The sequence below is a fragment of the Poecilia mexicana genome, unplaced genomic scaffold (assembly GCF_051168715.1).
Source record: "Poecilia mexicana isolate PSO_F unplaced genomic scaffold, ASM5116871v1 scaffold_1, whole genome shotgun sequence".
NCBI classification, from domain to species: Eukaryota; Metazoa; Chordata; class Actinopteri; order Cyprinodontiformes; family Poeciliidae; genus Poecilia; species Poecilia mexicana.
The window spans coordinates 16367298-16944013 of record NW_028263370.1 but is presented as its reverse complement, the minus strand read 5'-3'; the positions used below and the strand labels follow the sequence as shown (position 1 = coordinate 16944013).

Sequence of the window (576716 nt, the reverse complement as noted above, 5' to 3'; positions counted from 1 at the left end):
TGCTAATTTAAAGAAAGTTGTAACAGCATATAATAAAATAGGAGTAAGTCCAGGATTTGATTAAAACCAACAAACTGATGAGAATTTTAAATGAATCAGAGAACAGAAGGTGGGATGATACCATTTCAAAAAGCAAAAGCCTGCACATTACCATAACAGCCATCTGGTACCAAACACAGCCTGTCTGATTCAGGCAGGATTTTTTCATTTTTATTCTATTACATTACATTTCTCCAGACAGTTTAGAGACGTTGGTTGCATCTACCATCAGTAATGAAGTCTAAGTTGTTCCCTCTACCATTTGTCCCACCCATATTTCTCAACCACAATTACGTTCCCTTTCAGCCCATTTCTGTCAGCAGCAGTCAGACCCACTGCGACCTTCCTGTTATCTTCATTACCACACTCGCCTCCTCCTTCCTCCACCTGCTCCACCCATAGAAAAGCTGCTGCTACCACACAGGAGATTCTGCTTTGGTCTCAACTCACCTGAACTCACAACCATCTACACAAGCAGAGCAAAGTAGCGACTTTGGACTGGGAAATGGATCGACTGATCAAATGTTCTGTGTTTGAAGATTTAATTTTTGGAAAATCAGGATTTTTTTTTCACCAGTGCACTTCTTGGGTCTCCATATTTCACAGACACCAAAGTGATGCCAGACCTGCCTTCTCGTTTGACAAACATTTTCTACAGCTTCTACTTATTTGGACTTTGAATTCAGCTTTGAATTCAGGTTAAGTCACAATTTTTTAAACAAAACCCTGTGTTTGAAAATATGTGGAATTTCTTTTCAAGAAAACTAAAAAAAAAAAAAAAGCTATTAAAATCAGAAATCAAATTTATTTTTAATCCATGTGGCCCAGTCATTCAGTGAACTGACATGTGAGCAACCTGCACCAACCATCTTGTTGCAAAATCATCAACAATGGCATAGATGTTATAACAAGTTCTGTCTCAATATGAAAAGGAGGCATTTCCTATTTTAACGTGTTACTGAAAATAAATGTAAGAAGTTCAGAGACACAGTACGTATTATAATATCACCATAAAATGTCACTATAACCTGAGGTAAACAGATTTTATTTAAGTTATCACTAAGATATCTAAATGAGCAGAGCAGATTTCTCTGTGAAAAGCTTTTCTTTTCCCTCCACTGCAGTTTAAATCCCAGGTGATGTGAACGATCATCCAACACAATAACAGCAACATCTTTCATAACATTATTAAGTTAGTGCTCCTTTCAGGTGTCCTAATTTCTAACCACACCAACTCATCTTACATAACTGACTGTTGAAGCGTCAGTTGTTGGTTGCATGGTATCCACACACCAGCTAATTAAAGCATGCTAGCAGTCAGGTGTTATTAGGAGGAAACAATCCTCATATTTAATCATTTAGTAACAGTTTCAGTGGCCACATCCACAGAATTTGCAACTAAAAAAATATCTCAAGTTTTAAAGTAACAGAATCAAAACAAAAGACTAGAGACAAACTTAAACACATAAATTGAGAAACATTTCTTATATAATTAAACTGCTGCAAATGTTGTGTAATAACTTGTTATTTTAATGCCACTTATTGGCTCAGCAAATTGTGGAGCTTCAAGTTAAACCAGACTGTCCAGCGCAAAATTGTGCAGAACTGCACAGCTCAAAATAATGTCACAAACTTTCTCAAACGTGCCACACAGTTAATCATGCCTCCATAGAGGAACTCTCCTGTAATACTAGCTTTAGCTATAAATCCCAGTGAATTATTGGAAGACCAAATTGACAATAACAACCCATTAGACTGCAATTGCACATTAGAGATACACAGCAACCTGCTTTTTAAATATATTTACCTATTCTGGGTATTGTGTTTATTAAAGTTCAGCCTAAATAGTGGAGCAGCAAACTTTACATTAAAGATACATTTTTTCTTCTATCCAACTAAATAAAAGTTGTTCAAAGCCACAAATGTTCTGTGAACCTTTGAGATTTTGGGGTCAAAGCAAACAGGAAGTCGCTGTGTAAAAAGTAAAAGTGAGTTCTGGATGCTCGCAACTGGACAGTAAAGGCTTCAATGGCCGCCTCTGCAGGACATATTGTGTCCAAACGGCATTGTTGGAGTAACACTGGTAAACCTTTGTTATGACAGGCTGAATGACCAACCAGAACTTTACTCATTCATTAAAAAAATAAAAAATACAACAGTGCAAAAACAGAACTGAGAGTTTCAACAGGCTTCTTCTGGTGCCGTCCAGAAAAAGGCTGTTCAGCTTTTCCAGACTCATTTTTCTTTGAACCTGTTGACTCTTGCACTGGTGAAGGGAAGTCCTAACTATTGCACACAAACTACAAAAACGCTTCCCCATTTCCTACTTGGCAACAAGGATATTTCATATCTGCTTATCCATTTGGAGGTCAAGATACAAAAAACATCATATATTGTAACTGGAAGTACTTCACCCTGTTCTAACATTTAAATATTCATTTGGTATTTTGTAATTATGTTATTTATTTTGTATTATTGATTTTATTTTAATCTTTAAAATACCAGAATTTGCTACGTCTACTTTGTATCCATATTTGACAATAAACCAGTAAACCAAGACATAGATCAACTGATTAATAGATTGGTGCATTATTTTCCAGATTCATCCAGAGACCATAGTCATGCTTGGCTACCAAGGAATCTACAGATATGTAAACAACCAAATCATTTCGTAACAGAACACCACTAACAAGCATTTTTTCATGTCAACACTAATTCTGACGTTGACTCTGTCTCTGTGTGATGTTGGTTCAGGACTGTCAGTCCATTCAACCAAACAGCGTTTGATTAGTAACTGCTCATCTCTTGCTAGATAGCCTGGTCACACCCAGCTGAGGAACTCCAGAATCAGGATGAAATAATCAATAGGTGTGATTTTACAGCTGGACACCTGCTGAAACATGGACACCTGCACAAAGTCGACTGTTGACTGAATACATTTAGCTTAGCAAAATGAAAACTGTGAGATAGAACAGCCCTGTTTAGCTGAGAGATAGGCAGCTAGCCTGCTAGCTAGTTTGTGTGCTTAGATGCTAGCCAATTAGCGAGCTAGGTTTGTAGTTCCAGGCAGATTAGGGGGGGACCTTATCCCTTGACTGAGTTCTGTGCAGATTTATCTCCAGCAAAGAAACCCAAAAGCAAACGCGTTAATGTTGAGCAGCATCGTAGTCAGGCTGGAACAGACACCCGTTGTCAGTGTAAGCAGTTAAAACAAAAGCCGGTGGTACCTTTGTCTCTCTGATGTCCTGCTTGGCTCCTTCGGGGTACCATTGCACGCGGACAAACCCCCTTCCGAGAGGCCGACTCGGGGTGTCCATGGCACTTTCAGTATCCGAACCACACGGGACTCGTCCTCCTCCTCCTCCTCCTGCGCCGCCGCCCCCACCGCCGCCGCCTCTCCCTCCGCCATCGTCGAGGTCCGAATCTGAGTTAAAATCCTCCTCCCCGTGAATCATCCGAACGATGCCGTACCGGACTGAGCCGCGATACCGTCCGGAGACCAGGTCGTGGGAAAACAGCAACCGCTGCGAGCCGTCTGCCGTGGGAGACAGAGCCATGGATGGAGGTTCCGAACCCGGGCTCGGTGCGGGAGAAAGGCCGGGTGTCGGGGATGCAGCCGTGCGCGTGTCGTCCGTTGGTGCTGTCGCCGCATCCGATGCTACGGGCTCCGCCATCGCTGCTGTTGTCAAGGAGTGATGTAAGAAGCGCGAGGATGACGGTGAAGTGAAAGGGCTGAAACTGGAAGCAGTGAGGTGCACGTGTTTACGTAGCGACGGAGGGCATACGTGGTATGTAGCGGTTAGGAGCGTCATCACGCAGTACCATTTGCCACCACTAAGAGGCACCCTTAAACACAAACTTGAGGACAATAATTTTGAAAGTCAATATCGCTGCTAATTTAAGGAGAAATTTAGAGCTCGCCAAAACAGACACTCCCCAATAAATTTACAGGAGAGTCAATTTTATTTTTAATATTTAAATATATAAATATATATATATATATATATATATATATATATATATATATATATATATATATATATAAAGCAATCTATAACTGTTTCTATGTATAAAAAAACTTATAAAACACAGTACTGGTTAAATTATTTAAATTGGAAGGTAGTAGCATATAATTATTTCAATATTCATTTAAAAATTTAAAGTTTATTAAGCACTAATGCTGACACATTAAATATTCATTTGATGATTTAATTTATTGCACTGTTGGGCTCCACTTGTCCACAAATGTGTTGATTTAAAACATTATTTAGCAGGAAATAAAAACAAGTCGAGAGGATAATCCTATCTATCTATCTATCTATCTATCTATCTATCTATCTATCTATCTATCTATCTATCTATCTATCTATCTATCTATCTATCTATCTGTAGTCAAGTTCCTTGTGTACAAAATGTTGACAAATAATTTCAGATTCTTTAACATGAAATAAAAGAAGTGCACCAACTTGATGTATTTATTCCTTTATATGCTTCTTGCATTTATTCATTTTTCTCTGAATTTCTCAGTATGCATTGTATATTTTTACACATTTTATTGTACTTGAAAATATGTAGAAGAATGCATGTGCTCAGACAATTAAGAAACCTATTTTATTTTTGAATAATATTAGTTATTCAAAATAATGTTGAATAATTATTTTTGAATAATAATTATTAATCAATATTAAAATTATTCAAAAATAACTACTACTTCAACATTTCACAAATCATTCAGTAAACAATTCAAATTGACGACGTTTCCCTGGAGGAAAAGATATTTAAAAAGTAGCCGTAAAATGGACTCCATTAAAAAAGGGCTAAATTGTCTCATAGTTTGAAGCAACAATAGGTGTTTGATAGTATATAATTAAACTTCCAGGAGCATAGTGAAGCATTAGCATCAGCTACAGTGATGAAATATTCTTTATATATATATATATATATATATATATATATATATATATATATATATATATATATATATAATTATTATTATTTTAGATCTTTGCTTGCATAATGACACACTTTACTTTTCTTTTGACCTCTTTTTTGAATGAACCGATCAGGGCCCCCAGTGTAAAGATCGGGATTTGCCACATCTTACATAAATAATGTTTGTCCAAAAAGATCAGTGCCTTTAATGCTGATGAGGTGACCAACAAACTCCTACACTTCCTGTAATCCTCTTACAGAACTGGAAAATAAAGCAGGGAATTTAACATAAACTGAGCTTAAAGGAGCAACATTCAGCTGACTGAAAGTCTCCTACAGAAAAATAAGATCATGTAATTAAGTCCTGCAGAGCTCCCAATTAGGCAAGACCAGCAGAGATGAAATCAGAGGGTTTTGTGTCACGAAATTGACAGCAAAAATACAGTTTATCCCTCTGAAGGATTGATGGACATATCTCCTGTCCTGCTCTGACCAAGGTCACATCTTTAATAGATAAAAAAAAAAAGCTTAATTAGATACCGCAACTCATGATCCAGGAATCTAGCTCTGACGCATAAGGATCATTATAAACACACGATTGGCCCCGCTTACCCCGGGTAAATATGTTTATTGTTCAACCTGCTCGCCAGGAAAGGAGGCTTTGGGCTTCCAGCTCACCCCGGGATTAGAAACAGCCGCCCCTGCGCACCGATATAAATCCTCCCGGCGCGCCGCGTCCAGCTCAGTCTTTACGCACGAGGCCGGCAGCGCGTGGAGGAAACTATCCGTGAAGCTGCTGTCCACGAGTGGACGCGAATAAAACAGTTATAAGTGGTATTATCACTTATAACTGTCTTTAACCTGCCTGCTTCTGAAGACAAACGGGACCGTAGGGATGTCCGTGCTGGGCGCACTGCCGTTCATGAAGCCGCTGCACCATGTGCGCTCCCCGGTGCCGCAGGGCCGCCGCCACACGCTGCCGGCCAGCGAGTTCCGCTCCCTGAGTCCGGAGGACGCAATCAGCGTGTTCGAGATAGAGAGAGAAGGTAACACAAGCTTATTACTTGGAGAGTCTCAGCGCTAAGGTTGCTGTCTAATTCAACCAGTAGATCACAATTACGCACACTCCAACTATATGCTTTCATACATGTAGTCAAAAAGAGGCATTCAGACGTAATAAATGTTAGTAATTTAAACTTGGAGTGGACCGTGGTTGATTGTAACAGCTTTTGCTCTTGCAAAATGTATTTGTACAACGGCATATTGCAGATATAAAAAAGTATTCAGTTTCAGCCAAAAAAAAAAATCAAGCACATGCACATGCTGCTCAATGTGCTAATGGCACAACTTATTGTTACAGAAAAACTGTTTATCCGCATTCATGCTAACTAACCTGATGACGGGCTCCATTAGGAGGAAAAAAATTATAACAGAAAGCAAGGGGAAGGGTGTGAGCAGCATATACACAAAGATGATTGACAATTGTAAGACCCCCTTCCTGTCTTTGATTGGTTTCTGAGCAGTGTAATTCCGCAGGTGGCGGTAGGACCCCAGGGAGGCACTTGATTTTTCACAGAATGTCTCAAACCGTCAAGACATTAAACATATTCTAGAAGTTGCATACTGCAGCTTTAAAAAAATTACCAGACATTTGGACTTTATTCCTGACATCTAAGCTCAGTAAAAGTTCAGAAATATTCTAAGATTTTAGGTTGAAAAAGTTTCTGAGTTGTCAGAGAAAGACTTTTTAACTTTATCTCCAGCTTTAGCCACAGCGCTAATGCTAGAGTCACGCTTGCTAGCAAAGCTAAGCTTCTTAACCTAAAGTGAGTGGTTGCCAAGGAACGGCACGTGAGGAAGTGGTTGCTAAGGAATGGTGGAATAGATTTAACGTTTAAAAACTCACTCAAGATTCTCTTCCATTGTTTTTCACCTAACAGCCTTCATCTCAGTGTCCGGAGAATGCCCGCTCCACCTGGACGAGGTGCGTCACTTCCTCACGCTGTGTCCCGAGCTTTCTCTCGGCTGGTTCGAGGAGGGACGGCTGGTGGCGTTCATCATCGGCTCTCTGTGGGACCAGGAGAGGCTAACCATGGTGAGACGGAGCTAAGCGCGCCGAGAGTTGCTACGAATAACAGATTTATTTATGGAGAGCGTTTATAGCGATTGTAAACTGAAATATTTCTGGAGACACAGACTGAAAGATTTTTTTATTATTTTTTAAAAATATATATATTATTCACCAATTTGTTCATACAAAACAACCATTATTTACTACCAAACAGAAGTTCTGATCTACAAAATACCCAATTAGCAAAGAGAACAAACAAACAAAAAAGAACAACAAAGCAATGTGTGTGAGAGAGAAAAAAAAGCTAATTAAATTGGATAAATTAAAGACAAACACAAATCACAGAAGATAACCAAGTGGTGTCATAACAAAAAATACAATTATTTAACATATGTGGGTTAGACCTTTTTTTTCTTCTTGGTAATTATTTTCTGATTTTTCCCCCCTCATTCCTATCTAACTTACAATACAAGTACACTACAACTATTAAAATTTTTGCAGACTCTGTGTAATACTATGATAAATATCAGTGGTATTTAATGTAGTACTTACTACTGGACTAGCAAAATTAGCTCAGCTAATGTAGGTTTTATCTGCTAGCTAAGACTGGCATGGAGTCTACATGTACTGACTGGCAATCGCTAGAGCCTTGTTATTCACATGAAGAATTCATACGTCCTTTACAAAACCGTTGAAACACTGATTATATGTGTCCATGGACTTCAGAACGTGAAGCTCCTCCATGGTGTAAACACTCTTCGTGTTCACTAGTGAACAATGTCAGGGTAGATCAGAAGAAGCTTGTCCACATGTTTCCATTATCTGTTTCATATGGGTTGATTCTGACAACACAGATTTTGTTGATATGTCTTTCTCCTGCACATTGGGCAAGAGTGTCAATATAGTCTTTCTGTTGGTGTCAAAGCCATGGTCCATCTATCCTTTGAGCTTGCCTACCAAGATGGCGGTTCTGGTTCAGACTTATTGGAACTATGTATTCATCACCAGTAATCTGATCAATCATTCCAGTCCTAGTAGTGATATTTGCTCTGATTAGTACAAATAAAAAGACAGGAGAAGGAGATGTTTTGAGTTTCATCGGTAGTAACCAAAGCAGACAGAGTTAAAAATTAGTGGAAGGGTAAGTCATGTTGGTAGTTTGGAGGGAGGCTGACTCTCTCTTACTTACATAATCCTACATGCCTCCTGTTGTCTCTCTGTTCTCCAGGATGCTTTGACTCTCCATAAGCCTCATGGAGCCACGGTCCATATCCACGTCCTCGCCGTCCACCGGACCTTCAGGCAGCAGGGGAAGGGCTCTATTCTGATGTGGCGCTACCTGCAGTACCTCCGCTGTCTGCCCTACGTGCGACGCGCTGTCCTGATGTGTGAGGACTTTCTGGTTCCCTTCTACCAGAAGTCAGGGTTCAAGGCTTTGGGCCCTGCTGAGATCACTGTGGGACCCCTCAACTTCATCGAGATGTTCTACCCAGTCAGGGGCCATGCCTTTATGCGGCGCAACAGTGGATGCTGAAGGACGGGACTTTGGTTTAACGTTTCCAAAAACAGGATGCATTGACATTCCTTAAGCCTCGCGTAGTGGAGGCATGTGAGTGGAGCAGGGATTTGTCTAATCTCTGAGTGAAAAATGTTCAGCAGCCAGTGAGAAGAGAGCCTTCGTGAAGCTGTAAACAAAGAGCTGACCTCCAGCTTTCAGCAACTGTTGGATACGTTCTTGTTGGCTGGAAACTGTCAAGATGTGTGCTGAAGAGAGAGAAGTTGCCATTGGAGCAAAGAGTGCGAGAGGCAACTTCATGAAACTTTGAAAAACTAAACATTGTGTGTTTTGAAAGAAAATGCCAGACACTTAACGAACTGCAAGCTGCCTTTTCTTTCATCCAGTCCTCGTTATAAATGGTTTGTTATAGTTCAAACTATGACTGGGCAAAAAAGCAATAAAAATAGATATCATGATAGACAAGAGATCAATATCAATAGATAATACATCCAGTTGAGTTTTTGCACAGCATTCTGGGGGATGTAGGCAGAGGAAAGGTTTTAGCCGCTCAACCTCTAACGGCTAGCTAAGCAAAGTTGGTAGAATCAATTCACTCACTCACTCTTTGGTTGCCTAGCAACACACTCTGGTTACCTAGCAACAACTTGTGGAGTAAGCATTAACAGTTTAAGATTTCTCCACTGTGGCTCACAATTGCTTATAAAAATGGCATGGAGTGGAAACTGGATAAAACCGGAAAGGTCGTGTCATCAGTTTGGCAGTATTTCAGATATTTAAAACAAAAACTAATCAATAATTATTGATAGAAAGATATGAAACCGTTACATCGTGACATGTTTTTCAGTTCTATTGCCCAGCTGTAGTTCAGACTTTGGAAACTAAAACATAAATGCTGAATGCTGGGCACTTGTGAAAAAGACGTGGAAAAAGCCTTACAATAAACGCCTCGCTCATTGTAACCAAGCACCCAATGTGGAGTTGGTTAAAAACTATTTTACTGTTACTTTTCCCCACAGAATAAATAAACTCAAAAGTTATTTCAAACTCTTAAATTACATAATCGTTTATATCAGTTGTAATATTTCAGATAAAACATTTAACAAATCTGTAACAGATGAGCTGTAAAATGTAACATCAGTATTGTAACAGCATAAATACATTGCCAAAGTAATGAAGGTAAATTGTATGATGAATGTAATTATGGATGAGTGATATCAGCTATCAATGTGTTGTTACGGATCTGATTGTATTTTGCTTTTTTTTTAACACATCGGTGTTTGCCCACCAGCTGTGAACAACGTGTGTAAAAACAGATCTAAACAAGAATTATATAATCACAGAACCGCAAAAATAGAAGAAAATTGTATTTTTCCTTGTAAGATGTCACCCAATTTGCCTCCTAAATCCTCAGGGGTTGAATGTTTTTGTTGTACAGTTTTATTTTTAAAATATAAAGGCTTTATTTTCTGACTTTTCTGAATTTGTTTTCTTGTGTGGAAATGTTTATATATGAAAATGTCTATTTGTCAAAGTTTTTATCAGAACTTTTACTAGCATGCCATTTGGGGTGAAAATTGCAGGAAATTTAAGGGGTAAAAATGAGTTTGATATTGTGAAACATCTAGGTGTAGCAAAATTAGAAGACATCCGCAAAAGAGGAATATTTTTCACAATGTGCATTAAATAGTAAGATCTGAGCAGTTCTGAACCTCCACGAAAGCTGATTTTCATTAAAAGGTTTGGATTATGTTGATATGGTAAATGAGAAATTATTTTAATAATCTATTGATTATTCTGACTGTAAAAATTGGAAAACTTATCTATACAGTGTAAGGCTGATTGTATTTTTTGATCAACTGATTAATTGAATAGCAGAAGGTACCAGATTTTTTTTTAAATATTTTTTTTAGTTAACTAATCAATGATTAAATTGGCAATTATTTCAATCAGTTTATCATGATTAATTGGATTGTTTCAGCCATAACTGACAGGGAAGAGGTTATAAGAAAAAAAACAGAGTCAAGTATATCTAAGTGTTGTTTATTTTAACATGACTTCTTTAAAATGAACATTTTTTACAGATTTATCAAAAATGAAGCAAAACAGAACAGTATCAAGGCCATCACCTTAGGTTTAACGAAACATTCCCTTTTCCCCCACAAATAAATAGAAAATAAAAACAGTAAATGATTTGGTCCTGACATAAAACAGCAGAGGAAGTGCAGCTTGCATTCATCATGGTTGACATGCTCATATATCCAAAGGCACAGTAAGGAGGCTTCCTAAACAACAACAAAAAAAATCCTATTTAACCAGGTTTATGACTCGTTTTCTCATAAATACCAGCTGATCAGTGAGCCAGTCTCACCGACTACTGTAATCTAACTAAACCCACATAATCCTCCTCAACATTACTGCAGCTTTTCAAGCAGCTGCAGGCTGACACTTTTTAGCCAAATACTTAAAATACAGTCAGATGCTGTTAGAAATGTTTCACTTGTCAGGGTTTTTACCCAGACCTTGCTCACATTGTCAGGGAGCCGATAAAACAGCAACATGGATCGATCAGGGCAAGAAGCTGGGACGGAAAAACACTAAATACCACCAAGGATCTTTAGTCTAGCTTCAGGGAAAATATCTTAGTACACTTGAAATGAGACAGAGCTAACCTACAAGTAACTTTTCAGTTAGAAATAATTCCTTAATATTGATGAAACTCACAATATGGGAATATTATAAGTTAAAATATCTTGCTGTGGTGGCAGATTACTTCACTTATAAGTATTAATTTTTCATTAATGTTGAGAAATGATCGACTTGAAAAACTCATATTGGGAATTTACTGTATCATTTATTATTTATAGGGAAAAATTAGATTTATTGCCTATTGATTTCAATTAATGATGTTAAAAACAAAACAAAACTGACACTTATTGGAAATTATTTTTACAAGAGCACCAATAAGTATTAGTAAATTTGAAAATATGATTTAAAAAGTTACTACGTACAGTTTAAACCACACTTCATTAAGTGGAGTCCTAAAGACTATTTAAAATAGGATTTTTTAAGAGTATATTGGTGATATTAATGATTTGCCATGCACTCATAGCCATACAGTTGCCTGAAGAAAAAACAGTAATTTTTAGCGTTACCACAAAATATCACAATATTGGTGTTAATTTTGTATTTCAAGTGTGCTAAAATATTTGTACTATAAACCAGACTAAAAATTCTTGGTAAAACTTTGTGTTTTAGAGTGTAAAGAAGATGAAACAGACCAATCATCTTACCTCAAAAAACACTTTGATTAGACAAAAAAAGGAAAGCTATGCAGAGTTTAATCCTAAAATAAATATAATCATGAGGAGTTTGGGGACATTTTATGGGGCCAAAATGTTTGTGGCAGCATAAAAAAGCAGCAGGTGAAGTCACTTTGGTAACGGAGCCACAGTTTGCCTTTAAGATGAATAAATCCACAGTTAGTGAGGCGTCTCTGTTGGTTTAAGGCAGGAAGAGGTTTCAGACCAACTATTCCAGCTGCATATTTAGAGTAATACATGGAGCATACCATTAAGAAGGTTTAAAATGATGAAGTCTGCATTCAGTGAGCTTTTTCAGATCCAGCAGGTGGGAAAAGGGCTATTTCAGAGTTTCTCCAGTTTTATTCACCCCTGAATGGCTGCCAAGAGATTAAAGGAAAAAAACAAATCAAAGAAACAGTACAGGTACTTTTCTCCTGGTCGGTAACATTATAACATGATATAAAGTTAAAAAACAAACAAACAAAAAAACTCCGTAATTTGAAATTATACTTCCCCTTTTAATTAAATGAACTCTGCAGAAAAAATTCTCTTTATTTGTGGGCACAGAGTAAACGGATCTAAACAACTCCATGACATGCTTCTTGGATGTTTATAAACAATATTAAAACTACACATTTTACCCCTTGTTCTGAATTAAATGCTACGTAGTGTTGGATGGTGGAATAAAATGCTGTTGGTGGCGGAGTCTGAATACTCTTGCAGAGAACAGGACCGCTTTTAAGGTGGTATAAGTGGTGGAAACCTGTAAATTTACCCTTTTTGAAACAATAGGATAGGAATTTAATAAAGGGTTCAAGGATCCCCCAATACATGTAAAAAAAAAAAACAAGATGGATACATTTATGTACCAAATCTGGCCCAGCATAAATGTTTTAGACATGTAAAATGAACCTCCAACTTAGGGATGCTCCGATCAAGTTTTCTGCTGCCGATTCCAATAACCATCACCAATGAGGCCGATCTCTGCCGATCACCTGGATTGATTGTTTAGTTTTTGCTTTAGGTATAAATGCCACTATGTGATCTGACAAAATTTAAAAAATGATCAGGCAATAAATTCACCTAATTTAGGCATAAAATATGCAAAATACTTGTAGGCACAATACTGCAGTTACTCAGTGAAAAGCTGCAATCAGTAAAATAATATTTAATAGTAAGGCTCGCAGTACCATAAATTATACAGGAGTCAAAAAATCTGCCTAAATCAAATAAAGTCAAGTAAAAAAGGGAAACATTCACCCAAAGTCAAATGCAGGATGCATCAAAATAAACAATCCTTCCTGATAGCATGGCTAGCTGATTAATGCTGGTTCTGATTGGTTGTTTCTCATTGGCTAGCTGATTAATGCTGGTTCTGATTGGTTGTTTCTCATTGGCTAGCTGATTAATGCTGGTTCTGATTGGTTGTTTCTGACCGAGCGGAGTAATTCTGTAGAATACAGGAGGCGGCAGAGGAGACCGATTATTTTTTCAGAGATTATCCGTAGGACAACGAAAATTTTAATACATATCTAAAATCTTTTTCTAAGTTACGTTGCTGCTTTAAGCAGAGGTTTCACTGCAGGTGGAGCAGAAGCGGCGCTCCGTCTGTGAAATATCATTACCAACAGAACCAGCGTCTTACACCGCTAGCTCGAAGACTTGAATTATCTTTCAGGTTATTTGTTTAGCTTTCTGATCGTGATGCTAATCTGGGAGAGTGTTGGTAGTTGTGCGCTGCTTCCGGATGTCCTTTTTTCCTGCATTGAGCCTCGATGTAGCCAAACTCCGTCAAATGCTTGTTTTTTAAATGTCACATTATATTCGTTGAGTTGATGCATTGTGACGTGCTTCAACCCCGAGGTAATTTTCCACCGCAACACGCAAACTTCCCCGTTCACTCAGAGCGTTATAGTTTAACACCACATTGCTTAGCATTTACTGCTGCGCGCTTGCGCAGTGTGAAGGGCAGATGAGACGGCTGCAGGCTGCGAATGAGATACAGGTGATCGGCAACAAGAGACCGTGATCGGCGATCACCGATCATACACTTTTTCACGGAAATCGGAAGATAATGATCCGTGGCAGACTTCATCAATCAAATCAAAGTTGTTTTTATCTGTATATTATCAAATTGCATGCATGTGAAAAGACGTTCAACGTTATTTAACTGAATACAGAGACATATTTTTATTAATATTTTAAGTTTGTTGGGTTGTTTTATCAATGAATTCTGACACTACTGACACTTTGATCTTTATATGGTTTAGAAATAAAATGAGTTTCAAAAAGAAATGCAGAAATCCTCCCAAAAAAGTGAACTAGCCCTTTACCCCTGGACGCCATCGCAGCATTCTCCATTCTGCGTTCAAATAATGGGCAAAAATAAATCTTTAATTTTTTTTTTACTTTATAAGAGGAAAAGCAGAACCACTGACTGCTTCTGTAGTGTTGAAACCTGATTAATTTAATATTCCTCTAAGCAGACTTAAAAGGGACGGCAGCTGCAGACTGGAGTCGCTCCCATCTTCTCTGTTGGCTCAAACCTCCATCAAACTGTATTTTCTTGATTCTGATGAGTTATTTGCTTGTGAACAAATGAAAAACCCAGATTGGATCATGTCAAACCTGCCTGAGGGCTGGAGTGAGTTCGAAGAGAGTCATCAGATTGGCAAGAGGGGAAGCTTCCAGTTTTCAGATAAAAACTCTTTGATTGTCAAAAAACAAAAACAAAACAGAAGACCTGGAAGCAAACTACCTCAAAGCAGAGAGAAGACCTGAAGATTAGTGCTCCACGTCGTTGATATTGTGGTCTATGTCATACTTTTCACAAAACTTGCTTGTGAAGGGGAGGCAGGTGAGATGCTCCAGCCAGTGGAGGTTGATGGGGTAAACATAAAACCAAACCACGAGGGAGGAGAAGAGCCCGACGTAGAAAACCAGCGACACAACGATCAGGATCCGCTTGCGGTATTTATCGAAGGTGCCGAAGGTGACGTAGGGTAGGATGGCGAAGGAGAGCAGCAGCCCGCCTATGAAGCCGAAGATGTGGGCGATGTTGTCGATCCACGGCAGGAGGCCACACAGGAAGAGGAAGAGCACGACGCCCAGGAGCTTGAGGAAGGCCTTCCACGGCTTTTCCAGCATCTGCCAGCCTTGGAAAAGCTCGACGAAGAGGCAAGCAAGGAGTCCAAACTGGGAGCCTGCTGGACCCACCTGGAGGGAGAGAGAAATAACGAAAGTTCAGTCCAGTTTTAGCTCAACATGCTTTAATTGGTGACTGGCTTGGTGGAAAATCTTTTTTTTTTCTGGGTAAAAACACAGAGTATCAGTAGCACCTGCAGTTGTACGGCTGTGAGACCCGAGTTGAAGAAATAATCCACAAGTTAAGCGAAATCAGAGCTTGTTACTTTTTTATTTAACTTCTTAAGACAGCATTTAAGTAAATTAAGCAAACTGAACTTGGAGAAAAGTTGCTAGTATCAGGTATCATCTGTAATAAAAAAAACACATCATTCTTTTTTTTCCTGAAAATTAGATGCAGCAGTCAAACAGGAACAGTTTCCAAAGACTCTTTTCTTTTCTGACCAAGAAAAGCGACATACTTATAAAATAAATGCATCTTAAAATGACACTGATTGTAGTTCGCTTTGCAACATTGCAGTGTGTGCCTCAGTTATAGATACAGTTCTGGGATAGAGCTGCAGAATGGGTCAGGCAGGAACGGTGAGCAGATTAACGCGACGTCAGCGCTGAGTTTGGCCTGGTCAGCTGGCTAATCAGACGGGTGATCTGTGAACACATTAAACACCAGCAGCCTAAAAAAGGATGCGGCACTCCACCCACACGTCGCAGACACACAGAAAGACATGATCCACTCACAGAGGGCAAAGGTCATTCACAGTCAGTGGCTGGAATGGAGTCACTGTTGATAAAATGCTAGCTAAGCTACTGCTTCAGAGTTAAGTTTTGGCTGAAACTTAATTTTCCTTAAACTAACAATTATTTCACAAGATGTTTTTGTGCTTGGGAGGAGATTATATCTTTCTTGCTTTAATGTCAATGTGAGATTTCTGCACGTCTTGGATTAAAACTTTTTAAACCAATCTGAATAATAAGCTGAGATTAATGACCTGTTTAATAACTAGAATTAATTTGAATATGTGTGTGATTGAATTGAAATTATTATTTTTTTTAGATGCTTCAAGATGACATTACTTGTGAATTGACGCTCTGCAAATAAACTGAGTTGAACTGAGTCACCTTTAATTGTTATTCCACAAAGACGGCCAAAAAGCTGAGTTGGTGTGAAGTGTATCTTCACACAGGTTACATGATTAAAGGTGACTTAACAGGTTAGGATAGACTGATGGGCTTTACAAAACATCTTTGTCATATTTTCTGCACAAAATTATTCTTAAATAATGAGATTTTAGTCTGGTCAGTTCTGACTATTAGCTGTTTTAGGGCATCCTGTCACTTTAAATCCAAATAAGCTGCTGCTGGCCACGCCCCCAAACTCTGCATTTACACTAGTAGATAAAAATGGCTGCAAAAAGATGCGCAATTATGCAATTGTACATCTTTGAAAAGCATTACTAGAGCCTCCTGCACAACCAACGAGTAGGCAGCAAGTGGTTTCTGGGTGGGAAGCCAACAACAAAACAGTTGTCCTTTTCCAGCAGCCATTGTACAGTGCATACAGCAGTAAAAACCAGCTGACCAAATGTGCTGGATCTCAGCCTGGGTTGCTTGGTAACTGGCAGAGTTCCGCTGGGGTTGCTAGGTAACAGTGCACTGCCTGTTGAATGTGACTAAACAATCAGGAGGTTTTTGAAGCGGCACATTTACCAAACACCAAAAAACAGGTTTCGGAGTGAAAATTTCAACCTGAGTAAAAGATGGAGCTCCACCCAACAGAACAAAAGTCAAAATTTGCTCAGATTGTTGACCAGACTTTCACTTGTTGCCACATTGAGGATGAATCCTGTATCTGGAGCTGAGTCGAGGCGCTGCAGAGAATAACTAACCAACCAGGTGAACAGAACATCCTCCTCTTTCTAATTCCTCCTGGCCAGAGACAACAACTATAATCTCCACTTCCGGGCGTCTGTTTCCACACAGCATTGCTCAACGTGTTTTCACTACACATCAAACTGGAACACTGACTGAATAAGAACTCACTTTGGTAAACAGAAGCAGGATTAGGTGCAAAATGGGCCATTTTCCAAATGCATGCTTCAATGTTTTAAATGTTATTAATAAAGTCTGGGAATTAAAAGAGCTTAAGCATCAGTTATTTACACAAAAATGAAACTACTTTTATGACTTTCTGCAGTTGGAGTCAAGGAATTATGCAGCAATAAAGAGTTGTGCACCTAAAATACCTCGATTATTGTATTATATATATATATATATATATATATATATATATATATATATATATATATATATATATAAATCCTAAATCCTTATCTATTAAACTTCGTTTTTTATTGTAGTTTAATGTTAAAAAAAATTCACATTAACAAAAAAAATAAGGAATTAGGCACCGGAATCACAGGGACCCTCATGATTAAACTATGAAAGTACTGCAAAAACTAATAAAGCTACTGCTAATACTTGTATTTTGCAGGTCAAAAATGCTCAAGAATCAAGAATAAAGTTCAACCTTTGAACTTAAAGCTTGTCAGGAAAATCTTGTCTTGCGTCTCTGCATGTATCCGACCTGCAGGCAACTTTCTCTCCTTTGACCCTGCAGTCAAAGACGTTCAGCCATCTGTTGCTGTTTCCAACTGAGGTTACGTTCCAATTTATTTGCTGAAATCTGATATTTTTGTGTGTTGTTCATGTTACTAATTCAATGCAACTGCAATCAGACGTTTGTGTCAACGATTTATAACCCTAAAGTGATGAGTATGCAGGAGAAGGACGTTGACGTTTAAAGAAGTTGGTTTATGTTATAGCTATACAGTGATGAGAGTCAACTAACCGCAACAGTGTTTTGTGGAGCATCAGCTGTAATTTATATAGATACACATTTTTGAACACAACTTACTGCTGTAAGTTTATCTTTCACAAACTCACATTTAGGTTCAAAATCTAAAACTTTAAATTTATTTGACTTAAAGAGTAGAAGACAGAAAACAACAAAATACAACTCAAATGTTTTACATTTGAGTTCTAATTTTCCGCCATTATTTACATTCTGATTTAGCGCATTTGGTTTCTGCTGATGCAGAATTGTGACGCTTTTCTCACATCGATGATGTAAAAGTTGGATAAAATGCGTCACTACCGTTCAGACTGCTGACACCAAAAACGATCAGATACGTGTCTGACTTAGTTCCACTAATATAAGTGGCCAAAGTTTGATCGTTTTGGGGTGAAAAGGTCAGAATTGGGCCGTTTGGACTTCAGTGTGAATGTAGCCACAAAGTAGCAGTGGAGGGCATTCAGTTTAGCATTACTTACTGTAATAATTAAAACACAGATAACTGGCATAGATGCTTCTCTATCTCTAGTTTAAAACAAGAATGGAGCAATGTTACAATCCATTTCAGGTTCCCATCCTTGACAAATCTAAACTCTCTCTCCTTCCATCCTAAGTGTTGCTTGCGTTATTTTTCCATAAGGCTCCATGACTTAACGCTGACAGAATAATCCACTTAAAGCGCCTCTTTAAGTGGATTGACCGGCATGTGTCGTGTGTTGCATGTGCTTCCTCGGGTCGCTGCTGGTATTTAAAGACCTGCTGGGGGACGGTCAGGGATGAGGAGAGTTGGGTGCCAAGGTTTCCGGCTCTCATGTCACTGAACATCACACGCCACCATCTTACAGAATCAATGGATAAAATAACATGTTTTTGTTTTTAATTTAAGCCATGTTCAAGTTGAACAGCATCAGTGAGAGAACAAGTCTCAGGATTAACTTCTTCTTCATCGACACGTGTGGATGGAGCTCAGACGTTGCTACAGTTGTTTTTATTTAAACTGAAGAAGTAATCCCATTCACCAAGCACTGAGGCAGGGGCCTTTGTTAGCCCACACAAAGGCATTAGGCTAATCTCCTAATAAGAAAAGTGGGCTTTCCAACCTCACATGTGGGTAAAAAACCCCGTAATCAAGACTGCTATTTCTCTACATGCCAATTTTATTAATATTTTATGTTTTTCCCCTTTTATGGGGCAATAACTGGTGTTACTAATGAGAAAATCTACTTATCCAGAGACATAGCCGTGGCTGACTCTGTGACTTTCTCTCCCGTTTTAATCTTGTGAACTAACAGAACGGCTTCTCCTCACCTTCAGCTCACCTGACCAGGCACTCTGAAAGAGGAAATCTCATGTGGTTTCATCATGAACGTCGTAATGAGTTAATCCAAGTTATTACAGGACGTAACTAACAAACCTTTTGACAACAAGCAGCATAAGCAAATCTCACAGAATATCTCAAAGTGATTTTGCAAAAAGCATAAGAAAAGGAGTAAATGTGACTGTTTAACGTCACATTTCTTCATTTTGCATTCTTCAAGAGACGTCGTGAAACAGGAAGTTAAATTACCATTGATAGGATTTTTTTTAATTTTTTTTTTTACATTTTGTCACTAGGATGAGATGGTTTCGTTGGCTGCAACAAAACTGGTTTATTTTGCAAAGCTGCAAAGGAAACACTTTTTATGCATCACACAAGTCACATGACCAGCAGCCGGATGTTGCCACTGCGGCAAACCACGAAGAAGAAGCTGACAGGAAGTAGTGGGAGACTGATGGCACTGCATGTTTTTTAACTAATTATCACATGAACAAACTTATTCATACTTGATTTTAATTGCGTTTCTTATTCATTGAAAATGTCACAATTGCATAATTGTGTTTATGCAACATTAGTGGAACCATCAATAAAGTTTTGCACACGTTTGTAATGGAAACGCAGCTGCTGGCGCGTTTTCCCCGCCAGGTTTGTGCGAGCACCTGAATTCACACGGAGGGCTCACCTCGGCTCTGTAGGGGAGGAACAAGGCAGAGGCCAGGTTTCCGGTGAGGCCACTGAAGATGTAGATGATGGAGATGCGGGCCCAACCTGCCAGCTTCTCCAGGTCTCTGAGTACGGTCATCTGGAACACCACGGACACGACACAGTGAAAGAGCCTGAACACACACACAGAGGAATCTGTTAGAAAGAAAGTGTGCTATGCTTGCTCAGATCACTAAGCTCTTTTGCTCTGCTTGTTCAAATTAAAAGGAGTGAACGTGAGGGATTTCCCTTGTGCTCTGAGCATTATGGAGCTCATGTGAGTGAACTGCTCACCTCTTTAATTAGGCCAGAATCCAGAAATATCCTCAATATTTAAGTAGAAGGTTTATCTGTAGGAAATGACTCAAAAGTCTCTTCTTGTTTGTAAAACACACATGATAAGGTGAGACGATTTATTCTAAATTCAAAAGGATCTTTAAAAGTTGACATATTATGCTTCCTTTAACAGATTAGGATCGCTCCGTGGGCTTTACGAAACATGTTCAGCGAATGAGATTTTAGTCTGATCAGTTCTGCCTATTTTGAGCCTATTGTCACTTTAAATTCAATTAGCTGATGCTGACCACGCCTCCAACTCAACGTTTACACTCGCATGTGAAAATGGCTGCAAATAAATACGCACATATGCAACTGTACATCTTTGAAAGGCACAAGTTGAGCCTCCTGCACAACCAACAAGAATGCAGCAAGTAGTTTCTGGATGGAAAGTGAACAACAAAACACTCATTGTATTCCAGCAGCCATTGTACAGCGCATACAGTGGTAAAACCAGCTGAAGAAACATGGTGGAGCCCCACTTTGGTTGCTAAGTAACGGGCTGGAATTTGTTGTGGTTGCCAGGTAACAGTGCACTGATGATTTGTGACTTTACATTCTTGAGGTTTTGTTCTGGAGCTCATTTTCCAGTCACCAAAAATCGTTAACTTATTGCCAAAAACCAGATGGGTGGTGGTGGTTTTTTTTTTGGCTGTTTTTAGAAGCAATAGATTCACAAAAGGAAGTAAAACAGACATTCAAAATGTGAATTTTGCATAGTAGGTCCCGGTTTAGCTTCCAGAAATCAAACAAGTCGTTTTATTTTGCGAAAGGTCGTTGGTGGTCTGCTTGATTCGCACCCTGCATGGAGGAAGAGGGAAAGCCACAGCCGGTAGAACTGATCGGGAACGTCTGGATTCAGGAAGGGCAGCAAACCGCAGACATCAGCCAGACAGTGGACCTGCAACAGAGCACAGCGATCAGAAACAAAACTATCACACAGAGACGCAGGCCACGCACGCACGCACACACACTCACAGTACCTGTGAGCATAGCGTGGCCTCCTCATGGAAGTAACCATGCATGAAAGTGCAGTACTCTCTGGTTGTGATCTCACATCTGCAGCAGGGATGGACAAAATGGAGAGGTGCACAAAAATCACAGTTTGGTATATTTTCACCAATTAAAAATGGTTACCATAGACTGGAGATCTGTTTTGGTTTTATTTAATTAAACGATAAGCAAGGAAATAAATGGATGTATGGATGAAACCACTCGTAAAGAGTCAATGCTGTTAATTATTTTTATAAGATTGTGTAGATATTTGAGAATAAACAAGGTTTAAATCACTTTGGAGCTGTTTTGAACGATTAATCAATTATTCAAATAATCGTCAACTAACTTAGTAATCGATTAGTCATTAACTGGAGCACACAGACCTAAAAAAAGGTCATTTGCTGAAAGAACAACACAGTCAGAGCAGAAATCAAGCCAAAATTCCCACCTGCCCTTAGTGCTTATGCAGCAGGGTCGACCTTTAATGGTGCAGTCCATGTGTTTGAGGCCTGTGTTGTTGAACTTTCTGGGATGGGTGCAGATCTGCCAAAGGAAATGATCAGACGTTTAATATTTCCTCTGAAACCCTTAAAGAACTTTACTTTAAATTAAACAGGGTGAGTCCATTTCATAACCATCGGTGCGTTTGCTCACCGGCCACCTGGTGATGTCCCCTGGCCATACGTGAGGAAAAGACGAGGCCGGCTCCTCGCACAATCTTATCAACCCAACACATGAGATTTTCAGTCAACCAGGATTTCATGTTTTTATACGTCAGTCGCAGCGGAAACATTTTCTGCCCTCACCTGGGATCCTGATGGCAGACGGCCCCAGAAGACCGGTCCGTAGTGTCGTTATTCCGCTTCGTGAAGGTGGCCAGCGTCTCCTGCATGAAATGATTCAAACGCTTAACTGCTACAGAGTTTTCAACTCTTCACAGGATAAAACTCTACAAAAAATGTGCACACTGTGGAAAGTGACAAACACCAACTTTGATGCAATTTGTTGGCTTTATCTTGCATGACAGAGCAACGTAACGTGGTGCTCGTATTGTTTTTGAGATTTTGTACAAGAAAATCTAAAAATATTGCATTAGGATTTAGAATCTTCAACTTTGACACCCCAAAATAAAATCTAGAGCAATTAATTTCCTTCAAATATATTTGGCTGCAACTTGTGAATATTATTGGAGTAAAAAAAAAAATTACAAAAATAAAAAATTAACTGAACCACATTGAAAATCTCGTGGTTTTTCCACTAAATACTGATTTCTGAATTCTTCTTCAGTTAAAACATCAGTGTTGTTGTTTCAAAATGAATATAAACTTGTTTTCTTTGCATTATTTGAGATCTGAAAGCCTTGCATCTTCTTGGTTATTTTGACCATTTCTCATTTTCTGCAAATAAATACTAAATTTTTGCTTGGAGTTTCAGAGACATGTTGTCAGTAGTTCATAGAATAAAAACAACAAAGTTCATGTTACTCAAACATAAACCTATAAAAAGTAAAATCAGAGAAACTGATCATATTAAGTTCTCTTAATTTTTTTCCAGATCTGTATATGTAACACAGAACGCCTTAAAACTAATTAACTTAAAACTAAAATAATTTCTGTTAGTTGCACCACCTGATCTACCACAGGTGGTAATCTGATGATTCAGGACAGAGCATCAAGCAGAGAAACTGTGTGGAAAAGTTGAATAAAATACCGAGCAGTCGGCCCTGAGCGTCTGCACACATCCAGAGTTATCATTCTGAATGCAACATCCAGATTCCCTTTCCAGATCTTTGTCTTTCTGGATCATCCGGACTATCTGCTTGTCCTGCCGCATGCAGGGCGAGAACTTTGCCCCCAGGTGGATTAGATCGTCCTGGAAGATAAAACGAAACATCGTAAAGTTCAGCAAATGAAGAAACTCAGAGAGATCTACTGAGTCTACATAGAAAATGTTTTGTTGAAATCTAATTTTTTTTTTTTTTTTGCATGGCTGTTCATAACTTTAAATTAAATGCGATCACACTCAGATTTCTGTGTGAGCGGTTTACATCCCCAAAGCGGTCAGGAGAAAAACTTCACACAGAACCAAACTGTTTACTAAAATAATAATGGATGAAGCCGATTATGGATCAACATCAACATTTATTCAGCTGAGGGGGCCGATAGTGTCGTCACAAGATCATAACAAGAAGAAAGCTAATAAAAAGAAAGCACAACTACTACAGCAATGATCTTTCTTGGAGAATGGATAGTAAGTATTGATTAATTATAATTTACGTCTGCAGTTAGAACGAATTACGACGCATGGGTCACCCCAATGACAAAAGTTCAGACTGCACATGCTTTGAAAAAAGTCAGGTGTGTATCCAATTTAATCCAAATTATAAGCAACACAAACAGATATTATTTTGGGGGGAAAAACATGGAAGTTGTGCCTTTCAGACCGTCGTGAAAAGTAGGATTTGGGTCGCATTTGCCAGTTGTGTGAACATAAAAAAACCTCCCCAGCTGCGGTAACAATAAACAAATATTCTTAGCAACATCACTAGTTTTTAGCAGAACTCAGGAGACAAACCCAAACCACTGTTTTTAATAAACATTTTTTTCTCAGCTTTGAGAGAAAACATGGTGAGAAATGATAATGTGGAAACCTGCACTAGAACAAAAATATCTCGCGTAACAGCGACTACATCACACCGAGTTTCTCTGGACAGGGAGTTTATCTCAGGCAGCGGATGCTCGTATTTTAATAACTGTAAATATCAAATGCATCCTGGGTGTGGAGTGAAAGCCATGCACAGTAAAGCAGCAGACTCACGGAGCTCGGTCCGATCCAGAAGTTCTCCTGTTGGATAAACTTCACACTTTCATAAATGCCTTTGTTCTTCAGCACCTGTAGAGGGCGACAGAGTGCCACAATTATCCAGAATAAGAACTTTTACTGCACTGAATAATGTTTTAAAGCACAGCTTACTCCCAGTGGTTTGGAGAAAAAGAAAATTCACTCACTAGTTCAGTTTTGGAGCGTTGTGAAAACCCCACAGGGGCAAAACCATAGGTGCAGCAGGCCAGCAGAGTGATAATAACGTGGACAAATGTTATCCAGTAGGTAAAGTAGGGCCTGGAAATACATGACAGAAAGTCTCAAAACACTTAAAGGCAACAGAAAGAGATTAAAACGGTGAAAAATGTAGTTTCAGTCATTTTAAATGTCACATTACAGAAGGAAATTACAACAAACCGGCAAAGAACTAATGTTATTTAATAATCTCTGCAAAATTCAGATTTAATCAAGTTAAGTTTCTCTCTCTAAGCTTTAAAAATGTTGATTAATTAGCTGGAAGATATGCAAAATAAATAAATAAATAAAAATATATGATTATAGTGCCATAATTTCACACTGAAAAACCAAACACTTAGTTTGAGGAGACAATAAATCCTGGTTTAGAAAACCGTTTTAAAATAAACACAAGTTGCACAATTACTGCAACTAAAATAAATAAAATACATTTTATTAAATTTAAGTACATTATAACTTCTAGGAACTTATAATTGTTGACTATTTGTTTCTTTGGGGTATAATTATGATGTGACACAAGAATTTGTTATTTTCTAACCATTTCCAGTGAATCAGATGTTGAGGAAGCTGAAATAGACGATGCACCAAATAGAAAAACCCATCTTTTCCCAAGGCCTTAACTTTGTGTTGTTTTGTTTAAACACAAATAGTTTAAAATGTTAGTTTTTCAGTATCAGACTCTGCTGCTGCTGCTGTAAAATCTAATTTATTTTACTAGCATTGCTAACAAAACAGTCTAAGTTTGTGCCAGTGAACTGACTCTCGTGTGCAGATAACCATCTGGTTTGCAGTAACTCTGCGTGGTTTCTGACCTGTGGCTGTGGAAGTCCTCCAGCTGCTTCTGGACGTTGCTGCTAAGGCTGCGTCGGTAGTTTCGGTTCAACCATTTGCCCACCACGCCCATGCCGTAGTCACGCTTCTGTTTGTCAAACGCAAAATGCTTCACCTGGGAAGCGATGCGGCGACCGCGAGGAGGAAGACCCTTTTCAGGCACTGCGATGGGGGTCTTCACAGAGACGTCCTTACTGCAGACAGACAGAGAAAATACTCAGATTAAAACACTGAAGGTCTTGGTTTTTATTTGTGTAGAAGCTCTAAAAGGAACTGCATGTTTTTTGCACGTTAAACTGCAACCACCTTTAAAAATTACCAGTATTTGTATCCATCTCTGCGTTGATCTCTAACCTTTAGCTCAAGGAAGTGACTGAGTTGTCGCCTCTCTGATCTCTTTTCAATCAGGTCACGTCAACATTTAGACGCAGGAACTCGTTTTCAGTGAAAGCTTCTCACAACTGGAATAAAATACCAGCCAGTGTAAAAACGTACAAGTATTTAAAAATAATTTTCTACAATGCTACAAATACCCAAGTACCACACTGGACTCTTTTCCTATTTCTCCTTTTTCTCTCTGTTATTGTTTTTCCTTTACACCCATTTCTGACGCCTGTATTTGTTATATATCACAATAATAAAAAATAATATTAATAATGTCTACTACCTTAAAAGCATGGCTCCTAGAAGATCAAATGTGCAGGAACTGGTTGTATGATTCTTAATTTTATTTAGTTTTTTTATGTATTGTGGTGAACATTTGTGACTTTTGAAACTTGATACGTTCCTTTTAGATAAAAAAAAAAAGCTTTTTATTTATCATCATTATTATTCCTCCTTTCTTTAAACAGCTTGTCAAGTTGTCTGTGTTGCACTGCAATATATTGTAAGCTTAGAATCTAAACTTTCAGAGTCTGTAAATAACTCAAAACAAATTGTTCATGGTTTTATCGAGGCCAGTCACATTTACAAAACAGCCCCATCCTTCTCCTTAGGAGGAACAAAGAGTGAGACTCAGATTTTAATTTCAGCTTGTGTCTATTAAGATGCTGTGTTTTTACTGGGGTCATTTCAGGTAAGTCGTCCTCGACCTGAAAAGGTTTGGTTTAGATTTTGTCGAATTTGGCTGCCAACTCACAGGCTCGGGAACTTCTTTGTGGATGCGGGAGAGGCCGACATGGGAGGTGATTCAAACACGTCATCCGCCATGGAGTACATCTCAGCATCAACCTGCACGTCCAGGACCGCAGGGCGGGAAAAGATCAGATAAGAAGCTACGAAGCCGACTCCAGAAACTGATGGCAAACGGAGTGTTTGGGACGGTCGCTGCTGACCTTGCTGAAGAAAAGCGAAGCAGAGGTGGTGTCTCCTGAATCCACAGTGTCCTCGTCTATCCAGTTGTTCTGGATGAAGCTCCTCCTGGTGAAGCCGCGCGTGCCGTGCGAATCCGCCAAGCCGCTGCGACCCTGAAGAGGAAAAACACCACGAAACAAGGTGGATGATGCACAACAGGCTGGTGCAAACTTTTCTAGATGATGAACTGACCCAGAAATTAATGCGATAAATAATAATATTGTCATTTTGAGACCATTTTCAAGTAAAATAATGTTAAAGGCAAAACAACACACAAAAAATCTACTATTTGTACTAATAACTAGTGTTTCTCCTGGAAAGTTAAGGAAAACAAACAATTGTGCACTGAAAAAAAGAAAACGGAAATCCAACTTTTAAAAAATGTGTTAATTTCTACATGTAATCAAATGATTATCTAATCATTTATTTACTTGGATAAACTAAATTTGATTACTTGCAATAAATGTACTTTTTTATATACAAGTTGGATCACCTGTTTTCTTTTTTAGTGTGCAAATTAAAATGATCAAGCTCCTTTAAATTTATTAGCTCAATGAAATATGATTAATAGATTTTTCCCAGCTGTTTATTATACAATTTTAAAAGTCAAGTCATGTGTGAAATTAGTTTAGAAGTCAAGCAAGAACAAAGAAAACAAAGACAAATGATGAATGACTGTCCACGGTTTTATTTTGTTGTTGTTTTGAGTTTTTTCCGGTGCACACCCTGCGAGTATTTCTGTTCCACTTTCTAGTGCAAATGTCTTAGCAAACTTGAAATAAGACAAAACTGGGATACAAGTAACATTTCAGCAAAACATAGAGGCTTGTTTTAAGTCAATAATCCATTAATATTGATTTTAAATAGTTCTAGTTTCATTATTTAACTTGTAACAAGACATTTTTTCCATGTAATAAGTAAATTTAAATGCCAACAGAACCAGAACTTTTTCATCAATACTAAGGAATTATTTACTTAAAACAAGCCTCTATATCTTGTGAAATGTTACACTTAAGTAACTGTGTCTTATTCCAAGTGTAATAAAATACTTGCACTAGAAATTAGACCAGAATCAGGTGGTAGGATGTTATGTTGTTGCAGTGCGGCTCACCCTCAGCAGGTTGGATGCGGCTCGGATGCTCATGCGGGCGACGGACTCCCTCTTCCGCCTGGGCAGGCGGCTGCACCCGGAGCGCTGGCTGGTGAAGGAGCTCAGAGAGGTGACCCCCGGCGTGAAGGGGCCCCCGTGGACCGTGTGGGGCGTTTTGGGTAAACTGTCCATCTCATCTGGGTACCGGAAAGCTCTGCCTCGGGCCAGGGGGTCCACAATCTGATTTAAACACAGATGAAGAAGTAAGGCTGCAGATGATTAGTCAAATTTAAAAAATGGCACATTCTGCAGATTTTTCATTTAATCACTTAAGCTAATTTTATACAATATCAAAAATACAGTTAAAAATTATAAATAAATTATTAATTTACTCTTTTAAATAAGAAAATAAGCATTTTATTGGCTTATTCCTCAAGTGAATATTTGATCATTTATAGCAAAAGTAATAAAAATACTTCTAAAATCAATTACTTCTGTTTAAAATCAAAACATTGTTGGGCTAATCTGCTGATTATTGTTTTGAATTATTAAATTATTATTGGACAGCAAAAAGTGCTCAATAAGAGATTATTTTATGAAATTTGACTTTTTAGTTTGATGAGTTTTGGGTAGAACATATGCAGAATAAGAAGGTTTATTCCTTTATTTTAAATGCAAAATGTGATTTTTCACAAAATTACTGCTTAAATATGATTTTTTGCAATTAATTGGTTAATTATTTCAATAATAGATTCACTATTATTAATCAGATGAAATGTTTCATCCCTATAGAGAAGGGAGTCTTTGGTGTAAACTCTAATTTGAGTTTTTGTGAATGCTCAGCTTCAGAACGTGTTGAGTCGAGGTTACGCCGAGTCACACAGCGACGACAGTAGCCTACCTTCCGCAGCTTGCTGGTGGCTGGTGAGTCTGGGTTCTGGTCCAAGGTGGACGCCGTCTCTGGTTCTCGATATTGGGCCTTTAGCTTGCCGTAGCGCTGGCTGCAGTGGCGCAGGCTCTTCCTGTGCCACAGCTGCTGCTTCGTCTCACAGTCTTCACCAACGCCGAACCACTCGGCCGCATTTCTGAAGGTCACAGGTGCAATAAATACAGACATTCAGTGAACACTCAATAATGCCACATGCCTGCTGTGCGGTCGGCTGGACAAACAGAGAAGGATAGAAACCAAACCTGTTATTTTATTTTATAACGTCTAATGAGGAAAGACACAGCGGCGATGATAGCAGCCGTTAATCATAATGACTGGCAGTGAAAGCTTTTTACGCGGTAAGAAAATTCACTTTCATATACTTTATAAGTAAACATGATTAGAAAGTTATCAAATATTGCAATATGGAGAAGGTACACATCTAATGTCTGGTGCAGGATTGTAACCATGGAGACAGTGCAGCACCTAGCCTAGCATGTATGGAAAAAAACTGGTTAGCGTCTCGTCTTTTGTACGTTTTTAATGCTGCTCCAGTGTAAGAGGAAACGCTGTTTATGACATACTGATATAAATCATGTGGTGTGAATTCAATAAAAGTCGGTAATTTGATCAACACATCAGGAGGGAGGAGGTACGGGTCGGCTTCTAAGCTAGCTGTTTTGTAAATATCGCCGTCTATGAGCCCCAACCAGGTGTTACATTCACAGACAAATTAGCTCGACTGAAAGTAGAAGAAGCCATGAATAAACTGGCAAAAACAAGTTTGGAAAACCATTTTAGTGCTGTGTTCAAAACTCCCAACGTCCGTCATGGCACCTCAAATTATTTAGTGATGTCAATAACGGCTGCGTTTTGTTTCTGCAATATTTTGTAAAAACATTAAGCATCACACAACACCCAGCTTTTTAAACATTTAAAACCAGCAGCAGCAGCAGCAGCAGCAGCAGCAGCTTACTTTCGGATGCTTTGTGAAAGGGACGTTTGTCTTCCAAACTTCGACCTTCTGTCTCTGGCTGAGAAGTCGCCATCGTCGCCTCCAGCGAAGCTGTCTGACGTCGAACCAGGACCCCGGTTGCTCACGCTCTTTTTCAGCGATGGTCTGAGAGGCTGAGCAAAACAAAGCAGAAATGAGGCAATGAAAGGCCATCACAGGTTGAATGTTTCCTTCCTAAAAATTCACATGAAGCTGAGTTGAGTCAAGGGAAATTAAGTTTAACGCATCAGACCGTAAAACAAATTGAAAATTGTAATTTTTGCAAAAGCAATAATCACCATGTCATTATTAAATAAAATTAAGCTAAAATATAAAAGTAAAAAGATTAAAAGTTGGGCATCATTCCTTTCTATGATATTGAAACACAAAGAAGGATGAACACATGAATCAAGAGCAAACATACAGTAACAGGGTGAAGTTAAATCTTCTAAAAATTCAAAAGTACTTTATTAATCCCAAGGAGAAATTAAATCTTGTAATTCTTCAGAGTTACTGCAGATCCTGATGGGAGGAAAGATCTCCTGTAGCAGTCTGCAGTACAGTGACTCTGAAGACGCCTCTGACTGAAGATAGTCCGTTTCCCAAGACAGTGTCAAGAAGAGGGTGTTCAGAGTTGTAAATAATTTTCCTGTGTCCTGTCCACACAGAGGCTTATATAATCCAATCAGCTTCTTGAAAACGAACCACAATAGATGCTACGCAGTGAATCGTTTGCAATCGACAAGCTGGTGGGAGTTGAGGGTGGAGTGGGTGGATGTGTAACAGTTTGAGGCTCATGCATGAGTTCACACTACATTTACATCTTAATTGCTCTACTTTAGGAAGTAGTTAAACTGCAGCTTCCTCGACTGAACCCTGATCCACTGCCTGCTCGTTGTGTGTGTGTGTGTGTGTGTGTGTGTGTGTGTGTGTGTGTGTGTGTGTGTGTGTGTGTGTGTGTGTGTGGAGCCCAGGGAGAAAACGAACCGTTTTGGGCTCATTAACTGCCAGACGGCTTTAAAATATGTCACTCTGGCTGAGCACAACACAAATGAGGGTTGAAGAAGCATAAAATGTGACTGGATTAAGTTTTAAACCTTCTTTCTGGTCTGCTGAACCAGCAGGCTCCCAAGCTGGCATCCAATTAGACTTTTGCACAGGTAAAAATAGCGACATCATTTTGTTTCTTTCGTCCGGAGCCACTGGACGTTTGGTACCGACCGTGCTTCAGTTCATGTTTGATAAATGATTGATTGGATGATTACCTGACTGGGGAACATTTCGTACTTGTAAAGTTTTTTTTTATTTTGGACCAAAATAAAAAGGTTAAGGTTTTTGCTGCAGAGTGTAGGAAGAGCTTTATTTCTCAAAATCAGATTTGTGCCTCTGGTTTGCTCAGAATTAATATTTACCTAATTCATTGTTAATTAAACTATTTAGCTTCAGAAAGCTCATTTTGTTCCTTTTTTTAAATTGTAAAAACCCAAGTCTTTGGTTCTGCTGTACAGGCCTTTCTGTGTTGATCCAGCAGATCCGAGCCACAAATGGCTCTTTGGACTTTTGACTGAAAATTAAAAACAACCAACTAATGCTTTAAAAAAATAGATATAACAACAAATGCAGCTTGGCAGTTTTTCCAGCTTTATCCTTGAATAATCTTATTAAAATTTCACAACAGAATGACAATAAAAGTGCCAATATTTATTTATTCTTTCTCATTTTGAAAATAATGTGGATCTTTCCTCACAAATATCAACATCCCTTGGAAGAAAATGTGTCGATCCTCTTTTTGAGAGTTTTATGTTTTTTCTTTATTTTATGGCTAAAGAACAAATCAATAACAATATCTACCGTGATAGAGGTGATCAATATCAATAGAAAATATCCTTGATAGAATATTCAATATTAAATATATACTCAGATCCAGAACCACAAAGCATTCTGGGGGATGTAGGCAGAGGAAAGACTTTAGCCGCTCAACCTCTCAAGGCTAGCTAAATAAAGTTGGTGGAATCAACTAACTCACTCACTCTTCGGTTACCTAGCAACTCACTCACTCTTTGGTTACCTAGCAACTTAGTCATTCTTTGGTTGCCCAGCAACAAGGTGCCTCATGACTGCTTGGAAAAAAAAAGAACAGTATGGAGTGAAAATTGTGGAATAAAGAGGAAATATCACACCACCAGTTTTACAGCATTTCAGATATTTAAAACAAATAACAAAATAAATCTATAATTATCAACATTGACCGATATGAAACATTTATGTAGCAATTTTTTTTTCAGCCATATTGTCCAGCCTTACTTAAAACGGAAATAAAATTGTTCTTTAAAAACAGACTTCCTATAGTAGATATTTTTTAAAAGGTTATGAAACACTTGTGGCTCTAAACGAGTTTTATTTAGCTGAGCAGGAAAAGGTTGCAGAAGCTTGAGCCAGCATGTATTGGTTTCTCTTGATATTCTCAGCTTCTCCCATAATTTAAACACATGGTGCAGGTTGAGTTTGTGGTCCTGTATAAACTGGTGGGATTTCTGGAACCACTGGATTAACCCAACTAAGCAACAGAATTTCCTCTGCCTTCAATATGGTGAGTCTCAAACATTAAACATTAGAGACTGGAGAGAGCGTTTAAGGATGGATTAATGCTTCTGCCTACCTGTCTGGCAGAATCAGCGGACATGGTGTAGCTCGGCGGAGGAATGGCTATCGTAAGGCTGGGAGGCTTCTTGCTCTTCAGACGACTGTCTCCTTGTCCTCCGTATGGAGGCGGCTCGCCCCCTACCTGAGGATCCATGCTGTCAAAGTGCTGAAAATAGAGAAACGGTAAAGAAAGTTAACTTTTATTTACTGCAAGACATAGCAAGGTCAGACAATATAGGAAATATTGCTAAAAGGAATCAAAATTATGAAAGAAGCACCATGTGAATGTGTGTTACAAAACAAGAGTAAATATCTCAGATTGCTCAGATTTGACACAACCTATTTGCATATATTTTATTGTGTGTTTGATAACGAGACAAAGATGAAACGGTAAAAACAATAAAATGAGGAAAAGAAGATATAAAACTACTGAATCAAAACAAATACAATATTTAAAAATTGGTACAATTCTGGTTCATCTTCTTAAGCCTTGAAACAAATATTTTAATTCCAGTTATGGTCTTAAAAAAAAAAAAAATCAAGACCATTCTATAAAATCAAGACAGAAAAACAGAAATTAGCCAAACTGTGTTCACACAGGAGTCAGAATGGAAAATGTTAAAAATAAATAAAAACATAGCAATATTGTGGCAATATTGTGGAGGATAAACCATGCAATAGTAAGGGGGAAAAAGTGACTTAAAAAGAATGCAGACTTTATTTGGTCTAAGAAGTACAACTCAAAATTAAACTGAATTATGAACAGATGTTAAACTGTGTGGAAGTCAAATGGCAGAAATTAATATTAAATGTTTTTATACTGCAAGCAGTTGTTTTATTTACTGCCTATAATAATTATTCATTAGTGAAAGTTTATTTTTCCAGATCCATAACGCAGCAGAGACCCTCAGGATCAACAACCGCTCAGGCTTTTCCTGGATGATACCATCCACCAGTTTTCTTTGGAGTCTGAATTCAAGTCTTAATCTTAAATTATAAAATTTTTTTCTTCTAAGGACAACAACATAAAAGTGAAGAAAGTGGTGCAGTTTGCGTGAAAGCAAGTTCAGAATCCGACAGAAAATGAAGAATATTAAGATTCTTCAAGATTAGCTGAACTTACGCATCACAGCATTTGTCTTAAATATTTATCAGACATTTTATTGAACCAAAAACATACACATAAGAGTCTATTCTGTGGATTGAGTTTTTAGTTTTTATACATTTAATAAACTTTAAAAGTCAAAGTATCATAAATCATAAACTGATCGGCCTTTATTCCTGAGTTTGGTTGATCGGTGATCAGCTGACATGTGAAACCGACGTTCTCTACGTCTGCAAACGTCTGAAAATCAGCTGCTGTCCCCTTTTGCTTTGCTGTGAGAGACGAATGCCGAGTCAGCAGGTCGGGCTTTCTAAAGATAGGCGATCGGCCTGAAAACGGCAATCGGTGAACTGTAGATTAAATGGATTTAAATAACCAGTTTCCTGCTGGATATTTCCTGATTATTTAAATGGATGTAAATAACCAGTTTCCTGCTGGATATTTCCTGTTGAAGCCACTGTTGATGATTAATCAGAAGTGGTTTTGACAGGAAATATCCAAATGTACCGAATTGAGTAATAAAATCCTACTGAAGGAAGTACCACACCAAAAAAAAAAAAAAAAAAAAAAAAAAATCCCTTACTCAGCTTCAGCTTTAAGACGAATTACTTCGACAGCTCAAGAGCAGAATCAAAACAAACTTAGATATTTCAGCACACCCAGCACGTGAACCACCAGCTAGTCTATTCCTGCAGCTCAGATTGCATCGTCATGGTAACAAATAAAATATTTTAAGTGAAAGCAAAGCCGATGTGAACCCACCAAATCACAAGCCTTGCTAAGAAGCCCATTGTGGTCCCGAGCCGACGGCCTTCAGAGCTGCGGTTTCAGAAATCAATGTGCCGGCCTGCAGGCCTGCATGCGACAGGAACGACAGCAGCGCAGAAATCTGAGCCCAGCTCGGATCGCCTGGCTGCCATTACAGAGCGGAGGAATGGCTACACGCCCTGACATTTACTATGACCCATGACTCAAAAACTACAGTTCACACAGGGGCAGTCGGGCACATTTCTATTCTTGCAACCATTTTTTATTTTATTTTTTCCGGTATTAAATAATTTAAAGTTTAGGCAGAGCTGATTGAGTCCTCTTCAGGCAGACAGGAGGATACGGGAAATCCAGCCTGCGGTTTGGGGGGAGGCAGCAACCCGCCCACTTAGATAATGAAATAGAAGGAATTTGGCTAATGGACAGAGCACTCAAGTGGCAGAGAGAGACTGCTGCTGCTGCTGCTGAGCGCAATTTATCAATGCAGACACTAGACAGGCTGCTGGTAGCATCCATGGAGGAAAGTTTATGCTTCTGTAATGCAGACGGTGTTCTCCCAGGGCAATACGGCAAAAAATAAAGAACCAAAGATCTGAAGCTGAACATTATTTCTCCATATTTAAGAGTGTAAAAAGGATTATTACACATAGGTCTAAGAAATCAATACAATAAAACTGATTGACTGAAAATGTTGGGTTTTAAAATAGAAGTAAAATTGATCTTTGAACATTTTTTACAGAAATTGCTTTTTTACAACTGTGCATTTGTACAGTTTAACCAGCGAAACCAATCCAGATACTTTTATTAACCAGAGCCACATGTGGCCCAATTAAATGTAAAAATATTTAATTGATCCCCTCCATTGGCTCTTCTCTTCTGATTATACATGCAAGAAAAAAACATGTAATTTTAGGAGTTTTTCCCATATTTTTCTTTTTACAAAGTCTGCATCTAATATCTACACTGGCTTATAAAAGTTATAAAAGCATCAAACTCGGCTTCCTCTCTTCATTTCACCTGATTGACAAAACTTTTTTTTCTTCTTTTTTAAAAGAGCATTCATTTTGTTCTAAAAACAGAAATTGATTTGAGTTTTTTTTTAGCTTTCATGAAAAAACACAAAGTATTTTTTGTGGCTGTAGGTAAGTTTCATTTTGCAGCAGAAGGGGTCAAAGGTGGCTCATTGAATGGAAAAGGTTGGTGACCTCTAGTTAAGATAAACTCGTAACTTTAAGCCATTCAAATAGATACAGTAAGCATTTTGTCTGAGACCAAAACACTCTGTAATCCATCTTGCCCTTAAGAAACAATATAATTATAGGAAAAAAAACTATAAATAAGGTAATATTTGATAACCATTTAGTGAAGTCTCAAATGTTTATTCGTTTTCTACATCTATATTTTCCAGTTCTGTCATTGCAGTTTCAGGAACTGTGACTTTGTTTCTCTTCCAGGAAGAGTTTTGCAACTGGCAGACCAAAGAGGCTACAAGGGCAGAGTCAGACGGGAACTCAGTCTCAGTTTCTGTGGAGAAACCATTGAAATTGCGAATTCATGCGTGAACAAACCTAAAATTATCACATCCCTCTTTTCTGATATTTGTATGAAAGTAATGAGATATTAATCTTTTAGCAGTAAACATTCAAATGGTGCAGAGTGACATGAAAACCTGCTAACATTTAGCTTAAATTGGCTTACTATGAAAAAAAAAACTACAAACATGACCTAAATAATGCAAAATTTAACTATAGTCTACCAATCCAACATCTACTGACCAAAATTATGACTTAGTTGAACAAAAACACACAAAACAACCTCATAGTAGAGTGATTAAAGAGTAGCGACTCGTTCTGAACTTGGAGACAGTATAACGTTAGGCCTGAAGGTACGTAGACGTTCTCCTAGAAGAATGTCGTCAAGGTGGTTGGTAATTTCTCTTTGCATTTCCGGGAACCTGTTCAGATTTAAAATTAGGTCACAAGCTTTTTCTGTAAAGTCCAGAGGCCAGAAGTCTTCAATCGTCTTAAATCCTGAATATTTCTCATGGCTTTCAAGTGTTATCTTGATGTTGTGATTTTTTCAGTCATTAGCGATTGGACTGATTATAGAGTGAATTATTGATTCAATTATAAATGAAAACAAACTGTTTATTTGAACTGTTAATGTTATTCACTGCTAAATATTGTTTGACGAAATAGGTCTAGACACATGATCAAAAGTTGGTGGAATCAACTGACTCACTCACTCTTGGTTACCTAGCAACCCACTCATTCTTTGGTTGCCTAGCAACAAACTGTTGAGTAACTACCACAGCAGCAGTTTCAGGTTTCACCACTGTTCCTCAAAACTGCTTAAAGTTAAACGACGGCGTAATGAAAACTGTGGATGAGAGAAGAAAGGTCACGCAACCAGTTTGGCAGAACTTCAGATATTTAAAAACAAAAAACAAATCAATTATCGGTAATGACTCACATGAACGGCTTATATCGTTCAGCCCTAAAATGAAACAACAATCTCCAAAATGAAGAATTCATCCTCAAGGATTGATTTTTTTTTCTTTTTTTTAGCATTTGTGAGGCTGATTTGATTACACCAAACTATCGCCGCTAAAACAAAAACACCCATTTGAACAATTCAAACTTTTAGCATTTTTTTATTCGATAAATTAAACCAAAATATGTCCTCTGACCACATCCGTTTTTCATTTTTAAAGGGTGGATGCTGACTCGCCCTTCTCTAGCGGTGACATCACACAGACCCATGACTGCGTGAAACCAGGTTTCAGTCTCTCCCCGCTGGGACGGGAAGGCCTGACCATGGAAATGTGTCACTGTGTTTCTGTTTATTCCCATCCACAAGCCAGTATAATCCCCTATAAAACCTAAAGGAGGACTGGTGATGATTCAGTCAGAGGTAAGCAACATCTAAATTAGCACTATAAAACCTAGAACCACAACCATGCTCCAGTTTTTTTCTACATTACTAAAGACACCAAAACTAATCAAAAATGGAGATATTGACGAGGGCTTTTTGTTCAGACAACAACTCTCTTCCACTCACTGTGTATTTTTAGGATCCTTCACACCTCTGAACCAAGGGAATAGATGGGAATGAACACTATCCGCCTTCAAAGCGGTAAGGAGCACACTGTTGCTGCTTTCTACAAGGAGGAAAATCAGCAATCCTTTCTGAAGCGCAGAGCTGCGACTGCCAAGTTCAGGCTTTTGTAAAGGCCTTTCCACTTCAGGCCTTTACTTGGCAGAGAATCGAGAAGTGGTCGATCTGAGCTCACAAATTACATAGGTGAAAACTAGAAGTACTGACATTTGTACGCTTACTACAGTGGCTATGGCTGTTCCTGTGAACAAAAGCTGAGGACAAAAGATGATGCATTAAACAATCAGCAGGCAGACTGTTATGAATATTCATCATCAACAGTCAGACTCATTTGTTCACCATTTACCTTGATTCCTCAAGCCTGAGCTTTGTGGTCAGTTTATCACCAAACCTTTAAATCCATTCCACAGCATATTGTCCTTCCAACAAAGAGGAGTAAAGAGGGAAAGAATAGGAGGAGTAAACTTTGTTTGTTGATAACGTCTGCATGATAAAACGCTCTTTACAGCCAACTCCTATTTCACCAGGTTCCTATATAGAGATTCAATCTGAAAGCATAAATCTGTGCTTACTGTGAAATCCGTGCTTTGATGATAAATCTTGCTACGCACACATTAGGACTGGAAGATTTGGCTGAAAAACATATAATAAAATAAGCGCTTAATATCAGTCGATGCTGATACCTATTGATTAGTTTTATTTATTTATATTTTTTGCTTTAAATATCTGAAATACTTCCAAACTGGTGATGTGACCTTTCCAGTTTTATTCACAATTTTCACACCACACCGCTTTTTAAAATTATTTTTAAGCATTTACCAGGCATGGTGGCAAAACCTTAAACTACTGCTGCGAAGGTTGCTAGGTAACCACAAGTTACTTAACAGGTTGTTGCTAGGTAACCAAAGAATGAGTTAGTGAGTTGATGCCACCAACCCTGCTTAGCTCGCCGTGAGAAGTTGAGCAGCTGCTGTCCGTCCTCCACCTACATCTCCCAGAACTCTGTGCAGTTCTGGGTCATTGTTCAAGGAATACTCTGTACATCACGTGGTCCCTTCAATGATCGAAAAAAGGCTTTGAGTTTCCACCAGGACAGACCTCAGTCAGGGTCAATCAAGCTGAAAAAAGTCAGTTCATGTCAACAGTCGACCTCATGGGCATGTCTCTTCTTTGCTGCTGATTATTCAGAATTTCATGATTAACCTGAATGTGTCATTAAAAATACTGCTCTGGTTTACATTATAAGCCTCAGCAGACTGACTCTGTCCTAATATATAGGTTAATATAATATATAGGCTACTATATAGGTTGATATATAGGTTTAAAACAATGCTGCTTACAAGCACCTGCCCAAAGATTTGAATGAACAGAAATAGCTGACATGATAGATTTCTTATTTTTGAGCAACGTAGTCAGATGCTGATGTGGTTTGTGACTCTTTCTAAATGAGGAAGCGACCATGAGATTAACTGCTCCATCAGTTTCTCAAAAAAGTCCAGAATGCAAACTCCTCTGGTTTGAACTCTTCATGTGAACTAATAAATAGCTTGTACTCAATGTACAGGCTATCTGCTATAAGAGTGAGTTAGCTAACTAGCTATCCAGCTGTTTGTCCATCTGTCTAGATATCTAGACAGATAGCTAGCTGTCTGTCTGTCTAAGTAACTAGACAGACAAGTTCACATATCCAGTGGCACTAACCTCAAATGATTCCACAAACATGCAATAAATAACAAAAACAGTATTAACAAAACTAATGAGTCTAAAAAACACAAAATACCACGCTACAATACTAAAAAGCCTAATTGCCCTGGGAACAAAACATGTTCTGAACTCTACCAATACTTTGCTTTGGCAGTGTTGAGATGAAGACATTTCCTGTTATGCTAATGTAAAATAGGATTGGCTGCTATAATACACCATCATCATACTAATGTCAGCACAGAAAAAATGTTCCCATTATGACATGAGACGTGTCCTGCTAAAGGTGCAAGGACTGCTAAAGGTTGACTTCCTGACTTCACAACAGACAGAGGCAGAAGAAACCAGCTGCAGATTTCAGTCTGACATTATTTTATGTTAAACAAATATATCAGATGAATGCATCAATGCTTTCCACGCTGCTCTAATCATTAAATAATCGAAACTGAGGATGCTATACAGTTTGATGTGCTGCAACCCTCAGACGTGTCAAGTGTTTTTCACACCTTGCAGCAGCGGTCATCATCATATAGGAGCCAAGCATAAGCGTTCAAACGTCTAAAAAACCCAAAACAAAACGTACCACATTTACCAGAAGCTGATTGATGCATTCACAATCTGTCATATTGATTTTCTGATGCACTATATCAATATTACCAATGCATCTTGACTTATTTAGCCACTCCTGTGCATTCTTCCCAGTCCTCTTCTGTTTGCGTTCATATACCGACTGCTGTCACATTCTTGTTTAGTTACTCATCACCTTCCACAAACATACAGCTCTGTGTAACACTGTGCAAGTTTTAGCAATAATATTTAACTAAAAAGCTCGCACTGGAGGCAACCCACAAGTTTGGAAAGATTTGCTTCCGACATTATCAAGAATATCAAAGCCATATGAATAACTTTTAAATCCAATTTTGCTATAAACTGTCCTGACACACATGCATAAATGCAGCAACACCGCTTGCACTCATAATATGAATAATTAATGACAATTCACCACAGAAAGGCTTTTTAAAGGCTTAGATCAGATTTTCACGGGGCAGAATAGTGGGAAGAAGAGACAGATAACGGGTCCAATGGTACCAAGAGAAAGTTTTACAATTGCTTTTGTATTTTACTGTTAAAAAAAGAAAAAGAAAATGGATGTGGATAAATTACAAGCCAACAAAGTGATTTGCTTCAGCCAAGCAAATCACTTTCAATATTTGGTAATGGTGAGTGTTATAATTATGTGGCTCAAAATACGACTAAAAATTATGTTTTAACCTACTTGCCTTCATAGAATAAAGTCCAAAGTTTGAGTCATTTTATTTCTGTTAATTTATAAATCTGTCACTTTCTTCAGCCAAAAAGACTTGGCTGGAAATTTGGTTGTTGCTGTGGGAAAACACACATCATTACTGAGACTTTTATGGATTTGGAGAAATAACAGCCTGTCACACAACCTAAGAGTTTAATCAGGAAAGAGCAGCTCTTCAGTTCAGAAAACAGCAATCAACTGAAAACTGGTGACAGAGAAAATGATTAATGTGACTAATGAAGCACGGTGCAGATGTAACCTTTGCAGTTTGATAAAACGGGATCGATCTAAAAATGACATCTGTCTGCTACAGGTAAGTGAAATATTTAAAATAACTTCACAGAACGTTCGTTTGAAAAACCCAATGTATCCTTTTAACTTCTTACAATAAATAAACGATTTATCAATCATGAAATGCATACATGTGCCTGTCAAAATAAATCAATTAATTGCATTAAGCGCAATAATTTTCATTTGCATGGTTTATTAATTTTCTTTTTTTGCTATCTTTCTACCAAAGACTGTGACAAAAGTTCTCCTTTTGGTGCTTTGGTCTCAATTAGACATTTTATTTGTCGTTTCTGTTTTGTTTATTTATTTTGGATATTTAAAATGTCTTCCAGTTCCAGTGTTAAATGTTCATAGGCCTAGAAACATAATTGTAAATTAGAACTTGTTCCACACAAATATTAAGCTGGACACAATGGATTTATGTTAGATAAATATAGCAGAATATATATTTAATTTCATTTAATGCAAAACAGAAAGTTTTAGATTTTGAAAAAAAATTATGTATTATTATAATTTGTTAGTGGTGCTTCATCTGTTCAAGTATCTGTCTAATAAGCTGAAAGGTTTCACTGCATCCATGAGTAAAAACAGTAAATGTGACTGAAAATAGTCAAAGTTTCAAGTCACTTTTCCTGTCTCTACTTTCCACCACAGCAGCAGACACTGACACAAAATGACTCTCTGATGGAATACAAGTATTTGTTTGTCTATTTGTTCATCGTTTTTTTTCTTCAAAAATTCAAATAATCTCAATAAAAACCCCTCTTGTCTAACAATCGGAGCTTTCAGCGGGATCCCAAGCTGTTAACGGACGGCCAGCAGGGACAGAGTGAGAGAGACGGTCTGCAGGCCGGCAGCCAGAGAAGAAAAACGACCGTTTGACTCCAACGGCCAACCTTTCTGGGACAACCACATCAACACGCGAGCAACTTCCTGTGATTAAGTTTTACATGACGGTTTGAACAGCAAGCTGGATGTAGAAAGTGAAAACAGATCTGTAAAAATGATGAGCAGCAGCTGAGAGAGAGCGAACAGAGAGCAGAAGGCGTGGTGAGGAAGAGCAGCAGAGAACCGCAGCACTGCAAGCCAGTACTACTTCACAAACAAATCAAGTCTAAAACTGCAGGATCAATCATGGCGCAATGCACATTTCAACAACAAATTCAAAGCAATTTTCAAAGAAAATGTTTATTTTAATTATCTCTGCAGTTGGCTCCGGAATACAGCTATGCTAAAATTTAAAATGTTATACCAACAAAACCAATTCTGTCTAACATGGAGAAGAAAAATGTGAACAAAAACACTCAGTAGACGTCCTGACAGTGTTTGGGATTGTTGTGTGTTTTATGTCAGTTGGTTTGGTGAATACTCTCGTCCATGTCAGTCTTGTTTAAATTTAAATAAATCTTCACCAGGCCACGTCGCCATCTGCATTTTGGCTCTACGCCTCCATCAATCATGATAGTAGAAGAGAATTCAACACCCATTCATTAAAAATATATCATTAAAAAGTGTTTTACTTAATTGGAAAACCACTTTACAATAAGACTCCCCCTAATAGGTGGCTAATAAATAGAGATGTTTTTTTTTTTACCTCTAAGCACTCTATAAATCATTAATAACTGTTTATTATGCATTAATTAGGTGTGAGAAGGAGACAAAATCTACCAGTTTCTTGCCAATATATTCAACCTAGAGCTGTTATACTAAACATTTCAGACTGCCTTATAAGCACAATACGCATTTGTAAACTTTTTTACAGATCTAAAACCTTTAAATAATTTTGAAAGAAAGTTGAGATGTGGAAACTAAATTAGAATCACCCATCAATCATATTAATGCAAAGCTCTTAAAGCTGGTAATCTAGGAGATTTATGTTTGTTGCATTCATCCTGAGCCGATCAGCTGTTCGATCAACCAACCAAACAGCAAATATCACCTTATTATCCAAGTGCTGCTTTACTAAGAACAAAATGACAACATTTAATAATTTGAATATGTGAAATAAGCAGCTGCAAAATGTAGAAGAGTTTAGTTTATATCTCCATGTTTCATATTTTAGTTTTACACAAAGAAACCGTGGCATTTCGCGGCGCCATTATTAAACCAGCCTGTGACAAGTTATGACATCCCACAGTCGAGGAAACACACCAGCGTTCTGTCACCTGCAAAACTACTCTGGAAACTCATTAGTCACTGCTTGATGAATGAATCACAAGGAAAACAACCATCCAAGCAAAAACTGACGGCAAGTTTTAACAAAGAGCAACTCGATTCCTGCTTAAAGCTCAACTCAAATAAAACTGGGAGTGCAGATTAATTCAAACTGTGCTTACATTCCCAGTGTTTCAAGGGAGAAATTTTGTTATGTTTATTTAGGGATGACATGATAAATTGTCCCAGTAATCAATAGTTTGAATAAGCCTTTTAGTCAGAGGCTTCTTCAAGTTCGTTGTAGCACAGACTGCTACAGGAGACCTTTCCTGCCCAATGCCATTGCCATCTTTTGTTACAACTTTTAATATCCTTTTGGGATCAATTAAGTATTTTTTAACTTAATTTGAATTTAATTATTGTGGCAAACAATAATGTTTTAAGACAAATTTCAAGTAATATAATGATAGTAGCCTCACTATCAATATAGACCAATAAACTTTAATTTGGTGAAAACATTTAACACTGAAACCGGAATATTAAAAAAAAAAACTGCAATAACCAAAAATAAACAGAAAAAAACACACATAACTGAAACTATTAATATAATAGTTCATGATGTCTCTAAACAAATTCCTCCTCAAAAAATATCAATAACCAGAATGGAAGTCATCAAGATAATTTAACTTATCATGAGATTAATTGATTCATTGCATCAGATTTATCTGTAACACCAACTTTTCTTGGGTATTTTAACTCATTACAATTTAACAACTTTTTTTAAGAGAAACTAAACTTCAACTTCATCTTTTTTCACAGTTATTGACTGAATATTTTCAATCTTTCTCTTTATTTCAGTCTGTGACATGATAGTCTTCAAACCCTTGATGACCGAGATAAGATTGTAGGTTGTAGAAACAAGTTCTGACTCAGCTGACCCGACTGAATTTGGTGCCAGCCTGTGTGTGTGCTCGGAGATGGAGCAGCAGAGGAAACCGCCTCCTCACACTCCAGTATTTTTAGGCGATGCCTTTAAACAACCAATGTTGCACATTTAAAACAAAACCGTCTCCCAGTTCAAAACGGATCCATGTGTTGCACAAAGTCAGAATTCAGGTCCAAAAAAACCTACAACCCAGTAAATGAGGGAAGCTGCACCTTCTTTCACGAATCTGCGTGCCCAAGCATGCGTCGCTGCATGCTGCTATAACGGCCTTGATCCCAAGCCAAGAGCTCCTCTCACTGCTTCACATCCGACCTACATAACTACAGACAGCACCAACAGACACACGCATCATGCATGTATGTCGCAATGTGTCACCCAAACTGCTAATCTGAGACATTCATGGCAGAAAGCCTTTTTAGCTAGCCCAGCTTGCATTGTGTTTCTCACTCACAGTCAGATACTGACAGCAGCGCCAGACAGAACTCGAGTAAAGACATTCTGTCCTCCAGGAACCGACGAGGAAAGAACAACTCTGCACCGGCTCCCTGCAGACTTTAAGATACTGCTGGCAGTTTATAAATCACTGAGCGGCTCAGCAACACATTAAAGATCTGCTGCTGTTGCATCAACCGTCCAGAACCTCTCAGGTCTTCTGGTTCTGCTCTGCATCCCCAGAACCAAACATGGAGAAGCAGCATTCAGCTTCCAGAAACAAACTTCTTTAAAAACCCACCTGTTCAGAGTTGCTTTTGAAACATAATCAATGAAACTTTAATCAACAAGCTGATGTGTAACGACGGAAAAATGTAATGTTTCATTTAATGATTTTGTATTTTTGTGCTGGAAAGCACTTTGAAATGTCTCGCTGCTGAAATGTGCTACACAAATAAAATGTGATTGGCTGATTGAACACTTTTTCTAACTGTCTATACCACATGTCTCAAACTCAAGGTCCGTGGGCCAAATCTGGCCCGCAGTAGCTTCGTATGTGGCCCTCTACACTACATCAAAAAGTTCCTCCAGTTTTTCACAAATAAGCAAAATTCACACAAAATCTATATTTGTTCTGATTTTACTGCAATTTTTTTCTCAAAATGAATCAAAAACATTGGGTTTAAGTGAGTGCTGCCTTAGCTTTACTTGATGTCAAGTTATAGTCTGATTGATGCAGCAAGTAATAAAAAGTCACTTTTAGTATCATACAGTAGCACAAATATTGTTAATTTTTTTACATTTCTATATTAGCTCCATAAAATCTGTAATTTTGGAAGCAAAAATTACAAAAAAATTCACGAAATCCTGGAGAGACTGATCAGCGTGGAACGATGTTCAATGCTATTTAATTTTAAAGAAAGAAAAATGAAATGAAACACTTCTTGAATCCAGAAACAAGCTATTTTGATATATAATAACAGTTCAATGGGTTTAATCAATATATTTGATAATATTACTATCAAATATTACTTAAAAGAAACTTGAGTTTGAAATTGGGTCTCTGCCTCTTTAAAAACTCCTGCTCCTTCTGAAACTCTGCCTTCAGGAAGTCATCACAACATGGCTCCTCTATTAACCCTTTAAGAACATTTTTACCAGTGTTTCCCCGAGAGGTAGCTCCTATAATGAGCTCAGCAGCAGAGTAATTCCACCTGGTGTTTGCTAATTGCTGCTGGCTAGTCTGAAGGATCTCCCACTGCTGTGTGAGGAGGAAGCTCAGAAGTTTGGAAACTATAGATCCGAGGAGGAGCTGCTCCTTGAAGGCGGAGCTAAGTCCACCCAGGCATTTTGAACGGCTTCATGTCATCATGGAAACTGGAGGATTTTTCAAACATGCCTGAAAGAATCAAAGCAACACTTGCTCTGAAAGCTCAAAAAGTCAATTGTACGCAATACTGCCCCTTTAATAGAAAATAAATGTTCTATGTAGTCTGCAGATGAGGTAAAAGTGAAACAGACTGGAATGAACATAATGCAAGTGGACGGTGAAATTACTAAGTGCAAGCTGCCATTTTATTTACGATTAGTAAAATGAAGTGTGTGTTATGATGCTGCAGATTGCCGAGTGCTGCTCTACTGATTTCAGGTCCATTAACTTAAATAGCAAAGTGTTTGTTCATTTCACTTTGGATAAATTGATAAAACATTTGCATGTTATACACAACAAATGTTTTCTTTCCTAGGACGGACACCGACACAATAAGTGTACCATTTCTTTCTGAATGCGGTTGTCCTTCAAGTCTTTTTAGATTGTAGATATTTTTCTGACAGAATGTTTCAGGTTAAAACAGGTTCAGGGCTTTAAATAACAACCACATGACCACCTCTGTAAAAACAGGTTTAACCACAAAAAACATCCAGTTTCTGTCCAAACCCAAAGCCTTGCTGGGAACAATGAACAGCCAACATAACAGGCGCAGCTCAACGCATCACAACATCACACAAAAGTTAACTACTTCCTTTGAAATATGATTCCAAAAGAAAATCCTTTATTTTCAAACACAGAGCGATTTGGATGAGTCACAAAAGGTCACTGCTAAAGTTTCTGAGAAAGTCTGAATATCACATAAGACCAAATAAATAAATGTTCATGAAGAGATGCGTGAAAGCACATTGGTAGAAAGTTAAGTGGAAGGATAAAGTGTGATACAAAGTTATTGCTTTTAGAGCAATAATTAATCAATTTAAGGCATGGATGTTCTCTACACGTTGTGATCAACATAAAAGTCCCAACGTGGGAAGACAAGTTGAGGTCGAACACCAATGTTACCCTCTGATCCCTGAGGGAGGTAAACCAGTGACCTCTGTGAACTCCACAGGAAATATTGGATTGCTGAATGAGTGTGATGTAGTAATTTGATGCAAAGCGAACACAGCGGCTGCAACACAGAGGAAAACAGCTGCATAATCAGAGCGACACATTGCTCAACAGTCTGATTCTGACAGCAGGGTGACGATGTTGCACAACGACTAACTGTTTTTAAACTGCGCTGAATGCATTTGGACAGCATGCATGAGGAACATAAAGTGTTACACTTTCCTCAGGGTAAAATCTTCCTCTCGTTTTATTTGATTTATTTTGAACATGATAGTAGTATAAAATCATGCACAAGAACAAGGAATGCAAAAGCCACATATACAATATATACATTTAAGCCACACCCTTTTGGATCCGCCATCCCAGCAGCGTGAGCTGAAGCACACTGGAGATTACAGCAAATCAGCCTGAATAATGAGGAGTGGGCATAAATCATTTATCATGATAAACTTTCATCGTTATCACAATAGTGCCACAAAATATTGTGATAAAACTTTAAGTCCACACATGGAAGGACGTGGTGATTTGTGGTTTTGGTGTTTACTGTAAATCTGTGATCAGAAAGACACGAATGCCTGACTTTAGATAATCTACCAGTTCAACACGCCTGACTCAAACGAAGGGTTCGTTGTGTTGAAGCAGAAGCGTATGTAAACTTCTGACTTTTCAGGAAAGGAACCATTTCTTTACGCTTCCCTGTGCAGACAGGATTTATGGAGATGTTGATTATGTTTCCAGGCAGGACTTGGCACCTGCTTGTATTGACAAAGGTGGTAATACCTACTTTAATGACTTTAGTATCACTGTGAAACATTGGCAGGAAACTGGCATAAACAAAACCTGATAGAGTTGTTGTAAAAGAGGAAGTTGACACACCAAACACAAAAAGGCTGAAGGCTGTTAAAGGACTGTTATTATGCGTTTTAAAGGCGCAATGTGCCACTTTACAGCACAATCAAGTTAAAGTTTATTTTTTTAAATGGGGCAATATGTAATAATGAACAATTACATGTAAATATGTGAGATTGTAGCTAGGTGGCTAATTTCAGTATCTAGTCCCAGTGGTTAAATTCTAATGAACATTTAAAACTGAAACTAGAAGACATTTTAAATATCCAAAATAAATTAACAAAACAGCAGAAACAAATAAAATGGATACTTAAGTCTCTGTAAACAAAACTGTCCTTCAAAATAAAAGCATGTTGAGACCAAAGCACCAAATTGAAGACTTTTGCCATCCATTTTTTGTAGAAAGTGAAAAATGATAAATCATGCAAATTGAAATGATTGAGTTTAATTCCTCCTCTGATTAACTGACTTATTTGTGAAGACAGGCCTGCTGACTTCACAATTTGACACCTTGAAATTGGGTCTCTGTCTCTTCAAGAAGCACCACAATGCTTCTCATTATGCCGTTTACAACGTTGGACTGGGAAGTAGATCCAATGATGAGCTCAGCAGATGTGCAGGTCCACCAGGTGTTTAACTGCTGCTGCTGCTGCTAGTCTGAAGGAGCAGAGTCGGGTTCACCACGCTGAGGTTTCTGGACACTTATTTTTATTTGACTACTGCAGCTGGATTTCCTCTAGCTGTGTAGGATAATCATCAAAATAATCAATAAACACTTGAAGTCATCACATCAGTCTAATTTAGCTAATATGAGTTCACTTTGTGAACAGGTGTGGGCCTGGGACACAATATGTAAATTAAACAAAGTTAATCAGACAAAATTTGTATGCGCACACAATGAAGCTTTTATTTCTTGTATAACTACTTCCAACACCTGCAGAATATCAGCAGATGTGGCAAAATGTTGCAGCTTCATGCACAGATGTAAAGCAGATGTACTCTATGTGAAAGTAGAGGTAGAAGTAGTTTACTAAAACAAAAACTCTTATTCCCTGTTTGTATAAAGATCAACACAACAGCTACAGAAACATTTGCAAAACACAACAAGCCAGTTATGGTAATTTTGCAAAGCATAAATCAATAGTGTTTCTCTCAGAAAACAAAAATGAAATGCTTTCAGAGTTTATGGTGTCTGACATAACAAAAAAATAACTCCAGTGAAAACAAATGCTTCAGTTCTTCACAGCTCTGAAGCGAATGTTTGTACTACTTTAACTAAAAAGCACATACAAAAGCAAAGGCATTGTTCTACACCAGTAGGAGGTGATAAGTTTCAGCTCTGCCAGAAGATTATAACACTAGAAAGATAAAGTCCTTCACTTAAACCAGACCAGCCAAAATGTTTGGCTTGTTGTACGACTTCATTATGAATAAAACAAACATAACATATTATGATGTTAATGTTCCCAAACTTGGAGATCTGATGGCCAAACTCAACAGATCTGAAAACGCTAAACACAATAAACGTAACTTTATGGCTAAAATGTCACTCAGTGAGGAAGAAGCCACATTTCCAAAGCAAAATTCAAATTACTGTTTGAAAATGCAAATGTCAGCTGATTAAAATTAATTTAACAAATACCAAAGCATGGTGTTTCTCATGCTACGAAGCCTGAGAAACACCAACCCATCTGTGAAGTACGGTGGTGGCAGCATAATGCTGTGGACATGTTTTACAGCAGTGGAGAGCTGCTACACTTCACAAAACACCGGAGAACATGAAAAAAGAAAATAATGCAGGAACATTGAAGCAAGATCTCAAAAAGTTAGGTAGAAGGTCAAAGCCTCGGTGTTAATGGACACTAATAATAAGCATATCACCACATTATTTATAAATTAGCAAAAGATTAGCATAAAATGTATGATCGAAGAGGCCACCACAAAGTCTTGACCTCAAGCCCATAAAAAATAGCAGCAGAGATGGAACGTGTTGACCAACTTAGTCGACTAACTTCATTCAGCTGCACTAGTTTGACAGAAAATGGGCCAAAGTTTCTGCAAATTATTGAGAGGAAATTGTGGAAGAATTATGTCAAGTCATTCAATACAAAAGGGAATATTAATGATAAAAACCAGCCCTTTGTTCGATACTTTGCTTCGTATAGAGTTTCTGTATTCTCTGCCAGTGAGAAATGATTTTTTTACTTGAAGTTTTTAATTTTACCAAATCACTAATGTTTGTCCGTAACGTATATAATGCGATAGTTCGACACTATGAAGCTTCCTGGAAACTGCCTGAGTTGTAAACAACCATCCTCCACTGCGAAGAGAGAAGTGAAGAGTCGAAAAAGATGGCGCTTAATCTTAGGTATTTGGACTGAACGGCTTTGTTTTCTTCCTTAGCTGCCATCGCTAAAACTACAGACTATAAATCTAAAATCAACAATATTGTTCACAACTTCTTCTGTTCACTGATTGGGTTGGTTGAAATTATACCAAATGAATCCAAGTCAATGAGAGGAATCCCAGAAGGAGCAGAGAAGGGAGATGAGAATCGAGTGAAATTACAAAGAATGGCAAAGGCTGGGCTAAAACACTAAGAAATGGTATGAAAACTAATATATACACTAATAGTTTTGATAACATGCACTGAAATAAACCTTCAAAGAGTCAGGCAGTGAAGAAAAGATGTCTTCAGGTTTCAAATGTATGCTATAAATTCACTTGCACAAATAGAGATGAGACAACATAAAAAAATCCCCACTTATTTTCATTCTATTCTAAATATCAAAAGAAATGAACTCAGTTGCAATCAGCATGTAGCAAAAGATACAAAGTTACATGTTTGGATCCAGTCCTGATGCAGAAGTTGTTTTTCGTGAAGCTGTGCTCTAATTTACAAAAACTTTCACGGTCCGAACTGATACAGGTCTGCTTTGTGGTTAAGTGAAACTAAAAACTAAAACTTTAAGATGTTTACTGCAGCTCTTATCACGGATAATCTGAAACCAAAGGGTTTTTCTTTGCCAAGTAATTTCAAGGTTTGCAACAGGCTGTTGCGGTGTGCTTTTCTCAGCCTGAGCGGTTTTCTTTTAGTTAATCAACATTTAGTCTTAAAGGAAGTCATCTCACATCGTTAGGTTTTGTGAGGGCTGCACACAAGTCCATCAGTGGTTGTGGTGAGATACACACAAGGGAAGGTCTTTCCTGATTGATATCCCTATAAGACTACGCCCTGAACTACCAGAGAGCCTCAGCTTCACACCAAAAACGCAGTTTTTCTCTAACCTTCATGGCAGTTATCACATCAGAAGCTCAAGTTCTGCTACTTCTTCTTTTTGACATCTGCCTTGATGTTGCGCTCCATTCTTACAAAACATATGCATGAATCTGCAAAGATCTGACAGGCTGTAGCATCACTTGTCCCCTTCATACTGACAATGCAGTTTCCATAACACCTTTTTCTGCTCTGTGTCTTTGGACAAATGTGTAAGAAAGAAACTGTCCTCAGATAAACAACGTTTACCTAAGAATCTGTCACTTTCATATGTTTTCTCAGCGCTAATATTTATATTTTAATTGTTATGCTCTTTTGAAGCAGTTTTGATTTTTATGTCTGAACTTACTTACTTACTACATTAAAATATAACAACTACCACAGTAATGCCGCAGCAGAAACAGCAGCCATCGTTTTGACAATACCACCCACTTTCAACCACAAATGTTAATAAAACAAACAGATGCCGCTGTGGGAGGAAAAGAAAAGTACACATTTCCTCTGTGAACACTGAGATAAAAGAGTTTTATCTTTTTATACTTATATCCATACGTAGCAAACAAGTAAAACTGCACACAAATTAAACCTCACTAGAAATAGTTTTGTTTATTTAGTTAATGCTTTTTAAATGCACTGCCAAAACACAAAGAGGAACATCTGACATTCCCTTTAACAAACCTACCTCTGACCACAAGAACCAAGCCAATTGAGGTTTTTACCAGAAAGCTTTAAATATTTTCTCACCTGATAGTCTGGTAGATTCTGGTCAATTGGGAACCAAAATTGCAACATTTGTAACATTTTCAGCTGCTGTGGTTCGCTTTCACACTGCACTGTCAAACAATTCAAACCCTTTGAAAATCCTGTTCCCCTCCGTGCCTGTGGTGGCGCTGCACCGAGAACAACTGGCGAAACACGAAAACCTCTGAACAAGACCTTCCTTCTTCACAAAATGTGGAGTGGCGTCAAATTTTAGTGATTCTAGCATTTATTTAATGACTTTTGCAAAAAACCACGAGTCATTTCTTCCACTAGTGCTAGACACATCAGGTTTGTTTTGGTTGCATTTACCCAGAATGCCCTGCGCTGTAGTCCCAGTAAGTAATATATGTAACCTGTTGGTTGGCAGTTCACTGCCAGTGATTGCCACATTACGTTTATTTTTATTGGCTGTGATGTTTAAAAAGAGTAGAGTGTACATTGTGATAAAGGAAAAGAACAAAAAAAAGTTAAGGATTCTATCACATGTTTCTATCACACAAATAGTGCCTCGATTACAGACCTGAAATCTCCAGACCCGGTAGGTTTCCAGCAAAAGTTGCAGCGGCCGATCTGGATAAGACGGGAACTGGCTTTGTGAAACTGAAAATCCAGCGATAAGTCTGAAGTCACTTCAATAAACGACTAATCCAGCTAGCATTATCAAACACCTAAAGACTTCTGACAGATTACTTCAAAGATCTGAACAAATAAAAGTCAGTTTCAAATTACAGAACACAACTAGAGATCAGGCTTGATGGACTCAGACCTGAACCTTCAGGGCCACATAAAGGTGATTGCAAAGTCAGCCTTCTATCACCTGATAAACATTTCTAGGATTAAATAATTAATGTCTCAGCAAGCCAGCAGCTTTTTATCCCCTCATTTACAGCTTATAATTTTAAGGAATTTTCTGTTAGCCCACTGTAAGAAAATGCAGTCATGTGTCACTCAGACTTTTGGTTCAATTAAAATAAAAAAGGCAAAAGACCAAAAAGGGACTCAAGATATGTTAATATGTTTTATAAAATCACAGAGAAACCGTTTATGTTTCATCATTTATGATTATCTCCAGAATTAATTGAGATACTTAAATAGCAAGAGAAATAAAAGAAAATGGTTTTAATAATACAGATTTTATATGGAAGCAGGAGGGGCTGAAATTTAAAAACAATCTAGAAAATATTTTTTCTCCAAACTCAGAAATTTCCAAAGTTTTTCTTCTTTTTTTTTTTTTTAGAATATTTATGAGACAAATCTCAAAATTTCAAATGTCTGATATTTTCCTCCAGCAAGTTTTATACTTTTAAACTCAGCAATTTCCTTGTATGTGTGCGTGTGTGTTTTTGTTTTGTTTTGTTTTTTTGTTTTTTTTTTAGAAAATTTCAGATTTCTCTTCTAAAATTTTAGCCTTTTTGAACTCAGACATTTCCAAGATTTTCTCTAGAGGATTTCTGAGACCAATCTTGAAATATCTCAGCTTTTTATAGAAAATGTTCAACTTTAAAAATTCAGAAATTTCCCCCAAAATTTTTATTATTTCTGAGATAATTCTCAAAGCTTCTGATTTTATTTTTTTAACAAATTTTTGACTCCACCTTGTACAATTCGTTTGTACAAAATGGATTTCTGAACTGACCTGCAGATAAAAAATATACACAAACAAATGTCCTACAAAGATCAGTTGCCTTTTGTGATGTCATCCCACACCAGACAAGTGGGCGTGTCCAACTTGTTTTCAGGAAGGCAGTCTGTTTTAATTCAACCCATTGTAAGAAAATAGCAAAACAAGTAGAAGTTTTTACCATTACTTCACATTGTAAAAGTGACAACCTACATTTAAATCAAGTTTGATTGATTAACAAAGACCAGGCTGAGTAGGTGCTTTAAAAAACAACAAAACTACTGTATAATTAGATGACTTCACAGTAATGAGCTGTTGAGGGGATATACACTAAACAACAGCAGCTATTTTTACTCTGTTGCGACTCACCAACTTGTACGCTGAAATACAACCATTCCAGGATAAGTCACGGAAACATTAATGTATAACTTTAATTAGCGTCTCCATTCAGCTGAAAGTCTCAGTTTCAGTTCGCGTCGTGTGTCTGTAGTGTATGTAAACATAACCTCCTACAGCCATTGAGAACAGATGGAGGGCTGTAAGGTGGGCAGCGCAGGAATATGACAGACATGGCGCCCAGAAGTAACTTTAAATGGGGCAGCAGATGGAAAACTCAAATGAATAACTGAGCTTGTTTGGGTTTGGACGGGCGGGTAGAGCAACAAAGGGCTTGCCGAGGCATGCCGACAGCTAGTTTCAGAGCGGTGGGGTAACAACGGCAGTTAGAACCGAACCTTTAGCTTGTTTTTACTTTAATTAACAGAGGTAAAGCAAAAGGTAGCACACAATGAACCTGGTTACTCAACACTGTCTACCAAAACAACAATAGCCGCTCTCACTTAAAAAATAAGACGAGTTACCAGCCAGTTGCTAAATACACCAAACGTCTTAAAATGTTTTACTCACCTCCAAGCAAAAGTAGTTGGCTTTTTATTCATGAGCAGGTGTTAAATGTCCGAAAAACTACAGTTAGATTGTGACAAGTGGTGTGTCACACACTTCCCTCTTTCTCTCCTCCGACATCCTTATTTTTTTAATGCAGCTTCAGAAAGCAGAGAGCTGAGAGGAGGAGGCGGAGCCACGTCTTATCTTCAGAGGGGGAGAGTCTCTGCCTGGGTCGGTTCCAACCACCTCCAACACCCCGGAGCTGCGTGTGGAAACTACCCGCCGTAGTTACTCCTACACAAATATGCACCGATCTGCTGCCAGGCCAGGCTGTGTTCAGTTCCTACGGCTGGGACGCACGACCAGAGGCGATTCCAGACCAAATTTACCAGGGGGCTCTCTGGGGGCTCACAACAATACCACAGCGGTGGGGGGTCATTACATATAGAAAAAAAGGAGTAAATTTCCCCCCAAAAGTCAGGAATTCTTATTCTCAGAAATTTTATAGAAAAATATCTAGGAAATTTCAGAGTTAGAAAAGTAAAAATGATAGGGGAAAAAAATCATAAGTTTTGACATTAATTTAAAGAAAACATACTGAGCTTAAAAAGTTTTAAATTTTCTGGGGAGGAAAAAGAAATCTGAAATTTTCTAGAAAAATATCTTGGAAATTTCAGTTTGAAAAGTCAAAAAACTGTTAGAAAAATATATCAGATTTTGAGACTAATCTAAAAGAAAAAAAAAAAAACAATGAACTTGCTAAGCTGAAAAAAATTGCTCAGGTGGGAGAAGGGGGGAATCAAACTTTGAAATTTATGTCAGAAGTTTTCTAGAAAAGAAAACCTTGGAAATTTCTGAGTTTGAATAGAACATTTTCTAGAAAAAAAAATTCTGAAATTTTTAGGCTATTCTCAGAAAAATTCTAAAAAAAAAAAACCTGGAGATATCTGTTAAATTTACTGGAACAAATTCATTTTGAGATTCGTCATAGATATTTCCTAGAAAAAACAAGAACAAATTTACTAGATTGTACTATAAAATAGCACTATGTGACTGGAGACACATAATACTGCCCCTTTAAAAGGTGCCAATTAGTCAGAAAATTGCAATCAGTGCAGTCCTAGACTCTAATCAGAAATATTGATAAAAAAATTGCAGATTAAAACATTGTTACACCCTTCTTATTGATTCAATTCTAACAGTATTACCAGCGTAAATCAAACTTCATCCAAAAAAAACTACACAGTGTCAGGAAACACAATACAAACGTTTCTTTCTTTTATTACATTCTTTGTTATATTACTACATTTTAGATTAGCACAAAATAATGTCATCCTCACAAAAATCAAAACCCATGAGATTAACGGTTTAGTCAGTACATGACAACGGTCGTCGTTGAAATCATAGGTTTCACCACTTGTGAAAATACAGAAACTATTGTGCAAAAACACCCTCCATCTGTTAGATAATGAAAATAACATTTCATCAGGCACATATTGATACACAAATCAGCTTTAAAAGTTATAGTGACGCTTTAGAGCAAGTTATCAATACAGTCCTGAAATTGTACAAAAATACGAAAGTCTTACAGCTACTTTCCATCCAGTGCCAATCTGACTGCTGATTAAAATTAATTCGATTTACTTTGATAAATTAGCCTGGTATTGGTAAAGTAAAACTTAGTAAAGTGAAAGTATTTTTTAAAGTTCTGAAATGTGTCCTGTTAAAAGCAACAGCTTTAAAAACGAAGCTACCCAGATGTTACCTGCCATATCAAAACAAGCTGTGATTTTCAAACACACAAGATCATTCATAATTTAAATAAAAATGCAAAAAGGGGAACTAAAACTACAATCCCAAAGTGCATAATTTAATTCCAGCATCAAACTGTTCTCCTGTTATCTTCTGGTGAACCTGCTATTTATGCATTGATATTAACTTTTATTAACTGGAATGTTGGAGGGAAGCCAACAAATTCAAGCTGGTCAAAGTTCAAAGAGGAAAGGAGGAGAAGTTCAGAGCGAGCGAAAGGTTGGATCAACTCCTTCAGTCAGGTTTGGCGAGGCTTGTGACTCACTAGATTTTTGGGAGTATTTATACATATGCAGTGTGCAATATTTCTAAAAATATTTTAAATGAAAAAAGCTTCCATATTTTCTGTCTCAAACACGATGCTTTCATGAACTATTTATTATAGAAATCATACCAGCAGAATTTAAATGACTATAACTATACGAATGTTTCTCATGTACTCTTAATCGTTATTTCTTCTTTATTGGTTTTAAAAATGTCTGTTTCTGGTGATGAAAGACATCTTCGGTCTATTTCCCCGTCACCACCATGACGCTCCAGTTATCTGCCGTCTACCAGGAATTTAGTCGTGTTTGTTGAGTTAAACTGACATGGATGGAGAGCTAGAACTGCGGTAAACACCAGCAGAGAAATCCATCACAGGGCTGATTTAACAAGTTACTACAGAGGAGGTTTGTGCAGCTAAAGGCTCCCAGCCGTTGGTGGAGGTCCGGTTCATCAGCTTACAGTTTGGACCGCAGCGGCTTCAGGTACTTCTGGAAGGATTCATGGACCTGAAGGAAAGAGCAAAGGAGATGAAAATCCACAAATATCAAAAACAAACATGGATGTAATCAGACAAAAACGTTTTTATTTCTATATTCTTCCTGCAATCTGAGTAATGAGATCAATGTTAACTAAGAGTTTTCCCTGATTTCTGAGAATTAAAGTTTGAATTCTGGGAATTCTCTGAATTTCCTAAGAATTCTGAAAAAAGAAAGAATTCTGGGTAAAACAAAAGTCAGAATTCTGGGATTAAATCAGAATTATGTCTTTTTAACCCAGAATTTTGACTTTCTTTCGTCAGAATTTAGAGAATATTCAGGCAATTCTCAAAAATGTCAAAGAATTCTGAAACAAAAGTCAGAATTTTGATATTTTCCCCAACAATTGTGACTTTTGATCTCCTAATCTGACATTAAAGTCTACAGAGTGTGATGACTGTTCTCTTTTCTTTTTTTTACCTCTGCGGCATTAAGGGGTGAGCGGCGAGCCCACTCGAACATGTTCTCGTAGACGTTCCCGTCGTACCGTCCCAGAACCGAATTCAGCTTCTTGTCGTGGATGTCGAAGGCATCGACCAGCGCCACAGCGTTGGGTCGCAGCTGGGACAGAAGCTCTTTGATACGAACCGAAATCTGCAGAACCTGCGGCACGCTCACCAGTCCAGCCTGCAAGACAGAAGAATGTTTACCGGAAACAGAATCAGCTTTATTAGCTACGTTTGTGCACAAAAACAAAAAATTAACTTTTCACTTTGCTCTCGATGCACAGACATTTCAAATATACATATACAAAATTTGGAGGAAGATTTTATTTTCTCTTGCAAATATGTATATATACAGAATGTTTTAACAAGAAAAGACAAAGTTAAATTAGTGCAAATAGCGCTGTGTAGAACCAAAACAATGTCTAAACATTGTGTGTCCAGGATGTGTGGGGTCTGCAGATATGCTGGCTACACTTTTCCTGCCCCTCGATCTGTAGAAATCTCGCAGAACTGATTGTTCGTTACAGTCTTTACTAGGGGTGTCCAGAAGAAACTTTTTACTTACAATAACATTGTGATATTTGCAGCGTTGAGCAACAATATTGATGCAATACGATATCAGCACAAATCAAATGCACTTTTATTACTTATTTTGTAGCATAAAATATTAGAAAAGGTTAACAGTAGTCACCCAACTGTTGCCAATTTAGCAAAAGTCACTATATTTAGCAACTTTTCAGACATAAAAACAATCGGAGCTGGAAGCTTCTTAAGGATCTGTGATCGGTCAGAAAACTGGAATCGGTTCGCCGCTCCTTAACGTACCTGCAGGAAGTCTCCAGAGTTCTTTGTGATTCCATGCATGGCGTAGAGCAGAGCCAGCGTTGACAGCACAGAGTGTATTGCTGTGTCCCCAACGCCTTTCAGCTTGTCATTAAAGACTTTCACCACAACATAGTGACAGTGGGCCTAAAGAGAGACGATATCAGGGAAAAATAATCAATACCAGGGAGCAATAAATGAAGTAGTCACTGTAGGATAGAAAAATCAGATTGTAGAGGCAAATTAAAGGAATTATAATCAGTCAAAACAGGCTCCTCCCACCAAAAAACAAGAAAATCATAAAAAAAATTACAGCAAAATATCTGGACACAACGCATTGGTTAAAAATGCAAATAGAGGAATATGAAAAAGGTAATTTACATATTAAATTATGTTTGTAAAAGCAGCTCACTGATGTGTTTTCAAATTAATTCACTATAATTTAATCAGCAATGTTTATTTGTATAGCACATTTCATACAAAGTCATAAAAACACAAAAATACAAAGTCATAGAAACGCAGTCAATTTATGAAACATTACATTTTGTCAAGTTCCATCGTTAAAAATCAACATTTTGACCATTTACACGTCAAAATGTTGGATAATGTTTGTTTCACTGATTGTTTCAAAAGCAACTTTAAACAGCTGGGCTTTAGTCTGGATTTAAAGGAGCTCAGTGTTTCGGCTGTTTTTCAGATTTCTGGATGTTTGTTCCAGATTTGTGGTGCGTAGAAGCTGAATGCTGCTTCTCCTCATTTGGTTCTGGTTCTGGTGACTCAGAGCAGAACCAGAACCAGAAGACCTGAGGGTTCTGGAAGGTTGCCATGACAACAGCAGATCTTTAATGTGCTGTTGATTGAGTGATTTATAAATTAACAGCAGGATTTTAAAGTCTTTTCTCTCAGTGTAGGGACTGTAGAACTGGTTGATGAGCTCTAACTTCCTGGTTTTAGTCAGAACTCCAGCAGCAGCGTCTGGATCAGCTGCAGCTGCAGGATTGATTCTTTAGATTTCTTTAAACTACAAACTGACAGAGAGGAACTTACGTCCGAGGCTCTGACCAGGTCGATAGCGCTGTTGTTCCAGGCGTCCTCCTGTGACTTCCTGCGCTGCAGCTCCTGCTGGATGCTTTTCGCCGCCATCTCAACTAAACTACAAACACAAACCTCCATTAGTAAACGTGTCGTTCAAAAAGAAAGACAGTTTTCTCCTAAATACGCTCCATCTGAACATGATTTAATCACAGTATGTTTAGGAACAGTTCAGAGGCTTGTTAGAAAACATCAGAGAACAAACTGGAGACCAAGCTTAAAATCGAAAGCATATGGGAGGATTTTGACGGTTTCCCTGGCGATGGCTGCCTGCCTAAGCTGAGCACAAGACAACCGAATGGTTTGGGTTCATGTGTAAAATGATCCAGACCTGATTCTCCATCCAATCTGTCTGAGCTTGAACTACTCCGCAAAGAAGAGCGGACCAAACTTTCAGTTCCTAGATGCAAAATGATGGTAGAGAAACACCTGGAAAGCTGCAATTTCAGTAAAAAGTTGGTTTTACAAACCGTTATTACCTCAGGAAGCTGAATACAAGACATGTAAAATATAGAAAACTATTAAAACTTTGCTTATTCAGCTTAATATCATTTCTTTCTACAATTAATTGTGTTCGATATACTTATATATGCCTTTTATTGCGTTATAGTTTTTATTTCCAGTTGACCTTGAGTGCTTTTAAAGTCGCCTTCAAATAAGATTGAATAATATTATTATTGCTAATCCTTTTTTCATCCACTTTATAACCAAGAACTACTTTGAGTTGGTCGAATAAAATCCCAACAGAAGATGAAGCATCCAAGTTTGGCCTTTGTGGCCACACAGGGTTCTGACATGTTTTCAAAGGTCAAATTCAAGCAGTTTTAAATTATTTTTTGCACCACAAAAATACCTCAACACCATCAAATTTTGGATTAATCAAAGTTTAAAACAGCTGTCATAATATGGCTGTCAGCATGTGAACAAATATGTAACAGAAATAAGCAGGACGAATGTGTTTGGTTGGGCTTTGTTGGTCTGATATCTGGAAGTGGAGCACCAGGTTTGGTCTCCCTCCGACAGGCTGACAGAGACTCTTTGTGCTCAGCACAGCTGATACTCGCAGCAAATGGATTTAGACATGACTAAAGTGAGCAGCATGCAGTGATGTAATCGGATATCATCTTCCTCCGAGAAAACAATAGAGGCTGAACTACGGGTGCAACGGACTGAAGCGAATTAAACACCATCGTATGGAAAAACGTTATTCCATTACAAATGACCAACTTGCTACTCATTGGGTGAAAGTAAGGATCTGTTGAGTGACGCATTATAATGAAATCCAGGTCAGATGTGTCTTTTGATGCATGCAGAAAAAATATTCTTTTTCATCAATTCAAAAACAAATATTATATTCTAACAAACAGAGGTATTGAGATGAGAACAAACAAAAATAAACAAAAAAAGGAGGTACACATTAGAAAGGGTGCATGCAATGAAACAGAGCATAACAAAGAGGTAAAATGAAATTGTTTAATGTTTGTGGGTTAGGATTTATTTTTCTTTTAATCTTGGCAGGTATTTTCTGATTTGGATTATTATTTTTCATTTTCTCTAATATTCCTCTTTTTTATTAATCTAGGGTTGAGTAGAAGGGAGAAAGAAAAAAAATAAACAAAAAATAAAAATTAAAAGTATATGCCAAAACAAAAAATAAATTATTTAACAATAATTATGTATTAAATTATTAATCAGTAATAATTTAAATATTAATAAAGAAATAATTTATTTATTGAATTATTAGTCTGAAAGTCTGAATTTGACTTTCAGACTTTAATATCTGAAAGTAAAATTTCAGATATTAAAAGTCAGAATTCTGAAAAAGAAAAACAAAACTTAATTTTCCAGCTTTAATCTCAAAACATGCCAAAAAAAGAATAAATAATTAAATTATTTAATCTTTATTTTGGGATATGTTGCTTTTTGTTTGTTTGAGTAATCAAATAATAATTAGATAAATTATTTATTCTTTTGGGATTTTACTAGTATGTTTTCCCATTTCCTCTTTGAGAATAATAAAGGTTAAACTTTACTTTTGCGCTCAACTTTTTCAGTCAACAGGAAGTTGGCGCCCCCTGGTGTTGAGCATTAAAATGAAATGTATATTTCTGAATCTCTGCGTTGCACTGGTAATTCTGCTCAGTGGAGGTTGTGACTTACGTGGCGGCTCTCTGCTGGTAGACCTCCACCAGGCTGCTCAGGTCATTGATGTCCACCAGGGGGCGCCTGGAGGCCACAGCCTGCGGCTGGACCCTCCGGTTCTGGGACTCGTTCAGGTACGACACGATGCCGCTCAGCTGCTGGCCCTTTTCCGCCTGCCGGTAGCTCTTCACCAGATATCTGCAACCATGAATAGATTCACAGATATTCATATTAAAGCTTGAAATTAAATTGAGGAGCTACTGAAGCGAGATTGTCTAAACAGAAAAGGGAAAAGGTTTGGGCGAAAAGTATTTATTGTGTTTCACAGGAGCTTGGATGAGGTTGGAAAAGGATTATGACCACTGAACAAAAAATATTCTAAATTTAATCCATGAATTCTGAGAATAACATATAATTTCAAGTATTAAAATAAGAATTCTGAGGAATTCCGACTTTCATCTCAAAATTCTGAAAAGTCAGAATTCAGAATTAAATTTTCCTGAATTTTGACTTTAATCTCAAGATTCTGATATTAAATTTAGAACGCAGATTTTTTTTAAACCAGAGATCAGAATTTTGAGATTAATGTCAAAATTTTTGAAAAAGTCTAAAGTATGAAATTAAACTTAGAAGCTGTTTTTTTTTCAGAGATTAAAATTAAAATTTTGAGAAAAAAATGTTATTAGATTTTTTCAGAATTCTTATTAAACTTTAATTTCAAAATTCTGAAAAAAAGGCAGAATTCAGATTTAATTTTTTTCTGAATTTTAACTTTAATCTCAAAATTGTGATATTAAATTTAGAATGCAGATTTTTTTTAAATGAGATAGAAGTCATCATTTTAAAATTGTCAAAAATTTTGAAAAATTCTAAATTATGAAATAACACTCAGAAATGTGATTTAAAAAAAAATTCAGAGATTAAAGTTAAAATTTTGAGAAAAAAAATGAAATTAGATTTTTTTTTCTTCCCCAAATTCCCTTTAAAGTTAAAATTCTGGAAAAGGTCAAAATTCTGTCCCTAAACTCAAAATTAAAGTCTGGATTTAATTGAGACTTTAAATTCAGAATTTTTCAGAATTCTGAAAAAAGTCAGAATTTTTACATTTTTTGCTGAACAATTTTGACAAAGTCTGATTTTTTTTTTCTTTTTCTTAGAATTCTGAGATTAAAATCAGAATTCTGACTGTTTTTTTGCAGTGACCCTAATCTATTTCCATACTTGGACTATAAAAGAAGCATTTATGTGTTTTAATCAGTGCAGCATGTCTGGATCTGTACAGTGTTAAAAGGGATGGTTTAGTGTTGCAACATCAAACGCTGATTGTCAGCACCAAACCCAGTTCATGTTGTTGACACTTCTTATGTTTACATTATAAGGAGTGTTGAGTTACATTGAAACAGCAGGACTAACTGGTGAAACTCAACAGAGCTGAAAGCCACAAGTATCTACATGAAAACAACTGCATCATTTCCAAGTCATTTGTTCCTTTGCAGAGCTCAATGCAAACTGAGTCTCCCGTTTCATTCCCTCCCATTCACTCCAGCTTTGTTCTGTCTGTGTTCAGGCATGAACTTCCTGTGAGGGGAACATTTCTGGAACTGGTCGCGGGTCCTCAGAGGGAAACAAAGACCGAATATCATCTGACACGTTTCTGAAACTGATCTTCTGACCTTTACAAAAAAAATAGCCGCCATGATAAAGGTCGGATTGTTTCTGTGTCCAGCTCCTTTTGCGTCAAACTCGACCCAGGCAGGCTGGGAGCTTTACCTTGCAGTCTGCAGCATCATGACTGTGTTCTCGCCCTCGTAGGTGCAGGTTGGGGTAAACTCAACGTAAATATCGGGCAAGGCACTGCTGCGGGAGTAACCGTGGCCGCCACACGACATGCGGCACACTTCGATAGCGGAGTTGGTTTCCCAGGTGGTGAAGGCCTTCAGGCCTGCAGAGAGGGCATGGAGCTGCAGGGCAGAGGGAGAACCAGGTCAGAGACTCGGCTCAGGGTTATTAAATACTTTCACATAAATTAGTGATGTGATTCACGGTTTCCACACATTTTTCCCACAGTAAAATTCAGGCATTCTCAAGGTAAGTTTTCAGGTTTTTCCACCTCCACACTTTGGAGTTAAAAACAAAAGAAAATAACTAATGAGGACAGTTTTAATTCACTATTACACATAATTGATTACTGTTATTAATTATGTCTTGTAAAATATTCTACATAGCAGCGACAAGGAAAATTTAAATGTAGCAAAATTTTACATTTTGAAAATTCTCACATGCACACTGCATAAACCTGAGAACAAAACACAAATTTCAGAAAAAAGACCCCTCAATTTCAATAACAGCAACAAATAAAGACTGGACAATATGTCATGATACGTTTTTAAGCCATAAGCATTTCATATTAGTCAATATTGATAATTAGTGATTCGTTTTTTGCTTTAAATGTCTGAAAAAAACTGACAAACCGATGGTGTGACCGTTCCCGTTTTATCCTTAGTTTCATCTCGAGCTGCTGTGGTCATTTTCAAGTACAAACCCTGTTGATTAAATCTAATGCAGCTCCCATTCACAATGCAATTTGAATAAAAATACCCACATATATTACACTGAAACTCTTTATATTTCATTCTCTTCACCATTGCAGAGTTCTGGAAACTTTCCCACCCTTTCTTCTGCGATTCTTGAAAAGCTATAAGAAGTTAAGTGTTGTATGTTGAAATAAAAAAATGGGGCCCTAACCATTGCACCACCAACCAAACGTAGATCAGTAATTTCTTTTGACACAAGCCTCAAGTTTAAAGGTCAGTGATCCAACAGGTCCGTACCTCGGGCAGCTGGCTGAAGTCTCCCTGGTTGATGTCTTCAGAGATCCGGTGGTATATCTCCGTCATGTACTGGCCGACAAACGTGAACGCGTAAGCCATGGAGAGCAGAGGGAAGAGCTTGTACTGCTGCGTCTGGTAGTCCAGGATCTGAGGCTCTGGCTCTCTGCAGATTGGAAACGCAGAGGTTAGACTGTCCTCTGCAGGAGGATGTGGCAACAAATCAGATATCTAAAGAGACACAAAACATTTCCTGCTGCATGCTGGGGATTCCTGAACCAGTTTGGGGAAATAAAAAACGCCAAGAACTGTGCTCCAGTTGGAGATTCAGCAAACTCAAAATAATTCATATTTAAAGCCAAACAAATAATAATTTTGTTAAAGAAGTGGTGCTATGTGTTTTCCAAGCACAAAGCCCCATTTTGCAGCATGATCAAGTAAATATGTTACCTTCATTGCTATAAAAATGTTGACGCTTTGAAATTGGGCCTCTGTGTCTTTAAGACATCACAATAACGCTCCTCCATTATGCCGGTTGGACTGAGAAGTTGCATTTATAATGAGATTAGCAGATTCAGTTCCATCAGGCTTTTGCAACTTGCTGCTGGCTAGTCTGAAGGAGCTGAGGAAGTGTTTTGGGAAAATAAGCGGCGCTTTGTGACAGCAAGCCTTTGGGCATCCTCAGCCAGTAATTCAATGAGTCCCCAAACATGCATGAAGGGATCAAAGCAACTCCAGGTGCGTTTTTGATGAGGAAATGACATTATAACCTGATGTAAAGTTAAAAAAAGTTGATGTTATGTAATACTTTTCAAGCTCAACCCAAACTTTTTTTTTTTAGAAAAGCCAGTTTTGCTCAGATGTGAACTTTGAGCCACTTTACTGTCTTTTCTTCACATCACTGCTAGTCTTGCTAAATCAGATTCATGATACAGTTTAAAAGGTTTAATCAGGCAAATAAAAGCCAAACAGTACAATTAAGTACCACTGCATTTAATAAGTATAATTAGTCAAAGATTAGATAAAAATATGGAAAATCAAAGAATTTTTTCACCTTCAGATTTCTGTTTTTCCCCTAATGTTTTTCAAGATTGGAAAATAATCAAAGCGGATTCCCAGATGTGTGTAAAGTTAGATGCACGTAAAGTGATTTCTGTGTGAAACCGTTGTGCTGCAGTGTGTCTCCTGACCCCGGCCGGATCTCGGACTGGTGACGCACGGCGCTGTAGCGGATGGCGATGGTGCAGGACTTGGACAGGGCGCGAGCCGACTCGCCTACAATCATGGAGCGGACGAACACCATGGTGCCGTAGGTCAGCTTGGAACTGGGCGGCTTCACGTACGTCCCGTCCGGCTCCACCTGGTGGAGGAAGAATCCCCAGTTTAAACGTTAATCCATCCTCAGGATCACTGCCACTAACTGGAATCAGCATTTTAAGGATTTAACTAAACAGCAGCAACCACGTTATTTTACATTTGGTTCCAATCTGAAGACAAATATTTGATAATCGATAACATTTTCACTGTTTTTTCCAAAAACATATAATTAATTATAATTTGATATTTTAACCCCAGTCATGGTAAAATCAATTTAGCCCTCATTAATATCTATAGATCTATCCATCTAGATCTATCTATATATGTATTTATATCCATTTATCTAGATTTATGAATCTATACATCTCTCTCTCTCTCTCACACACACACACATAAATTATAAGATAATTTATTGGTGACTCAACATCTTATTTGCTGTTTTTTCTTATTTACTTTTTTAGATCCTATTTTATAATTTGTTTTATCTCTTTACTCTGAACCTTTTATGCGTCAGGAATAAAGATGATGATGTTATTTCCCTCATTAAATATGAATATTTTGTTATAAATTTGCCCCTTACTCCTCAGTCTCTTATTCTGTTATATATTTTGTACTCTAGTCTGAATTTGCAGTTTGCATTCATCATGAAGTTGCTGCTGGTACATCTAAACTCGGGACATTAAAGAATATTTCTATCCCATTTTAAAATCCTTTATGGACATTATTTTCCATTGTGTCCCAAGAGTTAGTAAAGAACAACCAAAAGCGTTGTGAATTCGAAAATCTCCGTCAGATCTGGCAACCCTGTTTTCAACTGAGCAGCATTTTAATGTTTTCAAGATCTCTATAGATATTATCTTTTCAGGAAGACAATCAAATCACCTTGGAGTATTTCATCATCATGTTCTCTCGAGGAATCCTCACGTTCTCCAGTTTCAGAAATCCGTTATCAACTTCATTAAAGCCAAACTTAGGGCCAATATCACCGACTACGATTCCTGCAGCAGGAAAGCAGAAAAGATCATGAGAGACGGGTGGATTTTCTGCAAACGCTACGTCCAAAGAGACCAGACAAACTGAGTTTACCCGGCAGAGGTTGGTGAGTCGTCATGTCACGGATGGGAACGATGAACGCATGCAGACCGTGGCAGTTTCCCAAACTGTACAGCTGGGCCAAAACGATGGCATGGTTGGAGGTCTTCCCAACTGGAGCAGGAGGAGACAGAGGGGGGGTGATTTCTGCTCTGCCTGAAAGCCCAGACCATCGGAGTATCTGTGATTGTGCTTACGTCCTCCAGGCCACCATTTGATGGAGCTGACGGTGGGACTGTTCAACACAAACTCCTGGGTGGCCGGATCGTACGTGGCTGTGGTCTCCAGGCCTCTGAGGTGTGTGCCTGCATCCAGAAAACGTTTAAATCCCCACACAGCTTTGGTAAAATAACAGTGATATGGAACATTAGGGATGCACGATATTGGATTTTTGGTCGATATCCGATATGCCAATATACTAAAGCTCATTTGGCTGATAACCAATACCGATATTTTTTTCCTATATTTATTTATTGAGTATATATGACTTTCTCTACTGTGGAATTAAACTGCTGCATTATCTTTGTCAATTTAGCCTGCTAAAAAAAACGCAAATACTAAAAAGGAGGCTGGAAATTATGTATAACTTTCAACTTGCATTATATTTAATGTAAATTTCGTGGCATTTGCTCTCTCTAAAGACAACAACACTCAAACAGAGCAAATTTGGCTTTGTCACTGGTTTGTCACATAAAAACAAACCAGTAAGTCACTTTTATATCAGTGAGTTATTTTGACGGAGTGGCCGACGTCTGATATAAAGTTTTACAGTTGATGTTTGCCGATACCGATACCATGCTAATAATATCGTGCATCCCTATGTAGCGTATTTCAGTTAGACAGTATAGCAATCTGCTAAGGCCACTTGGCTTCAAATTATCCCCAAAATGAATCAGAAATTATTTAAATTCAAAAAGCCAATTCAGTTTTTAGCTACAACACAAAGGAGTGACACAGCTTGTCGTGTTTGACAGATCTCAATGTAATCAACGCCATAACACGGCAGTCACAGGTAAACACAGGTCCTTAAACGACAGTTTGAGGTGAAGGAGAGGAAAGACGGTTCATCAAAATGACGCATTAGAAGCAGGGATACATTTCTAGCTGTTATTCTAGAGGAACAAGAGTAAAAATTAATTAAGGGAAGAAGCGAACATTTAGCTTCAGTTTTTAGTTACTGTAGATGGAAGATTATCAGTTTTGGTAAATCATACTAGGATTTTTCTCATTAGAGGCAATAAACACAAGCTATAACAAGCTAAAATGAGTTTTAGCGTCAGTTTCAGAGCTGAAATATTTTACTGTCAAACAGAAAAAATGAACATAGATCAGGGGGTCTGAAACCTGTTTGAACCTTTCACAATGGCTCTTTAACACTGATGTTTTTAAACATTAACAAACGCCTGGGTTGGTAGTTTTTCCAGTTTCTTCATGGAAAAAACTAGAAAACCTTCTGCAAGAGATTCACCTTCTAACAAAGGTTGAAAATTTGGTAACACTTTATTTGAAGGGGGCTGAATAAGATTGTCATGACACTTTCATAAACATGACATAACACCTGTCATGAACATGAATGAGCCTTCATGAATATTTATGACTGTTGTCATAAAGCGTCATTCGGTAAATTATGACACTTTTAATACAAAGTTGACATTATTCAAAATGTCTTTGTTATGACAACTTGACATTAACCAAGAAATCATGACTGTTATAAATTTGTTATAAAAGAATTAATGATTGCACTTTAAAAATTAGGTAACTTTATGTTATTAAAGGTAAAGTTTAAACAGTAATGATTTATTTTCTGATATTGGGACCGATACAAATATTAATACTGGATTGGTGCATCTCTAATTGTAATGGGAAAAGATCCTGAGAGTGGGAAACTGTAAGAGAAAAAGAAAATAAAATTTAAAAAATCCATACATTTATTTTTTTTCCAAAAAAACCTGATCAGACAGAAACATTTAATTAACTCTGATTTACCAAAACTAATCACTGATTGATTGAGAATCGTTCCTTTAACAAAAACACAGCCGGTTCGGACGGGTCCGTTCTCGTTTTACCGTGGCCCATCTCGGTCTGAGCGTAGGTGCCGATGATCTCTAGGTTCCAGGCGGGCATGAAGAACCGGTCCATTTGAGCCGGGCTGGCCTGGTTGAGCAGCGTGGGCAGGAACATCGCCAAGTGGAGGTCCAAGGGCGATGGCCTGCCGGGGTGCACACAACTAGGCCGCGCAAGACGGGGGGCAAACAGGACAGAGGAGCAGGAGGGGAGGATGTGGGAAAAGGTGTGAGGATGGAAGGCATCCCATGGATGAATCAGAGAAAAGAATCACATTGTTTTATTCCCAGAGGAGAAATGTGAATGATTTGCATGGTTCAAGGCAGCAGAGAGGAAAGCAGTGAAGAGAGAAGACAAAACAGCTTGTGAGCATAACATGCATATTGGAATAGTTGATTCAAGCAAATGATTGTCATTTATTGAAACTTCACTCCTTCATTTTCCACTTAAATATCCCTTCAGTGTCAGGAATTTGGTCCTAAACCAGAGCAAAAACATTTACAAAACACCAGAGTATCAGTCCAAAACGTGGAAGTAGCTTCTTCTCCTCTCGATTCAGACCTAAAGCAGGCAGACGCTGCACATTCAGAGGCCTCATTAGCCTCCCCGATCACACAATGCTGCCTGTTTATTCGCTACATCCCATAATCTCTGGTCGCCATGGATCTCAGCAGCCAATCCAAATGCAGACTAGGAAGGCTCAGATTGTTATTAATATGAATTATTTGCTATTTTTCCATGATTTGTAAAAGATGGAAATCAATTACGAGACACAAAGCGTCGTCATTGGTGAGTTATAATACAGAAAAGAGAGTAAAACAAGAGGAAGTTTTTGAGCTAACTGATGACTGAAGCGGCTCTGAGGAAAACCGACGCTACGTTATGATAATTAGTTCACTATGTTAACTCTACAACAGGTGCAGAAGCATTTAGGACAGTATTTTGTTAGAGAATCATCTCTCATTAGCAGAGAACGGCAGATAATCATGCCGTTCTCGACTACATGATTCAGATCTGTCAAACACGCACAAGAACTTCCCATCGCTCCCCATTGGTACCGATCCGTGTTACGTTTAAGAAATGGTTGTTTTTAACATCAAATAAGGGCCTTATGAATTGATTCAGTAAATAATTTAGCTTCAACATTCAGGACTGACCGTGACCCATCTCAGTTTGGGCATATGTGCCCAAAACCTGGAAGGAGTCAGCCAGAGGCAGCCATTTCTTGGCCTGCTGGGGATCGCAGAGTCTGCGCAGGCTTGGGATGAACATGACAACGTGCAGCCCGAAAGGTTCCTGCTGGTTCCCCTTAACCATACTGGACGAAGAGGGGTTGAAGTTCAGGTTCAATAAATCAACAGACAACACATACATTTACTGATATTAAACAAGATATGTGAAGGTGACTTATCGAACATTATTTCAGCCTCACGTAGAAAAGACGTCTCAATGATAAATTGAGCTAAACATTTTAAAATATCACTTGATAATTATGTGTTATTAAAAGATTGTAAGATTAATACCTGAACACCAACTATAAAGTCTTAAAAATGCAAACATTTAAAAAAGACTTAAATAAATAAGCAATGCTAAGCCTGGTGGGAGCACAAATAAAGCCTGGTGGCCCGCCAGGCTAATAATACACCTGTTTATGCACCGACAGCCATAAAGTTACTAAAAAAAAATTAATGTATATTTTTTATCTTTTTTTTTTTTTTTGCTGTCACAGTAGTGGTGATAAAATCCTAAATCAATATCGCCCACCTCTATTCTGTACAAATCACAACAAATTTCCTACTGTAGATATTTATCAAAGGTTCTTTTTCCACAAGGCTGTGTAACATTTGCATTTCTAAAATAGTTTTATTTAGCTGATAAAAATGGCAGACCAGTGATTTGTTCCACAAAATCCCAATAAAATGGATTAAAGTTTCTGGTTGCAACGTGACTTATGTGAAAAGGTGGAAGTATGAATCCTTTGGCAAGGCACTGATTAAACTTCTCTACTCTCCATTGTAGAAGTGGAACAAGCTGGCAGTCTCTCAGCCTTTCACACACTTTTAATCTCTTCTGAACTTTGCTCAGACTTTTGTTTGCTTCAAACCCACAGAGGAGTCCACAGACATTTTTCTAGACTGTCCATTATGCTGAATGTCAGATTAAAGCAACCACTTGCTTTAATCTTAGTCAGAAGGTTAGTCAGCTAACCTTCTGACTAAGATGATTAAACTTCCTGAAAAATGGGGCCTATTTGGAGAAAAAACAAATCCATTTTGATTCCTGGTTTTAGCAGCTACGTCATTTACTGCTGGGTGGGTTTGGATATCAGAGACTCTGACTGTAATCATAAAGTTCATGTAGTGATTTTAGAACGGCTCTGCACTGAAGTTAGTTAATGACATACTGTCACAACAAACAATAAATCAATGAATCACATGATAAATTAAAACAAACTCAATCATTTCCATTCGCATCAACATTTTTCTTTTTCCCCCTTTTTTCTACTAATATTGATTTTCAATTTGATGCATTTATCTCAATGTACCTTTTTTTAAGGACAATTCTGTTTACAGAATCTTAATAAGTCATTTTATTGATTGTTTCTGTTGTTTTGTTTATTTATTTTGGATATTTAAAATGTCTTCCAGCTCAGGTGTTAAATGTAAATTTGAGACTAAAATGTATTGATCTTTGAGAATGTATTCTTGCATTATTATGCCATTATTATTTTTATATTACTTAAAAATGGTTTCAAAACAACAATATTATGGTTTATTGCAATAACAACGTCATTGTTCAGCAAAATATGTTATCATGACAGACATACAGGTACACTGCAGTCCTGTCTGGGAAATGTTTAGTCTGCTTGATTTGAAAATAATTTATTTTCATAGATCAATATATAACAGCGTTTCTTTTTTGAGAGCTTCAGTTTTTGGTTAACGTTGAACTTTTTAGCGTCAGTTTATCGCAGTGATTAGACGGCGGAGAATCGTTTTCCCGCCAGCGTCGTTCTCCGTCTGCGTACCTTTTGTAGTGATAGATCTCCTCCGGGTCGGCGATGCCATACTCTCGGAGCTTCAGAATCATCTGGGCGCTTTTTCGAACGGCCTGGTCGTAGCGTTCGCTGCGAGACAGGAAGTTTGGGTCGTCCTCGTTGAAATCTGGGTCACTGAAAACCAGCGCCTCTACGGAAGACAAACAAAACGTTAAACTACATGTCCAACAGCGGAGAGACGGAAACTTATGAGTATTTTTTAAGTATGGTCATACAAATCTAATGTATCACTTTTTATTTTTGTACAATATTTCACAGTAAATGCCAGAAAACTAAAGAAATATCAATACGAAAATAGTGTTTGAATTTAAATTTTAACTAACTGTTGACTTATTTTTATTTTCTAAAGCTGGTGTCAGTATTTAAAAGCCTTAGCAGTCAAGAGTTGATTTGTCTCATCAATTATTTTTATTTTATTTACCTGATGATTCCCCCTGCTGTCACTTTCGTTTGCCCGAGAATCAGAAACACATGAATAACGGACAAAACTGAGAAATTTTTCCGTCCTTTCGTCAGTGGTATTCAGGTCAAATGCTTCAAAATAAATCTAAATTTATTTTTTCCATTGGTAAATATTGTGATGACAATATGCCTACTTGTTTATTCCTCATCTGTGCTTTATAATTTTGGGCATTGTAGTTGTGTCCAGTGTAAACATCTGAGATAGAAAATACTACATTCATATGTAAAGTAGATGTTCACAACACTTAAAATATACCACACAATATTTACTGCATTACAAACAGTTCATAAGGGTTTAAATATTGTATACAATGATCTATTGCGCAGTCCGACATGTTACTCTTTAATATAAGTCAAAGCATTTCTTCCTAATCTCTGTCTGATTTTAACAAAGCTGAAAAAATACAGAAAAGCTCATAATACTGTTTGATGAGTTTATTTTTTGAGAGTTTTGATGGATTTTATTAATGAGGAGGAATAATTTATTTTTCTCATCACTGATCATAGGAAAAAAAATCTAATTACTTTGATCTCCAGTTACTTTAAATGTTCAGCAACAGAAATAGTAAACAAAACAAAACAAAACAAAATAGTAAACAAAACAAAACGAATCAAAATATCTTCATAGCATGAGACCAAAAATGCTAAAAGGAAATGTTGCTCAGTTAAAATGCTGCTCAGTTCTTTAAAATGTCAGCTTTAGCCATTTTTTCTTGGCATTTTCATGTCTTTCTAAATAATACTTTAGAAAGACTCATAACATTTTCAATAGGAATAACATTAGCAGTGTAAAGAACACAATTTTTTATTAAGCCATTGTCCTGTTTTTTTTTTTTTTTTTTTTTTTATAGAAATGCAACAACATTGAAGAAAATGTACCAAACATAAAAACTTGTTCTTCAAGTTAAAAATCTAAACAAATTTCTATTTTTTCTTCAGAGTCTTGGATCTTTTCTGGCTCTAAACACATTTGTTTTGCTGAACCGATGGTAAAATGGTTTTTATGGTAGTAAAGGTTGCTGTACTATGATAATACATGCTACTTAGCCTGCTCTTTCTTTGAGAAGGCAACCAGCTTACAAGGCTTATTCAGTCAGGACCCGAAAAACAGGATCGACACCATGTTTAATGTAACTTTAAACATGGACTTGACATGACTCAATTGAATTATTGAGTCATAAAGATCTTTTGACCTTGGTAATAATAATTTTTACTTCTACTAAGTGCAGCCTGACTTAAATTTAAAGCTAATTGGTAGATAAAACTAAAGCCGAATATAGTTGTGAAAAATGCTCAATCAAAATAATATAAAAAATCTTAAAATATCTCTTTTCATGGGACCTGTTGGAGACATTTTTCTAAATAACACTTTAAAAAGACTCATAAACCTTAACTTGGGATGCGTTTAAAAATGCTTTGCAAGCTTTGAAGTAACAACAGTTCAAATTTATGTAGCAGCTTGTTATTGAAGCAAATTGGATAAATGTACACAACGGCAGCTGTAAAAACTACGTTTCAAGCTCACCAATTTGTCGTCTTCTTTTGGTCTTTTCCGGGCCTCCGTCCAAAATGTACGTAAGTTTTTCGACGTCAAACGAAGCATTTTGACGTTCTCGTGTGATATCAGGATTCATGGCTCAAACCTCGTCTATATGGGCGGAAAATGAGCTAAAAAGTGTTGAATAATAAGTAGAGGTACTCCAGTAACCTGCTGGACCTGGGTAATTTCTCTACTGCGCAGCCGCAGAGAGGTGGGAACGGTTACGTATGGTGACGTGACATAGATCCCGGAAGTGTTTTCCCGAGAGTTCTGTGATAGGTTAACTTCTTTATAGTTAATAAACATGTCGATGCTTCCTCCAACCGCAGTGTTTCGTTTTCCTTGGGAAGTGAACTCAATCAAAGAAGGAGAATCAGTGCGGACATTTGGCAGGTCGGGATTTAGACATCGGTTCTGACCCAGAAAGTTTATAGTTATGTCGACCCCCAGGATGGTTGACTAATAATCAGTCCTGGTTTAGAGTGTACCTGGGTTGGCTACAGGGCAAATTTCCAACATTATATCTTGATATATTGCTTTTATTTATTTGTAACTTGAAATTGTTGCCTTTCCAGACTTGTTTGCTATCAGCCGGATGAATCCAAAGCCACCCTGACAGCCCAGCATGCTTCCAAAGAACACCGTGTGTTTGTCCAAACCCAGTTTGTTGAGCCATTTAACCCAATAATTGGAGCCCAGTACCTGGTTCTGGGTGAGACAGAAATGTATGAAGGTAAAAGACCCCTCTGTGATTTCTCTTGTAGTTTTGATTTAGTTTATCTTCTCTGATGTTGTTATTAAAGAAGCTGGTTATGACCGAGAGATGCAAAGTTGTTGGCACACTGAAAAATTAAAATGTAGTCATTGGGATGATAATGGACTGAATTTAGCACTGTTAAAGTTATACTTGTCCTAATAAGAAAGCAATCAATTAACTGCATGATAAATTAAAATAAATTTGATAGTTTTCATTCTGATGATTAATATTTTTGAAAAAAAATTTTGTTTACAGACATCATAATCCATTTTTTATTGTTTAAGTTGTAAGTGGTATTTATTTATTGTTTTTGGTTGTTAAATATCCAAATACTATAACAGGAAGATATGCAAAATATCTTCCACTTAAATGTTAAGTGTTCTTTACAAAAAGTGTATTGGTCTTTGATCGGGCAAACTCTCATAGACCAATAATAATATAATTATAATTTTTAATATATTGAAAATAGTCTCAAACAATATTGTCACTTATCGGGACAATTATTATTTGTTATTGTGACAGACAAATCAAACTACTTTACCCAAGATCCAAAAAACCACACAGTCGAACTCACATTCATACAGATAAGCCCAAAAGTTTGCATATTTATGCTTAAATTAATCTTTTTTATTATACCAACAGCTTTCTTTTGACTGGAAATTGATTGTTTTGGAGTGGTCCAGACATTCTGTACTTTAATCTGTTAGATCAGTGTTTCTCAACCCTGGACCTCACCGCCCCCCTGCTCTGCATGTTTTAGATGTGCCTCTATTCCAGAACAGCTGATTCAAATGATTTCATGACCATCAAGTACTGACCATCTAAATAAGTTTTATTTAGGTAGACCAAGGGGAAAATGGCTCTTTGAATTATAAGGGTTGAAAACTCTGACCCACCCACATCCGTTTGTCTGCAGGGGTTGGTGTGATGGTTCGCGCCCGTGTCCTGAATTGCGTTGATGGCGTAAACACTGCACTTCTGCAGAAGGCCATCGCTGAGCAGAGGAGCTTCTTCGCCGAGAGGGAGAGCAAACAGGGGGAGGTTGCACAACCACAAGATGTAACTTGATAAAGGTCTTCATGCTGTAATGTTAGCAGGCCCACAGCAATGTTCAGAGACTTTTGTACCCATATTATCTTTATCAGTTACTCTGGCACAAGGAAGCTAAGAATCAGTCTGGTTCCCAGAAGACAGATTGGGTCCATATATTGTATTTTTGTCAATCTCTGAGGTTTATGATTGCTTGTAGCAGATTTTTGTGTTAATTCTGCTTGATGATGTCATTTCACAGCTTGTGAACAAATGTTATGCCAAAGCTCATATACAAGCAGCAGATTCACATTCCTCCATTATGTGGATGACAATAAACTAGGAATATTTTCTACTGTCAAAATCAGGTATATTTCTGTATATATTTGTAATAAAAAATAATGTCCTGGTTAAACGAAATGAAACATAATGGGTGATGTCTTATTCTGGAATATGCTTCTCTGGTATTGTTTAGGAAATTATTCTTGCATGGTGAACGCTGCTTCTTATGAGTTGTGGTCTGTTCGCATGAAAACCACGGCCTTAAAGGAACAGTACAACTTGATGTCATCTGCATAGATATGACAGTAGTGATCTTTAAGTCTGTTTATCATCTTTATGGATTGCTTCTGTTTCTATGAACCTGCAAGGAAAAGCAAGTTTTGACAATAGATGGATGAATTGATGCATTTAGCAGAACATTCATAATAAAAAGTGAAGAGCCAAATGCTTTTTAACCATCATAAGTTAATTTTAATCATATCTGATTCTTCATAAAATATCAAACAATTTTAAGCTTTAAGTGAAGAATTAACACAGAGTCAAATCAATCTATAATATTATGCCCCAATACCACACCAATATTCACCATAAACAGTATTTATACAGCACTGGTCACTTTATTTTGATCCAAAAGGGCTCAAACAACAAATATTCCTATGTATGACTCTTGGTTAAACAAATGCAACTCAACAGCAATCATCCTGGCAGCTTGACCAACAGTTTTATAATATACGTCTTCTCCTGAGTTAATACATAATATATATATGTAGTAGAAGCAGCAGAATCCATAATATATTTTATTACCAAGCTAAAAACAACCTCTAAATAGTAAACATAAATTAGTTGTGTGTAGTGAAAGTAAAGAAAATAGCTTAATAACAATAATAACTTAGACTTTGACCCAACTCAGAATGTCGGCACACTCAGCTGTTGGCATTAACGATTTAATTTTCAGGCCTCATAAAGAAAACAGCAGGCTCAGCTAAGCTAGCAAAGAATGCAAGCCACAGTCGAAACCAATCTACCAGGTTTTGACAGCAGAAACATAAATAACACCTAAAATAGCTGCACTAAACAACTACAGCAGCAGTAACACGCACTCCTCCAACCCACCAAGCCAAGCAAAGGTGCAAACTGCATTTATGGCATCCTTCAATTGTGTGATGTTTTGGTAAATTATCTCCCACAAATTATCTAAGCTTTTCACTATGCATGGAAACGATCAGTGTTTGTCCAGATTCTGGTTTGACTGTGCTTCTCAGCATGCAACATCCTCATGGCTGCTTAGCCTGTTATAAGTAACCCATTCACTCGAACACAACCACAGGAATAAATCCACAAACAAAAGTTTCAGGACCTCCATTTTCTGAGGTCCTGAAGTTTATATGCAAGCTCAGATGAACTGGTTAATAATTCAACTGGTTAATAATCCAGATGCCACGGGGCATCACTATTACATTGCAGATGCACTGTAAGGCAATAATCTCTAACAAACATTAGTGTCACTAGCTTTTATTAATGAAAATTATCTTACTCTAGCCAACTCTGGCACACTTACATAATGTTGATTAATGTACACCATCCCTTGAAAAATTAATACATTTGCCTTAGCCATTTTCCATCGCCTTGTTTCATGGACTCACCCAGCAAACTGACAGGAACATAAATTTTACTAAGCATTTTGTCATGTATTTTATGTAGTAACTACCTTCATTCTTTGTTAGAAATGGATCCTTCAGATGTACACCTTTAATATGCTCTTTTTCAAACTTACATCTACTGCATGTCCACACAAAATAAATGCAGAGATTCCTTGACCTGCAGCAATCATTGTGGCCTCAGATGAGTTTACTTGTTATTAACTCTAAATTCAGTTCCAAACATTTTTAGGATCCTAAATTAGCAATGTTGTTCACCTACTGAGTCAGGAGAGCCACTGAGTCTCCTCACAGGCCAAACATCAGGAGACTTGCCAGTTAAAGCCTGACCTCCTGGTTAATCTATCCCCTCTTCCTCTCTTCCCCTAGTGATATCAGATAGCTATGGTGTTAACTACAAGTCAATCTAGACATTAAAATATCTTGAAGAGCAATATGTTGGAGAATAGCTTGGTTTGGAGGAGGCAGGCAGCATAGGTAAGCCAGATGCAGGGTCTTTCCTACAGCGATCCAGAGCTTGCTTGTAGCTGATCTTCTCCTTTGTGATAGGGTCAATGATATCTCTGACAGAGTGTTCGCCAGTTTGTAGATCCTTTTTTGTTGTACTGTCAATCTTTTTAGATTCAATGGCATCCAATAAGCTAATTCGGCGACCGTTGTTAGGATCTACCAGCCCCCCAGTCAGGTGTTGTGCCTCCATGTGACGAATAGCTGAATCTTTTGGCATCCAGCCTTTCTGAACAGCTTCTCCCACAGACAAAAGCTCTTTGGTCATGGGGTCTTCAACTCCAGTGAAAGCTTTCTCTGCATTAAGCAGCCGTTGGACTTGGCTGTCCTCGATAAGGCCTCTTTGTGCTGCCTTGTGAACTTTGTATCTTTCTTTGTTGCTGATGTCAATAATGCCACCTGTTGCTGCTTGAGCCTCCAGAAGTCTTTGGGCAGTGATAGGGTCGATCAGTGTGCGCAAGGTGGCATTGCGGATTGTAAAGCAGGTGCCTGTATATGTGTCCATTATTCCAGCAATTGGCTGTGTTTCGGTAGCAAAGTTAAAGTCTAGGGACAGAGATTTCACAGAGGAATTTGGTGTTTGGGTGACTGAGGTGAGTTTGGGTTGCTTGGTTATGTCACCTGCAACAAGAAGGGCAAATTCTGAGATGGGAAGTTTGCCTTGTTTGTATTGTTGCAGATCATATTTTGTTAGCCTTCCTTCCTTGATAGCATTTTCAATAGGATACTGCTTCCCACTCTTGCAATCCTGCAGGACAGATGTTTCTCCATCAGGACCCATGGACGTTATCTCTTCCCAGTCACATTCTAGCTCCTGCAGATGAATGTATTGCTGGCGATCAATGAGGCCCCCAAGGTAAGCATTGTAAGGAGACATGTCTTTACCAGTTTCTGGATCCAAAATGGTGATTTTGGTCGAGACATTGGTTTCTTTGGTTCTTGTTTCCGCCTGTTCCTCTTTCTGCAGGTACATCAGAATCTCACGAATTGTGCTGTCTCGTTCATGAATCTTGTCTTTCTCGTCCAAGATCTGCCTTTCCAGTCGCTGGACATCTGACTCCATCTTAATGCTCTTCTGCCTGTTCATCTGTGTTCTTTCAGTCATCAGTCGACTTCGTTGATGGAAAGAAAGGCTTGTGTCGTGTTTCTTTGCTTGAAGAGTTCTGAGTTCTCGAGTGAGGTTGTCATTTTCTCTTGCTAGAGCATCTTTGTTGAAACTAAGAGATGTCTCTTCTCTTGAATTGTTAGATCTGGTGCTCCTCAAAACGCTAATTTTGTCATTGAGACGTCTGATTTCATCCTCCAAGTCTTGTCTGGCAAATCTGTTCTGAGACACCTGCTCCCTCAGACGGCGTCGCTCAGCTTCAACAGCCTGATCTTTCTCCGCGCGAACAACCTCCTTATACACCGTCTTTTCACCTGACTTCTCTTTCTGCAGAATCTCAAGGTTTAATTTGACATTACGGATTTCCCTCTGGATACGCAGGATATTAAGGGTTTCCTTGTCCATGTCAGAGCGTAAACCACTTGTCATCCTATCCAGTTTTGGATCTCTTTCTACCTTCAGCACTTCCTCAACCACTATGCTCTCCTCAACAGGAGGTGGGGCATTTTCCAGTTGTGTGATGCGTAGTCGAATCTCTCTGAGTTCAGATTCAGCTTGGATCCTTTTTTGGTGCTCATCACTCTCTCTGATGATCCGCTCCTTGTCTTCCAACTTCGTTCTTAGTTGCTGTAACTCCAGATCCATCTGACGGCGACTCGTTACGGCTTCATCAAGCCTCCTACTGAGTCTGTCATGTTCCATTGATTGCCTTGGGTCCTTCTGAAGCCGTACAATCTCCTGGACAACCAGTTTTTGTTCTGGTTTCTGTCTTTCCAAAAGAAGGTATTTGTGTTTGAATTCAAAAACCATCTCCTCAATATTTCGCCTCAGCTGTGCTTCTTCCCGCACACTCCTGCGCAAACGATCAGCTTCCTTCTCCAGCAGTGGATCAGGCTCATACTTTATTAATTCTCTGTTGACCAGTTGGGTCTCTATCTTGGACTTTTCTGCCTTCCATTCATCTCTTTCTTTCTGCAGCTGTCTAACCTGGTCTTCAAGAGAGGTGCACTGGCTGTCTAGGCGGTTCACCTGATCATTTAACCTCTGGATCTCTCGCTCGTTTTCAGGGCTTCTTTCTTCTTTCACCACCTCTTGGGTAACCTCTTTGAATTCTACTTTGGGTTTCTCTGAACGAAGGGTATTCAGATCAGTGGTGACCTGCATAATCACCTTTTCTAGGTCAGTATTCTGCATATTTATGTCCTGTATTTCTTTGCGAAGACGCTCAATCTCCATCTCTGTATTTGGATCTATTAGGTATATCTCATTTACAACTTCTTTCACCTCAAAACTTGGCCTCTGGGCTTGAATTTCTCTGTAGCGCTTCTGCAGCTCCATCACTTCTTGAGACAAATGGCTGTTTTCAGATCTCTCTTCCTCCAGGCTCGTTTGGAGCTTGTTGAATTCTGCGATAAGTTCAGGGTCTTGTTCAATCTTCTTCACATTTCTAGCGATGTCTTTAGACTGGATGTTGGGAATCAGCTTCTCAAGGGTGTTAATCTGATTTCTTGTCTGGAAGATTTCATCATTCAGGATCCTGCATTTGTTTTTCTCATCAGAAATTTCAGTCTCAAATGCTCTAAATGCTTTCAAAATCTCTAGATCTTGTTCTGCTTTACCCGCTTCCTTCTTATCCTCTCTCTCGTTCAAGGGTGGTTTAATATGCTGGAGAATTGCGATTTCTTTCTTCATTTGGGCTTGCTCCGATTCGTTCATTCGTATTTCATGTCTCGTCCTTGGGATCTCATTTCGCATGTTGGCAGCCTCTTCTTCCACTTGAGGATCTCTTTTAAACTCAATTGCCTCTCTAGTCACCATTCGGGGGTATGAGCGTTTAGTGGTGTCTTGCAGATTTCCGATTCTCTCGTTTACCGTCTCAAACTCTGAATGGGTGGAGCTCCGTTTCAAGACTTCAGTGTTCAGTTTGCTCCTAAGGTCAGACAGATCACCTACTTGCAGTGCGTCGTTCTCCTCCACATGCTCCACACCTCGGTGATTCTTAACTCTGCTTTTGAAGGTTTTTAGTTTGGTCTGTGATTGAGCTGTCACTTCATTCTCGTCCACTAATTCCCCAAACAAGCCATCTAACTCAGAGCTACTCTTTTGCTGGTTTCCAAGCTTCGCCTGTTGCTGTGCCACCATCTGAACCTTTTCTTCATTCTGCAGCAGTAAAAACATATTAAGCAGGTTTAAGTACACATTTTCAGATGATTTGCAGAGTAGCTAAATTTGTTTGATCGGTTATGGTATAAATAGTGCAAAACAAAGACAAGGTTGACAAATTTTTGACCGTAAGCCTTACTTGAAAAATGAGATTCCTTGCCAAATCGATCTGTTTCTGACGCTGAGCGTTTTCTGCTGTTGCTTCTGCGTAGCGGTTTATCAATTTTTTTTCCTGTGATGAACAGATCTGTAATCAAATTCTTATCTCTTTAAAAAAAAACATAAATATACAGTAAAGTAATCTGAATGTTACCTCTCTCTGAATAGCATCACTGAATGTGAGGCTATGGGTCATCGTTGGAAGAGGCATCCCGACATCTTCAAGTGTACCGTTGTATTTATTAGCATTTGTCTCATAATCCTGCAGGCATAAAAATGTTACATATGTTATTCCTTCATTTTTAAACATTAAAGATGAAAAAGAACTAAAAAGGCACATCCGAGCGCAAAGAGGAATGGATCGTTTCAGTGTGAACTGAAGCTAAATGTTTAGGACATAAAAAAACAGAAAAGAGGAAGAAGTTGAGTTAAAAAGTTCCTTTGTTTTCTTGTATTTCCTATTTCAGAGTTGTACTGTTACAGAGATAAAAAAAGGTTATGAATTTTCATTTTCAATGCAGGATTTGACTAAATTGTTTTTAAAATGTGTACCACACGTTTCCCTGAGTTGGGATGGAGTTTAGGGGAGACAACTTATAAACAAGGTGAGGAAACACATCAGTTTTCAGGTAATTAACCTGCTGTAGTAAACATTATACTTTGACTTATTAGTAGAGTACTTCAGCTCCAAAGGGGGAAATGTTCCTGGTCTGAGCAACTCTGTACAACTACAAATTGTGAAACGTTTGCATCTCTGCTTCTGTTTTGTTCTTACGCTGAGTATGCACTGCAGATCTTGAGAGAGGTCAACCACTAAGTCCATGTCGTCCTCCTTCTGCTTTAGATCCTTCATCACTCTCTGTGAGTTGAGAAAGGTTGCATTAATCCTTTAAATACTATTTAACTCAATTAAATGATGCACAGATATGATTTATTTTATGTGTAGTGCATCCGGAAGGTATTCACAGTGCTTCACTTTTTCCAAATTGTACTAAATTAATCTCTTTTTTTTTCTACACACAAACACCCAATTATGACATTGTGAAAGTTTGAGTGTTTTGCAAATTTATTAAAATACAAAGCCTATAAATCACATTTAAATAAATATTCACAGACTTTGGAATAAGGCTCAAAACTCGGTCCACGAGAAACAAGATTCTCTGGTCTGATGAGACAAAGACTGAACTCTTTGTGAATGAACGGCGTCATATTTAGAGGAAACTAGATGCACCAATCCCACATTAATATCTGCATCAGTCCCAATGTTGAAAAAAATTATAGATCTGGTATTGGTGACAATGTGACTGATTCATATGGGCAGATCTATTGAGTCTAGCTCTATGCTTTGTGCTCTGAGCTACATGACGCTTTATTATTTATTTTACTTTATATTTAGAATTTCTAATTTCACCTTCTGAACCATTTGAAAGAAGATTTCCTACAGTTTATTTTTTACATGTTTGACTAAGCTTGTGAAGTGTGATGTAATGGTGCAGAGTTGTCAAATAAATTTGTAATTAAATACATTTGTTTGTTTTAAAACATAAACGTTTTAAGTCAGTTCAGCACTGTTTTGTTGGTCGATGCTGTAAAAGCTGCCTAAGGTGGCTCAGCAAAGTATTAAGCAAGGATGTGAACACTTATGTAAATGTAATTTCTTGGTTTTGTGTTTTTAATAAATGTGGAAAAATCTCCAAAACATTTTTTCCACATTGAGGCATTTGGATGTAGAATTTTGAGGAAAGAGATTAAATTAACAATTTGCAGTAAAGTGGAAAAATGAAGCACTGTGAATACTTTTCAGACATGTACGTCTCTAAGGACTTTCATACCTGTTGGGAGATCTGCTTAGCAGTCACCTGCGACAGCCCATCGTTGATATTTATCTGATTTGTTGGCAGGCTGTCCAAGAAAGAGCTGAGATATTTGCACAGGCTCTGGAACTCCTGGTACGCTGACAAAGCCTCTTGCAAAAGGTTTTCTCTAAAAGATGTCAGGGAAAAAAAAAAGATTAATTTTCTCCACATCTTTGCTGCTATCAAATATATTTCTTCTTAAGAACATTAAGTTTTTCTTTTCCTTAAAAGACATTTAGCAACACTTAAAAGTAAACACAGAATTTATGAAATGTTCTTTCACTTTTCATTACTATCAAACTTAATTTGTTTAACTGGGGATAAACAAATCCCAGTACAGCTAAATTAAATGAACTGAAATCCTCTGGTTTGTCTCACCTTTCCTTCAGCTGGTTGGCAACATTTGTGTAGCGACTCTGCAGCTGTCTGACGTCGTTCCTCTGGCGCTGGATGTCAGGGCAGTACTCCTGGTGGTCTTTCTGCAGGGAGCTGCACAACCTCTCAGTTGCCTCCAAATCCTGATTCAGTTTCGTCATGTCATCCAGGATCCCTGCTACCACTTGCTGCTGGCACTAAACACAACAAAGGGGACGCCCAAAATAAAATATACACTGTACAGCCAAAAGTTTTGAGTTGTCCCAACTATTCTGCTGGCCACAGCTGTAGGTGATTAAAGGTGACCTACCATACTTTATTAAACAGGTTAGGATGTTTCTATGGGCTAGACAAAACATGTTCATTGCATTTTTTGCACAAAATGATTCGACGGTGAGGCTTTAGTCTGTTCAGTTCTGAGTATTTTGAGATGTTTTAGGGCATCTTGTCACTTTAAATCCAACTCAACGTTTACACTCAAAGGTAAAAATGGCTGCAAACAGATACACAATTATGCAATTTTACATCTTTGAAAAGCAGAAGTGGAGCCTCCTGCACAACCAACAAGAATGGGGCAAGTGGTTTCTGGATGGCAAGTCATCAACAAAACACCTGTGTTTTCCAGCAGCCATTGTACAGCACATAGTGGTAGAACTAAATGTGCTGGAACTCTGCTGGGGTTGAAGTTGGGGTAAACTGATAATATGACTCAACAATTAGGAGGTTTTTGAAACGGTTCATTAACTTATTCCCCAAAAACAGCCAGCTTTTAGGGAATAAAAAGCGCCAAAAACTACACTTTTTTTTTAAGCGTTTGGGCTGTTTTTAGAAGCAACTGAGACCAAAATGAAAGTATAATAAAATACAAAATATGAAAATATGAATATTTTGCCCAATACATCCCATTTAAACGTCAAGTCATGCAGACTGCTTTTACAAACATTTGTAAAAGATTGGATCTCTCTCAGGAGCTAAGTGAACTCAAACTTTGAGTGGATGTCATCTGTGCAAAAAGTCCAGCCTAAATATTCCACATTTAACTGAGGAAACGACAACAACTCAGACATGAAGACTCCAAAAACTGATGGAAAGTCTTATTAGAAGAAACTGTTGTAACTGCAAAGGTTTCCCTGTCAAAGCCTTTGTCTTAAAAACAGTTTGTGTGTTTGTGCAGAAGCCAATAGTGATACAGTCTGTTGTAGATATCCTCACCTGAATGTCTTCAGTGTGAGTTTGAATTGCATTTGGTATGTCAGGAATTTGACCGTCTTCACTGAGGTTTCTCTCAAGCCCATAAACAAGATCGTCCACCTTCTGAATTTGACTCTCCAGGCTGAGAGACGCATTCGCTCTGAGAGAAACAGATAAAAACAGCAAGCTGTGATCTAAAAAGCTTACTACCACTAAATACTATTAGCAGTGGTAGTATCTAAATACTACCACTGCTAATAATAATAATAATAATGCAAACTTACTTTTTACTGTAGAGATCTGCCAGAGCGGCTAAGCTATCATGCTTGTTGCTAGCAGCACTCAGTCTGAGTTGCAGTCCAGACACGATGCTGCTGGACTCAGCAGGGAGGAAAGGCTGCAGGTCGGCCTCTGCAGTCTGAATCTGCTGCTCCAGAGCCTTCAATGCCTCGGCAGCTCGCTGTATAAAACAAATATGATTTAGAAGAATTGTGAATTGTTTCACAATCCTCTGAAGGTAAGCCTGGTGCTTGTGCGCACTTTTTCCTTCCACTCATCTTTCCATGAACATGTTGAATGCAACACTGAACTCCAAAAACACAAAATTATACCAAGTATTTTGTCTATTTTCTAGTGCAAATACCTTAGTAAATTTGAAATAAGACAAATCTGACTAAAAAGTAACTTTTCAGCAAGATATAGGAGCTTGTTTAAAGTCAATACATTTTTCATATTGATTTTAAAAAGTACTAGTTCTTCTGGCACATTATTTCAATTATGGCATGGGAAAAATGTTGTAAGTGAAATAATAATAACAGAGAAAGTAGTACTTTTTAAAAATCGATATGAATAAATTGTTGACTTAAAACAAGCTCATATAACTTGCTGAAAAGTTACTTGTAAGTCGGTTTGTCTTGTTTTAAGTGTATTGAGATATTTGCACCAAAAACTAGATAAAAATATATTGTAAGATTGTGTTTTTGCAGTGCGCAGCAATGCAATTTAATGGCTTCTTCTTCTTGTGAAGTGAGTCGGTGACTGTCTGCTTTAAATTGATGATATGAATGATATGATATTTAATGAAGAAAGGTCTTCTTTTTTAATTGGTTTGATATCTATTTAAAATAAACAGATGAAATAAATCCTTCTGTATGGTTAAAGTCTAAATATAAAAAACTTAATTACTCAAAATGAATGAACCTTTAAAGGCATTTCAATTTACTTAGTGTACCTCTAAGTGTCACAATCCGTATCAGCATGCAATAAAATGAACTCCATGAAATAAAGCCACATTTTTTTCTCCCCATGAACTAAATTTAAATATAATCAGATCCCTAACGAGAGTTTCTTCCCTCTGAAACCATCGGTGTTTGTGTCGACTCACCTCCTGCTCTCTCAGCTTCTTGGCCAGATCTCCGGTCGGGTCGGTGCGGCTCACCGGGGTTCGCAGGCGGCTCAGCAGGCCCTGCTCCGTGTCGGCCAGGTCGGAGTCCAGCTGGTCCAGCTGCTGAGCCACAGTTGCCAGTTTTGAGTCTGGAGGAGCTGAAGAAACTGGAACTGAGTGAAGAAACAGTAAAATTACCTTCTGATTAATCTGACCTAAAAAAACAGGGACGTCTTTGTGTCAGTCGGTAATTTCTCATCGGAATGGGTAGAAATCCTATATGAGGTTCCTCAAGGTTCAATTCTGGGACTCCTCTCATTTAACATAATAACTGTATTATGTTTTTAATGGTGTAAAGCACTTTGTTGCTGAACTGTGCCATACAAACAAACTCTTCTTGGTCTCTGAGGCGTTTTAAACTGCTCACAGATTAAACATCATGACGGTAAAGAAGTGAAAGACAAACACCTGACTGCTGAGCGTTACAGACATCTGATCTGCGGTTCTTCAGGGACGCTGCCAGAGCTGCTCTCTTTTCCTTGATTTCTGCCAGCTCACTCTCCAAACTGAAAATACAAACACAACGAGTATAGTACATGTTTTAATAGCAATACTTTCCATTTCCAATGCAGCTTTCCATTACTTACGAGTCAACTTTATCAATGGCGTCTGGGTCAGGAGGTGAGATCAGGAAGCAAACTCCTGGGAAAGTTTCAGTTTCTCCATCAGCTGAGATTACGTCCCAGTTCTCGTTGTCAGAGAGGGATTTCAGGGTGAACGTTTCCCCTCTGGACAGAGAAGCCTAATGGCGGAAAAATTAAGTCAAATTATCATTTTAAGGAGGTCTGAAAACAATAAATCAGGCTGAACAATTACAGAAAGAATCTCAACACTCAGCCTTGTGAGTTTTGCTTAAAGAAGATTCAATAAAAATGCATTTTGGACCTGGTCAGTCTCCCAGTCACACAGCGACTTCACTGAGACGGGAGTGTTGGAAGAAACGCGACGCAGCTTCAGGGGGGAGATGGTTGAACTTCGTCTCCTCAGGTCGGTCAGCAGCTGCTCACAGTTCTGCACCGTCTTCTCTTCTCCCTACAGAGAAGCAAAGCCAGTTGTCTATTGATTTTCGTCAGCTGACCGCCCATTTCTTGCTTTTATACGTTTCTTTTCATTGTATTTTCATCTTGACTCGTGTTATTTTGTCTGTGATTCCCCCTAATTTCACCACAACCTATTGCCTCCTAGTGAGCTGTACAAAAATCAGAGCCTTTTATAACAATGTACCAAACCAGTCCCTCCAGAAAGTCGTGATTCACTGATTGTTCACAAATTTTGCACTGACTCGCAATTTTCACCAGTGATCCCAACTTTTTCTGCAAATCTGACCAATCACCTTGTTTTCTGTATTTCCTTCACTGTAAAATGTTTGAGCCGCATTTAGTTGTGTCTACTATCTTCTACTCTTTAAGTCAAATAAATGTAGCCAGTTTTATATTTTGAGCCTAAATGTGAGTTTGTGAAAAATAAACTTACAGTAGTAAGTTGTGTTAACTTTTTATCAATTTTGCAAACCTCCAAGAGTTGAATAAACTAGAGTTTTTCTCAGTTTTTCCTCCCGGTTTACCTTCTTGTTTTCATCTTACCTCCATCTGCAGAAGTGTCTTTGAGTTACTCTTCTGACTGACAGACTCTGGGGCCAAAGTGGTGCTGAGTTCAGTCAGTGTCTCTGACAGCTCCTCAGTGTCCATTTGAAACTGGAAGAAAATGGTACAAAAATATTCATGCTGTGGTTTGAGAGAAGCTAAAAACACGTTGGACTGCTAAAAACATTGTCCATGCAATAGCATGTCCTCCTATTACATACTTTTACCATATTTTCTTACCTTTTTGAATTCATCCACGTTTTCCAGATGTGTTTCCTGACAAATGCAGAGATTCAGGAACTTCTGCCATTCGGTTCTCACCATTTCCATTTGGGCCTTAAAGTAAAGAATCAGACTGCATTAAATAGACATTCAATCTTAAAGTTTAACTCAGGTGAAATCTTTAAAGGGGCCATATAAAGCAATGTCTACTTCTTGCACATTTCTACGTCCAATTGGGTGTCAACGGCTTCTAGAAGCAACCCAAACTCTAGAAAAACACCCAGATGTTTTATGGAAATAAGTTAATGTTTTTTGGTGGCTGGAAAATGAGCCGATTTCAAGGTCAAATTGTCACCAACTGCTCCTTAACCTATTGACCCTTTGCACGTGACGTCACTCTCTTCGAAACTCCGCCCACTCCGCCATGATGGATGTCAAAACCACCAATGCGCTCCTATAAACCGGTCAAAAAACGCAGCTCTGGTAGCCTAATATCGCTTTTATTTAGTTGATCTCGCAGTAAAATGGTCATAGGATGCTGCGCGGTCAATAGACAAGGGTGAAAACCAAACTTGTCATTTTATTAATTTTTAATTAGGGAAGATGTGGCGGCGATGGATAGCAGCCGTTAATCATCCCTCCGTGTAACCGGGGATTTGCAGCGAACACTTTTTACAAAGTAAGAGGATTATTGTTCATATACTTTATAAGTACGTATGATATCAAACATCGCATTATGGCGAAGGGACGAGTCGAACTATCAGTAACCATGGAAACAGTGCCCCGCCATCATGTAGCCTAGCATGTACAAAAAAAAAAACTGGTCTTCTGCACGTTTTTAATGCTGCTCTGGTGTAAAGGGAGACGCTCTTTATGACTTAATGACATAAATCATGTGCTGTGAATTCAGGCAAAGCCGATAATTTGATCAACATGTCAGGACGGAGGAGGTATGGGTCGGTTTCTAAGCTAGCTGTTTCCGACATCCATCATGGCGCTTCGAATGATTCAGTGACGTAGTTGCAAAGGGTCAAGAAGTGAAAGCCAACACCTTTACGAGCCCAGCCTCGTTACCTAGCAACCCAAACGGAACTCCGGCACGTTTGGTAAGCTAACTTTACTGCTGTACAATAGCTGCTAGAAAAGACAAGTGTTTTGTTGTTAACTTATCTTTGATCTTCAAAGATGTAATGTTGTACAATTGTACGTCTCTTTGCAGCCATTTTCTTATGACTCCAACTCAACTCAGAGTGTAAACGTTGAGTTGGGGGGCGTGGACAGCAACGAATAGTTTGGATTTAAAGTGACAAGAGGCTCTAAAACAGTTAATTCTGAAGGGAGCAAACTGAGATGTCATTATCTGAGAATGGTTTTGTGCTAAAAAAAATTTAATGAATATGTTTTTTATAGCACATAGACATATCATAACTTGTTAAAGGACGCATAAGCCAGGTCTCCTTTTTAGACTGACTTCAGTACCTGTATTGTTTCGCTGGCCGGGTGGTTCAGTTCGATGAGCCTTTCTCCTTCATCCTGGAGTCTGTTCACTTCACTCTCATGGAACAAAAGACCGTTGTTCTTGAAGTTCTGATTGGGAATAAGTCAAAGCTTTTATATCTACTGTTACAGCGAGATGCTAATTGAACTATTTTTCATTTAACTAATGCTTAACAGATTCTCTAACTTCTGTCTTAAAAGCTTAAGGTTTCTAAACCCCTCTGTTGAACTTCCTTTGTTTTATTTTGTTTAAGAAGTCCTAACTAGGGTGTTATTTTTATCTGTTTATAATGTTTATGACAAAGAATCTGCAGTTGAAACATTATGAACACCCTACAGGTGGGTAAAAATTATTTTATTTAATAAAACAGCATTACAGCAGAATTAAGAGATATTAAAACCAAATCTTGATTTGCTCTGACCTCATAGTGCCTGCGGATGTCAGGAGGATGCAGCATTTGATCGCTCCAGTCCTGCTTCTTGATCTTTTCCTGTTCTTCTCTCAGGAAGTTCAGCTGCCTGCTGCAGCCCTGCATGTAGTCGTAGAGGCTGTTCAGGTAGTGGTGCCGCCACTTGGAGTCGTCCTCAGAGACAAAACCAGCAAAACAAAATTCAATCTCAAAGGTTAGGCTGTATTTTCATTTTTATTCATGAAATACCTCTAAAAACAACTACAGAGTGTTAGAAAAAGAAAACAAAACTCAGAAATTTTAAGATTAATCTATGAAATATTTCAGAACAAACAAGAAAATTTCTGAGTTTAAAGAGTCAAAAAAAGAATTGGTGGAAAAAAACTCAGGAATTTTGACATTAATCTATGAAATATTCCAGAAAAAACACAAAAAGTCCAAAAGAATTGCTAGAAAAAACTTTGACATTAATCTCAGAAATTTTCTACAAAAAACTTTGAACTTTTTGGAGTTTTCAAACTCAAAAATGTCCTTGTTTTTCAAGAGATTTTTTTAAGCAAAATTGCACATTTTGAAACTCAAAAATTTCTGTTTTTCTACAACATTTTTTAATTATTCTTGAAATTTCTGAGTTTTTTCTAGCAAAGTTTTGACTTTTCAACTTTTGTCTTTTTTAGAAACTTTCTTAGATTTGTTTTTGGCTAAATTTACTCCTCCTTTTTTAATATGCTGTTTTAAAAAACAGACTGACCCTAAACCTAAAATAACAAAAAAAGAAACTTACCAGCAGGTTGTTATATTGTTTCTTAAAGACAGCATATTTCTCCTGAAAAAAAAAAGACAGTAACACATAACGTTTATTGTCTCTACCAAGATTTTACTGAGAGTGAAGAAGATGAAAAAGCTTTATTTTTATTGGCAAAGATCACTTATTTGTTCAGTCATAGTTGCGGCTACAGCTTAAAACATTGATTTTAGATGTATTTGTTGTAAAATAAACACGTTTCCATCACATCTTACTACTTCTGATATGAGGAGCGGCCATATTGAATGCGACATCTGTTTCATAAATTATTACTGATATTTCTAACTCAAAAGTCAGAATTTCCCATTTTCAACTATGACTGGGACGCAGCAAATGTCCCAGTCGTAATCCTTTAACTCCTTTAACTCCTTTAACTTTTTCATATTTTTGTCATATTGCAGAAACTTCTCTGTATCTGGAAGGCTGGTGTTTGGTGAGAGAAATCCACCAGTTTATGATTTAATCTCAGTCTAAATGCAGAGTTTCTGTGAAGGACGGCACACAAATCAGGGAGAAACAATTTAGGCAGATTTAAAATTAGGGTCAGGTAATACAGTCTTGGCAAGGAGAGGAATAAGATCCACAGAGTCCAGAATCCATTTATCTGCTCCATAAATCTGTTTTTTATGGCAGAGCTGTTGTTGACAGAAAGCCATAAAATGTTTGCAGTTTGTCAGAAGCTTTGTAGTGAATATTCCTGTATTAAAGAGACCTAAGTCCATTTGAATCTCTAGACTTAGCATATATTCTCAATACAATTTTATTTTTGCAAAAACAAACGTCAGATAATTCAGTTTCTCAGATTTCTGTTTGTGAAAAAAAACACTAAAATTGTTTTATCATTTATTTTTTGTCACTTTGCAGTTAAGCACTGTTATGAGTGGCTATGAGGAACCAAAAATGTGAAAAGGTCCCATATGTCTGAATTCTTTGCCAGTCAATATAAGTACTATTGTGTTGAAATAAGCATGCCGACCTTGCTGCCTGCAGAGCTGACACAAAGCTGGGAGCTGTAAGCCTTTATCTCTTTATGCAGGATGCTGTGAGCAGCAATCTGCTTCTCCAGGTCGGCCATGGTGGGGCCGTAATCCTCTCTGTTCAGCTCTTTCTGAAAGCAAAAAGCACAAGAACAGCCCAGGTCATGAAAATGCTCAAACCTTGTCAAATTCGACAGGGTCACAGTATCTCAGAGGCAGATTCTTTAAAGCTGCAGTATGTAACGTTAATAAAAAAATATGGTTTTTACATATCTGGTCACTATGTTGTGACAGTATAACAAATAATAATCTAATAATAATAAACAAATAATCTGTGAAAAATAATCAAGCTTCTCTGTGTTTTCCCAGCGCTAACTGCAGAAATATGCCACTCAGTCAGAAACAACCAATCAGAACCAGGAGGAGGGTGTTAGCGCTGTCAATCACCCTCCTGTACACTGTAAAACATTTGAAGGTGGTTCAACTTGAAGATGAAATGAATGATTTTATCTATACAGCAATAATAGCTTGAAGAGGAGGTGGAAGAGATCAATCTTTTCACAGATTTACTGTTTCACTATGATAGATTTAATAAATATGAAAAAATATATATTTTTGTAAAAGTCACATACTGCAGCTTTAAATTCAAAGATCGCCACCAGTGTGAAGAGCTCTGATGTTTCTCTACACTTACTTGCTTCTGGGTCAAAATGGGCCCCCAGTTAATTATGGGCATCAGCGACACGTTGTCAATCTGGTCATAGATGTCTCTGTAGAAGGTGCAGTCCTTCAGCCACCGCTCATGAAGGTGGCTTATACTGGAAAGTCACACAAAGAACAGTAAAATATCTATTAAATTATGTGATTTATATGCTTAAGTTTTGGCCTGGTGCTTTAGTTTGATCATATTGGCCAAAACTGGAGGAAATCAAATGTCTCTGAATCAGTTCTTTGTCATTAAACACCAGTATGTCCATCCAATGTTCTCACTCATTTTCAATCTCTTTGGCCTGAGGATGTTTGAGCTTCTTGGCTTTATCGACGTCCAGAAACAGATCCTTCAGCAGGTTCTCTGCCTTGCTCAGTTTGGTTGATATCTCAGTTTGATGTTTAAATGGAAGGTCTTTCTTCTCATTTTCAGCATCCTGATAAAATCACAACACAGAGAAACAGATGGTTTGATGTGTATTTTGTTTATTCATGCTGGTATCACCATAATAATTTACAGTTTAAACATGCTAAAATAAGTTTTCTAATGTTTTTTTGTATTGATCATGGATCAAACCATATGCATGTACTCTGATGATATGTACGCTGTATAGTTGGATTTAAAACATGTTTTTCGGTACTTCATGGCAGTTACGTGGGATCCCTGTGTGCTGGCATGAACTGAACAAATGGACATAAGCTTTGGATTTTACATGCAGCTTTTCTGTGTAATGAAAACTAATTTTATAGGTCAGTTCAGGGATCCAGAATAAGTCTTAGTGAAAACTATAAAAACAGTAAAAACAAACTGCAAAAACACAAAATCTTACCACATAATTTTACTCTAGTATTTGGTACAAATATCTTTGCATACGTGAAATAAGACAAAATGAACTTACATGTAACTTTTCAACAAGGAATAAGAGCTTGCTTTAAGTCAATAATTTCTTAGTATTCCTTTAAAAATGTCCTTGTTCCACTGTCAGACTATTTCACTTATAAAAAGACATTTTCACGTGTTTTTAGTGAAATAATCTGCCAGTGGAACCAGAACTCTTTAATCAATATTAAGGAATTATTGACTTACAACAAGCTCAGATTTCTTGCTAAAAACTTACTTGTTAGTTACTTTTGTCTTATTTCAAATGTACTTAGATATTTGCACCAGAAACTATACCAAAATACTCTGCAGTGAGTAGAAAAAGTCAGTTTAAAAAGCGTAAAGTTCCTCAAAACATTTTATTTATAAATGCCTTATAAAAGCCTTCTGTCAGTGAATCAGCTAAATAACTTATGCTGATGTTAAAGTTTGTTACGTTCCCATGAGGCCCGTTTGTCAGATTAAAAGTACATTTGAGAATAAAAACATTTAAATATAAGCTCACTTTTCTGTTTTAAATATAATTTTTATGAATGGTTTGATGCAATATCCTCATGTTAAAAGTCATGTTTTCATTACCTGTAAGGAGAAAACATCCATCTGTGTGTAATTAATCTACATACAGTGTTTCAGTTGGTGATGATAAATGTCATTTTCAGCACTGTTCCAGCTAAATGGATCTGTGTATTTGGTGGCGGATCTGGTTTTTCTCACCACAGCCAGCATCTCTTCTGACTTCAGGATTTCTTTCTCCACCTGGTCGGCGTTCGATTGCATCTTGGAGATCAGCAGAGCCAGGCTGCTTGCCTGGGTCCTTCAGGGAGGAAATCACAGGTTCAGATGAAAACTGAGAGACATTTGGTTCAGTCTTTTCAAAATCATCCGTCTAAGTGACCAGGCTTTCTAAAACAGTAACTTACAACACTGTTTTGTGACTGGCTCAGGACTTTGAGATTCTTGCAACAAATAGTATATTCTAAGCTTTTCTACCTAATCGGATCTAACTGATAAAACTCCGCCGTTCACACCAAGCAAATGACAGATCAGCCAGCTATCATTTAACAGGCAATGCTAATGAGGCCTGTGGAAAATGCATTCATAACATCTAGGTTTGCTTTTGCGAAGCTGTGATGAGTAGAAACAAATATTGACACACCCAGACGCCCAAGTTTGTTCGCTGATACTACCACCATTTCGTTTTGACCCACCCTGAGGATGAGGGGGGGAAATAAAATATTTCAGTACAATTTTAAAATACTTGTGAATTCTGATTGGTGGTTCATTGCCTGCTAGCCAAGTTGCACCAAACCTTAAGCTTTCCCCTTAACTGGCGCCTACATGGAGTAACATAAGAGCAGGTAGTGGTAATGATCCAACAAACAACTCCACCTCACTGCTACCTGCTTACTCTTAGAGTAATCTTAGCTGAAGTCTTTGTACCAGAGCAGCTGCTTATGTTGAAGGGAGTTTCCTGAGTGTGAAAGCAAAGGCACTGACTCACAGGATGTCCAAATAACAGCAGCACACACACACACACACACGCACACACACACACACACACACACACACACACACACACACACACACACACACACACACACGCACACACACACACACACACACACACACACAACACACAGATCTGCACTCCACTTGTTTCCATTTAAAAAAGAGAGAGAAGGTGACAAAAGGTGTGGGTAGCAATATTAGCAGGGACGGTAGTAAAATACACAGATACACACCAATAAAAACAATGTTGATAATTAATCCAAATATCAAGTTACTAAAATGCTGGAAACAAGGATTGTGACAGATCAGCCAGCTATAAAATAGCAGCAAATCATGCAGTTTTGTTTTTTTTTTCAAATCAGATGAGAACAAACAGTAAAACGTATTTGTCCTGATTATCATGAGGCTTCTTCGTTGACACGACACACTGCGGTTGGTCAACAGTGATGCCATCTTCATGGCAATTTAATTGGAAACACACTATAATATAGGTATATGTACTTTACATCTTCACTGTTGAGGCAGTTCAAGATTTCCCTCTTACAATGTTGACTGTAAACATGTTTTATGTGTTTGTGTGCAGCAGCACCAAGATCTTCAGCTGACATCTTTTTTAGTTCAATGCCAAACGCAGCTTAGCCCATAACTATTCATACATACAGATTTAGATTTAAATGTTTCTGATTGGAAATGACACAAACATTTCCCAAAAGACAAAAAAGTATATAAATTCTAGTTTCCATTTACATTCTTACAAAAGCAACTCCAAAAAAAGATTTATACTGAATAATTATTGAAACATAATTTATTGACATTACTTCAATCAAACATCACTTTTAATAGCTGACCAGCTTTTTAATTTTTATTTCTACTTGTACTGTTGATGCAGATTTCTTTAAGCTAAGCAGGGTTTTACCCAGAAAGCTTGCTGTGCTCGGTGGTTGGGGCGCTAGGGCAGTCATCCAGCGGTTCGCCGTGTTTTTGAGTTAATAAATGTTTAAAGTTGACAGGAAATTTGAAAATATCACTTCATAATTATGTGTTATTGGAAGACTGGAAGATTAATACCTAAACCCTAAAAATAAAGTGTTTAAAAAAGAAAACTGTTAAAACAAAAAAACTAAAATAAGTAAACTATGCTTAGGGGGCACAAGTAAAGTCTAGTGGCCCATCAGGCTTATAATACACTGGGGGAAAGCCTGGCTAAGATTTAAATCTTTTAAGTTGGAATGCCTCCCTGCCAGCACCCTAATCTTTAGGTCCCTGTACAGATTCTCTATCAGACTTAATTCCTGGCTAAGCCAATCCAAAATGGCAACATTACAGTCAGATGAAATATACTAATAAAATTGAGCTTAACTGTTTTGGAAAGAAACATGCTTTGTTTGAACCACTTTGGGGTTCTGCAATGCCACAAAAGATGGATAAATCTTGAAATATTTTATTGTATTTGTGCCACTTGATCCTCTAACTTGGGTACACATGATGTCAGCTTCTGACTTTCTCCATCCCTGTAGACTAACTTCCCACAGAGTCACTGACTTTCTTTAACATTTCTGCCGGTGGCTTTAAGTAATCGTAGAAACGGAAAGAAGCCGTCTTAACACCCAGGAAACATGAAACACTCCCATTCTGGAAAACAACAGGAAGGGGATGCATGACTGGAATTCATGCAAATCATACAGAGCTGCATGTATTAATTATCCAGAGGAAAAACTCACTTGTTGATACTGCCTGAGCCCTTCGGTGAGCCGTCCTTGGTTTTCTTCGACTTTGACATCGTGGAGGAGGTGGAGATCCTAAGAAAGCTTCACCGTCTCAGTCGTACAGTTTCTTTGTCTTCAGCTTCCACCTCGTCTCCCTCTCTTTCTCTGTCTTTGGTTGTTCTTAAAAACACACAAACACTCTGACACATGAGCCAGTGCAGCTCTAAACACTGCTGACTCCTCCCAGACAGGGTAACAGGTGTGTTAACACCCAGGTATCCTTGTGGAAGAAGACTAGACTGACCTGTTCTTCACACTGCCCCTCTGTTTGTCCTCCTCCTTGTTTTCCTTTTCATAGGGGTCCATGACTGTCTGATCTTGGACCAGCACTTCTCAAACTACTTGGCAAGCTTTCCCTTTATAGGAAAAAACGATGGCAATAAAGTGTTATTTTGTGATATATTTTCTATCATTCTACAATTGGCCTTCACTTAAATTACTTTTAAAAAGACACCATCCTTACAAGCAAACTACAACTTTTTAGTAAATGCCTATGCAGCTCTCGAGGTGATGACGGACTGCCCTTAAGGCCATGGAGATTAACCAAGTTAATTTATTCAATCTTTCTAACTTACATGTAGTCACACAAAAAGTAAAGTAGGAATTGAAGAGAAATATCAACCAAAACAGTCCATAATGTCAAAGCCATCATCTCAGACCAAAGTATTTAACCACCTATGTGACCTTTACCTCTTTCTTTGATCAGTGCTCAGACTTTAGCTGCTCTTTGAGGTTTTTAGGGACCATAACTGCAATATGTTGACCTTCTGAAGATGCCTTTGGGTGGCCAGTTGAAGCTTCCTGTAGCCTGATCTTAAAAATGTAGAGTAAGAGTTTTACTGAGACCAAAGAGGAAGAATCCTTCCCCTGTGTGAGGAAGGGCCAAAAAGGCATCATTCTCTGTTTAGCTGATTTAAAAAACTCCGAAGTGGTAAATCTTTTTGCAAGGAATAAATACAGAGAAACACTAAAATACTCCTGTGTCTCAAATGTGATTGAATCTTATTTCTTGGTGTATCTTTGCTCGTATCTTTACTGTGACTCTGAATCGCTGCTTATATCCAGGCTTAGTGGAAGATTTACCCAACTGACACTTAAAGTATGAACATTAATCTTTATACAATACTGTCCTTGTTAAAGTATCCTAGGATTTGTAGTTTGCTGGCCTATTTAGTCACTGGCTCTGTTTTTCACTATAAAATATTTTGTCAGTACTTAGGGTTGCCACCTGTCCCTAAAAATACGGAACCGTCCCGTATTTTGCTGTCAAATGTTGCGTCACGTATTGAACCGATACGGGACGCAATTTGTTCCGTATTCTACGGATGGTTATCTGTAATAATAAAGAATTGGTCCCCGAGAGCTGTTCCCTTGCAGCAAGAAGGCTCTGGGTTTGATTCCCGGCCCCAGTCTTTCTGCATGGAGTTTGCATGTTCTGCCTGTGCATGCGTGGGTTTTCTCCGGGTACTCCGGTTTCCAGTCCAAAAGCATGACTGTCAGGTTAATTGGGCCTCTGTGTTGCCCTGTGACAGACTGGCGACCTGTCCAGGGTGACCCCGCCTCTCGCCCGAAGCGTTAGCTGGAGATAGGCACCAGCAATCCTCCTGACCCCACTAAGGGACAAGGGTGTAAAGAAAATGGATGGATGGATGGTCCCCGAGTACTTTATATAGTAGGCTGCCCCAGTCATTGTTTCACTCACGGTGTTGGTGTTGCGATACTGTGTCCAACTGCTTTCTGGGTAACGCGGACCGACACGCTGCCGCCGCAGTGGTTTCTCAAATTAAGGTGAAGCAGCTACCATGAAGTAAAGAAAGAAACAGTGAAGGCTATATTTAGAAGGATGTTTAAGCAACTGTCATTGCTTGCATTTTTTTCCTAACAACATGGATGCTGCTGGATTCTCGGAAATGCTGAAAACAGGTGGTAGTTTAACAAGAAAACATCCAGAAGTTTCCCTCTACCACCACTACCCATCCGTTTTTCCTTTTCAACTTGGTATGCTGATGTTTGCCCCTATGCTTAACTGTGTTGCTGGTACAAACATTGTGCTTCTTCGGAGTTCCATCATGGAGCAAAGTAGCTTCTTCATGGACAGGAATTATAAACTGGAGTTACATAACCTGATTCTGTAACTTGATCATTGTCTTTATGAATTTAGCTGTGCTGTACTTTAGCTCTAAGGGCAACAGCACTCCAGCTGTTGTACTGTTCAGTAATTATTTTGTCCACCTTAATGTTTTTTTTTTTTTGTCTGTTTGATTTAATGACTGATTTGGGCATTCAACAGAGAAATTTCCATGTTTTGAAGGACCTTTCCTGGGTTTTCTCACTGCCTACGATTATGTAAACTATATTTATACAGCACCTTTCACAGTAAGAGTGCAACATGTTTGTGACTACAAAGTGATTTTCATCACTGGTGTGTGGATAGTTCTATTTACTATTCTTTCCTTGATTGGCCCTGAGATGGAAAGTTGAAAGTGTCTCTCATACAACGACTTCCAGAACAGATTCCAAGCTTTATTGTGAGTCTACACGATTAAGTGAAAATTGCAAAAGACAGGATGAATGGCTTTTGATGTGAAATTTTGTGATAAATAAAATAAAGCCATGGAAATGACTAGTGGTTCTCTCTAGGAAGTGTTCACATACATAAAGTTTCTCCCACTTATCACATGTTGGATTGGGGATGTAACAAGTCCAAAGAGTGAGACTATTCTAGGATACCCCAAGACCTTAATCCCAAGCCGGTCTTTCACTCCTGTCTTGAATCACTCTTCTTCCTTGTCCAAAATGTTTTCATTTCTGTCTGTGTGAGAACAGTCATGGGGGACTGAGAATCTACACCAAGTCCCCTAATAATCAATCAACAGTGACATCGTGACCCTTCAAATCGGTTGTTCTCAGAAAGCATTGCCAATGAACGTAGAGTGTGAGGAGCAGTTTGCTATAAAGACACAAATAGTTTGGACTCACGATCAAGCTTTGAATGTCATTTAGCCATATCCCATAACAACAATGTCCAGTGGAACAATATAGTGAAGGTCACCTAACCTTCACTATACCATCTTAAATCACTGAAATCAGCTTTGTCTTTATGCTAGACTGACTTCAAGGGCCTGACAATGATAAAAGGTACATAATTTTTCATCTTGCATGAGTCAGAAAGCATTTTCACTCGACAATGAACTTATGAGCCTCAGTGTTGTTCTAGGATGAATGTTCTTCCACACTGAGCCAGATTTATGGGTGAAGACACTAGCTGTAGTATCAAGGACAGTGCCATGCAACAGACACTGTGGTCACCAGAGGAGGTTTTGAAGGACTATACACACTGGGCAAGTGTGTATAGTCAATACAAAACTGCCCTACCCTTTGTGAATGGTAGTGTGATACACCAAAAGTACCTGAATAACCTCATTAGTCCAGTCACTGTACCTCTCCACGTCTTAAACAGACTGGATTTGATGCATATTGATGATAATGCATCAACTCAATGTAGGAGACAATAAAGACTCATAGAGGGTTGACTGTTAAACAATTAAATATGTACCTATAATATTCAAAATCCAATCAGTCTCATGAATTGTATTGTTTATTTCAGTCTCAAATCTACCAAACTCAATCGGAGAGGTACATTCTCTTTTTGAGTGAGCCTTTCATAAATGTTAGAAAGTAGATATAACTCAATATTTGAATTTAAATTACATTTGAAATATTTACTGATTGAGTGAAAAGATGTAGCATTTGGTAATCACCCTAATGTATACTTTTATAACAGTGGATTTCTCTAATTCATTGTTCGTAATTTGCAGATTAATTTATTTGCATATTTATTCTGAAGAACATAACGCCAGTTATATATGCAGAAAAAAACCCTTATTTATTCCAGAGAAAATGCAGCTTTGGAAGATGAAATACTGAGGCTCAATGCTACTTGATGTACTATTGGCAAGCATTTGCGGAGCAGCCAATCCAGAAATGCCATTAATTTCCCTTGGCACTGATTGGCTGTATTCTGAAGAGGGGCGATAAGGACGACTTTGGACATTAGATTCTGTCTTCCTATTCTTTACTTTGAAGCTTAGCTGAACATTACTAGCGTAGTTGAACAGTTTGTTGAAGTATTTTAACTAGAAGTTTAAGTATTAAGTTAAAACATTCTTGTTTTAGAGAGAAGTGGTTTATTATGTGAATGTGTGTGGTAATGTGTGTGGATCTTCCCATCTATTCTGTAATACCTCACCTAACCAGACAGGTATTCATAAAGCAATAACTGACAGAGTGTTTGGCTATACATTCCTTATTGTCTTATTTGGTAATTTGGATTAAGATAAAAAGTTATTCATAACACACAATATTGGTTTTGGGTCTGTCAGAATGATCAAGAAGGATGCTTGATCATTCATATTCACATTATGATGAACCACTCATATCTCCAAAATTCAGCATTGTGCTTCTTTCCACTGTAGTAGGTAAAACTTTACTACACAAAGGAGTTCAAATATGTTAAAATAAGAAGTTTACAAAATAAAGAGTTGGTGCTCTTGAACCATTTTAATTTTATTGATATGTAATTCTTCAAAGAATCAAACCTTGTTTAACAGCGAGTGAAAGAAATTTATTCAATTTTAGCAAGTAGTATTGCACCATGTCCCAATATCCCAACCAAATAAAATATCCAGTTTATGATATTCAGTTAAACCATAAAGATGAAACAAAGATAAACAAATACACCCACATCAGACCTTTCAGTAAACAAATGCAACTCAGCAGCAATTATTTTGTTCTGGCAAAAGACTTGGAGTTTCTCCTGTGTCAGAATATATCCTGTAAATACAATGAACTCTCCATGCACTTTTGATATTCTACAGAAACATTTTTCTGTAATATGTTTCAGATCAGGAAACTTCAAACATTTCTAGAAATGTGCATATTTTGAGTTAGAAGAGGCGAGTAGCATAGGTAAGCCAGTTGTTGGGTCTTTCTTACAACGATCCAGAGCTTGTTTGTAGTTGATCTTCTCATTTGTTATAGGGTCCACAATATCTTTGGTATAGGCTGCCTCAGTTTGGATGTTCCTTGCAATAGAATTGTCAATCATTTTGGATGCAAGGGCATCTATGAGGGGGACTCTACGACCGTTGTTAGGATCTACCAGCCCCCCAGTCAGGTGTTGTGCCTCCATGTGACGAATAGCTGAATCTTTTGGCATCCAGCCTTTCTGAACAGCTTCTCCCACAGACAAAAGCTCTTTGGTCATGGGGTCTTCAACTCCAGTGAAAGCTTTCTCTGCATTAAGCAGCCGTTGGACTTGGCTGTCCTCGATAAGGCCTCTTTGTGCCGCCTTGCTAACTTTATATCTTTCTTTGTTGCTGATGTCAGTGATGCCACCTGTTGCTGCTTGAGCCTCCAGCAGTCTTTGGGCAGTGGTAGGGTCGATCAGTGTGCGCAAGGTGGCATTGCGGATTGTAAAGCAGGTGCCTGTATATGTATCCATTATTCCAGCAATTGGCTGTGTTTCAGTGACTGAGGAGAGTTTGGGTTGCTTGGTTTTGTCACCTGCAACAAGAAGGGCAAATTCTGAGATGGGAAGTTTGCCTTGTTTGTATTGCTGCAGATCATATTCTGATAGCCTTCCTTCCTTGATAGCATCTTTGATAGAGTACTGCTTCCCACTCTTGCGATCCAGCAGCACAGATGTTTCTCCATCAGGACCCATGGACGTTATCTCTTCCCAGTCACATTCTAGCTCCTGCAGATGAATGTACTGCTGGCGATCAATGAGGCCCCCAAGGTAAGCATTGTAAGGAGACATGTCTTTACCAGTTTCTGGATCCAAAATGGTGATTTTGGTCGAGACATTGGTTTCTTTGGTTCTTGTTTCCGTCTGTTCCTCTTTCTGCAGGTACATCAGAATCTCACGAATTGTGCTGTCTCGTTCATGAATCTTGTCTTTCTCGTCCAAGATCTGCCTTTCCAGTCGCTGGACATCTGACTCCATCTTAATGCTCTTCTGCCTGTTCATCTGTGTTCTTTCAGTCATCAGTCGAGTCTGTTGCTGGAAAGAAAGGCTTGTGTCGTGTTTCTTTGCTTCAAGAGTTCGAAGTTCTCGGGTGAGGTTGTCATTTTCTCTTGCTAGAGCATCTTTGTTCACATTAAGACTTGTCACTTCTCTTGAATTGTTAGATTTGGTGCTCATCAAGAAATTGATTTTGTCATTGAGACGCCTGATTTCATCCTCCAAGTCTTGTCTGGCAAATCTGTTCTGAGACACCTGCTCCCTCAAACGATCCCTCTCAGCTTCAACAGCCTGATCTTTCTCCACGCGAACAACCTCCTTATACACCGTCTTTTCACCTGACTTCTCTTTCTGCAGAATCTCAAGCTTTATAGTGAGATTACGAATTTCCCTCTGGATACGTAGGACATCATGGGTTTCCTTGTCCATGTCAGAGCGTAAACCACTTGTCATCCTTTCCAGTTTTGGATCTCTTTCTACCTTCAGAACTTCCTCAACCACTATGCTCTCTTCAACAGGAGGTGGGGCATTTTCCAGTTGTGTGATGCGTAGTCGGATCTCTCTGAGTTCAGATTCAGCTTGGATCCTTTTTTGGTGCTCATCACTCTCTCTGATGATCCGCTCCTTGTCTTCCAACTTCGTTCTTAGTTGCTGTAACTCCAGATCCATCTGACGGCGTCTTGTTACTTCTTCATCCAGGTTTCTGCTCAGCCTGTCATGTTCCATTGATTGCCTTGGATCCTTTTGAAGTCGTACAACCTCCTGCACCACAACTTTCTCTTCAGGTTTCTGTCTCTCCAAAAGGAGGAATTTGTTTTGAAGGTCAAAAACCATCTCCTCAATGCTTCGCCTCAGCTGTGCTTCATCCCGCACTTTTTTTCGCAAACGATCAGCTTCCTTCTCCAGCAGTGGATCAGGCTCATACTTTATTAATTCTCTGTTGACCAGTTGGGTCTCTATCTTGGACTTTTCTGCCTTCCATTCATCTCTTTCTTTCTGCAGCTGTCTAACCTGGTCTTCAAGAGAGGTGCACTGGCTGTCTAGGCGGTTCACCTGATCATTTAACCTCTGGATCTCTCGCTCGTTTTCAGGGCTTCTTTCTTCTTTCACCACCTCTTGGGTAACCTCTTTGAATTCTACTTTGGGTTTCTCTGAACGAAGGGTATTCAGATCAGTGTTGACCTGCCTGATCTCCTTTTCCAGATTGGTACGTTGTTTATTCGAATCCTGTATTTCTTTGCGGAGGCGCAGAATTTCTACCTCAGTATTCGGGTCAATCCGGTATATCTCATTTACAATTTCTTTTATCTCAATTCTTGGCTTCCAGTCTTGAACTTCTCTGTAACGCTTGTGTAGCTCAATCACTTCTTGGGACAAAGAGCTATTTCCAACTCTCTCCTCCTCCACAACTGTTCGCAGCTTAGCTGACTCTGTAATGAGGTCAGGGTCTTCCTCAATCTTTTTAATCTCCTTAACAATGACTTTAGGCTGAATGTTGGGGATCATTCTTTCAAGCGCATTGATTTGACTTCTTGTCTGAAAGATTTCATCATTGAGGAGCTTGCACTTTTTGTTCTCATCAGAAATGTCAGTTCCAAATATTTTTAATTCTTTCAACATCTGTGGATTTTGTTCTACTTTAACTACTTCCTTCTTAACCACTCTCTCCTTGATAGTTGGTCTCTTCTGCTGGAGGATAGAAACTTCTGTCTTCATTTGGATCTGCTCTCCATCTTTTACTCTGATCTCCTCTCTCATCCTTGCCATCTCATCTCTTATCTTTGCAGCCTCTACGTCCAGCTGTGGATCTTTTTCAAACTCAGTCACCTCTCTAGTTAGCAGTTTAGGGGTTTTGTTGTTAATGGTTTCCTCCAGGACGGTGATTTTCTTGTTTAAGATTTCAACCTCTGCCTGGACGGTGGTCCGCTTCAGGGCCTCTTGATTGAGAATGTTACTCAATTCAGCCAGATCAGCTTCCAGTTTAGGATCCCGGTAGTATTGCAGTACTTCTTTCTCCTCAACACGTTCCACTCCTCTGCGGCTCTTAAGTGACATCATTCTGGTTTTGAAGGTTTTTAGCTGTGTCTGAGCAACGGTCGTTCTCTCCTTCTCTTCGTCTAGTTCTTTAAACAGACTGTCTAATTCAAAGGCATTTTTTTGCTGGTTTTCAAGCTGCACCTGTTGCTGTGCCACCATTTGAACTTTTTCTTCACTCTGCGATAGAAAAGGCGATTTTTAAAAAATATTTAAACACTTTATGATTTTATTTTCAGCTTAGCTATAACAAGCAGTTACAGTCTCAAGGGCATAAATATATTTTTATGACTTTCTTACCTGTGAAATTAAATTCTTTGCCAAGTCCATCTGTTTTTGCCGTTGGATGTTTTCCGATGTTGCTTCGGCATAACGTTTTGTCAGATTTCTTTCCTGCAACAAAAAGTTTTTCAATAAAAAAACTTATTTTAATAAAAAAAAAACTAAACTTTGTGGTAAAACCATATGTACCTCTTTGTTGACAGCGTCACAGAGTGTGAGCATTTGGGTCTTCTTTGGAACGGTTGCGCCAGCTTGTTCAAGTGTACCGTTGTATTTGTCAACATCAGCCTCATACTCCTACAAAGACAAAAAAGGTTAACATTTTAATTTATTAATTTCTTAGCATATCAAATTATTAATAACGTAAGCACTGTATTTTCTGTTTTGTACTTACATTGAGTAGAGTCTGCAGGTCTAGAGAGAGATCAGCCACTCTTTCAATGTCCTCTTCCTTCCGCTTCAGGTCATCCACCACTCGCTACAACATAAATCACAAATTCAGTTCAATTCTTTTTATACAGCACCGAGTCACATCACATTGTCCTACTGGCCTGTCTGAAAAGTTGCCTAAAAGATCTCAGAAAGGAACCAATCATGTCCCAATCTAGAGACAATCAGTCTGAAAAAACTGAGTCGCTAACATTGATCAGTCTGGAAAGAGTTACAATGACATTTCTAGGAATTTGGAACAAAAGTGAATCACCATCAGAGCCTTTGTTTACAAACAAAGAAAACCTGGACAGTGGTGAAGGTTCCCAGGAGCGGCCATCTTACCACTTCTGGGAGGGGTAAGATGGCCACTCCCAGGAATTACCCTAAAAATACATCAGTGACTCAAACAGGAGGTCAGAACAACAATGAAGAAGAAAACAATGATCAAAACCTTAAAGACAAATCCAGCTCTTCTGGCTCAGACAAAGGAGAATAATTGGAGATGTGGATGTTTAATCGCCTTATTTCTCTGATGTGTGTATTAAAACAACTAAACAGAGTTGGCCAAAATTAGACTGTTAGATTTAGGAGGCAATAGTTTTGGACATTGTTTTACCCTTGACAAATTAATTTATCACTTGAAACTGATTTTTTTAATTATTATTTATTTTTGGAAAGATAATAAGCGTTGTATTTACTTTCAGATAAACAAAAAGAAAGCATGACCAGGTAGCTCACTCTGCTCTTGCTACTATTACCACCATACTTTTGCATGGTTCACATCTGGCCTCACCTTTTGGGAGCTCTGCTTGGCAGTGAGCTGGGACAGATCATCGCTGGAGTTTGTCTGATTTGTCGGCAGGTTGTCCAGGAAGGAGTTGAGGGATTGGCATGTGTTCTGGAAGTCCTTGTGCTTAACTGAAGCTTCTTGTAGCACATTTTCCCTAAGAAAACACCCACAAGTTGTGTTAACTTGTGCGGAGTCTTTTTGCCATCTCGGGCTGTATGTTTATATTAAAGTCATTTCCGTACCTTTCCTTCAGCTGGTTGGCGACATTTGTGTAGCGACTCTGCAGCTGTTTGACGTCGTTCCTCTGGCGCAGGATGTCAGGGCAGTACTCCTGGTGGTTTTTCTGCAGGGAGCTGCACAACCTCTCAGTCGCCTCCAAATCCCGATTCAGCTTTATCATGTCATCCTGGGCAGCTGCCACAGACCGCCGCTGGCGCTGAGCACAACAAAGATGGCACTCCAGTTAAAATATTTCTCAAGATAAAGATTTGTACCTGTCAACACATGTTTGCGTGATTTTACTCACCTGAATGTCCTCAGCTCTGGTTTGAATTGCATTTGGTATGTCAGGAATTGGACCATCTGCACTCAGGTTTCTCTCGAATCCAGACACAAGGCCGTCGACCTTCTGTATTTGATTCTCCAGGTTGAGAGACGCATTTGCTCTGATAAAATAGAGGAAAGATAGATGAAGTCTAAGGCAACAAATCAGAACATAAACATGGGAATCAAATGGATTTTGTTACATAAAAGCTGTCAAATTTAGCACCACCTCACACAAATTTAAGTTTTTTAATTCATGTGATAATCACAGATGAGATTGTTTCAATACAGTTATAATAAAGTAAAACTTTTGTGAAGGATCATCATAGTTTTAAATACCAGAGTTATACGTTCAAATATCCAAAACAACTGATAAATTGTGTCTAAGCTGCAGATGTAACCTATTTATTAGCACTTATAGCAGTTTGAGTCTCTTCAAACTACTAGCAGATAGCTCTGTGAAGCCAGCATGTTGCTTTGGTAACAATAAGAGAGACTTTGGAGAAATTCAATGTTTGTTGCTGCTGTTAGCATCACAACCACTCTCACCTCTTGTGGGGCATCAATCCCATATTCTACATATTCCAACTTACTTATTTTACAAATTATTTGAATTTTGAACTTTAAATCAAATATAATTTCTCAGTCGTAACGTTATTGGTCATATGTTCACTAATAGCTACCTTATCATAGCTAATATTAGCTTAAAAACAAATTAAGATGTAATTTGGTTATTTATATCTGTGTGTAGATTAATAAGGGTTTAGTTTACTAAGAATTAAGTAGTGTAAATCACTGAAAAATAAAATGTTACTATCTAATTTCTTGTTCCAACAGTTTTTATGAAAATAATTACAGAAATGAGTTTCTAAACTCTAAGCAACAGGATGAAACCTGAACCCAGCATGGCGGTGTGATGTCCTCCATCAATTTAGATCTTCTCTAACTTTTTTAAAATTCTATTTCTGTAGATATGAATCACATCTGCTTGTCTTATGAGGTGTTTGTTTTTGAATTGCTGTTGCTCCAATAAGCTAAATTGGATTTATTGAATGTACTTTTTGTGCAAGTGTTGCCTTGTCTTTATAAAAGACTTACTTCTTATTGTAGAGATCCGCCAGGCTGGCCAGGTTGTCGTATTTGTCATTGGCGGCGCTGAGTTTCTGCGGGAGTCCAGAAGACGTGCCGTTGGGATCTTTGGACAGCAAAGGCTGCAGGTTGGCCTGGGCTGTCTGTTTCTGCTGCTCCAGAGCGTTCAGCGTCTTGGCAGCTTGCTGTAGAGAGCAGTTAGTTTTTAACATAAATTAATGACAGATCACATATCAGATCATCTCATCTATAGAACTGTAAATTCTACAAACACTTTACAAAGAAAACAGATGTAGTTTATTGGGTGTAAATGAACGCCGTCATGATCTGCAGGTGTTTGGAGCTGTAGCTTCATCTGTGTTTTTGGTTTTCATATATATATTTTTTTATATTTACCCAAATCTGGTCTTAGTTGATTCCTCTTTGTGTTTACTTCTTGGATTATTAATATTAGTTAATTTCTGTTTTTTTATGTTTACTTTTTAAGTTAGTTTCAGAGTTTTCTCTCTTTCCCTCACCGTTTTTTTTTTTTTTTTATTTCTCCCTTCCTCTGTATCCTTCCCATTGCAGCTGTTTTAATCTCTTTTCCTCTGCCTGCCTTCTTCCTCCTGCTGCAACTACTCGCCTCTGACTAGCTCTTCAGGTTTATTTGCATATTCTCTAGTTTAGTTGCTAAATGCACTTAAATTAATTTGTTATGTTGCTATGTTCCCAAGTGGTTCTACTCCAATAATTTCCCAATTCTGGGATGAATAAAGTACATCTTATTTTATCATGCCCTGTGTACCTCCAGTGAATATTTCTTTAACAAAATCCTTTAAACATGACATGAATCTATATCATTTTCTATTTGACTCTATTTTAAGTGTTAGAATCAATAAAAACATACAATTATAATAGTGTGAATTATGATTTTTTTTTTCTCCCTTGCTTTTATTTTAAACCTCCAAAAAGGAAAAGAGAAACCACTGAGTGAAAGCTCTAATGAAACCAGTGTCCAAGACTTCATTCCCTCTGAAACCATCGGTGTTTGTGGCGACTCACCTCCTGCTCTCTCAGCTTCTTGGCCAGATCTCCGGTCGGGTCGGTGCAGCTCACCGGGGTTCGCAGGCGGCTCAGCAGGCCCTGCTCCGTGTCGGCCAGGTCGGAGTCCAGCTGGTTCAGCTGCTGAGCCACAGCTGCCACTTTGGGGTCTGGAGGAGCTGAAGAAACTGGAACTAAGTGAAGAAACAGTAAAATTATCCTCTGATCGATCTGATTTCAATGGAAACTCAGGCGTTGTTCACAGATTAAACATCTGAATCATGATGGTAAGAAGTGAAAGACAAACACCTGACTGTAGAGCTTGAGAGATTTCTGGTTTATTATTCTTCAGGGACGCTGCCAGAGCTGCTCTCCTTCTCTTGGTTTCTTCAAGCTCCTTGCCCAAACTGATGAGACAAGAGCAAAGTGGAGACGATGAGTCATATTTACCCTTTCACTCTCTTGTGACCTATTACTGAACAAGATGGGATAGATCTATGTACTACACAAAGCATGTTCATTACATTTTTTGGACACAATCATTCTTAGATGATGAGATTTTAGTCTGCTCAGTTCTGGCTGTCACTTCAAATCCTAATAAGCTGCTGCTGCTGTCCACACCCCTAATTCAACGCTTACACTTACATGTGAAAATGGCTGCAAATAGATGTACAACTGTGCATCTTTGAAAAGGAGAAGTGGAGCCTTCTGCACAACCAACAAGAATGCATCAAGTGGTTTTTGAATGGCCAGTCAACAACAAAACACTTGTCTTTTCCAGAAGCCATTGTACAGTGCATACAGCGATAAAACCAGCTGGCCAAACATGGTGGAGCTATGCTTGGGTTGCTAGGTAGCAGCGCAGTGCCCATCGATTGTGACTCAACATTCAGAAGGTTTTTGAAACAGCTCGTTTTCCAGGCGCCAAGAACCATCAACCTATCGCCACAAAATGGCTGGTTGGGTTTTACAAGCAGTTGAAACCCAAAAGGAAGCATAAAAACATTCAAAAAGTGAATTTTGCCAAGCAGATCCCCTTTAAATATAGCGCAGCTCTCCGTTACTTACAGGTCAACAATATAAATGGCATCTGGGTTGGGAGGTGGGATTCTGAAGCAAACTCCAGGGAAGGTTTTAGTTGCTCCATCAGAAGAAATAACTTTCCAGTTGTTGTTGTCGGAGAAGGATTTCAGGGTGAATTTTTCCTCTCTTGAAATAGAGCCCTACACAGCGATAATAATAGAAACGCACTGTAAAACACAGCTCATGAATTGTAAAGATGTTTTTAATCCACTGTTTAGAAACTACTGAGGTATTTGACGGCGGTCAGGGCTGCACCTCGTCAGTCTCCCAGTCGCACAGGGACACCACTGTGATGGGTTTGTTGGTGGGAGTGCGGCGCAGCTTCAGAGGAGGAACAGTTGTACTCTTTCGCCTCAGGTCGGCCAGCTGCTGCTCCGCGGTGTGGACAGTATTTTCCTCCAACTGGAGAGAAACAAAGCCGCATGAAAATCCAGAGGAAGAATGTCCTAACCCAGTCCTAATCTGTCACGTCTGAGGTGGTCCTGTCATACGGCAAAAAGCTTGTGAGACAGATGTATGTCATTTACTTGTGTTCATTTTTAAGCCTAATGCCAGCCTTCTCTTTGAGTGCCTTCACATTCCTTCATTCACAAAATGCATTGTTCATTTTAGCTCAAATTTCTAATGAAGAAATCTCTACTGGTGCTAGAAAAGCCAAAGTATGTGCATCCCTGTTTGTGTAATAATTTAGGATTCCCAGGCATCCAGGATAGGGCTGAAATAGTTAATCGGATGAATGGATTATTAAAATAGTTGTCAACTCATTTAGTAATTGATAAATCATTAACTGGAGTATACAAGCTAAGAAAATAGCTGATTTCTGGAAGAACACCACACTCAGAAGCAAGTAAGCCAAAAATGTATGAAAAAATAAATACATTTTGCATTTAAGATTTTAAAAACCCTTCTTGGTGCGTAAATATGTTCTACCCAAACATCCTCAAGTGGCATAACTTTAGCTTCATCCAATTTTAATTCTGTAAAGAAGATCTCTTTTCTTTCTGTCAAGTTATTAATTGGTTGATTAAAAAAAACAATCAGCAGATCAGTCTTCAAAACAGTTGAGGTTTTGAAGTTAGATGTAATTTTTAGCTGCAGGTGCATCCTTTGCTACAAATGAAAAAACGTACACTAATGGAACGCTAAGTCATTGAATTTTAGGTAATAATGTGTGTTTATCTTCAAAAAACAAGAAGAAGTCCAGCTCCACCTTTTATTACCACAAACACTAATGTAACAAAGTTCCACTGGCCGATTATTTCACTTACAACAAAAGATATTTCTCATATTAGTAAAGTAATCTATCAGTGGAACTGGTGCTTTTCCCCATCAATATTAACAAATTGTTGACTTAAAACAAGCTTCTATACCTGGCTGAAAAGTTACTTGTAAGTTAGTTTTGTCCTGTTTTAAGATTTTTGCACCAGAAACTAAACAAAAACTCTTGGTAAGGCTTTGTGTTTTTGCAGTGGTTAGGAAGTAAATGAATGCACAGCAGTATAAAGTATTTGCACATGTAAATTCACAATGACAAAGACAATTTGATATTTGACGTCAATGTTGGTGGCAGGTTTGCGGGACAAACTAGAACAAGCAAATCCAAAACCACTGTAGTCTCATAAGTCTCAAACCTCTTTCTTCTCTCATTGTCTCACCTGAAGCTGCATCAGCGACTCGATGTTGCTCTTCGTCTTTAGAGACTCTGGACTCGTGGTGCTATTGAGTTGACTCAGCGTCTCTGACAGCTTCTGAGTGTCATTTTCGTACTGGAAAATGGACACTCACTTGTTATCACTTATAAAAACATGCTGGACAATTAGAACATCTGTCCACGTGTACACTGTAAAACATTTCAGCCACATTTAGTTGTGTCTACTGTCTTCTATTCTTTAAGTCAAATCAATTACTGAGTTTTAGATTTTGAACCTAAATGTGAGCTGGTGAAAACTTAGTAAATTGTGTTAAACTTTTATTAATTTTGTCAAACTTTCAAGAGTTGAATAAACTAGAGTTTTTAGCAAAGCATTTAAAAAAACTGAAAGAAGAAAAAGACAGGAGTGGGAGCCATTTCCCAGAATGCTTAGCAGCATGTTTCTGTAAATGTTTATTTTAAAGGATAATGTCCTGTTCACACTGAATATTTCTGAGCTGAATTCATTGTTATGTTTAATAAAATTCATTATCAGATCAGAAATTTTGTTCATGCAATTTGGAATTAATTTAAATTGTTCTAAAGTAAAATAAGTAGATATTTTAACTTGATATTGTGAGTAAAATAATAGAGAAATGTGGCTCTTTAACCAGGTGAGGATAGTTTATTTTCTTGCATATTGTGAAATAATTATTTGGTTTAAATTGCAGCATTAAGTTAAAACTCACAATTCAAGATTAATGAAGTTAAAAAACAATGTTTAGACAACTTGTCTCTTGTTGTTAAATCAACTTCATGAACTTTAATTTCTGAATTAAAACCAATAAAAATTTCTTGTCAACTTAAATTGCATTTTCCAGGCAGCAGGTGGACTTTTGTTTTCAAGTTAAACCACCTTCAAATGTTTTACAGTGTAGCATGCCCTCCAATATTGTGCTTTTGCAAACTCTACCTACCTTATTGAATTCCTGTATATTTTGCAGATGTTCTTCTTGACATATGCAGAGATTCAGGAACTTCTGCCACTCGATTTTCACAGCTCTGCTATGGGCCTTAAAGTAAAGAATGTATTTGGATTTAATTCTCAGTCAACTTAAAAGGTTTAATTTAGATAAAATCTTTGGTTTCAATACCTCTATTAGGTGGCTGGCTGGGTGTTTCAGGGAAATGTACGTTTCACCCTCATCCTCGAGTCTGTTCACTTTGCCCTCGTGATCCAAAAGCTCTTTGTTCTTGAAGTTCTGATTGAAAGAATATTACAAGTTGTTCTCAACATGCAATGCCTTGAAATTAGGATGGTTGTTTGATTTATATGCTACCAAATTAGGCAGCCAGGTACGAAGAGGATTAGGGCCACTGGAAAAAAAATAATTAAACAGTTCTGACTTTCATCTCAGAATTCTGAGGAAAAAAAGTAAGAATTCTGACCTTAAACTCAAAAATAATAATTCTGACTTTAATCTCAGAATTCTGACTTTAATCTCAAAAATAATAATTCTGACTTTAATCTCAGAATTCTGACTTTAATCTCAAAAATAATAATTCTGACTTTAATCTCAGAGTTCCTAGATTAAAGTCAGAATTCTGAGATTAAAGTCAGAATATTTCTTTTTCCCCAGTGGTCCTAATGCCCTAATCCTCTGCTTTAGCCAGGAACTTACACAACAAGCAAAAAGTCTAAAATTACTACAAGTTTCTGTGCAGTTCAGCAGCAGACAGACTATTGACCCTTTGCAACTACATCACTAAATAATTTGAGAAGCCATGGGACGTCGGAAGTGAGGGACGGGAGCATTGAACAGAGCGACTAAAACTGTTTTCGAAAGTTGTTTTTCCCGTTTATTCATGGCTTCCATAATTAGCTCGAGTCGAGCTAATTAGACTGTGAACGTAACACCTGGTTGGGGCTCATAGACGGCGGTATTTATAAAAGTTGGAAACAGACCCATACTTTCCCCCCTCCTGACGTAAAGATCAAATTACCAACCTTGCCTGAAACCACACCACATGATTTATGTGTGTCATAAACATGTTATAAACGGTGTTTCACCGGAGCAGCATTAAAAACGCACAAAAGACAAGATGCTAACCAGTTTTTCCGAACATGCTAGGCTACATGACGGTGGGGCACCGTTTCCATGGTTACTAACGGTTAGACGCTCACCTTCTCCACAATGCGATAATTGCTATATTTCCATACTTACTTATAAAGTATATGAACATTAATCTTCTTATCTTGTATAAAGTGTTCACTGCAAATCCGTGATTACACCGAGGGCTGGCAGTCGTTGTGCTGCTATCCATCGCCGCTGTATCTTTCCTCATTAATAGTTATAAAATAAAATAAGTTTGGTTTGCATCCTTTTCTGTTTGTACAGTCGGTCACGCAGCACCATTTTTAAATGAAATCAACTATATAAAAAGCAATATTAAGTTACAGACGTCTGTTTTTAGACCAGCTTTAAAGGAGCGTATTAGTTTTGACGTCTGTCATGGCGGAGTGGGCGGAGTTCTGGAGAGCGTGACGTCACGTGCAAAGGGTCAATACATGTTCAAAAACCCATTTTGTTCCCTTTAACTCAGTCCTGACCTCATACTGCAGGCGAACACTAGTAGGGTCCACCATTTGATCGCTCCAGTCCTGCTTCTTGATCTTTTCCTGCTCTTCTCCCAGGAAGGTCATCTCCTTGTTGCAGTCCCTCATGTGCTGGTAGAGGCTGGTCAGATACTGGCTGCGTAACTTGGATTTTTCCTGGAGGAAAACGGCTTCATTTAAATACTCTCCTTTGACTTAAATAAACATTAATCCTAATCTAAACAATACAGCTATACAGTGAATCTCTTAAGCCGTAAACACTGCTCTAAGTTTTAATGCGATGGCTAAAATAAGCTCAAAACGTTATGCTCGTTTAATTTCAGAAATATCCAGCCCAATTCAGTCAGAAAAATAACTTCAATAAATAAAAGTAAAATTAGAAAGCTTCTATAACCTGACTGCAAAAGTGTGCAGACTCTTAAACTAATCAAACATGTCCTGTCGCTTTTAAAGTTTTCTATGGTATAAGTGGAACCTCTACTTTTTCATCAATATTAAGGAACTACTGTCTGAAAACAAGCTATTTATTTCAGGTATGCTAAGATATTTGCACTAAAAACTACACCAAAACTAATTGACATAAATTTGTGTTTTTGCAGTTTAAACAGAAAGCAACACTTTTGCTCATTTTTAACCTGAATGTGTTTGGTTTTAAAACAATCAACTCACCAGCATAGTGTTATATTGACTTTTCAGTGGCGTGAGTTTCTCCTGAAAGACAAGGCAGCAACATGCTGGGTAAACTATCCGTCTCAAAAGTTCAGTAAGACGGAGGAAAATGGAAATGCTTCCTGACGGTGTGTTTTGGTGCGCACCTTGCTGCCAGCAGAGCTGACGCAGAGCTGTGAGTTGTAAGCCTCCAGCTCTTTATGCAAGATGTTCTGAGCAGCGATCTGCTTCTCCAGGTCCGCCAGCGTTGGGCCATACTCCTCTGAGCTCAGCGCTCTCTGACAGCATAAGCAGCACAAGAGCTCAGTTAATTAATAAATGCTTATTTTAAGCAACACCATTAAACAGAAATGGATGTTTCATTTGATGTTGGAGGAAGTGGTCAGAACTTACTTCCTTCTGGGCGAAAACAGGCTCCCAGTTAATTATGGGCATCCGAGACACGTCTTCAATTTGCTCATAGAGCTCTACATATTTAGCTGTGACTGCTGACCATCGCTTGTGTAGTTCGTGAATGCTGGAAGGAAAAACAAGGACAAAAAGAAATGTTAAAACAAACAAGCAAAATAGACTGCAAAAACAAAATGTCTTAAGTACTTTTGGTCTGATTTCAAGAGCAAATATCTTAGTAAAATAAAACCAACTTACTAGTGACTTTCAGAAAGAAATTTTCTTAAAAATTTCTTGCTAGTTACTAGAAACTTACTAGTGGTCAGAAATGAGTTCTGACCACTAGTAACTTTTACTTTTCTAGTAACTAAAAGGTTGTTTTAAGACAATAATTCCACTTCCAAATTATTTTACTTTTAACAAGGAAAATGTTTTATTTTAAGTGGAACTAGCACCTGTTAGTCAATATTTAAGAATTATATAGAAATATAGGAATTATACTTAAAATAAGCTGCATATATTTTGCTGAAAAATTACTGCAGTTTAATTTTCTTATTTAAAGCGCACTAAAATATTTGCACTGGAAATTAGACCAATAATACTTAGTAACGTTTTGTATTTTTGCAGTAAACTGATTTCTGTCTTCTTATCAAACAAATTTTCAACAAATTTTCTTTGTTTATTTCTCATGCACTCACTCTTTCTCAACATCTGCAATGGGAGGGTAGTTCATGTCCCTGAGTTTGCCAATGTCCAGGAAGAGATTCTCTAGCCGTCCCTCTGCAATGCCCAATATATAATTGATCTCAGCCTGGTGCTCAAATTCTTTCTCTTTCTTGTCATTTTCAATATCCTGGTGAATAAAAATAACAACAACAATAAAAAAAAACAGAAACAGCTTGTAAAAGATGAAAAGTTATAATTGCACAGCTTTATGTTGAAGCAGGTTTCCCTTCTCACCACTTTCAGCAGTTTTTCAGCCTGGAGGACATGTTCCACCACTTTGTCAGAGTCAATCTGCATACTTGTAACCAGCTTATTTGCATTGATGGACTGAGACCTGCAGACAAAAAGAGTCCAGTTAAACTACAAACACTCAAATTACATCAACAGTCACTGATTAAACAGAATGTTATAAATATGCTACATATTTTCATCTGGTTTGTTCCTGTCTTTGCAATGTAACACAGTGCATTCAAATGAACAGCATCATTTTATAGAGAAAATAATTGTGAATTTCTTTGATAAAAGATGATTTTTATCTGAAAGCATTTGTTATAAAAAACTTCAGGGAAATAAATTGGACTTTTAAGAAATCACAAAATATCCTACAGACCATGTAGTTAAATCTTGATCAGTCACCCAAACTCAGACAGAATATTTAAAAGTTTCATAAATGTCTTTGCTCAGACTGTAAATATTTTGGATAATTGATCACTTACAGTCTGAACTAAAGTAGTTTATAAAAAGAAAAGACAGATCAAGAAAAATGTACATAAAATTACAAAACTACCATATTGGTAATGACCAACTAGCATTAAAAGTAATTTGAATACCAACTTTCTAATGATTTACTGAAAAGATAGTACATAAAAACTTAAACAATGTTTCCAGAAAAGCAGAGGAAAAATCAAATGGTGAGCAGAATCTGCTGATTTTTAACTTGATTTGTAGTAGCCGGCTAAAAAGGCTAGCAGGTCATTTTACAACACTGTTTGGTGTGGATGCTATAACTGAGGGAGAAAAACTACACCCTCATAGTTAACATATAATTTACAGGAACTGCTGTTAGTGAAGCTATCTACGCTAATGGCTAATTTATGTTAGTTAAGGCAATTTAAAATGTGAACTTAGCAATCATTAAAACTTCAGACAAGCCTTTTTACAGCAAACTCACTGAAACACAATCTGTTGCAACAAGCAATAAATCAATTAATTGATCGCATAATAAATTAAAACAAGCTCAATAATTTCCATGTGTATAAGGTATTGTTTTTCTCAAACTGGATGACAAAAGTGTTCAGTCTGGTGTTTTAGTCCTTTTTTTTTAAAGCACAATTTTGTTTACAGAGACTTCATAACTCATTTTATTTGTTGTTTTATTTATTTATTTTGTGTATTTAGGATGTCTTTCAGTTGCGTTGTTAAATGTTCGTTTGAATTTTAAGCTTATTGACTTTTGAGAATGTATTTGTACATTATTACCTGAAAATTGCCGTGAAACAACAATATTATAATGATTTCTAACTTCTGGGACTATTTAACACCCAGTAAAATGTATTATGGCAATTCCTCTTTTAGAAATAATTTGTATAAAATAATTGATGAATCATTCGAAATGTTCAAATTTGAAAAACTCAGATTCAAACAATGGAAAAATGACAACATTCCATAAAGCTTGAAGAAGGAGGAGTTTAAATATTTATTTGTCACTGTGGTCAACAGTGGACAAAATATCAACAGAACACGGCGCCCTAATGTAACCATGGCAACAGAAACCACAGCAACCGGTTTCAGGAAGAAGAAAAACGGGTTTCTTCCGTTTCGAGGTTAATTCCTGTCGTTTCTTCCGGTTCAGGAGCGAGGCGCTCCCTCTGCGGGCCGGTACCGGTTCCGCTCACTCAGCAGGAAAAACCGGTATGAGAACAACGTCAGTGCTGCGCTTCCGTCTCTTCCCACCGAGCCGATTTTCTTAAGATTTCAGTACAACAAAGTAAGAAGAATGTGTTTGTGGTTTTCACAGTTTGGAAGAAATGCTGGATAACGAACAGTTTTTTTTATGTTACAAATCTGCTCTTAATTCTTAATTTTACCTTAGTTTGAATCTGCATTTTTCTAAATGTCCCCATTGTGGGATGACACAGAATATCGCTATTATATTTTATTCTTTAGTAACAAAGCGCAAAAGTCAGATTTTACTCTGTTGTTCTTATGGGAGGCGTCTGACAGATGATGTAAATCAAATTTTCATTTCTATCTTATCTTTTGACTGAAATGCTCTCACTCCTTTGTGCTTTTGCTTAATTTTTAATTTTCTTCTTTTGTGCATCTTCATGTTCAAGTTCATAATAAATGATGTGGAACAAATTCACATCATTTATTGAATTTGTTCAATAAATAGCTTCATGTGTCTAAAATAATTAGACACATGAAGCCAATTAGGATTATCTATTAGGTGAAAAAATAGAACTATTTTGTGTAATTTTATGAAATTATATCTTTAAGGAGGGGCAGCTGTTTGGCCGCATGGTGGATGAGGGACACAGTGACATTTCACACCGTCAGACATCGCTGCAGAAACACAGTCCACCTAAGGGTTCTTCCTGTGTTCACACAGCGTGTGTTTTCCTCAAATAAGGGTGAAAACTTGGTCTTTTTCAGGATCCCCTATGATTTCAGTGCAAACAATTTAAAACACAACGGATTACAGTGAGGTCTCTGTTAAGCTGCTTACACATAATTTCCCATGTTGCCATGTTTGTTAGTGTAGAGAAAAATGTGTTTTGTGTGTCTACATGTGTGTAAATTATCATTGTGTGTCACTTTTGACACGTCCCTATTCCTGCTCTCCTGTTCACTAATTCAACTTTGTCTTCCCCTTTCATAAACAAAACTGCATATTTGAAAACAATTTTCATTTCCTATCAGCTTTTTATTATATATATTTATATTTTAAATGTCTCTAATTTCTTGTTTTTGTGCACAAACCTGGTGAATATGTATATTGGGATCAGATGTGTGTAATTAGGAAGTTACATGTGATAATACTCTATCTCTTTTCTTCTTTTAGACAAATTAATCAGAAAATAAACCATGACATCTATTTTACTTTTATTTTCAAGCAGCCAGCATGCAGAGGTGAGCATCCAGTTAGCGTAACTTAAGATTCAGTGATATTTTTATTGGGTTGTTGTTGTGTTTTCCAATGGCATCATATCTTCCTACACAATGCAAAAACATAAAATCTTACCAAGTATTTTTGGTCTAGTTTTAAGGACAAATATCCTAGTACACATAAAATACAACAAAACTAACGTACAAGTAATTTTACGGCAAGATAAACAAGCTTGTTTTAAGTATTCCTTAATATTTATGAAAAAGTACTACAGATTAATTCAGGTTTAGCATGGGGAAAATGCCTTGTTATAAATTAAATAATCTACAGTGGAACTAGTACTTTTTAAAAGGAATTATGTACTTAAAACGAGCTACTAGAAAATTTATTTAGTTTTATTTCAAGTTTACTAAGATATTTGCACTAGAAACTAGACAAAAATACCTGGTAAGATTTGTGGAAGATAAGCAACGGTGTGACGTCCGTGTAAGGAGACAAGCTGTTCTCAGTTGTTTGATTTAAATCCATGATTAATTAAAGATGATTTAAAAAAAACATAAGATTTAGTTCTAGCATTCATGAATGGATGTGGGTGGGAAGTTAAAGTGCCTGAAAGTAGGAGAACAAGACGAGCCGCATAACTGAGAAGGGCTGGCCTGCATTTCTTTAGCCGTAGTAGTTGTGAGGTTAGAAAATCTGGCAGAGCAAACACTCCCTGGTTGGGTTTGGCTCACTTTCCCCTCCTCACTCACAAGGGAAGATCCTTCAATGAATCGCTACAAAAAAGTTGGTGTTTTAATTTATTTAATGTCAAAGTGACGCTTGTAGATTGTAGAAATATTTGATTTAGCTAAATCATGTCGTCAATGGGGACTGTGATGCAACAGAGAGATAAAACACACACACACACACACACACACACACACACACACGCACACACACACACACACACACGCGCGCACACACACACACACACACACACACACGCACACACACACACACACACACACTGGTGTGTTTCCATCACATCTGAGAGCTGATGTGCAGAGATATGCTACACTGCAAAAACACAAAATTTTACCAAGTATTTTTGTTGAGTTTGAAGTAATTGCACTTAAAATAAGAGAAAAATAAAATACATTTGACTTTTAAGCAACATATGCTAGCCTGTTTTAAGCCATGAATTATTAAATAATGATGAAAAAGTACCAGAACTAGTTAGCTGAACTTGTAACATGAATTAGTGGAACTGGCACTTTTTCATCAATATTGAGGAATTATTTACTTAAAACAAGCTTCTAAATCAAGCAGAAAAGTTACCTGTAAGTTAGTTTTGTCTCGTCTTAAGTGCAATAAGATATTTGCATTACAAACTAAACAAAAATACTCTGTAAGATTTTGTGTTTTTGTATTTTGGATGTCCTTGAACCAGAACAATTTTGCTTCAGTTTGTGTGAAAACATCACTACTGACTGATTAAAGTTTAATCCATCGTTATGATCCTGATGAATAACACAGACAGAACTAGAATATGCAAAATACCAATATATGGTTAAACATCAGTGTGAAATCCACAGATTCACCTGCTTGTATAGGCACAGAAATATTAACTGTGTTATTAAAGGATAAAATGTTATTTTTAATGATAAGGATAGAAGTTTAGTGGCTGAAGAGCGATCATTAAATGATAAAGAAGTGATTAATTATAGAAACCACAGCCAACGGCTGGAGAACCAACACCCACTAAGGAGAAAGGAAAGCAGCCCAGCCCTGTTCACATCACAGCAGGTTGAAACCTTTGTGAGGTTGGAAAGCAGAATAAAAATAATAAAATATGAACATTTTGTTTCCATCAGGAAACACGCCTCGCACTGTTCACACGAAAAGACAATCAGTGCCAGCCACTCTCAGTAAGGTGCAGGGACATTTACACTTTACTGCTCAGTTTTTCTTTCTCTAATTAATATGTTCAGTGTTTGAAACACAACTGCTGACATATTTAAATGTCAGATTAGATACAGAAAGCTTCAAGTAAACGATTGTTTTGTTTAGCCTTTCTGAGCCCCATCCCACAAGAAGCTGCAGAAGACATTCCTTAAGTGTCCATAAGGACAGAAGATGAAATATGCACACATTTCTGTGTTCATCAGTTATTATCCAGAGGAAAAACTCACCTGCTCATCTTGCTGGAGCTCTTCGTGTCCTTTGACTTAAACATCTTGGACATCTTGGAGGTGGAGAGGAAGTGTCTCCCTCTCAGTCGTACTCCTTCTTCACTGCTGTCTTCCTCACTCTGTGTCTCTCCTCTTCCTCTGGTCCTCCTCAAACAGACACAGCGGCAGTGTGACACACCAGTCCATATTTGGGGCTCAACGCCGCTGGCTCCTCCCAGGCAGGGTAACAGGTGAGCCGCCGCCCAGGTATCAGCCCTGTGCAGGAGGACCAGACCGACCTGTTCTTCACTCTCCTCCTCCATGTTTCCTTTTCTCTGAGGTTCTTCAGTCCATCAGATCTTAGATAGAAAATGCAGATCATTAATCCTTCTAAGGCCTGATAACATAAATAATCAGAAAATTCAGATTTTTCTTTTAAATTAACTCACCTTGCTTTTTAAATGAGTTTGTATCGCAATTAATACATCAGACTTTTATGTTTGTTGTCGTAACAATGTTCATTGGATCATCATCACCAAAGATATCTGTTTGATGATAACTATTATATATGTAAATCCGGATTTTTTATATATATATATAAAAAAAAAAATTCCCCTCTCACCCTCCGTGGGTGGTCTCTTTCATCCTCTGAGCTCGGGTCCTCTACCAGAGGCCTGGGAGCTTGAGGGTTCTGCGCAGTATCTTGGCTGTGCCTAGAACTGCACATTTCTGGACTGAGATGTCTGATGTTGTTCCTGGGATCTGTTTGAGCCACTGCTCCAGTTTGGGGGTGACTGCCCCGAGGGCCCCGATGACCACAGGCACCACTGTGGTCTTCACCTTCCAGGCCTTCTCCAGTTCCTCTCTGAGGCCCTGGTATTTCTCCAGTTTCTCATGCTCCTTTTTCCTGATGTTGTGGTCACTTGGTATTGCTACATCCACCACAACGGCTTTCCTCTGTTCTTTATCCACCACCACAATGTCCGGTTGGTTCGACATTATATATATATATATATATATATATATATATATATATATATATATATATATATATATATATATATATATATATATATATATATATATACACACACACATTATTTTATGTATATATACAGTTACAATATATAAATATACAATATATATTTGTGCAAATACAAAATGTATATACATATATATGCCACATATTTACTCAATGCAGCGTATTTTTGATAAAAAATAACTTACTAGGTCAATAATCGTATCAAAGATGATACATTTGTCATTAAAGGGTTAATGTAGGAAACCTGGATTTTGCAGAAGTTAAGAAACATCTATTTTTTTTGCAAGAACAAAACAAAATCAGGAGTCAGAGTGAATAATTCTGAGTTAGGCTCATGAATGGGCAACATGCTGAGCTAACGTTTGATATAAATAAGATTTACTGTAAATAATATTCTGAAACATCCCACTTCTCACCCAATAACCATATGGATGGATCAGCTGAAATTTCATTTAATTTAACGGCTCTTTAATTATTAATAATGTGTGGGTTTTATACAGCACCTTCTAAAAATATTTGTCGTTTTACAACCATTTTGTGGTTGACCAAAACAAGTTATTGATAATTGTGAAGTGGAAAGAGAAAAAAAACTTTGTTTTCAAAATCCACAAACTTTGGCATTCTCTTGTAATCTGATAACCCCAAGAAAATCTGGCCTTCACAAGTCCCTGAAAACAGGATGTAAATTTAACCTGCGTGTAATTTAACCTCAGTATAAATGAAGACGTTCTGTTTCTGGCCTCAGGGGTTTGATACAGAACATTAGTCACAAGTAATTTAGAGGAAATTTGAAAGAAGTTGTTCTTGTCAGATAAGAAATGGTGTGTTCAGGTTGTTTAGCAAAAGAAAAAATAAGAGGAGTAAATCTCTGCCTCCTAATCTGGTAGAGACAAATCCTAAAAGATCTGCAGCTGAGATTAAAGCAAAAAGTAACCAAGACACTGAGATATCCTCTCAGGGGTGGGGAGCTTCGTGCCGAATGCTGAACATGCATGCCACACTTTTAAGATTCTGAAAACGATAGCGTTTCAAAATAACATGCTACTTTTTACACTTTTGTTAAATTAATTACAGCGATCAAAGTCTGTGTTTGTTCAACTTTCTGACTATCACAGGAGTGAGATTTCATTCAGTAGCGACTCAAACAGAACAGGTTATTTGTACTTTCCTTAAAAGAAACAATGCAATCACCCCCTACTGCACACTGCAAAAACACAAAATCTTACCAAATAATTTTGAAATAAGGAAATCAGAAAATAAACCATTTTACTTTCAAGCGGCCAGCATGCTGATGTGAGCATCTAAGTAATGCAGCTTAAGATTCAGAGAGCCAATAAAATTGTAATCAAGTAAGAACAGAACTGCTTATACTTATTTTTACCCAAGAAAACAAAAAGGTGTTTGGGGAAAAGTCTACTCAAAAACTGAGTAACTGATCAAATTATCAACCATTTAATATTTAAAATTACATAGTCAGACAGACCAAAGTATAAAGTTAAGTGGAAATTTTGGTATTTTAAGGACAAAAATTACAATAACTCATATAAGTAACAAAAAATAATAAAATTCAAATCAGTTATTTCAACATGAAACTTTAACAGAAACTACAGGTGTGTGTCTGTGTCCGGTGAACTTTTGGTTAAAACGTGCTTGTTTATCAGTCAGGGGGGAGAGAAAACAGAAATTTTACTCAAGTAACAGTAGAAATACTTCAACATATTTTCACTCAAGTGAAAGTAAAAAGTAGCCGTCCAACAAATGACTCAAGTAAGAGCAAAAAAAGTATTTTTTTAAAAAATTACATAAGTAGACGAACCAAAAGATAAAGTTCGTCTGACATAAAATGTCAGAATTGATATCAATATCAATTCAAGTAACGAAAAATAAAAAATTCAGGCAAAAATTTTGCCAAATCAGTTTCTTTCAATAAACTGTCAATTAACAAAAACTGCAGGTGTGTCTGGTAAATTTTTGGTTAACATATTTCTTGGTTTTCATTGAAAGGGTAGAAAGTCCAGAAATTTTTACTCAAGTAATAGTAAAAATACTTCACAGTTACTCAAGTAAAAATAAAAAAAAAATTTCACCCAAAAAATAGTTACTCAAGTGAATGAAATAGCGTAAATGTAACGAGTTACTCCCCGACTCTGCTGACACGCTGTGCGTACGGCCAGCAGACGGTCAGAGCTGTTACGTAATCCCGTTATCAGGAGGTTCGGGTCGCCCTGAGCGGACCGACGTTTCACACCTCCAGCTCAGACATGTCAGGCATCCAGGGCGTCTCTGCAGCCCTTCATCAGCAGAGGGTAACGCAGAGGAATGCAGACGGGCAGCTTCCTGCGCAGCGCGAACACACGCTGCTGACTGGTCCGGCCACACAGCCGGGCTCTCTGGGTGTGTTTACCTGTCTGGAAAAACATACTTTTAATGTTGCTAAGATACCACATGTTATACTGTGGCTACTCTGAAACACAATGGAGGAAGTGGTCAGAGGAACCACATGTGGATTTATGAAGGTTTTTCTGCAGGTTTCATCTCATTTATACCTGTGGAGATCATTTTATTTATTTTCTGGGGGGATTTTCTCCCATTACATATGCACTGTGAAGTTTCCTCACTTCAAAAAGAAGGCGTAGTTTTTGTCTAGTTTCTCTTAGTGCACTGAGCGCCTCCAGCCACAGACTGATAATACCAAAGAGCACCACAGGAAATAACTTCTGCCTGCAGCTGTTTGTTAATTATTTAACACTAGTAACTTGTCAACTAATGGGCAATTTCTCAGCAAAATATAGGACCTTATTTTTAGTCAATAATTCCTTTATTGACTAAAAGCACCAGTTTAACTGGCAAATTATTTCACTTTTAACTTGGGGAAATGTATTGTTATGAGTGAAATAATCTGCCAGTGAAACTAGTACTAAACAGTTTTAAGGAATTATTCACGTAAGCTCCTATGTCTTGCTGAAAAGTTACGTGTAAGTTAGCTTTGTGAGAGTCTGCCACTGGTTTTGTTTTATTTCTACTAGAAACTAGACCAAAAATACTCCAAGATTTAGTGTTTTGTACTGCGAGCCGCATTGAGTCATCATCTATTAATGTAAAAAACAGTGGAGGACGTTCCCAGGCGTGGCTGCACAAGCAAAATGATCCAAAAACACACTGATGATTCATCCAGGAGGAAACAACAGAATCAAAACCAACACCTGGAAATGCAGGCCTGACCTACTTCAGTTGGGGTCAGAGGTCACGATTCAAAACTAAGAAACAGAACAAAAATGGCCTCAATCATGTATTAATCTTGTTTGTGTAAATGATTTATGTTTTTTTTAAACCCACACTAATTTTGGTCTAGTTTTTAGTGCAAATGTCTTAGAACACTTGAAATAAAACAAAACTGAAAACTGAAACAGGAACTTATTTTAAGTCAATAATTCCTTAATGCTGATGAAAAAGACATTTCTCCCACATTAAGAGATACAATTTCTCGTTCCACTGGCTGATTATTTCACTTATAACTTGCACTTTTTCATCAATATTAAGGAATTATTGACTTTAAAAAGCTCCTATATCTTGCTGAAAAGTTACTTGTAATTTAGTTTTGTGCCAAGATTTTTTTTAAATAAAGGTTTTGTTGGCTCTAGTGGCCTTTATTTAAAAGTAGTTCGACAGGAAAGAGGGTAATACGTGGGTTGTGCTTTGCCCCTGCGCCACCACAGCACCCCTTGTGCCAAGATATTTGCAATAACAACCAAACCAAAATACTTGCTTTGGTTTGTAAAGGTTGCAAATATTAACTTCACTATACATGAAATGCATTCAGATAAAGGTTCATTTTTTATTTTAATAATTCTTCACTGTGGTTGACAGTTGTAAAATACACATGAGGATAACTCAGCCTGACTCTGTTGACTTAAAAAGACCAGAAGAAAATCAGCGCAGAAATCACAGAGATGGTAAAGAATGAAACATGTCTGAAAACTCCCAACCCTGATTAGAAAGGAGTTAAAACAAAAACGAAACAAACGAGGGTGTGCCACTGCAAAATGGCTGACAGGTTCCCAGAGCTCAACTAGTGTCAAATGATAAAATCTGATCATTTCTGCAAAAAATAAAAAACATTTTCCAACAGGAACTGAAACAATGTGAATGAAAAGTGTCATTTATATAATCTCCTCAGAGATTTTTCACACATTTCTGTTATCAAATATGGCGGATCGAAGGAGCAGAAAGGGCAGCTGGGTGAATATTCTGGGTTTTGTTTCTAAGAGGAGTTTAAAGGTAACAGAGTTGAGCAATATTTTTTAACTGCAGGTACCAAATGTAAACCACACACACACACACACCCTGCTCAAGCATCCGCTCATCCTCACACTCCCTGCATCCCCACAGAGGTTCATACTGAGACACACCTTCCTTCACAAATGGACTATTAATGAATCAAACCATATAAAAGCCAAAGATACGACGCTGTGCAAAAGTCCTGAGTCATTTCTGAATTCTTTACATGCTGCTTTGATGAGACAGACTTTTATTTTTGTCTTCTCAAAGTTCCCTCAGGCTTGAAGTTTTGGACATTTTCTGCTTTTCTGTGTCAGTTCAATTCAGCCAATTCACAACACGTCATCTCAGTGAACTTTACAAATCCAATCACACATTTAATCCAATTGATCCCAGTTATCAAACAGTGGAGGTAATTATTTAAATTAGATTAAAATGATTTAATCCAGGGAAACCCAGCAGGTTGAATTCACTGCTTTGCCACATTACCTGCGTTTCCATAACAAATGTGCGCAAAACCTTTTCCACTCCTTTTTTCAAGTAATAATGACTTTAAAAAAAAAAAAGAATCAGAAAACAGATTTTGGTGCCAATATATTTTATTTCTGAGCCTGGAGAGAAAATGAAAACATTCCCATCATTATTTTCAGATGTTTCAACAATCACTAAGACTCTTCACTGCAAAACCACAAAGTCTAACCAGGGATGTTGGTCCAGTTTCTGCTGCAAATATCTTATTACTCTAGAAATAAAACAAAACTAATCCAGAAGTAACTTTTCAGCAAGGTGTAGGAGCTCGTTTTAAGTCAATAACTCCTTAATTTTGATGACAAAGTACTAGATTATTTCCCTCGTCATGAGTGAATTTATCTGCCAATGGAAATAGCACTTTTTCTTCAATATTAAGGAATTGTTTACTTAAAACAAGCTCCTATTTTTTTTTGCTGGAGTTACTTGTCAGTTTGTTTTTCTTATTTCAAGTGTAATAAGATATTTGTACTAGAAACTCGACAGAAAACACTTGGCAAGATTTGGTGTTTTTGCACCGTTAGACGCTACTGGAGACGAGTCCATCTTACTTCTTCAACACAAACAATGAGAGAAGAACAAAAACATAAAAAAAGACCAGCGACACAGATTCATGAGGGTCATTAAAAAACTCATCTGCGAAGTTTATCACAAGGAAATCAGGTCCAGAAAGGAGGAGAGGAAGTCAGCCGGTTCGGTTTAGAGGAAAAACTGCTCTTTACTACAAAACAATGGGTAGCAACAGATGTTGTAACAATGCTGAACTTCCAGACATGCTATTCATGTAGTAAAAACATTTATACTATGAGGCGTGGTGGTGTGATGATGGAAAGGCTGCTAAAACCTTCCGGATGGCTTAATGTCTGCTGAAGGCAGAAACAAAACTCCAGCAGGAGCGTCCAAGCTGAAAATATGATCAGGGCGATTCAGTCTGATCTGAAGTAAATTTATAACAATAATAAAACTTGGGAGTCCGCTGCATAAACCTAACTGGGCCTGAAAGGTTTGAATTACAACAATCTGGGAAAATATCCAAAGAAAATCAAAAAGCAAAGCTGAAATTTTCCTTTTAATATATGGTAGAAATAGTTTTTACTTAGTTTTATCGATTAGCTCTCATATCACCAATATGAACGAACTGAAGTATGGAAATCAGGAGAAAGTTAAAAACTGAAAACACCTGTTCATATTCAATAACTCAATACTGAACGTATTCATTAAATATCTCCACTATAGGGCTTATGGGAGATATCCGACTGGTTCTGAATCATATTTCTTGATCTAATGGGTCTAATTTATCCAAGAGCAAACAGATAATCAGAGTCAAATGAATTGGCCAGTTTCAGATCTATCAAATAACTCTAAAATAACTCTTTTCTAAGTTTCAGGTGTGAACATCAGTACATCCTGGCTTTTCCATTACAGAAACAATAGAAATGAAGATCATTTTGAGAGTCACCTGTTGGATTTATGAATATTCAGACACTAATGTCTGGAACTATCCGGTTTTACAGAATCCAGCTGAACATGGGGTCACATTGCTACTTGAAGCTCATCTATAATCTTTGAAGGTCGGATTCGCCCTGCAGATTCCACCAATTTGGGAAAAATAGGCACGTTTTTTTGATCGACCTGGGGCCCCGTCGCCTTCGGCTCTTCGGCTTAGCTGCCAAAGCCAAATATGCCCTTGATGTAGCCGGTCAGGCCGCCTTTGCCCTTTTGCTCCACCTTGTCATCCAGCGGTGGGAAGGCCACGTGGTTGAGGGCGAGGTCGAAGAACAGAGGCTTACAGGGGATGGGCTGGAACTCCGGCGGGAACTGGACCAGGTTGGGATGCTTCCCAACCAGAGTCTTGTCCAGGTGGAAGTTGTCCAGGTGTTCACACAGAGGCTGAGGAAAACATTCATTTATTACTGCACACGAGAACGAAGCTCGCAGACATCCATCGCTACACACAGATCTTGGGTGGACTCGGACCTGAACCTCCAGAGACGCATAAAGACAATTATAAATTCAGCCTTCCGTCACCTGCTTTAACCGAACTTTGGTCTGTTTGACTTGAAAGTGCGGTTCGTTTAGGGAGGCGTGAATGCGCAATCGAACCGATACGGATCAAAAATGTGAGCCGTGGTCCGGAGATTGCTCCAAAAGCAGGAAGAGAACTGCAGCACAAGGCATTCTGGGTAAATACAACCAAAACAAACGCATGTCTGGTGCTAGCAGGAGAAATTACTCATGCTGAGTCAATTGTTGAGTATTTTTTCACTCTTTCACCAAAGAAAAACAGAAATCCTACAACTGCTAAAATCTGACGCTACTCCATGTTTGTTTACATATTATGAAGAAGGAAGTCGACTTCTTCAGAGGTTTTCGTCTCGTTTCCTTCTGTGGTTCTTGGTGCAGCGCCACCACAGGTGAAAATGTAACAAATGTCATTTTGGTCCCTAATCAAACCGAGTCTACAGGAATAAAATAACTTTGTTAGTTTATAAAAACAATAAATATCTTAGCACTAAAATACAGTAAAGATCTGCTGCATCAACCTGCCACTCAGGTCTTCTGGGTCTAGTCTGCTCTGCAGGATTCAGCCTTTATGTTCATCTAATCTTAAAAACAAAATCCAGAAAACTGCAAAACAGCTGAAACACTGAGTTCCTTTAAATCAAGGCTAAAAATGCAGCTGGCTAGAGCTGCTTTTGATTAATAATAACCCAAATATTGATTAATTCCAGTGTGAATTACAGCTATTTTTCCATTATTATGTTTGTTTTTCTCTGAATCTCCTTGTTGCTGAGAGTTTACAGATAAAGTTGACATATTTAATACTCACTATAACAATACATAATATCAAAAAGCTGTTGGTTTTATTGGAAACACATCTAAGTTCTGAATCGTTACAAGATTAATTACTGACAATCCAAATTTATTGGAAAACCAGTACAGAGATAATAAAAATTAGACATGAATGATGGGTTGAATAAAACTGTAATGTAGCACTTTTTATATAAATGAACGTCTGCAGTAAAATCTAACCGGTCTTACCGTGTTATCCTTCACCTGCTGCTGAGAGCTCACTTCAGGTGCTTCATCAGTGTCTGAAACAAAGTTACATTCCCTCAGGATTTGAGATGAAAAACAGGAACGGATCTGTATAATTAACATAAATCCATCTAGAAAAAGGAGGTTTTCTGAAAGGAGTTCCCACCCAGAATGGCAGCAGCTTGCAGTGAGTATTTCTCAGCGTTGACCTCGGCGATGAGCTCCTGGATGTCAGGGAGATCCTGAAAACATTTGGAAAGACGGTTTTACAAAGATCTCTAAAGAAAAATAAAACACTGCTGGTTATGAACAAACCTTGAGGCTGTTGTTGAGACTCTTGGACTTTGACTGGACCTCCTTGGCATATTTCAGGACTCTCTCGTACAGAACCAGCGCCTCGCTCCACTTCTTCACCAAAACGTAAGACTGAGCGATGAAGAAGCATCTGAAGAAAGAGACACATGAGTCTACTGTGACTACAGGATATGACAGGAGCTCATTAATATGACTATTTTATATTAAATTAGACTTCAAGCATCCATCCATTTTCTTTACACCCTTGTCCCTTAGTGGGGGTCAGGAGGGTTGCTGGAGAGGCGGGGTCACCCTGGACAGGTCGCCAGTCTGTCGCAGGGCAACACAGAGACACACAGGACAAGCAACCATCCACACACACACACACCTAGGGGCAATTTGGAGAGGCCAATTAACCTGACAGTCATGTTTTTGGACTGAGGGAGGAAACCGGAGTACCTGGAGAAAACCTATGCACAGGGAGAACATGCAAACTCCATGCAGAAAGACCGGGGCCTGTATCTGTTTTAGCTTAATTGCTGCTCTGAGTGAGTCATTCTTTTTTTTTTTTTAAATTGGCCTTCAAGCAATCAATGCTATTAAAGCTGCAACTAAATTATTTTATCAATTATTCTGACCATTAACTGGATAACAACTGGAAAAATCTGCACTTTAACCAGATTAAAGTTAAAGTGCAGATTCAATCTTGAATCTTGGCCTTTCATTCAAGACTAGAAATTCAATAAAAATTAAAATAAATAATTAAATTCCTTTATTTTTGAATAAATATTTACTTTAGTGAACATTTGCTAATTTGTAGCAAAGGATGCATCTGCAGCAAAAAACACTTCCAACATCACAACTTACCATCAATACAGTTTGGGATTAATATATTGACTATTTTTAATAAACTGATAGAAAAAGGTGCTTAATGAGAGTTTATTTGTTGCATCATTTGAACCAGATGAAGCTGGACCGTTTTCTTTTTTTATCTTTAATGCAAAACGTATATAATTTTTGTAAAGTTTTAGCTTAATTGCTGCTCTGAATGAGTCGTTCTTTGTTTTTTTAATTGGCCTTTTTGAGTCTTACACAAGTTACCAATTAATCAACTAAATTAGTTGATTAGTAGTTGATCATTTCAACAACTGATTCCTCACAAATGATCATTTCAGCTGTAAATGCTTTAAAACCTAAAAAAGTTTGTAACTAATCAGATTTTGCAGGATTTAAGTTAAAATCTACAAACCTTTTCCTGCAGAAGAGATTCTTCTAATAGAAATTTGAAGCAAAAACACTGTAAAAACTAACCTGTAGGCCTTGTAGACCAAAGTCTTGAGGGAGACTTCCTTCTGGAAGGTGTGGTCGTCCTCCAGACCCTGCAGGGTGGAGAGCTCAGCCAGACTCTGCAGAGAGAGAGAGCAGATATGACTGAGGGCAAGCAAGGACAACCATTGCATCATGACACTTAACAGCCAATGTGAACAGTCTGTCATATTTAAGGTGGAAATGTAACGTTTCTGGGTTCTGCGGCGACCTGCAGGATGATGTCGTAGAGTCGGATGAGGTCTTGTGGTCGGGGGCCCCTCTTGTTCTCGTCGGCGCCGGTTTCCTTCAGTTTAGCCTGCAGAGTGTGGGCCATGCTCTCGTTTCTCTTCACCAGTGTGCACAGCTTGATGTAGGTCAGATAACTGGGGAAGAAGAGCAGCAGCAGGGATATCAGGTGAAAACAAGGAGAAAAAATAAAACCCGGCGCAATCCCCAGTGTTCCCAGGCTGGGCTCAGGCTGCACCGACGCATTATGACGGGTTTGTCACTTAATACATCGTCACAAACACGTCAACGAGCAAAACGGCGGCTGGACAGAGGGGATCTGAGGATTGTGTGAATGTTGATTTACATCCAACTCATCCATGAGTGAAGTGAGCGTTTTGACTGAAGCACAAGCCTCTGATTTTTACCTGTGCAGGAACTGAAGGTTGGACACTTTCCCACTTTCATTATCGGAGCTCCTCTCTCGCTGTTTCTGGAATCAGAAAAAAGTACCGCTTTTGATTTTCTTCCGCATTTATTTTAAACACACTCCAAACCAACTTCAGGCCCAAAATCCATTAAAGCAGAATCTCTCTGGGATTTCACAACCCCCCCCCCCCCCCCCCCCCCCCATAAAACCCCTGGTATCTCTGCTGCACCAAGAGGATGCGAAAAAGTTCAAAACATGAAAACTTATAACTAGCCTAGCACTTCTTCAGCCATGCTGTGTCTCATGTTAAAGACTGAAACTTTCCTCTCAGATTACAGTCACACAGCACATCTCGATGCTTAGTTTTGTTCATACTTCTAATTAAACGCACCGTTTCCTGAATAATGGACGACGTCGTTTATAGATCGATTTTAAAATAGTCGAGCATCAGGAACTGAAAGTTTGGTCACCACATCATAAGATGAAGGAAGCCATTATGGGGATTTATCACATCGTTTATCATTTTCACAATAAAGTCCAATTAAAGCTGTTTAAACCCTCCAAAACTGTCCATGTTATCAGGATTGTTAGTTTTACTACTGTAAAAAGTATAAATATGAAAATATGATTAAATGCAGTTATTATGTGCATTTTAGTGATGCAAATCGAACTTCTCTGTGTAACCGGTTTCCTAAAGAAACATTACAAATGGTAACGTTTTTATGACTTGCAGTCAAACAGCTGCAGAAAAAAATAAACAGTTTTTATCAGAATAGTACCACAAAATATTGTGGTAAAACTTGATGTTGAAAATGATCGGATACGTTTAATTTAGTGTCACATATGGAAGTGGCATAAGTCAGAATATTTAGAAGGTGAAAAGTTTAAATTTGGGCCGTTCAGTTTGCCCTGAAGTCAGATTTTGGCAAAAAAAAAAAAAAAGAAAGAAATGAAAAGAAAAGTAGGATTTGGGTCACATTTGCCTGCTGTGTGAATGAAGCCGTAACATTTTTAATTGACATTTGAAGGAAAAAGTAGCAACAAACTTGGATGTAGATGAAAAACACAGGAAAACCTGCTCCACTGTGTTTCCAGTACATTATGTCTAAAGTGGGACTCTCCCTAATTATTCTTTAGTAACTTCTGAACATCCACACCACTCCCTGTGTGCTGGGCCTCAGTTTTTAGACTCGTAGAACGTTGGTGCGCCTCTTACCGCCTCGTTCTTCAGTTCCTCCCTCACGGCCTGGATGGTGTCTCTGCACTCGGCCAGCAGCGTCTCGTACAGATGCTCTTTGGTCTCCTCGTTGACGGCCTGCGCAACAAAAACACCAGGCCAGACCTGCAGAGTTCATCTCCAGGACGACAGAACAAAGTTCTCCAAAATGACACCAGTTCATCCACATGAAGGGTTAATTCAACTATATTTATTCATATTAAAGGACGAGGAGTTTGTAGGGTTGAAACTATGTGAAGTTTGCAACAATGAAGCAATAGTAAAGGCAGGAATGTGACGGTGATGAACTTCAGGTATGTGGCCAGGCGGGTCATCGTACATTCCTGCACATCACTCGTGTGTCGCAGCGTAGTTTCAGGGTTCAGATCGACAGAACTGGTCGTCTTCGACAGAAAATCTGAGAAACGCTCAGATATAAGAGGAATCGTGTGGCGCATTGTTTTCACGTTCAAAAGCAAATTTATTTAATTGGAATCCAGTTACTGCAGCTACTCGTGGCGTTATTATAAAACGGGCAGCCATTTTGTATTTACAGTTTTTGTTAGAATTAAGAGTTTAAGTAGAAACCCAGAAGTTACTGCGATAAAGGATGATATTGTTTTTAGACTATTTTCAAGTGACATAACAGTAATGGTATAATAATGCAATAACACATTCGCACATATCAAACTTTAAATTCTAATGAACATTTAACACTGGAACTGGAAGATGTTTTAAATATCCAAAATAAAAACAAACAAATAAAATTAATTATAATTAATTAATTATAAAGTCTCTAAACAAAATTAGCTTATTGAAACTAAAGCAGCAGATTGAAAAGTTTATCCGGTTTTTTTGGTAGAAAAAGAGAAAAACAACAAATCAAGCAAATGAAAATTATTGAGCTTGTTTTAATTTATCATGCGATTAAATGATGTATTGCAACAGGCCTAAAAGCCAGAAGTATAAAATAGCTCCTGTAAGAATATTTAACAGAAGAAGAAGTTTCTGAGTGCAACTCTAAGTTAAGCTGGGAACAAATGAGCAAAGATCTTCATTTTCCCCCACAATCTTGGAAGAACAAATACATTTTATAACTGCTCTTAGGATTACAATACTTGACCACATCCTGGTTGCTGTAATCGTTTTGTTTTTGGTGAATAAAATTCATCTGAAGTTGCATTCGTCTAATTTCAGAACTGGGTGAAAACCAGATATTTTTTTAAATAAAAGGTTCCTGCTCCTGGTTAAAATTTACTGAAACTCTTAGAAGGCTCAGAGTTTGGTTGACAAAAAAAAACTAAATTTTGATTTTCACGTTTCTGAGGTCAAACAATGGAGAGGAAGCAACAGGTTAGAGGATTTCACCAGAACATTCCTGGATGAGTCAAAAGCTGCTTCAATCCACCCAGGATTGTGACGTTTCTTTGAGCTGCAGACTTTCACCAACACCCAGCCGGAGCCCAGCATGACCAGCCGAACCAGTTGGACACACAATCTGATCGGAGATGGGAGAGGCTCTGCACTTCAGAGTGATGTCTGAAGGCCTGACCTCATGTTCTCTGACCCTAAGAGGAGTTCATCAGCTGTTACCTACTGGGAAGCAGCACCTCTGATAAAACATTGTGATATAAAGCATAATTTAGATGCGGAAAATTAAAAAAAAAAAATCGTAGAACGGTGTTGATTAGAAAGCAGCTTCGGCTCACGTTTTGAGCTCAACATGACAGACTTTAATGCTGCAGGTTTTTCCCAAAGACTCTTTTTACAACCGAAATGTCTTGGGGAAATAAATCTGCTGCATCTGCGTCCAGAGATCTGCTGCTGGGTGCGGCTTTGTGAAATGCTCAGAACGCAGCGATGAGACGCGACATGCCAGAGAGCTGAGTGGCGGCGGGCGTGACAGGTGAGCCGACAGGAAGGGCCGAAAGAAGAGAGCGAGGAATGTTTGGCTGATCGGGCGGGGGATTCACAGCAGAGGACAGCGCCACGCACTGGTGGCTCCAGGAACTGCGTATAATGAAGGACAACAGCACTCCAAATTTTCAACATAGACCAGAATCTAAAAGTTTGAAATACTCAGAGTTTTCCTGACTGCAGGTTTCTGGACGATCTTTAAAAGGCCTGATCTGCAAAAATGTCCAAAACCAAAAATGTCCAACGGAGGTTGTGTTAACAGGTGGTTACGTACTTTCGACTTCATTGTTTTAATTTATTTCTTGTAAAAATATAGACAAAATAATTACTAAAAATCTCTGACAACTTAGTTGAAAACTAAAGTTAACTGACGTTAAAAGTAAAAAAAAAAGTGGTTAAAAAAGATTATTTTAGGAAAACCTCCCCTCATTACACCGAACATTCACCAAACAAAAGAGCTCCACCAAACACCCGTTGTGTTCTTAATCACTTAATGTAATGGGAGAGTCTAAAAGCTACCAAAGTCATCTAAACAATTTCAGATATAAAAATTCATTACCAATTTTGGCTTTGAACCAACTTCAGTCTTTTCTAACTGTTCAAAGAAAACTGATGGAAATCACAATTTACAAAATTTCAGCATAAATGGCCACAACACCAATTTTCTGCCTGAAATGTTGCTAAATATAGCAAGAAAGTCACCAAGTTGACAACAGTGGGGTTAACTGTAAACGTCCAGACATGACCTGGTGGGCCGGTCCGTCAGTCGAACCTCTCCAACAGGAAGGACAGCGGCTGATTTTTAAACTTCACGTGTAAGTATCGGCTGATCACCAATCTCCCAAAATTAACAAAATTGGCGCCGATAAATCAGTGCGCCCCTAATGAAAAATAATTGAGGGTTTTTTTTTTACTTTAAATGCACAATATTAAATTTAGCATACCATTATGGAGCTAAAACAGTCTCATAATTCAATTATGAGATTGTTTTAGCTCCATATGCCACATATTAAACAAAAAGGCACTAAACTTTGTCACTAATGAGCCACTCATTTGGTGGATGACCTTACATGCCCGGTGCACAGACGATGAGCCTGGACGCACCTAAAGGTCGACGGTTCCAACATCTTCTTCCCCTTGTTATACTTATAAATACAAACAACTTTAACTGAATGTGTCTTTTCTATTCCCAGAATTCGTTTTGAAGATTTTTATATTTTACACAAAGTGAGAGGAAGGAAAGGAAAGACAAACGTCTCAAAGTGAGCCCCCTGGTGGCCAGTTTGTGTAATAACCAGCAGAGAACATTCATATTGCTTCAACTACGTTTAACTGCAGATTTTAGCAGCTTTAGTACAAATTAGTGATGCACCGATATGAAAGTTTGGGCCGATATTGATATCCGATATAAATATTGCTGTTATGGCAGATCTACGATACTACATGCATTTCTCTATTGTTTGAACACCTTTGAAAAAATGACATTTAACCGGCAACAGTAAGAACATCTGTTTGTTTTAAAGGGTGCTGTCTGTGTTGAGATTATCACGCTTTTAAAAACGTGTCGTGTTTTCACGAGTGAGAGGCTGACCTGAGCGATGGCGGCCTCGTTGTCCGCCAGACCCAGGAGGAATATCCGAGCCTTGTCGATCTTCACAGGAACGCTCCGGCCTCGCCACTCCACCTCGCTCATCGTGGCCGCCTGCTTGGTTCTGGCTTGAGTGATCAGAGCCTGAGGGGAACAAAACACTGAATTTAATACCGTCTCTCTGATTAAAAGACTTTTTAAATGTCTAATGACTCAACTCAACTCCCAAACCCCTGCAGCATCATCTGTGATGTTGTCAAGGCAACTCTTTTTTTTTAATGGACTGTGTTTTTGTGTTTTTAAAACCAACCAACTTTACAAATCCGCTTTTTTTTTAACACCTTATTGTTTGCTCCTTTTGTTGTGATCAAGAATAAAATGTAGAGAGTTAAACATTTGCCGTGGCCACCCAAGACTTTGGAATACCTTACCTCTAACTCCATCATTTAAATCTCAGCTAAAATCTCATCATCATAACTTCTCCTCTTTGGCCAACGCCTGATTATGTATGGAGTCACTTAATTGATTAGTTTTAAATCTTAACTCTGCTTTATGTACTTTTTATTATCGTTTCATAATTGTGGATGAAACTGAAGCATTTTGGTCAACAAATGTTTTTAAATGTTCTACATAAATAAGTTTGACATCAATATTGTTTTGATCCAACTAATCTGGGCTGTTCACAATAAAATAATAAATCCTTCTAATAAATAAATAAAAGGGCCAATATTTTGCGCGCTGCAGCTTCCTGTCTGAGATTTGTGGTTTGCTCTGTTCACTGTGTCCAGGAAGCTGCTGCAAAGAGCAGCTGAAACGACACTTATTAAATGTTATGATGTCCAAAGCAAACCTGCTTCTTAAGTAAGAAAACAAACTTATCTGTAAGATTTGTCTTTATGTGATTAACTGGAACTTCACTGAAATATAAATTAAAATAATATCAAATGTTAGAATGAGCTGCTCTGAATGAAAACATCAGTAGCAACAAAACTTGAGTTTGATTATGACCATCTGGTCAGATGCATTTTCAGAAATATAAACATCTGATGTCATGAATTTAAAGAAAAAAGCCTAGCGCTGCATCACCTCCAGCTTTTCAGCCATCATGCCTCCTCCTCCGCCGGTCAGCCTCATCTGCATCAGGTCATTGATGGCATTCTGGTCACCTGGAGGTTCACAGTGAAAAGCTCTTAGAAAACTCTCCCTACCTCAGAATAACCTGAAGCTGAGGCTCGGTAGCCAGTTACTCACCTATGTTGTAAGCACAATAGCGGATGTTGGGCGAAATCTCATCCACACGCTGGCGATACAGAACAGCCATCTCCTCGGTGAAGGCGCTGGCCAGTTTCTCATAAATGGTCCTGGTAAAAAACAGAGGAGATTACTTTTACTCTTCTTCGTACATTTATTGACATAAATCCAACACCGACCCCTTTTTTTCAGACACTGTACTGTAAGTAAAGTTAGATTAAAACTCACTTGCACTTGTTGAATGCCTCCATTGCAAGTTTCCACTCCTGCAGCTCAAAGTGAACCATCCCCGTGAGGTACGCAGTGTAAGCCTGGAACAAATCGATCAGCAATGACTGAAAACCGTTTCATTCCTCTCCGTTTACAAGTTTAGTAACAAAAAGAAAGGTTAAGTGGAACACAGGGAACTTTTAATTCAGAGAAAAGTACAAGATACTTTATAATTGTCAGCTCCAATCCTTTATTTTCAGCATTTATTCCACACACTCCCATCATGAAAGTGTTAGCCGGTCTTCAGCGAACCTGTGCTTCCAGTTTGGTCTTGGCGTCGACACGGGGGCTCTCGCAGAGCTTCTCCAGCTTCTCGCTGTGCTTGGCAGCTTTACGTAAACGAGCGAGCAGGTGGAACTTCTTCCTGGGCTCCGTGTTGGCCTCCTGCTTCAGCTGCATGGCGTAGCTCCACGCACGCTCCGCCTCCATCAGGACGAGCAGCAGATACCTGCAGGGATGAAGGGAAGCTTCATGCATGCACTCATTTACCAGCGGACATGAACTTTGCAAGAAAACAGCTAAAGTAGTTTGTCAAACTGTTGCAACTTCCAGGACCTTTTAAAATGACACCATAGATGATCGAGGATAAAATAAGGAAAACCTTCTATTCAAGACAGCCACGTTTAAATTGTCGTCAGTGGTTACATTAATCAGGGAATTTATTTTTGCTCAACAATTATGAATAACTCACCTGTCCATGGTGTCAATTGGCTGTATGTAATATAATGGAAACCTGACCAATATATACTCTATATCTACTTTTTTCAGTCAGTCTTTTTTTTTTCTTAAAAAACTCTTGTACTCCCAAAAAGTGTGAAAAAATACACAGGAAGACAAATTTAAAGTCCGTAAATAAACTGTTATTTGAAAATAATAATAATAATAATTTGTTTCATGGCAGAATTTTCCCAATTGCCATTTTATTTTTATTATCGGTATAATTTTTAAAATTGGGTTTGATGCAAATCGAAGGTAATAAATTCTGAATAATTTTAAACTTTTGCTACAACCGTAGTAAAAATTGCAAACGTATCTATTTAACCAAAGAACATGTATTTTTACTAGATTTTATAACAACTTGATAAAACACACGATGCATTGTTGTCCTGTAGAACAATTTAAAGGGGCGGTATTATTATTCTCCAGGCACATTGTGCTTCAAAATGGCACGATTAAGAAACTGTTACTAAAACAGATTTATATGTCAAACATAAATTAACCAGCCTCTCTCTTTATTTGCTTTGTGGAAATAGACGCATTGTGAAACAAATCGTTAAGACACACCTGACTGGTTGCAACAGAAGATTCAATGATTTCTCAAACATACATGAAAGAATCAAGGCAACACACCAGGTATGTTTTTGATGAGGGAACAACATTATGATATGAACTGATTATATTGTTAATGACATATTTAATGACCAAAAGCTACAACTAGACTAAGTAGTGTTGCACCAGAGTCCAAGTTCACATCAGCCGTTACCAACCTGCTGTCAGAAAGGATTTCCACTGTGATTTTCTTTCCAACAAACTTGTGTCTGTTTCCCATCTTGAAGCCAAGAGTCTTTCGGAGGCGGCGCAGCCTACGAGAGCAGTAGCCCCTGCAAAGAATAAAAAAAAAAAAAAAGGTATTTCCACTGAAATAAAGTAAGATAAATGTGCATTCACTTTAAAACAACTCCATTTAGAGACAATACAGAAGATATAGTCTATTTTCACCTGTTGAATTCTCTGCAGTTAGCTCAATGTTTACATTGTACAGATTTCTATGACAAAAAGCACAAAACATTTACTACAGTAATCTATTAGAAGTACTTCAAAAAGCAGTTTTACTGCTCAATACTTTTTTATTTCAGTAATAACTAGTTAAAGTAATGCTACGCTCACTTTTTGGATACTTAAGTTACTTCACTGAATGAGGATTAGTCATATTTTAACCAAAAATGCACCAGACAGACTGTATCTTTAAAGTAGGACTCCTTTGAACTAGGGCTGTTGTAAACGAATATTTTAGTAATCGAGTAATCTATCGATTATTCTTACGATTAATAGAGTAATCGGATAAAAAAAATTATAAAATGAAATATTGGTAAATCTGGCATAATACCGGTGTTACTATCAGATATCAATATCAGTCCAATTTTTCATATTTGAGCATCCCTAACAGTTGCTTTTTTGTAGTTTAGAAAACTAACCTGTAACAATAATAGCTCACTTTCTAAGTTAACCAGAAGAAAAGTTATAGAAAAATCTGAAATTCTATTGAATTTAATAACAAAGAGGCAGGCTCACAAATATGCTTATAAAAAATGTCTACAATCCAGCTTTTAGTTTATGTATTCATCTTCAGTGAGTTTAATAGATTAATTAAACTCACCTTGCCACCTAACCTGTCACGCTTTGGGTTTGAAAATACGGGAAATGCCGCCTGGAGTGGGAGGAGAGGGCGAATGAACGAACATGGGGTGGAGGGGAGGAAATAGACCAGCGGACTGACGAACCGTTAGACCGGGGGACGAACAAGGGGGGAAGCAATACGGGATATTTACGACACCTTCACTGGTCACACTCAGAAACTCATCTACCAGCCATGTACGATGCGCTCCGCCACCCGTTTCTTCAGACCGGGATATGAAATTATTGTGCGGTTCGTCGGTAAAGCTACATTTACACGGTAAGCATCAGCTACTCAGCCGCCCGCCCTGTTCAGGCTATCCGCTCACCTCAACGCTCTTCCCGCCGTTCGCTTTCAACCAGCAGCCCCGGAGGAGAAATGCTGCCGTACTCCAGGCATTCCCCAGTCATTTTAAGGATGCTTATTGGTTCCCCAAAAACGATAAAAAGTCGGGCATTATCATCAATCAATAAAATCCCCACGGGCCAATCTTGAAGATTGGACTTTATGCCGCTGAGACTTAGCTTTTGTCAACAACTCAGAGGCGGAAGTGAGAGCTCCGCGCAACGCAAATGAAGTCCCGGCCGGAACACGGTGCGCTAACTAATAAAACATAAATTAACGAAGCTTCGAGGCAGGTAAATTTTCCTCGAGGAATTTTAGTAATCGAGGTACTCGAACCATTCGAGGAATCGTTTCAGCCCTACTTTGAACACTATATTCTTTTTCTATCAGCAGCTCCTTTTGGAAATGAAATGAATATAGTAAGCAGCATATGTTGTCACTGGAACTATTTTACACTATTCTATTCTTATATATATATATATATATATATATATATATATATATATATATATATATATATACTGCTCAAAAAAATAAAGGGAACACTCAAATAACACATCGTAGATCTGAATGAATGAAATATTTTCATTGAATACTTTGTTCTGTACAAAGTTGAATGTGCTGACAACAAAATCACACAAAAATCATCAATGGAAATCAAATTTATTAACCAATGGAGGCCTGGATTTGGAGCCACACACAAAATTAAAGTGAAATGTTCCCTTCATTTTTTTGAGCAGTATATTTATATATATATATATATATATATGGGTCATTCTATAATTGCAGATACATTTGATGTCCAGAGTCATTATTTTTGGTCTGGTATATTAAAATATTTCAATTTTTAAATGTTTTCATAATTTATTACTCATTTTAATGGATCATAATATTTAACAAGTAAAAACATTTAAGTAAATACATTTAAAATTGTTTTATATAGCTGAAAAACCAAGATTTCTTGTCGTCCGAGTTGGGTACTGTCTTTTTTATTAACCTGAAAAATGATGCAAAAACCTATGTTTTATTATTTTTCTTTGGTGAATTTGTTTTTTCTGTCTTTTTTTAAACTGCCTAAAAGGTCAATTTAATAACAACATCACATTAAATTAACTCAAAATACCCTTATTTTTGAAAAAATATGTGTCCGAGAATTTTTTGTCAACTCTGTTACCATATGGTTTTGTCCCTGTAAATCTAGGAAATTGCCTTCTACGGCTATATAAACTGCATAAAATTAAGTCATTTACTTTTACTGATAAGACCTGAAACACACAGAGGTCTATGTGCCATTCTCTGGGAAATATTTTAGTTTAAAAATCACAATCACCAGGTGTTATCGTTTTCAACGTCAATCTTGTTACCAAAGAATCATGAGAAAAATACCACAGATTTTTGATCAGAGACAAGTTTATTTAATGGTTTTTAAACCATTATCTCAGTGGTGTCATGTTTTTTCACAATTTCTACTCACAAGTGGAGTTTTTAATAAAAATGTTTGAAATTGTCAATTCTGTTACTGTCAACTCTGTTACCAAATAGGGTAACAGAGTTGACAGTAACAGAGTTTTCAGTTCTAAATTATTATGGTCCTGTCAATTCTGTTACTAACACCAACTCTGTTAGGTAACAGAGTTGACATGTTTATGACATACTTTCACAAAAAAAAAGGAAAACTGTTGTCTAGAGCGCCATATACATTGTTGGTTGACTTCTGCTGTGATTTAGTATTACTGACCAATTTTATTTCTAAAAGAATGATGGTTTTCAATGAGTTTTAATGAAAAACGTTTGACCCTATGCGAACAACTCTGTGAAAAGTTGAGTATCTTTTGATTGTTTAAAATGTATTTTTAAGTAAAACATCTCCATTTAAAGTATTTGGGTAGTAGGACACTTGGTGTAATGGAATAAAAATATTTTAGTCTGCTAGAATTTATTGTTTTTTTCACTCACTGTCTATATTGTCCGTAACAGAGTTGACATAACATACCGCAAAATATACGTTTTTTCTGAGAAAAAATTATAAAATATGTAGCTAATGTTTGGCAATTACAGATTTTTTTAAAGTTTAATGCCTTTTCAATAGACTACCTAAGAAAATTTTTAAGAAATGAAAAGTTTTTTTTTGTCAATTCTTGAAGTGCCAAATGTATCTCCAATTATAGAATCACCCATATATATATATACACACTTTCCTTACTGTAGTTCTGGGCTTAACAGCTTCATGCTGAGAAACCTCTGCCTGAATTTGATATTTTGTCTCTTTTACCTTGTACCTGTTCTTTAAAATGTCAGAATTTGCACATAACCTTATATTTTGAGATCGTTAAGATTTTTCTTTTTTATAAATTAAAATAAAATGTTATGTTCACAGTTATTCAACGTAGCCTTTTTTAACCAAATACTCTTACCCGAGTACAATCTTTAGCTTCGCTACCACCTCTGACTGTACTGAACCACAATATTTTACATCTGTATATTAATAGAGGTATGAATATTTGTTTTCTAAGTTTATAAATGCAGTTTGAATAGAAACTGAGCTAAATAATGACCCTGAATCTCACCTGTATCTTTGGTAGTCTCCGTGCCTGAGGCCATGTTGCTGCTGGGACTCCTTGATGATTTGAAGAACTGCGAGTCAGTGTTAAGAGACAAACTTTATATATATCAATAGACAAATGTGATACTATCAAGTCTGAATGTGTGTGCAGCGCTGGCACCAGATGAATGAACCAACAGTGAGCCTAGAAAGCGCAGAGCTAATGAAACTTAAAAGATGGTACACGTTTTTTTCCTTTAATATTTTAGCTTTACTTTTCTGTGACAAGCTGTGTTTTACATGCAGACAAAATATCTGCTGATTAAATAAATTATTCAAAGTTCTGCGATGTCAAAAATAAAACGCTTTTATGTCCACCATGGGTAGTCAAATGACACGTAGCCTAACCGAGCTAAGCGTTACCAAGCAGCTAACGTTAGCTTAGCTTTGATGAACTAGAAACAGCTTCGGTCATTAAAAAGTCACCACCCCGTTGAGAAACGCCACAATGTGAAGGATACTTTCCAAACCCAGCCATCCTTCCTGTACATTCTCTTTATTTTCTTCCGTAGGAGAGAGTTTAGTCTCGATCTGCTTGTCCGCAGTCATCTCTGCAAGCTAACAGCTAATCTGAATCACACACACCAACAGCAGACCCACTGAGAGGCATGAGAAATTGATTAATCTCGCGAGATTTGGAGAGTAGCCTACCTTTAAAGAGATATAAAAGCAAACAGAAATTGAACTTTACTTACTAGCGTGACTTCAACATATTCAGATACATTTACTTGAGTAACTTTATAGTAAAAATAAATAAAAAAATACTTGTTTTCCTTTATGGTACTTTTTACCTTTACTTGAGTGTTGTTATGAAGTACTGATACTTTTAACTGAATAAAATTTCTGGATTCTCTACAAACTGCGAGTAACTGAATAAAAACAGCCTTGTTTCTTTCTGGTTCCTTGCTTTAACACATCTGATACAGATGATTGTTACTAATTAAGTGATTTATGATGTAAATCGGTAACACTTTTTCTTTAAAAAAAGATTTTTAAAGAATTTTTAAAAGAAAATTTTCATTTCAATCCACAATTGCGCACCTAGTTTGCGTAAAATCCAAATAAAATATACCGAGTTTTGTAGTTATAATGCTACAAAATGTGAAAAGTGTAGGAATACTTTGCAAGCAATGTACATCAAATGAAGAAACTGCAGAGCCGATGGGATGTGAAGATGTATTTTCTACTTAATTTTGATTAAATTATCAATACGATGAACAACATATTAAATAATGATGGGTGAAAGTTCCAGAAAAACTGCAAACAGGCTGATAATGTAGTTTATTTTTCTAACAGGTTTTATTGAAAATAATAAAAAAAAAAAACAGGTCATACTCCATTGTGTGATGCAACAATGCTCAAGTAATGTCATAATTTCCCCTGAGAAATAATTACTTTGCAGATTTTTTTACTTTAACTGGTCATCTGTTCACTGATCATCCGCTTTGTGATAACAAATCAACCATCGACAGGAAGCTGAGGACATTTTACTTCCAAACGGTCTCTTTAGCCTTTTCAGAAGACTCCAGCAGTTAAAGCCAAAACGTCTCTCAGTTTGGTTGCGACAGGTTTACTTATGGGACTGAGTCATTCGCTGAGAGGGAAGTACAACATGATTTTCACACATTCATAATTTGTCAGCAGCAGAAACATATTTAGAGAGAAAGTTCCTAATTTCTGAAATGTGCATGGTCTCTCTGATGGTTGTGTCTCTGCTGCGGACTTGCAGTAGGCCGCTCTCCAGAGTCTTTTCACCGATCACCACAGTGAAGAGAACGCCCATCTCATCATATCTGGAATCGATTTACAGAAAAACACAAGTGATGAGCCATAATTTCTGCATTTCTCCTGATGGTGAACAGAAAGACATTTCATCAGTAAGGGGCTTTTATTTACTTGGCATTCAGAAGCTCTAATGATGTCGGCACAGCTTCAAGATATCCAGGCCACGCAGAGATCTTAGCTTCCAGAAACTCCTGCAGGAGGCCCTCACAGATCTACGATAAATGTTGAAACAATTAACATTCTTCCTTTTATGCATGCTGATTAGATGATTTCATATTCTGGGATCAAAGGTCAGAATAAAGTTCTGACCTGCCTCATTTCCACAGTGGCTCCCTTGCCGACATCTAAAGCCACTTTAACAGGAGCCAAAACTGGATGCAGCTTTAAAACCTAAAACAGAAATGGAAAACCGGAGGTCACTAAAGAGAGAAGTGCGTATATTCCAGGTGAGATGCGGCACAGCGTCACCTTTCTCTACTGCAGCGTCACCTCTCTGCTGCAGCCTCACCTTACTCTGCTGCAGCCTCACCTTACTCTGCTGCAGCGTCACCTTACTCTGCTGCAGCGTCACCTTACTCTGCTGCAGCGTCACCTTACTCTGCTGCAGCGTCACCTTACTCTGCTGCAGCCTCACCTTACTCTGCTGCAGCGTCACCTTACTCTGCTGCAGCGTCACCTTACTCTGCTGCAGCCTCACCTTTCTCTGCTGCAGCCTCACCTTTCTCTGCTGCAGCCTCACCTTACTCTGCTGCAGCCTCACCTTACTCTGCTGCAGCGTCACCTTACTCTGCTGCAGCGTCACCTTACTCTGCTGCAGCCTCACCTTACTCTGCTGCAGCGTCACCTTACTCTGCTGCAGCCTCACCTTTCTCTGCTGCAGCCTCACCTTTCTCTGCTGCAGCCTCACCTTTCTCTGCTGCAGCCTCACCTTTCTCTGCTGCAGCCTCACCTTTCTCTGCTGCAGCCTCACCTTTCTCTGCTGCAGCCTCACCTTACTCTGCTGCAGCCTCACCTTTCTCTGCTGCAGCCTCACCTTTCTCTGCTGCAGCCTCACCTTACTCTGCTGCAGCCTCACCTTTCTCTGCTGCAGCCTCTTTCTGCCGTCTTCTCTTCTGAGCTCCTGGAGGGAGTTGGACAGGTAAGCCATCGCGCCGCGGTCCATGTTGCCGCTCACAGACACAACGTGGGGAACGGACTTTCGACCATCTCGAGTCTGGAGCGCAAGCAGCAAGTCAGAAAATGGTTACATGTTATCTGAAACAGCAGAATAAAATAATAATTTAACCTGACAGACTTAAAATATTTCCCTGCAGACTTTTTTTCTGAATGAACTTTACCTTCACCTTAGAAAATGGTGGAAAGCTGCAAAAAGAGAAAATCTTACCAACTATTTTTAGTTGAGTTTCTAGTGCAAATATCTTAAAACATTTGAAATTAGAGAAAACTGACATACTTTTACTTTTTAGCAGGAAATATAGGCTTGTTTAAAGTAAGTAATTCCTTAATATTGATGGAAAAGTGCTAGCTATAAGTGAAATAATCTGTCAGCGAAACAAGATATTTTTATTAAAATTTAAAATCTCCACTGGCAGATTATTTCACTTACAACTTAGTGCTTTTTCATCTATGTTAATGAGTTATTGATTTAAAATCAGCTCCTAATTCTTGCTGAAAAGTTGTCATTTATTTTAGCCCCATTTCAAGTGAACTTATATATTTGAACTAGAAACTAGACAAAAAACAAATACTTGGTACGATTTTGTGTTTTCATTACTGATTAATACTGCAATCACAACATCAAAAGCAATAAATATGAATTTATGATGATGAAGTCTCCACTAATATTTCTGATTTTTATCATCCAGGTTACTTAGATTTAAATCTGGTGTGTCCATCCAACTGGCCAAATATATAATCGATAAATGAATATTATAGCCTATCAAATAGTCCATCCAATGCTGTGATGGTAACAATAACAACATTTGTATTGTCAAAACAATTGTGACTAAAGAAGAAGACAAAAAAAAACCCAAAAAACTTAGAATTCCACAAATTTTAAGATTTTTCCTAAAATTAGGACATTTCTTTTTTAGCTGACCATGTTTAAGACATGACATCATTTCATTTAATTAGTTGCTAGGTGTTCTCCCAGCTGAATACTTCCACACTTTCCTGCATTTTTAGCCACTTACTGGCTCTGATCCACCTATTTTGAGACCTGTAGCAAGAGCTTCACATCTGAAACGAGTTTATTTTGGCATAAAATAGACAAGTTTCTCAGTTTAAACATTTATTATGCTCTGTTCTGAATAAAATGTTGACCATTGCAATTTGAAAGTCTGAGTTTTTATTTTATTTGGGTTGCATCACAGAGTTAAGAGTGAAACAACATTGCAGAAAGATCCTGGGGAGACAGAGGGCCTAACAGGTTCAGGCTGACCTGCAGTTTGGAGCGGATGCCCTTATGCACCTGCAGCAGCTCTGCGTCTCCTCGACACCACAGCGTCTCCAGCGATTCGAGGCCCCACGGAAACTTGTACAAGATCTTCACCCCTCGAGACGTTTTCTCTTCAAGCTCGTTTTCAGGCACCTCGGCGCTGCTGAAGTCAGAGGGAGACAAGGCGAACTGGACGGGTTGAAAGGAGATGACAACACAAAATGGATGACATATGACAAAGTCTGAGACTGAAGCAACCAAAGAGTGTCACAAAAATAATCTGATCATGATCCTGTAAGTTGGACATCAATATTTGGAAAAAAAAAATCTTCCCCTATTACTCACTTTATCATCATCATCATCATCAACATATTCTGGAAAGTCTAAATTCATACAATAACGTCTGGTTTTCTTATAAATTTAAATATTTCTGTTTTCATATTATTTCAACTCATTTCTCAGCGGGAAGTTTTTCCACCGTCTCTTTTATTTGAGTTTCTGTCAACACTCACCTTCCTCCACCACTTCAGCCTGTGGCGGGCCCAGTGATCCAGCCACTGGGACGAGGAGCGAGGAGAGCAAAACCAAACCAGGGACGTCTGGGTGACCTCAGCGGAGCTGGCAGGAAGACAGAAACGAGTAAGTGAATCTAAACAGACTGTCGACATCTTGTGGAAGCCACAACCAGAAAACCATCCTTTCTATTCCAGAGCTACAAATGTGCCTGTAAAATCACAATCACTTAATTAAAACCACAACAAGTGCAGTCATAACATGACTTGTTGATTCCACCAGATACTGCAGGTTCTCAGCCACAGGTGAAATAAATTTAAGGATGTTAAACTTGTAATCCGAAGGAGTAACCACAGGGTTGGACAATAAATCAACATCAATGTATTCTGTGATAGACACCTGATCAATATCAATAGATAAGGCAGCTGATAGAATATTCAATAATTCCACTGAACTCTGAACCAGAACCGCACAGCATTCTGGGGAATGTAGGCAGAGAAAAGACTTTAGCTGCTCAACTTCTCACTGCGAAGCAAAGTTGGTGGAATCAACTAACTCACTCACTCATTCTTTGGTTACCTAGCAACTCACTCATTCTTTGGTTACCTAGCAACTCACTCATTCTTTGGTTACCTAGCAACAACCTGTTCAGTTAACTGCCACAGCAGCAGTTACACGCTTCCTAACTGCTTAAAAATAAAATAATAACAGTACGGGATGAAAACTGTGGATAAAACTGTTTTAGGTTACACCATCAGTTTTGCAGTATTTCAGATATTTGGAGTATCTGAACCTCACCAACCATCTGAAGGCTGGAAACAAGGACCGGACTCAGCCAGGCCAAAGGGAAGCTTTTTGTTCACCATCTCCAGAGAGGGCACAAACTGCTCCAAGGCACCTGTAAACACATCGTGAGTTATACATGGAATAAATCCTGGAAGCACAAATTTACAATGGTGTATTAGGGCCATTGTAGATAGATGAAAAAGAAAAAAAAAGTTTCAATTTTCACCAAAAAACAGGAATTTTTAGATTAATCTCACAAATTTTCAAGAAAGAAACTTGGACATTTCTGATTTTGAAAAGCCAAAACATTTGCTAGAAGAAGCTCAGAAGGTTTCAAGACAAAAAAAAAATAATTGACTTTTGTTAATCTGAAAATTCCTCAGTTTTTCCAAGCAAAATTTCAACTTTGCAAACTCAGAAATCTCCAAGTTTTTTCTGGAAAATTTCTGAGATTAATCTAAAAATCTTTGAGTTCTTTTGAAGGAAATTTGCTCCTTTTCTCTATCTACATTGGGCAAATTTCCAAAACGTATGATAATTATAGAAGGATGAATTGTTTCTACCTTGAAGTAAACTTGTTCTCACAGATGGAGAGCTCAGCAGCAGCCTGTTCAGCTTCTGGATCAGCTGCTCTCTGCTCAACTCAGACTGATCCAGTATCTGCTGGAAAGGTTCAGATTGAACAACCCGGGCTCCTCCAGCTGCTCTGACCGGGCTGCTGCTCAAAGTATTCACCCCGAACACCCAGGCCCTGGACCCGGTCACCGAGTGCCACCACTGCTGCAGCAGGTTCCTCTTCAGCTCCACGCCCAAAGGTCCGTAGCTGCAGCTCCAGCCTCTCCGGAACAGCTCCGAGTTGCTCTCTCCGGGAGAAATATAGTATCTGTCCGCACAGAGCTGCAGTAAAGTCCGGACGCGGTCCAAAACATCAGGCGGTGCTGTGTCACAATGTCCTCTGGTGCTCTTCAGTGGAGATGTAAGCTGTGACAGGATGCAGCGTCTGGCGCTCAGAGTCAACATGCTGAAGGTGGAGAGTAACCCCGGTCCAAATATCAAGCTAAGTCAGGAATAAATTATGATAAAATCATTTATGTGCACCTTCTGGGCCACAATCACTCCTAAATCCTGCTGTAACAGACTTCCAATACTGTCTGAAGGAAACATTTGCGGATGTTGAACAAAAAACAGCTCCGCACTGAGCTAAGCTGAGCGGCGTCACAACCCGCAACATTTACGGTTTTTAGGGTAACTGCTCTCCCGGTACATATGCAGCTATAATATCTGGAAAAAGGTTTGCAACATACAAAATAAACTACACCAGGATCAAGTATCTATGAAGATACATCCAGCATGCTTTCCAGATCCGGAACTTAGTGATTAACATCCGGGTCATGACGTGAGAGAATCTGGTTACTAAGCAACGAGAAGTCGCTTAACGGTAACGTATTTCCATTGATCCAACTAATTGTGTTGACAACTAATTTGATTTTAATAAAATTATTTCTGCCGCAATAATACATATTGTCTGTAGTTAAAATTATTGTATTACATATTTTATCAGTAAACTCGAATTAGTTCAAGTTTTATATCACATTAGCCACAGTCATGGCAACTAAGTAGCCTACAGTAAAAAACCAACCACTGTATATTAATAAATAAAATTAGCAAATTATTAAAATATACTTCATTAAATACATGTAAAAACTGGACTTTGTGTGTGTCTAAATTATGTCCTGGTTCTCTGCAATAGACTTAAGTTACTTTATTTGTATGGCTGTGTAGATTTTGTTACTGTTGACTAATTTGATTACACAGAAGTGGAACACTGAACATAAGCTTTTAGAATTGTAAAGGTTACCAACCGTTTTTTCAATTAAAAATGTCAAATATTTAATCTGAAATGGACGTTTGTTTTTCTCTATGCATTTGAATTATGTCAAAAATGCACAAGCTTAAAATAAAAAGGTGATCAAAGGAAGGTTCTTTGAAGATGTTACTATGTCCCTATTGAATCAATTTCTCTTTTCATGGCTAGTTGAGTAAGAAAGAAAAACTAGATGCATTTCTACAAAAAGACTAAATGTTACACTATTGTTTTTGCTGAAAGTGATCAGTTTACATACAAATAGATCAATTTAGTCAAACAGTTTACATGTTAGTGCAAATCTTTAGGGGGAAAAAAACCTGAAAAAATTACAAGTGAGAATTTCAGCCAACCTGAATAGTTTTAATATTTATAAACAGTACTATGGATGGATGCTGCTCTCAATGTGCAATGTTACAAATAAATGTCTCGATTCCTTGTCCTTCACACATCTGGCACAAAAAGGTTTAAAGTATCTAAAAAAAATCCCCACTCCCTTAAATATTCAACACCAGTCAGACAAGATTGGATTTTCTTATTTTTATTTAAAAGGGACCCTGGGCACCCTTCAGATACAATTTTCATATCACTTTAAACTGAAAGTGAAAACACAGGATTACCTAGTAAAAATAAATTACTGAGGAATGTAACAAAAAAAATTAAAATAAAATAAAATAGAAAACACAGTCCAGGAAAAGTGCAGCAATCATGTTTACACTATGGGAGACTTTATGATCCCATTTACTCATCTGGGTTTACTGAATAATTCCAACCATGCTGTAAGCAAAACAACGTTAAACAAGTACAAAGAATAATATGAGAATCGTACGGTAAGATTTCAAGACTCATGTTGGGGTCTGATAATGTGAATTTACAATATTTACTGAGGGAATGGCGGCGGCATCGGGTAGGGCACCATTGGTGGCGGTGGCGGCGGCTGTTGGTTCTGTGGCGGCGGCTGAGAGTTGAAGGGGAACGGCGGGTGGTTCACGCCGTTCTGAGCGGGCCTCTGCATGCCGCCAAACTGAGGGGGGCCTTGGAAGTTCTGGTTACCGAAGCCGCCAGCGCCGCCGCCTTGGTTTGGTGGCGCGCTAAAGTTACCCTGTCCGTTACTATTGCTGTAATTGCTGTTGCCATAGTTACCGCTAGAATTGCTATTGTTGCCTCCATAATTCCCACCGTTTTGGGCTTTGCTTCCCCCAAAGGCAGTTTTCGGCCCGTTGCCGAACCCTCTATCGCCGTCCCTGTCCCTGTAGCCGCCTCCGCCACCGAAGTTACTTCTGCCGCCTGAATACCTATCGCGACGGTCATCCCTGTAGCCACCTCTTCCCCCCCGTCCGCGACCTGCATCAGTGGAAGACAAAACAAGAGAGAGTGGTGAATACATTAAATCTGAAGATGCAATGCTGAGATACAGAAATATGTCTATACATTAGAATATCAAACAGTTCAGTTTTTTTAAGTTCAAAATGGAAACCCCACATATAGATACATTATATAAAGTGATACAGAAAGACTGTGTTTACTAATTTTGATGAATATGGTTCACAACTAAAGGAAACCCAGATGTCAGGAAACTTACACTTCAAAGTAGGCCTGTATTTGCAGGATATGTGCTACAACTGTCACTTTCCTCATATTAAGCCATTTCAGAACCAAAAGCCGCTTCAGAAACCTAAATAAAGTACTAGGACTGGTAAAACAGGAAGCGGTTATGTCACTATATTTTTCATGCAAAATAACTAATCAATAATTATCAATAAACTCATACGAAATGCTAAAATAGTGATACATTTTACAGGTGTATTGTCTAAATAAAGTGACATTTTTTCCCTCACCGTTAGAAGTTAAATCAGACTAAACTTCTCTTGTTTTAGGTTAGTTAGAATTATGAAAACTTAGCGAGAAAACTTTTTTTAGAGACTGACTTTTTTTTTTAATTCAGAAGTTTAAATACAGGTTGTACTCTTCCCTATCCTTTCAACAATGTGAAAGTTAAACAACCCACAATCCAGAAATGCATCACATTATTGAACAAATAAAAAATAACCAACACTTTCCCTCCCTCTCCTGAAACACAATTAGCAACAAGATGGCTGTTAATATCAGCTTAGTTTTATTTGTTGGACCAATACAGATGTTAATAATGACAAATGCAGCACTGGAAAAAATTAAGAGACCGCTTAAAATGATCAGTTTCTCTGATTTTAATCTTTATAGGCATATGTTTGAGTAAAATGAACATTTTTCTTTTATTCTATGAACTACTGACAACATGTCTCTGAAATTCCAAGTAAAAATTTAGTATTTGTGGAAAATGAGAAATGGTCAAAATAACGAAAAAGATGCAGACCTCAAATAATGCAAAGAAAACAAGTTCATATTCATTTAGAAACAACAATAATAATGTTTAAGCACAGGAAGAGTTCAGAAATCAGTATTTGGTGGAATAACCAGGAGGTTTTCAATGGGTGGTCTCTCAGTTTTTTCCAGAGCTGTGTCTGACATTAGTGCCGATATATTGTGCATCCCCAATAACAAAGCCATAAAGAGCTCATTACCTACAGAAGCAGGTAAATTAATTTTAGTTTTACCTCCTCTGTCCTCTGCCATCTGGATGAGCTTGGGATTGATGGCCTGGTTAGCCTCGCGCAGCACAGAGATCAGGTCGCTGGCCTGTTTCATGTTGTTGGGGGTGAAGAAGGTGTAGGCTGTGCCCGTTTTTTGACTGCGGGCCGTGCGGCCAATGCGGTGGATATAGTCCTCGGAGGAGTTAGGGTAGTCATAATTGATGACAAATTTCACATCCTCCACATCTGTGAAAGTGTTGCAGTGTGGCAAAACAATACATAGGAGGCCACAGGATTTTGCACACCACAACAGCCAGATCAGAGGGAAAAGTTAGCAACTGGTCAATGCTGAGGGGAGAAAAGTGGTTATTTAGCTGTGGAGGAAACAGATTAGAGGCGACAAAAGAGTGTGTAAACATCTATTCCATGGGAATACTACTGTGGGAAGAGAGAAACGATGCACACTCCTATTGCTTACCCTAATCAAGAGTCAAAGACAGTCTCCCTTGTCTACAAAAGGGAGTGAAGATAGATTTAAGTCTTACCATAAAAGGAGTATGCATTCACTAGTCCTTTCCCAATGCAGCGAAATCCCCCACATATTGTCAAGTGACATCCAGGAGCTTCTACGCAGTTAGGCCAACCATGTGCACTGGGACCTCCTCATGAGCCAATATAGGACCATTGAGTGGTATGTTTTTGCAGGTTCAGGTTTTTCCCCAGTACACTCTCATAAGAACCTTGATATTAAAGGCCGCACTGCACGTCTTGCCAAGACAAACTAGACTATGCACCAATTAAAAAACGGGACCCTTTCAAACCACAAACAAAAGAGTCCCAGCATTGAACCTTGTGGGACTCCGATGCAAACGTAAAGTAAAGCCCTCCCCCCACTTCATCAGTTTCATCGAGGCAAGATCTTCCAAGAAGCCAGTGTTCACTTGAGAAAATGTCTCTCGTTGGCAGGTCTCGACATGACTATAAAACGCAGGCGAGGGAGGAACTTTGGTTTTCAGCTTTCTCATTCTCCTCTGTTTAGATGTTCCCACTAGTCCCTCAACACATGTGCCAGGTCTCAATTTTCAGAGACAAAAAAAATTTCAAAACTGCTCTCTCCATTTCACGAAATCCAGCACGAGAAACAAACCAGCCGCCAAATTTTGACAAGCTGACCCCCATGCTACATAAAACGAGTGCCTAGAGATAACGTTTGTTCCAAATCTCAAACAAAGGGACTTGCGTAAACTGCAACCTCTTACACAACATGCAAGGCCAATGTCACAGCATCGAGCATATAAGTATATTTTCGTATGTTTGAGTTGGAACCAGCTGGATGGATACTTGTTGGGTGAAATCCATGGACAGAGAACAGATGTGTGTGTATTTCAACAACATATCAGAGACAAAGGCTTAGCCACGCAGCCTTTTGAAGATCACTGGCACACAAGAGCTTTCACCTCTCTAGGCCCACTGGGTGGCAAGCCAGTGGAGCAAATCCAATATGTCCTCCTTCTCCCTCTCGAGGCCTGGGACTGTCATGCCTAGCGCCTGCCACAAAGACTGCACCTTAAGGTGAGGAAAAACTCAGAAAATGCATAGAGAAGTTAAAGAAAGCAGAAAACTTTCTTTAAAATAAGGAAAACACTGATAAGTGGAGCAACTCGATGGCATACTGACCTAAACCACGGGAGGCCACGTCTGTAGCAATCAGAATTGGAGCTTTGCCAAATCTGAACTCTGTAGACAAACAACAGTTTCAATCAGCCAACAGATGAATCTGGACACAGTTTATATTCCATTGCTTTAAAGCTGAAGTATGTAACTTTTATTAAAAATATGTTTTTCTACATATTTGTTAAAACTGTTACTATGTCCTGACAGTACAGTATGAAACAGATAATCTCTGATTATCTGTCTTCTCCCAGCACCAACTACAGAAATGCACTGCTCAGGCAGAATGACCAATCACAGCAGGGCAGGGAGGCGGGAGTTAGTGCTGTCAATCATCCTTATGAACGGCTGGTTCTGCTGTGAATGCTAAGGCTAATTAGCATGGCCATCAATGACAGCAGATAGATAGTTTTTCTGCAATATTAAGTTGTTTCTCCACCATAAGCACATTGAGCACCGCATACATGAGTTTGATTGACAGCGCCAAGACCCTCCTTCTGGCTCTGACTGGTTGTTTCTGACCAGGAGTGGTGCATCTTTTCAGATGTCAATATCAGCTTAGGGAGGAGATGGAGGAGCTTGATATTTTCAAAGATTATCTGTCTCACATTATGCAGTCGTGATATTTAGCTTATGAATGAGCTAAATATCAGTAAATGGTGACAGTAAAAAACATCGTCTATAACAGTTACAGACACCAGCTTTAACGTGAAATGTAAAATAAATTTAAAAATACAGCCTTACCATTAAGAACCCAGTCCCTCTCTTGCTGGCTCTTGTCTCCATGGATACCCATTGCTGGCCACCTACAGACACAGATAACATAGAGACCCTTTAACTCAGGCGGTTCAAGATTATTCTAATACACAAGCTAAATAAAATGAGCAATTTTCGCCATTCAGCTGAAAATGATCCTCACCCATCTCTTCTCATTCTCCTGGTAAGTTCATCACAACGTCTTTTGGTCTCCACAAAGATAATGGTCTTGTTCTCCTTTTCGCTCATTATCTCCTCCAACAAACGGATCAGCCTTAAAACAGCAGAAAATAAAGGTTTAACTGATCAAATCTACAGGAATAATATTTGCAGGAATATGACGGGAAGCAGATGTGAGGGTGCTCTAACCGGTTTCCTTTAGATCTATTTGCTTGTTTATATACCAACTCATCAAATGTGTCTTTTCCAGTAGACCGGTTTCAGTACATAACAGTTTCTAAGCAGCAGGTCTTTGTATTTCCACAAAGATAAAATCCCTGGTTATAGCACAGAAATCTGGAGCCATCCCAGCCCAGTGTGCTGCGGGTTCACTGAAATAGTAGCCAACTAAAACATGCCATGTTTAAAACTCCAGAGTTTTGTTTCTTTTTTTATTTGTTTAATAAAAAACTAGCAGCAAAAACAAAGCACAACAGCGATACAATGTTAGAATAACTGTCCCTTCCTCTTGTTTATTTAGAGTAAGTGAATGTCGGTTATCTTTTCGTATCACCAGGTGGTTTTTCTAGATTCTGCTCTAAAAATGTCTCCATCACAGGTGGATGTCACAGGTAATTGTTTAAAACCAGGTTCTGATATTACAGAGTCTATATGATGGGATACTACAATACATATTATGGTGCTTGAACTGTCTTCATGCACTAGAGTCCCTCAAAAAAATAAAAAAATAAAATAAAACAGAGAGAGGATCAAATAAGAAATAAATGAGAAAAAAAAGCAACCTGCTTCTTTTACCCAATAGGTTAAGAACTGCAGCCTCTTTGGTGGAAAAGCTCAGTTTTCTACTCACTTGTCCTCCTTCTCCAGGTCATTGCAGACATCAACTATCTGCAGGATGTTATGATTGGCACTGAGCTGCAATGCACCAATATTGATCTGGACGTAATCCTTCAGGAAGTCCTCAGCCAGCTGACGAACCTCTTTGGGCCAGGTGGCGCTCCACATCAGAGTCTGACGATCAGGCTGACAAAAAAACAAAACAAATAACGTCAATTCTACTTACAGGTAAATAAAAAAACTGAGTTATTTGTTTATTTCTTGCGTGGCAGTGATGCATGTTAAAGCTAGCCGTCTCCTCTATGAAAGGCAAAACTCACCCGAATTTGTTCCACTATTTTGCGGATCTGCGGTTCAAAGCCCATGTCCAGCATGCGGTCAGCTTCATCCAGCACAAGGTAGGTGCAACGACGCAGATTGGTTTTACCACACTCCAGGAAATCGATGAGACGGCCTGGAGTAGCGATGCAAATCTCCACTCCTTCAACACAAACAAAGACGGCGATCAATAAAAACAGAAAGGAGTTGAGTTTCCATCACAACATTAAAGCAGGCCTACCCCTCTCCAGGTCCCTTATCTGTGGCCCTTTAGGCGCGCCACCGTAGATGCAGGTACTCTTGAGACGAGAAGCCCTCCCATATTCAGCAGCCACTTGTTGCACCTGCTGAGCCAGCTCCCGGGTCGGCGCCAGAACCAAGCACTACGGGAAACAGAATCACTTCAGCTAATCGACCACATTATTGGTCAGTTACTTCACTCACACACAGCTCAGGTTTACATTTAGTCTTCGTTCACACTGCAGCCTGAAGTGACCCAGATCTGATTTTGACGTAATGCGACCTGACCCTGATCTTTTCATAACAGTCTGAACAGATCAGATTTTTTTAATGCGACCAGGTTATATGTGGTCCTAAATCAGATACATATCTGATCTTTTAAAAGGTGACCCGAGTCTGAACGGCCAGGTCACATTCATCACATTAACGTCATTGATACTTGACAAATGTCACTATTCTGCATCCTGATACGAGCAAGAGGGAAGAAAAACAACAACCACGACTGATGATAATGAGGATTAAGTTGTTAATGTTATTAAATTTAAAATTGTAAGATGTACACTCTTTATGTGTGGTGTTATTGCGCCCTCTGCTGCGGGACACTTCCAGGTCATCTGCTGTTCACACTGGAGATCACACACAAGTCGCATAAACACCTCTGAAAAAACTAAGAGACCACTTAAAATTATCTGTGATAATTTTAAGGTGTATATTTGAGTAAAATTAAGATTGTTCTTTTATTCTATGAACTACTAACAACATGTGTCTGAAATTCCAAGCAGAAATTTAGTATTTATGATAAACGTTCAAAATAACGAAAACATTGCAGTGCTTTCAGACCTCAAATAATGCAAGGAGAACAAATTCATACTCATTTAGAAACAACAACACTAATGTTTTAACTTAAGAAGAGCTCAGTAATCAATATTTGGTGGAATAACCAAGAAGTTTTCAATGGGGTTCAGTGCAGTGGGCTTTTTACCAGAGCTTTATATGGAAATGTGAACAAGCATGCAAAAATATTCAGATTCCACCAAAAACCAGAACTGAGCATTGAAGCCTGCAGTGTGAATGTAGCATTAGATTCCATTTTAAAGTCATTTGTTCATATATAGCAACCACACACATCACAGACAATAACAGCTCAAGGCGTACTTACAATGGGTCCGTCTCCGTGCTCCAGGAACGGCTGATGTTGGATGTGAACAATCGCTGGCAGAAGATACTAAAAAATTTAAATGAAAAAAGATGCTTAACACCTAATGAATGTCATAAGACCCCCACTTTCTTACATTATCGTTTATCATGACACATTTCTTATTATAAGACTCTGATTTATTATTGTCATGATAAAATCTAATTAGTGTCATTTAAACTCCCCAGAGCTGTCCGCATATTGTTAGCTTTGCTATTTTCTCTAGTTTGCTTAATGAGTGATCAATAAATTTGAAAAAAATATTAATTGCAGTTATGTGCAGAGCAGCGTTTGTGTTGTCTTAAAAAAGGAAGAAGTTGCAAACGGTTCTTATCATCACCTTTATTTTTATCAGAATAGTACCATCATAAGACTAATTCCATATTGCTCATTCCTAAGCTAAATAGGTTAAACTTGCACTTAAGAAGAAGTAAGTACTTGAAGGAAGTAAAAAGTGATCACTTACAGCAATGGTTTTCCCAGAGCCGGTTTGAGCGATGCCCACCATGTCTTTGCCGCTCAGAGCGACTGGCCAGCCCTGGGACTGGATTGGAGTCGGTTCAGTGAAGTTCTGCTTAACAATAACATCCATGACGTAGCCTGAGAAAATGGGATATTCAAGTTTAATTGCTGGTAGCATGGCAGAACGTTTGAATATATCGGGGGTAAATAATGTCAGAATCGGTTTGAATCATTTTGGCTCACTTGGAAAAGCAGCTTCATGGAATTTAACAATTGGTTTGGGACAATCTCTGCCTTTCACTGTGACTTCTTTGCTTCTCCGATACTCTTCAACCTCTTGCTGAAATTGGAAAAGAAAAAACAGGAAAGATGAAATTAGTTTCTCACTCTGCTTCTACAAAATAAATTCACTTCGACTTACAGATCGCAGAGGTAAATGAGAAACTCTGAAACGAATCTCTGTCTCACCAGAGGTCTGTGTGTGACGTCCAGGTGTTCCTGGTAGAAGTTCTTCTGAAACTTTGGAAGCTCATCCAGGTTCCAGTGTCTCTTCCTCAGCCGTTCTCCGGGGTTTCCAAACTTTCCGGGAGGAGGTCCTCCCCTGTTGCCTCCTCCACCGCCACCGAAACGAGGAGGGCCGCCACCATATCTGAAGAAGAAACAAATCATTTCGTAAAGAAAAAAAAAAAAAAAAAACTTGTTTATGTTGAGGTCTAAAAAATATCTACATTTATCTGCCGTTTTAACAAAACCTAAATTTGGAGCAGAAAAAATATATTCAACTGTGAATCTGTTGCTAAAAATTGCAATGATGATATCAGCTAAGAATAACATTTGGTAATATTTTATTTGAAGGGGTGTGCGACATGAAACAGACATAAACATGACATAATGGCAATAATGAACATTAAGGAGTCTTCATGAATGTTTACAACTGTTGCCATGAAGTGTCATTCAGAAAATAATGATACTTTTAATGCAAAGTTGCATTAAAAGTCCAATAAAAGTATAAATATATAATTATTTAGTCAATAATGACTAAATTATTTATTTAGCCATTATAAATAGTTTATAATGACTAAGTCATTAAAAGTTTATGACTTTTAATGGACATAAAAAGTCCATTAAGTGTCAACTTTGCATTGAAAGTGTCATTATTTGCTGAATGACACGTCATGGCAACAGTCAAACATTCATGAAGACTCCTTCATGTTCATGTCTGCCGTCATGTCCGTCTTATGCGCACCCCTTCAAATGAAGTGCTGCTCAACGTTTTTCTGTCTTTATTATTACATATTAAAAATGTTGGTATAAAAACACACTTCAGGTTTGGGAGTTCATCCAACTGGCCAAACATGTTACCAATATGAAGAGTCTGAATACATGAGAATAAATATCGTTGCCAAGCTGTCCTTTGCAAATGTGATGCTGCACACACCGACATCGCTATGGCAACTCCATATACTGTGCAGCTTTACTAACGATGCCTTTTGCACTCATTTGGGAAAGACCTTCCACAGTTGCTAAGAGCGAACAAATCTTCCAGCTCTCATGCCAAGTAAACTATAACCAAGCCCAAAAGCCAGTCCCTGTTGTTGGTGTAATCTGTGATAAGGTCAGCTGCAGAAGCAATCTATGATACAGTTCATACTTTTAAAGACTCTGGTTTATTGTTGTTCAAACTCACGAGATTTGTATGAACCTTAGTTTTATAGCACACTAACTTTTTAATAAATACAGATGTAAAGCCATTATGGATTTATTTCCGTTTACCAATACACAATGTTCTTGCTGGGGAAACATTGAATTCAAGCATACTGCAGTGTGGCTCAGAGACGAGGTGTACATTTTGATTTAAAAGCTCGATCCTACTAAAGTAGATCTAAACTGGTTGTGTGATAAAGCTCTCATATTCAGAGTACTTCCTTATTGCGTATGGGAGTAGTTCAATGACAAGACTTTCTAGTTTTTCAACAACATCCTCTATATCTTCTCTTAGTAGATGTAGAGGTTGCATATGCAGCCATTGTTACACTTTTCCGGAAGTAATTTTAACCAAATTGGTGCATCTGTTTAAATGTGTTGTCAGGCAAATGTTACCAAATCTATCGAACCTTAGAGCACATTATGATAATCATGTCAATAGTTTTTTGGCAATATAAACAAATAGAAAAGAGGTCAAATTTTGAATATTTTGATCTGTCAAAATATTGGATATACAACCTGCTTTCACCACCTTTCGTCGGGAAATAGATTGTAGCTATTTTAAGCTTTTTTTATTTTTACATAACAAGAAAAAACAAACACCAATATGTAATTTTAAATATCATTTTCTTGATATAAATGGTTGGAAGGGGGGAATTTAATGAGCGAGCTCAAGGCTTGCGTTGGTGTAATTACTGGATGTACCGAACAAACTGACCGGGATGCAACATGGTGACCTACTTAAAAAACTCGGTGAATTAACGGAGGGTCGTGTTGCCTCCAGTAAAATACATTCGGATTGAGAACATTACGTATGAAATGAGCCTATTTGACAGGCATTTTTGCCCTGCAAACACAACCGCAAGCTAAGGGCAGACTGCGTCACAAGGCCGGGGAGGAAACAGCGGAGGCTGCCGATCAGCTGCAGACACAAGGCCGCCGTTTGCTGCCATTTTAGCTCCGATGACCAAACGGTGAATATTTTCCAGGCTCCGCGAGCCGCACGCGTGCCAACCGTCAACCAACGGTCACAATTTAGTACACAAATCTCACTTAGTCATCCAGTATTAATAACTACTCTAGACGTCCATGATTTTTTTTGTGAGTGCAGAAACCACAGCCGTGAAACCGACGTCATCAGTGTCTAAACACTGAGCTGCGAAACACAGAGAACAATAACTGAAGGCAAATTGATACATACCCTCTATCTCTGCCCCGGTCTCTGTCTGAAAAGCCAGGCATTATTTAGAAAATTGCCACGCAAAGGTAAATTAAGTCGAAAATATTGTTAGTCGGTCTATAAGCCTGGTGAGCGATAAGGGTGTTAGAAGAACCGGTTAAAAAGAAAATGCCGGCCGGCTCACAAACACAGACCATCGAGGCGGAAATGACCTCAGAGGCGGCGACTAACAGGCATATCCATCCGCGTCCGATAAAAAACATTTGCTGTGGTCCTACTTTATGCCTGAAATTACCATAAACTATTTCCCCTCTTTGCTTTATGAATGGTGATAGTATTTTAGCAGTAAGCTTAATTTGTGATACTCAAGTGCCTTTGGAATATATATGCAATTAGCAAAAATAAATACAAACAACTTAAATGTGATGAAGTTGAAAACAATGAAACAAGAAAATGCACCAGAGGTTATTGTATTTTTATGACTGAAGTCAAAAATTGAATTTATAAATTAAATCAATACAAACTTTGTCATGTTCCTATTTCAAGTTCAAAAGCCAGTTCAATTCCCAATGAATATGCTCAGTGATCACTGTGACCATAAGCAGCAAAACAAACAAATAATCTATTTCTTTGTCATTTGCAATTCAAACACTGCATCAACATGTTCACTAAAAGAGGGTTAGCCACAATGTGACTGATTTATTGAGATACAAATGATTAGATGTGTGAATCAATTTCTTTCTACTTCAGGTATCAGTTTATTAAGGTAGCCATATTAAATTTTGAAGTTGATGTTGATGGCTTTCCTACTTAGAATTATGAATTTTATGATCATTTTCATTTAACTAGAAACTTGAAAATATCAGCTTTTAAGTTAAACCGGATAATGTAATTAAACCAAACCTTTCACTCAGTCATCCAGGGCCGATTTATTGTGTTATGACAGCACAACAAACTGAAAACAACAAACTGCTTTTTCTGTTTGTAAAAGCGTTTTAAATTGTATGCTAATGGTATTTTCTTGCTAAAACAGTTTGAGAACCTGTGGAGGTGACTGTCTTTTTGCATCAAACCAGTAGATGAGCCTATCAAACAGTCCCCCCAGAGCCCATTTTGGATTTTCACTTACTTCCTCTTTCTGCCCAATCTGATGCTTGCTTCTGACTATAGAAAGTCATGTTCACCTCATCTAGATGCCTCAGTGTTTTGGGTTGAACCATCTGATTGGCTGAGGCACGTTTTAATGTTAAGTAATTGAACGGTTGACCTTTAAAGTGGCCTGTGAGTGTTACAGTTACCTGTCTGTTGTGTCTTTTTATGAAATCCATACACAGCTTATTATACTGTAAGGTTTTGCACATTAAACCAGGTTTTAAGAGTAGTTATAACATTTATTTGAAAGGTAATGGTGCTAATGTAACATTTTGTTTTCTACTTGTGAAGCTGAGAGTGAAAGAAAATCCTCATGTCCAGCAAAAATGGATGCTGTCATTTTAGACAGTTCACTTCTGCAGTTTTATGCTTTTGCAGTTTTTGGTCCGTTTCCTGACTTTTCCAGGTTTGAGGGGGAGCTTTGTGCTTTCTGCTGTGGTTTGTTTTGGCACAAAATGACGTGGAAATTGTCCCAAAAACAGCAGGCCTCAGTCCAAAACATTTTCTTGGTTGATGTAAATTATCTCCTGTTCTTTCACCTGAAACAGAGAAACAGACATGTGAAAACCCCAAATTTCACAAATAGAAAATTGAAAGATTTTCAAAGTTTCTTAAACATAAATGGAAAAGAGTAGATTTCTGTTACTGTTACAATGAATCTCTTATTTTGGAGGATATAATTTTCTTTTGTTAATGAGGGGGAACAAACAATGCCAAAACTGAGAATAAATATAACTGAAATAAACCAGAAAGGAAGAAATCTAATATAGTAATAAACTAGAGAAATCAGAATAAATGATGAAAACTGATCAACCAAGAACAAATATTGCAAAAATGAATAAATATCAAAAACACATAACAGAAATCACGTTAAAAACCAAAACACACAAGAATTGAGTCACAAAAGCTTAATTTTTTTTTAAAATGTTTTATTGGCTCTACTGGCCTTTATTTGATAGTTAGTTGACAGGAAAGTGGGTAATGAGAGAAAGGGAAGACATGCGGCAAAGGTTGCCAGGCCAGGAATTGAACCTGCGACGGCCATGTTGAGGACTGAGGCCTCCATATGTGGACTGTGCTTAACCCCTGTGCCACCAGAGCACATCCAAGCTTCAAATTTAAATACATACTGGTCTAGTTGATGAGACGCCGGTTTAAGTGTCATTGTGGACAGTCGTCTTTACTGTGTCCTGTGTGAAACAGATAAAATATCCATGATTGGAAACTAGATATAGGTTGATCCTTCCAGAGTAACTGTATAATATGGCAGCTTTAGATCATCATCAAAAAAAACAAAAACAAAAAAAAAAAACAACTGATCAAATAAAATCTCACCACAGATCGAATTTCAACACAATTTAAGTATTTAATAGCAAAACTCAATCAATACATGATCAGGATATTACTGATCCAACAGAACAGTTAATAAAGTTAAATAAAACACTTCAAGGAGGAATAAAACCCATTTGATCACTTCTTAAGCTTCTTTCTCTCTAAGTTTTGTTTTCTTTTCATCTGGCTTCTCCTCTTGGCAGGAAACATAGTAAAACGTTAGATTACTTTTAGTTTTTTTCTCACAGCAGTGCTGCTGAACTGGGGGATTTCTCCTTCTGCTGTAGTTCCACTTTCCCTCAAAAGAAGGAAGCTGGTTTAATGTGTGTGTCTAAGGTTTCGGAGAAACTCACTCACTCTAGTTTCACCACTGCAAAACATGTGCTCCTTTTTTTACACATGTACTTAAATCACAGCATGGAAATGTTACAGATTATTACCAAAAAAAATTTGTTGGAGTCAGATAACCACATTTTCTTACAGTAGATTATAGAAAGTTTCTTTAAGTCTTCAGCTCTCGAACTGGTTGGTACGAGATGCCACAAGGTGAACGGCACTATTTTCTACCTGGAAGAGTCAGATAGAAATGATCAAAACTTTAAATGTAATGTGACTAAAAGGTGAAATAGCCGCCATTCCATTTGGTCTTGGCACATTTTGTCCCTTCCCTAATCCATGCTCTAATTTCTGTATGGTTTGGCACCATTTCATGTCCAGAACGGCCATGAAACTGCAAAGGCATAAAAGTGGCTGGAATGACCAGCAGTGCTTTTTAAAATGTCAGCCACTCCATTCTTTCATCTTTTTATACTTGTTTGTATGTTACATCATATTTTTCAACCTGGGGGACATAAATCATCTGATTGAGGTTCAAGAACCAAGAAATTAGTTTTTTGCCTGAGTTTTGGGTTTTTCGCAGCTTTTCTTGACAGATCATCTAAGCTGACATTTTTGCTGGTGTGGTATCAAACTATTTTTCAACTGTCTAAAACATGTCTGTTAGGTTAATTAGTCGTTCTATTTTGTCTTTATGTATTGGCGTATCTGCCTGGTTGTTTGTCCTGTTTTGTCTGGGATTGACCCATCTCTCAACCAAAGACTACTAGAGAAAAGCTCTAGAAAAAAACAACATTTTAGTAATTATTTATCTACATAATTCATGAAAATACTCAACTAAGAGGTTTAAAGTAATATTCAATAAACAGGTACATGAGTACAAAATGGAGGCGGGTTGAAGGATGCAAAATTGAGGATACTATTGACGGATATTATGAAAATGAAGGGTTTTTTACGCTTGAAAGCACAAATAGGATGGAAAATCCCTGTATTATTTTATTTTTTAATCCAAAATGAGAAAGGTTTGCAATTCACAGTAAAACAAGAGGAACCACATCTAAAGTTAAAACGTTTTTAAAGAGCTTATACAGATCACAATAACTTACTGCTCTACTTCCTCTCTCTGTTTTACCTCGTTTGTGATAGACATCTACCTAGAACTTAAAAACCAATATAATGTGATCACTGTAGTGTGTGTCATGATTTTTATCCTTACCGCAGGACTTGTTGCACAAGGTGTTTACATTGTCCTTGAGTTTATTGTTAAAAATAGTCAGGTTCCTATTTTTCTCCAGCAGCTCCTGGTCTGTTGCAACGCAAAGGAAAATAAAATAAATACTCTTACAGTTAATATACAAATTTGGATATTTTCCCTTAATTAAACAAAAATAATTACTTTGGACTGCGAGGTAGATGTTTCCAGCCAGTAGGAGCAAACACACCACACCCATAAAAACACAGGCCCATTTGAAAGAACTCCTCTTCACAGACGTTTCGCTGACAAAATACACTTAAAAACAGGCAATAAATACCTTAAAACATGTATTTAAAATAAACTATCAAGACACAAACCATTCAGAAATATTTTGTTGCTACAGTACAGCAGCTTCTACACAGAATCAGCAGCGCTCTTACTTTTGGACTGAGCCTGTGAAAGTCCTGAAGGGTTTGGCGAAGCGTCCTCCACCCAGGGGTTGTCGTACACTCGCAGGCTTTCCGTACTCACGTAGATGTCCACCATGCTTTCCCTGTTGTCCTGTTCAAAGTGAACATGTTTAACACAGCCAGGCTCCACAGACAGGCTACCTGACATTGTTTCTGCATAGATATTCCCAACATATACTGTTTTTAGCAGCTGCTGTTCTGGCTTCACTCTTTTGTTTTACTAATCTCAGATGGGGATGCTTTCCAAAAGCGGCAAAGCACTTGGCATATAAAAAGGGAAGAGTTAAAAATAGGAAGTTAAGTTTGAGTATCTGTTTGTTTTTTATAAATCTGCATGTGCATCACATTTTCCATTTTGTGATTGGGTTAGGTTAGTGTAACCCAGTGTTAAAAACACAACAAATCAATAGATGTTGATTTAATCTTATTCTACAACAAGATTAAAAAAATTTAATAAAGTAAAAAAAAAAAGGAATATGTTTGTAAATATGTTCATAAATATTTATATAAACAGTGCTAAAAATCTTTAAAACCTGTGAAATATCCCTTTAGTGATTGCTTTTAGTGACAGATTAAACAACCAATAACTGGCACAGTCTGATTTCACATCAGCCAATCAGGTTGATTGTCCCGCCCCTTTAACTGCATCACTGAGCTTTAACTCAGATTGCGTCTAACTCCCTTGAGAGCTGACGGTTGTCCCGTAAACTTCCTAGAAGATTACATTAAATTCTTTGAAGAATCCTGGAAATTGGTAAGACAATGTTAAATTATTATCGCAGAATTCATAATTCAAAATAGTGAATCTGTTGTTTTTTTTTTATTAGATCTCCAAAAGCGCTGTTCTAACAGCTGACCTCCGAAAAAAATCCCTGGTTGTGTAGCATTGAAGCATCGGTGAGTAATTGCACGCGCTCAGCCGTTGGCCAGTAAATTTGCTAAAAAAATGGCTAAAATACCTAATAACTGTTCAAATTTAATAAAAATTAAATTGTATTGTAAGCTTTATATCATTGTTGTTGTGTATGTTGTATTTGTCCTATGTGGATTTGCTTCTTTTCCCATTAGTACATGTTTTAATATTTTGACATTGGTGTTATGGTGCTGTAATGCGGGTTTCTAATCCACATTTTAAATGTTAGATTTAGTGTTATAAATGTACTTTGGCACTTTTAGATTGAGATTTGAATTGTTGCTTTGTTGATATTAGCATCCTAAATTTTAAGATGCTTTACTTTGACCTTCTTCCAGGTCAGGTTTTTTTCTTATGGTGCACTTTTGAAACATTGTGCCAGAGACATCAAGATCACCCTTACAAAGAACTTGGATGGCGAGCCCCAGCCCAGAGGACCGAGTGAACTGGTAGACAGTGACCCGACTGGTCACCAGCCGTGAAACATAAAAAATATTTCACAGACACATTGAGAAGACTAAACAAAACTTGAAAGAACAATTGACAGACATCCAAAAGACTGGGTTATTTTTTTTATTTAAATTTTTTTTAAAGCGTGCAATTTTTGTTTATTTATACAATGTGGATCCACAAATGTTGTTTATATTAAATTCTATTTTTTTTTTTAAATTAAATTCTACTTTTTTATATATATACATTGTGTGCTCTCCTCTGTTGTTCACACCTAGGCTCCCCCGAATTTAGAATCTTCTGATCAGGCCCAAATTCCTTATACTTTGGTAGTGTTGGTTTTAGTAAAGTAAATTAACTTAACTTGCTATCTACTATTAAAGATATTTAAAGTAAGCCTTCTTGTGGGTTACATTAGGGTTTGCCAACTAATGATTATAAATATAGTTATAAATTCAGTTTTTAGCTGATTTTTATTTAATCATTTTGTAGAATTTCCACAGCTGAATGCTATTACAAAAATCAATAATACATTTTTGATCTATTTTCTTTTTCATCAGGTCAGAAAGTATTTGCTTTTTATTTAAATATCATTTTCCACAAATATCATTAGCCCATAGCAGAAAATGTAAGGTCTCATTAAAACCTTTTATTTTTTGTATTTGAAACTTAAAAATTGAAGTCCAATTTTAGTTCTTCAAAAATGGCAATTTCCTACATCAGAAACCATAAGTTGTCTTTTTTTTGAAAAATTATGTCACATTTGGCTCGAAACAAGTTTATTTATCTGGACGAAAGCAAAAATGGCTCTTTGGATTATAATGGTTGCAGGAAGACTCCTGCTTTAGTAATATTAACCATGCTAACTGCAGTTAGCAGTCAGTATGTAAGTGTGACATTAGTTCCAGTTTTTCAAGCCTATAACGACAAGTGTAGCATATGTTCTTAGACAAAGCCAAAAACGAAAATAGTCCATCTAAAGATAAGTAAAAATTAAAATTTGAAAGCACAAGAGATGACCACAGATACAAAAAAAACAATCAGTTTTGTGGTGGTCCCATTCTGAGTGTCGGTGAGCTGACTCAGTTCTGACAGCAGGTGGCGATAGAAGCTACACACTCACTCACTCACTCACTCACACACACACACACACACACACACACACACACACACACACACACACACACACACACACAGCGGGTTATATTCCTACAATATTAGGACTTTGTATAGATTTACATTCATTTAGTAGCTACATTTATGCCTCACAGAAACACTTTACTACTCTATTCCTAAGCCCAACCCTTAACCAAAACGTACACAACATCTCTAAATCTAGTAGAGCGCAGCAGAACTGCAAAAAAACGTTCTCACCTTAAATGACCTTCCTTTGTTGGTGAATATTGTGAAAGTGGTTCTCTATGTACGATATGCCAGTAAAGTTTGCATGTTGTGCAGGAAGAGATGGTTAGCAATCAATTTATGAGTTTTTCTTATGACAACAATGTTTCCTTCTTTCCAACAAGGTAAAACTGGTGTGCATCCATTTTTATTTAAACTTGATTCAAATCATTGTTTCTGATTTATTTAAGGTTAACAACCAAAATACACAAATCATTTTAAAATTAATATTTTAAAAAGCTTCTTCAGAAATAGCTTTAAATTTATTTCAAATGCAGTGGACATAGAGATGAAAAGGGAAATGAAAAATCAAAAATGGATAAAGTTACTTAAAATAACTTAGCAATGGTATGAATTTGCTGCGTAAATGTACTGAGAAGTTAAAAACAATGGATTGTTAATACACTTCAACTCTGTAAGAACATCAGCCACATTTTTTTTATTAGAAATGTTTCATCATGAGCTCATGTGATCCCTGGTCCAGAAAGGTGGGGGTCTCTGGAGGTAAACACCGACTGGCAGTCAGGGAGACGGACACTGATGAGACATCCTACAACTCAGAGGCTGCACGAAGAACCACGAAGGTCTGCAGGGGCAGTTTACCAACATCTGAATACACTTTGAATTATATCATGAATGAATTCTGACACTTTTAAGTTATTTGCAACACCCTGAATAACATTAGTGCATGTATATTCGGCACTATTACAAGTTTTATAGTAGTTTAATCAGTGGTGGAGAAAGTACTCAAAATATGTACTTAAGTAAAAGTATAAATACACAGACAAAAATGTACTCAAGTAAAAGTACCACATTAACATTTTACTTAAGTAAAAGTAAAAAAGTCATGGTTTTTAAAAAATACTTAAGTATTAAAAGTATAAGTACTTGCTGGATATATTATCTAGTCGCTAATTCAATGTCATTAAATGAACCGATCGTATTTAATTTTAATACATTAGAAATGTGCCATTTTAATGAACAATGCTACAGATAAAGCATGTTTTTATTATGTTTACTCTGTAACATAGTTTAGACTTAGATATGTGATTCTATGCATCATAATTTCAGGGATGGAAACATCTTGTTCCCTGTCCTAACATAGGATGAACTTCACCTTTTTTGCCACTAGTGGCTTTTATTTTGAAAGAAAACCAACAGAAAGGTGGGGGATGACATGCAACCAAGGAGCCACATAGCAGAGTTGTAGTCAAGACCACTGAACCCGAGACCAAGCCAAGACCAAGACCAGCACCTCGGGCTACATGACAATATAATTAAGTTTACCTATCAAAATTAGTTCTCAAATTGATCTGAAAGATCCACATTCCCATAAAACACAGATATATTAAATACTTAGAGCTGAAATAAATTTAATCAGTATCAATTCAAACTCTTCATTCTGTTTTGCTTTCATCTCTGTGCCACAATCAGCAGAGGTCTCCTGCCATCCCTAAAAAGGTAACGCCCTGGGCGGTTGCCCATATTGCCTATGTCAGAAACCACAACTGTCTGCACCATTAAACATAGCAATTAACGGTAAACAATGCTCAACAATGAGCACTGTCCAAGGTGCAAACATAACACTGTGACTGTTTTCATCCTCCCTCCTGCTGCAACGTCTGCCACCACGACAGGAGACGAAAACAAAGAGCAATGAACATGCTGTGTTCTTACGTTGTTGTTTTATTTAAATAAATTAAATAAATCTATATTTTTTTTAAATAAATAAAATAATATTAGCTACTGCAGTGTACCACAGAATCACAAGGACAAAGAACGGCTCTCAGTGAGGCTTCAGTCCTATGACCCTTAGTAAAGATCCGTCCAGAAGAATGGATTGTTCCTGAATGTCATATCAATGCAGATTTTGGTCACAGCGTTGTCCCATATTGCGACACCTCAGTAATTAATCACAATCACAATGCATGAGTGACAACTTTTTTTCATCGCAGATGCAACATGTGTCTCTGTACAGCTAGCTTTGCTAGCATCACGTCCACAGATCTTACCTTTCTTTAAGCTTTCCTTCGAAGTGACGCTAAAAGTTGGACAAAGTCCCCACCGTCTGTGAAAGCGAAGCGCTGCTGATTTTACATGTCGCCATGTCTTATGATTTATGCAGCGCTATTAAATTACTGACGATTAGACAGACATCTTCTCCCGCTCAGAGGAAACCACTGCGCATGTCTGGAGCTCCGCGTGCCAGTAAAGGTGGAGGCATGGGTGACAACAGACACCAAGTCACGTTATTGCTTGGATTTTACGGCGCCACCTTAAGAACCTGAACTTCACATTTTAACGGACAAAAAGCGCCTTGGATGTAACGAGTAACGCGACAGTTTAGTAGAAATGTAGTGAAGTAGAAAGTACAGATACTTACTGTAAAATGTAGTGGAGTAAAAGTAGAAAGTATCCATTATTAAATTTACTTAAGTAAAGTACAGATACACGAAAAATGTACTTAAGTACAGTAACAAAGTACTTGTACTTCGTTACTTCCCACCACTGAGTTTATTACAAAAATCCTAGTTGGCTCATGTGTACCGTCTGAGCCACCTGCTTTCCTCCCGCTGCAAGGCGGAGATCAGCTCCTCCTCACCACATCGCAGCTTTCCTCCCACCGCGCATTTTCTTGAAGTCAGAAAAATCAGAATCAGGCTATAAAAAAATAGCTCCAAAGAAGCTTCTTCTTTTGTATCAGAAAAGCAACTCGAGTTAGGTCGCATAGTGACGAAGCGCAGCAAATGGCACCTAAAGGTGGGGCGCTATACCCCCCCACCGCCAGGAGGCAGCACCGTGCTACAGATCCATACTACAGACTCCGGCTCGGTAATAGAGCCGAGCCGAGCCGGGCTGCTGAAGTAGAGCCGGTTAAAAAGGGGCATTATATTTTTATTCACAAACAATTCTATGTTGTTGGAGGGCCCATTTCCGCCTCCTACTCCTATCTGCAGTCCGCTCCAACTCGTGACATGACGTTCGAGCTTCAGCCTGTCATGTCACCTTGCTGACGTCAGCTGCCTTGGGCCTACGCAACATACCAGTGACGTGGCTAGATAAGTAAACTGTCCTATGACGTCACAGAGCGGTTGTACATATATATATATATATATATATATATATATACATTAGATCTGTTATTTGTATTCAGCTTCCCTCCTTCGCCTGTTTTTATCATTATTCGAAATTTACACAATTTGACAAATGAGTTACTTTATGAGATTTTCAAACTGGATTGGAGCCGGACTGGGGCTCCACAATCTTGAGCGACCCAAACCAGCTCAAACCAAGGTACAGGCGTTCACTTACAACAAGACTCTACAAAAAGCAGGAATACTTCCATCTTTCAACCTGGTAGAAAAAACCAGAAGATTTTGTACTGGAGTCCCATTGTCTGGCGTTGAACTTTTACAATCTTTACATTTGCCGACAGAAGTTAAATCCTGTTCAACTCAAACGCCCCATAATGTGTTTAGATACGGCAGTATGCCTCTGCTGCCACTTCCGGATTTTGCGGAAGTGAGGCCAAGGCCTAGAAGCTGTTGATTTGCTTTGCTGTTGACAGATTCAAATTTAAACTTATTGAAACTTGATAAATTGAGATTTATAGGTAAGGTAAGGTAAGGTAAGGTAATTTTATTTATATAGCATATTTTTATCAACAAGGTAATTCAAAGTGTTTTACATGAGTTAAAAGGAAATACAAACAAAACTAGAAAAATAGCTGTTCATAGCAAAACAGTTGTGAGAATGCATATTTGCAGAATGACTGCTGCAGAAATGCCAGAAAAAGTGGAGAAAAGCTTAAGAAGTAGAAGAAAGCAGAAGAAATAGAAATAGTTGAAACAGTTGAACAGTGAAACAAATCAAAAAGCATAAATTTAGTAGAATGAAAAAATAGTACACAACCAGAAATATTTGAAGAAGTGAAACATAGCAAGACAAAGCATAAAGGAGCAAAAGAAGGATATTTGCAGAATGATTGATGGAGAAATACAAGAAACATGAAAACAAAGATTAAGATGTAGAAAAAAACAGAAGAAAGCTACAATCATACATTGTAGAAAAAAGTTTGTTAAGTAATGAAATTTAGAAGAATTCAGCAGAAGAAGCAGGAGTTTGTGTGCAACCTGAATTATTTGAAAAAGTCAAAAAGTGAAACAGAGCTTAAGAAAACACATAATTATCACAGGAAGCAGAAATTAGTACAAAACCAGAAATAACTGAAACAGTTGAACAGTGAAACAGCAAAAATACATAAACTAGCACAAGCAGAAATTAGTACAATGCCAGAAACGGTTGAAACAATTAAACAGTGAAACAGCAAAAAGCATAAACTAGCAGAAGCAGAAATTAGTACAAAACCAGAAATATTTGAAGTGAATTATAACAAACCAAAAAGCATAAAGGAGCAGAAGAAGCAGAACATTTTGATATATGAATTGCTAAAATTGATTAAAGATTGCAGAAGACCTTAGCAGATAGTAAGACCAGTAGAAGCAGAAGGCAAACAGAAAAGTAGACAAGCAGAATGCATAGAAACAGATAGAAACACAGCACAAGAGAGAAATACATTGAAGGAATAGGAGAAAGTGTGAAAAGCATCAATAAACAGAAGCAGAAATTAGTACAATACCATAAATAATTGAAACAGTTGAACAAGGAAACAGCAAAAATACATAAACTAGCACAAGCAGAAATTAGTACAACGCCAGAAATGGTTGAAACAATTAAACAGTGAAACAGCAAAAAGCATAAACTAGCAGAAGCAGAAATTAGTACAAAACCAGAAATATTTGAAGTGAATTATAACAAACCAAAAAGCATAAAGGAGCAGAAGAAGCAGAACATTTTGATATATGAATTGCTAAAATTGATTAAAGATTGCAGAAGACCTTAGCAGATAGTAAGACCAGTAGAAGCAGAAGGCATACAGAAAAGTAGACAAGCAGAATGCATAGAAACAGATAGAAACACAGCACAAGAGAGAAATACATTGAAGGAATAGGAGAAAGTGTGAAAAGCATCAATAAACAGAAGCAGAAATTAGTACAATACCAGAAGTAGTTGAAACAAAAAGTGAAACAGTAAAAAGCAAAAACTAGCAGAAGCAGAAATTAGTACAACGCCAGAAATAGTTGAAACAATTAAACAATGAAACAGTAAAAAGCAAAAACTAGCAGAAGCAGAAATTAGTACAAAACCAGAAATATTTGAAGTGAATTATAACAAACCAAAAAGCATAAAGGAGCAGAAGAAGCAGAACATTTTGATATATGAATTGCTAAAATTGATTAAAGATTGCAGAAGACCTTAGCAGATAGTAAGACCAGTAGAAGCAGAAGGCAAACAGAAAAGTAGACAAGCAGAATGCATAGAAACAGATAGAAACACAGCACAAGAGAGAAATACATTGAAGGAATAGGAGAAAGTGTGCCATGGCTGTACTCCAGAAGAGTTTGACAGAAAACAGAAAGAGCTGTATCAATAATAGTAATAGTTCCATAAAGTAGACAGACGTGGCTACATTTTAATGCATAAATTATTTCTCTACAGTGAAATTTGTATGAACAACATCATTTTGTTTGTAAAAAAAAAGCATTAAAAGTTCAAAAACGGCAGTTACTAGAGTGGACACTCTAGCAACTGACGTCAGTTTGTGAATTCCACCATGTATTTCAATGGGGCAAAAATTTGCACAAAAGGGCAATTATTTCAAAGAGTGCAATAGTAAAGTTTACCAAAAGTCATAGCATAAATCTCCAGAAGAAGCTGAACGTTTTGATGTATGAATTTGTACAATTAGTAAAAGATAGGTCTGCACAGTGGCACAGTTGGTAGAGCTGTTGCCTTGCAGAAAGAAGGTTCTGGGTTCAATTCCCAGCCCCAGTCTTTCTGCATGGAGTTTGCATGTTCTCCCTGTGCATGCATGCATGCATTTTCTTCAGGTACTCCAGTTTCCTTCCACAGTCCTGTGTGTCTCTGTGTTACCCTGCAACAGACTGGCAACGTGTCCAGGGTATACCCTGCCTCTCGCCCAGAATGTTAGCTTGAGATAGGCACCAGTGACCCTCTCAACCCCACTAAGGGACAAGGGTGTCAAGAAAATAGATGGATGCATTTCCCTGGCACTCACCCATTCACCAAACTCCCCCTCCATCCACCTCCTAGCTTCAGATGACAGTGCATTTCTAGCAGCATCATTCTAATATGGTGACCCACATATTTTTCCCTCAAGTAGATGATATATAAATAAATACGAATATGCAGTTCTGATGCTGTGACCCAGAAACACAGCATCATCATCATATTTATTTATATATCATCTACTTGAGACTTATCATCTTATATATGTGTGTGTATATATATATATATATATATATATATATATATATATATATATATATATATATATATATATATATATATATATATATATATATATATATATATATATGTATATATATATATACATATATATATATATATATGCCATTTGCCAACAGAAGCCAAGTCCACTTCAACTCAAATGCCTTATAATGAATTCAGATACGGCAGTATGCCTCTACTGCCACTTCCACACTTTGCGGAAGTGAGGCCAAGAAGCCCATAGCCGCACTGTCTGAATCCGAGGCCTGACCAAAAGAATTAACAAATCAAAAAGAGTATTTTACATAGTATTCAGTAGTATTTTCCTGTGGTGCTTAGATTGATTTGACATGAAAACAAGCAACAGGAAGCCTTTTGGGAGTGAAACTAGCTGCCCTTTGCCAGCCAGGACAGGAAGCCACATTAAAAACAACAATTTCTTCTGACTAAAATGTGAACAGCTTCTATTTCTTAATCACAAAATGGGAAATATGTTCAAGCAGATTTACAGAAAACAAACAGATGTTCAAACCTTAACTTCCTATTTTTAACTCTTCCCTTTTTATATGCCAAGTGCTCTGCTGCTTTTGGAAAGCATCCCCATCTGAGATTAGTAAAACAAAAGAGTGAAGCCAGAACAGCAGCTGCTAAGAACAGTATATGTTGGGAATATCTATGCAGAAACAATGTCAGGTAGCCTGTCCTGTTAATGTCCCTGTTAGAAACATATGAAGAACCTACACTGAGACGATGGTACTATTCTGCAAAGCTAAATGTAAAAATGTGAAATATCCCAAATGTCCTTACAATATTTTCATTTGTTTACACTTCTTCCTTTAAATGTTTGATGTAAAACAGTATTAGTGATTCTGAAACACTTCAGTTTTTTTCCATATGTGTGCTGTGTAACTGCAGAGTTTAACACTCATTACAATAAGTGAAACTTTTTTAAACAAAAATTTAGAATATGACTAGCAAATAGTAAATATGTTCTCCAGCAACTAGAATTTAGAAGCAGAATCTCAATTTTAACGAAGTTTTTTGTTTGTCTTTGTAGAGTCCTGGTTGAAAAGATGGTCTCTCAAACTGATGGTTCACATTTCTTTACAAACATCTACAAACATACAAATAAAATACCATTAATAACTCTTAGTGGTTTTAACCTTTTCCCTTCACCTATAAACCTGACTTTATGTAATAACATTAAATTTACAATACATGTATTTAATTAACTATAACATTTCTATATTACAAATGAACTAAAACATATTCCAACTGTTTCAACTGTTCGACAGTTTATCAAATATTAACACTATTTCATGTCGAAACATAAACATTACGCTCAATAAATACAATACTCTTGTCAAAACACTCATCTTGTTCCCTCATCAACCAAGCGCTAACTAATTAATTGTTTAGACCTTAGTTGGACTATTCTGTAGTTACATCCCTTTAACTGTGACTCGTACGCTCTCTTACTCTCTGCACTATGTCCAAAACAGTTAATTGTCAGTTATTGTCAGAAGTTTGTGTAGATCACTTAGCAACCTTGTCCCTTTAAAAACCCTTCCAAATTAAAAGCATCGGTCAAAAGGTTAAAAATTAACTATTGTTTAAATGAGGAAACAAAAAAATACTAATAAAGTCATTTACAGTCTTACTATGAAATCCTGTGTTTAGCTTGTCTTAAAGGAAACAGTGTTGTGATTTTTCAGCTTCATCCGTACATATGTTTCAATAATTCAGTTTCACCTCCTAATCCGAGTTTTAACATGTTCTGTGAACAATGAATTTGCGCGCGCGGGGATTTTCAAACCACTGATGCGCTGCCTCTCATTGGAAGCCCGCTGAACGGCTCAGCCAATCACAGTAAAGGGACAACACAGCTAAATTTACATGTATTGTGTATAAGAACAGTCTCCCGAGTATACCGCTTTACTTTTCATTTTGGGAGAAGATGCCTGAACCCGCGAAGTCTGCGCCCAAGAAGGGCTCCAAGAAAGCCGTGACCAAGACGGCCGGCAAGGGAGGCAAGAAGAGGCGAAGGACCAGGAAGGAGAGCTACGCCATCTACGTGTACAAGGTGCTGAAGCAGGTCCATCCTGACACCGGGATCTCCTCCAAGGCCATGAGCATCATGAACTCGTTCGTCAACGACATCTTCGAGCGCATCGCCTCCGAGGCCTCTCGTCTGGCTCAGTACAACAAGCGCTCCACCGTCACCTCCAGGGAGATCCAGACCGCCGTGCGGCTCCTGCTGCCCGGCGAGCTGGCCAAGCACGCCGTGTCTGAGGGCACCAAGGCGGTCACAAAGTACACCAGCTCCAAGTAAACTATCCGCTGCGGAAGTTCACTCAACCCAAAGGCTCTTTTAAGAGCCACCAACTGTGTCTGAAGAGCGCTGATCCTGACGCTTTAATCTGTTATGTTGAGGAAGATTGAGCTTGTATAAGACATGACTCTTGGAGGGGGGAAAAAAAACCGAACTGTTCTTTTATGCTGTACTAATATCTAAAATGAGAGAATAAAATGGTTCACTACTTTCAATTCTATGGACTTTAAGTTTAAGTAAAAATGAAATGCAAAAGTATTTTGTAGGAAATGGTATATTAGAGTAATGAAGGGAAAAGTTCCTGCTTAAAATGCAAATAAGTACAGCAGGGGTTAATAACTTCTGTTTTTCCCTTAAATGTTTTGAGAAAACTTCAACTGCAAATACACTGAAAATCTGTTTAAAAATTAAGTGTTTGGGATTCCTATTGATCCAGAAAAGCAAAAATTTAAACCCTTAGTTTTTACCTAATGGCAAAAGGATTTTAAAAAATGGGGTTTCAAGTAAACAGCCAACGTGTTTCCAAAAATGTTAAGCCTAAAATGGAATCTACTGGCCTATATTTCTAATTATTTCAAACTTTAAGAAATTGAGGAAAAAAACCCTTCAAACAATATTACACCGTATTGTTTTCTTTTTAAAAAGACATTTGTAAAAAGCAAAGTGTTGCCCCCTCTTTTAGCTCAAACTAAAACAGTTTACCTAGTTTTCTGTCATTCCAAAGTGCTATCTTTTCTGGAATTGTTTTTATGTTTAGCAAAAACATTAAAAAATATATAATTAACAGGTTATTAAGCATTAAAAATTGACACTTGGTTCTTCTTGTCTGCCTGCTGCAACGCAGGACTTCTGGTCTTTCTGCATTTTTCCCAGTAAGAATGCAGAAAAACTAAAAAGCCAGAGTTCCTGTACTGTGATGTAAAAATGTGACCCAGGTCCAGAGGGTGAGGCGCACGACTATAAGAAAACTTTTGGCGACATCTCAGTGGAAATATTTCCCAAAATTTCAATTAAAATTATATTTTCTTGTTTGTTATTTAGTATAAGTTTTCTAAGATGTTATGAGAAACAAACATCCTTGTACTACTTAAAAAGCAAAGCAGATTCTGGATTTCAAATTCAAAAACACCAATTTACTTTACAGCAGCGATGTTCTGAAGTTTACACACATTACATATTAATCAGTCCATGGAAAGTTTATTCAAGTTTATTAAAATCTTTTTTTTTGGGCTCTTACAATAAAAATGTTTTTAGAATGATTTTGATTCCATATTTATAGAGTGAAATGTCTTCATCACCTTTTAATGTTTTTTCTTCTTGTCACATTACAATATTAAAAATGTTCATTGTTTACTAGGTTTTTGTGTAAAAGCAATAAATATTGGTGAAATGGAAGAAAAGTGATGCAAGCTTTTGAAAGTGTTTTACAAAAAAGTCTCATTACTCCATGAATAAAGTCCAATGCAACCTAACTTTTTAAAAACATTAACTCAGTTCTTCTTATAATTGTCATGTGAATATTAGAGCCCATTGCTTTATTTTTAAACAATATTTATATTGGTAAAGAAAAGTGGAGACATGTTCTAAAACTCCAAGGAGAAAGTTATTTAAGGTATAAATATTGTTTCCTCCTGCTGTAACTATTGTTTTCCTGTCGATTTTACTTGGACTGAAGAGCAAAATCTTACATCCAATCTATGTTATCGTATATACATTAAAGCCCATCGTTTTTTTCTCAGGATGTAATAAAAAATGTGGCAATTTAAAAAGAGATTAAAATAGAGATAATTAAGAAGCAAAACAATTAAAGGCATATGTTTAAGTCATATTTTATTCAGGCACACAAGGGAAGTCAAAACAATACTCCGTTTCAGACTAACTTTGTAAAGCCCAGCGCAGATTGAGAAAGTGTAGAAAATACTTTATTCATTCAGTTCGAGCGCAGTCATAATCTAGAAGTGACTTTTTATTAATTTCAGGAGTTGAGAGCAGAAAATCTGACTTTGATTAGCGCTGCTAGGAAGTCTGGCAACAACATGAGACGCCATCATCAGTGTGTTTGCTGATGCTACAATATCTTCATTTTAGGACGAAAAGGGTCTCCGCGGCTGGTTGTTTTTATTCTCAGGCTTTACACTAACATGTTAGGAAGCGATCAGACAGTATTTGATAAGGATGATAGGATCTGACGAGGAGAAAGGATGGAAAACACAGCGATTATCAGCGTGTTCCGCCGTGAATCGGTGCAGTTTTCAGGCTCCGGTAACAAAGAGCAGAAAGCTTCAGAGATTTCCAGAAGCTGAACACGAAGAGAAACTAGTCCGGTACGGAGCCGCTGCACTGTCGGCCCGCAGCGCTGATCCAACACGGAGATTTCAGCTGTTTTAAGTCGCCGAGAAAACACAAAGAGAAGCCGTCCATGTTGCTGCGAGGAGCCCCGGACACGGTTGAGTCTCCACGGTTCTCATGGTGTGTTTAAGTGCCGCGCGCTGCTCCGGCTTTCTCATTTCCACTCTGACTGTTGTTGAGTCGCCAGCAGAAGATGGCAGAAGTCGCTCCAGCTCCACCGCCCGTCGCCGCTCCGGCCAAAGCGGCCAAGAAGAAGGCCTCCAAGCCCAAGAAGAGCGGCCCCAGCGTCGGCGAGCTGATCGTGAAAACCGTGGCCGCTTCCAAGGAGCGAGGCGGCGTGTCGGCGGCCGCCCTCAAGAAGGCTCTGGCCGCCGGAGGATACGATGTGGACAAAAACAAAGCCCGAGTCAGGACCGCCATTAAGAGCCTGCTCACCAAGGGAACCCTGGTCCACACCAAGGGAACCGGGGCCTCCGGCTCCTTCAAGATGGGCAGCAAGGCCGAGACCAAGGCGAAGAAGCCCGCTGCTAAAGCTAAGAAGCCCGCGGCGGCGAAGAAACCCGCAGCGGCGGCGGCCAAGAAGCCCAAGAAAGTAGCAGCCAAGAAGCCTGCTGCTGCTGCCAAGAAGTCTCCTAAGAAGGCCAAGAAGCCAGCACCCATCAAGAAGGCAGCGAAGAGCCCTAAGAAGGCGGTCAAGAAGGCCACTAAGAGCCCTGCGAAAGCAGCAGCCAAGAAAGCTCCAGCGAAGAAGACCGCTAAGCCCAAAGTCAAGAAGGCAGCAGCCAAGAAGTGAACTCCATCCCTCACAGACATCCTCTACACAAAGGCTCTTTTAAGAGCCAACACTGCAACGCATAAGAGCTCATTCCGTCACTTATAATCAACATAGCGTATATATTTTCTTCAAATAAAAATGTTTATAGGAACAGGTCTTGAGTATGATCGGGAAAAAGACTTGATTACTTGTTTTCCATTTATGTATTGTGAGTTGAGTAACTTTTAATACTTTATATTTGCTCACATAGCACTTTAAATACAATTATATATTGTAGATATTAATTTTTCAAATATTTATTTCGGATGCTATTTGGTTCTCAAATAAATTACATAATTAAATTATTGCTAATTATTGTTAATTTTTTTTCTGTGTGACTTTAAGTCATTCCTCCTATCAGACCAACCAGAAGAGCTTCCTGCACAGCGGGGTATGGACCATGGCCCTAAAATATTGATGGGAGGTTCACGGACTTTTTCAAAGGAGCTTCCTCCAATAAGCAGCCACCAAAAAGCCCGGAAGGCCGGTTCTGTAGGCGGAGCTGCATCTGCCCACCAATCAGGAGCTGAAAACTCAAAATGCGTCTCCGCCTCCCAGTTGCTACTCCATTTTAAAAGCAGCGAGGCTCAGAACTGCTCCATATTTTCTCTGAGTTTAGAGAAAATTTAAAGGATGGCAAGAACCAAGCAGACCGCCAGGAAATCCACCGGAGGCAAAGCCCCCAGGAAGCAGCTGGCCACCAAGGCCGCCCGCAAGAGCGCTCCGGCCACCGGCGGCGTCAAGAAACCCCACCGCTACAGGCCCGGTACCGTGGCTCTCCGGGAGATCCGCCGCTACCAGAAATCCACCGAGCTGCTGATCCGCAAGCTGCCCTTCCAGCGGCTGGTCCGGGAGATCGCCCAGGACTTTAAGACCGATCTGCGTTTCCAGAGCTCGGCTGTCATGGCTCTGCAGGAGGCCAGCGAGGCCTACCTGGTGGGGCTCTTTGAAGACACCAACTTGTGCGCCATCCACGCCAAGAGGGTCACCATCATGCCCAAAGATATCCAGCTGGCCCGCCGCATCCGCGGAGAGAGGGCGTAGAGGCCGCAGCAGCTCATGCAAACACAACGGCTCTTTTAAGAGCCAAAACACACACACCTACTGAGCAAAGACCTCTTTTTTTTTTTTCATTAAGTGTGCTCGCCTAAAACCTATTGTGAGCGATTCTTGTCAATGTATTAGTATTTTAGAGGTTGCAACATATTCAGAAAATATATTTGCTAAAATATGGTCTTTTCAGACTCCTCAATGTGAAATTATGTTCCTGGGGTTCAGTCCTGCCCTCAGTATGGTACTTTTTACCTCATATTCTTCCTACACATTTAAACACTACAGACTGGAACATCAAATCAAACCTATATTTTAGGATGTTAAGACTCTTCTATGGACATGCTAATGATGGTACATTTGGCTCTGCTCCCAATCTGTTCTTATTCTGTAACCTCATATTTTAGCTTAACTTGGCAAATATGAATGTTAAGTATATTAAAACTTAATTTAGTTTTGCTAATAAATTGGCCAGCAAAGAATCAGCTGACCAATATCTTCCTTGAATTAAATGAATGCCCAAAGTTATATAACTTCAAACCCAATAAGGTCCAGACAGACACTGATGAAGCCATTTTAAAATCAGTTTATTATGTAATCAGGTTCAACATGTTATTTCCCTGGAACAAAGAACATCAGAATAATATCTCTAGCCATAAATCAAGCTGTGGTTGAAAAGCTCCCAAACATGAAAGACCATACTACACCTCTAAAATCCATCTAAAAAAAATCTGAATATATGGTTCTGCTTGCTATTTCATTGCAAACAGCTTCAAAGGTCACAATTAATTCCTGATGGTTCTGCGTTCTTACAGAAACACAAGGTTTTTATTACAATCATTTAAGTTTTCTAAGATAACAAGCAGTAGTTTCCCTCCACCAACCCAGAATCACCCTAACTTATTCCATGCTGTCTTGTTCAGGAGGAACCGGAACCGATGAAAGATCCAACCCTAAACGCTCACGCTGTTCTCCACCACCTCCGGGTTCAGGTATGTGTAAGGCAGCTCAAGAGCTTTGTTTCTGGCTTTGATTTGTAGACTCAGCTCTTTAAGTTGCTCTTTGAAGACCTTTATGTTGTTCAGGGGAACATCTTCAATAAACCGCTGCTCTGGGTAGTTACCAAGAAACTCCTGTTGACGACAGAGGAACGTTTAATCTGGTTTCCATCGTGGTTTCAGTGACTATTTACATACAGGTCAGAATAAAAATACATCTGTGATATTTGATGATTATGTTGAGGGTGCTGTATTAATGCACATCATCAGAAAGACTTTCATAGACTGCTCCATGATGACTGAATGGAGCAGAGGTTCTGGTCTGAATTATCAAAAAGGAAAAGCCCACTGCTGTATTTCCACCTTTTAATTAAAAACCTCACATGGAGGGTAATATTTCTGCCGAAGTCCACCTGGGTGCGTCTTAGCCAAAGTGTGTACCAAGGGCGCAAATGGGGCGGGGCTAAAGACCACACACTCAAACCCTTCAACAAAAACGTGCATTTTAAGGGCTCAAGGGCGGAACAAGGGTGGAAGTATGAGCATTGGGGCCGGACCATAGTCACTCTCAGAATCTGATGGGGTTAATGTCAAAGTTATTGCCACCTGCCGGGATCACAGTGATTGTGACCAGAACCACCCGGTGGAGATCAGATCTTAGTCAGGAGACATGTTAACAGAACCAGGGCTACTTACAGAGTCAGTGGACTCCTTGCTGAGCAGCCAAACTGCGGCCATCGACTGCACGGTAATATCCGAAGAAGGCAGTGTGTCCAGTAGAGTTTTCTCTGTAGCTTCTCCCTTTTTGGAAGGCGGTGGCCGTTCCAGGGTCGCTGGGCAGTTGGGCATCCAGCCAATGAAGTCATACTGCAGGAACCAAACCCAACAGACACCAATCAGTTCCAGCTGCAAGATCCTCTGTCTGACTTGATGAGTCTTGACTTTTCAGACTCATCAAGTCTGAAAAGTCTTGATGTGGGTTAGATTCAATGGCCAGATGATTAAATGTACCCATCCAAGCAACAAGTGTTGTGACTTATTTACGTTCACTTAGTGTTAAGTACATGATTAGTGACTTATTTACAATTATAAGCCAAGCTAAATTTATATGATTATTATTACTATTCACTGAATTTAACATGATGATACATAATTACAAAAAGGTGAAGTGAAACATATTTATATTCTAAGTGATTTTGGAGAGAGGAAGTCTTTTATTTTGAAAGCACTTAACAGGATCTAGTTTTGACTTTTGTCACTTTCTTGCCTTCTGTTGATTTTGGTTGCTAGGGTACAAATAGCCTTATCAGCTGTCACCGTTGTTTGTGCAACAAAATCTGAACCAAAAATGTTCAGCAGAGACATATGAGCCTCTGTTATGATTGAAGAAGCTTTCACTACGTAATAACAAGGTTTCATAAAAATGTTGCTACTTGCTGAAGTATACTGTTCTGGTACTGAAACCACTTAATTATCTGCTGCCAGTCACCACATAAAAAAACGGTTATAGAGAGCCTGGATGCAGCTAATGAAATAATGAGCAAACACTTAGTTCTTCACTAAACGCATTTTACGTCCAGTAATATTGCAACAATGACAAATCTAAGTTGTACTGTCAATCCCCTGTTGTTCTAAACTCCATCATAAACTAAAATGCTCGAAATGATAGGTCCACTGCTGCTGCTAGCTGAGCATGGCAGCTTTCACTGCTTAAGAAACGAAAACAGATGCTAACGGTTAACATAATGCATATCTGAGACCAGGTTACTATGGTAACAGCTACCAAGAGGAATCCCAAACCGTCCCTGTGAATCTCCACTTCGATGATCAGTCAGAAACTTCCTGAACAAGCTAACGTAAACTTCCCCTGCAAGACAGAGACGTCTCTTTGCTTCACACGCTGATCTTTGTTTTTAAAATAGGACTGCCTCTCAGCTTCTAGCTGGACCAAGAACAGCCCCAAAGTGTCCAGAGACCTGAACATTGATGTGATTGACGCTCTGCAGCAGAACTTCAGTAGTTTGAGAAACTTACCTGTCCGGCGTTCACAGCCGAGTGCTGTGCTGAGCAGGTGAAGATCACCATGGTGACAAACTTCACCAACTCGCCTACGGTGTCGAATCTCTTTGGAATACCTGAAAATTAGTTAAAGTGATGTTCAGTATTGATAGAAAGTTGACTTTTCAAGCCAGGATGAAAACATTTACCCACCTGTGTTTTTCTCAGAAAGGAACCCATATGAATATATATCACCGATCCACTTCTGCAGAGCCTGGTCTTCCTGGACCATCTGATTGCTCTGGTAGTAATACTGGAGGATTCCCTTCACAAAGCTGTAGGAACATTCAGGATTCATTCCTGCTGCAGCTTACAGTCAGCACATCAGTCCAAAGTCAGACTGATGTTTTATAAAAGAAAGAAACGTTTTCCAAAATACTTTTCAAAATATATACAACTTTTTATAATTTTTTTTGTGCAAAAATTTTCAACAGTTGCTTATATTCTAACTTCTAAGAAGAAATGAAAAGGGTACAACATTTTGTATTCATAGTAAACCCAAGGGTTATGGCAGCTTCACATATTTATAATTTTTTAAAGTGGTTGCCTGCTTTGAGGTTGAATTATAGGTGCAGTTTTCTCCAAAAATAAGCTTCAATAAATCACAGAGGGACTTTATAAATACATTGTAAAACATGTGACGGTGGTTTAACTTGAAAATGAAAATCCACCTGCTGCCTTGAAAATACAATTTAAGTCCACAAGGAAGTTGTTTTGGTTTTCACTCAGAAACTAAAGTTCATGAAGGTGATTTAACATTGTTTCATAAGTTCATTGATCTTGAATTGAGTTTTAACTTAATGCTGCAATTTAAACCAAATAATTATTTCACAATATGCAAGACAAAAAAACTGTCCTCACCTGGTTAAAGAGCCACATTTCTCCATTATTTTATTCACAATATCAAGTTAAAATAACTACTTATTTTACTCTAGAATAATTTAAATTCTTGTTTCAACAACTAGATCAGAACTTCCAGTTGAATCATTTTTTTTAACTCAGGATTAAAAGCAAACAGTCTGTACCTGTGGATGATGTCCCACAGCTTCAGACCATCGTCTCTGTAGAAGAAGTTGGGCACATCCTCCAGCCCACGGTCAGAGATGTCGTCTGGTAAGCAGAGGGATCTGTAGGTCATGGAGGAGAGCGCCTTCCGCAGAATGGTGAACATACCTTCACCACCAGAAGATGCAAACTAGAGGGGAGACGGTGTCTGTAACTTGGTGATGTAGGTGTGGACATAGTTCCTGACTCAGTGATTTTCCTTACTTACCTTGGTGAAAATACCATTATCAGATATGAGAAGTTGCCGTGCGAGGCAGTTGATCATCAGCGTGTAGCGAGTGTGAGCCATGAGAAGCTGGAAAAGGTCATTTATTAGCAACACCACCAGTTACCTTTGTGTGAAAACATTCCAACTAATGATCAACAATACCTTGTAGAGAGGATGCATCATGGGTATTTGGCGCAGCAGAGCCACTGTGAACACCTCAGCCAGTAGGTGGGTGCGTAGCAGGTGAGAACTGAGTTCATGCATGTTAAAATCTGCATTTTTCACAAACGTCTTTGCCAACAACCAGTCCCACTCTGAGTCAGTGGGGAAGAATACGGGGTTGTCCTCTGCTGGAATCTGTTTCAGCTGCAGGATGAGCACAGAAAATGATCCACAATCATTCTGGTCCACTTGATGACCCAAACTGATCTATGCTAATGAACCAGTACAAAATGTAAAACTGATCTGTGGCAGATACAGGTAGCAATGCATGTACACCTTAAGTCCAGACAAATGAGTTTTATCATACAAACTGTCATTGATGCAGACTTAAGATAGAACTTCAGTTATCAGATTTACAGCAGTTCCCTCATCTATATACTAATGATGTATGACTTAAACTTTTTGTATATATTGCAGCAGAATCTCTCACTGAAACTTCTAAGAAATTAATGTAGCTGGACTTGTACTTTACTTTTTTGAGCATATCAGGGAGTCTTGAAAATGTTAAGCAAAGTTCCATGACTTAGTGCTATGCTGCTAGCACGAGGGCTATCTAATCTATCACCAGCAACTAAGTTTGGACGGATACCTCACCTGAATTGCAATCGGCATCAGTTTGTCATCAGTTTTGTGCAGCAAAACAAGAGGAGCCGCCAGGTACTGCTGCTTCCCATCTATGATGTTTGCCTTCACTCCATCCAACATCTTGTAGTCACACAAGAAGATGTTGCCTTTCTGTTTGTAAATTTCAGCAGAAGGTTAGTTACCAGGAGGCTTAACAGTCTAAAAACATGACTCACCATCAGATAACCACCTTCATCTCATCTGTCAGACTCTGCTTCCCATCCTTGAAGACCATCTCATCAGTCACCTGAAAGTTCTCAGGCAGAGTTACACAGCGCTGGATCATCATCGGGTTTACTCCGTTCAGAAACTGGTAGCCGAAGAAGGAGTCCTCCTTCCAATTCTGATAGACATATTCTGAAAAAGATTTCATGTTTTAGCAAAGACCGTTCGCTGCTGTCTAAATCTGACCAAACAGCAAAGACCCTTGGGTCAAAGTACAGAATACCGTTCCTGAACCTGGAATCAGCCTAATGATTACTATGGGATCAGTGGGGTGATGCCAAGGGGTCAGTAGATAGTAATTGTGAAGGTTGAAGTGTCTACCAGAACCAGAAACATGCTTATTGATGACGCAGTACCAGATATTTTAGTGCGATGGCAGCAATGCAGACGTCGTATGTCTTCAATATTAGTCCACTTCATCTTGTGCTCAATCCATTCTATCAGCTTTAGCTCAGCAAGCCTAAACAATGGAAATAATCATTAAGTTAAACATTAAAACCCATTTCAGAAGGAAGTAAAACCAGGGAGGGAAATCTTACGCTGTTCCTATAGTCAACCACATCTCTATTTTCTTCTTGTTGGAGAAACTCGCATCAAGGGGAAGTGCTTTATAGGACTCTGCTTTAATGTTGTATGGTAATCCATCTTTAGGCTGATCCCAGCTAAGGCAAACAGAAAAGAGACAACTGGTTTTAGCAAAGGAGAAATCAACATCATGTTTTCAGGATAACTGAACATTGACGATATTACGTTTATAGAAATGTTTCCCCTTTCAGAGGGTTTATTAACCCTTTCTGATGATACAAGCTGGGTAAGCAGGTATAAAGAATGGACAGGATTAAAGGGTTGGATGGTTCTTACCTATAGAGGGCACGCTGTTCTTCGAGATCTTTTGTCCAACATAATTGGGTGATGTTTTCTTCTTCTTGACTGAGAAACTTTGCTAAAGAATAAAAAGTGTTATTCAATAAAATTTGTTGGAGATTTTTCTTCCTCACAGTGTCAGTGTATTCTTTCTCTGCAAGGTGCTCAACGTGAACCAACCTGATCCTTCCTGGAAATAGTGATCCTTGCAGTCAGTGATCCATCTGTAGATCGGGAACTGGTAGATGTCTCCCATTGGTGATTCCACCACCACCTTAGCAACAAACCACGAGCCGTTTGGGAACACCAGATGGTGTTCCTTCTGCACAATGATTGCTAAAAGATCACCAAGTGGTGTGGTGCATTCCACCTTATGAGTGAATGGCTGAAAAAACAAGGAAAACATCTCAAATGAATTCCCCAAGATTCAACTAAATTATCCCAGTGGTTGAGGAGAAACCTCAGTGGAGTGAACCAAACTTATAAAAGAGCATGCTTTGGCTGAGCATATCGGAAAGTGGTCAGGGTTTAAATAATTCAAAGCAAAATTAAATGTGCATAGTTTGAAGATGAGGAGAAAGAGTTTCATCCTTACATTCAGTTTAAAGGATGGGATCCATGTGGTGAGCTTCGTGGGGTTACTCTCACCATCTGTCCCCACCAATGTGATGCGGAAATCATGGAAAGTGCTGAAATGAGCAAGATCTCCAGTGTAGATGGTTACTTTATAGCTCACCATGTTTTCCTAGAGAACAGATAAAACCTGAAAGAGGAACAACCAAGAAGCAACATTAATCTCAGGAGAAATCACGTCTTGCATCAATACAAACCTGTTTGTTCAACCAGATAATTCTTACTTACTTCAACTTAACCAAGATGATCTTCTGAAGACCTGCTTGAGCTGATATAAGACCAGGTGGCGGATCAGCCTTTTTATACTCTCAGTTAATGTGGGGGTGGTCTGGTTGCAACAGTCCTATTGGACATAGCTACTAATAAACACTTGAACTGAAATACCTAAGAAATGTTCCCATAACACCCACTCAACTGAAATTTCATTCTTCAGAACATTTGCTCAACAGAAGCTGGTTTGACTGGATCACTCCTCCCTCAGCATACAGCTTGGATGAGGCTATGCGGGTGGGAACACGGAAAACGAGGTCAAAGTCCAGTAAAGTCGGTCCTCTTATGTGAAAGCAGGAACTTTTGAGTTACTAAAAACATAACTCGGAGTTAAACTGCTTCCTGCTCATTAAGCAAAGATTTTATGAAGTACAGAAATTAGTTTAAGAGAAATGTTCCGAAATGGCTCTATGGCCAAGTTCAGGCAGACCAGCATGGAATCCTTCTACGCACAGTATGTGTTTATATCTTCACAAGGCTTTTGCACAGACTTCTGTTCATTTTTAATTATTTTCTATTGACCCTTTATACACGTGACGTCACTCTCTTCGAAACTCTGCCCGCTCCGCCAAAACGGACGTCAAAACTATCAATGCGCTGCCTTAAAGCCTGGCAAAAAAACAACAACAAAAACGCACATCCGGTAGCCCCATATCGCTATTTAGTTGATTTCTAAGTAAAAATGGTCACAGGGCGCTGCGCGGTCGGCTGCACAAACAGACAGGGGTGAAAAACAAACTTGTCATTTTATTTCAGCGAGGAAAGACGCAGCGGCGATGGAAAGCAGCCATAATCATAATGACTGGCAGCGTAACCGGGGATTTGCAGCGGACTTTTTTTGTTTTACCAGGTAAGAATATTAACGTCTACATACTTTATAAGTATGTATGCTGAGAAAAATATAAAATATCGCTTTAAGGAGAAGGTACCATCAGTAACCATGGAAACAGTGCTCCACCGTCATGTAGCCTAGCATGTACGAAAAAAAAAAAAAAAACTGGTTAGCGTCTCGCCTTCTGTACGCTTTTAAGGCTGCTTCGGTGTTTATGACATAGTAATATAAATCATTTGATGTGAATTCAATCAAAGTCGGTAATTTGATCAACACGTCAGGAGGGAGGAAGTAGCTTGCTGTTTCACGCTTCTGTAAATACCTCCATTTATCACTTCCGACGTCCGTCATGGCGCTTTGAATTAATGACGTAGGGCCAATTTTCTGACTTTCTTCCCATCTAGACCTGTACAAGTCCTAGAGAAGTTGAGCCATGATAATCCTCTCTAAAGAACGGACTGTTCCTTGCAGTCCGAACCTATCTTCTTCTGTGGATGATCCAGACCACATAGTGATGGATGAACACAGGACAGGCTGGACGGTGTAGGTCAGACTTCTTGAGTTGCTGCAGGAAGTCCAGGTTCTATGTGTGAGAAGCATCTCAGATCCAGAGATACACTTAAAAAATATGCCAACTCACAGCCTAAAAAAAAAAAAATCAAGTTTATGAAACTTAAAAGTGTCAGTATGCAAGGTGTACACCTTTAGTTTACAGAACAGGACTAACTTGATCATTCTGAGTTGCATTAACTTGTGAAATTTCAGTGACTAACTTAAGAAATCTGAGTATTTTGTAATTATTTAATCAACATCCAAAACCTAGCTTTTGTTAACTAAATCTACTTATATAATAAGAAATTACTTGATTGAAACGCTTCCTGGCTTCTGTTTTTTATTTGCTTCTCTGCTCAAACTTTGACAGAAAATATTGAACAGTAAAAGGTTTTTTGTTTCTTTCAAAATGCTTTGATACTTAAAACATTTGAAGCATTGTATTGCAATATTATGCAAAAAATTATTTTCTTTATTTTCACTTTTTTCTTAATAAAAACTATTATTTAAATTAAGCTAAAGGAAGATAGGAAAACAACATTTTAAAAGTTTCTGTGTGTTTAAAAGTTGAGTAGGACATACATCTCATTCATGGTGCAGTTTAATGCAAATGTAAATGCTAAAAACTAGCTAATAAGCGCTCTATTGCTCTGAAAAGTAGCTTCATTCTTGATGAAATGGCTGGATAGATGGAGCCTTGGAGTCTGTTTTTGTCTTAAACATCTTAAAACCAATTTTTGTTACAAATAAAGTGATTTAATTAGTTGCTGCTGATGGTGGCCCAATGCATTGTGGGACACCTTGCTACCCAGTCCCTGCCGTCATATATTAACCAAAAGCCTCAACAGAATCAATTATTGCAATATGTAAAAACTAATAAAGTTATGTTGTGAGATTTAAGTATTACAAACCTAAAATAACATGATGCATTTTTTAGCTGTACATAAAGTAAATAGCAAAGACATCTTGGCATTGTAAGTTATGAGTGAATAAAGTCCAGACTTTTCCATGGTAAACAATATTAAGCTGAAGTGTCACAGTGATGCAAAGTGTTCAATGTTTTCCTCTGAAATTTAGTAAGGGGAGAAGTAGAAAGTAACACAAAAAGAAAAAAAAAACTAAAGCACTTTTTACGTGTATGTATTATTCTTAAAATATTCCAAACCAAAAAAAAAAAGTACAATTATCAAAAACGTACTCTTTCTAAATTAACCAGAGTAGAGTGAGGTGATGAGACTTTTCATCCACAAAGTCCAATGAATTAACTAAAAGTGAGTGTTGTTAGCAATTTGATGAAACTGGTTTATTATTTTCAATTAAATACAATGTTTGCGGTTACAGTGTGGGGCGGTTCCCAGGAACTGACAGACAAACAGACACAGTTGAAGGTGTGGAGATGTCCCAGCTTATGTCATACATTAACACAGAAGTGTTAATGTATGACATAAGCTGGGACATCTCCACACCTTCAATTGGTTTTCCACAGAACCGGGATTGTTTGGTAAAAATATGTTTAACGGATCCAGTACCACTGAAAAGAGCCTCAGAGAGCCACCGGCTAAATATCCTGAGACTGTTTCTTTCCTTAATGAAGGAGTTTATACCCAGCAACTCAGAGAAACTCTGCCTCCGCCCTGAGCAACAGGTGGGGTTAGGTGGGCTCTGCTGCACAGGATCAGTGCATTTCTTAACTATTCTGATTATAAATCTGATGAAAACTTATAATCATGTAGTTTGACTAACTGTTGAGAAAAGTAGGGGTGATATAGAATAGAATAGAATAGAATAGAATAGAATAGAATAGAATAGAATAGAATAGAATCAGAATCACATTTATTATCTGATCTCTTCTTGGTTCTTACTACTACTTTATGCCAGAGTACATCCTGTTTTACTCATGCCTCTTATCATTTCTATGTTTAAAAGTACAGCTATTCTGCACTTTTAAACCCTCTAAGTTTTTTTTAATTGTTAAGTCTGATCTGATTTTTTCATGTCAGTCTGAACAACACAGGCGAATGTGACCCAGGCCTGTTGGGATACATGTCCGATTCAGATGTGACCTGAATCTGAACGGCCAGGTCGCATTCACCCCGCCTATGGCTTTGGGAAGCAAAGATAAGCACATAAAGATAAACCTACTGATTATTTTAAATTACAAAGTGATGAGACAGAAGCACAAAACTGCTCTGCTTTGCAAAATTATGCTATCCCCTCCCCCTCTTAAACATTTCAACATTTTTTCATATTTGGCATATTTAATGGAATTTGTATAATAAACCAACAGAGAGTAGAGTGTAACAGTAAAGTGGTAAGTGGTTTTAAACAGTAAAGAGTTGTTTGCGCTTGTATTTAACCCTGATTAAATTGATAACACTAAATAAAATTCAGCCATCGAATTATTAGACTGACTCAGATTTCACAGAATTCATAGAGTCCATTAATGATGGCTGATCTACACTGGTGATACTCGACAAACGGCGAGTTCAGATACGCGCAAGCGGGAAGAAAACAACCACCATGGCGGACTGTAATGAGGATTAAGTTGTTAATATATAGGATCTGGTTGCACAACAATTTCAAAATCGTAAGCTATGCTGGTAATGATGTCTTTGAGACACTAAACAAGTCTTATTTAATTTCATTATCTGGAGCTCCTCCATTTAAGTAGTCTTTCTGAACTGCCTGGTGTTTCCTGAGCAGAACCATGACAGAGTTTCATCCTGCAGGACAGCCGGGTTCTTTCCTGCTCACTCAGAACCGAACCAGTGAAGCTGAACAGAAGAGGTTCTGTCCTCAGGCCTCCAGGATCCACAGCAAAATCTGATGGGACAAAATCAGAGCTTGTTTAGGGAAAGCAGATAATAAAATCAAATCAAAAATCTGCGGCTTTTGATGAAACTGTAACTATTCAAACCACAGGATTCGAATGAACGTCTAAACCAGGTGATCAGGAATCGTTGGTTATCGTTTGTTTTCCAGAGAAGCTGTTGCTGATTATTGTGAAATCTCCTCCGTTTATTAGCTTTTTTCTCAGGAAGCTTCACCTGAAAGAGGCCCCACTACTGCAGGCTGTCAGTCACCCTCCTCCTCCAGGGAACAAGAAGCTTTTCAGTTTGAACGTTTTTGGATCATTCCCAGACACAAACACATTTGATGTCTATTGATAAATTTAATGTCTTCTTAATGTTTATTATAATTTCATGATGTAAAGCACTTCCTTGTTGCTAAAATGTTTTGTACAAATACATTTGAAGTTGAGGCTTGAACTTCAATACAAACAGAATGTCAATGTCAAATTTATTTACTTTAAAACAGGTATAAAACTGCACCAAAGTGCTGTACAAGAACGACATGACAGAGTAAAAACAATACATCAATTAAATGCCAAAGAGTAAAAATGAGTTTTAAGAAGTGAAGATAATGAGTTTCTGTCTCGGCTTGTGGTTTTAAGCTTCTCTTGGATGGACTTCTCTCATGCGGTCCTCTTACTTTAATTCATAGAAATGGTTTCTTGATCTGATTTTCCTTCTGTTTCTCCTTTTCTAATGAAACCAAATGTTTGTCTTAGGAACCAGCAGATGGCAGTCTCAGCTTGGACAACCCTTAAATCACCATATTTCAAACCAGATGTCTGTAAAATCCATCTAGTTACTTTGTTTCATGGGTCTTTTCCTCTTTTTGATAATTTAGTGAAATGTTTCAATTGCGATTTGCCTTTTATAGAGTGGAAATGTTCTATTTTTTTACTTTAATATGCATGTTTTCCTTGATGACAAACCAGTAGAGATTCATTCTTCAATAGAGATTCCTAGTTGCAATTGTGCATAAAACAATCAGAACCACTACTCCAGTGGCTCTGATCTAAATTCTTCATGTCCGTGCAAAGACGATGTTTTTGAGAAATCAATGAGAAGTGTCCTGACTTCTCCTCTGTTGACATCAAAGTCATCCCTACTCACTAGTTTGGCTCCAGGTGATGATATATGATCAACAGAGAGGAGAAAAGGAGGAGGCGACTTGGTGTGCAGATGGGAACTATTGGTCCCAGTAAACACCTGAAGCCAGAGGGGGAGAAACGTCTTATTCACATGCAAGTCTCAAATTGCTTTTCTCCATCCACTTAACACCAAAGATAGCGAGGCATCTTTCCCCAGCACATTCAGGGTTCACTCTATCTCCTTCTTTTTTTTTTTTAGCATATTATGTAATTTGCTGCAACGGGCGGAAAGGCCTCTGAAATACATGCACTTTTCTTCAGCTTGAGATCATCTCTTCTTGACAAAAGAGTCCTTTCACTCCAAACTGCAGGGTGCTCGCCGATTTCCTAGAAGCTATTGATTGGAAGTGGTGCAGCTGAGGAACGGCAGAGGAGCCATGAATGGAGACAGAGGAATCTCATTTTTATGTTCTCCAGCTGGGAGCTCTACTGCTCGCTGCATGGTGTTTTAACAGGCAGATTGATAGAAACAACCAGATTTTTTTATGTTCTGCTTTTAGTGACCATATCTTGCCATTACTGACTCATGATGTCTAATAATCGGCTGTTCTTAGGGAAATTCAGATGTCAAATCAGTGGAGTCGACACATTAACCTCATTACTGCTTATGTAACAGAGCTCAATAATCCTGTTTGTGCCCCATCAGCACCCCACACGCTGACAGAAAACCGAGTGGGAGGAAGAAATGTCATATACCTCAGCATTTTGTCCGCATTGGCATGGAACATGACAGATTCCCCGTCTGGGTCGCTTAGCACTGACGGCTTGCAGGGAGGTTTCGCCTGTCTGCTTGGCTCTCCTTCAGTTGCCCCTTAATTCTGCTCTGTTTCTTCAGATGCCCCCCTACTCTCCACCCCAACTCCAACTCTTTGTCAAGGCGCTGCCATAATTATATAAGACTTACATAAACCTTTATTTAGCTGGCAAACAATGAGGAATATCTTGCTTTGAGACGATACTTTACACAGTGACAGCAGTGAGAAATGTTCGCCCACGCTTTGTGAAATTTATCATTTAAAACTAATAAAGTTGTCACGGTTGGGGGAGGATCTCCGAGGCTCATATGTTTCTGTATTATGCAGCGGCGACGTGAAGCCGGAGTCGGGTCTGAGCTGAATGTTAATTTCTGCACACTGACATCGTGCAGAAATGATTCACAACTCCTGGAAGTTTTGCACATTTTGTCACCACAGTGACAAACGTCAACATATTTTGATGGATGTTGTGTGATAAATCAACACAAAGAAGTGCATTGTGGCGAAGCAGGAAGGAGAGGATGTGCAATTTTTAAAAGTTCTTAAAAATGAAAAATCTGAAAAGCATGACATGCACTTTCTTCATCCCTTATTTTACTCTGATAATGCCGAACAAATGCAAAACAATGTCTTCAGTCTGGTTCAGCTGCTGTGGTTTGTTTTCACATCGCACTGCATAAAATGAACCAAACACTTTGAAAAACTTGTTGACCCTCCTCACCTGTGGTGGCGCTACACCAAGAACTACTGATGGAAACAACACAAAGACCTCTAAAGAAGACACTGAGCGCGACTTTCACGTTCACAAAATGTAAACAGAAATGGAGAGGCGTCAGATTTTAGCGGTTGTTCTCTCCAATCACCTGTCTTTGAATTTTAATAAAATTAGCTCCTCTCTGGACTGGAAGCAGAGATGAATTCAACCTCGAAGGTGTTCCCTCCATGATTCTTCACTTTTTCACAATCCATTCTAAAAACATTAGCATTCTTAAAACACACAAACAATAGCCTGTGGGTGTTTTTACGCCTCATAGTCCAGTCAACTGCTTTATTGAGAACCAAAATTACAACATTTCCAAACCCGGCTGTCGTTCCCCTGTTTTCCCTGAGGTTCCCTTGACTTGCGACATAATCGGGAGCTCTGGTGCAGCTGCAACCCAGCAGCGTTGGGACATCCACAGGCCTGACTCACCCACTGAGCTGAAGTTATGCCAAGAGGAAGAGACGGGGAAAAGCCCAGGCCTCCCTCTCTGCCCTGGGAGGCGGGCTGGGGGAATCACTCCTTGTTACATGTTGGGTTTTTCTGGGTCACCTCCATTTTCACGGCCTGGTTTCTGGGCTGTGGCAGCGCAGGACACCGGCACAGACACTTGACGCTGTGAACACTGAAATGTGTCGTGAAGGGTGATGAAAACAGGCTCAGACTACCTGCTGATCTCAGCAACTGACTCTTAAATAACAGCGATATTCTGATCAGGAAGCGTCACTGAAATGTGATGGGAGAGCCGGATGGCAGGCGGAGTGAAGCCAAGGCTATGGAGAAAAATTAGGGCCGTAAAGTTTGTTCAAAAGAAGAAAAAAAAAAATAATTGAAAAATCCCACCCTTAAATCTAAAAAGTAGTTCTGAATTTAAAAAAAAAAATCAGTTTCACACCATTTTATTTTCAGTTTGAAAAGTTTTATTCAATTTAAATTTTTCAGTTTCAAATTTGTTTGTTTTTTTCATTTTCAGTTTCAAAATATTTTTTTCATTCTCAAATATAGCTTTTTCAGTTTCAAATATTTTGTCCTATTTCAAAATCATTTTTCAGTTTCAAATATAGTTTTTTTTCAGTTAAATTTTTTTATCTTTTGAACTTTATGGCCCTAATTTAGCTCCATACAAGTCTCTACATTTTCTTTCTGAACTCCTCCAAACTGCTTATTCTAGATAAATAACGTTTTGAGTATTTTTTTTTGTATCATATGTGTTTTGCTTTTACTTGAGTAATTTTATGGATACTATGAATTATGGGTAATATACCCACTGTGAGTAGCTTCACTGAATCATTAACAAGCTGGCCAAAATTTCACCAAATATAGAGATGGACACAGTTTTTGTTAGTTTCATAAGTTGTTTGTATGAATTATTTTAATTTTTTTCACAAAATGTCCACATAACTTTATAATTTTGTTTGTCTGACTATGTCATTTTTAAATATTAAATGATTGATGTTTTTGATGAGTTATTCTCTACTTGATTCGCCTTTTTTACCAAATACTTTTTTACTGTCACTTGAGTAATATTTTAAGAATATGTTGAAATAGTGCTGGTCATACTTGAGCACAGTTTTTGGGTTCTTTGCCCTCCTTTGGCCTCAAGATAGTGATGAGAAGATTATTTATTTTCTGCATTTTAGGTATTCATTGAGTAGCAGATTGGATTTGGGGTTTTGTTTTGGTTATATCAGAATAAAGACGGATGAGTGAAAATGCATCCAACAATTATCAGATGGAAAGATTGAAAAATGGTGGAACAGTTCAAGCAGTATGAATTTACAAGAGACTGATCAATTTCAAGCCGCTGTGTGAATAATAAATACTCTCGAGTGAGACATATTGCATATTGTTTACACTTTTTTCTCACGTTCAGATTCTCTGTGACTTTCTGCCCACACATTTCTGTCCTCTCTCCGTCACCTCTCTGCTTTCTCCTTACAACTGATTGGGTTCCCTTCCCTTCACCTCCTGTATTCTGCTTTTTCTCTGCAACACCATGAAAAAAAACACACAATCTGAAAAGCCATTTTCTCACTTCGTACCTCTTGCTCTGCTTGGTCGGATTGTCTGTCCTTTTTTTTTGCTCTCCTCTCTCCCTGCACACCGGAGAAAATAAGCACTAAATCCTTTCCAAACTCAACCTGGTGGTTTGTAAAAACAACACAAAGAGAAAACTGATGTTCATTCACTAAAATCCAATTACTTTCAAATTAGGGATCGAAATCCTGCAGAACTGAAAAGGATTATTTCATCCAATCTGTTTTTGTTCTTTTGTGTTTTTGGAAAATGTGCAAATGGCTCTAAACTTCAGCAATCAGTCATCTGAGGACAGTTTGCAGCTTGATGTTGCCGCGGTTAAAGACTGTCTTATGTCTCTGATGTTACATCAGACTGTTAATTTGCAGGGTTGATTGTGGCCACCAATGCCAGACAGTATGATGAATGCAAACGGGCAGCAACGTTATGCATTAAAGATGACTTACAATCTGCATAACGACTCAAACGAGACGAAAAATAGATTTTTTTTTAAAGACTTAAAATAAAGCACTGCATATCATTCAAACAGAAAATACTGAAACGTATGTGATCAAAACCAATGAACTGAAAATGATTTTAAGAAAAACTATGTCTGTAATTCACATTTAACATAACCAGATTAAGAAAGAAGCGGCTTTGGGAAGCAAAGATAAGCGCATAAAGATAAATATACTGAGATCATTTTAAATTACAGAGTGATGAGACAGAAGCACAAAACTGCTCCGCTTTGCAAAATTATGCCACCCACCCCCCTTAAACATCTCAACATTTTATCATATTTGGCATATTTAATGGGATTTATGTAATAAAGCAACAGAGAGTAGAGTGTAATAAAGGGTTGCTTACAGTTGTATTTAGCCTTGATTAAACCTATAACACTAAATAAAATTCAGCCACAGAATTACACTGATTCAGATTTCACTAGGTTCATGGAGTCCATTAATGACGGCTGATCTACACTGATGATTGTAACGACTTGAAAACTTGTAAATGTTTCAGGATCCAAAGGAAATGCATCATTTTAATACCTGAGGTGACGGTTTTATCCTTCATCACAGATTGTGAAGAATCAGCTGGTTAGTTTACTTCCTGTGGTTTTTAAACGTTTTGTTCTGTAGCTAAGATAAAGAGTGAAAAATACAGGTTTTAAAACAACAAAAGTTGAAAAACTGACAGATGATACCATTTTTATACAGCCAACATTGACAACAGATGCCTGACCACTTGAAATATGCTATGACTTCAACGCATATTTTCAGGGTAAAACAATCATAATTAAAAGCTGTCAAAAGGAGCCTTGGAGTGAATTATGCGTTGAAAACACCAGATCATCCATGGTGCGAGTAAAGACTCCCTGCCTCTCACCATTATCTCTAACGGAGCTGGATCAGGTTCTGCTTGTGAAATAGATTGAAGTTTCTCCAGGCCGCATGCATGACCTTTACATAATAAAGCAGTTATTGCCACCAAAGGAGGACCAATCCGTCTTAAAATGAGCAAATTCATATCCAAGATAGTTTTTTTCTTTTTCATTTTCTGAAAAGGGGGGAAGGGAGCGACAGTCCAGGAGCCAGTTTGTTAAGATAATTTCAAATGGACTTTTTATACAAAACTCACATTTTTTTTAACTTCCATTTGGCTTTCTACTGCTTCTAAAAACAACCAAAACTCTTAAAAAGACATCAAAACATGTTTTTAGCAATAAATCAAAAACCTCCTAAGTGTAATCAGCAGGTACTGTCCGTTACCTAGCAACCCCAGTGAAGCCCAGCCCGTAACCTAGCAACCAAAGTAGAGCTCCCCAGGACGTTACTTTCAATACAATTCAATTCGGTTTTATTCACGTAGCACCAGTTCACAGCAAATTTCATCTCAATGCATTTTACATAAATCACTTCCATTCAATCATACATACGTTTCAACTGATCCGAGTTATCAAACAATACAGTAAGAGCGGTTAATTACTCAGAGTAGTTTAAAAAGTTTCTGTGTAAGGATTAGCAGATGTGTTGTTGATTTTAAAGCAGTCCTGAATACTGAACAGACGTGGCGACAGTGGAGAGGAAAAACTGAAACTGGCCAAATGCAAGTGACCATCTGCCTCGACCGACTGGTGCTTTGACAAAATACACAAAATGTATCTGCAATTTAAACTAAATAATTATTTCACAATATGCAAGTAAAAACTGTCCTCACCTAAAGAGCCACATTTCTCTATTATTTTACTCACAATATCAGGTTAAAATAACGACTTATTTTACTTTAAAATAATTTAAGTTCCTGTTTCAAATTGCATGAACAAAATTTAAGATCTGTAGATGAATTTTATTAAACTTCACAATGAATTCAGCTCAGAAACATTTAGTGTGAACAGGACTTTATCCTCAGGCTTTAAAACAAACATTTTCCTTAATAAAACACCAGAGTTGGATCAATGTGACGCACTTCCATCTCAGGATACAGAAACATGCCGCTAAGCATTCTGGGAAATAGTTCCCACTCCTGTCTTTTTCTTCTTTCAGTTTTTTAAGTGCTAACCTGAAAACAGTTTATTCAACTCCTGGAGGTTTGACAAAATTAATAAAAAGTTAACACAACTTACAGCTGTAAGTTTATCTTTCACAAACTCACATTTAGGTACAAAATCTAAAACTGGATAAATTTATTTGACTTAAAGAGTAGAAGACAGTAGACTCAACTAAATACAGCTCAGATGTTTTACAGTGCAGACACTGTGAAGCTCTGATTGGTCATAATGATGTTGGCTCCTATGTTCAGTATTCACATGGCTGTGGTGGTTTTTGTTGCGTTACACTTTCTTTAACTTAGAAAACTTTTACAATTAAGCATTTAAATAAATCACTGGGAAATTATCTCACTAATTGAGACTTAACTCGTCTTCATCCGTCGCTATCCCAGCCATTTCCAGGCTGCAGCAGCTATTTTTAGAAATGATTTCTCACAGACTACTGTTATGGTTTCCCGTCATCTAATTTCCTCCATTATAGAGTCAACCGCAGGGTCAACTCTCACCACAATGAGGAAGAGCTCCTCTCTGGATTCCTGCTCATTTTCTCAAGAGGCGTCCTGCTGGTATGGAAAGCAGAGAACAAACATATCATGCTGCTGGAGAGGACACCTCAGGACCTTCAAAACCTCTCCAACACACTCAGTCCCAGCAACAAAACTACAACCCATTAAGGCGCGGCGCAGTGGAGAGCTGGTGGGCGTCTGCATGTGGGCGGCTGAGTGACATCCTGTCAGAGTTTGGCTTTGATAGGAGAGAGCCACAACTTTCTGCTGCTTTTTAAAAGGTCGTTTAAAGTCCAGCAGGAGACCTTTAAATCGTAGCTATTCTGAGCAAAATAAAAAATGAAGTGTTGGTTGGTTATAAATGATGAAATGCCAGCACACTGTCTTCTTTCTGTGCTTTTGGATCGACGTGATAGTGGCATTTTGAAAGATATTCAACTAGTAACTGATCAAAATAATTCATCAAGAGCAGTTTGTCTTCTGAAAACAAGAAACTGAATTTGAGAAAAACACAATTAGATTATTTGTCTTGCAAAATTGTGGTTTAACAAATACACTGTAAAACATTTGAGTTGCATTTAGTTGTGCAATTTGAAACAGGAATTTAAATTGTTCTAAAGTAAAATAAGTTATTTTAACTTGATAATGTGAAAGTAATCGATAAATGTGGCTCATTAACTAGATGAAGGCAGTTTTTTTCTTGCATGTAGTGAAATAATTATTTAGTTTAATTTGCAGCATTAAGTTAAAACTCACAATTCAAGATTAATGAACTTTAAAAACAATGTTTAGACAACTTGTCTCTTGTTGTTAAATCAACTTCATGAACTTTAATTTCTGAGTTAAAACCAAAAAAAATTTTGGCGACTTAAATTGTATTTTCAATGCAGAAGGTGGATTTTTGTTTTCAAATTAAACCAACTTCAAATGTTTTACAGTGCATGTAAAAAAAAACAAAAAACATTTTTTTAAATAAAAGTTACAATCTGCAGCTTTAACGTGGTGAGTTTGAGTGTTTCTAAATACATAACACAACCTTTTATGTAAATTTCTGAATTTGGAAAAGAGCAACAGAAACATTCTTTTAATAAATGGTCTAATCCTAATCCTAATCCTACCTGATTTTTAAAATAACAACAGTCAGTGAAATCTGCTTCAGGACTGAAATATGACTGAAAAATGTCCTCCTTTCCATGTACATCGACACACAAACACGCAGCTAACAATGTCTGCGGGCGACGTGTGCGTGATGCACGAGAACCTAAAAACAGGCCAGATTATTGATGTCTAACTGCACAGCGTGTTTCCAGGGCAGTTAACAGCCCCGCTGTCAGCTGCCTTTTTCATGTCGGCTCTCTGGGTTTTTCTGTTGGCCTTGATCTCAGACTGCAGACACGATCGGCACAGAGAGAAGAGGAGAGTCGCCATCAGTGCCCTCTCTTTCTGCATCTCTCTGTGCCTATTAGGACCCATAGCTTTGTCCCCCGTCATTAGATTAACTCCCATGGTCTGCCAGAGTGTTATTACCAGAGCTGCTCCGCTTTGCCGAGCGCACAGAAACCCCGCTCTCACCTAGTAATTTGAGTCAGACAGGCTCATCGGGGCAGGAGACAACAGCGAGACGGCAGAGTGCTGCTGCTGCTGCTGCTATCGGCAGATATTTGTGTCCTCCAACGCCTTGATTACACAAGCAGATAGAGTGCATGGCTGGCAGAGCCGATGGTCATGGGAATGTATCATGATCATTAGGCTGCAGCCTCCTGCAGGTGGAGGGAGCTGATAGTCATCAGGAGACAAAGAGAGACGCTAACCGAGCCGCTAACAGGGAGGATGAACGACACCCAGACACGGTGCGCTCAAACTTTTCATCATCAATGACCTGAGACCACAAACAGGAGCATTTTTTTTTATTTTAAAAGTGACCTATTAGACTATTGGCAAAACAAGAGATGCCCATGACATTCTTTAGTCATTCTCAGATAATGAGATTTTAGTTTATTTCAGAATGAGCCGTTTTAGGGCCTCTTTTCACTTTAAACCCAAATAAGCAATCAACTCAACATTTGCACTGTGAAAATGTCTGCAAAAGATGCACAATGGTACAATTGTACAGCTTTGAAAAGCAAAAGTGGGGCCTCCTGCACAAGCAACAAGAATGCAGGAAATGGTTTCTGAACAGTAAGTCAACACCAAAACACTTGTTCTTTTCCAGCAGCCATTGTACAGCACATACAGCAGTAAAACCAGCTCACCAAATGTACTGGAGCTCCACTTGGGTTGCTAGGTAATGGGCTGGGTTCACTGGGGTTGCTAGATAATGGTGCAGTGCCCGTCAAATGTGACAACAGGTCATTTTCCAGACACCAAATGAGGTTTTTTTTTTTATTATTATTAACTTCATGCCAGAAAACTTCTTTGTTTTTAAAAGAAGTTGAGACTCAAATGGAAATAAAAAAATAAAAACGTGCAAAAAGTTCATTTTGCTTTATAGGTCCCCTTTAATCAGTAAGACACAGTTATTTTTTTCTCCTCTAACAGACCTGGAGATTTTATTATGTTGGGAGTATTTTTTTTTTATGCTCAGCATGTTGTAAAATATTCAAAAAGTGAATTCTGAATCATAATAAAACCTCAGGGTAAACTTTGAGTCACTTATTTGCTCATTCAGGCAGGAAACAGACAAAGGGAAATGACTCGGCTCGTTAAAACAGATTGGAAACGGCTGTAATTGCGCAGGAGCTCAGTTGTTACAGTAAACATTTTAGTCATCATTGGATGCGCATGAGAAACAACGCAAAGGGAGAAATCTCCGGTGACACAGCACGACAATCCGAGCATCGTGCTGCAGAGAGCGTGGGAGTGGATTTCCCCTCAAACGGAGACGCAGCAGGCCGTGAACGCGCATCACACCAACACTGGTTTCTCTCTGAGACGAGATCAGCCAGGGTGTCGTCTCCGTCCCTCCGCCGGTTCTGGAGGAAAGGGGTTTTCAGCAGAGCAGGCTGATGGTCTTCTCTCCAGATCAGCGCGTTGGCAGGGCGTGAAAGCTGCTGCGGCTCAGCTGGTTCCACTTTCAGAGCACAGAGAGGCTTTCTGGAAACTGAGGAGGATAATTCAGACTGACACATCCCCACCAACATTACCATATAAAATACATTATTTAAAAACGCTCCTGGCAGAGCAGAAGTGTTATTCATAGTTCCCGTATCGCAGATATCCCGTATTTTATCAACTCACCTGTTTCATCCCCACGGACCTGAGCGCAGCCTGCGTCTAAGGAGAGAGAGAGAGAGAAAATCAGGATGCTGCAGATGAACAGTTTCATCATTTACAGAGAAATGTTGCAGAGTGATTTTTCTTTTTCTTGCTGCTTTTGATCGCTGCAGAGTCAGGCAGGTCTGCTTCTGATTTTTGATCAAATATTGACGCTCAGGGGCGTCCAAACTTTCTGTAACACGGGTCATAAATGTCAGGCTGAAAACACACAATTACTAGTATGTTTTTTTTAAATTATGATTGCAAAAACTATTTTATTTTTGTTTTTTTTTACATGCTATATAAAAGATAAACTCAACTCACAGTATTTTAATGAAATAAGCAAAGCAATAAGATTTCTGTAATTATAGTAGAGTTTAAACAAAATAGCGTTTTGCAGGTTTACCAAATTTAAACATAAACAATAAACCATGTCTTATACTTTTAAGACTGATAATATTTTTCTAATTTAGTTTGATTTCTTCTAAGTTCATTAAATGGTCTGAATTTCAGTAAAAGCCACTGGATGTTTTTGGCAGCTTTTATTAATAAATTATATTAAATTGGGAGCAAAACCTGGATGAATACTTTGCGTTGCACAATACATTTTCCATTTTAACATTTTAATTTTTTTAACCTAAAATTCAGACTTTTCCTGAATAGTAACCAAGGGCCGCCCAAAATTGTCCTGAGGGCCACAAATGGCCCCTGCACCGTACTTTGGACACCTGCTACCTAAACCACACAAGATGTTTAGCAAAAGATCCCACAGTCAGTTGGAAAATGTTCAACCCGGCAGCACCGGAGGTGGGTGGTAACTAGTTACTTTTACTTGAGTAACTTTCTGGGAAAAAATACTTTTAGGAGTAATTTTACTACGCTGTACTTTTTACTTTTACTTGAGTAACATTATTATGAAGTATTTCTTCTCTTACTTGAGTAAAACGTCTGGATTTTCTACCCACTGAATGAAAGCAAACATGTTTTAACCAAAATGTACCAGACACAGAGACACACCTGCAGTTTTTATTTTTACGTTTCAGAAGTTTATTATTGAAAGAAACTGAGTTGGAAAATAAATTATTTTGTTATTTTGTAATTGCTAAAACTTTCTGCAGCTGTTTGCTCTTTAAAATCAAATCCTTACAGAGAATATACAAAAGATGAGCAACAAACAAGATGTAATTTCCTTTTATACAACTCCGGAAAAACATCAGACACCTCTTAAAATGATCAGTTTCTCTGATTTTTCTTTTTATAGGTTTATGTTTGAGTAGAATAAACATTCTGTGAACTTCTGACAACATGCCTCTGAAATTCCAAGCAAACATTTAGTTTTTATTAGCAGAAAATGAGAAATGGTCACAATAACAAAAAGGTTGCAGAGCTTTCAGACCTCAAATAATGCAAAGAAAACAAGTTTATATTCATTTCTAAACAACAATACTAATGTTTTAATCAGGAAACGTTCAGAGATCAATATTTGGTGGAATAACCAGGAGGTTTTCATGTGCAGTGGACTCTTTTCCAGGTCTGTAGATGAATTTTTCATATTTTCAGATAAAATCATGCTGATGATAATTTCCATTGCTGCAGATTTTTTTTCTCCAACTTTACACACATCAGCCAATATAATTCATAATATTTTTTAAACGTTTTACAGCTTATAATTAAAATTTAGCTTGTTTGTTTCTCAATGGATGAAGGTTTTTTTTGTACATTATTATCCACATCATTTAAACGTTTACACACAGCAGGACACATGTCTTTGCCGAGGGGCCGAGTTCTCCTTCATTAGTTTTAACCACAGCCTGCTGTGCATGGTCAGCTTTGTTAGGCAGTTTTATTAGATAATTATCAAAGCTAATTAACTTATTAATTGGTGTTATAAAGGCAATCACAAAGTCTCTGTGCTTTGCTGCTGAAAGGCTTTATTGCTTTATAAAAACGTTTAGCCTCCATTCAGACTTCTGCTTTTCCTTTTTGGCACAATTTAATGTTTCAGATGATTAAATCAATTTCAATATCACACAAAAATTACCATATTGAATACAAAAAAAAATTTAAATTATGACTTACTTTATAAAGTTAAAATAAAGCTCTCCAAACCAACCTGCTCTGTTTGGAAAATACTTGCCTTTCTAATTTGACGGCCATCAAACTGAGTTAAAAAATAATAACCTCAACACTTTTTGAAATTAAGATTTCTCTTAAACAGAAACTGAAAACACAAATTAAATTAAAAACAAATCTCAAAAAGCAACATGTCATGTTTTTATGTTAAGAAAATTAAAAACAAGCACTTCAGTTAAGATCGTCGTTTATTATTCTTCAAAAGACAAAATAAAATGGTATCGAGATCCAAGGGGAAAATCACAGCTGATCAAGAAGAACACAAAATAATAATAAAACACACATTTTCATGATCCCCAAGATTTTAAAAAAATATATTTTTTTTCATTTTTTTGTCCTGTTGCAGCTCAGGAAAAACCAAAGGAGCTTTTCAGAAAGAAAAAAGTAAGAAAAAAAACTGTTGTAGCGGTCTAGTCAAAGTTCAGACTTTAATCCTGTTGAGCTGCCATTGAATGATCTTAACTGATCTAAATCATGCTTTAAAATAAATCCTGAGTAAATATTAACTCTTCTTTTCAATATTCAAAGAAAATATTTGTTTTGTTCTCTAAAGTAACAAATTCAGTTACTTCTAAGTATTTCTTAAAGTTAAATCATATTTGAAGCTCCATCTTCCAGAAGATATTCAAGTATAAAGCTCATAAAAGCAAATTAAGATGATCTATAAAAAGTTTTTCTGAGTGTAAAGAGTTTGCTGCTTGGAGACAGAAAGTGCAGCAGTGATTGATCTTCTGCACAATTACCTCTCCAGTACACAGAGTAACAACAGAGCATCTGAATGGGTTTGCATTGACCGCAGTGAAAAGTACAGAGCAGAAACATTTTTCTCCTGGTAAATGAAACCACAATGTGTTTATGTTGTTCTGTTAAACCACGCTCTGCATTTTCTTCTGTCATAAAATCTCCAAACCTTTTCAGACCATTTCATGTAAATGGTCTGAAATGAAATGAAATAGTAGTTAATATAAATAAATCTGTTATAATAAATTGTTTATTTAGGTGTGTTATGGTCTTTTTCTGCCAGATTAAATCTCAGTGAACTGAATTTTCTCCCTGTGAGATCATGAAGTTTTCATCCAGCTGGTTTCTGTTTTTCTCTACTCTCCTATGAAACCTTTCTTTACAGCGTTTGAAAGAATAATCGATCCTTCTTGACCTTTTTTCTATGACAACATGCCACGATTAGCAATCTGCTCTGCGGCTGATGACATCACAACCGGGCAATTTCTGTGTTGAGGCAATGCAAATAGAAAAAATAAACATGGTTGTAAACAAAGAGACAAGAGTCAGCAACAGATTCATCTGGATGTGGAGATGATCTCAGGCCTGGACCTTCAGAGTCACATAAAGATAATTAGAAAATCAGCCTTCTATCACCTGAAGAACATTTCCAGGTTTAAAAAAACTAATGTTCCAGCAGGATCTATACACTGTAAAACATTTGAAGGTGGCTTTACTTGAAAATGAAAGTCCACCTGCTGCCTGGAAAATGCAATTTAAGTCAAAATAAAATTGTTTTGGTTTTAACTCAGAAATTAAAGTTCATGAAGTTGATTTAACAAGAGACAAGTTGTCTAAGCATTGTTTTTAAGTTCATTAATTTTGAATTGTGAGTTTAACTTACCTAGTTAAAGATCCATATTTCTCTATTATTTTACTCACAATGTTAAGTTAAAATAACTTATTTTACTTTAGAATAATTAAAAATTTTGCCTCAAATTATATGAACAAAATTTCTGATCTGATAATGAATTTTATTAAACTTCACAATGAATTCAGCTCAGAAATATTTAGTGTGAACAGGACCTTATCCTCAAGCTTTAAAATAAACATTTTCCTTAATAAAACACCAGAGTTTGACAAAATTAATACAACAAACATAGTTAACACAACTTACTGCTGTAAGTTTATCTTTCACAAACTCACATTTAGGTTCAAAATCTAAAACTGGATCAATTTATTTTACTTAAAGAGTAGAAGATAGTAGACACAACTAAATATAACTCAAATGTTTTACAGTGCAGAAACACCTGCATGCGTTCATCTTTTGTTTAATTAATTACAGCAGCCAGAGCCGGATTTAGAATGATAAGGACAGTTTGGCTAACAGAGTTCAGGATCCATTTTATTTGTTTTGGTTGTTTTAAGATGTCAAACCCAGCAGTGTGTTCACACAGCAGCTGCTGTTCGCGCTACTGAAACCATGAAGTGATCCATAAATAACCTGTGATCAGTTTGTCACCTGGTGGCGCTGTTCATTTCTGATCTGGGCTCGGCACTGCGGGCGGCTCTTTTCCATCCACGTTTTTAGGAAATCTTAGAAACAGAAGGAGATGAAGGAGCAAACTCAGTTAAAAGTACATCATGACGGGCCAGCTTAACTGATAGACAATCAATGTAAAACAAGCATCAAACTCGAGGCCCGCGGGCCAAATCCGGACCACCACAACTATTTATGTGGCCCTCAAGACTATAGAGCAGGAACTTTTAGTCACAAAGGCCAAAAAAAGGGAACAAAAACTAAAATCAAGCAAATAAAGTAGTCCAACTTTTTTATAAATAAAAAAGGTTTTGCAGGTTTGCTAAATTAAAAGACAGGCATCTTGTTTTCACATTCTTTTGGGCTCAGTATAACAAATTTATTATCAGTTATAAGAGCAGAATTTAGGGTCACTTTCTTTTGAAATGCTTGCTACATTTAGCCAATTTCAGTGAATTAAATAGAAGTTGATTTTGTTTCAGCAAAGTCAGTAAAAATCTCTGGATAAACGAGGATAAATGAGGATCTACTCATTAGTTATATCACTTTGTGTTATTACTAACAAAGTGTGTATAACACTACAAAGTGTAGTAGAACACTTGATTTTATGATTTTAAAGTATAATTACACTTTGTTAGTTATAACACATTGTATTATCACTAACAAAGTTAGTTATAACAGCTTTGTTATATCAATACATTTTGCCAAAGTGTTATAACTTTGTTAGTTACAACACTTTGTGTTATAACTAACAAAGTGTGTATAGCACTACAAAGTGTAGCATAACACTTGATTTTATGATTTTAAAGTGTAGTATAACTACACTTTGTTAGTGTAGTAGTAACAGTGTGTAGTATAACTACACTTTATTAACACTTTGTGTTATAACTAACACAAAGTGTTAGTTATGACACTTATAACACAAAGTGTTAGTTATAACACAAAGTGTTACTTATAATACAAAGTGTTATAACTAACACTGTGTTATAACTAACAAAGTAGTAACTTTGTTAGTGTAGTAGTAACAGTGTGTAGTATAACTACACTTTATTAACACTTTGTGTTATAACTAACACTTTGTGTTAGTTTTAACACAAAGTGTTACTTATAACACAAAGTGTTATAACTAACTTTTTCAGGAAATGATGGCAATAATTTCACTCTGATTTAAATTTCTATCATTCTCAAACTGCTTTTAGGGCCACACAAACACAGTCCCAGGGCCACAAACAGCCCCCAGACCGCACTTTGGACACCCCTGCTTTGGAACGCCATAAAAATCAAATCAGTTTTTTGCATAGTGTCAAATTACAATGTGGAAATATATTAAATATGTGATTTTAAGACATTCTCTTCATATGTTGAGAAAGATAAGGCAGTTTGTTGAAAGGTATTTTAATCAATACATTTTGTCATAACGAAAACATTTTTTAATTCACTTTCGAGGTGATTGCACTGAAAGACAACAGTCTGTTTCCGGTTAGCGATGGAAACCAACAACCTCTCCTCTCTGCTGAGGCTCGAAGGTTTGGGTAAACGTCGTTTCTGCTGCAGCATCAGCTCCTTAAAAAGCTCTGCTTGCTGCAGGGTCGCTCTGTCTAGGTTTCATCAGCAACACTAGAATGAGATTACATTTCCTGGGAAAATTGATTTAACCCAGAGGTTAATTCTTCAGGTACAGAAATGAACATGTTCCTTCTTCAAAGAACACAAAGAAACAAAACGCAGGATGATCTCTGGACAGAGACATGTCCTCACATCGTTTCGCTTCACCAGCAAAATGAGCTTCCACCAGGAGTATTCCTGGGAATTCCTGGAAAAGTAAAGCAACAGTGTAACTTTACTTCTCAGCATAATGCTGACTGACTGGTGTTTATAAGGTAGCACTGATTTTAGTTATTGTTTTAAAAACCGCCTGGAATGAAACCTTCATTAGGCTGCACAGCAGAAATGACTCGTAAAGGTCAACTGACACGTGTGATTGACGTTTCTCTAATTAGCTCCTGCTTTCCAGCTCTTGCTCCATTTTCAAATCATTTTCTATTTTTACCCATAAGTACATGGTGCACAGCATATTTCTGCTGCTTCATCAGAACCATTTTCTGCACCAGACAAAACCTTAGAAAATGTTTTTTTTTTAAAGTTATAGTATTTTCTGGACTGTAGAGCGCACCCTTACGATAAGCTGTACAAACAAAGTTTAAAAAAAATGTAAAAAAAAAACTGGAAATGTACATATATAAGCCGCACCGGGCTGTAAGTCGCTGGTATCTTCGCTGCTCTCGGTTTTTCATTTATTAAGGACGGATGATAATAATTCATATTAGTAACAAAAAATAACAAATTCAGGCAAAAGGAAATTTTTCCAAATCATTTTCTTTCAATAAAAAAACTTGTGAAACTTTACTAAAAGCTGCAGGTGTGTGTGTCTGTTTCTGGTGGCTTTTTGTGAAAAATCATGTTTATTAATTTAGTGGGTAGAAAATCCTGAAGTATTACTAAAGTAAGAGTAGAAATACTTCATAATAGTGTTAGTCAGAGCACAGCGTAGTAAAAATAATGTTTCCAACAGAGTTACTCAAGTAAATGTAACTCGTTGCTACCAAACTCTGCTCATATCTGACACCAGAAGTCGACATTTATAGCTTGGTAAAAGTCGTTGTTATGGAAATTGCTGTATGTGTCGCCTGGCCCTTTAAAGCCAATAAAAACAAGAACCCAACGTTATCAATCTGAGTCTCTTCCTGACTGCAGCTGCAGGCAGGAGAGCGTCGCATCAACGTTTTCCACCTTCTCGTTGGTTAAGAATAGCATCGTGTTCTCCAAGCGACAAAACACTCACAATGAGGCTCATTAACGCAGAACATCCCAAACACTTCGCCGAAATCCAGGCCTGTTTTTTAAACACACACACAGTGATCTCGGATCCGGTTCAGGTCCTGAACGGGGCTGTTTTTCACGTCTCCTAATTGCTTTGTTGCTCCAAAGATGCAGTGAGGTACAGATCCGGGGTCAGAGTCGGCCTGGGGGATCAGGGTGTGTGTGTGTGTGTGTGTGTGTGTGTGTGTGTGTGTGTGTGTGTGTGTGTGTGTGTGTGTGAGGTAATAGGAGCTCTTAGAAAATGACTCATGCCATTATCTCATCACGCGCTGACATAAACTGATCTACACGTAAAATATGCGACCAAAGCTGGAGCCGACTTTGAAAAGGAAAAGATCAACAGATTGTTAGTGTTAGTTAGTGTTTCTAGCCTTTCTTTCTGGTTACTTTAGGTTGAGTTCTGCTATGTTTGCATCCATGCCCGTCTTCCTTTAGTAATTCTAGTTAGTTCAATTATTATTGTTAGATCTGCCTGGTTTCTGTTTAGGTTTGTTTGTTTTTCCCTCATGTCTTTATCTCTTCTAGTTGATCAGGTTTTCTTTATTTTTAGAAGTGTTTCCATCTCCCTGTTTTCCATAGTGTTTCTCCTTTGCTTCCTGCCATCTTCTCCCCGCCCCTCAGCCTCCGGTGCTACTCACACCTGCAACCAATCATCTCATCTCGTTAGGTCCATTGCTCCATTTGCCTCCTCCCAGTATTTCAGCTTCTCTGTCCCAGTCACAACTGGCCAGTCTGTCTCATCACGTCCCTTATGCTCCTTAGGATCTCCTCAGTTTTGGATTTACTCTGGATTGTTTTGTGTTCCCCTTGGATGTTCATGTTTTGTGAGTTGAACTCTGATTTTGCTCATACATGCTGCTTTTGGGTCGGCCACACCACATCACTGAGCTCATAAAGGAGATAAAGCAGCAGGCGTGTCGAGCTCAGTTTCATTTTGGGCCAAAAAAGATCATGAATGCTCTTAAAGGGCCGGTGGTGCCAGAAATATAAAGTTATGCCCACATAACTTTATATTTTGGTCATGATGATGATATCATGTTTTGATCAATTACTCAACTAGACTTTCTACCAAATACTTTTTTTATTCTTACGTGAGTAATTTCTTGGACATTTTCTACTTTTAGTTAAATGTTTGGATTCTCTGCACACATTTCCTTTAATCCCAAACATGTGAAAATGCTTTAGGGTCCATACGCTGTTTTATGTTGGATATCGTTTTGTTTCTGTGTTTTCTCAGACGGAGCGGTGTTTGGGCCCGATCCATTTTACACGATAAGGATAAATCCTAATTACCATGTTAATTTATTCAGGTCTGTTCATTAACCTCCGGATGTGATTTTATTCTTGATTTACTTTATGAACAGCCTGATGTTCCTTTTATGTGTTTTATGAGTAAAATACTTTGAGCTGCTTTGGTTTGTAGAAATTATGAAACATAAAAACAGATTTGCTTTCTTTTTGTAAAGCAGGTAGTCTTCTTACTTTTGGGTTTCAGATTTGATTTATTATTTTATTTTATTATTTTGATTTTATTTATTTATTATTTATGCCTTGACCAGATCAGACACATTTAGTTTTTCACTATTGGATTTCTTTTTCTTTTCAAAATCAGGGTTGTCCAAAGCACGGTCCGGGGGCCACTTGTTGCCCTTGTGGCTTCCAACTGCAGTTCAAAAATGATGCCACTGAATTTAATGTTTTCTGTTTTAAATCAGAGTAAAATTGTCACTCATACGGTTTTGATGCAATGGAAAATGTTAATTACAACACAAAGTATTTTGTCATTTTTCAACTAAACTTTTATAAGTAGAACCAGGTCCATCCTGAGACTTTTACTGATTTATTTTGTTTTATTTTTTGAGTTATTGAAGTTGGCTAAAAATAAGTGTTTTGAAAGAAAGTGACCCAAATCCTGTTTTTATAACTGAGATTAAATTTGTTCAAACGAGTATGGAATAATTTGAAAACTAGATTATTTCCTTATAGTATAGAAAATGTGTAAAATCCTAGTTAGAATAACACAATTTCCTACAACAATAAATAAATAAATCTATTTTATTTGCTTGAGCTTAGATTTTTATTTTGTAATTTGGACGTGATGACACCCTGCTGTAAACGAAGGTCAGTTTTCCTCTGATGCTTCGTTTGACCTGCATCAGCACAGAGATGTAATTTTATCCCAAACCTTCCTTTGTCTTGACTTTGTAAATTAGTTAATAAAAAATATACCATAATGTTAACAGTCCTAAACACAAGTCGTAGTTCCTGTTTACGTCCAGTAAAGGGGTTTTAGGTAGGACTCTGGGATAAATTGATTTTATGATTATAATATATAATTTTATAGAATTTTGGGGGTTTGAAGATTTAATTTGTGGACAATATGGATTTTTTTTGAGTGATATCAGAACACATAGGGCAACCATTTTGTTTGACAAGCATATTTTACAACTACCATTTATTTTTTACAACTTCTATTTATTTGGAATTTGAATTGAGGGAAAATTTAGGCTAAGATTTTTCTTTTTTAATAATGAGGATAAAGTCACAGTATTACATGAACAAAGTAATAATGTTATGAGAACTTCAACACAAAATAACAAAAAAATTAACTATCCAAGTTTTGTCCTCAATGAATCAACTTTTTTCTTTTAATTTTATGACTTTCTTCTGGTAAAATTGTCTTTATTCTGCTAATATTACAAGTATATTGTTGTAATTAAACACATTATCATAGTCTGGCTCTCATACTCTGTAAAACTCACAGAAAGGATGAATGAAGTAAAAGCCAAGAAAATGAAAAAGAAAGCAAGAAAAAAAATCGATTTAAATCAGATCTGGTATGAAAAATTTGGTGATATTTTTAAGTCGCATCGCCAAGCCCTTGTTGCAGGCTAACACTGTCTTGACTTGTGATTTTGGTTGATTGAAAAACATAATAAATGTGCAATTTGAATTAAAATTTTAAGATTTGCTGCCAAAAAATGGGGTAAGAAACTAAGCAGCCACTCACGTTTTGCCTCGGCTGAAGAGATGCTGGCGCAGCAAAAAGGCCAAAGTGGAGAGAACCATGATGGTGGTGCACATGGTTCTCAAAACCCTCCTGCAGTGAAAAACCCAGCAGCTTCAACACAAACCCTCCATGCTGCAAACAATCCAAGCTGCAGAGAGGACGACTGCAGGTGTTTGTCTTTCCTCTGTCCTGCTGCTTGGATCAGGATCACTGCAGGATTAGCAGATTATACAGCCTAAGCTACGCTGTGTGAGCATCCATCACTCACAGTCTGCATGTTCTTTAATCAACAGCTTCACCTGTGTGATTGCTCCTTGTTGCAGTAATGAGCCACCTACTCAGCCAACCCACACGTTTAGATCCTGATTTCATGTGTTCACAACTTCTGATAAGGATTTTATGAGACTGTTTGGGCAGGAAAGGTTTGTGAATATCGCAGTAAGACAGGGAAGGAATTTTTATTTATGTAGCACATTTTCACCAAGAGCAGCTCAAAGTGCTTCACACGAGTTAGAAGGAAACAAAACCAAAGACAAAAAGGTAAAAGTATAAAACTACATATTGGTTCCTCTTGTTTAATAAAACACAGAAAAGTTGTTTCAATGAAAACAAAGTTTGGATAGTTAATTTTTTTTTATTTTTGTGTTGAAGTTCTCATAACGTTACTACTTTATTCATGTGACACTGTGACTTCATCCTCATAATTTAAAAATAAAAGTCCTAGCCTGGCACTTATATTCCAACCTCAATTCCAATTTAAAATAAATAAAAGTTGGATTCTTGTTCTGATAAAACTAAGTGTTGGTTCTCCGGGTCTGATTCTTGTTACGTATTTTCTAAGTTTGTTCTAGATTTATAAGCAGGAGTTTTTCTGGGTTTTGCTCCGATATTAAAACCGTAAAGCTGAATGTTGGTCTGAAGTAATAATTACTCCACTGTTTATAGAAGTAATAAACTAATCATTTTTCTGTTTTAAACAAACACTCGCAGACCAACTTGAAATTTCCGCCACAATAACACATCTATATTGAAAATATTCGTCTCTTTACTCGTTGTCTTTACTCCTCCAGACATGAAGGTGGCGCTGTTTTGTTTTGGTGATTATCAAATCCTGAACACTGAAGGTGTTTTATGTTAATTTGGAGTCTTTTGTGATATTTTGATGTGATCTTTTAGTAATTTTGCTCCATGTTCTCCCCGTTTATCGATGCTTCACTCAAAAAACAAAAAAATCTTACCACGTAGTTTTTATCGAGTTTACAGTGCAAATAGCTTTTCTTCCACTTGTGATAAGACAAAACTAACAAGTACCTTTTCAGCAAGATAGAGGAGCTTGTTTAAGTCAATAATTCCTTAATACTGATTTTAAAAAGTGTTTGCTCCAGTGGTAGATCATTTCACTTATAACAAGATATTTTCTCCATGTTTCAGTGAAATAATTTGCCAATGAAACTGGAACTTTTTCATCAATATTAAGAAATTATTGATTTAAAACAATATGCTATATGTTGCTGAAAAGTTACCTGTAAGTAGTTTTGCCTTATTTCTGGTGTAATAAGATATTTGCACCAGAAACTGGACCAACAATGGTGAGATGTTGTATTTCTGCAGTGTTACTGGTTAAATCCTTTCATGTTTATCGATGTTAATTTTTTCTGTTTTTGTAATCTGCTTTTGAATTTCTTCAGATGTGGCTACAATGTGCTGCTTTTTGGGATCTTGTAGTTTATTTCATGTTGGATCTGATGAGTGACATTAAACCAGTTTAGCTTTTCACAGAGTGTCAGGCAGGTTTAAGCTGAATTAAAAATAATTTCTTCAAGTTTGCTTAATTTTAAACATTTTACAAAAAACAAAGAATTATTTTATGGAACAAATATATTTTTGCATCACTTTAAACTCTCAGAATTACTCACTTATTGCTTTGAGCCACTGGTGTTTACAAAACACCGGCCCTGTGAAGCTTCAGCCCTAATTGTCAGGAATCTCTTAGTGTCTCTCCACTGACACAAAGTTTGAATAATTGGAGATTTTTCCAATTAGGTGGCGTGAGTTTGTCCCAAAGCTGCAGATGAGATGCACAGCCACATCGCTGCAACTTGACATTCCCTGAAGCCCTCCATGTGAGTGTCTGTCTGTATGCGCTGTGCAGATTCACTGACTGACGTCGTGACGGATGTCAGAGGATCCACGTCTCGCTGCCCAGGAGAAATATAACCCGAGTCCAACAGGACGGGTAAAGATCTGATGTGTGAGTATTTATAGACATCCTGATTATGCTGTCAGGGTGTTTGTTCCCATTCAGAGGTCATCAAAGAGGATCTGGAAGTGTAAGAAAGGTTTAACTGGCTTTAATGAAAATCAAAAACGGACAGAAACGGAAGCAATCTGCTGCTCTGCAGACTGAACAGGATGTGTTGTGATCCTGCATGGAAAACATCGAAATGTCTGGTGTCTTTCCAAAACTATGATGCTGCTGATCTGAGCTACGCTGATCCAAAGGGTCACTGTAAAACAACAGAGCTCCATTTAGTTGTGTCTACTGTCTTCTATTCTTTAAGTCAAATACATTTAAAGTTTTAGATTTTGAACCTAAATGTGAGTTTGTGAAACATAAACTTACAGCAGTAAGTTGTGTTAACTTTTTATTAATTTTGTCAAACCTCCAGGAGTTGAATCAACCAGAGTTTTTAGGTTAGCACTTAAAAAACTGAAAGAAGAAAAAGACAGGAGTGGGAACTATTTCCCAGAATGCTTAGCGGCATGTTTCTGTATCCTGAGATGGAAGAGCGTCACATTGATCCGACTCTGGTGTTTTGTTCATGCAATTTGAAACAGGAATTTAGATTATTTTAAAGTAAAATAAGTAGTTATTTTATGAGTAAAATAGTAGAGAAATGTGGCTCTTTAATTTTTTTTTCTTGCATATTGTGAAATAAATATTTGGTTTAATTTGCAGCATTAAGTCAAAACTCACAATTCAAGATTAATGAACTTAAAAAACAATGCTTACACAACTTGTCTCTTGTTGTTAAATCAACTTCATGAACTTTAATTTGAGTTAAAACCAAAACAATTTTTTTGTTGACTTAAATTACATTTCCAAGGCAGCAGGTGGACTTTCGTTTTCAAGTTAAAATGTAGTAATTAAAAAGCAATCATTAAGAAGAAGAAGAGTGGAGGGGATTCCAGCTGGCGTATATCTGACCCGGTGACCGACGACATGCTGCTGCTATACTGGGAGCCGCCAGTCGGCCATCAGGTCATGTGTTCACGTCTCTATGAACGGCTGAACAAGCCGCGTCAGTAATTTGCTCTGACGTGAAGGTGTGTTATGCTAATGGGAGTAAATGTAGCATCAAGCCTGAAAAGCCTATTTGTTTTTCAGCCTTTCAGTCCAGTTGTGTCTGGTTCACTCAGCTCTGATGATGAAAAGGTATTTTGATTAAAATCAGCTTTTTACAGACTTTTATTCATGCTGCAGTCATTATGTGATAAAGAAGCAAAGAAAGATTTGAACTAATCTTTTTCCCCTCTATTTCTTAAATGTGTATCCATAATCATAGCAAACTTGTCGGTAAAAGTCTGAGACACTTTGAATTTTCTTCATAAATAAAAAAACAAGAAGTAGTAGTAATTAAAAAAAATACCTCATGTTTAATTCTTCTTAAAATATCTTTAAAGATTTTCTTTCCATATTTTCCACTTCTTCATTTGGTCTTTGACTTTTTTTGTATTTTATATGTTAGGCCAAGACAAAGTAGCATGAAAATAATTTTTTATAATATCTGAATATTCATACATCCATTTGTATTCAACCGTTTTTTGTTGTTGTTTTTTTTGCTGATGACCTTTAAAATCACTTTTTTATTGTAATAGTTGCAAGTTTTTTGGCTCATGTCTCAGTTTTCACATTTAGAGTGGCAATAGATCAATCAATTAAAAAAAATCCCCCAGCATGATGCTACCACAACCATGTTTTACAGTTGGAATGGTTTTTTTTCAGGTTAAGTTGCAGACTTGGTTTTATAGAAGAGAGTCAGAAAAAACATAATTTACATCTACCAAAGACTTAGAATTTCATTTTAATATTAAATACACCATTTAAACTTTTTGATAAAACAATGTTTATTGAATGTTGCTGTCTGGCAGTTTCCTCTTTTCTTTTGTTTCTTGTTAGTTTTTCCTCTTCTGGCAGAGGAAGGTCTTCAAAAAGCCTTTTTCTGCCGCAGGTGGAGAATCACGGTCGACCGGCTGAGATTAGATTTGGTGGTGGATTTGCTGCTGTTTGCAGGTGTGCACCTGCTCCAGTCCACTGGTAATTCTCACCTGGATGAAAACTTCATCTTCTCCAACTTCTGCAACAGCTTGACAGCTAAAAAAAAAAAGTATTGACAGTTATTTTTATTGTTTACTTTAAGGAAAAGCTGCTAAACTAAGTTTTATCTTTGGTTTATTCATTACTTTGTAGGCTTTACCACATAAACTACTGAAATTAATTAACAAAACAGTTTTTAACGCAAAGCAGAAGTAAAAACAAACATCTATCTAATCTATTGATCAGTCACCAATAGGCTGATGGATCTAGCATGTAGCTATTAGCTAGCGCTTAGCTATGAAGAGACGAGACATTTTAGCCTGTTTTAGGGCTACATATGAAAAACTCCAGTAAAATGGAGTAAGAACACGCTGTATTATTAAAATGACTCTTTACTGGTAAATATATTTATAAAATATTGTTTATACAAGTGTTCAGTAGGATTTTTTTAAGCATTAAAATCCTACCGAACAAATCAAAACACAGTGAAATGAACAAATAATATTCTAATTGTTTATCTTAAGCTAATCTATCTCTGCCCAGACAAGATCTCTAACTGGAGCCATCCTCAAGAATGAGCAACAAAAGTTTACCAGCGGGGTCAAAGGATTAACCCAGTGCATTGTGGGATTAATAGTTCTTATGCCAGCTTCCTGTAGTTCAGTCTGTCATGGAGGCAACAAAATTAATCACATTACTTAGAAAATATACGTCTAGGTGGCATAGTAGCTGCATTTCCTTTACAAATATGGGAAAAACTTTGTTGGTACTCCGCTAATGTAAAATTAATTAATTCAATATGAAAATAATTACGCATCCAGTCAGTTTGTTTCTTTGTCTTTTCAGTTGCTGATCATGTAAAACATGTAATGCAAAGTGCTTTATGAAATACTCTGATCTTGACACAACCCAAAAACCTCATCCTACTGCAAAAAGTTTTTTTTTTCTTTTTTTTTTTTATCAAAGTTGAGTAAAAATTAAAGAAATTTATTTTCTTAATTCCAATTTGCGCATTTATATTGTCAATAAACAGCAGGTTTCTCATTATTCTCCACTTAAAGACCAAAATGTGGAAGTGATTTTCCCTCGGAACCGGTTTGGGCTTTCAGACGACACTTTGTTTACTCCATTAGTTTGTGTTTCTGCTTATTCAGCATCTGACCGATGTTTACGTTAGTCACAGCACACTGCCAGCATGCGGTGCTTTTGGACTGAGATGGGAACCTGCCTGTTTGAACACAAAGCTTGTAAAGAGAAACAGGAAAACATGAGGAGACAAAACACACAAAATGTGTAAAAACAGCTGCAGCAGACTGTTTAGATTGTTTCCTCTGGATTTCACTCTTTAAACTTTAAATTTGCACAGCTTTAGGGACGCCTCGCTGATAAGCGGCATCATACAGTCGATGTTAGTCTGTGGGAGCCTCATAACCAGCTGTAATAAACAGGCTGAGACACACAGAGGTAATTTATAATCATTTGTGTCAGATTATATCTAGAACACCTGGCGATTCGCAGAAACCCTCAGCACCTGCTCACAAAAACCAATCAGTGAGGGAATTTATACATAACAATTTTTAGTATGGAAAGTTCATTTACAATCAGTGGAGAGATGGGAGATGGAGAGTACAGCCTTTCTAAAATATGATTTTTTTCACACTTGACACCGCAAACTTTGACATATTTGATATATTTTGTTTGATTTTTATGTGACAAACCAACACAAAGTAGATCGTACTGTGAAGAGGAAAGAAAAAGCAGAATTTTTAATGAGAAACGTGAAAAATAAAATACTTTATAGAATCATCTATGGCTGTCATTACAGTTATACTTCTGCTGGGGGTTTTAGTCCGCTTTAATTAAATTTGAGTTTATTTGTCTATTAAATTTGGTTTGTCTGGGAAGTCGTGAACGTGTAATGGACCAAAGAAGCGAACTTCTGTCCACCTGCAGGGCTCGGTCTCAGTTTGGTTGAAGTGAACTCTGATGCGGTTCAAACGCATGTGTGAAAGAAAAGTGGACCCAGAGACCGCTGGAAAGTAGACTATAGTGTAGTGCATTCTGGGTAAATACAACCAAAACAAACGTGTGGGTCTTGCGCTAAGAGAAGAAAGGGCTCATGTTTTTTTTTTACCGAAAACAAAAAAGAAATTCTACGTCTGCTTAAATCTGATGCAGGAACATTTTTATTTACATTTTCTGAACAAGGAAGCCATACTCCGTGTCTTCTTCAGAGGTTTTTGTGTCGTTTCCTTCAGTGGCTCTGGGTGCAGCGCCACCACAGATGAGGAGGGGAACAGATTTTTCTATTACCGTATTTTCTGGACTATAAGCCGCTACTTTTTCCCCACGCTTTGAACCATGCGGCTTACAGCCCGGTGCGGCTTTTCTGTGGATTTTTCTTCAACCACCAGGGGGCGCTTTAGCAGGAAGTGAATCATTAGAAGTCAAAATTGGAAATCAAAGAAGAAAGTGCTAATTTTCATTTAGCACAAGCACATGCTAGCAGGTGGCACGACGAAGAAATTTCTTCAAATTCATCTTGGAAACCACAAGAAGAAGTTCATATGATGCAGCTTTTAAGTTGAAGGTTATCGATCTGGCAGCACAGATCGGTAGCCGCTGCACTAAGCTCGGCGTGAACGAATCCCTGGTTCGGCGTTGGAGACACAGAGCTGCGTCCTTAATAAATCTACTGGATTTATTGCTGCGTCCTTGTGAAAAACTGAGAGCGGCGGAGATACCAACGGCTTATATATGCACGTTTCCAGTTTTTTTTTTTTTAAACTTTGTAGATGCGGCTTATAGTGTGGTGTGCTCTATAGTCCAGAAAATACGGTAGTTTGGTTTGTTTGACAGTGGAGTGTGAAAGCAAACCACACCACCTCAAAATGTAACAAATGTTGCAGCTTGATTGAACCGAGTGGACTATCAGGTGGGAAAACACACTGTCTTGCCACAGATTTACAATTTGGGCCATGAAAATGTTTCAGTCTAAACTTTTCCTTTATAACTCTGGCTGTACGTTTAAGATGGTTGTCAGTCTCATCTTGTTGCAGCATCTAGCAGGTTTTTTTCAGGATGGTTCTCTCCTTTCTAAACAAACACCATCTTCCTGTTGGAGGGGAGGTCCTCCCTGATGTGCCGCCATCCTCAGGCGACTCTGTAAATGTTTGAGCTTGTTCAGGTGTGTTTGGGCATCATGCAGCTGCATCCTGAAAATGACAATAAGTTGCAGTGAGAAAACGTGTCGCCATGGTGACACATCATGTCAACCCTCTGTTTTCTGAACCTCATGATGTTGTTTACCTGTTTAGCTTGGTTTCTATTATCACGCCAGGCGCCGGAGAAGTAACATCGATTTCTGCGGCGTTGCTTTGATTCGCAGCAGATGACAGAGGCATTTTCAGCCCAACTACAACAGATCAACCAAAACATGTTTTATTTTCTTTATCAGAACTTCAAACTACCACCCAGCTCAGACTAAACCACGATTTTCTCCAGCGCTTGGTATTAAAGTGTGTGAATAAATTACTGTGTGTCTTCTTCCCTGCGTGAACCTCCCACTGGAGCGCCAGAAAGAGTCTCGCCTGAAGCGTCAAGCAGCGAACAGACAACCATTAATCATTGATTAAGAACATTTACATCTCGTTCCTTTTAATTATTTCTTCTCGAATCAGCGGGGCTGCTGCACAGAGTGTCTAAGCCGAGCAGAAGCATACTGGAGACGTGCTGAGCTGGGTTATCTGGGTCAAGTTCACGTTTGGCTGAGGAAATGAGATTTTAAGAGCAGTGTGTGACTGGAAAGATAGAAAAAATATTGTTTGTAGTCAGAAAGCAGAATCCTTTTAACATCAAGAGATAAAAAAATAAAAGCCATTCTGTTGAGTGTTTGCCATTAGAGCAATGCAGGACGTTTACAGATCGGTGCTGCAGCTTCACAGGAGGCCAAACAATTTATTTTGCAATGCTTGTGGTTTATCAAAGGCTGACTGGCTCAGGGTAAAACCTCATTCTTGATCTCCTGCGATGTTCTGAGCTGTTCAGCAGACCATGACGAAGCAGCCACGACTCTAACACTTTGTCTAAATCACGCTCTGAAACTTTCTTCTGTATATTTGCATTTTGACTTTTCCTTCACTTTTTACCCCCCTCAGCTGTGACCCATAATAGTTATGTGAAATTTTGTTTGCTGAAGCAACTAAATGCAAGTAGATTCTACCCAATACTCACAATATTTCAGTAAAATAATATATTATTGTTTTTACTTTATCCTGCGTTACTAAATTGAACATTATTTTATCAGCTATAATCATATTAATGATAATTTAAAGTGGGGAAAGTGAAGTGTTAACATATAAACCTGATTTTAGAGTTTTTGCATTCATAGTTGGACAACATCTCTGAGAAGGATATAAAAAAATGGCCTTACATTTGCCATCTCTAAACCCCTGTTGTGATCTGAAACTTTCATGCACCCATCATCGACATATAGTTGAAACCTGAAGCTTCAGTACATGCATAAAATGTATTAGAATGTACAAAAAGATCGCACCAATCTGTTCCCGTTTCCGGTCAGTTATTCTTACCTTATTCACTTCTATTTGCTAAATGCCAGAATCACCAGATTTTTTTTTAGCCACATATTTTTTTGAACATCTTTAATGTAGTTCCAAAGAATCACTTCCTGAAGCGCAAACGTACAGGTAGGTGGTCAATACACGCTTTCATCCTGTAGGGGGCGATATACAATGTTGCCACACGTCATTGACACATCAAGTATCAGCATGGCTGACTTTCTTCATTATATGCCAAGTATCATTTTGGCATAGTGTTTTAGCATTAGCTTCCACTAAACACCATGTTAGCATGGTGCTTTAGCATTAGCTACTTCTAATGCTATAGTACTTAAATAGTATTTTTGTATTTAATTACTTATTTTTTATAATAATCATTTATTTCACAAAACTCATCCCAGCTTATTTGTTTTTATATTCATTTTTTATATTAATTATGGAACTGGAATAAACTGAACCTTCAGGAACTGAGTCTGTCCCCTAAAGAAAAACAACAGAAAAAAAACAAACTATTTGCTTCATATTTCTGCATAATTTACATACCAAAACTATCAGAGTTACTTTTATCCAAAGCAATGATTTCTCTGTGATAAAAACAAAACTTCACAGGTGGTCCATCTTAAAATGCAGAATAAATTATTTTCTTGACAAGGTTTCCCTTTTTTCCCTTTTTCCCTGTTTTCCTCCAAGTGATGACCAGTCGCCTTCTCTGTTGTATGAATTTGTTTTCTGTAAGATTTCAACATAACATTTTTATGCTCAAACTTGCTGAATTTTATTATTGCCTGGAAAAAGGGTAAGGTGAGGGAGTGATATTTCTGATCGACCATAAATGCGCGGTGAAAAAGTACAACGTGAGGCCGAAAGTACCACGCCGCACTGATAGGGGGCAGTGCTGAGCACCGGAGGCTCTTATTCTTATTATTCAAGGTATTAGTCCTTTTAGCTGAATAGTAATAGCCTTAAAATAAAATTAATGACTTTAACTACTTTAAAGAAACATTGAGTAAAGCTGCATGTTTCCTCCATCCACCTGTTTCAACTTTGACACTTTGAAAAGTATTGGTCCAATTTGGTATGGAAGTGGCAAAAAGCTGATTTGTTTTTTGTTGGGTGAAAAAATAAGAATATATGTGGCTAGTTAATTGCACTGGATTGTATCTATTATCAGTGTAAAGGGGGTTAAATAGAAATGCACATCTTATCTTTACTAGTAAAAATAAAACATTAAAAATCAGGAACCCATTTGGTTTTAACATAATAAAGTACTTCTGCTACATTTGTACATCTGGAATAATCAATATTAACCATTTATTCTAAGTTGATGTTGACTTTTAAAGACAGAGACAGACAAGTTTAACAAGCAAAGTTTATTGATTCTTTTTTTTTCACCACATGTGTGCAAACATGCTCAAACACCACAAAGCCACTGCAGTCGCTTCCACTGACAGCGCAGGATACATTAAAATAAACAATATTCAAATACAGACAACCCTTCTAAAGAGATAATATTTAGAAAAATATAAAGTCCCGACTTTTCAACTGATGAAACAGAACATTGCACAACAAGAACACAGTTCTACACATGCTGTGACGCCTTCGGATAGCAGAATAGAAAAATACACAGCGAAAGGACTTTATGAGCAAATGATGTACATTTTTTACCTAAAGTGTCGTACTGCATGTGTGTGAGCTGGCTCGGAGGTACTCTGGTGAAGTTAGCTTGACTGATTCCCCCCTAAAGGGAAACCTCAGGGGAAAGATGATGCTGGAGCAAAAGAGAGAAGAACCCTTTTATAAGTGAAAGCATATTTCCTGCTCCTGGAATGGGTGTTTTATTTGCTTATGTTTTTATTCACCTGTCTGACTCATAGCTGTGTGCCTTTGGCTTAGATGTCCCAAATTCAGTTGATCTTTTTTATTTTTAGACGAGTCTGTTAACATCTGCCAACATAAGCTGCGGGTTTAATTACTGTTCTAATCTTATCTCCTCAAAATATGTTTCTTATACTGGTTCACAGCACAAGAAATATCAGTTTACAGCATATGTAAACGTGGGATGTGGCTTTTAGGGTGCATTCACACCGACCCTGTTTAGTCCACTTTAATCAGACTGGTTTGTTTGTCTACAGAGTCCAGTTTGTTTGGGGATTTGTGAATCAAACTGATGCAAATACTAGTTCGCCAAAAGCCGGAGACTGCAGGGCATTCTGGGTAAATACCAAAACAAACGTGCGAGTCTAGTGCTAGCAGGAGAAATGGCTCTTTTTTTTTTAACCAAAGACTAAAGAGAAACCCTACCACTGCTAAAATCTGACGCCACTCTGTTTTTGTTTACGATTCGTTGAGAAGGAAGCTCTGTGTCTTCTTCAGAGGTTTCCCTGTTGTTTTCTTGAGGAGTTCTTGGTGCAGCGCCACCACAGGCGAGGGGAGGAACAGGTTTTCCAAAGTATTTGGTTTGTTTTACATTACAGTGTGAAAGCGAACCGCAGCAGCTGAAAATGTAACAAATGTTGCAGTTTGGTCCTTAATCGAACCGAGTCTACTGGACACACAAACGACTGTTTTAGGAATGTTTAAAAACCACCATGTAAATGTTTCCAAAAGTGAGGTAGAAAGGATTGTGACAAAGTGAAGCGTTACGGAGGGAGTATCTTTTGAGTTTTGTTTTCAGCCTAGAGAGGAGCTGATTTTATACAATTATCAAGAGACAAGTGCTTGGAGAGAAGGAAGTCAGCCGGATAAATGATGTTAAAAAATTAGAGATCCACTAACGAGGTTAAATCATCCCAAAAGATCAGGCTGCGTTGAGTTTGGTGATAGATGGATGCTTCAGGCTCGGATCAGTATTAAGGTACATGACTCAGTGCCATGATTAAAAATAATCTAAACCTTTCATCTCTAGTGCAAAGAGCAGTTTACCCCTGCAGCTGAACTGAAGATGAGACTATTTGGGGGATATTTCTTCATGCCTGGCATGTTGTAAAACTGATCGACGGTGTCTGTCCATCAGGATTGAAACTAAAACAAGCCGTTTAACCAACAACCAGGGTTACCCATGGTTGCCAGGGAGATCACTGCCTTTCAGAGAAAAGTAATTAGTCCTGGAAATCCATTTCATTGGGCTGCTAGAATAGAAACCCTGTGTTAAGGTTGGTTTAATTTGAACATTTTGCTCCGTTGCCATGTCAAACCTTTGCACATTTGTCATTTCGTGCCGACTATTCGTCAGTTCCTACCTAGTTTAGGGATATTCTGCTACCCACTTTGACTACTCAAAATTATTTTGATCTGGTGTGAAGTCTATCTTATTTCAGAAGGATAATCTGGCCAACACGGATTAAAAGTGGATTTCAAAAACTTAAAATGCACACAAGATCTGACATGGGAACGAAATGGTTTACTGACAATTGTGAAAAGGAGGTAGGAACGAGTAAATAGCAAAGAGTGGGTAAGAATTTGCTGAGCAGATCTGTTCAGGGACAAAATGACAGACTCATCTAATTGTGCAATTTCTCTTGGTATTTAAGTTTGTTTGGAATATTGTTTGGAAAGATTGACAGAGGAAATGATGCTTGCAGATGACATTGTGATGTGTATTGAAGTGGAGGTGTGTTCTGGAGCAAAGTAGAAGGAAAACATAATAAGTGGGAGTGAAAGCGATATGAAGAGGATTGGTTAGAGGAGGATGATGACCAATCCCTCATAGGGGTAAGATGAGGGATTGGTCAACTGAGTGAGTTTTCTTTGACCGTAGACTTACAGAATACTTTCCCTTCCTCCATTAAGACTGGTGGTTTGGGGGAGAAAATGAATACTGTTGATGGGGAAGATAGAGTGGACCATGCAAGATTTGACGTTCATTTGCACATAGCTATGTGCTGGAACCTGATCCTGCAGTCAATGATTTGGTGTTGGAAGAAAATCGCCTGTTATTGAAGGTCTGACATTGAGACAGAAATTTGGGATTCACCTTTGCCACCTTCTTGACTTACCTTCTTTACAATAATTGTCCAGACTTAGTTGTAATGTATGTGTGTGCAGCATCGCGTACGTGTGAGCAAGAGATCCGTTTTCTGTCAAAATAACTTGTGGTGTAATAGTAGCACAGCCATGCATGGGCAGAGTCTCGAGGTGTAAGCTCTGGAAAGGGTTTGGCATAAATTTGAGTAGCTAGTTCACAGATTTTGTACCATAGCTTGTTAGTGGTTGAGTTTACAGTTTATATTTTTGCACAGATACAATTACAGTTCACTGGAAGTACTGCAGCTGGCTGAAAAGTCCAGACGTCTCAAAGTACCGGAAGTCCAAACAATACCTGCTTTTTGTTGATAAAATAAACTTCAGTGCTATAATTTGTGCTGCAGACCAGTATAGCTCCATGTTTCGATGTGAACAGTACCTCGTTATTTTGGGGTACATCTCTTCTCAGGTCATCTATAGGGTGCTGTTATAGTCAGAGAAGCAATAATTCAGATTATTCAGTCTGTAGTAAGAGAAAAAAATGGCGGTTCACTTTTCAGTTAATTTCACCACGTTATTCATTCATATTCAAAGTAATATTTAATTAGCTGGCTGAATTTCATATCGTGAAAACGAAATATGTAGCTCCAAACTAATATTGTTTGAAGCTAACTAAGCAGTTTGCTAGCTTACTATTTAGTTTGTGGTTAACTATTTAGCTTGCTAACTTAATGTTTAGTTTGGGGCTAGATATGTAGTTGGCTAACTTAATATTTAGTTTGGGGCTAACTATGTAGCTTGCTAACTTAATATTTAGTTTGGGGCAAACTATTTAGCTGGCTAGCTTAATATGTAGTTTGGAGCTAACTATTTAGCTGGCCAACTTAATATTTAGTTTGGAGCTAGATATGTAGTTTGTACATAGCTAGCATAAACTGAATCCTTAGCTTGCTAATTAAAAATTTAGTTTGAAACTGACATTTATAAATGACTGAATAACTAAATGGTGAAAATATGATTGAAAAATTAACCCCCATTCGTTTTCTCTTATGATAGCCCAAATAATTGCTGTTATTGTTTTGACAGTTTAACTTTACCAGTGGCAGTAACTGGAGAAACAACATATTAACTGCTTTATTTCAGATGTAATGTCTCTGCTGTATTGATATAAACAGGTATTTACTATTAACGTTCCACCAGTTGGTTGCATAGGAAGTGCTCTGAGCCTGGGGAAACTCATTTCCATTTCCCATCTTCAAGTCATTTTAACACGTGTGAGTAGGAAAGAAAAGAGAAACCATTTAGACTATCCACTCTGTTGTTTCATGGGATTTTAACTGCATTATCTTTACTGCTGAAGTGGAGCAATTGTTGATGTTATTAGTTCCAATTATGCTCCTTTTTCCCGTGGTAATTTAAATGTCGCAGTCTGCTGTGAAAATGCTGTTTGAATTTGGTTTTATTTCTTCTGGAATAGTAAATCAAGAGAAACTGTAATGTATATAAAGAGAAAAATATAGATTTAAAGGTGAGAGATGGAAATAATCAGAGTTCCTAAAGAGTCTGGAAATATGTTAGCATCTTTAAACTTTATTTGCTGAATCACTGTCTACATCCTTCATCCATATTTATATTTTCAGACTTTTTGCATCCATTCTATCATCTATGTTCAGTCATATTTCTACCAATTGATCAGTCTATCCTTCTACATATTTGTTAATTTGTTCATCTTTTTCACCAGATGGTTGTTCACGTTTCCATAAAACATTGAAACAGTGCTTATAATTGCAAACCTTTGTCAGTGGAACCAGTGTATTCCCTTTGAATATCAAAAGTTTTTATTTTAACTTTGTTTTGTTTTGTTACCAATTTCCAAAGGAAAAAGTTTGTAAATCCAATTAGAATTTGATTCTATTGGAATCATTTTCATCTCAACACCTTTTCTACAAATTCCAATTTTTGTGAATGGTTTGCGGCAGGTTTAAGGCCGTCTGTCCAGTCATAATTGTTTTTAGCCTCATTCCCAGCAGAGACAATAGGAAGCTACAGGAGATAAACGACCCAACGAGGAAGAGAGGAGACTCATTAGCTCCCTATTAATGCCAGATGCTGATGCTGACGGGGTCATGTGGGAGATGTGGGACGTCACCAGAGCAGATGCAAACTCCAGATTTGATCAAATGTCCATCCTAAATAGATTTTCTTGCTGTGCGCAACTGAATTGAGTGGAGCATGATTCACAGATGGCCACTGATACAGAGCAGGTTGAGGTTGACCAACATAAAGGAAGTTGGGGGAGGCAGCTTGAGCATTTTCATGTATTTGGAAATCACTTTATAAGATAAACCAACCAGAAATCTGGAGTTACAGGCCTCTTTTTCATGGACCTCTTAAGTGGACTTCTAAGGCCCCTAATGGAGACTTTAAAACCAGGAAGTAAACCGTCTGACAATAATGTAAATATTAACATTGAAGAAAGCCTTTAGTCTGTACATGTGTGAATGTGTGTGACTGCTAAAGTTCTCACTTTCACACTCTTGGTAATTGTGTTCTGAAATGACAAGCGAGACCAAAAGAAGCACTCAGAAAGACGTTCTTCAACACCACAGTACGTCTGCATGTCAGTGCGCTGTAAACAAATGCAGGAGAGTGTCCACGTGTGCCCACTGTATACATTTACAAAGAACACTCCAGCAAAGTTAAACAAGACATTTAATAGAGAAAGAGAAAGGGGCGACCGTCCCCTGAACATGAGTGGACTGCAGTTGGAGACAGTTAACAGTCAGCAGGTCCATGGTCCCGTTAGGAGCTGGAGCTTCGAACACCAACACCCCACTTCCTGTTTCACTGCATCATGAGGTTTTATTAAATGAGCCACCGTTAAAGACGCTTCGTTCAGGTTTTACCAGAAAAAAAGCTCAGCATTTAGCAACATTTTTATATAAACACCGATTTCTATTCTAGTTGTTTTAGTTCAATACAACATTAGCTTAGCAACAGTACCCATGTGCCATTTAAAGTGACAGTCTGGATTTTATTGAAGTGATGTTCTAAGCTGCTATTACCAGAGATGGTTTACTGAACGTAGACGGATGTTTTATCGCAATAAGTTTGAGGAAAAGTGAGACACAGAAGGTTATAGTTAGTTAAACCAACCAACCAACCTTAGTTTAGCTAGTTTTTAGCTGCAGACTAAGTTGGTATTTTAGATAATCAATTTGATCTAAAATTGATGAGATAAAATTAATTTAATTTTAATTAAAATTAGATTTTATATAAAATTAGATCAAATTTAATTAATTTTTTCTAATTAATTTTAGACCAAATCAGTTTTTTTCTAATTTATCAAATATTAGAGAAAATTAATCCAATTTGATCTCAAATTAATTAGATAAATTAATTTAGCAAAATAATTCAGATAAATTTTTTTATTAGAAAAAATCTCTTGAAAAGATTTTTGAAAATCTTTTCCAGGTGAAAAGACTTAAAACCTGTTTTTGGTGCATTCATGTGGACTGCATATTTGTTGTTTTGTTGGTGCTGCGTGGCTCAGTGGTAGAGCAGGTTCACCATAAATGGGCTTATAATAATCTGTGCAGCCATCCAGGGTTTGACTACCAGGCTTGTACGGTAAATATAGGCCCAAAACCAAATATCTAGAGGTGGGAAAAAGTTTTGGTTTGTTTTCTTTAATGAAAAATTACCTAAAAGCTCCTTTGAACATTCTAAGTCTGACTTTCTGATTCACAACAGAGAAGCCATTTTTTAATAAAAAATGGTTATTCCAACATTTTTTCCATTAAATTTTAAATGTAAAAATATTGTTTCAAAGAAACTTAAGTGATGTTTTTAGCCTAGCGATGCTTTAGCCATGCCTAGTATGTTTTCTCTTTGAATTTTATGTCAGTGCCACCTGCTGGTGGATCATATGTATTACAGCGTTACACAGAGTTTTTATTTTGCAAAATCTGAGGAGGAGAAACATATCCGTTTAAAAAAGACACCAACTCTGTGTTGAACTGAATATAAATGCTATTAAGTGTGGTGGGAAAAAAAAACTTGTTGCAGCAAAACTGTGTGCATGGGAAGCTGCTCTTTACAGCTGCTACATGTATTACGTTGTATTTTAGATAAGACGGTAAATTCAAAGAGAAAACTCCAATTGTTGCCTAGATTAGTACAGAAAATGCATGGGTTTACCTTGATGTGTGCGTTAATAGAACATTGATTAAATCTACTAGACTTCATCGCTACCCCGTTGTGTTGCTACCAAGAAGAAAGAACAAGACATCAAGTTTTGTAGGTTACACATCACCAAAAAACAGGATTGAACTGCAACATATAAAATCATTCATCTCACAATGCCAAAATGTCATCAGATACTCTTACCGTTTAATTATAACCTTCTTTGAGAAGATAAGTCTCCCAGAAAATAAAATATCTGAACCAATATTTGAAAAGACAAGAGTTTGTACATCTGTTTTCATGTTTAACTACATGTGTTCTCATCTAAAGCTTAACAGACCTTGAGATACAGCTAAGACTGACCACCACAGAAATAAGTGAAATTGGAAAGCTTTCAGAGTTGCGCGCCTAAACACGTGGCAGTTCGTTAATAAGAAAGCACTCATGCTACACACAGAGTCATGGTTTCTATGATCCGAAGCAACAGGAGTTACCTGTAGAAGAACTGGATGGTAGGTACTAAAAACAACAGCCTTTTTCCCCCCCCGCTAAGACATATGTACCAAAACACCACTTACATAAGCTAAGGTGATGTCTAGTTACATCGCTTGGTGTCCAGCTGACCTCTGCAGCATAGCAACAAAAGCTCAGCACCAAAACGCAACCCAAGTGTGGAAGGATGTTGCACGGATTACTGCGTTAATCTGATCCATGTCTGTGAAACCAAACTCCCAATCTTTCACACATGCAGCTATTTATTTCTCCAACAAAAACTTCTACCATCTTCCTGATTTCTCACACTGCCGAGCTGGAGACCTGGAGCCAGCCCACATCGGTGTAGGCCCCCGTCACATGCCAGTACAGCGCCCCCATCAGTTTGGTCCACACCAACTGCACCTCCGCTGTGAAGAAGTCTGGGAAGTCTTCAGACAGCACCTCCAGGATCACTCCGCTCAGGATCTGGGTGGGACAAAGAGAATGAACAGGTTAGGATACATTTATGGGTTATGCAAAACGTGTTTAGAACATTTTTTTCATAAAATTATTCTTAGATAATGAGATTTTACTGCTCGGTTATTCCCATTTTCATCTCCTTACAGAAAGATCTGTTTGAGGGCATCTTGTCACTTTAAATCCAAATGAGCTCAATGTTTACACGCGCAAAAGCAGAAGTGGAGCCTTCTGCACAAGCAACAAGAATGCAGCAAGTGGTTTCTGCATGGCAAGTCAAGAAAAAAGCACCTGACCTTTCCAGCAGCCATTGTACCTCACATACAGCAGTAAAACCAGCTGCACGGGGTTGCTAGGTAACGGCGCAGTGATGGCGAATGTGACCTAACAAATGGGAGGATTTTGAAACAGCTCGTTTTCCAGACACCATAAAACATGAACTTACTGCCAAAATATGGCTGGGTGGTTTTTTTGTTTTGTTTTTTTACAACCGTTTAAACTGTCTCTAGAAATAGTAGAAGCCCAAATGAAATTACAAAAACATGCAAAATCTGAATTTTGCAAAATAGATTCCCTTTAGCTTCCCATCATAGCTGTATTTGATGCCTTGAATTTGGCCTCTGTCTCTTTAAGAAGCTCCTGCATTGATGCTATCCATTAATGTCGCTTTCAGCCGTTCTTAGGAGCGTCGTAGTTTGTATGACAAGTTAAGCGGACTATCAATTCTACCAAGTGTTTGCTAACTGCTGCTGCCGCTAGTCTGGTGGAGCCGAGCGGCTCCTAGGAGGAGTTTTGGGAAAACAGGCGGTGTTTTCTATTAGTAAGCATTTAGACACCACAAAATGGTTGCCATGGGAGATTCAAAGATTTCTCAAACATGGATGAAAGAATCAAAGCAACACTCCAGGTATGACTATGATGAGAGAACAACATTATAACATGATACAAAGCTCCAAAAAGTCGATTTTGCATAATCCTTCCCCTTTAAGAGTGAGGTTAACATCACATTCAGGTTAATCTGAGACTCTGCAGTGGTTGTGTGCTGCTGTGATGGACCTTCTCACTCTGTTCACACACATATTCTGCCATATAGAGAAAATAAGACAGATAGAAACTGAATCTTCTCCAACAATAAAAGCATCAGGCTTCTGATCTGATTGGACCCACATTTAGATTTTGGAGCGATAGAAATCTCATCACAATACCTGAATAGACTCAATCAATAATTTTCTGGGAGTGATTTTGTATGGATAATAACAGCTATTAATGGACAGTTTGTACCATTGTTGTGTTTCTGATCATTATTCCTGGTCTGCCTGGACTGGGTTTTTTAACCATCGTACAGCATAAAGAAAAGCATCACTAAGCTTTGTTGAATTATGAGCCATCTCACATTTTTTAGTCATTTATTTACTAATTAAAATAGACAACCTTTATAAGGTTGTCTATTTTAATTTTTAAAAGCAGTAGAAGTGAAAATGATGCTCTAATCGCAGCTGCACTCCTAATTCATATATAAACCGTAGATCTACTAATAAAAGGACATTTTTAAATGTATTTTGTACTTTTTTCCACAGTTCTGCGTCTAGCAGGTGTGCGGTACATTACTGTAATATTACCCCAGCCATTTTCTCATAATTGCCCAATCTCTGATCATCTGGAGGCTTTCACATAACGGCGAAGCACCTTTTTCCTGTCAGAAAAAATCTTTAAAGAACATTTAATACTGGAACAAACTTCTGTGAAGCGACTGGGAGCCTCGCTTCAGCTGACCTCCAGGATCATTTACTGTGCTGCAGTAATGCGGAGGAAAAAACCAGCCTGAATTAGGTACTTTTTTTAAAAAACGTTTTACAGCTAGAAACATACAGAAAAAAAAAATGCCCTTTTAATCTTATCACCCAAGTTTTTCCTCATAACTGCATCTAGAAAGCCAGCAGTGGCCTGTTAAAGGTGACCTATTATGCTTCCTTGAACAGGTTAGTTTATGTTTGTGGGCTTTACGAAACATGTTCTTTACATTTTTTTTTTTGCACACAATCATTCTCAGATAATTAGATTTCAGCCTGGTCAGTTCTACCTTCTTTGCCACATTCCCCAACTCAACGTTTACACTTACAAAATGGCTAAAAACAGATGACACCTGAACAGCTTCGAAAAGCAGAATTATAGCCTCCTGCACAACCAACAAGAGCTCACCAAGTGTAAGTCAACAACAAAAACAGTCGTCTTTTCCAGCAGCCATTGTAAAGCAAATAAAATCAACTGACCAAATGTTCTGCAGCTCCGCTTGGGTTGCTAGGTGATGGGATAGTCTCAGCTGGGGTTGCTAGGTAACGGCATAGTTCCTGTTGATTGGGACTTAACAATCAGAGGGTTTTTGAAAGGGGTAATTTAAACATAAACTTCTTGCCAGAAAACTGCTGGGTATTTTTTTTTTCTTGCTCTCTTTTTATAAGTTGTAGAAACCCAAATGGAAGCATAAAAACATGTAAAAAGTGAATTTTGTGCAATAAAAATAAGTACAAATCTGCAATCTAAAACTGAATAGAGGAAAAGTAGTAAGGAAAAGATATTTGACCATAAGACAGTAACAAAAAGGAAATGTTTTCTTTCTTCAGCTCTACCTTAAAGTATATGGGTTCCACTTTGTGTTTGATAGCGTGGGCCTTTCCCACCAGCGCCAGCACCGAGGAAACCTTCTCTGGGTCGTTGAGGTTCTCCACCACAGTGTTGAGCGCGTTCATCACCCTGCAGGCATGCTGCCGCAGCTGGCTGCTCTGCTCCATCTCCTCAGGGTCCTCCATGTCTTGGAACTGGCTGAAATACTGCTTTGCAGACGGGAAGTTGACAAAAAACCTGAAGGAAAAAGGACATTTCATCATGGCTAATGAGGGGCAAAAAGATAAATAAATAGATTTACCTTTCATGTAAAAGCAGAATGTAGTCACACTTTTCCATTCACTCTCATGGGCACACACCCAATGGAAAAAAACAAAACAAAACAAAACCAAAAAATCTTATCAAGCATTTTAGTCTAGTTTCTAGTGCAGATATCCGAGTAAACTTAAAATAAGACCAGACTAACTTTCAAGTAACTTTTCAGCAACATTTCTTCACTTCTAACGACATTTTCCCATGTTGTAAGTGAAAAAACAAACTAGTACTTTTTATCAATATTCAAGAACTATTGACTTAAAACTAGAGATGCATCGATCCTATATTAATACCTGTATTGGTCCCGATATTGATAAAAATTCTGATCAGGTAACGATGACAATGTGCCTGATCCATAAGGATAAATCTATTCACTTCAACTGTTTTGTGCTTTATTAAATCATGCTTTATTATTTATTTTGCGTTATATTTAGGATTACCAATTATGCTTTCTGATCCATTTGAAAGAAGGTCTGTTGCCATTTACTTTTACATATTTAATCAAGGTAGTTAACCTGTTAATTTCAGTTTATTTATTTATTTTACATTGACTGTTATTCTCATAATTGCACCAACAGAACAAATTAAAGTTGTGTTGTTTTTACATGTTTGCCCAAGCTTGCGAAGCTATTGGTGTATTATTTTAATTCAGTACATTTATGTCTGTATTTGTAAAAAAGAAGCTCTGCTTTTCTGTATTGGATTGGTATCGGCCCATAATAAACCTCAGATATTGGTATTACAAGTGAAAGCGGCGTACTCAAAACAAGCTCCTATATCTTGCTGAAATGTTAATAGTAGGTTAGTTTTGTCTTATTTCAAATGTACTCGGGTATTTGCATTAGAAACTAGACCAAAAGTGCTTGGTAAGACGATGGCTAAATCAAAACCCAAAGGTGTGAACATCTACAAAGCTTTTTTTTGAGACGCGAGTTGGTCTGTGGGAATAATGATGGCAGGGTGTGTTGAACATAATCATTTGAAGCAACTCTGGACTCCAAAAGGCAAAGAGTGATTTTCTTCCCCCTCAATGTTTTTAAAACCCTAATTCTGAAAGACACAAATGCTTGAATTATAAATTAAAAGAACAACCCATAAATGTATTGACTGAAGGAACAAATTGCAGGAAGCTGAAACCTTTAATTATAATTAAATGCTACACAGTCCACAGAAGATAATTGTGAAGCGTTTAGCTGCTCTCTTCACCATAAATCGAAATCAGCGTTTCCCTCCTCTTATCTCGGAGTGCAGTTCAGTAACTTACATGAGTTCTTTTTTTTTTTTTTTCTCTGCGACCGAGTGTGTAATTTGGCTCTGCCCCATCGGTTCAGCAGGAAGTTCCCAACAGAGACATTTAAAGTGCAGAAGCGCTGATGAGGCGGCGTAGTTAAGATTGATAAGACGCTCGCAGCGTAATTGGATGCAGGTGTGCAGAAAGTGGCGTCTAATTTTCGTGGAGTTCCAGTGCGAGTGTATTGAACAGAATGGCACCTATCCAGGACGTATTAGGCAGAATAATAATGACGATAATAAAGCTTGGAAGATGTTTGAGTTTTCACCGCTGATCATAGATGAAGAAAAGAGTTTGGGAGGAAATCAATTTAAAAGTTGAGGACTAATTGCTGTTCTGATTTTTATGATTGTTGTGTCAGGACTTGGATAATTAACACCGTTGGATGGAGTCGTTATAATTGCCAGTGTCAAAATCTCTCATCAGGTATCTTACTTGATAAATAGCTGAAATAATAACAATAAGACCCTGCTTCTAGGGCTGTAACGATTACTCAGATGAATCGATTATTGAAATAATCAGCTCATTTAGTAAAGATTAATAGCTAACTGGAGTACAGAGATTGCCAGATGTGCCTGTTTTTGTATCCAGTTAATCGTCAGAATAATCGATAGACTAATCAAAGTAGTTGTAGCTCTAAGAGCAACAGTTTGTCTTGGTTCTCATATTGAAGAGATAATACTAAATTAGTTTCTTATAATGACACACACTGGCACAGAAACTGTAACTAATTGGTCACTTGGACCAATTTCATTATTTTACCTTCAGAGTTTAACACTTTTTCAGCCGCATTGAGATGGAGTCACAGCTTTTATCTACTAAATCAGGGCAGAGATCAGCTCTGCGGCTCACTTAATGTATTAAATGCCCTATTTCCATTCTCTTTTTGTGCTCCCATAAAAAAACACCGGGAAAGACGTGAAAAAAGCCTTAAAATACATTCACCTTTTATAGCAGTTGCATAATTAACATTTTAAGTCCTACAAATTATGCCCAAGTTATTAGAAAACCTGAATAATTTCAATAAAATAGTCACAACATCTATAAAGCTAATTGTTGGAGATGTGCAGCAAAGTGGCCTCTTAAAGCTATTAGGCCTCCATAGCAACCATTAGATGTTGTCTACATGCCAACTGGTTATTTGGGAGCCTTGCCAGAAAAAAACTTTTGTTTTTTTCCCTTTCCTACCGTCACAACAACCATAAACATGTTGAGTTTGGTCAACGCTGCCGGCACTGAGATGAGGCTGTGTTCACACTGCCGGTATAATGTTCCAATTTATTTTGCTGGAATCCAATTTTTTGTTTGGTTGTTTACATTACAGCTTAAATGCGGCCACGATTGGACGCCAGCGGAAACAATCTATGGCCCTGAAGCGACCCACATGTTCAGAGGAAGCTGTGAGGGCAATGAGAAGACGTGTGTTTATCACTTCTGAATCTTCAAAATAGCAGAATTATTAATGATTCGATCAGCAATGTCTACCATGCCTGTTTGTCTATTGCAGTACATTTAGTCTCCCTGCTTCCTGCCACCTGTTATACCTCAGTGGTGTCTGCAGGTTCCATAGAGTCAAATTTAAGACCTTTAAATGCCAGCTTGAATGAAATTTAAGACCAAAAAGCTATAGATACAGGGGAAACTTGCAGCATTACAGTCCAGCATGGCAAAAACAGAAATCTGGCTTTGTGCTAATGCAAGAGATAAAAAAAATAACTAGATAGCAAAGGTATATTAGCAGCTAGTTATTGGTAGCCTCAACTGCAATTATGCTACACAACTCTATGAAAACATGTGCATGTGACTCAAACATTTGCCTGACAGAAATAAACAACAACAAAACTAACATATTTAAGGCCAGATAACATTTTTTAAATAAATTTAAGACATTTTCAGGCCTTAACTTTTGGTATAAATTTAAGACTTCTTTAAGGATGTGCAACTCCCCTGACATATAGGTGGATTTTTTTCCCTTTTGCCAGCTGTGTGATCCTAAGACTGGCTCTAGTGTAAAAACAGAAAAATATGTCAAGCATCTTGGAGTATCTGTGATAAAAAAATATAAAACATGACCTAATCAATACAGAAATGGTTCACCTGACAACTGTCTTCCATTTCCAGTTCAGTCCCTGTAGACTTCAATGCATAGGAACAGGTGATATGATCGTAACATTGATCATAATAGTTTGTGTTTTTTTATTCTGAAGATGATAAATTAGGCATTAAAAAGCATAAAAATGTACCAGTCTTTTTGTCTGAAACTCTTAGTGCATCCTTTTCTAAAGAATATGTACATTCTTCAACCAATTTCAACAATTTATATATCAAAACATTCAACTTCTTCTGGAGATTTCTGCTATCTTTTGGTGATTTCAGCTTTTACAATTATTTTTTTAAATATTCAAAGTTTTATGGAAATTTCAGCCCCATAAAAATACATTGAAATCCTTCAGAATTCCACAAAATTCAGCTAAATCTTTGTGCTCTTTGACCTCTTACCACTTCTGCCTGCTTCTGCCTAGAAACTCCTTTCAACTTTTAAGCAAGTCAGAAGATGTCATGCTATCTTCAAATGGTTCAGCTTTTTGATATCTCTTACAGTTATTCTAAAATCATGATCTTACACAAATTTTGGGCCGTTTTCAGGTTTACAATGTAATCCAATGGTGGAATTCTTCAGCTGGCAGAGTGCGCACTCCAGTAAAAGACACTTTTTCAAGCTTCTCAAACAAAATGCTGCTGTTCGTACATACTTCACTCTACAGAAATAATTTATGCATCAAAACGTAGCCACAGGAGTCTACTTTCAGGAAATATGAGTATCATTAGTGTAGGTTTTACGGCTTTCTCTGCAACACTCCCTGACTGCAAGCATGTCACCCCTTCCTCCATTGGGCTCCATATTAAATATTGTCAGCGCTAGCTCTCTCTTTAGCATCTTGTGCAGCGTTCATTCAGCAGATTAGCATTGAATGAACCTCTAATAATGGGAGGTCTGAAGGCAAAAAGAGGTCCTCAATTCAACCCACTAGTCCAGACTCTCAAAGCAATCCCACTTTCTTATGTGGCCTTTAGAGAATATACTAAAGGCCACATAAGGCCTTTAAGAGATTCAAATTGACTTGAGCTTTAAAATATTTACTGTACACAACAGCTCAGCAAACAGGGTGAGTTAATGCAGAGGTGTCAAGGGATTTCCACCATCTTTCTTTCAACACTCACTGGGAAGCCAAGCTGACAAGGTGCAAAGTCTTTTCAATCAATCAATCAAATTTTATTTGTATAGCACATTTCAGCAGCAAGGCATTTCAAAGTGCTTTACATAATTAAAATAAAAACAGCATGTGAGAAAGAGAGATTTAAAAAACATAATTAAAATGTAAACAGTGAAAAAGAGAAATACAAAGCTGTAGAACTTTAGTTGAGACGCTGTCAACTGGGACTCCAACCCTTTGGACTTTAGTCAAAACGCCGTTTGACAAGGACTCTTTTACAACAATCACAACATCACCAGTATAAATGATAAAACAAAAAATAAAATTATGTTTGGTAAAATTAATAAAACAATTATAAAATTTGCAGAAAATACCAAAACATAAAAGTATAAATAAAAACAAAGACAAACTTAATGTCAGCTGCAGCAATTTCCCAAAACCTCGAATCAGCAAATTGCCTCATCTCCGGGGTTATAATAGTTTTGGATTTTTCATTCCAGTTTGGTTTTATTTCATTGTGACTTTTGTTTTACTTAGTTTTTACAGTGTGTTTGCTAGCTTTTATTACTTAAATATTATAGTAGTTTTTGTTTTTTCATACGTTTATTATCAGGTGCAGAATTCATAAAGGTCAAAGTATGTTTTTACTGTTTTAGCTACTTTTTATTACTTACTACTAGTTAAATATTGTGTAGTTTTCATTAGTTATGGTAGTAGTTCTATGGTAAATTATTAGAATTCATAATGGTTAAAGTGTTGTATTGTAATTATGTTTTACATTAATTGGGTAATGAATCCTCAACAGAAGATAACATTTTCAGAATATGTAATCATTTATTGCTGAGCAGCCATCTGACTGGTGTTTTCTCCCAACTTTTACTGTCTCCACTTTGCAGACAAGAGGATTATGGAGTGCTGCAATTTGCTGACAAATAATGTAAGCTGCTTGTGTGGGGGGGGGGAATCAATTTCAAGGATAGTAAATAGATTCATAAACATAATAAAAGATATTACATCTATAATTTCAGTATGTTTTAGTTAGTTTTATAAATGCACAATATAGTTCCAGTTAGTTGTAGTTTTTCCCCATTAATTACAGTTTTTATTCATTTCAGTTAACAAAAATGTTTTTTCAATGTCAGTTTTTGTTCATTTGTTAGCTTTAGTCTACTATAATAAACTTCCTCAGCTCTATACATTTATAAACAAACTTCCCATACAGGTGGTTCTACTCTGACCCGATTTAAATCTTATCAGAGGTCCAGGAAAACCGGAGCTGGTCGTGCAGCAATGGCCCACTGCGGCCCTGCTTCACCACGACTGGCCCCTGGATCCCGGGTCGTTTCAGCTTTGCTCTTTCAGCTGCCGCATCACAAGCTCACTCTGCTCCTCGGTGACGGAGATAAATTAAAATGCGGAGAACTTCTTGTTCAGCTTTAGCAAACATGAACAGTAACTTGATGACTTCAAATAAAGACATCTTCTCTGAAGTCTGCGGTGTGTTTTAGGTGTCTCGCTTCTTGCTTTGGGAGTGTTTCATCTCATGTGGCCAGGATGTGAATTATAATACATTAAAGGGAAAAAAATAGCACTGACTGTAATAGTATAACAGAGAAAAAGGTTTGATGTCTGAGCATTGAAGTGCTTCGCTAGAGCTAAATGAAGCGAAAATGCTGCTGCTGTGTCTGGATTCTGACTGGAAAGAGTCTGGATGAAACAACACACTGGTTTAAAGCTGCTTTAAAGTCTCAATAATCGTAAAATACTCATTTAACAACCACAAAAGTAGGACTACACAGCGGAATAGCAATAGTTTTACTTTGTTGTGTCTAAAAGAATCACCTTGAGTTGTGTTGGAGCATGCAACAGGAGTTTGACTTTTCCATCTTTTAGCATGTTACAGCAAACTTTATTGTATTTTAAGTTCTTTTTTTTAATTTGTTTATGGTCTATAAATGTCCTTTATAACAGTCTTTTACAGAGCCAGGAGGCATGTCTTAGCGCTGTCAATCAACCTCATATACGCGCTGTTGGCGGAGAAAGAACTCACCATTATAGGAAAACCATTTATCCGCCATCAGCTGTGGCCATGCTAACTAGCCTGAGCATTAATGGTAGAGAGAAAGGGGGAGGGTGTGAGCAGCACATACACAAGAGTGACTGGCAGCGGTAAGGCCCTCCTGCAGGCTCTGATTGGTGTATTTCTGTAGATGACAGCAGGTCTATTGGTTTTTTCAGATTATCTGCCTCGGTCTTGACGTAGCGATACTTTTAGCAAATATGCAAACATTAATTTTTGTAAAAGTTACATACTGCAGCTTTAACAACAGTAAAGCAACAAATCATGTTTGTTTTCATATTTATAATGGTTCATGCGTAACTCATTATAATAATAACTCATAGCTAATCTTTTAACAGGAACAAAAACAAGCATGGTCATTTCGGCTCAGTGTTTGGCCTCATTTGGCTGCTACAGATTAAAGTTTTTATTTCTAAATAGTTTTCATGTTTCATCAAACACACTGAGGTCAAAGCATCAAATGTGTTTAGATATTCCCAACTAAACCGAAGGGTTGATTACGCCTTTGCAGATGCTGCTGCCTCGTTGTGTAATAATTTACACGTCTACATAAAACCAGTTTAGTGTTTTGAAATTCTCAAGACGCTATTAAAGCAGAACCTGCAGTCTGAGGCGGACAGCTTTTACATTGGTCTGTCTCTTATGGCGTGCATGTATTACTTAACCACTTGCCGTTATTTATCTTAATGCTGCCCTTTTCGTGTATCTTTTTACTGTTTCACAACCTTTTATAGCCGTGATCCTGGTTTTGTTGAGTCATTGATGTTTTCTGCGGTTTTCTGAACAGATACAGTCTTGTGTTTGTTTCATTCGCAGAGAAGAAGACAAAGGAGGAAACTAGATTCTGACCGACTTTTCTCCACAATCCTTAAAGCCATCTTCCACTTGCTTCACATAATAGAAGAAAATCTTACGATATCGGACTATTGTTTCTACTGAAGAACAGACCCCATGAAATCTGATATGTTATCAGTATCGGTTCTGATTGGATAAGTTCTGGTCGGTGGTTCTCGCTCTCCATAGCCTGTAGTTCAGGTTTAGCCACTCTGCAGATAATAAAAACAAAAACACGAAAGGATCGTTGTGAAGCTCAATTTTGATAAACACAAATGAAACAGCAGCAGTTTAACTGATGTTGCCTTTCTGGTCCATTTGGACGAGTCTGCACTAAACCAGCAACACTAACATGTAAAAATAAAAGATATATAATAACCTATCGCAAAAGGCTTTATTGTTCTTAAATAAAGAGGAACAGAGAGTGAACCACTAGAAGCTTTAAAATTATTATTAAACTATATTTTAGAAGTTTTTGTGTTTACTAAAGCAAATTTCATGATGTTTTAATTGTCTGCATATTTTAATTATTACTTTATTATACTGTACGTTGCTGATCTCCCTCAAAAAATATTTTATTTCAAGGGATTTCCTGGTAAAATAATAGATAAATAAATATAAATAAAAAATTATCACACTGACAGCAAAATAATGGGTTAAAACGGAGAAAAATAATCAAATATAAAAGAACTGTAGAATCACTCATAGATTAAGAAGGAAATATTGAAGATATATGTGCATTTCAAAGGGAGAAAAATAAATAAAATCTATAAAAATACTCAAATTAAAACCATACATTATAAAAATATACAACTATTTTTGTTTTGTTCAGCTGACACAAGTTCAGCTGAAACTTAGAGGAGGTATTTAATAAAGTTTTATTTTTGTTTTGTTTTTTATAATATTATATTATCTAATATGATCAATTTTAAAATGGATATTTAACCAATGTAGCAACTTTAAACTTAGTTTTATGTGAGCTCTCTATCAGGTTCTAGTAAATAGTTTTGAAGTAGCTGAAATGTAAATTAGAAATTAGAAAATAGTCTGGAAAGAATCAATTTTAAGAAGTAAAGCCATAGTCACTAATTATTTGCATGATTAGATATATGATTCAACTACAAAATTTGCTCTGATTGATTCTTTCAGCTCATTATTTGTTCTGTTTCTTATTAAAAACAATTATTACAGCATGAAAGCCAGTCCCAGGTTTTGTTTTGTGAAGTATGGTTGGTACATTTGATAAAACTAATTTAGTAATAATGGTGCCTTGGCGCGGTTTTAATGAACAATAATGTCACTTTTTCATTAAAGCAGGAGCAGCAGAAAAAAAAAAAAAAAACAGATTAAATGGAGTAACAGAAGAGCCGACGGATAAAGAGGCATGAAATACGGCGCTGAAGTGCCAACGCCTGTTGCTGTCATTCACAGATAAGACCGCAAGAAACACACACACACACACACACACACACACACACACACACACACACACACACACACACACACACACACACACACACACACACACAAAGGATGCTCTCTGCCCCGTCTTTTCACTCACTCATGGATTCTCATCAACTCAAACTGGAAATCAGTTTGCCTCAGTACCACCGGTCTCCTTGACGACGACTCGCTGTCCATTTTAACAGGTCCTTGAATATTGTGAAGCGGCAATGTTTTAGCTGTGGATATTTAAGCTGTTCAAATTTTTACTTTTTTATATAAAAAGCCAACAGGAAGCACACTTTGTAAAGCAAAAGAGACACAAACAGATCATTTTACAATTTCTAAGCAGTTAGTCATGCTTGTAAATTACATTTTGAACTGAACCCTCTTTATTTACCCTGAACTTACAAGTTCAGCTGAAACTTACAGGAAATATTTAATAGATAAAGTTTTATTTTTGTTTTGTGTTTTATTGATTTTATTATTTTGTTGGCAGACCATACAAACTAAATATTTTAAAAAACGTTTTAAAGTGTATTCACTGGAGAAAGTAACTTCTATATTTCTGAAGAGGATTCAAATGGAAACAAATAAGTGCCAACTAGAGGTGTGCAGAGTCCCCAAATAAATGTACTCAGGTAAAAAAAAAGCACCACTTCAATATAATCTTACTCAAGTAAAAGTAAAAAGTAGCCATCCAAGAAATCACTAAAGTACGAACAAAACAGTATTTTATAAAAAGGTTAAGTACTCAGTAACTTATGAAATCAGATTTAACACTTTAAAACGATTCCATCAGACAGATAAAATACCATTATGTGGAAGTTCTTCTGTTTTAAGGACTAAAATAAAAAAAGAATAAGTTCTGTTATGCTGCTCTTGACAGTTGGTGGTTACCATAGTAACCGGTAACAGACAGCTCGTCCTTTTTTTCTGTTGCCGTCGGTAACTGTGGGGCACAAGCTGCTGTACTAAAGTTAACCACCATCTTGGTTTCTTCTTTTCTTAGAATAAATACAGAGAACCTGAACGTGTGTGTTGTGCAGTCAACCTATACAGCTCTGGAAAATATTAAGAGACCACAAAATGATTAGTTTTTCTTATTTTACTTTTTATAGCTAAATGTTTGAGTAAAATGAACATTGTTATTTGATTCTGTGAACTACTGACAACATGTCTCTGAAATTCCAAGCAAAAGTTTTGTATTTATTAGCAGAAAATGAGAAATGGTCAAAATAACGAAAAAGACGCAGCGCTTTCAGACCTCAAATAATCCAAAGAAAACAAGTTAATTTTGAAACAACAACTAATGTTTTAACTCAGGAAGAGTTCAGAAATCAATATTTGGTGGAATAACCAAATTCAATGGGTAATTTTTTTCCAGTTGTATAAAACTTATATTGTCTAATATTTTATTCACTTATTTATAAAAAAAAAAGTACTTGCTTCTTTGCTGATTTTGTTGTTTATTTTATCAAAACAAATCTCTTATAGATGAGATCATGGATCTCAATGAGACAACCTGCATGAATAAAGGTAAAATAAAATAAACTAAATTTCAATAAGCAATGGAAAACTGCTGCAGATCCGAAATGAAGGCGTTTCCCTGAATTTGTGCTGACCCTTGATTAAATGGCACCCTGGGAATGAGCCATAGATCTCAAATCAGAGAAACGCCACAGAAAGAAAGAAACCCTCACTTCTCACCATTCAATCAGTACCAGGAATTGTTAAGTAAAAATTGGCTTTTTTTCATCATTAACCTCCTCAATACATATAAAGTTGAAATAATCTGTATTCATACACTCAAAATATCATCTGTTTTGCCTGTGGAAGGATCGGCGACTCAGAGTTTTAATCAGTACCAATCAAATCTGTCCCAATCAGAATCTTCTGTTCTTCGAGAAAAGCATAGAAAGGCTAAAATCCAAAAATCACTGGTCTTTAATCCCTTTAATCTATATGTTAACACATATTTAAGTTTTTTTGTTGTTGTCATTTTGGGAAACCTTTTCACATCCCCCTATCTCCTGGCTTAATGCGCACCAGGCTCAGTTATCTCAGGACCTGGACAGGATTTGGAAAAGGCAATGAAAAAGACACATTGTTGCTGGGGAGAATGAAGGACGCTCAAGCTGCTACTGATAACATTTATCAGCCAGCATCACCTGCTTTTCTGGGTAGCAAGAGCCAATAAGGAGTTTAGAAAGGATTACAAGGATTAGTGGAAGCAAGAAATCTCATGGCTGTCATCCAGCGCTGTCCGTTGGTCCTTCTGTCCATCCGTCCATTTCCTACCACTGAAGCTGCACTGCAAAAAAATCTAACCAAGTATTTTTGGTCTATAGTTTCAACTGCAAGTGCACTTCAAATACGACACAACTAACATAAGTAACTTTTCAGCAGGATATATCAGCTTGATTTGAGTCAATAATCTCCACGAGCAGATAACCTTAAAACAAGGCATTTTTCCTAGATTATGTGCGAAATAATCTTCCACCGGAACTAGTGCTTTTTCAGAAATATTAGGGAATTATTTATTTAAAACAAGCTTTATATCCGTATAAATTACTTCTAAACTGTAAAACATTTGAGCCACATTTAGTTGTGTCTACCGTCTTCTACTCTTTAAGTCAAATAAATTTAAAGTTTTAGATTTTGAACCTAAATGTGAGTTTGTGAAAGATAAACTTATAGCAGTAAGTTGTGTCAACTTTTTATTCATTTTGTCAAACCTACAATAAACTAGAGTTTTTAGGTTAGCACTTAAAAAACTGAAAGAAGAAAAAGACAGGAGTGGGAACTATTTCCCAGAATGTTTAGCGGCATGTTTCTGTATCCTGTGTTGTACCGTGCAATATTCCAGATTAGCCCTACAAAATAATCTGTGTAGAGGCAGGTTTCCCACCAACAACTAGTTGCGTCCCACAGAAAAATTGGTGAAAAAGTGAATCTGCGAATACAAAATCCCAGTAGGTGTTCATCTGTAGAAAAGATTATGTGTTGAATAATTTTATCTAACTTCTGGGCCTGTTTAGTATTCATATATTCATGAACTCTGTAGGTTCACTTAATGCTATACCTTTGTTTTTGGTAACGAGAAAAAGCTTTCATTAACACATTCTTCCCTTCTAAACTGCATTTTTGTATTCTGCGTTTTCTGCTCCAATAATACAGATGAAATCAGGTAAATTTACATACACAGAGTAAAAAGATACATTTTTTTCTCACTGTCAAAGTTAAATCAGACCAAACTTTTCTTGTTTCTTGTTTTATTCAGCTGGTCAGTATGCAGGATAACTGTCTTTTAATCTATATGACTTGAGTTCAACCTTTTGACTTTTCTTCTACAAGCTTTTGATAGGTTAATATCTACCGGTATGTTTTTGAAAATTTCAACTTCCATTATTTTGTTAAACCTAGAGCATGTCCTACACTCATGTTTATTGCCTCAGATTACCCTTTTATCTCAAATTGCAGCAGTTGTTTTCCATGTCCTCACTTTCAAGCTTTTATTTCCGATTGTTGGCTCATTTTTCACCATTTCTTGCCTTTTTTTTGTTGTTGAAATGCAATAGTTTCAATAGTTTATCTGGTTCAGCGATGTGACTGATATTGTCTTTTTGTTCTGCATCATCTGCAACACACCGAGCAGTTTGAGAAGACATGACACTATTTGCCCACATATGTTTAACAAATCATCCAGATTTGCAGCTTAAAAACCCCAGGAGGTTTAAAGCGTTGCTCTATGGTGCGTAGTGGTGGAATGATTGAAATTCATTTAATTTTCCTGCCTGGGCTTCCTGCAGGCGGCCAGTGGCTCTGTCCCTCTGTGGTTCGGTCAGCCGTGGCTTTATGCAGAATTAATTTAAGTACGTTATTATTCCTGGACCAATAATTTTTTATTGCAGTGGTCAACTGGTTTACAGACCAAAATATTACCAAGTAACTTTGGACTAGCTTCTGGTACAAATATCTTAGTACATTTGAAATAAAGCAAAATTAGTTTCGTCTTATTTCTTGCTGAAAATATATTTTGCTACAACTTGTCAGCCAGATATAGCAGTTTGTTTTAAGTCAATAATTCCTTAAGATTGATAAAAAATTATCTTATAATGGAAAAAATATTGTGTTACAAGAAAAAGTGAAAGTCTGGTTTCTAGTACAAATATCTTGTTACACTTGAAATAAGACAAAGCTAACTTAAAAATAAATTTTCAGCAAGATATAAGAGCTTGTTTTAAGTTAATAATTTCTTAATATTGATTAAAAAAAATTATTAGTTCCAGTGCAAATTATTTAACTTAGAATGGAAAAAATGTCTCGTTTCAAGAAGAATAATTTGCCAGAAACTGGTTTCTAGTGCAAATATCTTTCTTTTCTCTTATTTCAAATGTACTAACTTACAAGTCATTTTTCAGCAAGATACAGAAGCATGTTTTAAGTTAATAATCCCTTAATATTGAGGAAAAAAGTACTAGTTCCATTGGAAGATCATTTTTTTCTGTTATAAGTGAAATAATCGGCTAGAATTATTAGAAATTATAGGCTGATAAAGCACTTAGATCTTGCTGAAAAGTTACTTGCAAGTTAGTTTGGTCTTATTTCAAGTTTACTAAGATATTTGCACTAGAAACTAGACCAAAATTACTTGGTAAGATTTTTTTGTTTTTACAGTGTATGGCAAAAATCTTGGAGGTATTTGGAGGACAGCAGGGTTGGAGCAGATGAATAATTGGTTTTAACAAACTTTACTTTTTGCCTTTTCTGTGCTTGTCGCTTTACTTTTCATAGATGCCCATAGTATTGAACATTTTATCAATATTATGAGTTTCTATTTCTTAGATTGTAAATATGACTAAGCACAGAGGCACAATTGTCTAAAGCCATTTTTCAAGACGGGAAAAACAAAATCAATCAATCAAATCAATCAAATTTTATTTGTATAGCACATTTCAGCAGCAGGACATTTCAAGGTGCTTTACATAATTGAAGAAAAAAAAATAAGAACAGCATGTGACATTGAATAAACTGTAAGAAAGAGAAAGAGATTTTGAAAAATCCCCGTTGCCTGACAGGACGGAGTTTACAGATTTTTAGTCAAAATGCCATTTGAAAAGGATTCTTAAACATCAAAGTTTTAGTTAAAACGCCATTTGTTAGTTAAAACGCCAAAAGAACATGTCACTCAAACAAAGAAGACAGTTGGTGAAGTAATAAGTCAGAAAAGACCATAACAGTCGAATTACAACCAGCGAGGAAAAATGCTGAAGAATGTAGAAAAGAAACATACTAAATCTCCCCTTTTAGAGAAATTCATAAATTCATCTGGATACAAAGTTTCCATAACAACCATTTATTTTAAGGCTTGAGAGAGTCTGCAGGTTCAGGGTGTTCTGTGTACCATTCAGTCACTCTTCAGGGAACTTATTTTGAAAATACTTACATGTAAATTAATTTAGATTCTTGATGTGTCTATACTTGGAATTTCTTGAGATATAAAGAACTATGAGCCTGTACAAATGTGTTGTTCCTGAGTTTGAACTAAAAGGCAAAGCAGGACTGATTTTGTTAAATTGCTGTAGAGCCTACCTAGGTTGGTAGTTGTTTAGGGTGTCTTGTCACTTTAAATCCACGTAAGCTACTATGCCCCCAGCTCAACGTTTAAACTTGATTGTGAAAATGGCTGCAAACAGGTGTGGAAATATACAAACATACATCTTTGAAAAACAGAAGTAGAGCCTCCTGCACAACCAACAAGAATGCAGCAAGTGGTTTCTGGATGGTAAGTTAACAATAAAACACTTGTTTTCCAGCAGCCATTGTACAGCACAGCTGATCAAACTTGCTGGAACTCGGCTTTGGTTGCTGGGTGACGGCCTTCACTCTGCTTGGGTTACTAGGTAACAGCACAGTGCCCTTCAAATGTAGCTTAACGATCAGGAGGTTTGTGAAACAGCTCATTTTCCAGACACCAACAAAAGAAAAAACTTATTACCAAAAAAATGGCTGGTTGTTTATTAAGCATTTGGACTGTTTTTAGAAGCAAATTGAAGTACAAAAACATGCAAAAAAGAAAAAAAAATTCCTCAATGATCAATAAAGTACATGCTATTCTATTCTAAAATCTGAATTTTGGATGATTGGTTCCTTATAACTAAAAATAATATTAATCTCCTTTGTATATAAATGAATGGAGCAGAAAATTCAGAAGAGCTTCTCCTCCTCTGTAGAAGAAGGTTTTTAACTTTGTGAAAACTGAAACTTAAAGAGTTCCATGGATCAATGTAATTAAGCAATGCTGCTTTTATTTAGAACAATTTGCAAGTTTTTTCCTTTGAAAAAAGGAAAAATGTTGCAAGAAAATGATGTTTCTTGAAAAAAAGAAACATCACAACAATCACAAAGTTTTTGTCCTTTATTAGCTAGTTTCCTGTTTGTTTGTTTTTTCATAGGTAGCAGGATATCACCAAACCTTTCATTTAAAAATTTTTATTTTTATGTTTTTGGTCTACAATGGTTTACAAATCTCTTTTAACATAAACCCAACTATGTTACCGTAATAAAATATTGCCTTTTTTTTATTCACAAAATTATTTTATGCATTTTTAAACTAAAATAAAATAAAAATTTGCTACCCAAATTTTCTTTCAACTGAGAATTTTGGCTAATGCAGCAAAAACCACTGACATAGATTAAAAAAAACTGAAGAAAACGCCAGGGCTGCACCAATAAACCAGCCTTGATTTCCTTCATTTTGGGTAACTAGAAAACTGCAATCTGTGCACCTCCGGAACAAAACAACTTTGGAAAGTTTATTGAAAATGTAATAAAGAATAAATTTCTGCTAAGGAATAAATTATTCCTAATATCAGAACATGACTTAGCATTACATGCTCCTGACTGTTGAAGTGAGAATGAACACTGGTGGGATCAAAACAGACACCTGAAGTTTTCAGAAAGAATATTTTAGTATCTTATGAGTTAAACTTGAAAACAGCCATTCTGCACAGAAAACATTTTTGAAGGTCAAACTAAATTTTGCCAACAAGTACATAGATAAAGACCAGGACTTTAGGAAAAGATGAGTGTAAAATTTAAGTATTTGGAAACCAGAGCCGGGGACATTTAGCAGCATCATAATGGCAGCACACCTGTAAATCCCTCATGGGTGGTCTGAGAGTTATAGAGGGATTATGTAAAATGTACTCTTTTTTAGCTTTATATCATGTATTATTCTCTCTTAAAAAAATACACCTAGAGTGTTGCTTTGATTATTCTATGCATGTTGGAAAACAATTTACAAATAAATGACATAAGAGATTCAGGCAGAAGAAACAACAAAAAAACTGCACATCCAGACAATGCCACTGCATATCCAGGAACGTCACTAAAATCTCCAAACAACAGAACGCCTGGGCCCAACAAACCCCTGGTCACCCACAGGAAGCTGGAACTTCATAGCAAACATGTCAGAGTCCCTTTAATGCAGCGTTTCTCAAACTTTTTAAGACCAAGGACCATCTAACCAATTTAGCAAACAGACCAAATAACTTGAAACTGACCCACAATAACACAACATGCCACAATACCATGAATAAATATACTCGAGTTATTTACAGGTTCTGAAAGTGTGGATTCTAAGCTTTCCAATAATTCCAAACACATGGAAATCAAAGAAGTTGTGTTGTGTGCATTAATAGCATTTTGAGGGTATTTGTAGTCTAGAAGCATAGTAAAAGAAAAGAACAGTTGTTGATGTGCGAGCTGAAAATTATAAGCAAGCAAAATCGTAAAAAATAAAGAACAGTTCTTACCAACTGAGACTTGAGTCTAGAGCCGTTCAAAAGAATCAAATCACTAGTAAACGAGATCAATACTCTCAGTAGGAATGACTTAGCTTCCTGTGATCATATAAGCTGTCATGGCATTGTTTTCTTTCCACCGGTATCTTCGGTTTTTCTTTTGAGTGATACGGATTTAAGCCACTTATCCATTATTATTTTTAACCACAGTCCTTTGGTAAGCTAGTTGTAGCGTCGCACTTTGAGCTGACGTCATGGCAAATAAACGGTCGTTTACATGCAGTACCTTGCGGTCCACTAGGGGGCGACCGCGGACCACAGTTTGAGACAGACTGCTTTATGTAACGACTAGGGCTGCACCTGTTGCAGTTTTCTGGTTGATCGCCGATTACCGATCTTTAAAAATCCTGACCTGCTGATTCTGATTTTGGTCGATACCATTTTTTTTTTTTTTGTCTGAAATGTCACTAAATGTAACAAGTCACCAAGTTGGTAACAGTGGAGTGACTATTGCTAACTGCGAACGTACAGATGTAACCTGATGGGCCGGTTTGTCAGTCAAACCTCTCTAACAGGAGAGCAGAAGAAGACAACGGTCGGTTTTTAATCCTTTGCTGAGGAAGAGAAGATCAGCTTCACGTGTCAGCCATCACTGATCTCCCCAAATTAAAAATTTTTGGCTCACTTTCTTAGATATTAGCTTTAATCACTTTAATTAATTAATTAAATTACTTTTATCCATTGCAATTCCTTGTTTTATTTTTGCCTTTTAAGATTTAAAGATATAAATGGCATTATAAATAAAATCTATTATGATATGAAAATGAAAAAAGAAACATAACTAATAATAAAAGATGTATTTCTTTATCTCTTAATTGAACCCTGTTCCCTCCAACAGGTTTTCTTCCTGCTAAGTCCTCTTCACAATAAAAATTATGGAAAATTATATTTTCCATATTTAGTAGTGCAGAAGATAATTTTTTGTTTTTGCCAAAGCAACTCAAGTTTATTTCCATTTTTTTTACTATGCTTCTAAATTACAAAAAACAAAAAACCGTTAAAACACAACTTCTTTTTTGATTTCCAAGGAAATTAGTGCAATCCTACTAACTACCCAACTCCGGATCTGACCATTAATACTTTTCATTCCCATTAGAGACTAAGTGCACTAAATAGTGCTCATCTGCAAGTTATACCTCCAAACTAAATCAGTACAAAGACTGAAGTAGTGAAGTAAAGTCGTAAATGGGAGCTCACGCACGTTTTCATCATTGTTTTCATTAAAGCAAATGCAGGCTTTTCTTACCGGATGAGCACAGAAACCCCCACATCCTCACAGTTTTTGTAGACGTGCCCCCACGTGTCCTGGATGATCTCCCGCTCCGAGTCGGACAGCGGCTCCGTGCGCTCCGGACGGTCCTCGCAGTCGCCCCCCTGACCCCCCAGCAGCTGTGGAGGCGGCGGAGGCGGCGGCGGAGACTCCCTCCGAGACATCCTCCGGCGGCGCAGCAGCCCGGAGTCTCCAAGCAGCGCCCGGGGGAGGTAGGGAGTCAGGGAGGGGGGGAGGGAGATGGAGAGCTGAGACCCCACGGCGGGAGCTGGGAGGAGAGTCGGGGTGAGAAGAAGGAGCAGAGGAGACGAAGAAGAGGAGGAGAAGGAGGAAAAGGGGAGCCAGAGAAAGCTCACAGTCAGAAAGAGGAAGGAGGAAAAGAAGCTCCTGGTCTCCCAGCTGCCACCCAAACAGCTCCAACTCTCTCTCCCTGGTCTCTCCAACTAACTTAATTCCTCCACCTCTCTTTCCTGTCTCCCTGCGTCCCGCAGTGAGGGAGATGCTGATGCTGCTCTCCCGTCACTTCTCCTCTGCCTATGATCCCCCGCTTCTGCTGAAGGAGGCGGCTGGAGGGACCTGAAGGAATGAGAGCAGGGTCGGGAGGGAAACAGAGAGAGACAGAGGGGTGGAGAGAGCTGGAGAGAAAGAAGAAGAAGAAGAAAGAGAGGGGGGAGCATTGAGGGTCCCTGGCAACACTGTGCACAAATTCATGCACACATATTGACACATGATGGATACCTGTTGGAAGGAACCGGGTTTGAAATTAAAGAAACAAGAGAAAGATATATTTTTTCTATTATTAGTTATGTTCTTTTTATATTTCATAATAATAATAGATTTTATTCATATTGCCCTTTAGATCTAAGGTAAAAAAAAAAGCAATTACAATGGATAAAAATTGAATAAATGCATAAATAAGACATTGAAATCAATATCTAAGAAATTGTTTCCTAAAACAGAAATGTTTTAAGAAGGGATCCACTGATTTATCGGCCAGATGAATTATTGGTGACTATAACCCGAGATCTGTGATCAGCCGATACTTACATGTGAAGTCAGTCTTCTCTCAACAAAGGCGTAAAAATCAATTGCTCTCTTCTTTTGCTTTGCATTGAAAGAGGTTTGACTGAGAGATCGCCCCATCAGCTCATGTCTGCACATTTGTATTCCACAACAATCGCCACGCTGTTACCAATTCAGCGACTTTCTTGCTATATTTAGCGACATTTCAGAAAAAATAAATAAATCAGAATCGGCGGGTCAGATATTTTAAACATCAACGATTGGCCAGAAAACTGCAATGTAATGTGATCATGTCTGCAGCTCTTATTAAGATCCCAGCTGCAGAGTTCTGTTTTGAAGGGAATCCCAATGAGAAGAGAGTTTCAGTAGTCCAGTCTGGAGGAGACGAAGGCATGGACCAATTGTCTGAGAGGGGGAGAATTTTATTTGGAAGTCTTGCAAAGGTGGTTAATATGAGAACCAAAAGTGATCATGATAATCATAAGAAGAGCCACATGCATCCAGCCACTAGTGACAAACAGACGTGGGATGATATGGCTGAAGAGAGCGAGGATTTTAAAGAAAAAAAAAAATCAAATTTTCTTTGCTGAAAAAAGAATAAAATCATAGTAGTTCGTATTTTTGTGGAATATATGACTAATTGTTGAATGATTTTATCACCTGAGCTGTCATCTTCTCCAGCTCCTCCAGAGTTACAATGGACCTTTTGGTCCTGCAGGTTCTAGTGGCAGTGTTGTGGTCAAGACCACCTAACCCGAGACCAGGACAAGACCAAGACCAGAGTGTATCAAGACCGAGACAAGACCAAGACTTTTAGGGTCCGAGACCAAGACCGAGGGAAGTCGAGACCGAGTCAAGACCAAGACCAGCGGCCCGTGCTTTATGATGTGATCATATTTCACATCATAAAATGTGAAATATGATCAAATTTGCTTCTCAAATTGATCTGAAAGATCCATATTCCCATATAAACACCTAGATATTAAATACTTAATACATTTTACCAATATTAAAAGCCATCTTCCATCTTTGTGTTATAATTCGTGGTGGTCTCGTCCCATCCTAAAAAGATAACGCCCTGGGCATTTGCCCATATTGCTCATGTCAGAAACCACCGCTGTCTGCACCACTAAACATAGCAATTGAGGCAATGCCCTGATGATAAATAATGCTCAACTATGAAAACTGACCAAGGAGCAACAAGCAAGAAGTAACCAAGCACAAGGCGCTCACCGTGACTGTTCTCACCCTCTCTCCTGCTACATGAAGCCAGGTAGTCTGACACCATGGCACACATTACAGCTGCCACTGTGAACGAAAACAATCAAAGAACAATGTGATTGCTCTGCGTGCTCTTTCGATCTTGTGTTTTATTAATTTCTTCATTAAAAAATATCAATGTACATAATTAATTAAAATAATGATAGCTACTGCAGTGTACGCAGAGCATTACAAGAACAAAGAACGGTGTTCTATCAGGTCAGCATACCCTGTCAAATCGTCATACGCTTAGCACGAACTCACAGCTATATCTGTCAGACAGTCATTACCTTATGATTTTATTTAATCAGCAATTAAAAACCCCCGCTGAGTTTTACACAGCATGCGTTGTAGTTGACTGGAGCTGCAGCCAGACCCTGCTTTAAATACACTTTGAAACCACAACAACGCATATATATCTATATAGTTATCATTGAAAACAACTTCATGATTTATTTTCGTCATAACTTGTTGCATATGGTGAACTGACAACTCCTCTGACAGTCAGACTTCTTAATGCGCATGTGCAGGCATGGTACTCACTACATGTATGCTATTCTGACAGCGTATGGTAACCTGATAGAACAAGGCTCTCAGCGAAACTCCAGTCCAATCTAATAAGTAAAGAGCCGTGCAGAAGAATCGGACTGTTCCTGAATGTCACATCACTATATTGCAGACTTTTGGACACAGCGTTTCCCATATATGCGACAAGTCAGTCAACATCTCCGCACAATGCAGTGTGACAACTTCTTTTCATCACAAATGCTTATGTCTCTATACAGCTAGCTTTGATAACATCATGTCAACAGAGCTTACCTTTCTTTGAGCTACTTTTCTAAGTGACGAAAAAAGTTAGACTAGTCCCCACCGTCTCTGAAAGTGAAGCGCTGCTGAGTTAGCTGTGGCCATGGGATTTCTTATGATTTATGCAGCGCTATTCTATTACTGACGATTAAACAGACATCTTCTGCCGCTGAGAGGAAACCACTGCGCATGTCTCAGAGCGCCGCGTGCGAGTAAAAGGTGGGGGGAGGGGAGTAAGAGAAACACGTTATTGGTTGGATTTTAATCGGTGCGTTTTCCATCCACTGAAAACAAAGATGTTAACAAATAAAGTGGAAGTGGACAGTATGTGTACGTTTAGTGATATTTTCACAGTAGCGGTCTTGACTGGTCTTGAAATAAAATGCCGAGTCCTCAGCGCCCGAGACCGAGACAAGACCGAGACCAAATGCGGTCGAGTCCGAAACCAGTCTCGAGACCAAGACCGATCTCGAGTACTACAACACTGGTTAGCAGCCATTTCCTGGTAGGTTTAGAATAGAGTAGAAAATAAAATAAAATAAAATAATAAATAAATAAATAAAAACAGGATTATAGTAGCCTATACATGCTTTTACCTTTCACTCTTCAGGTGCAATTAAATATTTCAACAAAATGCAACAAAAACTTATGTTGGAGAAAAATGGAGATTTGAGTCTGTAGAGAGAAAAATAAACTCACAAAAGCACATTGAAAAATCTAAACCTGGCCATTTTCTTGAAATGTCCATGAAGAAACAACTAGATTAATTTAGATCTGCACAGGAAAGAACAAGCCGCGTAGATATGTGCAGCTAGAAGCTACTCTGTATCACACCGAAACACCGTGACACATTTGTTCCAGAACTAAAGCTACTTTTCTTGCACTTCTTGTGAATCCGTAGATATAACTAAATATATAACCTAAACGTCCTTCACATTTATGATAGAAACAAGTATCACTTGTCAAAAGACGGACTTTTTTTTACGCCTTTATTATGTTTGTTTTTGTCTTTGGGGGGTGGGGGGTTACAATTGTTTTGTATGTGATACTGTGTCTGATACAGTTCTGCTGGAAAATGGCCGCCTTCCATCTCCTCCTTAGTTCTGTGAGAATCCAGCAGATTTCTGAGCCGTTCCACAGACTGGTTCGAGGCATTAGATGCTCTGAACCAGAACTCATCCAGAGACGCTGCCTTACAGGCTGCACATCTGATCACAGAATCACTACAAAAATGTTGTTTTTCTGATTAAATTTTCACGTTCTGCATTTTACAGCTTCTGTTACAGCGACTTAGAATCCTCACTTACGCAAATTAAGATTTTAACGGAAAATTTAAATACCTCTGGCCCCCTTTTTTTTGACCTTTTATGTAATTTTATTTTCTTGTGAGGTAGTCTTTTGTGTGTGTTTTATGCTGAAGAGGAACCAGAAAGGATCCAATCTAAAGAGTTTAAATAATATGGAAGCGATGTAAGTGACAAATGGACCAGAAGAGATAATTACAGGTGAGTAAATGCAGCTGGGGAAGGGCAGCTGAGGGAAACGTGAAAAATAAACCTAACTGAAAGAAACAATGAGGATAAACAAACTAAAATGTCAGAATATGAGCAAATAAACATCACAGAAGTGATCAAAACAGAAAAAACACAAATTAATTTAAGAGTCTAAACAGCTACGGATCATAATAATCTCTATTATAATGGGTAAATCAAGGATGATAAAAAAAAAACAAAAGTTTTGAAGACAGGATTCATATGCAAACAAAATAAAGGACAAATCATCCAATTTCTCTGTCATCTCTGTCATTGTTTAAAACAATAAAAAAATAACTAAATAACACTAAATATAAGTAGTACTAGCAGTCGTATTTGACGATAGTCAAAACTAAAGATTGGTGAATTTGTGACTAAAATGTGTTAACACATTGCAAGCAAACAGGTTATGTAATTAAAACAAAGATTTCTATAATTTACAAAAGATTTCATGTCCTAAAGAAGTCAGCAATTTGAATGAGATTAATTTTATCACTGAAGTCAGGAAGGATTGATCAGAATTATGTTCTGTGGATTATAAATTAGTTAAACCAATCTGAAATCAGATATTTCAATTAATCTGTGTTTCTTCCATCAGATTTTCCCCTCTGAACTTCTTCCTCTTAAGCTTCTAATAAATAAAAATTGCAAGTAAAACCCAGAAAAAGATAGTTTCTAATATCATTGAAATATGCAAAAGAAATACTTAAACTGCATATTAAAATGTATTTTTCACAAACTTCATTTTTAATTTTAGCAAAAATATGAAAAAGCGCCACAATGTTGTGAATTTAAGCTAGAATAATAAGCAAAATGCAGCACTTCATAAACACTATGCAGTCTTATAACTTTAGTTAAAAAAAAGGCAAACTTTAACATTTTGCAGTTTTGCAGTATGATAATTCTGTTAAATTATTGGGCTTTTTTTTTACTCTTTATTATCATTTTTAGCTAAAAATAATACAAATATTCATAAATTTCTCCACTGTGGGACAATGAAGAATATTTTTATTCTATTCTATATAGTATTAGATAGATTGAGGAAGAAGTCCTGATGGTTTTAAAAAATAAAAACAGATAAAGCTGATTTAAAAACCATAAAATTCCAACAATATTTTTTCAAAACCCAAAGCTTCCTGACAGAAAATGCACTGATATGAAGTGGATTGTCCAAAAGCAATCAGTGACCAGTATAAAGGCCAAACATTTCTGTGTAAATTATACCTGGCACTGGAAAATTTCTGACAAAAAATAAATAAATCCAAAATAAAAAGGGAAACAATGTACAGAATTTGATAAATTGGTGCCTTTACAAAAGTACAAGTGAGGAGTGGAGGATGCTGCTGCTGCTGACAGGTCTATTATGCCACAAAAGCAACTGGAGAAGCCAACAATTGGGAGAGGGAGCTGTCACAGCGATTTGCAAAATGGCAGATTTCTGCACAGCACCAAAGGTTGTCACTCTGTCACTCCTCAAGACAACATGAAAAATAAATCCCACATCTGCCATCTGCCTCCAGTAACACCAGATTCACACATGTACAGTTGTTTAAAGTTTTGACTCTGTTGTATTTCATGACACTTGACTGTTTTAATTGAAACGAAGCAGACAAAAATATGACAGGTTGACACTTTGGCACACCTAGAACAAGTTGAAGGTTACCATACTTGCACTGTGCAGTGCTACACTTGTTATTGAAATATAGGCAGCGTAAATAATGCAGAAGGTTGTTTATAGGCCTCTGTTTTTACATTACAACTCATCAGATGTTCCTTTTAATGCTGCTGCGCTTCTCCATTACTAGATGTGGAACAAGTGCAATGAGGCAAATGAAGCAAATTTACAACAGAGAACGGTCTCCAGGTTGTAATGCACAGCTGAAAGAAAATAGCAAATGCTAAAAGATATCCGGTGGATTTCAAAGTGTAAACACCCCTTTAAAGTTTTTGTACCTTTAAAGTGACAGATATCCTTGATAAAAACTAGTTAGATGGGAGGTGTCCAAACTTTTTGTCACAGTGGCCAAAGTTGTGAAGTGCAAAAGTATAAGTGGGCCAAGAAAAAAAAGTAAACAGAGTAGTCAATTTTTTCTATTGTTTTGTTGGAAAGTGGTATTATTCATTGTAGGTCCCAAACTTACTGTTTGCTGTATTATAAGAAAGGCATCTACTTTTCAAATTACTCTGGGCTCGATTGAACATATTTATTTAAAGTTATAAGGAATAGGGTTTGAGTCATTTTCTTTCAAAACACTTGCTGTATGTAACCAAATTTAATAAATTACTTTCTATTTTAACGTAATTTAATGTTTTATTTATTAGAAAAGCTTGGTTATAAAAAGACATTTGTTTTGGACTTAACATTTTCCATCGTAAGAAAATATATGCCAGTATTAATTTTACCCTAATTAAAAATAAAAAGTAAAGTGTTTAACAGGAACATTTCGTCAGTTGAGTTTACAGTAAAGAACACGTAGCAAACTTCGAATCACCATGACAACTGCTCTGGTAATATTTGATGAATGGTTCTCTGGCTCCCCCTCGTGGCCAACTGCGTGTAGTGCCACTTAAAAAGTTGTGCTTTAGGGTTTCATGTTTTGTTGTTCCACGTTTGGAGACGCAAATGGGCACTTTTTGTAAGTTTGAGGTTGAGAAACTGTAAATTTGTCAATTTACAAATTTACAACTTCTTAAAAGAAAGCAGAGAAAAGTGTTTTTTCTTTTAATCGTGTTTTTTCTGCTTTCATTTTAACATCTCAGTAATTCAGTCTACATTCAGCAACATACCAAGTATAGGGAGAATTAATATCTTACAAACAAACAGTTTGCACAAACACTGATAAAAGTGTTAGTTTTGCATCCCAAGAGGACTGTACTGTCAAACAAGGTGGTGGCAGTATCTTGTCTCTGTTGCTGCCAGTGATACTGGTGCATTTCATGTGGTTATAAAAAGCTTCCTGTCAAAGTACCACCAGATGGTTGAAACATGGGCTTCAATTGTGTGCCCAGGACAAAAATCCCAAATAAACATCAAAGCTGGTTTTGAATTTTGAGAAAGAAGACTGGGCCTGCTGCAGCCTTTACTATCTCTAAATGATACGGCAGACTTAGCAAAGAAGACGTTTCAAAATAAGTTATGTGTGTCTGGTGCTTTTTTGGTTAAAATAAGTTTGTTATTTATTCACTAAAATTAATGAGCTGCAGAACATGTAACCAGAAATTTTACTCAGAATAGCAATATAACATGGTGTGGTAAAACGTCTCCTAAAATTATTTCCCCCCCAAAAATGTAACTGAGTACATGTAACTAGTTGCTATCCACCTCTGTTTCGTGCGGTAACTATCAAACTTTTAGCACAGAATTCCACTATTTCTTCTTTAACCAATCATGATACGGCAACGGACTTTGACAGCCAATCAGGATATAGATTGGCATTATGGGCGTTTCGTTGTAGAAAGAATGCAGTGCGGCGGTGCGGCGCATCCATCCTCCCGGTCCGGGTAGAGTTCGGTTGAGAAGGTGCTGGATGGTGGTGGGGGGTGTACCACTGATGAGAGAGCGGCCGAAGGAAGGGGACGCTTTAGTACGCGCTGAAGGACTGTAACGTTAATTCACTGGAAACCGACCAGAAACACCAGGGCAGAGTTTCATCCATCTCTCGTGTGCGGTAAGTTGCGGAGAGGAGCCCGGGCCAGACGTTATTTTTTTCTGGGATGTAGCGGCTAGCAACAGCCTCCGTTAACGTTAGCTAGCGGATTATTGTGCCATGACTTTTTAATGATGGAGGACCTTCAGCTTTGCTAATGTTAGCTGGCAACTCAAAGCCAACGGCTTGTTTCTAGCTTTAAAATTTTTATTTTTATTTTTGCTTAAAGAAGAAATTTATTGTTTAAGAGCCGGTGTGGACGCGACGTGGTCATTGTCCTGCTTTTATCCTGAGCCAGACGTCTTTGAGCCACCCACACCCATGATGGGATTTGCAAGATGAGGCTGAACAATTCATCCTTAACTCCTGCTTTTTCCTCGGTATTTTCTACTTTATTGTAATATCTGGTAATATGGTTAATTATGGTGATAACCCCCCTCCAGCTGGATCCAACAGTTGCATTTGACTGGAAATAAACTGAGTTCTCGCAGGCATCTTTTGGAGCGGCTGGGATCTGAGGCAACTTTGAGCTAACGTTAGCGAGCTAATTTAGCCGCTGCAGCTGTTTGGCCTGTCCAGGGAGGAGATCAGGCCGGGGAGAGAGGTTTTCATTCATAGCCAACCTTTTCTAGATGTTAAACATTTTTACTTTGGTGCAAAAATTAGCAGTATATTTGTACCGTTACATAGAAACATGTGAGATGAAATTGACTGAGGGGGGATGCTGACAGACAATAATCAAAAGCCAAACTGATCCACCATCCTGTGACCTGACCCAGATTAATATCTAACCCCTGCCTCATTTCAACATGGGATCAGGCTGCATGTTAAAATATATCTGATTATGCTTTTTGATATAGTTTAGAATTATATTACAAAGGCAAATGCAAACTAAGCCCTATTCACTTTTATAAACACTGAAATTGAAACACTTATTACACATCTTAAACATTTATTAGGAATGAGTTGTAAGTTTGATTCAATGATTTCATTGTTGATAAATGAAAAATATTTTAACATTGAAAGGAATTGTAAAGTTTTCTTACTTTGTAAAAGTGTAAAAGTAATCTTCATAGTTTGATTGTAATGTTACCATGGTTACATTGTGACTCCACGACTTTGGTTTGCCCATAAACGCATCTCAGCAAAAAATAATCAATTATCTCTGCTTCTCTGCTTGCTTTGGGCTTCGCCTCTTCTTGCAGATCCAATCACATCTGGATTAAAATGCTGTTATTGGTGCTGATATTCTGATCAGAACCATATCAAGTTCTGCTTAAGCCTCATACGACCTGCCAGGTTATAAAGCACACTGTATGGAAGCTTATTGCTGCAGTCAGTGCTGTATTTGTGTCCTCTGTGGGTTATATAAGTAGCCAGCCATTGTTTCATCCAGTTATACTCGTCATTACTTATTAATTATTCTTTCGTAGATGCAACAATCAGAGATCTTTGTGGCCTTTTACGTCACTGATTTTATAAAGCTCTCGCCTGTACGTTTTGTTTTCTCTTTGAGAAATATAAATAGTAACAGGATAATTTTTTACTAAATAACCCCCTCAACTTTTATAGAAAAAGAACATTCTCAGAAATGACTCAAACTAAAGGTTATTTTAGTCATCGATTATTTTGATGAAAACTTTGGCACATTCTACAGATTTTTCATTTAATGACTTCAGCATTTTTTACACAGTATAAGAAGACACTAAAAGATGCGAGTAATCAAATAGTTTAATTAAAAAAAGAAAGAAACTAAATATTTTGCCTAAAATGCGATAACATTCCTTTTGTGAATTTGGACCAGGTGAATCTAAAACTACGCCACTTGAGGAGTTTTGGCTAAAACATATTTACAGACAGATTTAAAAAAAAATCTTAAATGTAAAATGCATATTTATTTTGTACAGAATTACTGTTGTGAATATTTTGTTTTTTCTTGACAAATGATCTTTTTTGAATCTATTTACTCCAGTTAACGATTAATCGACTGCTAAATTAGCTGCAGATTTTTACAATGACCGATTCATGATGATTAATCCAATCAATGTTCTTGACACATTTTCCATGTGGATGTGCTTAAAAATACAACCTGCAAAAACTTGCTAAGATCGTTGGTAAGTGCGCTGTGCCAGTCATCCATGTTTTTGTGTTAAAAAATGTTAAGTTGATAAGAAATTTGAAATTATCACTTGGTTATATTATTGGAAGACATTATTAACAATATCTACAAAGTCTTAAAATAGGTTAACATAAAGAAATGCAATGAATATAAATGTTTTTTACTACATCCTGATTAAAGTGACTAAAATTGTCAATTTATTCGCTGAAGTTGTTAGTTTGTAAAGATAGGCAGTGGTTACAGACCTCTGGTGAATAAAAAATACATGTACTATTCTGTATATAATACATACAACAATGCTTAGCCTGGTGTGGCGCAAGTAAAGCCTGGTGGCCTGCCAGGCTTATAATACACTGGGGGAAACTACCTGAGATGTAATGAAATTCTAGGCTTTCCTGGACTTTATTCTTCAAGAATCCAGTCATCTGCTATTAAATGTGACCTCTCAAACTGACCTTTGGCAGTTTTGATATAAATCAAAGCTGCATCCTCTTTAGTGTGGACGATAAATCGAAGAACCTTCGTTTTTCACTTCCCTGCAGGTTGCCCCAGATTGCCGTGCTTCTGGTTTTCCAGCAGCAATGTCACAGAGGAGTGGGCAGGATGACCCGGAGCGGTACCTCTTCGTGGACCGTGCCGTCGTGTACAACCCGGCAGCTCAGGCGGACTGGACCGCCAAGAGGCTGGTGTGGATCCCGTCGGAGCGCCACGGCTTCGAGGCAGCAAGCATCCGCGAGGAGCGCGGGGATGAGGTGGTGGTGGAGCTCGCCGAAAACGGGAAGAAGGCGGTGGTCAACAAGGACGACATCCAGAAAATGAATCCGCCCAAGTTCACCAAGGTGGAGGATATGGCTGAACTCACATGCCTGAACGAGGCGTCGGTGCTTCACAACCTGAAAGACCGATACTACTCCGGCCTCATCTATGTAAGTACAAGGAGAATTAAGATCTAATGGACGTATCAGGGTAAGATTTCATGGAATCGTTGCAATCCACTTGGATAATAACTGCATGATTTGCTTCTGAGCTGGCAATGCTTCCAGCTAGCACTACAGAATAAAGTGGATATAAATTATAAATGCATAGAATCTTATTTTAAAGTCCATCTAGCATGCTGTCAGCTTCCTGATATGGATTCTTTTAGGATGCTTCTCTTTTTAACGTTTCCACAGAATGCTCTGGCAGACAGACACCCTGGTGCCTGCTCCGGGCTCAGAGGGGATTCAGCTCCCATCTGCCCCCGGGGCAGCAGCAAAATGAGCTAATCAAAGTTTATGGGTGATCAGGACATGTTAACATTCACATTGCTTTAAAGCTGCAGTATGTAACTTTAATAAAAAAAGATATTTTTTTACATATTTGTTGAAATATGTCACTTTGTTGTGACAGATAATCTGAAAAAAATCCAACTCCTTTGTCGTCTCTCAGCGCTCACTATATTACCTAGAAACAACCAATCGGAGCTCAAAGGAGAGTTTTAGTGCTGTCAATCACCCTTGGTGTTGCGCTGCTCATCCCTCCCTTTCAGTCCTCCTCTGACTCTGCTACGCTTCAGCTAGCAGATCCTGTTATGAGTGCTCAGGCTAGTTACCATGGTGAACAAACTGTTTTCCTGGAACTGTAAGTTGTTTCTCCACAACTAGCACTTTTAGAAGCGAGTACTTTAGGTTGATTGACAGCACTAAGGCCCTCCTCCTGGCTCTGATAGGTTGTTTTTGGTCAGTAGTATTGAATTTCCCCAATAGTAGAGAGGAAGAAGGTGGAGGACATTGATCTTTTTACAGATATTATACTGTCACAACATGGTGATTGTTTTAATAAATATGCAAAAAAACATATTTTTATAAACATCACATACTGCAGCTTTTAGTAGTTTGAATAGGGAGTAAAGGGTGAAGAGTTTAATGAATGTCCTGTAATTTTATACCTATCAATAACTCTGTTTGTTATCATTGGAGATGAATTGATTTATCTCTGTTTTCTGTAGAGGTTTTTATCTCCTTTTCCACCTGATTTCATAGGTGCTCTGTTCAGAATAACTGACCTTTAAAGCAATTTATATTATCTGTAAAAATTATAAATTCCCTCTAGATTTTTCCATCACTGTTAAAAATAAAAGAAAAACTGGTCAAAGATGGAAAATATTCCTTTAACATTCCCTCTGGCATTAACACTCTTTTCAGAGGAATGTGGACTTAGAAAAATAACTTGAGGAAAACTTGAACTATATAAATATAAACCTGAAGTCTCTGTTTTTCTCCAGTGTTGAGTGATGGAGTCGGTGACTGGTGTGTTGTATTCAGTGAAAACTGGAAACTTGGAGCTTTCTAATATTCATGTGAGGGGAGAAATAGAGGGGAAGTTGCATTTTAAAGTCTGGTGAAGTTTTCTAAAAAAGCAGGAAGCACATTTTGTATACTATTAGAAAATCTGGTATTGATAAACTGGTGATGATGATATCAGGTGCTTTCTTCTTCCTCTCCTTGCCATTTGTGTTTCTTAAACTCCATGACATTTAGCATTTTGAGAAATATCATTTGTGTGAACATCTGCAGCCAGGAGACTTTATTTAACTGCCTAAACATTACATTAGAATAAAAAATTAAAGTCCACAAGACTATAAATATATAATCCAACTATTATTGCACTCCAATTAGTCCTTTGCGATGTGAATATTGCACACACTGATATTGCTAAGACGATATAATTGTGATATATCATGCAGCCGTGATGAGACGATCATTTTTTCTGGTTTTATTTTTTTAATTTTTAATTTTATTTTTATCTGGTCAATCATTTCTAGAGCTGTATGATTTCAGGATTGTATGTAATTGAGACGCTACTGCTAAAAATTGAGATGATGTTGATTATGACATGTTTTATAATGTATTTGTCCAGCTGGTCAAATACATTATTTCCCCACAGCAGCATCCTGGATTAAGCGGAATATGATAGATGGATGACATTCCTTTGCTACTGTGAGGATTTAAAGTCGGATATTGCTGTGATAATTTGTATAATAGTTCATTTATTTAACCACGAACGCCATCGCCTCAAGGCATTTTACAAACATTTCCAGCTTGTATACAGAAATCCATAGTCCAGTCCAATCACACAGACAGATTCAAAGCCAGCTGCTTTCATCCCAACTGGACTCAGAAGTTAATCTCAGCTTATTATGCAAACTGGGAAAATGTTTTCCATCTCAAAGTCCAGCTGACTTTGCAGCCATTTCTCCTCCTGAACAATCATCTGTTGACGCTTAACAAGCTCTCTTAGCTCTGGTCCATTTCTGCATAAACATCAGACTATAACAGCTTAGCATGGGATATGAAACACTAGAGTCTAAAAGGCTGTCGTATCCACATAATCTGCTGATTTCCCCTGTGATTATGACCCACTAAATGCATTCCTGGAATAGCCTGGACATGAAGCAGGTTGTACTCTAAATGCTTTTTACTGTACTTGTTAAAAGACATTATATTTTAAAGAAATTATTGTTTGCAGCCTAAAGGCTCTTCTGGCATGTCATGCCATGCTACTTAAAGAAATACAAGTTGAACATTTATATCCTTAAAAAATGCATTAAAATAACATTTCAATAGTAGTGCAACTCTCCTTCTTATTCCTCCTTCTTTTGACAACAACAGAGATCAATAGTTATATAAATATAGACTGTGCTATTTTTGCAATTTGGATAATGGATTTTGCTGAGCATCTCCATGATCTGCTGGTCAAGTTCTTGTATCTCTTTGTGTTTAGTTTGATAATACTGATGGTTTAGTAATCCTTTAAAACTACTCTACAAACGAACATTGAAGCAACAGTCACATTCAAATAAAAGCATTACATTTAAATATGCAGAATGAACATTAATGCATCTGACTTGTTATTAGCCAAACACACATTAGCCAGCTCCAGGGTTGTAAAAGGTCATCCGATCTTTTTCTCCCTGTTTTTTGAGATCACCGGTCCTTTTTTGCGATTCTCCAGCCTGTTATGACTCCTTTCAGTGCCACTCTGCTGAAACGTACAGGAAAGTAGTTGATCTTTTTAAAACATAGAAATGGTTTGGGTGGGTATTGTCGTTCTCCAAAGGCAACACTTTGCGTCACATGTCGTGACTGGAGGTTTTCGTGTGACCTCTTTGCCGTGGATGTCCCTGTGGGGGGAGATATGAGCCCTGCCTACAACGATCACATCACAGCGGCTAAAACAAGACTGATAGTTTTCCTTTTGACTTTTAGTCCTTGATTGTGTTCATGTTTAAAATTATTCCAACGTTCCACAAAGAGGAAAGCCACTGTTTTCTGCATTTCTGCAATTCATCAGGAGATGATTATGTTCATGTTGCAGCGAGTAACACAAAATAAAATAAGTACATTTTTACGTTTGTAGGTGCAGAGAAGCCAGACTTTACTTTAAACGCAGCCTGCTGATGAGGATGTTTGTTTTCAGAGCGCAGTTGTAAAATGCAGCAGCCCCGACCCGAGCCACATGTCTGAGCGCAGGGAGGCCACTGCTGAGTCACATGGTAACCCAACAGCCATAACAGAGCTCTTTGTGTTCACTGATAAGCAACATCTGTCTGCTCAAGTAACTGAATTTTCCTCCAGCCTGGTTTAAAAAAAAAAAAAGCTTGATTAACAAGTTGATTTATTTCAGTTTCTGAGTGTTTGTTTTATTGTTCTGTATCATCACAAACTGGCATTTCTTCTGCTGGAAGACATTTTTTTTACAACTTTATTCAGTTTCAGTTGGATTCTGTCCTTCAGTGTTGAGCTCGAGAAGAAGAAAAGTTTTAATTAGAGGCTGCAGACGTGTTGGTCAGCTGATTATGGATTTCTTTGTCTTATTTTGTGATCCCTTAAATTGGACAATCGCATTACTCTGACTTCGTTTTCCACTCCGGAGCCAAACAGTCGTGTTAACACAGTAGAAAAAAACGACTACATGAATAGAAAAATTACAAATAATGCTTTGGTTGATATTAAGGAAAGTCATACTGTTTGTTTAATCTGCTGCTAAGCGCTGCTTATTATAAATTCAACCTGTGAACAATCAGACATGCTCAGTTTGCAGGGAGCAGAAATGGCAGCTCCAATCTGACAAATGTTAATGTCTATATGATCCGTCAGCTGTTTTACACCATCAGTCAGTTTCTGAGTCAAGAAATATTGTTGCTTTGTTAAAGAGAATCAGTAATTTAACAAACTTTTCTAAATTTCTGATCATTTTTTCTCTTCCTTACTGTGAGTTATTTAAAAAAAAAAAGATAAACATTTAATCATATTAATTGATTGTTGAAATAATACTAAACTAACTTGGTAATTGAATAATTAATAACGGAAGTATGCAGACTGAAAGATGATATTTGCTAAAAGAAGGGAGCAATAGTTACATCAAAACTATAGAAAAAAATATATTGCATTATAAGATAAAAAAAACTTCTTTGTCTGTACAAATGTTTTAGCTTTACCTGGTTCAGTTTCTTAAAAAAAAAAAAAATTTACAAAATTTTCTGCTTGGCACCTTTTGTATCTAGGTATTAATTGGTAAATTGTAAAAAAAGTCTACATATTAGCCCTATGTTTTATTGATTTTAAGTCAAGCTGTTAGAATCATCCTCCTAGTTGCATATGCATCTTTTGCTACAAATCAATCAATGAATCAATAAAGTTTATTTGTTTAGGACGTTTCAGGAAGATGCTCTGCATCATAAACGCATCATATTATGGTCACCAGTTGTGAAAACCAATAACATACATTTTGTTAAATACCACTGATAAAATAACCAACACACATCAAATATATGTTGGTCAATCTTCCATTTATTATGGTTTGAAAGCAGCTTGGTGTGAAATGGTCAGTGTTTTCCACTTCAAACAGCTATTATTACACTCTTTAATGATATTCTTCCAGCTACTTGTTCAAACACATACTTTTATGTTCCAGAACAGATCCTGTAAGAATCCATTATAATGGTGAATATGAGCAAATTATGGTCCTTGTCATGTGCTGCGAGATAATGGTGAGGTCAAAGTAGCACCTGTGTTGTTCATACCTGTTGTTAAGAGACCCTGCAGTTACTGCAGCCGTGTAGCTTTGGAGAAAATGACAGCTTAAGAGCAGGGATGGCAGGAGAAGTAATTGTGGAGGAAGTGCAGACGTAACGACCCGGTTTCAGCACAGCAGCTTTAACTTGAGGTTTTGCAACACTTGTAGTTCTTTTACGTTCTTAGAGTTTGCTCAGTCATACAGACTCTCTCCCGTTGGTCGTAATGCTGTACAAAATGCTGCCCAAACGGTTAGCAGCCCCCAGAGATGCCACACTAAACTCCAAACTCTACGGTTTTAGCATGAGCTACCATTTCTGAAGTTGAGAATCAACTTTAAATCCTAACAACAGGCAGTCGCTTCAAGCTAATAAAGCTAAAGGAGACTTAAGAGTCATGGATGTAAGGGCGGGAAATATTATGAATTTTATCGCAGTATTTTCTGTGATTATAAAAAACTTAATTTCTTTTTCTTCATTGACTGCATAACAGAATTCATATACAAACATTCCTGTTTAAAATAAGCTTCTTCAGGACACCATATACATAAAAAGTGACTTCCATTGCTGAACCGCGAATAGAACCTTCATTTAATTATATTTCATAATTTACATATATTTATTTGATGCTTTTGTGGACAAAACAGCTGAGAAAATTGCAAAAATGACATTTCAGTCAGTTTTTTTTTTTACATTAACTGGAATTTATTGTGACAAATTTATCACAATAAATGATAAACTATAAAATAATTGCCCATCCCTACATGAATTTCAATAGTTTTTCCACAAACTAAGTGTTCTTTCAGTCCGGGTTTGTTTTAATTAAGCACTTTAGTGTTTTTGTTCTGCTTGCTTGAGGTTAAACATCATAGTAAATCTCTCGTGGAGGTTTTTTTTGGTTTGCGGATCTGTTTTTTTTTTTTTTCCTTCAGGATTACAGTTTTTAATTTCAGTGGAATATTTGATGTGTGTGAATTTGCAGCCAAATTTTCCTTTCTGTGCCCTTGCAGAACCTAATAATAAATTAAATTAATGCAATAACATAGCAAAAAGAATTGTTTGTCTTTGATTTTCTTTCTTCCTGTCATAAAGTTAACCTTCCTGTTCTTGTAACTATATTAGTTGCACATTGGGGAATCTGATTTTAAGTAATCAGAAACACCCAATAATAAATCTTTATAGCCAAAGCTGTTTTCCGAGCCTTACACGGGAATCAAAACAGAAGATTATGTTTTCTATCGAAAGGAAATCTTCATGGAAGAAAGTAAATAACAGGATTTGTCTGTGTTTATATATTGGTGGGCACTGCAAAGCCTGCTAAGCTGTAGCTGCTAATCTTTACCTGCTTTGTTTACCGTTCCCTAAAGTCGGTAAACTGTAGCTGCACTGTCTCAACAGTGGAAGTCATTGTGTTTATTTAAGTCACATCAAGGCTGCCTGATTTTAGAAACTTAAATTAAGTTTCATTTCATTTCTAGTGTTTTTTTCCAACAGTATTTTTTTTTTAATTCTTTTGGATTCACTGTGGGAATGCCCCAAGTTTTGACACCCTTCCCAGTAATTTGAAAACATTTGTGGCCAGTTTACTTATAGTTTGCTTTTTTGTATAAAAGTAAAAATATAAAAGTGCTCTGAAGTCAAACAAGGGTCATGTTTTCTTTTTTTGATACCTTTGACTGAATGTTTTGCTAGTTTCTGCTGAGTTTTACTCTAGGTCAAACCAAAATGGTAAAAGTAAAAAAATGGCAAATGAGTGAAATGACCAGCAGTGAAAACATTGATCTGTCTTATTCAGCTATGTCTGAAAAACTTTACTAATACTAAAAATAATTAGAGTCTTCTTCCCTTTGTAACAACTTCCCCACTGAAGAGTGTTGTGGTTAGTGCAACCTGGTAGCTTGATTTGAATCCAGATCAGTAGAGCTTCAGTTTAAATTTTACGTAAGTAACATTTGTTTGGTGGTTATTTTATTTTTACTCAGAAAAACATCCACTTTTCTCAGCTGCCAGACTTGCATAAACTCCTTTTTCAAAAACACTTTATCCTGCAGAAATATAAATATATATGTATATATAGACGCACAGAGGTAACATGTTTGTCGTTTTAATTAAACGGAATCCCAAGACTTAGAGCAATTCAACACTGGATATTTTTGTATGTCTAGCAAAGGGTAAAAAAAAGTGTTAAATGAATCGGATGATGATTTCCTGTTGAGATAATTTAAAACCCTGCTGGTCGTCTTACACCAGAATAAAATGCTCTAAATCTTTGCTTGTTTTCCTGCTGATGGAGAGCCCATTCATAAGCTCAAATTCAGATTTTCAACCAGACTTTTCTTGTGTTTTTAGAGAATGATGAGGCTGAAAATGTGGGCTGCTGATATTGTTAAATCTACTGGTTGAGGAGATGTGCCTAGACCTGTCGCAATAATCAATAAATCAATGAATCCCATGATAAATTGAAAAGTGATTTTTCTTTTTTTCTCTCGCTCTTTTTTACCAAAAACTGGATGACAAAAGTCTTCAGTCTGGTGATTTGGTCTCAACTATCCCTTTTTTTGTTTTACAGAGACGTCATAATTAATTTTATATGTTGTTTTGTTTATTCATTTTGGATATTTAAAATGTCTTCCAGTTCCAGTGTTAAACGTTCATTAGAATTTAACGTTTATCAGTCTCAGAATATGTTCTTGCATTATTATGCCGATGTATCGTCCAGAAAAATTTGTTATGGTGACAGACATAGATGTCACCAGACAGACATCTATGTCTGTCTGGTGACAGACATAGATGAGCCCCTCTTGCAGTCTTCAACCAGGCAGAGTGCTGTTACGGCTGCTGACTGGTGTCTTGTTGTTCGCGGTGTAAACCGCCAGCTAATCCTCCCAAATACCCCCTGGGGTGCGAAGTTAAGGGCAGCCAGCTGAGTCATCCCCCTGCCCTCCTCCTGTGGTTCCCGCTGGTTCAGTATATCACAGATCTGTCTGCCTGGCGTCGCGCCCACCATGAGGTCGTCTCTGGAGGGGTTGGAATGAAACGGACCAAAATCAAGCTGATGTCACCAGTCAGTCTTACTCAGCAGAGTGGAAGTATCTGCAGTGTTGGTGGCTATGATGCTACAGGGGGTTGGAGTTTATTGGCAGATACTGTGGGAGGTTTCAGAGAAACAAATCTGTACGACCAGACAGCTGCATAGAGTCTAAGCATCCGTGGCCATGGAGGAGGGGGTTGATGGCCATCTGGCAACATTACTCCATCCTTTATAAATATGAGCTTTAGCGGCACAGGAACATTGTTATTGATGTGGTTATCTTTTAATTTAAACAGTTTGAACTCAAAAAACACTTTATTTTAGTTTTAATTGTCAGTGTTGCATCAGATTGTTGTGTTTTAACCCTTTAAGGGACATGTGTCAAACTCAAGGCCTGTGGGCCAAATCCGGCCCGCCATAGCTTTTTTGTGGCCCTCTAGGTTCTAGACTAAACACCAAGTGTGCTTAAATATTACGTTTTCAATCAAATCAATGCAGTTTTTATCTGTTTATTGCTAAATTATATCAATCGGCCCCTCAAGTTTCTTGAGAATTATCGTGAAAATTCACGCAAAATCAACAAATCCCCACACTTTTTTTTGTGCTAATACATAATTTGGAGTTTATTACAGATTTTTCTAAAACATTGTCAAAAACTTTCTTACTTGTTCTAAGCAGCTCCCTCAGCCTTAATTGATGTCAGATAGTCAGTGATCTATATAACGAATAAAAAAAGTCGCACTTACCGTCATAAATAAGCTCAAATATTCCAAATTAGACTGAAATGATGTTCAATAATATTTAATTTGAAAAATTCATTGATATTTTAACAGTTTGTGAAGAGATTTTATCAATACATTCTGGCACAACCGTCCCTTTAAGAGTGTTCATGATCTTGATTTGGCCCAAAACAAAAGTGAGTTTGCCACCCTGCTTTAAGACGTAAGTTTCAAATCTCCTCCTGGATATTTTTGCTTTAATTGCCCTGTGAATAAATTTATTTGCCCATTTCCATTTAACAACAGGAACTTTCAATATGTAACGGGTTTTTTTTTTTTTTTTACAATTTACTGTCTATTAAAAGAGTGTTTCACCAGATTAAACTGAAGTAAAACATGCTCCCTGCAGAGGTGGGAGTGAAGTTACTTTAACAACCCGATTATTGGCTGGAAAGTGCAACGTCTCCCCTTTCAGAAACGGTTGGAATTTTTCAGATGGCGCAAAAATATCGCAAAAAAAAAAAAAAAAAAAAAAAAAAAAAAAAAAAAAAAAAAAAAAACCCGGTACCACGAAGTTGGATTATAAAACTGTGTCACTGTGACACCTTTGGGCTAAAAGGGTTAACCTAATCAATATTCTGGATTCATTGCTCAGGATAATATAGGGTATATTCCGTGTTGACCTCAAGTCAGATGAAAATTGTTAAATCTTCTTCCTGCGTCATGATTCATTTGAGTCCAAATTTTTTTTCCAAATGGGTTTGTACGCGTTGGGGCCTTTCAGACTGTCTGACTGCCTTGGACAAGATTAGTCAGGGAATGTGTCTGTGGTAAAGCCAAGCACACAAATCAGAAACGTATAAAAACGATCATGAGGAGAAAAATGAGTCTGAGGGGCACAAACAGAAAACCACATCTTGTTAGAATAGCTTTTATTTGCAATTGTTAAGTTTTAAAACAAAAGACCAAAGAGGTTTTATAGGCTGAAAAAGATGTGTGGACATTTTATGTTTTTTTTTACTTTCCACGACTATCCATCTAAATTAGTCTGTGAGCATCTGCAGCATGGTGGGCTGCACTGTGAACCCCACAAACTGTCTCAAATTAATGTTTAAATAGCAACAGCAATCCCAGGGATTAACCCTTGTCCGTCTGCTCACAAACTTTAATTAATTAAAATCACAATCGCATGTATCCTGTTTCTATTGTCAAAGGTAAAACCTGCTTTAATTTAAAGCAGGAAATCAGGATTTTCTTAACTGAGGAGCGTCGTTATTTCATAGTTGCGTACAAACAGCAATATATTGCTGCGTGAATATATGACACATTTAACACAACAGTAGTACACATATGCTATAGTATCTAAATAATGCAGATATTTCCATCTTAGAACACCAATATCCAACAAGAAAATAGGATTTAGTCGTTTCACCAGTTTTGTGGGACTCAGAAGACCCTGTTCCTTTTCAGAGCTAGATTTATGATCTGTGGCACTAGTAGCAATGATGGCATTTGCCTTCATTAAGTGGTACTCAGAAGAAATTTTGCTATCAACATTTATGGCAAGCATCATAAATGTTCATTGTCCCAGGCCCAAGGCTTTAAGGGGAAAGTCCTAGTCACATTCCAAGTCATTTAGGAATGAATCAACGTCACATTTTAAGTCTTTAATAGGCTTTTTTCAAGGAAAGAACTCTGTTCCTTGAACTGGTTTGTTTTGGGTGCCTATGAACTTTGGTGTTTTCTTGAGAGCCAATACCCATTTCTACCTACCATGCATTGTCAACAGTAGATGTTACAAAGGCAAAGAGAGCGTAGGAGCAAGATCTGTGTGTTACATCTTGTTTATCTTCCTTTAATTTAACAATCCACAGACCTTTCAGCTAATCACCAATATTGTTTTCACTCTTACTCCACATGAAACAACAAAGGAGTAGGTAACGTCCTATGAGGTAATTCTTGAGATGGCTTGTCTCTGCTTTCCATCACTCGTTACTCCAAAATGAAACCAGTTTCTGACTTTCCTCAACAGACTTCACTTCACATTCTTCGCTGCCATGCTTGTTTGTCTTTGTTCGGTTGTCAAGATTTTTTCTTCAGCCGCTGACCAGACCACAAGTCTCAGTTGGTGCAGAAAAAATAACTAGCTCAGTTCATGCTGTGGAACCTTTCGAAACGGTTCGAAAACACGTTCAGGATCCAGTACAGACTCAGAACCATGTTGGTGGAAAAGAACTTCAAGTCCAAGTCAACTCAAAATTCAGAGTTCTTCCAACTCAAGTCACACATTGCTGTCCCCATCTCTTGCAAAGCAAAACTCTCTGTAAAGTAAAACCAATAAGCCAATGGAAAACCAGTGGGATTTCCTTCAAGATATTTTAGTGACGAGGCTGCTACTTCTACTGCTGTTAAACAAAAAGCTTAATTAATAATTATTTGACTGAAACCAGTCTGGAAGGTCCCCATTGTGTCTATGAATACTTGTGTATCTCAGATCTGCATGAAGTCAGGAGACACATCTTTGTTTTAATTAAATGCTTTCCTGGTTGTAACATTTATGATGTACAACTTTATATGGGTATAATCTTTACAGCGCTAAACCTCAGTTTCTTTTCTGTACTCCTAAGACGGGGACTGTGATATTTTAGACCATTTGGGAAACACAAATTGTTTTATAAAAAAAAAAAAACTACTTCATTAGCTTGAATAAATGTCAGATGGACTGTAAATGGAGCTACCTTTGGAACTGGAATATTTTACTTTACTGAGTTTAATTACTTTTATACATCTTAATTTAGAGGTTACTATGTATAAAAATCACTTAAATCTGTAATTGTCCAGCGTTTTCCACAATCGCTGCCGTCTCCTCTTCAGTTCACATGAATAAACATTAAAACTAGGAGATATTTTCTGTGACGTCAAACCCACTCTGCAGCCAGTTAATAATCTATTATCTTATCTTTTTTTAGACATACTCTGGGCTCTTCTGTGTGGTCATTAATCCCTACAAAAACCTGCCCATCTACTCGGAGAACATCATAGAGATGTACCGCGGCAAAAAGCGGCACGAAATGCCTCCTCACATATACGCCATCTCAGAGTCTGCATACAGATGCATGCTACAAGGTAAGTCTGAGTTTATCTCTCTCCGCCCACCAGGCTCACAGGAATTATCATTTTAATGCACATTAAATGTCACTGATTTTCAGAGTGACTTTCAAAGAGTTTGTTTCTATAATCTGTTTTCTTAGCAGAATTAAAGGTAATAATCCATAAACATCTTTTCTGTATAACATTCAGCTTATCTGAATTATCTTGATTTTTTTTTTTTTGTAAACTAACTTTAAAGCTGTAGTGGAGTTTTCATTATCTAGGTCAGGGTTGTCCAAAGTGTGGCTTCGGGGCCATTTGTGGTCCTTCAAGTGATTTTGTGTGGCACCCAACTACAATTCAAAAATGATACAAATTTCGCCAACAGATCCAGATGGAGAGTTTTAAATTGATCACCAACATAATTTTCTTACTAAATAATTAATCAAACTCTAATAAAAGGTTAAACCACATTTATCCAGAGACTTTTCCTCAAAAGGCAAATTTGCTCCACACCAATCAGCTCTTATTTATTTTTTTTATTAAACTTGGTTAAATATAGCAAGTGTTTTGAAAGAAAATGACCCAAATTCTATTACTATTACTGAAAATAAAGTTATTCAATTGAGCTCAAAGGAAACTGAAAACTTTTGAAATTAATTAAAAAATTTCTGAAGTTTTAAAGAAATTCTAAATGCCTTTATTTTAATACAGCAAACGTGAAAAATCTACAGTGGCGTATTAGGGTTGTTGTAGAGAAAAAAAAGGGTAAATTTCTTCCAAAAACTCAGAAATTTTGAGATTAATCTAAAAGATTTTCTACAAAAAACCTGAAACATTCTGAGTTTTTGATATTCAAAATAATTTCTAAATTTTTTAAATGAGTCACTAAATTTCTGAAGTATTTCAAAGAAACTAAATGTCTTTGTTTTAATACAACAAATGTGCAAAATCCACAATGGTGTATTAGAATAATTTAAGAGAAATAAAATAGTAAATTTCTGCCTAAAATTCTGAAATTTTGAGCACAAGCTTAAAGAAATTTCGACAAATTCGTGATTTTTTTTTTTTTACCTTAATCTGAAATCAAATTTTTGAGATTAATCACAAATTTCTGAAGTTTAAAAAAACAAGAAACAAAACAAAAAAATCAACCTAAATGCCTTTATTTTAATACAGCAAACGTGCAAAATGTACGATGACATATTACGGTTGTTGTAAAGAAAAACAAGAGTAAATTTCCGCAAAAAACAAGCAAATTTTGAGAATAATCTCAGAATTTTTCAAGATTCAAAATTTCTGAGTTTTTGAAATTCAGAAAATCTCTAAATTTTTTCTACTACATTTTTTAAATGAATCACAAAGTTTCTGAAGATTTTAATGAAAATTTACTCCACCTTTTATTTTTTATTTTTTGTGATAATGGTCCTGTTACACTGCCATAAAAATCCCTTTCAAGTTTTGGATACAATAAATATCCAAACAACATAGACTTTATGTTGGGGGTCCTTTGGTTCGCGACTCGTTTTGGCCCATGTGACAAAAAGCTTGGACATCCCCGATCTAGTTTGATATTGTTTGTAATGTTACCAACAGTTGTAGCTAAATGTTTTGTAATTTTTTTTCTATATCTCTTTGGAGATAAATGTGCATATGTGGCTAAGATGATGAAGTCCTCATTTTAATTCTCAGTGAGGGAAAGTCCAGACTGAGGGCAATCCAGGCTCGAGGATGTTTTCTAAGATCTGTGGCTGGCAGGTTTCCAGGCTCTATAAGCAGCGACTGACTGGGATCAGACCAGCAGGAACAGAGAGGGTGACCCCATTGTGCTTGACAATAGATTCATTGTGTGATTGTGAGGGCTGAACTGTGGGGGTGGAGACAAACTGGACAGTCCAGTCAGTGCTTTAAGGATTTGCTTTCCTCTTGTTGGTGTGCAGAGAAAGATTTTGATCGCATGTTTGCAAGCTGTAGATAGCCGAGTATAACAACCAGCTATGACTTGCCACCCACAGATCAGAGATTTTAAGAAGAGATTTGAGGAGTAAAATTAACAACATTGAGAAGTGTTGTTTTTTTAATTCATTAATCCAGCTGGTTTTATTTGAGAGAATCCTCTTTAAACTACAAGATATGTTTAGTTGTGAATGACGCAGCATATTTTTGTTTCCGTACATATGACTTCCGCAAACAGTCATATATTTTATTATCTATAACTGGAGCAGTGATGATGCTTTACTTAATTTGTTTTATTTTATTTTTATTTTTTTATTTTGTGTATTTTTGATATGTCCTTCATTTTTATTATATTTAAAGTTATAGATGTTATTGTTATTATTTATATATTTAATGTTATATGTTTGTTTTATAAATTAAAATTGTGACATCAGAATATGTTTTAACTTTCTTTCGTGCAATTTATTTTATTTAATTTTATTTATTTTTTAAAGATTTCAAATATTTTTTTAATTTAATTATTTCTTTATTTTAAATTCTGATTAAATTTTTTATATACTATAATTATAAAAAAAATACTTTAAGGTTATTTTAAACAACAACAAAATGATTTCCTTTCCAAATCTTCCCTCACAGCACGATCGAATATTGGGTTTGAATCTCATGTCCTGTTGAAAGCCACTTTCTTTTTGTACCTGAAAAAGTTGAAACAACCAAAGCTGCAAAAGTTAGAAGTTAAAATTTAAAGTTAAAAGCTATGAAGCAGCTTTCTCACTAATTCTGAGACTGACTGACTTTGAATCCTCATGGCATCCTAACTGCAGCGTGTTGCTCCCACAACCCAGTTGCACCTCAGTGTGGGTTGTTCACAGACTGAAACGTTGAGTTTCCTCCTAATGGATCAGAGATGGTCAAGATGAAAAATCATCTGAGTCCGGTTTCTTTCTGCATTTCTACTTTTTACATTTGCTGTTGGCATCTGAAGCTTTTGTGAAACCGTTCATATAATCCAGCTGGTTTTAGTTGAGAGAATCCTCTAAAAAACTACGAGATACGTTTATTTGTGAGTGATGCAACATATTTTGGTTTCTGTACATTGAACGCAGTCTTCCAGCTGCATTAAGCGAACGTCTCCGACCTCCCAGACTTGACCTGATTCTCCACCGTCTTTATGATTGTAGTTGAATTAACAGATGTGGTGTAAAAGGAGGTTTTTAGGTTGGAGATTAATGGAGGCCAGCTGCTTTCAGCTGTGCCCTGAGCATTTCAATAGCCTGGTTAATAAAAGAAAACATCCAGCTGCATGGTTGAGCTTTGGAGCATTATTGCCCTTTTATCCAAACTGGCAATTAAGTTATTGGAAAGTTTCTGAGTTTGAGATAGTCAGACAAAATTAGCGCTGATCAACTTATTTCACCTGGTTGCATAACTCTTGTGTCTGAACTCTGAATAATTCATCACATACCTGTGATTAATGGTCCGTCACGCTTCTTCTGAAAGCTGTCCAGAGTCGGTTTGTTGCTGAACTTTAAGTTTATGAGCTGTGGGACTGAAGCAGATTGCCAGAATCAGTAACAGAAGGGTGACTAACGCTTGCAGAGATCCGATAATTACTGCAGCATTAGAGAGAAGCCTTTTCACTGCTCAGATAGAAAGTTAAATAAGGTGTTGCCGAACAAAGACGGGGTGAGCAAGGAGACCTCTAGATCTCGCTAGACATCTGCTACGGATTACACTTCCTGATACGCTCCATAATTGTTCTCGGTGTGCCAACAGTTTTCTTCACTGACGTATGGAAAGCTGACAGTATCATTTGTGGAATTGGAAGCAAATACTTTTTGTTGCTTTGCATCAACGTTGGGACCACTGGAGTTTTTAATTGTACGGGTGGGCCGGGTTCAGCAGTGCTTCATTGTCCCAGGTGGAGTTATGAAACAAGCTTTCTTTCTCTCAGTGAACAGAGATGGGGTTCTTTCTTCACTCGTTCCCCTGACGTTCAGTCGGGGCAGGAGGTCAAGTCCAGTTGGATTCATCTTGTTTCAGCAAGATTTTCTCCAAAGCAGATATCTTTATCCCATAAAGATCTGGACAAAGCAAATCAGCCTAAAATTACACAACGTGTTTCATGTGTTTGCAGTTTCTCAGTTTTCCCAGCACTCCTACAAATCTGTGAATAAACAAGCTCAGTAAAGTTGAAATAGTGCAGGTTGCAACCTCACCAAACACATGGCAATAATTACGTCTGTAAAGTTTGTAGCTTTCAAGATCAGACACCTTAGATCAGGGGTGTCCAAGTTTAGTCCTGCAACTTTTAGACGCATCCCTTCTCCAAAACTCTTGAATGTTATCAGGCTTTGTGTTGGCCGGATTGAAAATTTTTCCACTTCGCTGAATGTGGAAAGTGTCTTTTTTTTTTTTTAGCTCTGGAAAAATTGAAGAGACCACTTAAAATGATCAGTTTCTGTGATTTTACTTTTTATAGGTTTATGTTTGAGTAAAATTGACATTGTTCTTTTATTCTCTGAACTTCTGACAACATGTCTCTAAAATTCCAAGCAAACATTTAGCATTTATTTTGCAGAAAATGAGAAATGGTCAAAATAACAAAAAAGATGCAGAGCTTTCAGACCTCAAATAATGCAAAGAAAACAAGTTCATGTTCATTTAGAAACATCAACACTAATGTTTTAACTCGGTAATAGTTCAGAAATCAATGTTTGGTGGAATAACCAGGAGGTTTTCAATGGGTTCAGTGAAATGGTCTCTAAATTTTTTCAGAGCTGTATTTTTCCAAAGAAAACGGAGTTTATCCCAGAAAATCTGCTAAGCCTGGTGGTAGGGGCGCTAGTACAGTCCACCATGTTTTTATCTGAAAAACAAATATTAAAATGTAAAAATTTGAGCTTCACAGGTAACATCCTGATTTGGAAATGAGCTTATGCGACCCCAAGTTCAATGCATGAAGTCTAAACCCAGATTAATCTGCCTTTATTGTCACTTGTGTTTAAAAAAAAACTCTATTTAAGGTAAACAAATGATGCTCAGCCTGGTGGGGGGCAAGGAAATTATGTTTTACACTGGGGAAAAACAATTATAGAAACACTCTACAATATCCAGTCAGCGCTGCAAATTCTTTCTTCTGTAGGATACAGTGCAAACACTCTCAACTTTTGTTAGATTTCTAGATTCTTGCTTTGTTTTGGATTGATGTTTTTTTCATCACCATCCTGACGACGACTGCATTATTTTAAATTTTAAATACAACTGTATGTTCTTGTTTAGATGCATTATGTGATGTAATTTACAAGAGTACATTGGTCAAACCCATACATTCAATCTGAAAAAACTTTGACTGTGGACGCTCACCTTGCTCAGTATTTGTGGATTCAGTTTTTCATGAATTTTTCTGCAGAACATGACTCCATGTTATGTGCAGAAAATACTGTCTATTCTTTGAATCTTATGCTCCATGGCTGATGGAAGAAAGCCTCAGTTTTACATTAAGAATAAATCAGAATATGCTCTCAAACTTACTTTATATTGGAAACATAACTCTCAAGGCTCCATTGCAATTTGTACTTTCTTAAATAATGGGGTGCAGATAGTTGGTGGACATATATCAGTTTGTGCCACAAAAACAAAGTAATAGTCCTTTAACAGACTGTAATGTCCTTCTGGCACCTTATTATAAGTGTACCCGTCTGAGGTGTTAGACTAATAAGCAGTCACAAGCCCATTTCTGGCTCACATGATCCCTTTTAATGCCAAAAAAGACCCTCCACACCCAAACTTCCTTAAAGTCAGCAGTACTTCATGTAACCGTGCTGATGGTTTCATGGTTCAGTTTTTCTGCCAACTGTTGGATTTTTCCAAATGCATTTTTTTGAAATTGGAAAGTAAAATATTTGTGGTTGTTTGTGCATGGCAACACCATGACGATTTCAGATTATTACTCAGAGATATGAGGACTAGCTTGGTGTTATGAGAAGAAATCCTTGTAAAGTTTTTGAAGCAAATGGGACCTTTTATATAGATTGTGATTGGAAAAATAGACTAAAGTGTTAATGGTTCTTACTCGGGTTCAACCTTTTGATCAGAGCTTTTAGTTGCACTATAGATGAGACGTGATAGTATTTCTGCTATAAAACTCCTTACTAGTGTGAAGAAGTGTCTATACTCCATTCAATCAGGTTATTCCACACTAGGCATGGATTTGTTATTGATATCAAATTATGGCGTATAAAAGTTTCAAAACCACATAGTTTTACTTTATGAGGATCAGATTAGCTGCGTTTTCATCTTTATGTGCATTTTCATGCTGTTGATGGAAGCAGCAAAATTCCTCAATTTGGTAGGAAAAAAATATTTTATGCTCCCTTATTTTGGGGTTTTTAGAAAAAGAGTTAATGCACCAAAGAGGAGATGGAAACACATTATCAGAATAGTGAACGTTTACCTCACATGACTGATCAGCTGTACTAGATTTGTTTCTTTCTCTTAAGTCTTCAGACATCATGTAAATAATACTATTTGGCATGACAGTGATGGACTCAGACCTGAACATTCAGAGCCACGTAAAGACAATTACAAAGTCGGCCTTCTATCGCCTGAAGAACTTTTCCAGGATTAGAGGACTAATGTCTCAGCAAGATCTAAAGAAACTCATACAGGCATTTATCTTTAATCAGTAATCATTGATTACTGCAAACAGTTTCTTCACAGGTCTGCCTAAAGAAATCAATCAGATCCAGTTCTGAGTAAATCAGCTGGAGTTCTGACTAAAATCAGGAAGTTAGAGCACATCACCCAGTTCTACAGTCCCTAAACTGACTCCCTGTAGCTCAGAGAACAGACTTTAAAATATTTCTGTTGGTCTATAAATCACTGAACGGCTCAGCACCACAATACATTAAATATCTGCTGTTGTCATAGCAACCTTCCAGAACCTGTCAGGTCTTCTGGTTCTGGTCTGCTTTGAAGAACCTGAACCAGAACCAAACATGGAGAAGCAGCATTCAGCTTCTGTGCACCACAAATCTGGAATAAACTTCCAGAAAACTGAGGTTTTCCAGTTAGAATTATTGTTACTTTGCTCTGTTTATGTTGAACACTTAAGATTTAAATCTTAGTGTGACTAATGTGAAAGTTTACTTAATCTTCCCATCACGGTACATTTTAAATGTTGTGAATATAGAACATGGAGTTGGTGAATACAGAGGAGATTTTAAATGTAGACCAAAATAGTTCCTGTGTCACACTTCCGATTTTTTAACTGTCACAATTTCATATAATCTATACTTCATTTAAACCATTTTTTTTTTCGTTTGCAATAATTATTCTGATTTGCATTGAACTTTTTTTAGGCCTTCAATTTAACTTCAGCTAATAATATCAGAAGCAAAGAGAAATTTTCCTTGCCTTCCCACGCAATAGTCATGTGAAGCTGGCAACAGGAAAACCAATCATGAGAAACCCACAGAACTGCTCTTATGACTGCTGACTAATGTCACAGAAATACCAGCCCCAGTTATGGTAGTCTGCACAGTCCGTCGGCCTTTTGGTTTTAATCAGCTAACTTTGGCTTGACATGAACAGCTCTGTTTTTCCTAAAGGTACAGTGTTTTCTGTCATAGTTTTACTGGAAACCAGTGGTCAACAGCAGGAAGCCTGCGTGATTCCTAATGGGCCGTCCAGCTGTGTCCTCTGTCCCTGAACTGTCCAACAGTTGACTCAATAGGAACACAGTCAGCGATTTTAGGGACGCCGTCTCTGGCAGAACAGTGCAGCCTTGGACCCAACAAAACGATTTAACATATTTACAGCACTGGTTAAACAGACTTTTCAGCTCATCTCCCAAAATGACCTCAGAGCATCTCAGTTAATAGGATTTTTATTTATTTAGTATTAAGCATTTTATTATGTTTAAAGTAGAGATGCACCAATCCTATTGACCAAGCTTGTGAAGCTATTGTTGTATTTAAGTTTGCTGATCTGGTGCAGAGGAGAGCTGTTTTCTGTATCAGATCGGTGTCGGCCACAGATTTTGGTATCAGAAGTGAAAAAAGTGGTTCAGTGCATCCCCAGTGATAATTACAAACTTATTTATGTTGCATTGGGTTTTTCTGTGGCAGAGCAAAACAAAGTGGTCAATAGATGTGAAGTAGGAGAAAGAGCACATCATGGTTTTGAGAAAAATATCTGAAAAGTGTGGCGTGCATTTGTATAAGCCTTCATGAGTCAGTAGTCGGTAACATCGCCTTTTGTTGCTATTATAACTGCAAATTTTTGCTCCAGTAAACTTTAAGTCTGTGCTTTGAGTAGGACATTGTAAATCATGAACATTCTTAGGTCTAAACCACTTTATTCCAGTAAATATATGGTGATTAAACACTGTTTATAAAACCAACAGTTTATTTTCCACTTTTATAACAAATGTTCTCGCTGAGAGTAAAAAAGAAGCAGAAATGAGTTGAAGTGAAGAAACTCGTTGACTTTCCGAAACCGTTGACTTCCTGCTCAGCCGACCATGTGACTGGACAGCAGGCGCCTGTCCCTGTGGGAGCGTTGATATGAAGACAAAGTACTGTTTTTCTATGATATAATCGCCATTAATTTTCCCCGCATGGCCCCCAAGCAGCTGTCTCTTTCAGAGTTCACTACATACTCTGAACTGGAGCAGCATGGAAGTGACATGAATATTACCTGTGGAGACGAGAACTGCCACGTGTTGGTGTGTAGTGGGGACGAATGTAAACCTGTGCTGTCATCGTCCTTCACTAATGCTTTCCAGATTGAGTTTTCTGAACTTTTTTTACTGTTGTTTTACTGTGGAGCTGTTGTATGTTCATACATTGTTTTATTTTTGTCTCATTAATACTGTTGTCTGTTCTTGCCAAGAGATAGATGGGAAACAAAACTGTATTTTAATGCCTACTTAAATAAAATAGCTCAAGTTATTGTTCAGTTCAATAATAATTTATGAGTGAATTATAAATTTGTCATGTAAAATGGAGTTAAATTAGTTTTCTTTTTTGTTGCACAGATCGAGAGGACCAGTCCATTCTTTGCACGTGAGTAAACATTGAGCTTAACTTTCCTATTATTATTTTTTTGCCTCAAATGAATTATACAGGCAGATATAAACATTCATTTGTTGACTGTTGTTCAAGTCCCCAAGGTTTATTTATTAAATTTCTGTAAATTTGACCTCTGACTTTGAGTGGATATTATTTGAAGGTGCATTCACACCTTTAACTGAACTCCGGTTCGGATGTCTAGAAAGTTCGGTGTATTTGGGGAGATTTGAAAGTGCAATCAAACTCTGATGCGGACCAAAGAAGCGAACTCTGGGCTGCCTGAAACGCTAGGCTTTGGTTCGGTTGAAATGAACTCTGGTGCGGTTTAGATCCATATGTGAATGCCAGAGATCTCAGGAAGTGGACTAAAGTGCAGGGCATTCTGGGTAAAATCAACCAAAACAAATGTGAGTGCCTAGCTTTTATGGAAGAAATGGCTTTTGACAAAAGACAAATCCTACAACCGCTAAATTTTAGGGGTGCACTGATCGCAGTTTTCTGGCCGATCGCCAATTACCAATCTCTAAAAACCTTGACCTGACGATTCAGATTTTGGCCGATGCCATTGTTTTTGGTCTGAAATGTTGCAGTGGTTTATTTTTATACCTTTAGAAAGGTAGATGAGATCGGCTCCGCATGTAAATCGGTGTACCGGTACTAAATTTTGAAAAAGCCCCCTGTTGTTTTGCTGTTAAAAGTTTTTGTGCTAGGATAAGTAGGTATTGAAATTAGTGTATTTTGCAAAACTGCAATGGAAACACCTTTTCAGCATCACAGCACATTCAGCATTACTACTGACTGAAAACAAAGAAGACGACAGGAAATGGTAGGACAATCGTGGCGCGGCGTGTTTTTAGTGACTTATCACTTGAACAAACTTATTTACTGAGTTTCTTATTTAACAGAAACACCACAATTGCGAAAATGTAATTTTAGCGGGACATCGACGAAGTTTTGCACACATCTGTAATGGAAGCTAGTATCATGTACATCACTGTAGAGCTGGATTTAAAACAAAGATTGCACAGATGAAAACTTCCCCACTGACATGTGGAAACTACTATAAAACACCAACTATTATCCCCACAAACCTAGAGCAGTACTTGTTTGTAAGGCATAAACAAAGGCCTTCAGAAATGTTACAGCCTGCAGTCAAAAATCCAAAGAGGTGATCTCCCTATGATTACAATCTCTTCACACTGCAGCTCTCATTCTCCCACTTTGGCCACATCACTCTTGCCAAGTGGAAGCCATACAATATCTAGCGCATAGTTGGCGTATGCAAATGTGCACTGTCTGTAAAACCTCGGTTATGCGTTAAATCTAAGCCGTTGTGTCAAAGATTCTGGATTTGATGATCTTGGGAACATTTTTCAGCCTTCTTCCTAAGCTAGTGTAACTCTGTGGCAAAGCAGTGAGAAGCATGCCAGAAACCGCAGCTGCAAACCTGGAAAATGTTGGAAATATGTTGCAGAGAAAGACAGAGATGGTAGCTGAGATCACGTCTCTGCTTCTCCACCTTAAGGGAGGACAAAGTAATTAACCGTGAAGTCAGAACTATGAACGTGTGTGAATTAAACCTGCAGTGATTTACAGATCTGACGGGTTATCATCGCCTAGTGGCCACATCTGTCGATGTGGAGAGTTCAGAGTCGTGGCGTTGCCAGTTTTTCTATCAGCTGTCTTCCTGTGCCTTGCAGAGGCGAGTCGGGAGCTGGTAAGACAGAAAACACAAAGAAGGTCATCCAGTACCTCGCACATGTTGCTTCTTCCCACAAAGGAAGAAGAGACCACAACATTCCTGTGAGTATTCGCTCAAAGCTACAAAACGTCACTCATTAAAACGCAATAATTCTGCAGAAAAATGAGATGTAACTGTCAGTTTTACAACAGAAGAACTTTGTTACAAGTGAAGATTGCTCTCTGTGTAAATAATGTTGCCAAAATAGGATGTGGGTCACATGATACAGCTATGAAGGAGACACTCGACTACTTTCTGTGCTGAATATTTGTATGTCATTTAATAATTTGTATTTTTTTTATTTGCAACAAACAGCCAGAATCTCCCAAACCAGTGAAACTACAGGCAAGTTCCCCTTTATTTCTTTCACATTTGCATGCATCTCTAAAATTGTCCTTTCAAATAAAACTAATTCTTGATGATTTTAAATGCTTGTAGAAAAATCTGAAACATTTATTAGAATTTATTCTCTTTCTTTGTCAGGCCCAAAATGCAGTTGTAAGTAAAAGTTAAAAGTATTTTAATTATTCACATGTTGTGTTTTGCTCACCTCAAATAAACCGACGTGCATGACATAGTTTGGCCTCTTTTAAAGCCTTAGCTGTCATCTTGTGCTTTGTGGTTACACTTAGAGTTAAACCTGTATTTAGGTATTTATTTTTAACCATTTAACACACCAAACTATCTTAAAGCATGATCTAGCTGAAGTTGTTACATGCTGTATAGTTGTGAGTAAAAAAGAAACTTGAAAATAAATGGTGTCTTTTATTGCAGCAGCATAATCTCATCCTGAAAAACTTGAATTTAAGTGGATTTAAAAGTTGATTTTGAGGTTTGTGAAGCATTTCTGTGTTGTTTTGTTCACGTTTTTTTAAAGATAGAAAAAAAATAATAAAAATGTTATTTCTAAGAATTCAGGATCATATGTGTTTTAATATCACAATGTTTTAAAAAGAAACAGGCCCTCCACGTCAACATTTCCATCCTTTGTTGTTTTACACCAAGAAAAAAACTCTCTATATATTTTTACATTTATTTATTTAGGATATGCAAATAATACCTGGCTTCCCACTTGCTGCATGATAGCACACATCTCACAATCATAGCGCAAAAAAGTTTTTTTTGTCTAGTTATTACTTCGTTTTGTGGATTGTGTTTAGCGATTGTTATAAATCAAGACACCAGTCTGTGCTGCAGTTTTCTAATGAGGATTTAAAGGATTTTTACCTACATTTACCTAAACCACTTTATTCATGTAGTACATGTCAACAAGCCAATTTAAAATGACTCAAATATCAACTGAGCAAGAAACGGTACATGATAACGGTGGCAAAATAAAAATGAGTAAAGAAAAGTGGGTAACAGTCTCAGTGTTTTGGCTGTTTTGCAGCATATTCCAGATTAGCGGAGCATAAAATCTGAATGCTGCTGCTTCATGTTTGTTTTTGACTCTGGAAATGCAAAGTAAACCTGTGAAGACGCTGTAATTAATGCCAATAAAGATAAACTGCCCGGCGGTTGGGCACTTGGGCAGTCATTCATCCAGGAGCCTGGCGTGTTTTTCAGTTAAAAAATGTTAAAGTTGACAGGAGATTTTAAAATATCACTTGATAATTGTGTTATTGAAAGATTAATACATGAACCCCAACTATAAAGTCTTAAAAATTAAGAGATTTTAAAAATACTTAAATAAATAAGCAATTCTTAGCCTGGTGGGGGCACAAGTAAAGCCTGGTGGCCCGCCAGGCTTATAAAACACTGAGGGAAACCCCGGATGATATTCTCATGATGATGTGAGATTAAACCTTCAATCCAGGAAATGTTCTTCAGGCAATTTGTTATACTTAAAAATTGAAAACATTATAACTTATATTTAAAGGGTCTGTTATGGGGACCAATTATCTGTGATAGTTAAGAAACATTTTCTTTACCTAGGATTTGTTTCCCTACTGACTGAATGACCCACATTATTTTTTTCTAATATTTTCAGAATGAGATTAAGCTGCTGTTATAATCAGGAACTTGCTTGAACGGTTTTACTCTTTCTGCAGTAGTTGTCTTTAACAGCAAGCATCTCAGTACATGTGTGTAGTGCCTGGTACCAGGTACCTAGTACCTGGTACCACCGTCTAACCAGCCGGCCTGTGGGTGTCAGGAATCAGAATAACACACTGCTTAGTTTTCTAACTAAACCTGCTGCTAATTCCATTCCTAGACGGCTGTAGGTTGTTCATAGATGTTAAGCTGTCATTTCAGAAATGTTCTGCTCTAACTACAAATTCACTTGTACCCACAACATGAATACATTTGACTATTTTCATATATTTTGTTGTTTTTAACAACTGAATGTCCTCATACCCTACAGAGTGGATCCCTGTTTTATGTGAGTAATATTTAGTTCCTCAGCTCTCTTAGAAAATATGAAAGGAGTGCTCTCTTCACTTTGCTGCTGCCTGCTTGATGCACCAACTCTTTATTAAATGTTAGAAATGTTTTAGACTTTACAACTGGATGCTTTCTATCCACACTACCTTCATTCACCTGCTCTGCTTAGAGGGAAATTCTACATTGCATGCATTGCTTAAATCTTTCTTCTTCCACTTATTTTAAACGTTATTTTTCAAACTTTTGGGTATCTTCTGTTGCAGAAACAAGCAAACAAATACTTGAAGCAAAAGGATTTGTTTGGGATTTTTCTACTAGATTTTTGACCCATTTATTCTCTGTTGATGTTTTTGAGTAAACCTTCCTAATCTTGTTGACAATCACTGGATCCCAGCTGTCCATCGTAATGCAAACAGACCAGTGACGAAACAACCATTGAGTCACTAAATCAGTTAAAAAAAACATTTAAAAAAATCTCAAATACATTCAGGGAAATACCTACACAGACCAGAACCAGTTACTCTCTTGCTGTGAAGTAACAGTACTTAAAGTGGCACCAAGACAATGCAACAGCTTGGTTAATCTTTTGTTTAGGGCAGGCTCAGATCTAGTCAACAATCAGACCGGGAACAATATCTGGTTTACAATAAGTAAGATTTTAGCAGTAGTTTGAGGAAAATGATGAATCAAATGTTTTTGTTTTTACAAGCAGAGTAAAGGAATTACCTTGTAATCAGAGTCAATTAAATCTTTCCAGCAGTGGTGGGCTTTGATAATTTAAGAAGTTAGTTCCACTAAAGCTGAAGCATGGTATGTAGCAGAAGCTAACACTGAAGCGCTACACCAACTTGGTATGTAGCAGAAGCTAACACTGAAGCGCTACACCAACATGGCATGTAGCTGAAGCTAACGCTGAAGCGCTACACCAACATGGCAAGTAGCAGAAGCTAACGCTGAAGCGCTACACCAACTTAGTATGTAGCAGAAGCTAACGCTGAAGCACTACACCAACTTGGTATGTAGCAGAAGCTAACGCTGAAGCGCTACACCAACATGGCATGTAGCAGAAGCTAACGCTGAAGCGCTACACCAACATGGCATGTAGCTGAAGCTAACGCTGATGCGCTACACCAAAATGGCATGTAGCAGAAGCTAACACTGAAGCTCTACACCAACATGGCATGTAGCAGAAGCTAACGCTGAAGTGCTACACCAACTTGGTATGTAGCAGAAGCTAACGCTGAAGCGCTACACCAACATGGCAAGTAGCAGAAGCTAACGCTGAAGCGCTACACCAACATGGCATGTAGCAGAAGCTAACGCTGAAGCGCTACACCAATGTGGCATGTAGCAGAAGCTAACGCTGAAGCGCTACATCAACATGGTATGTAGCAGAAGCTAACGCTAAAGACTCCCTTCAGGTTAGGCAATAGGAAGCTCTGCAACAGATTTCTGTCTTAGCGTCATTAGCGGCTAACCATTACCCAGTCATCGTATTCTCACATTGCTTACAAGTAATTTGCTTGTCTGTCGCCTTACTTCTGTCGCTGCCTTCTATTGTTCCAAAACCAAAAATGTTCTATGATGGCCGTCAGTGTTTGGTTCTTACACGCAGTTCTGACTTGATTGTTTGAAAAAAAATAAATAAATAAAAACTTTATTTCTTGCAAAAATATAAACGGAACAATTTCTAAAAATCTCTTACAACCTAGTTGAAAATTAAAGTTAATCCGATGTTTCAAATTGAAAAAGTGGTAAAAAAATTTTTTATAAAAACTTCCCGTCACCTAAAGAAAATCTAAATTGATAGAAATTACAATTTACAAAATTTAATATAAATGGCCACAACAACTATCACGAGCAATTTAAAACTAATGGAGGCTGACTGAAATGTTGTTGGACATCCCAACATGATGTCGTTGTTGGGTAAGTTTGTCAACAAAGCAGAGAACTTGGGACCTACTTGCATTCTTCCTTCAAAATAAGAGTCTCAGACGTACAATATCTGCATAGTCCACTGATATTGAACAATTTCCAGGTCAAATTTTAATAGTATAATCTTACTTTCCCAGATTTAATCACTCGTGTTGAAAACAAATATTGTGCCGTTTTAATCATGTGGTATCAGAAGATTTTGTTATATCACTTTCTACAACTTAAAGAATTTCACTTTTTAAACAAAAACAATAATTTTGTTAAAGTTTTTAGGTATCGTGGTGGTTTCTGTACACAGCTAAAACCTGTAGACTTTCAGAGCACACTGATTTTAAGCGAAGAGGTTCGGCGGTTCTCACATCACCACCTCTTAATCGCTCAACTGGGCAACTCAAGCAGAACCTTTTTGGACTTTTCCAACATCCAAGAATCTGCCCCAAATGAGTTTCCCACATGGCCAGGTCCTATTTTCCTTGCTTCTGAAAAAAAAGAAGAAAACTTGGCATATTTGTTGGGCCTCTGAAGCAGATGTTGAGCACTGCGAATGCAAACACAACTCGGCTCTTCCTGAGAAGATTTACTGGGACAGTTGTGACTGATCCTCTTTGGGTCGCCTAAATCTGTCCCCAAGTCTTTCCCCAGAGCCTGCCAAGCAGCCCGCCTTTTAAAAGGAGATCCACTTGTAGCAGTTTACGGAGAAAAATGCTTAAATTGAAGGAAATGAAGAGACTTCTGAGCAGATGGGACGTTTTTGTGGCGTTCTCTGTTCCTGACTTTTTACTATTCTTTAAAATTGATGCTGAATTTTGACCTAATGCATAATGGAAGTGGAAGCCTGTTTAAATGTGACCTTTTCTTGGTCCAAACAGATGAGTAAAGATTGCCAGGTAAGGTTTTTCACCCCAGACCTGTGTTTGTGTGAAAACAAACTGCTCTGGTTTGAATTATCCGTCCCCTGTGGGCCGTACAGCTGCTCCAATGGAGGGCTGCTGCATTCCAGCTGCTCACAATTTCACCCAAAAGCAGTTCTTCACACTCATTGGCCAAATGCTGCATTAATGTCTCACATCCCAAGTGAGATGCTGATTCCTCAATTCCCCTCTCATGGAAAATGGCTTACTCAACCCTTCAGTGCGTGGAGATATTTCTGTCTGAGTGGGAGAAGGTTTCTTTTGCCGCAAACTGTTTTTCTCTCGGCCATTTTGGGTTCTCTGGCCACGACAAAGTCCGCAGTGAGGTTTAGATGGAAGCGTAGAGGAAACACCTGTCAAAACATCACCATAAATCTGTTATTTATTTTTTTCAGCGTTTCTAAAGTGGGCAACTTCAATAAAAACACTGAACTGTTTCAGTTCCTCTCTGTTTAGTGGGGGCATTATCTGCTTTTGTCGCAGCAGAAGTTTTAAATTCAGTTTTAACTACATTCTGCTGCAAAACAGGGAGTTTAGGTCCGTTTCGCCTGTAGATAATACCAACCCAGAAGGAATGCAAGTAAAAAAATGTTAGGATTTTTAAAAACGATTGCACTTTTTTAGGGGTGCGCAGATTTATCGGTCAGCTGACTTATTGGTGCTGATTTCCTTAATTTTGGGAGATCGGTTATCGTCTGATTTTTACATGTGAAGCCGATCTTATCTATGCTGGAGAAGGTCTAAAAATCAGCCACTGTCCTCTTCTGCTCTCCCATCGGAGACGTTAGACTGATAGATCGACCCACCAGGTCATGTCTGCACGTTTCCAGTTAACAATAATCACCACACTGTTGCCAATTCAGCAACTTTCTTGCTGTACTGAGCAATATTTCAGGCAAAAATAATCCAGAATCGGCATCAGCAGATTATTCTTTTTAAAAGATCAGTAATCGGCGATTGGCCAGAAAACTCCAATCAGTGCATCCCTAATTTTTTTTTTAACTAAATGGGCTTACAATAAAATGTAAAGAAGCGTTTTGTTTGTTTCCATGACTGAATGTTTAGATATAGATATATTTAAAATTCATTCAAATGGCCGATTGGTGCTTAATGTTAAGATAAAACCACCCATTAAAAAAACATAAAGTTTGATTAGAAACTCTTAAAATGTAAAACAAAATTAAAGCCTTTCCACAATGATGTAATTTGGTCCTACTCAAAGGAAATCTGATTTTATTTAACTGATAAAATAATATTTAAGCACACAGCTGTTGGCTAACAGCTTAATTTTTCTGTCCCTTAAGACATTAGAGGGCCACATAAATAGTTATGATGGGCCGGATCTGGCCCGCAGACCTTCAGTTTGACACTTTTGTTTTATACTATTGGTGTCGTTCTGTTGAAGAAATTTGCAGACATGGACTGAAAACGGATCAGCTGCCATTAAATGTGACTAAAGAACCAGATGCTGCTTTGGAGCCTGTGGCCCGGACCGAGCTGTAAAAAGTTAAAACCAGCATAAATATGTTCTTCAAGTGAAGATTGTAAAAGTTTCCTCTGAAGATGCTTTTTCACCTAATCATCTTTTTTTAAGTCATAAATCAATACTTTCATGTATTATTATCTGCTTTATCTTCTGTCTGATTTCAGGGAAATCCCATATCAGAAACCGTAGCAGCAAAATACATTTTACATTTTCATCTTTTTTTTTCTTTTGTCTTTGCAATTTCCAGATTTTTTTTCCCGTGTATTTTTGGTTTTTGATGAGACAAAAAGTTCTTCATATTTTCACTTTTTGACACACTACATTTAAATCCCAGACTAAGAAAGAATACACATTAAAAATTCGTTTGATTCCAGCTGTAGTTTAGTTTACATTTGTCATTTTATATTGCTAAGTTAGAAAGTGGGCTGCACAGTGGCGCAGTTGGTAGAGCTGTTGCCTTGCAGCAAGAAGGTTTCTGGGTTCGATTCCCAGCCCCGGTCTTTCTGCTTGGAGTTTGCATGTTCTCCCTATGCATGCATGGGCTTTCTCGGTTTCCTCCCACAGTCCAAAAACATGACTGTCAGGTTGATTGGCCTCTCCAAATTGTCCCTAGGTGTGTGTGCGTGCACACTCCCGCCTCTTACCTGGAACATTAGCTGGAGAGGCACCAGCAGCCCTCCTGACCCCACCAAGGGACAAGGGTGTAAAGAAAATGGATGGAAGTTAGAAAGTTTTATGCATTTTTCTGTCCATACATGATCTTCGAGTCAAATGCAGCAGCCCAGGGAATCCCAGGGCTTTTTTTATGTTTCTAATTTTATTTTTAAAAATTCTTCCACTTTTTTGGGAAAAATTTTAGAAGATTTTTGTCATTGCTTGCAAAACGTTAATAGAAACATTTATTTGTCTTTTCCTAACAGTTTTTCTCCAGAAGTTGAACTGTGACACTCGCTTTGCCATTTTCCCCTCAGCTTTGTTCTTTTCGCCTCCGCCTCTATAGATCCTGTGAAATCTGCTGCATGATTTTTTCCCACCTGTCTATGAGCCTCAGTTTGTCACCGCTCACCTCACACACCACTTGGTGACTGAACGCTGCCTGTGTGTGTTTTTGTGTGTTTGTCAGGGTGAACTGGAACGCCAGCTTCTTCAGGCCAACCCCATCCTGGAGTCTTTTGGCAACGCAAAGACTGTGAAAAACGACAACTCGTCACGTTTTGTGAGTCGAGCCAAGCAAAAACCATCAAGTCTAATATAACTGTCATAAAATCTTCTGGTGCATCAAAGAAAGTTTGGACATTTGAAGAGTTTTGTATTCATGCAAACAGTGCATGTCAGTAAGATGGCCTTCTTCATCATACCATAAAGTATCTATCAAGTGAAATAATATAATACACCCAGACAGAAAGGTGGGAATGAAGTGGAAGTGCATAATGACTAAATGGGATAAAATTATGACCTTCACCCTTCATAAAAGAAAGTGGCATGAAAAATCGGATTTGTGTTACATTTTCCTGCTGTGTGAACGTAGCTTCAGCTGCTGCTTGATAACGCTTCCAGTTCCACCATGCATTTCCTCTAAAGGTATCTGTAGATGCATCGGCTCACTGACAGTCAGATCTGTTTTTGCAAAATATTTCCAAAATGAAACAATTACTTTGAGCCTGCTAATGTAGGTGGAATAATACATCTGATACTATTGATCATGCTTCCACTGCGTTATCTGTACTGGTGATTATTTTTTAGTGTAGATGTCAGTGATTGATTGGTTTGTTTTTGTTTTAACATGAATCTTGTGTTAATCTCTGCAGGGGAAATTCATTCGCATCAACTTTGATGTTGCCGGGTACATCGTGGGTGCCAACATCGAAACCTGTATCCTGTGTCCTGGAAATAAGCATCTATCAATTCATCTAACAGTCTTTGTTTTGGATGCTCTGAGGAATTTTAGGCCTTTCTAAGCTCTGACCTCATTATAAGTCAGTCACAGAACGTTTTGTTTGTTTCGTACTGGAATGAAAAAAAGATGTACTTTTCCTGACTGTTCTGCGTCAGACTTGCTGGAGAAATCCAGAGCGATTCGTCAAGCCAAAGATGAACGCACCTTCCATATTTTTTACCAGCTGCTGGCCGGAGCTGGAGAGCATCTCAGATGTGAGTAAGAAGAGAGTGGGAGGATTAGTAAGAAGTGAAAATGCGTTTTATTGTTATAACTCAAAGACATTGACTCCTGGAATGCCTGGACTGTAATATAATTTACAAAAATGAAGTCCCAGAATACACAGACGCTACTAATCACACTTTTTCTTTCTTTTATTGAACTAAATATATGTTCTCAATTCTGTTAAATGAAGGGGCAGACATATTTATTTCAGCTTCTTATTTATCATAATTATAGAAATGTAGAGATCTTTTCTTTCTGGGACATACTAATAAGGTTTCTTTTAATTGGATTTGACTAAATGTAATGTGTTTTTTTTACTTATTTCATAGTTTTTTACTGTGTTGTTTTTGTCATACAAAGCACTTTGAGCTGCCTTGTTGCTTAAATGTGATATACAAATAAACTTGGCTCTTAAAGAAAAGAGGAAAAATCTTCTAAATCCAGAACCAGTTATGTTTTTTCTACTAATATGTAGGTAACATAGTAAATATTGTAGCTTTATTTCCAACACTTAAAATAGGAAATGAAGGATAAAACAACTAAAATAATTTAATTAAAAAATAATACAGCTTAGCTAATAGTCTTATATGTAATGTCTAAGTACATTTAGATGAGCTGTATAATGAGGAATACAACAGAAACATTAACATAAATATCCAAAGCCAACCTGTACTCATCCAAACATTGTTTAATCATTAATATTTGTCACATAAGTTTAGCTGTCATTTCTTGTTTTGAAAGAGAAAAACAGGAGAATTTGTTGATTTGTTAGTTTAAATTTCTGTCCTTGTCAGTGTTTACTGTGTTTTGCTTTGTTTTATTATTTTCTCACAAATATTCGACCGGGTGATTAGATGTTTGCAGTGTTATAAACCTATTTAATAAACACCTTTACATTTGTACTCAGTTGGTGAAAACTAGGGAAGTCTGAAATCTAATGGGGATTAGGTTTTTTACGTTTCCTTTCTCTCCACAGCCGATCTGCTGTTGGAAGGGTTCAATAACTACAGGTTCCTGTCGAATGGCAACATCCCGATTCCAGGCCAACAGGACAAGGACAACTTCCATGAAACCATGGAGGCCATGCACATCATGAGCTTCGCACATGAAGAGATTCTGGGTAAAGTAGGAGTTCGCTCTGACCTAACCTTATTTTTTATTTTTAATGCTCTGCTTCCTGTTCAGCGCTAAAGATAAATGACAGAACAAGATGTGCATTTCTTCATGGAAATGCCATCAAAAGATTAAAAACCGGTTTTCCAGCATCTCTGCATGCGAAGATGAAGATCGTTTAGAAGAAAGAAAGGGAGGAGGAGTTAAACACCAATTAAAATAAAAAAAAGATTTTTTCAGGTGGATTTTTTGTAAGTTAAAAATGAAGTATTTTCTGCCGAGCTTTGTATCCCTGTTACATTAAAAGGTAAATACCTGTGGTTGTATTGGTGTCCAGGATCAGTGAAAAAACTTGAAATGCTGTCAACATTTCTGATGATTTGCCTGGATTTGTATATTTGCAGCGATGTTGAGGGTGGTGTCTTCAGTGCTGCAGTTTGGGAACATCATCTTCAAGAAGGAGAGGAACACTGACCAAGCCTCCATGCCTGATAATACTGGTAACTGTTCCAGAAAGTCCATCTGCTTTATATCTGCTTGGTAAAGCACAGACTCCCTCTTATTTCAATTCTGTTTATTTATGCAGCACCAATTTAAAACAAATGTAAACTTGACAAACATGTTCCACTACTTTGATCCACTTCATTCCAGTCCAACAATACATACATAACTCAAATTTGGTTGATAATAAATATCAGCTGAGATTATCTTGGAGCCAAGCTGATTCCTCCTAAGCCAGCATGTGACAACAGCGAAGAGGAATTATTTCCTTCCAACCAGAAGTAAAGTACAGTTAAATTAAGCTCACTATGAGCGATCATAAACTCCTTCACTGTTTTCCACCCTGTCAAGATTTGTAAGTGGATGGAAAAGTCTGATTTAAAAAAACAACAAACTTAAATTAAGTATTTTCCAAAATGTAATGCGTTCAAAAAAAGTAAGGGGATGAAAAACAAACATTTGCCTTTCTAGAGTTTATTCCATTTCACATTTTCTAAAAGCAAGGAAGGAACCAACCAACCAACCAACTAACTAATCAACCAGTCAATGAACAACCAACCAACCAGACAGCTGATTATCAACCAACAAGCAGCACACCAACCAACTTACCAATTTACCAACCAACCAACTAACTAACTAACTAATCAACCAACAAGCAGCACACCAACCAACTTACCAATTTACCAACCAACCAACCAACCAACTAACTAACTAACTAATCAACCAACAAGCAGCACACCAACCAACTTACCAATTTACCAACCAACCAACTAACTAACTAACTAATCAACCAACAAGCAGCACACCAACCAACTTACCAATTTACCAACCAACCAACCAACTAACTAACTAACTAATCAACCAACAAGCAGCACACCAACCAACTTACCAATTTACCAACCAACCAACCAACCAACTAACTAATCAACCAACAAGCAGCACACCAACCAACTTACCCATTTACCAACCAACCAACCAACCAACCAACTAACTAACTAATCAACCAACAAGCAGCACACCAACCACTTACCAATTTACCAACCAACCAACCAACTAACTAACTAATCAACCAATCAATTAATCAATCAACCAGTCAATGAACAACCAACCAAATAACAATCAACCAACCAAACAGCTGATGATCAACCAACCAACCAGACAGCTGATTATCAACCAACAAGCAGCACACCAACCAACTTACCAATTTACCAACCAACCAACCAGCCAACCAACTAACTAACTAATCAACCAACAAGCAGCACACCAACCAACTTACCAACCAACCAACCAACCAACTAACTAACTAATCAACCAACAAGCAGCACACCAACCAACTTACCAATTTACCAACCAACCAACCAACTAACTAACTAATCAACCAATCAATTAATCAATCAACCAGTCAATGAACAACCAACCAAATAACAATCAACCAACCAAACAGCTGATGATCAACCAACCAACCAACTTACCAACCAATTTACCAACCAACCAACCAACTAACTAACTAATCAATCAATTACTAAATCAACCAGTCAATGAACAACCAACCAAATAACCAATCAACCAACCAAACAGCTGATGATCAACCAACAAGCAGCACATCCAACCAACCAGCCAAAAACCACCATGTTCCTTCTAGTTTTATTAGTTCCATATTAAACCCTGGTTACTGTATTGACATCTGCTATGGATTTATAGTGAACTTTGTAATTATATAAATTTATACATCTGGTTCAAAAATTCTGAGAACCCCCCAAAATCTGAGTTTGATGTGAAAAATGTGTAGAAACCATAAACTGTGCACCTCGTCAGTCTTCTGTTGAGCCCTAAAACAGAAATGATTTGCTTTGTAGCCTTCCAGTTTCTCTAAGTGTGCTGTCAGACAAAAGGTCCTAGAACAGAGTGAAACAAAAGACAAAAGTCTGTTTCCAATCATGCAGCTCAACCAGAAATCTCTAAATGCAGAAGCAGAAGGCAGAACCAAAGCAGCTGTGTTTTATTTTCAGTAGTGACGCATCTTTGGTTTAACTCTGTTTTTGTAAAATAGCTCCAGCCAAGTAAAATAATTTTATTAGTCATATTCCATATTTGAGAAAGATTATTATTAATCAGGTAATGTCAAACTGTATTGTCAATCATTTATTTTTGACAAGAAAATCTGAGTTCTGCATTATATGACGAAATAATAGCTGTTATTCCTGTTTCTGTTCTCTTTGCCAAACTAAGGTAAGATACTTTTTGTAGATATTTCAGTCTCGTGTCCCTTTTCTTATTATGTAATTAGAAACTGCTTTGTTTTCATGTTTATTTGTTTAAATCTTTGTTTTCTAGCTGCTCAGAAGCTGTGTCATCTGCTTGGTATGAATGTGATGGAGTTCACCAGAGCCATCCTGACGCCCAGGATCAAAGTGGGACGAGATTACGTCCAGAAAGCCCAGACCAAGGAGCAGGTCAGCTAAGTCCTGACTGGCTCTGATTGAATTCATTCTCTCCTCCTTCGTCTTCATGCTGTTGTGTTTTTTTCCTCCCTGCAGGCTGACTTCGCTGTGGAGGCGCTCGCTAAAGCAACGTATGAGCGCCTGTTCCGCTGGCTGGTTCATCGTATTAACAAAGCTCTGGACCGAACCAAGCGACAGGGCGCCTCCTTCATTGGTATTCTGGACATCGCTGGGTTTGAAATTTTCCAGGTTTGAATTTTCCTTTGTTACATTTTTTAAAAGTAGTATAGTTCCTGCTTTTGAGGGACTTGCAGTGACTTGCAAAAGTATTTATAGCCCTTGAACTTTTCCATATTTTGTCACATTACAACCACAAACATAAATGTATTTCATTGGATTTTAATGTGAAAAACCAACACAAAGTGGTATATTAATCATGAAGTAGAAAGGAAATTATACATGATTGGTCCTGTCACTATAACAAACTTTGCTGGACGATAAATTGTATTGTGATAAACAATAATCTTGTTGTTTTTGAGATCATTTTGAAGTAATATAGTGGTAACGGCGAAATAATGCAAGAACACATTCTCAATGAACAATAAACTTTAAATTCTAATGAACATTTAACACTGGAACTGGAAGACATAAACAAAACAACAAATAAAAAAATTAATTATGACGTTTCTGTAAACAGATTTTTCCTCCAAAAAAGAGCTAGTCGAGACAAAAGCACCAGACTGAAGACTTTTATCATCCAATTTTTGGTAGAAAGGGTGAAAGGAGAAAAACAACACATGATGCAAATGGAAACTATGATTCATAACATTTTTAAAAAATTAAAAAACTGGCAAGTGTAATAATATTCAACACCCTTTTCTCTGAGTGCAACCAGTTGCCTTCAGAAGTTGCCTGTTGATTCCTAATGACTAAACAGAGTTTAGTCAGAGACTAAACGGCATCATGAAGTCCAAGGAAAACACAGGTCACATCAGAGATGAAGTTGTGGAGAAGCTTAAAGCAGGGTTAGACTTTGAACATCTCACCCTTCAGTCCATCATCTGGAAATGAAAAGAGTATGGCACAACTGTAAATCTACTAACACATCTAAACGTAGGAGAATACTGATCAGAGATGCAGACAAGATCCACAGCTCAGGTGGAATTCAGCAGTATGAATACTTTTGAAAGCCTCTGTATAGGTTTTTCTGGGTTTTCTTTAGTTAATAGTCTTTCTCTTGCTTGTATTTGCAGCTGAACTCCTTCGAGCAGCTCTGCATCAACTACACCAACGAGAAGCTGCAGCAGCTCTTCAACCACACCATGTTCATCCTGGAGCAGGAGGAGTACCAGAGGGAGGGCATCGAGTGGAGCTTCATCGACTTCGGCCTGGACCTGCAGCCCTGCATCGACCTCATTGAGAGACCGGTTAGTGACTATTAAGCCTGGTATGGATGGTGTTAGCAGAAGCTTTAAAAACATGCTAAACTCTTCATGTTTTCAAACTGTATTCCATTTTATTCTGATGTTATGTGATGGACCAGGAGTCTGCAAACTGACTCTTTACACCTCTTACAGTGTCTCTTAATATTACTTTGGGTCAAAAATTAAAACCAAAGAGGAACTCAAGTTGGTGGTTATCAGTCCAGCATTTTCTGCCCCTATTCATTAAATAAAATACAATAAATAACCACAAACTAAAGAGCAATATATCCAAATGAGAAGTTAGCAGCAGCTAGCATTTGTCAAATTAAACATAGCTAAAATGCACAACATTAATAATGATAACAGTTAAAAACATTATTCAAAACGTACCAAAATTACTCATGAGACACTTTATATGATTAAGTTTGTCTAAAATACATGTTGGAAAGAAAACACAGAGCTGATTCTAATACATACTAGGGCTGTGTAATAATATCGATTTTGCGATATATCGATATTTTCTTTCCTAGAAAAAAAACGATATTCATCCGCAAGTATCGTAACATCCAACTGTCACCTTGCTCACTCACTGCTTGCTTCACTGGGAGAGTGATTAGGTCATCAGGCTTAGAGTGATTCCTTCAGATGTTAAGTGTTGAGGTTAAAAAGGTATCAAACTGTTCAGAGCAGGGTACTTGGTGCATTTTATTTACTTTACAAATGCATGTAAGCTACAGTTTGTACTGTTTCAATTAAAAGAAACATGTTTTCTCACCACTTCTTTGATTCATTTTGTCCAGCTGTTGACTTTAAGTCTGTGTCCATGTCCAGCCAGAGCCAGGTATTGTGTAGTTGGTGCTTTTAATCAGTTTTCAGTTAAATTAATTCAATCCAACTCTATAACAGTCACAAAATGTCACCAATATCGCTCTGTCCCTCTAAAATCTTTCAGAAAATCGCAAAAGTGTATTGAATTGTATCGTTTGCTGAATATCGCAATATATATCGTATGGTGAGCAGAACATGTATCGTACCGAATTGTGAGATTATTGTATCACGACAACCCTAATACATACCACAGTTGCCGACGGCAACAGGAAAAACGGGGGAGGAGTTGTTAGTTACCGGTTGCTATGGTAACCACCTACCCCCAAGAGCAGCGTAACAGATCTTAATACGCAAATAAATGTCTGGAGGAACAACTTGTTGACTAAATAAAATAAATTCAAAGAATAAATATACAAATTTTGACAAACTTCACATCTATTGTATTGTTAAAATAAACACAACTTTGAGGTAAACCATTTAATTTTGGGTGTATGTTTAGGACTGTTCTCACAGTAGAAGGGAAACTTTCTCCCTGCCCTTTCTGCTGTATCCTTCGTCACTAATGTTCTCTAACAAACCTCTGAGCCATGTGTCAAGTTCTCCTTTGTGTCAGTCTCTCATGTAAAGGTGGAAAAGGTGAGAGGGTTTGAATAAGTTTTCAAGGAACCGTATTGTCACATTTGCCTAAATCATCTTTTAGAAAGAAGTGATTTAGACCATTATTTTAGGAAGGTTACGATATGAAAGACACAGCGGGTGAAAAATAAATCACTGTGTTTGTGTAGGTGAGACTGCATTACTGTGCTCTACCGTGGGAATGAAATGTTTTCATTTTTCCTCCAGGCGAACCCTCCGGGAGTGTTGGCTCTGTTGGATGAGGAGTGCTGGTTCCCCAAAGCCACAGACAAGACCTTTGTAGACAAACTGATCCAGGAGCAGGGAACTCACACCAAGTTTCAGAGACCCAGGCAGCTCAAAGACAAGGCTGACTTCTGCATCATCCACTATGCTGGCAGGGTAGGCTTCGTTACTGGTTGGGTTTCTAAACGCCACACTTAGTAGACAATTGTTTTATCTTTTGGAAGCAGATTTGTTTGAAAATTAAGCTTCTATTAAGTCACAATTAAGCCTCCAATGACCCCTCATTGTATGTTGATTCAGCTGCCAAATTTTTATCTTTGAATAGCTGTTTGAAACAATGATGCATCGTCTTCTCTTGTGGGATTCCCAGTGAACACTAAGGCCTGTTTGGTCAGAAATGTTTGGCAGTAAAAAACTGGATTGGCCGAACAGACACAGACCTGCTGAGGTTCACATCTGTTCATATTTATGTGGCTTTTGGATTTACAACAGAATGTTTCAGAACAATGATGTACTGATGATGTAAAAGTTATCAATGAAGATGAACCAAAAAAAGGCCTCAGGAAAGTGAGATTTTTACTTCCGATGCAAATGAAGCAGCAGTTCTGTTTCCACTGAACATAAAATTGAGCAAATTAGAACTAGAAAAATAAATTTGCTAAATAAAAACACATCCGTTCCAGGAAAAAAAGTTTGAGCTGGTTTTTCAGCCATATTGAAATTGGTATATACAATAATCAGTTTGAGTTTGAGTGGTCTTACGTTAAGTTACAGTTAACCTAATCTCTATGAAACCATGTCCTTGAAAGATATTTGGGGTATTTTATAGTATCCTTACTCTACTGCATGTACTGTATATCATGAATAACTGCATAATACCTTTATTTCTCTGTATTTTACTAAACTAAAGCCTGTTTCTTGTTCAGGTTGACTACAAGGCAGACGAGTGGCTGATGAAGAACATGGACCCTCTTAACGACAACGTGGCTACGCTTCTTCATCAGTCAACAGACAAATTCGTGGCTGAACTGTGGAAAGACGGTAATTTGCTTCCTTAAATTTCAACGTAAACTAGAAAGAATCGGTTTAAAAACCGCGTCCAGTCAGATTCTGCTTACTTACAGGGCTGTGAAAAGGAGTTTCATCCCCCTACACTCTGAAATGTTTTAGATGTTTGAGCTCAAGTTTTAATATAACCTGAAGGGAAATATAGTTGTTTTAATTTAATAAGAGTAATAAAAGCTTGGGCAGGGATTTCCACAGCATCCATTTTAAGTCAAAACTTTGACTAGGCCACTCCACAACCTTTATACTGCCTTTTGGAGCCAGTCAGAGTCAGACCTGCTGGTAACCCAGGTTGGATTGAGTTTAAGACATTAAAACTCTCCCATGAGTGTAATTTTTGCAGCTTATTATTTATTCTGGTAAAAAGGAATAAGGATCTTCACTGTTCTATGTTTTCTACATCTGTGGATAATATTTCTACAGCTTGGTTTGCTGGCGTCCCACAGGTTTTGAAATGGTGGTGTCTTCCTGCCCAGACAGACAGACGTCAAAAACTTTATCAATTTAATTTTTTTAAATAAAATTATCAACGTGCTTCTTGAAGACAAAATGTAAAATATTTACATAATAAAATTTAATTAAAAAGACAAAATATGCAAATGCAGATAATATCCAGTATTATTTTAAGTGTTTCTAAGGAAAACTGTGCATAATTCTGAGGAGTGATTCTCTAAAATATTAAACTTGTTCCATTAGATTAAGACTAACTTTTGATTTGAGGATCTAAAGCCTGGAGTTTTAACGTTTCAGTCTACTAGGAAGGAGCTTGACTCTGCAGGCTGCTGAAAGTTAAAGTCAGCAGTTTAACCTGAACTCCATTATGAAGTGATAAAGCATTGAAAAGACATTAACACAGGAGCGATGTGAGCTCTGCTGCTGGTTCCAGTTCAAAGTCTGGCTGCAGACTTCTGGACCAGCTGCAGATGTGTGACAAAAGTCTAGACATGAGGAAATAAAATCATGAATAATCATCTCATTCCTGTTTTGAGATTTAACGTTTTCAGTTTGGAAGTCCATTTAAAATAATCAAAACTGTTTTTTTTGTTTTGCTTGGCCTTTAAGAGGCATTGATTGTCGTTTTCAGGTAACAGATTTCTCTCCAGGTTTTTGATCCTCAGTGTCGGCTCAGTTGAAAGGAGATTTATTCCCTTTAGTCGCAGACGTAATTCAGACGGCTTAAAGGTGCCAAACTGCGTCAAATTCATAAAACTGATTGAAAATGCTCTGAGATGTATTAATAATCTGTCCTATGTTAATTTTTATGAGATGGTTTATCCTTATTTATGTTATTAGACAGATTCTGTTTAAATGTTTTGATCTTATATTTCATTGTACAGATCAAGTTGGTGGTTAATTTTTGCTAATTCCTAAATTAATAAGGGTGGGCAATTACGTTTTTACTTACTAGGGTCAAACTGGCGTAATAAGTTGTTTTTCCCTAAACCTGGTTCACACAGCAAGATTTTTATGCCGATTTTCCCTTCCAACAGTCTTAAGGACGCTGTGATTATCAGGGTGGCTCTTAAAGGTGACCTATTATTCTCCCTGGAACCAGTTAGGATAGATATGTGGGCTATACAAAACTTATTCATCACAGGAGGCCCTGTGATGAACTTTTTGCACAAAGTCATTCTTAGATAATGAGATTTTATCCTGCTTTCTTCTGCCTATTTTGAGCTGTTTAAGGGCCTCCTGTAGCTTCAAATCCAAATACGCTGCTGCTGGCCACGCCCCCAACTCAATGTTTACACTCACATGTGAAAATGGATGCGAAAAAATTTGCAATTATATAACCATACATCTTTGAAAAGCAGAAGTGGAGCCTCCTGCACAACCAACAAGAATACAGGAAAGTGGTTCCCAACAAAACTCTTGTCTTTTCCAGCAGCCGTTGTACAGCGAATACAGTGGTGAAACCAGCTGACCAAATGTGCTGGACCTCCATTTGGGTTGCTAGCGTGAATTTGTTGGGTGTGGCTGGGGTTGCTAGGTAACGGTGCAGGTTTCTTTGAATGTGACTTAACAATTGGAAGGTTTTGGAAATTGCTCATTTTCCAGACACTTTATTACTAAAAGCTTCTTCTGTTGCTGACCTGTTGCACTTTTCTGACATCTGAAAAAACCACTTGACACTCAACACCTCCTCCTCCTCCTCTTCCTCCTCCTCCTCCTCCTCCTCCTCATCTTTTTCTCTTCCTCCTCCTCCTCCTCCTCCTCATCTTTTTCTCTGTGTTGTAGAGATTCAGACCATTCAAAGGGCCTCATTCTATGACAATGTCACATGTCTGGATGAGCCAGAAGGTGAATGACTGGGTGGCACCGCAGCAGAACTGGGCCAAAATATGAATTACTGCATCATAAAGCAGAAGCTGGATATAATTGCTGGTTAAACCGGATGATTTGGAGCATGTTGGTGTATTTTTGCCCAGGTCTGCTTGTAGCTGGTGCTGAGCATCACATCGTATCTGAAGTGGCTCCCATTTGCTTCCAGGCTGCATGGCTCCTCTGACCCGGCCAAAAGTAGCAGTGCCTAGTTGGGAACTAGAATGATGTGCTTCCCTTAGTTCAATTAGTGTGTTTTAATTGTATCTTTGTGGGCTTAAGCTAAAGTAGTCCTGGTGTTTTGTAGTAAGAGAGACGTTCGGTAACAACCTAAGGATATTTGGCGACACAATCTCTCGCTGCAGCTGCAGAAATGAAAACCAGATGCTGGTTTTGGTGTTTCGCTTTTACTCTGAGATCATAATTAAAGCTCCAGCCTGCAGCCATGCATTATGTTTGCCCAGGTGCAAAACTTCCACCAGACTGCGACTTTTAATTTGAAGGATCCTGCTAAGGCATAAATATGCAACATCATTTATATTCAGCCGGCGGTAAAATCAATACAGAGGGAATACATCCAGTTTAACGGTGTTTGTTGATTAGTTTATTTTATTTTCCCTCTTTTACAACAAACAAATAACAAGACCAGAAAAAATATGCAAAATTAAATGAATTAATTAAATTTAGTTCTTATGCATGTTAAAACAGTTTAATCTACAGCATCTATTGGCATTTCAAAAGTCAATTTATCTAATTTTTCTTTAAATATTCAACTTCTTTCAGTTTTAGAATAAAGTTAATTCTTCCTATCAGAAATATAATATGGGAGGTGTAACATCTTCATATTTCGTAATCAGAAAAAAATATAAAAATTTACACAAATCAGGCGATTTAAAACTTGTTTTGATTTGATCCAGGTTGAAAGTTTTTCAGTGTCATGTGACGAATTAATTAATCATTTTCTTTGAACAGCGCCTTGCAAAAGTTTTCATACCCTCTGAACATTTTCACATTTTACAACCACAAACTTCATTTAATATTTTCCTGGAGTTTTATGAAGTGGGAAAATGCAGCTCTCAAATTTCTTTACAAATAAAAATCTGAAAAGTGTGGCATGTTGCTGGTGTTTAATAAAAGAATAACATGCAACCTTGGATCAGTTTCAGCTGCAAGTCTGCAGAAGTTATCAAAGTAGCTCAACCTGAGCAGCTTATTTCAAGTATTGTCAGTTAAATTTACTCTTGGAATTTGACTAGGCCATTTTAACACGATGAATGTTTAGGGCTGATTTCTCTGTTCAGTCTCGGATTTTTGTTTAGTTTATTTGTAGAGAAACTTCTTCCACATTCCCTCTACATGACTTCTGGACACATTTTTTAGATTTTCATTTGTTGATCTTCCTTTTTCTTCCACTTCATAATTATTCCCTTCTTTTTGTTGGTCAGTTGCACAAATTTCTAATAAAACTTTAAAGTTTGTGGTCATAATGTGACAAAATGTGACAATGTTCAAGGTACTGTAATTACACTGAAATTATTTATCCTGCTTTTGGGGGGAAAAAATCTACAGCCAAGTGCAAACCCTCGCCAGTCATCCTAAAAAATGAAAATATTGAGAATCTCAGCTGTTAGCAAGAATGTGATGCCAGGATCTGAGCGCTTCCCTCTGAACCCGGAGGAGACCCAGTAGATGCAGCCAAACGCTTTGCAGCTCCATGTCCAGAAGCTCTAGCTCTAGTCCTAGACTGCTGCTGTTCTTATTTATCTTTCTGCTGCTGGTCGTTTGGAAACCTCATGTCAGTAGCTGCGTTTCCATTACAAAATGTGCGCAAAAATGTTCATGTATTTACTTTAATGTAAATACATGAACAAGCCTTTATGTAGCATTTCAAATAAAATAATCATGTTTATTAATACAAAATAATCAATACGAATGTAAACAGTGACACGTTTAAAATGTTGCGTAATTATGCTCAAATTTGCATAAAACATTTGCTCATATGTTGCAGAAATTTAAGAATCTAATCTCTGAAATCTGTTTCTTTAAATGCAAAACCGAATCTATACATAGTGATAATATTACTCAAGTAAAAGAAAGAAGTAGACTTCAGTAAAACTACTCCTATAAGTACCTTTTATCTAAAAAAGTTACTCAAGTAAATGTAACCACACTATCCACCTTTGAGCATAGATAAGAACATCAGTGGCCTATATTTGTCAACAACCGTAACGTGATATATTGGCATTATTTAGCTAACATTATCTGCATCCAACAGCATCACTCTGTTAGCTTCTTTGCGTTTTGCTGGTTTGCTGCCATGATGCTAACACACACCTGCGGCGCTCTGCGCAGCAGCTGCAGCAGCTGCAGCAGGTCTGCTTCACTGCCGTACAAAGGTATAAAACCGACGGCAGCTCTTCAGCGCTCATGTTGCGTTTAAAGGCGGCTTGGAAAAACACTGAATTAAACGGTTGTAACAGCTCAAAGAAGGGCACAGATGCAGGAAGTGCAGGAGCCCCTACTGTATAAGATCGATATAGGAATAACAGAAAGTTGTCTGACATAAAAATAAAAACCCCAGCTTGACTCTGTGGGCAGGCAATGTCCTCCATTGCCTCCTTCCACTTCCTGTCCTCTTCTTCATCTTTTCCACCAGTAGTAACATCCTGTTGTTGATCACATGGTCATGCAAGTGCAAAAACTTACGCTTTTTCAAAATTTCCATGTTTCTATTGGGCAGATTAATTTTCGGAATTCCAGTTTGCGTAAGTTTAATGGAAACGCAGCTGCTGTGATGCTGGAAGCCTCTGCTGTCCTGACAGACGGTCTCCGTCTCTCTCTGTGTCCCCACCAGTGGACCGGATCGTGGGTCTGGACCAGGTGGCTGGGATGAACGAAACGGCGTTTGGCGCCACCTATAAAACCAAGAAGGGAATGTTTCGTACGGTGGGGCAGCTCTACAAAGAGTCGCTCACCAAACTCATGGCCACCCTGAGGAACACCAACCCAAACTTTGTCCGCTGCATCATCCCCAACCACGAGAAAAGAGTAAACTCTCCCCTGCACATCATAACTTGTATTTTAGACTCTCGTCTTTTCCTGTGTCTGGGATGCTGAATCTGTTTGGGTCCGCAGGCCGGTAAGTTAGAACCTCACCTGGTTCTGGATCAGCTGAGGTGTAACGGCGTCTTGGAGGGAATTCGGATCTGCAGACAGGGCTTCCCCAACCGGATCGTCTTCCAGGAGTTCAGACAGAGGTGAAGAACTGCAGAGTTCTTTCAACCGTTTCTGGTTCCCACGTAGAATATCGTGGTGTGGATAAATATTTACACCATTTGTGTATTTGTGTCTTTTTTTATTTGCAGATATGAGATTCTCACCCCCAATGCCATTCCAAAGGGATTCATGGATGGGAAACAGGCCTGTGAGAGAATGGTAACGTCATTTTTTCTGTTGATTTCCGGCTCTTTTCATAACTCTTATTTATTTTTTTAATGACACTAGCTTTTATTTCAATCACTCTTTTTTTGAGTTGACATAAATTCAAAGTTGAGACAAATAGAAGTTGTAAAACTTGCTTATTGAAGCTAACATCAGACTGGTGAAAAAAAAAAAATCCAGATTTTCCAAAAATTTGAATCTCAAAGAACAGAAAATTCGACTAATCATTAAAACCGATGTATCACTCAGCCCTGCTCTCTGTTTTGTTTTTGTTTTCTCAGATTCAGGCCCTGGAGCTGGACCCCAACCTGTTCCGCATCGGTCAGAGTAAGATCTTCTTCAGAACCGGAGTTCTGGCTCATCTGGAGGAGGAGCGAGACCTGAAGATCACCGACATCATCATCTACTTCCAGTCCGTGTGCCGCGGATATTTAGCTCGCAAGTAAGAGCTGGATCTTCACTTAAAAACCGGGAATTTTTCATTTTCAAGAAATTAGATCTGAGATTTTCCTTACAGAAATCTCAAATCTAATCTATTTTAATTATTCTCTAGAGCATTCAGAACTTTGCCTGTGGAAACGTAACATTACAAAAACTTACTGAGTATTTTTGGTCTGGTTTCTACTACTTTTAATCAAGATATGAAAGATTATTTTAAATAAATAATTCATTAACATTTTTAAAAAGTTCTAGTTATAAGTGACGTAATCTGCCAGTGGAACAAAACATTTTTTTAAATGTCTCATTCCACTCAAGAACACTTTTTAGAGATTTTTGTACTTTCTTTATACATCATGTTTAAGTATTTAATTTGAGCAGGAAGGTCATTTACTTCAGCATGATGTGTTTCAGTGTAATGAATATTTATTATTCCTAATCTGTGTAATTGAAAGTTGTCTTGTATTTTATACGTTACTTTAGTGTTTTGTTCTCTGTGTGCAGGGTGAAACATTTCAAAACATTATATTTTAGTTTATCTTATGAGTTATATAGAATATCACAAGACATTATTAATAACATTAATAAGTAATTTTATATAATAGTGAACTGAAACTGTCGTTTTTTATGTCCAAAGTGCTTGAAAAGTCTGAAATCTTACCTTGAAAATGCCTGAAAAGTGCTTGAATTTTACTGAGGAGATAAATGTACGTACCCTGAACCTTTCTCGTTTCTTTTCTTTTTTCTTTCTTCGCTCTTTTTTAGAGCTTTTGCTAAGAAGCAGCAGCAGCTCAGCGCTCTGAAGGTCCTCCAGAGGAACTGCGCTGCTTACCTGAAGCTGCGGCACTGGCAGTGGTGGCGGCTCTTCACCAAGGTGAGACTTTGAGCTGCAGCAGCGCAGAGTTACACCGAAGGAAGGAGGGAGACATGGGTTTGGTTCCGGTTCTGTTCCAGGTGAAGCCGCTGCTTCAGGTCACCAGGCAGGAGGAGGAGCTGCAGGCCAAAGACGAGGAGCTGGTGAAGGTGAAGGAGAGACAGCTGAAGGTGGAGAACGAGCTGGTGGAGATGGAGAGGAAACACCAGCAGGTAAGAGCATCCGCTCACTGCAGGTCGATTACAGTTTCTAACCACGGTCACGTCAGAGTCTGTAAATAATTAATCACATTTTAATAGAAAAGTACACATAAATAAATCAACATTTTTAATTCAAAAACCCTTTTTGCTACTTAAATAGCCACATGAGCTCAACAGCAAATATATTTATTGTTTTTAATCTGTTATTTAGTTTATAATTTCAACCATCAGACTTGTGCAAACTTCTGTTTTACCCATTCAGCTTTCGAACATTTTAGGAACTAATACAGAAATGTGGACTGTAGACGCTGATATTAGCATCTGCTGCTACGTGGTTAGCATTGAGATGCTATCTTATGCTTCAAAGCTTCGCTGATAGGCTAACTCTTGTTTGCATAATTTCCACACAACAATAATCTTCCCCAGCGTCTCATCAGGTTGTTTTTTAAGGCTCAAAAGGACAAATGAAAGCGGCTTTGTCATCGATCAATGTTGTTTGTGTGTTTGTCGCTTTTTAGTCAGATTTACGGGCGCAACAGAAATGCATGAATGGAAGGATTCTTGCTGGAACCTTTGTATTTAAAAGTAGATTAAATTAAATGAGCTAAATGTTTTCTGACAAGTTAAAATTTTATTTAAAAATCGCTTTCCAGAGATATGAATCACAAAGCGCTGTACAATAAAAATCTACTTTAAAACTATACAAAGCATAAAAGAAACGTATGAAACTCAATGACGTAAAAGCCTGGGGAAATCAAAAAGTCTTTAGTAGCTTTTTAAAAATCGGATGTGCAAGGCCAAACTGTCCCACAGTTCTTAATCAAAACGAAACCGTCCCAGCCCTACTTCTTACTGAAAGTAAATATTTACACTTGAAATAAACCTCATTTTAATTTGAGTTAGAAAAAGTAACAATCCTGAAGCGAAGGAACGATCACACATTCCCCAAACTGTTGATTCTTCTTCTTTTAGCTCCTGGAGGAGAAGAATATTCTGGCGGAGCAGCTGCATGCAGAGACCGAACTGTTCGCCGAGGCGGAAGAGATGAGAGTTCGCCTCCTCTCTCGGAAGCAAGAGCTGGAGGAAATCCTGCATGACCTGGAGTCCCGGGTGGAAGAGGAGGAGGAGAGGAACCAGAGCCTGCAGAATGAGAAGAAGAAGATGCAGTCTCACATCCAGGTCTGTGCTGCCCTTATTTTCATATTCTAATAATCACAAACTGCTGTGTTGTCTTTTCAAAAAGTGAAAACTTTTGTTTCTCCCTCCACAGGACCTGGAGGAGCAGCTGGACGAAGAGGAAGCTGCGAGGCAGAAGCTGCAGCTGGACAAAGTGACGGCCGAGGCAAAGATCAAGAAGATGGAGGAGGACATTCTGCTGCTGGAAGACCAAAACTCAAAGTTTCTTAAGGTGAGGAGCGTTTCCTGTTCAAACAGGAAGTTCATCAGGGTTTTCAGCACTTATGTGTTTGGGTTCCTTCTTGGTCAACAGGAGAAAAAGCTGGTGGAGGACAGGATTGCTGAGATGACGTCCCAGCTGGCAGAGGAAGAGGAGAAGGCCAAGAATCTGGGCAAAGTGAAGAACAAGCAGGAGATGATGATGGTTGATCTTGAGGGTGAGTTTCTAATTACCAAACAATAACAAGAAGGTTCTGAGTCGTTTCTTCTTCCTGAGAAGCTCAGGTCCTTTCATTTCTGTCAGAAGAAGCTGCAGATGTTATAAAAGCTAAAACAAAGTTAAACTCTTCAAAGTTAAAATATCTATTTCTTTGTTACTTTCTTATATCTGCCATTTTTATGAAGCAAATAAAGCTCTGGAAAAAATTAAGACCAATGAAAACCTCCTGGTTATTCCACCAAATATTGACCTCTGAACTCTTCCTGAGTTAAATCATTAGTGTTGTTGTTTGTAAATGAATATTAACATTATTATTATTATTATTATTGTTATTGTTGTTATTATTATTATTATTATTATTATTATTGTTGTTCTTTTATTTGAGGTCTGAAAGTTCTACATCTTTTCGTTATTTTGACCATTTCTCATTTTCTGCAAATATTAAATTTTTGCTTGTAACTTCAGAGACATGTTGACAGAAGTTCACAGAATAAAAGAACAAAGTTCATTTTACTCAAACATAAACCTATAAAAAGTGAAGTCATAGGAACTGAACATCTTAAGTGGTTTTCCAGAGCTGTATAGGGTATATGAGTAATATGTATGAGTAAAAATAAAATCTCTGATTTTTCATACCAGATCCGATTTCCAGTTGTAAACTATTTATTTCTCATTTTCTTTTCTAAAAAATAAATTAGAAATATTTTCAAAAAGTGGCTTTTATTTCAATCATCCCTTAACATGAGCTATACTACAGAGTGTTAGGACTAGGCTACAAGATGTTTTATTTAATTGCAAAAGTATAGTAATATTAGGAGAATAAAGACACAATTTTACCAGAATTGATGCCTGTGATCGTCCTCAGAGCGCTTAAAGAAGGAGGAGAAAACGCGACAGGAGCTGGAAAAGGCCAAACGTAAACTGGATGCTGAGACCACCGACCTGCAGGATCAGATCGCAGAGCTTCAGGCGCAGATCGAGGAGCTGAAGATGCAGCTGACCAAGAAGGAGGAGGAGCTGCAGGCTCTGCTAGCCAGGTCAGTCAGCAGGAAAACCAGACAAAACTGCAACGGCTACTCCACTTCTACTGGGAAATAGTTTTTTTTTAGCATGCTGAATATATCAAAACAGTGTTTGTGTTGATAGTGGAGCCTCTTGTAAGTCTCAGAATTCACATTCAGAAAAGTAAGATGACGTTTTTCTGTTTTACTTAATATCTCTGAAACCCCTAAATTATATCGTAACAGCTAAAATGCAACGTTGATGGACTTTATGGCTTCAGTTTGCACATTAGAGTTGTAATTTGTGGTCACATTCTGCACAGCTGGGAACCTTTAGTTTCGCTATAAAAATTGACGGGCTGACACGGTTTCTGTCTGAGGATGTTTCCACACCAGGATAGTTTGGGAGACTTGATTCAGTTAGGCAGGAAGTGCTGAAAGATGTCACATCTTCATTCGGTTTCCCTCAAGTCGGACCAAACCGCCTGCATGGCGTCACGCGGTTACAGCAGCTGCTCGGTCTGGGGCGCCACCAGGATAAACGGCGAGCCGTTCAGCATGTTGCTCAGTAGACATGAGAAAAAGGTGGCAGAAGATCATGCTAGCAAAAATATAAACATTTATATTATTAATGATAATACATCAAATTTATATAGGTTCATTTATATGTTCCTAAATAATACATTAGTTTTCTTCCCAGTTGCGGGCACTGCTATCTAAAAAGCTAGTTGTGGTAACCCTACAGTTAAGCTAAATATTAGTTGCACTAATGCAACTAATATTAATGCTAAAGTGCTCTACCAACATGGCAAGTAGTGGAAGCTAATGCTAAATGCTATACCAACATGATATTTAGTGGAAGCTAATGCTAAATGCTATGCCAACATGATATTTAGTGGAAGCTATTGCTAAATGCTATGCCAACATGATATTTAGTGGAAGCTATTGCTAAATGCTATACCAACATGATATTTAGTGGAAGCTATTGCTAAATGCTATACCAACATGATATTTAGTGGAAGCTATTGCTAAATGCTATGCCAACATGATATTTAGTGGAAGCTATTGCTAAATGCTATGCCAACATGATATTTAGTGGAAGCTATTGCTAAATGCTATGCCAACATGATATTTAGTGGAAGCTATTGCTAAATGCTATGCCAACATGATATTTAGTGGAAGCTATTGCTAAATGCTATGCCAACATGATATTTAGTGGAAGCTATTGCTAAATGCTATACCAACATGATATTTATTGGAAGCTAATGCTAAAGCTATGTATCAATGTAATATTTAGTGAAACCAATGCTAAAACACTATACCAACATGGCATTTAGTGAAAGCTATTGCTAAATGCTATACCAACATGGTATTTAGTGAAAGCTATTGCTAAATGCTATACCAACATGATATTTAGTGGAAGCTAATGCTAAAGCACTATATCAGTGCGGTATTTAGTGGAAGCTAATGCTAAAGCACTACACTAACATGGTATTTAGCAGAAGTTAGTTCAGTCAAAAACACACAGGATATCAGTTGATCTTAAATAGTTTATTTGCATTCTGAGTAGATAATATACATAATCTGCTGCACTGCATCATGGGTGGAGGACATGAGGAGAGAATACTGCTGCATAAACAGCATACTTCAAAATAAGAGTACAAATATAAACAGATGACAACTTTGAGACATCTTAACACTTGACAACCAAAGTTTCATCCCGGATGTCAAACCTTATTCATCTAAAAGTTTAATAAATTATCTCTTTAGAATTTATCAGGAAAATTAAATTTAGGGGAAGCTAATTGAGCTAAACGCTTTAAGTTAGTTAAAGCACTAAATGAACAATTGGTGCTGCTATTAGCGCATCTAGCGATCTAATACCTCAGTTTTTTAGTTAGTTTGTAAGCTGTCACATTCGCCCAAACAGAGAAAAATTGTCTAAAATTAGCAGCTAAACAGATTCAAGATCACATGAAGATATTTTCGCTCCTCAAACATTATTTAAAAAAGACAACTGAGGCCAACAAATTGCCCTCCTCTGACCTGCACAGCGTTGGTCTCGGCGTTGCTCATTTCAGCCTCGCACACAGTCTATCTTCAGAGAACAGCCCTACATGCCGTATCCATGGCAACAGCACTGTAGAGATGCAACAGAGTCGTTACCAGAAATAGACGTTTGAACAACAAAACACACGAGTGAGTCTGTAAGCGGTCGGCGCGCTCCCTCTGGGTTCCTCCGCAGTAATTTCCTCCAATCAGAGACGCTGAGAGCTTTTTCATTTGATTACAGATAACAAACGTTGATTGATGCTCATGTTTTAGTTTTTATTTTCCTTCACATGAAGCAATTAAGGGCTGGCTGACTCATTTATTCAAGATTGTAGCTGGGGAAATAAAGTATTCTTTTGTTTTACACTCTTATCTCCAGAACAAAAAAAATCCCATTTGCTGTCATTTTAACCGACCGACGACCCGGACACGCGGTCCGACCGTCTGACCGTCTGATTTTACAGACAGGAATCCTGGGGTTTAGTCCCAGCCTTCATTAAAGCTCCACGGGCCTCATCTTGAACTGTTCAGCAAACAATCGGGCCGGTCTTGGCCCGGAAAGTGGGGCGCCATGTTTATATGAAAGTCATTAGTGGCTTTAATCAAACCATTCATGTGATCACATAAGTGGATCTTTATAGCATCCAGAGAGGAGATATTTCTGAGTGAGGAATCTCACAGGGAGGCTCAGAGAGCCGCAAGGTTTCCGTTCAGGTCTCTGCACTGCCATCCTGTGGCAACGAGGATGAAAAGAGGGATGAACTTACAGCATTTTATTAAGCATTTACGCTCCTTAATTTACTCCCCATTCCAACAAAAGAGCAACACAACATAAACAGGAAGTGGCAGGAAAACAAAACTTCTGGCAGATTTAAGTTTGGAGTAATTGTTTAACTTTACCAACATGTTTCTTCTGACTGGACGTGTTTTTGGAATTGAATCTTATATCGAAAGACTATCCCTAAACTCCTAAATCATCAAAATGCCTGTGGAGAATCTGGTCATGCATTATAATAAGGGTTTAGTGGTTACAAGACCAATAAAGACGGAGAATTATAATTTCAACAAACCAGTTCAAGACCTATTGAATTACCTTTCTGATGAAGAATTTGTATGGAAAATTTGGGACAGAACTGGATCAGCGGTTTCCTCCTTCTTGAATCGTTTGTTTGTTTGTTTGTTTTACAGATTTTTTTTTTTATCAGAAAAAAAATGTTTTTCATGCTTTTTATTCTTAATTTCTTCTGTTGGAATCCTAATTGGAAAAGAAGGAAGAAAGGAGGGAAAACTTTATTTCTTTATTTTTATTTTCTCTTTCTGCTCTTTTCATTTTTTCTCTTCTTCTCTTAAACGCAACAATTGTAAAGCCTAAATCCACCAGGGTTATAAATAATTTTGCTCCAACTACATAGATGTTTGCAAAGTTATTTAAAATTAAAAAATCTTAGGCAGACATTTAAATTCAGTCTCTCTGGGTCAGTTCTACTTACAACCACATCAGATGCCGACATTTCCGTCCAATCTTTGTAAAATGATTCAGGTTTAGTCCGATTGGATCAAGAACAGAAATAAATCTAGACTTCTCATCTCTCCCAAATATTTACCGTTTCCTCAACAGAGGAAACGGTAAACGGAAACATTATGGCTTTCTTTCAAAAATATTAATTAGTTTCTTATATATTTGTTTCTATGATAAACAGAAATGGCAGAGTATCCAAAAATTATATTCAATTAAGAATAAAAAAGGTATTTGGTGAAAAATTTACTCAAGTCCTGTATAACTGATCAAATTATCGGTCATTTAATATTTAAAATTATATCACCAGACGAACCAAAATATAAAATTAAATTGGAATTTTGGTATTTTAAGGACTAAAATGACAATTATTTGTATAAGTAACAAAAAAAATCATAAAATCGGGCAAAATATTTTTTTAAATTAGTTTCTTTCAATAAAAAAACTTATGAAATTTTAACAAAAACTGCAGGAGTGCATCTGGTGAATTTTAGTTTTTCATTCAGTGGTTAGAAAATCCAGAAGTGGAAATACTTCATAATAGTAAAAATACAAGTACATTTTTAAAAAAAAGTTTCTGAAGTAAACGTAATGGAGTAAATGTAAGTAGTAACGACCCATCTCTATGATAAATTCTCTCCTCGTTTTGAATCACCAGCAGCATCTTTACGTGTTTCAGAGGGATGTTAGCAGCCCGGTGCTTGAAAATAACCAGATGTTTTAGTTTCTCACCAGCAAACCTCTGTTCACAGCCATTGCTACATTTTAACACATATTGACCACATGTCAGTAAAATCCTGCATTAAAAGCTCGTGTTCCTGCGTTTCTCCAACCAGGAGCGACGAGGAGGCGGCTCAGAAGAACAACGCCCTGAAGCAGGTCCGGGAGCTGCAGGCGCAGCTGGCCGAGCTGCAGGAGGACCTGGAGTCGGAGAGGATCTGTCGCACCAAAGCGGAGAAACTGAAGCGGGATCTGAGCGAGGAGCTGGAGGCGCTGAAGACGGAGCTGGAGGACACGCTGGACACCACGGCCGCCCAGCAGGAGCTCAGGTACAGCAGCAGCACAAACCTCTGGGCCAGAACCCTGCAGCAGGACAAACCCCTGGGCCAGAACCCAGCAGCAGGACACACCTCTGGGCCAGAACCCAGCAGCAGGACACACCTCTGGGCCAGAACCCAGCAGCAGGACAAACCCCTGGGCCAGAACCCAGCAGCAGGACAAACCTCTGGGCCAGAACCCTGCAGCAGGACAAACCCCTGGGCCAGAACCCTGCAGCAGGACAAACCTCTGGGCCAGAACCCAGCAGCAGGACAAACCTCTGGGCCAGAACCCTGCAGCAGGACAAACCCCTGGGCCAGAACCCTGCAGCAGGACAAACCTCTGGGCCAGAACCCTGTAGCAGGACAAACCTCTGGGCCAGAACCCTGTAGCAGGACAAACCTCTGGGCCAGAACCCTGCAGCAGGACAAACCTCTGGGCCAGAACCCTGCAGCAGGACAAACCTCTGGGCCAGAACCCTGCAGCAGGACAAACCCCTGGGCCAGAACCCAGCAGCAGGACAAACCCCTGGGCCAGAACCCTGCAGCAGGACAAACCTCTGGGCCAGAACCCTGCAGCAGGACAAACCTCTGGGCCAGAACCCACCTGTCAGACGGACTCGGAGCCAAAACAATGTTTTTATACCTGCTCAGCAATAAATTAAGAATGCAAGATTTTGGTTAAACACATAAAGTAGAGAGATTTGTTATAGATACAAAAACTTTAAAATTCTTTTTGTAGGTTTGAAACGTTAAAAGGAATTTTGCAGGGATCAATTGGAAAAGAAATACGATAATTTTTGTCATTTCTGAGCAATAAAATGAGGATTTAGGTCTCTCCTTCTATGAAAACGTAGGTTAGTTCAAAACAGATTAAGATGCAGTAAAGTTAAATTTAATTATTTTTCAAAATAAAGCTTATTAACTTAATTTTTTTATTTTGTTGATTATTTTTTAGTTTTAAATTTCCTTTAGACTAAATAAATAGAATTTTAATTTTGGCGCCTTACATGTGAGAAAATAACTGCAGATGTTTTGTTGCCCCATTTGAAGCCAACATTCATTTCCAACCCTGCATCTTATGTGGAACTGCACAAAACTCACTCAGTTTCCTGAAGATGAGCTTCATAACTGTCTCCTCTGGGTTTGATGTCCAGGTCGAAGCGAGAGCAGGAAGTGGCAGAGCTGAAGAAAGCCATAGAAGAAGAATCCAAAAACCACGAGGCTCAGATCCAGGACATGAGGCAGAGGCACGCCCAGGTTCTGGAGGAACTGTCCGATCAGCTGGAACAGGCCCGCAGGGTGAGTCTGCAGCTGCTGCAGGACGACAAGCCCAGAGATTAAAAATACCCAGAGATTACACTCCTGTTAGAGCAGCTCTACTTCAACATCAAGTCAGCAGCCGAGGAGAAAGAAGTGTTTGGTAAAAAGTTTACTCAAGTACTGATCAAATTATCAATCATTTAATATTTAAAAATTACATCATTATATAGACCAAAGCATAAAGTGAGAGGAAAATTTGGTATTTTATAAATCAAAATGACAATAAATCACATAAGTAACAACAAATAACTAAATCAGACAAAATAAAAAATCTTCCAAATCAGTTTCTTTCAATAAAAAGCTGCAGGTGTGTCTCTGTCTCTGGTGAATTTTTGGTTAAAATATTTCTTGCTTTTCATTCAGTGGGTAGAGAATCCAGAAATGTTTCTCAACTAAGAGTAGAAATACTTCACAATGAAATTACTCAAGTAAAAGTAAAAAGTACAGCACAGTAAAAATACTCCTAAAAGTAATTTAAAAAAAAAAAAGTTACTTCCATAGAAGAGAAAAAAGAAAAAGTTTTATTTATACATCATTTATCAGCAACCAGGCAGTTCAAAGTTCAGGTAAATGTAATTGAGTGAATGTAACTAGTAACTGCCCGTCTCTGCTGCACGGCGGCGTCTGACGGGTTTTATCCTCCGCAGTTCAAGGCCAACCTGGAGAAGAACAAGCAGTGCCTGGAGAGCGACAACAAGGAGCTGGCCTGCGAAGTGAAGAGCCTGCAGCAGACCAAGACGGAGTCGGAGTACAAGAGGAAGAAGGTGGAGGGCCAGCTGCAGGAGTTCGTGGCCCGAGCCACCGAGATGGAGCGGGCCAAAGGAGAGCTGAGCGAGCGCTCCCTCCGGCTGCAGGTAGAAACACGCCGCCGCCGCCCTCCGGCTCCGCGCTGAAACCCGGCTCACATCCCGTCTGCTTGTCCGACAGACGGAGCTGGACAACGTCTCCGCTTTACTGGAGGAGGCCGAGAAGAAGGGCGTGAAGCTGGCGAAGGAAGTGGACAACCTGAACAGCAAGCTGCAGGACTCTGAGGTTCGACCGGTTTGGACAAAATGACTCCTGCATCATTTGGTTTGAAATTCAAAAAGCTACACATGGCTGCAAAAAGTGAGAATTCATCTGTTCAATTGGCGGGAGATGAATATTTAAACTAAAACCTGGAGCATACACTGCAAAAACACAAATATTACCAAGTATTTTTGTCTATGTTCTGCTGTAAATGTCTTAGTTCACTTGAAATAAAACAAATCTAACTTACAAGCAAAATATAGGAGCTTATTTAAGACCAGTAATTCCTTAATATTGATGATAAAGTTCATATTCCACTGGCAGATTATTTCGCTTATAATATGGGAAAATAATCTGCCAATGGTAACATTTATTTATTTTTATATAAATGTTAAATTATTGACTTAAAACAAGCTGTTAAATCTGAAGCATTACTTGTAAGTTAGTTTAGTCTTATTTCTGGTGTATTAATATATTTGCACTAGAAACAAAACTAAACAAAAACTTTGTTTTTTTGCAGTGAATACACATTTTTAATAGGCTTAACTGTCAGCCTGCTAGTTTACTTTTTATATTTAAAACAGTTTCAAACTTCTGTGTGATTTTTGTCCAGGTTGATTTAAGAAGTGAAGTTTTAAATGTTCTAAGCTACAAAAACGTAATTGGTATTGCTATCCGATAATACTGCTGTTATGGTAGTATTTACCAATATTTTGTTTTGTCACATTTTTTATTTAATTTCTTCATTAATCATGAGAATAATCAGTAGATTACTGGATTTCTAAAGTAATAGTTTATAAGTTGCAAGTTGCGTCTCCGGCTCCACAGGTTGCAGGATTTCCTGCCACTTGGGCTAAGATGCTGAAACAACAACAAATTTTTCTAAATATGGATAAATTTATAACAACATGCAGGCTTTGCATTTGCTAAAACATAGGTTGTAAACTGTTTTTTTTTGTTTGTTTTTTTTACATCAATTTATATAAGTATCTACGTCCTGTAAGACTGTAAGAGTCTTATGTTGGTTTTCATCTTATTTTCAAACCTTAAGAATAGAAATAAAGATGTTGTCTCTCTCAGGAGTTGCTCCAGGAGGAAACTCGTCAGAAACTGAATCTGAGCGGCCAAATCCGCCAGCTGGAGGCAGAAAAGAGCAACTTGCTGGAGCAGCAGGAGGAGGAGGAGGAGGCGCGCCGCGGCCTGGAGAAGCAGCTGCAGACGGTTCAGGCTCAGGTAGGACGAAGCCGCAGCTGCTCCTTCCAGCTGCTCCAAACTCAGAGGCAGGCTGGAGCTGATGTGAGACACCTGCAGCAATTCACACAGAGATTGCAGAGAAAATGCGAGTCAGATTTGGATGAGTGTCAGCAGCCATTAGTCAAACAGAACTGGAGCCGTCAGCTGTGGAGCAACACTTGGTGCAAAGTAGCACGACTGTTTTCGTTCCTCAACCTTCAGGTCACAAACAAGAGAGAAAACCAGAAGAAATATGAAAAAATTCAGAGCAATTTACCAGAAAAATCTGTTAAAAAGTTGTCATCTGTTCTGCTTGTCTTTTTTTTTTTTTGTTACTTTCTACACTACTCAAGCAGTTGGCAAAAACACCACATTTACTTTTGGGAAACCAGTTTGTGAAGAATTCTTACATTTTTATTAATTAGACACACCCTAATAACTAATTCGTTATCATTAGTTAAATATTGCTTATTTCTTATAATCGCTCACTTTTTATTAGTTATAGAAGTAGTTTTTAATTTTTCACAGTTTGGTTATTTTTTAGGTGCAGAATTCATAAATTGTGTTTACTCAATAGAAGATGACATTTTCACAAAATTTATTCAATTATTGTTGAAAAACCAGCTGGCTTAGTTAGTAGGAATTGGTGTTTTCTACCAACCTGTCACCATTTTGCGCCGCCTGGAGGTTTATAGAGCCGTAATTTGCCGACAGCTGATGTAATCTGCTTCTGGGGCAAAAAGTAAATCAGTTTCCTGTCAGTTTGAACGGCTAATAAATAGATTCATAAACATAAAACGGAAGGATATCTAAAATACAAGGATGTTTTAGTTAGTTTATAAATGTACAATATAGTCACAGTTAGTTGTAGTTTTTCCCCATTTCCAGATCTGTTTTTATTTATTTCAGTTAATGAAAATGTTTTCCTAGTTTTTGTTTTAGTCCTGATCTTTTCAAAATGTCTCCATCAGGACCTTAACTTTAGTCTTGGTATCAGGACATCTTTAGTCATGTATTCATTGATGCTAAATGTTTCCTCCGCAGCTGTTTGAGACGAAGAAGAAGCTGGACGAGGACGTGGGCGTGATCGAGGGTCTGGAGGAGGCGAAGAGGAAACTGCAGAAGGACGTGGAGCTCACCAACCAGCGGCTGGAGGAGAAAACCATGGCGCTGGACAAGATGGAGAAGACCAAGAACCGGCTGCAGCAGGAGCTGGACGACCAGATGGTGGACCTGGACCACCAGAGGCAGATCGTCTCCAACCTGGAGAAGAAGCAGAAGAAGTTCGACCAGGTAGGCCTGAAGCCGAGACACGGACATTTTTCATCGCTGGGCTCTGAGTTTAAAGGTTCATTTTGTGACATCGCTGTCAGATGCTGGCTGAGGAGAAGACGATCTCGGCTCGGTACGCTGAGGAGCGCGACCGGGCCGAGGCGGAGGCCCGGGAGAAGGAGACCAAGGCTCTGTCTCTGGCCAAAGCTCTGGAGGAGGCGCTGGAGGCCAAGGAGGAGCTGGAGCGGTTCAACAAGCAGCTCCGCGCCGAGATGGAGGATCTGATGAGCTCCAAGGACGACGTGGGGAAAAATGTGAGCAGCTTTTACCTGATTGGACCGCTTTGTTTACCGCCAGGCTGCAGGTCCCTCTTGAAAATGAGATCTGGATCTCAACGGGGTTTCCCTGGTTAAATAAAGGAAATTAAAACAAAAAGGTCAGAGGTTAAAATAAAATCTTTATATTTAACTGGGCGATAACAACATGTCAGATTGTTTTTCATACCAGATCTTTTTTCTAAAAAATGTCAAACAAGATGGCCGCCCTCGGCATTCTGACATCATTCTGAACTATGGAAACACAAAGAGGATTAGTGGGAAAAAAATCCAGATTTTCCAAAAATTAAGTCTTTAGAAAGCAAACATCAACAACATTAATCAATAAAATCGATTTATTCCCCAGCCCTACTAAGCTGTTATTTCCCTAATGACAGAATTATGTTTTTCCAATCTAAAAAAAATCTAAATGAGTTTTTTTTTGTTTCTTTCTGCTGGTTTTCCTGTCGCTGCACTCAGGTGCATGAACTAGAGAAGTCCAAGCGAACCCTGGAGCAGCAAGTGGCGGAGATGAGGACGCAGCTGGAGGAGCTGGAGGACGAGCTGCAGGCCACAGAGGACGCCAAGCTGCGGCTGGAGGTCAACATGCAGGCCATGAAGGCCCAGTTCGACCGAGACCTGCAGGCCAAGGACGAGCAGGGAGAGGAGATGAAGAGAGCGCTGGTCAAACAGGTCGGACACACAAAACCTGGTCTGGATTCTGGTCTGGATTCTGGTCCAAATACGCTTTAAATAAGATAAGACAAGGAAGAAATATGAAGGTTTTTTAAGCCAATAAGTCTTTAATATTTGTTAATGTTGATTATTTCACCTATAACATGGGGAAAAAAAGTCTTATTATAAGTTACATGTGTCAAACTCAAGGCCCGGGGGCCAAATCTGGCCCGCTGTAGGTCTTTATGTGGCCCTCAAGACTTTAGAGGGACCAGAGGCGGGCAGAGCAACCAAACATTGTACTAAAGTAAGAGCAGGAAAACTTCAACATATTTTTACTCAAGTTAAAGTAAAAAGTAGTAGCCATGGAATAAATTACACTAGTAAGAATTAAGAAGTATTTGGTAAAAAGTCTGCTCAACTTACTGATCAAATTATCATCCATGAAATATTTAAAAATGACATAATCAGATGGACCAGAATATAAAGTTAAGTGGAAATCTTTGGTATTTTAAGAACGTAAATGGCAATAATTCATATCAGAAACAACAAATAACAAAATCAGACAAAATAATTTTTCTACAAATAATTTTCTTTTAATATAAAACTTATGAAACTTTAACAAAAACTGCAGGTGAGCGTCTGTGTTTGGTTAAAACATGTTAGTTTTTCATTGGGCAGACAATCCAGACATTTTACTCAAGTAAGAATAGAGATACTTTATAATAAAATTACTCCAGTACAAATAAAAAGTAGTCTTGTAAAAAATACTCCTAAAAGTGCTTTCTTTTTTTTAAGTTACTGAAGTAAATGTAATTGAGTAAATCTAACTGGTTACCACACAACTCTGAGATGAACACATTAATGGGACCTGCAAGACAACAATTGTTTTTAAATATTGTTTTTATCAATCAAATCAAAGCAGTTTTCATCCGTTTACTAGAAAATTACATAACTGTGAAAAGATTTTCAATATTATTTAATTTTAAGAAGTGCGTAACAAACACAGAGTTAGCTTTTTATGAACAGCTTGATGTGTTTTGTTAACACAACCGGCCCTTTGACAACATTCATGATCTTGAATTGAAATAATCTGCCAGTGGACATGGAGCTCGGTTGCTAGGTGACGGGCTGGGGTTGCTAGGCAACGCTGCAGTGACAAAATCTGCCAACCGAACTTTTACTTTTTCATTTTTTCATTAATATTAAGGAATTATTGACTTAAAATAAACTGACATATCTTGCTGTAAAGTTAGTTTTAGTTTTATTTGAAGTGTACTGAGACTAGACCACAAATACTTGGTAAGAGTTTGTCTTTTTGCAGTGCGTTTTCCTTGGTTTGATGTGATCAGTAAACCAGGGTTTGAATTTAGATACGTGTTGACTGGTTTCGTCCTCCAGGTGCGCGAGATGGAGGCCGAGCTGGAGGACGAGAGGAAGCAGAGATCTCTGGCTGTCGCTGCCAGGAAGAAGCTGGAGGTGGACCTGAACGAGCTGGAGGGTCAGATCGAAGCTGCCAACAAAGGCCGGGATGAAGCCGTCAAACAGCTCAAAAAGCTGCAGGTACGGAAAACACACCTTAAACGCTACCCTCTGATATAGTTTGAAGTCCATATCAATCAATAAAACTGTTGGACTTAAAGTGCGTTTTAAGTCCTGACACTCTGCTGTGGTAGCGATGAGCATTTGGACTTTCTGTAAATAAGGCTGTTGCTGAAGTGATGGCGGTTTAACTGTCGGTCCTGCAGGCTCAGATGAAAGACTACCAGAGAGAGCTGGAGGAGGCCCGGGCCGCCAGAGACGAGATCTTCACCCAGTCGAAGGAGAACGAGAAGAAGTTCAAGAACTTAGAAGCTGAAATCTTGCAGCTTCACGAGGTTAGGGATGTTCTTCTGTTTTGTGGGTCTCTGGGGTTTGGTGAGACCCGACCGCCTCTCTGTGTGTTTGTGCAGGACTACGCAGCGTCGGAGCGAGCCCGGCGCCACGCGGAACAGGAGCGGGACGAGCTCGCCGATGAGATCTCCAACAGCGCCGCTGGGAAGTCAGTACTTCTTTATCTGCACATACAGGGAGAGAATAGACAGATATTATCATCATCAGGGCTGGGCAAGTTACTTAGAAGCAGTAATCAGTTACTAATTACTGATTAGTTCCCCCAAAGGAAGTCCAGTTAGTTTACTAATTACTTATTTTCAAAAATAATTAGATACTTAACTACTAAAGCAAAAAATAAAATGAATTTACTATAAAGCAATAATAATATCAGCCTAGGTCTATTTTTCTGCATTTTCCATAATTACTATTCAATCATGTAAAGTTATTTTGTTGTCTGATGTTGATCTACACTCCTGTTTGTTACCGAGACTGTTGGACTGTCACAAGACACTCAAACAAAATCACACAGTCTGCTTACAAATCTGTAACAGTAATCTAATTACCGTATCTGAATCGTAATCCCGTACTTTACTCATTACTTAACAAAAGTAACTAACTTACCTTGAATTGTTCTAAAACTACTTTATACATCAATCATGCTTTAAAATATCATGATTCTGAAGTACTGAGTTACTTCTAATGTGTTGCAGCCCAACACTGATTGTCATGAGATGTCTGTATAATCAGACGAACTGTGTGTGTGTGTGTGTGTGTGTGTGTGTGTGTGTGTGTGTGTGTGTGTGTGTGTGTGTGTGTGTGTGTGTGTGTGTCAGGTCGTCGCTGCTGGAGGAGAAGAGGCGGCTGGAGGCTCGCATCGCCCAGCTGGAGGAGGAGATAGAGGAGGAGCAGGGCAACATGGAGCTCCTCAATGACCGCTTCAGAAAGAGCAGCACGCAGGTGAAGCCATCGCATTCACTGCCACACATCAGATATTTCAGTTGTGAAAGTTTATTTGTGAAATTTGAGGCACCGCTGGGAAGTCCTGAAAGGTGAAGCGTCTCCTGCTCTGCCCTGGTTTCCTGCCTGCAGGTGGACACGCTGAACGCCGAGCTGACTGCAGAGCGCAGCGCTGCGCAGAAGAGCGAGAACGCTCGGCAGCAGATGGAGCGGCAGAACAAGGTCCAGCTTTTATTACTCTGTGCTTAAAACTATTCAGACATGATAAAAATCTGCAAACACACTCAATGAAATTATAAATGTATCAAGTTTTTTTTACCAAAACTAACAAGACGTTGCAGACAGGTGCAGCAGAAATATTGATGAGGAAAGACATCAGTAGATGAAAGAAACAGCTAAACTAGATACAGTTGAAACCCTGAGTTTACATACATGAATAAAATCTCTTAAAGGGGCGGTACTATGTAGAATTACTCGTCACTTTGAGTGATACATCATGTTATAATGTTATTCCCTCATCAGAAACAAACCTGGAGTGTTGCTTTGATTCGTTCATGCATGTTTGAGAAATCCTTTAGTCTCCATGGCAACCATTCAGCTGTGCAAAACACCTGAGTGGACCTAGCACCGCCTCTCAGCTGCAGCTCCTCCCCCGCTCAGTTCCTCTAGACTAGCAGCAGCAGCAGCAATTAGCAAACACCTGGTGGAGCTGCTTCTCAGAGCTCCGCTCCTGAGAAACGGCGTAATGGAGGAGGATTGTTGTGGTGAAGAGCAAGAGCTTCTTAAAGAGACAGAGGTCTAATTTCAAAGCATTAAATTGCAAAGTCAAATTCCTGGTAAGTCTTTTTTGACATATATAGAGTAGTTTTATACAAACTGAAAGTAACACAGTTACTTGGTTGTGCTATAAAATGATACCATGTGCCTGGAAAATACATTATACCGTCCCTTTAAGGTGGTCCAGTCAAAGTCTGCGGTTTTTACAAAGACAAAGAATCAGTTTTTTTGTCCTCAACATTGATTATTTCCATGCTGTTCATCTAAAGTTCTGTTGATTTTTTGTGTTGTTCCTTTTTCATCTGCATTGAAAAATGTTTTAAAAATCCTTCTGTCCTGAAAGCAAATATCTGCTAATAAATGCAGGAGCTTAAAGGTAAACTAGCAGAACTAGAAGGAGCTGTGAAGTCCAAGTTTAAGGCGTCCATCACTGCGCTGGAGGCCAAGATCCTGCAGCTGGAGGAGCAGCTGGAGCAGGAAGCCAAGTAAGGTCGCGCCCCTAGAGGTCACAGCTCGAAGCCTCCAAGGTCGTCTGTCTCACTGTCATCTGTCTCAAACATCCAGGGAGAGAGCCGCAGCCAATAAGGTCGTCAGACGTACAGAGAAAAAGCTGAAGGAGGTGATGATGCAGGTGGAGGACGAGCGTCGCCATGCCGACCAGTTCAAGGAACAGGTAAGGAGACGTGGAAGTGAAGCAAAGCTGGTCTGACAGTTCGGTCTCCTCACATCGCCGTCGCCCGCTCAGATGGAGAAGGCCAACTCCCGCATGAAGCAGCTGAAGCGTCAGCTGGAGGAGGCCGAGGAGGAGGCGACCAGAGCCAACGCGTCCCGCAGGAAGCTGCAGAGGGAGCTGGACGACGCCACCGAGGCCAGCGAGGGCCTCACCAGAGAGGTCAACTCCTTAAAGAACCGTTTGAGGTACGTTTGAGGTTTAAGGACGCTTAAAACCTCTCAGACTGACGACCTTTTATCCGTTTCTAATCAGCAACGCTAATCGTTACATGGAAAGCTGTGGTTCTGATCGGCTGACCAGACAAGACTGGTGGAAGTCGGCTGCTGATTGGTGCGTTTGCCATGTGGGCAGACATCCAGATTCCTCTGTCAAAGAAGAAACCTTAAAGTTTCTCAATGAAGAGGAACAAAACAGCCTGGAGCTTAGCCACAAACTGTCTAGAAATTAGAGATTAAGTTAATAGTGAACCAGACTTCATTTTAGAAATTCACATTTTAACAAATGTTTCAGAAAATTTCCCAATTTAAGTTGGATGCTAGTTTGGCAGCCATCCAACACCAGAGGGCGCTAGAGTGTGAAGAGGTTTTATTTATTTTCGTTTTTTTAAACTGCACAGTAGATCAGCTCAAAAACGTGAACGTAGATTCAGGATGATTCCTTAAATAACCGTCTATAATATCAGTTGCTGATGTGTTAAAGCTAAAATGAAGGGCCTCTTTCATCACTGCTTGCTACTGCAGTTTTTATTATTTCAGAATAAATTCTGAATGTTTGGAGAAACACGAGTTTAATTTGCGCCGTGTGTTTGTTTCTGAGCAGGCGAGGCGGCCCAGTCAGCAGCTTCTCCTCCAACCGCTCCGGCCGCCGCAACCTCAACCTGGATGGCGCCTCCGGCGACATGTCGGACGACGACACCGACAGCCGATCCAACGACTTCAACGACACGCAGACCTCCAACGCCGAGTAAACAACACTTTTTATCCTGCTCCCTCAGTGGCCACCGGAGCCGTTCTGTTTTTTTTTTTTTTGTTTTTTTTTTTGTTGTTTTAATCTGACGCTGCAGGGAAAATCCAACGCCCTCTTTGAGAAAATCCTGGGAGCAAACGGACACTTCTGCCTTACTCTGTCCGCCGCTGGTTTGGCTCGATCATATTGTCATTTCCTCCCATCAAATTATCCGCTCAGCTTAACGAGAACATACACATAAAGGTACAAAGTGCTTCTTTTCTTTTTTTTATACATGTTCAACTGAGTAAGTGTGCAAAAACCAGAAATGAAACAGATTTTAATTTCTGGTGCCGGACACATCCTCCCCAACAGGGAACTTCTTGGGACATGCAATAGGAAAACCTGGAATCTGAACTGACATGTTACTGTGAAAATGATATAGTGTTTTATTTACCTGCTTCATCTCAACATTAACGAAGGAACGTGCAGTTTGGTGTCAAAGTTCGGCCTGAAGCTGGAAAAAGATGCTGGAAAAATGCGCAGAACTGCACAGAACATCTGAAACCTGGAAAGAAATGCTTCGCTAAATGGGTGATTAGCACGTTTTTCTGTGATAAACCGCTGGTACACCTCAGTGTTTGTGCTCAGCTTCACTTTGTTTTATCAATAAACTCAAATCAAACATGGTCTTATGTTACTGCTGTTCTACAGGGAGTCAGAAAAATCAACAGTTTTCGGCCCAGTTTGGATAGAAATTCTGACAAATTAGAGTCCGGCCTTTTTATATAAATTAAATTTATAACACTGAATTTTTATCCTGTATACAGTTTCGTTTTACTTTTAATTCAGCTAAAGATGTGACCAAAACAAAGCAATCGCACTAGATCGAGTCGAACCCTTTCAGCCAATCAGATTCGCTCATTTGATCACATGACCAGCAGTTGGCTAGCTAGCACAGCTAGCTAACCTCTGACAGTTCGCCTCGATCTAACGGCCACATTTGCAGTTTTTTTTTATTTTTATCTTTATCAATTATTCAAAAACGAGTAGGACAAGACACACATCAGTAACAAAAAGTTAATTTAGACATGGTTAACTGAGCAGAAAAGAAGAATAGTCACAACATAGTGAGGAGAATAAAGCAGAAAATACTACAAATGCAAGAGGAATTTAAAATCAAACGAAACTTCTGGAAGTTTTGAGAAAGATAAAGGTGTTAGTGCCGTTAACTTTTGCTTTAAATTAACCAGGTAACGTCGTCCTCTCATGGTTTGGCTGTCCAGCAGAAACTATGAGATCGTTCCACCAGTAGGTGGCGCTGTACAGTCCGAATGAATTTAGACTAACGGATCTAAGCAATCTGCTAGTATGCCAGATTTCAGTTGTTACAAGACAAACTTCTTTGTTAACGACTGTTTTTTGAACACCTAGAGCAAGGGAGTTCAAAGTGAGGGTTGAGGGCCATTTACGGCCGCTGGATTGATTTTGTGCGGCCCCCACGTCTGATATTCAGGAATAAATTAGGGCAAAAACTATGACTTTTAAATTTAAATATATTTGCTAAAGTATTCACTGTAACATAAAGTGATCATCTTTTCAAGCTTTGTGGTTTACCTCTGTTGTCATGGTAACTTGGACCACATCTACACATTGACTTATACCCTTGATCCTGTTTTTATTGCTGAGTATAGACCAAAAAATTAAATTTTCTTCAATCGAGCCCAAAATAATAAGCGAACTGGGGGAAAAACATTTGAAATTTCCGTTTGTCCAAAGAAATCAGATTATTTTATTAGTTTAACTTATATTTGGTTTATTGAGGAGGTACAAAAACAAAATCACACCACTTTTGGTGAATAAAGTTTTTTTTTTTTTTTAAATAGTTTTTGGCCTACGTGACAAAAAGTTTGTCACGTAGGCCTCTCAAATTGGTGCTGATTTGAGAGGCGCCCTGAGAACAGCAGTAAGCCATGAACTCAACATCAACTTGAATAAATCTCTGTGACTCGAATGTACTCTGTGCCATTATCGTGAGATAAATAAATCCCGACTCTTCAGACTCATCGAGCGCTTTGTAGGCGTGGAGTTGTTAATCCTCGATACTCTGATTTTTGTTTCAGCTCAGCTGGACGCTCTGCTCCCTCTAATTGAACAACACTGTAAAAACACAACGTCTTACCAAGTAGTTTAGTTTTTAATGAAATATGTTGGTACACTTGAAGTAAGGTAAAACAAGTGACTTCAGGGAGCTTTTTTTAAGTCATTAATTCCTTAAAATTGATGAAAAATGACTATTTTCACTGGCAGATTATTTGACTTATAACGTTTTTTACTTAACTCAGCAGAGTTCATCCCTTCATCTTCCTAAACATCAGATGAGTAGAACTACATTTTCTACAATTGTAGACGGAAATAAAAAAAAGTAAATTTCAGTCAAAAAACAAGGAAATTTCTGAACTCCAAAAGTCGATGATAAAAAAAAAAAACACTTGGAAATTCTTCTCAGAATTTTTCTAGAAAAAGATGCTTTGATTTTTTTTTAAATTACATTTCTGAGTTTCAAAATTCCAAAAAGTCAAAAAATTTACAATTTCAGAAAGTTCAGGAAAAAAATCAAATTTCTGTCTTTTTTCTGGCAAATGGGCAAATGTTTCTCTTTTCGAGCTCAGAAATGTCTGGAGGGTTTTTTTCTAGAAAAATGTTCAGATCTAAACATTTCTGACCGTTTTCCCCCATCTAGTAGGATCCATCAGTTTTGGAGCAAAACCTTTTGCACTTGGTGAAAGCAGGTCTTCTGTGAAAGAGTTGAACATTATTTAAATTTACGTAAAGAATTGTCACTTTCTTATTGTTACTCCGTTTAAATGCCACTAATACTTGGTAGATGTTTTAATGTTTTCTATATGACTGTATTTTATAAATTGATGAAGGAATGTATTGTTGGATTATATTTTTTCTGAACTTTTTGAGTGGAGGCTCTATATAAACCTGTTGGGATTTTCCTGCACTTATTTTATTTCTTAATATCTTCTATCTGCATTTTAATTGTGCAAAATACACTAAGCCAACTTTTCCTTTAAATCTGGCAGTGGAACTAGTATTTTACTGTCAGTATTAAGGAATTATCCATTTAAGCTCCTGTATCTTTTAGAAAAGTTACTTTTAAGTTTTGTCTTATTTTAAGTGTACTAGGATATTTGCACTGGAAACTGGACTAAAATACTTGGTAAGACTTTGTGTTTTTGCAGTGAAATAACCGTATGTTTCTTTAAAAGTGCCTTAGTCACTAAATAGGAACATAAACAAATAAAAGCATTAATAAAACACTAAGCAACACTTTTTCTCCGTTTTTGTTGCTGTGTTTTCAGTCATATCACAGTGCATCAGTATCACAGTACTAAACAACATGTCGGCCGCGGCAGGCCGAACTCTCTCCATTCGAAGGTTTATCGCTTCGCTCCTGGTGAGAATCAGGATTTTGTTTGGTTGGAAGCTTTAACATCTTCCTCTTCTTCTCCTCCCGTCATTATTCAGTTCATCCCACTGCGAATTCTCTCGTTTCTTCTTGTATATCTTGTATTTCTAGACGGTAATTTTTTGCCCCACCCCCGCCCTTTCTGTTTTGTTTTGTAAAAGGAAAAATAAAGCATATTCATTGTAACTGTGATGCCGTTCTGTTTTTTTTTCCTCCCAACCATCAGACGGATTTAATTTATTACCAAAGATACTAAATAGTTATTGATTTGAAATCTTTGCTAAAAGACTGTTGTGACGTTTCCATGTTGCTCATGAAAACATGTTTGGACAGATATGGATGTTTGCTCTTACCGCTTTGCTTTTTGACAGTTATGATGCGCAACCATGGCAACAAGGTGTTTTTACAATCAAGAGCCAAATAAAAAGAATGTTTTAGTCTTTCAAACATTTTAAAGGGAATTTTTAGGTTTGTTAAAGTATAAATAAGTTTATTTGCAGTAGAAAATTTTCATTGAAAAACAGTCTTTAGTCAGAGGCTTCTTCAAAGTCGTAGTAGTACACACTGCTACAGGAGAGCCTTCCTGCTCAGACGTCACCGTCTACAACTAAATGAGTTGCATTTAATTTCCCGTTTGAATTTACTTTTTAAACCATTTTACTTTTGCATGTTGATTACTTCCACTGGAAACATTTTTATAAGTTTTTCCAAATTATTTTTTTCAATTAATTTCAAACATCCTTCAGAATCAGTTTATTCATTGTGTGATTTACTAAGTTTATCCATTAACTATATTTGTCTTTTTGGACACTTTCAATATGAACAATCTTTAAATATTTGCATGTTTATTGAATTGTTTTCCCCAAAATAAAATAGTTGCTTTATTTTTAACTCAAGTATTGAGTTCTGTGTAATACTTTTTTTTCCCATCAAGCAGAAGTAAAAAAACAAGTAGCAGCTCGTATTAGAATACCTATTACACAAAATTAACTTTTTGCATTACCTGTATTTATATATGTCTCAATTTGCTTTGAAAACCAGCTCAAACACTAAAAAAAACTTTTTGTTTGGCAATAAGTCAATGTTTTTTCCTATTCAAAAAGCCACGATCAACAGGAACTGTGCCGTTACCTAGCAACCCCAGAAAAGCTCACCTGTTACCTAGCAACCCAAACTGAATTCCAGGAATGTTTGATCAGCTGGTTTCACCTCTGAATGTGCTGTACAATGGCTGCTGGAACAGAGAAGTATTTTGTTGACTTACCATCCAGAAACCACTTGCTGCAGTCTTGTTTGTTGAGCAGGAGGCTCCACTTCTGCTGTTCAAATATGGATGGTTGTATACATACATTTTATTTTTTGCAGCCATTTTGACTTGAGTTTAAACATTGAATTAGGGGGAGTGGCCAGTAGCAGCTTATTTGGATTTAAAGTGACAAGAGGCTCAAAACAGAATTGATGAGAATAAAATCTCATTATGTCAGGATGATTTTATGCAAAATGTAACAGACATGCCTGTTCAATGAAGAACAACATGTCACCTTTAATGTGCAGTAAATAAATGCTCGGTAGTCACCTGTACATGGCAACCGGGTTGCCAAGTTCACCATAATCAGGCTCAGATCGTTAGTTTGAATAAAGTTTGAGTCACACCGTCTCATGAAAACCATCTGTTTTAATTTCATCATAGACACAAAAATAAGCTACAAAAAAGACCAATTGAAGTTACCAGATGACCACAGACTGCCATTCCTTCCCCAAAAAAGCACAATGTAGAAGAATGTCAGCCACCGCTCCGGTCACGTGATGTCACATCAAGGGTCAAGGGTCACACAAACACGCGGTGGGTTCACGTGGAAATGTGAGAACAGTCACAGAGGTACAGTCAGACCAGCAGCACCCCGTCACAACGAGACAACAATCATCTTTGGCGTCTTTCTTGGTGCGGCTGGTCTCACACACACACACACACACACACACGCACACACACACACACACACACACACACACACACAATGGGCAGGGTGGGAAAGAGTGAGGACACAGAGTCAGGAAGAACGTTTATTTGTAAACGGAGGTATTCATCTGAGGGAAGGTTTTGCTACCAGTGTTCAGAGAAAGCAAAGTGAAGTTTAACCCTGTGAGCCTCAATAAATATAAAAATCTAAATCTGACAAATTCGTACCTCAGTTAAGGTCAGAGTTCATGACTCAGTAAGACAGACAATTGATTAAAAAAAACAGCATAATTAGAAACATTTTAAAGCCGAAACGTCTAGGAAGTTAATCTGAGGACTGACCAGACTGAAACTGAATTTGTTCAAATTGTTTCGTTTTGCGTCTGGTTTAAAACTGACGGCTTTGAAAAAATACAAACCACAAACAGTTGAATGTGATTGCTATTTTGCTTGAGGACCCTAAAATCTGACTTTTATTTGCCAGCAGTACGGCTGAAACAATCAGAGTAATCTAGATGAATTGATTATAGAAATAATCAACTAATTTAGTAGTTGATGAATCGTTAACTGGAGTATGTAGACTCTACAGGAGGGCATGTGAGCAGCAATGAAGCCAAAACTGTACAGAATACATATATTTTATGTTTTTTAAGATTAAAAAAGACCTCCATCTTTACCCAGAATTCAAGTAGCATCGTTTAGCTTCACCTGGTTCAAATTCTTAAATTTTTTTAAAAAACCTGTTAATTATCTTTTACTATCCAATTAATAACCGGTTAATAAAGTAATCAATGAACAGATCAGCTCTACACTTTATAGATGTTGAGCATGAATGTTTGGGTTTTTAACATGTTGATGTTAAAAATATATTTTTAACTGCAGATGCATCCTTTGCTTCAAATGATTAAACGTTCACTAAAGGAACAGCTGCTGTTGCATTTTAGGTAATAAAATGTTTATTTTCTTTGCTCTTGTCAGCAGAATATCTGACCTTTAGTCGCCTGTCATGATACATTTTGATGGACAATAAATTGTCACAGAAGTTATTGCCATAAAGGATAATACTGTCATTTTGAAACTACACTGCTCAAAAAAATAAAGGGAACACTCAAATAACACATCCTAGATCTGAATGAATGAAATATTCTCATTGAATACTTTGTTCTGTACAAAGCTGAATGTGCTGACAACAAAATCACACAAAAATCATCAATGGAAATCAAATTTATTAACCAATGGAGGCCTGGATTTGGAGCCACACACACAATTAAAGGGAAATGTTCCCTTTATTTTTTTGAGCAGTATATTTCTAATATAATAATAATAACAACAACTACATATTAATAATCACATATTAATGTGAGTACGCCCTCAAAGATAAAAATAACTTTAATTTCTAAAGAACATTTAACTGGAAAACGTTTTAAATATTGTAAATAAACAAAACAATAATTAAAATGGATTAAGAAGTCTCTGTAACCAAAACTGGATTTAAAAAACAACAACAAAAAAAAACAATTATTCAGTTTTGACAGGGAAAATGGGCAAAAGAGGCAAGCAGTGCAAACCAACTTCTTCACCATCCTCAAAATGCCGACTTTTCCACGATAATTAAAAACTAGCATCTCTACTGACTCATTTTAATTTATCATGCGATCATTTGATTTATTGCTTATTGTGACATTAGTTTTCAGCTTAAAGGTTCAAGTGTCTTGGGGTTATGCAGTGGTCTTTAATATACATAATCAAGTGGCATACTAATTGCAACGTTGCTATTGAAAAAATATGAATTTGATTCTGGTATCTGCTTCCACAAGGGACGCTTTGATCAAGATTTTTGTCCTTGATAGCAGTCCGTCTAGTCAAAGTCTGGGGTTAAATCTGATTGAGATGTTGCAGCATGACGCAAAGAACACCAATTCCTGCACAACAATCTAACAACACTCATCACCAATGCAAGATGGCAGGTGTTAGCAGGGTTAGCATGTAGCTAATATATAAACACATGGAGGCTAACAGTGTTAAAGTATTGAAACTTCACTTTGTTTTCCATGCGAACACGCCAGAAATAAACAGAGTGTCGTGTAAAACAATCCCACCGCTGACGAGCTGAGAAGAGGTTGAAAGCCAAGCGACGACTTGCACTTTGCATTGAGCTTTTTCAGTCCTGCATAGATCTTTTTCACACTTATTCGATACAAACTAAGGCGTTTTGTTATATTAAGTTGGTTTGAGTAAGTAAGCAGTGAAACATTAAAAACAAAATATTCAAGTAGGCTACAATCCTCCCCCCTCTCACAGGCGTAAAGAAAAAAAAACGGTTTCCTCTGCTCAGAAGAGGATCACTAAACTTTCTCAATTCAAGTTTTTTTCTTCTTGTTTAAATATCCAGGGAAAAAAAAAAAAAAAAAAGGTCCAGTGTGACTAAACAGCACCAAAAACACGGTGAGCAAAGAGACGGCCGTCTAACCTTCGCTTGCTCGTCACTGTGAAAGGGGAACGAGTCCTTAGAGAATAATCTGGATAGAAATTAACAGTATTATATGCTCTTCTTCTATGTACAAACGCACATTCAAGTCAACCTCAGCACTCGCACTCATGGTTTTGTCCCTGTGAATTAAAAAATAATTTATCAGTATTAATTTAAGCTACTACTTAACAGTCATCAGTGGGAGCAGAGAAACGGACACGACGATTCCCACGATCGACAAAAAAAACAGAAAAACTTACATCATTTCCTGCTCTTCCTGTTTGTTTTTTTCCTTTGTGATAAGAAGCGTCCTGTAATACCACATATTCCTTAAATATAAATCATAAAATGGAGCGTACCGCTGCTCTACACTCATTCCACAGTGATCGAGGTCAGTCATATGTAAACATGTCGACAAAAATAAAAATAAAAGAAACTCAACAAAAGGAAGCGCTCTCCTCATTCACTCAGTCTCGGTTCGCCGCCGCTGCTCGTAGGGAGGAGAAACTCGACCTCCTTCAGGTCCGTTACCAAGGAGACGTTGGAGCTCCGCCCCCTCCCTACCTCGGGGCAGTCCATCGGAGCGGAGGATTCCTATTGGTCAGCGTGTGACGTCGCCCATCGCCTCCTGCGCTCTTATTGGTCAGTGGGTTTTCCGCTTCATGTCTCCACTCTGGCTTTGGTTCGAGTCTGAGAGCAAGGAGCAAAGATTTTAACATTAAAGCTGCAGTATCAAAGTCTATTTTAAAAATACTTTTTTTTTGTACATATTTGTTAAAAGTGTCATCATATTTTGGGAAAATTAATCTGTGAAAATAATGAACCTCCTCCCTGCACTGTTATTGTCGTCTCAAAAGAATTAAGAGCTCCCGGTCAAAAATAACCAATCAGAGGCAGGAGGAGGGGCTTAGCGCTGTCAATCAACCTCATGAACATGCTGCTAATGACGGAGAAACAACTTGCAGTTAAAGGAAAACTGTTTATCTGCTTGAAATAAAACAAAACTTCAGCAAGGAATAAGCACTTGTTTTAAGCAAATAAATCCTTAATATTAATGAAAAAGTACTATTTCCACAGGTGGATTATTTTGCTTTTAAAAGCGGAAAAATGTCTTGTTATGAGTAAAATAATTACCCAGTGGAAACAGTACAGTACAAGGTCCATACTGTGTTTTTCCCACAGTAAAAATCAAACATTTCCACATTTTCAAGGTAAGTTTCAAATTTTTCCAGCACCTCATTTGGAGATAAACAATACAAATTAACAAATTAACTAAAAAAACAGTTCCAACTCACTATTATATGGTATAATTTATTAATAATGTTTTGTGATTGTATTCTACACCAGGTAAACTAAGACCAACTAAAATATTACACTATGTGTCTCTCTTACACCAGACTGGTCTAATTTAACAAAAGAAATCCCACAATTTCAATAACTTTAACGCATAAAATGTAAGATAACCTTTAAGTTACACAGTTCAATAAGTCAGTTATTAGGAATAATAAACGGCTTTTAATCAAACGTTACATTGATTAAATATTTGTTACAAAATTGTCCAGTTTATATAGAATTTAAGCACTTTCCAACCTCACTGAAATTCAAGCATTTTCAAGGATTTCAAGCACCTATACAAACCGGGATAAATACTTCTGCAGTGTTTAACATGCTGAGAATCAAAACAGCAGCAGGTTGACTAGACAGCGACAGTCGGGGACCAGAGGTGGTAGGATAAAAAAAGAGGAGGCATGCAGATTACCTGAAAAAGCAAGCTGCAAGTGAGGAGGTAGGGCAGCCTGCGACCCTGACTGGAGGCTCTTATACAGATCTGAGGAGGGAAGGGCAGACAAATGAGAAGAAAGACCGCAACAAGAACCACAACGTGTGAAAGACGAAAACACATTAAACAACATAAAGCTGCGGCTCAAAGCAAGATGGAGTTTAAGGTTGATGTGATAAATGGGTGGAAAGTTGCAGCACAGAGTGGAAGCACTTCCGCAGAAAATAAACCGAGACCGAGAGTATTGTCAAGTTATTGTCAAATAGGAAAGTTATTACCATTTTGACCCAATTATCAATTAATTTGAGGTAAATTCAGGTTATTTTCTAGGAATAATGCCTCGCAGACGATTAAACAAAATAAGCATCCTATTTGATGCTTTACTTAGCTTTATTTGACACGTTGCATGTTATTGTTTACATCTGGATATTTCGCGCATGCGCACAACGCTAAAGGGCAAGACGATTATCAGAACAACTCCGTTCACTTATTGAAACATGGAGATGTAGGTGTTACCGATTCAGTGCAGTGCGCCTCAGCAAAGACAAAAATAACGCAGAAAAGCCGTTAAAGTAAAACTCAAAACCACTTTTTTTCTCTCTGTGCGTCAGTTACGCTACACGCAGACTCGTTGCCATAGAAACTGACAACGACGCCACTTTATGTATCGGTATTCAACATAAAAAAATAAAATAAAAAACACTCAAACATTTCCCACAGAAAGAACATAACATTCAGTCCGTTGCAGTATTATGTTTTTAGGTTTGATGTTTATTTTGTGATTATTACTGAGTGATAGCTGTGGTAGATTAGCTACCGCTGCTATTAGCTAACTCGGTAATTAGATTAGCTACCGCTGCTATTAGCTAACTCGGTAATTAGATTAGCTACCGCTGCTATTAGCCAAGCTAACACTGCCGTGGTAGATTAGCCAATTTAAACACCTGCTTTACCGATTAATTGTGCGGCAAAGCTAATAATGTATGAGGACCGCACTGGGGTAACTCGGGGGATTTTCATACTGTCCGACGCGTGCTTCAAATAACTCCAGGCCGCTTCTTTGTTGATGCAATCATCTATTTATTCCACTTTGATTGTCTTACTTTACACTGACTGACCAGGACAAAACCGTTCAGTACTACCAACAAATAACGGCATTAAACACGGTCAACAGAAATTATGACCACCCCGGCGCACCCGCTTCCTCAAACATAATAAACCAGCACGCCAGTGTGGCTCCCATTCATACCTTCAGTGACAGCCACGCCCACCTAGACACACCCACCACCTAAGTGTCAAAGGCATGCGCTCCCGTCACCTCAATAATCATTAATTTCATTCATATGGCTCTTACATTCCGGCCCCTAATTATTACAAAATAATTATCAGAAATGTTAACATGTAAGAGACAATCCTAAGAAACAAACAATCATAAATTGCTCAATATTAATTTATCTAAATCTATCCTTTTGAATAAGCAGTCAACTAGAAACGGAAGTTACTGGTAATGAGAAAGCAGAGAACAAAGGTTGTTAAAATATTCATGTTGTCTCCGCCTCCTGAAGCAAGCACAACTTGGTAATGGGTCTTTCCAGGTAGTTTGTCTTTGTCTTGATGCGAACTGACCGCACCAATCCTCCTTTATCAGGAACAATGTTCACAACTCTACCCATTAACCAAGAGTTGCGTGGAGCTGAGTCGTCCACAATGAGGACGACATCTCCTGGAAGAAAGTTCCGTCTTGTTCTTTGCCACTTCTGCCGCTCTTGTAGTTGAGGTAAGTACTCCTTTAGCCAACGCTTCCAGAAGAGATCCGCCATATATTGCACTTGTCTCCATCTTCGCCGAGCGTAGATATCACTCTTGGAAAACACTCCTGGTGGAAATGAAGGCATGGTCTTTAACAGAAGGAGATGATTTGGAGTTAGTGCTTCCAGGTCATGGATATCAGTAGAGGCTTTGGTTATAGGTCGACTATTGATGATGGCCTCAACTTCACAGAAAACTGTGTTAAGACTTTCTTCATCAAGACTCTGTGTTCTCAGAACAGAATTTAACACTTTCCGAACAGACTTAACAAGGCTTTCCCATGCACCTCCATGGTGTGAACCAGTAGGGGGATTGAAAGACCATTTTATTCCTTTCTGAAGAAGAGTGTTACTGATGAGAGTTTGATTCCATCTTCCAATTTCTTCTCTTAACTCTCGTTCAGCTCCCACAAAGTTGGTTCCATTGTCCGAACGTAGCTCCAGCACTTGACCACGTCTGGCAATAAATCTTCGGAGACCATTGATGAAGGAATCAGTATCCAATGATGACAACATCTCCAGGTGAACTGCTCTTATTGCCATGCAGGTAAAGATGACTCCATATCGTTTCAACAGGCTCCTGCCACGTTTTATTTCAAAGGGACCAAAACAATCCACACCCACACAAGTAAATGGGGGTTTGTCTGGATACACTCGTTCCTGTGGAAGGTCTGCCATCCTTTGACATCCTGGTGCAGCATGGAGTCGTCGACAAGTTATGCATGTAGATAGGATCTTCCTAATTGCAACACTGGCACCAGGGATCCAATACCTTTGATGCAGTTCAGCAAGCATGTGATTACGTCCACCATGGCCTGTCTGATGATGTATGTTACGCAGTAGGATTTCAGAGATGTGAAGGTCTTTAGCCAATATGGCTGGATATTTAGCTTCAGCAGGCATAGCTGCTTTACTTAGCCTTCCACCAACTCTTAGTACACCACCATCAAGAATCGGATCAAGCTTATAGAGCTGGCTTGTTTTCTTCACACATTCATGTTTCTGTAAACTCATCATTTCCTCTGGATATCGCTTTCCTTGACAATAGCAGATGATGGCACTCTCAGCCTTTCCAAACTCCTCCACTGATAAGGCTCCGAATGCAACCTTTTTCTTGTACATATTCATTTCTTTCTTCAGCCTTTCTTGAAGTGTAACATCATCAAGATCAGAGTCGGCAAAATCCGTCTTTAGTTGTGCTCTTTTTTGAGCTAGTTTGGACAGCAATTGCTTAAACCTGAGTAGCCACCCAACCATTGTTTTCAGTTTATCCCAAGAGGAAAATGAATGAATGAAGTCCATAATTGGATCCACTTGTTCATCGGTGCATGTCGCATTAACAGAAACTAACGTCTTGACCTCTGGATCTTCTGTATCCTCTAGAGCAAAATGACTTATGTCCTCAGGATTTTCAGGCCATTTCCATTCAGGGTCATGAAGAAACTTTGGTCCAGACACCCAGGTGTCAGCCTTCAAAAAAGACTTCACACTTGTTCCTCTGGATGCCAAATCTGCTGGATTAATACTGGTAGCAACGTGCCTCCACTGTGAGGGATTTGACAAATTGAGTATCTCTCCAACTCTATTTGTCACAAAGGTCTTAAACCTCAATCTTTCATTCTTGAGGTACTTCAAAACTGAAGTACTATCAGTCCAAAATACTGAGTCTTGTAGTTCCATCCTTAACTCCTTCTTCAACAACTTATCCATTCGGCTGGCAACCACTGCAGCTGTCAGCTCCATGCGAGGGATGGTGGTGGATTTCAGTGGAGCTACACGCGCTTTACCCATTACAAATGCACAATGCACTTGTCCATCAATATTACACTGCAACAGGTAGCTCACGGTTCCATATCCATTCTCGCTTGCATCACTGAAATGATGAAGCTGCGAACTTGTGGCTTGTCCAAAGTCCTGTGGTTTCAGACATCTGCTAACTCCAAACCGTTCAAGCTGATGAAGTCCTTCCAACCAGTTTTTCCACTTCTGGGAAGCATCATGTGGCAAAGGATCATCCCAGCCAATATGTCTTCTGCTTAGATCTTGTAGAATCCCCTTTGCGACCAAAACAACTGGTGCCAGAAATCCAAGAGGATCATAGATCGAACTTATGATGGACAAGACTCCTCGTCTTGTCAGAGGTCTGTCTTTGAGGATGATCTTGAATTTCAGCAGGTCTGATTGTACACACCACTGTACACCCAACACACGTTCCATTGGTAGCTCATCATTATCCATATCCAGGTTCTTCACCTCAATGGACCTTTCATGCTGTGGTATTGCAGTAAGAACACTGCGTCGGTTACTTATCCATTTGAGAAGTTGAAATCCGCCTTTTTTACACAAAGCACGAAGTCCTTGGTATAATGACACAGCTTCCTCTTCTGTGCTTACAGAGACCAAACAGTCATCCACATAAAAGTTGTGGAGCACAGCATCTATGACATTTGGTGTAAACAACTGTTGATTGTCCTCTGCACACCTTCTCAGTGCAAAACATGCACAGTTTGGAGATGATGTAGCTCCAAAAAGGTGTGCAACCATTCGGTACTCCGCCAGATGCTGCTCATACTCTCCATTTGGCCACCAGAGGAATCGCAACAAATCAGAGTCAGATGGTGGTACTTGGACCTGATGAAACATGGCCTCAATGTCCGCTGTGATGACAACAGGTTCCTTTCTGAATCTGGTGATGACACCAACCAATGAACTGGTGAGGTTTGGACCTTGTAAGAGTTGAGTGTTTAAAGATTTTCCTCCAAATGTTGCACCACAGTCAAACACGACTCTTATCTTCTTCTTATGAGGATGATATACTCCATGGTGTGGTATATACCAAACTTTCCCATCACACCGTTCAAGATTTTCAACTGAGACTCTCTCTGCGTAGCCCTTGGAAATGATGTCATTCATGAAGTTAGTATAGTCAGAATGGAATTGAGGGTTCTTGATAAACTTCCTTCTGAGATTCAACACCCGCTGTTCAGCTACTTTCTTATTGTTGGGCATTTTCAGATCTTTATGTCTCAGAGGTAAAGCAATGGTGTAATGACCATCTTTCAACTTAACTGATTCTGTAACCAGCTCCATGAACTGATTGTCTTCTCTGGACCATCCAGGTTGTTCATCTTGAGAACATTCAGGAAAATCAACCTTCATTTGTTGTTGCCACAAGTCTTCAAGTCTTGACATAGAAATCCTGTTGACAGTAACAGTTGATTGTAGCTCTCTTGTGTCGACATCACAGTCTCCTCTGAGAGGTCCATTCACTGTCCATCCAAGGATCGTCTTAACTGCGTAGGGGCCTCCATTTTGACTTCGGATTACATCCCATGGCTCCAGCGCTTTAGGCACATTGGTCCCAATGAGCAAATCAACTCCTGAATTGATTTCGACAATCTTCAAATTTTTCAGATGTGACCATCTTTCAAGGTCTTCTTGATGTGGAATGTTGCTGTAATGAACAGGCATGCTTCTCTGTGTGAATACGTCAGGTAATTCACAAAAGATGTCTTCATTTAGCCCAGCAATCTCCAAATCTGACACAATGTTGCTTCCAACCACCTTCTCTTGACCCATTGTCCGTAGAAGGATGCTTGTATGTCTCCCAGTGACATTTAATCTGTTCATCAATTCTTCAGTACAAAATGATGCAGAACTTCCAGGGTCTAAAAAGGCATACGTTACTATTGTCTTTTGACTCTTTGTAGACTTCACTCTGACTGGTAAAATAGAGAGAGTACAGCCATGCTCACCGGCCCCAGTTAGACCACTGGACTGAGCAGAGATGGAGGCACTTCCACTTGTCGTCTCCACTTCCTTCCTCTTATGGACTGGAGCATTTTCCTTTTCTTTGGAGAAGACATGAAGCATAGTGGGATGTCTTAAGCTACACACTTTACAGTTATGTCGCCTTTTACAGTCTTTGCTGATGTGCCCAGTGCATAAACAGCCAAAACACACCCCAATTTCTTTCAGAAATGTCATCTTCTCCCCATGTGTCCTCCTTTCCAATAGAGGGCATGTGTCCAAGGAATGTCCAGCTCCACAAAATAAACAACTCTTTATAACAGCTGTCTCTCTTCCTTTCTTTACTTCAGGATCAGCTTTCTTCTGCATATCTCCAACAACAGTAGCAAAACTACTTCCTTTTATCTTTAATCGCTGCTGTGATTTATAGATTCCAAAATCCTTCTTTGGTCTAGATGAAGAATCTTGGATATCACCAAAAAGTGGATCACTGGCGATCTTCACTTGTCTTTCTACAAACCGAACAATGTCACTGAAAGTGGCTCTTCTTTTGAACTTCTCCTGTAAATCACACACATCATTTCTCCACCTGTCTCGCAGTTTAAAAGGCAGTTTTTTGATAATTGTTTGCATATTGGCAGGAACATCCAACTCATGCATACAGCCATTGTTTTCCATCACATTACAGCATTCCCTGAGCAGAAAGCTGAATGCTTGTAAAGCCTTTACATCTTCTGCCTGCAAAGCAGGCCAGGATAAAACTTTATTCATGTATGCAGCAATTATTTTCAATGAACAACCAAAATGTTCTTGAAGCAAAGATTTAGCTTTAGCATATCCAGAATCATTAGGCATATGAACACAGCTTCTCACTAGGTCACGAGGCTGACCTCTAGTGAACTGCTCCAGAAAGTATAGACAGTCTTTGGCACTGTGAGCCTTTGTTTCAATGCTGTGTTCAAACGCTATGATGAATGTTTTAAACTGGAGTGGATCACCATCAAATATTGGTATGTCCCGTTTTGGCAGAAAAAATAAAGATTGTTGATTTACAAGCAAGCTTGTAATTTCATTCTGTCTTTCCAACACACTTAACAGCTGCTTATTTTCATCAGCTGACAATGAATGTTTATGATGGAATGATTGTGGCTGTGATTGATGAATCATTTGGTCTGTTGGAACTTCAACTTGTGTTATTTTTGTCTTCACCTGGTCAGTCAATGTATCTGGAATTTTAACCTTTGTGTCTTTAGGTCGTGCTCCCAAATGAGAATAAAACTGAAAAGTTGGAGCTTTATCATGGCATTCAGTTCCAGCTGCTGTAGGTACAAATGTCTCTGCATCAACATTCAATATTTGAGATCTTTTATTTTCACGCTCAAAATATGAATTCATGCCATCAGACCTAATCTGTGCAGCACTGCTTACTTGAGAACAGACTGAGCCCTGGAACACTTTAACTTTAGCCATTGAAGCTGCAATTTCAATCTCCAAATCCAGTTCTTCTTTCCTTTTTCTTAGTTGTTCCTCCTGCTCCTCCAAAGCATGTTTTTGTTTCAACAACTTGTGTCGTGCCTTTAATGCAGCCATGTCTGCTTCTGCTTTAACACGAGCAGAAGATGTAGAAGACAAAGAGGACTTAGTTCTTGATGAACGACTTCCTCTACACCTTCTGCTGTCAACATTAGAAACACTGTCACTTGGCTTAACATCATCCTGAACATCAGCATTTTCATCACACTCTGAATGCTGAGAAACAAAAGGTGCATTGAGCTCTTTATTGACACAGGATTCAGCATTGGACATTTGAGCCTGATTAAAATCAGCTTCTAAAACCATTTGAGCTTCATTATTGAGTTGCTCTGCATCTGCAAGCCATTTTTCAACTTCTTGTATAAATTCAGAATTATATTTACACAAGCTTGAAAACCAAGTGGTTTGTCTTTCTTGTTCTTCAGTAGGAAACAGAGGAATAACAGACTCAAACAGCTGATTTGCATTTTCAAGCAATGATTTTAAATCGTCACAATGCGACTGAACACTCTTAAGATTTCCTTCATTTTTCATAAGCTCTTTAATAATGTTTATCTCTCCTTTAATCTTATGAACCTTTACTTTGAGATCCTTTTGAAGCTTCTCAATTTTATTTTGTAATGCTTTAACAGTTAATTTTGATTGTCGTTTTTCTTCTTTACCGCTTACAACGGAGCTTGATTTAGATCCAGCTGACTCCATTTGCCGTTGTTGTCCTTAACAATTCCTCTTCAGACAAAGCGAGTCAGTGTGCGTGTGTATGTTTCCATACCTCAGTTCCAGCGGACTTGATTGAGTTGCAGTGAAGGAATCTCATTCAATTAACTGATGACGCTGCGATGCGCTCCATGCGCCATTGCCGCTTCCAAAACTGTTCCAAACAGCAGCAAAGAATCCAGACTTGCCTTTCCAGTGAGCCGCTCATTCGATTGTCATTTCTGTTGACGATAATTGTGCGGCAAAGCTAATAATGTATGAGGACCGCACTGGGGTAACTCGGGGGATTTTCATACTGTCCGACGCGTGCTTCAAATAACTCCAGGCCGCTTCTTTGTTGATGCAATCATCTATTTATTCCACTTTGATTGTCTTACTTTACACTGACTGACCAGGACAAAACCGTTCAGTACTACCAACAAATAACGGCATTAAACACGGTCAACAGAAATTATGACCACCCCGGCGCACCCGCTTCCTCAAACATAATAAACCAGCACGCCAGTGTGGCTCCCATTCATACCTTCAGTGACAGCCACGCCCACCTAGACACACCCACCACCTAAGTGTCAAAGGCATGCGCTCCCGTCACCTCAATAATCATTAATTTCATTCATATGGCTCTTACACCGATGATCTGTCGGAGTTGGTGTTTGGGTCACCTTTTTTTTAATATTTCGTAACTGAACCGTAACAAACCGAATTCCACATCGCATCTACATGTTACGGTTGTCAAAATCAAGCAAGTCTGACTGAACTACTCCCCTCTTCCTCGCTATTTTTTACTACATTAAAACTTTTTCCTGACCTTCTGTAGTGTTGACGATTAGTAGGAAAGCACTGCGTCCCTTTTTCTTTTATACATCAGGCGGACATTTAAGGTTCACCGTGTTATATTGAGAACAGCTAAAACCAATTATGCTAATCATCGTCTGCCAGCAGCGTTTTGCCCCACAGCAGGCGTGACGTCACGCAAGACTGAGTACCAAAGGTGTTTGGGTTCTGATCTTAAACCGGTACTTACAGGAAAAACACATGTTGTCTTTGTTCATCCACCTACTCAGCTGCAGTCTGCAGATGGAGCAGCTGCCAACGTCAACACACCTACGCTGCTTGTTAAGCAACTAATTAGTCCCAATTATACACATTCTCTGAATTACAACCCCAACTCTTGAAAAATTGTACATTTAAAACCAGAATGTACATAGTTAGTTTCACAGGTATCATCATCATCTGGATAATAATTTCTGCTTGTTCAGAAGTGATCATTTAGACTGATTTGAATACATTCATCCATTAGAAGCTGAATAATTTGATCAAATTATTGTCAGCAGCAGCAGGACATCCGGTTTTGAAAACTTATCAAAGCTTTTACAACTTTTTTCTATTAATACTGCATCATTATTTTACTTGTATTATAACTCTGTTGTCATATTTATTATAACTTGCTATCCCATGTCTGCTTTGCCCCCTAGTGGGCTTGTGGAGAACTGCAGATGGCTTTATTTCTACAGGATATTTTTCTGCTTAGTGGACAGATTGGCCCTTAGGAGGACCCTTCATTATGATAATGTCTCAATGCGTTTTCATTCATTCACATTTTCAGTAATAAATCCATTTTTATTGAGTTTCATCAGCTGAGCATTCACTCACCCATTAGGTCGCTCTGTGCTAGAGGGTATCCTGAGTTGGAGCTGGGGGTTGAGCCCATGCTAGCCGCACTTGCAGCTCCAGGAGCGCTGAAATTTAGTAACGGGGGAAACTGGAAGGGCAGAGAGACAGGAACCAGACCTCCCAGCATGCCGAAGCCCAGAGGGAGAGCAGAGTGGTTGGTGAGGAGAGGGGAGCCTGCAGCCGATACCTGGCAGATATAGAAAAAAAATTTTCCATCTTAAATATATACATATGTATTTTTTTAATGTAATTTTAAAGGCAACTAATTGTGCTTTCTTGTATAGGTCTGTGAGCTTAAAAAAAATGTTTATTACACTTTTGTTGCATAAAATCATTCTTGGATAAAGAGTCTGATCAGTTCAGCCTATTTTGAGCTGTTTTAAGGCCTCCTGTCACTTTAAATCCAAGTAAGCTCTTGCCACACAATTCTTACTCTGAAATGGATGCAAACAGATATTCACCTTTGAAAAGCATTAGTAGAGCCTCCTGCATAACCAACAAGAATGCAGTAAGTGGTTTCTGAATTTTAAGTCAACAAAACATGCGTCTTTTCCAGCAGCCATTGTACAGCACATCCAGTGGTAAAACCAGCTGAAAAAAACATGCTGCAACTTAGCTTGAGTTGTTAGGCAACAGTAAAGTTCCCACCCATTGTGACTCAAAAACAACCTAAGTGCTTTAAAAAGCCAATTTTTGGCAATAAACTAATGTTTTTTGTTGTGTGGAGAATGAGCAGTTTCAAAAACCTACAGATTCAGTCACAATTAACAGGTACTGTGCGATTTCCTTAAAAACTAATCTAAGCTCCAGGATGTTCAGTCAGCTGGTTTAACCACTGTACAATGGCTGCTGGAAAAGAAAAGTGATTTGTTGTTGACTTACCATCCAGGAACCGCTTGATGAGTTCTTGTTGGTTGTGCAGGAGGTTCTACTAATGCTTTGCAAAGATGTACAAATAAATGAACACCCTTCTAATTTTTGTCATTTTAATTTATGATTTGTTTAAAAACTGACCTGTGAGAGATGCGACGTTGTAGCAGACGTAGCCAGAGTGCCTGAAGGTGCCCAGCCGTTTCCCGCCTTAGAGCTCTGGATGGCCCCGCCCACCGAGACCCTCTGCCTCTGATTGGCCAAAGCTGAAGCTGTGGAAGAGGGCGGAGTTTTATCTCCCTTATTGTTGGCGCTGCTGCTGGGCGGTGGCTGAGGCTTCTGGACGAAGCTGCAGCCGGCAGGCGGCGCCGGCTTCACCGGCCCGCCGCCCGACACGCTGAAGGGGGTCCGGAAGGTTTTGGGGGTTTTGGAAGCGTACTGGTGCTGCTGATGGGAGAGCTGGTGCGACGGCGAGGACGACGGGGACGGGGAGGAAGACGGGGGCGGTGTGGGCGCGGGGGGCCGAGGGGTGAGCTTGATGATGGGGGAGGAGTTGCTGCTGTGGGACGACTTGGTGAGGGTGGCCTGCATGGGCGTGATGAAGTTGGCCTGGTGGTGATGGTGTGACTGGGGTTTACTCTGGGAGGTGGGGGACGGCGAGGAAGACGGGGCCGGGGACGGCGGGTGGAACGACTGTGGGACGTGGTGGGACGTAGAGTTGGAGCGGGGCTGCGTCGAAGGCGAGGAGGAGGAAGGCGGCTGGACGGGGCCGCTCAGGGCGCCGCCGCCATTGCTGCTGCTGCTGCCGCTGGGTTTGACGGGGGTCTTGGAAACGCCTCCCAGTGTTCCCAGTATCCCTGCTGGGCAGGTGAAGCCTTTCTGGTGGGGAGGCAGCAGAGGGGAAGCAGTGGGCGGAGGCCGCTGCTTCGGAGGCGAAGGAGAAGGATGGGGGTGCATCTTCCCCATCGCCGCCTGTGGCCTGTGACTGGGCGTCACCATGGTAACGTGTCTCTGAGTCTGAGCCAGGCAGCCCTTGACCTGCCCGTAGTGACAATCTGCAGTCCTGGAGGCCAACGAGAGGCCGGGGGTGTGCAGGTGAGCCATGGAGGAGACAACAGGAGAAGTAGAAGAAGAGGAAGAGGTAGAGGAAGATGTTCCTGATAGGTTCCCCACAGAGGCAGCAGGAGGAAGAGGAGCGGGCTCTGCCTTCACCAGGGAATGCTGCTGCAACGTGGACGCAGCCGAGGTGGCCAACTGGGAGGCGGCGGGGTAGTGGGGGGCGACGGGTGGCGGCGAGGAGGTGGGCATCTGGAGGGGGGGCGGCGACATGGGGCTGTCGGCCAGGCCCAGGCCCTTGGAAGCGTTGCTAAGCAACGCCAGAGCATGCGAGATGGAGTCCAGAGACGGAGCGGTCAGGTCCTCGTCCAGAGAGTCGGACAGACAGATGGGCTCCGGGGGCGACGCCATGAGGGGGGGCTGGCGGGCAGAGGTCACAGCAGGGTTAGAGGTCATGGTGAGAGGCAGCTTGTTGATCCACAAACCGTCCTGCAGGAGGAGAAGAAGAAGAAACTCAAACCTGAAGCAGCCATTCAGTCTCAACTGTTCCTTTACAGTGACAGTTAAATGTTTTTCAGCCAAATAGAATCATTTCATAATAAATTATATTCAGCTATAAAAATGCCACATATATCAAACATGACTTTATAATTTAAGGCCTCCGTCTTTTTATCGCAGCAGTTTGTAACTTTTATATGAATGTATTTTTGACATGTTTGTTGAAACTGTAACCATGTCGTGACAGTTCGATATGAGACAACCAATCAGAGCCAGGAGGCGGATCTTAGCGCTGTCAATCATGTCCGTGTGACGCTGCTCTTCTCCCGATACCCCTCACTGCGCCTTGCTAGTTAGCATAGCCATCGATGATGGCGGATAAACGGTTTTCCTGTATCAATTAGTTGTTTCTCTGCCATTAGCACATTGAGCAGCGAGTACATGAGGTTGATTGACAGCACTAAGGCCCTCCTCCTGACTGATTGGCTGTTTTTGATCGGGTGTTATGCATTTCTTCAGGAAGGAGGTGATTGATCTTTTCACAGATCATCTGTCTCAAACTATCACGACATGGTAAGAGTTTAAATATGTAGAAGATATAGTTTTTTATAAAAGTTTTACTGCAGCTTTAAAAATTCCTGCTCTCTCTGAATCTCCGCCTTCAGGAAGTCATCACAACATGGCTCCTCTGTTGACCCTTTAACAACGTTTTCACCAGCATTGCACTGAGAAGGAGCTTGAATAATGAGCTGATGTGCAGGTCCTCCAGGTGGTTGCTAATTGTTGCTGGCTAGTCTGAAGGAGTCGGCTACGCTAGGTTCACGCAGGCGTTTTACACAGGAATGGTTGCCATGGAGATTAAAGGATTTCTCAAACATCAATAAAAGAATCAAAGCAACACTTCAGGTGGGTTTTCGATGAGGGAATAACATCATTATAATATGATGTAAAGCTAAAAATAAGTTTATTTTACATGGCACTGCCCCTTTAAGGGTCCAACATGGCCGAAACGAAGTCAAACTGTTGCTTTCACATCAACATTTCACAAGAAAACACCGCCGTGATTTGACGTAAAGAGAAGAATGGCCGCTCACCTTGGCTTTGGCCTTGGGTCCTGGCACCACTCGCCTTCTGACTCTACATGAAGAAATGAAAATAAAAACATCAAAGGAGGCCTCACTCTTTCACTCACACTGTCTGAGGTGACACAGTGAAGACTTACAGGTTTCCAGTGAGGTGACCATGAACTGCAAGGCTTTCTTTGAACAAGATTCTAAAAAACACAAAGAAAGAAAAATAAAGCTCAAAAAAGTAAAAAACTTCAATTTCACAAAATTTTAATTTGAAACTAATACAAGAAAATTGACCCATTTCTATAATAGCACCAAAACTTTCAAACAAACTGCCTTTAAATGTTAGGCATCCTCACTTCCTGTTTTTAAGTTTTAAAATTAAACCTTTTCTCTGTTGCTCTTTTGTTATTTTTATTTTATTTTGACTTGTTTGTTGGATGTTTGTTTTATTCAAAAGTTGTTTTTAAATATGCTTTATAGATAAACTGGATTTGTAAGATAAATCTAAATAAACATGAAGTAAACATCAAGATGAAAATTGGATCATTTTTTGCTGCTTATTAATATAAACTATTTTTATCTGATAATTTCCTCCATTTACAGTGGATTAGAGTGTTTTCCACTGAAGCACGTCTTTATTTGCATCAAAATGAGAAAACTAAATGTTTGAAAGCTCATTTCTTTCTACAACACATTCTCTGAACTGGCTGCTAAGTGGGTGTTAGCACCAGCTGTTGCCATTTTCATGCGTTATCTTAGCATACTGCTAACTTGGAAACTAGAGTCCTCCAAAATTTGCACTGATTGAGCTTTGAATTAAAAACAACAGCAAAGCAACTTTGAGGAATAAACAATGAAGTTTTAGTCAATGACTCTTTAACATGGTGAGAAGATTAAACACATCGTCGCAACAAGTGAAGGGACAAAGTCCAAACGGAGATTTGTGGGTTTTTATGTAAAAATAAAAAGCAAGCAGCTAAAACACGGCTTAAGCAGCTGCATGTTTGTCCATTTATCAAATAATTTAAATTAGTTGCAAGTGAAATTATCTACAAGGTAAATAAAACAGAGGAAACATGCAAACATTAGCCTAGCACTTCCATGTCGGAGCAGCATATTAAGTCTGACCAGCTATCAAATAAAACAAAAAAACTAATGGAGAAAGTTCAGTGGAAGAAGAATCACACCACTGAGGTAGCAAATGTAACACCCAATAAAATGCATTGTGTTAATTTTCCTACACGTTTAAAGTAATTTTATGGCATCCATGGCAAAGACTTTAATGTCATATCAGTAGGTTTATTGATTCAGATCGTTATGAGGGACAAAAAGTGATCAAGACATCCTTACTACAACTCAGATTGAGTTAAAATTGATTAAAATATTTATTTTGAATATTTACCAGAGCTGTAATTTGTTTGTTTTTAAAGTAAGTCCCAAAAAGTGTCAGTAAAGGATTTTCAGAGTTGCAGACATGTTGGCATTCATTTACACACAGACTTCCAGACCTGGTCTGCATCCAGCCTTTGGGCCACAGGGGTTTGACCTCGTTCTCCAAGAAGGCCTTGAGGTAGTCCTCCACTGACAGAGTGCACTGGTTCTCCATCTCATAGCAGCTCAGCTTCACACGGACCAGGTTGCACAGCAGCGTCCTGCACAAACAAGGCCGTCGCATTCAGATCAACGTTCAAGGTTTTAGTTCATTTCATAACAACAGAGGCGGCACAAAGTTTCAATGAATGTAACAAAATGAAAAAGAACAATTGAGGTAGGAAAACAGGTCAAATTATTTTGTCTTTCCCACTTTATCTACATTCAAATGTTTTGGATTTATAATCACAAAGTCTGCAAATGCTTAAAACGAGCTTACGTTAAAAATCTATCGGCTAAACTTCAACATTTTTTTAAAAAGAAACACCAAACGGGTGTAAATGTCCGTCTGAAGAGAAGTGTTCACTGCAAAAACACAAAAGTATTTTTGGGTGGTTTCTAGTGAAAATATCTTATTACACTTAAAATAAAAAATATAGCAAAATCTATGAATACACTCAAAAATACAAAATATTTAAAAGTACTTTTGTCTACTTTCTGGTGCAAATATCTTAGCACACTTGCAAAAAAATATGTAACATACAAGCAACTTTTCAGCAAAATATAGAAGCTTGTTTTGAGTAAATAATCCCTTAATGCTGGTGAAAAAATATCAGTTCCACCAGCAGATTATTTCACTTATAAAATGGGAAAAATGTCTTATTTGTGAAATAATCTGTCAGAGGAACTAGGACTTTTTCATCAATATTAAAGAATTATTTACTTGAAACATGCTCCTAAATGTAGTTGAAAAGTTACTTATAAGTTAGATTTGTCCTATTGCAAGTGTGCCAAGATATTTGCACCAGAAACTAGACAAAATACTTGGAAAGATTTTGTGTTTTTGCAGTGTATTCATAGATTTTTAACTGGAAAACATCAGTTCATAATTTCTGCTTTTCTTTCTTCCCGCCCACAGCAGATGAGCGCGGATGAGACGGATCAGGAAATAGATGCTGAATAACAAAATGTGGAACAAATAAAGCATAAAGATAAACGTGGATCAGGACAAAGCGGATGTGAGACGGCGTCCGATCTTTACCTGAGCTTGTCGTCCCAGATAAACTTCTTTCTAGGTCCCATTACTCGTTTTCCGGGTTTCTCATCATCCTCCTCTTCTGAGCCGTTCCTGTCCCCCTCCTCCGACTGCTGCCTGTAAAACACAGGCAGGTCGGCTTCAAGAAGGTTTGTTAGAAAAGGCACCTGGTGGGGCTCATGTTACGTTTCAAACAGAAAAATAAAAGCAAAAGACGCATCACCACTAAGAGTTTATCTGGTAGCCTCCAGTTATTGTTAATGTTTGTAAATTACATTTAAATGTAGTTTCATGATTTCATCCATAAGCAGAAAACACTAAAATCAGACAATGATGATAATAATAATAATTAAACTTTGTGGAATTATGCAATCGTAATAAATTCTAAATAAATTCACTTGTACTGTTAAGAAAAACAACAAAAAGCTTAATCCTTTTCAATCATGAAGTCATGAATTTCAGCAAATAAAATAAACTGGTGATAGTTGAATTTACACCCATTTCTTACAAAGTGATAAAATTAAAGAATTTAATTTCTTTAATTTAGATAACTTAAAGAATTACATTTAAATTAAACTAGTTTAATTTAATTTAGTCCAAATTAAATTAGTATAAATTAAATCAAAAGGCCAGATATGTGCCTTTTTGATTTTCATGGCCGTATTTTATGCGTCTGGAGCTGAAAACACTCAAATTATCTCTGAGATGTTTTGTGTGCAGAAATAAAAGATTCATCTTAATGCAGGTCAATAAGAACTCTGAAAGAGATTACAATTCAATATTAAGATACAAACGTCTGATTCTTTCACAATGAACTAAAAAAGGTCAACACTTTTATTATTATTATTATTATTCATTATCAGGAAGAACATTAAGTTTATATATTAGACAAATATTTTAATTTGTCTGTCTTAATTCCTTCAGATGACATTTGAAAACAAAATAACTTCACTGAATTAAAATCCCTTCAAACTATGAAAATCTGAAATATTAGCAGATATTAAATAAATCAAACAGCAGCAGGTGTTTCCCTCATTTCTTTTGATTTAAATCTGTTAACAACCCTCAATTTAGTGGCTTTTAATTGTGTTTTATTTCTGTTTTGAAGCATAAATTATCTAAAATTACTTAATTTAAAATTACTTGTGGATAATTTAAAATATGTTAAAGTCAAAAGCTGACAGAAAATGAGCAGTAGAGGAGTTTTAGCAAAGATAAACAAGAAAATGTAACAAATCAGAAATGTTCAGTAACTTCAGTTCATCTAAATAAAATGCAGTAGAAGTCGTGTAACTCAAAAATATCCCAGAAAACTATCATAGTTCCTAAAAAAGGTTTAGTGGCAACAAACCAATGAATGGGATTTACTTTCAGCTCAAAATGAATAAAATAAAACTCATGAAGTCAGGACTGCACAACATCTGAACCCAGAGAGATTTACTTACTTTGCAACTTTGGCCATGCACTCCATGTTATATTTTGCAATCTGTTCAGGCATCACGCTACAAACAGCCAATTTCAGCTTCAGCAGAGGCGCGCGCAGCCGGTCGTCCTGACGTACAGAGAACGAGAGAAAACAGCAAAAGGTGACAAAGGAGAAGCAGAAGGTGGATGGAAGGAGGGAGGAGGAGGAGAGAGAACGTTACTGATGATGCGTTAGGAAAGCCGTCATGTAGCCTGGACGCAGAGCCACTTCCTGCTCCGTACAAACAAACAGGCAGGGAACATGGCGGAGGAGCAGGAAGCTGCACAAAACGGCAACAAGGATGAGGAGAGCCGAGAAGTTTGGAATCAGCAGGTACCAAAATGAAGCTCTGGAAAACTGAAGAGCCCACTGCACTGAACCGCATTGAAAACCTCCTGGTTATTCCACTGATTTCTGAACTCTTCCTGATTAAAACACTAGTGTTGCTGTTTATAAATGAATATGAACTTATTTTCTTTGCATCATTTGAGGTCTGAAAGCCCTGCATCTTTTTCACCATTTCTCGTTTTCTGCAAATAAACACTACATTTTTGCTTGGGATTTCAGAGACATGTTGTCAGTAGTTCATTGAATAAAAGAACAAAGTTCATTTTACTCAAACACATAAATATAAAAAGTAAACTCAGAGAAAATTTTAAGGGGCCTCTTAGTTTTCTCCAGAGCTGTAAATCTGCAATCAAAAGGAAGCGACTCCCTGATCTGAAAAAATGAGTAGCGAGTGATTTGTGGATGAGAGAATTAAAACAGACAGAACACAATAAAGTAAAACAACATAAAAAGATAAGTTTGATTTTATAATAGTCATTTTCCATTTATGTTCACTTCAAGTTTAGAATCTAAACTTTTTAACAAAGCCTAATTTCCATCTATTGATGTTGTAAAGTAACTCAACTCTATAGATTCATGATATTTCAGCACAAACCTCCATATCAGAGCTGAATCGGATTAATTAGGAAGAATCATCAGCTAATTAAAACATTTATTAATTGTTAACTAGAATATACAAGCCCATAAAAGGCTAATTACTGATAAAGCAACAAGTAATTAAGTCCAAACTGTACAAAAAAATAACACCTCCGGAAGAAAATGATCAGTTTCTCTGATTTAACTTTTTTTAGGTAAATGTTTGAGTAAAATTAACTTTGTTCTTTTATTCTCTGCACTACTGACATGTCTCTGAAATTCCAAGCAAAAATTTAGTATTTATTTACAGAAAATGAGAAACGGTCACAATAACAAAAAAGATGCACTTGAGACAAATAATCCTCTACTTATTTTTTCTACGCAACAGCCAAGCTGATTTTATTTTTAAGAATCAGCTAAAACAAAAAAACTTCAGCCAGCTTTTTATGACAATTTTCAATACGAGTTGAATCTAAAATGCTAACCTTTCATTCAATAAGCTGCAGACTTTTTTAAATCCATTTTTTAGACAACACCAAGCTTTCACAAAGGCTGCGGTGTGGACAACCGACTCCTAATCACATCCTGGATCCGAAAATGTCCGGGGATTTTCCCCAATCTGCTCACCTGGATGTTGAGGCTGAGCTTCTTCAGGCGCTTGAGGAGCGCCTCTTTGTTGCACGGCACAAACGCCTCCATGTGCGAGTAGATGTCTGAGCGAATCTCAGGAGGCTGCTCCTGGACCTGCAGCTCAATACTGACAGAAAGTCAAGCTGGTTAGAAAGAGAACAAAAACAAAAAAAACAGAGAGATGAAGAGCTGGATGAGGGAAGAACGACTGGAGGTGGCAGAGGAGGATGAACGGAGAGACGTAATAAGTCATTACCACAGACAATAAGAGACAGAGAGAAAACGAAACACTTGAAGACAGCAGGAGAGGCGGCGGGGGAAATCTGCTGGAAGTGACTGAGAGGGGCTGATAAAAGGGGAAGGAGAGCAAAGCTGCAATTGGAGTCGACGGTGATTTAAAAGCTGTCCTACTCACTCCAGGAGGATGTTATTCATGTCCAGGGTGAAAAATTTCTTCCTGCCCTCCTGATCAAACTGCCGCGAGGCCTGTGGTGGAAAAGCCCGAGTCAGCACACAGCACTGTTGTTCATACTTTAAGCACACAGTCGCATCAGGAAACGCGCCTCACGTGACTCGTTTCAAGTAATGAACCTAAAGTGGACGAAGCTGCAACGCGTTGTTGTTTACGAAGGAGACGGGGGGATGTTTGCTTTGTGTTCCCTCGCAATAAGGAAATACACCCCGGTCTATGTTGTACACAGTCACAAATGTCAACTTAAATGGCTGGACAATAAATCAATAACAAACATTGTGAGAGACATGTGATCAATATCAATAAGTAATACTTCTGATAGAATATCAGGAAAATAGAGGGAAGACTTTAGCTGCTCAACCTCTCAAAGTCAGCTAAGTAAGGTTAGTGGAATCAACTAAACTCCTTCACTCTTTGGTTACCTAGCAACTCACCCATTCTTTGGTTGCCTAGCAACAACCTGTTTAGTAACCGACACAGCAGCAGTTTCAGGTTTCGCCTCATAATACTTACAAATAAAAAGACCGGTGTGGAGTGAAAACTGAGGATAAAACAGGAAAAGTCAAGCCACAAGTTTGGGAGTATTTCAGATATTTAAAACAAGAAACTAATCAATAATTATCTATATTGACTATTAAGAATCGCCTATATTGTGTTTTGTTTTTTCAGCAGTATTGCAGGTCAGATTGAGAAAGAAAAAAAAGCAACACTGTTGTGGAATATCTACAATCATTTTGTCCAATTTGTAAATATAAACTTGGTCGGAAAAAGAAAAAGAATGAGATCCTTGCAATAATGCTATTTATATGACGAACACATTTCCTGTTTAAACATAAATGATTTATAACCAAAACAACGCTGTCTGAAAAGCTTTGAATTTTTTGATTCGTCCTCCTCGCACCATTTCTTTTTCACCTCTGTCCCTTTTCTCTGTGAATCCTTCGCCTACATCTAAAAAAAGATGCAAGGGTGTAGGAGAGAGCAAAACTCCTCCGTGAGGCGCAGCGAGTCCTCGCTTGGTTACATAAAACCCCGAAGGGCTTCAGCTTTAAGCCCTATTTTCCTGATACTTCACAGGAGATTATTCCCACTGGAATAAACCATAACAATAAACATTTGGAGCCTCTCTGAGAGCCGAGTGGCATTTCGGTTCAACTCCACAGAAGAGGCTTCATGGGTAATTGCAGCCGCCCACCAGAAGACCGAGGCTGACTCACCGTCCGCAGGTCCTCGATGCGTTTAATTAGAGGAGCAGGAAGTCCGTCAGGCAGCGGCGGCGGAGGAAACAGCCCGCCGGAAGACCCCAGGCTTCGCCCCTGGCCACTTCCTCCCACTGCTTTTTGGGAGGGAACTCCAATACCCAGAATGCCGTTCTCCCTGGCCGTCGCCATGGCGTGCTGCTGGTCGGTGTCCAACAGGCTAAAGTCTAGATCTCCCAGGAGATCCTGCAGCTCCTTCTCGTTGGCGGAGCCCAGCAGCGACATCACGGCGGGGTCAGAGGTGAGGTCGGTGAGCGAGAGGTTGCCGGTGGACGCGCCACCGCCCTGAAGGTGGGTGGAGTTGGAGGCTAATGGGAGGTGGGTGGCGTTTCCGGGGTTTGGGGGTTTGCTGGCAGTACCGGCTGCCAAACGGAGGTGATCCCCGCTGGGATTTCGCTTCTTCATCTCTTCCTTTTCCCGGGTGAAACGGCGAAGCATGGCCGCCAGGTACAGCGAGTCCTTCATCAGTTTCTTTCTCTTCTTCTTCTCTGGTCGGTGGAGGTTGAGAGCCGTCACTCTGTCAAATTAAATAAAATGTAAAAAGTTTTTTTTTAGCAGTACGGTTAATAACTTTTTTGAGAAAAATACCAACAGATTTTTTCATATTTTATAAAAAAATATATAATTTTTTACATATTTGTTGACACTGTGACCATGTTGTGATGGAATAATTATGAGACAGTCTGTGAAAAAAATCAAGTTCTTCCATCCCAATGCTAACTAGAAACAACCAATCAGAACCAGGAGGCGGGTCTTAGCGCTGTCAATCACCCTCTGTGTGTAGCTGCTAATTTTTTTCCTATACTCTCCGCTATGCTGCAGCTAGCAGAGCCTGCTAGGCTATGCTCAAGCTAGTTAGCATAGCCGCCGATGATGGCAGATAAGCGGCAAGTCGTTTCTCCGCCTTCAATATATTGAGCAGCGAGTACATGAAGTCGATTGACCTGGTAATAGTTTTAACAAATATGTAAAAAAACAACACTTTTTATAAATATTGCTGTAGCTTTAAGTGTGCTTTACAATCAGCTTTTTGATAAATAAAATAACATGAATTGTCTGAATAATAATTGCGATAAATTTTGCGTTTTGAGACCATTTTCAAGTAATATATTGATATTTGCATAATAATAAAAGTTCATCCTCTCAAAGACCAATAAACGTTACATTTGTAAAGAACACTTAAGACTAGAACTGGAAGATATTTTAAATATCTAAAATAAAAAAATACTACAAAAACCATATGTAGTTGTGGTTTTATTTAATTTCCCTTTATGATCAGCAAAATATTTTTGAATTTGTCTGATTGGATTGTAGCGTCTCTGTAAGCAGAATTGCCATTCAAAAAGTATTAATCATCAGAATAGAAATCATTGCGCTCATTTTAATTTACTGTTCAGTTAATTGATTTCTCACTGTGTCAGGCTTATGTATTTCCACTAAAGAATACGCTGCCATTAGTTGCAGCCATCTTTATATTATTAATAAAACAATAGTTTTGTTGTTTAGGAGCTGCTGGCTGTGTTCAACAAAGTGCTATACATACAAAAAACTGTAAAAACACAAAAAGAGACCATAACATTAAACAAAGTAGTTGGTGAAACAGGATAAAAACCATATAACATTAATGGAAATAAAATGTATGTACTCAAATTAAATGAAAAGCTAGAAAAACAGAAAGGGTTGGATGCTGCCTACTATGCTGAGGTAACTGATTCTATAATTAAAGTGTTTTTAGAGAATAAGTGTGATTGTGCTTCAATTGCAAACTGCATATTGCTACCGCAGCTATAAGGAGAGATTTATTTTATTAAACTGGAGACGACAGCAGGAGCGCTGAAACTTTAACAATCCATAGAAAGACAGTATAAAGGTCAAACTTTATAAAAACAACATCTCTGCCACATTGTTTAAAATAAAACCAACAGACTGGTTTCAGAGAAGTTTTCTTTGACATGACATGACATAGACGCACCTCAACGTTGTGTTAAGCATGCCAAACCCATAGGGGGCAGTGTAGCGCAAAGCTAGAAGCCAGTTGGAAAAAATAATACGTTAATATACACTGCAAAAACACAAAATCTTACCAAGTATTTTTGGTCTAGTTTCTAGTGCAAATATTTTGGTAACCTTGAAATGAGACAAACTAATTTAAAAGTAACTTTTCAGCTAGACATAGAGGCTTGTTTTAAGTAAATAATTCCTTAAAATTGATGATAAAGTTTGGCAGATAAATTAACTTACACATGAGAAAAATTTAAAATAATCTTCAAGTACTTCTTCATTAATATTAAGAAATTATTTACTGAAAACAAGCCTCTGTATGTTGCTAAAAAGTTACTTGTCTTAGCACCTCAAGTGTACTAAGATATTTGCACTAGAAACCAGACCAAAAATACTTGGTAAGATTTTGTGTTTTTGCAGTGTATATTAACGTATTATTTATCACAGGTTGTAATGAAAAGACCCCAAATCTTAATTTTCCCATCTACGCAGGCAAATTTTCTCAAATCTTCACTTTGGTCTGAGTTTTTATAAATAATCGTTTTAGTTATATTAAACTGAGTTTTCGTACGGATGAAAGACCAAAATGCACAAAAATGTATTCAATTTCCTAGATATCTGGCTAGGTCTAAGAATTTTTTAAAATTAAAAGAATAAAGTCAAAATATTAGCAGAATACAGACAATATTGTCAGGATAAATTCATAAAATACAAGAGCTTTACAATAAAATCACATCAATTTAAAACAAACATTTAACTCAAGAGGTAAAAATGCCTCCAGAGAAACTGAACTGGTTCCTAGAAAATGTTCCTTTAATGGAAACGCCCGATCTCTCCACCGCGCTTCGTGACCTTTTAGCATCTCAGCTACTAAAAATATGCTAGCTGTGATGCTATCGGGTGTGAGCATTAAAGGCAGTGAGAGTCCTTCCAACTCACTAAATATACGTGCAGCATGAATGCTTGGCACTTGAAACACAATATCTCTCCAAATACTGAGTCCAACTCGTCTTCTTTTGCTTTTGAGATTTTAACAGGACAATTGCAAATATTCGGCAGCTCTTCAGTCTACTAGCAAAGACCTGATAACTACAGATGTGTTGTGGTAGCATGCAGACCAGAAGCTGGATGTTTTGGGAAGCTGAAGGCTGTAAACAGAGATAAGATGAAGCAAAGCTAAATCAGATGAGGTCACACAGATGCTGCAGCAGACAGAGCTGAAAGGTGTTGAGTCTTTAAGTTTTAATTAATTTGAGTTACTATTAAAAAAAACTTACATATGGCTGCAACTAACTATTACTTTAGTTATCGATTAATCAATTATTCTGACGATTAATCTGATAAAACAATTTTTTATTTTAAGTATTTAAGCTAATGTTATACAATATCATTAATATGTAAAAATGATAAATAAATGATTCAGTTCCTTTTTTAAGCAAGAAAATAAACATTTTACTTTCTAAAATGCTGTAATGTTGCATTTAATGTAGGCTTGATCATTTCTAAGATCAACAAATGAAAAGATCATCCGTTTCTGCTTGACTTAATAAAGTGTAGGGAATTTATTTTTATTATTTTTGATATAAATACTATTGAAGTATTTTTGGGATTAATACTGAGACAGTATTAAGTATTAATACTATGGGTAGAACTTATTTACAAAGTATTTTTTCTTAAGTTAAATATAAAATATAGATGTTTTTGTACAGTTTTGTCTCTATTCTTTCAGAAATTAGTCTGAGTCTGTATTGTCCAGTTAACATTTAATCCATCACTAAATTTGTTGACTGTCATGATTCAGCCCTACTTTTATGCTATATTTTGTTCCAAATTTATGCCTAACCGTGTAACAGTTGTTTCATTAATTTATGCCGGTGTGTTACTTTTCATGTATAAAAGGCAGAGAGCTGTCAAACTGGATCTTAGCTCCATTTAAAAAGTTAAGTCTCCTGCTGAAAACACCCACAAGTGAGCAACACCAAGCCCCGTTTCAATCCCTGAGCAAACCATGATATCTGAGTGGCTATTGTGTAGTCTGACAACCGAGTTGCTGCAGTTTTCCTTGTGAAATTTTAACAAACACCAGCTGACCTCAGACGTCCTGATAAGAAACGCGCGTTCGCACCGAGAACTCAGCACACGCTGACAAAAGCAACCGAGAGGCCTGGAGAAAGCAGAGAGCTACTGGGAATGTGGGGGATTAGCGCGCAGCGCGCGTTCAAAGATCCGTCTCTCTGACACACACGTATATAATATCATCTGTTTCGTAATGGCACCACCACAATGGCTGCTGCTATTTTTAGAAGATGTTTTCAGAGTGTTGGCGTCTCAGAGTATTCAGCATATTTAAGTGTGGATAATAGAGAATTTTCCTGAAGGTGGCTGGCTTGTCGCAGCAGCTCAGAGCGAGCCTCAGTCAGCATTCATGAGCAGCAGAGGAGCAAGTCAGAGAGCGTCGGGTCAAAAGAACCAACCGAAGGAACAGTGTGCATCTGCACCGGCCCACATAACATCCAGAGTTTCAAACAAAGGTCCATTTAAGGGAAAGAATTAATGCCAATGTGCAGAATAGCTGCCTGAGACAAAAAAAACTGTTTTCTAGTTATTTCAACAAGCTGTTTTAGCTAAACAAACATACTCATTAGGTAAAGGTTTCATAATGTTTCTACTAGGGCTGAAGCTATTGATGGGATTAAATAATTGTCAACTAAATTAGCAATTAATTAATCATTAACTGGAGTGTACAGACTCAAAAAAGGCCATGTGTTGCAAGAATAACACACTTAGAGCAGCAATTAAGCTAAAGCTGTACAAATATATAAAGATCTGGAAAAAATTAAAAATAACCACTTAAAATGATCAGTTTCTCTGGTTTTACTCTTATAGGTTTATGTTTGAATAAAATGGACATTGTTCTTTATTCTATGAACTACTGACAACATGCCTCTGAAATTCAAAGCAAAAATTTAGTTTTTATTTGCAGAAAATGAGAAATGGTCAAAATAATGAAAAAGATTCAGCGCTTTCAGACCTCAAATAATGCAAAGAAAACAAGTTTATATTCATTTAGAAACAACAATACTAACTCAGGAAGAGTTCAGAAATCAGTATTTGGTTCAATAACCAGGAGGTTTTCAGTGCGGTTCATTTTTTCCAGAGCTGTATACATTTTGCATTTAAGATTTAAAAAATATATATTTGTAATTATGTTCAACCAAGAATTCCTCAAGTAGTTTTAGCTTCACCTGGTTCAAAATCTGTAAAATAAAAAACAATCTGTTTGTTTTTTGGATTAACTGGTTAATCCAAAAAACAAACAGATTAGCTCCAAACTGTATTGATGTTAAGTTAAATAGAAAGGGCTGAGATGTTCACATGTTGAAAATCTACAAAAACAGCTAAAAAACAGATGTTTTCTTAGCTGCAGATCCATCTTTTGCTACAAATGACCAAGAAATTGTTGCCAAGGATGAACCAGACAATTCTCTTCCTGATACCTTGACGTGTTTATTTCACATTTCCAGCCGTGAGAAACCAGAAAACGGTGTGTTCCTTAAAATGCATCCACGGGTGTGCCTCCAAGTGACTCAAATGTGTCAATTAACCTATCAGAAGTTTCTAAAGTGATGACATCATCATCATCATCTGGGCTTTCCCTCGCTGTTTAAAGAGACAGCAGTCATGCTGTGTATAAACTCCTGCTTCTGAAGAAAGCTAAAAAAAAATACAGGAAAAGAAATTCTCGTTAAGTTTTCCAGCAAATAGAAATCATTTTGATAATTCTGACTGACCTAAAACAAGAAAAGTTTGGTTTGATTAAACTTCACAGTGAGAAAAAATGTATTTTTATTTTCCACGCCCTTTTCCACTGTGGCGACATTTGAAGACACAAATCAGCAACAAAAAAGAAATAAATTAACTTATTAGATCGTTCTCCAAGCTTCCTTCATTGATTTCTTTAGAAACATTATATCATCACTTATAAGCGTTTGGTCCCTATGATGTCCTGTTTGAACGCATTAGATAAACAGTTCTTACCCTTGTTTAGTTACTTTATTCATCTTCAGGTTCTTCTCTTCCACACAGTTCACTTCATTCTTCTTCTTCTTCTTCTTCATCGCCTGCTCCTTATCATTGTTCAGCTTCTGGAACAGATAAATGACATTTTTATATACAGCGAAGAGAAGAAAGTAGAGGGAAAATCTCCACTGTCCTTCTTTTCTTTGACCCGACAGAGATGGAAGTGATTCATCACAGTACTGAATAAAAGAAGTAACCATCACTAACCCAATCTGCTGCACAACAGGCCCACAATGACCAGACGCTGATCAGGTTGGAAAGATGTTCACTATTTCTCTTCAACACATATTGAACCCTGAAGCAGCTATTTATTAATATTTTAGCAATTTAATGGGTTTTATCTGTGCATTCTGACACAAACAGCCCTTTAAGAACATCCAGTTTTTTGATCTGGCCCAAAATGAAACTGAGTTTGACCCCCCTGACCTACAGCATCTGAGGCTGGACTTCATCCACACCTGGCTTCCTGCCACTGGGAGGCATTTTAACTGACTCTGCCAGAGTGACGGCATCCCACTGCGTCCGACTGCATGGCGAAACCCTACAATTAAAACACCACGTACCTTCCTTTCACCGTGATTTTATTCTCCTTTCAAACAAACAGACAAACAAACCGGGTTTCCAGAACGACTGTGTTGAATTCTCCATGTACAGCTAAGCTTGTGTTTGACTTGTCTCACCTTGTCCTCCTCTCCCTCTGAGTCAGAGGCCGCTCTGAACTGCAACGTGCCCGTGTTGATGTAAAATCCCCCGAGCTTTGTGGTCAGAGACGCAGGCACCAGCTCATCATACTGGGAAGAATAACAATGGAAGACAGTTTGTGGCGTTAAGTTCACAGGACTGCAGTAAACAAAAACCCCACTTGCACAACAAACACTGTAACGCTGTTCGCAGATTTAAAAACATCAGAGTAACTGATAATGTGTTTTGTTAGCATCTCACAAAAGCAGCCTCTGCTCCTCTGCTGGTCAGCAAAAATGAATGGAGCAGCAGAGTAAATAAAGATCTGACATGGATTATAACATCCCCAGGCTACATGCAAAAACATTTCCCCCCCTTCATGAATCAAAACAAAGAAAATCAGAGTCGAAGAGGTGCTGGCGATTTGCAAAAGCAGATAAAATACCAAAACAAACCTCATTTAATGGCACAGACTCAATGGATGTGGAATAATTTCAGCTATAACAGCTGAATACTGAGCATAAAACACCATCAGGGGAAAGAAAAAACACTGAAAATCCATGAAGCATATAGATCTGTTTTTAACTTCAGTCTCAGGTTGGTTGTAACAGGGACATCAGGCTATCTTTAGCCTAGCGCTCGAAGTCTGTGAGCGCAATGTTGTTAAACATCAGATGCATATTTAATAAGAAGGAGGAGGATGCATACCTCAACACAAGTCAGCAGCTGAGCATCCAAAACACAGATTAAGAAGAATTTATAGGGTGTACAATGGCAAAGAGTTGGTTATTTTTCTGGTGGTGTATGTCCAGTTGTTATTTAAAAATGTCATTATTACTAGCCGTAGATTTTGTCTTGTTATGAGTTATAACCATTTTGTCTATGCGATATAGATTTATTTATATATTGAAAAGGCATCAGAATATTAAAACATGGTTTTAATTACAAATTTTTGATAATTATTGAGTCGATAAGTAATATATTTCATTAAATTGAGATAAGGGGTGGGATTAAACAAGTCTTCACTTCTTCCTACTGCTTTCCAAAGAGAAAATCAGTGCTAAGCTAATTATTTTGTTCTTGGTTAAGTAAGCACATGTTTTCTCAGTCCTACTGATTGTTGTCTTCTTGTTTTTAAAAACCTGTTTGAAATAAATAAATCAAATCAAGGACACAGCAAATGCAGTGGGGTGCACCGATAAATCGGACAGATTTTCTAGTTTTGTAATATTGGAAGATAATTACATGTGAAATCAACCTAATCTACTGTGAAAAAGCTCTAAAAATCAGCCATTGTCTCCTTTTGCTCTGCAGTGAGAGAAGATGACTGACAGACTCGCCCACCAGGTCACTTTTTCACTTGTGCGATTAACTATAGTCACCCCACTGTTGCTGATTTAGCAACTCTGTCACTATATTTAGCAAGTTTTCAGTTTCCTTCAGTGACTTTTCTTTTCAAAATAGCAACTAGCAACAAATCTAGCAACTTTTTTCCTGTGTTAATGGAGTCTTAGGCGACAATACGTGAACACACCAATCATATTGGAGTTACAGCAAGACCCTCCCTCCCTCAAAGCACTTACATTAATATGACAGCAGCCATGAATTAAGGAAATCGGAGCCAATCAATTGGTGCACCCTCACAATCAAACTGAATACTGCTTTTCATAAACATTAACAACTCGTGAATTTATAAATCCGGCTTGATAATTAGCATGCTCTTGGCTGCCCCCTGCTGCCGGGTGGACCATACGCAGCAGTTTAATATGCCTATGCCATGAAGTGGAAGTACTTACAGCTTCAGAGTTGTCTATAAATGGGTCCGTCTCATCATAACCAAACCCAATATCAATCAGATCTTGCATCCGGTCTTTTCTCTTCTTCATACCCGTGTTACCCTGGACATGTAAAAGAAAGATTCACCAGACAGTACGATGTTTGGTATTTAAATTTCATGGATTTCACACGGATGAAAATATTTTTCTTTTTATTCAGGAAACACAAACATTTGTTTATCACAGCTATTTGACCTTTGTGTTGTGATCGCTTACTTTATTGTATGAAGACAGTAAAATTGTGGAATATCATTTCCATTTAAGGTTGTTGTTGGATTATTGCTGGAAAAGCAGAGTTTTTTATAACGTGAATAAAGATCATGTCTAAAGTGTGTAGCCCATGTTAAGTAGATATATATATATATATATATATATATATAGCTCTGAAAACATTTAAGAGACCACTGCACAGAACCACATTGAAAGCCTCCTGGTTATTCCACTAAATATTAATTTCTGAACTCTTCCTGAGTCAAAACATTAGTACTGCTGTCCCTAAATGAATATGAACTTGTTTTCTTTGCATTATTTGAGTTCTGAAAGTTCTGCATCTTTTTTTGTTATCTTGAACATTTCTCATTTTCTGCAAATAAATACTAAATGTTTGCTTGGAATTTCAGAGACATGCTGTCAGTAGTTCATAGAATAAAAGAACAATGTTAATTTTACTCAAACATTTACCTAAAAATAGTAAAATCAGAGAAAATGATCATTTTAAGTGGTTATTTTAATTTTTTACAGAGCTGTATGCATGAAAATATTAGCATTATTTTCAGTGTAAAGCATAAAGTTTATAATATTCAATAATTAGCCAAGTTCATGTTTTGCATGAGTATCCTTCTGTTTCTGTTGAGTCTGTTGCTAAGCAACGACTAAAGCATAAAAGAATATTCAAAACATTTCCAATGTTTTGTTTCTTTAGAGTCAAGCATTAAAGTATTTCTAACTTTTGAAAACACATGTTTTCAAAACTGGTTAAAAAACAACTTTTTTCTATTTCTCTGTGTTTTAAAAGTCCAGCCACAACAATCTTATAGAAAGTAAAGAAATTTCAAAATGATCTCCTTTTATATGTTATCCCAGAGTGTTCGGGGTTCAATCAACTCTGAAAAGTGCATGAAAGTACATGCAGTTTTAAAGCTCTCATGCATTTAATAATAAAGAAAAAGAATCAGACTTTCTTAAGTTTGATCAAGTAAAAGTCAGTCTAAAAAAATCTGGCTGATTTCAATCTGTGGTGGATTAATTGGTGCGTCAGCAAATAATGATAAATAATGACTTACGTATTTATTTTCAAACTTTTTTGCCAGGGCTTCGACCTCAAGCCGCTCACGCTCCTCCTCATCATCATCATTGAAGCGGTTGACGGAGGAGGTCAGACTTGGAAGATTACTTTTAGTCTGAAATAAACATTGAAAAACGGAAATAGGATCAAGAAACTCAATACCTAAAACAACTGAACTGCAGTCAAATAACGCTTTGGTGTCCAAATAAGCAGCTTCTAATTTGATGTGCACTTAATTGTGAGTAGCAGGCTTTTTATTTATTTATTAATTTATTTTACTTTCATATTAAATAACTTTATCATCCAGATTTGAACACAGTTAAAACGTGTTTCCGTCCCCAGCTCATCAACAATGCTCCCCCATCTCTGTCTCATCGCTGCCAGAGGGCCAAACTGCATGTGGCATTTCCAAGTGCCATAATGGCTGAGTGACTGGGCTGTTGCTGGGCAAGTCTGAGTGAAAAGGACACAGGTAGCAACATGACATACACTATATGCGTTAAACAACCAGGAGGAGATAGCGCTGTTACATACACTACAATCTGCAGAGCGCTACTAAAGTTGAAAAGCTGCACGGAGTGGACAGCTGCTGCCTTTGTGTTGAGCTTGTACTAATGGTCACTTTCAGCCACGCTATTCCACGGAAGGACAAGGTGCACTTCCCCCCATTTAACTTACTATGACACGTCCATATAAACACTTCCAAGAGGTGTAAAATAACTCCGGCAGTAGTTTCCCACGGTCCGCCAAGAGTGAAAGCGGAGGAACCTACCTGGAGGTTCTGAATGAGTTCGCCATAATTAAACTCGGCGGAGGTTCGCTCGTCGGGCTCGGACAGGGACAGGTTGAGCCGCACGGTCGCCCTCCTCTCGGCAGCAGCCTTGTCCCTGTCGCCGGTTTTACCGAGACGACCGTTACTGGCGCTGCCTCCTGCCCCGCCGCCTGCCTCATCCTCCCCGGCTCTGTCGAAGTTGAAGTCGGCCTCCTCATCCAGCCGGCGTTTCCTAGACTCCGCGGCTGTTCCAGCTGCGAAGGCCGACAGGGTGACAAACTGCACTTTTCTCGGTTCGGCCATTAGGATGAGCTGCCTGCCCGCCTGCCTGAACCTCGCTCAGGACAGACAGCGACGCCGAGAAGAGCTACTTCGCGAAACTACTCCAAATTGGTGGATTGAAGAAGGTTCCGCGGAGCTCCGACGGCTGCTCGGGGCCTAGACGGGCGTTAGAGCCTCCTCCGCAGCATACGGATTGAACTCCAGGGGATGCGACGGTCGAGGGAAAGTTGTTTTTTCAGCAGCTACTCTCATCCTCGGTTCGCTATGGGGCTGAGACATTCACAGGAGCCATCTTGGGTTTCGGGAGTAAATAAAATATCAGCGGAGAGGGGTCGCTGCGCATGCGCGTACACACAAAACGGAACCATGTGCCACAGGGGAGTGCATCACGTCCAATCAGCGCACAGCGGCTCGTAAGCCCGCCCCCCGCCACAACAGGCGATAATAACAACACTCTGAGCACTAATCTGACCTTTATAAAGTGTCTGCAGGAAGGACAGGCAGTGGGATACGTGGAGTACATGCTTGGCTGTTAATGCCGAGATCAACTGCCTTCATTAGATGCTTTTCTTTTCGTCTAAACATAACAAAGCTGAATGGGAATTTTTTTTCTTAACCTTAAACTCGAATTCCAAAATAAAGAACTAGTAAAGCAAAAGTATTTACAGTAACCTCCTGATGAACACCCCTAATGATGCAACAAACCACGTTTACATTTACAAATAAATGTTGGGTTCTCTTGAGGCAGAAACCAAGTCGATATAAACCTGTTGCAAAATCCTTTAGTGAAACTTTTTAGTTTCTAGTTTAATGTCCAATTAGTCCCCAAATATAAGGAAACAAGTCCTCCCAGACTCAATTTTAAATAAAGAAGTTCATTTTCAGATTTTACATAATTGGCTTTATCAAGAAAACACCCATTAAAGTTGGTTTAGGTGGGCCACTGCATGGCCTGTTGTTTCTTTTTTAAATTATTTTCGATGGTTTTTAAAAAAATTTTTAGTTTCTAAATGCTCTCAAATGTTTAACACCACAACTGCAAAGTCAAATTATTTTGGAGTCATCTTACTCCTTTTATCCTTGGCACTGTGAAACCAAGAGATTAGATTTAACATATTTACCCCTAAACTTAATCATAAACAGTCATGTGAAAAAATTAGGACATGTTAAATGTTTCGTTTTTTATTAACAAATGTGCACATATTAAACTCTAATCCTATTGTTTATTTACATATGGAAAATAGAGTACTTTAAGCAACAAAAATAATTTTGTTGTATTCATTAAACAAACAATATCAACAAAACGTGTTAACACACTCTATCGCCAGTCTGAGGAAGATCTTCCTCCCTCCTCTGTTTCAGAGATTTGAGTATCCATGTTTTCCTGAAAATTAGGTTTGAGCAAGAAAAAAAATAACAGACATTCATAAAAAATATTACAGACCAGAAAGATTATTTCAGCAAGTCATATCTCATAAATGATATTACATTAAGGGGAAAAAATAATCAAAGTATGCATGTATTTAATCACTACAATGTAGCAGACAGTGAACCATTTTTCCTTCTAGATCCATTCATGTGACACACTTAGCCTTCCCTCGGTGTCATTAGAGGAGGACTCTGTTGTCTTTGGCCCACTTTCTCAGGATCCTGATAATGTATTCAACCTGAAGGTTTGCTGAATTCTCCAGGAGGAGTAAAACCTCCTTGAGTAACTCCCTGCAGAGCAAACAGGATATGTAAGGAAACAAGGTTGGATCAAAAATGCATCATGTTTATTTTAAATTACATCACACCCACTCCAGCAAGAGAAAAGGCGATAAAATCACTGCAGAAGGAAGAGAATAACATACTTGGGCTCCTTGTTTGCCAGTATGAGCTGAAAGACGCCGACACATGCCCCTCTTTTGCCCTCCCAGTAATTGGAGCTTGGGTCCAGCTTCTCCAGGGCATCAAATGCTTTGGCAGAATAGAAAAATTGGCCCATCTGAAACAACACATGGCCACCATGATCTGATCTGCAAAGTCCAGCTTTAGAAACATTGGTATATGGGAATGCTGACAAGTTTTTTCAGAGATGGAAAAACGCCTTGAAAACAATTACACAAGACAATTTTTTATTTTATTTCTGTTTTGTTTTTGGTCTTGTCTTATTTCTGTTTGGGATATCGATTGGTTATAAGTCGATGTTTCAAACTGATGGCTTGAATTGGGCTGTTTTGTACTTTTTGGTAAATACCACTTGTATCTGTTGAGCTTGATGTGCTAAAGTACATGTCAAAATAAAAAAATAAAAATGAAAAAAAAGAAGAAACATTTATATGTAAAGTTAAATTCTGAGTCATCCATCAGTTCTTCCTAATTGTCGTCCAATGAGAAATGCTTTCTTCAGGTCATTTGAAGTAAACATAAAACTTCTTCAGGGTTACTGGAAGCTAAATATAAATGCAGAACCATTTTTTCTCAGCAAGTGATTGCAATTCTGCAGATGGCAGTAGGAACACAAGGAGGTGGTAGGTGAGTTTGTTGTTCTCACAGATTATCTGTCTCATATTACACAGTCACATCTTTTTTAAAGCAGTTACATACTGCAGCTTTATATCAGACTGCTGTTATGACCTTAACCATGCTCCAAACCCACTGATGTAGCTGCAGAAAAACAATCCTGCCAGGAAGAGTGGGCCAACATGGAAGGCTCTTTGCCAATGTTTGATGGCTGCTGTTGCTGCCAAGGCAGGCAGAACCAGTTATTGGGTTTATGGGGCAATTACTTTTTCACATAGGGCCAGGTTGGCATGTATAGCTTTTTTTTAAAACCTTAAAGAATTAAATCATCGGTTAGAAACAGCATCTTGTATTCCCTAAGGCTATCTGTGCCTGATATTAAAATTGGTTTGATGTTGGGACACATTTAAGTGTGACCAATAAAAATGTGAAGGAGGCCAAACACTTTTCACAACACTGGACACGGGCCAAGGAGATGATGCTGTAATTTAAATTAGTTGCGATCCTGATGAAAATTATGCACCGCTCCACGAACAGAAAGCTTTGCAACATATCATCAGTAAAGCAATATATTTTTTACCTTAAAAATGTTATATACTGAAGAGAAATGTTACATTGTAATTTAATTCCTTAAAACTGGGCCTCTGTCTCTTTAAAAACTCCATGACATCGTCACAACATGGCTCCTCTATTAACCCTTTAACAACATTTTCACATTATTCAAGTTCCTTTCACTGAGAAGGAGCTTGAATAATGAGCTCAGCAAATGCAGTTTCACCAGGTGTTTGCTAATTACTGCTGGCTAGTCTGAAGGAGCTCAATTTATATTTATCAAATATGCATAAAAGAATCAAGGCAACACTCCAGGTAATTTTTTGCAGAGGAAATGACATTATTAAGCTCAAAAAAGTCATGTCTTTTTGGAAAAAGAAAAAAAATACAGAATAAAATTGCTCAAAGCAAAAATAATTTTTTACATAAAACTGCTCCTTTAGCTGACCTTAAAGGAAATTTCAAGAGTATCTCTTATTAAGTTCTCCTTTAGGAATAAGACAAGGCAAGAAGAAAGAGGAGGGTGTTACCTTGTAGCAGTCGTTGGCAATCATCTGCAGCATACTGAAGGAATCAGAGGAAGTGCCCATTTTCTGATAAAGCTCCCAGGCAAGCTGGCCCTTCTGGTTCATTATGTCTGACAGGAATAAGATCAGTGAGTTCAACAATCCGTCGCTCACAGGCAGCCTCAGCTTATGAAGATTCAAATTTGGGAAATATTGGAGGCCATGAGCAGCTTTTACTGCTGTAAATTAGGCCAGGAGAAGAAGGAAAATGCCCCAGTGAAGATATCCATTCCTTCTGCTGAGTGTAACATCAGCAGAGTGAAAGACGGAGCTTAAATTCGATGCAGGCCTGAGGCTAGAAATCTGGCAGCGATGTTAGATTCAGATCCAAGCCACAGTGAACCAGCATACAAGAGCTCTCAGATGTGATTCCCCATTCAGTTAAGGCATCTGAGTCAGGCCCGCATTCAAAAGGAAAATTTAAGATAATCTGTCTGTAAAAATCTGAGCTCAAGCAAATCTGAAGCGAATTGACACATTTAAGAGGTTTTCAGTAAAGAAATTGAACTAGCATTATTTTCCTTTTCACATCTTTTTTTTGCTTATTATAATTTATTGGGGTTTTATGTGACAGACCAACACAAAGTAGTGAATAACTGTGACGTGGAGGGGACAATAGTTCAGTCGGATTGGGTGGAGAACATCTAAGAACATCAATTTTAAAGTCAAACCACAGATTCTCCAACTAATTTAGGTCCAGGTTTGACCGGATGCTTTAAACTGAACCAGAGAAAAGCCACTTTTGCTACAAAATAAAAAATTTTCTAATCATGCACTAATAAAATGTTTTATTATGAAAGTTAACAAAATTAAACAAGAATTTATTTCTATTTTCTGACAAAAGAAAAAAAAACTATTTTGTAGAATGAGGTGAGCCTTTTTGATAAATAGGTAGCATAGTTTGAAGCTATTTACTTTTAAAAGCCTGTTGCAGATATTAAGAACTTATGAAAAAACTCATAAAATGTCCATTTCTTTTTGGCTTTGTAAGAGCCACAATGGAGAAGCCAAAGAGCAGAGAATGGAGCCGCGGGTTGCAGAAAACCTGATGTATGCCATCATAATGCCGTTCTGGATTTAAACATGCTGAGTGTCACTGCAGCATGATGCTGCCACCAGCATCTAGTTTTTCCTCCCAGAGTTTGCTGTGTTCCCTACTTGGCTTAAAGTTAGCTTTTTACCGCTGTGAAGTCTGATGTTTGTTGCATAATGTTCTCTCAAAAACCTCAGATTTATACTGGCACTGGATTTTATTTAGCGGTATCTGAGAAACGGGGCCTATTTGCAAAATGCTCAAAACTCCTAATCTTCCTTTTACTTTACAGTCTTTCCCAGCTTTCTGTTGGTGTATCACAATCAAACAAACTGATGTTCAATGCTGTAACATGGAAGGAATGTGAGAAAGCTCTGTATTTGTGATTAAGTGAACCGTTGCAAATTTTACTTCTATACGTACAACATCGAGCCAGCCAGCTGAGGTAAACATAGTCCTCCTTGATCTTTTCATTCTGAATGAGCAGAAAAAGCTGAAAGGGAACAAAAAAATAAGCACAAAAAAGCACAGCAAAATCCATTGACGTCTGCAAAAGGCTCAATCAAAGTACCTCCTCTGCTTCTTTGTAGTTTCCCAGCGCCGCTTTAGCTTGAGCATAGTTGAAGTTGAATGTATCGTTGTAGAAGTAACTCTGGAAAAAGAAAAGCTTATACAGCTGTCATAACAAAATAAAATGAACCAGAATAGATTCACTTTCAGCACCACTTTTCATTCAAGGTGATGCTTCATAACCAGGTTTCTTTATCCAACTTATAGCAGCACAAAAGCAGCACAGATACTCTACTAACCTTGATAGAGTTGAGATATATGAGAACATCCTCAAACTGTCTCAGGAGAAAAAAGCAGGAGGCCATGCACTGTCTGCCAGGGATAGTATCTGCAAAGAAAGAGAGAAAAATCTGCTCACACATTCCGGCTTTCAAAAATAATACTGGAGACAATTTCATCTGGCTTACCGCACTCGCTAGCTGAGCCGCCGACCAACTGAAAAAACCGCTGGGCGATTTTTAGGTGATCCTTCTTCAAAATACAGGAGCATAAAACTTACAGTCGTTTCACACGCAAAGCGGTCAGATGTACTGGCATGCAGGTCTTTTTACAAAACTGATCAGAAATACTCACTGATCCGATTTCTTGTCCAAGTGCAGCATTCACAACTCCTTTTAAAATATACTCCTGTCACAATTAGATTATTATTAGATCAAGCATATGAAGGAGAATTTGTAAAAATGAGAAATAATTATTTTTTGGGGGTCTTCCTGGTGCATTGATAGTACACTGTACATCTGAAGTTAGTTTAGCTTGAAAATGAAAGTAACCTGCTGCCTTGAAAATGTAATTTAAGTCGACAAGACAGTTGTCTTGGTTTTAACTCAGAAATTAAAGTTCATGAAGTTGATTTAACAAGAGATAAGTTGTCTAAACTTTGTTTTTTAAGTTAATTAATCTTGAATTGTGAGTTTTAACTTAATGCTGCAATTTAAAACTAAATAATAATTTCACTATATACAAGAAAAATCTATTATTTTACTCACAATATCAAGTTAAAATAACTTATTTTACCATAGAATAATTTAAATTCCTGTTTCAAACTGTATGAACAAAATTTCTGATCTGATAATGAATTTTATTAAACGTCACATAAATGCTTTTGTGAACTAAATGTTCACAACATTTAGTGTGAACAGCACATTATCCTCAAGCATTAAAATGAACGTTTGCCTTAATAAAACACAGTGCACTAAGATACGATGATGTTTGTTAACTGACTGAATTGAACATCGTGTTTGTAATTTCTTTTGGTTATTTGATATGTTCTTTCCTATAAGAGCTGAGAAAACAATTGGAAAACAAATAGTGCCATCATTTCTAAGTAACAAGAGACTCAAACGTTTAAAATTGATTGTCACCTGAGGGGTAACGGGATCCAGATCTTGGATGAGGCTGTAAGCCTCCTGGACGTCGTCTAGAAATACAAAAACAGAGAATGTCAGTATCAGACTTCTCTGAGAAAGAGACAGAAAGTCTAAACAAGTTCAAGTCAAAAAAATAAAATAGTCATAGACAGAATTAATTTAACATGATTGCCGAGAGCTGACTGAATTAACAAAGACTGGCAGAGGATCTTCACATGTGCAACATCCCCTGCAATATAAAATACAAAAACGTCAACCTTAATCAAAGGAAAATATTTCAGGAGTAGTTTCACTGAGTTGGTTTGTAGTAAAGAAAGAAATATTACAAATGTGCCAAAATTTAAGAACAGAAATGCAGAACAGAACAATTTATCAATTTATTTTCCCCGTATTTGTTCAAGGCATCCAAACAAAGATCTCCCTCTGTGGTGAGTCAAATAAAGGTTTAAGAAAACTGCTCTGATGCTTTAACATTTATCTTTACTATTAGAATCAAAACAACCAATGCTGGTAGGAATCTGCAGCAGATTCTTCTCATCCTCTGTGTTACAGTGGTTAGAAAAATAAACTGTAAGTCAGAACTCAAAATGCAGCCTGATCGGTGCATTTCTATTGAAAAAAGCTTCTTTATTCCAAACAGATGCCAGAACATTTCTAACATTTTTTTCCCTGAGCTGTTCATGTCACGTCATTTCTTTTGATGGCTATTTCACATTTTTATTCTGCAGCCGTATTTTAACATTCCCAAACCCTTTATTTTCAACAGCATCTTATCCTCTAGTCTGCGTCTTCTTCTAAGATGGCTGCGATGTGCGTGCACACCTTGTCTCAGATAGTAGATGACCAGGTTGAGTCTAGCCTCGGGAATCACATCGATCAAAGGCGGCAGCACCTGCAGCGCGCCCTGCCCTTCCCGGAACACCACCTGCAGCACAAAGCAGTTTAGGAAGACAGGAGGCGCTGGCCTTGCTGCACGTATCCGTACAGTCCTCCGCGCTCGCAGCCGGAGATAATGGGAAGCTTACCAGGTTGTGTCGGATAAGCTCCTTAGCGAACTCAAAGGAGCAGGAGGAGATGTCGATTAGGTTCTTCAGCTCAGCCTGAGAGCAAGAAAGGCAACACACAAAATAAAACGGAAGATGTAAACAATTAAAAAAGAACAGCTGCTGATTTACAATGATCATTTAATAAAAGATATATAAAGCATGAGGTTTGTGTCCAAGCATCCATTTTCTAACACCCTTGTCCCTCAGTGGGGTCAGGAGGGTTGCTGCTGCCCATCTCCAGGTAACGTTCTGGGCGAGAGGCGGGGTCACCCTGGACAGGTCGCCAGTCTGTCGCAGGGCAACACAGAGACACACAGGACAAACAACCATGCACACACACTGACAGTCATGTTTTGGACTGTGGGAGGAAGCCAGAGTACCCAGAGAGAACCCACCATGCACAGGGAGAACATGCAAACTCCATGCAGAAAGACCGGGGCCGGGCAACCTTCAGGCTGCAAGGCAACAGCTCTACCAACTGCGCCACTGTGCAGCCCATGTCCAAACATGTTTTATTTATTTATTTCGAACACGATAGAAGAATGCAAAAGATACATATTTTTGCGCTACAATACTCTTAACGTGCTCAAGAACATTTAATAAACTTAAGACAAAATGTAGGAAATCTGTGTTTGGTTCATTTTTTTTCTTTGAAGTAATAAAACTTGTTGAGTTGGAAAGCCTGTTCATGTCCCTTTAAATGGTGCCACATTTACAGAAAAGTTGAGTATGTTGGTCACACTCGACATCCTCTCGTTCAATGGTTAACAGTTTTTGGTGGAGGGAGTATCATGCTGCAGCACAAAATCTCTGTCACTGGAAAAACAAGGAAACTGAAGGAAATCTGGAAGGACATTGAGACTTTCTGCCACACCAAGAAGATGAAATGCATGAGGAGGAGTCACATCCTCCTCCGTGTTTCCTTGTGAGATGGTTAAACATCCTCACTTTTCCTCCAGTTTTGCTCAAAAACTCAATCTGAGCAAGGAGTGAGACTGATTTCAGAGTATAGATCTATGTAAGCAAATGATTTGTGGTGTTTATTTAAATCTCACAAGCATTTGCTAAATACATATCCCCCAGAGTCCAATAAACTCTTTCTTTCTCATGTATGGAAAGCCACTAGGGTCAAAAAACATGCAACATTTGATGTGACTTTCACATGCAAAGTACATTTTTTATCATGCAAACAACTGTGTTCGCAACTTTAAGCCAATCACAGACAGTTGGTTTTTGTCTGGTCAGATGAAAAATCAAACACAACCAGCAGAAATTAGAAAACAAAACATTAAGATTTGAGAAAAACAAAAGTTTAATATAATCATATTGTATTATATTAAGTAGTTAAGTATGCAAATAAGTTTACTTTTTACATTTCAGGTAGTATTTCAACATTTCTCAAGCTACAATGTAAAATATTTAGCAGTTTAACATCAGATTTTCAGCGATAGACCTAGTCAAAGTAGCTCAATCTCTTATCAGTCAACTCGTATACCCCACACTTTTGAAAAGCATGCTATGCCACTGAGGCTAATATTGTTGGGCACTACTGTGAAGTAAATAATTAAATTGAAATATGTCTTGTTTCTTTAAACTTAAAGGTATAAGAATAAGATGTTTGGCTTCAGTAGAGAGGATTTGGAAGCAGTAAATAATTTATTACAACAAAGCTTTGTTACAGCAAAGAAATAATCAACCAAACATTAATTTTCCTCACTTCTTTTGCCAAATTTAGTTAGTTGCACCTTTAAGCTTCCTCAACGTTTAGTAGATGAAACATTTGTACCTCTGCTGCTTTGCCGTTGTACAGCCTGAAATGGTTGCAGGCTTTGAGGTTGAGCGCTATGGTTGAATCCGGGATGTTCTGCAGGTACACGGCCAGAACCTCCTGAGAAACATCATAGTAGTCCAGCTTGTAGTAACACAGAGCCACGTAAACTTTCAGAGCCAGGTAATCTCTGTAATCACAGCATAGAGCGAGGGGGAAAAGAAATACGCTGCTTAGGGAGAAGATAAGACGAAATGCTGATTAAACTTTGAATAATGTCGGCTCAAACAGGAATCTAAAAAGCTAATATAAGCTGCAGTGCTCTGTAAAAGTATTCACATTTTTTTGTTTTGGCACCTTAAAACCACAAACTTCAACATATTTTATTTGGATTTGGCATAATGGACCAGCACAATGAACGGTATTATTATGAGGTGGGAGGAAAAGAATGAGCCTCTCCATAGTCTGAGAGGATGGATACGCATGAATGTAATTGCATAATAAGTTAGCATTGATTGTAATCTGAGCAGTTTTTACTGCGTACAATTGATTGTGATTATGGTAAATTTCCAGTATTTTTTGTGGCAGTAATAAAAGTGATAACTAGATTCAGTAAATGTGGATAAATGTGCAACAGTTTCAGACTTTTACTTTTAAGAAGTATTGAAAATATGCTAAATTTGTCTGCTGTTTCATAATTTTGCGCTACTCTGTGATGGTCTGCTGTGAAAAATCCCAATGAAGCACATTGAAGTCTGTTTCTGTCACATAGCAAAACAGGAAAAAGTTCAAGTGGTGTGAATTTAGTTTTGCTCCATAATGTGTGAAGTCCATGAAGTCTAACTCTGGTGCATTAAAACCTCTCATCTGCCACGGTGGTTTTGGAGCACCAGGACTGTGAAGCTAATTTCAGAGTGACAGGACAGACGAAGTTCAGACCTGTTCTGCAGCAGAAGGCGTTTATAGATGTCTATAGCCTCTTCGTAGTGAGAGCGCATGTAGTGGATGGAGGCCAGGCTCAGCTGATCCTCTGTCACATCCTCCAGGTTCTGGTGGAAGGCCATCAGTCGCTTTTCGTCCTTAAACTGAGACACAGCATTACAGGAAGAGATCAAAACACAAAATAAAACACAAATACTGGGGTGAACTGAATACATTTTAAGAAGTCTGTTTAATGAAGCCAAAAAGAAGCTATAGCTGCTAAACCTTGTGCTCCAGGTGAAACAGCAGCCGGTTTTGGAGAGGGGACATCGGCGCTACAGAGAGCGAGAGGGGACAAGATTAGTGAATAAAGACAGGACTCATCAGGAAGCATCACTCTTTTGTTTCCAAGAGTCACATTAGAGGCTGAGAAGCATTTTAAACTTTTATTATACGGAAATCACAACATCACTGGCAGGTGTTTACCAGCTGGTTACTTCCATTGCTGAGGAAACAAATTGGGCAACTTAGAAAATAATGGAGAACTGGATGACAGATAAGAGACTGAAATTGTATTTAGTCAAACTACTTTTTATATTAACTCACACAAATGAAAGGAACTGTTTGCTGACATCTAATGATCAATTTGTGGATAGCAACTATATTTTGTTTTGCTTTTTTTGTCACATATATAAATGTTTCAGATCATTCTTACATTTTTAATGTCAGACAAAGGTAACGTGAGTAAGTACTGGGGTGCACCGATTGCTAGGGATGTGCCGATCAGGTTTTTTCCTGCCGATACCGATACCGATCACCGATACCGATCACATAATTATTATTTTTTTTTATTTTTTTTTTTAATCATAAACACTACCGGTTACATTATGTGGAAAAAGGAACCATGAATTCACCTTAATTTAGACAAAAACTTGTTTTTAATAACTTTTTTCAAGAAGAAAACTAAACAAAACAGGCATTGTGCAAATTGTACTGCTATTGATAATACTACCTTTAACAGACTGATAACATATGAAGGCTCTGAAGAGGCTTAATAATGCACAGTCAAAATAAAACCTCTCAACATTGCCAAAAAAATTCAAGTATAAAACTTAACATTCAAAGGCAAAAACAGGTTTCATTACAATAAACAATCCAGAGTTACTGAATGAATACTTCCTGATAGCATGGCGGCTAGCTGATTACTGCTAGCTCTGATTGGCTGTTTCTGACTGAGCGGAGTAATTATGCAGAACAGGGAGGAGATCGATTATTTTTTTTAGAGATTACCTGTCTCATGTTAGGACAGCGAAAGTTTTAATACATATGTAAAATTTATTTTTTTAAGTTAGATGCTGCAGCTTTAATCAGAGGTTCGGTGTGAGAGTCACTACCAGGTGGAGCAGAAGCGGCGCTCCGTCTGTCAAATATTACTACCTGTAGCAGCGGTTCAACAGCGAGAGCAGAACCAGCGTCTTACATCGCAGCTCGAAGACTTAAATAATTTTCCAGGTTATTTGTTTAGCTTTCTGACCGTCATGCTAATCCGGGTGAGTGTTTGTAGCAGTGCGCTGCTTTACCTGCTATCTGATCCTCCGTGTGTCTTTTTTACTGCAGTGAGCCTCGATGTAGCCAAACTCTGTCAAGTATGGCATTGTTTTTATGTCGTATTAGCTTCGTTGTGTTGATGCATTTTGACGTGCTTCAATTTTCCGCCGCAACACGCAAACTTCCCCATTCACTCAGTGCGTTATAGTTCCACATCGCTTAGGATTTGTTGCTGCGCGTTTGTGCAGAGTGAAGGAAAGAGGAGACCAGCTGCACAGGCAGGCTGGAAATGAGATGATCGGTATTGGCAACAAGAGCCAATGATCGCCGATCACCGATCATGCACTTTTTCACGAAAATCGGCCCGATTATGATCGGTGACCGATCGATCGGCACACCTCTACCGATTGCAGTTTACCAATTTTTAAAAAGTCTGACTTGCCGATTCCGATTTTGGCCGATACCATTTTTTTGTCTGAAATGTCAATAAATATAGCAAGAAAGTTGCTGAGTTGGTAACAGTGGGTGGCTACAAACGTGCAGACGTGACCTGATGGTCTGGACCTTTGCTGAGGCCGAGAAGATCGGGGGAAAAGATGGTGTGTTTATAGACTGAGAACAGCAGGAGTTTTGGTAACACTTTATTTGAAGGGGGCTGAATAAGACTGTCATGACACTTTCATAAACATGACATAACACTTGTCATGAACATGAATAAGCCTTCACGAATATTTATGACTGTTGTCATAAAGCGTCATTCGGTAAATTATGACACTTTTAATACAAAGTTGACATTATTCAAAATGTCTTTGTTATGACAACTTGACATTAACCAAGAAATTATTACTGATATAAATTTGTTATAAAAGTATTATTGATTGCACTTTAAAAATTAGGTAACTTTATGTTATTAAAGGTAAAGTTTAAACAGTAATGATTTCTTGGTTAATGTCAAGTTGTCATAACAAAGACATTTCAAATAATGTCAACTTTGTAATAAAAGTGTCATAATTTATCGAATGACGCTTTATGACAACAGTCATAAATATTCATGAAGGCTTATTCATGTTCTTGACAGGTGTTATGTCATGTTTATGAAAGTGTCATGACAATCTTATTCAGCCCCCTTCAAATAAAGTGTTACCGGAGTTTTTCATTTTGATGGATTTCATGGAAGTAGAAAAACATCTAAATATTTCATTATTTCACAGTTTATATCCATTCAAGAAAAAAAATTGTCTAACAATAGTTCTCTCATTTCTAGAGAACTATCCTTCTCTAGAAACGATATCTATGGAGTCTGCAAGAAGATTGGGATTAGAAACAGACAAGTACCGGCAAGGAGTAAGGAATGTTTGGAAGAGACAAACAAACCCATGAAAGTTTGTCTATCAGACCTCATCTGACGGTATGACGTCTAACTCAAAACAGGAGATGAGCCGATATGAAGACATGGAGGCTCCTAATAATCTATTTCACCTTAACCCAAGCTCTCTGAAACTTTAGGTAAAGGAGGGAGGCTGGGAATTCATAAGAGTCACCCTCATCATCCAGATGAAAACAGCAAAGTACCTTAAAGGTAACTTATTAAGTTTCCTTTAAACCGGTGAGGATAGGTCTATGGTGAAAACATGTTTTACCCAAAATATTTCTTAGATAATGAGATTTCAGTCTCATCAGTTGTTCCTATTTTCATCTCCTTTCAGAATGAGCTGTTTTAGGGCATCTTGTCACTTTAAATGCAAAAAAAAACTGCTGCTGGCCACGGCCCCCCCATCCAATGTTAATACTCCTGCATGGAAATGGCTGCAAACAGATGCGCAATTATACAACCGTACATCTTTGAAAAGCATAAGTGGAGCCTCCTGCACAACCAACAGGAAATCAGCAAGTGGTTTCTGGATATAAGTCAACAACAAAACACTTTTCTTTTCCAGCAGCCATTGTACAACGCATACAGCTGCAAAATCAGCCAACCGAACGTGATGGAGCTCCGCTTTGGTTGCTAGATAACCAGGCTCATTTTTCAAACACCAAAAAACATTAACTTATTGCCAAGAAATGGCTGTAGGTAATTTTTAAGCAATTGGGCTGTTTTTAGAAGCAATTGAGATCCAAATGGAAGAAAACAAAAAGTGGAAAATGTGAGTTTTGCACAATAGGTGCCCTTTAAGTTCATTAGGACAAAAGTCCATGATGGTAAGTTGAAAAGTGAATGTCTCAGACAGCAGAAACCCAGGGAGGAAAAGAGGTTGGTGCATTCTTGTTGGTTGAGCATGAGGCTCCACTTCAGCTTTTCAAAGATGTACGGTTGGATAATGGCAAGTAGGAGGTACAATCATGAACCAATAAAACTCTGCAAAGAAAGAACAACCTGCAGATTGAAAAATGGCTAAAATGTGGCAGAAGAGTTCAATAGACACTGGCTTGTTGGTGCAGATCCACAAAAAGACAACAAAAACAACCGTGTACACTCTTCCTTCATCTGAAGCTAATTTTTGATAAACCTGACTTGTATGCATTTGGACTGCTGGAGGGAGTCGGAGTACCCAGAGAAAACCCACTAAATCCTTTAAGTCTGTAGCAACCACAAGATATTCTTGAACATTCCTGGTGTCATGTTCCCATTTCTGAACAGGGAAAACATGCAGCCTCCACACAGAAACTGACTCTATGTTTTATAAATAAGTGATTGCATTGAACATTGTTCTTTATGAATGTCTACTAAACTAAAAGTATGTGCAGCATTTTTGTGCTAAATCATACATGTACAATAAAAGATCTTAAAAAACAAATTTCAGCAAAAGTTAACATTTTGCTAACAGAGTTTTGCTGAAGTCGGTACCTTTCGACGCCGCCTCCTCAGCTTCTTTATAAAGCCCCAGAAAAAACAGGGCACAGCCCAGATAGACCCACACCTCTGCAGGACAATCCGGCTTCTTGGTCAGAGATTTGTACTCCTGTCAGAGCATGTAGTCAGAGCCGTGAGTAAAATGATCTTATGTATACAGAAGTATACATCTACTATACATCTTGTTTGCCCTGATAAAAAAAAGTAATTTAGGGGGGAAAAGAATTACCTCCATGGCTCTCTTGTAATCACCAAGGTGAAATGCACAGTAGCAAATCCACAGGTCTGCATTCTCATGTTTTTCTCCAATGCTTCTCTGAAACTGAAGAGTAAACAGCCTTTCAGATAAGAATGATATTCCATCTCTTCAAAAAACAAAAGATCTACAATGTCTTGTAATTGCTAAACTAAAACTTTGAGCTTAGCTTTTTAGTTTGGGTCTTTATGGAGGTTATTTACATTTACGCCTTTAAATCTTACACATTTTGCCTGGTTACTTCCACAAACTTCAGTGTGTTTTATAGGAGCTGAATGTGACAGACGAAGTCAAATATAAATGTGAAACAGGGAAACCACATTTTGACACAAACAATTTTGCCCATTCTTCTTTGCAAAATAGCTCTGGCTTTACAGCTGGATGTTTAACGCCTCAGTCGCATTGCCACAGATTATTCAAAGTATTTAGCTTAGATGTAATTTAAAAAGTTCAGTTTTGGTTTTGTGAAAAACTATGAATAGTATTTCTTTTGCTTTCCTTTCAGCAATGTCTTTCGTTTTGACATATCTCCATACAGGTCAGATTTAGGGAGAACAAAACTAATCACTGTCCTGTTAACATTCTCCCACCTGAATTATCAATTTCTATAGTGCAGCTCCTCCAAAGTTACTAAGGGCTTCTGTTTGTCTATCGCATAAAATCCTGAAGAAATATATTAAAATATGTAGTTATTATGTGACAAAGTGTCAAGGAGTATGACTATTTCAGCAAAAACGTTTGCAATTTTCTATCAATCCACTTAAATCTTTTCAAATGTCTATTGCATTATTTTTTATCACTGGGAGATGCATTACCTCCAGCAACGTTAAGGCACCCAGGTAGTCTCTCTGCTGAAGGTACTCCTCCAAACTGGGGACCTTGGTTTTGTTTTTCTTCTTTTTATCACTGATGCTCTCCAGTGTCTCTTCTCCCACAGCTGGCTTCACGCGTGACAGAATCTGACAACAACCATATTAATGATGAGCGCATATAGTCATCCTCGAATTATTATAGGGAGATGTGACAATGCCAAAAAATACTAATTTTATGCAAAGAATAAACCCTCCTGCATGATAGTTACACTCGAACATTAACAGCATAAACAAGTTTTCTCACCATTTCGAGGTGTATATCTTGAGGACCTCAGTGTTAGCCAAGTCTTGTTTATCACTACGGTAACGGAAAACACTCTTATGTTCACCTCCGCGCCACTTAAATATATCGCTGTAATTTTGAGTAAGTTATATCTTATAAAAGAAAATCAAATAAAACTTTCAAAACTCAAAATATAATCAGAAAATTATCGCCATCTTCCAATCCTTTGCAGCAGATTTGCTAAATCGTTTCTTAGTAACGTTAGCTCGCTATGAGCTAAGCTCTAACGGCCCCGGCATAAGTTGGAGCTTCCGTCGACAGCTTTTCAAGCTAAAAGCACGACAAAAATAGCTTAACATTTAGAAACCTTTTCCAGCTTCATAGTTGCTTGTTGTGTTATTTCCACTAAGTTAAATACAAAAAAAAAATCCAGCGCAGGTTATACAAACAGCTTAGCGATGAAAATTTTAAAAACCTAATAACTTAAAGGGGGTATATTTTGTAGGAAAACCCAATATAGCTTGCCTATCTCATGTTGCGCTTCACTTTTCAGCGTTTTAGTCTTAGTTGCTTAGCAACCACGAGCTTCAGTTTTTTTCGCTTCTTTGTTTTGACTTTGGTATAGATGAAGAACAAACGCAACCTACGTCTTACGGATGACAATTACACTTTTTCAATCTATATCTACATGGAAAACACAGCAATTTCACCGTGTCTGCTTAGGAGGTTCAATTTAAGTTTTGCGGCCATCCGCAGGCGGTGCCCCAGTGGCCTAATGGATAAGGCACTGGCCTCCTAAGCCAGGGATTGTGGGTTCGAGTCCCATCTGGGGTGAGCTACTTTTTTCTTTTTTTATTTTTCTTTGTGATTTGTAGGATATAGTTCTTGTTTCTTCACGTATTTAAATTTCAAGTTCATCCAAACATTTACTAATGTGCAGCTGTGATATATTGAAATCCAACATGATGCAATACATACAAAGTAAGGCCTTCAATCCCAATAGTTGGAGTGATACACAATTTTCTATTTTTTTGTGGCAAATAAAAGTTTAAAAAGTATGCTTTTTATCCCACAATCACCTGCCTTCAGAGGAAACCTATTTTTTTACCTGTATGTAGAAAATCATGTTTCAGCTTTGAAACATGACTTTCTGCATCTTTACATGATCTCCTCTTGGTCATGTAAAGAGAACAATCTAGAAGAATCCATTCACATGCCGCTTCACCATCAATGCTGAATGGCTAGGATAATGACATTACTGATGCAAATCATGCAAAAGAGTTTAGAAATCAACCCAACTTGCAAACAAAGAAGAAACTGTGTTCTCAGAATGTCTTGGAGAGCTGATTTGAGTAACAAATTAGATGTACTTAGTGAAGAATGAGAGTTTTATGCTTGTTTTGCTGCTGTCTTGCATGCTAACTTTCTTTGGAAATGTACAAATCTGTAGAAATTGACATTCAAATTCAAAGATATTTTATTGATTTCAAAGGAAATTTAAATGTTGTTGTAGCTCATTTATTCAAAGTCTTCAAAGAGTTATTGCAGACAGTGATGACTGTTGGCAGGAAAGATCTCCTGTAGAAGTTTGTGTTACAGTGAATTTGAAGAAGCCTCTGAGAGAAGGTACTCGTTTTTTCCCCAAGACAGTCTAATGAAGAGGATGGTCAGGGTTGTCCATAATTTTCTTGACCATGAAGAATCATTCTTTGCTTTTTATAATCACCTTGATTATTGGAAATTGGATCATTTTGGATTATGATTAAAAAAAATTTGTCACTGATGGTGTTCCATAAATGCTTCACTTTGGTTTCTAGATTCTTGGTTCTTTATTTTACTGTTCATGTATTGGTTTACATATGTCTTCTAGTATTTGTAGTGTTGAGATCTGTTTAACCTCTTCTCATCAACTCCTTTTCTCATTTTTAAATATTTTTATTTATATAAATATTCATTATTTACATTACATTCAATAAATATTCATTTATAAATATATTTATGCAACTAAACCAGGGGTCTTCAGCCTTAACAATCCAAAGAGTAATTTGTACCTTCACTCCAGCTAAATAAAATTTGTTTAGAGTTTTTAAAAAAAGACAGCTTTTATTTTTGATAAATTTTTACTAAAGAAAACTTAGTAAATATTGTAGCTGCCACAATTTAATTTATATTTTTAGACTCAATGTTGCAGAAAAGAAATAAAGTAATTCATTTTTTATTAACTGCAATCTGCATAATCTAAACAGGAATACTATTTCTCCTTCAATATTTAAATACAAATGCTTTATCATATTCAGCCACATTCATATTTAGCATTATAAAAGTATGAAATCCTGCTTTCAAATTGAAAATGTAAGCTCTTTATATTTTGCATTTTAATTCCTGGATGTGGCATAAACTTTATGAGTAAATTTGAATAATTTCTTGGACATATGGGAGAGAAACTAAAGACAGAAGTATTAATCTGAGACTAATACTCACCTTTGTATATTGATAGTATCAACATTTAGATCAATATGCCCAGCCTTACTCATGGGGACTGACACAAATTTTCTTACGACTTTTCAGATTTTCATCTGTAAAAATATTTTATAAATCATGCCCTGTTTTCCTTCTACTTCACCATTTATATTGGTCTGTCTCTCTAAACGCTTATAAAGTTTGTGAGAATGAAAAAATGAAAACAAGCAATAAATTGCTTCCAATAAATTGCTTGAATGTTGCTTTCCAAATGAAATCTTATCCAGGTAGCCTTACAAGAAGAAAAGTCTTTAAGAAAAGCACAAGCTAAGTTATGATGCAAATGAATTTTTCCTCAGAAGGGCAGCCTTTGAAACACTTTGAATATTCACCACGAAAGGATTTGTTTCAAAGGCGAGTTTTGCTGCTTTGTTTAAGAACTCATGGATAGTATTTTTTGTGTATGAAAATGTTGTGAATTCTTCAACGTCTGTAAAGGAAAGGGTAAAATCAGCGAGTCAGTCAGTTGCTCTTGTGCAAAGCCACCGTCAGGATGGAGAGGATCGTCTTCACGCTGCTCATTGCCACAAATGCCTGCTGTTGGTGTGAGAAATACGAGTTTGTCAAGGAAAACAAAAATTGGCCTGATGCTAGGAAACACTGCATGGACCACTTTACTGACTTTTTGGCTCTCACCAGTGAAGAAGAGGAGCAGGTGTTCAAAAGATTTGCGAATAATGACAAGAACGGATGGATCGGCCTCTACTGGGATAAGCCTAGTATCAAGTGGAAATGGTCCGGAGGGGAATTTGTCACCTACCACAACAATCTCGACTTACCGGCCAACCTGGCTGGGACAGACCCGAAACGCATCGCTGAAAATGCCTTCTGGACCAGCTCTGCTTGGCAATGGAGATCAGGAGACGACCACTACAACTTCTTCTGTGTGAACATGGTGCCAGTAGCGGAAGAGAAGACCTGGGAGGACGCTTTGGATCACTGCAGAGAGAAAAACACCGACCTCCTCAGCCTGCTCTCTTTGACAGAGAGTCTTATGGGTCAGGGAGAGATCCAGTCGTCTGACTACACCGAGCAGGTGTGGATCGGCCTGCGTTACCTTGGGAACAGCTGGATGTGGGTGAACGGAGACCCGATGCCGTACGAGGCCTGGCCGGAGGGAGATCAGGACCACATGTGTCCGATGCTGAGACGCTGCGTGGCTTTGACCAAACAGGGGGCCTGGGAGAGCAGGGACTGCCAGGAGAAACACAGCTTCATCTGCGCCTGAGTCTGGCGACTTCCAAACACTTCACATATCTAACTGCTCTGGTTTAGGCTGGTTTGGTACCAGCCCTGGTTATTCTGGCTTAATCAAACTCTAGTTTGTTTGTCTAGAAAGTGTGGTTCGCTTGGGGAAGGGTGAATGTGCAACCAGACTCTGGTCCACTTAAAAACGTAGGTCTTGGTTCGATTAAAGTGACCTATAACGCAGGGCATTCTGGGTAAATACAACAAAAACAAACTCACGTCTAGCACTAACGGGAGAAATAGTATCCGATCTTAAACCAACAACAAAAGAGAAATACTACAACTGCTAAAATCTGACTTCACTGAGTTTTAGTTTACATTTTGTGTCGTTTCTTTCAGTGGTTCTTAGTTTAGCACAACCACAAGTGAGGAGGGGAACAGCTTTTTCAAAGAGTTTAATTTGTTTGACACAGTGCAGCCTGTAAGTGAACTGCACCAGCTGAAAATATAACAATTGTAGTAATTTTTTGTCCCCATTCAAACCAAGTCTATCGGACTATCAAGTGTGGAAACACCCTTAGTAGAGTTTATCTGTTGTTACTCATATTTATTTCTGGCTGCATTTGTTCTGTTTTATGATATTTATTCATTTATTTTGTTGTAAAACTCCAAGGAACATGTAGAATGTGGATCAAGATCACTTAGAGCTTAATGCAAACTCAAAAAACACTGCTTGCTGTATGTATCAAAAATAACTTAAAAGAAATTTGACGTCAAAATTTGATGCCTTGAATTTAGGACTCTGTCTCTTTAAGAAGCTTCTACTCTTTCCAAGGCTCTGCTCTCAATAAACACTGGTGTAAAACTTTTAGCTGATACATCATACTTCTTCTGTTTTTTCATTTTTTTTTCCATAATGAACTTTTAATCGTGATGTTGCTCTAATCAAATAATTTCATGTAACCTTAAACTATTATGGTTCATCTACTTGTAGGGTAACAAAAAGAATGACAATGATTGAAGTCAACTTTTTCTTAAGGAAAAACAACCATTTATATATATATATATATATAAAATATATAAAAAATGTTGCTCACAGTCTTTACATTTACTGTTTTTCTGTGTGTTGTTCTTATTGTGCTGAATAAACTTTAGGTGAATCAGACAATGACTCTTTCATCTTTGGTGTTTTATTCATACCAGTTCACAACGTATGAACTCAAGAATACGATGTGTGCTCACAAGATCTGATTTCTGAGAACTACAAGTGCATAAAATGTAATATTGTTGGTAATCTTTATTGTATCTTTGGCTTCACATTGTAGTTAAAAAATATAAAACACATGATGCATAATAAAACCAAGATCACAAACTGACAACGGACTCAACTTCAAGTCTACATAATGAACTGAGGATGAAAGAGGCATAAAAACACAAAGATCAACCAATAAAGGTTTCAAGATGTATGAATTCATTAATCACTTCATAAAAACGAGATAAATGCTGACTTATTGACCAATCACGACCAGTTCTTTACTCTTTGCTTTTATTACTTTAATTAGCAAACAAATCACTTGTTTTACACTTTTCAATTTAATAAGTTTATCATCATTGTGATTAAACAAGCAGATTACTTCACTGTGTTATTTGACTTCTTGAAGCCAACCAGTATCACATCATTTACATACAAAGATGGTAATGTAAATTTGTAAGTTGCATCTCATTTGTGGAGAAATCCCCTGAGGTGCCTCTGTATCCAAATACACTCAGGTTGGTGGTTCTAAACGCCACAACAAGCAGCGTCTGCCGGCGACGTCTTCATTCTATCAACCACGCATCGTGTGGTTGATAAAATGGCTCCTGGTCCACATGTTTCTACCATTTATCTATCAATACTACCACAGTTTGTTTTATTTTAGATTGATCCAGATTCTTCTCTCTGATCATTTCCTTTAAATTGAATAAACACCGGTGGTGGTGCATCATAAGTAGAAAAAAAGGAAATTTCTGCCAAAAACCTCAGAAATCTTGAGGTTAATCTCAGAAATTTTTTAGAAAAAAAAGTTTCTTCTAGCTAATTTTCAACTTTTCACATTCAGAAATTTCTTTTTTCCGAGAAAATTTCTGAGATTAATCTCAATATTTCCAAGTTTTTTTTGGCAGAAATGTACTCTTTCCTTCTGAGTTTTATAATTATTTACAATCAATTTTACAACACTTATACACACACTTTTTTTAAAAAAATATACACATGTATATATCACATAAATTACTTTATTTATTTATTTGTGTATTCAATTTCTTAATCGGGGACCTAAGTCTGAATTTCGTACCTCAAACAAGCAAAGGTGGTACGACAATAAAAAAAATCCTTGAATCCTTACAAAATATTGAATACAATTCACTCCTGAAAGTTTATTTTTTACAATAGTGAAGCGCATCAAATCTCAATCCCACATTTCCTGACACCCACACAAAATTCTTTACAGGAACTGTAGTTAATGCTAATTAAAAGAACATTTGCTACCGGTTTTCTTTCTTTTTATTAGCTTCCTTTTGATCTTGAGACAATACTGTCTGCCCCGAATAACTTTAAAATTGACCCATAGATGCATGGTCACTTGATTAAACAAATAAAAGTTTCAAGAGGATCAATGTTTTTCTCTTGCAGCTCCTAAGATATGGATTGAGCTTAATTATCACTGGTTTTATAAATAAAACTGGTTTTGGACATTTCAAATGAAGATTAAATTCCAAATAAACAGCAGCACACAGTAATGGCTGTGAAGCCAATTCATTTTCTAACTGATTTGGTTCAGCTGCTAATATTTTAACACAAGTGCAAATTTCTAAAAAAAAATCTTAAAACGCTGCCAATTTTTTTTAAATTGATTTGTCCCAGTGTGAAAGAATTTTTATTAAAAAATTCAGATTTGCAACTAAATGTTTAGAATAATATCTTTCTAAATAATGAAAGATTTACATTTTTTAAAATGATATTCATGCTGTGTAAATTGCGGTGCAGGAAGACTATATTAGAAACAATAACAGACTCAGGCCAGCTGACTTCTGAATTTTATTGACAGAAATGTAAAATAACTTTAGGAAGAGTTGAGATTTTGACCTAAAAAAAGAAAAGTGAGGCACTATATATGGAGTGTGAACATGGATGATGAGGGCAATCGGATAGCAACAAAACGGATCCAACTTAAACTTGGCACAGTGAGTTACACATGTTAAACAGCAAACACTCAGGCCTTCCTCTTAAAAACAGATTTATCAGTTTGATCTCTTTTTAATTTAAATTCCCAATGTTGGAAAGGCTTCTAATATATCTTCTGATTTTTATATATTTACATATGAACACAAAAATAAATAAAAGAAAGAAACATGGAAATAAATCCTCTCTAGAAAGATCATAATTTGTGCTTTTGTAAATTATTTCTGAGCAGATGCAATCAGTGTGAAACTAAATAAAATCCACCACTGATATGGACTCTGTGCAAACTTTATCTCTGCATAATGATGAAGCAATGTTTCACTTGAAAAGTCAACCTTAAAAAAATAATTGAACAGTTTTATGGTGCAGTTTAAGCAAGTGTTTAAACTGCTGAAAATTTGATCGTTTCCTTTCACTACTGCTGCCACCTGCTGGCCAACAGGAGAGTTAACACTTTTCAAGCCTTGAAAGTCAACAGGGAGATTATTTTATATCTGCAAAGCAATAGTAATTTTGAAATGAACCAAAATTAAAGACCTTATTTTCTTATTTTCTAAATGTTTCCATTTTTGTTTCAAAATATCTTTTTTTTTAACAGTGTTCTTTTTAACACCTTACAAAGTTCACAAAGACAACAGTTAAATTAAGACGCTTACATTGTGCACACAATTTAATCTGGATAGTTTGTATGACAATCAGCTCAGACATTTCATAGATGGATGTGACTGGGATGTGTTCAGTCATAAACCAGACCAGCCATCATGAACGTTACCACGGAAACGAACGACAACTCACATAATACTGCAAAATCCTTCTTTGCTACAACAAAATAAGCCAACCTTGAAATTCTATAGATATAAATTAGATTTTTTTAGTCAGAAATGGGCTGTAATTGCCGCTTTCAACCATATGAAGACAAAGGCTTGGATGTGATTATTGATTTGGCTTAAATTTCCATAGATTAATGCATCTGTCGGAGAGCTTGTGATTGTCTAAAACAAGTGAAATAACCACAGTATTTCACAAAGTAAGAAACATTGCTCAATCATATGCAGGTTTTATAAACATCTCATCAACCAGAGTGCAGCTCTCTGTAGTAGTAAATGCACATATCGGCTCGCTAAGCTTCACGCGAACCAGTTTGTTTTTTGTTTTTTTAGTGGTATTCATCCACTGCTACGTCTGAGCAGAAACATTAAGAGGGATAAATTCACTTCACAGCAGAGGGAGAGTCGCTCAGGTGCATCGTCACAAACAAACATCGTTAACATTTAAATAACATTTAAACACGACTCTCTCTTTCTCAACATTTATCCACCTGGTTGCTCTGTTCCTGGCACTGCTGGCTGGTTCCTGCTGCCTCCCTTTTCTTCATGCTTTCTGATAAAATGTTATTAACCCGTCACGTTTCATCTCCCGCATGTTATTGTGCGTTTGCTCAGCTGCCCTTCAGGACTTGAGACCCATGCGAGCCATGAGCTGCTCGTAGACAGTCCAAGCCATGGCGGCCATCAGAGTGCGCCGGAGAGATCTCGGCACTGCTCCGCGGAAAAAACCGGACATGCCCTTCTCCTGAGGAAAACAGGAAAAAACAAGAGTTATTGTAAAAGTCATTTAAAAGAGCCTGATCTGTAAGTATTGGAAAGTCAGAACTTAAAAAGATTATAGTCTGCCTGTTTACTGTTTTTGAAAGTAGAGAAGTAATTTTAAAATCCAAGAAGAGCTTTGTGTAGAAGTATAAGTGTAAGTGTATAAGTGTAGTAGTAGAGCCAATAAAAAGAGGAAGCGCTTCCATATATGGATGATGACATCACCAACTAAATGTGATGTATATGACAGAGATAGATAAAATGGTTTCTTGAGAGGTGTGACTACTACACAAAATCTTACCAAGTATTTTTGATCTAGTTTCAGGCACAAATGTCTTAGTACGCTTGAAATAAGACAAAACTAACTTTCAAGTAACTTTTCAGCAAGAAATAAGAGCTTGTTTTAAGTCAATAATTTCTTAAAATGTACTAGTTCTACTGACAGATTATTTAATTTTTGACATAGTTCCCCTGTTATAAGTGAAATGTACTACAGGTTCACGCTGGATGATATGGCTGAAAAATGTATCACGATACAACAGCTTCATATCAGTCGATATAGATAATTATTAATTAGCTTTTTGTTTTAAATATCTGAAATAATCTTTATCCTCAGTTTTCACTCTGCTCCGTTGTTTTTTTTTTGTTTTATGGTTTTTTTAAGCACAGTGGTGGAACCTTAAACTGCTGCTGTGGCAGTTACTCAAAAGGTTGTTGCTAGGCAACCGGAGAGCGAGTGAGTTGCTAGGTAACCAAAGAACAAGTTGGTTAGTTGATTCTACTAACCTTGCTTAGTTCACCGTGAGAGGTTGAACAGTTAAAGGTTTTCCTCTGCCTACATTTCCCAGAATATTCTATTCTATCGGAAGTATTATCTACTATCTATTGGTATTGATCACGTGTATTGTATAGTGTTATCGATTTATTGTAAGTAATAAAGAGCTGAAACTGAGTTTCCTGTTTCAGACAGAAACGCACCGTGTAGATGTAGCGAACAGCGTCTGCTGTCCTCCAGTGGGACGGGCTGACTTGGATGTGAGTCTTCACCACATCTGCAGGCTGCGTGACCACAGAAGCCATGACGCCTGCTACCACTCCACAGCTGAAGTTCACCAGCGGTGCGTACGGCGCTGATGTCACTTCTGACGAAGAAGATACCAAATATAAGAATTCAGCTGAAAATCTAGACTTTTTATTTTTTCTTCTCTTTCTGTAGTTTGTTTATGTTGACTTGCTGCCGTCTTCACCTTGCGGCAGCGCTCGCTTGGCCTGGCTGTAAAACATGACGTAGATGCCGGAGAAGGGAGCGTCTCGCAGCAGCGTGGCGGTCAGCCCCGAGAACAGAGCTCTGACTCCCTCCGTCTCATACATGCTCCTCAGAGCTCCAGGCACGCTCGCATAGTTGTAATATCCGCTCTGTAACAACAACGACAAACCCAGCATTAAGGGATCTCCATTTTCTGTACTGCTACTTTAGATTTAAGTAAAAATACGGTGCCTGTGCATGTTTTTGTTGCAGTGTAATTTAATCCCAACTTATTTTTTTAAAGAATGAGGTTTGACTATTTATAAAATTAAAATGTATGTGTATCATAACTTGATGTTAAAATTCCTAAGAGTGCTCATGATCAGAGTTAGAACATGAATATATAGATTAAGGTATAAACAGTGAATAATGGTGTCAATGCATTAGCATATATCTAAGAAGAAATAATACAACGAGGGCTGCAACTAACAATTATTTTAGTTATTGGTTATTCTACAATTAATGGATGACAAAAAAAATCCACATTCTGCTGATTTTTCATTTAACAACTTAAGCTTATTCCACACAATAGCAAAAATACATTAAAAATATAAAACAAATTATTCAATTCCTTTTTTAAATAAGAAAATAAACCATATTGTCTAAAATACCCCAGCATAGCATTTCTTCACTATATTCTTTATTATTTGTAGCAAAGCTCAGCTTTTTCTGCTTGACTTATCAATACCGTTTTTTAAATTACTTATTACTAACAGGATGCTAAAGGTCATAACAGGAGTTTGTTTTATAGAATTTGAACTGGGTGAAGTTAAAACTAAGCCACTTGAAGAGTTTTGAGTAGAAAAACTCTACTTTATGTTCACTTTTTATTCTCACATTAATATAAGAAAACTAACCCAGGAGTTTAAAGATAAAATTAAAAAGGAGATCTTTCCTCGGCTCCAGTAGGAGGCAGTTTTGCAAAACCACAGTCACTATTTTCAGTGGTGACAGCAGAACGAACAGGTACAGAGGAAGCATTTTTACTCATTTAGGACTGAAAAAGACCATCTGAGATGATCTGCCGGAGGGCACAGATTAACAGCTGCGCACCTCAAAGCGCGTCTTGATGACAGTGAACGGCAGCATGCAGACCCCCGCCACGGTTCTGGCACCGGCTCCAAGTAGAACAGCCTCGCCAGCGTTTGGCGCCCGGTCTTGGAAGAAGTGCTGCTTCAGGGAGTAGAAAGTGCTGAAGTAGATCCCCACCCCAGGAATACAGCGAACAAATGACTGCAAAGTCAGAAATAACAGCAGTTAAAATGAATCATGCTAATAAATGTCACTTATGGCTGTAACTTTTCGATGCCCCCCTGCTCAAACGCACCTGACTTCTAAAGAAATAACTGGCTACCAGGCTTCTCAGTGACCTGGTGAGGAGGTAATTCTATGGGGGACTTTTCTGCCATAATTTGAGAACACACATTTTCAGTTTGAAAATGTCTTTCTTCTCAAAACTTCTGCTCTCTTTCAAATATTCACTGAGCTCTCTCAAACCTTTATCCTCACACTAAAAACTTGTCTCTGTTCGGATCAAATCTCCGCTTGAAAACCTCTCTGCTCGCTTGCGAATCATTTTCTGCTCGTGCTTGCAACAGAAAAGTACCGTTGCCTGGCAACCTCTCAGCCAATAGAATGAAAGTGTTGCACTGGGTGTGTTTGTTCCCTTCTAGTGGGTTAAAAATAAGAAAACCAGTTGCATACCGGTGAAACTCCTTTCCACAGACTGAAGAAATTCTCCGTCCTGATGACCTGAATGAAAACCCGGAACATTCCCACCTTGGGCGTCCTGCAAGAATTAAATTGAAGAATTATTACCAGAGGCATCTTGAAATGGACAAATACACTTATCTACATTTAAACACACTACAACTATAAATCTGAAATGTGTTTTTGAAATTTTTATAAAGCAAACTGACAGATTTTGTGTACTTCTGAACATTAGTCTGAACAGAACATGTGAAATGATAATGACAGTATTTTGCTGCGAGGGAAAATTCAGAGCAATCCAGGAATAAAACATATTAGAAAGCACCAAAGACTTTAGACTGGGGCAGAAAAAAAACTGATGTTCACAGACACTTTGTATCTGTGCTTGAGATGTTTTAGATGTTTGAGAGGAACAGGACAGAATTTCAAACTCTAGAAGAGCAAAGCAAATAGAAAGATAAGATAAAACGCTTAAAGCTGTAATTGCATCAAAAGTGATTTGGTTATAAATCTGCTTGCCAGATTTTAAACTGTAAAATATGTTAAAAACCAGGAATATTTTTCCTTCAAAATCACGGTTAGCCACCACTGTGTGCACATAAAATGAGGTGAAGTTGAAACATGATGTAAAAGTTCAAGGGGTGAACTCTATCATGAAACAATTATGACTGAGGTTTTTTTTATGTTTAGAAACAATCACCACAAAATATTAGCAGGTTGATGCTGCCACTTGTAAAACCATTTAAATTTAAAATCCAATACTCCCAGCACCCGGCTGTGACAATTGCAGTTCCAAAGGCTAACACCATTATGTGTTGCTGGTGTGACTAATTTCTCTATATGGGTCATGAAAACCGACTCAGGCTGCCTCTGATGCCGGAGTTCGTCTTCATTCTTGAAGACGTCTTGTTAAAGACACGCTTCACCAGAAGGATGCCGATTGTCTGATGGCATCCAGCTGGAAATATTTCATGTTAGTCACACATGAAACGTGTGTGTGTGTGCATGCACCCTGGCTTGGCGTTGTTCTGCAGTGTCTGCAGCCGTGTTTTGACCAGATCCAGGGGCTGGAAGAGCAGCGTGGAGCAGGTGCCGCTGAGGGAGCCGCACATGAAGGCTTTCAGAGCGGGGTGAGCCTGAGGAGAAAGACGGAGAGGAAAGGGGCAGAGAGGCGGACATGAGAGGGGACCGAAATGGCGGACACAAAGCACATTGGGTGGACAAGGACAATGAGATGGGAAGAACGTACAGAATTAGTAATTACAGAAGACGGAGGGAAAAAGGAGAGAGTGGAATAAAATATAAAGGATTAGAAATGAACATACAGCTTATTAAGATTTTAGCTGTTTCTGGAAACAAGAGAAATCACAATTACATAAGAAATCAACAAACCCATTTCTCAAAAATGTAAGAATAACCTCAGTTATTTATATTTTACTTTAATCCAAACATGCTGCAGTGACATTTTACATTTTGTTTGCGTATTTGAAAAAACAAGCCTGTGGCACAAAGGCAGAGGCCAGGTTCACACACAGTGGAGATGATGGAGATGCACAGAGACAGCTTCCACACACACACACACACACACACACACACACACATACGGATGCACACGCACAAGCACACACACACACGCACGCACGCAGCCATGTTTTCAAGCCTCCTGATGAAACCCTAACCTCACTGAGACCCTAGATGGTGGGGTCTCCCTCCATCAGATAGTAAGTATTCTCACCATGAAACTGAATGAACACATTAAGGTCGCTGTAACATGTGAAACACCGGCTACAGATAAAAACACACGCTGCAGCTGAAGAGTCAAATTGAAGTTGGATTTCATCTGATCACACACGCAAGCTGTAATTTCAGCTCCGTCTGAAGGCAAACTGTAACTGGAAAAGCTCCACACTTGACAGCGATGTAAACAAATCAAACAGTGAGCCGTCTGAAACACACAAGACGACAAAATCGCTTTTTAAAAAACACAAGTGCTACTTCAAAATGCAAATTAAGCTCCTACCTTCCCCAGACCGCCTGGGGTTCGGCTCTGAGAATCCTGCTTTTCCTGCATTTTGCCCTCTTTCACCTCCCTCTCATCTCCCGGCTATAAACGGGGTGACGCCAAATAAACCTGCATCTCTCCTGCAAACCTTTCGTCTCTCGCTTTCCAACGACAAAACGCTCTCCGGCGCTTCTTGTCCTCCCTCCCCACCCCCCGTTTTGCAGCCAAAGCCTAATCCAGCCAGCGTTTTTCTGAGGGTCTTTATCTTTCAGGCACACGCTTACATCTGTACGTAGCTCTGCCCCCGCTGAAAAAAGCTCCCTGCTAAATTGCATCTTTATCAACGGACATGAGTCATGGGGTGTGAATATAAAATGTGGGTCACAAGAAAAATAGAACGAATGTATTGGTTGGATTTGAAGCAGTTAATAAGAAGCCCCAATTAGACTCAACTCATGGGTTTCTCTGTTAAATTTTAACTTTTTTCAAGGTTTTTTATGACTCTGGTGGCTTTTATTCAACAGTAGCCCCCTAATTTCCTCTATTACAGTTACAACAAAAGCTATTCACACCCCTAGGAGAATTAAAGTAAATGCCTTTATTAAGATTTTAAAACTAAATGGCAAAACAGAAATCATTTATATCCTTCTCAATAATCAGAGGAGAAAGATTTATTGGCAAACAAACCATTTGTATAAGTGCTAACCAGCTTTTTAGATGTTATTGCTGATATTTTGACAGTTCAAAATCACCCTAATCTTTACAGATTCATTTCTGATTCAGGACTCCAAAAGTCAATATTACATCCAATCAGAAAGAACATGTGGGGAAAATTAAAAGGATTTCTTTAAACCCAAATCTGCCAGGGATATAAGTAATTGAACTGTATATTTAGCACAAGAAAAGCTCACATACATGTCTTTACAAGTGTTGCTCTAACAGTCATGCAAGTTCTAATTCATGCAAATTAATGCAACATCTTTATTATGTCAGTAAACAGCATGGAGGAGAAGACTTTAACTATGTCTAAGGTGTGTTGATCTCTACATTTATTAGGTTTCATCATCTTGGTTTTAGTTTGATCACTTGGGTGCTCATTATACAACATTATTTTATTCTCAGAACAAGTCTGAAGTTTGTCCTGCATCACAGCACTGCCGTTTACCAACATTTATACATAAACCTAGTCAAAAAGACGACATTAGATGAGCAGATAATGATATTAATGTTCCAATATCTGAGCAAGACGCCTGGTTTTATTAGGCTGCTACAAAATAAAAGTGGAACAAATTCACATGCACTGCTAAAAAAAAAAGAGAAGACGACATTTTTATTAATGGCTTTAATACTTTGGAATAAAAAAAGTATTTTTTTATGTGATTCATTGTCTCAATTGGAATAGTTTTATGAATATTAATTGGCAATTTATCTGAACTTACAGCAAGTACTTGGTTACTAACAAGGTAAAGGAAATTCACTTCAAAATTATGAAAACATATCCAATAAAATTATTTAGAAAAAATCATAGAAAAGACTTGGATGAAACTTGTTTCTTTTGAAACAATTTCACATCTTTTATATTTTATTTATGTTAAATATTTCTGGACTGAAATTGAACATTTAACTGTGTTGTGATATTAAAATTAAACTACAATATAATATATTTTTTTAATAATGTAAAAAGTTTCGATCATAACTCTTATTTTTATAAAGCGGTCTAATAAAAGCCGCAATATACCTCAGCTCAAAGCAGAATTGATAGATATTTTTTAAACTTTTAATAAAAGAGTTATTTTAACATCTTTTTGTCTGTTTTTACCTCTCTTTTGTCTTCTAATGTGTTATTGTAACTAGTTTTCTTTTTCCATTATATTTCACTTGCCACGCTCTTGAATGTACAGCGGCTATTATTGATAAAGATTTGAAGAAAAAAATGGTTGCCATCATTAACATATGTTACACTCACCGCTAACACCTCCATCCCTGAACTGGATGTCGAGCTTGATGAGTCCAGTTTCCCCCTTTACTCTGTTGGGTTTCTGCTGGTTCGGTTCAGCCGTGGTTACTGCGTATATAAAACATATGTCGAAAACATTTGACATCCCCGGAGTTAGAGCTAGCTGTATGCTAGGCTAGGTTAACCAACTGTCAGACTGAAAGTAGCATGGCGTCAGCATCACCGAAAGATCAGAAGCCTAGCAAATCTAATTACTACAAACATATTGGCCAATTAAACAAAAAGTCAAGTTTTAAAAACATAACTTCACAAGTAATTTGAGTTTGGCAGAGTTACTATCTAGCTTCACATAGTTCCAAGAAGAAGAAGAAGCCGGTTGACACGTTTGTCAACCGGCTTACTACTAAGAAATCGACTCTTCTTACCTTGTAGTAGCGATGTTAGGGATCCATCGGAATGACCCTTGGTAACTCTTGAACCGCCATCTTTTGATATTTACAGAGGCCAGTTGCAGGCGTTTCCTTGGAGACGAACTCGCCGGTAATACAGAAATTTACGGCAAGAGGGGTTAGCTCGGTTTAGTTTACAGGCTTTCCGTTCAGCCACAAAATGTGGAAATAAACCAGTTCACTGATTGTTGCGAGAAGTTGAATTCAGACGTCGTTAAGAGCAGGAGCGAGTAAAACTGACGCAGGTTGCCGCAGCGCTGCTGAAAAGGCTAGCCTGTAGCTAGCCGTTCTCAGTCGAAAAAGGACAAAGCTGTTACTTATTCCTATCACACAGATAAGTCCTTTACAATAAGGTTCAGCCGTGTGTCTGGTCTCGAAAATAAAACGCGTGCCAAATCTACAAATGTCTAAAAATGGCACACTACCTCCGTGTTGAAATACAAACCAGAACGAGAAATATGACCATAATAGTATTGAGCCGAGCTAGTGCATTATCAGTCCGATACTGGCCTGTAGATGTCGCCGCTCCTCTTAGTCTGGAAACCTGAAGGTTATTTCATCCCAATACTCAAATTTAACTAGTTAAAAAATGGCGAAACTTTTACTTGGTAAAAAGTTTTATATTCAGTTGTACTTTTCATTTTTACCCAAGTATCACTACTTTTTTTAAAAATATTTCTGGATACCTAATTTGCTCTGCAGACAGCACCAATTGCAGATAAATACATTAAAAAGTTACAATAATTTCACATCAAAACATCCATACACCACAATCAGATGAGCCAAAACAGTAATGCTACCAGTTTTGGCTCATCTCAAATTGTTAATGAGGCAAACACTAATCTATGAGCAGATGATTAAATGCGACAGTGTAATGCTATTGAAGAACAAACATTTTTCAACCAAAAAGGTAGACAAAAACCTACCCCTCATTTTAAAGCGAGACCTTTTATTTGTACACAAGATTTGTTTAGTATTTTTCTGTTGAATCCATTGTGACACTAGGAGGTCAAGTGAATATACAGTAAACAGCCAAAATAGTAATTGGAGGTGGAAAACTGTTTCTAATGCCTGAACTGTTCAAATTATGTTATTTGTGATATTTTCATCTTTAAAATACCTGAATTTGCACATTTGAGGTTTTTGTCCAATTTCATAATTTCTAAATAGAAGTTCTGATTAGTTCAACATCTTTACTAAATTCTTCACTCTTTAGTAATTTCTTGAACAGCTTTTTACTTGAATGAAAATAAGTTTAAATAGTGTTCCTATTGTGTAACTTTCTGGGTACCCACCTATGCCAATTACAAAATGAACAAGTAATAAATCCGCAATTCTGATGAGTTTTAGACAATAAGCAGCATTTGAAAATAACCTGCATCGTGAACAACTTAAAGAAAAAAAGTTAACTCATATTTAGCCATCAAAGCCAATTTGTGGCATTTTATTTTAGTGTTTTAATTAGTCTCAGTAAATTTAAGAAAAAATATTTGAACTGATACCAAAATCTTGGCCAGAAATCAGATCTCTCTCAAAACAAAAAAGCAAAAACAAACAGTAATCCATGAGAATATCATTCTAAGTTAGATTTGTAGGAATCCATACTGAATGCTGCAAATAAAACCAAAATCTCTAAATAAGAATAATGAACAGAAGAGACAAAGATATGAATGCATTCCTTACTTTATTCCATTAAGGCAGTTCATAAAAACAGATTAGCCTTACACCCACGGGATCAGTAACATGCAAATTAATAACTCATCTGAAAATGCTGTGGCAGGGCGTTACACAAAAACATGAAGTTTGAATTAGGAGACAAAAGTACTGGCAGAAACGCAGTCCATTACTGTGAAAATAATACAGTGAAGCAATAAAACAACCCATCACCTGTAACTAATAAGCAACACAGTTGGACAATACAGCATCCAGACAGATGACAGTACAAAATGTGTCAATTTATTAACTACTGGAAACTTAGTTAATTATTAACAAACGCCCATTTTCCAATCATGGGCGTTTGTTGCGTCATTTTTGTAACAGACTGAGGAGAAACCTACAGTACAGGTAGAAATTTGGAGTGGCTATAACCGTTATATATCCAGAAAAAAAGTTCAAAAAGAAATTTTTGAAATTGTGATGACATTTTACAAAAACTTTGTTTTAACAGTACAATATAAACTTTAAGTAGAAAAATAGGCAGGAAAAGTATCTGAAGCTTCTCATTAAAAATATACTGCATAATTTTAGAGACATTTTGGCCAGTTGCATGTAAAAAGGTAAATGTAAGGCTAACGTTTCATCGCTTTGTTTCCCTTTTGGCCGTCCGGCTCCGCTCACTCGGCTGCAGGCTCGGTAATGTCGGTTGACACTTCCACGTCGTCGTCTGTGTCGTGAGTGGTGCGACTCAAACCGACCCGCATGTTGAAGGGCAAATCTCCACGTCTGCAAAGAAAATTAAGAGGCTAAACGAGCCACAGAGACATAACAGTAGCAGACTAATGTGGCAAGATAAATTAAAACAAGATCAGGAATTTTCATTTGCATGATTGTTTCTTTCCAAAAACTGGAAGACAAAAATCTTCAGCCTGGTCCTTTGGTCTCAACTAAGCACTTTTTGAAGGGCAATTTGTTTACAGACTTCACAATTTATTTTATTTATGCATTTATTTTGGATATTTAAAATGTCTTCCAGTTCCAATGTTAAATATTAAAATTTAAAGTTTATTGATCTTTGAGAATGTGTTCTTGCACTATTCTGCCATTACCATTAAAACAATAAGATCGTTTATCGCAATAACTTCTGGGATAATTTATTGTCCAACAACTTATGACAAATCTAGGCATGACAATTAAACAATGCAAAATTTTATAAAATTCAAATTAGGAGTTCTGTGGTTTGTTCAACTGCCTTCATAAGCTTTGCGTTTATTTTTGTAAATGCTCCATTTCCATTTATTAAAGTCAGGCCTACTCCATCAGAGAAATGCCCTTTGACCTCATGTCTGAGGAACGGCCGTACCTGAGCTTGCTCTTCAGAGTGCTGACTTCGCGGTTCATCAGGTCAGCCGACTCCGTGGCATCTTCCAGGTCCCTCTGCAGCTTCCTGCGGTAAACGTTGGCCCTCGTCAGCTCCTCCTCCGTTTCCTCAAGCTGCCGCTTCAGTTGACGCATCCGGCTGTTCGTCTTCTCCACCTACAGAAAGAGAGACGTCGGTAAGAAATTATGTTTGTGTTTTTTTTTTTTAGTGTCACTGTTTAGAAAAGCGCTATTAAAGAATCATTAAAGGTATTGCCATTTTCAAATTTCCAAGAAAGGAACCGTCATTATGGACATCATCTGTGAGAAATAATGATTAAAATTACAAGAAACAAAAGCCTGGAATATATTGCACTTTTACATAACTTTCTTTTTTATCATTTGAATTTTTTAGAGGTACTAGTAGAAGTGAAAACCTGCCATTTGTTGATGCATTTACAGACTGAAAGAAATGCATCAATAAGAATTATCAGGAGAAAAAAAAAAAAAAAAAAAAAATCAGATTTTCCAACATTAACCGGTTGAGGGACGATTCACCAGCTCTGAGCGACTTTTACAAATTGAGTCGCAACTATAGATGAAGCTGCAAAAAAAATTCAAATAAATGCACATTTTATCGTGAACAGGAAATCTGGAAGAACTTGCCTGGTCTTTGTATTGATCTGTGTTGCGTCGTTCATCATCAACCTGCAACATCACCTCCTTGAGTTTCTTCTCCGTCCTCCTGACCAGCCTGGAGGCCTGCTGACGCTCCCTGAAACACAAGGCATCCACCATGAAGGAGCAAAACGTGTAAAAATAAAAATAAAAGCTGTTGAACTGCCACTCACTTGGACTCCACATCCAGCTGCTCCTCCAGCTGAGCGATCCTGGCCTCCAGTGAGGTGATGGAGGACTTGTACTTTGACTTGATGGTGACCTCAAGCTCCTGCAGCTTCAGCTTCAGCTCCTTGTTCTGGCGGTCAAGCTGGGAGCGAGCGCCCTCTAGCTGCTGGGAGTTGCTGCGCTCCGAAGTCAGCTCTGTGGTCAGCTGATCGGTCTGAGGTCACAGACATGCAGGACAGATTTAAATTTAAAATATGAAGTAGTAGTAATGATGATTTTCCTCCATCTGGTGATCTTACCTGCATCGTCATTCTCTTCACACGCTCATTAACCATCTCGGTGTTCAGATGTTCTTCATCCAGTTCCTCCTCCAGCTGAGCGATGCGAGTTTCCAGCCTCCTCTTCTCATCCGTCAGCACAGAACTGCCAGGAGAAAATTATTTTTAATCAAGCAGGTAGAGCACCCAAACATTTTACTCAAGTAAAAGGTACTCAAGATTTAAAAATCATGGTTAAAAAAAAGCAACTCAAGTACTGAGTATTATGTCAAATGGATGAAAAAAATATAAAGTCATGAGCAAATTTTGGTATTTTAATTAGTAAAAAGAAAATTTATATGAACTACAAAGTAATTCAAATGACGTTTTCAAAAAATGTTTTCAATATAGTTGTGTGTGTAATACTTTCAGTGGGTAGTGCATCCATACGTTTACACAATGGAGTATTAGAGCCATGCCAAGAAAATAAAATTATAAGAATAAAGTCAGTATTATGATAATAAAGTCATATTACAACAAACCAATAACCAATTTCCTGTTGTGAATATGTTGCAAAAAACAAAAGGTTAATTTAATAAAACCTGTGTCTGTGCGCTTACTTCTTTGTGTTGCTGCTGTTGATCTCATCCTGGAGTTCGTCCCTCTCAGTCTGAAGCTGCCTCTTCAGTCGGTCAGCAGTGGCCAGCTCCTGATGGAAACCAAACACACAAAAAATAAATATTTCATGCTGTACAAGCTGCTGGAGCAAACCAATACCAGCAGTGTGGCAGATTCTGTCAAAACTCAAGTTTTCTTTAATAAAACTCTACATTCCCACCCTAACTGCAAAGCTCAATATGCATCAAAGCTTGAGAAACTTTTATTTGGGGGGAAATTTAATGCATAAGAAACTTAAAACTGCTTTTTTACCAACTGTCCTATTTGTCAAATATCCGTTATTGGATCAAATGGGAACAAATTTCTTTGGATTTTTTTGTAAAGTGAACGTCTCGGTGAGATAAAACTTACTTTGCCACTAGATTGGATAGAAAATTGATGAAAACAATGCATGACGTTGGAACGGCTCAGTGTATGAAATCTTTGTAATTTTTAGCAAGTGTATCACAAATTACATTTTTCCTGATCATGCAGTCTTAGTCGACCATTTAAAGCGCCTTCTGTAAACCATTGTCAAATAATTTTTAAAAATACAAACAAAAAATACAGAGTGCATCTTCTTATCTTGTATATTAAGGATTCATAGTTTAGCTTTGTTTAAAGCAATCTGTTTATAAATATCATGCTCACTTATTCCAGAAAAGCAAAACACAGATTTATCCTTTTAAAACAAGTAGTTTCTGTAAAACTATCCTATTGTGGAAAAAAATTATAAACTTAGCCAGTCTCTATATTTAAAGGATATATTTTACTTTAAAACATGCAGAAAACTTTTACATATTTTAAGCCAAAATGTCTTTGGATTATTAAGGAATCATCAACTTTAATCAACCTACTATAATTGTTCTGAAAAGTTCTTGAAATAAGATAATTGTACACAAATACTGGATAATATTTTGTGTTTTTTCAGTTTTTGTCCTACTTTGTGTTCGACCACATAAAATCCGCCTCCTTGAGGTTGTAATCCGACTAGAATGTGAAAAATCTCATGGATATGAATACTTTGTTAAATTGAGTTTAATTTTGAGGGAAGGATCGTCGTTTACCTCCTGGAAGCGCAGGGCGTCGGCCTCCATGGCCTTCAGCTTCCTCTCCGTCTCTTTGGTCTGGTTGACGGCCTCGTCTCTGGCCAGACGGAGTTCCTCCAACTCCCTCAGCAGATCTTTCATTTGGGTCTAAAAAGAACCATGTCAACACGCAAGCCAATCACAGATCGTCAATTTATCCACTTCCGGCTCAGACATCGTCTACCTGGAGCTTCTTCAGCTGCTTCAGCGCGTCATCGCGTCCTTTGTTCGCCTGGTCGATCTGAGCTTCCAGGTCCGCCAGGTCCAGCTCGAGTTTCTTCTTGGCAGAGAGAGCCTGGGTGCGCTGCCTGCGTTCGTCCTCCAGCTCCAACTCCATCTCACGCACCTCGAAGAGCAAAACGGGTTTTAATCAAAACGCAAAGAATGAAGGGATAATTCAGCCGCTTGTTCCCAGTTTCAGCAGCAGATGAAACTGTAGGTACGAGATCCAAACTGGGCACAAATTAGAACCTGAAAAATTCAATTCAAGATGGCCGCCATTGCAGTCAAGGAAAGTTAATTTTTGCACTAAATTTGCCAATATTCATATTTCATATCATCACACCATACGTAATTAGATGCACAGAAAATATATTTGCTGATAATTTATTTTTTGTCAAGATGGCCACCATGGTTATAAATTATGTTTTCCACTAAAATTTCCAATTAGATGAATGTATTTGGTGGCAAATGATAAGCAACATAATTTGAACCATAGAAATCACATACATTTTCTTTATCTTGCGTTTTCTTTTTCTGGCAGACATTTTTCAAAATGGCCACCCTGGATATAATAGAGAATCTACGCTAGCACTAAAAAATGCAGTAGTTGCCACCAGTGGATCAGTAGCCACTAATTTGTTAACGATTCTTAGCTCTGCTAATGCTAAACAGCTAAACAGAAAAATTGGTGGAAGCAAGTGCTAAACCACTAAATGCAAAACATTAACCATCTGCGTCACATCCTTCCAGTTGATGACTGGTGTGAGACTCAAACAGAAAAGTCTATTTATGATTTTGTGTCATTTACTTTAAAATCAAAATTAAATGCAACACAGTTCATCCAAGTTATGAAAATGGGTAACGTTCTACGACAATAACCGATTTAAAGGGCTCAAAATGGCAGCCATCTTGAAAAATGACAGTCATCCTGACATTCAAGTGTCTAATGGGAAATATGAAAAAAGATAGGACTTGAAGGATGAAGTTTATCTACACTTTAAAGCTGTTTACAGCTGAAATCTCACGGTTGTACCTGCTTGACGAGTTGCTTCCTCCTCTCCTCTCCCTGCTCGTCTCTGCCCTGCAGGTCTCGTTCAAACTGGGCCTTCATGGCCTGCATGTTGACCTCCAGACGCAGCTTGGCGTCCTCTGTGAGCTGCAGCTCGTCCTCCATCTCCTCCACCTGAAGCTTCATCTCCTCCAGCTGCTGCTCCATGGCGCGTTTCGACTTCTCCAGCTCATGGACCTGCACATTGTTGCCAGTGAGCTCCAACCTCAATGAGAAACGTAGCTGCAAAAGTTTGCGGAAGCAGCAGAACTCACGTTCTTGCCCACATCGTCCTTAGAGGAGACCAGGTCCTCCATCTCGGCTTTCAGCAGCTTGTTGGCGCGGTCCAGCTCGTCCTTCAGGCCCGTCATGGTCTCGAGCTCGCGGGCCAGGTTGAGCGCGCGCGTCTCCTTCTCCCTGGCTTCAGCCTCGGCTTTGTCGCGCTCCTCTGCATACTGAGTGGAGATGGCTTTCTCCTCTGCCAACATCTAAACAGCAAGAAGAATTGGGAGGATGTTTAAATTATTTTTTCAAACATGCATCATCCCTTTTTTATTCAAACTCCTTTACTCCGACGCCCAAAATAAAACCCAGTACAACCATTTTCAGAAATATCCTCAAAAGTCAATGTGTGACTTAGTCCTAGTACAAATCCAGCTGTTCTGTGGAGTGTCAAAGATTTTTTGTTATTTTTTTATTATGGATGTGTAAAATATGGTTTTCCCCATTCTTAAAATGCAACTAAGTTCCAAATCAACTGGGGTTTTTTGCTGTTAAACTGTTCAAATATGTTATTTAGGGTTAGTTACACTTTAAATGTTTTAGTTTCTGCTTTTCTACCTTTAGTTAAATTTACTTGAAGAGGTTTTTTTCTTCCAGCCAAACATAAATTTTGCTCCCAAAGCCTCACTCGATGCATTTACCTGGTCAAACTTCTTCTGCTTCTTCTCCAGGTTGGAGACGATCTGCCTCAGGTGGTCCTGGTCCACCAGCAGATCGTCCAGCTCCTGCTGCAGACGGGTCTTCGTCTTGTCCAGTTTGTCGTAGGCGGACGTCTTCTCCTCCAGCTGCTGAACGATGTTGTCCATCTCCCTCTGGAGCTTCTTGCGGCCTTCCTCAGCGCCCTCCAGCGAAACGGCCTCTTGTTCCACCTTCTTCTTCATCTCGGCCAGCTAAAGAATAAGAAAAAATGGTGGCGAGTTTTAGGTCTTTTGTACAGAAGAGGATTAGGGTCAATAAAAAAGAAAAGACTTAAAATTCCAACTTTTGAGCTCAGAAAATTAAAGTCAAAATTCTGCAACAAAAAAGTCTACATATTCTGAGAAATTTTCCGGAGTATTTTGTTTCTAAAAAATAAAAAAAACACTTCTAAGCTCCAACAGCCAAAAATGTTAAATTTTTTTTGATTAAATTTTACATTTTCTAGAAAAAAAAACAACCGGACATTTTCTGAGCTTGAAAAGTCAAACATTTTGAGTGAGCTCAGAAATTTAGAAGTTTTTTTCTATAAAATATGTAAAACTAATCTCAATTCCTGAACATTTTTGGCAGAAATGTACTTTTCTACCTACAATATACCACTGTAGAAAGAGGATTAGGGCAACCGAAAAAAATAAAAGCAAAAAATTTAAACTGTTTTTCCGCAGAATTCTGAGTTTTTCTACAATCGGCCTGCTACGCCGTCGTATCTTCTGTACTTTTGATCAAGATCATGATTGAGCGGCTCTGTGGACAAACCTGGGTCTGCAGAGAGGTGACCTGTCTCTCCACGTTCTTCTTGCTCTCCTCTTCTTCCTCCAGCATCTCCCGCAGGTTATTCTGCTCTTCCTCCATCTGCTTCAGGCGGGAGGTGAGGGAGAGTTTCTGTCGGGTTTCCTCTTGGAGAAGCTCCTGGAGTTTAGAAAAGATCGCAAGTTCAGAAAACTGAAGATGGGTGAAACCTTCGAGTTTCTTTTACAAGGACTCTGCTGGCTTTAAATTTTCTAGACATAAGAGATAAACACATTTCCAATTTCAAACCAAGGGTAGAAACAAAAATACTAAATAATACCAACAGTGCTATTTCCCCACAGCTCAATGATGCTTTAAATGAGAAGTTTTCAGGAACTCAGACAGTCGCCGTACCTGAGTGTCCTGCAGCTGAGACTCCACAGTAGAAAGGTCTTTGCTGGATTTGATGTTTTTGCCCTCAGCTGCACTCAGAAGCCCGTTGATGCTGTCCAGCTCAGTCTGCAAGACGTTAAAAATGTTAAATCACTTTTTCTGATGGGATTAATATAAAGATATTTCATATTTTCTTATCCAAAGAGGTATTGTGGTGGAAAATTTTATCTGGTAATATATTGTCCCATTCCTAGCATAATGGTCCAAGTAATTATTTTTTTACCAAAAGTGATTTTTGAAAAAAATAAATAATAAAACATAAAAAAAGCAATTTAAAAAAATCACCATAATTTTAGGAACGTGACAATATTCAACATCAAATTAATATAAAACCTGATAATATTTTCCACCACTGAACTCGTTACCAACTACAATCAGAAGGTATGATGCAGCATTTATGCTAAATGAATGTAATAATTATTGAAAGGGAATAAAAGTAAAATTCAATGTTTCTTTACATAATTTGCAGCATTGTGTGTTTGCATGGGAAAGTTTGTAAACCTTTGGTTTAACCTACTTCTAGTAAATATCTCGCTCTTTTAACGGATCCATCTCAATCAGCTCATACCTGCATCTTGGTCATCTTATCGGCGAGCTCGTGCCTCTGTCGCTCACTTTCTCCAAATTTGATCTGCAGCTCCTGGACCTGCGCCTCAGCCTTCTTGCGTCGGTGTTCAGAGTCGCCTTTGCTTTGGGTCAGATTCTTCAGCTCGATCTGTAGCTCGTTCCACTCGCTCTCCAGGGCCTGCTTGGCTTTCTCCATCGACATCTTGTTCTGCAGACGTGACTCAGATTACTGAGGTGTGTTTTAAAATGTTTGGCGGCAGCTTTCCTCCTTGTGCGGTTGTGATTCTTACCCTCTTGGCCTGGTCCAGTTGTTCGTTAAGCTCTTCAAACGCCTGGTTGTGTTTTTGCCTCATGTCGGCCATCTGCTGCTCGTGAGTCTTTGCTTCGTCCTCCAGAGTCTTCTTCAGCTGAGCGACTTCACTCTCACGCTTGGCCCTGAAGCAGAGGTCAAACTCATTTTCATTTTGGATTAAGATAATAAATGTTCTCAAGTGGCCAGTTGTGCCAAAATGTATACTGTAGATGTAAAACAAAAAAAGTCTAATCAATAAGTACTTCTCAAAATTAATTATGGAATATCATTTCATATTGATCAGTCTCACCAAGATTTTATGTTGGTATGTGATATTTTTTACAATCAAAAATGCTGATTTTTTTGGTGCCAGTTTTGAAATTTTGCAAGATTTGCACTTTTATACGACTGTACATGTGTATCAAATACTGCCACCTGCAGGTGGGAGTTGGCAGTCACTTAAATTCATTGATTTTGACCAGCTTTGCAGAAAATTGGCAGTTAACTGACAATTATAGATTAGCTAAAAAAAAAAATGCTGTGTGAAGCGTCTTTTGATTTTATGGGAATTTCCAGTCGAAAAAAGTTGCAAGATTTTTTGTTTTCTTAATTGTCACGTTAAAAACCATCACTATGTCATGGCAGCAAGCTATGAGACAAATCTGAAAAATGTTAAGCTCCTCTTAACATTTTTCAGATTTGAAAAAAAATCTGAAAATCTTTTTTTGATTTTTTCTGAAAAATTTCCAGAAAAATTTTCTACTTTCTACTAATTTACTGCTTTCTGAACTACTTTCAGAATTTCCACAGACCACTACAGATGAGATCAGTCTGAGACAAGTAATCAGAACCAGGCCTTTGCGCCATCAATCATGCTTGTGTACGCACTGTGTGATTACCTGAGCTCCACGTGAGCAGCTGTGGTGTCCAGCGTGTCCTCCAGCTCCGTCTTCAGCGCCTCCAGCTCCTCTCCCAGGTCCCGGCGCTGTTTCTCGGCCTTGGATCGGGCCTGCCGCTCCAGCTCCAGGTCCTCCTGCAGCTCGGAGATCTGCGCCTCCAGCTCCCTGATCTTCTTCTGGGCCGTGTTCTTCGCCGCAGCCTCCTCCTCGATTCTGGTGTTGCAACGACAAAGCAGGGTTAATTTAAAAAGCTGCAGATTTACGGTTTGCTGCAGTGAAAGTTTAGGGTTTTGTCCGACCTGGCTAAGGCAGCCAGGAGTTCCTCCTCCTTCTTCGCCAGCTGAGCCCGGAGCTCGGCGATCTGGGCCTGCAGGTCTGCGATCTGGTCATGGAGCTCAGTGGAGTCTCCCTCAAGCTTACGGCGGTTTTTCTCCAGGTCCTGGCGCATTTTTTCCTCTTTCCTCAAACGATCTGAACGTCATAAAAATAAAAAAAACTCAACGTCACTGAAAACATAAAGCAACTAATAATTTTTTAAAAAATCTCAAACTAGGAAGTTTAGTTAATTTAATAGTTGATCTCTTGATCTTGTCAATTAATCATGATTAATTGACAAGGGCCAAGAGAGTTTTAAATCAAGAGATCAAAGTCCTTCCATATCAAAGAGCAAATTTAATCATATGCCAAATTTAAAAAATAAGTTGTAACATAATTTGTGTCAGCTGTGCTAAATACTGACTGAACAAACAAATGTGTGGTATTTACATTATTAAACTTGGACATATAAACTACTAGAACAAAAAGGGAACTCTTAGGTTGATGGAGAAAAGTTACAGATAAAAAAAAACCTTAATTGTTCATGAGCAGAGAGCTGATCACACAGAATACTGTCTGTTTGTGTTCTTAAAAGGAGATTAAAACTTCACTCCATTAAGTTTTAACTCACAATCCTCGACCTCAGCTTATTGGCATCATGTACCACCCTTTTCCCCATCATGTTGCAATTTTTCTGCATTATTCCAGCTGCTTTTCCGTCATCACGTCAGTAATTTTTGGTTGAGAAGTTGGTGCTGCTCCGTCATGTAGCGTTCGGCTAAATGAGCGCTAATAAGGTAATAACTTAAGGAGTTTATAGAGTGTTTATATTTAAAAAAAAAAAATAAAATAAATCTCAAAGTGCATTTTACACCTTACAACGGTGTAAAATCCGTCTCCGTCTTTCCCGTTCTGATTTGGCCTCCATTTTTTCGCCTGTCTCAGCAAGCTCCGCTTAAGGATGAGCAGTGGCGCCCTCTGCTGGACGGCGACCAAACTACAACACTAAAAGAAGGTCTAACTGGACTTTATTAGTTAACCAATTGGAACTAATTTTAATCTAATAAACCATTAAACAATAAAATCACTTAATTGTTTGCATCCCAACACTTGCCTTCTAAATCAGTGATCATGGTTTCGTGTTTATTCTTGAGCTTCTGCAAGCTTTTGGACTTCTCCTCCTCCTCAGCCAGATTGATGGTGAACTCAGAGATCCTCTCCTCGAGCAGTTTCTTTTCCTGAAGTTACAAGTAAAGAGGTCTCCATTATTCTGTGATTAAAGAAACCATTTTAACCGCCATGTTGCTGTGCGAGGAGACGTTTAGTCGGAAACCTTGTTGAGCTTGCTGTTCTGGTCGTCCAGCAGAATGATGTCTTCCTCCATTTTCTTCAGTTTGGCATCTGTGGTGACTTTCTCCATCTGAAGCTTCTGCCTGGCTGCCTCCTCCTCATCCAGCTGCTGCTCCAACTCCTGGATGAGCAAAATTAGCAGAAAGGTTAATGCTTAAATACACAAACGGTCAATATACGTGAATTAAAACAGGGACTATCAGACAAAAGGAAAAATAAAAATGAGAACGCTTCCAAAATTAAGAGAAAAAGTATCCTAAACAATCATTTCATTTGTGACACACTTGGTTATGTTATGTTTTGTCCGTCTAAAATCCATTTTAACATTTACCTCCTTTTTGTTGTTCATTCTCTTATTCAGTTGGTTATTTGTTATTTGGTAGATCAATATTTGTTAGTTTTATATGCACTAATTGGTGAATTAAAAAAAATTGCTGCTGAAATAATTAATCATGATGAAACTATAGTCAATTTATTAATAGATCAATATTTAAGTGGAGTACTGTACAAATATATATATATATATATATATATATATATATATATATATATATATATATATATATATATATATATATATATATATAGGATTAAATAAAAAAAATCCTTTGTAAATATGTTATATTCAGAACTTTAAGTGGTTTAGTTTTAGCTTCACCTGGTTCAAATTCTGTAAAAATAAAAATCTCCTGTTATGCACCTTTTGCCATCCAATTATTAATCAGTTGATCCAAAATAAACAGATCAGATTTTCACATGCTGATAAATATTTTTTAGCTGTAGATGGATCTTTTGCTATTAATGATCAAGTGTACACTATAGGCAATAAAATGTTTTTATTTTAAAAAGGAACTCTATTATTTGCATAATTCAATGTACCTCTAATATTGCATAAAGACTAGAATTGATTCTCTGAATAACTAAAATAATTGTTAGCTGCAGCCCTACACATAAAGGTGTAGCATGTATTCTACAGTCGACTGACCGTGATGTTCTGCTGCATCTTCTTCTTCTCCGTTTGCATCTGCACGACCCTCTCCTCCTCTTCCTCCAGCCGGGACTCCATGTCGTGCAGGATCTCCTCCAGCTCCTGCTTCCTGGTGGCCAGACGGGCTCTCATCTCTTCAGCCTCGGCGCACAGCTCCGTCTCTGCCTGCAGCTGCTCCTGCAGGGCCTGCTTCTCTGCACTCAGCTGCACAGAGCCACGTCAGACAGTTTATCGCTCGCAGGCTCTTCTGAATTAAGAATAAACTTCAAGCTATTGCAAAGACTCACCTGTTGCTGCTTCGCCTCGAATTCTTTGAGCTGCTCCTCAACTTGGATTTGTTTCTCCTTCACCTTGAGCAGCTCCTCTTCCTTAGCCAGCATCTCCTCCTCCTGCCGAGACACTTGGAGCAGAGGCTTCACCTGGAGAGAAACATTTAAAACTTTAAAAATGGATAGTTTAAGCAATACAAGGTCATAAAAAGTTTCAGTATTTCACACTTTAAATGTCTAGAGTTTTAATACCCAAGTCCTGATCATAATAGGTTTGTTCAGAGCAAAGTGAACTGTATCCATTTCTCATCTTGCTTTTTGTCATTTTCCTAAAATAAACATCCAAGTCAGGGGTGTCCAACATATGGCTCGGGGGCCATTTGCAGCCCTCAGACCAATTTTGGGTGGTCATTGATTGCTTTTCAAGGATAGTCTAAATTTGAAGTTTTTCACTTATGGCAGGCTGATAAAAAATACAATAAAAAATGCAAAATGTAAGGTGGAACACAAAGTATTCATTCAATTGTTTTCAATTTAATGTAATTTATTGATAGCTACCAAAAACATCCAGTGACTTTTACTAAAATTCAGATGAAGAAACATTTAAAAAAAAGTCTCTGAAAAGACAAAAACGTATCTAAAATTTGATCAATCTGGAAAATGCTTTGTTGTTTTCTTTTAAATTTGACAAATCTATAAGACACTTTTCTTTGTTCTCTACAATAACTTACAGAAATCAGATTGCTTTGATTATTTGATTAAAATATTGTGGGTTGAGTTTATCATTTACTTGGCAGGAAGAAAATTTGTTTTTGCACTTATAAAGAAAATTGGTCACAATTTTTGGAGTAGTTTCAACTAGATATTTATGCCCCATGTTACAAAAAGTTTGGATACCCCTCCAACGCTAAAAGTTATTTTCACCAAGTGATTTTAGCTAATAAATAAATAAATAAATAAAATATATTGGACCTTTAAGAAAGTGAAGATGCGTTGGGTTTTTCTAATATGCCTCATTTTGGCTCCCACATTTATCTGACACTAATAAACACTGAACTGCTTCATGATCAATTTCACTTATGGTTTCAGTTGTAAAGCTTTTGTTTCAATTTATTGTTTTTGGTGGTTGTTTTTAATTTTCTAAACAACCATCAACACTGGAACTGCAAGATATTTTAAACATTCAAAATAAGAGTTTGTTGATCTTTGAGAGAGCAAACCTGCATTATTCTACTCAGAAGGTCTCAAAACCAGCATTATCGTTTATCGCAATCATTTCTGGGTCATCGTCTAGCAAAATTTGCTGCTCATTTTGGATGTTTGACGAACAATTTGAAAAGAGTTTTAAAAATGACTGTCATAAAACGGAAGCTGCGCTCCAGATTCCTGTAATGATCCAGATGTTTGGTGATGTGCTGGTTGAATTGCATTTGATGGTACCGAACCGTTTCCATCGATCTCACCTTGGTGAAAAGCCTCCACCACTGCCAGTTCCTGAGTTTGAGGTAAGCTGCACAGTTTCGCTGGATGACTTTCATGGCAGTCAGATGCTGCTGTCGCTTAGCAAAGGCTCTGGGATTATAGGCGGAAACGTGAAGTTATTGTTCAGTAGAACGTTGGGAAGCAGAAGTATGTAAAGAATTACAGTTTAAATATCAATGTTTTCTTACTTTCGGGCTACATATCCTCTGCACCAGGCCTGGAAACTCATGATCACATCAGTGATCTTCATGTCTCTCTCCTCCTCCAGGTGGGCCAAGACTCCAGCTCGGAAGAACACTTTACTTTGGCCGATTCGGTACAGGTTGGGGTCCAGCTCCAAGGCTTTAATCTGTTTGGGTCAGGATGAATGAAGCATGAGCTAACTGATGACATTTTAATAAACCGCTGACATCTGAAGCTGGAAACATTACCATGAGCACGCAGGCTTGCTTTCCATCCATGAAACCCTTTGGGATGGCATTTGGAGTGAGGATTTCATACCTGAAACGCAAAAATAACCAGAGTCTTCATGCCAAACACAAGGAAGCCATTTCAGATGTGCATTTTGATAAATACTAGCAGATTTGATCAATTAGTACAATTTTTAAAGATTTAATTTTTGGAAAAAATCTTGTTTTGTTTTTTTGCACTCCTTGGGTTTTCATATGTCTAACTATACTAACTATCAGTAGCAGGACTTTGAAACACTTGAAAAAGCAACTATTTCTGTTTTTTAAAAAAAATAAATAAATAAAAAAAAAAACATGGACTGAGCTATTCACATCAGATCTCAATTTTTCCCCCTCATTAATGAGGACTTAAAATTTTACCAGAACGTCTTAATTTTATCTTTATTCTGACAATATGATTTTATTCTAGTAATATAAATTCTTAGTCTGGTCCAAATATGCCATATTGTCCAGTATTACACCCAATATGTCTCAGAAGGAGTGATTGAAATAAGTCATTTTTTGGAAATATTTTTTGTTTGTAATCTTTTTTGAGGAGGTAAAATGTAAAAAAAAAAAAGAAAGAAAAAAAGATATTAAAATCAGATATAGTATGAAAAAAAGATTTTATTTTTAAGCTACATCAGACATTCCCAACCTAACCCTGTTTATACACCAAAACAATAAACGTGTCTAATTTAACAGAGTGATAAAGTCAAAATATTAAAGTAAATTTCCAAAGCATCACCTCTGTCTGAACTCCTGGAAGACGATCCGGTTGGGGAAGCCCTGTCTGCAGATACGAATTCCCTCCAAGACGCCGTTACAACTCAGCTGATCCAGAACCAGGTGAGAGTCCAGTTTACCAGCCTGACAAAAAAATAAGAATCACAACTGGACTTGGATTTGTGCATAATCATTAGTGCAACACCTGGAGAGTTGCCAAAGCAGCAACGTCGTACCTTCTTCTCGTGGTTAGGGATGATGCAGCGCACAAAGTTGGGGTTGGTGTTCCTGAGCGTGGTCATGAGGTTCCCCAGCTGCTCCTTGTACAGCTGGCCCACCGTGCGGAACATGCCTTTACGGGTCTTAAAGGGTCCCGAGTCGGACATTCCTGCAACCTTATCCAGGCCAACGATGCGGTCCACTGGAAAATCACAAGGACATGCAAAAATAAAAATAAACGCAAAGTTTCACTTTTACACAAATAAAACATCTTTATTTTAAAGTTGTTAGTTACAAATTTAGCCATTTTTTCCTGAGTTATTGGAGAGATTAGGAACTCGTGAAGCACCAATCACTGTGCAGTAACTGACATTGTTGTATCAAGTTGTAACCAATAAGAAAATTAGACTGCAGTTTCCCCCACCAACCTAATGGGGGAGACAGGTTTCAGCCCAAGTATTGCAGAGTTAACAAATTTACACAAAAATGTCAATTTGCACAGAAATAATGATTTGACCCTTAGGAACCAATTTACACATTTTATCTGCAAAAAAAACAAAACAAAAAAAAAACGTTTTAGGGTTTAGTTAGTCTTTAGCTTCCACAAGAACACATTCTTTTGCATTTAGACTTATTTCCAAACAGTTCAATTTGTCTTTGCTGACTTGCAATGTGCAGCAAAAGGTAACTTTTGAAAAATTGACCAGTTAACATTTTCAGCAGTTAACACCAGAGTCCTTAAACTGAAAAGTCTGAAGTTCACTCAATGTGCAGCTTTTAAGTCAAAACAATGAGGCGTTTCGCTCAGCTTACCGTCTCTCCAGAGGTCGCCAATAAACTTGTCAGTGGACTGGTTCAGCAGGGTGGCCACACACTCATTCAGGGGGTCCATGTTCTTCATCAACCATTCGTTTGCCTTGTAATCCACCTGCAGAGAAAACATTTGGCGTTAAAGAAGAATCATCTTTATCCCTGCAGTCAGTTCCTGTCATTAGATTAATAAATCCTCACTGTGGGCGAGAAGTTATGTACCGTTACCAGAATATATATATAAAAAAATAAAATAAATAAGGAACTACGAGGGTACAGGATCGATCAAGTCTGTCAACCTCTGCAACTAAGAGATCAGGTACATGTCAGACTTGCTTTTCTGTTTGTACATGAGCTGCAAGGAGACTGATTATTCAACATCCCTTGAATAGGTTAGGATAGGTCCATGAGCTAAACAAAATAGATTCATTACATTTTTGTCTTGGATAATTGGATTTCAGTCTGCTCAGTTGTGCCCATTTTGAAATTCTTTCAGAATGAGCTGTTTTAAGGCCTCTTATCACTTTAAATCTAAATAAGCTGCTGCTGGAAATGCCCCCAACTCAATGTTTACATTTGCAATTGGAAACAGATGTACTATTATACAGCCATACATCCATGAAAAGCAGAAGTGGAACCTTCTGCACAACCAACAAGAATGCAGGATGGTAAGTCGACAACTAAACACTTTTGTTTTCAAGCAGCCATTGTACAGCAGTAAGACTAGCTGACCAAATGTTCTGGAACACTGCTTAGTTGCTAGGTGACAGGCTGGCCTTCACTGAGGTTGCTAGGTAATGGTTTCAGTGCTCATCATTTGCGACTAAACTGTGAGGTTTTTGAAAGGGCTAATTTTCCAGGCACAAAAAAAACTTATTGTTTTCTTTAAACACTGGCTGTTTTTGGAAGCAGTTTAAACCGAAGTGGAAAAACAAAAACATGAAAAAAGTTAATTTTGCATATTAGGTCCCTTTTACGTTAGCCAATTAGATGAATCGATCTAATCTAAAAAGGTTTATTTTTAGGCTATTTGTCAAGTTTGCTCATCTTCAGATAAATATTTGGTGAAATAAGAACAAATGTATGATCGAACCTTTCCTGCATAGTGAATGATGCAGAAATCTGCGTCATCTTTGAGTTTCTTGGGTTTAACGAACTTCGGATTAGTTCCCTGCTCCTGAGCCAGCTTCTCCACAAACGACTTGTCGGTGGCTTTAGGGAACCAGCACTCTTCGTCCAGCAGGGCCAGGACGCCTGGAGGACCATTCTGGAACAAAAACAGAGAGGAATCTTTGCCACAGCTACACAGGCTGTGGTTTCTACCGCTACACTGAAAGCATCGGTGCAGTTAGTTTGACTTCAGGCAGAAAAGTCATACAGGTTTTTCTATGAGGTCGATGCAAGGCTGCAGGTCCAGGCCAAAGTCGATGAAGCTCCACTCGATGCCCTCCCTCTGGTACTCCTCCTGCTCCAGGATGAACATGGTGTGGTTGAAGAGCTGCTGCAGCTTCTCGTTGGTGTAGTTGATGCAGAGCTGCTCGAAGGAGTTCAGCTGCAGGAAGGAATTAAGTTGGTTAATTCAACTGGGCTGTAGGCTTATAGTGCAATAAGAAAATAATATTTTCCCCATACTTTGTGAAGACGGGTCAATATGAAATTGAACAGGATTCATCCTTCTAGGGCTGGGATGATTAATCAGATTAACAATTCAATTGTGCAATCCAGTTAATTATTACGGTGCGTTCACACCAAACATGTTGAGAGCATCAAAAACTCGTCAAGTTTGACGCGTCTGCGCTGTGAATACAGACGCTTGACATTTTGCTCTACACCTCGTGTTTCATACGTCAGGCGCTGGTTTACAGTCAAGTCTATGTGGAGGCGCGTTGAGGGCGCGACAGACTCGCTCTAGTCATTTTCCGTTGTCTTATTTGTCGGCCGCTCTTGACGCATCAAAACGTTTCAAGTGGCGCCGCTCTAGACATGTAAAACGCACCATGACGGGCCCTCGATGCATCTCTACTCTGAATGTAAACTAGATGCATCTGAAGCTCAAAACCCGTTTTGTTGAACGCACAACACAATTTTGTAAATATTCTACCCAGAATTCCAAGTGGCATAGATTCAACATCACAGCCGTATATCTTTGAAAAGCAGAAGTGGAGCCTCCTGCACAAACAAGATTGCAGCAAAGTGTTTTCTGGATGGTCAATCAATAAAATGTGTTAAAAATGTCCTATTAAGCACCTTTTGCTGTCTAATTATTTATCGGTTAATAAAAAAAAAACAAATTGGTCCTCCAACACGTTAATGCTTAGTTAAACAGAAATAACAGCTTTTCACTCGTTTATGTTAGAAGCATTTTCAGCTCCAGATGATCAAGTGTTCACTAAATAAATGCCATTTTAGGCAATAAAATTTTTTATTTTAAAGACTTTATGTCGATGTCAAATTTATTCATATAGCACTTTAAAACAGGTATAGAATTGCACCAAAGTGTTGTACAAGAACGACAACACATCAATACATCCACTTTAATTGTTTGCAACTTTAACAATGTTTAAAGGAAAAAAAAAAGCAGAATGAGAGATTTTTTTATCCTATTTATCAGAATTGATAGATTAATTACTAAAATAACTGTTAGCTGTAGCCCTACAGCTTTTTGTTCAAGTTCAGACTGCATGAACATTGGTGTCAGACCAAACCACTTAACATGATTTTGTTTTTAATAGATTCAGATGAAATTAATTAAATGGCCCCAGACAGTTGAATATGGGTGAAGATCATTGAGTTTCTTTTGTTTGTTTATCATCCAGGGTAACAGGCAGCAGTCTTGTTAACATGAAGCCATTTTATCTGACTGAGCTGTGGGAAAACATCTTTAGCTCATAAAGCAAATAGGTTTGGCCCAGGCAGTCAAACTCCATGTTTAATCAGCATCCAAGTCAAAAGATCAGAGACTTCGACCGTTTACTCATTTTGCATGACCTTAATGTTGATTTACTTCAGTTAATTTTTTTAAGGTGCAGCCCATCTAGAGATCTGAAAGTTTGACATAATGGATTTCCATCTGTAACAGTTTAAAAATAATAGATTTAAATGCTCCGATTCCCTGCAGAGAGATTAACACAAATGATTCCTTTGTTATTGTGGCACAAAAATGAAGGCTGAAGTCTTTTCTCTTTTCTCTGTTACATCGGCAAACAGGAGCTTCAGGGACTGACTCCTGGTGTTTCGGCTGTGGGGGAGCAACACCATCTCATTTGCAAATGTTTGTAGTTTGCATGTGAGGTGAGACCTGCATTACCGTTATTAAGCAAAACTTTATGATTATGTCTGGAAAGAATTAAGAGAGATCCAGTTGTTCACCATGCGGAACAAAAACTCCCCAGTTGAAAATACTTGCAGGTCATGAATATTCATCCTCCCAAAATTAAAGCATGTAAAAAGGTCAATGTTTTCCTTCAAGACAAACTAAGCACACAGCATTTACTGATCAAGTAGTCTGGTTTTTATAGACAGCAATCTAAAAGGTTGAGTTTATTCAACTTAACTTATTGCTGTACTTAGATGGGGTTGATTAATACGATGCATCCAAATCTGCTTTTGAGTCAGAACAACACATATTCATGTTACATTTCCTGTTAAATTAAACTGCAGAAATATTTTGCATTTTAATAAGATTTGTTAGTAAAAGTAATAGCGTAGCTCAAATTCTCCGAAAACTAAAAAAATATTCCATTAAGTAGCGTTTTAATATACTTGATTGATCAAGATAAAAGCAGATCAGCCCTAATAAGTTTTTAGCTCCTTTCCTAAAAATAATCAGGCATACAAAGGAATGCTATGCTGAGGTAAAAAGAAATTTGTAGGTTTTCTGCATTTATATTGTTAAATATAGAAAAATGTGCCAGTATTTTTAATCAGATAACCAATTAGTTGAAGGCTTAATTCATACAGACAAACAAACAAAAAAGAAGTGTACTAGTCAGGTAATTACTTCAAAGATCTCAAATCCAGCGATGTCCAGGATGCCGATGAAGGACGCTCCCTGCCTCTTCGTCTTGTCCAGAGCCTTGTTGATCCTAATCACCAGCCAGCGGAACATCCTCTCATACGAAGCTTTGGCCAGCGCCTCAACGGCGAACTCTGCCTGCTCCTGGGTCTGGGCCTTCTGCACATAATCCCTACCAACCTGAAGACAAAACCATAAACCTTCGTCACAGAGAGGAGCCTCAACAACTCCGTCACGCCACAGGAAGCTGCAGTGCAGACCTTGATTCTGGGAGACAAGATGGCTCTGGTGAAGTCGGTCACGTTGATGCCCAGCAGGTGGCAGACTTTCTGGGCAGCTGGGAGGGAAACATGGCAGACATGCAGGATGAACTTTGACGGGAATAAAATGGATAAAACCTGGAGGAGGTTGAGGCGTACCGGTGTCGTCAGGCATGGACGCCTGGTCTGAGTGGCGCTCCTTCTTGAACACCATGTTCCCCAGCTGCAGCACGGCGGAAATCACCTTCAGCAGACCTGAGAGCAAAACAACCTGCTTGGTAATCAATAAAAAAAAACAAATTTATACATTCACATTAAGCAGAGGCGGGTAGTAAATAGTTACATCTGTTTGAAAATTATTTTACCTTTATTGTGCCAGTAATATGTAATTTTATTATGAACTAATTAACTGATATGAATGAATTTGACAAAATGTAATATGTTTTTTAGAATTTCACACCTGTTGACTACATGATAGTTTGTTGTGTTTTGATGATGTAAATCACTTTATTTAGCACTTTTCCACAACAAGGTGGTTTAAATAAACTTGGACTCGCTGAGTAAATGTTGCTGCTTGGGTAAAATCTCTGGATACATAAATAATTCAGTGAAAAGCAAACATTTTAACCCTTTTATGAATTAATTATGATCCATTATGTCAGGATTTTTTCCCCAAAGTGTTTCTGATGGAAAAAAATGTAAAAGGATTTTTTGTCCCGATACAAAGTCATTATTTGGAAACTACATCAGTAGTATTAGTCTTTAGGGGTTACAATGTCACAATATTTATTACCTGCGAGAGAAGGAGGAGGGACTAATTACTCCTGAGTTGCTTTTTCGTCTGTCTGCCTTAATGGATTTAACAGAATGTTCTTGCACTTGCAGGGGATGGCCAGTAGTAGGCAGTGTATTGTGTGATGAATTAGTGTCCCCTCAGTGGTCTGTGTGCATTTATAACATAAAAATCCACAAGAAACAAGAAAATGGCTGTTTGATAGCTGTCCACTAACCCTTTCAATTATTCATGAAAGGGTTAAATCATCACGAGACTGATACAAACTTTTTGTTTTTACACCAGTTTTGTTGTTATGTTATTTTCCATCTGCTGGATCTGCAAGTAATACTTTTACGCAAAGTTTAATATTGAAAATTGATTCGAAAAGGTGTTGCTTTTGTGTGAAGATGCCATTTTGTAATCGGTATTTGTCTTTAAAATGCTAGAATTTGCACATAGCTCTGTATTTTACTGATTTCAAGACATCTTAAAAAATATGCAATCAGATTTTCTGATCAGTTTCTCAAACTTGAGCAGCTTTAACTATTAATTTCTTGGGAAGCTACTTTTCACTTTCACTTGAAGAAAAGGAAAAACATTGAATTAGTGCTACTCGTACTACAGTAACATCTCTGGTTACTCTATCCTCCTCTGTAATAGAGTCAGAATCTGTCAGGTTAAAAGAAAAGACTTTCAAAGCTAACAACTTTACAGAAATGTCAGTGTAAAAAAAATAAATAAATAAAAAGTACCATTAATTTCCTCTTCAGGGATACTCATGATGTTGAAGGCCTCCATGGTTTCGACGAACATTTCCTTGTCCGTCTGCCCTGGAATGGTCACGTTTCCGTTGGACAGGAAACGGTACTTGCTGTAATCCTCCAGACACAAATCAGCTGCAAAGGGAGCAGAGATAAACATCAGCTCATCTCATTTTCATTAAGTGAAGAAGGAATCGAGCGACTACATGCCTGGTCCAAAAACAAGACATGATTCACCTTCTACAGTTTTAAATCTGGAGATTTAGCCTTTTGAAAGTGCAGCACAGCTTGCATAGAAGGGTTGCGCCACACAATTTCCTGCCAGTTGCAGCATTATTTTAATACAAATACTTAAAGGGGACCCATTATGTAAAATTGCACATTTTTATGCTTCTTTTTTGGGTCTGAACAGCCCAGCTGTTTTTTTTTTTTTGGCGTATGGAAAATGAATGTTTCAAAAACCTTCCACAGGGTCGTTACCTAGCAACCTCAGCCCACGTCCAATTGGAGTTCTAGCACATTTGGTCAGCTGGTTTTAAAGCTGTACAATGGCTACTGGAAAAGACAAATGTTTTGTTGTCGACTCGCTATTCAGAAGCCACTCGCTGCATCTTTGTTGGTTGTGCAGGAGGCTCTACTTCTGCTTCTGGTTGCATAATTGAGCATCTGTTTGCAGCTATTTTCATGTGTGACTGTAAAGTGCTTGTAAAGTGACGAGAGGCCCCAAAACGGCTCAAAATAGGCAGAATTGATGAGACTTGAATCTAATTGCATGCAAAAAAGCCCCCCAAAAAACGTAATTTTTTGCATAGCCCATAGATCCCAACCTGTTCAACGAAGCACCTTAAATTGAAATGCAACCAGAATCTTAATTCTTTTGTCTGTAAACTAGTTCCTCAGAGTCTTGATCTCGTAATTAGCACGTTTAGATAAGTTATTTTGAAACTTCCTCTTCATTTTATTGCACTCCTGCTCTGACGACCAAGTCCTCACATCGCATTTTGTCTCCGGCTCCAGTCAGCATGTAGTAGAAGATGTGGAAGGTCCTCTCCTCTTTAGCTTGTCTGATGGCTCGAGACTTCTCCAGCAGATCTGAAGTTTCAGTTAAGACACAAACCAGTATGCACCAGTTACTTTTCGGGAAACCATTGCTGTACCTTAGGATAAGAGAAATGGTGAACTTGGTCCAGTTTTCCATCCAAATCTCACTGAAAAGGATACAAGTTTCTATGTTGGCTCCAACGATGTAGCCGTTGACGTCAAAGTTGATTCTGATGAATTTTCCCTTTTCACAAAAAAGATGCAGACATTGTGATTTATATTCAGTACTCAAACAAAAATAAATAAATACAATGGTATAGAAATACAAGTTTAAAAAAAATTATTTTCAGCTCACTAGCTAGTTAGGGTTAGCCATGTGCATCTTCATGCATGCACACATCTGTGTTTGTGGGATACGAGTAAATAATTTAACAATTGTTTTAAACTTATAAGCTAGAGATTTAATACATCAACCATTAAAACCTTTAGATTATTGCAACATGTTTCAGCGTTTGGATTTTGTTGAGGCTGAGTCTGCTGCTGGCAGGGCTGAGACTGAAACCACATCCTTAATGCATTCAGTCACTTTAACTGATCTCTCTGATCATCATATAGTTAAGTACATATGTTAAGTTTGCTAGCAAAGATTAAGAGCTGCCACAATTAAATGTAGTCTTACTGAAAAATGTCAAACTGTATAAATGGTTTTAGGAGATTTTTCTATGAAATTCAACTAAATCATTTGGAGAAAATGACCTCATTTGGATTTTTTGCAACATGTATTAAAATACTCAAACAAAATGCAGCTGAAAGCTGAAATTCCTCAGTAAAATGCTACTTGACACCCTATTGGCTGGCGTTTTCAAAGCAACCAATCCAGAAGCACCATTTATTTTCTTTGGTGCCGATTGGCTGGAATAAGACTAGATATTAGTTTCTGCAGAAATACAAAGATGGTTCATTATAAGGTATGTTTGTTTGCTGTTTCAAAGAATTGAAGCAGACATTTATAAATGTTTTTAGAAGGTTTTGAGTATTTACACAACTAAACCCGGCGAATAATGTGTGTCTAAGGTTTGTTGATTTATCTCTACATTTTAAAAGTTAAAAAAAAAAATCTCAAACAAGAATTAGTGTAGGTGGTGAACTGTGATCAGTTAATTAATTTTCAGGGAGAATTGGTTCAGCTGCATCACATTTCTTTTTATAACTTGGAGGTAAAAGTAGTTAATATGGCAGCAAACTGACTCAGCAGCCTTCAAGTCGTGCTTACGAATCTAGAGGAGTTGTCGTTCTTGACGGTCTTGGCGTTGCCAAAGGCCTCCAGGATGGGGTTGGCCTGCAGCAGCTGCTTCTCCAGCTCCCCCTAGTGGAGAAGACAGAATTGCACTCGTTTTGTCTCAACTCGAGCAGAAGCTCAAACTCTGCAAAGCTGCACATCCTTCATTGGCAAAAATGCATCATAGAGGACTTTTCCTGTAACCGATTTCTTGTTCACTTTCAAAAGAAATACCTCAGGCAACGTTATTGCCCAACCAACCACACGCAGGCACACGCAAAAATAAAGATCCTGCACATTCCTGCATGCAGTGCATTCCCGCAGAACAGCAAGCCCGCTCAAGCTTCAAGCCCCTGTGAAGCCATCCCTTTCCATGCAGGCACACACAGCACAGGCGACGACACAACCAGGTTAGCACCGACGGCTCGACATAATGCAAAACAATACAAAATGACAAAAACACAGACTGAATGTGAACAGCTGCTGGGTGGAGTGAGAAACCCGAGCTGCTCTACTGTCAAGCCAGTTAGATGTACAGCAAGAAACTGAAGCAACAGAGCCACACAGGCAGCAATGCTAAAATGTTAACATTTTAAATTAAAAGCAAATTCATTTATGCTTTAGAAAGTAAAAACTACACTCTGGTCTCTGAGGGCTTAAAGAAAATGGCTCTATAATGCAAAAACAAAATCTTACCAAGTATTTTTGATCTAGTTTCTAGCTCTATATCTTTGTACACTTAAAATAAAAACCAGCTTTCCCAGTGCAAAAAAATATTAGCTCGTCTATAATTCCTTAATATTGATGAAAAAAATTCCATTTTACAAAATGGTAAAAATATCTCGTTATAAGTAAAATAATCTGCTAGTAAAACTAGCAGGCCTGTCCCAATAGATCAACTTATATGATAAATTAAAAACAAGCTAAATAATTTCCATTTGCATGATTATTTCATTTTTCTCTCTTTATACCAAAAACTGGAAGACAAAAGGCTTCAGTTTGGTTTCAACTGGCCTTTAAAGGAAAATTTTATTTACAGTGACTTCATAATTTATTTTAACGTTTCAGTTTTGTTTATCGATTTGAGATTTAAAATGTCTTCCAGTTTTAAATGTCTACTAGAAGTTTATTGATCTTTGAGGATGTTTTCTTGCATCATTACTTGAAAATGGTCTCAAAAACAAGATCATCGTTTATCATAATAACTTCTGAAACAATTTATCATCCAGTAAAGTTTGTCATCATGACAGGCCCAAGAACTAGGATGTTTTTATTAAGGGATTTTTCACTTAAAACAAACTCCTATATCTTCCTGAAAAGTTACTTGTAAGCCAGTTTGTGTTATTTCAAGTGTAATAAAATATTTACACTGAAAACTAGACCAAAAATACTTGGTAATTTTGAGTTTTTTGAAGTGTAAATCATGAGTTACAAGGAACTACATGTCACATACTTCCCTTTCTGTACAAACACAACATGAGAGTTTTAACACCAGCAGAAAGTTCTGTTTTTCACTGATTAGACTAAAAACTCAATAAAAATAAAATGTCTGAATGACAATCTGATCTGCTTCCATGACACCAAGGACAGATGACTTATTGTTAGTATAAATGGAGCCAGAGAGATGAACTCACATGGGACAACACAGCACCGCCCTGGAGGGAAGAGAGAAAATTCACCACTTTAGAAACATTGTAGGTCAGATATTACATCACAGGAAACCTGGTGGCAGCAAATGGCTGATGGCAAAATGATTTATGAAATGTTTCATGTCAAGTCTTGTCAAACATCCTAATGTCGAGTAAGCAGCTGAGGTATGCGTGAATTAAGATGAGCGTTCTGCTCCGGCTCAGTCGCTGGAGGACTGGCGGGCGTGTCGGGGCCTGAGGCAGGAATGCACCGCCGTCGCCCCACCGCTCGTTAAGACGCATACCTTCACCGATCTGGACTAACATGGAAATCTACCAAACACACGATTGTGGAAAGATCAGGAAGCTGATGAGCTGCAGAACTGGGGTGTTTCCACTCTCACTTATCTCCCACTGTTAGGAAAGAGTCATAAAAATCAAAACAAAAAGATGTCTGGGTTTCAAACCAACCTGGTCCTTCTTGAACTTTGAGGATGAAGCGACATGAGCAAGATACTGAATGACCTTCTTTGTATTCTCCGTTTTCCCAGCTCCCGACTCGCCACTGCAGAAAACAAAACAAATGCACACCAGACACATTTATAAGTAGTAAAAAGTAATGCATTAAAATGGCCGTTCAGAAGGTGAAATGAAAAGACACAAGAGGCGATGAAAATCTAGAAACAAGAACTCGTTATATTTGGCATCACCAAACATGAGAAACAAATTGATTCACAAGCTGCTTTGAAAGTTCAGTTTTTAATTAGACAATAAATCAATATGTTGGGATCAGTATCACAAGGTAATATGTCTGAGAATATTTAATAAATTCTATGAATTCCTATCCAGAACCGCACAGCATTCTGGGAGATGTAGGCAGAAGAAAGGTTTTAGCGGCTCAGCCTCTCAAATCCAGTTGGTGGAATCAACAAACTCAGATTATTTCACTTACAAGATGATAAAAAAATGTTTTTTATAAATTAGAAAATCTGCCAGTGGAACCAATACTTTTTCATCATTAGATATTTCTTGCTAAAAAGTTACTCGTTAGCTAGTTTTTGCTTTTTTTCCCCCTCAAATGTATCAAGATATTTGCACTAGAAATGGACCAAAAATGTTGGGTAAGATTTTGTATTTCTGCAGTGAAACTTATTTTTAAAACTGATTCATGTTTAAATGCAAGTTTTACAAAAATAAAGTAAAATCAGAAGAATCAAAGAAACCTACGTGCAAAGGATGGACTGATCCTCTCGATCTGTTAAGAAAAAGAATAATAAGTTAAAAAAAAAATACAAAGCTTGATGCAAAGCCAAGTTAACAAGCAGCAACAAAGAGCAGGATTGTACAAGTCTGCAGCAGCTTCTGCTAAGTGCCAACAAACACACGTTGTAGTTTAATAATTACTGCTCATTTAAACAGGAAAACTTCCAGCTGCTCCTTTAACCCTGTGGCGGCGCTACAATACAAATGTGTGCAAATCTTTGTCTATATTCTGCTAATGTTGAAAACAATTTTGCAGTTGTGGTTCATTAAATAGGAAATTCAATTCAACATTAATAAGCTTGTTAACATGATAATTCAGTAACAATCTTAGCAGTGACAGATGTGAACAGTTGCATCGGTTACATCAACCACGGTGCCGGCGCTCATGGAGGAAACGTCAGCGTCCGATTCAGGAGCAACAAAGCGCTTATGCTTGGAGCGCCGTTTTGGGAAAATTACAGTCTGTGGATTTAGAGAAGAGCTACAGATTCAACAAGTTCAAATGACCCACAGTTTCATTTTATCTTTTTTTTTTTTTTTTATCAACTGTGCTCTGATGGAGCCAACGCCACGTTCTGCAAAAAACAACTACAAACCACAAAGATGACCACTTCCCGTCGTCATCTTCGTGGTTTTCAGCTGCAGTAACACTGACTCTTGATCAAGTGTGATGCAAAAAACAAAAGTGTGTATCCGTTTCAGTTTTGCGAAATACATCTATTTTGATACAGCTGCAAAGCTACGTCATCCGAGCCCAAACCATTGTTTTATTGCCATGTTTCCATTACCAAATTTTATAATTTCAATTTGCACAATTTTATGGTGAATGGAAATGCAGCTACAGAAATACAAATGCATCAGAGGAAACATTACAGTGAACTTTAACATTTTATGTTTACATTCTAGACTACATACATATACATACGTAGGCCTGTCAATAAATTTTGCTGGATGATAAATTGTCCCAGTAATTATTAGAATAAACACAGATATTGTTGTTTTGCAACCGTTTTCAATGCAGGAAAACATTCTCAAAGATAAATAAACTATCACTGAACCTGGAAGACATTTTAAACATCCAAAGACTTTTGTCATCCAGCTTTTTAAAGAGAAAAACGATAAATTATTGAGCTTGTTTTAATTGATTTGTTGTGTTTTCTGAGTGAACCTCTGTGTGTCGAGCATCACTAATCGTCCTCAGTAAGCCGCTCGCTCACCCTGCATCATGCTCCGGTAGGCCGTGTCGGTGATGGCGTAGATGTGCGGCGGCATCTCGTGCCTCTTCTTGCCCTTGTACATGTTGACGATCTCCTCGCTGTAGATGGGCAGGTTCTTGTACGGGTTGATCACCACACAGAAGAGACCCGAGTACGTCTGTGGCAGACAGGAAGCGGCGTTTAGAGTGAAACGGGAAGCGTCTGAACATTCCCCGCAGACCGTTTCCCACTCACGTAGATGAGTCCGGAGTAGTATCGCTCCTTGAGGTTGTGGAGGACGGAGGCCTCGTTCAGGCAGGTGAGCTCTGCCATGTCCTCCACCTTGCTGAACTTGGGCGGATTCATTTTCTGGATGTCGTCCTTGTTCACTTTCACCTGAGATTCGCAGAGATGAGCGTTACCGACTGCTGACATTAGGGATGGGAATCAGTCAATTACTTGGATTCGACAAGCTGCTTGCTCAACGATTCTGCTCATCGGTTAAAGTAACGTGTGGCGCATTTGCATGGCATCGTAGAAATAGAGCTCCAAAATTTGTTTATATTTAATTTAAAAAAAAAGACTACTACGAGGACCAGTTGCAACATGTTTAGTCACAATGAAAGGAGGAAATGCCTCCAACATCCTCAATCAGCTGATTAAACAACCAGCAACCGATTTCTACAAAACCTCTGGAGATGATGATGCAAAGAAGGATTCCTCATAAAGAAAATCAAGAATGGACAACCCTGACCGTCCTGTTCATCAGACAGTCTTGGGAAAACAAAGTGTCTTCAGTCAGAGGCTTCTTCAGATTCGCTGTAATACAGACAGCTGCAGGAGATCTTTCCTGCCAACAGCATTTTCTGTCTGTAATAATTCTTTGAAGAATTTTAATTCATATAAGTTACAACATTTAATTTCCCTTCGGGATCAATAAGGTATTTTTTAATTTGAATGTGAAATGATTCATCTGTTGCTTAGCAACAGTGGTGACTCTTGGGGGGGGGGGGAGCTTTGAGTGCAGCGTCTCCTTCCATAAATGTCCCAGGTAACGTTAAAACTCCATATCTTGGTCATTTTATTAATGTTGGCGTCAAACTGCATGAATAATCTCCGTCTCACATTAACAGTCATGCTCAATAAATTAGAAATTAAATGTTCAGATAATGTTTGTTTATTATAATAAATCAAAAACTGTTGATGTGCAGAAAGCTGCATTCCATGTTAAAATTTGACAGAGGGATTCTTATTTTTTAAAGCTGCAGTATGTAACTTTTATAAAGAATCTGCTTTTTACATATTTGTTAAAACTGAGATAATCTGAAAATATTGATTTCCTCCACCTTGTCCCTGCTATTGCCTACTGAAGAAACGAAACGCTCCCGGCCAAAAACAACCAATCAGAGCGAGGAGGCGGTTCTTAGCGCTGTAAATCAATCTATATTGGCTGCGAAATGTGCTAACAGGGAGAAACAACTTACAAATAAATCTGAGGTCGTGGGTGGCGATTCTAACTAGGCTGAATGCACAGATTGATTGACAGCGCTAAGACCCACCCCCTGGCTCTGATTGGTTGGGGTCAGTTTTATCCGTCTCTTTCTAAACGGTCACAACATGGTGACAGTTTCAACAAATATCTGTAGAAGTCACGTACTGCAGGTTTGGGAAAGTTTTAATCCCGTTTGGACCGATCAAGGTGAATATTTTAACTGGAGTTTATTTCTCAGCTCGATGGACTGATGGAGCTTCACCTTCTTGCCGGAGTCGGACAGCTCCACCACACACTCGTCGCCCTTCTCCTCCTTCAGCGACCCGGCCTCATATCCTTGCTTCTCGCTGGGGACCCACACCAGCTTCTTGGAGGCCCAGTCGGCCTGGGCCAGCGGGTCGTTGATGCCGCTCCGGTCCCCGTACAGGAACTTGTCTGCGTCCGTCATGGTGGCTGCAAAACAGGAGGTTAAATAAACAGTTCAGAGGTTAATTCAAGAAAACGCGTCAAGAAATCATTCAGCAAATTCTATATTCAGGTTTAATATTTAGTATTTTGATTTTACTTCTAGATTTCAATAATTCAATATAGCATTATATTTAATGTTCAATATGTAGATTCAGTTTTTACATTCAACATCTAGATAAATTTTCACATTTAACATTTAGGTTTAATAGGCAAATTCAGATTTAACAATTTATTCAGATTTAATATTATTATTCAAGTTTAGATTTGCTAAAGTTGTAACATGAGTTTTTTTTTTTAAAGACGTTTGCATCTTAAATGTTAAAGTGTCCTAAATGTGAGAAAAGTAATCCAGATATTAAAAAAAACATCTCCTGAATATTTTACACCATTAAATTTCTCGCCCTCAAAACATAATTTCCCAGTTTTGTGTACAACTGAAACGCAGCACAAGTAAAATTTGTTTATTAGCAGCAGCAGGAATGTCACATGCTGCAACATGAAGATATTCTAAAAAAACAGTCTAAAAAGAGAAAATCGCTAAAGGGCCTTTGAGTTGCAGCTATAAGACACCGTTATGACGGCTCTGCAGCGTCTCAGTCTGAATCATCCCAAGATGTGAACTTTGGATAACAGGCTTTTGTTTCTGTCGAGCAGCGCCGGTCCAGACACGTCGCAGCTGCTCGACGTTCTTCTACTGTATCATTTTATCATTTATGCCTCTTTATCCTGAACCCACAAAAAAAAATTAAATATGAGACCAACTCCCTGCAGTTGTCTGAGAATGCCTCATCAATAAGAGGTCAGCTGCCTGATCTTGTCATTTTTCTTTGTTACTTATATGAATTAGTCATTTTAAAGACATTAATGTCACCAGAGGTCACCAGAGGTCGACCTGAGTTGAAGTCTCTTATGCTGACCTCTATCATTTTTGGAAACATTTTTTGACTCTTTTGTAATAAATTAAGATATATTTTATTTTTAAATCATCCGGCGTCTCTCTGGCTGACCTGTGTGAATCCCAGACTATATTTCCAGAGGTCAAAGGTCAGCCAGCCAAACCACATTTACCAAAAAAAAAACACAAAAAAAACTAAATATGGTTTCAATCAACTCTGCTAAATTTGTACATTATTTGATTGTGTGGCTATCATTTTAAAGATAATGTTTCCATAGGTCAAAGGTCAACCAACCAATCCACATTTACAAAAGCAAACTAAATATGGCTTCAATCAAAAAATGTTTTATGTTACTTGGCCTGTCGCAACAAACAAATCAATTAATTGTATGATAAATTCAAACAACCTCAATAATTTCCATCATTTATGTTTTTTTCTTTCTACTAAAAACTGGATGAAAAGTTTTCCGTTTCAACTTCCATTGTATTTATTTAAAATGTTTTCCAGTTAAATGTTTATTAGATTTTAAAAGTTTATTGATCTTCGAGAATCTCACAATAACCTCTGGGATAATTTATCGTCCAGAAAAAACTTGCAGTGACAAACCTGTTACAATTTCAGATCATCTTTTAAAAATGTTCCCTGAGGTCAACCTGCCTCTCCTCATGTACAAAATCAACAAAAAATCATTTAAATTAATTGTGATAACTTTATGGAGCTGAAATGTTATTAGCACAATGGTTGACGAAGCCAAATTTGTTTGATTTTGTGAAACACGGCGGCCGCTGTTTGACACCTGATGACTCCAAAGGCATCTGGAAACATTTATAAACGTTTGACATAAATTTTGTTTAATTCAAAGACGACTGAGGCGTTTGCAGAATCTGTTAGATTCCTGAAGGAAGTGATGCTTTGAGGGGAGGAATGTTAGTGCAAGTCTGGACAGAGAGAGATGTCGCGTCCTGATCACACCCTGAAGAGAAGGAAAAGATAAAAACGGTGCAGAGATGTTGACAGAAAAAGACGCGAGCTCCATTAAAACACATTTAGATGAGCTGCTTGTTCTAGAGTCGACGATCAGAGCGATGGAAGACGGTTTGTGTGTGTGGGGATAAGGGCGATCTCCTGAGTGTGCGCTTGTTTATCGAGTGAGGGATGAAGGGATAAGCCACCTGGGTCTCTCCTAAGTGCATTATGCGCTCAGACTCCTGAAGAGGAGCAGCGCTGCCACAGGACAGACGAAATGCTACGCTAGCTGCTGCGGCGGCTGCGTATTCTCCGAGTTGCAGTCATGCGTTTGCGGCTTCACTTTCAGAGCCACCCATGGGGCAACTTCTGGAGGAAGTTGCACAAACCGCCTCTGTGCTTCAGTTCAAGCTTCTGCAGTAATTCATCTGCATGCAATCCAGCTGCACAGCTTAATCTTTTGTGTTCAGCATCATCTTCGCTGTTCTGTCCCTGGCTGCCTGTCAATCCGAGCTTTATCCAGGCTAAGGCACCGAGCACGAGCCCTGCCACCTGCAGCAACTAATCACTGGTTTACTCACTGATTAATCGATCATTCTGACAAGTAAACAATTATTCTACCAATTAATCGATAGTGTTTTGATGATTAATCAATTATTCTGCCGATTAATTGAGTATTCTGGCGATTAATCGCATAAAGAATTGCCACATTCTGCTGATTTTTCATTGAATTCTTTCTTATATATATATATATATATATATATATATATATATATATATATATATATATATATATATTAGAAATACACTAAAAGATGCAAAACAATTCATTTTTTAAATTAGAAAACATTTTATTGCATAAAATGCAACAACATAGCATTCCTTACAGGGTAGCAAAGGATGCATCTACAGCAAAAAAAAATACTTTTAACATAAATTTGTGAAAAGTTCAGGAAACTTTGCTCGATTCAGTGCAGTGTTTGGCTGGTTTATTGATCATTTTTAGATAAATGAATAATTGGATTGAAATAGATGCTTAAGAGTTATGAACCAGGTGGAGTTAAATCTGCCACTTGAGTTTTGGGTAAAACAAATTTACAAACTTTTTATCTTAAATGCAAAAAGGTTATATTTTTTCTGCAGTTATGACTTAATTACACTCTGATTGTGTCATTCTTTCAGCAAACAGCCATCTTAAGTCCGTGTACACCTGCAAAGTTTATTGATTCATCACAGTTAATCTGATTAACACGATCAGAATACTGTAGATTTTCTTTTAGATGTTCTGGTTTTAAGCAGATCAGGACAGGTAGATTCAGGAAGTAGGTCTTATTTTTAATAAAACCAAACAGCTGGTTGTCTGAGCCAAAGCAAAAAGAGGAAGGCTGCCATCATGTCGATCACATCTCTTCTGTTTAAAAGCCTCGCCCAGCTGAGGAAACCTCATATGTGCAACTCCTGACAGGCCGACATGTCGCCTCTTTTGTGTGTCCAAACCAAATCTGTAGCCTGGAGCTGTTTAACAGCTGGGTGTGTGCTGCTGCTGCTGCTGCTGCTGCTGCAGCAACACACACTACACCTGCCGTAATTACAGGCACTCCGAACAGTTTACATTTGGGTTTGTACCGTCCTGCTGCTGCTGCTGGTGTCACTTTATTTCCTCCTACAAGCAACATTTTAACTTCATACACGAGAATCTTTTGTGCTTAATAAATTATAAATAAGTAAGTTTGTATAGATTAGGAGTAAATTAGTAAAAGTGTTCAGTGTTTCCAATCAGATTGACTGGAAACACCTGATCCAGGTGCAAAACTGACCTCATCTGCAAAACTAAACCGATTTAAAGCTAATTCTTTATTTAAATTGATTCATAGCTTAAAATAAGCCCTACATACTTCGTGTAGTTAAGATGAGATACTTTTCCGTGCATTTTGGAACCAAAACATGAGTAAATAAGAGAGCCAACCTTGTTTTCAGCAGCAGTGGGTGAGCTGTGTGTCCGTGTCGGTCCCGCTCCACTCGGCGGCGTGTCGCTGATTCTCCTCCCCGGGATGAGGTGCAGTCTGTCGGCTCGCCGCTCCGTCCAGCCGCTCGGAGTGGAGGTTCGGACAGGATGGGTGCCGCACAGCCTCTCAGCTGCGCTGTTTTATTTTTCGCAGGTGAGCAAAAGTCCCCGCCCACTTCCCCAGCCGCAGCGCGCTGTTGTGCATGGTGCGTTCAGGAGCGCCTCGTAAAGAACAAAAAACAAAAACCGGACTTCTCAAAATCGCTGCTGCAAAAGGTTTAAATCCAAACGCACAATCTGTATGCAATTTCAGAATAAATATGGTTCAGATTATATCAAAGATCTCTTTTCACGCGTTTTGTTTTGTTTTTGGTGCCTAATGGATCTAATTAATTTCATTTTGGGTCTTTTCCAGATCACGAATGTCATCAAAGGGCCTGTTGTGATAGAATATATTTATAAAACTCATTAATAAACTGTTAAAAATATTAATAAATAACGTTATCTCCATTCAATATGTCTTAAAATTAAATATTATATTGATGAAATTTGCAGTATAAAGATAAAAATTGCTTTTATTTGACTGATAAAGTCAAATTTTTTTTTTTTTAAATGTACTGAGCTATTTTACAAAAATCAGACAAACTATAAAACACTTAAAGGTGGAATTATAGTCAAAATTTTCTATAAAGCATTGATTTGGGGGAGCTGAATCCAACACCTAAACATTTTAAATTAAATTATGCGTTACATTTCTTTAAGCAGCTGTCAAACCACAAAAATGTGTCACAAAGTTGGTGAGCATATCAGCAGCATTAAACCGCAAGATGTTAAAAATGTGGAATAAAGTTATTTGGAGGATTTTACTGCATATTTCAGTCTTTATTTCTGGTATAAAAATAGAAAAATGACATGAAATAAAGTAAAACAAAGCAGACACCGGAAGCTGAATCATTCATAGCTCAAAGGTTCAGTGAATGCCGGTGAACACATGATGCGTTTGTGTGTTTCTTGCTGCGTCGGAAAGCAGAGTTTCTCTGTTACCTGAGCATCTGAGCAGGGGTGTGGCAGTTTGATGTGTCTGATGTTGGAACACGAAATAAAACACAGAGCAGAGCGGAAACACCAACATGTCTGACTGAAAAACAAAAGTTTTCATAATTGTTTTATATTTAAAATCCTCGCTCTGCAGCAGCGGGTCTCAGACGGGAGTTTCAGGGGAATCAAACCTCCCAAACAAGGTAACACATCTACCTGCACCGTGTGTCCCATCCACCAATGAGGTTTCAGCTGAGTTTCCTACCATATATGGTCAGACAGGAGCAGAAAGAAAGAGAAGAAGACTTGAGGAAAGAGAAGTGAGCGTTTCCTCGGTGTTGTGTTGCTCTGCGTGCCTCGTCATCAGCCCCAGTCATCCTGCGGCTTCACATGGGTCACACATTGAAGATGAGCTGATATTAAGAAGAAGCAGCATGCTGCAACAAGAATGAAGCAAGAAAAGAGAAAGAAAGAAAAAGCTTCCCTCTAAAGTCTCTTCAAATATGGTTTATTGTTGTCAATAAAAACATTGGAAACTGGTATAAAATGATGCATAAACAGTAATGAATTTAACAGCTGTTAAATTTATCATGTTAAAATCTAAAGCTGCAGCATGTAACTTTTATTTTTATTTGTTAAAACTGTCACATGACAGGACTTTATTACACATCCTGTCTGAGCTGCTATGGCCATCTGAAGAAACACTCCGACCAAAAACAACCAATCAGAGCCAGGAGGCGGGCATTAGCGCTGTCAATCACCTCCTGAACGCACTGCTAAACGTGCTGATGGTTGAGGAACAACTTAGTTACAGAAGAACCATTTATCCGGTGGCTATCCTAACTAGCCTTAGCATTCACGACAGAGTCTGCTGATTGGCAGCGCTAAGACCCGCCTTCAGGCTCTGGTAGGTTGTTTCTAGTTGGCACTGGGAGAAGGGAGTAGCTCATTTTTTCACAGATTATCTTCTCATACGATTTTGTTACAACATAGTTACAGTTTCACCAGACATGTAAAAATATATCAATTATAAAAGTTACACACTACAGCTTTTAACATAGACATATTAAAATCAGGTTTAAACAAAGGACATTGCAAAACACTTAATTAATTTATTTATTTGCCACGTTACGCCCAAAACCTTTACTGTGTTACTGGGATTTAATGTGACAAACCACAGAGTAAAGCAAAAACCACAAACCAGTCGATGGGGGCATTAAGTGAGAGGTGCTGTGCATCCTATTTGCAACAAAAGAAAAAGAAAACAGAGAAACAACCATGCATGCAAATGCTCATGCCTCAGGGAAATGTACAGTTACTGTTCAGTTACTGGTTTGAATTGTGGGAGGATTAGGAGAAAACCCACACATTCATGGAGTTTGCATGTTCTTTCATGAACGAACACGCAAACTTCATGCAGAAACCCAGGATAGGATTCAAATCCACGCCCACGAGTTTCACTCATAAAATCTGTTAATTATTCTGATGTTATTATTCTGGTTGTGTCACAAACCTTCAGTGTTTTAGGTTTGGATTTATTTCATATTCTTGTATATTTGCTTTGTCAGGTTTTGCCACTCAGTTCCTTCGTTGCTCAACAAGTTTTACCATGTTCAGATCATTAGTATTGCTTCAAAGATCTTATTGTTTCTGTTCTTTCCTTTGTATTTAGTTTCATTCATTTGTGTAGGTTTGTTTTCCAGTTGGACAGCAAACATAATGATGCAGGGAAAAGCTGAAATGGAAGATATTCAGAATGGCCTAGTTAAAGTCCAGACCTAAATAGAGTTGAGAATCTGTGGAAGGATTTACCAAAGAAGGGTCAGAAATGTCAGTCTGTCATGATGGCGTATTAGGGCCATTGGGGATACAGGAAAAAATTCCTTCCAGAAAAATCAGAAATTTTCTAAATAAATAAATAAATAAACCATGGAAATTTCTATGCTCCAAAAGTGAAATAAATAAAATAAATAAAGTTCAAGCTTAATTTCATAAAATTGGTAGAAAAAACTTCGGAAGTTTCTGGGTATCAAATGTCAAAAAAACAAAACAAAAAAAAATCAAGCTCAATTTAATAAATGTTGTAGAAAGAAATTCGTGGAATTTTCTGAGTTTCAAAAGTTGAAAATTTGCACACAAAAAAAAAAAAAAAATTGAAATTGATCTCAGAAATTTTCTAGACAAAAACAATCCTGTTTCAAAAGCTGAACATTTTTTAAACTTAAAATTTCTTTATTGCAAATTTTCAACTTCTGAAACAAGATATTTTTGAGGATTTTCTTGTTGCAAAATCTACTACTGTTGCCATAATATGTAGTGGTAATACGTGAATGTTTAAACCTTAAAGAAACATACGCAAGGATTTGCATTAAGCTTTTACAAAGTATTTACTCAGGTGAGCTAAATGGAAAAGTCACTCTGCTTTTTGAACTTCTGTTGGTAAAAATGCAAACAAAATGTATCCCTTTTTTCCTCCTCTCACTATTACACACAACTATTGTTTGGACTTTCATGTAAAATCCGAATATTTTTGCAGGGAAATTTAAAGAGATGAAATCTCCTCGGTTCATTTTCACCGCCTTGGATCAAATTTTCAGCCGGTCGAGTCAAACTCACCTCAGTGCGATTCGTTCATAATGCGAGTTCAGTAAAAGGTGAATCAGGTTAAGTTCTGCATGATTTGTTGCGGAGGTTTTCAAATAAAAGCAGAACCGGTCATGTTCTTTACATGTCATGTCATGAAAGGAGCAGCGGCTCATTTAACAGAAGAGCGGAGTAGAAAAGACGCTGCAGGTAGAGAAGCATGACGGTGTTTGGCAGCCGGAGCAGATTATATCACCTTTTATTTCCAGATGCATTCATTAAGAAGCGAGATTAGATCTGAAAACGTGCAAGAAAGCGTGTAATGAAGAACCAGACAGCTGGATGGATGAATATCTAGATTTAAAACGCCGTCAGAGAGAAGGAGCTTCACAGAAAGACGGAGTTCTCCCTCTTGTGGCCAAAAGTTAGAATTACAAGACGTAGACAGAAGTCAGAACGAGATTTTTACTTCAAAATTAAACAACCAGACAAAAGCTTTTTATGAGTTTTTATTTAGAGTTTTGAGTGTTTTATTATTTTTCTCAAAAAAAAAAAGAAAAAAAAAAAAAAGAAATCCTGAGGTATTCACAATATAATGGCATTTATTCTGTCTGAAATGAGACTAGAGTGTTGGGGAGGATAAAACAGTCAAAAAAAAAAGTTAAAAGGGCAGTAAAGCTTTGTCATTTGATAGATCTGTTTTACATACAGGAGGCCCTTAAACAGAGGGGAGCAGCGTCCCAAAACAAACCTGCAAACCAGTGAAGAAGTCATGCAAGAAACAGACGGGATTTTACAGAGACCAAGTAACAAACTTTAGATATTTTAACGAGGGCGTTTACCGCCGACTGCAGGGAAAAGGGGGGCTTCACAAGGCAACCAGTCCACTATCGTAGCAGTCATCAGCTGAAATATCCATTTTAAAAATAGACAGATGGAGTGGCGTTCAGGACAAACGGGTTAAAAGTCGCCCAGGTTTCAACTGGGAGATGTTAGTAAAGCTAGAGTTGGACTATAAAACGGTTCACCTGGTGAACTGAAAATCAGCAGTTTAATGCACTGCTTTCTGCTGAGACTTTATAAATTAAAAAAATGGCTGCAAGTTAGTTTGAAGGTTCAATATAATAATAATAACAATAATAATAATCTGCTTTCTGTACACAAAAAGTTAAATGCCAAAGAGTCTACTCTCCTCTTCATGTCCTGTTTGCCCTCCATACGAAAAAAATCATAACCAAAACATAAAAATGACCAATAAATAAATATAAGTGAGAAAAATACACTGTCGAATCATTTTCTTGTGGCGTCACAGATTTATGATTGATAAAATAACTGCTGCGACGTTAAGAAAATGAGTAAAATATTCTCCTTTCTGCAATAAGAAACCCATCACAAGTGCAACATCGGTCACCACAGTCTCAGCATTAAAGAAAAAGAAAAATAATAAAAAAGCTCAGGCGTTTCGCCAGAAACTCACGACTACAGCATCAGACAAAAATAACCAGGGAAAAACGGGGTGGTGGAGAACAGCATGTAATTTATGACCCATACAAGAAATAAATCAATAAAAATTAATTACCAAAGGAAAAAAATATATATAATAAGAATAATAAAAATACTAATAGTGGGCAGATTATAGTGGAATGATGAGAAAAGCCATCAATCCACTTTGCCACTTAATAAAAAATATAAAGATGAGTCTGTGTGGGATCAGCCTCTTAATTGTTCAATTTGGTGTCATCATTGCCCTGAATAACAATAATAATAATAATAAAATTGTAATCATATTATTCAGAATAATAAAATCAAAGGACAAAATTAAAAGCTAATCCCTCTGAATAAACACATTTGGTAGACAAAGATCACACCGTCTCTGCTCGCTCACAGCCAGGGGAAATAAAATATGACACAAAAAGAAACAGGATGACCAGACATTTGTTTTTCTACTGTCTGCTGACGAAGGCTCGAGTTCCTCCTCTTCCTCCTGCTGCTCATCAACAAGTGATGGGTTCAAAGCCAAACAGTAAACCGACAGAGAACATGGAGGAAAACGACAAAAAAAAGGCAAACAAGTGTGTCTTTTCCTAAAGTACACAATGTTCAAATACAAAAAAAAGAGGAAAAACAAATACATACTGTAAGTGTAAAAATCATAAATAAAGGATAAAGTTTTGTGCATCCCGTCCCAACCGGCCATTGTCTTGAAAACAAAAAACAAAAGAAGAAGAAATCTCAAACAGAAAAACAAAAACAATGGCAGTTATAGCGGTTACGATAACAAGCAACTGGTGTACTTTACAGCACTGATGTGTCCCACCCACCCCAAACGCACCACACTACAAACCCCAGTCGGCTTCCCGTCCCCCCCACACCCCCGATACAATCCTTAAATATCTGTCAGCTCATTCAAAACGCGTCTCTTGCTCCGCCGCCGTTCATCTGGGACTCTGTATTTACAGGAAGCAAGCCGACATGGTTTGAATGACTGCATAGTGAAAATGATATTTGGTTTACTTACAGATGGACTTAAAGCACACACACACACACACACACACACGCGCACACACACTCTGTGCCAAGGCAGGTAAACTCCTCGCACCTGGCAGGCTAATATACATAAAGCGTCGCTGTGTGGGATGGGAAAGCTTTATGCATTTGGTGAACGTAGATTATCAGCTTTATTCTTACTTTCTCGCGCAGTCGCATCACATTTCACGACGGATCGGCCGTCGTCCAATCAGGAGCGGCAAAAGAAAAAAAAACACACAGCAACATCGAGGGAGTGTGTGCATGTGTGCGTTTGGAAAATACACAAAAAAATGACAATAAAAATCAGCAGCGGGAGACTGAATCCACCAGCTCTGGACTCGAAGAGTCTCCTACGTCCGAAAACAGCAACAGTCCTGGTTTATGACCAACAGGGGGCAGCAGAGAACCAACAGCAGCTGCAATTCCATTACGAATGTGAGCAAAACTTTAGTTTTCTGCTAATGTCAATAAATATTTTTTTTTTAAATTGTAATAGCGGTGTTTCTGTAAAAAAAAAAAGAATAAAAATCATACGTGGATAAGCATATTCACACTATAAGACATTAAAAATCAACACCTTCCAACCACTTCCTGTCGTCTTCTTCGTGGATTTCGCCGGTAGTAACATCCGGATGTTGATCATGTGACTCATGATGTAATAACGTTTTTTTCAATTCTAATTTTGTAATTGAAATAAATAAATTTTAATAGAGCTAAAAAAAGGCAAACTTTTTAAAAAAAAATCAAAAACAAGTTTTTTCCCAAATTGTCACGTTTCCAATAAGCAAATTTATTTTCAATTTGTCAAACTGTAATTATATATCAATGGAAACGCAGATATCGAAGCTTATACTTGAGAGCGGTTATGTATTTATATGTGCAGCATTTTGAAAAAATTGTAGTCAAACTGCGTTTCCACTTGGAAAAACAATTTTGGAAATGCAGTGTTTTCATTTAAAAAAAAAAACTCAATTAAAATCATGTGTAAAAATAAAAAAGCTTGTTTACATGACAAGTCATTTAAAATCAGAGGAGGAAATGATTCGAATGACAAACTCAACACTCGAACTGTGTGATGATGCAAGAGAAGAGTTTCCACTTCTTATTCTAGCGCAAAGAACTATCAAAGGATTTGAGTTTTGTCGTTAAAACTGCCGTTTAATTTAAGCAATTTAATGTATTGTCAATGGAAAAGCAGCTGCAGCCAACGCTCCGTAGTGAGAACAAACCAAGTTGGATGAAAACGTTACAGCCAGACAGGAAGCTCAACATCACATCTGCTCAGGCGACAAACGAGAAACAAAACCTGTTTAACAATAAATCTAGTTTTGCTGCTGCAACCAGCAAACGGTGAACGATGGAAACTCATGTCTGGTTTGGACAAGAAGTATTTAGCTTCGAATTACCTCAGCTCTTCTCTACAGGATGTGATCTTCAATAGTTAAAGTAAAATCTGTGCTGCGAGTCGCTTTGCAGTTCCTGAATTAGCTGAAGTGTAAGAATTATTCCACGGTTTCAAAACAATCTGCATCAGGGTTGAAACGATTAATCTAATCGTAACGAATCGATTATATTTGTCTACTAATTTAGTAATTGGTTAATCGTTAACTGAAGTAAAGATGGTAAAAGTAATTATCCAAAACTGTACAATGAAATATATACATTTGCATTTAAGATAAAGAAAAAAAAAAAAACTTCTGTGTGTAAATATGTTCGTAGTTTTTTAGTTAGACTTTGAATTCGGGTCAGTTTCCAGAAGGGCTGATTGAAATACAAGCACATTTTTGAAAAATATTCACTGTCATTTGAATTTTTTTTTAAGTAAAAAAAAAAAAAAAAACATGATTAAAATTTGAGGCCATGTGTCAAACTCGAGGCCCGGGGGCCAAATCTTGCCCGCCCTCTACGCTCCAAAGGGCCACATAAATATACTGCTCAAAAAACATAAAGGGAACATTTCACTTTAATTTTGTGTGTGGCTCCAAATCCAGGCCTCCATTGGTTAATAAATTTGATTTCCATTGATGATTTTTGTGTGATTTTGTTGTCAGCACATTCAACTTTGTACAGAACAAAGTATTCAATGAGAATATTTCATTCATTCAGATCTAGGATGTGTTATTTGAGTGTTCCCTTTATTTTTTTGAGCAGTGTATTAACCAAATCAAAGCAGATTTCATCTGTATGCTGCCAAATTACATCAATGTGAAAAGATGTTTATTATTTAATCCTAAGAGATTCTTATAGAATGCAGTTAGTTGTTTACTAATATTTTTACAACTCGTTAATGGGTTTCATCAATATTTTCTGTCACAAAATGAACATAAAAATTAGTTTGACACTCCACACTGAACAGAAGTTACTAAAAACAAATTTTAGATTTTTAAGCTAATATTGTGGGAAATCTTTGTTTCCCAAAAATATTGCCAAAACCTTTTCTTGTTCTCATCAACCCAGCATGTTGTCCAGTGAGGTAAATATTTTGCTACACCAACATCGCTGCCGCTAATTAATAAAATCCATTTCTATTTTCCTATTCAGGTTTTTTTTGTTGCGTGATTCTCGTTCTGTTCAGATTCCCTGAGCAGATGGTCGAGCGAGTCCGCCCCCTGCTGGCGATGCACCAGTCTCCCTCTGCACACACACAGCACCGCTATAATACAGCATCCCTCACACACTCTCACACACACTCTTTCCCACTAGTTAGAGTTCACGCCGCTCGGCGTCATCAATGTTCCTCACAAACGCAGTCGTGACAGCTTTGCTCTTGCTCGTTAGTTGAGTTGCGGTGGCCTTTGGTGTGGACAGACGGAGGGATGGACGGATGGATGGAGGACTGGATGGACTGGACTGGACGCTGTATGTACACTGTACAGAGCTGTAGTGCGGTGCGGTTATTCAAGAACACTTCCTACTTAGTTTGAGGTGAGGCGTGCGTTTACGTTGTGTGTTAGTTCTTTCCCAGCACTTCCCTGTCGCCATCTCTCACTTAACTTTGCTCTCCTCAGACTTGGTGTTTTTGTATTTGGTAAGACATGCAGACGTTGCACGATTATATATTTGGCTTAAAAAAGGAAAAATAGAAAACGATTAAAGTTTTTGGACTTTGGGGAAAAGAAGCGACAGCAGCGTCTAAAGCAATCAAAAGTAGCAGCAGTAGAAACACGTCAATAAATAATGCAGTTTGACAGAAAAGAACGGTAAACGACCCACTAACTAAACTCGTAATTGGTAAGTTGGTGCAACACCAGGAAAGCTCTTCACAGAAGCCAGCTAGTCTCCGTCCTTCCTGCAACTTTTCTTCATCTTGTCGTCACACTTTCTTCACGCTCTCCAGCTTCCTTCTCGCCTCAGCCCTCGTCTCTCTCCTCATATTCCCATCGTTTTGATTTCCTCTCATCTTTTCTGCTTTTCTCAACAACATTCCTATGTCTCGCCAACACTAAACATCTTCCTGTCGGCCGCCGCCGCTCCTCGGCTCTGCGTCTAGCTGCGATTTGGTTCGGTGGGAGTGAAAAGCTGGACTCTCTGTCTACGAGGCTTTGGCCGTGGCAGATGGGCTCTGATCGGTTCTGCTGGACCAACATCTGTTTTCATCCAAACGATCCTCCGGGTCGGAGACGTCAACATAAAACGGCGGGGTGACACACTTGAGTAGCTTTTAGAAATGAATCGGCCATCTTTCTCATGTCGACTGACCAGTTAGAAACCTGGATAATGCGTTTAAAAAAATCACCTGTTTTTAAATTTATGGATATTATTTATGTTTAAAACGAAAGAAATTTTAAAAATGAACATGTCTGCTGTTCATTCAGAATTTTAATTATTTTTGAGAATTAAAATTCAGCAGTCAAATTTTAGCTCAAAATAAACATTTCTCATTACTCAACTCATTTATGGAGTTAGTAAAAGTTTGCGTGTGGAACCAAAGGTTTTATGTTGACAGTCTCTCCCAGAAGCTCGATAAACGCCTTAATCGTCACGCCTGAAGCTTTCTGCTCCTTTCTGAACATCAAGCCGCACGCAGCCTTTGGTCTGGAAACGACGCTGCCTGAACAGAAAGAGGAAGAGGTAGTCAAACAGACTGATGTTTGGACTAGGACGCTCCGCCTACAAAACATCTGCCAACTCCTGGCCTGACTTTCCATTTTCGATCCAACTTCTCTTAAATCTTCCAGTTTCTCTCCACCAATTCGCTTTCTGACTAACCTCTCTTCTTTTTAGATTCTTCATAAAACATTCTGTTAAATGCAAAAACAAGAAGAGACAAACATGTCTAAAAACCTACAATCCAACACTAATTTTTTTAGGAACTTTTTTGTTTTTCCAAATATGCAGTTTCTAATTAAAAGAACTTGTCTTTTGTTATACTTTTAATGTCGCCTAGAGTCGCTACAAACATAAAAATATGAAGAAGAAAACAAAAATCCCTTTCTGTGGGTGTTAGCGCTGTAGTGTGAAGGTGGTCAGGAAATATTTGTTCATTCATACAGAGAATCTACGCCTGAGAACGTACGATAGTAAAAACACCTGAAGGTTCAGAATTGCACAGTTTTCCTCTCCTTGCTAACGCAGCAGACGTTTTGCTCCAGTGTGTAGTGACTGCGCTGCTGATTGATCGATACTGGAAACCAACAAGCAGAAGGACGAAAACCTGGAGGAAGTACAGGAGACAGACTGTGTGCATGTGATGAGAGGAGGTCGTAATGAACGAAGCTAGCTAAAGTGTGCATCTTTTTCCTGATCCTCCTCCAGTCCAGATTTTACACAAGACTAAATATCACAGTAAGCTATCCATCCATCCATTAGCACACCTCTGTCCATCACTCCATCTGTTCATCATGAGTCCTCTGGTTGGTGGACAGGCAGGATGGGTTCTGGAGCCGGACGTCGATGCGAACAGCTAGACCAGATCAGACCGAGCCTGGGCTGAAGCTGAAGCTCGGCCGGTCCGGTCCGGCTTTCGGGCCGAGCGGAGGCCGGGTCAGGCTACCTGCTGAGCAGCGAGTGGAGCATGTGTTGATGGCTGTAGCACTGGCTGCTGCGAGGCGACTCGGTGCGCTCCATCACCGCCTGAAACCAGCCGGCCACGTCCACCTCCAGAACCTCGTAGCGCCGGATGAAACTGTGCTCCTGTGGCAAAGAGGAGAAACAAGAGAGTGACCAGTTGTTCTTTAAAAGTGATTCCTTTAGCAGGTTATTCGAGATCTAAGTGCTAAGAGCTTGGGTTGTTTTTAGAAGCAGTTCAGACCCAAATGGAACCACAAAAACATGCTGATCCTCCTTAAGTAATCACAAATTCTGCACTAGTTCACATAAAGTGCAACTTACCAACAGCTGATGGTATTTTGGCCTTTTTCTGTGATCCTTTGTGAGGCTGTTTGGAAACACAGGCACAAAGCTTTACAACATGATTGGATGTTTTCCTAAAAATTCAAATTTTCCAGAAGATAACACCTTGAATAGGACAGGAGGGTGATATGGCTTATAAATAAACCTCAGATATTTTTAATACCAGATTTGCTTTCCAATAATAGTTCTTTCCTTGTTTTTTTTTGTTTTGTTTTTTTCTAAAAAATAAATAAATAAAATGACAAACTACTTTCAATAAGTGGCTTTTATTTCAGTTTACCCCTGAGATGTGCAACTCAGAGGTTTTAAATTCTGGCTACAATAATTCCTCTTTAATTATGACAACATTGTCATAATATTAGCAGAAAAACTAAATTTAATGTTTTAAAATTTTGAGAAAAAAGCTTGGATAATTATTTTTTGTTATTTGACTTCTTATTAAAATACCACTTCATTCTCTAAATATCACGACTTTATCATACCATAATGATAAAATCATTCTGGTATGACTGTCATACCAGAATAAAGTATGACAAAATCATAATAAAAATAAAAATCTCAGTCTGACCATTACATTTAATTAATAAAACAGATTAACTTCCCAGCCCTCCTCTTGAATGTTTTCGTTGTCCAACTAGCCTGTCAATGTTCCTCAGAAACCATTATTTGAAAGCAGTGTTGATTTGTTTAAGGCAGAGTGTGGTGATTTAAACCCACCAGTCTTTGACAAAGGACTGGAAGTCGAGAGAGAAACCCATGCTTAGAGGCAACACAGGAGGATCTTCCTGCAGCACTTTGGTCAGAACCTCGAAGTCCGTCTTGCAGTTCTTGTAGGGAAACTGTCCTGTGGCTAGCTCCACCTGGAAACAACAAACAACGACTTAGCTAAAGAATATGACCATTCATTCCTTCCTCTTTCTTCGTTTGAGACGCTGAATCCACCCAGCACTAATTTCACTAAAAGTCAAAGGATGTGGTTTAAGGCGAGACTTTAGTGGAGCCAATCTTTGTTACGTATGTAAATTTATGCTACGCAGTTAGAGCTCAGTTTAACAAATTAACTTGCAAATGCTTAAAACAATCCAACTATGCAAATGAAATGGTGTCATGTGCTACTTTTGATGCAGTTAAGATCTAGGTTATTGAGAAAGATCTGGTGCCTTCATGTTTCCTCCAGTTTAAGTTAACTTTTAATGTACAAATGTGCAATATTATATATATATTTTTTTTATTTATTTATTTTTTTCTCTCCCAGCGCAGACCGTCAACCCCAGAGCTTTTCTTGTGCTGCTGTAAGTTAGGATTGCTGGGGAAGTTTCATGATGTTCTGATGGAGGTCTTAATGTTAAAAGAACAGAGTCAAATAATAATGATTAATAAAAAAAATAAATAAAAAAAAGCAATATTTTGATGATTTTTTTTTTTTTGCTTAAAAAATGCAGCACAGTAACTGTTTTGGTTTTTGCTCTATAAAGAGAAATAAGTCACTGTAGCAATATTAGCATACAAGCGGTTTTTGTAAACCCTGGTACACCTTGATACCTGAAATCAACCCAGGCCTCCAACATGCATACAAAAACAAACAGGATAAAATAAACAGAAAGAAACTGTAAATAATAACAATCAACCGGTTTACCAGAGAAATGCCGAGACTCCACACATCTGCTCGAATATCATAATCAGGTTTGGTGGGGTCTGGAGGGTCTATTCTCTCAGGCTGCAAAAAAAGGAAAAGAAAAACAGGAAAACTCAGTTCAGGAAATCAGTGGATGTTTCATCTGCACACAAGCATTTCTACTACAAATAATCAGTAATGTAACTCAATTTCTGTTCAATAATCCGCTTCCTCTTTTTCACACTATTTCAATGTAATTTATCACATAAAAACTGACAATTATAGGGCTGAAGAAATGATGAATTGATTGAAATAATCATCCACTAATTTAATAATCGATTAATTATTAACTGAACACTACAGAAAAAGCCACTTGCTAAAAATACTCAGAGCAGTGAATAAGCCAAAACTGTACAAAGAAATATATACACACATTTAGCATTTAAGATTAAATAACACCTTGAATAGTTTTACTCAAACTATTCACAAGGTGACAGTTTTAGCTTCCTGTGATTCAGGTTCTGCAAGAACAAATTTATTGAGCACCTTTTGCTATCCAATTATTGATAAAAAAAAAATTATCCAACAGATCAGTCATTAATGCTAAGAGTCAAGCAAAAAGGCTGAGATTCTCCATGTTGATGTTGAATGTATTTTTTTTAGCTGAAAATCCATCTTACACTAAAGGAATGCAAAGTCATTCAATTTTAGGCAATAAAATGTTTATTTTTGTATTTAAAATGGAATTTAATTATTAATTTGAATCGTTTAATGCACTTCTAATGTTGGATTAAAAAAAAAAAAGCTTAAAAAATCTGCAGAACATGCCGACTTTTTTTTATCCAATTAATCAATAACTAAACTAATCATTAGTTAAAGCCCCAGACAATCATGACACTACAGAAAGACCAAATGGTAGACAAATGAATGTTTTAGGAAGAGTTTAGCTTCCTGACTGGGTGTTTTCTCACCGCCATGTAGGCAGCACAGCCGGCACTGCGAGTCTTCGCCTTTGAATCCACGAGGCGACCGCTGATGCCGAAGTCGCACAGTTTGATCTGACCCTTGGCGTCGATCAGGATGTTTGACGGTTTGACGTCGCGGTGGATGACGCCGTGCTTCTCCTTCAGATACAACAACGCCTTCACTATCTGCAGAACAGAAACAACGGCTGGTTAAAGTGAAACGTGTCGGAAGTCAGAGTGTGTTCCTGTGACTTACTGCAACGGTCATCTTTCCCAGGATTCGCTCCGGGATTGGGCCTTGGATTCTCTTTTTCAGCTTTTCTGCACAGGTTCCCATCAGCTCCATCGCGATGAAAACATCCGTCTGGACACGCACACACACACACTTAATATTTAGCAGCTAAAATCAACACAAACGCATCAGCACTGACACTGGGAGGCACTTCGGAGTTACTCACGTTGGTAACTATGGCGCCGTAGCACTGAATGATGTAAGGGCAGTCGTGACTCTTCAGCACCACATCCAGGTCCATGAGGATCCGCTTGTTTTCATCCTTGTTTCCCGTACGACGCATTTGCTGTCGACACAAACGTATAAACCTTAATATTTATCGATATTAAGGTTGAGATAAAGGTGAAACAGATTCTGCTGGGTCTGTTTTAGCGAAATGACAGAGGATTTAGCTGATGTGCTGCTGAATGCTGTTTGGGGTCAACAGTGTTTTTAAACTGAACGCCGAGTTGAGAAAATTGCAGTACAGCCTGTTAAAGGAAATGAAGCTTAGCAGGAAGTTTCAGTTTGGATGAAGTAACAAAAACAAACATTTATTTTAAATATGTGAAGACATTTTTGACCTGTGAAACACTCCAACCGGAGTATTTAGCCAGTTCTCTCCAACTGCAAGCGATGAAGCAAAGCTTTAAGCTCAACATTTTTAATTTAACAAAACCTGATGCGTTTCTACACGTCTCAACAGGCTGCATCATTTGTTTTGGTTCTAGATTGTTTCTGTATTTCTGCATTCATTTAAGCGTCGGGACAGTTTGCTAACACAAACACTCAGATGAGTAAGAGCTAAGCGTCTGGCTCCAGGTTTATATTTGATGTCTACGACAAATAATTCAGGAGTGGAACATCAGCTCTTCTGTTAGCAGTCAGACGAACATTTACAGTTTATTTCCATTAATCCAGGATTGTTTAGCAACGTGAGAATTGTGGCTGCTTCTGCTGTTAATCAAAGGTGATCTTCAGTGACCTGGTATGCAAAGCATATGGGCCATTTATGGTCAGTATTAGAAACCAAATCATATGTTCGTTTATCAATCTGTGTTTAGTTTGTTGAGATTTTGTTGCTGAACAGAGATGGTATCCGATCAGAGGACTAACAGGTTGATGTGACAGAGAGGAAGCTGTGACTGAGGACACACGAGAATGGCAGAACTTTTTTTGTTCTTGGAAACCAGATCATGTCCGACTCAGGGATCCTGGCATGTGGGGCACCACAGGGCTCAGTCTTGCTTTTTTCTGTAAATGATCATTTCTTTGCTGATGATTTTCAGCTCTACTGTTCTTTTAAATCGGCTGAAAAAATAAAAGGTGTCGTCGTTAATAAACGGCTGTAGAAGCATCAAACATGGGCTCTGTGTTAACGACCTGCAGGTGAACTCTGATAAGATCCTGATTATTGCCCCGGAAAACCAGGTGACTGAAAACAAGCAACACCTTTCTGTTTTGGCGTCTTTAGTCAAACCAAACCTCCAACATCTTGGAGTTCTTCTTTATTCTGCCCTTCACTGGAGCATCATTCCCTTAGGATTAATCAGAAATTATATTTTTCAGCCAAGAAATGTTCATAAGCTTCAAACTTTGTCTTGATTCTGTTGATTCTTTTAAGAAGCAGTTAAAGACTCACTTATTCAGAGTAGCTTTTAGCTGATCTTTTGCCGTATAATCTTCTGATTTTATCTTCTGTATTTACTGTTTGTTTTCACTGTAAAGCACTTTGTGTTTTTTGACTTGTGAAACGGTCCTGCATAAATAAACTTTACTTATTTACATCAATAAGGAGCTGGAAAAACTTAAGGAACAGGAAGCAGAGAAGACTGTTGCTGCTGTTCCTTCAGACAAACTCGGTGCTCTTCTTGCCTTGACTGCGATGACGTGGCCCGTCTTCTTGAACCGGACTTTGAAGACCTGTCCACACGTCCCGCTGCCGATCTCTCCCTCACTGATGAGGTCCGTTACTTCTGCTGGGTACCGCTGTGGAGGTCCAAAAGTTTCAGATCATTCAGATCAAGATGGAAAATTATTAAAACTGAAATAATTTGCACCAAAAGCGATGCATTCTCCTGTTTTCTGATTCTTAATCAAACAAATTCCCTTTTAGCAAGAATCTGTGTGAATATAATTAACCAATTTGTTTTGTTAAAAGGGCAGCAAATAATCATGAGCAAAACAAAAGAGTAAAAATATTTAGGTTGCATTTCTGAGCCATCTAAGAATTCACTTCTTGTGAAATCAGGTTCAAATCTGGAGGCATAAAAACACAAAGCAAATGCTGAGGTGCAGCTGGGATTAATAAAGCAGAAATTAGTTCCTGGTGTGCTTGATTTAATAAATCTGGATTGCTTTTTTGGCTCTTTTAGATCAGATCCTACGTGACGTTTTATGAATGAGATCCCTGTTGTGATCTCACCTGTCCGTCGATCTTCAGGTAACCCGTCTGCCTCATGATCTCCTGCAGTTTCTGGTCAATCTCCACACTGAAAACACAATCAGATAAAATAACAGAGAGAAAACATTACAGGAAGTATAAACCAAGCAGAGCCTCCAACAGCTGGCAGCTCCCCATCATAGGCCTGTCACAATAATCAATAAGTCAATTAATAACAAACTCAATCATTTCCATTAGTATGATTTATTGTTTATCTCTTTTTTTTTTCCTCTTTCTACCAAAAACCGGATGATAAAAGTTTTCAGTTTGGTGCTTGGTCTCAACAAAATTGTGTTTACAAAGACTTCAACATTCATTTTATTTGTTGTTATGTTTATTTAAAATGTCTTCCAGTTGCAGTGTTAAATTGTATTGATCCTTCTTGCATTATTATGCCATTATTACTACTATATTACATAAAAATGGTCTCAAAACAGTATTGTCATTTACCGCAATAACTTCTGGAACAATTTATCGTCCAGAAAAATTTGCTATCGTACCCATCCATAAACGGATGCAAGCTTCATTTCCCCGTCCCGTTTCCCAACAGATGTTTATGCTTCAAGATTTAAGACATTCGGCACCAATAGTTTCCCATAAATGAACATGACAACGCTTGAAAGATCACACGTACTTCTCCAGGCTCTTCTGCAGGCTGTAGGGAGGCGTGGGCAGGGTGAGCATGTGTCGCGGGCGGCTGGGGTACGGGTGGTGCTGAGGCGAGCTCTCTGAGGACGATGAGCGGCTGCCTCCATCGTTGACCAGGGGCAGCTGGAGAGCTGGGTTGAAGTACAACATTGAATATCAGTGAACGACACGTTGACCGCAGTTATATTCTTATTCTGGTGAATTAGGACCGTCTGTCGGTGACCGGGATGCAGATGTTCTGTCTTCAAGAGCTTTTCTAATCAGGTTTCTTTACCTCCTTCACATGAGGAATATGATTGGCTATAACTTCTTCTGCCGGTTCCCCAGACCCGCCAGAGAAACTGGCCTTGGCCCGGTCAGGGAGTTCTTTCACAGCCACACCCACAAAGTCAAAAGCTTTGTTTTTGTTCTGCTGATGTCCCGACCCGGTGTAAAAACAAACAGGGATGTTATCTCGCAGAAAAACCTCAAAACGCTGCTCTCATGGGAAAAACAAAAAAAAAAAAAAAACAACGAGACGCAGGAAAGAGTTCTGGGATCAACTCTCATCAAAGCTTTTCTTTTTAAACATCATCCTGGATATTTTAAGAATAAAATCCAGCTGAACAGAAATGCGTCTATGCGTCTTTGCCGAGTATAATTAGGTAATATCTACTAAAGTTTTGTGAGGTTACAACCACAAACTTTCTTACATTTTACAGAAATAATGATAGACAAACATAATAAAGTGCGTATTTGAGACTTAAAAGGAAAATGACATGATGGTTTGTGGTTGTAGCACAAAAACATTTAAATAAAATTCAGCAAAAATATAATAATCCTTGACTTTTTTAAAATTGTGAATTAAAAAAAAAAAACTTCAGTAGTATAGTTAGAATATTATTTGCATTGGAAAGCAAATTCTGCGTTATTTACAGAAAGTTGAACGATTCTTTTATCCATTTCATGGCTTACCAGACCAAACAAAACAAAAAAATTCAGTCTCAATTTATAGATGAAAATTCAATCTAAATATTCACAACCAGCTTCCAAACATATGATAAACTCCACATTTGGTATTTAACTCCTATTTTCCTAATTTATAACGGGTTTGCGGCTCCTCCCAGAGCGCCAGAAGATGTCTTCATCCTTTTGTCACCTGGATGGATCAGCCTGTAAGAAGGGAACCAGTGAGTGAAACGGAGGAGGAGTTAGTGTGGAGATTCGAGAAGATTCAGGCAGTCTTTAGCAGTTAGCATCCCCAAGGTTTGATCGACTCCAGACAGATTTGGGAGACAGACATAGCAGGGAGAAGAGGAGGCGCTGCTGCCCGGCCTCCAGTTCACACAGTGCCACTGCAAAAGGAAACGGAGGGTGCCAGTACACGGAAAACAGACATCCAACAATCCAACGTGTGAGAGAGAGAGAGAGGAGAAATTCAGCCAAAACGGCGTGGCACAGATGAAGCTCGAAGTCTCAAAGTCAGACAGTGGGGTCAGACTTGGACAGAAAGCCGGGTCTTCAGTCGGCACGGAAAGAAAAACGCTGAGAGAAAGGAGGCCAGAGTTTTCACAGCACTCCTGCAGACGGACCAGAGGGGATGCTGGATTAGAGACCGTGTCAAACAGGAAACCCATTCCATCGCATCGTGCAGGAAAGCCACATGCACTGTGATTCTCTGCCGCCTCCAGCAAAACAAGGGTTAATCGTCCTGCACACGTGCACACCGACACATACCAATACTGCCCTGCCACACACACACACACACACACACACACACACACACACACACACACACACACACACACACACACACACACACACACACACACACACACACACACACGAGGACAGATGGACAGAGGAGGAGGAGAGATGGAAAGACGAGGGGGGATGTGGTGAATTTACCGGAGGAGTAAATGATGAGCTACCAGGTTTGGTGTCACAAACATGATTTATCCGGCCGTGAAAACAGAAAGGTGGAGCATTAAAGGGCTCAGAGATGGCAGTAGCTTCATATTTTAATTATTTCTGGGGCTGAAACTAACAATTATTTTTAGTAAATCGATAATTCTGATGATTGATTGGATAAGAAAATTTGGCAGATTCTGCAGATTTTATTTTTACTCACTTTAAGCTCATTTTTACAGAAAGGAAGTCCCCACTTGGTCTGTATAGTACATTTTTAGTTGTACTAAAAATGCAAACGACTTCTTTTCGTTTGAAATACGAAAATAAACATTTCATTAACTAAAATGCAACAACATTTCTGAAGTGTATGCAAAAGATGCATCTGCAGCTTAAAAAAATACTTCTAGCATCAACATGTGAGAAGTTCAGTTCTTTATGTTTGACTTATCAGTGTAAGAATAATCTGTTGATTAATTTTTAACTTAAAATAATAATTGAATAGAAAAAGGTGCTTAATAGGAGATTTTTATTTAGTTCATTTATTTATATAATTTGAAACAGGTGAAGCTAATTGTTCTGGGAAGAACATATTTACAAATTTCTTATTATTTTTAATCTTACATGCAAACTGTATATACTTTTTGGACAGTTTGGCGTAATGAGCTTGTCTTTGTTAATAATTAACCAATTACTAACTTAGTTGATTATTTCAATAATAAATTAATCATTTCTGCCTTAATCATCCCGTCTAAATCACTTAGTTTGATTATTTTCCAATCAAAATCACTGATTTTGTAAAGTAAGAGTTTAGAAGACACTCTGGTAGCATGTAGTTATTATATATAGGATAATTGTGCTATATTTTCTCTCTTTAAATTTCTTCCAAAATCTACATATAAAATGGGAAAAAAGACGTGAAAATGAACAAGCAGACAGAGTGAAAAACATTTTTATTCTTTAACTTAAATGGCTCAATTTTTGCAAATCGCCTTAACAATCAGACTTTAAATTGACATCAAAGACTGACACTTCAGTGTAGTTAAAGTAATAAATACTGCCACCTGCAGGTCGGAGTTAGCAAGTTTTGTCGCAATAAACTCATAATTATGCATTAGCATGAACAAATGTATTGATTTTGCATAAATTTCCCACAATCATGAAAGACTGAAGGGACTAATTTTTAAAATAAATTATATTTTAGAAAGTCCTAATATTGGAGGATCACCTTAAAAACATTAAAACTATTCCTTAATAAAATTAGGTTTATTTTTTACTGCTTTTATTTTTAAGCAGAATCTGAAGATTGACTATGACATATTAACTCTAATATGTAATATTTTTCTGCTCAATTATGAACGCTAACAGGTCACTTATACAACACCACTCTTCTGTGTGGAAGATGATATTAAGGGAAGAATAAATTATGATTAGGATGAACGTCAGGAGAGTCGGGAGCTTCTAGAAAGGAGACTGTTTGTTCCTGTAACCATAATGAGGATTTATACTTCAGTGGATAACAGGAAGCTGAAGGTTTTACAGCAAAGTTGTTTTATCCTTTAGTAAACGCTAATCTTGAGCAGAACATGCTGGATAAGGAAATATCCCAACCTTTCATCTATTATAAACGTTTTTATCTCAATAAAAGACGATATGGAGCAGAGAGGAGGATGTGGGAGCAGAGGATGAGAGCAGAAACGGGGGGCACAGATGTGACGGGTGCAGTGGCAGAAGGAGCGATGGATTGAATGATACCTGCACGCTGGGAGGGGGCTGGAGCAGGACTGAGCTGGATCACGATGACTAGACAGAAGAAAGAAAATATACACACACACGGACGTTACTGCACTGTTCTGCTCAGACAGTCACATGTGCCCCACATGCACACCGTCATAAAACACAACAATAAGGTTCCTACCCCTTTAAGGTTTCCGTACCGGAAAATACCAAAATGGAAAATAAGCCAAGAGATTCTCTTAAACAGGTTATTTTAACAAACAAACCAAAAGGAAAGGTGTTTTTTTATTATTTGTCTGGAAGATACTTTCACCTGTAGAACCACAGAGTTGGTGCGTCACAGCAGGATTTTAATACAAAGTGTCATGTCTGCTGCACTGACAACTCGGTCCGATGCAAGCAGAACCGGGCATCGACGTGTTGTGTGTTAAAAATCACTGGGTTAAAAATAGGGGTGCACCGATTTATCGGCGCCGATTTCCTTAATTTTATCTTATCTTATCCACTGATCTTATCTAGCTGGGCAAAGGTCTAAGAATCGACCACCGTCCTCTTTTACTCTCTGGTGAGAAAAGTTTGACTGGCAGATCGGCCCACCAAGTTATGTCTGCACGTTTATAATTAACAATAGTTACTGTTGTCAACTCAACAACTTACTTGCAATATTAAGCAACATTTCAGACAAAAAAAAATAAAAAATGGTATAGGCTAAAATCAGAGTCGGCAGGTTAAGCTTATTAAAAGATCAGTAATCGCCAATCGGCTATAAAAGTCGGCTAGTTAAAAATCAAGGTTTCTAATGTAAAAACTGTTCTGCTTTGATAAGAAGTAACTTTGTCCATGGCCACAGTTCGGCGAGAGTCACCCTGATTTGACTTATCTGGAGCCGACTGTCGTATTCCTGATGTTTGGACTGGAATTGGAGGTCTGCAGCAGCAGGATAAGCTTTCATTCAGTCAGATTGTTTGCTTGTTGGCTTCCCTTCTGCTCTGACAGAAGGCACCACATTCACATAGTGACCGGCAAGATTCAAATGTTTTAACGAGGAACAGAAAATGACAATAACGATGATAAAGCAGGCTTCAAATTCAATAAAAGACAATAAAAATGGCCTTTCAGACAGTATGTGGGTTGTTCAACGTCATTTAGAATATTTTATGGCTTTACTGAAACAGCACCGCAAATGTCTTCTGTAGAATATTTTGCTAATTAAAGATCTTTTTTTTTAGTTTGCTTGTGTTGCGTTTAGTTTTTTTTTCCTCAAACTGATGTTCTCTCAGCAACTCGTTTGTTCATTTCAGATTGTTTTGAACATAAACAATCTATTTTCGTCCACATCACCCAGTTTCAGTGTTACACAAACCAAAACTCTGCTGTTTCTCCACCCATACGGTACATAGAGCGACGTAGCGCTAGCCCCTCCCCCACATGCTGCTGTACACTTCTGGTCAGTTGGCTGAAAGAAGCCAACTACCCAGCAGATGTAATATTTTTCGGTGAAGAATCTAATCTCTCTGATTGAAAATAACTATTTTAAAACTATGAGTTACAAGTGTCTGGTAAACACTTGACTGCAGCCTGGGTAAAAACCACCGTCAGGAAATCTCAGTTGGACTTGTGTAAAAAGCAGTGTGATTTTTTTAAATTAGCAATTGATTATTCTGTAGTTTTGCTTTACTTTACGTAAGAAAATAATAATAATAATAAAAAACACATCAAAACTAGGGCTACATGTTTTTAGGAATTCATACAATGGCAATGATGTCCGTAAATATTGCGATTATGACATCAGATGCAATAAATTCATATTTTCTTCTTTCCTCCATTTCTCATCTGTGCATCCATCTTTCTGTGACCTTTAGCCTTTTTCAGCCACTGAACATATTAGCATCAATCATTGGACTTCAAGCAGTGATTTGTGATATGAAAATTGCACACGCTAATGAAGATTTATTTGTGCTGTCTCAATTAAAACGCCAACAATTACTAGGTTATATTTTAGATGTAGAATTAATAGTCATGCCTTCTCTGTTTTAAATAAAAATAAGACCATTTCATACATTTATACTTTGTGATTACAATCTAGTATTTTTAGTCAAAATTAATCTTCCAGACTATTTGATTACAAAGAAAATGACATAATTTAGATTTACACAATGCAGGTTGCCAACTTTTTAAAGAAAACATTCTAATAAGGTAATTTATTTTTATACAATCCACAGGTATAACTTCCAGCCTATGGAGTGCACTTACATTTTTTAAATAGTTGGGGGGGGGGGGGGTTCTACTCTTATTTTGCATCTACAAAGTTTGTTTAATTGCTTTAGCAAAGTCTAACATCAGCAAATTTCTTTGTTGAGCAATTCTGGGTGTTGTGTTGAGTTTCCGCCCCTCAAGCATCCATAATTACAACTTGAGCAGCTCCTGTCAGGTCAGGCCATTTCATTTATGCACAACATTTGAAACAAGACATACAAAGCATCCAGAAAGTATTCACAGCGCTTCACTTTCTCTACATTTTGTCATGTTACAGCCTCATTTAAATTGGATTAAATTAATATCTTTTCTCACAATTCTGCACACAAATACACCATTATGATAATGTGGATTTATTCATTTATTTTTAGCAAATTTATTAAAAATAGAAAACCAAGAAATCACATTTACATCTGTATTCACAGCTTTAAAACTTTAATAATATTAGTCAGGCCGTTGAGCTCATTGGGATCTTCAAAGCAGCAGAAATTGTTCCACATTTGAGCCTCAAGACAATCCTGTCTCAGAGGTCAACTGCGTGACCTTAAATAGACAGGCATATGCCTTTCCAAATCCAGTCCTATCAACTGAATTCACCACAGGCTCACTCCATTTAAGCTGTGGAAACAGATCAATTTTGAGCTTCTTTGCAAACGTTGTGAATACTCACCTAAGTGTGATTTCTTGGTTTTCTATTTTCAGTACACTTGCAAAAAACTCAAAAACCGTTTCCCATATTGTCATAATGGGGTATTTATGTATAGATTTTTCAGGAAAGATATTATTTTAATACAATATGGATTAAAGCTGCAACATAAAATGTGGGGTAAAATGAAGCGCTGTGAGTAAACAGAGAGGAATGTTCAATGTATAAGTAAAACTAATCGTTAATATTTCACACCTTAATCTAAAGACATACTGCCACCTTATCTACAACAAAGGTAAGTCTTTCCCCGTTTAATTCGAGCTTAAACCACTGCTCAACCAGTAACCGACGTTAGCTAACCTGCGGTGGCTTCAACTAATTACCGTCTCTGTGGTCAAGGATCAGAAATCCTACCAGGAATTGGCATAAACACGAAGCCTCAACCAAATATACCGCTTGCTTAAAATATTAACAGACACATCTATTAGGAATAAATGACACGGCTTTAGCCTCACAATAATAAAGGGAAAATGACAAACTTTTCATATTGACGTTAGGCCTGTCACAAACTGTGTAGCCTGCTAACCTAGCATGTTTGACAGAACTAGTATTAAATTGATTCAGCAACAAGAATGTCAGGAAGAACTAACGCGATCATGTTTTAGGTTTTAAGCTCGGCTCTACGTTAGCTATACTGCCAACTGTCCTACTCGTTATGTTAACTATTTGACATGACAACCAAGGTGGGTGAGTGTTTGTTTACGTAGCTAGCCTGTTAGCAACGCAGCTAACTGCTAGGAGCAGCAGAACACCCCCCGCTTCTTCTCTCCGCCTCTCGGGTCTTTCCTGATGCGATTCTAACCGTTACTAACACCCCGGACCCGCTTCGGTAGATACTCACTAGGCCTCGGACGTGGCCGCTGCGGACTCATGTCGATGTTGAGGTCAATTCTCCGCCGAGCTTCTTCATTTTCTTGCTTTAGCTTCTCTTCGATTCGCGACAACCTCTGTTCCAGCGACGACATCTTGAAAAATTCAGCACCATGTAGCTGCCCGCAGAGCTCGCGACTCCCCTCCCTGGTAGGCAGTCAGGCAGGGTGTATGGCAAACCAATTATACATTTAATAGCCCAGGGTGGTCTCTAATGTACTTAAGCATTTAAAATGTAATTCTTCTTAGTAAAAACTTACATTTTAAATAGTATTCTAACCAAATTTAACATTTAACGTATCACATTACTACTCCAGAATTACGCTGCTCATGGTGGAAGTATGTTGGACTAGGTAGGTAGTTCAATTTTTGTTTAGGCTTTGGATGTTTTGAGCAATTATTCCCTCTGGTGTCGGACACTGTACATCTGCAATGATTTTTGCTCTTATATTTTTACTTTTGGGTAGTCATTATGACGCATAACCTTGGCAACATGGTATAGATACTTGTGAGCAACTGATTAGCATGTCAAAAGCTCAAATGATACCTGAACTACGACCCCAAATCCTAAAGGAGCTTGAAAAGGAGGATTCCTGGATGAAGAGCAGGATGAAAGAGCAGAGGGAGGAGGAAGTTCAATCCACCTTTTCCATCAATGACAATAAATATGGATTATATCCCCAACTCCAACATCTCTCACAACGGCTTTCTATACTCCAAATAGATTTAAAGAGGTGCTGCAGCATCAAATGAGATGGATAAGCAGTGCTTACCACTAAATAATGGAGTCATCCAGGACAAAATATTTATATCCTTACTGTGAAATATTTAATATTGTGTTTGCGTTCTGATTATTTCTGGGTTGTGTATTATTGCTGTAAATGTTTTGCCTTATCTATTCCTCAGCGTTGAGCTTCATCATACAAACATGAATTTCAGTTTGGTTCTGCTTTTACTCTCAATAAAGGCATTTAAATATTAAAAATAAAAGTGAAATGATGACACCAATAAACAGACATGTTGTTCACTGCAGGATTTCTTTATAAAAGATGTCACTTCATGTTTTATGGTACTTCATTGTACACAAGGAAAACCCACACAATCATACAGTTTCAAAACAAACTACTCCTGTACTCTAAATGTCTTATATAAAATGGGATCAATTGTTGTTAATGCAACAAGTATCCTTGTTGTACTCTCATGGGACCATTTATGAAGAATGTACAGCAGCGACATCCGCTGCACAGAGAAAAAGTTTGTTATCCTTATGACTTTGATATCAACTATTCCGATCCTGGGAAAAAACAAGTGTGCAACCATTGAGCTTAAAGATTTAATGCTCCTGAAAGAAATGGCTTATTTTATGTAAAACAGGGGTGTCCAAACTTTTGCAACATGAGCCAGAATCCCATAGTTGACAATACTCAGGGGCCATATTGTTTTTCTGACTTGAAGCGCAAAATAAGTAAAAATTTTTATAAGCTCATCAACAATTTAAACATTATTGAAACAAAGTGGCAACTTTGTCATAATAAATGGTGGATAGTTTCCGAACGTTTTGGCTTATCTGACCGAGAAACATTTGCTGGATGTTTACAGCTACTTACAATGAAATTAAAATTAAAATAAAATACGGCAAGTAAAATAAAAATTTCTTGTGTCCAACACTTTCAATTAAAGACAAATTAAATTTGTGAACAATTAAATTCTTGTGCTAAAAAAATGATAAAAAGTTCCTGCTGGAGGGTCAAATTTGTTGCGTTCTCAGAGGGCCATACAAAATGGTTCCAAGGCCATAAATGGCCCCCGACCCACACTTTGGACACCCCTGATGTTGAAGACACTCTGGTAGCATGTAGTTAATATGTAACAACATGATACATCACAGTTTAGTGTTTTCCTTTGCTAATCTGTGTGCAGTATAGCTTTAATGCTGACTTCTGAGTGTTTTTCTGCTACACTTTTAAATTACATCTACTGATCAAAGTACGCAATTACAAAAAAAAAGAAAGAAATGTGCTGTATGCTGAATAATGCACAAATGAAGCATTAAATACAGCTTATTTGCAAATTACAGACATAAAATCAAAGCAGCACAGTTTTAAAAAGATGTTTGTGGACATCAGAATAATCCACAGCAGTGGTTTTTTTATAGCCCATAAATTACCAAATTTTGAGCACAGACTCTGTGGTTTTCTTTCATCACTGCACACTTTTTAAATCAGTTTACAAAGGGTGACAGAACACACAGAAGTAAAAATGTAAGGCATTGGTTTGAGAGGCCACAGAGAAAACCCTAAACAGTCGATGGTACACGAGCCAATCGTAGGCCAGAGTTTTCTCTCCGGTGTACACCGACTGGATGAAGGGTTTTATGTTTATGTTTCTTTGCTGTGATGGAGCTTCTAAGCCCGACAACTACCTGCCCTAGCTCTGATTTAGTCAGATCACAATCTTTAAAAAGCAGACACACCAAACTCTCTTCAGTCTCTTCGTTCATTCACAGTGTAATTAATAGCAGACGAGAGCTCGCATCGTCCGGCGGGAGGCTGGATCTTCGACGAAGCCTTTAAAAATACCCAACATTCCTTCCTCAGAGGCCTGCGGTTCCGGTAAATTAGCAGAGGTCCGAGACGTAATCGAAGTCTCTGAAGCTCTCCTGGTCTCTACGGGAGAGCGAGCGCGTCTCGCGTGGCGGCGTCAGCGCCGGAGGCTCCGTGGTGAACTCCTCGTCAAAGTTGCTGACGTCTTCCTTGCTGCGAATAGACGGGACGAAGGGAGGGGGAACCTTCCTCTGCAGCAGCGCCTCCCAGTCCACGTTCTGGACGGACAAGAACACAGAAACGATCCGTTTTTGGTTCGTTTTTTAAAAACAAGGCAGAGTGGATGTGAATACTCCTGATTGCACTGAATGAACAAGTTAAAACTGAGTTGTTTTTACATATTTGGACAAGTTTCTGAAGCCATTAGTGAATTTAAATGTTCTGGTGCAAAGTTATCAAAGAAATTTCTAATTCAGTATATTTATGTCTGTGTTTGAAAACTAAACGTTCAGAGTTAATTCAACGATGTTTCTCTGTATCGGATCAGTATCAATCCGATACCAAAGCTAAGGTATCTGTATCGTTATCGAAAGTGAGAAAAGTGGGTCGGTGTATCCCACCGTAAAATTTGAGAACTTTTCAAGCATTTTCAAGGTAAGTTTTCAAACTTTGGCAGCACCAGTTTGACGATAGAAACAATACAAATTAATTTAAAAAAAGACAGTTTCAATCCACAGTTATGCGGCAAAATTTGTTACTAATATTAATGTCTTGTGACAGTATTCTGCATTAGACAGCAGGGATAAAATAAACTAAAATATATAAAAAAATGTATGTTTTGAAATGTCTCTGACACACCTTACACACCTGAGAGGTCAGACAACAACAAAAACCATACTCAATTAACAAAAAAATCCCCCAATTTTAGTAATATTGTTAAAAGTATAAAATCACAGACCAATAAGCAACAGAGATTAGGACCAATAAAAATTCATTACATTGAAACAATCCAAACAAATCATGTTAAGGTAAATTACCTTCCTGCTTAAATTAAATATAATAGACAAAGAAAGTCACACAGAACTCTAAAAATGTTCTTGGTAAGTTTTCCAGCATTTAATAAATTAAAATTATTTTGGTAATTCCAACTGATCTAAAACGAGAAAAGTTTCGTCTAATTTAACTTCAGACAGTGAGAAAAAATGTCTTTTTATTAAGTGTATCAACATGTAAATAATGTGAAAACAGATTGCACTGTACAGTTTGAATATCAAGTACTTTCAAGGACTTTATACAAAGATCAAGCATTTTCAAGGAACTCAAGGACATGAGCCTTGTTTTTATTCTAAGTGTTGAGAGAAGCGAGTAAAACTGGACTCGATCGTACTCACTCTGAAAAACGGCTGCTTCTTCACCTCCTCTGCATCCTTCTCTCCTGATCCCAGCCTTCTCTCTGGATTCCTCCTCAACAGCTGCACACAAACACCAACAAATTACCAGGAGTTTATTCCCCTAATCAGCTGTGCTCATCCATGTAGCTTACATATGTTGTCATGCAGCAACTAGAAACTTTTAACGCATTTTATTGGGATTCCATGAAACAGAGCAACACAAAGTAGTGCAGAATTACTAAGGGTTGATATTTGCTGTTTGTTCTAAAATATGTTTTGAAGTGCATTTATGTGTAAATTTCCAAGTTGTTTGCAGCTGATGCACTTGAAAATTTTATGCAACCCCATTTATCCACCCCAAAGCAACTTACTGCCTTCAGAAACAGTCAGCCCCTACAGGATTGAGAGACTTTTGTAATTTTTTGCAATCAAAATCACTGATTCTGTGGTGCTATTTTACAAATATTTGCAAGAAATGTTGTGATATTTTCCTTGAAACCCCTGTTAAAATCGACAAAAGTTAAAGTAAGTCACTTAAACCCATTTTTTAAACCATTTTTGAAAAAAAAAAAAGAAATTGCAAAAAACTATGCTTTTTTATTTTATATATATTTTAATTGCAATAATTAGGCTATAAATTTATATATATTTACGATTTTGCTATTGGTACTTGTAGATAATATTTTACTATATCGAGAAGATAATTTTATATTTTTTACTTTTTGCCTATTTTATAAAGTAGCATTCTTGCAGACAGTAAGTTTTTCATTGCACAGGGAAACGTTTTTATCGTGACAAATACTGAACCTGAGATTTAGACTTTTACAGGATTTTGGAAACCACATATTGCCCTTCAACTTTACAATTGTTTACACCTAAATGTTAATAATAATAATAATAATAATAATAATAAATAAAGTCTTTATTGTGTATCCCGAAGCCGACAGGAACAATATTCTTACTCGTCTCATGATGCCAATGGCCTCAGTGGAGAGGAAGCGGGGGTAGCGGACTTCGTCATTCACAATGCTGTCGAACACCTCCTCTTCATCATCACCAGGGAATGGAGACTACAGAACAAACACAAATACTGTCAAGCAATTTATGTCTAATCCATCTAAGAGATTTGGGATAAAATGTGCCTAATTTCAAGACAGTTCTGGAAAACGGTTAAATAAATTTGGTAAAAAAAAAAAAAAAAAAAAAAGCATCTTGGAGAAAAATGACTCCAAGTTCCTAGCAGTGGTACTAAATGCTAAGCTATGATAAACCAAAGTGACTCCGAGTAAAGCTTTAAGATCTGAGAGAAAAAATCTCAGTATAGTCAGAACTTATGTGGATAATTCAAGCAGCTGGACCCAATCATCAAAAAAGTCAAAGTCAAAAGCCTTTTATTGCCATTGAGGCTACAGCACAACGAGATGTACACTTGTAAAATAAGCCTATCAGACGCCAATCTAAGGATATGCTCACACTGCAGCCTGAAGTGACCCAATCCGATTTTTTTTTCCTTAATGCGACATGGATCTGATCTTTTCATGACAGTTTGAATAACACAAATCGATTTTTTTTTTTCGAATGCGACCCAATCTACTTTGATATGTTGTCCTAAATTCGATACTTATCTGAACCTCATTGATGCTCGACAAATTTCACTATTCTGTGTCCTGAAACGCGCCAGCGAGAAGAAAAAACAATGTGCTGGTTCCGGTCGGACAACAACCTCATGCTCCTCCATTAGCATCCACGTTTACTTCCGCAAACAGTGAGCACTTCTTCTTCTACTACTTTTTTTATGACGGTTGGCAAAACGAGAGGGAAAAACAATAAGCGTTATTGCGCCCTCTGCTGCGCATGCGGGACACCTTCAGGTCATTTGCAGTTCACACCGGAGATGGCAAGCAACCACGCCAATAATAAACAAATGAATAAATAAAATTTCACAAAAAGAGAGAAAAAAAATCAGATTTTTGTCACTGATATGGAAAGACTCTCGTTAAAAATCTTTAAGTTTGGTTCTAATCACCGACTGAAACCCTTTAGGCGGCCATTTTTCTGCCTTTATAAATCTGTGAAACAGCCCCAGTCCTCACCTCTCCCACCAACATTTCATAGATGAGAACCCCGAGTCCCCACCAGTCCACGGCTCTGGTGTAAGACGTATCCGTGAGGACCTCCGGGGCCAAAAACTCAGGGGTCCCACAGAACGTGCTTGTGCGGTCCCCGTAGCCCATTCCTGCCGAAAGAGGCAAACAAAACAAACGGTTTCTGTGAGCCGGCGTAAAGTAAGAACCTACCGCTCTGCATCGTCAATATCCACCTTCTTTGCAAAGCCCAAAGTCAGCAATCTTTACGTAACCATCCATGTCTAGCAGCAGGTTGTCGAGCTTGAGGTCTCTGCAAGCGACAAGAAATGTAGGTGAGATGCGTCTGTTCACAGCTTACCATCATAAAGTACCTAGAAATATTTCAGAGTACGTTTTCATTCTGGCAAACTTTAGCTGAGGCCTGTCCAAATGTTTTGCAACAAGCCAGAATCTCAAAGTTGAAAGCAGACTCATATTTGTGTCCATTCCCTTCTTCCCTGCACAATGTGAGTATCATAGCTTTGTATTTATTTTTAAACTGGTTGATGAGTGGGCATTGTTTTAGTTCCAAATTCATTTCGTTCCATTGTCTGACTCCAGTTACAGTGATACTAAATCTGTTCAGATGCTACATATTTTGAAATTCAGCGTTCACCTTAAGTTGTGCCCACCCCCTCTTTCATAAAACATTTCCTGAAGATGTTCAGGTAACAGATCATAACAGATTTTACACATGGATAGTAGAGGTGTGCCGATCGATCGGCTGATTTCCATTAAAAAGTGTATGATCGGTGATCGCCCATCACGGTCTCTTGTTGCCGATCACCTGTACCTCACTTTGCAGCCTCCGTGTGCAGCTTATCTCCTCTTTCCTTCACACTGCTCAAGCGCGCAGCAACAAATCCTGCCGTGTGGAACTTGAACGCTCTGAGTGTGAATGGTGGAAGTTTGCGTGTTGCGGCGGAAAATTACCTCGGGGGTGAAGAAACACGTCAAAATGCATCAACTCAACGAATCTAATGTGACATTTAAAAAACAAGCGCTTGACGGAGTTCGGCTACATCGAGGCTCAATGCAGGAAAAAAGGACATCCGGAAGCAGCGCACAACTACCAACACTCTCCCAGATTAGCATCACGGTCAGAAAGCTAAACAAATAACCTGAAAGATAATTCAAGTCTTCGAGCTAGCGGTGTAAGACGCTGGTTCTGCTGTCACTCTTGGACCGCCGCTACGCGCTACTGGTAGTAATATTTCACAGACGTAGCGCCGCTCAACCTCACCAGAGAGTGAACTCTCACATCAAATATCTGCTTAAAGCTCCAGCACGTAACTTAAAAAAAAGATGTTACATATGTATTAAAATATGTCTATTATGTCTAAATTAGGTGAATTTATTGCCAGATAATTTTTAAATTTTGCCAGATAACATAGGATCATTTATACCTAAACCGAAAAATGAACAGCCACTCCAGGTGATCGGCCTCATGATGATCGGTATCGGAATTGGCAGCAAAAAACCTGATCGGAGCATCCCTAATGAATAGTACAGTTTGATATTTCACAATAACCTGCAATTTTAATAAATTGGACTTAAAGGATTTATGTTCGTAGGAAAACTAGCATTGTGTGTGACTCTGACGGCTCTCTTTAGCAGCACTGCTAGTGGCTGTAATTAGATCTGATTTAGAGAAGAAGATGCTTGGTGGAGAATGTTAGAAGAGTCGGTAGCTCATGTTCTCACCAACGTAAAGATCAAATGTGTGTTTGAGTGACTTTCACTCACCTGTACACAATCTTATGGTCATGAAGGAACTGAAGTCCAAGAACCACACAGGCAGAGTAAAACCTGAAACCAAAGGAGCAGCGTGAGGAACTGAGATGAAATCTGAAGTCAGTCACCAAACTTTCTGCATGATCAGACACACAGATGCAACAAACAATTATTTTAGTAATTGATTATTTTGGCGATTAATTGATTAATCGTATGCAGAAATTGACACATTCTACTGATTTTTCATTGAACCACTTAAGTTTTCTTTAATGAAATATTTAAAATACATGAAAAGATGCAAATAAACTTAAATATCTTTTCAATGTAAGAAAATAAATATTTTGTTGCCTAAAATGCAATAACATGGTATTCCATTAGTGGATATAATTTTGAAATCTTAAATAGAAAATGTAAATAGTTTTGTAATCTTTTGGCTTAATGACTGCTCTATGTTGTTCTTTCGGCAAATTACCTTTTTTGAGTCTAGTTAACAATAAACCGATTACTAAATTAGTTGACGATTATGTAGATTACATATAAAATATAACATATATGAAAACAGGATAAGAGACTGTACAGTAAATATACAATACAAGAAAATAATTTTGTACAGTTATTAAAATTATTTAACATTAACACCTATAGTCTATGCTAAGTGTTATCTTAGCAAAAGCAAAAAATATGTAATTATTTATTCATATAAATGAGGTCTGAATTCTCCCCTACTTAGTTTGTCCCTAATTAAGAGGATTAAAATATTATCATTTTGTAATTAATAATAGTTTTTCGCTTTCCTTCAAACTATGTTGCATGCTTTGTGTTTATGCTAATCAGTTCTGGCTAAAGCTCACTAAACAGATCCACAGACTACAAAACAGTTTCCACAAAGCAGTGATCATTAGAACTTATTTGTAGAAGGATTTGCGATGTAATATGCAAAATACGTATTTTCCGGACTACAGAGTGCACCTCCCTATAAGCCGCACCTACAAAGTAAAAAAAAACAAAACAAAACAAACAAACTGGAAACGTACATATAAAATCTGGTATCTCAGCAGCTCTCGGTTTTTCACAAGGACGCAGCTCTGCGTTTCCAACGCGGAACCATGGATTCGCTCACAGCGAGCTTAGTGCAGCGGCTACCGATCTGCTAATACAGATCGATACCCTTCCACTTAAAAGCTGCATCATATAAACTTCTTCGTGTTGTTTCCATAACGAGGGGGTATGAGTTTGAGAACATTTCTCCGTCGTGCCTGCTGCTATCATGTGCTTGTTCTAAATGAAAATTAGCACTTTCTTCTTTGATTTCCAATTCTGACTTCCAATGATTCACTTCCTGCTAAAGCGCCCCCTGGAGGTTGAAGAAAAATCCACAGAAAAGCCGCTTCGGGCTGTAAGCGTGGGGAAAAAAAGCTTATAGTCCGAAAAATGCGGTATACTCCAGTTCAATAGTCTGTATCCATTCCTTCTTTATAATGTTGGAAATACCTTGTTTAAGTTAAATAAGTCACCAAAATATGGAATATTGCACTAAAACACCAGAAAAAGCTTAATTCTGATTGGAAAGCATGTTAGACTTTCTGAAACACACACACACACACACACACGCACGCACACACACACACGCAGAGGCATCACGTACACAGCTCTTGGCTCTGTGAAAACGTCGGTGTGGATGTGCATCATCAGGTCGCCTCCCGCCGTGTACTCCATGACGAAGCAAACATGCTCCGGCGTTTGGAAGCACGCAAACAGGTTGACCAGGAAGGGATGGTGAGACATGTTCACGATCTCAAAGATGCGCTTCTCACACATCAGACTGGCAGCGGGAAAAAACAAAAGAGATTAAAACAATAGGGAAAAGGTGAAATACACACAGAATTACAGAGAATTGTTTTATTTTGGTCGATGGGCTGAAAGATGAGCTGTTTTTACTGTAAATCAGGACAAAGCACACAGAGCTGTGTGTCTAAAGGAGATCTAAACCTTTTTGATCAAACACAGTGTCACGGTTGAGGAATAAACACACACCTTTCCACCTCATCCCGAGCGATTATGTCTCCTTTTTTCAGGGCTTTGATGGCGTACATTGTGCCCGTCTTCCTGTACTCTGACAGCAGCACCTGCAGACACACAAACACATTTTGTTTCACCGGAGGAACAAAACACCAAAGAAACTTTCAACTAATCCCGTTTGTAGGTTTATGTATTCTGATAAGACTCACAGGTTTCATTAAATGTCAATAGGGAGTTTTGAACAATAAACGTCTCATTTGCATTTTAGAAACAACTGACACAAATAACGTCCTACATTTTTGTGGAGCAGACAAATACTTTGGTAATTAATCAGAAATATATCCATGCAAATCTTCTGCATTTTTATTCTCATCTGGACTTTAATTTATTATCATGACAAGAAGTTTGAGTTATTGTGTCATGAGAAAATTCAGTTGTTGATGGTAAGTAAAAACCAAAACTGACAACATGATTGGAAATGTTATTTTTCTTATTTACTCTATTGTTCCATGAATGCATGTATAAATATCAGTAAATTCAGAAATATTAAATGCAGTCACTTTGTGATGTTTTCGGCATTTAATTAAGTCATAAATTTCAGAATTTATAATTTTTTTTAAATGGGAAAATTAATCAAATTTCCAAATAAATGCATTTATTGACACCTTTTCTTAAGTAAGTGGCTTCCTGAAGAAATCTGTTTCAAATTCTAATTTTCAAGAACAATATTTGAGGTTGTGGTACTATAAATGCTGTGCCATACAGTTACCTAAAATTAAGTAATAAGTAGCTTTTTTTAGAATCACATTATCGTTATCGTAATAGTCCGACAGAAAAAGAAGTACATTTCCATGTAAAAAACCCAATAAATTGAGATTAATCTCAGGAATTTTCTGAAAAACATAAGAAAATTTTACTTTAAAAAGTAAAAAAATTTGCAAGAAAAAAAATTCAAATGTTTCAATCTGAGAAATTTTCTAAAAAAAAAAAGAAAACATGAGAATTTTTGAGTTTAAAAAGTCTAACATTTTTTACTTCAAACTCAGAATTTTACAAAAGTAAAAAATTTTCAATCTTTTTATTTTTGCATAAATTAACTCCTCTTTCCATTTCTTGCTATAGTATTGTGGTACTATTGTGGTACAATAGTACCACAAAATATCACAATAAAATTCGGAGTCCATGTAGCCCAACCTTTAAGCTAAAGAGAGAGAAAGGAAAGTAAATTTGTGACGGTTACCTTCCCAAAGTGTCCCCTTCCCAGCACAGCAATGAGCTTGAAGTCCTGAATGGACAGAGGTCCTTTCTTCTGCCTAAGAACAACAAATGGAAAAAATTTAAAAACACAAGGCTCAAAGAAAGCACAAACTGCACGTAGAAAGAGACAAACCAAACATCCAGTTTGGAAACTGCAGCTTATATTAAAGAGTTAAATGCACCCCAGGTTGTGTTTTAGTGTTTGTACCTGTTAGCAGGTGGGGTTCGGGCAGGGGACTTGGGGATTTGGTCGTGGGGAGAGAGGGACTCGATGACTGCCGGGTGATCCTTCAGGAGAACGTTAGGAAACAGACATAAAGGACAAAAAAAAACATGCCGAGGCAGAGGTGAGAACACACAATGGTAGACGAGGGACAAGGCTTGGAGGTAACACATCGGCTCCTGTGCTGCGCTTAGCTTCTGCACTGAGTCTTTATCAGTTAGTGGAGGGACAGCCTTTGTTTTTTTTAAATCATAAAATAATGCTGAAAGTGCAAATTTAGAAATCCCTGCTCACACACCTCCCCTACTTCCTGGTTTTCCTCTTTCTCTGCCTGCCTCACTGGAGTGAGAGTGTCCGTTTCTCTCTTCAAATCTCCTCTTATCGGACAGTCGTTGTCCAGACTCAATTTCTCCACTGAGATCTCCCTGAAAGTTTCACACGGACACGACGACAGGCCGACGTTGGCATGACAACGGACAGACACGGAACAAAACACAACAGGAGCGTTAGACACAGGGCCGTGAAAGCATCACAACCAGTCACAGGAGAAAAGGATCAAGGAAAGGTTTCATGTCCACATCGAGCCGCCTGGAGCGTCTGACCTGCGTGGTGAACAGAAATATCTCTCGTCTCACCCAGAGTTCAGAGTCAGGCTGTGAGTGTTGGGACTGTAGGTTCCCGAGTTGTTCACGGTGGGAATTGCGTTTCGGAGCAGCCTCACCCACGTCCCGATGTCCACGTTCATCTGACGCGCCCGGAGGAACGCCTTGCCTGGAAGAACGAACAGGAAGAGTCACTATCGTCTCACTAACTGTATTGCTGGAACATTTCAGGCAAATAAAATGACATCAAATCACTTCAGTTTTCATTTTGTTCAGCTTTGAATAACTTTTCTGTAATTCAGTTAGTATTTTATATTTCATATTGAAATGGTAAGAAATTTACAAGTGACTTTTCATTAAGGTCCTCTGAACATGTAAATCTAAAAAAAAAACACAAAAAACTACATATTACCCTGAACACACAGTCTATGTTGTGAAACACGGTGGTGGCAGCATCATGCTGTGGGGATGATGCTAAATAAAGGGCAGCCCAAGAAGAAAACCCTTTATATCTATAATGGCCTTGAAACAGGGCCGGATCCTGTTGCAATAAGCAATTAATCGCATGATAAATTTAAATGTTCTTGATCATTTTCATTCCAATTAATATTTTTTAAAGGGAGATTTTGTTTACAGAGACATAATAATCCACTTCATTTATGGTTTCAGTTTTTGAGTGGGGTTTGTTCTTTGTACTTATAGTTTTTGGTCGTTTCATTTTGGATATTTAAAATGTCTTCCAGTTCCAGTATAAAGTGATCTTTACTAAATTAAAGTTCATTGGTGTTTGAGAAGCCGAATTTGCATTATTATGCCGTAATCAATTTTAAATGGTCTCACAACAATATAATTGTTTATAATTCCAATAGTTACTGGGACAGTTTATCGTCCAGTAAAATTTGTTATTGTGACAGGCCAACATGGAGGGTTTTCCTAAATACAAATGCACTCCACACTTTTAAGATTTGAAAACAATGATGGAGTATTAAGATCACTGTAGATAAAATATATACAATATATTGACCATGTAGAAGCAAGTTTCTACCTAATGTCTCAGAGATTTCTACTTTAATTTAGCATTCAAAGTCTTAAAATTGTTAAAATGTAGTTTTAATATTGAAATGTTTTTTTGGGGGGGGGTTTATCATGGAAATGCTTTTTTTTTTTTTTTTGTGGAAATGTATGACTTTCCCACATAAGAGCATAACCAACATTTTTTCTTGTTTGTAAATATGTGAAATTAATCTAGAAACTTTCAGATTTTTGGCAGAAATTTACTCCTCAGTGACTGATTTTCCCCCCCCTCTCTATTGGCCTTAACACTTTGTGGTAGAACAACACTTAAAACTCCAGTAAAATCCATTAATGTTTGTAGCATACAGTGTAAAATAGTTAAATGAGTTTGAATACCTTTGTAAGGTGCTTTAAACCAGAAGAAAAACCACATAACCTCTCTAAATGAGCTGTACATGACTTGAACGCTAGAGGGCGCTGTTGCACCAAAGAGAGAACAAAACTAACAGATCTAGCGGCTGTGAGGCCACGTTTGTTTCTCTCCTTTAACTTTTCACAGCTTTAAAAAAAACAAACAAACAAAAAAACATGCACCTTGCCGATTTTTTAAAACATTTTTTTCATGTTTTATTTTTATTTTGCAATAAAGCGCTAATAGGATTATAAGCAGAAAATGCTACAGAGATCCAACAAATCAACTCTTCAGTTTAAAATGTATTAAATTTCATGAGTTGGTGGATTATTTTCTGCAAGTTATGTTTAAAACATAAAAGTATATTACCAACACATTTGCAAAAAAATATTTATTAAGAGAGATGGCATTTGTAGTTAGAAATTGGAGATTTTGTGAATTAAAATAAAGTTAGAACTGAACAAGTGGAACGTTGTGTTTGGGGAAAAAAATTTGTCTGAAAAGAGATTAGACAAATTTTCACTTTTAAGAAAATAAAATATTCTATCAAGGTATAAGGACAGTAATATAATATAACTTTTTTAAATTTATGTTCCTGTTTTTTGTTTAAGGATGTATCTACGGCTCTGGAAATAAAACCTCCTGGTTATTCCACCAAATATTTATTCCTGAACTCTTCCCGAGTTAAAACGTTAGTATTGTTGTTTTTAAATGAACATGAACTTGTTTTCTTTTATCTGAGGTCTGAAAGCGCTGCATCTTTTTCGTTATTGTGACCTTTTTTCAGTTTCTGCAAATAAATACAACATTTTTGCTTGGAATTTCAGAGACGTGTTATTAGTAGTTCGTAAAAAAAAAGAACAAAGTTCGTTTTACTCCAATATATACCTATAAAGAGAAAAATCAGAGAAACTGATCAATTTAAGTGCTCTCTTAATATCTTCCAGAGCTGTAGATGGATGGTTGATATTTATGGTAGAATGACTTTTGGGAGAAGGGTTAGACTCTCAAAAGAATAATTTTCTCTTCCAACTACTCCTTTTCATTCAAAACCTCTGTTTACATCAACATGTGACAAGTTCATTTTCAGCTGTATTTGAATGAAACGGACAAATAAATTAATGTTGAGTCTGTTCTCCCACCTTGCTGCTTTGAAAAGATTTTCTTTTGTCTTTGGAGGCGAGGAACTCTCTCGATGACCGGGTTAAAGAAGGTCACCTGGTGGACGAACACAGATAGCACAGACGACAGCTTGTTGGTAATTAGCACTGGATAAGTTAGCATGAAGGTAAAGATGGGCGTACCTCGGCCAGCAGCAGGCCCTGAGGCTCCAGCTCCAGCTGCACTCGGTGTTTCTGGTTGTCCAGGAACTCCTCCAGCTTCAGGTACTTCAGGGCGCAAAGTGAGCGATAATCCTTCCAGTAAACTGCGATCTCCAACTCTCTTGACTAAAACATTCATACTTGTATTACTCATTGCTACTTTTACGGTTTATATGTTCATGTAGACTTTTGGGAGTGCGCGTGTGTGTGTGTGTGCTGACCCTTTCCAGCTCTACAGTGAAGGTCTGATCCCAGGCCTGTTCTCCTACGGTCCTCCAGGCCGTCTGTCCGACCACGCTGTTGTCCAACTTCAGCACCGCGCTCACCTCAGCTACGAACAACAGAAATTACATCTATGAGACAAATTATACATTGGTTTTAAGAAAACGTGCACCTAACTTTGCCTCCATTGGTGGAAATGGCATAAAAATGGGCCACATTGTGTATTTTGTGGCAAATTTTAGTTCTTCTATTAGCTAAAGAGAGCAAACTGAGTCTCTTTGGCATGTTTTACCTTTATTTCCCCAACTATAATGCATTAATGAATATAAAGATGCAACTAACGATTATTTTAGTAATCAATTAATCTATTCTGATGATTAATCTGGTAAAAATAATACTGCCACATTCTGCAGAATTTCATTTTTATACAATGTTAGAAATATATAAAAAGCTGCAAACAAGTAATTAAATTCCTTTTTTAAATAATAAAATAAACATTATATCGCTTAAAATGCAATAACATCATTCTGAATGTTTGATCAAAAAAAGCATCTGCAGCTAAAAAATACTCCAAACATCAACATGTAAAAAGCTTGTACCTTAGTACAGTAAAGACAAGACAAAACTAACATACAAATAACTTTTATGAAAGAATTAGGAGCTTGTTCTTAGTAAATAATTCATCAATATTGACGAAAAAGTGCGAGTTATAAGCGAAATAATCTGCAGTGGAACAAAAATATTTCCCCATATTCTAAGTTAAAATGTCTTGATCCACTGGAAGAGGATTTCACATACAACTTAAAGAATTATGGACTTAAACAAGCCTGCTCTAATTAATAGCATGAATTTGAAGAATGGAAAGAATATATTAATTAGTTGAAGCAGGAAATTAAGGTTAAAACTATAATTTTAAAATATTTTGGAACAAATATCTCCCTGCAGACTTTGCAGCAGCTGGGTTAAATCATAAAACACCTCCTGAAATCAAGAGTAATGCTTACAGGAGAGTTCTTCAGTCTTGCTGGGCGTCTTCCCGCTGACAGAGCCGCTGCGTCCGTACAGTCCCTTGCTGCCTCTCATGAAGGACTTGGTGTCTCCAGGGCTGTAGCAGGGCAGCGTGACAGATGTCCCTTTGCTGCGGCCTGGGACGACCTCCAACAATCCAACGCAGCCCAGCAGCTGCACCTGCAGGGTGCCTGAGGACAGAGGGACAACAGCGCAGGTAGCAAACGACTGCAGGTCAGAGCACAGCAGGCCAAACAAACACAGTCATGCTAGTCCCACCTGCCAGCTTTTTATTCACATAGACAAGCATGGAAACTGCAAATTGGATTTCTCCATTTTGTCTCACAACTGTGGTTTTTATAGACTGCAGTTTAAGGCCAACTTGGACAGATTTGACGGCATCGTTGTGAAGGCGAGATAAAAGATAAACAGTTCTGGAGCCACTGAGTATTTGCTTGATGATGGCATTTGAGAAATTGTAAAGTCGATTGATTGTTTCATAACTGATGACTGTGTGAAGTTTATATTAGGGATGCACCGATTGCAATTCTCCGGCTGATCGCAGGTTACCGATCTTTTAAAAAGCCTAACCTGCCGAATCAGATTTTGGCCAATAATTTTTTTGTCTGAAATGTTGATCAATATAGCAAGAAAGTTGCTGAAGTAGCAACAGAGTTGGTGACCATTGTTAACTGCAAACGTGCAGAAATGACCTGGTGGACCAGTCTGTCAAAAAACCTTCCAGAGGACAGTGGTTGACTAAAATTGTCCGATCATCAATCTCCCCAAAATTAAAAAAAAAAAAAAAACCTAGTTTTTGTGATTTAAAGCACTTTTGAACCGCCTTGCTGCTGAAATGTGCTATAAAATATACTTGATTTAAATTCCACCAAAAAATTTCTACATTTATTTAGTGTATGTATAAGAACATGGACATTCTTTGATGTCAAAAAGTTGTAAATTTGCAAGAAATAAAACGTAAATTTTCCACCAACATTTTACCAAATTAACACCAACAAATTATCCGACACTGTAAAGTCAGAAATTTGCATTTAAAAAAGTTTATTAAGATTATAATGTCAGAGATTTACAACACGAATGCGTATCTGGATATTTTCCAACGTGGTCCATCTGGGCTCTTTTCCTGCATCAGAACGACATTTCCTGGGTCCAGACTCGACATGAACGCCTCTAACAGGAACCATAACGCATGCCTGAGACAAGAGAAGAAGCAGCTCCAGCATGGCTGCTTCGGGTCAGCACCCTGGACGACGAGGTTCTGATAAAGAGCCTGCATTCAGACATTTACGCCGAAAAACATCCAGATGTTCATCTCCTGGATTTACCACTTTAACCTAGGAACTTCTGGCAGTTTTGGTCAAAAATATCTGACTTTATAATGTAAAAGAATATTGTACTTTTAATACAGCAAGTTTTTATTGTTATTCATTAAAAAAAATCGTTTTTACTACGAGAGGATATCCAAAATTTTAGTCATAAATGTGTGAAAACAACCAAGAAATTCCTGAATTTTTTGGTGAAAATGTACTCCTCCATGATCAGATTTTTTTATTTTTTCTACATCGGTCCTAATAATCCACAGTAGGTTAAGAAACACTCAATGTCCCTGTATTTATTAAGTGTTGGCCTACCGGTGAGAGGAGAGGGCTTGTTCAGGGTGCTGTATTGGTTCTGCAGATAGGGGGCGCCATGGCGGGAGCTGAAGGCCGGTGAGGAGGCCAGAACCAGCTCTTCCTTGATGATGCTGGACTTTGGATGGTCCTCTGGCAGTTCTGCTAAGCGCTGGTCCAAGGAGTCCCTAAGGAGGTCCAGCCGCTGAGATGCTTCACTGAGACGGGACTGAGCCTGGAATCAGCACAATATCAGTTATCAGCTATAAACTGATAACAAGTTAGGCAATGAAGTTAGGGACCTTCATTGCCTAACTTGTCAGGCAATGAAGGTGGCATTCACACCAGCCTGCTTAGTCCGCTTTAATCAAACTGTAGGATGCTTCCCTAGAAAGTCCGGTTCGCTTGGGGAGGTGTGAATACGCAGCTGAACTCTGATGGAACAAGAAAGTGAACTCTTATTCTCCTAAAAACCTCGGTTTCGGTTCGGTTCAAGTGAACTCTGGCACAACTCAAAAGAAAATGTGAATGCAAACCGATCCAAAAGCAGGAAGTGGACTATACCGCACTGCATCCTGGATATATGGAAACAAAACAAACGTGGAAATCTAGCACTAGCAGGAGAAATAGCTCGTGGCTTTTTGCCAAAAACAAGAGAAATTCTACAACTACGACGGCGTTTTAGGGTCATTGAAGATAGAAAAAAGGGAGGAGTACATTTCTGCCAAATACTAGAAAAAGACTAAGATTGTAAGATTAATTTCTGTAATTTTCTAGAGAAAAACGTCTGAGGCTGAAAAGTCTCACACTTGCTAGAAAAAACCCCTCAAATTTTGAGATTAAAATGGAAAATTTCTAGAAAAAAATTTCAAAGTTGATGTCAGAAATTTCTAGGAAAACAGATGGAAATTTCTAAGTTTCAAAAGTAAAACAACTAAATCTGCAAAAGAACTTGTTTGATTAGTTTGGATTGTTTGACAATGCAGTGACAAATGTAACAAATGTTTCAATTCTGGTTCCCAATCATACAGACACCATCGTACACACATCAGGTGTGGAAACACCCTAAATCACATGTGTCAAACTCAAGGCCACATGTGGCCCGCCATGTCATTTTATCCGAAACGGACAGATGTTACGTCTGCAGCTCCTCCAGAAACGCCGCTCTCCTGGGTAACGTGAACCCAGAAGGCTCCATTTGTTAAATCCGCTGGATGAGTTTCTCCCAGCGGTTTCTAATTCTTCGCAGTCCTCAGTGGTTGAGCAGCGGACTGCGCATGTTACAGTCTAATTAACTTTTGCATCGTCATTTATTTCCTCAAGATAAACTACTGGCTCCTCAAATGGATTAACACAACCAGGGGCGCAACTAGATATTATTCAGGTGGATGCGAAAACATAAATGAACCATTTTTAATTTTGAAGTGTTGATTTTAATTTTGAAACCTTATTTATTGTAAACTGTTGATTTTATTTTTGAACCCTTTTTTATTTTAAAGTGTTGATTTTATTTTTGAACCCATTTCATTTTAAAGTGTTGATTTTATTTTTGAACCCTTTTTTATAGTGTTGATTTTATTTTTGAACCTTTTTTTATAATGTTGATTTTATTTTTGAACTCTTATTTATTTTGAAGTATTGATTGTCTGAAAGGCCTTAGACATGAGTTGACCTGTGTGGGGTTTGAACTGATGACCTCAGCATTACCAGCACCGTGCTCTAACCTGTTGAGCTAACTCACCTACCTTACAAGCTGATGAGTTTCCATGGATTTAAGAACTTACATGATCTTACCACAATGAAGATTTGATAAAACTGCTTATATTCTAATGTTTTTCAAAACAACATACATATTATTTTATTTTCCAGAGATTTTGTATTTTGAAGTGTTGATATTATTTTTGAACCATTTTTAATTTTCAAGAGTTGATTGTATTACAGAGATATATTTTTTATTTTAATGTGTTAATTTTACTTTTGAACCATCTTTTATTTGTAACGATTGATTTTATTTTATAGCCATTTAGCCAAGTCTCTGCAGAACCATTTGTCTCTGCTAATGACATCTTCAATATAATTTTTTGATCCCAGTCTTAGTTTATGGACTGTAATGTGAAGTTGGGTACAAGCATAAGTTTGACAGTTTGTTCACCAAGTTACTGTGCTCTCTGAGAGGATCTGTAAGTATTTGACATTGTTCCATGCCCATCGTTGACATTAGTCTTTAACAAAATTTGGATCATCTACCAGGAACACTGCAAAGAGCATGAGTTCCTGTAGTGTAGTGGTTATCATGTTTGCTTCACACGCAGAAGTTCTCTGGTTTGAAACCAGACAGAAACAGACTTTGCATGTTCTATTCATCACAGGTGTTTACTAAAGGTCAACAAGGGTTCTGTGGTGTCATGGTCTGTACTCTGAATCTAGGCATCTGAGTGTAAAACCTAAGTTGAAATTTTCATGTTGCATCTCACATCATCAACTTTGGAACCTCAAACTGAAACAAAGCAGAGAAGTTCAGTTCCTGTAGTGTAGTGGTTATCACGTTTGCTTTACACGCAAAAGGTCTCTGGTTCGAAACCAGACAGAAACAGTTTTTGTAGGCTATGCATCTTTTGGGGTGCAGTGAGACAATAAGAGTCTTCCCCTTTCGTGTTCCATGCCAAGTCGATTGGTTCATTTGCCAATCGACTTCAATGTAGGCTTCTTTGAAATCGAAGTTACTTTTCTTCAATTACCAATTGGCAGTTCTATGGCGTAATGCACATGTGTCAAACTCAAGGCCCGCGGGCCACATGTGGCCCCCCAGCATTTTATAGGCCAATGATTGACTTAAAATAGGTTTTGAGCACAAATTGACTACAAACTACATTTCAACCAAAGGTTTGTAATGCGCTTCCTAGCCAGACGCTCCACAGCGTCCGGTCCATAATCTTCAACACGCCGTCAGCTCCCGGTCAGAAAGACGCATTTAGTTCAGAGACCATGAGATGATATTCAGAAAGGATTTTTTTAATTAATTGATTTCAGTTGCCTCTGAGACTAAATTTTTGCGTAAAGTCTATAATGTCTGCCCATGTGCCTTGTTATTATTATTTGTTTGCTCACCTTTAAACACTGATTTAAATGTTGTAATTTTTAAACTGAGCAGTAATTTTTACATCCATGGAAACTCAAATGTAATATTTAAAACGTCAATACATAAAATCAGTTATTTAGCAATATGAGGTGATGTTTAATTTATTTTCAACATTGTATTTTTATACATTTATGCTGGGGGTGCCTAAATAGTTTTCCAGAACTACCATCTGCAACTTTAGATGAATTCCTTCTCTAACACACCTGGACCATTGAATCATTATAAGCCTCTACAGACCTGAATGAGGGAAGTCAACCTTTAGTTTGGGGTGTGTTTTAGCAGGGATGCCCTACGTCAATGTGGCCCATTGAGGGTGGCCAATATGCTGAAGTGGCCCTCGGTGAAATTGAGTTTGACACCCCTGCCCTAAATGGCCTTTCAGGGGTAAGGCCCATTACATAGTACTATCAAAAACAGAAGTGATCTAAATAAACACCTGAAGAGACACATTAACACATTTAAAAAACCTTAAAACACAGGATGGGAGCGAGCAGAGCATGTTTTCTTTGAACGAACCAATGGAAAGGCCTGAAACTGCGTCAGCTACAAACGCAGCTCAGCGCTTTGACGTGTGTGAGCTGAAACTGTTTGGTCCCACCTCAGACAGCGCCTTCTTGTCCTGAACCTTGTTGGCCCCGAGGAGACGCAGGACATTTTTGGCCCCCTCGGCGACGGCGTGCTCCACCCTGTAGTGATGTCTCAGCTCTTCGATGCGCAGCTCCACCCCACAGAGGTCGTGGTTCCCTGTGAGACCAAACAGCAGTGATGACAGTCACCAACTTCAGCTTCACATGAGGCGCCTCATCAGTCGGATGTCCGAGGCTCTCTGCATTGTAGCAAACTCCCCTGTGGATCCCGAGTTTGGTTAATGGCTTAATGCATGTTGTGCATTACACAAGAGTAAGAGAGCAAAGACATTAAGGCGTCTGACGGAAGATAACCAACATTAAACTCCAACCACTGATTGCTAATAGAAGCACAACTTAAACAGCAAATGGAGCAACTAAAACCCTCTCATGTCTCTGTAACTCCAGCATTGTGTAACTGAATAATTGTGGCAAAACATGAAGGATTTTATCATTTATTTAAACAACTTTGTTCTATTAGAAAATATGAATTTGCTCTAAACCAGAGGTCTGCAACCTGTGGCTCCACAGCTGCCTGTGACCCTCCACTGTGACTCCTATCGATTAATCAAAATCCTAAAATTTATTGGTCATTTTAAAAAATAGTGTCTTTAGCAGCTGAAAGCCAGATTTTAAAGTAAAAATCCAGAGGAAAAAAAAAACTGAATTTTGAGAATAAAGTTAAAATTCTGAGATTAAAGTCAGAATTTAGATTTTTAATTCTATTCTGAGTAAAGAATTTTCAGAATTTTTTTCTCAGCATTCTGAGCTAAAAAAGTCAGAATTCAGTGAAAAAGTCTGAATTTTGCAATTAAAACAAAAATTCTGAGGCTCAGGTCTGAATTCTGAGATTCAAGTACAATTTCTAAGATTCAAGTCCAAATTGAGGATAGAAAATGATAATTCTACAAAAAAAGTCAAAATGTTACAATTAAAATTACAATTCTGAGAGAAAAAATGAGAAAAAATGCAAAAGAGTCCAAAGTCTGAGATTCAAGTTCAAATTCTGAGGAAATAGTCTGAACTTTGCAAATAGAATGACAATTTTGAGATTCAAGTCTGAATTTTGAGGGGGGAAAAAAGTCAGAATCCTGAGAATAAAAGTCAGAATTATTTTTTTTATTTATTTGTGTCCTAATCCTCTTCCATAGTACGTGGCAAATTTGCTTTCGTAGTATTTCGGTGTATTTTTAACCCCAGGAGTTGCAGAAGAGGGCAAAGTATTGCAGTCGTCATGCAGAGCGGCGCATTTCCATTTACCCCCGACTCTGAGCAAGTGGCTATTTATCTCACCACAGGGAGGTAATGAAGTGCTAATGGAAGCCCGGGGAAAGCAGAGAACGAGGAGCGGCGCTCTCAGGTCCGCAGTCAAAACACTGTTGAGCTCCTTCACTTGAGAAGCAGACACAGGATCAGATCCAATCGCACCCGTGAAGCAAATTCCCAGCGAAGTGGGAATCTTAATGGCACAGCAGGCAATAAACTCAATGGAGCAGAGGAGAGGTGGGAGATAAGCAACAAACAGGGTAATTAGCCTTTAACAAGGTGTGTTTGACTTTCAAAATCCAGAGTAGGTTTCTGAAGATCAGCTTTTCAAAGCCTTGTCAGAGACGAGACAAGAGAGGAAGGAGAGAAGGTGGTGGAGGAAAGCAATGTGGGTCCTTTCTTCTCCAAATAAGGTGTTGCGCCTGGAGCCCAGACCCGGCTAGACGACCCTCCAGACGGGGCGTGGTGCCTGGAGACGGTGTGTGTACTGCACACAACTCCGGCCCAGAATGGTGTAAATAAGACAGACAGAGGCTGCCTCTCCAGCTGGAGGAGGAAAAACTAAATTTATTTATGCAACGTTGCCAAATCCCACAGAAGTTTCTGATGTGTGAAAAGTATTTGAGGTCAAACATGGAGGTCTCTCCCTGGTGAGCGTGCCGCACACACAGAATGACCTCTAAGAACAGCAGGAAAGTGTCTCGTAAAATTATTCACACCCCCAGTCTTTGTTTCAGACCAACACAAACCTCAGTGTATTTTAATGGGATAAATTGAAATTGAATCGCTTTTTGAAATAATCGTCAACTCAATTAGTCATTAACAGACTCAAAAAATGTCAAAATGCTTAAACAACATTCTCACAGGAACGATTAACCAAATCAATTACAAAAATATATATGTTTTGCACTTAAGGTAAAATCCCAAAACTCCTCAAGTAGTTTTAGCTTCACTAGTTCAGATTCTGTAAAATAAAATAAATAAAAATCCTATTATGCACCCTTTGCTATCCATCAATCGGTTAATCCAAAAATAATCAACAGATTAACAAACCTGCAATGTATTGATGTTAATTGGAATAAAAATGTCTGAGCTTTTCACATGTTTATGTTGGATGTATCTTTTAGCTGCAGATTTATTGTTCACTAAAAATGATCAAGGATTATTACATTTTAAGCAATAAATTTATATATGTTTATTTGTATCTCTTACTGCATTTTGAAACTTTTATAAAATAGGACTAAATTAAAAAAAAAAAAATCCAAAGGTGACAATTTTTAAAAATCCAATTAACTGATTATTGCGTCAGAATAATTGATTACTAAAATAATTGTTAGTTGCACCTCTATGGTAAACCCACACAAAGTAAAATGGAAGAAAACTTTGACAAAGGCATTCCCACTGATTTTACTTCAGAGAGAAAAAATGTGTTTTTTATTAGATGCATGAAAATATCTGGTTTCAAATTTAGACTTTTAATGAAGCATTTTATTATAAAACTGTGTTTGAACATAAACCACTTTCAAGAACTTTAGACACAAATCAAGCACTTTCCAAACCTTGAAAACACCTATTTGACATTAAAATATGAACCCTCGCTCACCATAATCTTAACTGCACGACAATTCAAATGGAAAACCGGTAAACAAATAAAACTTCCTTCAAATGCTCAGATTACCCAGGTTGTTCAGTATTAGAGAACAACGCTAAAGTTCAACTCTGCTCTGCAGAAATGGAAATAATTCCTCACATCATCAAAAACCTGCAGGTTTTCCACATGAAGGACATGGATGAATAAAGCATGCCCCTAAAAGGCCTCCAGTAATCTCTACTTGCACCTAAAAAGACACTCGGCAGCCGTCGGCTCCCTCACTCTGATATCAGCAGAAAAGTCCAGATTCCCCCTAAAATCTGGGATTTTTCTCCTTTTCTGTCCCGTTTTACTCTCTAAAAGCCTCCTGGGTTCTGGATGACCCTCATCAATCTTCTCATATTTCCAGCAGGAGGGTTTAAATGTCCACCGGCTTCCTCTTGCCAGCAGCGAACAGTCGTATTAAGATTTTTACATGCTTAAGGGTAAAATCAGAAGGATAAGATGCTTCAGGCCCTGATTAATGTGCCAGGTGGGCGGCTTTTTGTTTTGCTCGCTTCCATGTAAGGCCCACCTCACCTTCACAGAGAGCGAGCGCTCTGCTGTGCCTCAACCTGAGCCCTCCTCTTCATCTTCCTCCGCACACACACCCAGCAGAGCCATGTGAGGACAGAGCGGCCCCCTTCATTGATCTGTTTATGCTGCTGTGTGTCTGCCGTGCTCAGGGCGGAGCTGAAGAAAACCAGGCTCAAATGACAACATGAAGGTGAAAAAAATAAAAAATAAATAAAAGAGCTGACCTGTCACTGCCAGCTGATAACTGTTAGAAAGCAAAAGCACTGAATTTACAATCCTACAGCCGCTTAGCAAATAAAGCTGCTAAATATATTTGGTTTTAAACTGTTTTTGTTCAGCCACCTTTACAGCTGCTAGTTTTTTTTGTTTGTTGCATGTTTTTAACAACTTTAAACATTTAGAGACTGAAATTTGTCTCCTGTTGTTCTTTGAAAGCAGTTCAAGCTCAGTCTAGATTTATAGCCAGACCAGAAATCTGGGCCGACTTGGGCCAAAATAATTTGTTGATGGTCGGATTCGGGCTTCTGTGGAAGACCAAACGAGAATGCACAAAATAAAGTTGTGTTGATTCATTTATTATAGTCTGAATAAGAGTTGGCAGCTCACCCTGCTGAGGAAAGAAAGAAACGCACCTCCAACCGGCTCCGCTCCTATCAATCACACATCCCAGAGGATTTACACTCGACTCACCCTGAGGTTGCAACAAGCGACAAAATGGAGCTGAAAGTTCTTAAACAAAAGCTAAAAACAGGAAAAGCTACACTTACTTTGCTTAGACAGATGATGATATAAAAAGGAAAAGAAGCAAAATCCTAATTAAAATGATTATTCAGGTTTATTTTGGGTGCAAGTTGGAATTTTTTTATGCCCGATCTAAACTCTAATCAGATTGAGTAGAGTGTGTATGAACAGCAGCTCAAAGAGGTTCAAAGATTGTTAATTTAATTTAGGTCTGAACTTTGACTAGACCATTCTGACAGATGAATGTGTTTTGGTCTAAACAGTTCTGACTGGATGGTTGGGCTTGTTCTCCTTCAGGAAGGTCAACCTCTGACCTCTGAGGATTGCTGTCTCTTAGTTTTCTTTCATCACCATGAATGTAAATGACTGATTTCAATGCAAATTATCAGTGTTCTAATAAAGCACTAGCTAAGTCTGATGTCATTTTATTTCATTTAGTCTCATCAAACCAGAAAGCCTTTGTCGACATGTTGCTTGTGAAACAGGATTTCTTGCTCTGAAAAATGCACTCTTCCTTCTTTATTTAGGGGTGTCAGAATACAAATGGCACCCCTCATTATCAAAATTTTACCTTACTTTTCCTTCTACTTCATAATCTTATCCTCCCTGGTGTTGACCTAACACCTAAAGTCTAAATTAAACTGCAACATAAAAACTGTGGAAACGTCCAAAGGTAAAAGTTACGAACTCTGCCTGCATTAGATGCCATTAAGCAATCAGATTTCCTGATTTCATGTGTAAAATGAATGAATGAAGTGTTTCTTGTCACTTGTCCTGCAAACAGTGAACTGAAAAACCAACAAGCAGGCATAAAAATTAAACACATTTTCCCCACATATTGCTTGTTTGGTGTCCGATCCAGAACTTTTGCACTGGTGAGTTTAACACAAAAAAAACAATAAAGTCCAGAGCAGCATCTGCAGAACAGAAACCCCTGAAACAACAGCAGAGGAGGGATTTCTCTAGACTCACCCTGTGTGTCCTCGGTGTGCTCAGTGGCCTGCACGGCTTTCCGTATTTGCATCCGGATGATGTCGATTTTGGTCTTGCTGTCCTGCAGCATCTGCTGGGCCGTCTGCAACATTTTCTTATCCTGAAAACAGAAACAAGAAGAAAGTCACATGAAACGGTTCAGACTAAATCACAGAGTTTACCGTTACATGTCAGCTACAAAAACTGTGAGGGAAGCAGAAGTGTAAGAGTGACATCAAAACTAAAAACAAAAACCGACGCTGTATGAAAAGGGAAGGGAGAAAAAGACGGAGAAGGATTTAGGTTGTATGTTTTATTATAGTCTGAGTTAGCAGACGGCACATTGCTCGTTCTCAGCCACCTGGGGAGACGATGTGATGGATGTGTCCTTTACCCTGCTGAACGTGACACTGCGACTTTAGTATGTGTGTGTGTGTGTGTGTGTGTTTGTATTACCTTGTGGGGCCCATTTTCCTGATACTACGTTGTGGGGACCCACTGCTCCTTGTGGGGAAACGCTGTTGTTGGATCAGGGGTCAGATTTAGGACTAAGGTGTGAATTGAGTTTTGAGTAAAGTTAGGGTTAGGTATGTAATGGATGGGGTTAGGATATGGGTAAGGGTAAGGCTGTAGAAATGAATGGAAGTCAATGGAAAGTCCCCACAAAGATAGCCACGCAAACATGTGTGTTTATGTGTGTGTTTATGTGTGCATGCGTGTGGTGTGTCAAGGGAAACATTCCTCTACCTTTGTTGATCCGTTGGCGTAGATGGGGATCATATTCTCCACCCCCTGTTTGACTTTGAGCTCGATGTTGAGCTGCCTCTCCAGGGCGGCGATGCGCTCCTTGTGGGCTGACGTGCGGCTCTCCGCCCCTGGAGACCTGGGACACTCATCTGTGGAAAGACGGCAAGGTTTGAGTTGAGACGATAAAATAAGGAGCAGGATGGTGGTTCACACGGTGGGGGAAAAAGAAGAAATTACTCCACTGGGAATTCAATGGACCATCTAAAAATATGAGGCTATACTTGGGTAACAAAAGCAAAGTTTGACATTTTCAAAAAGATTCAGTGTGGCAATAAGTCTGAAGAGGTCTGCAGTAAATATGTACGTGCAGTCAAAATGCTCCAAGGGTTTGGGTTGTTATTAAAAAAGCATTTTATTTTGTAAAAGAATAAAGTTGCATTGCATTTATTAATCAAGATGAATGAGCACTAGATTTGCTTCCCTAATCAAAATTTAAGTTAAAGTTGTTGTTTACATTTTTTAAGCCTCATGTCCATTATTTGAACTATTAAAAAATGATGAATAAAGGAAACAATTTCACTAAGATTAGCACAAAAAAACTTATATGCAACACGGCTGACAAATATGATCAAAAATAAAAAAAGAAAATCTATAGACTTGGACAAATTTGTTGGCATCCTTGGAACAGATATGTAAAATCAACTTGACAACAAATTCATCTCCTGTTGCAGTAGCATCATCTCAAATGGAAACATTTTCTTAGAAACATCCAACTTTTAATTTGAGTGCAGGAAAAAAGACATGTTTAATTGTTCCTAAATAAAAAAAACTATTGTCCATAATTATTTCTTTAAAATATGAATTAACAGAATACATTTTTTAGATATTTCACTTTATGTTGATGAGTTTTTCTGCGAATGTTTCAATATGGATCCATGACTTTCTGTTTCAATAAATTACAAATATGATGCAACACAAATGTTAACGGTTTAACATCCAGCTAAAGACCCTGTAAACTTTAGTAAACTCTACAGGCCCTGTTAGTAAACTCCACAGGGTCTTTAAATGGAACAATGAAATTTGGTCAGACTAAAGTAAGGGTGATTTCATACTTGATAGTTCAGTCGACTCTGATCGATTGAGGACCAAAATGAAAAATTATATTTTCAGCTGGTGCGGTTCATTTTCACACTACACTACGTCAAACAAACAAACGCTTTGAAAAATCTGTTCACCTTCTCGCCTGTGGAGGCGCTGCAGCAAGAAATACTGAAGGAAACGACATGAAAGCTTCAGAAGAAGACACTGAGCGTAACTTCCTTCTTTTCAAAATGTAATGATTTCTCTTTTGTCTTCTGTAAAAGACCATGAGCCGTTTCTCCCTTTAGCGCTAGACTTGCGCATTTGTTTTGGTCATATTTACCCAGAATTCCCTGCATTGTAGTTTGCTTCCAGCTTTTGGAGCAGCCTCTGGTCCACTTGGCATTCACATATGCATTCAAACCGCACCAGAGTTCACTTCAACCAAACCAAGACCTTCATTTTTAGGCAGATCAGAGTTTGTTGTTTTGTTTCACAACAGAGTTCGGTTACCCTTTCACCTCCCCAAACGAACCAAACTTTCTACGCTAACAAACTGGAGTTCCATTGAAGCAGGGTTGGAGTGAATGCACCCTAAGATTTAGTTTGTCACAAGCAAAAACTCCAGGTAGGTTTGGTATGAAACAAAGAATCAACATGTGGAGAAAGCCTCATGTCCAACGTGAAGCATAGTAGTGGATCTGTGATCCTGTGGGGCCCTGTCAGAGTGCATCATGAACTCTTTAAAATACCAAGAAATTTTAAATCAAAATCTATTGGACTCAGAAAATATGTTATTACTGGCTCACCAAACACAAAAGCTGCTTTACTCTGTGGCTATCTCAGTCCTGAGTCCTACCTGCAATTTGTTGATTCACAATAATCTTAAAAATACACAAAACAATGTAAGCTAGAGCAATTCTTTTTATAAAAATGGAGTGAAATAATGAATTGATTATTAAAAACAAGCGATCATAACGGTGCACCTTTGCTCTCCTCTCCTCCCTTCACCACGATGTGAGCGTCCAGCTCCTGCAGCTGAGCGTGTAGATTGTCCAGCTTTCGGTTCGAAGAGCGCAGCTGACTGTCCACCTACAGGCAAAGAAAAGAAGAAACAGCATGAAGCTGTTATTTATTTATAGATATAGGACATCATTCAGCATTACTTCCTCTGAGAAACTATCAGAGTATAACTCAAATTAAGGAATCATCTGTTCAAAGTATGCAGTCTTAAACAAGAAGCAGATAGAAAATAAAACAAGTTTTGTTTATCAAACTACCAAAGGAATAATTAATCCAAAGTGAAGAACAATTTTATTCTGCAGGCGACATAATTCTCTTCTCACTCTAATCCAACAGATTTAGCTAAAAGCTTTTGTGCTTCTCCACCATTAATCCTAAATTTAACCTAATTGGATACCTTCACACCCACCTTAAAAATCAATTAGTCGAAAGAATAACAGAGTACCTCAGAATATAAACAGCACAGGGCCTTAAAAAGCATTAATAAGACTTAAACATCCACATTTTGTCACATTACAACTAAAATCTTAAACCAGATATTCCTACTTTAATTTCTTGACAACTGAAAAATATTTTTATTGCTTCCTTTTAAAAATAAATTTAAACAAATTCTTTCTCCCTCCTGATCTGTGGATTTTAGGCTAATGCTACATTTTGGGAAGTTTGCAGCTATGGCATATTCTCTTTCTGGTGACACTGGTTGTTTAATGTTGCATAAAAATAACAAAAAGTGAAGAGATTGGAATGTAATTGAGAAGCTGTTTTTGTTGCCAAAGCTGTGAGATGGAAATTATGAAAATGTTGCATCACCTTAAAAAAAGCTGGACACAGTCCTCCAGTGAACTCAAAGCAGGACATTATCATTGTTCACATATTTGATTATTTATTGCAAGTCACATCATTGAATTCATCTAGATTTTCACAGGTTTTATTAATGTTATGCAGCCATAATTCAGACTCAAAATGTTGGAGCTACGTTCACAAAGCAGGTCTCAGTGATCTATTCTGATTTTTTTGCAGAAATCTGATTATTTGTGTGGTTTTTCATGCTACTAATTAAATGTGACCTGATATTGAGCTTTTAGCTCATCATGAGATCATGATGATGCAGCAACAGTCTTCAGTCAGAAGTCCTTTCAGATTAGTTGACTGCTACTGGAAATTCTTCCTAACACAGCAGCATCCCCATCAACAACAACTCTTTGAAGATACACGAATGATACGAATGGAAACAACATTTAATTTCTCTTTGGAATAAATAAAGTATTTTTGAATTAAAATGTTCCTTTCTCTACGTTTTCAGTTTATCATCTTCCACAGACAGGTATGTTACACCCAAACATTCACAGCGATTTATTGTACTGGAGGAATTGATGATTTTGATTAGGGAAGTACGATATATCTGAACTGACATCGGTATCGACTGATAACGGTCATTTTATAATATATCGGTATTGCTTTGATAAATAAAACTGGGCTGATATTAATGACCAATATTTATTTCCGTCTTGTTGTCGTTTGTTTCTAAATGGGGAGCAGAGGAAGTTAGCTATGTGACAAGTGATGCAGAAGAGGATTGTGGGCATCTTAACTGAAGAAGTGGTTAAGTTAGTGTGTGGTTGTTTCTTTCAAGGTGTCAAAAAGGTGGCGAAACGTATACAATATAAGTTATCGGCCATAACAGCAAATTCAATATCCTATATTGGGCCAAATTTTCATATCAGTCCATCCATGATTTTTTCCCCCCATTTCTATTCATAAATTTTGACATGTAGTTTGACATAAACAGGTTAAGATACAAGCAGTATTCAAAAATAAATAAATAAATAAAAAATTGCCCAAGTCCAGCCATCAGGTTGAAACCAATCCCTATCCTTAACAGATGTAACACAAAACAAAACAGGAACAAAAGAACCATGAAACGTGAATTTAGTTTGGTGTAATTGTCTTCAAGGAAATAAAGTGGTGGATAAATGATTGAGAAACGTGTCAGTCTAAGCTTGAATTTTTCTAGTTTTAAAAAAAGAAATGAGGTCCTTTAGATAGAGTACCACCACCGGTGGGTGAGGATCTTTCCAGGTCAGTAAAGTTCTGCGTTGAGCCGATAACGAAGTAAAGGAGAGGTGCCTCCCTGATGTTGATGAGTCTCTGCAAGCGTTCGTTCTCACCTGATGTGCGTTCCGCTTGTCGGTCGTGGCGCGGCGCAAGTTCTCAGCGCCCTCCTTGATCTTCAGCTCCTTCCGGATCTCCCTGCGGATCCTCTCTCGCTGCTCGTCCAGGAGCTGCTGGACGCTCGAGTCGGAGAAGTCGGAGTTCTGGTCCAAACCGAGCTGCTCCAGAACAGACAGCCCGCCTGGGTCACTCTGCAAGAGCGGGAGCAGAGGGGAAGGGAGGGAAAAACAAGGGGAAATGGGGGACAAAGGAAACAGCGATTAAAACGTGTGATTGTTAACACTATGAAAAAAAGACAAGAAGAATCGTTAATGTTGATTAATCCTGATTTAATCCTCTTTAACCTGTTAATGTGTGGAGCTGAGAGTGAGGAGGAGCAAAGAGGAAGAGATGGTGAGCCTGATAAGGAAGTAATGGGAGGAAAGGCAGGGAGATAGTGATGGGGGAAGGAGAGGAAAAGGCCAGTTAGGTTGAATCAGAAACAAAGCATCAGTGAAAAAAAATCTGTTTCAACTGGTGTTCATAGTATTTCAAATTTAAAAAAAGTATTTGTTATATTGGCTCATCGGCCAGAAAGGTGAACAACGGTCCAAGCTGTCAATTGTTCTCAGATTTTTCCTCTGATTCTGTCTCTGTTGGGTTAACCAAACTGGTCTTCCCAGTGAAATATAGGTCCTAAGTTGTCTTTTTTGAGCAAAAAAAAAAAAAATCAAAATGTGGAGCGTCATCAAGGCAGGAACACGCAAAAACGTAGTCCGAATCATCATCACCGAGTAGAAATCCAACCAACCTCGGAGCTGTCCTCATCCTCCTCGTCCCCATGCCAACACATAACCGACTCAGAGCCGACGAGTCCACAAAGATACAAAAGAGGGACGAATGTCTGCGGTTCGATTCCACGCTCAGGCGGGCGGTTTATGCCGCACCAAGAGCAAAATGTTCTGGCGGAGGGTGACTCGATAAAAAGAGATAAAGAGAGGGAGAGTTAAGTGAGAGAGGAGGGGAACGCCTCCAAAAGAGGATATCCGTCCCAACACCAAGCTGCTCAGGCCTTTCCTGTTTCCTCTGCAATTTCTGCTGCTGTCAGTGGCGAGTCAGATAAAGAGAATACAGCCGTCCGCTCCCCATTAGAGGGTTTGGTAATCATTCTTGGAACTGCTGCATCAGGCCTGTAGGAGTCTTACTCCACTGTTTGTGTCCAAACTGTGACCTTTCCTTTGCTCTCACTTGAGACGCTGATATTATCTTAAGGACAGAAACAAGAGAAGGATGAGATTTCCAAACACTGGCTCAAAGCCAGGCGGTAATATTGGGAGACATAAATGTTGCTAGTTGGATGACTTGTTTCCTCTTTTATACAAGCTTCCACTTCTACAGAAAGATGAAAAAGTGTGATAAAAATGTCTACAGGAGTGGCTGTGGGTGGAGCAAACTGCCTAATAATGGGTTCCTATGTTCTTAAAAGTAAGGAAGCACCGATCCACTTTTTACACTTCTAATACCGACATCTGAGGTTTGGAATCAGCCGATACCGATCAGAACATTTCTGTTTTGACATAAATGTGCTGAATTAATTACAAATGATACATTTATAAACTGAAAATTGTCCAGTTAAAGATAAAAAAAATGCTTTATTGAAAGTAAAAATGAACAGATGAGCCATTTTCTGACCACGACTTTGAAATATCGAACAAAACACAAGAGATCATTATTGACAGCTTACCAGAGAAGCCTCCATCATTACAAACAAGAGTCTATGTGATGTCTGTTATTTGGTTTCACTTGATAAAGGAACAAAAGCAGAACATAAACCATTTCCATCCATGAAAACGGGACGTTCTTTGACAGTAAAGCAACTTTAGCGCTTTGATAAAGCTGGCAGGTGACAACGTGACAACGTTCACCACTGTCGCAGCAGAGGATAAAGACAGGACCAATCACTTCCCTCAGTGACAGAATAAACTATAAGACTGCTTCCTGTAGCCGAAACATGTTCAAGGCAGCTATTGGCTCGGTACATTTAGGGCCACGAGGGCTTCAGACAGAAAATCAGCTTCTTTTAGCTGTTGTGGTGAAACTGCTCTAATGTCAAAGTGTCTTACACTAAAACCAGCACATTTGTTGCTTCATATGATACCAGGAGGAGGTGGCAAATTCAAATATAGCAATGTGTTGCTTAGCCTTTTAAGTAAAGGTTATTTGGGCTGTTTTTTACGCTCGTTTGACACCATCACAGTTTTTTTTTTAAACAACAAAAGTATTTCTACCCAGCTGAATTTATCCATCTTTTAAAGCGGGAGAAATTGTGGCTGCCTTTTACAATCCAGCTGTCTCTCTGCTGAAAGGACCTAAGGAAGAATAAATGACTTCAGCTGTTTTATGAATGTATCTTAATGTAAATGTTCACCAAAAAAGTTGTGCATTCAAATTATGACTCAATGCAAGCTGAATTTAAAGACTCTTACTGGAGGACATGTTTTACACCAACCCTCAGATGTGCCTGCCAGGTGACTCAGATATTAACACAACCTTTAAAAAGCAAAAAATAAATAGAAAGCAGATTTAAAAAATGTTTCTTAGAATAAAAAAATAAAATAAAACATACTTAAAAATAAAACAATAAATGAAGGATTAAAATGAAAAATTAAAAAATTTTAAAAAGTAAAAAATAAAGAACAAAAGAAATGACCATTTAAAATACTAAATTAAAAAGATACTTCTAAATAAAAACAATAAATGAATGAGTAAAATTAAGAAATAAATACAGCTGTTAAAGAAGACAAAAATGCCAAATTAAATTGAAAAAAAAAAAAAAACAATTTGAAAAAAAGCCAAAATAATATAATAAAATAAAAGAAATGGTGGTTTAAAACTACAAAATAAAAAAAATATTTCTAGATAAAAAAATAAAAAAAAAAGAAATAAAAATGCTAAATTTTCAAAAAACCTCAATAATTAAAATAAAAAAAAGGAAATAAAAACATACAAATTAAAACAAAGGAATAAAAACTGGACTGTATTCAGTTCAACAGGCTTAAATCGTCCAGTTGGTGGGAACACGCCTCCTGCCACTTCCACGACCCGTTTGCTGCAGACGTGTCGGCAGCAGCAGATGTTTGCAGAAAGTGATCCGACACAAACATGCAACATGGCGGCGAGACCAAATCACTCAACTGAGTCACTGCGGTGGTTGGGACAGTGAAGCTTTACTCTGATTTGCTTCCCCTGTTGTAAAAGTGTCAAACTTCAGGTTCATCTCAAGACGTGGAAGACAAAAACGGCAACATCCACTCGGCATGAATAGCGAATCTCATGCATCTTGTTAGTAAGTTTGCCCGGGGAAGAACATTCAGCCGTAGTATTCAGGGAGGCCATGCCGGCCTAATTCAATAGATAAAAGCACCAAGAGAGTGTAATTCAATCAGACTGTGTGTGGCGAAGGGAAGCCTGGGGCCGGACAGAGAGGAACGACACACAAAGTGAAATATTTGAATATTTTTCTTTCTGACGTGCCCCGACTGGGCTGACCACGGAGCCCAGATCCCCACAAAGAGGTCACAGAGTTGTGCAAGCGTGCGCGACACGGACAAAAATAGGAGAGGAGATATTCACTTTTAATGAACACGAACACAAAGCCCCTCTCAGTTTCCAGTGAAACGCGAGAACATGTCACTGTGAGAGCAAGGCCGCTGAGCTCGGCAAGCTTGGAGGACTGCGATCTGCGCCTCTTGTGACGACAAGTGAAAATGCCCTGAGAGCAGCGATGGGTCGCCTTTAATGTGACAGAGGAAGGACAGAAGACCTTTGTCTGAGTTAGAAGTTGCAGCCCGTATTGGACGGAGGAGGAAGAAGAAAGAGAGGAGGGAGAAAAGAGAAGTAGTATGGGGTGTAGATCAAATGTCTTCAGTTACTATGTGCTTAAAATTCAACTCGGACAGAAAGGTTTTCTAGCAACAAATAATTTGTGTTTATGTTGAGAAAATAACTGCAGCGACTGCCTGATTTCACAACAGGTTTACAACACGGTGCCATGAAAAACAGCCAGTCCTCTGATTTCCATTTTTGCTTTTTTTCCCCCCTCAGACTTAAATGTTTCAGATCAAACAAAACTATGATTTAATGCAAAAGCAGACTTTCAATAGTCAATTATGCTTATAAATAATTCACTAAAACAACTAAGACTAAAAACCCATTTGTTAAGAGTCGCTTTTGAACCATAATAGATGGACTATTGACCAATATATTTGAGGCGCATTGATGATTTTAACGATGGTACTTGACAAAATGAGATCTCTGTTATTGGTTGTTGACTATATGAGGCATTTATTATGTTTTTTGTGTACATTTTCCACAATATAAAGAAATTTGAACAGGATTTCTTTAAGTCTTCACAGTGGGAAGTTTTCGAGCATTGATATTCTGTTTCTGGCCACAATAAAGAATCTTTATTTCAGTTTGGACTTTGACTAGCCCACTCTAAAATCCTAATTTTGTTGTTTGTTTTTTAGACTTATACAATAGTGGACTTATTTGTGTGTTTGGGTCCATTGCACTGGTGTATAATCCAAGCACCTTCAATCTTAATGTCACAAACTGATGTTTAGAGATTTTCCTGAACTCACTGGTCCATTAATTAATATTAAAGTAGCGTATATCCCAAGACAATCACACTACCCCCAACAAGTTTGACTCTGGGAATAAGGTTTTTTTTTTTTTTTTTAAATGGTGCTATTTTTACACCAGATGTAAAAGGGACACAGATCTCCCAAAACTTTCCACTTTTTGTCGCATTAGTCCACTGATTATTAAAGTCTTGGAAATAATCAAGATGTTTAGTTGTGGTGGATTTAATTTTCCCAACTTGATAGCACATGTTGAATAAAATGTTCTGAATGATTAAAACAATTGAGGTTACTGTGACCAACAAGGATATTTTACATTTTAAGTCCATGAAAGAAGCAAGTTTGTTCCTACCAGCAGTTTGATTAAAAAGCCTGAGCAAAGAACAAATACTAAGATACAATATTACAAATAACTGGAGCAGAAATGACCTTCTCATACACAGATTATGCATCATATCATGGTTACCCAATACACAGAGCATTTTTTCTTCAAAGTCAATGGGTTAAAGCGGTAAAAAACGGGCAGCTGTAAGGATTTGAGTCAAGTCAGATATGAAAGGGTTACATTGTCTCCAAAGCCACAGCTGTTGCTGGGATATTCCCAGTCTGCAGCGGGCAGCAACAACCAGAAGTGATCCAAGAAAAGGAGCAGGGGCGAACCACCAACAGGGTCAAAGTGGGCCAAAACCTAATGATGCATGTCGAGCTGCAGCCGCTCTGAAGAGGTTCTGATAAGAAGGTACCGGAATCCAAATTAAGTGTAGTTTGTTGCGACCCATGCAGGACAACAAGCTGCCTAAAGCATTACAGATACTCCCAGATATCTGTCCTTACGTAATGATGCTTATGAAGCAACTCAGTCATTTTTTGTGAACTCTCTTTATTTCATCAAACCGGGCTATTCTGTTAATATTTGTTTTCTGCAGTCTTTGACGTGTACGCCACATACTTTAAATATCTTTACCAATGCCATTCCCAATTGTTGTAATGGCTGCAGAGATTTAATAATTCGCAAATTTCCCTCAACTAGGAAGAGCTGTTTTCGAAAGTAGTCTGTTGGCAAAAAGCAGACTTCTCATTAGAGATGCACTGATAAAAATCTGAGCCAAAATCAATATCAGACCAACATTAAAGGGGACATTACTGTGCAAAATTCCCTTTTTCCACATTTTTTTTCTACTTCTAGAAAGAGACCAAGTGAGAACAAAACCACCTAGTCATTTTCTGGCAATGACTCAATGTTTTCTGGTGCCTGGAAAACAAACCGTTTCAAAAAAACCCAAGAGTAGCTCTGCCCACTTCATTATTAGTAGACAAGCCCGTTTGGTCCGCTACATGTTTTGTTGTTGGCTACAATGAACAGCATGAGTCCATGCACATTTTCTCCTTCTGCTTCTGGGTCTGACTCAGGGTCATAAATGTGCGGTTGTGCAATTGCACATCTGTTCGCAGCCACGTTCACGTGTACAGAGTGGAATATTGAGTTAGGTTGCAAGGCCAGCAGCAGCTTATTTGGATTTAAAGTGACAAGACGACCTAAAACATCTAATTCTGGAAGGAGCTCAAAATAGGCAGAACTGGCCAGACTAAAATCTCATGACCTAAGAATGATTTTGTGCAAAAAAAAAAAAGTATTTAGATAACATACAGACATATTTCCCAAATCTTTCAATTTGTGAAGCAAGAATTAGACTAATCTAAAGTTATCTCACCATAACATCTTGTAACTTTTAGTTCCAGCTACAGGAGAACTTTGCTATTTTTGCCGTTTTGTCCCAAAGGCAATGACATCAGCAGAAGAAAACTCAACCTAATTTATTTACTGGAACTTGTAGGTCATTTCCTGCAGACGTCTACAGTTCTCAGTCATTTTCCTGAAAAGTCGAACCAACGGGAAATACAACTTCCTGTTCTTGTCAAGTAAACTGTCTTGATGGGGAGAAGAAAAGTGAGACGACACATGGATGGAGTCCCGACAAGAACTATAGTAAAATAAAAAAAATGAAAAAATTGCCTCAAAGCATAAACTCACTGGCTCATTATTTTAAAGTGTACAAGAGCAACGGGACGCCTGTCCAGTCACTAATGACAAAAAGAAAGAGGCTGAAGAGAGAGCAAAGTGAGGACAGGAAGAGAGGGGGGGAGAGAGGCAGAACAAGACAGAAAACAACAATGAATCAGCAGCCACACTGGGGATAAAATATAGGGCAAGAGTGGACAGAAACTGTCCTCCACTACTGTTCATAAGGAAGACAGACCAACCAGACCAAATGTTGAGTTTTTCAACATTTTGCAAATGGGGGCACGTAAACAATCGCTTCCAGGTCAAAGGAACCCACTGAAAACGTCACTGTCTGAACAGAGGAGCTGGACTCAGAAAGAAACGGCATCTTCCTCATGGAGAGCTGAGTGGAATCTGGAGTAAAAGGCAAGCGCAAAAGACAAACAAACCTCTGTTTACTGCATGCCAAATGGATGCCCAGGGGAAGAACATGAGATGGGTATATTTCATAAGCATCCCTCCTCCTCCTATAAAGCATGTCCTCCCCTGCTGTGTCGCTAAGCAGTTTTCTTGTGCAAACATCCAGGAGGACTCGAATCTCACCTGAATTAAGGCATGAACATCACAAATTAAGTCAACTGAGAAACAACCATAAGGCCGGACTGAAACTTTTATTCCATTATTAATGCGCATCGATTCGGTTCCATCAGAACAAATGCAACAGCTTTTGTTGTTCTGCTTTGAAGGACTTATTTTAGGCCAAGCAAACACAGACGGACAAATTGAACCAAATCCCAGGGACTTTTCTTCGAAGCATTGCAACATCCGTGCTTTGAAGCTTCGTCTGGGTCACACCCATCACATGTTGCACTGGATCCGTCATTCCAGTCGAAGAAAACAGACTGGAAACAGCACCACGTTTTGGTTAACACCAGTTTTATCAAGTTTCTTCAGAGATGTGGATAAAAAAATGTCTGTTTCAATAAAAACGTATTTATTGTAGTCTTATTAGCTACAATACAAAAGAAAGTGCTAATTCGTTGCTCTTTATTGATCTAGTGTCAGGGTTTGCAAAGAAGTGAATGCTCATTTGTTTGCGGTTCAATATTAACGGATTCACCTGCTTTTATATTTTTCAGTGGCGACTCCAAATTATTCTTGGAAAATTTGCCAATTTGCGGATTTTTTCCGAGAGCGCATCTAAAATATTCCAAACAAACTGCAACTTCGGAAACTGAGATACGCCATTGGTTATTGTTTGGAAGACAGCCAATCCCAGAGCACCATTTATTTTTGTTGCCACTGATTGGCTGAACCCTCGAGACTGGAAATAAGGAAGACAATTTGTTTCTGAAATAGTGCTAAAACAGTTTCCAATGTGCGTATTAATGCATGTTAAGGTACATTTGGTTTTCAAACTATTAAAATAGGTATAAGCACTTCTATAGTTAATATCAGGTATTCGAGGATTCTAGTTATTCACAGGCGGCTCCTAACCTCCATGAATACCAGGGTCCACTGTAGTTTTACGTTTTACTGCATCAACTGAAATGTTTGTCTTTCGTTTCACCTCCAAACCATTCTGTTTTGTTAAAATAATAGAGAATGGCAGCATCTGAAAATTTTCATTCCAAGAACAGCTTCAGTTCAAATACTTTGAGTTTTATCTGGTGAAAAATGACAGAAGCCTGGTGACACACCGCTTCTCTAAAAATGTGCCTGATGAATGTGGGCTGGCTATACAAATTACTACAGATGTAACTGAATCATTCTATTTATGACTTGTATAAACCCTGATTGCTTTTAAGCTAAAACAAAGAGAAAAAAAAGATGTTTGCAGTGAGCTCTGCTAACTTTGCTTGCTGCTAATAAAAGATACTGATATAATGTTGTATTCAAATAATCGTAACATCGATCTCTATGGCGCTTGTGATCCAACACACGCAGTGTGTCGTCAGCTGTCTTCATACATAAAAAACCATTTTAATGTTGGAGTGACCTTTATTCAAGTTATTAAAAGTAATATTTCAGCAGATCAAAGTTTTCTAAAAACTGGAAATGGGAAAATCATTCAAACTGCATCTCTAGGTAAAGAAAAGCACCTTGGTAAGGACTGAGCCAGGACACTAAGAGAAACTGAAGATGGTGACAACCTGCTTTAATAAAAGTTAAATAAAATAAAAACAAGAACCACATGGAGCCACATATTAGGAGTGGAAGCGATCTTAGAATAATCTTTGAGGAAGGTTAAAGTCACATTGAGTCTGGGGGCGGAAAGAGACCCCCTTTCTTTTCTATTATCCAATGAGAATAAACCTGCTGAGGCTGGCATTCTCAGCAGCCCTATCGATTCCTCCTCTGCAGCAAGAGGAGGGGGTTCAGCACAGCAGGTCGCCCGTCCATCAGCGTCTGCTCCAGACGTGTTCAGTGAACAGAGCCGACACCCGTCAGTCACTGTCCAATCCCCGCCGAGCCGCCGACAATCTCCACTGCTGTCAGTCACTCCCAAAAAAGACACCACACTGTGTGCTATACATGTGCAACATAACCAAAAATATTCAACAGTTCACTGGCCTCTAGCTGCCCTTGATGGATGCCATATGTCCATTTTTGGAAAACTAACATGGAGGGAAAATAGAGGTAAGAATGCAATGATGGAAAAATTGTCAATACAACTACGTGCAAAACTTTGTCAATATTCCGCTAATGTTGAAAAAATAAATTTACTATTGAGGTGTTTCCATTAAATAGGAAACACAATTAAAATCACACGTGAAAAACGAGCCATGCCATGACTAACTACTTCCTGTAGATTTCTTCTTCGTGGTTTGAACCAGTGGCAACATCTGGTTGCTGATTATGTGACCTGTGTGTAAAAGAAAAAAGTGTTCCCACTGCAGTTCATATTCATTTAGAAACAACAATACTAATGTTTTAACTCAGGAAGAGTTCAGAAATCAGTATTTGGTGGAAAAACCAGGTGGTTTTCAGTGGGCTCTTCATTTTCTCCAGAGCCGTATTCAACATTTTGGGATGTTTCACAAAAATCAAACAATTTTTATTTTATTTAATAATAAAAAATAAAAAAACAATGTCAAAGTGAAAACAGATTTAATGACAATTAGATCATATTTAACAATGACATTTTATAGGTACTGTATATTTGAAATACATAACTGTGCAGCTAGTATATAATTTGGTTTTTCAGTGAAATAAATTACTTATAAACATTGTTTTGCAAGCTATTGCTGGCCATTTCTGTGGTGACATTTTAGATGAAGGTTAGCCAGCTCAGCCAGTTTGCAGGTGTGATTACTTCCAGTGTTAAATAAAATACACATTTTATTTTAGAGGTTAAAATAAACACTAAATCCCAAACAGGTCATGATATAAACTAGTGCAGAACTATCAGCTCAGTGGAGCTTTCCTGCTTCAGATTTTACGTGTTCTGCACTCAGAAGCGATGTTTGTGTAATCGCTCTGACAGGTCTGGGGTACGTCGAAAGATAAGCTTCAAAGAAACGCAGCTCTCCAGATCTGCACACACCATCTAATACAACTGGATTTCCCCTCTGCGTTCAAGTCTTAGTCGAACAGAAATGGGTCGTCACTGAAGAGAGCTGCAGTTCTGAACCAATGTTGCTGGACGATCTAGTTTTGTGACAACCTGTTAAAAAAGTGCAATACCTTCAGAGATTCTGTTCTTACATCTTAACAGCCAAGTCCGAACTATTCCTGAGAGCTGCTGTTTATGAACACAGGATAGGAAAGAGTTTGGCTGAGTCAGAGAAAACATCTGGAGGCATTCCTGAGACGCCTGAGTGGTGACAGCAGCCAACCTGGCAGGAACGGCGGGTGGGGAGGAAAAACAAGGCAAGACCTCAGGCTGCGATGCGATAAGGAAACTCGAGTCAGGTCTTTAATGCTGACCCGCTTCTATATAAGGAAATATTCCAGTTATCGTGCCTAAATTAGGGTCATATATGGAAAACGCTGTTCACAATCACCTTTTGCATGTCAGAGATTAGAATAATAACTGATTTTAATCACATTACCCCAAACCAGGGGTGTCCCAAAGTGTGGTTCGGGGGCCATTTGTGGCCCTTGGAACAATTTTGTGTGGCCCACTGAGAATGCTACAAAAATTTGACCCTCCGGGAACTTTTTATCATTTTTAGCACGAGAATTTAATTCTTCACAAATTTAATTCTTCTTTAATGAGAAGTGTAAGGCACAAAATTTATTTTACTAGCCGTTTTTCCTTTTAATTTTATTTTCATTGTAACCAGCAACTCTTTCCTTAAAAAAAGACCACATTTATTCTATTAATAGTTTCTTTTTAAAGAAAGTTTTCATTTTTGTTGCCAAGTATAGAATAAAAGTTTTTCTAGACCTCACAAACTGAAAAAAAAAAATACCCATAAAGTTCAGAAAATGTCCGCCTTTTACTAAGACAAAAAATTTGTCACTTTGTTTCTTTAAAATATTGGATAACACTTTATTTGACCGGGTGTGCATGAGACTGACATGACAGTCATGAACGTGAAGGAGTCTTGATGAATGTCTAGGTGACTGGTTTCATGAAATGTCATTCAGCAAATAATGACTCTTTTAATGCAAAGTTGCTTTAAAAGTTGCATTGAAAGTCCATAAAAAGTGCAAACTTTGCATTATTTTGAAGAAAAATAAAATGACACTGTAATGCAAAGTTGGCACTTTTAATGGACTTTCAATGCAATCTTTAGTGCAACTTTGCATTAAAAGAGTCATTATTTGCTGAATGACACCAGTAATAAAGACTCCTTCATGTTGATGACACTGTCATGTCAGTCTTATGCACACCCCATCAAATAAAGTGTAACCCAATATTGCATGTTTAATCAATTAATGAGCATATGAAAAATAATTATTTTTGCATATCAGGTCAGAAAGACCATATGGCCCCCAGAGTATTTCCAACTTTGGGATTCTGGCCCGTTTTGGACACCCCTGCATTGTTTCCTTGGTAGTGTTAAAATGCACAGTTTCAGTTGAATATACATATAAGATTCTCCTTCATATGACACAAAGAAGCGAGGAGACAAAAGATTAGTATAATATTGAGCTTAACTGTTAATGCAGCCAGCATTTGCATAGCTATAAAGCAGATGTACAATGGTTTCATTGTCAGAGTTCATACTCGCAGTTAAGCAAACCTTACACTTAGACTACAGCTAATATTTCTGACTTATCTGCAAGTGAAGAACCTCTGAGGAAGTAGGTTTATGCTTAGCAGTAGCATAAAGCTGCACATATTTATTTTTCATCAATAAAACCTTGAGACAATGCTGTGCATGCATTCAAAGGAACTAATTCATGAGGCAATCACTTTTTTTAATAACTTTGAGCTAAGTGACGTTCATGATGATGTTTGTTACATGAAGCACTCATTGAGTGCAGCTCATCCTGATGTCACTTGATCTATTCTGGTGAGATCTAAACCAGACTAGGGAGAAGACTTTACGTACTTTTATGCAGGAAAGGTGTGTAACATTTCCCTCCAAGGTGAGACTGTGGCGACAGCTGAGCAGTTACAGACACACCAATCACTTTAAACCTGAAAGTTTTCATGCATTCCAGTTTTGTTGATACTTGACAGGAAAGCAGAGATGAGCACATGATTTAAACTGTGTTAAAGTATTTAATCACTTCTAACTTTTCTCTCAGACCGTCACTCAGGTTTGTAGCTAAAATAAGATGCGTTTAATTTACGTAGCTGAACATTTTAGCTCTGTTTTGGGAATTCAGCTGTAATAACATACAGTCTATGTGGGACAAAGTAAAACAGATGGAAAAAAAAAAAAGGCAACGTTACAAATGATCCATCCCCAATTCAATCTTCAGCAAAGCCAGGCTGTTATGAACGTTTTAGAGATAATTTCCTCATATTTAGACCGACATAATATGTTCATTTAGACAGACAAACATACATGGAAAGATAGGAAACATATTGCACTAGCTTAAAAACCACCTGAAACTATAGAACTTTTTTGTGTGTGGAAAAACATTCAACAATAAAAATATTCAATTTGTGACAAACAAAAACATCTAATTCTTATGAAATAAGACTAAAAATCCAACTTCTTTCATGCTGACTTCTCTGGTCTCCTCTGGTTGTTTTCTTTCCAGCTCCCTTGCTGATACATCTTTTCATTTTTTCCTGCAAACAGAGGGAGGGATGAGAAGAGAAGAGCCAAACAACTCCCTTCCCCATGAGGCAAAGGCCAAGGAAGCCTATGAGCAGAGAGAGACCAACTGACTGGAGGAGGTGGACAGCTAGGGAGAAAGAGACAGCAGGGAGGGACGGAAGAGAAAGAAGGAATGCCAAAAAATGATAAAGAAACAGGTGGAGGAGGGAGGGAGGCCGGTTGGGCCACAGAGCAGGAGGCGACCGATGGATAAAAGAGCAGGCGAGCGCACGCTGGGAGGCCCGACTCGCTGCCAAAGAGACGGGAACCAGAGACACCGAGGGGACGAGGTCGCAACAAAGCTCAAGTCCGCGGGTGGAGAACAGTTCACTCTGATCACTTTTGGCAAAGTGTCTGACGTTCATGACGCAGGGCAGCAAATTTAAAACCCTAAACGTCACCAAACCAAATATAATAATGAGCTGCAGGAGTTGCTTCATGCGTTGATGTTGGAATGGTCTGCGGCACACATCTACTCGGCGCATTTCAAAACGTGTTCGCTCTGAAAAGAGCGCAAGGCCTCTGCACATCCTGCAGCCCTCAGGCAAAAGCCAGTCACACCATATATATGCAAGAGAGGGAAGAGAGAATGAGGCTGAGGGTTCACAGCCACGACAAGCCGCATTTCTGGTGCCCCTAAGTTTAAAGTTAAATAAAAGAACAGAAGCGGAGTGAAATGAAAGAGTCGCATGAGTAGCTTTGAGTGGCACCTGTACGCAATTTAGGAATGTTTTAAACTACTGCTGTAGATGGAGAGTTTTTGTGTTTCTCTTTGTATAAAACTTTCAATGACAGATTTATATTTTGGGAGAAAACCAACGTTTTACTTTTATTTTAATGACGTAGTAAGTAGAACCACAAAACTCCAGTGACGTTTTACACAGAAAGTCACAGTTATTTTCTTGCTGCTGGGAATAAACTGAAATTGAAATCTTGACTGACAAGTTAGGAAACTGTGGAGACCCTTTTTTGATGTTTTCAATTAAAATACATGCCAACTAGTTGTCTAGGAGATAAAAAGAAAAGAAAATCATTTTGTAATTTTAACAAATAAAAAATATAAATTGTGGCCCTGGAGCGCTTTCAACTTGGTGATTTTGGCCTCTGTGCAAGACATATGGACACCTCATTGTAAAATTCAAGAACTTTTAAAAAATTTTAAAGTTTTCAAACTTTTCCAACATGACATATGGAGCTAAGAGCAACACAACCAAACTAAAAAAGACTGTTTCAATTCACCATGACATAATTTATTACTGTTGTTAATGATGTCTTATGACAGTGATATACATTCTGCAGCAGAAATAAACTAGAGTAAAATATTTGTTTTGAACCGTTTCTCACACTGGACTGGTTTCAGAACAAAACACTAATTTAACAAAAAACTAAAAACTCTATTTCAATAACGACATAAAAACAGAGGCTGACCTTTATTTCAATGACACTGATCAAGTCATAAGTCATTAGGAATAATATTCATGAAAGCACTGCATGTTTTTTGGGTTATTTTGATCATTTCTCATATTCTGCTAATAAATACTAAATCTGTGCTTGGAGTTTCGGAGACATGTTATCAGTAGTTCATACAATAAGAGAACAATGTTCATCTTACTCAAACATTTACCTTTAAAAAGTAAAATCAGACTGGTAATTTAAAGTGGTCTAAATTTTTTACAGAGTTGTACAAAAAAAAAGTTGCAAAAAAATCTCTATAAATTGTTCTCACTGAGTTTTCTGGCATTTAGCAAACATAAAAAATTTCTGTAATTCTTATCGACCTAAAAACAAGAGAAGTTTGGTCTGATTTAACTCCAAACAGAGAAAAATATACTTTTTCTTTTTATTAGGCGTATGAAAATATGTGCTTTCATCTGTAAATTCAATATTTAGACTTTTATTTTCACTCTGTTCTAGGAATGGAAATTCCCACCAATATAGTTGAACACTGTGGTATTTTGACCAAGACGTGTCCAAGATGTTTCAACCCAATGTGAAGTGACTCTTCCTTAGTAGGTTGGAATGGAAATAAAGTGTTAGGTTGATACTTACTCTCCACAGTATGTCTGAAGATGAATAAACAATGAAGCTAACCAGTTTCGATCGCTTTTTAATACGACTTCTGTTGCTTCAGCGGAGCCATGACTAACAGCTGACTCCAAGCAAGTCACGCTGCAAGTTTCATCATGTGAACCTAGTAGCTACAATGTGTGTGTGTGAGAGTGTGTTGGGAAAGATGCGTGCGATGGAGCGCATTGCATTTGTGCTCCAGGAGCAGTTGTGAGCGACTGCTAGCTTGCGGCTCTGTGTGGGGCATTCAACGGAAGAACAAGACAGAAAAGTGCATGTTGACATGCCGCAACAACGCCTTTGGGAATGCTCTGCTTTGAGAGTGTGTGTGTGCGTGTGTGTGTCACTGCATACACAGCGTTGACAGTTGGCCTCAGGTGTGGCAGCAGTAGCAGAGAGCAGCAAGTCTGCCTGTTTGTATTTTAGAGACCTGCTGGGACAAGCTGAGAACGCACCGGTGATTATTTGGCCACAGAGATGCTACTGGCTCATGGTGGGGATTTTTTTTATCCCATCTTTTAAGATATAATCAGACCAGACAATGCTAAACTACACCGCAAGTCAGGGATGAACTTTTAACTGCTGCTGAAGGCTGGAAATCAAATCAATTTGATAGTAAAATTAGAATTTTAATAGCAGTTGCAACTTAATAGCATGTAACATGCATAACAAATTAGAGTTGTATTATCTTCTAGTGACTGGAAATCAACATAAGAAAAATATGGAGATGTTAATTCATCTGTACTCAATCATAATAAAGTTGCCATTGACTTTATTAAATTAAAACCCATGATTCCATGTGGTATACCATTTTAGATGGCAATATAATCCAGCCGTAGTATCCGTCATCTTGGGCACGAGATTCTATGTTTGCCACTTATATAAGCAAATACATTGTAGTGACATATTCAATAGACTTTCTAGACTCTGTATGAGTCTCGTTTTCACTGAATTCATGTTTAATTCTAGGTTTTCTAAGATATCAAACAAATATTGTGGCCTGGATACTAAAATAACCATAAATTACCTGAGATGTCTGCAAGTTATTTTTGTCAAGTCAGGTCTCAAATCTTTGAATTATTCTATTATAAGTGGTTGATTTTGATGAGAGGAAACATTTCAATCATTATTTTATAGGAATGTGAAGCCAAAAAAATGGCTTAAATGACACAAAGTCTGAAGTCTTTGTTCTTTTGTGCAACTTGAGTCATTCTTCAGACATAAAAGAAAAGAAAATGTTTGCTTGCAGTTGTTGGGCAGATTATAATTGCTTATTGTTCTGAATCTTGTGGTGTAACTCTGGGACTAACGGGTAGATATGAATTAAGTGTGTTATGTAGAAAATAGGTACTGTTTTGTATTGTTTTGTTGATTTTTAAACTTTATGGTTTCATTTATATATATTTTTTATATAATAAGAAAAACACCAGCAGATATCAGGGCAGTTAGATTAGAGTTGGCTAGCCTGCAGTCTGTTGCTTAACATGTTTTTCTGTTTACTTGCACAATGAACTTCCAAGAAAGTCTAATGTTACAGTCAAGAGAAATGCTCAGTTTTGCAATTATGACATTTAAAAAAATAAATAAAAAAGCAAACTTTCTGTCTTGCAAACAGTGACTGGCTGTCTAAAAGCGACTGGCGCACCAACATAGACCAGTAACCGTGATCATGAAGTGCGTCTTTCATTTCATTAACGGTACTTTGAATCGTAGCAACAGTGCCATGGAAATGTTTGCGTTAATTTCTTAAACCAGGGTGCAACTTGATGACATTAACTGGAGCAGATCTTTTAGAGAATAATTAAAACCATACATGAATTAAACTTACTTTGTCCTGATCACATTGACTTTAATTGTACGGCACTTATCACGGGTCACAGATACTCATCAGGAAATGAAGCTGCCATCAAACTCAAAACCTTATGATTGCAAGCAGTTTCTCTTTGGGCACAGACAGCCATCGGTTTCCAGCTGATAAAAAAAACAACAAATCCATCATCTTCATTTTAGCCATTTTAGTCACGAGGAACAAAAAGTCATCCAGGCTTAACCTGTTACATCATTTGCTCCTAATCTGAATATCCCAACATTTAATATCGTTAAAAGCATTTTGCTTTTCACCGTCTCACGTGGAGCAATCCATAATGACTTAAAAAAGATAATATGAAACAAGAATTTTAGCTAGGAAATATTGCGACAGGAATAAAAAATGAACAATTTGCTTTTATGGTAGATGGGAAGTGAATGTGATCCTCTTTAAATTAAATGATTCATGTTATTTTTTTGTTGGTTTAAGTCAGGTTACTTAACAGATTTGGGAATGATGACTGAGTAATCGCAGCTTAATTATGTGTGAAGGAGAGAAGCATTTCAGTTCAATCTCTAATCACGCAGCCCACACTTTATTTTTCACTTTAATTAGAGCTTCAGACAAAGTGGAGACATACAAATGGTGTCAGCAGGGAAAACACTTTGTGTCGCCATAGTTGCATGTGAAGAGGGGACAGACACCAAAACCACCTTCGACTTTAGATGAGATAACCACCCTGTGGTGGTTCTGACATAATATCACCGTTTGCTCAACACGCTGCAGTGAGGCTTGCTGATTAATGCTTAGATGGCAGAAGCTGATTAAAACCAGATGGCATGCATACTTTGTGCTAAATAAGGGAACCGGCGCAGGAGAACATCTGATTTCTGACTGCAGAAATGACGTGCTGCCGTGGGAAACTCTCATAAATGATCACAAACAGAATCAAGGCCCAACACAGGCTTGTGTATTCACGTTATGACTTCATATTGTTTCGTTATTTACACTGCAATGTGGGCATATGGGGAAAATAATTAAGCAGCGCCTTGTTTCATCTGAAAACACCTGCTGTTCAAAGAACTCTGACTCAATTTGTTTTTTTTAAGCTCCACCTTTTCTGGCAAACATCTCTGGTTAAAGACGCGATCACACCCTCCTGTAAGCAACTGGAACAGCTTTCAAAACATTTCCTTCATGATTTAGTTACATCCTGTTTTCAGCTTCATTATCTGTGACATCATGACAAATTGATTCTGGCGGCTATAAAACTTTTATGAAGATGCTTTCAGTAACACTTTACTCGGCAGGATCTGAATCCTTTGATGTCAGCAAAACACACACGGACCAAAACAACACAACACAGGCTGAAGTAATTATGAGAAACCCTGGCAAATCAGAAAAGGTTCAATCACCCTTGACTGGTCTAATTAAATAAAATTTCCAGAAGGACTTGATCTGTCATTTCAAACTAGCTTCATAAGTTAGCTTATTACAGTTCGGTTCGATTGGCCGAGCAACCGCTTTCTTTATTTATGCACCAACGTCTCAAACATAAACATCACCCAAACTCAGGAATAATATTTGTCATTGACTGGTAGGAGGGGGACACCCTGGACATGTCGCCAGTCCATCACAGGGCAACAGAGACAGACAGGACAAACAACCATACACACACACACACACCTAATGGCAATTTAGAGTAATCAATTGACCCAACAGTCATGTTTTTGAACTGTGGGAGAAAGCCAGAGTACACAGATGGAGCCCACACATTCAAACTTCATGCAGAAAAACCCCAGGGATTCAAACCCAGGATGTTCCTGCTGCAAGGCACCAGTGCGATCAACTGTTGAACTCATTGCAATGAACTAAGCTCTTGCAAAACATGCAAGATAACATCGTACAATAGGTCTAAAAATGTGATAAAGTCATTTGAACTTTGACACCCCTCAAGAAAAAACACTTTCCCAGATTTTCTCAAAGATCCATCAGGCAGGTGATAAATAATTAAACTTGACTGGCAAGAGAAAAGACTTATCTTAACACATCAAGAACTTGAAATAATGCAGAACATTTCTACAGCTCATCCATATTGCATTTTCCACAAAGAAAAACAAAAACTTCCGATGTGATCACATTTTGAGAGATATTAAATAGTATGATAATAAGAGTAAACTAAATATACAGGTTGTCTTTATGGAAGGCTGAGAAGAATAATTGATACAGATAAAAACAAATTTTGCTGGATGGTAAATTGTCTCAGCAATTACTGCAGTAATGTTTTGAGACCATTTTCAAGTAATTAATTGATGATGCAAGTTTGCCGTTTCAAGGGCAAATAAAGTTTAATTTAATAAAAAACACTTCACACTGGAGCTGGAAGACATTTTAAATATTTTTAAATATCCAAAATAAAACATGACAACCAAACACAGTAAATAAAAAGGAAATAAAAACCACACAACCAAAACCATTAATAAAACGGATTACGTCACATCTATAAACAAAAAATATCAGAATGGAAATTGTCAAGCTCAGTTTAATTCATCATGTGATTAATTGCTTAATTGTTTCAGGCTTAGATGCAGGTAAGGGTCTTGGAGTTAATTTTCCCATTTCCACTGAAACAGATGTAAATTATCTATGAGCTTTTCCATTAAGATACCAAATGATAAGACACACTTCCATTTAGTTTACTTCTTACATTCATTTCATTCAAAACTATTTATTACTTTAGAACATTACTATAAGTGTCAAATCCAAATATTTAGGTATTCCTGTGTGATGAATTGATTTTACTGCATGTGATCAGAGTCGCAGCTCCACCCAGCTATCTAACCATCCGTCCGTTCAGGCCTGAGTTTAGTTATCAGCACAACTGGATCTCCAGCCTATTGTAATGTGCTGGATTGTTTGTGAAGGAGACTTTAATAACTCCCATACCCTATTTATAACCTATAAGCCACTCTGCCCGCTTATGACGCAAACAAAGCGGCACTAAGACGAGCACACACCCTTCAAGACAAACTTTGATAAAGGACGCCTGGACTGCTGTCAAAGATCTCAGAAAACTTCTTACTCTCTTTTCAAAAAGTATGTTTTTAAAAGATGAAATAGAAAAAAAAACATGAAATTACAACTGAATTGATCACTAATCGCCTTTAGTCAACATGAAGTGAAAAAAGTCCGTCTTGTAAATATTCCCACTGGAGGACGGCTCCAGAGGTCCAGCCACCCAAAGTGGTAAACATGGAGGCGAGGTCTGCAGAGGCAGGAGGGACAGAGAGCAGCTGCTGCACAGCCTGGACAGCAGGAGGAGAGAAAGCAAGACAGGCTCCAAGAGAAAGAAGGGGAGGGAAAGTTAACAGACGGACAACATGGTGGATCACTTTACGCTCACAACTGTTGCTGGCAACTGAGAGTGACTGACACCCCCCTTTCCAGATCACTGTCCTGTAATAACCAACCACTCAGCCTCCATTATGGATCATTTTTATCATTCACATCTTTGTAGGCTGATCTGATAAAATCACAAGAGGATTGCGCTCTCTGACGATGCAGCTGGGATTGTGGAACCAAAGGGGCGTGGCCCACAACGTTCAGAATTCACCTGAAGCCAAATGTGTTGGGGGAGGAGGAAATTTCCCATTTAGGTGACTGAGTTCACTCTTCATACTCATACTAGCTCTCCAAAGGCTCTCGGTGCTTTGTCCATCTTAAAAATGCATCCATACCATGTTACTTTCTGCATCAGATTCCTCTAATCAAAAACTGGTTGATCACATTCACATCTGCGTAAAGCCACCATCTTTTCACATTTTAAAGTAGATAAATATTAAAGGCAACTAATTTAGTCTGCCAAAGCTTAAAGTGGTGGTATTATGTATTTTCCAGGTACATGGTGCCATTTTATAGCACCATTAACCAACTATGTTACCTTCAATTGTCATAAAAATGCTGTATACATCAAACATGCCTTCAGTGGAACATAACTTTGCAATTTGATGCTTTGAAATTGGGCCTCCGTCCCTTTAAGACGGTCCTACTGTATCCGACAACCCGCCTCCAACACAACAACATTTCTCCTTTATGCAGTTTACGATCTTTCTCAGCACATTGGGCTGAAAAGTAATTCATGTGATGAGCTCAGCAGATGCGCAGTTCCACCAGTTCTTGAACTGCCACTAGTCTGAAGGGGCTGGGTAGAAAAACTCTGAGCTTCTTCACTGACAGAGTGTCATGGAAGCACAAATAAGAAAGAATGAGTTAAGAAAATAATCATATCTCAACTGATCATTATCACAATATTTACCTAAAATAATAGAATATCATGCAGCTCTAGGCCTCTCACAATAACACATTTTGTTGGACAATAAATTATCCCTTAAGTTATTGCAATTGATAGTCATTGTGTTTTGAAACCAATAGTAATGACATAACAATGCAAGCACACCCTCTCAAAGGTCTATAAACTTTAATTTCTCATAAACATTTAACACGAACTGGAAAACGTTTTAAACATCCAAAATAAGTAAAACAGACGCAACACAAATAAAATGAATCCTGAAGTCTCTGTAAACAAAGAGGCAAGTTGAGACAACTGAACCAAAACAGAAGCATTGTTTTCCATCTACTCTATGGAAGAAAGAGAGTGCCAAGAAAAAAACTAACGCAAATACAAATGATAAAGCTCATTTTAATTTATTATGCAATTAACTGATTTATTGTTTATTGCAATAGGCTTATGCAGCCCGGCGTTGAATACATTTTGTGAAATTAGCTCATAGTTTTGATATTTGATTTTAGCCTATGCATCAAAGTAAATAAATATATGATAGTCCGTATGTTATGTCAAGGAGGAAGAGCAAAAATCATTGGATTTCTGTTTCAAGTTAAGAGAATAATAATAAAAAAAACTTCACTGCTTAAACGTTTTATAAACATGTTTATAGTCTCGTGTCATGGCTGAGAAAAAAGAAACGTCATGGTTTCTCATACCATCAATTACGTCAACTACTTCTGGAAATAATTCAGAACATTTGAACTAAAATCAATAAACACTCAAGCAGCCGTCCTCGAGTTAAAAAGAGGTTGTTAGTTGGTACTTTCTGCTTTCTGTTACACAAATTAGGCCTAGTTAAATCCATTAAGAGTTCTGGTGCTGCTTTGTTAATGAGGTGTTTACCAGCTGACCCCCTGCTGAGGGGGAACAGTCATGACTGAAACGCTACAATGTGGGGAGAATAATGGGAACACAAGCTGGCATGGTGGGAGGTGGACACAAAACTCAACGCTTACTTCGGTGCTGCAGTCAGACCACAAAAACAAATACTTGACATGAAATCCAACTGGAAACATGCCGTATCCCAACCATTTCTGTTATCAAGACTCTAAAACTGTAAAATCCCATTTTTGAGTCCAATTTGATGACGTGATAAAGCTTAATGCTGTTAATTAATTTTCACTCAAAAATGCTTCAAAAAAGAAATCTTTCCACCCATAATGTTAGGTGGTTTTGTGGCAGATATTAGACTTTCTAAAGACATTTAAAGCTGTGGCTCCCCAGCAGCTTCACAAAGCATCAACGTAACCGAGTGGCTGTTAAAACTGGACAGCCGAACTGGGCGATGAAGGATGGGATCGATGCATGTTGCCCCGGGTCGCTTGGCACCGGCATAATGAGGATGAGGGCTAAAAGAAAAGCAAGGGAGAGGACTTACTGTGTTTATATGTACACAGGGTTCCTACACGGCCTGGAAATTTGTGTCTGAGAAAATTGACACATTGAATACTGTATTTTTCATATATACAGCGCTCAAGAGTGTAAGTTGCTAGATGAAGAGGAAAAAGATCCTAAAGACGCACTGCAATATAAGTCGCATTTATTTAGAAATTGTTAAAGGGTTTTGGAAAATGTACATCTTACATGTTTTTGTACTTCCAATTGAGTCTTCACTGCTTCTAAAAACAGTCCAAAATGCTTACAAAAACAACCCCACTGACCGATATTTTGGCATTAAGTTCATGTTTTTTGGGTGAAAATGAAACATTTGAAAAACTTCTGGAATGATTGGAACAAGTCAGCAGGCACAACCCCTCACCTAGTTAGGTTGTTACCTAGCAACCTCTTACCAGCCTGTCACCTTGAAACCCAAGTACATCTCCAGCACATTTGGTCAGCTGGTTTTACTGCTCTGTGTACTTACAATGACTGCTGGAAAAGGCGAATGTTTTGTTGATTTCATACCATCCTCGAACCACTTACTGCATTCTTTTTGGTTGCGCAGGAGGCTCTACTTCTGCTTTTCGAAGATGTAAGGTTGTATAATTGGAAATCTGACAGACACAGCACAAAGACGTGCTACTGTAGGAAAATCTGACAAGGTAGCACAGGTCGTGTGTACCCAGCTGTGGAATTGTTTCTTCAGCTCTGACCTTCTAGCTTTCAGTCCACAGTAATGCTTAATCTTTGGTTCATGTCCATTAGTATAAATTAATCTTTAACGCATTCGTTAAAAAAATGTGTCGTGAACACAGAAAAAAAACAACGTAAGTCACCCTAGACTACAAGACTCAATAGAGTCCATGCTTCTTTCCTTTTGTCCTACTTTCCTCCCAATCCTTGTATCCTTTCCTTCCTTCCCCGTTTTCTTGCTTTTTTCCAAAACTTTTCTTACCATATTTTTGACCTTCCTTCCTTATCTTTCCTCATCTCCTGCTTTCCTTTCCTCCAGGGTATTGCTCAGTGGTTTTCCTCCTGGCATCATTCCTTTGCCTTTTTTCCATCTCTGTCCTTGTGTACTTCCATTCAATCTTCTTTGAGTCATTGCTTTCATCCATTCTTCTCTATCCTACCTCCCTTCCTTCTGTCTTTCTTGTGCTCTGTATAGATGAATCTGGAAAAGTTTGGACTTTTTATGAGTAACATGTTTTTACAGTAAAAAGTCCAGCAGCAAAAAGCTACCATGTCCAGCTATAAAGACAAAACCTCAGCATGTAAAACCCAAATCCCCTTCTGGGATTAAAAAACCCAAACAGATGACATTTTTGGAAAATGTCTGGTTGGGTGATGCACCCTGACCCATTTGCTCTCCTCCATCCTCCTCGTCTGCTTGATCCAGTGGTGATACAGGAGGATGTTATATCATGTTATATTTTTGGGTTCTGTATATGTCTGGGGCGAAGGAAGCAGAGGGAGTGGAGGGTGCATCTGAAACTGGAATGCTGGGTTATGTGGCTATGAGGTCATGGGAATGTTGGGGAATTTTAAAGTGAGGGAAAGATGTGAATTGCAAAATAAAAACAACGAAAAGCTTAAGGAGACCGACCAACGACGACGAAAACATGAAATCAACACAAGATTTCCTGTCACCAGTATCCAGACTGACTAATGGGATTTACAACCGTGACAACGCTGGGAGCTGGGTTGGCTTTTGAGGGTGTGGTCACCAACATGACACAGACAGGAAGAGGAAAATGAACTCACAGTGAACTGAATGTGATCTGGGCTTTTACCATCAGACAATACAAACTATTGTGCTCCTGCGCCTGTAGGGCCTCATCGTCGGCACAGCAGCCTCCTTCACTCCCACCATCACCCCCCGAATCAATACGTCTCATCTGAGCTGTAATCATCTGACAACAGTGCTGCTTTTCAAGAGGTCACCCAGGCAAAATGTGTAAAAAAAAAATAATAAAAAAATGAGGGATCGACGGATAAATACCTGCTGAAACATCCGGGACTCTGACAAACAAAACCGCCCTATCAGTTTCTGCAGGAATGCCTGGATTAAAGATGTTATCCATCTTCAGAGTCATGCATCAACATTGATTTATAAGTTGATGCTAATGCTTCATTTTGGTAAATCTCCAATTCAAACTGGCTAAAATATGCCCTATTACTCATATTTTTACAAACATATTGTCAAGTAGCCGGTTGAAGCTACTCCACAATAAGTCAAGCAGCTGACCAAAAAACAGAGGGAAACTTTAAAAATAAAATAAAATAAAATCTGCACTAAGATTCACAAGAGATTAAAGGAAGTTTTATTCAGTTGCAAAGTTGGGTCGTGTTTGTTTTTCTTCTTCAATTTTGCCGTCCTTGACATTGCCTCAAAAATATATGCCTGACTATATTAGGAAAAATAACATTGTGTTACTACTGTGCAATTATGAAATGACAATGACCACTATTTTTTCCCAAACAATGTGAATAGAAATTTGCATAAGAGGCTTAAACAAAAACTCTGCAGAATGTGCAATTTTATTTAGCCCATTAATTGATTATTCTGATGATTAATCTGATTTGTTTTTATAAAAGACATGCAGACAGGAGGGGGGTTTTTTATCTTTAATGTTAAATGCATATAATATTTGTACAGTTTCGGCTTAATTACTGCTCTGAGTATGTTATCATTTCAGCAAATTGCCTTTTTAGTCTGTATACTCCAGTTAATAATTATTAAATTGCTTGATTATTTAAGCAAACGATAAATCACAATTAATCGTTAATCATGATAAATCGTTTCGGCCCTGGGTGTGCTGTGGTGGTGCAGGGGTTAAGCACAGCCCACATATGGAGGAGGCCTTAGTCCTCAATGCAGTTGTCGCAGGTTCGATTCCCGGCCTTGGTGACCTTTGCTGTATGTCTTCCCTCTTCTCTCATTACCCACTTTCCTGTCAATTAACTATCAAATAAAGGCCATTAGAGCCAATAAAACCTTTAAAAAAACTGTCTTTAAATCGTTTCGGCACTTGTTGAAACGATGTCCTACGATTTGAAGAGATCAAAAGGAATGTCGAGTTTGTTGTAAAAATTAATAAAAATGCAGAATAAAGGCCTTTTTTTTAAGCTTTGCTTTTTAAAATTTTCTTTAAGGTTAATATTAATATCTCATCTTGTTCTTGTGAAGTCAATGTTGCGTTCATTTTGTAACTTTCAGGTACTGTTACACACCTGATAATGATCCTCATTTACTCTATGTTTTATAAGCCAAAATGATTATGTGCAACCCTTCTATGTTCGTCTCAGGTTCAGCAGGTTGACTTCACAACAGACACATTCAGGTTCTCTGTATTTATTCTAACAAAAGAGAAAATCAGTCCAGCAGCTCCTGCCCCACAGTTACCGACGGCAACAGAAAAAAGGGGGAGGAGCTGTCAGTCACCGGTTACTATGGTAACCACCACCTGTCAAGAGCAGTATAATGAACTTAAAAAAAAACAATGTCTGAAGAAACAACTTCACTAAACAAATAAATTCAAAGAACAGATAAACACATTTTGACAAACTTCACATTTGTCAAATGTGTTAAAATAAACAGTCAGTGAGTCAGATAAGGTGAGGTTGATAGAAATATTTAGCCACTACATGGCATGGAGCCCCGTTAGAGCACACCATTTTATTAAACTGAGAAGACCAAGTTGACAGTGAGGAATGTATTTGCTGTCTGGTCTCCCTCACAGGTGTTTTGATCCATTACTTTGCATCGCCTGCCAACATGGCCTTGAGGCAGCAGTGAGAAACCCCACTTTGTGTGCATAACTGTCTTTTTACGTCATGGTGAGGTTTATGGGAAATATTCCTATGGACTCCCAGGAGTCTCTGACTGCATGCATATAACGCCTCGTTATATATGTATGTCTGAGGAGGCAAAAATGTGGTACGTTTCGCAAAATCTCTCAACTCTTGAAAACAACAACTTTCACTGAGGCGATTTCATACTTCATGATTTAAAAAAAAAAAGAAGGGAAAAAAGGGAAATCTGTCTTCTCCATTCCATTCCTGTCTGCCCTATGGCCTTTCTGAGGATGTGTGACGCAGTTAGGCTCTGTTGGGGGCTATTCAATGGTGAGTGGGGGCAAATAAATTATCTTTCTCTGCCTGCTTCATGTTTAAACGCTCCAAGAAGCTACCCACCGGTTACAGAGCTGTGAAGAACCATTTGCTCCCCTTACAGATTTCTTCTTAAATACTTTAATAAAATCACTCGAGGAGATTCAAAATCACATTTACTGATACTGATTTTATTCATGAGGCTTTTCAAATCAGACTGATCCTATGTGAAATTGGTCATTTTAAGGCGTTCTGGTAAAATTCCATCTTTCTTCTGCTAATATAATGACTATATTCTCATAACTAAGTTCTCCATTGTAAAACTCACAGAAGGAACGATTAAAATAAAGATCAGTTTTTGAAAATGTTTTCTATCATTTGTATTATTTCTTTTTGGAAAAAGAAGCAGGAAAATATAATCTGGTATAAAAGAAATCTGAATTACATTTTTATGCCCTAATCATACGCAATTACACAAACCCTGAGGCTTTCACAAGGTAGAAAACTGTCAAACACAACCACACAGGCAAACCCAAAATGATCTCAGTCACAGCGCCGCTGGCCAGTATGATCAGAACCGGTCCAACAGGAAAATGTCAGCTCCTCATCAGCCTGGTGTTGGCACACAAATGCAAAATAACACCAGCACCCTGGAGCCTTCAGAGCCCCAGTTCATATTATGACAACAAACCTTTAAACATATTGCAATAATATTATAGGAGCCAAAGAGGTAGAGGTGATTATTGTATCGTTTATCATTTATTGTGATAAATTCCTTATCATGGTAAGAATGTTATTGTTATGATAAATTCCAATTAATGTTTTAATAAAACTATTGTCAGGATCGTCAGTTTTACTGTTTTTCACCGTTTATCCAATGAAAGCATCAATAAATCTCAATAAATTTGAAAATATGATTAAATTCATTTTTGATTTGCAGTTTAATGATATAAATCACACTTAGTTTCGTTAATGGTGTCCTAAATTAACGTCTTACAAATATGAATGCTTTTAAATAACAGTATTTGTGTTTGTGAAGCTATTATTGCTGACACATAGGCCTGTCACAGTAAGCAATAAATCATTTAATCACATGATAAATTAAAATGAGCCCAATAATTTTCAGTTGGAAAACAATCATTAGAGAAGCTCCTGTTCAATATAGTTAAAAAGCTGGAATTTTGATAAACACTGCAAACATTTAATATAAATTTAAGTTTTTTTTTCTTTATTTTGAGTGGGTATAAGTGCATTAACACAAAACTTTTTCTAGTTCCAGTGATAAATATTCTTTAGACGTCATTTTTTTAAATATGTATGTTTGAGTGGGCATAATTAATATACCATTATTATATTAGTTGAAATTTGTCTCAAAATGACAATATTTATTGTAATAATATTGGGAAAATTTGCTGTCCACCAAAATTTGCCATTATGTGGCACATAGTCTGTCATACAGTTACCTAAAAAAGAAGCATTAAACTGTTCTCATCGTCACTCATATCGTTATCACAGTAGTAACACAAAATTATCGTGATAAAACTTCAAACCATATCGCCAACCCCTAAAAAGAGGCGTCTGGTTACGTGAGGTCGTATCTTTATTGCATAGTAAGACACACATTGAGACTTTGATATAAAGCTGTAGCTACAGGAGAAGGTAAGTATAGAGTGGCTGTATCAGCTTGGCAAATACTTTCCACCTCAGTTGTTTTCCATATGAGGAGCTCTGACAACAAACAGGCGCAACTCCACTTTTACATCAAGGCATCAACTCCGGAACTGAGCCTTTAAAAGCTTTTCAAAGCGGCTATGTAACATACCGCACTAAAGGCAGGCCAATAAACAAGAAGAGTTGTTTTATCACTGACATATGTTTGAGTCTGTAGCTGAAAACTAAATGAAATCTTTCTGAATGGAAGGGTTTTCAACAGAGTGCAGTTAAGACATCAAAGACGAGACAGGATCCGCTGTAACGCAGGAGAGATAAGGTATATGCGAACCAACTAAAGTGAGCAAACAACTGTTGTTTGGTCAACATTTGGTGACGCAATAACTCTGCACACTCACACTCACACACACCATGCGCCGATCCACCCGGCGCACCAGCAGAGTGACTCAGTGCTGCAGCCGACATCACTTTGTTCCCTCTTCTGCATTTTTCGCACGTTTCCCCTTTCCACAATGGGCTGCTTCTAATAATAGAAAACACAAAGGCCAACTTGCCTCCTGCTTCATTCAGCTAAGCAGCATTGATGTTCCCGAACTACACACAGAAACACATGACTGCAGAGTAAGCCGACAACCTGCAACACCTGCATGATGGCTCAGCTAAACATGCCTCTAGATATGGAGATCCAGATATCCAAATGTTGCTGAGCTGTTTTTGGAGAAGCATGGTTGTCTTTATTTCTTTGAAGATGGACTCAAAGTGAACTGTGGCTGAAACCTGAGTGGTTTCACCCCAAATACCAGTATTGTGCCCGCCTTTAACCTCTGCATCAGTACACATAAAACCTTAAGAGCACAAAGTGAACGGGACGGCCGCATTACAGCATGAGCAACACGGGACAACACCAAGGAGACTCTGTTCAGCCCCACTGCACAATCTGAGTGGGCTAGAAATGGGAGATGTGGCTAAAAAATTAAATATCAATTGTTTTTATAATAGATTTTATTAGATTTTTTTTTTTTGCTCAGTTTCTTTTCCAAAAAGGAAATTACAGAAATCAAACATCCCTTCTCTGAGGTGAACAACAGAGTACTTGGGACAGGTTGCAAGAATGTTTGTTTATTTAGGAGAACAGTCATGATATTAGCAGAAAAAGATACATTTTTACCTGAAAAAAAAGTTATTTAATGAGGAAAAAAAAGCTTTAATAGACACCAGAATTTTAAGTAACCAGTTCAGTTTCTGTTGATCTTTCTTCAAGAGATTCAGTCATTTGCACAATCGTTTTAAAGTTCTGCTAATTTGATGCCAAGTATTTAAATTATTCACTACGTACTGTCTTCATAAGATGATCAACATCCCTCATTTTAACAATTATTTTTTGTGTTGGAGGCATTGGGTGTGCTGACATCACTCGAACTATGGAAACCAAAGGAGTGCACCGATAGGGGAAATATAGAGAGATTTTCCAAAACTGAAATCTTTAAAAACCAAAAATTTAATTAAATCAATTTAATTAATCACATGTTCTTGAACTGTTGAACAAGTACCACCTACAATTCTCAGGCTGATTTTAGTGTTACTCAAATTCTGGCATTATTTAGTTGTAAGGTACAAGCATTAAATATGATTCAGTGGAATTAGTTTGTAGTCGCACTAGTATGACTAGACATGGAAATGCTCTCCTGAATATGAACCATAAAATAGTTGTACTGGACTGCACCGACCCATGCAGTACTCGGGGTTTCCTCCAGAAAACATGCTAAGCCCGGTGGTAGGGGTGCTGTGTTTTTGTGTTAAAATATGCTTGAGGTTGACAGGAATTTGAAAATCTGCTTCCAACCGAGTCACCAGAGACTGTTTAACATGTCTTTATTAGCACTTTTAACGGTGTATATTTTTTAAAAAAATCTATAATAAACATTTCTTAGGGTGGTGGTGATGTAAGAAAAGCCTGATGGTTTATAATACTCTGGGGGAGACCAAGAGTACTGGTCAGTAGAATTAAGTTTTATTAGACAGGTGGCCATATTGGATTTTGAGATCAGGAGTCTTAAACTCCAACTTGAAATTTACATTTCTAGGGATATTTCTGGTAAATGTTCAATATTTAGATGCAATTTCCACAACAACAAAAATATACCATTGATACTGTAATGCACCTAAGCTAATAAGTCAGAACACAATAAAAAAGATGTGGTTTCAATTTATTTTTGCAATTTAAACCATTCAATTGAAGATGAAGCCGATTAATTGATCGTTTCATTTTTCTTAAAATCAAAAAGCTGCGAATCAGATGCTAGCTTCAGCTGGATGCCCATGCATGGAGGTCGCAGGACACTTAACCCTGTTGGTGTGAACTTACTTGGACCGAGTCGTTCGCCATGGCTGCTGTCCCTGTTGGGTCTTTTCTAGCCTCCACGCAGCTTCAGAGATCCCGTGCACGTGTGAGGATTACAGACCCCCACGGTGTGACACAGCGTCTACTTTCCAAGACAATGAAGGGAGCAGCAGAGGAAGTACTGGCTGTTCGTCCCGCGAGTTTTTTATCTGAAACTTTCTGCAATGTGAGCACACAAAGGCGAACAGTCAGGAGGTAATCCGCATTGTTGGCTCGCCTGGCCGCGCCTGAGCTGCTCCGTCCCGGTGTGTTTGACCAGCGTCTAGCCGCCACCTCACAAAAAAGAAAAACAAAAGCCCAAAAGCAACTGTCAGTGCGGGATTAAAAATAATTCACGTCACAAGATTAAAATCAAGCTTTTCAGCTCCAGACTCAATGTCCATCCTGTTTTTAACGTGTCTGCCATGCAACAGCTAGCTAGTGCCCCGAGAAAAGCCAGCTCTCCTCCAGTGAGGCGCATCCACAATGAAAGAAAAGCCTCCTTCCTCCTCCTGTTTTCCCGGTAACATCCGTGAAACACGCCTCAGTCTCCTGGATGTAGGATGTATCACATGCCTCCTAAGAAGAGGGAAAAAGGGAAAGAAGCCGCCTGTCAGCCCCTTCACAAGCCTCTTACTCAAGCAAAAATGATGGGAAATTAAAAAGCCAGAGTGTCGGTCAAATGTCACACGAGCTCCGGTTAAAGTCGGGCAGCACAGAGGGCGCTTTTCTTTGTTTTGGAGCAGGAGGACCCGAACTATGAGGCTCAACACTTTCCAACCTAACAGCAGCCTGTGAGCGACTGTGTGTGAGGAGGGCTGCAGTACAAACATGGAGCTAGCACACGCGCGCGCACTCCCGACGGTAGACTGAACCGTCCGGACGCTGATTGGTCCAAAGAGGGATGGCGGGAACGCGCCCGGGTGTGTCAGGTGACCCGGAGGAGCGACCGTTGCCAACGGCAACCTTTATGTGAGCAACTGTTGAACGTGACAGGACAATCTAATGTACAGCCATGAAATATGTACGGAAGAAGATTGCGGCCACTGCAAATAAAATAATTGTAACTTTTTTTCCTCGGAATTCTAACTTTTTTTGGACTAAAGTCAGAATACCTTATTACCTTAATTTTTTTGTTTTTTGTTTTCTGAGAATTTTTTTTCTCTCAGAAGTCTGATTCTTTCAATTTTTTCTTCTTCTTGGAATTCTAACTATTCCTGACAAAAGTCGGAATTCTGAGACTGAATTCAGAAATTTTTCTCAGAATTGTGACTATGGTCAAAAAAGTCTGAGATAAAAGTAGCATTTTTTCTTGTTGCCCTAATCCTCTTTCATAAATGTACTAAGATCTACAAACTCCTGTGAAAATGTCTTTCTTCTTTTGTGCAGCATAAAAATAAGACAGAACCATTTTTCACTTTCAATGACACGTAAACCCTGTACAGGTTCACTAAGATTAAAACATGCTAGTTTGAAGTAAAAAATAAGCAGGTTAATAAAAAGGTGCAAAAGGTGACCGACTGGTTTTCAAAGTCAATTAACTGTTTTTTAATATGATAAATTAAGTTGAGGCAAAAAACACACACACACACAATTAAGCACAATAAATAATGCATATCTTGTAGCCATTAGTAAATCATTTGTGTTTGGTGTGGATGTTTATAGAAGAATTGATGTGTTTTTAAAAGCAAAACTTTATTTTAAACTTCTAAGCAGATACTGAAGATTTTGGGTCAAAACTGACTTGTAATTAACTTCATCCACCTTGACAAATATTTAACCCCAGAAGATGATTCTGTCACCTCCATGTTTTACTGTTTGGTGTTGATTTTGCAATATACAATGGTCAACCATTTATTCAGAAGTGGGAACTGGCATCTAGGGAAGCCTATCATGTGTCAACATTGTGATACAAAACGATGTAGTGACATTTCAAGGCCTGACTTCACCTTCACAAAGACGCATGAGTGCCATGCAAACCAGGTTCTATTTTAATTCATTTAATTTTAATTTAGGTTCTCCAAAATATATTTCCTTTTTATTATTATTATTATTACGTCAACTGGTTCAAAAATAATAAAAACCACACAATCATGTTTGCTGCGAGAAATCTCTCACAAGGTTTGTTGGAATAAAATTGAGAACAGACTCAACTGAAATAGCAAAACAGGGACTGAGGAAGGAGAAATTGCAGCTGCTGAAATTTAAATAAATGTAGGTGATGTGAATATACATTATATGATAGAATTTAGGTCAATGTTGAAAAGTAATGGACAGAAGTATAAACAAAATATTATAACTAAGCTAAAAAACCCAACTATAATCTGTGTTTCAGTCGCTGATAAAACTTTAATTCCTGTTCCAAACCAAATTAAATGACAAGAAAGCCTGATTGCAACATTTTCAGCATTTCTTATTTTAGAACAGGCATGTTGAATAAACTGATACTGCTGTTGATTTTGTTGATAAGTTTCTTGGAAATCATTTGAAATATCATTGAAAGGCCAAACCAGCCGCAGCAGGCTTGGCTTATTTAAAGTTTGCTGAAATCGTTTTGACTCACTGTGCAGTTGTTTACAGTCTGAGTAAAGGCTGTAAATGTTCTAAAATTATTGCAATTATTTTCCATGTTCAGCAGATTTTTTATAAATGTGCTTGTTTTTGTGCTAATTTATATGCTTGGTGTTGTTTGTCATTGTTTTACTTCTCCTTCCAGTTGCATGACTTCCCCAAATAAATCTCACATTAAAAACTAATCAAATTGTAGTGCAAAGGAACAGTGGGGGAAACTTATGAAGCTCTGCTGAATATAGATTTTTTGTCAATGTAAGACTGTCAAATTGAAAAATGACAGCTGAGGCAACAGATTAAATTGACACCACTGAAGTCAGAGTGCAGGAGGCAGATAAAGGAAGTGCCAGCAGTTTGAAATGGATGAAGTGAAGCACATTTGAATAACTGATTTGCAAAATGAAAATTGAGGAGGAGGGAAGCAGAAAGCAGAAGCAGAGCAACCTGACACTCTGTTGTAAAAACACATCCTGTAAACGTCATGAGAACTGTGTTACCAAATGGAAATCAAATGCATACAGCTTAGCTTGGTTTTACAGACAGCAGATTAATTTATTACACTTTTGTTTTACATCATTATAAAATGTGAAACATAAAAGTATTAAAACACATATGTGATGTCAAAAAAAATCTGCCTCAGATTGCTGTTGGCGTGGTTCACAGAGCAGTGTTCATGTTTTATATGCGTAATGTGGCTCACTGCTCAGGGCGGCACAGACACATGAGCGGCACAAAATAAGTTATCTGTCTGTTGTGCCCTGAAAAAGTGTTTTTACTGCTTACTCCACTAAGAGGACAATTATGAAGTAGAATAAAAACAATTGAAGGTGTATTATAAAAATCTAAAAGGTGTTATTTTCCAATTAAAAAATGAGTCCCAAAAGAAAAAGGTGATAACATTTTCAACATTAGAAAGTGCCAGCAAAATAGTGCAGAAATCATAACTGTATCATTGAAAGTTTGAACTTCTTAAAAGCTTGGAACTAATATTATAGTAATTGTATTCTATAATCATATTTCATCTTATCAAAAGATTTCAAAATACAAGTGTTTAACAGTTAACCAAAGCCCAGATAAAATGATTTGATTGCATGAAAAAAAATATGACAACACAGCATGTGACATTTCTCTGTCATTGGCAGGATAATTTGCATGTAGTTCCCCTGCATTGTGCTCTGACTGTTATTTTTAAACTATGGAAAGGCCAAACTTTCTCGTTCAGGCGGATCTTCTGCTGTTTTACATTTCAGTTGGGACCTTTTTTCCTACCAGAGAAGAATTTGTGTTACATTTTAATAAACAATCATAGTCAAATTTAGTATTTTTGCCACCAGTGGAGCAAGGAAGAATATGAACACAGTAGTAAACTAAAGTATTCCCATCACATTAATCTTTTCACATTTTTGCCATATCAGTGTACTTAAGTGTATCTTATTTAGATTTTATCCTTCTCACTTAAGGTCACCACGTCATACAGGATGAATGGTTTCCAGTTATTCTTTTTTTCTTGCAGAAAACATGTAGTAGACACAACAAACATGTGGAAAAAGATTGTCTGATCAGATGAGACCAAAACCAAGCCTTTTGGTATACAAAAAACAATTCATGTATGGACAAATCCAGCCAAAATATGACAATCACTCCCTGAAATTGAGCAAAACACCATGACTTTGCATCAAAACCGTGCTCACACACACACACACATATATATGTATATATATTGTAATGAAGAGAGCTTCATTACTGGGTCTATTTTTATTTAAGTCACTGTATAGCACTTTAAAAGCACTTTTTGCACTTTATTAACAAGCACTTTATTTAGCACTGTACTTTAAGCAGAGATTTGCACATAAACAACAATTTGCACTCGAGAAGTTTTAATTGTATTTATTGAATATTTTAGTAATTAGCATGTAGCCTTTTGTTCTGGGCTCTGCACAGCTGCTCCTCATTGGAAAGTGAGGTGGTTGCCTGTGGAGGGAGGATTATTGCTACTCAGAGCAATGAGCTACTGGTGGGTAAAACTGAGCAAATGTTTGTGCATAATCTGTTAGGTGTGGAGTGCTGATATTGAGTGACTCACCTGTCTTTTCTGTGTCCTCTCCAGGGTGTTTGGACAAATACTACCCCGGGGGTCCAGACACCACTTATAGGTTCCGGGAGAGGCCATTGAACAGTGTGGGGAGATAATTGTTTATGGGTTTTTTGTGGTGTTTCATTTGGTGTAAGATAAAATATAAAATAGTTATAAAAAGTAAATTTAAATGTTTATATTTAATAAAGTGTATTTTATTTAAATAGATGGAGATTTGTTAAGTGAGATCCCCCTGTGAATTGGAGGTGGTTGGGTCCAACATAGCTGAGACTATTTAAGCCTGTAGTTTCACCTGTGTGAGGATTGATTGTTATTGAGTGTGTGTTGATGCTGTGAGGAGAATAAACCAACTGCTGTTTCCACCTGACTCTACCTTTCGTAATCTTCTGCACCGTAAAATCCAACCGCAAACGGCCACCCTGTTATATATATATAAAGATGCTAATAAAAATTAGCATCTTTTTTAGCAGTTGTGATGTTGCACCAGCAACATCACAGCTTAAAACAAATATTTCTTACATATCCAAGAACTGCAAGGTGCGTTCAGTGACAGTTACAACTGCTGTGACATACAAATGGCTAGGAAAGACCGATGTTCTGAAAAGAGCATGGAAACACAGAGGAAGAATACTTCGATAAGTGAACATAGGGGTTACCGGGATTTCATTATGCAGAATGATTTAAAAAATATTTATACGTTTATAAATATTAACTTTTCACAAAACCTTTGTAGTGTTTTAGTGAATGTTTATTATACCACAGAAATATATTCCAATGTTCCAATGTATTCCAGCACCTCCCTCCAAAAAATGTGATTTGTGCCACTTCCAAACATGGTACAAAATTTGATATGTATCTGATTGTCTTCAAAGCGTCCACAGTCAGAATGGCCATGTTGCATTTTATCCGACTTTTAGGTCATTGATGTGAGACATGCCTTCTGCACCAGAAGATGACGCTTTGGACATTTGTTTTTTTTCTTTGCCTACTTTATCTTGTCGTGATCTTATGACAACCCCCCTTACTTACTAAACAACTTTAAAATTGATCCATAGACGGCAGCAGGGCCTCCATTATTACTTCTGTAAACAGTGAACATGGGTGTCTGTGGCTGTGAGGGTAGAGCAGTCGTCTTGCAATTGGAAGGTTGTAGGTTCAATTCCAGCTTCCTCCTACCATGTGTTGCTGAGGCACTTAACCCCAAATTGCATATCAGTGTATAAATGTTTGTGAGTGTGACTCTAGTGCAAAGTGCTTTGAGTGGTCAAAAATGATTGGAAAAGCATTATGTAAGTTCAGTCCATTTTGTGTGACATCTACATTCTTTATCTGTGTGAGTGGGTTGCTTTGGGGTCATAAACCGTTCATAAAGAAGTCTGATTGCGGTTGCATTTGTATGAACACACACACACACAGCCCCCCCCCCCCCAATAATGAATTAAAAATTAAGGTGTTGCACTTTTAACTTCAACCACATTGTGATCGGATCAAAGTTTTCATCTGGTAGATCAGGAGTCAGCAACCTGCTGCAGTGGAGCCTCAAGTGGCACTTTGACTCACTTGATATATTAAATTATAAAATAATTCCCTGTTTTATTATTATTATTTCTTTTTGTTTAGTCTTATTCTTTTGTACTACACTTCTATGATAAAAATAAACAAAAATATATCTCTGGCCCTCTCCTAGACTCTCGTAAATTTTGATCCAAAACCCGCATTGAAGAATTGACATTTGTAACTTCCAAGCTTTTAGCTATGCCCGTATTAAAATATATTCTAATGAATATAATTAAACTAAGACAAATAATTTTGAATATCTAATAATTTAAAATAAATAATAAAGTGTCGTTATTTATGATTAAAAACTTTGAAGTGCCGTCACCTTTGACCTTCGACCCGACGAAATGGAGGAAGAAGCTAGCAACGAACGTAACGTCACTTGACGATCTTGGAACCAACAGTTTACTTTGTGAATAGACACTTACTACACGTGTAATAGTGGTATAAAATATTTCTTAAATAGTTTTACAAATTAATCCGCCTAGTATACATTTATTGCATTGTTTGCGTAGCGTGCTTTTTGTTTTCTTTTCGCTTTTGTTGTTAGCAATCTAGCTAACGAGCTTGCTATCTTTAATTAGCACGAAGTCACAGAGGTTTAATTTTCGACAGAGTTTTTTTTGCTAACACCCGACAGACAGTATGATGGATAGCGAAGACGAGCTGGTGGTTCTGACGGACATCTCGTCTCCGTCCCTGGATGCGTTTAAAGACCTGCTACGGGAAGACGGGGGCGGAGAAGCGCCGGAGATCACGGAGGGACATCAAAACCCTGAGCTCCGAGGTTTGCTCACATCACCTGTAGAGCCACATGTTGTTGTTAATACAGCTGTCATTTAAGGTGAAAAACGTTTAAAAAAACTGTCCAGTTGTTTCTGTGTTAATAATAACTGTTAAAAATATTGGTAACTGTACAGTCTGCATACTTCAGAAAAACATAATAAGGCATAATGATAACAAGAGTTGGGTAGAGTAGCCCCCCAAAGTTGTACTCGTCTGTAGCACTACTTCAGCATATTTTTACTCAAGTAAAAGTAAAAAAGTAAACACCCAAGAAATGACTGAAGTAAGAGTACAGAAGTATTTGATGAAAAAGCTACTCAGGTACTAACTGATCAAAACATAAATCATTTAATATTTAAAAATGACATCAGATGAATCAAAATATGCAGTTGTGTGGAAATGTTGGTATTTTAAAAGTATTATGTAACATAATTACAAAATCAGGCAAAAGAAAAAAAAACATTTCAGATTTTTTTTTTTTTCCAATAGAAAACTTTTACAAAAACTGCAAGTATGTTTATGTCTGGCGATTTTTTTTTTTTTTTTGCTTAAAACAAGCTCGTTTTTCATTCAGTGAAATTACTCACAATGGATATAGTATCCAGAAATTTTACTCGAGTAGCTTTATAATAAAGTTACTCAGCTAAAGGTAAAAGGTACAGCACAGCACCTTTCACCTATTGTCATGGTCATACCTTTTACCTCATGAACATGAGAATAGTTACAACTACAACAGAAGGGTAAAGGCTTGTGTTGTTATGTTTGAATGAAGGATCCAAGTAACAAGGGTAAACTTAGAGAGAAATGACTGCTGGAAGACAGAGAAAAAGGAGCAAGGAGGAACAGGAGGAACCAGTCATATGAACGACGAGAATTATTATAAGTCCAGATCAATGAACAATTGATATCCATTATTATTATTACAGTAAAGCTGATAAAAAGGAGTTTAAAGACAATGAATCACACATCTGAAAACGCTATTTAATTTTTTTTTTTAAACCAAAATATTAATGCCATAAATAAGAATGTATTTTTTATTTTGTATATTTATTTGGCTCTCTTCTGTTTTGTAACAGCTTGCAAATAAAATGAGGTAGAATCACATCAGAAACTACACTGTGCTCTCTCAAAGATGTTGGAACATTAATAGTTCCCAAAAAGTAAATAAATGTCATAAATAATCTGTTTCCATGTAGAGGACGAGCCGCTGGCGCTGTTGGCTGACGTTGCTCTGGCGCCATCTTGTGGCAGGTCTGTGTCCTGCAGCTGCCCAGAGGTCAGCGGGGTGACAGGGAACTTGCATTCAATCCAGCTGCAACTCCAGTTCTTTTTGAGCAGAGTGGACAACTTGCAGGACAGCCTCGTTAGTGGGTAAGTGTTAGAGTGATGACGATGATAAACTGATTTAATTTGTCTAGTTTTCTCACTTCATTGGGTTTTTGTTCTGGCAGGAATAGCCATCTAGACAGAGAGGCTCTTGCTGCTGCAGTTTCCAGCCTGCTCTACACCTGTCAGCCTTATTTTAACCACCTGGAGTCCACAGGTCGGAGCACAGTGTCACTGTGCGCCCATAAGCCATCTGAATTTTGTTCAAAAGTAAATGTTTCCTAGAAAATCCAAATCTTACATTGTGTTGCTATTGAGGACAGCATAATAATTTCAGAAATTATATAATATAGAAATTGTTTTAATACCATTTAGTTTGTATCATCTAATGTTTTCACCAAAAAATAAATAAAACAAACAAAAAAAAACATTCCCGGTGTATCCTAAGCAGGCACTTAACTCAGACATGTGTTGGGCCGGCTCTGCCTATATTAGCGAATATTAAATAAATTTCTTCCAATTAAAGTGTCTAAAATAATTTTTTAAATAAGAAATTTTAATTTTGTCAAATTGATCAATTAAGCTAGAGAAAATAAAATTGATTTAATAAAATGAATAATTAATAAATAAAATTTATTAGTATAATTATATAATAATTATTATAGGTATGACTATATTATAATTTAATTTACCATCAAACTATTGGCTATAATTAATAATTTATTACAATTAATTGATCATTAATTGTAGTTAATAATAATTGCTAATAATAACATTATTTATTATTAGTAATAATTATTGCAGTATTAATTATTGTAATAATTATTTGTAATGAATTATATTAATTTATTTATAATAATTTAATAAACTTGCAGCTCTGTAGATTAAAATCAGTCGTTTCAGAGGGAAACACGTTGACGTTGCAGCGCCGCTCTTTCTGCTTGCAGCTGTTGAGCTTCTCCCAGCAGCTGTGTGACAGGTTGGAGCAGCTGCTGCTGACCTACGCCAGCTATGATCTCATCAGTTTGGACGAGTCCGAACCCAACAGGTAGAGCTGAGATCTGCTTGATTTTCTATGTCTGTGACCATCTAATGCCATTTAACCCTTTGTGCTCCTTTGTCTGCCCCCCCCAGCATATCTCACTTCTGCGTTGGCCAGGTTCAGCTGGGCCAGATGAAGGTGACCACCTTCCGTTACTGCAAGCCGACACCATATCTGTCCCGCGTCGACACTGGAGTCTACAAACGCATGCGCTGGAATGTGCAGAGATTCCAAGAGGATCATAGGAGAGGAGAGGACAGCGAGGAAGAAGAAGAAGAAGAAAGAGAAGAAGAAGAAGAAGAAGAAGAAGGAGAGATCCAGACTGACTAGTGAGTCTGGAGAGTTTATTTGATGTGTGTTTGTCACTTAAAGGAGACCTTTTATGCAAAATTCACATTTTGCTCGTTTTTATTCTTCCATTTGGATCTCAATTGCTTCTAAAAAAAAAAAAGAGCCGTTTCAAATACCACCTTATTGTTAAGTCACATTCCATTGACCCTCCGCTGTTACCTAGCAACCTCAGCAGAGCCCAGCCGGTTACTTGGCAACCCAAGCAGAACTCCAGCCCAGGGGGCGTGGCCAGCAGCAGTTTATTTGGATTTAAAGAGACAAGAGGCTCTAAAACAGCTGATTGTGCCAAAAATGTAATGAACATGTTTTTTTTAAGCCCATAAGCCAATCCTAACCTGTTCAAGAAAGTATAATAGATGACCTTTACTATGTGAGCTGTTCAAACTGCCTCTTTCAGCTACTTCCTGTGTTATGAGGACATCCTCAACACACATGCTGACCCAGACTCAGAGAACGAAGACGCCTCCAACGATAACGTGGTGAGGATGTGGTCCATCGGTCAGTGGGTGCAGGTGAAGCCAGAACGGACTACAGATGACATATACGACTGGTAAAGCTGAAATCTATCAGTATGCTAATTTTTCTTCATGCTTACTTTGAGAATTATTTTTAAGAAACCACAATTATTAAGCCGGGGTTCATTGAAATCATGGAAATGCTTGAATTTCAAGGTTTGGAAAGTGATTGATTTCTATATGAAATCCCTGTAAATGCATGACATTTTTGTAAAAGAGTTCAATCTAACGTCCTTTATTGATTCAGGTTAGTTAAAATGATGTAAATTATATTTTGTATATTGTGTTTAAGCATTTGATTGGAGCTTTAAGGTACTTTTGCCCTAACACAGTTTATTTGGATTGTTCCAAAGTAATGAATATTTACCATTTCTAATTACCTCAATTACTTATTAATGTGTGATTAAAACAAAAGTTTCTTATATGTTATATGTTAAACAACATCATTGAAACTGTGTAGGGAATTGAAACGGTTTCTTTTATTGTTTTAATCTCCAATGTGCTTGAAAACTTACCTTGAAAATGCCTGAAAAATCCTAGATTTTTACTGAGGGAAAAGCGTGTGAACCCAGTACGTCTGTGTTTCGCGACGTCTCGCTGTGGTTTCGTTCCAGGATCTTGTGCGAAGTCCCCGAGGCCAGCTATCGCAGGCTGCTGTTCCTGGGCCGCAACGAGCCGTCCAGCTGCACGGCGACGGACTATCTGCAGCAGCTGCTGCTGACGTGCCACGCTGACTGAGGTCTGGCCTGCAGGAGGAGCGCACACACACACGTTAGTTAATGCACGGCAGCAGCTGCTGCTGCCTGGAGAAAACCTGGAGTGTCAGGATGTAGCTTTGAAGCCATCAGGCTAAACTGATATTCGGTTCTGATCAGAAGTTTCATCTGAATAGCATGACAATTTTGGGCTTGGAAATAAAGATTTGAAAGGATTTTCCTTTCCCTTGATTGAAGATACATCTTAAAGGGTTTTTAAACACTAACCAACATTTGGTGGAAATATATCTATATGTAAAATTTAGATTTATATTGTTTTTGTAGCTGTTCCAATTGGCCCTGGCTTCATTTTTGACCTGTTCTCATCATTAGAAATGACATTCATTCAAATTGTTTGGTTTTCTGGAGAGGGCTCAGGTTTTAATAATTTCACTGCAAAAACACAAACTCAAAGTATTTCTAGTGAAAATGTCTTAGTTCACTTGAAATAAGACAAAACTAACTTACAAGCAACTTTTAAGCAAGTGATAGGAGTTTAAGTCAACAATTCCTTAATATTGATGAAAAAGTTCCAGATTATTTCACTTATAACATTTTTATGAGTAAAATAACCTGCCAGTGGAATTAGTACTTTCTTATATTCAATATTGATGAATTTGTGACTTAAAAAAGCCAATATCTTGCTGAAAAGTTGCTTTGAGTTAGTTTCCTCTTATCTCAAGGGTACTGAGACTAGACGAAAAAATACTTGGTAAGATTTTGTGTTTTTGTCGTGTTTCAGAAATTTTTTATGATGTTGAGGCCTGAAGTGTTTATGAAGCTTAATATTAGTCGGATAAAATCCTTACCAAACCAGTTTTAATGTTTTGGGGATCTTTGTTCTGCCGACACACTCAGCGTTGATCATTTAGCTGCGGATAAGAAGGAAGGTTGAAGAGTTTCTAAGTCGTCCTCTTCATTTTTTCCTCCATGTTGTGCCATCAGAACCCTCAGCACGATGCCGACATCCATTTAGGTTGTTTTGTAATTTTTCTAACCTGGGAAAGTTAAAAAGCAGCACCAATGTTTAGAGAATGTAAATTTCTTTTTACGAATGTTTTTTACTGCACATGTTTGCTGCCAATCCTGTTCTTTATGGATTTGTAAAAGTATAACTTTTCTCTGTAGATTGTTTTTAAGAGTTGCTGTTTGGTGCAAATAAATCCAGGCATGTTATTTAAAAAAAAGTATTTTATTTACATGAAACATTGCATTGAAATGATTACAATCACAAATTTTCTCAAAAACAAAACAGAAAATATCACAATTTAAACGAGCTGCCATTGTTTTGGAGGAAATTGTCCCTTTTGCTTCACTTCAACAGGTTGGTTTTAATAACAAACAGGCCAGATTTGATGTTTTAATAAATTAACATCTGAGTGAAGAAAATAACTCTGATCCTGAGAAACGACTGCAGTCCTTTTCGGGCCACTTCTGTTTTCCTTGAACTATTAAAAACTCATCGCTTCTACATGGACAAGGGAAGGCAATTTAAGTATAAAGAATAAACACCTATAAATCATCTTAGTAGCTACTCAGTAAAATCTATATAGAACTCTGCTGCTATACTTCTAAAACTCTGACGTAGAAAAGTAAAGTAGACTCTGCTCAATACAGTGATCAGTCTTTAAACAGCACAACTACAAACGCTACACAAACCTGGTTGAGCATCTTGGGTCAGGAGTCTGCAACCTTTACAAAATTAAGAGCCGCAAATGTAACAAAACCTTCAAAAAACTAAAAGTTTTTCAGAAATGAAAATTTAAAACTTCCCCGTTTTATTTCTGTGTTCAGATTTTAAAATAAAACATTTGCAAAAAATAAGGCGGATACATTTCCTTATGTAAGATGTTGAAATTTTAATAAGTGATATAATCTTTTAGTGCTACTAAAACTTTTTAATCAATATTCAATAATTATTGACTTAAAACAAGCTGCTGAATCTGGTTGAAAAGTTACTTTTGTCTTATTTCAAATGTGCAGAGAAATTTTCACTAAAAACCAGACCTGTTACAGTCCTGCTAAATAAGACTTATTAGAGCCGCATATGTTACATGACCAGTTTTAAAAAAAGAAAAAATATAAAACAACCTAAAACTTTTGGTAAGCGTCTACTTAAGGAAATTTGTTGCCATTTTTAAAGATCCTGGTTTTTAGAGCTTAAAGAAAACATTTGCATAAAATAAACTTCTGGAAACTGAACATGATTTCCAACTTATTGACAGAAATAATAGATCTATAACACTATCACAATATTTTAGTGTCATTTTATTGTGGACAATCAATTTATTACATAAAAAAAAACTGTTGAAATCGATGCAAGCCAGGTTTCTTAAGAGCTGTTGAAGGTCTAAAAGCGCTCTAGGTTGCAGACTCCCGTCTTAGACGGATATGAAACGGAGAAAACTGAAAATGTTTGAAAGCTACTAAATTTGACGTTTCTGTGTCTGCTGCCAAGAACCAACAGGAGAAAAGGAGCCGCAGCACGTCTGATATTAGAGATCCATCAGATTTAATGTAAACTGGGTAACTTTTCCTGAACTGGTCTGATTTGTGATCGACAGGTCCGGATTTAAATCTCCCACCTTTTTTTGCTCCCTAAACACAACAACAAATTAGAGATAATCCAATATTTCCCAACTTTTCAGTGAGATCCAAAACTACTTCTATCAAAGATCCTTCAGCATATTAGTGACGTTTTATCCCCAGAGGGGGGAAAAAAAAAAAAGAAAAGAAAGAAAGCTGGAAATGGTTTTTATCCAGTTAAAGTCAAATCAGTGCATTTCTAAGTTCCAGGTTTAACATGAGCACAGACTGACAGACACGCAACAGGACAGTCCAACATGGAGAGACAAACAGCTGCACAGGCCATGCAGCTTTTCACAGTTTTAACAACAATCAGAAGACTCAGAAAGTTTCAGCTCATCTTCACAGCAAAAGCTGTAAAAAAAAAAAAAAAATCTGGAAAACTTTCCTGAAAATGAGGAGTGCATCAAGCTTTTAAACGACGACGACGAGCCGTTTGTGCTTTGTTTCTGGAAGAGATCAAATCACTGCAAAAATGCAAAATATTCTGACAGTACAAAGTATTTTTGTCTGCTTTCTTGTGCAAATATCTTAGTGTACTTTTAATACAAAACTAAACTGACTTACAAGTTAACAAAAGTAACATTTAAGCAAGATACAGGCTGTTGTAAGGCAATAATTCACAGCTCCACTGTTAGATTATTTAACTTATAACATGGGGAAAAGCCAGTGGAAGTAGTACTTTCATAAAACTAATATTAAGGAATTATTTGCTTAAAACTAACTCCTATGTTGCTGAAAAATTACTTGTATGTTAATTTGCACCATGTGCTAAAATCGCCAAGTTGAAAATACTTGGGGCCACAATTTGTATATTTTTCCCAGTTAAAACCGGAAAATAATTTTATTGTGAAGTTTTTCCTTTTTACCTGCTCTGTAAGATTAACATGTAATATTCTACATATGAAAAGTCATTAAAAGTGACTCAAAGTTGGACAGTTTCCTAAATTGTTGGTCAAGATGTCATTTTTTAGTTTATTCCAAACATGAGAACAGTCTTTGACAATACTTGACTGGATTTAGTTTATTCTAATTATTTGATGAAACTAAATCTATTTTTGAGTAAAACGTCATTGGGAGATTTGTGGCCCTACTTACTATGAACAATAAAAACAACATGGCTAATAAAAGAAAACACACTTGATTTGTGTCTAAAACTTTCTATTTAAGATGTAAATTGATCATCAAAAATCTCATAAAAAAGAAAAAGTCTCCCTCTGTGTCGGCTCCTTTTGCTGATATTTCTAGGCTGCATCCAGGACCACTCCTAACTACTCAACGGGCCGCAAACGGCCCCTGGACCGCACTGTTGACACCCCTTCACAAGAAACTAGACAAAAACACTTTGGTAAGATGTTGTGTTTTTGCAGTGCTCTGAAAGGTCAGGCTAAGGTCGTCTGATCCACCAGAGTTTTCTTTTTCAAACCAGAGCAGCACAATAAAAAATACAACCTTTCCAAAATTAACTTCAAATTGCATTTAAACAGTAACGCATTTGAAAACAGAAGGATTAAGGCCTTATCAGAGCCGCGCTCCAGTGTTTCATCAAAAAGCTCATAAGCAGATTGAGATCAAACGTTTTCTTTAATCTAAAAAATAAACTTCACCAGTCGGCTGTGATCAACAGGAAGTCCCTTATACCCACCTGATTTGGTCTGAAATATTTATATATATTTATATTACTTCAAGAGTTTAAGTGCAATCTGCTAGAAGACCAGTAAACTAAGGATTCAAACAGTCTCGCCTTTCATTTGATGAGGAACCGAACCGGTCGGCTCGGTTCGGTCGTATCCAGTGTCGGTGAGCAACACCTTCCTATTGTGACCTCACGACCCGATGCGTGCGAGGCATCTAGTGTGAAGGCGAGCGACTGGCGCCATGATGCGTTCGTGTGCGCTCAGATTTCTGTGGGGATCATGAAGCCCGATGAGTTGGACACTACGAGCAGAGGCAGTTTGTGGAGCTGAAGGAATCACTTCTAGAGCCGAGTTGCTGTCTGTTCACATCAAATATGAAGCTTTCGATTAAAAAAAGTGAACCCAAACTTGATAGATTTTTATATCGTGAAATCTGCCAACAGTTTTGACTCTTTTTTGTTTGTTTGTTTTTTCTCCAAGAGTTGAATCACCACCTACACTGCAAAAACAAAATAATTTAACCAAGTACTTTTGGTCTAATTTCTAATGCAAATTTCTCACGTGAAACAAGACAAAACTATCAAGTAACTTTTCAGCAAGATAATTTAATATTGATGGAAAAAGTTCTAGTTCCACTTATAACATGGGAAAATGTCTTGGTACAAGTGAAATAATCTGCCAATGGAACTAGTACTTTTTCATCAATATTAAGGAATTATCGACTTAAAACAAACTCCCATGTTTTTGCGAGTTAGTTTTGTCTTATTCCAAGTTTACTAAGATATTTGCATTAAAACCAGAGCAGAGTACTTGGTAATGTTTTGTGTTTTTGAAGCGTAAAAGCCCTTATTAGGGGTAAGAAAACCCCAATCCCATCCACAGTGGGCCTAATCCAGGATTAGCTGACAGCAGCTGAACGCCGCTGCTGTTTGACAGGTGTGATTTTTACGATGCCTTTAAGTGCCTTTGTACATCTACACACCTGTTTGGATCGGAAGCTCTCAACAGGAAGAAAGTGGTTAAAAAAGGGACAGATTTTTTTTTTAAGTGTCACCATAATTAACTTATACAAGAAATAAAGGCCAAGTAGAAAAATGCTTACACTTTTTTTTTTACTCTTTTGGGTAATTTTTTGCTGAATAAAAGTCAGATTTGCTCTCAGGTGGAGTCTGGTCTCCAGTTTTTGTAATTTTTCACCATCAAAACCTTTAAATCCAAACTGTGAGAAAACAAACACTTGTTATTCACTGCAAAAACAAAATCTGAATCAGTTTTGTCTTGTTTTTAGTGCAAATCTCTCATTAAACTTGTAATAAGACAAATAAAACTTTCAAGTAACTTTTTAGCAAGAATTAGGAGCTTGTTTTCAGCCAGTAATTGTTGATTAATAAATTCTACTGGCAAATTATCTAACATACGATGTGAGAAAAATGTCTTGTTATAAGTGAAAAAAAATCTGCCGGCAGAATTAGTACTTTTTATAAAGATTCAAGAATTATTGACTATAGTTTAGATTACTAAAAAGTTACTTGTTATCTGTCTTATTTGAAGTATCAAACTGCATTTGCCCCAGAAATTAGATCAGGAATCTGCAACATTTACAACCTTAAGAGCCAAGTTTACCTTTAGTTAGGATAAATAAGAGCCACAAATATTACATGATTTTAAAAGACAGACAATTTTTTTTACATAAATATCCAATCCATATTTGTAATTTAAAATAAACTTCATTTTATTTTTTTTGTTTTAAAATAAAGAGAAAGGAAAATTGATATGTTTCTTTCTGTGGGATTGTTAAATTTATAGAAAATGAAAAACAAAACATGATTTGCAACTTAAAAATATAATACATCTAAATCAATCACTGGTATTTTTAGTGTCATGTTGTTGGAAATTAATTTACTACATGAAAACAGCTGTTTAAACCAACATTTGTGATTAAATTTATATTTTAATCTATTAGTTGGTTCTTTATTAATTTAAGAGATTTATTAAGAGCCACTGTTGAAGGTCCAAAGTTGCAGATGCCTGAACTAGACATAAATACTGGGTAAGATTTTGTTTTTTGCAGTGCATCTCCACAACTACCCCTTAAAGCTGCAGTATGTAACTTTCATAAAAAAAAAAAAAAAAAAAGTTTTTACATATTTGTTAAAACTTTCACTGATGGTGTGAGAGACAAAAAGTTAAAAAAAAAATAAACTGCTTTTCCTTCTCCTAATGCCAACTAGAAACAACCAGTCAGAACCAGGTGCAGGGTCTTAGTGCTGTCAATCAAGCTTGTGTACATGCCATTTATATTCTCCCCCCCTTTTCTCTCCGTTATACTGCAGTTGCTTCACCACAACAAATCCTGTCATGAATGCTCAGACTGGTGGATGAATGATTTTCCTGGAATGTTAAGTTGTTTCTTAGCCTTCAATACATTTAGCAGCACACACATCAGGTAGATTGACAGCGCCAGGACCCTCCTCCTGGCTCTGATTGGTTGTTATTTTCACAGATTATCCATCTCGTATTACACCATCATGATGTCTGAATAGCTTTAATAAATATGTAAAAACATTCACACTCAGCCTCAGTGATGCGTCTCCAGCTCCACCACCGTCCACTCGCCCTGCGGCGAGCTGCCGGTGGCTTCGGGGGAGAAGCTGCTGACGGAGGTGACTGTGGCGGACGGAGGGGTGAGCGGGGGCAGCAGGCTGGGCCAGAGGCTGCTCTCCAGGGGGCTCAGGGTGCCCCCCGCCCCTCCAGGCAGCAGCAGCAGGGAGGAGCACCCGTCCCCGTTCAGCAGCAGCGTCTGGTTGATCAGCTGCTGGACGATGTCCACCTTCTTCCCCCAGTCCAGGTCGAGGGGCGGCGGTTGCTCCGGAGACGGTCGGTCAGAGTCGCAGCTGGGACACATCTGTTCGTGTGGATCCGGTCCAGGTTGGGTCGGGTCTGCGTCCGGGTTCTGCTCTGGCGTTTCTTCGTCTTCGCTGCTCTCCAAGGCTTCATAAATGGTGCAGAGTCCAGACGAAGGGGACAGCAGTGCAGTCTGGGATTTGTTGGATTGCTGTAGCTCTTGCTGCCACTGCATGATCTGCTGCCTCTGCTGCAGCTCCTGTTGTTGCTGCTGCAGCTGCAGTTCCAGATCTCTCCTCTGCTGCAGCAGCTCCTCCTCTTCATCCTCTTCCCTCCTCCTCCTCTCCTCATCTGCCTTATTCCTCTTTATTTCTTCTTCTGCCTCGTCTTTCTTCTTCCTCTGCTCCTCCTCCACCCTCCTCTTCCTCTCCTGCTCGGCCTCCTCCAGCGGCCGGCTCTGCTGCGCCCGGCGCTGCTGCAGCTCCAGCAGCTGCCTCTGGTGCTGCTCCAGCCTGCGGAGCTGCGGGCTCAGCGCCTGCTGCCCGAGGTTCCGGGGCGGCAGGTCGGTGCAGGTCAGCTTGGGCGAAGCAGCGGCGCTGATGACTGGTTTGACGAGGTCGCAGAAAGTTCTGGGGTAGGACGAGTGATCGCGTCGGTGTGGGATCGCCACAAAGCCTGTTGGTGACAGGAAGCAGAAAACGCCTCAGAGACGGAGCGCAACGACCGAAAAATGTGTTTTTATCAGTAATCCAGTTCAAAAAGTCAAACTGTTTCATAACAGGGAACAAAATGATTGTTGGTTCTCAAATTCACCATCTCAGAAAACAATACACTGCAAAAACAAAAAGATCTTAAGAATTTTTAGTTGATATTACAATTATTTTTAGTACACTTAAGACAAAAACGTAAAAGTTTTTCAGCAAGATGGAGCTTTATTATTGAGAACAGTTTTTAAAAATACTAGTTCCACCATCAGCTTATTTAAATTAAAATAAGAAAAATATCTTCTTATAAGTTACATAATCTGTCAGTGGAACTAGTCATTTTTAAAAATAAATATTCAAGATCAAAACAAGCTGAAAACTTACCTTGAAGTTATTTTTGTTCTAAATCAAATGTACTAAAACGTTTGCAGTACAAACTAGACAAAAAACTTGGTAAAATTTTACACTGTGAAAACCTCACCAAGTATTTTTATCTAGTTTCTAGTGCAAATATGTTAGTATTAAGACAAAAATAAGTTCAAAATAAGATAGAGCTTATTTTGAATGAATAATTCCTTTATTTCACTTTGACATTTTTTAAATGTTATAAGTGAAATGATCTTCCAATGGAAAATATTCATTAATATTAAGGAATTTACGTAAAACAAGCTTGCAAATTACTTGTAAGTTAGTTTTGTTTCATTTCAAGTGTACTATTTGTCTAGAAACTAGACAAATAGTAGGATTGTGCTTTTGCAGTGTGCACATGGTTCTTTACACTGCAAAAACTTAAATATATTCGTACAATTGAAAACGCAAAACAACATTTCTGGATTTTTTCACTTGTATGTTTCCAATCTAAGTGAAAATCTAGGAACTTTTAGTCTTAAAAGAAGCTTGTATGTCTTGCTGTGAAGTTGCTTGCAAGTTATTTTTTGTCTTGTTTCAAATGCAACATATTTGAAACTAGAAACTACACAAATATAGTTGGAAAGATTGTGTTTTTACAGTGTACCATTACTATGAAGCATGGTGGTGGCAGAGTAATCCTCTGAGGTAAACATGTTGAGTTTCACTTTTTGAACTAAATTACTGAAATAAATTATTTATAGAGAAACATCTGATGAGCAGCATAGAGACAGACCACAGCTGTGAGGAGCAGCAGAAGGATGCACTGCAAAAACAAAATGTTACCAAGAATTCTTGTCAAGTTTCCAGTGCAAATATGTTTAAAATAAGACAAATAACTTGGCTTTCAGCAAGATAAATATGTTTAATTCTTTAATAGACAAAAGTATTGGATCCACTAGTAGATTTTTTCACTTAAAAAAATCTGCCAGTACTTTTTTTTTTAACCTATTAGATTATTATTTATTTATTTTACAGAAAACAAGCTTATGTATTTTGCTGGAAAGTTACTTTAGGTGCACTTACATATTTGCAGATGAAACTAGACAAAAATACTGGGTAACATTTGTGTTTTTGCAGTGTGTGAAATAAAGAAGGTCGGTCCTCATACCAGAGGAAAAAGTGAAAGGATTGTGAAGCCAAGCTCAAGAGTTTTTCCATTTGCCTACAGCCCCAAAACAACCAGCAGTAAACTTTTGTTTTCTTACTTATATAAACAGAAAACTGTATTTTTGTGCAGCAGTGGCAGAACAGGCTCATTATTTACTCAGAGAGCCAGAGTGAGGTGATTGGGGGTGGTCAAGTGTTGGGAAATTTGTGCAGAGAGCAAAAGTGCAAACCCATTTTCTTTTCTCAGAAATGAGACCCAGAAAAGAAAGACTTTAGTGCAAAAAAAGAAGCCAAACTTCCTGTATATGCAATCAGCCCGGTGAGACGTGGACACCCACAGAGACGCTCTCAACGAGCTCAACAACAAATCACCAGTGTATAAAGTTCAGTTAGTCCACCTTGGATGCATGCAAAAGCTCCCCCATGCATTGACAGACATACAGGGAAGCACAAACAGCTTGGCTTCAGCTGGGAAACGCTCACAGCTGGATTTCATTTCTGCACACAAAGCCCCAGAGCCGAGCTATTTGGCTGACCCTGAACGCATCATCCCATCAACATGAGGCGCAACTCGTTGTGCAGCGGTGACATGCAGAAGCTCAGTGCAGCAAAAACAAACAAACCAACCAACAAGGAGGCATAGCAGCAACAGACCCGAAGGGAGGGAAATTACAGTTCTGGAGTTCTGTAACGTAGCCGGGCGGATCCTGAGGCGACCCGGTCCGGTGGAGCGAACCGTCAGCCGCGTTCTTCTGGTCGCAGATCGATGGCGTCTTTGTTGTGGTCAAAGGTTTTGATCTTCAAGGTTTTACAGGAAAGTCACAACTTGTGGAAATGAACATGAATACAAGTCGACATGCAGCAGCAGCATTTGTTCAAGATGTTTTATTCAGCAGAGGATATTTTAATTTACTTATTGTAGAAATGCTTTTTACATAGAAAACCGTTCAGGCATCAACAGGTGAAGAGTTTTCATGTAGGAAATGCCAAACCAAACGTGTAACTTAACCTAGTCGGTTTAAATTCTGTAAAAATCACCTTTTGCTTCAATGCACTGACATTAAGAAGAGACGTTTTTCACGTTAGACGCATCAAAAAATGATCGAGAATAAACTAAAGGATTAGTTAGCATTTTAAAGTTTACATTTTTATTTGAATTCACTTGAATGTTTTAATGTGTTTCTAATATTGCATAAAAAGGCTTAAGTGTGAATGTGACTACACACTGCTGGTCAGCTGGCTGATATAATACCTCAGCACTTTTCCCTTGCTAGACCAACATATGTGGTTTTTAGTGAACAATGGCATAGAAAATAACCATTATTAACCAAAGTTAATAATTATTAACTTTAAATGTTCTTACAGTCATTTTTAGGTACAGGACAGTTTGTCTATTAAAACCAAATTGGCTGCAGAATTTGCAAACTGTGTGTCTTAATTGAATAAGACAAACGTGCAAAACCCCTTTTTTCAGTTTTGGATTTACAATATAAAAGAAATGCGACATGTATTTAAAAATTATGTCTCGTGTTCTCTTTTTAATATTTCATTTTGTCCTGCAGGTACTTTTAAGTTAAAGATTTTGGACCATGTAAACTAAACTAAATAAAAGCATGTGATTATTTTAAAGATTTGGTTCCGAAACACTTCGATTCTGTTGCATTTTCGCTTCATCAACAAACCTCGATGATCCGACACAAACAAATTCCTGCAGTGGAATTTTCTCATTTCAATAACGGTACAGTAAGAATACATGATGGTAAAAAAATCTAATCTTTATTTAAAGCTTTAATGTTCATTATTCCAAAGGAAAAGGAGGGAAGAAGTTGGTACAATCATAAGTGCAAAAAGACTTGGTTAAAGAAAAGTACCTATATATAGTAAGAGCAGCTCCAAAACAGCAAACAGTCTTATTAGTTCTGCTTATTAAAAAACATACAATGATAAATGTGCATGGAAACGTGTTAAACAATTCATTCCACAGTTGTTTTGATATGTTTTCACTGTAAACAGACGAGTCACATCCATGCCACATAATTCTGCATCAGATAAAACAGACACCAAAAACCCAGCGCACGTCGATTAAAGGTAGACGCACCAAGCTATTGCACATACAGGAGTTACTTAAGCCAAATGCTCCGAGTTTAAATATGACAGAGGAAGTGCCAATGTGGTCTGCATTCTCCTTTTTGTTTGCTCTCTGATTTTTATCGATTCAGGTGTGAATGCATCCACCCCCACAGGTTTATACAGACAGGAACTATCACTACGGTGAAGAGAGGAAGCTGAGGGGTCAAAGGTGAGTTAGCGAGCTCTGCTACTATACATTACCTGCAAAAGAGTCCTCAGTCTTTTCACAGATAGCCGAATAGTACGGAGGCTGGATGTCTTCTGCGATTTCCTCCGGCTTCGCTGTGGCGTCTTCAGATCCAGGGAGTTCCGTCTCGACGCGCTCGGCCGCCTCCGCTTCCTGCTGCTTCCCACACTCGATGTACTCGGCGGCATGGCGCTGCGCGTCAGGCTCCGGGTTGAGGCACGGCTCCTTGGCCTCCTCCGAAAGCTCCTCCAGGGAGAAGATGCCGGGGCTCTTGATGCAGCTCTCGCCGGTGGACAGGGCGTTGGAGTTGGAAGCCGTGGTCATGGAGTCGAAGTTGTAGGACGCCAGTGAAGCTGCTGAAGGTGGAGTGGCTTCGTCGGCGGCGAAGCTTTCCACTTCCTCTCCCTCTTCCACGGTGGACAGGCAGCGCTGGGGCAGCGGAGGCTGCATGTCGAAAGTCAGTCTGGAGACTGGCGGGCACTTCAGCGACTCGTCCAGCTGAGCTTCTCCCTCCGTGTCGCTCGCCTCGTCTTCCGTTACAGAGGAAGAGGAGGGGTTGGACGTCGGCGCCGTCGAGGGGCCGCCAAGAACTTCATCAGCAGGCAGAGTTTCAGGTTCAGCCTCTTCCTCCTCCTGGGATGCAAGTTATTGATTACTTAAAGAATCTCGACTTCACTTAATTGATAAGTTTTATTAAAGAGTCGTCTTTTGCACAAAGAAAGTTTACTGTCTTTCCATAGCATGAAGGGTTAAAATGAAGTCTTAACTACAGGTGCATTGATTGCAGTTTTTTGGCTGATCTTTAAAAAGCTTGGCCTGCTGACTCCGATTTTGGCCGGTACCATTTTTTTTTTTTTTTACTTTTTTGGCTGAAATGTCGCTACAAATAGCAAGAAACTTTATTAACTGCAAACGTACAGAGATACATGACCTGGTGGGCCGATCTCTTGGTCAAACCTCTCCACTGGAGAGCAGAAGAGGACAGTGGATGATTTTTAGACCTTTGCCGACATCGATAAGATAAAGAGATAAAATTAGCTTCACCTGGAGGCATCGGCTGATCACCAGTCTCCCAAAATTAAGGAAATCGGCACCAATAAATCAGTACACCTCTAGATTTTACATCATTTTGTGTCAGGTGTATAAAACACTGACTGAAAAAACTAACATTGTGGTTCTCACGTTAAATGTATAAAATTTACAAAATGTAACAAAACAGGCATCTCTTAGCCTACTGAATGGAAAATAAAAGTTGAAAAAATGTGAAACAATTGCCCACGAACAGAGATATTCATATGGAAGTTCAGTCTGTGGATGTACATTTAAAATAAATGGTTGAGAATTTTTAAAAAGTGAACTTCTACTGCTTTTTTAAATTACTTTTATGTTTGAAATAAAAGAATGTTAAAACTGGCGACTGGCCTCGAAAATCAACCTTGCTTATTGCCACATTTTTTTCCATAATGTTAAATTTTGCATTATGTCAGCTCCATTTTGTCATCTTACTAGTAATTTTCAATTTATAAGTTGACGCTGCTCCGCCACAAAGCTAGGCTGAATGAGTGATATTAAGGTAATAACTTAATGAGCTTGTTAAATGTTTATATTTCAAAATAAAACCGCATAAAGTAAATTTTATATCCCAAACCGGACTCTGGTTTGACCGTTTCTCTATCCCCGCCATCTTTAATTCTCCGCTTGGCGATCAACAGCGGTGCCTTCCGAGGCCAAACTACAACACTGAAAGAATGTCTAAACGGACGTTGTTAGAAAATCGATTTTAACTCATTTTAATCTAAAACCATTAATCAACAACATCCCTACCTCCTCCTGCTCTCCTCTCTCCGCCTGAGCGTCCTGGCAGTCTCCGTCCGGCTGTGAGGAATGCGCCGAAGCTTCAAAAACGTGAGCTGGGAGCTTCCCTTCCTGGTTCCTGTCACCCTGGTCTCCAGGTAGGGCCATTTCTGGGGCTGGACCCGCTGGTTCCACGTTCTGAGGTTCGTTTGGCACCGATGAATGATGGCAGACATCTTGTCGTTCAGGAGCAGAAGGTGCAGATCCAACATCCAGCCAGGTCTGCGCTGCGGACTGAGCTAAAGCCTCGCAGTTTGCCGAGGCTTTAGATTCTTCTGGAATGTGTGATTGTGGCGGTTCTTCCCACGGAGAAGCGAACGGATTGGGTTGGTCCCACTGGGCCGCTGGGGCGGAGGGCAGAACCGGTGGTGGCGGCAGCGGCTGCAGAACCCGGTTCAAGTTATCCAGGTTATCCTCCGCAAAGTCGTCCTCATCCGCGTTTCCGTAGCTTTCCAGTCCGCTCTCCGTCACGCCTTCGCTCGCCATCTCCACGTCATCATCGTCCTCATCTTCGTCCACGTCGTTGTCGTGCCTCGGTCTGCGCGGCTCGTCAGTCCGCTCCGAGCCCACTTCCATGTCGCACACCCGGTCGCTGTCGTCCTCATCTTCGTCTTCGAACTCGTTGGCGGGAATGTCGGGAACCTTCTCGAAGTCGGGGGAACCTGCCGAGGCCAACTCCATGTCGATGGCTCCTTTGAGGCTGCCGTCTCCGAGGTCGTCCGTGCTCTCCGTGCCCTCCAGGACGCCGGGCGCGCTCAGCTCCGACGCCCCCTGCTGGCTCCCGCTCACATCCTCGGAGTCCAATTCGGAGAGCAAGGCGCCTCCGGCTTTCCAGGCGGCCCTGCCGACCGGCCCGCCCGACCCTGGACGGGACTCTTCCGTTGGCTGTGTGGTTCCGCTCATTTCCGACACAGACACCAACTGGCTTCCCTCGCGCTCCTCCTCATCTTCCTCTTCGCTTAGATTAATAGCAGCCGCAGCAGCGCTTAGTTCTGTTGGGTTGACCGCAGGTGTAGAGGCGGTTTGATCCACTTCCTGAAGGAGGCGAGCAGAAGAAGAGGCCACGGTTGGTGATGAAGGCTTGGCTGGGGAAGAGAGCTGCTCTGGCTCAGGAAGCGGCACGGCACAGCCCTCAGATTGTTCCCGGAAAGGAGGAGATGTTGGTGGCGATGTCGTGTTGATGTGTTGGGCCACCTCCTCTGGTTCTGCAGCTCTTTCCTGCTGGGTTTGGACCTCCTCTACAGCAGAAACCACAGCCGCTGTCGTAACCTCGGTTACGGTGTCTGCTACCTGAACAGATTCAGCTGCTGTCGCTGAAGGAGCTGCAATCTGCGGTTCGGCAACAGACAACGCGACTTTCGCAGCTTTCTGTATGAAAGGTGAGACGGTCTGAGTCGGTTTGTTGGTTCCGCGTTTTGCTGCTGGGGTCGAAGGTTTGCCTGCTGGAGAAGCGGGTGGAGTTCGGCCAAGCGGCGGTCTGGTCGACGGAGGGTAGCGAGGTGTGGCTGCAGGTTTCTTGGTTTGGGTCGGTTTTGCCACGGATAGAACTTTGCCTTGCGACGCTTTAGGGTCGGCTGCCTTGGTTGCTGTTGCAGCAGAGTTTGGTTTCACTGCAGTTGTAGTTTTTGATGTTTCCTTCTTTTTGGCCACAGGTGATGCTGTTGGTGTTGTAAGGGGTTTCTTGGCAGCTGGTGCAGAAGGTGGTCGACCAACATCTGGTGTAAAACAGGCAAAACAGTTTCGTATTTACAGAAAAAAACATTAGTAATCACTGTAAATAAATACATGTACAGTTATTTTATATTAAATTGGAAAGCATTAATTTAAATTCAAAAGATGGTAAAAACATTTGCAGGAAAAACTTCTGATTTCAAGACGTTTCATCGTTACTATGGCATTTCGTAAATAGAAATAATTTTGCCAGTTCTAACTAAACTAAAACAACAATGGTCTGATTTAACTTTAGACAGAAAAAATATTGCAAGTAAACTTATGGCTTACTTAAGTCATTTTTTATGAATGATTCCCCTCTAGTCATTTAATAGACAAATGGTGATAAATACTTGAAGCTTTTCTTATTTTACCAATTTATTTACTGATTTATTGCAGTATTTTCCCCGTTTGCCACATAAATCAAAAGCAAATCGCTAAAACAAAGAAATATCTGCTGCACATGACATGACCTCCTCACCTTTCTTAGCAGGAGGATTTTTATTCAGCTGTGCTCCTGCACTCCTGCCAGCAGATGGCGGTGCAGCGGCTCTTGAAGAAGCAACTCGTGAAGCTGAAGTGGTGGAAATCTTTGTTGTTGCTGCAGCAGCAGGAGGCTTTGAAAAGGTGGATGTTGCTCGAGATGTTGAGGCACCTGCAGCAGGCCTGAAAGGAAATAAATCCTTTTTTAGAAAGGATGCAACTTTTTTTTTAATGTCCACCTGCAAACTCCAGTGAGATGAAAAATAAAGAGCTGAAAAAGAAAAACGGGTGAAAGGAAAACATCTGAAGTATCATTTTGTCTAAAGCAAATCAAAAGGAAGCAGGTGGAAAATTAAAAGAAACAGAGGTTGTTGGTTGACGCATTTTACTTGTAATATTCTCTGCCAGAAGTCCATTTCTAGTCTTCAACATTTAAAGCATTACGTTTATTCTGCAGATTTCACATATGAATTAAACAGGAGGCTGTCTTTATGGCATCTGGACAAAACTGAATCAGCTCTGTTCAAAAATCCACAAATCTTGGACGGGTTAAACCGGGTCTGAAGTATCCCAGACTCTTTAAAGCAGAGTGTGTGAACTTTTGAACCTCAATTTTTTAAATCGCAAGATTGACTAATAACAGCATTTCTAAGTGCTTCATTTGGAGTTCAACCAAAGAGTTGAAAATTTGCTGTATGAGTTTTGAACTAGTAAGAAATCAAAACACTTCTGGATACATTGATAAATACAATGCGAGATTTGGCAACTTAAAAAGGGAAAAAAATGTTTCATATTTAATGTAAAAACCACATTTATTAAGCATCATTAGACTTCTGCTATTTAGAAAAGGCAACAAAGGAAAAAGTTAAACAACAAACAAAACCAGTGTTCCACCGAAACTCGATACAGAAAAATTCTGGATTCAAAGCCGTGACCTTCTTGCTGCAAGGCAACAGTGCAACCAACTACACTGCAGTGCAGGCCTTAAATGTGTCCAGTCCTGGAAAATAATAAAAACCAAACTCTAAACTTCAGAACTGCATGGAAACGATGCTTTTCACTGCATTTTACTACCAAGTCTGAGATCATCAAGTTCCTAAAGTCAATGAAAATAAATCGACCGCTACCAGTTCCAGTCCTCAAAAACCAGTCACGTATATTTCAGACGTTTTTCTGGTTTAACGCATATGATGCAAAGTAATGGTTTATTACTAAGCCTCTGCAAAAGCTGGCATGCTGCGCAGGAAAATGCTGTAATCTATAAAAATATATTTACAGTCTTCATTACCTTTTGGCTGAAAGACTTTCAGATTTTTGTCCTTCAGAGTTTCACTCTGACTGAACAGAGTTTTCTTATTACCATAAACAAAACAAAAAAAAGTAATTTGACTTCCTGAAAATGCAGCTTTTTTAAAATCTATAAATATATTAACAGGAGAGCCAAATTTATTCACTTTTGATGTGCAACAAACTGCATCTTTAAAAAAAAAATACAAATAAATGTTTTCTGGCAGAACAATTGCCTAGAATTGATTATTTGAATCCAAGACTGAAAGTTCATAATCAAGAACATTTGTGTCTCATACTGATGAGATTGACTGTCTATCAAATGTAGGTTGCCCTCTTTTTCAAGTAGAAGATGGTGAAGAAAAGGTTTCCAGAAAACTTCACCCAACTTTAAACCTTCTCCCATTTATCAACGGGAAGTCACAGGCCTGCAAGTAATTATAATCCATGGCATCATTTCCCAACCAACTGCACCAACTTTGCTTCAGAAATTGAGTGATCAATCAATAACAATCTGCATTACGTTTCCTTCGACTTTGTCCGCTGATGTGGAAGTTGCAGCAGGAATAATCTGGGACAACACTGACTTTGATGGCTTTTAGCGGGGCAGCATGCCTGCAAAGAGATGCCGCTCCCACATTACAATCAGCCATTACAATGACCATTTGTTCCTACAAGATCAGACAACCACTGTACAGACATGAAGTCAGAGCGGCAGCATTTTCTAATTGGCTGTCATTAGACCGTAGAACCGGACTTTAGTTTGGCCAGAACCGCTCAAAGCCAGTCTGACACGGAGCTGGCCTCGGCCTGCAGCCAAGGAAACAGCAGAGAGACAATAAAACAAAGTCAATAAAGAAGAAACGGCTTTAAAGAAAGTGGAACCATTGATGTCCATCACATTTGATTCTCTTCCGAGAGGCAAAACTGTGATATAAAGGGGATGCAAATAAATACAAACAATAAAAAGGTAAAGGTGGCATTACTCACTGTAATTAGTGATGCCTTCCTCACATTTTACCCAAACAAAAATGTATTTACTCTGAACTTAATCTCTCCAGGATGGCAGTTTAGTCCTAAATAATGCTGATTGAAGTAAATTCCCCACCAATAGCAAGAAGGTCCCGCCAAATTTATTCACCATCTGCACGAGTTGCTCTGTCAGGCCGAGATGCACCAAAGACATTGTAGCTTTTTGAAAATTTAAACTATTCTCTCTGTAGCAGGAGTATCACTCATCGTTTGCACCAGTTTCAATGTGTTCCTGTGAAAGTGAAGCCATATATACCCATCAAAGGTATTAGGGTAAAGAAAAGAAGAAAAGTGATTTATGTGCTTTAGCTGCATGTTTGTCTGGACCGCTCTTCTCTCCATCAACCCCAAACTGTCCAGAATCCTGCAGCTCAGCTTAGACAGCACCAAAAACACAAACACACTCCAATTGACTCTCCATTGACTTCCCATTTGTTTACCAAATAAAATGGACTTTTAAAAGTTTTAATAGGTCTGACCCAGTCTTCTTATTTAACTTATCTCGGCATTCAAAGAGCCATAAGGAGCACTCTGCCAAATACTGCAGTCATTACCTGTTTGGGTGCTCCCGACTCGACACGTTGAGAAAAGCACACTGGATGTTTTGGGATCAAAATAAAGGCAAAAATATGGTAAGTAAAAGAAAATCACCTCTGTTGTACTTGATATTGATCATTTTAAGATGATATTTAGTCATGGTCAGTCAAACTTATCTGTGCTGGTGTGTCCATTTTGTAGTATTTTTGAAATCTGGCCTCCTCTCTGGGTTACACTTTGAAACAGATTCAAAGTCCTTCCAACTTTCAACAGAAAGTGCAACATTAACAGGCGTTTACTGAATTAAGCTAGGCTACATCATACGAAAACAGCGGTGGTCACACTTCTGCTAATCTAGCTAATCTTTCCATTTAGCACCTTAGCTAACTTTGAAAACATTTGGCACACTTTGCTTCCCATAAACTTTTTTTTCTGGATAAATTCTAAAGCGCTTAATTTACTTTGCTATTTTATAAACTTTCAGTTGAATAAAGGTCGACATCTGGGTCGAATTTGTCAACTAGTTAGATATTTATGGACATGCTCTTATTTTGAAGTGGGTGAAAATGCAGCAGTTCCATTTCCTCGACTCGGAGTTTCTTCCCTCCCCCAGCTATTAAGATATAAATAGATACAATTTCGAAGGGGATTATAGAGCACAAACTAAAATTAATTTAAACTTGAGAGTTAGTCTGTCAGAGGCAGATTTAATTTGAATTCGAATTAGCTTCAGCATTCACTTCTGCTAATTACTTTGTTGGTGAACTTCGTTAGCATTAGCATAGCTAATGTTTATGATTAGCGTTTCAGGGTTAGCGGTGATTAATTAGCAGTGCTAAGCACTGCACAAAAACACAACCAATGCTGCCACCCTGTTTTTTGGCATCTGTGGTTTTTATTTATGTTTTGGAACATAAATGGCTGCAATATTATTTAGTAAAACAATTTAAAAAGGAGGAAAACATAAAATGGGGACAAAATGTACCATTTGTACATATTTTGATTGCCAATTTTCTTTACATGATTGATTTAAAATTGACTGTACTGTGGCAAAAGAGTATTGATTATTTTTTTATTTCACCCATTGGTGGAAACAAACAAAACAACCATCTTATTGGATGGTTGAAAGCAGAAGTCTGCAAGTAAAACTCCTGGTACAAAGTAAAAGGAAATTTTAAACTAGAATGACTAAAAAAAAATAAAAAAAAAAAAAAAGAGTTTAGATTTAACCAATCAGAAATCAAATAGTTTAGACCGTCAAATTGCCACATTTTCTTTTTTACATTTTTATCCCATCTGATTTTACTAAATAGAAACAAGATGGCCGCCACAAAACTAACCCCTGACTTCTGGAAGGACCCTGATCTTTGGAGAACATGAACCCAAAGGCATCAAGTTATCACTTCACGAGGAGAAATAATTCAAAGCCTTAATCGGACTGATGGGAGCGAGGAAAGACTCGCCAACGCCGGCTGTCCGCACGTAGCCTGCGGGTGTTGGCTGCTGCTTGTGTTTTAGTATAGATTACATTTCCTGCCAGCAGAAGGTTCAAATCAATACAAACCACCACTAAAAGGAACACGATCAGCCTCACACAGTCATCTATGAAACTTTAATGATAAACAGCAGGTCCTGAATGACCAACGCTGTTGACAGCCTGACAAATCATAGGATTTTTTTTTCTGAGTGTGTTTACAAGAGATGACATTACACTTCTGTTGTTCACAAAACATCAGAGCAACCACATCAATTTGGTTGCCAATTATTAAACGCAGGAGGAGTATTTTAAAAGCTTAAAACCAGTCGTCTGTGACTGCTATGGTTTTACTGGAAGGAAATAAACCAGTTAATTAGTTTTCCAAACTATTGAACTCCTCATACATAAAAGCAGAAAATATATTTTTTGTCTTGCAAATAAATTGTTTTCTCATGCTTCAGCGCACGCTAGATATTCAAGTGTAACGCAGAGCCTTGTTTTGCTTGTAAAGCATCCAAAACCAGCAGATTTACTCTGTCCTGAGAGAAGCACACATTCTTGACGCTTGTGTGGGTGATCTGTCATCTCCTCCACAGAGACTGAATGCCTAAAGCAGCTCAGTGGAGAGTTCAGAGGAAGCTCTGCAGCCTAGCAGCAGCCAGGAACTCGGGGTTGGCTCTGCAACAAGGCAGACTGGAGAAACTACAGCTTCAACAGAGAAAATGTAAAAAACAGAGGAAAAATCCAAAATATATTGTTGTGGTTTGGTTGAATTTACACTGTTCATTAAAAAAAAAAAAAGAAATGATTAGGGCTTCAGCTAATTATTGTGATAATTGATTATTCTGACGATTAAAAGGATATAAAAAAATTGGCACTCATTTTAATACTTAGCCTTCTATATGCATGCATTAAAAAAACACATTTAACTGGAATGCTATAATTATCTGGATGTATCTGGATTATAGAGCATTATTATTATTGTTTTTATATACGTGTAGACTTTGTTAGTATTAATTTGTTCTTATTTGCTCCAGTTTAGCTTGCATTAGCTTGTGCCATGTTAAGTGTTGAACTGTAGTGTATATTTTTTGAAGAAAAATTTATAAAGTTCAATTCATTAAAAAAAAGCTAATATAAATAAGTTTCCCTTTTAAATAGGAAATGTCTGAAATGCAAAAGATGCATCTGCAGATAAAAAAATAAAATAAAATCATGAGAAAAACTTAACCCTTTCTGCTTCAGATAATACTGTGAGGGCTAACATGTTGATTATGGTTTTGTTTTTTTATAAATAAATTATAAATTAATCAGACATTTATTTATTTTGCAGAATTTGAAGCTACAGCTGATATTAGAGAAGTTCTGGGTAAAATATTTACAAAAGACGTTTTTCATCTTAAATACTAAATGTACATGTTTTTTGTAGACTAACTGCTCTGACTTGTTCTTTGGCATCTATTCCAGTTAATGATTAACAAACTACTAAACTAGTTGACGATTTCGATTGTTTCAGCCCTAATCCTGGAGCTGAACTTTATCAGCGTAAACATTTATCACAACAAACATTTCATAACTTCTGTAACTCCAATACATGATGCTTGTTAGAGTTCAGGGTTTTAAATTAGATTGAAGGAACAAATCAGGATCCATCTGTCCTATTAAATCTGAAGAAGGATTTTACTTTTTGTCCTCCTTCAAATGAAGTTCCCAGTTAAAGCAGCTCTGCCCTGCAAGGCAGATTGGAGCGTAGATTGGTTTGTCGTATCGGCCCAATCTAAGGCATGACTGATGCAGGGCAAAGAAAAACAAAGCCCTGAAATATTCAGCTGACTGATGCATGATTGGATGAAAATATTATCTTTTCTAAAGTTATTTATTCCTGAAATCTTCTCCACTGAAAAGCACAAACTCCACTAGTTATATATGAACCATCTGGCGTAGCAGATTGAATATGGAACTACAGTGGGGCCAAAAAAGAAACAGAGAAAAGATTTAAAACTTTAAAGTAAAACAGGTAAAACCTACTTTTCAAATTTCTTTTTTTCCCAGTTTTACAAACTGAAGAACCGAACTATGGGGTTCTTCTGCTTTACTTTACTAGCATGAAATGTCCAACATGAACTGAAAATGCTGCAGAAAATGTTCAGTTTATTTTTTCCACTGATTTCTGTTGACGTAAGCGCCTATCGGTTCAACAATAAAACAATGAAGATAATGTTTAAGAGACTTCAATTTCCCACAGTTAATACAAGTTGGGAATATTTTGCACAGCTGGTACGTTGAGTCATCAGCCATGATTCAAAACAGTTTCAAAAACTTGTTTTTCAGGTCCAAATCTTTTATTTTTAAGAATTTTAAATATATTTCAGTTTCAAATATTGTTTTAGCAAAATTTCTGGCAATAATATAGCTCCATAGTTAAAACACCAACATATTAAACCAGAAAAACAGACTGATATCAGATCAGTTTTTTTTTTTGCTTTTCTCTCAAGGTTGACCAAATTTAAAATCTCACATTAGAAGCAAAGGCAGATAAGAAAACTAGACATATGATTGTACAAAAACAAAGAAGTAGATCGTATTTTTTTAGATGTGGAGTTCGATACCTCCTGAGCAACATTATGACTTATCAAAAACAGGAAAAAAACAAACAAACAAACTACAAGCTATAAGCAGCTGAAGAAAAGAAGCCTGGTATTATCTGCCACACTTGACATTTTGTAATTTCCAATGCAAGTTCAAAAATATTCAAGCTTTCAAATACATATTAAGTAAAGTTTTTTCCCCTCCCCTAAAATCTTGCATGTCTTAATATCTCAGAATCCAACTAACTTCAAGTTTTTTCTCTGACAAAGAGATGAAACAGAAACCGGTGGAATAAGTTCACATTTCTGTCCGATATCAAGAAAAACTCACGACATCGACAGCAAGGGCTACCGAGGGCGTCTGAGTGCCCAAACAGTTCTGATCTGATCAATCTTATTCATAAGGGAAATTGATCTGCAGCAAGGATCATAAATACAAAAACCATCCTAAAAAAAAAAGCTGAATCATTTCATAATGTTGTCCTTTAACGTCTCTTGTCCAAATACAGTTCCCATTCCTCGCCACAGTCATCTGCTTTCCATGCTGCAGATCTAGAACGTGTTGAGGGGAACATAATGAGTATTTTTACAAGAAAGCAATGGCTTGAAGGAAAATGGGAATCAAGTGACCCTGTGCTGGGTAGACAGCAGGATTTAATCACGTTTCAACACAGAACATTACATTCTGTGGAAAACCGTCACTTTAATGTAATAGAAATTACATCTACAAGACAACAAACCAAATGAATTAAGGAAAAATGCAGCAAATAAAAATATTAAATTTTCCTGTCAATTCTAAAAACAACTTCCTGTGTAAAAAAACCCTCAGGATTCAAAAAGAAGACCAAGAGTATTGGCCCAGTATGAGGGGTTTCATGCTCCAAGTCAACAGCTCTCTCTGCCCCGGGGAGGTAGGTCTGGATCTGCCAGGGGACATCAGGGACAAAGCTTTGGTTCTTCGGTTTCACATGCCGTGTTGAGGCTCTCTGTCTCAGGTCATTCCTGCTGATGTGACTCATGTAGCTGAAGAGGATCCGATTCATTAAGACTGCAGCAGATGTCCATCAAAGGTCTTTTTTCATCGCATAAAGACGAAGCATTCATAAAGTCTGGACATTAAAACTGTCCAAAGAAAAACCCGTTTCTTCAGACAAATTTACAAAGTGTTAATGAAGCATTTGAGCCAACTAGTCGATTATTTTGCTTCTTTCACGTCGACAAGTCGCAATCACGTAACAAAACCGATTTACTCAAGAAGATGAGAATCTAGGCAAGTTTTTCGTCAGTATTGTTATAAAAACAGAGACAACAGGTCAAAAGATCAGGTGGATGGATGAGAAAGAGCCAGACACCAGGCCATGCATTGTTTCAGCAGCTTTTGTCAGAGTTTGCAGCACAACTTTGGTAAATTACTTTATATTTTTATACATCTGAAATCTGGACAGAGTTTAAGAAACGTTCTGGGGATCTGACAATCTTTCCCTACCGCTTGAGCCGCAGCCCAGAGTCACCAGAGCAGCAGGTGGGTGAATCAAAGGTGATCCGTTTACGATAAGTTAAGTTTAGTCTATAAAGATCCAATTTGACTCCTATAGATGCAGCAGCTGTCCAAGATTGGAATATACCCATCAGTAACCGCCAGAGTTTGAAAAAACAACAACAACAAAAAAAACAGACTCTGGTTTGTGCAACTTTTCGGACCACAGTAGCAGAAGTTCAGCGCTCTGCTCCTTTGCATCGTACAGAGGGCCTCAGAAACTGGACTTCAGAACTTCTTCTATTTGCCAACTGGTCATGCTGAAATTCAATTCAATGGGAGAAAGCCCACTCACTGTGCTGGAAGTGAGATGAGAATCAAGCAGAGTTTCACAGGAAGACAATGACCAGGCTATCTGCTGCTGGAAAGTCCAGAAAAATGTTTTTACCCTTTTTTACTTCTGTCTGTCTGAAAAGTGGGAATAAAGCCTCCAAGATGCTGTGAAGCGATTTCTCCTGTGTTACGGTCACTAGTCGACTGAACTTTTATCACGTTGACCTCGACTTTAAAACGACATAACGTACATCTGCCTCGTGGAAAATGCGACCCATACCTTGTTGTTCGTGACGAGGCCGGAGCGGCAGGTTTCGTTGTGGTCGGTGCGTTTGTTTTTGGAACAGCTGAAGCAACCGGTCTGTTAGTAGCAGCTACACAGGAAAAAGAAGAAAAAAAAGCCAATAAAGTAATGGTCATATCCCAAACCTTTGATTTTATTTCACTGAGAAGACTTGCCTGTGGTTTTTGGCCTAGCTCCATTAGCTGCCTCAGCTGCTGGTTTCCTACTAATGCCATTGGGTGCCACTCTCTGTTTGGTACCATTGGTTACTGCTGCATCAGCAGTCTTGATGGGTCCGACTGGCTTCCTGTCAAGAGCTCTTGTTTGGTTTTTAGCTGTGGATGAAACTGCTGGTGCACCTGCTGGCCTTTTAGGCACAGCTCCTGCAGCAGAGGGTTTTGCTGCTGCAACTCCTGCTGCTGCTGTTTTCCTCCCTGCAGAGGAAGATTTAATATCCCTCTCCGTGCGGTGGGAAGCAGTTCCCGGCCGTGAGCCGGATGCAGTAGCGCCAGCAGAGGGTGTTGGTTGGGTTTTACTTCCAGCTGCTTTTGGTTTGACTTTGGGATCCACTGCTAAGGCCTTCCCATTGGCCTTCTGAGTCTCTGCAGGTGCAGCTGCTTCCGGCTGAGTTTGGGCTTCCTCGTTTATGTTTTCCTGAGATGAGCGCTCCGCTACGGCAGCAGCTTCATCGAGCTCTGGGGCCTCCATAGTAGCTCCATCCGGCTTCATCCCCTCCGTAGGTTGGTATGTTCAGTGTGGAGCGTCACACCGGCCAGTTCCTGCAACTCTTTAGTGCCCTGCAGAGAGGAAAGGAAATTATCTTTAAGCTATCCAAAATACAACAATACTCCATAAAATACTGATCTGAGCTTGGAAGGAATCTGTGCAACAAACAGCCTAAAAAAAATCTAAAGGAAAGACCAAATATGGTCAAGAGTTCTCAGAAAACAAAGCAGGAAGTGAGCTGAACATGTTGGCAGCAAATAACTGAAGCAATTTGCCCACTTTGACACTCCAACATGTAAGACGATAATGAACAACTAATAAACGTACATTAAAAAAACCCAACTAAAAACATCTGGAAACTGAAAGAGGGAAAAAACTGGATTGTGTGCTGAAAGCAAAGAGGCAGAACTTCAGGAAAATGTGCAACAATCATCCGCAATGCAAAAAAAAAAAAAAGTTACCAAGCATTTTTTGTTTACTTTGTAGTAGATTTCTTAAGTCAAAACTAACTTACAAGTAACTTTTGAACACAACATAAGAGTTTACGTATAAAACTGCTTAGTATTGATGGAACAAACTAGTTCCCCTGGAAGATTATTTCACTTATAAAAAGATATTTCCCCATGGAAGGAGGACTTTTTAAATCAGTATTAAGGGATTATTTACTTACAAACTCCTACATCTTGTTGAAAAGTTACTTGGAACATTTGAAAGAAGACAAAACTAAGATATTTTCTCATGAAACTAGACCAAAAATACTTGGTAAGATTTTGTGTTTCTGCAGTCCGATTTACATTTCAATTTGCTGAAATATAAATAAATGTCTTCCTATTGTTTCTGTAAGTGATTGTGCAGAAAAACAGGGATAAAACAAGGAGGAAATCTGGAAGGAAAATGCACCGGAGGAAGCTGTGGTGAAGAATTTATGTGAGCAGAATTACAAAATACATTTCATAACAGTTTATTCAAGTAAAGCTTAGCCATAGCTATAATGTGTTTGTCTAATTTCTTGAGTCTTGAATCTGTTCTTTAATAAAAAAGCCTGGTTAAGTTGAGAAAGGTTGTCAATCATTTAACACACATTTACGCAACTTTATTCTCCTGATTTTTCTCACCAGTCTAAGCTTTAGTATCTTGGCTACAAAAAAAAAAAGTCAGACGTAGAAATTGAACATAGATTCATCCAATGACGATATGAGGCCGTTTCAGTAGCAGAAATGAGCAGAACCAGAGTCTTTGTCAAGACGCGCAGAGCCTCTGCAAAGTTAATTTTGACCTTGGGGGGGGAAAAAAAAACAACCACCTTTCGTTTCCTCAACAAATTAGTCAACCATTTGTACGCTAAAGCAACTGTGGCTACATGCTAACCTTTAAAATTACAGGAGAAACACAGAGGAAGATGGAACAGAAACCAGGACGAAGAACTAAATAAAGTAAGATGATATCCTGTTTCTTGTATAATCCAACAATATGTAAACAGCTGTAATCCAGGTTTCAAGGAAATAATGTAGATATTCATCAATCTCCTGATTCGTTCGGAGAAAGTGGTTTTAGCCGATGCAGCAATTCTCTAAATGCCAACAAGCATTTATTTTCTTGTTTCATTCACAGCCACTCAATAGAAGCACCCTTTAAGAAGGTACTAAACTTGCTTCATTAAACCCACATTTTAGTTTTTAAATGTAAATTTTTATTGGTGTGATGTAATATTGTAATTTTCATCAGCTGCAAGTAGAAAATGATCATAATCATCAGAAACAGAGTTTGTGTGTTTCAGTTTGTGATAAAGTTCCTGAAATGAACGGGATGTTCAGTAATTTACTGTAAGCACTTTGTACTTTTGAATAAACTTTTTTAAAAAGTTACAGATTTATGGTTCCATTTTGGGCATTTCAGAAACCGGCAGCCCAGTGTAGAACCGGACGCTTTGTTCCCAGACCCGGACCGACCCGTTAGGACGGTTCAGTTCAAACCTGAGCGGTTCTACAGAAACTCTTTGCAGCAATTCTTGTTCTGCTGGAGCAGCAAATCCCTGGACTGGTTGTCCTTTAGAGACTCTGAGCACATTGTTCATGCAATCACAAGAAAAACCCAACCAGCCGACAATACGGGGCAACAATGGGGGAAAAAATTCACCAAACATCCCTTCACAGGAATAAACTGATTGATTACATCAGGGAAAAACAAACTTTTATCTCATCAGATTACACCTTTTTAATTTAGGCCTTAGGGCAGCAACTAAATTATTTTACTAATCAATTATTTGGATTAAGACATTGTGCAGATTTTTCTTTTAAGTGCTTGAGCTCATTTTATTCAATGTTAGAAATGCATAAGAAAATGCAGAATGAAAGTTAACAGAATTTAAACCTGGAGACAAAATTGGCCACTTTAATTAAATGCAAAATGTTTACATTTTCTGTACAGTTTTTGTTTAATAACTGCTCTTTTTCCCCCCCAGAAAACCGTCTCGTTTTAGTCTCCAGTTACAGATGAATTCATCACCAACTTAGTGGACAATTATTTCAGCATCATCAATCATTTCAGCCCCAAAAACAAGCTGAACAAGTACGGGAGTCAAAACAAAAGCATTTCCCCTACCTTTACTCAAACATCTAAATTATACAACTGACATCTTTATCAAAAATCTATTTAAAACAATCAAAGACTAGAAAAAAAAAACCCAGCCTGTTTATATAAAATAAATATAAAACTGACTAAAATCAGTCACATTCCATCTTTAATAGATTTACTGTCTTCAAATCTTACAGCCGTCTGCAGTTTAGTTGCATCTGGCCTTCCTCTGCATGTTAAGGTGCTGGATTGCGTGCGTTTGATAAAATGGGTCAGTTTTAATGCTGCGTTTATCATAGGCAGAGATTACGGCACGCTGCAGCCACAGGAGGAGTTAGGAAAGCACCGAGCAGACGGATTGGAGGAGGAGGGGTTTGTTGATACTGGAGTCAGCTTAGTTTCATCTGTGGACCTACATCAGATGACTGTCGCAACAAAACAGCAGAGGAATGCACAGGGTGTGCCAAACGAAATCAGTGACGAAGCTGAGGAGTCGTCTGAAAATGAGGTTTTTAATTTAAAGCTCAGCTGCTTTGTTCTATGGCACAAATGTGTAAACAGGGTTCAAAGTTATCGGTTGGGCTAAACAAAGGATTTTTTTAACCCCAATTTCTCTCTAAATTGTCTTTATGTGGATAAACCCTGGATGGATGAGAAACAAGGATTCAAACTGATCAAACTCGGGGTTTAATCAAACCAGGGACGTCCTTTTGTACGTTTGTTTGGTCCAGACCAAAAGCAAAACGTTTGGTTTTACGTTGTGCTTTTATTGAAAGCAAACTAATTTGTAAAGAAAGCCACATGAGTGACATCATGTTCCCATTGGACAAAAATGACAGGGCTGGGATAGAGAACAAACCCAGGAATGGAAATCGTGGAAAACGTGCTCACAAAAAAAAAAAAAATAAAATGTACTGGATGATAAATTATCACAGAAATGATTGTGATAAACAAAAACATTGTCGTTTTGATTCCTACCCCTAGAATTACACTTTCTGCTCTTTCAGCTTGTAGTGATAAATTGTGGGGGGGGGGGAAAGCAGGTTACAGCTGAATTTAGTTATTTCTTAAAATAAAATTCTGCTCTTAGTTCAACTCAAAAGTCGAGCTGAAAGCAGAAATCTGTTTGCACGAGAGCCAAAGGTGAACCAAGAGTCACAAGCAAACATTTCAGCCAGACTGGGGTCAGATCCGACTCCAGATTCTGGGGAGCTGAAGCTTAAAGATGATCTACTAGGCTTCCTTCAACAGGTTCAGATAGATCACAAAATATGTCAACAATTTTCTTAGATAATGATATTTTATTCTGCTCAGTTCTGACCATTTTAAGCTCCTTCCAGAATGAGCCATTCTACGGCCTCTTTTCACTTTCAATCCAAATAAGCTGCTGCTGGCCACGCTTACTCAACTCTACATTAATACTCCGTGAAAACGGCTGCAAACAAATGCATAAAATTACAACCATATATCTTTGAAAAGCAAAAGTGGAGCCTCCTGCACAAACAACAAGAATACAGAAAGTGGTGTCTGGATGGCAAGTCCACAACAAAACCTGTCTTTTCCAGCAGCCATTGTACACGGCAGTAAAATCAACTGCGCAAATGTGCTAGGCAACGGTTGGTAGGTTTCTAAAACGGCTCAATGGCCTGGTGGTTTTTTTTAAGTGTTGTGCCACTTTAAAAGCAGTTGAGACCCAAATGGAAAAAATGTTCAAAAACCAAATTTTCCATAATAGATCACCTTTAAGATTATTTAAGTCCAACTAAGAGGCAAGTACTGGTTCAGCTTTCAAATGTTTTTGGCATTTTCTTTTGCTACGCTTAGGAAATATGGAATAAACTCAAAAATCGAGTTGGTTTCCAAAAGTGACGTCCAGTCTACATACCAGCCCAGCTGGGTGGTGTTCTGAAAAGCCCGTATAGCATGACAGCTTAATGGCCAGCAAAAGTTTCCCCAAACTGAAACAACTTGGACTGGGATGCAGTCGGGCCTGGCACGCATCTGCCATCCAAAATCAACTGGCTCCAATTAGAGGCAGATGTTTTTATTTGAGCATTGAAGCCGTTGCAGCGGCTGAAGGAAGCGAACGTGTTCAGCATCGGCAAACGCTCGTCTGACCCACCTACATTCCAGCGAGGAAGCCTGAGGCAGAGACATCTGGCTCATGCATGTGTGCAGCAAATTAAGTCACACAGAGGTCAGACGGACCTACACATATGAGTGACGCCTTAATGGATGAGAAGCAGCATGTCGAGGAGTGACCGGACGAGCAATGGCTGCCATGAAGACGAGGAATCCACTTCCTTCGTTCTCCTAATTCCACCGCCGCACATGACTTGAGCTTTACATTCTTACAGAACCACACCGTCCCTCTTTACAAGCTCAGAAAGTTCAAAATAACACTTCCTGCTGCTGTAGATTCAACCCAACTGTAAATCCCAGTGAAAGTGTTTCAAGTCGTCAAAGAGCTGACAGGAAGCAGGTGGCGTGAATTTATTCTCGGGGAAAAAAAACGACCAAGAGGGAAAGGAAGGGGCTTTCCCCGCTTCCCGTGGAGAAAATTCAGCAACACAGGATGCAAAAAGCTGCTTTCTCATGTCCTTTATAGATTCTCACAGGCAACTTTTACTGAAGACTTCTAAAGCAAACTGATGCTGGCTCAAGAAACTTCAGTCGATTCCTACAAAGCTGTGTGAAGATTCCTGCTGCTCAGGCTGACCATACAAGGAAGTGGTGGCGTTGTTTCTATTGTGAGGGTTACACACACACACACACGAAGGATAAGAAACTTAATTCAAGTTCAGACGAATAAGTCATCACACAGACCTGTCACAATAAATTGTGACAAATTGTCCCAATATTTATTGCAATAAATGATAACATTGTTGCAAGACTAATTTTGAGCAATATATTGATAACGGCATAATAATGCAAGTTCTCACTCTGTTATCCAATAAACATTACTTTTGTAAAGAACACTTAATGCTGGAAGACATTTTAACTGTAAAATTAAAAAAGACAAAATTTTCCAAAAACTGATCGGATTGATACATTTTAACTTTGAATATGGCAAATAATTTCATATATAAAATATTTTTTCTTAAATATTAAGCAATTATTGACTTAAAACAAGATCCTATTTCTTACAGAGAAAGTTAGTGTTTTCCAATTTAAGTGGACCAAGATAATTACACCAGAAATGTAACCAAAAATACTTTAAGATTGTGTTTTTACATTTCATTTTCACATTTTTTTAGAGAACATAAAGGAATGAGGGGGGGAGAAAAAAATAATCTTGTCCGGGTTAAAAAAAAAAAATCTGATATTATTTTCAAGCCATATCATCCGGTGTTATAAGATTCAACTATAAACAGGCTTACTGTAGCATGATAATATCTGAAATGTGGATTGGTGAATGAAATACCAAACTGCTCCGGTCATTACAATCTGGAAAGTTCTGCCTTTGTCTCACCTGTGCCACAGCAACGTGAGCAAACTGTCAGAGAGGCCTGACTTAACCAAATGTGTTGAGTGAATGTTGGCGTCCTATTAAAGCTGCTCCAAAGCAGGTGGCTGAGTGAAGCTATGAGCTGAACAGACGAAGCCAGCATGCCTTAAAGGGAGTGGCTGTCAAAACGCCAGGTAACCCCGGCTCCTGGCAGAGCGACGGCCCCAAAACGCTACACAGAACTGGGTTACAATCTGTCCGAAACCCGGCAAACAAACACCCAACGTTGGCAACAACACAGGCCAAGTTGAACACTGAACACAAATGATTTTATTTTTAATAATATCTCAGAATAAATCCATCTATTCTCATTGTTTGTATGTAAATATTTGATATAAGTGAAGTCGTCAGAGAATGGTAGACCAGCAGCTCTATTGTCTGGCTTTGCATCAAAGATCCAGCCTCGGGCACGGTGCTGGGAGGTGTGGGGGTGGGTGACGACTGGATTAACTGGTACAAAAAAGAAAAAAGAGAGGAGGAGCAGCTGGCACAAAAAGTAAAAAAATAAAAAAATCCTGGGACAGCCAACGTGTTTTAATAAAACTGGATCCAAGACCGATTGCTCTCCTGTGAATTGGCCGCTTCGCGATAAACAAGCTGACAGTTTGTCAATAAAACCCTGGATATCCTCTGGGCCGGATCCGTTACCGTCCCAGTGAGCGGGCGGGGCGAGCCGAGGCCAGATGCGTTCGCTGCCTCTTCCCAAAACGTTATGCTTTAAAATAAAAACTGCACAAGAAGCAGCAAAATTTATTCAGAATGATGAGCTTCCAGAGAACTGAAGGTAAACAACAGACAGGCTTTTAGAGGGCCAAATTACCCGTTAAATAATTACAGAGCACTGGTCCCAGTTCCAGTCTGAGACAGACTGGGTTCCTGAAACTGCAGCGCTAGCAGCTACCACTTTATCCTAATAGGCAGGAAAGTGCCAGCCTGTAAACCACAGTGATGCAGCAGGGCATCAATCCTTCATCCCACTGCTGAAAAAACAAAAACACACTTTCAGAGTTGATGATTTTATTCTATTCTTCACTCTGAAAAGAGTCAGAGAGCCAGGAGAGAGTTTCAGTTTCCACAGGTTGGGTCCTGGAACTGGCAGAGCAAACATCCAAACCTATGCAAATCCTTTCTGGTGTGCGAGAAGAAGAGTAATTCAGAAGTAAAAAGAGGAATTAAGGTTGAGGAAACGACTGGTCGACCATCAAAATAATAATAAACTAATTTAATAATCGATTAATCGTTAGCTGGAGTATTCATGCTCTAAAAGCTGCCATTTGCTGAAAGAACACCACACCCAGGACAGCAATAAAGCCAAAACTGTGCAAACAAGGTGCACAAATCTGCTTTCTCTAGGTCTCTTCAAATGGCAGATTTAGCTTCAAATTCTGTGTAAAACAATAAAAAAAAAATGCCATCAATCACCTCTTGGTATATAATTATCAAAAGGAAAACAGATTGTAGGCAGTATTTTTTAGCTGTAGATATACCTTTTGCTATAATTGATCAGGAGTATACAAAAATAATTGTGTCTTAATTCATTCCAGGAAATAAAAACATTTTCCCCATTTTAATTTGCTTATTTGCATCTTTCATTTTGTTTCCAAGTCATGTAAAATAAATCGTAGGTGGTTAAATGAAAAGTCTGCAGAATGTGCCAATTTTTCAATCAATTACCAAAAATAATTCAAATTAAGGGATTGAGAAAGATTTTTATTTCCAGCATCTATAATATAAAAAAATAAGACTTTTTCTCCAGTCCAGGTTTGATTTTTTAACAGCACTGTCATGTTGAAGATGGACTGAAATGAAAGTTACCAGCAAGTTTCAGCGTTTCTCACAGAGAGAAACGTCATGCTGGTCTTGCAAACTGAAGCATGACATGTCAAAAGCAAGAGGCAGTTAGGAAGAATTCCCCTTCCTGGTGTTTTCAGAGAGGTAGATTAGGATCAGGTACATTGTGTGTACGATAATACAAAGTACTCCAGTATGCAAACAACGAGGACATCTGTGTTAAATGTACCTTAACCGACCAGAGATCTGGTACTTTCATGGTGAACTCCTGCAGTTTGACCTGGAAGTATGCAACATTCAAATGCAGGAGGGAAAAACACTAAAGGGTAAAAGTAGGAACCTTAGTAGCTTTTACACCAAGTGTTGCAACATTTAGCCAATCCCAACTTGATAAACTCCAAACAGCGACCGGCCAGAAAGAAAGAAACTCAAAAATCGAATCTGTCCAAGCCTAATCAAACACTACCAAGGCATTGCACCAACACTATTACAAGGTTTCCCCCAGAAAACTTGCTAAGCCCGGTGGTTGGGTGCTCAGGCAGTCATTCATCCAGCGGTCCGCCATTTTTTGAATTAAAAAAAAAAAGTTTAAAGTTGACAGAAAATTTAAAAATATCACAAAAAATGCAAACATAAAAAAACCTTAAATGAATAAGCAATGTTTAGCCGCTGTTGAGAAAATAAAGTTAAAATAAGCTAGTTTTAAAACTTAACATGTCTTGATTCAAATGGCCTAATTGTGGTTTTGAAATCAGTAACTTATTCTGGCCTATTGACCTTTATGTTACCTGTAGTTACAGCAGATGGTTTGCTAGGATCGTTTGAACTGCCTTCTGTCTGTGTGGGAAAACAATACAGTAGAAGTTCTAGTTTTTCACACTCATCTGTGAAAAGCCGTAAACACGGCAGGAGTTCCTGGCTTCAGAGAGGGTCAGAGATAGCTGCTGGTTGGATGAGCAAAGATACGCCTTATTTTAATAAATTAAAGATAAGAATACGCCTTCACTATAAAACTTTCTACACAGAAGTAACAAATCAGATTTGCTCTTGCAATTCTCCAAAGACGTCTTTGCTTTTCTTTTTTCTTCTTTCCATTTATGTCAGGTAAATGAATGTACGTCTCTGTTGTTCTGCAGTTTCTGATGTAATTTTATGCATCGTCTTCTATTGGATTAAACTCTGTAATTCTGTGACGTCAACACGCATTGCTGTTTTCTTCTGAGTGGCTACATGCGGCCCACCGAGAGGACCTGGGATCTAAGGGGAAGAGAGAGAGCCAAACTTTTTCCAAAATTAATTAATTCATAGAATCTCTTCCTTAGCACTGCTTAGCCTGGTGGGGGCACAAGTAAAGCCTGGTGGCCCACCAGGCTTATAATACACTTGGGGAAACCCTGTCTTAGGTGCTGAAGCCATTACAGAGGGAGAAATCCCAATGTTAGCCCCTTTATGTCATTTAAAAGGAAACTATCTTTTCTACAAGCTGAGACATGTTTTCTGTTCATTCAGGCTGGAAGAGGCTTTCAGGAGACAAGAGGACAGCTGAAACGAGACATAAATTTGCTACATTTTATCATTTCAGCTTTCAAGTCATTTGTCTACACAGGACTGATTTGTAGATGCTACCAACCTTTGAAATTTAAGTCGAGGAGGATCTGTATTCTATAGGTGACTCTATAGGTGATTTTAAAAGTGACTTAAGAAAAAAAATTAACCAGTTTTGACAAAAAAGAAAAAGAGACTTGGGCCATTATTTTAGGAAGGTGGGGATAAATTCATTTGAAATTAAGCTTCTGAAGTGAATCTTTGGAAACTGGTCAAACATTCAGAATAACCACAAAAAGGATGCAATTTACACCCTGGGGGAGGCAAGTAAAGTTTTAGATGAATACAGAAGACATCCCACGCCCGGCTGAGGGTTCCTCCTGTCAAACGCTCGTCCGTCTAAAGCCGGAGGAGAAGTGCAGCTCGTCACATCTAAACCCTGCCAACCACACCCAGCCATGTCCACAACACTCCGATTATGTAATGCAGGCTGCGAGCCAAACCAGCATCTCTCCATCACTGAGATTTGTACTCCCGATAGACTGCCCATTTCACTCTGCTCTGAACAGTCAACAATGAGATCACTGGATGCAAATATGAAAAACTGATTTAATCTTAGCAGGGAGTTATGAGAAAAGGTACACTTTTCCCAGAAAGATTTAAAATTAAAACACTCAATATAGGGTGTTTAATCCCTAATTACAAAGGAAATTAAATTTCTTTTAAAAGCAGGTAGTTGAGGGACACATACTGCACTAATGGGACCCCATAAGGGGCCTCAGTGTGGCCCCAGGAGGCCGATTGTTTATGATTTTTTTAAAGTGGGTCTCAAGTGGAGCTTTAATAACACCATTTGTTTCTGGAAACAAAAACACCAAACCTCCCCTCCCTGGTTTAGCAGAAAAAAAAAAAAGAGGACGGTCCAGCCTTGACAGAACAATAGCAATAATGCGCAAAGGGAGCCTGCAGGGTGAAGCACATGAGATTAGTCAATAAACTGAACGCAAAGCAACGCCAGGCGCCTCTTTCACCGCCGGAGACACAGACACCCATGTTCTTTTTCTGGAGGAAAAGCTACTCTAACCACGGCCCAGCCGAAACCGAGCCGTCTGGCTACAAGCCGGCTACTCCAATAATCCAAACAAACGTATCCCAAAAACACAATATGCACTTTCTTTTAGCAGAGAAAACAAAGACGACAAGGTGCCGAGACGTGACTTCAATTAAATCACCCCTGAACAGAAACGACAAAGCGTTACTAAAGAAAATGTTACCTTCTGGACCGCCGACGTTGTTCTTCAGCACCACTTGAAGATGAGAGCAGCTCCTCCGGATCAGAACCAGCCCTGAAGCAAATAATGTCGACACAAACCGGCACCAAATTAACAATGGAGCCGCGCGCCCTGATGCGAGCGTCCCTCCGCGTGCCCTTCCCTCCACGTTTCAACGGCGACAGGCGGTTCTCCTTCTTGAAGGATGGACCCGGGTGGGGAGGGGTGAGGAAGAGGAGCAGGAAGGCGGTGACGAGGCGTCCAGCTGCACAACAACGAAGAAACGTGGTCTGCACAGATTAAGAAAAAAAAAATTGAGTTAAAATCCTGTACACGGTCCAATCAAAGCCGCCAAACGGTGGTGGTTATGCAAAACAAAGTTGACGTCAAAATGAGACTCGAGCTCATGTCAGAGTCCAGGCAGGAAGCTCCGCCCACTCAGAGGGGGGCCTCCATGCACTGCCTGGATGCTAAGAGGATATCAGTGGTTCACTGAAACAGAGGCGGATTATTTTATAACAGGGCCCGGGGTGGGCAGAGTACCCAGAGTGACACTCAAAAAGAGTTGCACTATTTCAATATATTTTTACTCAAGTAAAAGTAAAAAGTAGCCATCCAAGAAAATACGCAAGAAGGAGTAAAAACGTATTTGGTAAAAAGTAATATTTAAAAATATAACTAAATATAAAGTTAAGTGGAAATTTTGGTGTATTAAGGAGACAAATGACAAAAATCCATATTAGTAACAAAAAATAAAATAAGGCAAAATAATCTTTTTCATGTATTTCAATAAAAAACGTACGAAACCTTATAAAAACTGCAGGTGGGTTTTGGTTAAGACATGTTTGTTTTTCATTCGGTGAAGTTACTCACAGTGGGTAGAGAATCCAGAAATTTAACTCAAGTCAGAAAATAAGAGTAGCGATACTTCATAATAAAATTACTCAAGTAAAGCAAAAAGTATGATGTCGTAAAAATAATACTAAAAGTAAATTTTTTCAAAAAAGTTATTGTAAATAGTTACTACCCAACTCAGAGTAAGGGTAGCACTACTTCAACATATTTTTACTCAAGTAAAAGTAAAAAGTAGCCATCCAAGAAAGACAGAGTCTTGACGTTTCCCGCCCCAAAAGAGAATCTAAATAACCAATCGTGTGTGGTTGCTAGGGAAAAACAAGAACATTTGACCAATCAGGATCAGTGAATTTAATGTATTTCGGGATCTCTGAATTTTGCCGCTGCCATAGAAACTGCTGGAAAGTTTTGCGTTGCTATGGTGATAAAGTTAATGATGGCAAGCTTTTATTTCCAAGAATCTGTTTCACCAGTCGCCACTGATTCCCACTTCTAGTAAAAGTTAACGTCTCATTTGAGTCTTCAGGAGTAAAATTGCATCCACCAGCCTTGGTTTTAAATCCTTTTGAAGACTGAACTTTTCCAAAACTGCAGTGTACTTAGATAAATCAGTGATTCTCCACACCAACTCCTCCCTGCTAAGGTTTTTTCCCAACTTCACCATTGTGTTTAATTCCTGCTTTAGCAAAAAACAACAACAAAAAAATCCAAGATACTAAACTGCAAGAGCTGAATAAAGGAGTGTCTGTTTTCTGAAATTTGGATAGTTGAAACTTGAGCCATGGGAAAGTCTCTGTAAGGTTTACATTGTTCATTTCCTGTTCCCAAAGTTTCCTACAGTTTTCTCTCTCCTATGGTACAAGCTTTGAATGGACGAACGCTAAATGCTTTTTCTGTGAATGCTGATTCTTCAACATGCAGCTGCAGAAAAACACAAGCACAGAATAGAAAACGGAGACAAGAGGGAAACACGCAGAGAAGACGTCAGCTCCCTGGAAAGACTTTTAGGGTGAAAAGACTCAGACATCAACTCTTGTTTTCTGCATTGAAATGCTGAGAAAGAAGAACAAAGACGTTTGGCGTAAAAAGAAAGGGATGATGGGAAATCGGAGTGACTGGTAACCAATAGTTATCTGCCATGGTTTCACCAGAATCTCAATCAAGCAGTCGAGGAAATCTTTTCCAACAAACTTCCATGTATTTAAATCTGAGCTCATGCTAACACAAAATACAACATAATTGTGAAACAGAAGGAGATATCTATGGTTTTTAAGTCTTTACAAACTGAAAAGTGTGGTAAAATTAAGGAACTAATGCTCCTTTGGCATTAGTTCTTAAAACGAGCTCTGATATCTTGCTGAAAAGTTACTTTTACGATCATTTTGTCTTATTTCACGTGTAACGAGATATTTGCCCTTGAAACTAAACCAAAAATACTTTATAAGAGTCTGTGTTTTTGCTGTATAATTCCTCCTAAAGCCTGACACTAATGGTTTCCATCCATCCCAGATAGCTTCATAATGTTGCTACATAATGTTGTTACCCAGAGGTGTGGCTCAGAACCGGGCTCTTCCAATCCTAAACAGAACTACGACTGGCTGAAAACGCAGAAGGCTCTTCTGGAGAGACCTGCTTCTTTTAGCTCTTCCTATTCTTTTGTGTGTGGTCTGCAGGACACATCACAGCGCAGACAGCTGCACGGTAAAAGACACTGCACAGTTTATTATTTCAGCCCACAAACACAGCAGGAAAAGGAAAGGCTTGCTGGTGCAGGCACCTACGTTTGATCCGAGGCGCTTTGTTGGTATAAAGGCCTTGCAGTTCAAACACAGAGTCACAATTGAGCAAATGGAGCATATTTCAATTCAAACTGAGATCAAACTGGGAATCAACAAAGGATCTTACATTAGCACACAGAAGCAACAGCTGACAGACCATTAGTTGCCTCTGAATTAGCTACTTCCTCTGGGCTTTCAGTCTGCATTAAAGTCACTGAGGGAAGCTTCTGTATGTCCACGCATGGGGAGAGACAGATGAGCCGGGTTTGTGGGATGCATAAAACTGCGAACATTTCCTTCGGTCTCTCACAGAGCCATTAACATGAGGTAAAGCCGGAGTAGTACATAATGGAAGATGATATTAGCTTAAGTGGGTGAGAAGCTGTGATACCGCTGCTCCTAAGGCTGCTGGGGAAGTAACAAGGAAATGGAACCAATCATAGAGAAATCGATCTTAATTCACCTTCCCAGAAAGTGACAGAGCAAAAATGTGTTTTTTCAGCCAACAATGGAGAGGGGAAAAAAAGACTATCTGTAAAAACATTTTACTTAACTGCATTTTGAGTCAAATGTAAAAAAAAAAAAAAAGTTATATCTCATAAACTGCAGTTTCAACACACCTTTCATTGACTTCACATTTCTGTATTAAAATGTTTCCTCCCTGATTGCTCTGATGTAATTTTCTGATCTTAAATCTTGTTTTCATTAGCTGTAAGCACAAAATCACCTTACAGAAATAAAGGCCAGAAAACACCAGTCTTTATGTAATAAATCTACAGATCATTTCAGTTCATGAAATGAGTTGCTAAAATTAACTCTTTAATAATATTCTAATTTTTACTGAATATGACTGTATGAGTACAGCTCAAAAGTTTAAAATATCACTTTTCTTGTAGCTTT

At 38.1% G+C, this 576716-nt stretch overlaps 26 protein-coding genes, 2 long non-coding RNA genes and 2 other non-coding genes across 36 annotated transcripts in view; 12 read left to right on the top strand and 18 right to left on the bottom strand.

Moving 5' to 3' along the window:
- ube2o (ubiquitin-conjugating enzyme E2O) overlaps nucleotides 1-3929 on the bottom strand; it is a 41407-nt gene extending 37478 nt beyond the window's left edge. Inside the window, exon 1 of the mRNA XM_014989078.2 lies at nucleotides 3267-3929. Within this exon, the coding sequence (XP_014844564.2) occupies nucleotides 3267-3851 (585 nt within the window). The 5' untranslated portion in view covers nucleotides 3852-3929. The remainder of the gene's footprint in view (nucleotides 1-3266) is intronic.
- Nucleotides 3930-5255: 1326 nt separating this feature from the next.
- Nucleotides 5256-9018, top strand: aanat1 (aralkylamine N-acetyltransferase 1). The gene is made up of 3 exons (XM_014989075.2): nucleotides 5256-6017; nucleotides 6912-7066; nucleotides 8271-9018. The coding sequence occupies exons 1-3, from the start codon at nucleotides 5867-5869 to the stop codon at nucleotides 8574-8576; spliced, it is 612 nt and encodes a 203-aa protein (XP_014844561.2). The 5' UTR covers nucleotides 5256-5866; the 3' UTR covers nucleotides 8577-9018.
- Nucleotides 9019-10585: 1567 nt separating this feature from the next.
- On the bottom strand, nucleotides 10586-54166 carry LOC106918963 (inactive rhomboid protein 2). Its single transcript, XM_014989069.2, has 18 exons — nucleotides 53743-54166; nucleotides 32144-32293; nucleotides 29467-29618; nucleotides 28464-28647; nucleotides 27584-27802; nucleotides 26454-26585; nucleotides 26258-26349; nucleotides 25101-25313; nucleotides 24219-24330; nucleotides 24028-24102; nucleotides 22921-23082; nucleotides 22017-22096; nucleotides 21865-21928; nucleotides 21659-21753; nucleotides 21198-21273; nucleotides 21015-21115; nucleotides 19859-20012; nucleotides 10586-15079 (listed from the first exon to the last, which is right to left on the bottom strand). Exons 2-18 carry the CDS (start codon nucleotides 32279-32281, stop codon nucleotides 14648-14650), a joined length of 2481 nt encoding a protein of 826 aa, XP_014844555.2. The 5' UTR covers nucleotides 32282-32293; nucleotides 53743-54166; the 3' UTR covers nucleotides 10586-14647.
- Nucleotides 54167-54986: 820 nt separating this feature from the next.
- On the bottom strand, nucleotides 54987-73397 carry acox1 (acyl-CoA oxidase 1, palmitoyl). 2 transcript variants are annotated; one of them, XM_014989073.2, is made up of 14 exons: nucleotides 73185-73397; nucleotides 71168-71327; nucleotides 69297-69457; nucleotides 66273-66380; nucleotides 66070-66189; nucleotides 65866-65981; nucleotides 64857-65026; nucleotides 63670-63832; nucleotides 62609-62799; nucleotides 60857-61036; nucleotides 58652-58757; nucleotides 57608-57751; nucleotides 56757-56963; nucleotides 54987-56306 (listed from the first exon to the last, which is right to left on the bottom strand). In XM_014989073.2, exons 1-14 carry the CDS (start codon nucleotides 73291-73293, stop codon nucleotides 56256-56258), a joined length of 1986 nt encoding a protein of 661 aa, XP_014844559.1. In that variant the 5' UTR covers nucleotides 73294-73397; the 3' UTR covers nucleotides 54987-56255. The 2 variants fall into 2 exon arrangements, with proteins under 2 accessions (XP_014844559.1, XP_014844558.1); XM_014989072.2 differs by lacking the exon at nucleotides 69297-69457 and adding an exon at nucleotides 68142-68302 and having other exon boundaries at nucleotides 73185-73396.
- On the top strand, nucleotides 73379-75415 carry ten1 (TEN1 subunit of CST complex). The gene is made up of 3 exons (XM_014989074.2): nucleotides 73379-73592; nucleotides 73775-73932; nucleotides 74873-75415. The coding sequence occupies exons 1-3, from the start codon at nucleotides 73504-73506 to the stop codon at nucleotides 75022-75024; spliced, it is 399 nt and encodes a 132-aa protein (XP_014844560.1). The 5' UTR covers nucleotides 73379-73503; the 3' UTR covers nucleotides 75025-75415.
- Nucleotides 75416-75712: 297 nt separating this feature from the next.
- LOC106918956 (envoplakin-like) lies at nucleotides 75713-96220 on the bottom strand. The gene is made up of 22 exons (XM_014989061.2): nucleotides 96038-96220; nucleotides 93522-93621; nucleotides 92210-92364; nucleotides 91914-92037; nucleotides 91219-91350; nucleotides 90222-90263; nucleotides 89450-89611; nucleotides 89010-89117; nucleotides 87549-87644; nucleotides 87309-87419; nucleotides 86611-86757; nucleotides 86313-86467; nucleotides 86134-86231; nucleotides 85666-85838; nucleotides 84566-84741; nucleotides 84303-84441; nucleotides 83094-83287; nucleotides 82692-82842; nucleotides 81635-81718; nucleotides 81014-81121; nucleotides 80840-80932; nucleotides 75713-80697 (listed from the first exon to the last, which is right to left on the bottom strand). The coding sequence occupies exons 1-22, from the start codon at nucleotides 96094-96096 to the stop codon at nucleotides 77332-77334; spliced, it is 5973 nt and encodes a 1990-aa protein (XP_014844547.2). The 5' UTR covers nucleotides 96097-96220; the 3' UTR covers nucleotides 75713-77331.
- Nucleotides 96221-100627: 4407 nt separating this feature from the next.
- evpla (envoplakin a) lies at nucleotides 100628-120887 on the bottom strand. The gene is made up of 22 exons (XM_014989068.2): nucleotides 120699-120887; nucleotides 115650-115749; nucleotides 115388-115542; nucleotides 114693-114816; nucleotides 114446-114577; nucleotides 114300-114341; nucleotides 113625-113786; nucleotides 112168-112275; nucleotides 111991-112086; nucleotides 111039-111149; nucleotides 109639-109785; nucleotides 109369-109523; nucleotides 108610-108707; nucleotides 108322-108494; nucleotides 107287-107462; nucleotides 106172-106310; nucleotides 105888-106081; nucleotides 105649-105799; nucleotides 104818-104901; nucleotides 104613-104720; nucleotides 104442-104534; nucleotides 100628-104321 (listed from the first exon to the last, which is right to left on the bottom strand). The coding sequence occupies exons 1-22, from the start codon at nucleotides 120749-120751 to the stop codon at nucleotides 101007-101009; spliced, it is 5916 nt and encodes a 1971-aa protein (XP_014844554.2). The 5' UTR covers nucleotides 120752-120887; the 3' UTR covers nucleotides 100628-101006.
- Nucleotides 120888-126578: 5691 nt separating this feature from the next.
- srp68 (signal recognition particle 68) lies at nucleotides 126579-144039 on the bottom strand. The gene is made up of 16 exons (XM_014989065.2): nucleotides 143867-144039; nucleotides 143371-143437; nucleotides 139551-139664; nucleotides 138316-138511; nucleotides 138022-138104; nucleotides 137794-137903; nucleotides 137629-137708; nucleotides 136546-136686; nucleotides 133038-133136; nucleotides 131820-131884; nucleotides 131396-131549; nucleotides 131170-131264; nucleotides 129880-130009; nucleotides 129731-129806; nucleotides 129568-129620; nucleotides 126579-128415 (listed from the first exon to the last, which is right to left on the bottom strand). Exons 1-16 carry the CDS (start codon nucleotides 143952-143954, stop codon nucleotides 128188-128190), a joined length of 1779 nt encoding a protein of 592 aa, XP_014844551.2. The 5' UTR covers nucleotides 143955-144039; the 3' UTR covers nucleotides 126579-128187.
- Nucleotides 144040-144671: 632 nt separating this feature from the next.
- Nucleotides 144672-150342, bottom strand: polg2 (polymerase (DNA directed), gamma 2, accessory subunit). Of its 2 annotated transcripts, none has more exons than XM_088005556.1 (8): nucleotides 149490-150342; nucleotides 148939-149038; nucleotides 148140-148245; nucleotides 147661-147816; nucleotides 146266-146403; nucleotides 145500-145580; nucleotides 145302-145402; nucleotides 144672-145198 (listed from the first exon to the last, which is right to left on the bottom strand). In XM_088005556.1, the coding sequence occupies exons 1-8, from the start codon at nucleotides 149944-149946 to the stop codon at nucleotides 145033-145035; spliced, it is 1305 nt and encodes a 434-aa protein (XP_087861682.1). In that variant the 5' UTR covers nucleotides 149947-150342; the 3' UTR covers nucleotides 144672-145032. The 2 variants fall into 2 exon arrangements, with proteins under 2 accessions (XP_087861682.1, XP_014844552.1); XM_014989066.2 differs by having other exon boundaries at nucleotides 147631-147816; nucleotides 149490-150337.
- A 973-nt stretch (nucleotides 150343-151315) lies between these two features.
- On the bottom strand, nucleotides 151316-162106 carry LOC106918959 (putative ATP-dependent RNA helicase DDX5). Its single transcript, XM_014989063.2, has 13 exons — nucleotides 161925-162106; nucleotides 159488-159668; nucleotides 159263-159359; nucleotides 159024-159157; nucleotides 158522-158587; nucleotides 157364-157505; nucleotides 157125-157285; nucleotides 156818-156990; nucleotides 155951-156061; nucleotides 155776-155837; nucleotides 155038-155097; nucleotides 153385-153606; nucleotides 151316-152134 (listed from the first exon to the last, which is right to left on the bottom strand). The coding sequence occupies exons 1-13, from the start codon at nucleotides 161963-161965 to the stop codon at nucleotides 151671-151673; spliced, it is 1914 nt and encodes a 637-aa protein (XP_014844549.2). The 5' UTR covers nucleotides 161966-162106; the 3' UTR covers nucleotides 151316-151670.
- A 1167-nt stretch (nucleotides 162107-163273) lies between these two features.
- On the bottom strand, nucleotides 163274-166643 carry LOC148161118 (uncharacterized). The gene is made up of 5 exons (XM_088005544.1): nucleotides 166359-166643; nucleotides 166120-166233; nucleotides 165940-166029; nucleotides 164186-164245; nucleotides 163274-163594 (listed from the first exon to the last, which is right to left on the bottom strand). Exons 1-4 carry the CDS (start codon nucleotides 166534-166536, stop codon nucleotides 164217-164219), a joined length of 411 nt encoding a protein of 136 aa, XP_087861670.1. The 5' UTR covers nucleotides 166537-166643; the 3' UTR covers nucleotides 163274-163594; nucleotides 164186-164216.
- A 60-nt stretch (nucleotides 166644-166703) lies between these two features.
- Nucleotides 166704-167992, top strand: LOC106923885 (uncharacterized). The gene is made up of 3 exons (XR_015762838.1): nucleotides 166704-167142; nucleotides 167216-167285; nucleotides 167640-167992. It is a non-coding gene; the product is annotated as an uncharacterized LOC106923885 (long non-coding RNA).
- A 9475-nt stretch (nucleotides 167993-177467) lies between these two features.
- LOC106917319 (histone H2B 1/2-like) lies at nucleotides 177468-178071 on the top strand. Its single transcript, XM_014986187.2, has one exon. The coding sequence runs from the start codon at nucleotides 177482-177484 to the stop codon at nucleotides 177854-177856; it is 375 nt and encodes a 124-aa protein (XP_014841673.2). The 5' UTR covers nucleotides 177468-177481; the 3' UTR covers nucleotides 177857-178071.
- A 2183-nt stretch (nucleotides 178072-180254) lies between these two features.
- Nucleotides 180255-181331, top strand: LOC106917335 (histone H1-like). The gene has a single exon (XM_014986211.2). The coding sequence runs from the start codon at nucleotides 180399-180401 to the stop codon at nucleotides 180996-180998; it is 600 nt and encodes a 199-aa protein (XP_014841697.2). The 5' UTR covers nucleotides 180255-180398; the 3' UTR covers nucleotides 180999-181331.
- Nucleotides 181332-181455: 124 nt separating this feature from the next.
- On the top strand, nucleotides 181456-182255 carry LOC106917336 (histone H3). Its single transcript, XM_014986212.2, has one exon. It carries the CDS (start codon nucleotides 181653-181655, stop codon nucleotides 182061-182063), a length of 411 nt encoding a protein of 136 aa, XP_014841698.1. The 5' UTR covers nucleotides 181456-181652; the 3' UTR covers nucleotides 182064-182255.
- Nucleotides 182256-182639: 384 nt separating this feature from the next.
- LOC106917334 (polyunsaturated fatty acid lipoxygenase ALOX15B-like) lies at nucleotides 182640-189090 on the bottom strand. Its single transcript, XM_014986210.2, has 14 exons — nucleotides 188929-189090; nucleotides 188514-188718; nucleotides 188331-188412; nucleotides 188009-188131; nucleotides 187826-187929; nucleotides 187435-187601; nucleotides 187215-187355; nucleotides 186561-186764; nucleotides 186399-186485; nucleotides 186151-186320; nucleotides 185279-185400; nucleotides 185102-185202; nucleotides 183764-183934; nucleotides 182640-183202 (listed from the first exon to the last, which is right to left on the bottom strand). The coding sequence occupies exons 1-14, from the start codon at nucleotides 189070-189072 to the stop codon at nucleotides 183023-183025; spliced, it is 2001 nt and encodes a 666-aa protein (XP_014841696.2). The 5' UTR covers nucleotides 189073-189090; the 3' UTR covers nucleotides 182640-183022.
- A 23072-nt stretch (nucleotides 189091-212162) lies between these two features.
- LOC106917333 (uncharacterized) lies at nucleotides 212163-219996 on the top strand. Its single transcript, XR_001418174.2, has 3 exons — nucleotides 212163-212557; nucleotides 216787-216994; nucleotides 218976-219996. It is a non-coding gene; the product is annotated as an uncharacterized LOC106917333 (long non-coding RNA).
- An 11977-nt stretch (nucleotides 219997-231973) lies between these two features.
- cygb2 (cytoglobin 2) lies at nucleotides 231974-253839 on the bottom strand. Its single transcript, XM_014986208.2, has 3 exons — nucleotides 253652-253839; nucleotides 235365-235596; nucleotides 231974-232746 (listed from the first exon to the last, which is right to left on the bottom strand). Exons 1-3 carry the CDS (start codon nucleotides 253837-253839, stop codon nucleotides 232582-232584), a joined length of 585 nt encoding a protein of 194 aa, XP_014841694.1. The 3' UTR covers nucleotides 231974-232581.
- Nucleotides 253840-261709: 7870 nt separating this feature from the next.
- LOC106917321 (myosin-10) lies at nucleotides 261710-334114 on the top strand. Its single transcript, XM_014986190.2, has 45 exons — nucleotides 261710-261965; nucleotides 264606-264989; nucleotides 276838-276994; nucleotides 285957-285984; nucleotides 287691-287793; nucleotides 288047-288076; nucleotides 288215-288229; nucleotides 290097-290114; nucleotides 295572-295664; nucleotides 296257-296320; nucleotides 296501-296599; nucleotides 297586-297729; nucleotides 298127-298222; nucleotides 300558-300676; nucleotides 300761-300913; nucleotides 301918-302091; nucleotides 303760-303933; nucleotides 304704-304818; nucleotides 310019-310212; nucleotides 310300-310421; nucleotides 310530-310599; nucleotides 310887-311047; nucleotides 311809-311917; nucleotides 311998-312129; nucleotides 313090-313296; nucleotides 313388-313525; nucleotides 313607-313730; nucleotides 314598-314769; nucleotides 319138-319350; nucleotides 320496-320640; nucleotides 321309-321515; nucleotides 321589-321693; nucleotides 322750-322902; nucleotides 323947-324195; nucleotides 324276-324488; nucleotides 324969-325181; nucleotides 326565-326726; nucleotides 326912-327040; nucleotides 327116-327204; nucleotides 327872-327995; nucleotides 328128-328217; nucleotides 329139-329257; nucleotides 329337-329445; nucleotides 329518-329690; nucleotides 330325-334114. The coding sequence occupies exons 2-45, from the start codon at nucleotides 264645-264647 to the stop codon at nucleotides 330470-330472; spliced, it is 5997 nt and encodes a 1998-aa protein (XP_014841676.2). The 5' UTR covers nucleotides 261710-261965; nucleotides 264606-264644; the 3' UTR covers nucleotides 330473-334114.
- Nucleotides 334115-335585: 1471 nt separating this feature from the next.
- ubn2a (ubinuclein 2a) lies at nucleotides 335586-372108 on the bottom strand. The gene is made up of 17 exons (XM_014986196.2): nucleotides 371145-372108; nucleotides 370371-370487; nucleotides 369049-369150; nucleotides 367252-367362; nucleotides 366530-366636; nucleotides 360449-361007; nucleotides 359175-359245; nucleotides 358757-358886; nucleotides 357186-357292; nucleotides 355747-355857; nucleotides 354623-354766; nucleotides 353264-353314; nucleotides 353136-353178; nucleotides 350632-352032; nucleotides 349597-349804; nucleotides 340115-340183; nucleotides 335586-339045 (listed from the first exon to the last, which is right to left on the bottom strand). The coding sequence occupies exons 1-17, from the start codon at nucleotides 371445-371447 to the stop codon at nucleotides 338999-339001; spliced, it is 3681 nt and encodes a 1226-aa protein (XP_014841682.2). The 5' UTR covers nucleotides 371448-372108; the 3' UTR covers nucleotides 335586-338998.
- Nucleotides 372109-372592: 484 nt separating this feature from the next.
- Nucleotides 372593-387817, bottom strand: ift56 (intraflagellar transport 56). The gene is made up of 18 exons (XM_014986203.2): nucleotides 387526-387817; nucleotides 387225-387368; nucleotides 386383-386475; nucleotides 386148-386262; nucleotides 382040-382089; nucleotides 381773-381918; nucleotides 380852-381023; nucleotides 379045-379119; nucleotides 378842-378944; nucleotides 378014-378069; nucleotides 377226-377279; nucleotides 377060-377123; nucleotides 376892-376980; nucleotides 376654-376734; nucleotides 376506-376575; nucleotides 375014-375120; nucleotides 373280-373413; nucleotides 372593-373145 (listed from the first exon to the last, which is right to left on the bottom strand). Exons 1-18 carry the CDS (start codon nucleotides 387526-387528, stop codon nucleotides 373034-373036), a joined length of 1668 nt encoding a protein of 555 aa, XP_014841689.1. The 5' UTR covers nucleotides 387529-387817; the 3' UTR covers nucleotides 372593-373033.
- Nucleotides 387818-388265: 448 nt separating this feature from the next.
- Nucleotides 388266-388338, top strand: trnar-ccu (transfer RNA arginine (anticodon CCU)). Its single transcript has one exon. It is a non-coding gene; the product is annotated as a tRNA-Arg (tRNA).
- A 2136-nt stretch (nucleotides 388339-390474) lies between these two features.
- Nucleotides 390475-392380, top strand: LOC148161116 (secretory phospholipase A2 receptor-like). The gene has a single exon (XM_088007544.1). It carries the CDS (start codon nucleotides 390518-390520, stop codon nucleotides 391250-391252), a length of 735 nt encoding a protein of 244 aa, XP_087863670.1. The 5' UTR covers nucleotides 390475-390517; the 3' UTR covers nucleotides 391253-392380.
- A 1895-nt stretch (nucleotides 392381-394275) lies between these two features.
- On the bottom strand, nucleotides 394276-403964 carry slc25a38b (solute carrier family 25 member 38b). Of its 2 annotated transcripts, XM_014986207.2 has the most exons (8): nucleotides 403422-403964; nucleotides 403006-403104; nucleotides 400049-400173; nucleotides 399032-399116; nucleotides 398381-398560; nucleotides 397269-397437; nucleotides 397000-397163; nucleotides 394276-396004 (listed from the first exon to the last, which is right to left on the bottom strand). In XM_014986207.2, exons 2-8 carry the CDS (start codon nucleotides 403018-403020, stop codon nucleotides 395882-395884), a joined length of 861 nt encoding a protein of 286 aa, XP_014841693.1. In that variant the 5' UTR covers nucleotides 403021-403104; nucleotides 403422-403964; the 3' UTR covers nucleotides 394276-395881. The 2 variants fall into 2 exon arrangements, with proteins under 2 accessions (XP_014841693.1, XP_014841692.1); XM_014986206.2 differs by lacking the exons at nucleotides 403006-403104; nucleotides 403422-403964 and adding an exon at nucleotides 401058-401695.
- A 1148-nt stretch (nucleotides 403965-405112) lies between these two features.
- LOC106917322 (myosin-9-like) lies at nucleotides 405113-439280 on the bottom strand. Of its 2 annotated transcripts, XM_014986193.2 has the most exons (43): nucleotides 439114-439280; nucleotides 435080-435270; nucleotides 433581-433721; nucleotides 433347-433503; nucleotides 432094-432121; nucleotides 431338-431431; nucleotides 430873-430893; nucleotides 429233-429325; nucleotides 428140-428203; nucleotides 427912-428010; nucleotides 426910-427053; nucleotides 425542-425637; nucleotides 425383-425459; nucleotides 425108-425302; nucleotides 422486-422659; nucleotides 422201-422374; nucleotides 421111-421225; nucleotides 420315-420499; nucleotides 420101-420222; nucleotides 419335-419404; nucleotides 419092-419252; nucleotides 418885-418993; nucleotides 417440-417571; nucleotides 417150-417356; nucleotides 416148-416285; nucleotides 415929-416052; nucleotides 414799-414970; nucleotides 414500-414712; nucleotides 413599-413743; nucleotides 413310-413516; nucleotides 412703-412807; nucleotides 412316-412468; nucleotides 411502-411750; nucleotides 410854-411066; nucleotides 410564-410776; nucleotides 409493-409654; nucleotides 409288-409416; nucleotides 408184-408272; nucleotides 407606-407729; nucleotides 407312-407520; nucleotides 407127-407235; nucleotides 406465-406637; nucleotides 405113-405887 (listed from the first exon to the last, which is right to left on the bottom strand). In XM_014986193.2, exons 2-43 carry the CDS (start codon nucleotides 435263-435265, stop codon nucleotides 405779-405781), a joined length of 5880 nt encoding a protein of 1959 aa, XP_014841679.2. In that variant the 5' UTR covers nucleotides 435266-435270; nucleotides 439114-439280; the 3' UTR covers nucleotides 405113-405778. The 2 variants fall into 2 exon arrangements, with proteins under 2 accessions (XP_014841679.2, XP_014841681.2); XM_014986195.2 differs by lacking the exon at nucleotides 430873-430893.
- Nucleotides 439281-443266: 3986 nt separating this feature from the next.
- On the bottom strand, nucleotides 443267-464247 carry map2k7 (mitogen-activated protein kinase kinase 7). Of its 2 annotated transcripts, XM_014986204.2 has the most exons (12): nucleotides 464024-464247; nucleotides 460239-460286; nucleotides 456583-456727; nucleotides 455931-455997; nucleotides 455381-455494; nucleotides 453693-453812; nucleotides 453491-453598; nucleotides 453241-453420; nucleotides 452291-452371; nucleotides 451372-451514; nucleotides 450634-450679; nucleotides 443267-450435 (listed from the first exon to the last, which is right to left on the bottom strand). In XM_014986204.2, exons 1-12 carry the CDS (start codon nucleotides 464145-464147, stop codon nucleotides 450292-450294), a joined length of 1320 nt encoding a protein of 439 aa, XP_014841690.1. In that variant the 5' UTR covers nucleotides 464148-464247; the 3' UTR covers nucleotides 443267-450291. The 2 variants fall into 2 exon arrangements, with proteins under 2 accessions (XP_014841690.1, XP_014841691.1); XM_014986205.2 differs by lacking the exon at nucleotides 460239-460286.
- Nucleotides 464248-465070: 823 nt separating this feature from the next.
- On the bottom strand, nucleotides 465071-526930 carry pkn1a (protein kinase N1a). Of its 2 annotated transcripts, none has more exons than XM_014986202.2 (23): nucleotides 526089-526930; nucleotides 495486-495680; nucleotides 493281-493386; nucleotides 491215-491363; nucleotides 490468-490588; nucleotides 485294-485439; nucleotides 481578-481791; nucleotides 479922-480116; nucleotides 478917-479026; nucleotides 478678-478821; nucleotides 478516-478591; nucleotides 475981-476116; nucleotides 475644-475770; nucleotides 475331-475410; nucleotides 475106-475178; nucleotides 473881-473972; nucleotides 473492-473668; nucleotides 471859-471921; nucleotides 470307-470383; nucleotides 470080-470222; nucleotides 468949-469056; nucleotides 467987-468067; nucleotides 465071-466873 (listed from the first exon to the last, which is right to left on the bottom strand). In XM_014986202.2, exons 1-23 carry the CDS (start codon nucleotides 526107-526109, stop codon nucleotides 466670-466672), a joined length of 2838 nt encoding a protein of 945 aa, XP_014841688.2. In that variant the 5' UTR covers nucleotides 526110-526930; the 3' UTR covers nucleotides 465071-466669. The 2 variants fall into 2 exon arrangements, with proteins under 2 accessions (XP_014841688.2, XP_014841687.2); XM_014986201.2 differs by lacking the exon at nucleotides 526089-526930 and adding an exon at nucleotides 496280-496683.
- trnav-uac (transfer RNA valine (anticodon UAC)) lies at nucleotides 484077-484149 on the top strand. The gene has a single exon. It is a non-coding gene; the product is annotated as a tRNA-Val (tRNA).
- A 5697-nt stretch (nucleotides 526931-532627) lies between the features above and the next one.
- On the top strand, nucleotides 532628-537278 carry cunh19orf67 (chromosome unknown C19orf67 homolog). Its single transcript, XM_014986189.2, has 7 exons — nucleotides 532628-533113; nucleotides 534309-534483; nucleotides 534564-534708; nucleotides 535386-535486; nucleotides 535573-535809; nucleotides 536229-536381; nucleotides 536961-537278. Exons 1-7 carry the CDS (start codon nucleotides 532972-532974, stop codon nucleotides 537082-537084), a joined length of 1077 nt encoding a protein of 358 aa, XP_014841675.2. The 5' UTR covers nucleotides 532628-532971; the 3' UTR covers nucleotides 537085-537278.
- Nucleotides 537279-538274: 996 nt separating this feature from the next.
- On the bottom strand, nucleotides 538275-573580 carry prr36a (proline rich 36a). Its single transcript, XM_088005493.1, has 7 exons — nucleotides 573187-573580; nucleotides 561945-562565; nucleotides 561766-561859; nucleotides 552753-552937; nucleotides 550532-552276; nucleotides 548722-549340; nucleotides 538275-544843 (listed from the first exon to the last, which is right to left on the bottom strand). The coding sequence occupies exons 2-7, from the start codon at nucleotides 562495-562497 to the stop codon at nucleotides 543903-543905; spliced, it is 4137 nt and encodes a 1378-aa protein (XP_087861619.1). The 5' UTR covers nucleotides 562498-562565; nucleotides 573187-573580; the 3' UTR covers nucleotides 538275-543902.
- Nucleotides 573581-576716: the final 3136 nt, after the last annotated feature.

Bases quoted from the DNA above. Each gene is read 5' to 3' on its own strand.
- aanat1 (XM_014989075.2), top strand. From the start codon at position 5,867: ATGTCCGTGCTGGGCGCACTGCCGTTCATGAAGCCGCTGCACCATGTG. The intron at 6,018-6,911 runs GTAACACAAGCT...TTCACCTAACAG, and splicing joins GTTCGAGATAGAGAGAGAAG to CCTTCATCTCAGTGTCCGGA. The intron at 7,067-8,270 runs GTGAGACGGAGC...TCTGTTCTCCAG, and splicing joins ACCAGGAGAGGCTAACCATG to GATGCTTTGACTCTCCATAA.
- LOC106918963 (XM_014989069.2), bottom strand. From the start codon at position 32,281: ATGGATCCTCAGGTAGGGGGCGAGCCGCCTCCATACGGAGGACAAGGA. The intron at 26,350-26,453 runs GTCAGCAGCGAC...CTGGACGTGCAG, and splicing joins CTTCGCTTTTCTTCAGCAAG to GTTGATGCTGAGATGTACTC. The intron at 21,929-22,016 runs GTGAGGGCAGAA...TGGGTTGATAAG, and splicing joins GTCTGCCATCAGGATCCCAG to ATTGTGCGAGGAGCCGGCCT.
- acox1 (XM_014989073.2), bottom strand. From the start codon at position 73,293: ATGAATCCTGATATCACACGAGAACGTCAAAATGCTTCGTTTGACGTC. The intron at 69,458-71,167 runs GTACGCAGACGG...CTCTTCGTCCAG, and splicing joins GAGATCTATCACTACAAAAG to TATGGTTAAGGGGAACCAGC. The intron at 62,800-63,669 runs GTACGGACCTGT...TCTGCCCTGCAG, and splicing joins ACTTCAGCCAGCTGCCCGAG to CTCCATGCCCTCTCTGCAGG.
- ten1 (XM_014989074.2), top strand. From the start codon at position 73,504: ATGTCGATGCTTCCTCCAACCGCAGTGTTTCGTTTTCCTTGGGAAGTG. The intron at 73,593-73,774 runs GTCGGGATTTAG...TTGCCTTTCCAG, and splicing joins TCAGTGCGGACATTTGGCAG to ACTTGTTTGCTATCAGCCGG. The intron at 73,933-74,872 runs GTAAAAGACCCC...GTTTGTCTGCAG, and splicing joins TGAGACAGAAATGTATGAAG to GGGTTGGTGTGATGGTTCGC.
- LOC106918956 (XM_014989061.2), bottom strand. From the start codon at position 96,096: ATGTCAAAGTCGAAGAAAACCAAGGACGGCTCACCGAAGGGCTCAGGC. The intron at 89,118-89,449 runs GTCAGAGCAAAT...ATTCCCAATCAG, and splicing joins ACATCCGCAGGCACTATGAG to AACTTCAAGAACAACGGTCT. The intron at 80,933-81,013 runs GTAACATTCAGA...TGTTCATCACAG, and splicing joins GTGATGCTATTCAGAGAGAG to GAAAAAAAATTGATAAACCG.
- evpla (XM_014989068.2), bottom strand. From the start codon at position 120,751: ATGTCCAAGATGTTTAAGTCAAAGGACACGAAGAGCTCCAGCAAGATG. The intron at 108,495-108,609 runs GTGTTTGTCTTT...TTCTTCACTTAG, and splicing joins CTCTCAAGCTCTACAGTCAG to TTCCAGTTTCTTCAGCTCCT. The intron at 104,535-104,612 runs GTACATATGGTT...TTTTTGTTGCAG, and splicing joins GTGACGCTGTCAACAAAGAG to GAAAGAAATCTGACAAAACG.
- srp68 (XM_014989065.2), bottom strand. From the start codon at position 143,954: ATGACTGCGGACAAGCAGATCGAGACTAAACTCTCTCCTACGGAAGAA. The intron at 131,885-133,037 runs GTAAGAGGCGCA...TTCTGATTCCAG, and splicing joins AGGAACTGAAGAACGAGGCG to AAACAGCGAGAGAGGAGCTC. The intron at 128,416-129,567 runs GTAAGACCGGTT...TGTTTTCCTCAG, and splicing joins AGCAGGTGAAGGATAACACG to CCTCTGTGTGAACACCTGGA.
- polg2 (XM_014989066.2), bottom strand. From the start codon at position 149,946: ATGTTGACTCTGAGCGCCAGACGCTGCATCCTGTCACAGCTTACATCT. The intron at 149,039-149,489 runs GTAGAAACAATT...ATGTGTTTACAG, and splicing joins GAGAACAAGTTTACTTCAAG to GTGCCTTGGAGCAGTTTGTG. The intron at 145,199-145,301 runs GTAAATAAAAGC...AATCGATTCCAG, and splicing joins TTAGAGCTTCTGAATGCCAA to ATATGATGAGATGGGCGTTC.
- LOC106918959 (XM_014989063.2), bottom strand. From the start codon at position 161,965: ATGCCTGGCTTTTCAGACAGAGACCGGGGCAGAGATAGAGG. The intron at 159,669-161,924 runs GTATGTATCAAT...TTTCTTCTTCAG, and splicing joins GACCGGGGCAGAGATAGAGG to ATATGGTGGCGGCCCTCCTC. The intron at 159,360-159,487 runs GTGAGACAGAGA...TTCCAATTTCAG, and splicing joins ACGTCACACACAGACCTCTG to CAAGAGGTTGAAGAGTATCG.
- LOC148161118 (XM_088005544.1), bottom strand. From the start codon at position 166,536: ATGTCAGGTAGCCTGTCTGTGGAGCCTGGCTGTGTTAAACATGTTCAC. The intron at 166,234-166,358 runs GTAAGAGCGCTG...CCTGTTTTTAAG, and splicing joins TTCACAGGCTCAGTCCAAAA to TGTATTTTGTCAGCGAAACG. The intron at 164,246-165,939 runs GTAAGGATAAAA...TGTTTCACACAG, and splicing joins CTTGTGCAACAAGTCCTGCG to GACACAGTAAAGACGACTGT.
- LOC106917319 (XM_014986187.2), top strand. From the start codon at position 177,482: ATGCCTGAACCCGCGAAGTCTGCGCCCAAGAAGGGCTCCAAGAAAGCC.
- LOC106917335 (XM_014986211.2), top strand. From the start codon at position 180,399: ATGGCAGAAGTCGCTCCAGCTCCACCGCCCGTCGCCGCTCCGGCCAAA.
- LOC106917336 (XM_014986212.2), top strand. From the start codon at position 181,653: ATGGCAAGAACCAAGCAGACCGCCAGGAAATCCACCGGAGGCAAAGCC.
- LOC106917334 (XM_014986210.2), bottom strand. From the start codon at position 189,072: ATGGTGAGCTATAAAGTAACCATCTACACTGGAGATCTTGCTCATTTC. The intron at 188,413-188,513 runs GTTGGTTCACGT...TTTATTCTTTAG, and splicing joins CTATTTCCAGGAAGGATCAG to CAAAGTTTCTCAGTCAAGAA. The intron at 187,356-187,434 runs GTGGTTATCTGA...ATTTACAAACAG, and splicing joins GTCTGACAGATGAGATGAAG to AAAGGCAACATCTTCTTGTG.
- cygb2 (XM_014986208.2), bottom strand. From the start codon at position 253,839: ATGTCTCGGAGGGAGTCTCCGCCGCCGCCTCCGCCGCCTCCACAGCTG. The intron at 235,597-253,651 runs GTAAGAAAAGCC...TTTTTCCTTCAG, and splicing joins GGGGTTTCTGTGCTCATCCG to GTTTTTTGTCAACTTCCCGT. The intron at 232,747-235,364 runs GTAGAGCTGAAG...TGTCCCACCCAG, and splicing joins TGGAACCCATATACTTTAAG to ATCCTGAGCGGAGTGATCCT.
- LOC106917321 (XM_014986190.2), top strand. From the start codon at position 264,645: ATGTCACAGAGGAGTGGGCAGGATGACCCGGAGCGGTACCTCTTCGTG. The intron at 329,258-329,336 runs GTAAGGTCGCGC...TCAAACATCCAG, and splicing joins CAGCTGGAGCAGGAAGCCAA to GGAGAGAGCCGCAGCCAATA. The intron at 329,691-330,324 runs GTACGTTTGAGG...GTTTCTGAGCAG, and splicing joins TCCTTAAAGAACCGTTTGAG to GCGAGGCGGCCCAGTCAGCA.
- ubn2a (XM_014986196.2), bottom strand. From the start codon at position 371,447: ATGGCCGAACCGAGAAAAGTGCAGTTTGTCACCCTGTCGGCCTTCGCA. The intron at 366,637-367,251 runs GTGAGACAAGTC...TATCTGTTCCAG, and splicing joins CAGAGGGAGAGGAGGACAAG to AAGCTGAACAATGATAAGGA. The intron at 349,805-350,631 runs GTCAGTTTTTAA...TATATCTGCCAG, and splicing joins CAACGTCGCATCTCTCACAG to GTATCGGCTGCAGGCTCCCC.
- ift56 (XM_014986203.2), bottom strand. The intron at 382,090-386,147 runs GTACCGACTTCA...CGCTCTCTGTAG, and splicing joins TGAGGAGGCGGCGTCGAAAG to CGCCGATGTCCCCTCTCCAA. The intron at 377,280-378,013 runs GTGACAATCAAT...TAATTGTGACAG, and splicing joins TGGATCCCGTTACCCCTCAG to GAGTATATTTTAAAAGGAGT.
- LOC148161116 (XM_088007544.1), top strand. From the start codon at position 390,518: ATGGAGAGGATCGTCTTCACGCTGCTCATTGCCACAAATGCCTGCTGT.
- slc25a38b (XM_014986206.2), bottom strand. From the start codon at position 401,108: ATGCAGGAAAAGCAGGATTCTCAGAGCCGAACCCCAGGCGGTCTGGGG. The intron at 398,561-399,031 runs GTATGCAACTGG...CTGACTTTGCAG, and splicing joins TGTGGAAAGGAGTTTCACCG to TCATTTGTTCGCTGTATTCC. The intron at 397,164-397,268 runs GTGAAGACGGCA...CTTCTTCGTCAG, and splicing joins CAAGCGAGCGCTGCCGCAAG to AAGTGACATCAGCGCCGTAC.
- LOC106917322 (XM_014986193.2), bottom strand. From the start codon at position 435,265: ATGACGGACGCAGACAAGTTCCTGTACGGGGACCGGAGCGGCATCAAC. The intron at 421,226-422,200 runs GTTCGATCATAC...TTTTCTCTGCAG, and splicing joins TCATTCACTATGCAGGAAAG to GTGGATTACAAGGCAAACGA. The intron at 407,730-408,183 runs GTAAGCGCACAG...TTCTCCTGGCAG, and splicing joins AACAGCAGCAACACAAAGAA to TTCTGTGCTGACGGATGAGA.
- map2k7 (XM_014986204.2), bottom strand. From the start codon at position 464,147: ATGTCGTCGCTGGAACAGAGGTTGTCGCGAATCGAAGAGAAGCTAAAG. The intron at 455,495-455,930 runs GTGAGATCACAA...GGACCTCCACAG, and splicing joins ACCTGAAGATCGACGGACAG to CGGTACCCAGCAGAAGTAAC. The intron at 450,680-451,371 runs GTGGGTTTAAAT...GTTTCCAAACAG, and splicing joins CAGTCCTTTGTCAAAGACTG to CCTCACAAAGGATCACAGAA.
- pkn1a (XM_014986201.2), bottom strand. From the start codon at position 496,321: ATGTGTTGGCATGGGGACGAGGAGGATGAGGACAGCTCCGAG. The intron at 468,068-468,948 runs GTAAGAATATTG...GTTTGTGTGCAG, and splicing joins CCATTGGCATCATGAGACGA to CTGTTGAGGAGGAATCCAGA. The intron at 466,874-467,986 runs GTGAGTACGATC...TTGTCCGTCCAG, and splicing joins AGAAGCAGCCGTTTTTCAGA to AACGTGGACTGGGAGGCGCT.
- cunh19orf67 (XM_014986189.2), top strand. From the start codon at position 532,972: ATGATGGATAGCGAAGACGAGCTGGTGGTTCTGACGGACATCTCGTCT. The intron at 534,709-535,385 runs GTAAATGTTTCC...TTCTGCTTGCAG, and splicing joins CATCTGAATTTTGTTCAAAA to CTGTTGAGCTTCTCCCAGCA. The intron at 536,382-536,960 runs GTAAAGCTGAAA...GTTTCGTTCCAG, and splicing joins ACAGATGACATATACGACTG to GATCTTGTGCGAAGTCCCCG.
- prr36a (XM_088005493.1), bottom strand. From the start codon at position 562,497: ATGAAGCCGGATGGAGCTACTATGGAGGCCCCAGAGCTCGATGAAGCT. The intron at 549,341-550,531 runs GTAGGGATGTTG...CTTGCATCCCAG, and splicing joins AGAGAGGAGAGCAGGAGGAG to GAGGAGGAAGAGGCTGAACC. The intron at 544,844-548,721 runs GTAATGTATAGT...TGTCACCAACAG, and splicing joins GACTGAGGACTCTTTTGCAG to GCTTTGTGGCGATCCCACAC.